Raw genomic sequence first — 576,716 nt, forward strand, 5'->3', positions numbered from 1 at the left:
CGACTGCTTGAAGCGGCCGGAAAGGGTTGGCAGGCTTTCGGGGATAGAACAACGGAATCGTGAGCACCCTTCGTAGTTCCAGCTAGACTCTCCAGCTAACTAAGCGGCGAGAGAACGCCAAAGAGGGCATTTACTTTCGAACACGAATCTCTAGGGTGTCGGAGATGTCCAAAGAGGAAATGAAAGCAGATTGCTCGTCTACAGGTCTGTTCATGAATGTACCACTATGGGAAGCTAGATTATCGGATCAGTCATTATGCGAAGTTTTCCATTGCTCGTCAAAATTGTCATTTCTAGCCTGGACAGAAAATTTACTCGTATCATCGATTCGTACCAGTTTCTTCTTTCACCTATTTCTTCTTCATCGTTACGTTAGTTTGCAACGTAATTCGTTAAGTTTTATAATAATTTTCATTATAATTATCATGAGCAGTGTCTGATTGGTAAATTGATATAATAGATAAGAGTATTTTTTTTTGCTCCTCGATTCTAAAAGGAAAATTTTTAATTTTCCAAGATTAAGGTAAAGTCAGTTTGATCTTACGTGTCCTCTGGTGGTAAACCTTCGAGCCCCACAAAGATGATAAGGCGCGTTCGATAGCTAACGTAGGTTCCTGCCTGATCACGAGGCAATAAAAATTATAGTCTCGCGAGGGATGCAAAGGAACACCCTCATCGAGTTCTTCGATTTGTGAATTATGTTCCTGGTTCCTATTTGATATCACATCCTTTCTCATCTAACCTATCATCCCTGTTTGATCTTGATACAAAATTTCGTTCATAGAAACTTCTAATGCAATTTTAATTAGGAATATCTTATTACGTTCAAACGTTCGTATCTTTTTCTTGAGATTGTAATTGCAATGGATGCGTGTGATTTATTTGACGAATAAGTTAGAACAATCAAATATATACGTGCATTCTGATGAGTATATGCACTTCGTTTGTCAGATGATTCATTCGTGGTTACGTTAGACTACGGCTACATGCATTTTCTGATGAACTATAGTTCTGACGAGTCTGTTAAGGCAATCAAATATGTAGATTGTTATAAGGACAGCTATATCATTTGCAGACAACTAATTTATCAGAACTGCGACACTAAGAAAGGGCTAATTCATGGACTCATTTATCATCCCTTCAATTTTTTCGTTTTTCCCTCTTGGAGTCTATGATAATAGAAATCAAACGTTCGAAGCTTCATGTTGTTTTTTTTATATCACTGTTTTACTTTCATTTCACTGTCATATACATTTCTTGTTGTATTATTTTACGTTTAATGCGTAAAACATGTCAGAAATCCAACGTGCTCATAATAGAAGAAACCGAGAAGAAAGACACCTCAAACGAACGATACAACGAGGAAGAAAGTGTTTAAACGTACATCGAAAGAGGAAAGAAAAATCAACGTCGAGCGGCATTAATTCAATTTCAGAATTCAATTAAGTGGTTTTCCTGTCGCATCGTGCCTGGCCATTATATTTCTTTTCCGACACGTTCCTGGCAGCTGGCGGAACGCGAGCTCGGCCCGATAAAACGCAAATGGTCTAGTCGGCCAGAACGACAGACCGCCGGGCCATTCCGCCTCTGTGAACCTACGACGACGTTCAGAAATAGATTTAAAAAATAATACTAGGAAAACGCTTGGACCATGGAGCGGATATATCGTTTGTTTTCCCAAGTGGAGTATCCAGGGTCGCTGCAGCCGACGCTTGAAGGAGATATAAAGATCCCAGGCAGCATAGAATTCGCGATTTCCTTCCGCGCAGATGGTACGAAATGATCCTTTTCACTCCGCATTATATACTGCAGCCACTTCATGCATTCCACCCTCCTGCCCCCTTGAGAAACGTGGACAGCGCATATTTCGTTGTCGAACTACGAACCACATAGATTTTCTCCACGTGCAATTTCCTAGCGCCGATTCTTCACGTTTTTCAAGTTATCGAGAGGAATCAGGCTACTGTCATAATGCATGCGTCCTTTTGACAAACTGTCCGATACAGGAGACTTTCGTTTTTTTTTTTTGCAAATCGTCGAAACAAAGACATACGTACATATATCTGTATAGATTAACAGTGTTAGATGTCAAACAAATTTTTATCGATTTTATCTTATACTTAAAAATAATTCTAATTCTAAACTGACTTTGATTCGACATAATTTGCTTCTTTGAACTCTTAGCTCTTAATTCTTCAACAATTTATTCGAAAATCTCTTACTTCTTCGTTACTGCACGTTTAAACACGTCATATATGTATGATACATATTCTTAACATGTGCGACCTTTTTACGTGGTCTCATGCATATTGATCATCACGCACGTTCTAGCTACTCGATACTTCAACGTTACCATTCCATTTTCTATATCGTCGACCGAACCAATTCTCACTCCTACGATGTTTGTTGATATTCCTTCAAACTCCAGTCCGTTGAAACAATTTTTCAGCCCGCTGAAACCTCTAGGACATAATGTTATCTTATCATTAACTCCAACTGGCTCACCGCAACATAGAACAAAAGATTAGGTTCATGATCTTATACTGTATCCTAGTCGGATCTCAATTAGAATATACGTCGATAATCTGTATCTCCTAACCAACTTAAATATAAACAGCTCATTGAAAGAATGCAGTATAACTTTCTGAGATTTGTCGTATACAAGTCAGGCCATAGCATATCCAGAGCGGACCACGACTACGGTTCTATTATGTCCTTGTTGAATCTACGATCACTTGAATCAAGGAGGATCAAGACTGGATTGCTTTCCCTTTACAAGCTTATCAATAGCGTTGTTCTCTGCTTTCGACTCCTTGAACTTATAAATTTTTATGCCCCGACCAGATCGTTCAGATTCACAAGGTACTTTCTCCTATATCGCTATGGATCCGTACTTGCGAATTCAGACCCAGTTAATCGCATATGGAATACAGCAAACTCTTAGTGCACCTGTTTTGATTCCTTCGGCATTGGCATCGATAGCTTTAGAAATTCGCTACGTAGAATCTTGTAAGGGCTGTTACATGCCGGTTGTAATAGTATATTCTCTACGAGCTCTATACAGCCTCTCTAAAGCTAGCATTGTACATTAATAGAGATTCATCCCGTTTATTCCCACATAAACAAATAAATAAGTGATCTGAACCTTGTTCATGATTATGTTTATTATTATAAATGTTCCTTGTTTATTATTATAAATGATTAAGAGGTACACGTCAGAAGATAAGTGTATCGACGAAGGATTTTGATCGAGCGTTTCAAAGTATGGAATCCATACATATTCTCAGAACACGGGTTTGCACTTTCGCTGAATTTACATTAACCTGGCTCTCATTAGAACGCTGCCTTATTTACGTGAATATTCATCAATCCGGTTGAAACATATTCCCCGGGATTGGCGCGTGTGTACTGCACGTGCACCGTATATCCGGTCGCAGTTACGTTGCTCGTTTCACGCACTAACGTCTCACAGGCAGTTCGTATGCGTACGTACAGTTGGATGTTTTCTACTTATGTCTCTCTTTGTCTACTTTTCGTTTGGCGGACGTAGAAACGCGAGCGGCCGCGTAAATAAGGACACACGAATGGCTGCGAACTCAAAAATGGAACAACAGCCACATCCGCCGGCTATTATTCGTCGCGGAGGTGAGTCCTGCGGGTTCTCTGCGCACCGTTGTAGAACCAGAATCGCCGACTCCTCTCTCTGTTTTATACCGCTTTCCATTTTCCATTCTACAACCCTCATTTCCATTTTGTTGCTGGCACAATTTAAATCTCCGCCGGCCCGATGACACTCGGGAAACGTACGTCCACTACTGTCACTATTCTTCCACTCTTCACCCTCTTCGCGCTTCCTTTCTTCTTGTTTCCTTCGCTTTTCTACCTTCAACCTCTGTTCCTCCAGTCTCGAATTTCTTCTCTGTTCTCCTTCAAGACGTTCTACTTGTCTTTTCCCGCTTCCATTCTGTTTTTCTTCCGGGTTTTAGTTTCATGTTTCTTGCGTGTTTTTTTTTTGTTTTTTCTCTTTCTCTTTTCTTTTCTTTTTTATTTACCAATCTCGCCTTATTCCACTTGCCTCGTCCATACTATTTTTCAAACTATATTCTTTGCGAACGCGGCGAGCCACGTTCTCAAAGCGGCAGTCGACGAACGTTAATGCCCGCGCCGAGGACAGAGACGTTGTAATTTAATCAAGCTGCAGTTGGCTTAATGAGAAAATGAAACACCGGTAATGGGATCGGGATTAAAATGGCCCGGATAAACCGTATCAAATCCCACGGTGTTCAGCTATCGTTCGACTAATCGTGCGTGGCTGTTAATCGAATATCATATTCCATTTTCCATTTGAGATTCAATCGGACCGATGACCCTTCGAAACATTTGTTTCCTTCGCGACTTTTCTTACAGATATTTTCTCCCTAAAATTCGTCCAAGACAAATAACGTTTTATATTTTCGTAAAATTTTTGAAATTAGCGAAACGATGATCGAATCTACGTACCTTTGGTACCCTACATACCTTTGGGTACAGGCACGGGTTAATGAGATTTATTGGTAGAGCTTAGGCAAGACGCAAGAGAGAAAGGACAGTCCTTATCGCCCGGTCGTGGGTGAAATACTTATTCGATGGAAGTATCTTATCCCGAAGGTTATCGTGGGCGACCCTGTGGGACTTAAACAAAGTTGCTCTGGTTGAGGAGTCCCCAGCAGGACTGAGGGGAAGGTCGACAGAGTACTCCTTATTGAATCATGGATCTAACGACGAGACCAGACACTAGATCCCAGAACGGATATCGGGTTACTCGTTAGTCGAGCAGCGTTCCGCCAAGATTTATACGATTAGACGGATTTCCGTAATGTAATTCAACGACGTTTTCATCTTCCAATTCGACGTATTTAAACGAACCGAGGAAGAAAAGGGAAACAAATTGATGGATAAATATTTATTAACGAAACCCTCGATTGAATCGATTGTCTTGTATTTGATGAGAATTAGGATAGCTAATACCTGATCGTACCATTTTCGATCTTCAGAAAATAACGATAGGATACTTCATGATCGATTCCAGGAGTCTACATTTCGTTCAAACAGATAACTACAGAGAACTGCTTGTACGTAGTTATTTAAATATGGTATTACGTGAAATTTTCATTGGGACTTGGTGAAATCTGCAATGTACCGGCCCCAAGAATATGTAAAATTTTTTAATCGAGTCCTGTTAATCCTTTATATAGTATTTAATATCATTATTCTCTTTGTGCTATCTCATCTATCGTCTCTTTCCGATGTAATCTTTTAAAATTAAACGAAATTAATTAATATCTTTTATTCTCTATAGTCGGTACTAAAAACCGTGTCCATAAGCTGCGTGATATTTCTCTTTGGCTGACCAGATACGGCCTTATTTCATTTAGACGATTTAGATCTACTTGTAACTCTTTACTAGTAGCGAACAGTTCGGCTGTTCAGCCGCAGCTGTTCCGTTGTGCGCAATTTTCTTTGAAAACTCGCGAAATTTACAGCGTACCAAGTCGCAAGAATGAAATTTTCCACGCGGTTCCAACTTTGAGTCCAACCCTTTGTATGGCGTTGACATTTTGCTCAGCATGCTATGCTGGCACGTCTGCCGTCTCTTTGCGATCGGATAACGTGGCGGACGCTTCGAAACGAGGACAATAAAGTCATTCTCATTTACCTCGAGTCCCAGCAACCATTTGTTCGCGCGCCACCTTCTCGCCCTCCCTATGCTGTCGAGAATACTATCGTGGAGAAACGATACAGGGGTGGAACAGCATCACAACCATTCGAATGGATGTCAGGGAGTACAACGAAGTAGGAAATAACAGAAGAGTATGAAATATAATTCTGTCTTGTAGCTTAGAACGTGAAATAAGAATATGTTAATCTCAATAGTTGGTCGAACATTGCGAACGTTTGGGGTTTGTTGAATTTTGAAGGTAGTGTGCCGACTAAGTAAAATCTAGCTATCTAGCTCGAAGAACCACCCACAGCTGGGAAATAATTAGTGGAACGATTGTTAAAGACAAAAGATAACAAGTAAACCAACAAAGACGAGATCAAACTAGAGACAGCAAGCAACTATTATTAGCTAGGACAAGCGACGACTACGAGTGTCGACTCTGTGATGAGTGACAACTAAGAGAGACAACTGGCAATTACGGATGGCGATTAACAACTAACTCGACTTATTTCTAAGCGGCAACCAATTTGTCAGTACCGGTACCGAGCATCTGGCACCATGGAAGATCCTCTGGGACATGACTTTATGATATTTTTTTTAGCAATGAAATGAACAATGACCGACCTCTAACAAGATGAATTTTTACTAAGTGCCGCATGTTAGCTGCAGACCCTGCTAAGAAAATTTGTCGAATAGCGAACTAAGAAAATAAAAAAACGAGGCCATCGAAGTTTAGTAATGTGAACGGAGAAAGAAGCGAGGAGAAAAAGCGGTAGGCGTAGAAAGAACTCGGTTATTGGTTTTGCGAAGGGAAACGCAAAGTCTGCTACGAAGGCAATCGTTGGAAAAGAAAGATGGAGCTTAATAAAAATGTAATTAACTTCATATAAGATGAAAGGTAAGGATGAAGTTGGCCAGTTGGACGAAGGGGCTTGGACTTTACCGGTACGGTACTGAACGCGCCGAGCAGGACGAAGATGGTGGAAGAAATTAAGACAGTCTCCAGCCGACGTTACTTACTGGCCTCACAGTTTCTACGGATTTCCTCTTCATTTCGTTGGGAATTATTATGTCCGTTGCACTCGCGTGATGAGCCAACTTTTTACCACGACGACATTCAGCAGGACGGTAATCAAACTTCCGTTAATGAGGAAAGTAGAATATTTAATTAATATATTTAAAATTTCTTATGCAACGAGACTCTGCGAAGAGTTTGATGACGACCAGCCACGTCTTTGACTCTCGTTCTTATCAAAACTGCAATATCTGTATCTAACTGTAGAAAATATTGCGCCGCGAATCCTCCAACGAGTAGCTCGATACTTTAAAATATCTTTCCTTGAAAATTGTCGAAAAGAATTACAACTAATCCCTATTGCTAATACTAACTGCATGCAAGATTCGAGACTTGACGAGATTATGATGGAAACTCTGGATTTTCCGTTAATTCTTATTTCCTTTCCGTTCATTTCGTTTATTTTCTGTTAATTCCGAGGATTAGGAGTTCTCCTGGCTATAAACGAAGCTAAAACGAAATACGCTACAGACGCATCTAAATAAAATATAAAGCTCGAAGGTGTCAGGAAAATCACGTCTACGTCATAAATCCGGCTTACAACTACTACTACGGTTGCTCACGATCGAAAAGACGAATCTAGTTATTTTCTTTAAGTATTATAAGTGTACGTAGAAACGTTTAAGTATAGACATATTCTGTTTGAGTCGTACGCCGATCAGATAATTACATCGAACAAGTGACGATACAATCACAGAGTAAGGCAACATTTAGCCAGGTTCCAGGCGTGTGCCCACCAATCAGCATACTCCATTAAGGTCGATCGAATATCGATTGGTAAACCTGGCTGAGCTGAACACGTGAATCTCAAGGAAGCCCGGAACCTATGCTAACTTCGACACGGTTTAGGTTAGGTCAAGTGTTGACCGGCCCGGTTGTCCTTGAGGCCCTTGCACCCGAAGGTTTGTTCGTCACGATGCTATCTGCGCCGTCTGCTACGTGACGAAGATCGAATCTCTTCAAGCTGGCAGGGAATCCAGTCGGCCAATGGTCGACGTTTGATCGACTTGTTACATCCCAAAGGGTCGAGAATCAAAGGGTCCGTTTTAGTCGTTGACATCTCTATGGTGCGGGCGTGTAGAAATTATCGACAGCCGCGTTTTCACTGTCTGTTACCTGTAATCGATAAAATCAGAACTAAGGGATGTTTGTTTTATTTAACCATTGTTCGATAGTGGAAATTAAACGAGCATTTCAGAAGTCAAAATGGATAATGATACTTTTCCCAAGCTTTATAATTTCATCACTCGAGTACACGAGTAATGCTCAATTCTCAAAAATTGAATTACGTACTTTCTTCTGTCGTGAATAAAATAATATCGATAGTGGTTGGAGAGGTTGAAAACGAAATCTTTAAAGAACTAGCTACGAGAAGTAGTAGTCAGCTGAGATACACGTGTCTGGATAGTAACGGTATTAGTCTACTTTTTGTATTGGACTTTGCTATTTGACTCGTCTGATCGGGATAGACCCTATTCTACTTGCCCGAGAGTTTGGTCTTATTCGACTAGCGGAAAGAGTTCTACTTCGTTTGTTTGACCAAGAACAATCCTATTCTACTTAGTTGATCCCACGGAGTTGATTGTATAGAACAGAATCCATCGATATCAAAGCTACCGTAGTGCAACGCTTCTAAATGCAGTCAGGTATAGTTGATAATTTCCGAGAAATATCGATTATTCTTACCGCGATCGATTGTCAGTGTTGACTCGGAACAAAGCAACGAATTGGTGATCCACGTTTGCGAAGTTGTACCAATGTCGAAGGGAAGATTTATCTTCTGTTGTTTTCCTTTGGCAAGAGTTAATGGATCCGTCGTATTGTTTATTATAAGCCAATACAGTAACAAAATGTTGGAAATTGAAAGAACTATCGTTCTCTCGGAAGATATTTGCTCGTGCGAACTATTCTACGTTAACGCAACAATTAATTTCAATTTGGTGACTTCACTGACAGTACAACGGAGGAATTCGGTTTCATCGTTGACTTATACGAAGTACGATTCCTGCTAACTGCAGTTGACAGATACGATGACAGAGATCGCCGCGAATGAACCTAATTTTCGCAGAGCCAACTTTTGCGGTTTGCTCGAATACGTTTCGCGTGCAATTTAAACTCAGGCGAGGTTGAAGTGTCGCGGATTAATCGAGATTTCGATGGTCCAAGTTTTCGAGAGGTGTGACGAGAAGAGAGAAATGGAAATGGCGCGGGAGAGAAAACTCATGACGACTCGCGCGGCACGCGCTCGGTCGTTCATTTTCACGTTGTTGTTAGTGAAGTTGCCGCGTGATTTGTTCAGCCGTCATTAATTCGACAGAGCAGTGAAGTGGCGCTTATAAGTCTCTTGCTAAAGTTGATTACTTCTGCCACAGGTCGTTGTTGTTCTCTCAATGGATTTTCAACGATCGCCATTACAATGGCCTATAATCTGCTCTTGACAGCTATTGTACCGAGAGAAGGAGGGGGAGGGAAGAGAGAGAGAGAGAGAGAGAGATAGTGAGCCCATAGAATAAAAGAATCCATGATAACGATCCGCAAGGTATTGATAAACCGTATTGATGCACATCGAGTTCATGTGATTTAGATCCGTGCTTTAAACACGAATGCACCGCAACATTCGTGTTATCCTTATCAGGATAATTTAGCAAATATTCAAGCATGTTTGAATTACCAACCCGTTACCTCGATTCTATACATCAACGTCATTATTACATCACGCGCAGCGTATATCGATGTTGGTTTTATCTTTCGATACGACTAATGGGCACATGTCCATATATATACATATACTGTATACATATACAGTAGAGGATGACGGAAATTTTAAAGGGAAATTAAAGGACGAAATTATAGTTGACAGAAACAGCGTCAGAAAAAATGTCTACTTCAGAAATGGCTAATATTCACATACACAAGTGTAAATTTCAAACTTTTGTTCGCCACTTGTCCCAATTTTTTAAGATCCTTCATCCTTCGGATCTAATTAATCACATAATTATCATGCCCCTAAATATCACTACCATTATTATATCACACGCAGTGGTATACCGGAATGGTAACTTCTACGTTTCCATATGAGCATAGAATCTTCTTGAAAATCCGATTTTCATTTAGGTACTAATTGTAGAGTTTCCAGTCTAATCGATGACACAAGCGCATGCAAACAGGTATTCTACAAGTGGACAAACCGTCGAAACATTCATTTAACACGGTAGACTCGAATCGATATCAGGAATCTATTTACATCCCCCCAGGGCCCATTACTCGTAATACTTACGTCCTCTCGAAATTGCAGACCGTTTCGAGAGCGGGCCGTATGCACACCCCCGAAAGCGGCGTGATTTCGAGTACGCGGCAACGAGCGTAACGACAATATTTTGGTACGATCCAATCTTCCGTAGTGTAGTGTTGCGATCAGGTGGATGGAAAATATCCCGTTTCTACTGAGCCAGGTGCTCTAGTTCCACTCTATATAACGTTCACATGTGCACGCGAATTTCGCCTGTCACACTTCTGCAAGTCTCTACCAGAGAAGCACTAGTGCATCTCAATCCATTGGCCTTGGAAAACCCTGATTGGAGTGCTTCGAAGTTTCCTTTCGATTCAGAATCACTTCATCGCTTAGGTTTCGTCATTCGCAGCCAGAGTGGATTAACTTCTGTTTCTATTGTATATCTTTTAGTACGTTAAATTTTTCAGTATCGATAATAATATTAATGTGCGATACAGATACACAGTGTTCGCAAACACGCTTACGTACCAATTAATTAAATCTAGCTATATTAATACATTGTTAACGTTATCCTGTGAAATCAATTTTATCTCGGTCTCTGCATATTTTTGAAAAATCAGCATTTATGAAATGAAAAACGTTAATTCTCCTCTTCCATCAGCGATGTATTAAATTCTGCATCATATTTGTAATGTAGTACTTTCATATGCTTCTCAGTATTTGACACTTTGAAAATTAAATGTATAGGACCCGGTTAAGAGAACGCTTTATGAAAACACGTGTCAATATTTTTTCTAGCCATTGTACATGTATAGAACAGAATTCGCGCAGTAATCTATTATTATACGTTCAGTCGGCTGATTTTTCAATGTGGCTATTTTAATTTAGCTGAGCAAATATCAGTCGCTGGTGCAATCGTATATCGATGCTAACCGGAGTGTCTTCGGCGTCAGAAAGTTTGAGAAACGCTGATCTGGAAAGCTAGGCTGGCTACTAACATCTGGCGCATCGGTGGTTTCCCGTTTCGCCGTGATTCCATACACTTCTTCTGTTCGAAAGTCCAGCCCCGAGTCGGCATTTGTCCGGTAAATTCCCTCAAAAAAGTTTGTCGAAGAAATATGATTCGGTTCACGTTCCACCCTTCTACCGTAGGTGGACACCACCCCTTTCTCCTGTTATTTCGTTCTTCTCTTTCTCGCAAAAATTCTTCCAGCGTCGTACGTTTCGTCGATACTTCATTACGGCCGTACCTCGGACATAATATCCGAAACGTGTTCCATCGGGAACGAAAGATGTTTCTTTTACGAACTTTCTCGTAGAAGCCGCTCCTAAGAGGTTTGCGACCCTTCGAACGCACGTGAGAAACAGAGTGTAATGCTCGATACGTAGACTTGCCCGCCGGTCAAATAAAAATATCGCGTCGACAATTTCATCGCAGATCATCGCGCGTTAAAAGTTCGTTCGAAGGATCGTTCAGTAGGTTGTAAAAGCTCAACGTTAAAAAATACCTGTCGAACTGACTAATTGCTGGATTTTTATACGAACTTTATTGTAGAGTATGGGACTGATAAGGGATTTGATATGATATGATTTATTTGGGATTTCAGGTTGAAATTCTTTTTTCTAAAATATATATATGGGTGAAATTTTATTTTGTTTATTTTTCTATGCCTTTAATTTTGAGTTCTTTGGTCAAAGTTTTATGGTTACAACAATTGCTACTTTCACTGTTACAATTTTGGCGTCTGTAATTTATACAATGCTGATTGCCACGATTAGATGATACAAATCTATTTTGTCGAAGTTACAATTCAAATATTTTTTTCCTTTTTCGACAGAAGAATATTCCGATATCTTTCTTATGCCGCCTATTTTAACACTTTGTTTGGCGTTGGAAATTTCCCCATTTACATTCTGGCTTTGTTTATTCATATTTTTAATCTGGTCCTTTGTACGATACGAAATGTTTCAGCACACCTAGCCTTTTCCAAAGTGTCCCAAGCTTACCATGCAATTGTGGCCATTAAAGCGTAACCTCATTCATATGCAAGGGCAGTGGCTACGAAAAGGTGCGAACTTTTCACCTTCTTATCAAACCTTTGCTCGCGTATAACGAATGTACACCATCCATGCCGTGTTATGGGCTTTGGGTATACACACCTAGCTGACCGTATTACGTCTCTCGAGTATGATAACGACGCCGTATTAACTGAATTAGCAGCGATATAAAGCCCACTTGCGGTTTAATCTCAACCACTTCACGGCCTGCCTAGAATATGGGGTTTGATGGTTGCACACTTAACATGGCCGGCGTACCGGCTAATTTTTCATCCGTCTACAGTGTACACCCTCGACTGACGCATCGACTGAGTTCAATATCCCATTGGATATTAAAGAATAATATACGAAGCCGTCGATTATTGGCATCCCTATCAGTTCCTGCGATGCGACGTCAATTTGCGTCGGTGACGCAAATATTAAAAAAAAATATTGTTTTTCTTCATAGACGAACAGTTTTTTCATTCTCTCTTTCTTTTCTAGTCAAATTTTGGTCAGTAAAATTTTACAGTATATTCTTCGTTACCTAGACACTGCTTGAAAATATTATAAGCATAATGTTAATTATACATGTGAATGCAGTTTGATGTAGGAACAAAGTCTCAATTTAGTAGATTGTAAGATAATAATTGACGGAAATCTTTAAGATGATAACATTTGCTCTTGCTTGTCTTATTAGAGGAACGTGAAAGAGTTTCTGTTAAATATATATGAATTTTTTTTTAACGAAACATTCATCATATTATAGAATTACCGTGGATATATCAATAATAATGTCGCGCGGTAAGTATCTAATTAAATTATAAAGAAGTTGTGCAATCATGACAAGATTTATGTATCTAGAATGATAATTTTCGTTGTGCAATAATTCAGGGTATAGATCATTTTTCATAATACCGATTCCATTATGAATTTCGATTTCGACTAGTAAAATGTATTACTACGTAATAAGTGGAATATTTTAACAGGAATCGTGCTCGCTGCGAGAATTTTTTTTTTTTTTTTTTGCCAATTCACATTACTGAATTCTATTGTTTAACTTCATCATGGTTAGAAAAAGGAATTTCAATAATTTAACGCATCCTTTATATTCTGCGAAAAATATTTAAATTACTTTGTATTACATTTTTACCTTTTACGCAGCGAGTATTATTTCACCATGTTTGGACTTTAATGGTTTAAAACAGACTATTCCATACGCATTAACATTCTCCACCGTCGTCGACAAATATCACGGGTATCTACGTCGAAAGATTCACAAAATCACTAGCGATTCCTAAATGAGGGGTGAACGAACCCCGTTGTTTCAACCGTGACAGCCACGCGTTAACGACACAATGGAATACTCGGAGGCAGCCGAGTCGAATTTCCAACGGCGTCGATGAATCGAGATGCTGCGTTCGAAAAGTAATTACTCGCGATCGTTCCTCTCCTTCCTCCTCTTTCACCCCTTCCTCCCTGTATCTCATATTGTGCGGCGGGTATTGTGTATCGCACGACCTCGATCGCGTTTCCATGAACGCGTGAGTGGTACATAACGCGTCCCATGTCGCGCTGATAAATCGGTGAAAACGATTTGATTAACTTCATGGCCATACGTCACGGCTGTCGATCGATAGGCCGCTTGGTTACGCGGTTCACACGTGTCCTTACCTGCCTTAACACGTGTGTGTACCAGCCTGAATATCATCGAAAGATTTACTGGCGGTGTGCACGCATGCATAATCGAACTTTCATGGAAACCGATCCCCGTGTCCGATATGCACGTTTCAGCTTTTACGACGTTTTCCGCCGATCACTGCTCGCCAGTTTAAAGGAAATCGCGTTTTAGCATCTTCCGGATATTCAACCTGAAATTATGGCAGCGTTTCATGCTGGTAAAAAGTCTCCAACGCGACCTTTAAGAAGAAAGAAGCTAGGGTAGATGGTTGATCGAAAGCGTTTAATGAAAGGGCGCAAACTTCTCGAAAGGAAACTTAAGTCGTTGGACCGATGATTAAAGTGGACCACGTGTTAAGCGTTTGTTAAGTGCTTGAGAGTGGTCGCGTTAATTGGCTGAATGGCACGAACAAGGGTTAGTTGGTGATTTAACTTCTGCAAATGAGATTTTATACTGGGCAACGTGTAAATGGGTGGTGGGTGAGGATTTTAGGTGGAAGTAGGTAAAGTACTTTCTACGTACGGTTCCACAACTTGCGGATCTACTAGACTATACGTAGCGTAGAGGTGGCAATAATTAGATGACATTCGTTAGCGATGTTAATATAGGAATCATGAATACAAACGTTCTACTAATGAAGGAGTATCTCTAATGACGAATTGAAATAAGACTTGGTCTCTGTTGCACAATAATGTAATAATTGATAATATTAGTCGGCTGATAAGTAACAAATTTGTAGGCTGTCACTGTAGATTATCAAACTTGCAACAATCATGTAGGAAAATAACGAAAAAGACTTTTTTATTTGATTGAACGACAAGATTTAGACACATAAGATGGCAAGCAACGAAGTTAATGCGAACGTGATTAAACGAAAAATGTTTCTGATAAAAAACGCTATTTAGTTTCTAAAAAGTAATAATCATAATTTAGCAACTGTTTCATAGCTATTCACTTCCTAATGCTACATATTATGTGTTAATTCGAATAATCAAAGCTCCATCGTATTTACACTAATATAATCCTCAAAATTGACTCGTTTATCATCCCTATTTAACTAAATACCCCTAAAATTCAATCTCCACCGCAGCATAATCCGTCGAGCCACGCATCTCTCGCTCTGGGATCAGATCAATCCCATCGCTGCCCTAAACCAGCATCATCAACGTCCTCCTTTCGGCCGAGGTTACGTTGGATAAGGGATGTGAGCACGTAAACGCGACAAAATCGCGTGCATACCGGATGTTCGACGAAGAGGGTTTAGGAGGGTCTTGTGTGTGTGAAAGGAGACGACGAAAGGGTCGTGGCAGATAGCGAGGCACAGGGTCTGCAAGCATCGACATTACGAATTCCGCGTGTTCTGCCCGTCGCCTATATTCCGGGTGCGTTCCATTTATGAATACATAACGAACTCCTGAGGAAAACTGAGTTGGACGTGGCGCGTTTCTCTGTAGCCGAGTTACACTAGCTAAGAGGACGATGGCTGGATCGTAAATAAAGGTGTTAGTAGCCGGCTGTCAACGACTTCTTCCTTCCATTTCTCTCTCTCTCTCTCTCTCTCTCTCTGTCGTCCTCGTATTCTCTATTGAAGAGAACTATAGCTTTTCTCTTTTGTAGAAACGCCGGAGCGTTGTCATTAGCGCAATTGCGAGGAAACATTTTGGTGGAAACGTTCCGTGAGGTCGAAAACGCTACTGCGCTTTTTTTTGCGACTAGCTAGTTTATCTTGAGCCATTCTGCGAGGGAAAAGAAACCTTGACGAGTATTTGTAAACGTGAAGGCGCACAGTTGTCGGAGAGGGAACAATTTCCGAGTGCGTTGCGAATTGTGCGGTAGGGCGAAGATGGAAAGTAAAAAGGGCGAGGTCAGCCTGTTGTGCGCGAATCGGTGTCACAGAGAAGGAGAATGGAGAGAAATTAAGGGGGAAGTGGTCGAAGCTAATTGGAATTCCGGGACAAAATTCTTGAATGTTATGGCCGCGTGATGGGTGTGCCTGATTGTATCTTGTCTCCGTTCAAAAGCTCCATCGAATTCCAATATTGCGTTATATATAATATGTCATATAAAATATTGTTGGAAAGAGATGACGGTTTAGGATAATTTTTGGAAGATATAGAATGGAATAATAAATATTTATTATTGATTAATAATCAATAATAAAAGTAAAAAATGATTTATGAAATAAATATTTTTTAAATAACCAACTGATGGGATCATAATCACATTGGTCAACTCTGTAAATTGAAACGTAGAAAGAAGTGACGATGCTACGGACACCATATTTGAAATTTATTTTAGAATTTCTCTTGCTACTTGTGTCATGTTATTACATTAAATCTATGGAAGTAAGTCGGTTGTTCCTTGAGAATTGAACGTTAATGAAATACTTGTGTAATGGAATTGAGAAATCTATTAAAAGAGAAGTTGATCGTTTTAGTTCTGAAGATTCGACCGAGATGATGAATTCACAAGTGGTCGATAAATATCAATATTTTACAAACGTTTCTGTAACAAAAAGTCTTTATTTGTCTTTCGAAAAAGCATTAAAAGCAGAGAACAGTTGTTGGTTCAAATAATCACTGGAAGGCTATATGTTTGAATAAGCAAAGAAAATATTTTTTCGAATAGCCAGTGGATAGGATCATAATCGACATGATGAATTCGTGCGAGAACAACGGATATCGATTTTCCACGAATACTTTGGATAATACGCTTTTCGCTATGAAAAGTCTTTATTGGCCGTTTCGCGCCTTTAAAAATAACGTCATTCGTCAATTGCGACGTTCGCTTTTTCGCCATGTAAATCGCTTTAACTATTTATCCTGCGCTTTCTGGTTATCCTCCTTCATCCACGAACAGCGACTACGTGGTACTTTTCACCGAAATGAAACATTTCACTCCGTGTAAACGTCCTCATAATCCTTTTCCACTATTTTCTCCAAATTCGTTTTGCCCACGAATCTTCTCTCGATCTCCATATTTATTCTCCTAATGCTTTAAAACATCGCAACACGTTTCATTCCATTAATACACGTTGCGTTAACGCAACATTCCATTTTGAATTATTTTTTCCTTTTTTTAATTAATTTACATTATCAAATTGCGTTCTTTGAACGGGGAAAAGAAAGCCAAGGACTTGCTTCATATTTTTTCTATCGCTGTTTGTGTTTCACGTAAACATTTTACGCTTACAATTTCATGAATATTGTTGGAGTAGACATAGAGTCGATGTAATCGCGACACCTGTTGTCATAAGCAAAACATTGTTATGTATGGTACCATAACCGCCGCTCTGAATGTTCGTCGTTACAACTCTCTTATTCCTTATTGTTATCTCGACCACCGAGTGATTCAAACGTACATTGTAAAGTTTATGAAATATGCATAAACGTATAACGATTAGAAACCATGCGAAGTGCTTGCTGCCAATTTGCAAAAGGTCTCGTAAGAATTATGTTACACATAATACTATGGTAAAATGTTTCTTTAAATCGTACAAGAACCTTTTGCCTTGATGATTTGTCAATATTTTCAATATTTTATTTGTAGCGTATCTTTATGAAGCATTTATTCCAACACAAGTAGAACTCTATTTATATAAGCACTATTCGTTTGAACGAAAATTTAATGAATACCCCATTCAATGAACACTCGTCGATTAAATCCACTTATACGAACGTGAACTGCTATATGAACAAGAAATTTTCGTATAGTAAATATAGTAGCAGGTGGAATTAGTAGGAATCTCCTATTATATGAACTATTTATCTGTAAACATGCTCGTATAAAATTTCTGTTACGAATAGAGTTCTATCGTACATTGATCATATCTTGATAAAACAATATGTAATTTTATATTTTATATATGTAATTTTATGTTTTCCAATAATTCCGCAGTGTTTCCGTACTTTGGACCTTGACAGATTAATTGTACACAGTTTCACGAATTTCATTTTTCTCTTAAAACTCTTTTCGTTAAAGTTGTAAGAAGGACAAATAAAACGGACAAAAGGGAGCTAGTAAAAATAAAAAACAGGCGCAGAGCGAAAAAAAAAAAGGAAAGTATAAAGGGAAAGAGAGGTCGAATGGCAGAGCGGAAAGTGATATAAAATATATCCGTATTTTTTCAAGGGATTCGCGGGTTCTACGGTCGGTCCAAATCCTGGATTTGGCTCTGATGAGTTTTCCCATTCCGGCTGCTTCTCCATTTTAGCTCACCCGAAAACCTACAGTTCAATCGCGACCATTGAATACCAATGTAAACGTTCCCATGGATTTTTTACTTCTTGCGTTCCGCTTCTCTGTTCGTCCTGTGTGGAAAAATTTTTACGATTCTCCGCAGCTCCTTAGCTCACGACTTCGTCGTATACCCTTTCGACCAGCTAGAAAAATTGAGATATTTGTTTCATGCATTTTCTGAGCCATAGCACGCTACGATACGCCGTAAAGGAATATCAAACGATCTCGTGTGTTAAGGAACTCGACGAATCCGTGAATCGTTGGCTTAGGGTGCCCCAATTTCAAGAAATACGGTTTGATCCATTTCACGTGTGGAATCGTGATATACAATTCGTCCTTTTGTAGATTTTTCTCTGAAACGAGGTACGTGATAGAAATGAAAAGAATTGAAAGCGAAAGTGTGAAACTCAGCTTGATCTTTTATCAAGTTGAAATGAAATTTTTGTCAAGAAGCACGAATTTTATTATAGAGTGTATTTAATAAAAGCGTGTTTAATTTTATGTTTTCTAGCTGTGTCACTCTTCTATCAAACGATATGTTCACTTCAGTAAAGTTCATTTTAGCTTATTTTACTTTATAAATAACGGTATTGAATGCTATTGGTTCCTGCTATTAACATTGAACATGTTTTATTAAATTTACATTTAATAAAACTGAATCTTTTGTTTCTTTTTTTTTTTGTTGTCCCTCTTTACTCGTGACACCACGTTTCAAAAATATAACTATTCTCACATTATCCATAGACAGAAATACGTGGCCTCAACTGATGGGAAATTTAAATCTCTCCTAAAAGAAACCTCTGGATTATCTAGAATCATCCAACGATCCAGCCTATTTAAAACATTTACATAGTTATTAATTGTTAGCGAAGATCGGTTCAGTTCCCACTACATCCAGACAGAAAACAAGCATCGGCACACGCTAAGGCTCGTTCACGAATACGTAACGAGCTCGAGATTTGGCAGGTGCCCCTATATTTGATTTGAAATCACTTTGCGCTCCTCTGACCAACATAATCCCGGCTATGTGGATCGTCGTTGCTCTATAATTCCGCTATTTCCACGGACGTTGCATCAACATACATGTATGTACATGGTCCAACCGATGGGGAACGGAGAATCGTTCTGACACACGTCGATCCTATCGATCGTAGATCACCGGCCAGTGACGTTCGTCCATATCAAGGGATTGCCAAGCGTCCATTTGCCTCCACGTTCCACGTGTTTCAGCTTTTTCTCTCGATGCGCAACGTCTCCCGATTTTCGGTCCCATCCGATGGAACGCGCGATTCCGTCATCGATCCGGTTGCTTATGCTCGCTTTACCGTGGAAATCACGTGTTCTTTGCGTGTCAAGGGATCGTCTGTAGTCTACCCGACGGAAACGTCGAACGAGTTATGTCAAATCTTGGGTATACAAAGTTCAGCAGTTACCAACGATTGACATTTATTTTTCTCGTTCTTCTGCTTTTTTTTTTATTTTTTTCTTTTTTTGCTTCCGCTTTGATTTTGTAAAATTAGTGGAATTATTCGTAAGATGAGGTTATCTTTTGGGCTAACTGAAATTCGATCTTAAACTTCGCATAGAGTAACGAGTCTTGTTGTACGGCGAGCTGAATACCATAATGGTATACGTCAGGGTTTGGAGAATTTGAATCTTATCACGCGTTTCGGCTTCTAAAAACATTATCCTACCAAGTATCGGGAAAGTTTCGTAATTAATGAAGTTCTGAGTTTATTTTCTATCGCGATACGATTTAATGACACGTAAAATATAATAAAGTTTTTATAGTAACAAATATAAAACAGGAAATTCTATGAAAAATGGAAGGAGACTAACTTGTACCACTACGATTTTCAGCATAGCGACTACCAAAGAAAATATTTCTACGGTAACCAGTCAATGAAATCATATTCGATTCACGCGGAAATCAAACTCATCAACTTTAGTACAATTAATTAATCGTTTGACTTTTTAAACATTTAACATTTCTCATATATGGATACATTTTATTTCAGTCAGCAGGATTACTTATCGTTGCTCAAGCTTACAGGGAACTTCTTGAATATCTGAATTTGTTTAATTGTTATTCGCGAATCTAATTAAAACAGACTCAGTCACCAAGTAACATTTAACTTGTCCCTCGTAATCTATCGCTCTTATTTCGCGCGGTTTACCTCACGGAGAGCTCTCCGGGCAATTAGTACGAGTACAATGATTGCAATAAATATTCAACCGTATTTTCTCCGCATTAACTCTGAAAAATAGAAGAAAAAGAGTGTATACACTTTGAGGCGTATTTGAGGCTGCATTATCGCTATTCGTGGCGATTCGTTGACGATAGATCGACTTTTCCTTGGTCTCTTACAATTTTATACGAAAATCTGTTACAAATTCGAGGATTGGCGTGTCGATGAAATGTTAATAAGGCTTCCTGTGATATTTTCATAAAAACGATCCTTCGTGGCAACGCGTCATAGTTGCGCAGCGAGACGCGCGCTTTTTGTAGTTTTGCGTTCCGTTCGCCGGCGATCGGTCATTTGTTTCGAATTGCAGAGATTTCTATTTACAGTGGCGTGATTGACTGCTGTCACCGATTGATCCACAGGAACAGGTTTCTTCTATTTTTTTCGCTCGTGTGGCGAGTTGTTCGAAAGCGAAATATTTTCAATCTACGAGGCAAAAGTCTGGCCACTTCCTTTATGTCGCTGAAACTGCGACACAAAGTTGCTATTGTTAATCCTATCTTTATAGTTCAACCTGTTAACTCGTCTATCTTTCTATCGCGAAATACCTCTTGGTATTATTGGATTGTTCGAAAAGTCTTTGTTATTCAATAGTGGTATATTATCAAAAATAATGTTTGAATAAATCCTGTTGTTGGTTGAAGACTTCGCTAGAGAGAATTAAGGAAAGATATAACAAATTCGTTAAGAAAACAAATCCTTTTTTTTCAATGAGAACTTGATATATGCAAGAATTTAAATCGCAGCTGGAATGCTCGTCTCTATTCGCCTATACGTTCTACAAAACTTATTCGAAAGATACAGACAAGAAATGAAATATTCTATAAGTCTGTGAAAACTACTTGAAGAAATTTATTACCGAGAAAGACGACAAATTTTACGAGAAAAGGTCCATGAAATTATAGATGACGAAAACTTTAATTCTGCTTAAATCTTCCTTAACTTATTACGAATTCCTCGAACAAGCTAGTATAAAACGTATACAATTAAGAATAGACAGCTTCAACGTGCAATTACGAATAATTCGTTCAAAGAGGAAAAGGGCAAGATTTTTTTAATGAACGTTCTAATGGACAAATCAATATTTTATTAGACAAATCAAAGAACAATATTCTGTTTGATTAAAAAGTTATATAATAATACACACAGTTATATAAAAATACGCGTTACAAACAAGTGGCAAACATGTTAAAAGAAATCTGTCACGAAATCCAACTAGCGTAGTTGCATTAACGTTGCGAGCGCTACAATGCAGGGTACGTACCATCCTTCAGTGTCATCGTTATCAACGAAGTTATCATCCCGTCATCATAGCGAATAATAGCTGTACTGTTACGAATCAGAGACCGCATTCTCGTATTATTGTACGCATGCACAATCGTATACCACTGTTACGAGTCTCTATCGCTAGTTTCTTACCAGTGTCTGACCAGACGTCTATCTATTCTACTGTCTCTGATTCGTCTCGCGGCGGTCGAACGGCTTTTTATGCGAGACGTGCGCAAGCGATCGCGCCGATTTAAAATTCTAATGCGGCAACTTTGTTCCCTCTTCAGGCATGGATACGCATCAGCAACCAGAAAATAGGTTAGCTTGTTCCTGGCAGGGTGTGCTCTTGTTTCCTCTTCTTATTTCATTTTCCCTTCTTTGTCCCTCGTTTTTATTCCGTTTCCTTTTCCTTTCCCCTTTTTCTCCGTTTCCTTTCCCTCGAAAATTCGACGAGCTAGAGGCCCAGAAGAGAGGCTAACTGACTTTCCCTTGAAATCGGACCCGAAGTCAAAGGGTTATGGAACGCGGCCAGGATCCAGGCTCACAGGCTCGAATGTCATGCAAACTCGATTCCACACCATCGAGATCGTTTGCACCTCACTTGCTGTTCCGGGCTTTGCCTTCGCGTTTCTTCTCGACCTTCGAGAATTCTTTTCTCGAGTGGTTACGGGATACCCGTGCCGAATTCTTCTGTGGCCAATGCCGGCTCGCGATATATTGACTTGGCAACTAAGTGATTGCGGATTTTATCATTACCACCTAATGACAACATCCGCAATCACTTAGATGCCAATCCAATAAATATGAATGTTAGAGATCGGCTGCAAATATTTCAATATAATGCGATTTAGGGAGCAGGCTTTACATTGCAGAGACGCCTGATGTTTCGAATGTTTATCTATTTTGTATTCGACTGGATAAATGGTATATCTAGATGCTAAAGATCTAAAGTTAAGATTGGTTCATCTTCTTTTGCACCTGCAAGTTCATCAACAGAGCAATTAATAGACTGAGAATGTTTATGCAAATTCGAGCTTTCATGGAAGAAACTAAAGAAATATAACCTGAATTAGCATTTGTCTCATTGTCTAAGTATTATAACGAGTATTCTACCGTGTTTGTTTGTTTCGTTTATCACATTAATTCTACCCATTGCTCTTGTCAAACATAATTCCGTCTTACAAAATTAAGTTATTCTTTCCTTCTTAAATTCCAAGCATTCTTTTATCTCTCGCTATATGTATGAAATTAGCAAGTCTCTGTTAGCTATACCCTTGCCATTCGTGCAACAAAATCATCGAACCGTGCAGTGCTCCCAGAAAATCCGAGATACAAGACAAAAGCACAAGAATACGTACATCCGAGAAATTAGCTAAAAAGCGTTCCGGGGTTCTCCCTGGATTTCAAATAATTCGTTTCCACTAACGGAGCACACAAAACCATTTTTTCCTGTTCTCTTCGTCGGAATGTTTTCAGCCACAAGCATCATCGAAGAGGGTGATTTTTCGTGGATTAAAATAGCTAGGGAAGAGAGAAAGAGAGAGAAAGAGAGTTAAGTTTCTGCGAAAATGCAAAATATCAACCGCGTACCATCGTACAAAAGGGATCCGTGCGGAATCGACGGATGGGAAAAAGATACAACGGTCCCGACGTATAACCTCCCCGCGACCCACATTTCAAATCGACTAAATAAAATAGGTCGCTCTGTATGCAACGCGACGATCCGGAAATCCTTTCTCTTTTCCGCGCTGATCCTCGCGTCGCGGCAGCCGAGCTCGAATCTACAGGCTCTCTTCCCTTCAACTTCCACGTCAATCTCTGCCTCCGTACTCTCGTATTTCCAACGAGGATTCTATGTCTCGATACGATTTCCAAGTTGCGTCGCTCACGATATTCACCCACGTGCGACTTGCTGCACCTGCCAGCGAAACTACCATTTCTTTTCTTGCTATCAACTTCGTAAAACGCATGGTAACTCGGTTAGGATAACCTGGATTCTGCTGACCTTCGAGCTCGCACGCGCCCACCATCGACATGGATGCCACGTTTCTAACGGAATACGGGAATCAAACGATATTTCGTTTGGAATTTACTTATTCACTCTTTTTTTTATTGACTCTACCGGCTGTAATGGCCTCGAACGATGTTCGTTATTTATTCGATTACTTAACACGATGGATCCCGATACACACAAGTTGGAATATTTAAGGTTCCAGTAAATCGAATTTTCCGCGAAGATTCTCTTGCAACTCATTACTACTGCTTGCTGTGAAAATTGAATTCTTCCGCGTCTCTCTAGCCACGCGTAATTTTCTTCGATTCTTGATATCCGAACAAATATGGGAAGCCCGCACAGAATTGTATACTCAAGATTCTGGATCTATAAACTTTTTAATTTACGAGTAGATTGCGGATTTTCCTGCAAATTCATGTTTTTTATGCACGTCGATTACAGAGACGGAAGTCAAACAGAAATCCATTTTACTTCTTACAAGTACTTACTACTTTTACTTAAAAATTCTAAGGAATATTCTACTGTACGTATATCATATATTTTTCTATGTTACGTGAATTCTCTGCATTTTTCCACCTTCAAATTCCACGTGGTTGCATGAAAATGCGCAGTTTATTTCCGAAAGAAATCTTGTAATCAGAAGTATTTAACGTATGGTCGCCGGTTTTTTTGAAGTAGCTATGGAAATAAGCGTAGTTTTGTACTGTGTTTCCCTTAAATCCTCAAATATTCGACGATCGATCTCTCTCGCGATTCCCGAAAACAGGTTAAGGTAGAAGAAAAATACCGAACAACATAAATTTTCAAACGTTCGAAAAATGTTTTTGATCGATTCGAGGTTGGCGAGGACGCGAAAAAAGCTGCAACGTCGTGATTTACTGACCGCCTGTCTCAACTTTATATCACCGCACGCGGAAACAGTTCGTCATCGATCTGTTTACTCGATCTGGCGTGTTCTATCGAGTTTTACCATCCCGACTAATTCTACTTGTTTCTGCTTCCTGTCTCGCCACTTAGCAACCTACATCCCTTTTCTTCATGGTTACAGTGGAAACTGTAACAACTTGGCTGATGCGAATTCTCCGTGCCAAATTACCAAGGTGAACGTCGACGTCGCAGTCTAAACGTGTTCCAGGCTGAGATGAATGAAAATTCTTTGGACGAGCTTTCAGCATGGTTTCATACCGATTACCTGCGTAGAAATTATAAAGGTTCTTTCACGCGGTGATATGTTTATCGCGATACGCGATATGATGAATATTGATTGTACATTATCACCCGTGAGATTCATTATGTACATTATCTCGAGATACAGTATGGCGATAATAATTTTTGATATTCTCGATCGGTTGGCAAATCTTTTCGTATGCATGCAATTAATGACGCACGTAGACAAATACCAGAACATTCGTACGACTATTGCTACAGCATCACTCGTTTAAATTCGTTAAAATTCTGAAGTTGAGTCTAATGTCTTTTAACAGGTGATTGCGACGTTAATTTTGAAGATTCCATTTTGAATAATGGCTTATTTCGAAGATGAAACTTTGAGGAATACGATCATATTTGTTAAAATTGCTAAACCCCTGAACTTCAGTGGAAAATTTGTAAAATAAGAATCTGTGTATAATTGTCAACGTTGCTAAGCTAATTTTTCAGTATAAAAGTGTTGCTCGAACACGTCGAATCTTTTACATTGGTATTTAAAAAGTGCAATTGGATTTTCATTTTTGACCAGTTGATTTCCGAGGTAAAAATTCCTAAGTTCAGCTCTATTTCATAAATGACCTCGATTTCTTAAATGACCTCGAAACCAACAGAATGTTGTCTTAAACCCTTTATCCTCACACGAACATCGTATTTCACTTAGAAAAAATCCCTGGCACTGTAAAAGACATGAAACTAGAAAGCAATTGAACGCCTAACTACGAACTGTATCGCCACGCGAGAGAAGCCTAAATGTTTCCAGAAGTTTATTAATAAATGACTGCTGTATCAATGTTGGCAGGAACGAAATATCGTTCAGATCGGGATTTAACCGAACGGAATTTTTATTAACTCTGTGTCGAACGTGCTCGCAGCTTCCAATAAAACGCTCATTTTCGTGTTCGATTATATACAAGGATCGAGTGGATCGCGTAGAATCGTCGAACGTCCGTGGAACGACCGACGCGAAATCAATTATCGTTGATCAGAATCGATCCACGTTGGCCATCAGGAGACTTTAATTAAATACAAGCTGCAACTCGGAACACGGAACAAAGAGAAAAAGAGGAAATAAGGAACGAAGTGTGATTCGATGTTCGTCGCCGATGTAGCCCGTCATCGGTCTGTTGAATTGCCCGTGGAACTTAGCGTTTCGAAGCTTTGCCGCTCCTGAAAAGGGTCAAAGGTTAAAGATAAAAGGGCCAAAGAGAGAGTGCATTTGTCGGCGAGGTGAATCGAAAAGGGAGAGCTGGCTCGCGAACAGGAATTTAATCAGCGGTGAAAATTACGCGTGGACGATAAAAGTTGGAGCATGCGCCGGCCTCTGCGTCTGCTTTCATCGATATTAATTTATTTTATTCCCTTTTCGCGTTACTGGAAAGAACGTCGGTTATTTTACACCGGTTCAAAACCACGTCCCTCTTTTCTATCGTGTAATATTTCAGCAATCGATACTTTGACATCGGACAAAGCGGTTAGTTCGAGGGGTAATTGGTTAGATTTAACTGATTATATTTCATTTAATTAATTTTCTAAATAATTTAATTGTCCCGTTATCGAAGGTCGAAGCGATACTTTGAACGTGACTTCGTTTATCGCAAATAGATTTTTACAGCTAACGAGATTTGGAATACAACAGAGTACTCTAATGTTCGAACGTTTTACTATCCGTATCAAATATTTTCTAGTCATAGCGGATGTTTTTACTTTCGCTCAATTGTTCCGTATTATTGTGTGTATGACGTGATTTTTATATTTGCAAAAAGAACATACTAATTTACGAAATAGGAATCCGAATAAGACATTAAATATGTAATCCAATGATAGATCAACGACAATGATGTTGATACGATTTCTATACAAATTGAAAGAGCAAGTAAAAATGACGAGGACGTGTCTTCGTACGTCGAAGCATTCAAGGACTGAGAAAAAGACTTTGATGGTTTGAAGCACAAAAAGTACGTAACTCTGGAGTTACTTATATTAAAAGGATTGGATAACTCAGCAGTTGAAAGAAAATATGGCGTTCTTAGATATCGAAGTAAATTGGGAATTTTCTTAATCTCCATTTGCATATATATGCAAATCTAATATCGGAAAAGCAATTGTTCTATTATCCGAAAATTTCGTGAATCGAATATTTTTGTCTCCCTATTAGTTCGGACACGGGAAGTTGTATTAATGCCAGGTTTCAAAGATTGCTACAGTCGGGTGCTTAAATATGGGTGACAAGTTTCTCTTTGAAGTTTTATGAATCCGTTTCTCGCTCACCTTCAGCCAATAGTAGGAAATTACGAACAAATACAGTTTGCTTCGAACCGTTTACTCGGCCAAAGAAAGATTAAAACGTATTGCGAGAGCGAGTTTATAGCCGGATACTTCTTTTTCACGGGAATTTTATATTAAACTTTTTGCATCTTCATCTTCCATCCACAGGAATAAGGACGTCTTTCTGTCCATTGTTCCCCCCAAAACAAACAACTGAATTGCAAACTTGCCCCCTTCGCGATTCAATTTCAAGCTTAGACCCTCCTTTATCTTTTTACTGTCACATCCTTCACCGATTCAACCTTTTCCGATATTTGCTTTCTTCTATACGTAATTCTCAAGTCGATGCGGCTTATACTTGGTTCGAATACGACGATGTATCGCGAGAGTCGAAGAACGGTTCGTTAAAGACACGAAAATTTGCAGAATACAGGAGAAGAACAGAATAAGTCAGATTTTCCATATTCAGATATCTCATATTATTAAAGTTATTTTTTTTTTATTTGGTTTTAAGCCTGTGAAATAAAGCTTCGTAGAAATATTGTCGAAATTACGAAGAAGGTGGAAGAACATACAGTGGTTACAAAAGGTCTTAGCAGATATCCTTGTTTCCCAATAAAGCGTTTTCTTTATTGGATGGATAATCTCAAATTTTCAATTATCAAAACGTAGATACGTGATATTAAATAATATAAAATTTAGTATACTTGGACCTACTTAATTAGTTTGAATTTGAAAATATTTTTTATCATAAAATTGATATATTGTTTCCTAAAAGTAATAACTTTGTTCTCTCTCAAAATTTCGTCGATCTATCAAAAAATTTTGTAAGCAGTATTTATCGTATAACTAAAGTCCAACACATTTGATTTGAATTGAAGTCAAAATCGTATGAAATGAAGGAATTAAATTCCGGTGTCTCGTGAAATTATGCAACACTGTGCGTCGCGAATTCAAGTGGGACAACTGTGAAACACGTGGAATCATCCTGTTCATATTTCGCTCTAATCCCGAACGAATCTCGCGACGAGCAGAGCAGTTTGTGAGACTTGGTTGCAGGAGTTACGACGCAGATGTCAATGACGACGAGGATTCCTGGCACAAGCGCGTTTCAGGTCGGCGATAACCACCCTGACAAACGTACGACGCGAACGTACGTCGCGTTACTCGCGGAACGACTTCGTCCCTTGTGCTTCGTGCACGTGAAAACGCTTCCAGCGTGTCAGACAGAAGGTTTGGAGTCGGAAAATCTTGTAGCACGGCGAAAGTTGTTGCCCGGTTGCCTGGGAGATATAGTTTCGAGTAGGAGAATTTTACACGAAACACCCTCGGGACATTTTTGTAAAAATTGTTCCAATGTTGTATAAACGCGTTCTCTCGGACTTTTCGATGTGTTTGCAACATTTTATGAAAAATATGAGCAGTAAAAGGTTTCTTTGTGTCTGCTGATTTTACTAATTACCAAGGATTGTAGAAGTGGTTGGGTTGCAGGCACGCATTTATTCTTTAAACTAAAGTATTATAATAGAAATACATATTTAACGATAGAATGGAAATAAAGCGATAATAATTTTATTTTTAAATGACTTTCATCGAACACAATTTGTGTGAATTTTACATTCTGGATCTTCTTATAATTCTTTAATGGCTCGCATGACAATATGTAAATTCAGTATTTTTTGTGTCCCTGATCATTCTGAAAGATTGCACGAGTATAACATACGTTCTTAACATATTCAGCCATATCTTTACATTGTCGCGTGTAACTTCACTTACGTTCTAGGAGTCACTGCTCACTCATTCTTAATACCTTAGCACAAATATTCCCTCGGTTCTCTGTTATTCGTCGTCCACACGAATTCTTACTCGTTACCGCAGTCTGTAATAAAGTAAATCCTCCAAGAAGCTAAACAACTACAAAAACTATGCAGCTTACCGAACACCACATTAACGAATAAAGCTGAGCGCAGTGACGTTCCAAGATGGTCGAAGGCTCTGCGAGAAACCTAGTTAATTGACCGCAATTAGCGCGCTTAAGCAAGACGTACTTTCGGCTTGCATCAGTGCTGAATCTCCCATCCGCGCGAGACTTGTCGGATGCTTGGCAAAAACACGGATCTAAACGTCAAAGGGTGTAGAGGATCGGTGGCTAGACAAAGAAACGTGCTAACACGATGGAAAGAAGGAAGATGCAACGAGGAGAGAGAAGGAAAGGTGAAATCAGAAAGCGAGATTGTCCGAGTAAAAAAGGACAGCTTCGAGAGCAAGAAGGGACGAGTGTAAGAACAGAAGAAGAGGAAGACGAAGAAGCAAAGGAAAGAGAAGAAGAAGATCGAGCAAGTGAATGTAATTGGCTTGAGCCGGCGCTATCTTGCTAGTCAAGCAGTTTCTCAGCTCGGTCGCTATCAGCGCGAATATAAATTCAGCTCCTTTTATTTTACCGCCCATCTCGTCCTTCCTCACCCCACTAGACACATTTCTACCCTTCTTCTTCTTCTCCATCCTTTTCTGTATCTCTCTCTCGTCCTTTCATCGTGCACTACTCCTGCCGCTAGGATTAACGGCGTTAATTTGTTTTAAGTACGCTCGGCGAAAGTTTCTACGTTCTGCGCTTACCTATCGATGGCCACTACTATCAGTCGATACTCCGACAATACGTGCAAACGGTGGTAGCATCAACGAAAACAGCATGGTGGCCGAGAAAGGTGCAGCGCTATTTGATTTCTCAAACGACTCGCGTTCGACTCTTACGAGAATTAGCGAGTGTTCGAGTTCTTTGCTAGCGCGTTAACGTTTCCGCTTTCGTTTTATTTGGCCACTGCCGATAGCATTTCCTCCTTAATATGTTAATCGATATGCAAATTACCCTTTGCCCACGGCCTGCCTTTTGACTGGCGTCGTCGTTCGATATCCCGGTAAACGACTGGAACTCATTGTGACCGTCGTGGGTTTTCGGTCTCTCGTTTTACCTAAATACCACCGCGGTAACATTGTACCAGCGTCGGTTCAATAATGTTCGTTTTGTGGTTACTTAACGATAAACGTACATGTTTAATTCTGCGAAATTGTCTGACTAATGTCGGCCCACTTCTACTTAATGTTTATACTACATACTCTAGTGAATTTATGTTTCAAAATAGGCTCATCGCAAGTTCTTGTTCAGCGGCGGTAAATTTCTACTGGAAATGAAAAGTATCAAGTATTCCGTACTTTCGTTAGTTAGTTCGAAATAAGCGCGTTCTTTCATTTCATTCGTTCTTTTAGATATCACGGACTTTTAATTTGCTGGAATTCGGTCGTCTAATCAGTGACGACCATTTTGTACTGAAGGAGAATACATAATACTGCAGTTAATTCTACAATATAGTGTAGTCCACTAATATGGCAAGATTCGATCAATGAAGTTCCACTTCTGCTTGAATATGGATATCATACTCGGGCGAATTATACTCCGTTTTAGACATGCTGCAAGTTTTCGAAAGATACAGTCGGTTGTTCGATAAGTGACGTTCCATTTCTCCGTTACGTCTCCATTACGATAAGTATCTGATACTTTGGTCGATTGTACTTCGATACAAATTTGCTGCAAGTTTTTGGCAGATTCGAACGTTCCGTTTCACGTAATTCCGTTGTCTGACCAGAGACGCTCCGTTTCTACTTAAGACAAATACCCGATACTCTTAACTACTCGTATCTCGAAACAGGCGTATCGTAACTTTTTTTGTCGAATACGAGACGCTATTCTCGTTATTACGAAGTTATCAACAGGCGGAAATCTCGACGAGCATCGATCTCGTTACAATTATCCACACGAACACGAGTTTAATTGGAAGTTTCTCGACCTATTTCTACGAACGTTAACTACGTTTGGTTTTTCCACGAAAAACAGAAGAAACGGACTTCTTCGCCGAAGATTATCCACTAAGCAATTACAAGGGAGCGTGTGCAATGACGTGTTGAGCCTTAACGAAGGTGACGTCAATGCGCTGTAATCGTTCACGGCAATATCTGGGAAAAGTTTTGTGCTGCGTCGGAACCACGTTCTCGTTCTCGGATCCGATAACAGTTCTATTGAAGAAGCTACGATTAATTGTGCTCTCGATTAAAGCCATTCGATATCTAGCCTATTGATAGACGTGTTTGTCGCACTTGTATAAATTTAACCTGGTTAGAAATACCGTTGTACACGAGCCCCGTCTGGCATTGTGCGGAATGAAATTACGCCGAGTCGATCTCGGGATTTCGAATGACTTCATTATATGACTTTATCGAAAGTTCTCTTCACCGTGCTGTTTAATTCTGAAAAAAGATTAAGTCTCTTACAATTAGTAAAGTATTTTGTTACAGAATATCAAAGAAAGTAAGATTTTTTAATTTCAAGTGGTCAAAAATTAATTTAACGGCAGAGTATCTACGATCTATTGTTCGAGAATTTGTTAGGTCGGAACGTCCTTTCAGTGAGCACGTTGTTTCTTTGATTAAAAACACGTGTAATTATACAAGTCGTAGACGGTCCGCAGTCGCCTCTCGCCTCTAATATTTTACTCATTTTAGTCGGAAAATCTTGCCACCGCTACCGTGTACAGCAGTAATTATTCATAGCAATTACGCTGTTTTCCGACTTGCACAAAGGCCCCCACATTTTTACAAGTGTTTCCCGCACACAACCTAGTGATACTATTCAAAATAATACGGTTATGTTTAACCTTGCACCATCGTGAAAAAAGTCCAAGGCATTTCAAATTTTACCTCTTGTTCTTCGTAAATTTCCTATTGACGATGCATCTCTAATCCAAATTCTAAAAGAAGAAAGTACATGTCGCATAATAAAACTTTAGTTTCCAAGGAGAGAATGTCCGTGTTAAATAAATCGAAATTTTATTTCTGCGAAACCTGCGTTAAAATGCGGTGAAGAAACAGATGTAAAGCGCATTCGTACAAGTAAGCAAGAAATGTCCAATTACTACAAGTCTTCAAATGTCGGATTTCAAACGCTCATACGTTTCTTCTTCTAGTTTCTACTGATGCGAGCAGTGTGCCAGTTACTCTGTCGTTTCTCCGACCTTTTCGTTACGTTCCAATGAACGTATCAGCCGATGCTAGTATCCGTCGCTTCGTAAAATTCCACGCATTTACAGTCGATCAAATTTTCACGGCAAGTCGCGCCCGAACGAACGGAATTGCGATCGAAGATCGAGGGCGTCGAAATCGCTCGTTAGCCAGGGAGAAAAGTCGTTTCGAGGGGATATCCACGTCGCTTAGTGGTGTAGCTGAGAGTGGGAGTACAAAATGGAGGTAGTTCCAGGTCCTGAAGTTTTATTCCGCTGGTCTTCGGGACGATTTAATGCCTGTAAATTTGGGGGGGAATCGTAGTTCCCGGCGATATTGGCCTTGGCGCGAAAAAGAAGCGAGAAAGAGGGACGAAATATCGAGAAAGCACGAGTAAGGGATAGACACAGGATGAAATTGTTCGATATTCGAAGAACGTCGCAGGATGGCACGCGCAACGACGATCAGGCTAGTCACGAGGAGTTGGGTTATTACTTGGACCGTGAGAAATAGACTCATGGAGAAAGTTTACCGATGCTTTTCCTCCATTTTAATTTCTGCTTAATCGTTTCATCGCGCTCTTTGCTTCGATTCGATTTAAATTCCCTTTCCACAATGGCTCGCTCGAAAGTTCCCTTCTTCGTTGTCAAGCTTTCGATTCGCTCTTCAACGACACGATTCTTTCTATCATAAAATTCCTTCTGAACCGCTGGAACTTGGAGAATCTTCGCATCCCACAAATCCGACTTCTCCGAGGATTCACCGTGAAGAACTAATCGTTCTCAATCTTTCCGACCGGCACTCCGTCTAATTAGATCGTTAATCACTTTGTCATACACTTCCGCGTGGGTCTGGTAAGATTTAACGCCACGACGACGTAATAAACGACCAATCTATCCACGTTGGGCCACACACAGGGATCGGCTGGCAGTTACATCGCACCGTGGAAGCACGAACGTGGGGCTTGGAAGCGCATAAAAACGCTCGCCGCACACAGCGTTCGGTCGTTCCGCCTTTCATGACTATCTGATGTACATTGCCAACGTGATAGATGTTTATGCCTCGTGCGACACTCCATTTGCCCTTATTTTCCGGACATACACCGAGTACCCTGCCTCCGTCAGCAATCCCCTCAGTCCGCGTTACTCCTTCTAGCGTTTATACAGCGTTGAATATTACCGTTCTTTATATTTTCAAAGGGACTCACGCCGGCGTCTCGCTGGAAAACGTAGACAGAGGAAAAACGGTTGCTCTCTCTCTCTCTCTCTCTCTCTCTCGCTCGCTCTCTTTCCTTGCGCTATATTACGCGTTTCCGTATCTATGATACACGTGTACTTATAAAAGCTGCTGTGTGCTGGCGAGTAGCCGTTCAGACTCGATTGAACGGAACAGAGACCCCTGGGGAAAGTGAGACTTCTTTCTTTGCAGTATCCGATATCGGTAACTCGACCAAGTTCCCCGGGTCCAGCTACCACGCAATTAGTTCGGTTTTTATTCATCCTTCTCTCTGCACGTTTGATAGAATTGACTTTTAATATCGCGTCTGTCAAACAGAATTAGAAAAAGATTGGTGGAATAATGAGGTTGTGAAAAGATTGGAACGCTTGCTTCTGGTATCGACGTTTTTAATGCTGTTTGACCCGATGGCGAACGTTTCACACTGATAATCGCTTTCGCCTGTTCTCAGATAGGTATTTTATTTAGGCGAGATGCTTTTGTAGATGGAAGCTTTAAGTTGTTGATATCTGCACGGTAAATGAACTTTTGTATTTCCGCTTCTATCCCGTTTAAATAAACCGCGCGATGTTCGTGTATTTATAAGAAATTTAAATGTATACCAAGATGTAGAATAGTAGTGGATATAAATGTAGAAAATATCGAAAGTTTTAGATCTAAGTATTTAAAAGCAAGTAAACTTACACGTATAATATTTAGAGATTGAAATAAATTCTTATTTAGATTTTATTTCTTCAGCTATACATATTTACAAAAGTTTTAAATTTCCATCGACGAATGTGCTTCCTATATTCTCTGCTGCAATAATTTCATAAACCTGAACAACATCGTAGTTTGAATTTATCACGAACAACGACGCGTAAGCCACATGAAATAGTTCATCTTAGCAGAATCGAAAATTCCAAATTACCTTCCCACTAAATCAATGTTCCTCATCTTCCCTCGACCGAAGTTTACGTATATTAATTACACCAATAGATATTAATTACGTTCATTGGATTAATAGACCTGTCTTTACAACATTATTATAGTTTCCACGTAATCCCTTGCACTATGTATTTTATACAGGCTTAGCCCGTCAACGAGTCGTCGATTTATTCTGACGCAAAGCGCGAAGACCCGCAAAATTGATCGTTGAACGAGGTTCGTTGTCGCTCCGCTCCGTTGCCCGTCGAGGTCGGCGACGTAACCCGGGTAATGTACTTTTCAAGCTGCTACTTCGAAAGAGCTTGCACTGTAATTTGTTTATGCGCGGCCTTTTGTCAAAGAAGCTCCACTGAGACCGCGCGCCGCTCGAAAATATCACGAAACGAGAATGAAATTACGAATCTCGTTGCGTGAATGTATGATCCTCGTGGAACAGGAAAGATAAATAAAACTATGAATAACGAGTTTTTAGTGTAGCCTGCAAAATTACATTCTTGGAAGTCAATTTCAGTAGCGCGGAATAAGATTCGGTTGCTTAAAAATGTATAACAATCTTTATGTTAATTAAAAAAAAGAATTGGATGTTTCTCTAAATGATCAAAGTCGAAGAACTGTACTGTTTCAACGAATGTAAGATATTTAAAGAAACATGTTTAGTTTTCATGTATATGGTGCTCTTCGTTATTTAAACACGATTATGTAAACACAGGTGATCATAAATATGCGCATAATTAAATTTTCAATCAATAGAATAAAATAACAAAGTAGGTTGAGTTTTTTTCAACTCAAGCCACCTTTTAAACAGAGTTTAACAGTTTAAAAAACGACGTAAAGAACTTTCAAACTCTTGTTAACTGTGTTTTAAACGTAAATGAAGCAGAAATTATTCAGCAAAAAAGGTGATTATTAAAGCAAATTCAAGAAAACATTGTTCATAAGCGTTAGAAGAATAAACCGAGAGAAAAGTAGTACAAATAAATAATAAATAGTATTTTTGCATTCGTCAAATATTATTCTTGTTCTACATACTTTACGTTAGCAATATATAATTTCGGATTCTTATCGTTCTTCGACACGCCGATTCAATTTAATTCAATCGTAGCTCCGTAAAATCGGTGAAAATCGATTTAATCCGTTCCACGAGAGTTAGTAGTACTGCTTGTTACTATTTTACTGGCTTCTCGGTGGATTTATGGCGGGACACGCGCTACACGGAACGAAATCTAAATAATATTCATTGATATTCGTTGATTTTTTATTTAGGCGAGGGACGCTCGATATCGGGCGGCGTCAGGGGCGTTTGCATTAAAACTTAACGAAAATTTCGAGGAGAACCAGTCGGTTTCCGTCTGAACGGTAGATTTATGACGCTATGCAAATTCTGGCTATAGTTTGAAGCTTAAAATTTACATACAGACGTAATTTTCAGCAGCACGTTTCGCGTTCACCGGCCGAAGATATATTATTCCTCATGTTTCGTTAAAGAGTACACCGAAATGTTTGCGAAATGTCGCCCATAAAAATCTTCGCGGTTACGAGCACGCGCATCCCGACGAAGCTGCTGCTGGAGCACCATTTTTACGAGTTTCTACAATAGTTAACGGTTTCCTACCACGTTACTCGATTAACAATCAAGCGGAGAAATACGCAGGGAAAGGATGGAAGAAGTTGTACAAAATTGAAGAATGGAAACGAAATTACGTACGTAGATCTTAACGCGTTGTTGGCCTACTATTTTATGCATAATCCAACAACTTATTTGTATGCGTGGAAACTTGAGTTTACTCGTGACCGGTCAACAATATTCGTGCATAGATACTCGAACTTACTCGTAACCAGTCGAGTGTAAAACAGTCGACTGTATTAACTATTCGCTTACTATGATTTGTTAAACATGATGTGTCGTATAACAAATGCCCTAACAAATTTCTTGGACAAATTCAGTCGCGTAAATTTCAGTGGTAACTTTGAAGGCCTTATTGTCTGACTTATAACCTAAATCTATCACTGTACAATTTTCCATGTATTTGCTCGAATGAAGCGGCTGATAGACGAAATGGCTGCGAATCGTTCTAGCACAGATGACGAAGATCGTTAAGGAATTGTGTTGAGAATTAGTAACTGAAGTTTACGTTAGGTATAAGAATATATTTTTTTTAGAAGGATTTAGCAACTCATTTATAGCCTGATGTCCACGTACTCTTTGAATTTCGCTTCGTTGCAAAATAAAAATATGTTTTACCTGCGTAACATGTAACAACACGAAGGAAAAACGAGAATCAAAGAGGTCTGACGCGTTGTCAGAATATTTTTACATTACGGCCGGCTAGTTTCTTTGTCAGGTTGGAACGAGGTAAACTTCCATAGGGAGAGTCGTCTACATAATAGGGACCGACACTGGGTCGAAGTACGTTCGATTTGGATTAACGCCAGCATCGACATTAGTCTTTGGCCTCGCGTTCGAACGAGGAATAAATTGGAAAAGAGCTTATCGCGTGATATCCCAGCGCCGTTCCGCGTCTATGTTAATCTTGGAGTTGTCCAAAATGTTATCCACGCAGCCAGGAATGCTCCAGATAGCGCGTTATCGCTCGAACTCCGCTTATTTAGAAATGTTAACTCATTTATTTAGCGATAATTTGTCTACGGTGTAATATAACCTTGTAAATGCTAAAAATGTCAGTAAAAAAATGATTGTAAAGGATAATTTTTCCACGTTAAGTTCTTAACAATTTCGCGCTGTGTCGTAATCATTTTTAACACGTGCAACACCTCACTATCTAATCAGCGGGACTACCCTCTTTCCTCTTAAATTGCCAGATAAAAATAACGATATTCGTCCGATATCAATGCCCACTCTTCAACAATTTACAGAATACGATATAAATAAAAGGCAAAAGTAACTGACTCGTTCATCAACGCCAAGCCCAAGCCACTGTACTCAGAAGTGTGAAATTTAGACAGTATATTTCTTCTATGGCGTAGAAGCAAATACAAACTCTTAAGGAGTAAAAAGGGGAGTAAAAGACTTTTTTAAAGGATACCCGCATCCCGCGAAATGTTAAAGTTGAAGGCGTGAAATTCGGTGTTAGAACTTCTCGTTAGAAATAAACATACACGTGTTCAGGCGTTTTTCGAAATTCAGCCTTTACGAAGGTGAAAACGAGATAAGTTCTCTTTCTTTTTTCTTCCAAAGGATAACCATATATTCATTGAAGTTAGAGAATTTGGAATTTGCAAGCAGGGAATCCTCTATAAAAACAAAAATGAACAAACGAACGTGTCTGAACAGTTTTTGAAATTCAACTCGTAAAGGCTGTTCAAACGGATGATAATAAACGTTGCGTTAAAAAATGCTTTTATTGCTCAAAACTGTTAACAATCTACTATTCTTTCGGCAAAGAAAACGAAGATCGCGCATATGCTGGTCGAATTATACGTGTGATGGGACACAAGCCGTAATCGCAAATGGGTTTAATGGCTTTAGCGTTTGCTTCGCATACGATCGTGGTTTGTTCGTAACAGAACAATCTGAAAACAATTTGCGAGACACATATGTATGTACATCGTCGAAAACTATTTACTACATATGAATACGGTAATAGGGCATGCGGACAAATCTCGGGGCAGCCGGTTACGAGGCGTAGCTCGTACGACTATCCACGAAGTCGATATTAATTATACCGCCACGGCCGAGCAATTTATAGGAGTTATTATTGTTTACCGCCACTTCAGACGGCCGCAGCGAGCCAGAAATTTTCCAGAAATTCCCGACGACCCGATCGATCATTATTGCACGCCGTTATTCCGTTTCATTAACAATGCTTGCACCGCCACGAAAATTATCAGCCACGCAATTTCTCTCGCCCGCCTCCCCTACGCACGACGAATTAATTGTCGAACAAAGCATGTTTAAAGTGAATTACGGTGCACGTACCGGCTGGCCAGAATTATTGACAGATATTTAAATATGTTAACGAATATACGTATAAAACGTACGTGAACTTTCGTTAGAACGTATTTTCCATAAAACCGTATTATATCAATTCGCTACTGACCTTTTGAGGAATGAAACGCAACAAATTAGTTGGCTTGTCGAGATAATTTTTGAAATTTCACATTTTATATCTTTAATTTATAGATGCGCTCGCTCGATTTTAAATTACAAATTGTAAAGTTGAAAGAATGACGTTTGATGACAAAGAATGATATTTTCCAGACTGTTTGTTTTTACGGTCACTAAAATCACTAAAGTCCATTAATGTCATCTTCTGTCAAAGTTTCTGTCAAAGAAAAATTGTATACTTAATCTTTTTAGAAGCAATTATTATATTATTATGTCTATATTTAAAATGATTATTCACGTTGTATGTTAATTTAATGTTAAACGTGTTTACAGACAAATATCTTGTCATGCATATTTGTAGATTGGTTTCAGATTTTATCAACGTAACCCTGACAATCGTATCTCGTTAGTGTACTAATGAAATTTCGAAATGTTTGTCATCAACAATGCTATAATATCTCTAATGAATTATTATCTCTATTTTGCAGAAATGCTAGTAAAATTTATTCGAATCAGATACGACATGAAAATTCACAATGGCGTACTCGGACAGCACCATAAGATCATTTAGGTATCGATTACTGGTCTATCCTATAGAGATGACCGATTTGTATATATAGGGATAATCGATTAGTCTGTTTACTGTGCGTGACCCTCGGCTGGATTATGCCTGCAATCGATTAACTGGAGAATCGATCGACCACATTCGGTTAACAGATACTGATACATCCTGCTACAATTAACCGCTTAGTGGTGTACTCAAATTACCTAATACTCTTCGACACGTTGTATTGACTTTGAACCGTGGCCAGTGCGGCGTGGCTGTAACGATCCGACTTGGAAATGTTTGTCTGTTGATCATAAATCTGTCTCTAATGGAAGGTCTTTCAACCGGGATTTCACCTATTCCCATCGTTTATCACACGCTAGTTTTAATTCTAATTTTCCTTAGTTTTTCCTCTAAGATATCAAACACCATCGTTTACGTTGGTTACAATCCACTCTGAATTTCCTATTTAAAGAATCACGGCATTAATAAGAGATTTACAAACGCGGTTGAATATTTTACTTTAACAAGTGTTGATGCGAAGAATGTTCATAGTGAAGTAGAAGAAATATGGTAGGTACTATAAATTTCAAGGTCTTAATAACAAATTTGAAAAAGGGGCTTTCGAAAATTAAACTTTACGAGGATCGATCCCTAATCCCTTCACAGTGTAACAGAGAAAAATATTGTAGTATAAATCATATCTTAAGTATCACGGTCTCAGAAGGAAATTTGAAAATAGGGTTGAAGCTTAGACCTTACCAGAGCTGATGTCTAAACACGTCATGCTGCAACAAGAGAAATAAAATACTATATCACATCTTGAAGATCGTCATACGTGACGCAATTATTGATATTTATTTCTTGGACAGATTTCTTGTACTCGATAGCACAAATGCAAGAAAGATTCGTCTTAATGATAAAAAGATAATTGTTCTTCAAATATTTCATTTCGAATTCTTCGTCGTTTGGTTATACTGTCTAGAAGGAGGAAATTTCTTTTATGTTTCTAGGAAAGGCTACTAACGATACTTTTTCTTGCGACTACTGTTAGACCAAAGAAAACAGATTGACATTTTTATCGAGACCAAAATGAAGAGTTATAAGAGCAAGCGATACAGTTCAATAAGAAAGAAACATTTCCTAAGAACGAAATCCTTACGGAATAGCGAAAATCGAGTCAAATTGATGATCATCGGATCAGAATCTCGCACAATATCTTCAAACGCTCGGTTGGACGATGAACTCATGTGCGAAACGGCGGGAAAGCTCCTTGTCGAACTCAGACACCCTCGTTTCTGATAAATCAGTGCGCCCATACAAAGGAAAAGGGGAAAGTAAGATTTCCCGTTCATCGTCTCGAGGAAGCTACAAATGGCGTGTGCAAACAGGGACAAACAAATGAAGAATCATCGGCGTGTATCGATGGTGCATCGACAGCGTCCCATTTGTCGAACAAATCTTGCTTCGAACATCTCATTCTTTAAGACTCATGGATAGCTAACGGTACTTGTGTATAGGGTGAACAAATAATGATAGTATATCGACGAAGGGACGCTTCTATGTGAAAAAGTAAAAAAGTCTTTGAAAATGTAAGAAAATTTCCGATTGAAAATTGAGTTTGAAATTTTGTCAAACACTCTTAAACTTGGGTAATTCTGGACTGAGCATAAGTGAATAATCGATAAGGCGTGTATATTCTACGTACGAAAGTAAACTGAAAATGTAGAATTGTTTCAGAATATACTAACAACATAATCGTAAGATCGGATTTCATTATAGCGCTAATGAAAAAAAATTAATGTTCGAATACTTTCGTAAGCTACTGTACGTACTGTAAACTACCAACGTAACGCCGCATGAAAAGATCTCATCTTACATTCTCAACATATTTTTTCACGCGGAAATATCCTCTTGTCGATTGCGCCGCAATTATTAAGACACCCTCGGTAGGAGGGGTGCGTGGAAGAAAACGAGGGAAAGCGGCCGCGGACAAATTCTTGGAGCGCTTACGGAGCTTGAAGTGGCACTCGGTATTCGAAAAGAGGCGGCAGAGGATCGCTGGGCCTGTTTATTCGTCCGCCGTTGCTTGAACTTTAAAGTTCGTAGGTGAGGCCGACGGTAAATCAAGCGTTTCAAACCGGCCACCTGTGGCGTCGCGACTCTGCTCTAGCCTCGTACTCGCTCCCATAGAAACCTTCGTCAGTCTGTCTCGTTCCTTTCTTTCCTTTCTGCTTTTTACCCCAAAGCGACGATCCCGATCCCTCGTTCATAAATATCAAAACATTTAGAGGAAAACATGGTAAACATGACTCTAAACCCTCTTCGTCGCTAATGAATTCCCTCAAATGGATTTTGTAAGTCTATAGAGTATTTTATTGCTTACTTATGTCTTTACCTATGTCACTCTTATAAACCCCATGATAAATAATAATTCAGCGCACAATGGATTTTCATGGGTTTATTCAGAGATGCAAATTAAAAGACACAGAAATACACAGAATCTATAGAATATACAAAAATATTTAGTTTACATTGGCTGATATTAATTATTTACTATTAATTTGTGTTCCTACTTACTTTATATCTTTCGAATGGATCTTCGAATTGCGTGTAAGAATTTTTGAATAAAATTCGCTCTTTCGAGCTGTACACTCGCTTTTGATTTTCACTGTATGTTTCTATTAATAAGAATACACGTAGCGTTCTATTAAAACAAAATCATTCAACGATCAAGCATATGACAAACAATCTCTCGAACATTGTCCAGTCGGAGCATTAATTGTAATAAGAGTAACTGAATAAAAAGTGAAATTGATCGGTTTATCTTCCCAAGACCTCACTTGTGAACGAAAGTGTACACGCGTATAGGATACGCAGTCGAAGAAAGCGAAAGGCGCATAGAAGGAACAGGTGAAAAAGCAAAAGCCAGTTACGAGGGGCGTAGACTGCCGATTCGATCGGAACACGGTGAAAGCGAGACATGGTCACGATAGCTACGAGGTTCCTCGAGCTGACGTGGTCGAAGCTACTCCTGGGAACGAGCCTGGCCGCCATTAAGGGATTCCAGTGGCGTCCGTCGGTTCAAATGACGACCTCCAGCGATCCAGAAAATAAACCTTCCGTCTCAACCTTTCCTATATATGGTCCCCCGTTGCTGGCCGAGGTTATGAACCTACACCAACTACCACTCACCTACTATCAACCAACAGGAAACCGATCGAACTCCCCTTCCTTCCATTCTTGGTCCTCGTAACGGAATCAAACCGGAGCCTTGGCTCCTCTGTCTTCTAGCATATTCTGTATATGGGTTTAGTGGCCATCAAGGAATTTTCTCTGCTTCTAAAATCGATCCTGTGACCTTACCGAACAGAATTCCAGATTATAGGGATGCAGTGTTTGCTCGTAAGGTACTTTCTCGTGGATTTGACTGTTCGATTTTAACATCGTTGGATCGTTTAGCGAGGAATGCGATATATCTGTTCTATCATTTTCTTAATTCTCTAATGTGAAATGGTTGACAGTTGTTTGATGGGTTACTTTAATGGAGAACAGGAAGGTTTTACGTTTCCTACTGTGCAAGATTTTAGAAAAGATTGCGTAACTGAGAAATTGTACTATTTTATAAGGCTTCAATTTGCTTAGTTAAAAGATATCGCGCGAATATATAGAATTTTCCAATGCAGACGCTGAATATTTTCCGGTGACTTGGATATGCTGCTTTTGACTGGTTGGATTAATTAAGAAGGTTAATCCTAGTTTATTTCTCATTTTCTGATATAGATACTAAATTTTAAACATCATTTTCAACGAATCAAAGAGTTTCAAGCTTGTCGCTCTACACTGTTTCGAATTACCTAATCAGGAAAAAATATAGCCACTGCAACCTCGAAGCAAACGATAGGTTTAATAGGGCAGAAATGAGCTCGATCGTTCGTCGAAGCGTTAAAACAATTAAAGTAATCCCGCGGAAATAATCTTCGCGACAGCAAACTGTCGAGGAGGCGAGGCTTTAAGCTTCGATGCCGACGTATCTCTTTAAGCCGAGATAAACGGGAGGAGCAGTTCAGAAAGGAAGGCTCGCTGGCTTCGCCGTTTATCATCAAGGCATAGCTATTTCGAGAACAATCCGACTCGTTTTAGTGGCTTTCAAAATCAGGACGCAACGGGAAAATGGGCCAGAAGGGGCGATTCGACGACAAGAATGAGGAGCCGGAGGAATCGGGGAAAGACAACGAGCCTGAAAGGATGGCAGCGGTATCTTATCCGTATAAACGTTAAATGATTGCCAGGGCCAACGAAAATTACGAAGAAACAAACCGGCGTGCTAATATGAAACGATAAGTCAACTTTGTCCTCTTTTCTGCTCCCCTTCATTGTTTCCTCTACAAGGGGACATCTTGAGCCTCGTGCATTCATCTTCCGGTTTCAACGGACCTCGAGGTGCTCGCAAACATTGGAAATACAAATTAATTTAGAAGCTTCGTGCTTTCAGCCTTACGTTGTTGTTTCTTTTGTTTGGTCGAACAACAGGCAACGGAAAGGAATCGGAGAAAATTAGATAACTGTGAGGAAAAAGGGAGGAAACGTTGAATACCGGAGAAGAATCGCATTTCTATCAGACATACTAAATTAACTTTCATTGTTTAACAGTTTGGAGCTTCCGCTCTCGTTTATTTTTCTATGTCGTTCTTCTTTTTTCATCTTTGTTTTTTTTTTTTTGTAAATTAATCGATATCCCTTTTGTCGACCAAAGACAACAACGTTGACATCGGGACGGTAAAGGGGTAGAATACGGCTCCGTAGATAGAGCCGTAATTAGAAGCTATTTATTGCTGGCCTTGAGGAAATTTCTTCCGTATCCCCCGCAACATCTATCTTACTTTCGTTCCTGCCCCACCTTCGGCTGCCGCCTCCCGTCTCTTCTACTCTTCTCTGGTCGACTAGCGAGCTCTCACGCGAGATTTAGCAGTATTAGCGTCGAATAGAGGACCGAGGCGTTTAAGGCAAATTGCCGAGATATCGTTAAAGGGGGCGGTTGCACGGGTTTTAAGTATATTTATTACCTCTTAGCCGCTAATTATAACACTAAAAACGGTTACGCTTATTGTTAGCAAAGAATAGAGAATCTATGACGTTCGATTGCAAATATTACAAACAGACATCACACACACTATCGTGATATATCAAAACTTTATTCTGTAATACGGATAATGCACAATGGAATGTCACATTCGAGTTCAAAGCACCCAAAGAGAAAGCGCCCAAACAACTGTCTGTCTGTCTACACGTTCCGATTCTACTTGCAACTGGCGTTTGGTAAGCCATTGTTACAAACGTCGTGTAGTTGCACGAAGTCAACGATAAATTTGGATATCGTGATCTGTGTAAGAACGAGGTTTCATCGCAGTTTCATCATCGTTCAACGTCGTTTTATCTGCGATGTTATCAAAGGTTTCGTTTTCATAATACGGCGAATTGTGCATCACGTGAAGCGCGCTTTGAATAAATTTAGATCGATATCTTACGCGACCACGCTTTGTGATCCCCTGTCTTTTTCCCTTTTCGCCAAAACCATCCCTTTTCCCATATCCATCGGAGATATTTTCCTTCTTCTTCAGCTCGCATTATCGGTATAATGAAATTCAGAAAGCTAGTGCATTTTTAGCGGGAGTGGGTAAGCGAGCTTATGTCGCGCCGAAAAGATTATGCAAAGTATTATACTGGCTGGTTGAATCTCATTAAAAAGCGGCCAGATGCGGCCGTGGAAAAGCCAGAGAAGTGTGTTTTCATTTGCCGGCGAATAGGCAGAGTCGAGTAGGTAGTTAAGGGGCGAACTTTCAAGGCGACAGCGGACACTAATATAATTGTCCCTTCGATCGCGTGATTTCGTACCGGCTAATGACGTCATTACGTCACGCTAATAGCCTTCCCGTAACAGCCTGTCGAGACTGAAGACTCGAGTTTCGCTGTCTATGGAAACTGTTTCCAGTTGCATTTCCCTTTCCGTTCTTCTACATTGTCATACAATTTATTTGGCAGATTTACTTGACACTCACAGACTTTCCATGAGTCATAACTTGGTTCGCAAGTATTAAGACATAAATGAAAATTTAATTCCTAGAAAATTTGTTAATGCCCTAATGATCTTTCAAGCGTACTTTAATTTTCATTTGTCCGGTTTGAAATATTCCAATGATCTCATAACAGGACAGTGTATCTCCGATGATTAACAATGGTAGCCAAGATGAGTATAGATATTCTCTGTCATGCATATTATAATACTTAATTAGATTCATTGGACAATTCTAATAAAATTTAGTCTTATCTGATATTTTACATCATAAGATGCGCATTAAACTGAAATAAATTTGCAATAAAATGACTAAAGTACGAAAACAGTGAAGAGTATTCAACGTGCACTAGATATCAGCAAGTGTTTCAATGCTTACAGTTAGCAATATACATACGAAGCAAGAAATTCGTAATAAACTAATTGGAATATAAAAACTGTGCGAAGTACTAGATTTATATTAAAAATTAGGTGTCGAAATATTTATAGCGAGTAGTATACGTGAACGAGAGTAACTTTCCCTTTCGTCGTGGCTATGTATAGCAAACAGGTTAGCGAAGAAAAAAGAAACGAGCGAATATCGTTCTCTTTGCAAAATTTAGCCGTCGTTTGTCAGAAATTTGCCGCGTTGTCGCGACGCGGGCACGTAGCAGGCCGTTTTCTCTCCGCGTGATGCTCTCCAGAATTTTTATTTTCAAGCCGGGGGCGCCGCTCCCGCGCGGAAACAGAGACCAAGGGAATCCTCTCGTGGAGGCAGCCCTGGCAGAAGATTTTTAATGCGTTTTCCCCGTGTTTCATGGAATTCCTAACGAACCACTCGTGTCCCTCAAAGGGTGATTACCGAGGCAACGATTACAGCGTGATTCAGCCTGGATCCGGATGCAGTTCGACGCGTTTCCAGCCGCGACACAATGGCCTGGCAGACAGAAACGTAAAAAGTATCCTCGAGGCCCGGCCACGCGTAAAATCAAGCAGACGAGGCGAAACTTGATTATAATTACGATTTTCCCCCAAGTACACTCGAGGCGCGGGAGTAACGAACTGCACCCAAGAGCCACGCCAAACATTTGCGTACCTGTATGCAGTCGCTGCATTCTCCGCATCTTTGTGCAACAGGGTTGTGTGCAACCGTTATCCAAAGAGAACTTCCGTAATACCGAGCGTTCTGCGCGCACGTACAACCCGCTTCCACGCACGTACAACACACGTTTGCACACGATCGTGAAGGGCTTTGAAGTAGTAGCCTCGTGCACACGTACGCAGCAGCTCCAAGTACACACCATCGTATAGACACGATTAGGGTATACTGACGATAACGATGCCGGCGTATCGCTTTTGAGGAGTCTTGTACTACTTCGAGGCGAAACGCTGCGGCTTAATTTTATAATTCGCTTAAAGCATAGTTCTCGCTACTTGGAGAAATTTCATTTCATTTACCCTGTTCTACTGTAGTCATGCATAATTTTCCGCCAGAGATATCGGGCTTAATCCTATCTCAACGTCTGACAAATACATCGGTTCATAAAAGTATTTGCGATATTTAGCATAGGAGATTGTTGCACGTACGTTGGTTGCGCGTGTTGCATAAAAATATCGTATTGTATAAAATATCGTAATGGAACACGATAGCCGTGATTTATTGGTAAATCTTACAACCAGTTCAAAAATTAATGTGAAATTCATTTACTGTAAAATACCGAATATCGGGCTTTATTAATATAAGGTATAATTGGCTGTTTAAATGGCCGGTCTCTGCGATATACATATGCCCGAAATAAATATCTTCCAATTTCCACTGAACAACAACTGAACATTTTCCAGATCTGTTACAAATGTTACATAATCATGATAGTCGAGCCTCGTTACAGCATTAATTAAATTTCAAGATGTTTCATATAACACGTATAACATATTCGTGAAAATCTTCTAATGTAAGCGTTCGAATACTTTCATCAGCTGCTCTATGTATGTATATCTATGTTCAACTGTCGTTCTTACGAAAATCACATACGTCGTTTCGTATACCGTGAGCATCTCGAGCTTCTATTTTCGCTTGTCGCCGCGTTATTATGCAATGACCCAGATGCTCGCTAGCGTCGCTACACGAGTACACTAATTTATATCGAGTCGCGTTTCACTCTAGATTTCCTATAATTATCCTCGGGGATTCAGACGTGGGTGATGGCGGTGAAGGGGGACGGGGGAGGGGGTAGAAACGAGAGAACCAATACGAGAGAAAGGGCAGGACAGGAACGCGTCGAGTTTGCAGCTCGAGTGAAAGGCGGCACTCGAAGCACTCGAGACGCGCGTATACATCCTCTGGATATTCTCGACGACTCGCGACCTACTCTCTTCCTGTCTCGACAAGGTAGCGACGAGGGAGACGAGACAGGGCCTGCTGAAACACAAACAGAGTACATCATTATTGTCGAACGCAGATTCACGGCCGATCGCTTGCCGAAAGCTCCCGATGCAAGCCTCGTTAAACACGACAGGAGAAAAGAGGACTTTATTGTTATCGTCTTTTCACTGTGTCTCACCTTCTTCTTACTTTCTCTCTCGCTTCTCGTTTTCATCCCTATCCTGTCCAACCCCAGTCTTAACAATCCAACCTCCTACTACTGACAACTTTCAGCCTCAAGTATCCGGATGGTACGCGGTCATTACCGGGCTAGCTTTCCTCGGCCGTAACGAGACCGTAAAAGAGTACGTGTATTCGCGTACACTCTAAGAAAATATATATATCTTTAAAGTTGGAAGGACGTTTTCCAACTATCTGCGTAAGCTCGCGTATCCCGGCTAGTTCATTCTACGGTCTGATTAAGTCTTTCGCAACTATTACGCTGCTCGTAAAAACGTCCGATTGTCTGTTGCGTTAATTAATGAGCGTTTTTGTTGAAGTTCATATATGTTTCATAGTCGTTTGTTGCTTTTGACAGGACATATCTAGCATGAGACGACAGAGGAACTGTAATTGATAAAAATTTCGTTGATTCGATTGGAACCCTCGGGTATCGTTTGTTGCTTAAATTATGTGTCGTTTGTTGATATTCGTTTTTATTCCTATTTTATTCCGTGTTTCTTGGCCATCCTTCTTTTCTTATGGAGGGTAGCTACTATCTTCCCTAGCATGAGATGACCGGGAAACTATAATTAATAAGAGATTTCGCTAGTTGAGTCAAAACTTTCGAGTATCGTTTGGTTGTCACGCTGCCCCTTGACGAGTCTTCGACGATGCTGAAAGTAGAAGTCGTCCGTACATAATCGTTGGAAACGTTACAAAGTGGTACTGAGAAAAAAGAAAGAAAGAAAAAATTACAGAATGTGATGGGAACAGAGTTATCAAGTTCGAAACTCAACGATCTCTCGTTTCATCGATGATCCCGCTATTCGTTTTCTCGCTTCGACATCGCGATCATGTTCCTCCATGTCGATAAAGAACGTAAATAGATGGCGGAACGAGGGCGGAGAAAACGGGATGAAGAGTAGGGGCGATGAAAAAGTGGAAAATGTATTCCCAGCTTTCCGCTGGTCCTTTTTCTTGGCCCGATTCCTTGTCTATTGGTTCTCTCAATTGCGGAAACTCAGTTATCTGCTCTGATTCTCCTAAATCGATCCGGGAGGAAGTCGATACTTGCGGTGACTCTTGTAACCTGCATAACGAGCCAGCGAAATAACACGACCACTCGACGAGTCGAAGTACTCGCTGGAATTTCTGCTCTGCCGTTTCTCCTCCACTGGTCGACGTTTTTATTCCCGCGCAAAAGACGGACACGAAACTTGTCTGTCACGATAATTAAATATAAACGACGAGTCTGCTGCTCCTTGTAAAACGTTGCAAAAATTTCCTTCGCGAACGTATTTCAACATTAAACGTACAACTTTTATGTACATACTGTATGTTTCTTATAAAATATTTCGAAGTTTGATTAATACTGTAATGAATAATACTTTCATGATTCTAACGAAATCTGAAACCAATCTGAAAATGTATCTGGGACCTACAGGACATTTACCGTAATAGTGTATTTAGCAAAAAGTTAGTATACAGCATGAACAGCTACCTTAAGCGTACAGCGACTGACGAAAGTATTCAAACACTTACCGTGGACAAATTTTGTGAATATTTTATTTATCTTTACCGATACAATAGTGTTAATTAAATTTTAAAACATTCGCGTGATACTTTACGTGTCTTTTCGTAGTTTCATTTCTGAGAAGTGGAATCGTCTGCGGAAGCAACGACTAAATCAAGACGAGAGAAAGAACGGAAGAAAAATTATTATCGTTCTTACTTCTCTGTAGCTGAGTCTGATACGTGTTGATTAGTTCCCTTAACTGCGAAGCCGTTTCCTTCATGGACCTTCGACTTCGCGAAGTCGATTGGAGTCGAGGGCGATCCTTGCGTTAGCTTTTACACCTGAACGGTATCCTTTAATTGAGCCAGGCCGCGTTGCTGTTAATTGAACACGCTCGAATCGTTACTTCACGCTTCTCTTAGCCGCCTCTCCTTGCCAGTTTCTACGATCGAACCTTTCGTTTTGCCCACGGAGTTCGCGACGTTTATAGAAAACACGTTGTCACAATGCCTCTTCTTCGCTATCCATAAAAAGGAGAGAGAAAGAGAGATTCGTAACATTTCTTGCGGAAAAGAGTTGTAACAGGGTTTGGGCGCGTTTAAGATTGCAATTAATGTGGATAAGTTTTCTAGAAACAGTCCTTGAAACGCGTATTCGAGGTTGTAAGGCGTAAAAACTGGTACGACGGATGTGAGTTATGTCTGACTATACGCGGTCTGCTTCTACTTACGCCTCGTTTCCCTTACGCTCTCCCGTTAAACGCTTAAATTTCTTTCCAACGATTAAATGGGATTACAGTAGAGACTACAACTTCTAAATTACACCCCTTAAGGGATTACTCTCGCCATCCAAAGGGATTGAAATTACTCAAATTTTCTTACAACAAAGTTTTCAACCCATAGACATATTATAAAGTAAATTAAATTGGATTAACGTAATTGCTGTAGTGATTCAGTGGAATCCACATTCACGCTATTCGCCCGAACGAGGCAAATTCCGAAACAAGCGTATTGGTATCCGAAAGCATCGATAGCCAAGAAAAATAAATAGCAGAGATATGTGTACGTGCCTAGAAAACTTTCGCTAGCCACGGAATTCAGGAGGCACGAGGTGCTTTATACATGTTAATTGCTTCGCCGAGTGTAAGATAATGTTATTAGCGCGTGGCCCTTTGAGCTCGAAATTCAATTATTTTATAGCGCACGCTGCGTTCACCCCGCTACCGCCACTTAAGGCGAACATATACAGGGAGACAGGACTAAGTGTGCAAGTTCTTCAGGGGAGAATCTATAATTTCTTATTAGCGTTTCGAACTTGAGACTATAACTCTGAGGCTTCGCGTAATTGCAGGGTTTGCCCGAATGTTTCCACGGGGTCTGAGACTTAATGCATCGGCGATGCGAAAGCACGAGCGTGGTTATTGCGACGTAGTCGCAGTTTTACTTCTTTTTGCCTTTGAGGAAACACGTGGCCACGCCAACAATCCAGCAACTGGAATTTCAATCGAAATTTCTATCATCTATCGCTGGCAGCGGTACACGGCTTAAATATTTAAATAACTCGCTTGCCGATTTATTACGGTCATATTGAAATTCCGATGCTCTTATTATTACGCAGTCTGGCCAACGTAATAATATTATTTAGTTAACGAGCATTACTAGAGTCAGTAGTAGTAGTAGTATAATAGTACTACCAAGTAGTAGTATTGGTAGAATATTTGTTTAAATACGAGTCCACGAAGAATATAGATATTTTTAAACTCAATCGAGGTAAGGTAAGGAAAGAGAAAGTCAACCGGTGTATAGCAATCGATCAATATGCATCGTGTCTACCTATGATATCGATTGTGGCTACTTTTGTTATATTATATTTACTTCTATATAAAATCAATCTAACGTTAACTCTGCTCAGCTTTCTGTACTAATAATTCTCAGCTTTCTATACGACTACTACACGAGTTAAACTGATCAACTTTACTTTTTAACATGGAAATATTTCTACATTCCAAATGTTCAAATACTTCTATTTTTCACTGTATATATTTTCTTCTACCATTAATTTCAATGACGTATGCTGAAACAAAATATCATACCCCAAGTTGAGATTGCAAAGCCACGATCGTCCCATCGAGCAATTAACAAATAGCAAATTAATTGACGTTTCGATATGCAAAACATAAGGTTGCTCAAGAAATTCCTTCGTCGTGTTGGCTTTGGCCATTCAATAGCTTGAATGGAAATCTAACGAGCAATACTTAGGCAACATAATCTCCGGCAAAAGTTTCATAGGATAGTGACGATTGTACGGGGGACAGGGGGATGGCTTGATACTGTAGTGGTGGACGTGGTGATTTTGTAGCAAGAGCCAACATCGTTCCGATTGTCGTTCTTGTGCTCTTTTCTGTCTAGATGGTCGTGGTTCTTCCTACGAAAACGTCTCTCTGCCTTCGAAACTCGCTTCATCCCGAGAACTTGCACAGCCTCATTCTTCCCTTGAGCCACCAGTCCGACCTTACCACCCTGTGCACCAACCAGAGCCCACCCCTAGGGCGGCGAGAACGACGGAAGTACGAAACTTTGGCTGCGACTTCGACTTCGTGAGATCGTCCGCGAATGTTGTTGGAACTTTGGGAGCATCGTCGCTCGGGCTACCGCAATCATTGTTCACCGATCCTGACCACGTTCCCGTGTATAGCAGACGACCACAAGGAGCGGCGGATTACGCGTTCATTCAAAGGATTCCAGTTGTCGCTGTTGGTTATCGGGGAATTGCGTGGCAACGACGCGCCGCCGCTTCCATCCGATGAGATTTCTGCGTTTCTTTGATGTGGTTTCCTCGGTTGTCTTCTCATAGTTCCTTAACTGTTATATTGTTATATAGTTACACATGACGCGACAACGCTGTGCCTGACGTGTGGTCTGTATTTCGGATTTCAAAGAGAAGTAACAGAGTTCCATTTACGTGGCAGTAGATAATCCCGTATTGATCAGACGCGGTTACGATCCGTTTAGTTGCTACATAAACTAACGTCAGGTATTCGTATACAGCACTTGAAATGTGTTTTGAATTTGAGAAAAAAGAGAGAACGTGTTACACGTGTACCAGTAAAAAGCTCCGTTACTCGTCAGACGTTATTTCACCGATCCCCTACGTAGTTAGTCCTTTATTCGCTATTAAAATCACAGTTCTTTATTTGCATCAGGTGTTCCGCTTTGAATTTGGTACGTGTGGCAATAGGTAATACCGTAATTGGCCAGACGTATTTACGGTCTTCCTAGTCGCTACTTAAATCAGCGTTAGAGACTCGTAGCAGGTGTTCCGTATGCATTTTGTATTTGAGGAAAAAGTAGGAAAGCTTTATAAATATGACAGTAGATAATTTCTTAGTTAATCAGACAGGAATAAAATCTTAGTTTATACTGGAATCTACGTTATTTATTTGTATGAGTCGTAAGGTATGCATACATTACGACTAATACAATTCATAATCTGAAAAATTGCAATTGGACAGTCAAGTACGATCATAATTGTTTTAAATAGTTGTTTCACATTGCTGTTCAAGTTATTCATTCAAATAGAATTCTAATTCCTGCTGTGAGTAGGATGATTCGATATTACAAGATTACTAAGGGATGAAATAATAATATTTCGACCTTTGCTGCAGGATAGTTTAAACGTTAACGCCGCTGATACGTGAATATTATTCGTAAACGATAGCGATAAAAGTGACACGTATCCTACTCTTGTTTCAAGAAAAGATCGTCTAGAAGCGTATCTTTTATAAATGAACGTTACACAGGAACTGCCAGCCCATTAATATAATGGCACCGACGTGCACGGACTTCTATAATCTTTGTCACGACGCAATTACTTCCGTGAGCATTATCTTTGTTCCACGACTTCTTTACGATCCGCTGAGCACCAGTCTCTCCACCCCTTTGTATCAGCCTCGTGAAGTTACTACGCGTATCGTGCGTCCTCTTCGGTTTTCCCCATACAAAGAACTTACAAAGCTCACCACTTCCACCAGACTTATCCACTTTGTTTTATAATTTACCTTTGTTCTATATCATCTGCTGATAATCACAGATTAGAATAGTACAGACAATAGTACAGAGAAACGGGAAACTATTTGCATTTCAGAATGGGGAAGGGAAACTGCAATTAATACAGGAATTTTTTGGTCCGATAGAAACTTTCAAGTATCATTTATTTTCTCATATTATTATTTCTTATATTCTTATATTATGTTAGCTCTCATATCGTTGATTTTTCTTGCGATTTCTACACGTTTCTCAGTTATTCTTCCCTTCTTACGTGGGATAGCTGTTACTTAACATTAAACGACAAGGGAAGTTGTATTGACCAAAAGAATTGGGTGAATTAGTAGAAGGGTTCAACTGGTTTCTGGGTTCGGTTTATAGCAGTCTACATGGGCTCTGGTTTGAGTCACGTTTATCTAATGGCAGGACACAGTCGACGAACGCGATTATGTTAAAGGAGAAACTGTGAGCCAAGGTTCTTGTGAAAGATTGATATTGTAATTGAATTGCGGGATCTGTGGCTAGACGCACACGAAGAATGTCTAGGATTTATGAGATTCCACGAGATATTCTCCGGCTATGGGGTTAGATGGGACGTTTCCTGCGAGCAGACTCGGAGAATTTCCGCAATAAAACAAGCCTGAAGCCGGTAACCGGTGTTAACGCCATTGAAAACGTAAAAGCTCTTCTAATAGATCATTTGGGGGTGGAAGGAACGTTTCGAAGGAATAATGGAACTGCTGGTAAAAGTCTTTTACGACTGTGTCCCCCTTATAGAACCTTGAATTACCATTTTAATTTCTCCGATCGTAATAACGTTATCTACCTCACGCGTTTATTTTCATTGAATGATTATCTTTCTGTTCCAGTTTGCGTCACGAGACGAGATAGAACACGAGACACGGTCCACCGAACGACCACGTGAATGAAAGTCTAGAGACGTCAGCATAAAAGCCAACCCATCGAGGCGATCGCGAAAGAACCAGCTCCACTATGTAATCATTCCTGTTCCAGATTGCGTTTCCGTCTCGTTGCATTTTCGAGTTTTCCGGTCATCGTAATTAGCGTGTCTCCGGGCTGATGTTCCAGCTGAAAAACTGGGATTAGCGGGACAAAATAGAATTGGCCAGCGAGTGTCGCGTGAATGGCAAAAGATTCTCTATGGTAATGGACTGTAGAAAGTCGACTTCGTTATTAATCATCCGGTCGAATTTAGCCGGGGTTTTCTAGGCGTCCTCACGGTGCGCGGCGTTCACCCTGCTCACGTTACAATTACTGAATCGGAACGAACCGAGGCCGTGAGCTTGAAACGCTGGCTAATGCCCGGGGCTGCGACGCAATTGACGCCAAGTGGAACCCATGTAATGTTCGTTGAAAGCTATTGATATGCCTGGCGCAACGTTTGCGACACGCAACTCCGGATTTAACTTATTCAGCCACGACAAAAGCGGGAATGTGTACGTCAATACGTTCCGAGATATTTATCAGGATAATCTTGGTCACGCGATGAGGCAAGAATTTTTGGAGAATTTTGACTATTCTGTAGGCGATAGGAATTATTTTCACGCAATAAAATTACGCGTATGCGCGGTAAAAATATTTTCTCGTTTCTGATTCCATATATTAAAAATACAGAATATGGAGGATTAAATTTTGTTAAATGTTGTTTATTAAAATATGCGCTATACGAGCAGTGGGATTCGCAGTATTCATAGCATACATTAGCCCCTAGGGTGATACAGACAAATGAATTGATTTTTCTAAAATAAACATGTCGTTGCTGAGTAATGCAATTGATGAATTCATAAAAAATAGAGTCTGGTTTTCGAGAAATACAAATATTAATTTTCATTTTAATTTATTCAAATACACGGGAAAATGTTGAGAATATACAAGAACATCTGTAGATATATAGCTTCGCGTTAATAGAAAACGTTATACAACGTAATACAAGATGATATAGTAAAAAGATTTAACATTTGAGATTGCAATCTTTCGATGCATGAAGTAGTTAGTTAGTTCATGAAATATTACTTTGCTCCTAGATATTTTATACATTTTTCCACGTTTTATCCATTTCTGCAAATTTCTCATGATGTATAGAAATTCGCAGTCCGCGTAATCAAGCTACGTTTTATGAAAATAAGAATATTTCAACGTGCCATCTTTTTTCTCGTTCGCGCTCATTACACGCAAGAATTCGAACGGAAAGCCCCGTGTCTGAGAACCTGGTTCGCAAGTTTTCACCGGCCTGTCAGTTGAACTTGCTTGATTGTACAACAACGACCGAATACAACTAGGGAAGACCGATGCAGGCGCCTGTATGTATCTAGTCGAGTAACAATTACCGATGGCACAGCTGCAGTTCCTCCACCGGCTGCACTCGCTAATTAGGATGACCGAGACATTCAACATAATATTTTTCTTCGTAAACACTCGCCGCTAATTCGCGTCACGCGTTTCATTTTCTCCGTTCGTTCTTCTAACTGCCCACGATTGTACGTGACATTTCATTGACAGTTCCTTGAACGTTCATTGACGCAACGAGAAAACACAAATTACACAGCTGAGAATAGTTATTCTAGGCAACGATATAGTGAGCTGCTAAGATAAAGCGTCAAATAGAATCACTCGTGTTTCCTGAAATACCTTAAATTATTCATTTCGGTTTTCGAAATTTATACATTTTTACTATTGACGAATTGAATCATTGTTATTCGAACATATTCTTCTCCGAAATATTGCAGTCAAGAGCTTCGATTAATCGACAACGAATTGTTTGATAAATAGGTTCCGTGAAGCCAGGATGGATCATCGAATTCCACACGGAGCGGACTACATATAGTAGGAGAATTTCAACGGCGATCGTCGCCATGTATACTAATGCACGCACGCTGCGATAATTCCCTGCGGCACGCTAGCTAATTAAGATAACTGAAGATGCTAGATCGTAGGTAGGAATAGATCTGTAATCACGATTTCCCTCGATGATATTATTCCAATCCTTGCGTTTGAATATTTGCCATTAGAAAAATGTGATTTTCAAATCTAATCTCTTATTATACGATTTATGTATTTATCTATTTATTGTATAGGCTTTTGCCTTTTTGCTTTATAGTTTCTGAAGGTCTTTCGTTTCTAAAATTCTTTCTAAGTCCTGTAAATAGGATCTTGTTCATTTTTCTCGCAAGAGATGCACATTCGATTCGATAATCGATCGGCGTGGCGGAATTTCTTCGTTCGAGTGACAAGAATTCCCTTATGGGGAGACTGGTGAATATGCAGGCACGTAGCATACGTGGTAACTATTCCTGGAACCGTGTCTCCGGCTGTCTCGTATCCCAGTCTACTGCGGCTGCTGCGTCAGATCGGAATGCGGCCACAATCGTACTGCCTTCCGGTTTATTTTCCCGTCCCTCTGAAAAGCCAGTTTCATCGATTTCTTCTCCAATTTCAATTTCTTCTATCGCGCAACTACGAATTTTCTTTCAACTATCCTGCAATTGCGCTTTATCCTCTCCTTCTTTATTTGTTCCATTTCTAATATAATAAAATAGCAGGGAAGTAAGTTCGTTACCTTTTGGTGGAATTTATGTCGCTCTACGAACATAGTTTCTTTGAAAGAGTTCCAGAACGCCGGGATTAACTTAGAATTAAATATATTTTCAAACAAGTGTAAGTCATAAAAATACAACGCGACGGAACATAACGCAAGACGGCTTAACTGTGGTTCTAGAACTACCCCTGGCACGTATCATCCTTTTTCTCTGTTTTATTAAACATTCGAAACCTCAATGCTAGCCTCTTTTGATTTATGTAAGTGCGTTTAAATACGTACGAATGTATAAAAGATGATATCACTGTAAGAACTCAAATATATTATTTAATTTCTAAGTTACAGTCTCTCCGAGGAGGGAAAGACACAGGAATACGCTGTAATCATCGCGAGCATCGCTTCTTTGTTAATCGGATAGCTGTGATTTCACCGCTTACTCTTTTTGGAAATCATCGATTCTTCGCATCAACAGAGATGACGTGATTTCTGAAATTACGTTTTCCGTTTGGGCCACTCGTGATACAAGCATTACACGAAAGGTAGCCAACGACATATTAGAATAGTCGGCGCAAGTTCGCTTTACTGTTAAAAGAAATCCTCTATTCAACTTTCTCTCAAACATATCCCAACACTTACACACTCCGTCTTTGTCTGTTTCAATATTTATTCCTCTCGTTTCAAGCAAACTACTCGGACACATTTCTCAAGATCAAGATCCTTAAAATCTTCGCGTATTTTTCTTTCCTTTCATCTTGACTCCAAACGGTCGCCTTTCAGCGCATTTCTAGCGCTGAAAAGTCGTTCTCTGGCCATGAATAAACCAGTGCTGAGGGTTCCCATTGTCACAGAGTACACGGGAAAATTTTTATTTTCGTTATTAATCGAATATCTCGTTCGACTGCTGTGATTCGACCGATCCGCGCTTCGTTTGTCCCGACTCGTAAAGTGTCAATCACTGTTCCAATGTGAACAGAATCGATCCCCACTCTCGTTCTGGCTAGTTCTGGAACCGAAACTGTTCGGCGGATTTTGCCGTCGCCGGCCAACGAGGTTTGCCGAGATCATGTAACGGAGAAATTTCGTCACGGGGAGGGGGCGGGCGGTCCAAGTGCTAGAATGTGCATTTCGTGCGGCAGCAATTCCCGCAGGCGTTACTGCACCCGCTGTACTCGCACTCCCTTGCCGCTATTGCTAATTAGAATGGCGTGAAATGGTTGACCGTGCGCCGATTCCATCCAGTAATCAGCTTCTACTCTAATAGCCACCTTTCCTTATCCCGTAGACCAATACACTTACGAAAGCCTAATATGATATTATTGGATAGAGCTATTTGTTAAATTTACGAATTTATTTTCCTTGAAATTGTTGGAACACAGTTCGCTCGTGCACTTCGCTCGAGTTACTTAAATTCAAGTCGTTTGAGTTCAAGTAACAAATCTAATGCAAAGTGGTATCTAAGAAAACGGCGCAACACTTATAACACTGTGAAAATATTAATGATGTTAAAATAAATAAAAATATTGACGATGTTAATCGTACTCACGAACGTAATAGAAATATGATGTATAGTTGTCCAATTACTGTCGCAATATTCGTAGCTCTAGACTTACTGTCCACGAAGTGTCGCTTCATGGACGCGTATTAGACGCGTTGATGATGATAGTACGCTTCCATGTAGCGGTTGTTCTAAAGTAATATGCAAGTGTCCATGAAGCAGCAGCGAACCGTTTTCGTCGCTATACGTTTTCATGACGACTAACGTTAACATTGTCAGTAGCGAAATGTACATTACTGCTATACACAAATGTAGCGACGCAGAATGAAAGCGTCTTGCTCGTCGCTTGATATTTTAATAATAAGACAAAATGTATTTTATCGTACGCTTCGTATACTGAACACTGGCGTACACATATCGTCACGTTTAATAAACTACGCTTAGGTTTCCATGAAGCGACGCTTCGTGAACGGTGGATCTAAAAAAGTCGTCTATAATCAAAAATTAACCCTACAGCTATCAGGTATCATTGATCATACCAGAAGCGAGATAACTGTAAAGCTATCAGGTGTCATCTTTCATCAGTGTCGAACGCTTTTACGTCACGCGTAATTTAACATTCTGTTTCAAAGATACTAACTAACAAATTTGTAATCCATCGTGCGCATTCTCTCTATGTCCTGATACTAATATCCAAGTGGTACTCGGTCATTACATACGGTCGTACTTGCCTATCAGAGAGATGATAGAAGCGAAGATAACGATAGTGGGATGGGGATCGTTATAGAAACAGCATCGTTCGACCGATCGCAATTTATCAGACGGTAAAATGTTACGATGCTGTCGCGTTCGTCAATCGAACAGCAACGAATGTACATATACAGGCTGAACTTTTCTAGATATCTTTTATAAATATATTATACGCGTTATACGAATCGTCAACATTTGCTTTTCTTTTTTAATAAAAAGCACGAACGTTCATTAACACTGTTACGAGTATCGTTTATCGCGATTGTAAAATTTGAAACCATTCTGGAAATATACAACTGTAAAAATTGTAAGATATTTAATACGAGTATATATTTCACGGGGATCAGAAAGATATTTAAATAGTCATTATCCATTGTATTAATAAAACCCAATATCCAGTGGAACAATATTTCATTCTTCTTATTATAGAATATAAATTCTCAACAAATATCTCGTCAATTTTATATTAACTTTCAGATTTGTTTCAAATTTGATCAGTATAATAACGATAGTCGTATCTCGTTACAGTGCTAATGAAATTTCAAAATGTTTTACGTAACACAATCTTTTCTATGGTCTTCGAATGTTCTGGCTAGGCAGTGTAGATTTCGCACGCGACAGTTACCCAAGAAAGAAATCGTCGGACTCGCTGCGTTAGAGAGTCGATCGAAATAAGGAAGAGGAAATAACGAAAGATAGAATGAATAGGTTCGCGAGAGGGCAAAAGGGAGGATGGTAGTGGGATTTGATTTCGGCAGAGGCTCGGTTCCGCCTTTAGCGTGTTGCCGCGTCAGCGTTACACCCCTACCGAGCTTCGCTCGCGATTTACTGCTAAATAATATCTAAACAGGCGCATTCACCATCCTGCGTTTTCCAACTGGCGTTGTCAGTCCCGCAACCCGCTTTCTATATACTCGATTTCCGGGACCAACCCCTCGAAATTGCACGACATTCGTCTCCAATGACTAACCGAGCTTTGTCTGCGTTTACCTGTGTTGATTAAATATTTGGCTTGATTAACAATCGCATGGGAAGCAGAGGGTACACAAGTTGGGATTGTATCATTCCGCTTTTCAGTTTCGTCGGTCGACTAGGCTGAATACAACGATCCGGAAAAGCGACCATCGATCGGATATCGTCGCGTTAATAGCTAATCGACGATCTGGTCTCGCACAATCTCGCGGATTCCACGAAATCCGAACTTCAACAAGCTGTTGTCACATCGTGGTCTAGCTGCTAATCGCGTCGATAATTAGGGTCTATATCGATCCCTGACGAAACCAGTGGTCCAAGCGAAGAATCGAGAGTAGTGACGATTAATCCTGGCTTTCTGTCGTTTCACTTTATGGCGAGTGGCATTTGAGATCGTTTGACGGCTCTGAGGTCTGTTATTGAAATTGCTGGATGCATTTGACGTTACAGATGTAACGATCAGATGTATTAAACTGTTTTAACTTGATTGTTTTAGTTTAGTAGGAGATTGCGAAATCGCAATACTTGAATCGTATAAGTAAAGTGTGACATAGATATCGTATGGAATAAAAGAAGTAAGAAGACGTAGAAAAAAAGGTTAGTGCATATAAAATGAAACTTAAATCATATATTTAATCAAATTATATTCCATATGATGTAACACACTTTCCCAACCATTCCAAATCTCGTTCCAAATGTCCATTCCAAATTTATAATTGTTACAATCAAAATAATTCATGTGTTAAAAATTTTGGTGGGTTAGAGATGTTTTTAATTTTTCTAAAATGTCAAATCCACCCTTCCAGCAACTTTTATGAAACTTTCGTCCAATTTAAATTCATGCGAAAAAATTACACGTATATTGTGATTGTGATTGTTTATGACGGATAATAATAGCTTTTTTGTTATAAATTTCTTTTTTATTAATGTGCTTGGTAGTTGAGAAAATTTAATAACTGACATTGGTTTGCCAAAACCAAAAAAATAACGTTTACATTTTTAGTATATTTTCAATATGGACAATATTCTGTTTCATACTCGTCATCCATAAACCTTTGATTGATTATTATTATCAGTCAGACGATTATAAGCTTGGTGCATCAAACTCTGTGTTTCATCATCCTTGGCAAATTGTCACTGTCAGCCATGGTTTTATAATCCATCAAATGTCAATCTTCCGATATCATATTTGCTACGTACATATACCTATGTCACGTCTTTGGGAAATATCAAATTTCTGTCATCTCTATTAAATGATCTAACGCCACAACAGGCTCTCACTATGCGCTATCATGACAATGGTCATCGGTGACTCATGTTTTCTATATTTTTTAGAATAATTAAGATAACACAAATGTCATGGATCAAATTTCCAACAATGTGAATGAGCTAAATAACGTTGTCAGTTGTATATTTCAATCTACCGCGCCTCTCAGGGAAAAATATATAAAATTCGCGCGGCAGTAAACGCGGTAAGTGTCGATTTATGTATTTTTCTCCTAGAAAAACATTTTCAAATATTTTTTCGCTGCCTTTTAACTGGAAAGCGTCACATGATTCACGCGAGTCGCATAACTGATGTTTCCCACGGCAGGCAACGTGTTCGAGAACCGTAGTTCTGAATTTACCTGACGTTAATAAAGTTACAAGATTATAATACCACGGGAAAATGATTGCGTTGTTTTGATTGTGGTATACTATAAAGGAAGAATATTACGAGACATTTGAACCATGGCGAATTGCCGCACGAGACAAACACATTTGACACGAGAAGCGAATTTGTCATCTGTGGGTGATGTTGTGATGCATCGCGGCAAAGTGGATGTTAAACGGATTGTCCGCCCTACGCCATGTCAAAGCGTTTTTCTCGAAAATTGCCGCGGAAATTTGTTCAGCTTGGCACAGCCGACGCGGCGCGTTCGCCTCGCCTCGACGACCGATAAGCGATTTTCACGCATGGAAAAGGGAACAGCCCGGGGTCAGTCCCAGCAATTCGTTTCGTTGAATGTAAATTCGCGTATTTATTGGCAACAAAAGGGGTCGCGACGGCGAAAATTATTTTATTGCACAACGACATTATTAATTCCTTCTACGGGACGAAATATATTTCTCTACCCTTTTTTTTTTTGCCCCTCTTCTTTCACGATAAAGCTTTTACGATGATTGAAGGGATTGATTGTTTTCATGGAGCAATCGAGATAATTCGAACTAAATAGGATTGATGGGAATTTTAGATAGATGAACTAATCGTGACGTAATCGTGACATCTGGATGGAAGTTGGAGGTGAAGATTATAACGGTGAACTCGTTTTATGAGAAAGCGTGTAATCTGGTGCCTTTTGGCAAGGAAAGCATCATGGGCCGTCTGGTAACGTAGAGTTTCGTCGTTAACCAGGTAATATCGTTAACCTATCAGAGAGCAGTTGTGCCTGCGTCACTATAATGCGTAACTACGATATTCCCCAATGACCCTAGCCATTTACCACCAACCCACCCTCTTACCATCACTTCGCAAACCTCTATCCTCTCGTGGGATACGAGGACAGATAATTGTGTCATCATTTCTAATGCACCGCTACTTTACAACAATGTCCAGATGGTTGTCCGTAAAAAACTCTTCTCGTTCTATTTATTTTTTTTTACTTTTCTCTCTGCTATTCACAGTTGTGTATATAGGACCAGACGAAAATTATTCTCTGTAGCCTCAGAGTGAAAGAAGATTTTGTTAAAAAATAAATTTCTATTCGGAGAATTCACGTGATGGCTCACGAAAATATTAAAAAACTTTTATGTACGCGCATATTACGTGTGTTACGTAAAATTACACTTCAAATTTGATCAAATAAGACCACGATAGTCGTGTCTCATTACAGCGCTAACGAAACTTCAAAATGTTCCGTATAATACATTCGTGAAATGTTTCCGTAAACGTTCAAGTATTTTAGTGAGCCACTGTATATTCTTTGTTTACAACAAATGTAGATAAATACTTGCGTCAGAATAAAGTTACGTTTGTGGAAGAATTCTATGAAACGTTAAAAATTTTGTTGAAATTTCCCGTTGCTCGGTACAAAGACTTTACTTACAAACAAATTTCGCGTCCGATCTAATATTGTTCTTTGATTTGTATCAAGTTGGAGAAAGCAACGGAGTTCAGCTAACAGAATGTTGACAGTGGAATATGTCAAGGGTTCGTTTGTCCATTATGGCAAATAATCCGTCCATTGCCGTTTCTCGTTTTCCCTCATCTCTCCTTTGCTCTGGTCACCGGCCATTCCGTGCAGCCTTTCTATCTTTTCTGTCTTTGACCACGGAGATACTTCAGGAAAATCATCCACTCTTTTTCAGGGTATTTCAATCTGCGCCCCGCCTTTGTCCTCGATCGACACATACGTACAGTACTTCTATTTATCGAACACACAAACACGGATACACTCGCGTGTGCGCCTGTCCAAGATGCAACTGTGTATATATCTATTCCATGTCAAATTCTACGATATTATATCTAAGATAGTGTACGACCCTTCTTTCCTGTTATGAAACAGAATTTTTCGAGCGTACGTTCGTCCGAGTTATCGACGATGTTTCAAAGGTGTGCAAGATATTGCTATAACATATAGTTTCATATCACCATAATTTCATTTCATGTGTGGTAATTTGTTGCTTAATATGTTCAGTTAATTCTATGCGAGGAAACAAATACATATGTAACATTTGTAGTATCAATTTGGACATAATCAATGTGCGTGAATTAATAATGAAGTAATAATTGCAAGCAACATTTACTACCTCGTTATGGAACTAGCGAATTATACATTTAAATTACGGATCAAAAGACGCAATAATAACATAGTTTACCATTTATTATTTAAACGCCATTGTTTCCATTCATATCAGAAATTTATAAATATGTAATGATATATATGTATACCACTCTAGAAGATCCTTCAATTCACATCGGTAATTAAACAAAGGAGTTTCAACAATCTGTTTAATATCATTTTTAAAATCTTATTATGCCAATTTGCGTTATCAGAGTTTCTCTGATATACAGAATTACAAGGAACAAAGCTTAATCTGTGGTGCGAACGTACTAATATTACTTTCTCTATTATTTTTCTAACTCGTCGTACAAGCACACGCCACGTTTCTCTCTGTAACGTATTTTACTTAAGCGGAATACGCACGATTTCACGTAAAACGCTCTTCCTTTAAATTCGCTCATGTGTTTTTATCAGGAAAGAACTGCACGGCAACGTTCGGTATACTTCTGTAAAATTTCGTCGCATTGACGTGGACGTAAGTGCACCGTAATTAGTGTTCGCTCAATTGGACTCGAAAGACACGGAGGAAGGAGACCCACGACGGGATACGTGGCCCGATAAAGAAAGAAAAACATCCGCACATCGGGCGAAACAGTCACTGGGAGATGTTGCTGGTTGAAGTAACTCTTTCGTAATTAGGATTTACTAGCATACAAGTGAGTTTAATTAAAATTTTTTCCGGTCGCCACACTTTCGCGGTCGGATATCGAATTTTCTTTTATTTTTCCTCTCTCTTTACTTGTGGGTGCCCATATTAAAGATTGTCCCTGGTAATTACATAAACGATCGCGCGACGTTTATGGCATTAAGAGATATAACTCGGACCTGTTTCGTCATTGCTCCCGGCCATTTGTAACTATTATCGCTCATTAATGCATAAATGCTGGAGCGTAGGATAATGCTCAAGGGGCCAAGCGTAATTATTCATTATCCCGCAGCAAGTATTCGATAGAACGTGATATATAGACAATTACTTTAAATTATTGCCCTCCTACGATAACGCGACCTTTGATTTCCTCTGGTAGAATAACAATTTCAATATCACGATCTCATTCCAAGTAATTTAATACTATCTAAAATGTATTCCATCCGTAAAATCACGATTCGTATCCTTTTATTGTTTCTATAGATCTTCGTGTTATAAATGTTAGGTGTATTCAAAAGATCTATCGGTTCTATTATGTGGCTGCTTATTTATTTTATTCTATTTCCATTTAATCCTACGACCATTCCGATCAATAGGTCAATTCGTCGATAGATCAGAATCGATAGAATCAGTCGAGAAATAATATTCTCGATCGATTAAAATACCTCGTACAAAGAATCATTAGATGAATGTGATATGCTTTTGTTGAATTTCTAAAATTAATGCCACTTTCTGATTAAACAATTTTTAAATTAAATGGACAACTGTTTAGGTCAAAGATGCAAGTCTTTTGAAAATAGATGAACAGTCCGCGAAATTGTATAAAAGCCAAAGTCATGATAACTATAAAAACAAGTTATTGCTTCATTTTAACATCTTTAATATTGTGAGATTATGACAAGCAATATCTTCAAAATTTTGAAGGAACAAAAAGACATATCTAGAAAATGCAAAGACAATTTTGGTGATATGGAATTTATTGACGACTTAATGAATCTTAAAACTGTACCCCTGTAAGAAGTAGTAAAAGCGAGTTATCGCGTTCCTCTCCAGCAATCTCTAAGTGGAAAGGAAATTGTAGGAGGGAAATTTAAAGTACGATAATTAGTTGGATAACGCGTTACCTGTTAATACGTGGCCGAGCACAGTGGCGCAACGATATCGAAGGATAATGTATATCTATGTATAGACACTACGAAAATCGGTAACTACTTTCGCATTATTGGAAAGTTTCGTCAGGATTGAGCCTGGCCGGTTGAATCGAGGGCAAAGTTAAGCTCGTTAAAGAATTATATAGCAACCGATCGATTGCCAAGCGAGCCCCGGTGAAATTCTCACGTGGCGAAACAGCGAACAACTCGGCTCGCTAATTATCATGCGACAACCAAGTGACCTATTTAATCCTCTTCAACTTCCATATCCTTCCGATAGCGTCTCGTCCCTCTGTTGCAAAGCTGAAAGGGCCCTCTCCTAAAGAAGAACTCGCGTTAACTCGCGCTAATCCGCTTCGATTACCGAGCAATTTACTCGCTAAATACTTCGCGTAACACCTTTGTCGCCACTCAACTTCCATCACAACTCGATACCCTTTTGTTCCCCTTAATTAATCGCCATGGACGATCATTGTTCTAGCTATAAGCGCTCGAACATACCTGTTTCGAAGTGATCAAACTTACGGCTCGTCGTCGTGATATAACGTCGAAGAATAATCGATAAACATTACGCTTCGCGTGTATAACGTTACGGAGATGCGATATCCGATACTGTGCAAAAAACTTAAGGCGCCTACGTTACTTGTCTTAGAATGGTAATCAGATACATTAGGTTGATGCATCTTAAGAGACGTTTTCTCGAATAAAATTTTAATTATCCGTATTTTCTTCGAAATATTATGTGTTCAGTATATTTTTCGTATAGTCACGGATAGTATTTCTAAATATAGCCAACTAGTATATTTTTTAAGTTTATACAAGCCAGTTTTAAAATGTCAAATGCTCCGTACGTATTTCTTATACGATTTAATTATTGAGAATTATCCAAATGTTTGAAAAAATAGCAATCTGTGGTTACCAGAACGAGAGAACACGAAGGTTCTGGGAGAAATGTCATATTTTGTTAGCTTGCAATTTAGCATGTCTAATGTAGCAAGTTTTGTTTTCATCCCCATGGAAACGATGTTTCATACGTTGTTACACACGAAGCAAAAAGAGTTCACGCTAAATATTAATTATTTTAAATTAATGGACCTTTCAGGATTATTACTCGTGTTTGAATTAAATATTTCCTAACATTTTTCTTGCCACTGATATATTTACATATATATAAAAGTATAAGGCTGTGTAAGAGACTTTACTTATCCTCATTAAGTATTCTGTATGGTGACCACGGTAGTAAGTTTCAGTCGTTGGAAATATCACGCGAAACTCGGTTGGTTCGACTCGAGTTCGCATCTTGTCGGTTGAAAAATTAAGCTAGCCTGCGTGAGTTGAAATATTTAAGTCCCGTAGCAGCGACCGCGACGGTGCAACAAAACTCGTGCATTATTGCGGTTGCACGAGCACCGACGCGTACCGGCCGGCGTCGTTCATTTTTTCATGGGCGTCGTTAAAATTGAGCGCTTCCTGCGCGGTCGATTTTTATTTCTCGCCACCGACAGCCGTCAAAAACGAAAAGAATCGTCGAGAAACGAACATTACATTATAGAGATACTAGAAGAAAGAAAAATGTAGAGTCACCGTAAAAAGTCATAATTTTGACTACTTTATATTATCTATAATCTTGTTTATCATTCTTAGTTTTTAAATTCTCATAGATTCTTCGATGCTATTTACCTACAATAATAATAATAATAATTCAATATGTACATGATTACTATACATCGGTGTCTTCTTGAAAACTTATTTATCTAATTATTTAACTAACTTAAAAATAATTTGTACAATGAAGCGCCATCGTTGTTAATCTGCACGATGATGACGTTTTCACTGTCAGATAGTCTTTGCGCAACACTATGCGACTGTGGCTTTGCTATATAGAATTTTTCGATCCAAGTGAAGGTGTGAATCGAGAATGGTTCTAGATGGTTCAAGTACGATCGTTCACTCGTCGTTCAAGTACAAGCCCGCGTCGTTGCATCCTGCTATCCGTGCAATACGGTGTTTAATATTGGGCAGTTTAAAGCCAGCTTGCGGTGGCTGGAACATTGGCACTGTCGGTCGTTCTCTTTAACGGTTATTGGCTCGCAGTAATTCTCTAATCTCTGCTGTCAGCGGCCTCTGTGTTTCCGTTTCAATATGGCCGTGCCACGGATTACGATCGCAGGTACGACGGGTGCGGTGTCGTAGGCAGCTGCCACTGGAACTTCATTACTTCGAGGCTTATCGAATCATCTTGCCGGAAAATCTGCGAGAGGGGAGAGGAATAACAGAAAGAGGGAGGGAGAGAGAGAGAGAGAGAGGATGGGTACTCTAAGAATCGACTTGCACTCACTGTGATCGCTTATACTTGTATTTGACGTTTCTGCTTCAACACAATTCGATAGATCGACTAGATTCCTTATCGTTAGTTACCATCTCGTTGTTTCTCTTTTTAACAATATTTTTTGCAGATTGATGTGGTAAAATTGACCTTGTAAATGAAAGAGGAAAGGAGCTAAGGAGAACGATCATCTTAATCGATATTGACTTCTATTACGTACACCGTGTTTCTGAATATTGCACTTAAGCCTCTTCTAAATATTCCTTAAGCTAGTCTTGAGTTGCTTCCTACGAAGGAACGAGATGTTGTGCGCGTGTAACGAGCTTCCAACGTGCACCAAGCTTTCAGCGTGCTTGAACGATTTTGGTTAATTAATCGAATATTCGAAGCAAGTCTTTCTGATGCATTAAATATCAGCTGGATATTTTCAATCATACGAAGCTTGCAATTCTTCTATTAGATTTACTGTCTAAAGTTACTAGAGGGTCGCTTCCATTGTCATAAGTATTATTTCTATCTGTATACTCTTTTTTTTCTAATGATCATTTTAAAGCCAATTTTTATTACAGTGTAAAAATCTCGTTGGATAAATACGAGAAATATAGTTTTGATATAGTTGAAAAGAAGAAGAGAACCAGTGAAATCCAAAACTGTAAAAAGTTTATAAATGGGTACTATCTGTAACAATATATATACATTTTTCTCTCGAAAGCAAATAAAGGGGGAGTCTTCAAAACATAGGATGGGTTAACATCATCTGAAATTTTGAAATTATTCTACCAGAAGACTCCAGTAATATATTTTATTCCCGTGGCTTTCATACGAATAACATATTCATTTACGAAACTACAGAACTCTTTTACTTCTGTTTGCTTTTATCCGATAAAACCATTCACAATAACGATCTTCTAATTGCTTTCAACTGCGTACATGCAAATTTTTCCGCATGATCGTATAATAAATTTCTACTGCAGCATACATGAAACTCACTGTATCTTCCACATAATCTGTTACCTGCGATACAATTTTTCGGACCACGACCTCCGCAGGGTTAAGTATCATCCGTATCGTACGTCCGTGAAAATTTTTATCAGTCTTATAAAATTCTTCTAACGTTTAATAGGACGAAGGAAATGTAATGCAGAATTTTATACCGAGGAGATACCTGTAGTAAATTCCATCGATTAAATTATCCTGTTTACAACGATCCACAGTTACAAATCCGCCCGACATCTCAGAAAAATGCAAACCCCTAAAGATAGTCCCTTGGTGCGTTTTATGCAGCATTTCGTCGAGTTACGAGCGCCACGAGGAAATTTCGATCTCTGTCTGACTCGCACGGTCTACCACTACTTGGAGCGGTAACTCACGCTAGTTTCGCCGTTGCTCGTTCAAAGTAGAACTCGACAGTATAGATCAGACAAGATTTCGATGGTTATGCTTGCATGAAAATATCCGCCGTTGAGATACACCAGAAATATCTGTTACTTATTACCGAAAGTAGATAAGAGATTGGACAAGTTGCAAGTCGTCGTAAAATTGTCTCGCATCTGATGATATGTACTTCGAACGAAATAAAAATTGGAAATATATAACACGAGGTTTGTAACGTTTATTCTACTATATGAAGCGACAACTCGTGTTAATTTCATTATCTCCACTTCGAAGTGGAACTCGATAGTAGATCGAACAAGGTTTCGATAATTATGCCCGCGTTAAAATATCTGGCTTTAAAGGAATAGAACCTAAGCAGTTTTATCTACCGTAATATTAATAAACTACGCATATTTTATATACATTCGTATGTTACGAGCATACTACACATTTTCACGTTTCTGAATTTTTCATAAATATATACAAATCCACGGTCTACTTATTATCAAACGTAGACTTAGAGATGGTATTTTATACAAATTTCGAGTCGTCCAAAATTGTTTCGTATTTAAGAATACTTGGAACGAAATAAAAATTGGAAAAAGCCAGCAATGAATTTATGGCTTACCCGCGACTGTCACGACACGATGACACGAAGCTTTTAACGCTGGCTTCGATTTCATTTATGCCCCGCCCTCGATGTATCGGAATAAGGCACGAAAGCTGCGGCGTCGTTGGGCCAGGGATATCTGTCGCATTTACGCAATGTATCAATGTGCTTTTCACGCTCGGCACGCTTCAATGGTAGCGCATATTTTCTTTACATCCTCCTACCCTCTTAGAAAGCCACTCTCATACGGAACCGGCTTGTACGTCAAAGCTCTTGTCAAATAAACGTTGCAGAAGCTGAACGACTTTAAGTTCTCGGATGGAATCGATGTCAATACCGACGGTACTCGTTCGAATCTTATTTCGCTTTTCGTAGCATTCGTTGCTTCGATAATACAACTCTCTACCGGATAATATGTGCCATACGTTTCCCCTGGGAACTGGTGATTTCATTTCATTCTTCTGACACGCCGCAAAATTGCTACTTTTCGTTAGAAATTTCCATCTCTGTCCGACTCACAAAATCTGCTAGTACTTGGGGCGGTAACTCGCTTTAGATCCGCCGTTGTTCCTCTGAAGTAGATCTCGGCATTGTAGATCAGATAAGATTCCGATGGTTATGTTCGTATGAAAATATGCGGCGTATGAAAATATACCAGAAGTATCTGTTACGGTCGACAAAAGTTGTCATCGCTCGTTGACAAAAAGCTTCATTCGTAAAACTCAACATTCATATGGTATTCCTATGATAATATCGGAGAAAGAAATCGGTTCGTGGCTCAAGCAAACACACCACACGCCCTGCAGACGAACAATCCCGTTTTTACGGTTCTACTTTCACGTACGAGCGTCAATTGCGCGTAACGTATTCTGGACACCAACCAGCCGAATCGTGAAGCGAATTCACCGAAGAGAAGGGATGTATTCATCGACGAAGATTCTGCGATCTAAGAAAAGTTGCCGCTAAAAGGATTCACACAGGTGCGCGAACAACGACGTTCCAATCAAGAAGTTACGAAAGAGAACGTCCCTTGATTACCGGGCATTCATTTTTAGCAGGCCGATGGAAGGGACAAAAAGGGAACGGAGGCTGGGCTAACCAAGCTCGTTTACGTCGCAAGCTCATCTCGGTTCCTCGACGACCGAGGATTACCCTCGACGAACGTATATACTATCGGGATCTTTGGAATTTATCATGAGACTTCTTCTCTGAACGAGGAGGACGAGGAAACACGTATCCACGGAGAGCAAGGCCGGATAGGATGCGCCTTGGCTGAGAGAGCCGAACGAATTTATCACCCGACGGGATCCCAGCAACGAGACTTTCCGTAATCCGCGTTAAAGAGAAAGGAGCTATCCTCTGGTTGCAGCTCGAAGGAGACTCAAGCTTGGCTAACCGATCGAGAAGCAACGTTGGAACAAAAGCGAAGATCGAAGACCAGTAGGAGAAAGACCTTGGTCTTCCGACGAGGACAGAGACGAGAAGCAAGTAGGAGAGAAAGAAAAAAACGGAGGATTGGTTGTAGCTGTAACACGCGTAAAGCAACGACTAAAGGATACGTCGATATTTACGAAACACGTCGCGGAGACACACAACGTGAATCAGCCAGAGTCGAAGAGATAGAGAAACTGAGAAAGAGAAAGAGCGAGGTCGGTAGGTGAGGCAGAAACTTGTGCCAGGCTCCCAGCAATTTCTACCTTCCATTCCGACGTTCAGCCGTCGCCAATTTCGTAGCAAGACATTCAAATCTCGCTCCTCGAAACGACGGGGTGCCCCTGTCCGTGTTTCACCATTTTGGTCGCATCCGAATGTATTGGAATTCACTTTGACGGGATACTGGGGGTCCGAGACAGTCTTTCGGTCTCCATGACGAAGATAGTAAGACACCCATAGAGTCCAACATTCTTGGTGCGCGACAGAGAGACACTAGAATAGACCGAGGGTTGAAGCAAAGGTACGAGAAGCGAGAGAGAAAAGCAGGATGGAATGACAGGAGGAATGGAGAAACGGAGGGAGGCGAGAGGAAGGACCGGAATAGTGGAGCACAGGCGCTTTACGATGATGGGGGTTTCGCTCGTAAAAGCCAATGTAGCGCCACCCCTTCGGCTCGCATCCGTTGCTAGCCCATGCTCCCTTCTATATCGCTTTCTCCTTCGTCGCGACAGGTTTGTCGGTGCTACTCGCACGCGATTCCACTTTGGGTACCGCGAACATCTCGAAGAACCGCTTCATTATCCGCCGCTGGTGATTCGAACTTTCAGCGACCGAGAAGAGCGAGTTATATAATGATCGAGCGATCTCTCCTCTATCTTTGCCCACCGTTTCGGTGGATCGTAGTTGTTGAACGGATTCTTCTCATCCAGGGAGGAAGTTGAAATCCCAGTTATATACAACGTGATCTTAACTTTGTGGTACAGGCAAAGTCAAAAGAGGGGAGATTCTATGACTCAAAAGAGGACGAAAATCGAAAATAGTAAAATTACGTTGAAGATCTCTTTGAGTAGGAGGAAAACTTGTTAAATAAATATATACGAATATACGTAATTTCCAGCTAAACAGCAGTAGGTAATCGACATGCGAAAATAAATCAAAACTATAGAGTAACATCTTTTCGCTTGAAATTTCTTTCTGGCATAATTGAGTTTAAAAATATATTTTTGGTACTATTATTTTTCGGCTAACTTTTAAGTAGCATATTCAAACTTGGTATTCTCTAAAACGAGGCCTTGAATGCTACAATTTTCTTCTATGTTTGTCATTTATTTTCGTACTTGGAATAATCTGCCATTTGTCCATTCTTGTTCTGTCAGAAGTTTAATCAAACACATGCATACTTGACAAGCTTACAAAATCGATTCTTTCGAAAATCAGGACTCTAACGTAATTTTCTTATTCTCGATGTACATCTTGTTTCGAATTATAGAATCTCTCTGACTCATCTGTACCACGAAATTCGAACAACGGCGTGCCATTACTTTCTCGTAGATGGTTTCAAAGTTACGAAGAAGAAGAAAAGAAAGAAGAAGAAGAAGAAGGGGTGATACGCGCGAGCGCGAAGGATTGCCTGAAACCGCAGATTCGCTTGGCGAAAAGCTATTTGTAATCTGCCGCCTTCGCCGCTTCTTATCGAACGGGAAAGGTCGTTCGGTCCGCCGGGAGCTGCGGCTGAATTCTTTTATCTTCCTTGATTTTCCGCTTGGAAATGAAGCGATTTAATAGGGTGCAATGAGACGGATGAAGCTCCCTGGCACGGCTGTAAAGGGAGCCATTCGTTTCGCGGCTTTCGATCCGCCGACCGTAACACGTAAATGAAGTTTCCACGGTTTATCAGAATTCAAGAGGAGAGGAGGGGCCCTCTGAGTTTTGCGCCAGGAGAAAAGAATCAACTGGGAGAAAAATGTGTATGGAGTAAGGGGTTGTTACATGGTATAATCAGCTAGTCTGTTCCTGATAATCGTTATCTCGACGGAAAATTAACGAAGTCTCTCCGACAACTGGGATTACTCGCGCTCCCCTTTCTCCCCCTGCGTTTGCACGGCTACCAGGAAAGCAACTAATTAAACGGTTCCAGCACTTAAAACCTAAAGTCGTGGCGTCGAAACACGAACGATGTCAAGCGGCCCCCGAGGGCCACGAATCTTCAATTAATTATAGCAGCTAGTTTCGACTTAAAACAATTAAAATCGTTAAATTATTCCGTTAAATTGCCTCGAAACATCAGCTGAGAAAAATCTCTCGTGCTTCCCGTTCTCCAAGTCCATTCATTTTCCTTTTTCTTATTGAACAGTTCTTGCTTTAATTTCGCGCCATCTATTGTATACTGTAATTCAAATCGAATATTAAATAACCGTACATTTCATTATATATATAAAATATATAATGTTCGAAAGTATAAAATCTTTTAACTTTCGACGAATCACGCTGTTTCACAGGTGTACAAATGAACAAAAAAAAGAGAGAGAAGATTGATATATTGTTCCTGATGTATTCAACTATCTCGGGTAGCAAAAATTTTTGATATAGACCTTTGTCCAGCTTTGTTGGTACGAATACCATAGCCACTGTACGAAGTATGGAACAAATGGCACCGATCTATCCGTTGAATTCAACGCGAAGTGGCAATCGCGTCGAAGTGGATGATGCGTTTTGAAAAGTTTCACGCGTTCAGAGCGGTGAACGCACGCACAATTCTCGGATCAGTGCTCTCTTCATTACACGCGATGCGCCGGCAGAGGCGAGGGGTTGCAAAGTGCTCAAACAACAATCAAGCCACGAGGGTATGGCGTTCGGTACATATTGTGGAACATCACCACTCCGGGACTCGGCCGGTACCTGTGCCTCTCCTCTTCATCCCTCTACCCTAACAGCCACCCATTTAACCCCTTTAACTCTCACCCGTGGCCAGGCTTGACACTTCGACCTGTGACCACTGTCGTTGCGTACGGGGACCGACGGTTATATTGCTATTTGTACAGTGGCAACTATCAATTTGCCGCCATCCATTACGGCGTTAGAGAGGGATTCAGCGATTTACAGGTGCCTGCTGAAACATCCACGTATGGCTCACGCGTGAACCGTTTTGGCTTGCTTGCTCCTCTTAAAGCGCGCGTCACGATCCATTCGATTTCGATGGATTGCTAGGCGCGCGAATCGTAAAATTCGATTAATGGACAATTAAGTGAGAGCTATCTGACGTTTATCTAACCCTGCTATTTCCTTTCAGTCATTTTCGATTAAATATTCTGCTGTCGCTGGAAAAATTCTTAAGTTGATAGAAAGTATAATGTGTATGGTTTCTGGGAAGGTATTCTTCAAATACGAAGCATCCTTTTTCGGTTCGATTGAAACAAAAGCGAATTAAGCAACAGGCTTAACCCTATGCTTCATTATTCATACCTATTGTATCTTTTTTTATCGTTAATGAATTCCTTTAGATTCAGGAGAAAAAACGAAATAGTAGTTATTGAAACGCGTGATCTTGCCTTTCAATTCTTTGCTACGGAATTTTACTAAATAATTACACTTTATCCTTAGTTAAAATGTTAAAATGTCCCGTTTTGCATGTTTCACTTTTCAAGATACATCGAAATATTTGACCGCGCTTTCCATCTTTTCAATTTTACAGACCGTTATGAAGTAATAATAACGAAATACTTCAGTTTTCTTTAGTTTCCAGATGATAGAACAAATTATATAAAGAGGATGGCAAACGTTTTTAAAAATTTTGCAAACGGTGAAACTATTTGAGGTTGAACGGCAAGAAAAGGCGACTCAGTTCGCAGTAAAATAAAATTTTCCACTACTTATTTACGTTATTCGACGTCATATGCCACTAGAGCAGGAGATTCCGTGTGTCAATGTATATTTTAAATCACTCTGCCATTCACTCAGCTTTCACCGCTCCATTCACTGCTATGTAGATTCTCGCCCCATATCCAGGGTCGTTCCCCTAAATAGTTAAAGAAGGGTGTGGAATATTTAAAGTGGCACTGTTTAAGAGTCCCTGGGACAAGAAGAATCTCTCTCTTTCACACAGACCCTTCCACCTGCAATACATCTTACCAGAGGCGTTCTATACAAGTCCATAAATTCAAATTCGCAATATTTCACCAGGTCGCTGACAAGCTACTAAACTTCAGCCAGAAGAAAACTTGTACGTCACGTTCCTGTGATTCTGGCCGGCTTGTTGCATCATAAATTCTATCGGTGGCCGAATAAGAAGCCCTGATATCACCTTCCGCGCCAACCTCGATATCGGAGCAGGGTTCCTTCCGGTCTCCCCACTTATTCGCTCCCAGCCATGTATCTAACGTACGTGAATGTACACTCTCGTTCATAAGTATTAGGACACGTACGAAACGGGACAATTAATCTAAAGTAATAGGGAATCTAGTCGATCAGAATTTTATGTTCGTTCAAAAGATACTCAATGACAATTTGGTATAAAAGCAGTATCGTTCAATCGATTACAATTTATCAAACGATACCGTGTCACGATGCTGTCGAGCGAACAATAACGAATGGACATACACAGGCTCACGAACATTTGTATAGGTACCTTTACCTATTATGTGCGTTATACAAAAATTTCAGTGATACTCTGATGGTATCCGGCTGTTACGATTGCACTGGTAAAATTTGAAATAAATCTGAAAATGTATTTCGTGCGAGCACATATTTCACAGAGATCGCGAAAGTAATTAAACATTTAATTACCCTTTACATTAGTAAACCTCGACGTACAATGGAATTTTGAACACGCATTGCATGTTCACGACTATTATTCATCCTGTATATTAATTTCTTACTAAATATATTTTTATAGCAAATATTTTATAGCTCCTGTATACATTTTCAGACTAATTTTACCAATATAATTCCGACAGTTATGTAGTACATGTAATATATAGATAAATTTATTCTATGGCAGGTGTTCAGATACTTCCATGGGCCACTATACAATACGCTATCTTTCTCATAATTGAAATTCATATTCCTCACTTCTGTCATCTCTGATTGCATTATCAATGAAATATCAAAATGTTTCGCACGACACATGTAACGTATACATAAAGATCTTCTAAAGTACACGTTCAAATATTTTCGTGAGCCACTGTAAACTCCTTTGTACTTATGAACGAGGATGTACGTATACGGCTACGGTATATGTACGACAGAGTGCACGTCCTCAACCATATGTACAATACGTATACATCTACATACATCGCCGTGTTACGACAATTAGGTAACGGAATGCAGATTGCGGTCCGTTGCTACCCGTAGTTACCATACGAAGGGGATGCGCCTCCGCTAGGGGGGTTAAAGGGGACCTATGGTGATGCCGTCGTGCCGGTAGCACCGTTCGACCATACCACCGCCGTGACAATCCCACGGGATGCAAACCAATTGAAACAGTCACTTCGTAAGGGGGTTCCCCGTTAAACTGGTAACACTTCGTAACGTGCACGCTATTACCCGTTTCCCACCGTATAATTTAACACCTCGCGAAGGAGGAGGCACAGGATTTCTCCGTTGGAATTTGATTTTCCTTGCTTCACCGGTACGAAAGCAAGTTGCACAGATACAGGAAAGAAAATGTGTATGTGTGTGCCTCGTTTAACTCAATGATTGAGCCGATACGACTATTTACTTCGTCTAGGAAAATATTTCGATGCTTCCGGAGAGATACTTTATATGGCGAATTCTTGCACGAGCAAGCTGGACCTTGGCGTTTTTAGTGGGTCGTATGAGTGTTTAACTACATGTGATTAAGATACGAAAAGTGAGCATAAAACTGAATTATTCGACGGTTACTGTGTTGATGATTTCTCCGACGATGGTTTTAGTAGAATGTATCATCTCTTAAGTATATGATCATGATACGAGAGATGAACACAAGACGAAACTACTCGACAAGCACAAGACTAACGTCGATGTTATCCTCGTATCCGCTACTTCATAGCTCACTCATAATACTGTCAAAATGCACGAATTTTTATTTCTCAATCGATCAATTGCTACTGGGATACAGGGATAACTCGGTTAATTCTAAAAAAAGTAGAAATTCTTCTGGCAATGAACAAAAATAAAATGAGGTAGATAAAAATAAGTGGAAAATTTTTAATTAAAAAATCACAACGAAATCACGTCATAAATCCGATTTAAATGTATTTGTAAAGCCTTAACAGTTCGATAGCCTTGCGATATTTGGTATTCAACGATGTTTTATATAAAGAGAATATTACGCGTGCGTACGTATTGGAATTTTATACTAAATATTTATCAAAGAGTATTTTTCATAGAGTTTTAGAAAATATGTTTGGAAGGTTTTCGTGGAAAAATTTGCGAAGATTGACGACGATATAAATAACGGTCCCGGAAAAGAAGGGTTTAATCCTGTTACAGGATTCTCTTTTGCCAAAGAATCGCGCGCACTGCTCACGCGTCGATGAACGAGCACAAACGCGGTGCGCTTGTGCACCTGCGTCGTTCAGGAACGGCATAAACTCCAGGAAATTGCGCCCTCGGGGCATCGTCTTCGCGAAGTCGATCAGCCTGCGGACGATTGCGTCTTCCGGATTTCCTCTGTTCGTGTAAACGTGGACAAGTTCATTTGTTAACGATAAATTCTTCGATCCTCCTATTATCAAGTTATTATTAACTCCGCCCTTATTGTCTCCGTTAATTAAATGATGGAATTCTTGTGCGTTTATCAGAAATTTAATATTAAAATATTTTGAATGCGTGTGAAAGCGCGGGTACTAAAATGTACACAAAGGCATAGAAATTATGTAAAGTGGAGCAGCCATAATAATATTTAGAGGACGAACGAAAGTTTTATTTAAAATACCTTTATTCAGAAGTATGTAGGCTCTTGCTCATTTTCAATAAAATATAATTTAGTTAGAAATTATAAATAGGAAGAGACAACGCGATTTCATTTTTTATCAGAAATACCGTGACAAGATCAAATTTATTTTGATTTGGTCAAGAAATTTTTGCTTCAAATTGTCATTATACTCGTATATTGTTAAAAATTCAAATCTAAGTGTTTTGATACTTATCGACGACCGTTATTTTAGTTATTTATGTATATAAGTTATTTTCATGAAAACGTGAATTTGCATAAATATCCATAGCATAGTGATAATTATTCAAAAAAAAAAAAAAAAAAAACGATCGACGAAGTCTCGGTTGATTCTATTTTGCCTATTCATGATGGACCTAAATATCGCGAAAAAGGATGTTCGCGCGGGAATACAAAGGTTTGAAAGTATGCGCGATCGGAAACGCGATATACGAGGCAACGGTATCGCCAGAAAAGAATCAGGTGTCGAGGGATCGAGGATTTTCGGGGAAAGCAGTTTACGTCACTCCAGTGCAGAGCCATTTCAGACTTTCACGTTGGCCGGCATCAGATAAGCCAATCGGGAAACAAACTTTTCGGCAGTATCGTAGCGGCGCGCACTTCTCCGCTTTTTCTTCCAGCCAAACCAGCCAGCTTTCGTTATATCGTCGAGAGAAATCTCAAAACGACCTCGCCGTATCTCCAGTACTCCTAATAACTTCCGGTTTCTTTAATTGAATTTGATCAAGTGCCGCTCTTCTAAAACTCACCCCTATACTACTCGTAAACCTACCATTTGTACTGATCTCTCCAGCCATTCGCCATTTTATTTAACGATATCGTGTTCTTGGAAGATATTTAACGCGTCCAAAGACGAATGTACATGTTTCAGGAAGATGATATCAAATTTTAGTAGTATATAGCGCTCATTAAAATTAGCAAGATGTTTCGAAATAATAATTTTCATCTGTTAAGTATAGCGGTAGTAAAGCAATATATCTATTCAAATACGTGTTTTTACTGTGTTTCGAATATTTTCATGAATAATAGTGAAAAATAGCTGTACTAATACAGTAATACAATATTACAATATTACAGGGATACAGTGTTTCAGTAATACAGTATTTTAGTATTATAGTCATACAGGAATATAGTATTATCTACTCAGAAATGTTATATGGTAAGAAAACAACAATTGGTCGTGCACAATTTTCCACGCGATTACATGGATAACAGTATGTTCCCTCTTGAAATGTTATTCTTCTAAATCTATAGAGTATCTGCTATTCTTCTGTCCGGATTCTCGTCAACTTCTTCTAGAATTCTTTCTCCTTCGAGCTCTTCCGAATTCTTCTAAAAATACGAACTGATTTCGATCGTGCACAATCTGAAAAATTACCTTTTAGTATTCCAGAATCTTTTAATTGTTAATACTGAAAACATTACTGGTCGGTTATTCGCGATAAAGATTCGAAAAAGCTTTTCTAGACGATAAAGTCTCGTATTCTGTTATAGGCTGACAGCTGAATACATCCTAATGTCTCTAATCGAAAACCAATGATATTTGGACTCGTGTTTATCGAGATCTTTTTACTTGTTATTTTGGCACCAACTTGCTGACGCAGCCTACATGCACAGATCTTTTTACGCAAGCATTCCAGTATATCACATATCGTAAACGCTGATAGATCGTAAACCTTGCGTTTATAGCGATTTTCATCGTTGTCCCCATCCAGTTTTCGCGATTTTTCATTCGGTAAGAAGATTCTACTCTCCTCGAAGACCCGCTCTACTTTCTTAGCCACGGAAAATTACACGGAGTTTTCCATCGTTTTCGTTCGGGACGTTTATCGAAGTCGTGGGACTAAAAGAAGTCGGAGATAAAGTCGACGATGCCTGAAGAAACTGCTATGAATACAAGCCTAAGTCAACAATTTATCACCAAGTTCGCTCTACGTTCCACTGCGAAAATACCATCGTGTCCCGCGAGAAACTATTGACCGGGATATTTGCCGCTGAAAATCGCGCGGGACGCTCCCGGAAGGATCAGCGCTTTTCAATGGTATCCGAATAAAAATTCAGCACTTTTCGTGGACGTCTCGATTCGATGGTCGCCCAAGGATGGAACGAGAGTTTTACAAACTGAAACTGCTATTTTTGGACGGTGCTTTTCGGGGACAAAAGATACTCGGTTCAGCGGCAGGATTAATGACTCGGTCGGTTCGTCACGCGTCAGGCTATCAGCTGACTAACGACGCGACACAGGAAACGTAAGAAGAGAATACATACTTACCTTTCACCTTTCGTTACCAGACTCTGACATTCTAGAATCTCTCTAAACTATGGTTCGCGTAATTTCCGATGTAGGATTACACGGTTCTAAGAATTAGTACAGAATAGAATATGAATATCGAATTTTATTTTTACACTTTTTTTTTAACAGTAGGTCGGTCGTACGATTGTGCATTTTTTATTTCGTATTTAATGTAAATCAATTTACATGCTGTTTTCATTTTTTTTTCCTTTTAATTTTTATTTCTTGCCAATAGTTGCGTATCAGACGTGCGTCTAGGGCAAGTAAAATCAAGCTCTGCTTTTGCACAGATTCCACAAGCGCGATATAAAAGAAGGTCTGTGGCGATATTCTTCAAAAATAAGGCGCGTCTGACGTTATTGAGATGCAGCGCGGAGGATAACTTTTTCCCGGAGAAAGGTGCGAGTTCACGGCGAGAATGTATAGAAAGAAGTTTCGTTCGGTTCCTTCGGGTCATATAAAACTTACCGCAACCACGCCCTTGAGTCTTTCACTTGGTTCGGATAAATATCCTTCCTGTTACCGGGGAAAATGAACTTTTGATCGCGCCGGAGTAATCACTCCGAAAGTGATCGCGTTTAAGAATGGTCTATTGTGTCGCAACAAAACCTCCTACTCCTCCTCTCCTCCTCTTTTTCCCACATAGAAACGTCAATTCGAACCAGAGATTAAATAAAGTTTCCATCATCCCTTAACTTAAACGGAACCGTGAAAAGTTCTTCTCCTGTCCCTTCGGATAGAAATTCAGAGCGTTGGTCTCCTCTGCTTGAGCCAACAAGAGGAGATGAGACGGAAGGTTACATAGGTTACTCATGGTTACGTAATCTCCGGCGTAAATCCGGACACGTTGCACTGAGCAGTAACTTCCGGTTTCGGTGGTGCCGCAGCCGCACACCAATTTGGACTCGTGCTACTGTGCATAAGTGATCCAACGATCGGATAAGTACACAAACTTGTCACTTATTGTGTAACTACGTTCTGTCAAGTAGTTTGTTACGATTTCCCCTTGCACGTCTCATCACGGTATCGTGTACTTTCTTCCTCGCTGATACGCCGGCACAAACCTCTCTCTTTTCGTTTCTCCCGCTTTCCATGTCCTCTTACCGTTTCGCTGCACTGGTGGAAGAAGACTCGTATCGTACAGTTACAAGGCTGCCCCTAAATCCTTCCGAGTGAACGGTGCCACCGTGAAGAACATACAGAAGCAACTTCTCTCCCTCACCGGTTCGTTCAACATGCTCGCTAAAGGGGGGCGAAAGCAGTATCTATCTACCTCTAGCTCGGTACCAGGCTGCCTGTGCAGCTTTCGAGATTTATTTATCGCGCGGCTCGGACCCTTGTCCCCTTCGACTATTCCTTATGGACCCCAGAAGCACTCCTTTCCACGGTTTTACCTCGGACGGTAGTTCGCCTACATAGCGGTTCAAGTGATAAACTCGCGAACCATCCCATCGAGTACCCATAATAGTTGGTACGAAAAATGAATGAATGGAGAATTCGCTGTGTTTCCTTTTTCTTTCTCTTCTTTTTTCTCTTTTTCTTTTTTTTTTTTCTCTTAAAATATTCCATTCGTAGAAAGGTTTCGAAACCTAGTGCTAAGGTTTCTGCATGACGTGTCACGATTATAAATTACAATCGACGCTTATCCAAACGTCCAGAAGGTAGAAACGAGTTTCCAGATACTTTTCCTTTACCAGTCTCCGAAGGAAAAGATCGGTGAGTACAATACGTATGAGGCCAGTATAATACATCGAATCGGGACGAAATGCCTTTTCACAAGTTCTTTTGAGCTTTCAAAGCTCGGAACAATATCTGACTTGAGATTGGGGTCGCGGGAAGTCCCTCGGGTAAGAAGTGTTATCTACGTTTCCCCAAGCCCGAAACGAGACGCCCCGTCGACCACCATTCAACCCACCTTCAACCCCTTTTGCCGACCAAGCACTTACCCCTCCATTTTAATCACTACTTCTGATAGTCTCGTCGATTGGATCAGAGACCTTCTCGCACACTTGGTGTGCCTCTTCGATTTTCAAACGCTAAGCCATTCTAGTACGATCGCTACAGCTCGACTTTTAAGATCGTTCTACCGTTTCTTTTTTATCGTTGCTTTGTTCATTAAAAACGATCTCGAGCGAGACGAATATCCGGCACTAGATGATTGTCTTACGTTTTCTCTGGGTACTGTAAAACATCAAGCGATTACAATGGCTTAAGGAAATCTGCTTGTCGTCAGAGTTAATTAAACTTCTGTACCCTGGACAATAGGTTTATTATACGTACATACAACTGTTATACTCCTCTTCGGGGAGTATTCAACGTATAACAACATTGTTACCTGCGAGTATAGCTTTCTTGGTACTCAAGACGGCGTTGTTTCATTTAAGATGGAACTTGGGACAACGATCGTGGGACGTACACTCTCTGATGAAACGTAGCAACGAAACGTATGACATTCATTAGGAAATATATAATTTAATTGAAATTATTCGCCTGTGGACCGGAGCCCATTCTGTACGTACGAAACTACTATACAGATAACAGATACATTTACTTCGCACGAAGCAATTTTAAAATCGAATGATCCACTCCATGTTACTAAAGTTGTCATTTCGTCTACTGTTTTGCAAGTGTCTACAAGTATTCGAGTATTTTCGTGAGCAACTGTATGTTTGAATATCTTCAATAACGATATAGAAAGTATTAAATTTTGTTAGATACTATAGAAAATATTGCTCTTGTTATTTTTACGTTCCAATTATACGAACAGTTCTGTTCTTCGCTACACGTTGAATCATGTATTATCTAACTTTTATCACGATCGAATAGGGATATTGGCTGAAGAAAAAAATGTCAATTATACGAATGATGTTGACACATCGAAATACATTTAGATTTTGCAACGAGGTGAGAACATCGAAGTTCGGGAGGCGCGTTCGTTTGAGAGTTTCTGAATGTTGGATATTAATAAGCAACGATAGGAAGTTCGTTGCTCCGTTTAGGGTAAACGTATCCATAGAAGCGCTTCGCAACCGAACCTGTGAAAAGACCCTAAAGACCGTACTCCCGACCCGCTATTAAACCCTCGATCGTTCAAGTGCTAATTATTCGCTTGAGTCTAATGATGCCAATTAAAATTTTCCTGCGATGCCTTCGACCGGCGGGGAATTTCGCCTTGTTAGTTTCCTTCTTTTCCTCGCCTGGAACAACACTTCACCCAGAAACAATTACTTCCTCGAATTTATCATTTTTCTTCCTTTCTTCTGAATCTGCCTTATTAATTTCAACCACCACCTTCTATTTTTTCTGGTTCCTATGAAATCTAAGTTCGCTATTTACAGTGTCATGGGTAGTAAACTAACTAAGTAATTCTATATATGTTTCTGTATTAATTAATAAAACAGCTCTTCATCTACATAGACCGTACTAATCTTACACTGAAATCTTGTCACACTTTATCTTAAATAAAAGGCGTAATTAACACATTAACTAATTTCAGTGATAATCATAATTAACATTTTATTTTGAATAGCATTGTATAGAGTATAGGGTAGAATGACTGTGGAAGATAATGAAATGGTGTTGGTTATTGTTATTGAAATTCTGTAAATGTAATATCATAGTGTGTATCTAAAGGTGCGTGAATGTACCTGCTGCCACGAATATATTATGTACAGTTTAGGGGTACGAGCAGGGCAATGGTGTCGACGTGGAGTAAAGGGTACAAGGAGGTGGAAGGGGCGGATTTGGTGATGTAGCAGCCTGAGATGTAACCGCAAGCTATGCATGGAATGTTCCTGCTCAAGTCGGTAGGTAGGGGGGTGCGAAAAGGGGTGGTTTGATCCCGGGCAGTGCCATCTTAATTAATTTCCTCTCAATCTAGATTCGCGCCGTCGAAGGATGCTCGCACGATGCGCTGTACAATCGTGCATACAATATTCTCTTGTACGGTCCTGGGCATGCATTCTAATTAGAGCTCAAGCAAATGGCGGCGTAACGGATCCACTTTCCTTCCAGTTTAAGACAGTACTCATCGATCTTGCATTATTTGTTAATAGAGAATTGTCGCAACGTCGAACGAAAATAATATAGTTTCAAGCCCTGACGCATTAAAATTACAAGGCAATAATTAGAAATTTAGAATTTATATTTTATTTACATATTAATAAATTTAGTAGAGGAATTTGTGTCATGAAGATAGTGAATTCTTGTCATAAGGATAATGCACCCTTCTCATAAGATTTTGTGTAATTTTAAATTTCATTCCTGTAACGTGTTATACTAAGGTTTATATATGAATTGTGAACCAAAAGTTTGGAATCACAATATGTTCCATAGATCCGAAGAATTTAAAAAGGGATGTCAATTTAGAATTCTGTCGTCTCAGGAAAATTCTGTAACCAAAAATGTATCGTAGTCGGAAGAAGTTCAATTCAGATTATATTAACGATAAAATCGCAAGGAAATTCAGTATAGGTATAACTATGAAAGTGATTTCAAACATTTAGCCAGTAAATTTATTTATTATAACATTTTTTATTCAAATTAAACACATTTGATTGTCTCACTCCTGTAACAATCTACATACCCACATGTATATGAGAAATGGTAATTTTAACGAATTTTCAAGGGTTCATTACTAACACATCTGTTAGCAAGATGCAAGAAAATCAAATTTAAAGACAATGATGTTCGAAAATTGAAATTACTGTTTGAATCGTGAAATGGAAGGAAGAGAACCATAGGAGGAAAAAGAAACAAGGAAGGTCCTTAATAAGAAACGTCTCTAAACGACCATCTTGTACAAATCGGATTGGGCCCGAATGGTTAGAACGGATGACTAGTCGGCCAATTGTCCCTCCGAAGTGGAAGTGCTGATATCCAGTCTTCAGTTGGGACGAGTACAGGTCAGATGGTCATCCGGAGATGTTATATTTTCCTGTAAGCCTGCCTGACCCTGACAATAAGAATTAATCGACAGCTCTTTTCTTCTATTCTCAAGGTTCATCGCCATTGTGCTTGCGAATCTAACAAATAATTTCCTCGTAACGTTTCTCCCTTGCGATCATTCCTCGAGCCGTAAAATCTTTGATCGAACGAAATCGTAATACGTAGAACCGTCGTAATTCATTGAATTCGCGATAACTTTGATCGTCACTCGACGTACATTATTTATTTCCTCTATGCGAAAATTTTACAATCTTCTACCGCTGGACTTTTATTACTTCGATAACAATTGCACCTTTCTCTCTATTTTATTTGAAAAGTGAGAGAGTGTCTTAACCACGGCAAGGGAGACGTAGCATAGTGTGAAAATTGATGTCTTTTAGTATAACGTCGTATAAAGTGTAATTCTTCGAACGAAAGAACGGACAGAGACGAATGGATGTAGGTCAGTGTCCTCGTTATTGTGACCGGTCTCGCCCCTCTATTTTTTCGATTCTCTTTTCTTGCTTTTGGCTTTTTTTAACCCCGACCCAAGTAGAACAATAACTATCACCGTCGAAAACGACAATCGTTATTTCGTTGGTTCTCGCTCCGTTTCCACTAGACAACCTTTTCCTCGTCGTCATGGTCCCATCGTTCTGCAGTTGCACCTGCTGGCATCGCGTATTAACTAACTTTGTTTAGCGGAATACAGTCGCAATACTCCGATATAACGAATATTTAGCGGTAGACGATAAAACATCGTGCCATATATTCGTGTCTATCACTTCTGACCGGAGAAAGAAGACGAAAATGTGATGAGAAAACACGAGGGGGGACGAACGTAAATGTTTTCGCAAATTAATCGCAAATACGCGGTGTTGATTATTTTTAAAGTACATTGTGTTTACTGAATACCGATTGTTTAACAAACAAATGCAGAAGCATTCAATATTATTCGGGACTTATGGAGTCCAGAAAATTATTATTTGTACCGGTTTCGGTTGTTTATATCCGACCATTGTTCGATCCGTTAATTATTCAGAATATCGTGAATTTATTATGTATACGGTACACGATATTGTTGTAACTTTATGACGGGAAAATAGGAGTAGAGAGAGTTCGCTGCTCTCATACGTTTTAGAGATAGTAAGCTATTGAGTTAACTATCCTCGCCCATGGGATCAAGCAGCGGCACGTTAGGGGAAGTTATAAGTCTTTAAACTTTAATTTTAAGTTGAACTCCCCGGCGGAAAGTTAGTTTAGTTCCAGCTTACTTATACTTTTGCGGCCGAGTTTTGAAACCTTAAGAACCTTCAAGATTTTACAATAAACTTCGAATGGTTTATACCCACAGCACTGAGAACGCAAAAGTACAGTGAAACATATGTAGCGCACTTTACGTATGCTTTTACAACGCTTACTTGTGTCGTGTTATGTTTCGTTCTGCCTTCGTTTTATCATAGCGAAGATTACGAGCCGAGTTATTCTAAATGAAAATTCTATGGTGTTCAATTAGGTAATTAATTTGGAATTATTAGGTAATTAACAAATTGATAAACGTACAGCTTCTAAAGAGTATTTAATATTTCTTCGTCAAATCGATCCTGATTAATTAAGCTAATCATTTATACAAGCTGATTATCGTGTTTATCACACCGATTGCTGGTCGGCCATTGAAACTATTATTATATTAACTTTCGACAAAATCTGCTTGTAAAATATTCGAATTCAGAGACTCGTTAATAGAGTGCGGACATTCGTACGAGCTCGTATTTCGATGGAGTAAATAAATAAATTTATGAATACGATCAAGTATTGTAAATGGCAGCTGGTATTTAAATTTATACGAATCATACATATGCGAATCATTATATAGTATTTTTGCACGAATATCCTCAATTAGTTCTATCGTTTGTCTTCTAAACGATACCATTCAATAATTCGTCGTCGATAAACTTTCGCAAAACCAACAAACAACAGTCCTGTTCGATATTTATTTCTTTTAATTTTTTTTACGACGCGTTTATAACCAAACTTTATCTCACAAATTTGATTCTTTTAACTTGTAGATTGTGCTCTTACATTTCAGCCGGGAAACTAGGAAATGATACGTGCAATTGATAGTTAATAATCTTCCATAATATTGGTTTCTTCAAATTGAGTTCTTCGAATTCAAAATTGAGTACTTCTTTCGATATAAATAATATTAGAAAAAAAGATTAGTGTAGGGTGATGTATGTGGTATCTCCGCCACTGTTACCACCCCGTGGCCGATAAGGGTGGTGGACACGGCATAGTGGGGCGCGGGGGTGACGATTCCGCTTTGGCCCGAGTCGCGGCGACGCTAGCGCCGCGCCGGAGGCTCCAGTCCGAGCCCAGCATCACTCGTGGTGGTTTCGCGCGCGCATCCCCCGCCAAGGTGCGACTACTTTTCGAGGAAAGGGAAAGAGATTCCGTCCTGGCGATTCCGCCACGCTTCCAACCCCTTTTTCACGCGACACCCCGAAACACGCCGCGAAACAATCGACCGACTGTGTCATCAAAAAGACGAGCAAAATACGAGAAGAAAAGAAAAGAAGAGGGAAAGAAATCGCAGCGCATTGTTTCCGACGTGCTATGATCACCAGACGAAAGAAGGATCCAGCGAACGTGAGTGGACACCGTGAAGCAGCACGATCGTCGAACATGTGAAGAAGATGGAAAAATCAGCGGCAAAAGGATACGAATCCTCGAGGAGGAATATAAAGTCAAAACTACGGGAGAAAATATTTGCGTTCTCGAGGGAATCAACGAAACGTGTTGAAGAAAAAACGCGAGTGATTGTTTTCGAGACTCGAATGCGGTCAATTGCCACGACTTTGTAAACACAAGTATCAACGCGGGTTTTGTTTATCCCTCGTTCATTGGTGAGTCTTCTAGCCATTCGTGTTCAGTGGCCTGGAATCGAGAAATCTCTGGAATCTTCGTGTTTATTCGCGCTCACGTTCCGTAAAGTAGCGCCTAGTAAGTGGAAACAGTCGCTGAGATACAGACAAAGAGAGCCAGAGGACAAGGGACATTGGCAAAAATCGTTCCACAGGACGCGCATCCTCGTGCGTGATTTTACTCGTCGTTTCTCCAAGTGTGTGCGCGTTTCTTATCGAACTGTTCGTCTTAATGGAAGCCAGTACGATCTTAGCCGCGTAGTTGGACGGACCGACGAATCGTTGGTCGTTGAATATTCACCGTGGACGAGGGTGGACGATCCACGAGCGGAAAGTTCTCACCTCGCATCGTCGCTTATAATCACGTTATGAATGCACGACACGCCGTTCCGGCTTCGTAGCGGCGCATCATGCTCGGCTGCTTGAATGTGCCAGTGCAAGTGCGAGATCCGTGGTATCGACCCGTCGATCGCCGATAAATAAATCGGGCCCCGTGTTTCGCGTAACGTGTTCCGCGGAAGGTGATAAAGGGGAGAAACATATAGAGGAAGGAGAGAAATTTTGCGTCAGAGTGAGAGAGCAAAAGTATCGAGGGAAGAAAAGAGGAACGAAATTAAAGTGCGCGCGGGTTGGTTACTGGGGCGCGAATGATTTGTAGGTCGGATATTTCGAAAATTGCGATCGCCAGCTGTCGGAGGAAATGTTTCACCGAATGATGGCCAGATCGGTAGATCGATCGGCAATCGAAAGTTTTCCTTCCTTGTAAGCCCCTACTACCCTGTACTTTCTTCCCTTTTGTGTCTCCACCAGTTTCTACCTTAAGCTTTCTGCGAATTGCGAGCGTAATTACAAGTGCCGCGGCTGAGAAATATTACAGGTTTCGTCTTTCCATGGAATAAGAATAACAGTGTCGCTGCAAATCCCTTCGAGGTTGCTCGATCGAATATTCTTCGCGTAATCGTATGTCGTTATTCGTTCGGTCACGCGATAGAATGGCTAGTAGCTGGTGAAGCTCGAAAAATTTATCCTGAAAGCTTGTGAAAGTGCGTGCGTATTATTATTAGAACGGTTTTCTAACAAGTGACGAACGTACATAGAGAAAGGTGTTGGAGGGCCGATCGAGGATTTCGGAGTGTGTAACCACGGAGTTTCTGTCGTTCCACGAGTTCCATTCGCAATCGTGACGCTTGATTTCGTAGCATTGTCCGGCTCCCTGCACGCGGTCCAGTGCATCAAAGGCGAGGATCGCTTTCGTGTACACGGCAACGAACCAACAAAGGAAATACGATTTATTTAGAGGTGAGCTTCCAATCACAATGCGATCGTCTTTCTCTACTTTCTTTTTTTAATCACGTACACATCGAGGGGAATTATCCTTTTTACAATTTTCATTGAAATTTGATAAAACACTATCCGATACTCTGCTAACTTTATACGCTGAATTTCGTGTCAGTATCAACGGTTAGGTTTCAGGTCACGTGAAACGAACTTCCGACATTGTCTCGTAGCTGCGCACTTCGTTTCGGTGCGTCTGTTCGCGATGCAGCAAGTTTTGTTAGTCGAATCTTCCGAGAGCAAGTGTTCTAACTAGGTTGAATTAGGGTTTAATAACTTGCGAGCTAGAGCTTGGTGGCCGGGGGAGGATTTAACTGAAAGAGTAATTAAAACGCGTCCTCGAGTTTCATCTAGATTAACGCGTAAAAATATTATAGAACGATGAGGAGTAGTTTCAGCTGAAGTAGAATATTCGAGGGTGAAATATTGTTTCGAATGTAATAGATTTCGATGATCGAGGGAAGTCGAGTGGTAGGGAGAGGAACAAACTTCTCTGAGATCTTTATTAAAATTTCAGTCGGTCTTCTTTCCCGATAAAGTTTACCGATACTCTAACTGGCATTAGGTCCTCGAAGGTTGCTTTTCACGGGACGTTATTAGTTTTCTCAGACAATGCCCCGTTAAATTTATTCCCACCACGCCGCGGGTTCGGATACTTTGATACTTTAATCATCTTTCCTCGCATGCACCATCACGATTTATAAGTTCTAATCTCCGTAAGTGAGAATGAAACGAAAAGGACATTAAACTTTGCCCTTTCGCCTCGCCAGACTTTAATCTAGGTTTAACAAAGGCAAACGATATTTAAAAGAGGATAAAAGACACGAGAATAGGATATCGTTGGGTGATATATCCCATGTTAAACAAAAGTATAGAATGAACAGGGAAAGCTGTTGGTGAAACGTTTGACAAATATTTACGAACCGTTCGCATGAGGAAATCGCGTCGACATCATCTACAAAATTTATCGAAACAGTAACTTCGTGCTTGGCCAAGAATGCAGAGAGCGTGCCACCGAGTGTCTCTGTCGTAAAATGTTTACGATATTTTACGAACGTGGACCGACGTTCGAATCGAACGACTAAACAGCAGATAATTTTGTTATCCAATCGATTCGAAAGATTTCTGTCTTGTTAAACGACAATAGGATATATGAAACTTCGTCCGAATGCAATCATAGATAATTTTAATGGGCAATTTGTCTTCTTTTTACCGCGTCGAGTAATTGCCTCGCAAGAATTTAATGGCATTTCCAGCTTACTTCTTCTATGAAATCGTAACGAATGGTCAAGAGAAAGGTTAATCCCTCGAATCGAAATCGTGGATTAATTTCTCATGAAAGAACGTTGACTTTGCAACTGGGAAATAGTCCATGCAGCGTACTTAATCCGTCCTCGTTGCTCGCTTATTATCACTGTTACGCGAAAAATTCATGGAAATAAACGCGCGTGCTCGATTAAGCGAATCCAATCAAATTCAATACCGTCCTGCGAGAAATCTGATCATTTTTTAATATCATTCCATTCGCCGCATTTCGCCCGTTCTCCAATGGCAACAGCAGCAGGCGGTGCCGCTTACACGCACTGTCAAGCGATATTTTTCGAAAACAACTGCCGCTGCTACGGTAAACAGGATTTTAGTTTCAATTTATTTAATAATCCCTTCGAAAACACAATTACTCGTTCGCGTTTCCGCTATATTTCTCGGATAATTTTCGAAACAGTCGTTCGATCACCACAGTGAAGTGGAAATAAATTTCCTAACTGATAATGAATACCGACAAATAATCCCTTTTACATGGAATTATTCTTGTTACGCGGACTATTCGAGTGGAATTCGGTACTCGTTTGAAGGAATACTCAATGCCCTATTAAAACTACTAAGCCACACGTTCCACCAGCTTTTCGTTCATTACGCGTTTATTGCTTTTCTAACGCTATACACCGTCTTATACTATTCTCACGCTACATACACTACCATCCATAAGTATTCGTATACTTCCATGTTATCGCAATTACTTGAAATAAAACTGTTTGAGCTGATTTTAACATCTAATCTTATTTAATATAATTGCTAGATATCAATGAAAAGAGTAGTTAATATTAATTGGTAGAAATAAAAAGAACAATGATTGAACAATGAATGAAAGTTGATCCTGCAATAGATATCTCAATTCATTGATTTTAAGTATCTCCAAATTACATTTATTCAGATTGAAATAAATATTTCTACAAATTTGTATAGATTTTGTAAAGTGTTAATTCATTCATTATAAATATAGAGTTAGATGCACTCATCTTAAATTAAAATTTAATACATTTGATCGCAGTAGGAAGTAAAAATTTAATAGCAGAGGGAATTTGTAAATAAGACAAATATATACATTTTTTTGATCAAATTCCACCAAGTGTCCAGATCCTTATGGACAGTTGGTGGTGTATGTATAGTCGGGAGATTTCTCAAAAAGATGGAAAAGCAAAAATGTTATCGAAATTCTGACAGTCGATGTAAAACGAAATTGCTCGCTTTTCGAAAATCGAAGCTTCGAAACGAGCAGAATTGACGCGTGTGGGTGGTTGGAGGACGGAGAATCGAGTATAATGGGTGAATCTAGCGCGAAACTCAAATGATTGATGGAAGAACGAAGGGGCGTGCAACGTGAACAGGGCGCGAGGAAACAGTTCGACGAACAAAAGGGTTGAGAGGAAGTAGTTATGCTTGTGTACCGAGCATGGTCGACACCTGGGATGCTCGAACGCAGTTAACTCGAATGCTTCTCGTAATAGCGATAGTACTGGAAGTCATCAATCGAATATTCCCGTTTAGTGACTTCTCTTGTCTTTCCTGCTGACAGGTATTTGTCATACGTTCGACTTGTCTCGAGAAATTTCTAGCTTATTCCATCGCTGTCAGCGTCGAGTTTCTTCCTCTGTATTTTTCATGAAATTCGGAATTAAAGCTGCTATTTAGTACTAATGCAACGGAAAATGTAATTAGAATCTCTAAAAGATGAATATATCTCTCTGCAAAAGCGTAATGTCAGTCTAATTTAGAAAGCTTTTACCACTTGAACTATCAAAGGAGACAAGGCTACTAATTTGTAGCTTTTCATAGGAATTTTATAGATTTGCAACAGAGTATTTTTGAGGGCTTGTGAAATGTAAATTCGTTTTGGTAAAATATGAATATGAATACAAGCTTGTTCTCATCAGTTTATACATCGCGTATTGGAGCAATTAGAGGAACATTTTCTATGTCATTTTCACTTTTATGTCAATTGCTTATGTTTCTGTTTTTTTTTCTTTTTTTTTTTTGCTTTTTCTTGATGATTTTCCTGAAGTCAATTTTTATTATACCGTCGTATGAACGAATCTATGAAGTTGTCCGTAATGGTCTTCAGCACTGTATAATATAAAAAGGAAAACAAGCTTTTATTTATATACTTCATGAATACTCAAGTAACTTAATCTTTACAAATCTCTAGAAATTTATTGTTATATTTTTTCATATATCCTGCCATTTTCATTTGTCCGATACAAGCTTCATACTTCTATTGTTCAGTGGTTCGAATGTTAATCTGAATTTACAGGTTTTATATCGCTGCCATTTGCGTGATAGAGACACGTATCACCGAGAGAATGCTGGAAAATCCAAATCATGATCGTGTTCCATAAAAGTTTGTCGCATTCTCACGAATTTATTTTTCTTCCCAATTCCCGAGAAACGTTCTTAAAAGTTTTCACTCGTGATCTTGATATATTCCCGCGTTAAATTCGAATCGTACCGCGTTTTCCGCGCGCGTCTGACTTGGCAATTATTCTATTTCGAGATCCAGTCGCGGCCGCATCAGATAAAACGTATCTTCGCTAGTGATCTAGAAACGAACCAACGATATCAACGTGGAATAATTTTCCCACGTAATAAATTCATGATATCGCGGCTATTTGTATCAATAACGATGCGTCATAATATATCACGGATCGCGATCCTCCGTTAGGACATCGCTGATAAGGCATCTTACGCTACATTCCAATAGTGTGCACCTTTACACCCAGTTTCAATTAACTTTGCATACCGATTGAATTATTGCCTATAATATCTAGAATTCGAATGTTTATGCAAATTCAAGCTTGTTCGGATATAAAATATAAAAAAATACAACCTAGAGAGAAATTTATTTTATTCTTCGTGTATTGTAACAGATGCTTTGGATATTTTGTATGTTTTGTATATTATGTGAATTTTAAACACTTTAGTATGTTAACAAATTAAAGTATATTTCTAAATTTTTGTTTTGTAATCGATATTATAAAACATGATCTATATATTGATTTATTGTCAAGTGAAGATTAACACGTTCTGGAGCTTCGTCATGAAGTATGTAACACAAAGATTCTTAACGTTTTAAGAAAATGTTGGTGCATACAATTGAAACAATGAATCATATACAGGGTGGTTGGTAACTGGTGGTGCAAGCGGAAAGAGGGTGATTCCACGCGAAAAAAGAAGTCGAAAATATAGAATAAAAAATTTTCGTTTGAGGCTTTGTTTTCGAGAAAATCGACTTTGAATTTTCGCTCGGTACGCGTGCGGTACGTTATAACGGATCTCACTGTAGATCGTTGTCTCGATGGAAAAATTAAAAAAAAAAAGAAAAAAATTAAAAAAAATGTTTATTCTATATTTTCGACTTCTTTTTTCGCGTAGAATCACCCCCTTTCCGCTTGTAGCACCAGTTACCAACCACCCTGTATATCTCTTATGTATTTCTGTAATTTAAAAAATTGTCTTGCTATAGAAAAATATAATTATATCAGCAATGGACGAAAGAATGTGGCGTTAAAAATACCAGAATATTATTTTGTTTTCTCGGAGGAAGATAAAAATATGGACAAGGTTTTTTTTATCATGAGCTTTCAGTCAACCGTGAAATATTGAAATTCTCTACATATTCCAACTCCCCTTTACACTCTGCTTAAAATAATATTACTCATTCTTTTATTAATATTAATTTGTATATATATTTTTTTTAAATATATTCAAAAACATTATATATACAATATTTATTCAATATCTTTAATTTATATTCTCCGTATTATGAATACTTTTTCATATTCATAATATCAAACATTTGTAATCATACACTGCAATACTAGTAAGTGATACGAAATTTAATGTACTTCAATTTAATTAATTGAAAGATAAATGGTGCAAATAAACACAATAGTATGCAAAAGCTTTTTCCATCTACCGTATATGATGAATTATCGATGTTGAGGTAAAAAGTACAGAATAATCGCATGAGAATACTACTAAACGATACGAAATTTATTCACACCCAATACTATGCAAATCATTTTTTCACCCACCGAATATAACAAATTCTCGTTGAAATAGAAAAGACAATCTTCCGATTCAAACGTGATTGGTATCTAACACGTGTAAAAAAGCAATGGATATCGAGGGTGCAAAAGCCATGGAATCGTCGTCGGAATATGTAATCCCGTTTCCGTTCAATATTCAAGAAGCCGGCTGCGCCACAAACGGGTCAAACTAATCACTCATGGGCTCACGCGGCCATAACGATTCTATACGTTTCAGAGCGAAGGCCGATTAGCAGATTTGTCATGCGACCAGGATATTCGGGGCCTCACGAATACCCCATTAGTGATCTCGGCCAGACAATAGCCCTTATGCAAAGACGGAGGCAGACTCTGCTAAGTGAACGCCGGCCTCTGATCAATGGGAATCCTATATTTCGCGGGGGGGAAACAGTACGTCATCCTGTGCAACTCTGTCCGTGACATCGTCCTTTTCACTGTGAAATGGATTAATGCACGACACGCGGGACTGATGTTACCGCGCTTGCAACAAGGGCCACGTTACAACGTGTACTATTAACGGAGCGGCACTAGACGCCACGAATTTATGGCTGTCTCGAAAAATGTTGTCGAGAGTCGTTGGTTAATTGTTCAAGGCTCGCGCGAGTGCACCTGGAATTATTTAAAACGGCCTGTTACACCCTGGTTAACGAGATTCAAGTGACACCGTTGTCGTTTTACCGGTTTACATTTTATTATTGCGAAACTATGAGTTTGTAAACAGTTGTAGGACGATGTTTTATGAGACTGGTTAGAAGTGTAGTATGGTTACAGTGGCTACAGAAAGTATTTATGATCGCCATTGTATTTATTATTACGCTTAAACGCTGATTAGCTAGGCCCAGTCAGTGGGTAATACTTTCATACGACTAGAAAGATTTGATACTATAAAAACGCCCTGTTACACCTTTGTTAACGAGATTCATGCGTGATGATAGCCATTGTCGTTTCAGCGGTTTGTATTTTATTATCGCGCAGCTATGAATTTGTAAACGGTCGTAGGACGATGTTTTATGAGACTGGTTAAGAGAGTGGTGTAGTTACAGTGTCTACAAAAAGTATTTACATGGCGTTATATTTATTATTGCATTTACCGTCACGAACAAAAGTATTGGCACAGCTTGGTTTGAATCATATAGCTACAAATAAATCAAATAAAGAACATGATGTATGTTCGGTTAATTTTTATATGAATAGTAGTTGTGGGATTCATATTTTTACAAGACTCTACATATTGCGTTTGAATTGTTTCCGTAACAAGGAATAATGATAAAATGTAGAGTAACGGGTATTTTTGTTGAAACAGAATATTGGCACATTTGTAATTCTGTAGTACAATATGAAGTGAAATATTTTCCATGTCGTCCTTTACTTTTTATTATTGTCTTTAAAAAGTGTCCCGAAAAAGTTATTTCTTCTGCAACATAATCCAAAGCAAACTTTAATCTTTCCTTCTGATTAATTTTACTTATTGTTGCCTTTCCCCTTGCAACTTGAGATTGGTATCATCTGGTATCTTTCAATACTTGGCTTACAGGATGAACATCTTTATTAAGGTCTTCGTTAATTGTTTGCTGAGATCTCTGAGAAAGAGGTAATGGGATCATTTGCCACAATATTAATAATATTCTTTTTCTTTTTTTGCTTGGTAAACTTCTCTGAACAATCAGATTACGAAGCATTTATTACATTATCTGTGTTAAAATCGTTTAATTACACTTTTAATGGTGAAACGACTTCTTTCCATTATATTCTCATTTACTTCTTTTACAAAATTTATTATTATTCTTTGCTATTAGTATTATTATTTACTTTGTAGATCATAATGTTTTCTTTTAGAAATACGTAACTGAATAGAAAACAAATGAATGTCATTCAAACGCATTGAGCTCGCAGGTACGAAAGAATATACCAACATTCTAAAAATTCCTAGGATAAGTTTAACCGATATTTTTGATCGATGAAAACAACTGTTATTGTACATTTCATTATTACTCGTTGTTATGTAAACAATTAAATCGCAATATGTATAAGCTTCCGAAAATATAAACCGCATAATTACTATTTATATAAAAATTAACCGAATATTGTTTTTTTGTTCGATTATATTGTTTATTTTTAGCTATATAATTAAAGCCAAACTGTGTCAATAGTTTTGCTCGTAACCGTATACATCGATTAGCTAGGTGCAATCATTCGCTAATACTTTCAAACGACTAGATAAAATTGGTACTATGAAAATAAAACGTAGAGCGTAGTAAAACGTAGTAGGTGATTGTTTAGGTTTGTTAATTCGTAAGATAACTCACAAGGGTTAGAATGTAATACGTTCATCGTGGATCCGATTTTCAAGTTTTTAAAATACAGTACCTTTCTTCATAAAACTTGATGTATCAGAAGTAACAAGGGTGAAACGTTATAGTGAAATCCAAGTCCAAGTCTGTTGATCCGATCATGATTAATGATACTTAGTGGTTAAAAGGGCGTATTTTAATATGGCATAGTTGGAAAGGGGAACAATCAATTTAATTCAAAGATATAAAACTTTCGGGTGATAAATCCATCAAGTTTCGTAAAAAAAAAGAACGCTAACGACATACATAATCTAATAACCAATATTTTAAACATCTATATTTTTCCAGAGAATTTAATTCCATTGATGTACTATCTTCGATGTCAATATTTTTCAAGAGAATTCCACAGACAAGCCCATTGAGAGTTTTCATTAATCTATATTTAATTAACGAGATAATAGATTTTAAAATTGCTTTCATATAAAATCAGAAAATCTGACTTATCGTATCTTTCTCCTGCGTCCTCGTACGTAAAATATTGTGTGTAAAATATTCTACCACAATTTCGTACCTTTGGTTATCTAAAGATTATAATCTAAAGCTATGTACTTATTTGCCATTTCATATGCACGTCGTACACAGTGAACTTTGTTTTTAGCATGCTGCGTTAATTTTTACCTCTTACGCACTTCTAGCCTCTTAGAAAGTAGTACACGTCAAAGGCTAAACCTTAAGTCACGTTTATCCCAACTTCTTACGAGAATCAGTTATATGGGCCGTAAAAAGACGAACAGCGAACAATAAAAAGGAATTCTGCTCTTCTTTTGTAATGTCTGCACGTTTTCGATGTCTTATCGTTTTATCACTGACGAAATCGTCGAAATTAGATCACGTGTCGGCACGCACATCGACTGTAGCATATTTACTAATCCGTAATATTCGGTGTTACGATGGAAAAATGCCGCTAATGGTTATCGGCTCTGATATACGGCGTAAGAGTATAATAAACCAGATATATTTGACAGGGTTACGAGCGCGCGAGGGAAGCATGGAAAATGTGTTGCATTGCGCATTTGCTACATACGCCGGCCATAGCTGCCTGTATATCGAGTAAGAAATCGCGCGACTTACGCGATATAATCCTTCGACGCGCGGCAAATATCAACTAATTTAACGAATTTCACGAACGCGGTGAACGCTGAATCCCAAAACGATGAAATTTCCGCGAGATTTTTCGTGGCACACGCTGTAAATACATCAGCAGCGGAGTGCGTGCGTGTCCAAATCCGTTCGAAATAGTAGCGGCGATAAATTGAACAGAACATTGCTGCGGTTGATAGAAAAAGGTTTAAATTATCGTTTCTGTCCGTTTTCACTCCGGGGTGAAAGCTTTCCATCAACATTTGACGGTAATTGAATGTTTTAAACGAATAATATAGTGTGGTGGAAAAAATAAAACGTAAATGTTGGCTTTTAAAAAAGAATGGGGGATGTAAAATGGTAAAAGATGTAAGTGGTTATAGTAGTCAGTTCGAACATTATTTAAATAAAACGTTTAAAAAGTGAATTTCACAGTGAACTTTTATGTAAAAAATACATAGTCACATAATTAATTGGTATGAAATTTTATCGACATTGTTTGAACATATTTTAAAAATGTTATTTTTTTTTTTTTTCGAATTATATTTCATTATTCAGATGTCAAATAATTTTTGTACGTTATACTTACTGAAACAATTTCTGAAATAAATTTTGATTTTATTATTTAAACATTGTCAACTGTGCTACAAATGAATCTTTTCTCAGTCCCCGATATCCAAGTTAAAAGTATATTATTCACAAGCAATTGAAATCAAAACGGTTGGGTGGGAAAATACCGTTACGCTGTAAAATAACTCGGTTTCATTATTTGTGATTGAAACATACTCAAAGTTCAACATTGAAAATTTAGATTAGTAGCGAAATACAAATTCCTTGTTATTTTGCTTGAAAGGGGAAATTTAAACTGTTCTATTCATAACTCAGGTATGTTCAATATTAAACAATACGAAAATTTTAAATTTCTACTACAAACTAAATTGTGTTTCTTGTTTTATCCGGTAGAGTTAACTAAGACTGAAAATTATTTGAAAATAATTCATTTGGTCTGTTAACAATATAATAAAGTACAGTTTTATCTTTTTAGACAATAGGCAATATTAGCTTGTCCGAAAAGTTTCTTTCGTTTTATAAGGAAATAATAGACGCACAATGTTTTTTTGTTTTATATTATTTTATTGAATTATGCACGAACGTAATAGTAGAAATATAACGAAATGGATCATACCTAATTCAATAAAATAATATAAAATAGAAATTGTTGTTCATCTATTATCAGCTTATGAAACGAAAGAAACTTTTTCGACAACCTAATATTATAGCTTTAAAAGCAAAAATAAATTATTCTAGCGCTTAGCATCGTTTCCCGATAAAAACTCGTTTTTTATTTTTCTTTCTTTTCCACAAACATCGTCTGGCATTTCATCTTCTCAATTATTAGAGTTGACAGAAGAATTCTACGGTTTACATTTCTTCACGCACGCTTTGAGCTTTGTTTACTAACTATATCGTCGCCCTGTGTAAGCACATAGGAGGAACGCGAAGTTTTACAAGCATAATTAACTTCGTGCGAAGCAAACGCTAGTTGCAAGTCACCGAGGAAACAAGGTTGTACCTTTAAAAATTCGTGGTCGAAAATAAACGCCGATTCACGGGGTGATCATTAATCCACGCTTTTGAGGATGCTTTTCAATTGGTCGGCATTGTTGCACGCGAGAACGTTCTAGATTCGTTACAGCTCGTATCGAACTGTAACGTGCCAATTAAACGTCCGGTTTTCTTGTCTATTACAAAATTTGAATTTCACTTGAACTCATCTTCCTGTGGTTCGCAATAAATATTCATAATATCGATTGCTCGTAAGTTACATGGGAAGTATTCATAGCAACGCGAGTAATATTGAGTTCTTTTGAATATCGATCGATGCGATGCGATGCGATGCAATGCGATGAACGAACGATATGTTACGTTGACAATTGGACTGATTAATTTCCATTAACGTTGCATTAATTCGTGTAATTTCGTCTCTGAGTGTTGGTGAATTTAAAAATTCACAGGATACACATGTTGATATAGAGACATTATATATACGGTAGACTTCATACAAATACGATGACATGATACAATGATGCAAAGTAGGATCCGTGTTGATTTTCAGCTTTTGCAACGAGGGGTCGCGTGTTTGCACGATCCCAAGCACGCACCCACGCACGCAATACGTCCGTTTGACACCAGCCCAAAGTGATTTACATTGTAGGTACAGCACGGAAATACAAGCAATGTATATAGCACGATATCGCGATAGCGATATTGTACGGTGACATCTCATAAATATGATGACGCGTTCATGAGATACAGTCAAGAATTAGTGACGATTGGCAAATAATTTAACGCTTTCAGCTCAAGTTTGTTTGCCTGATAATGTTCTTTTCGTGAGGCAAGTTTCTACTGAAGACTCGCGTCTTGCGTTTATATATCTCTTCTTTATTATCTCGGAGTGAACTTTGAATCACATTATCGTAGGAAGAATGTCGCAGTCTATCAAACTTACAGGATTTCTAGTTTGTGTCGATTGGTGCGATAGAATCGTTCGCAGTAGCAATCCTCTTATTGTTTTAACTGATTGAACCTCTCAGAAGACTTCACCTTTTCATTAGTTTCTTAATTTCACAGAATTAATATTCAGCTTTCAACAGATTCCGAGGTAAAGTGCAAAAAATAGTGGTTGTAAAAAAATCTGCATCGTTACTTCTTTGCACTTTTCGATTCATGAAATTGACCAATTTATGGAATTGGTCTTCTAAACTGACAATTTTCTACTTATAACATAAGAATGTCCCACAATAATCATACACTATAATTATAGGCATAATAAACACATAAATAAGCAATTAAACAACAGATTTTTCGAGATATTTTTCACGTGTCATCATTGAAAATTAGTCAATTGTAACCTTCAGTCACGAAACACTAAGGGGAATAACGACAAAACAGCGACATTCGATTTATAAATGATTTTATTTGGCCGAATAACCGGCCATACAAACGGAACAATAAACGAAACGCGCATTAGCAACAGGATAGACTTCACTTCCGCAAATTACCCCGCGTACCGTGCTCGTCGCAAATCCATCCCGATAATGGCGTCGATTGTTCCCATTTAAACAGCAATCTGCATTAAGTTCGTTGGAAGGGTGGGCGTTTCGATGCGCGGATTACGCTGTTTAAACCAGCGGCACCGTGAAATTACGAGGAAAAACGTTTTCAGGCTTGTCTTACGTATCGCCTGCTACCCTCGTATACGAATCGCAAACGAACAACCATAGAACCAGATACATTCAGAGGGATGGTAACATCGAGGGACGATTACCCTGAAAACGAACACGCCGAGAATCGACACCGACGTGTATTTTTCTGTCTGCCTGCGGAGAAGTTCACGGAAGCATGGTTCGGTTGCACGTGGTTTGTCGGAAACGCGCTGTAACCTGGCTCTCGAATTTCAACTCTTGATTCTTTTATTCGATTCAAGCCGGCATGCTGCAGTCTTTACCGACTCGTTTGTACGTCCTACGTAGTGTGCTCGTTTCTTTCTTTCTTCCTTGGAAAAGCGAGGGGGTGAAAGAGAGAGAGAGAGAGAGAAATAGGGGTGTCTGTTGAATAAGGGCTGAGACTTAACGTTACGTTAGTTTAGAAGCTATTGTCGGTAGGGGGTTGCACATGAGCGTAGCGGAGTCGTGACTTGTGCTCTTTCGCTACTTGAAAGCGGTAATACAAGGGGTGGTTACGGTTTCTGACTCGGCTGCGAGAGGTACGTGTATGAATATTTTACAAAAATGCACGCTTCAAAGAACCCAGTCATCCCCTATTCACGGTTGCTCGAATCTCCAGTGCCGCACGGCACATGCTACTACAACCGAGCTGTTTCCTTGTTTTAAAACAACCATTGTGTGTTCTTTTTGAGCGTTTTAGTCGTCCCTGGTCGGGTTCGATGCGTGTATCGTTCTTGCGGTTCGAACGAAGGTTACACGATGTTCCAGGAGGGTATAGATTGTTTCCTAATCTTATTTGAGAGTTTCTCGGTATGTAGAATTGTATTAGATACTCTAGCTCAAGAAAGTATTGGAGTACGTATCCCCGGATACTTTTCTGTCTACGTTGCACGTGTCACGCGAAACATTTTGAAATTACACTAGAGCGGTAATAAGACACGACTGTCATGATTATATTGGTAAAATTTGAAACCAATTTCAAAACGTATGCAAGGATTGCAAGATATTTATTGCAAACATATAATTGAGAAAAGAATAGTATGCAGCATGGATAGTTAACGTTAAGCATACAATAAATGTTAAAGATAGTCCTACTGAATATTGAAGTTTATTAATATAATAGATAATTAAGTAAATATCTGGACATTTCTATGTATACTTTCAGATCTGTTTCATATTTCACCGATATGATCAGAATACTCAAGTCTCGTAATGAAAATGTTTCATAGAACGCACGCGATATACGATAAAAGGTGTATCTGCAAGTGTTCGAACACTTTTGTAAAAACTGTGCACGTTTTCTCTCTGACAGCTAAATGTATTTTCCTATATGCGAGGACAGGATATATTATGAGGGAGAAAGTTGTAAATGAAGATCGATAAACATTACCTGGAAGACGTACAGCGGGTCCATTCTTTCGAGGGTGAGATAAAGTTTCTGGACTTTCGATGCCGGTGGAAACTTCTAAACGTATAAACCGATAACAAAGCGATTCCTAAGAGGCGTACCACGTTGTTTGCAGCAACGTACGCCTCTAACTTTCCTTTCGAAACGAACTTCCCACTGAGACGCGACTGAAATTTCTTCCCGCGACCATCGTCAGAGAGTTTCGCGATCGTTGATTACGGGATTAAACGATCCGGTCAAACTGCCGCGTCGTTTATCATGAATTCTCTTTATCTCGAGGCTGAACTCTCGAGCAAACCTTCGCTTGGTTTTCCACCCAGGTAAACGTCGTTGAACGACGTGAGATTTATTTTCACGCGCTCTGCTTCTTCGATACGTCACACGACTTAATCGTAAATTGTTCCCGCCGCAAAGTCTTTCAACGCCAGTCAGACAGGACATTTATTTCCCCAGCTTTCCCTCTCCCTTATGCGTCATGATTTATGACCGCGGATCGGTTTCATCGATTTCTTTGCTCGCGATACCGCATTAACCAACTCTTTCCATCGTTGTTTCTCCGCCTTTCCCTTTCTTGCCGATCGGATCGTGCCGTTGTAAAATGAGATTTCACGGATCTTGCAACGAACTCGCTATTCCGAGCAGCGAAACCGACCCAATCCTACGCTTCCTTGTTTGTTCCTGACATACATCCTCCTTTGTGATTGCGCGTAGCATAGAGAGGAAAGGCTAGTATACGTGACGCGACGTGCACTGCAATCTCCTGAAAAATAATTACGTTGTGTAATCTGAATTTCAGAAGCTGTTGGGTTGTTATATTATATTTATATGAAGAATACAAAATATTTATATTAAAATTCGTTTTCTTTGTGATAAAAGATAGCTGAATGTATGAGAGAAAACAGTATATAAAGTTACTTGCGAAATTGTATTTAGATTTGTAAAGCTGCAAATTTGTAACGCACCAAGGGTATCGTGTGTGCATTTTCAAATTCCAACAGTCGTATTATTTTATTCGATAACAACGTAGATTTTGTCCTGGTTCTAGTCTCAGTTGGAACAAGTATCTCGTAGTAAATCGTACAACGTGCATGGCCTGTTTGCGTTAGGTAGCTGGTCGGTCGAGTAAACTCGTCGCGAGTAAAAGTGTCCACAAGTATGCAGAGAAAATCTCGTTTCCAAGTGAGCTTTGTTTGTGTTTTAGTGTACCTTCGAGAACGTATCCACCAGTAACTTGAAAAATAAGGTATTTGCGCGTGTAACACGAGCCTCGCTGGAGAAAGAAAGAAAAGAATAAAAAAGGGAGATCAGAGAAGGAAGAGAAGAGGGTAGGAACGTAACGAGCTTCAGCACCCACCATCCAATTCGGTGGAAGTTCATTTGCAAAAATTTTATTGCCACGCGCGTGACTTCCTTTCCCCTTCCTCACATTTTGGCGTTTATTAAATCCTCTTTCTTTGTTTCTCGCGCCTTTATTCCCCCCGAACAATGGTACACACGGTCGATTCTCGAACCGCGGGAAAAATTCTGTTTCACAGCTTGGAAAGAGCTTTTTCTCGTTCGAAAATCGGTACGATCCTCTGAAAAGCTTACCTCTCAATTTCGTACAAATGACCTTTTCATGTGTCCAGGGGGATGTTTATTAGAATAAAGCAGAATTTGCAGCTCGAAAAACAGAGATATTGGAAAATACGATAAGCTAGGATTATTTAAGTTAGAAGGATATTCGAGACAAGCCGAGTAATTTGCCTTGTAATTCGTGAAATTCGGTTTGCTGACAATTCTTGAGCCAGTTACGTTTGAAAATCGACTATTTAACTCGCTATTTAATTGTATGACGAACAGTGAAATGTGCTTGATGTACCAACGATATTTAATCTTCATTGCAAAAGTCCATCAAAAGGAAGAAAGCTTATTCGATATTAATATTCTCATCGGTTATGATCATCATAATTCAACAGCGCGTAAATTTTATTAGTTTTATTGTTCCGTGCAAAGTTCTAGATTGAATTGTGAATATCAAACTAACTCGAATGAGCTTCTCGCAATCTAAATTTAATAATTCCACTCGATATAAAGTTATCCATTTCATGTAAATCCAAGTGCGCGATCAAATATCCAGCATCTCGCAAAAGAAATCTTATTTTCATAAATTTGTTTATCATAATTGGATACTATAAATAATCATGAATTCCAATATTATTTGTAATTTTCACCCTCGTATGAATTATAACTTACGAAGTTGATCAGCGCGAATATCTTCTTCGTGACTCAAACAATCTCAGCTCGCTATAGGATCAAAGGAAAGTGAAGAAACAACTTCGACCATTTGCGTTACTAAATTCAGTCGTGATCTTTATTTCTCGAATAAGAGATCGTTCGCAGCCTACGGTGTTTGGCTGCTTGTTCGACTTCTGGGGAAGGAGAAACGCAAGAAAAATACAGAAACGAGCAGCAACCATTTCTCCGCTAAATGAGATTTTGATACAGCGATCGGATCGCTGCGGCTTGGCACTGTGGTGGTTCGATAAGAGAAGTGGGATTGGTTGCGATGGTGTGAGGGTGGTAGGGGCTTGATTTATCGGAAATTAATATGCTACGCTGTCGAGGCTGGTCGAAAACACCTTGCCACGTTCGTCATTGGGATGCAACGCGGCTGGGGAAGGGAATAGCGCGGCACGAGAATTTAAAATAGATTTGCTCGTGCCAGGAGCATCCTCGTTGCTCTTTCCTTGGCTTATCGGGCCTAAGAAGCTATCTAACGAAGCATAGATCGGTTTGGCTGAAGCATATTAATGTTACTGCAGCGTCGAGCCACTTGGAGAAGAACTAACACTGGACTCGAGGGACGGAAGGACTTCTGAACAGTGGAGATAGAGTTTCGTGAGCTCTAAGAACCGTCGTGTCCCCAAACGAATTCGGGAAATGAAGCACAGCTCGCCCGAGGAGTGATCTTGACTTATGGTTTCGGACCAACCCTGCGGGGATGCTGAGTCACGACGAACATTGTCTCTCGGTTGTCTTACGATTCTGTCGCTTCCATTGTAGACATAGAATTGTCGTGGGGAATTAGGGAAATTGTTTTATAGTGTAGAATAAGATTTTTCTAACGTTAGAAGGTGTCGTGATTTAGTAACGACGAAGGTAAATATTATCGACGAGTTCTTTGAAAAAAGTGGTATAAATCTATGTAAATACATATACTTTTGCTAAATGTATTATAAGATCTTATATTGATAAAGCTTGTAAAACAAGTTCAAAATTGTACGTAAAAATAAGAAAAGCATCTAAACGATTAATAACGAGCCTAAATATTTTGTGAGACTTACTATATGCTCGAGACAACCGCTCAAACTGTATATTAAATGTATATCTGGAATAAATGTCTCGTAACTTTTGTATACATCTCGAAATTAGTTAAAAATTTCATTGTTAGTTAAAAACTCATCACGGTACCAATGAAATTACAAAACAGTTTACACGACAAACGCAAAATAATATATTCGTAGAAATTTTCTGTGGTCAGGCATATCGTCTATTTCGTAGTCGAATAGTTATGAAACATTCCTTCGTTTTGTAAATACGAAAAGAACAAGATTCCTTGAGAATCAACGACTTGAACTAGAACCTGCGATGCGATTAATCCCATCCTCCATTTTGTCCTATGAGCCCTTCACTCACATGGGATAAAGTTTAATTGAAGGATAGAAGAAGTAGCCTAATGCATATACAGTGTTCACATTTATCGTCTTGAGACTCATTCGCGGTTGCAAAGCACGCTAATGTAACGCGTGTTGCAAAGTTTTCGTATTAACATCATGTGTATGACGTTTATGGCGTCAAGTTGCAAAACATGGTTTGCACTATTAATATAAATGTTTCGCACGATGTAGAACATAGTCAAACTTTGTTCAAACGAATGAAGCATGTAACATGTATCGATTAATCGGCAATTTCATTGTTGGTTTCAGGAGTTTCATGGAATAACGACGCAACGATGATCAATATGAAGTTTTTTCGCGTGTTTTTGGCACTCCTAGGAGGCACGCACGTCCTCTGCGCACAACCATCCGCATCTCCAACTGTGAAAAGCACCGGTGAGTCTTTTCTTCGCGTTCGTACATTGATATTCGAACGACGAACGAAAAAATAATGAAAAAAGTTCGGTTTACTCCGGAGAATCTTGGGCGCGTAACTCGTCAGATACGAAATAACTCGTAAAAGCAGAATACTTGGCAATTATACCACTCGTTCGAGTTTTATTCTCAGTAGAAACGAGGTCAAACGTATCCGCTCCTCGAACGTTACAACGAAACGCCCACTTCGTGGAAGATGTTATGCCGCAGCACGAGCGAAATAATCGAAATCAAGATCATCAACTCTTTAATGAAACTTTTACCGGTGATGTCAGGGAAATATAGGTCAAAGTATAACGAAAGAGAGTGCAGAACACCGTCCAGGTACTATACAAGTTTTCCACTTGAAATGTTTCCACCAAAACCGTAGATAACATACCGACTTCCACTTCAACCCTTAACGAAATCAGTTCGCTCGAGTATTAGTTTAACCCATTGACATATTAATCTTTTCACGCTGAACGTGCCTCTGTATATATCAGAGTGGAGTGAAATGTAGGGGCAAAAACTTGTTGTACGATTTACGACATTCTTGTTTCAAGTATTAAACGAAGGTATGTATATGAAGCATATGAATGAAGGTATTTTTCAAAATACATCTTACAGTCGACTGACTAACAAATATATTGTAGTATACTTTCACTGTTATTTGTCATATTTCTTACGAAGACTGTAGGAGCTATTTCGAGAAATTCATTCGCGAAAAGAGGAAAGATTTTTCAAGAAAAGGCTCGTGGACTTATGAATTACACAGATCTAAAAATGTAACTCTAATTAAATTGTTCTTAACTTTCAGAATTTCTTCGTAATTTTCCCATCGATATACTCGCAACGTGAAACCACCATAACGTCTGAAACCAGTTTGCAGAGTGTTCATAGCAATAGCAATAGTCGAAGCATATTCGTCGACATTTGAAGTAACGAATAGAGCAACGTTATCAAACGTGTGTGTGGATTCTTTGAAGCGCGTACTTTATCGCGGTTGGTAGTGGGGACAGTCGGTGGTTTTCGCGAGAATGCTCGAAGGTTCGTATCGTTTCAACGTGGTTGGTTAGATAGCGACGAAAGCGAACGGGTACTGCCGGCATTCTATGTAATTAACGACTATCCATCCTCTCCGTAATTATGAAGCCGAGGTCGTTAATGAAATCTCTACAAGCAGTAGCTCGCGTGGAAACGAACCGGCATGCGAATGAGTCTGTCAAGAAGACTGACGACCGATGTGTACGTACATCATTGTAACGATGTAATTATACGATTCCCTTTGACATATGTCGTCCGTCGACTCCACGTGACTCGTAATCCTCAAACTGACGTCTGTCACTTTGTTAAATACATTCGGCTTTCTGCGAAACCGTTTTTCCGGTCTGATTTGCCAACCGAAGAAACGATCCCCTTTTCAACGGATGATCAAAAGCGAATAGCCTTCGCGTTGCTTTATATAAGCTCGAGTAGGTGTTTGGTTCGCCTGTGTAGCCACGTATTGGGATGATTGAGAAACCAAAATGCCAGCAGGCTTTCGTTTCTTAATAGAGAATGCCGCTCGAGTTTGAATGAACGCTTTGGAAAACTCGAACAGACCGATACGAGAGTACGGCCGATCGATAACGCCCGTTTCTTTATATCTCGACGTTTCCATTAAATATCCCATAATTGGTGCGATTTCGTGGATCGACCAGCCACGTAATCACGTTTGTTTGCGTTTCGTGGAAATTTTATTTCAACCGCCCGCGTTTCATTGCTACCGATCTCCGAATGCGATTAGCGTTTCCTGGTTATAGCCGTTTTCCATTGGACCGGAGACTGGCCATCGTAATTTAGAATAATTCTCAGTCGTGATACATGGAAATAACACGATTGAAAGTACCATTCGCGCGGCGCCACGCACGGCCGAATCATATCGCCTCGTAAAGTATCGGTAATTTATCGAGCAATATTACGTTGCAGAGTTGGAATCGTTTCGAAGCTCTTCTCGAAGCAAAATGTAGGGTGCGGGGCGGTGGAGAATGGGAAGAGAAGAAGAAAGCCTCTAGTCTCGTTCGAATGGAAAGGGGGACGCGATAAATTCGATTCCCATATTCGTCATCGCGTTTAATAGACGAAATTCCGCGGCGTGTTTCGAGTTTCCATTTCATTGAAAACCGATATCGATGCATGGTCTCGAGCCGACAGGCTTGCTCTATCCTGTATCGTGTACCAACATCGACTTTCTGTTAAGGTGCTCTTGTGTTGTCGTCTAGTTGTTCGAGTACCACTTGCGCCTTGATTACGTTCGAGCGGAAAAAGCCAATACCGCCGAGCATTCGCCGTTTTTCTCGCGGTTTCTTCGGGAAAAGGAACGAGCATTTTTTTACAGCGCAGTTGCTTTCAATATTTAATCACCAGCGTGCTTCTATCTCTTTCGAAAAAGAAAAGCGAATTCCCTCGTTGTTCGATAATCAGGAAGCGGTATTTAGTTCGATACTTTCAATTTAACGTGCACGGTGATTAATGACAGAGCCTTCTTGCGAAGAATAACTTTATGTACGCTGGGTATTATTTGTTTTTTCTTTTTTTTTTTTCATTCAGAAACTTAAGTAATCCGCTTCGCTTTTTGTAAATTTTTTTAGTTTCGTTACTTAGGTACGCGATTAACAAGTTTGGTTTTCGTAAGAAAGTGGTATAAATGATGTAATAAAGTCTGATGAATTTAGAAAAATAATATTTGCGACATCGTATTACTCTACTTTTCAATTTCCGGAGTTGATCAACTTTCAGGACGATTTATAGAGTGACTTGCATATAAGTCAAATAAATTCAGTTAGTAAGGTAATTATTTCATGAAAAGTCTCGTATCTCTTTTTTCTTTATAATATAGAGTTTTAAAACACATTTCTGATAATTGGAAGCACTGTATACACAGAACAGCTTTCAACTTCTTACTTCAAGTAATGGTAGCAAACTGAATTAAATTGAATTTGACGTAAGAACTTTATATATTCTATTTATACGCTCACTATTTCATATCATTTTTAAAAAATTACAGAAACATTTCTACACTGTCGCAAGTTCGGATACAACTATCTTTAAATCTCGTTTCTCTTTCGTTCGAGAACAAAGTCGATTCTACTATACATTCAAAATTGATCTTCCTTCTATCATAGACAAAAATAAAAGTATACGTGCTTTGCCTATTTATATATTTCTATCTGGAGTTTTTAAAAACACACAAATATTTTAATACAATTAGGCCCATAATATCGTATAAATAAATCCACGATCTTTCATTACAATCACGGAAATCGATTCCAACGCAACTCACGATCAAACTTCTGTAATAGAGAAAAACCTTGGAATAGAGACGACTCGTTCAAGCTGCGATTCCATGAAAGCGAGAACGTGGCGAACGTGACGAACACGGCTCACGAATTTCGATTTTTATCGCTCAAATGTCATGCTGTGCGACGAGTCGATCTATCAAACTCATCGGTGACAGGTTCGTCCGATATTACCATAACGCTTCTTTTCTTGGTCATTTCCATTGAATTCGTTTTCCCTTTGGTATCCTCATTCTTGGCGGAATTCGACGGGATCGCGTGTATAATGCGGTTCACGACCCCGATATCATTCGGTGCGGAGCGAACACGAATGAGAGGAGGGCTCCTTCGAGCAATCCTAGAACTCGGTAAAAACTAAGATTACTATGCAATGCAATCAGCGGCGTACCAGGGTTCTTTCAGATTAAAACACAGCTCGGGATTACAGGTCGAAACTATTGTTTTGCCAGGAGCCGTACCGAGGCAGATTGTGTGACCGCGACGCGAATATTTCAGAGCAAAAAAAGTTCGAGTAGAACACGGTGTTCTAAAGGGAGAAAGTCGAGATCGAAAGAAAATTCCACGGTCAGTTTCGCGGGTTGCGGGCACGTCGTCAACGATTCAACACGCTTGGCCGCTTATTTGCGGACGCAGTCGGCCACGTTTGAACTCTATCAGGCATTTGCATATTCGCTGGTCATTTTTACAAAAGTCACGAAACTGCGGCAGGGATCGTACTCGCGGAACGATACGCCCGTTACCACTTGTTGAAGCGACGATAATATTAGTTTTGCGGTTATTCGCGCCGGCAACTATGCTGTTGATAAAACATATTTATCTGCAGCCTGTGCCCGCGGTATGGATCCCATTGTTTTCTGTTTTCCTTTGCGTTTATTTTTCGCATTTTCGCTGAGCTTGGTGGCAGAAATTATTCGGTTTGTTGCTCGTTTTGTGAACAATTCGTAAGCGGAATGGATAACAGAAAATTTGCGAATTATTCGATTGAAATGGAACGAAATGTTTAAATTCGTCTACCTTCAAATATTCCAGCGTCAAGTTCTCAAATCTTCGAACTTTTTATATTCGCGAATTTTCAAATTTTTCAAAAATATTCGGAATTCCAGGTTTTCCAGCGTTTCAGCGTTTCAAATTCGAGACTTTCTCGCTCAGAAAATTTATCATTCCCCAATTTCCCGGTGGAAGAAGCCACTCCATCCAATTACAAGTCGCAATGTTTCGTCTAAAATAATTTCCACAGTTTCGAGATACTCGCCGCGAGTGTAATAAGTTTGAAGTGCGTTTTTTTGAAAACGGCCTCGTAACCAAAAATTGGTCGAGTTTCTGCGAAAAATGTATCATCACGGTGACGACACTTGTGCACGTGAAAATTGAAGTGTACACGAGCGGTTCAAGTTGCTAGACTACTCGTTGACTTCATCCCGTTTTCGGGCTGGACGGTGGAAACGTTGCTCTCTCGTCGAGAAACGAAGAAATTCCCTTCGAAATTACTGCCGCGTCTTCACCGCTTGGAATTTTATCACTAACTGCCGCGCACCAGGTTCGAATTAATGGTTATTTTATTCATACGAGTCGGTCTGGTTCCTTTTGTTCCGCCTGTATTTCGTAGTCCGATTGTCCGCGACAGAAATTCGTGATTAATCGCTTCGGTTCTTATCTACGCGAAGTCCGATTCAAACGATGACAGAAAAACCGCCGGTACTTTCTTCCATTCAATTTTCGCTCCGGTTTCATTCATTATCCCTCCGCGGAATGCATCGTAAATAACATTTTTCCTTTGAAAGAAGTATATTAGCACGAACTGTAAGAAACATCATTAAGAGCGCTACGTCGGATACCGGATCATTTTGAAGTTCTAACGAATGATTCGCCAAACTCTTGTCTTGTTCTTTCTTCCAGCCAGCTTTCATTTACCATGAATAAGCCGGGAAGAAAAATAGCATCGCGAGGCATATACAAAGCGTAAAAGGGAACCATTCTTTGCAGGTGCTTGATACGTCATCCATTATCAAAAATCAAGTTGCAGTCATACCTTGAAAAATATTCCATCACACCGTTTCACTAATTATCCATAGGAAATATTAATGAGAGTCGCAAATTATTTTGTACCTCGGTGAACGAATCGAAAAGAAAAATGTACAAACCTATAAAAAGGACTGTTCTCTAAATGTTACGTCGGCCGACTCTTTACGTAAACCAGGCCACGTACCGCGGGTAAGATAGCAGCCAGATGTCTTCAGATCCTTACTGCGTACCCTCAATAGTCTCAAGTACCCTACATAAATCTCAGGAATTTTCTAGTTAAGGTCCTTCAGACCGAACAAATATATTTCCACTGAATTGTTATCTAAAGTTTATTATCCACTACAGGTTGACACGGGAAAGTTGGTCTTTCTCACGTATGAGGCCTTCCACTAGTAACTTTATCTCGAGGGCGGTTAGCATCGGTCCTCACCCACCAACATAGCAAATAATCAAGTTACAACGAAGCCTATTTCCCTCACTCTCCTAGCCAAAATTGTCATCAACAAATATTATGGCCCCGTGCACTAGACACACCCATCCTTAGCTTTTCTCCTGATAGCTTCACTGATTTTCCATCTTTCAAACAGTCAACATCTTTTGACCGGGTTTCCACCCTTAGATCAGTCACTTACTTAACTTATGCATACGCAGCGGCGTAACTATCATCTTTACAAAGTTGTTGCAATAAACTGTGATTTATAACTTGTTATATCAGTGTCATATTTAATTTAACTACCTCTATTGTCCTAATCGAAATAGGGGATCGATCATTCCGTGGCGTCGATTATCTAATCGTAGCGGGAATTCACGACTCTCGTTGACGTGCTTCCTCGCGATCGCGTCTCTCCGCGAGTGATCGAAACACTAAACATGTTTGATATATACGGTCCGCTGTTAAAATCACAGTATCAAACTGAAGAATAAATTTCAGAAAGCTATTATCTTCAAAATTTAGGGCAATTTAATTCGTTTCGTGAACAGGTAGAGAGAAACGTCAATAAGGTTAGTAGATCACAGATTATTCAGTTGAAAAGAGATTTGCAAAGATATTATCTCGGGAAATATAATTTATTTGACGAATTGTTTAAGGGAAAGGTAATAAGGGTAGATCACAGATTACGTGGTATCTCGGTAACGCGTTAAACGTAGACACAATTAGCGAGGGAAGTTTGATGGGCAGCAATGTGAGAAAAGGGAGAATCTACTGAGTGGGCAGATCGAGAGATGGCCAGAGGCAGGGTGTAGGCTAATGCATAAACAATGCGCCGTTTATCCACGTTGGGGATGCAAGCTCAATGAATAATAAACTAACCTACAGACACGCGGGATAGATAGACCGGTTCTGGTACGGAGCACAGCGTCGCCCTGGTGGGAGGATTATCGACGAAAAAGTGCCTTTGCTTGTGCACACGATGACCCCAGCAGGATGTGAATATTATTGCTTTCAAGATTTCATCCCCCTATACGCGCCATTTAAGCTATACCCAGTGCCGTCGATAAATTCCACGAGACTTTGCGCGTGGAGTGCATAGAGATGCGTACAATTGTCTGCGACAATGGTTAAAATGAGAATGATATCGGATCAGGGATTTATGTTATGGATGACTTATGTATTTATTTATAGGGTACTTTAGCAAATAACGTTTATATGTGAAATCGATGTTCGGCGTTATGGATAAAGCGTGTGTACGAGAAAAAAGTATCCGAATTTAACGCGCCTTTTTCCAAATTTAATTTTCATCTCGTACGATGCCTGTAAATTAAAGTGATACTAAAGTTTGCATAGGATTATTTACTGAGAAATAAATTTCTGTGATTTTATGTTATGAAATTTTATGTATTAGGTTGTCCGAAAAGTTTCTTTCGTTTTAGAAGGAAATAAAAGACGCACAATGTTTTTTGTTTTATATTAGTTTATTGAATTATGCACTAACATAGTAATGGAAATGTAACGAAATGGGTCATACCTAATTCAATAAAATTATATAAAACGGAAATGGTTGTTCATCTATTATCACCTTATGAAACGAAAGAAACTTTTCGAACAACCTGATACACACATAAGTACATGGATAGTTTAGAGGTACGTGGACAGTTAATTTTTGACAGAATGTAATTTAGTTAGAAAGGTAGGGAATATCAGAGGGAAACCGAGTACGGGAGATTTTATTTTTTGTTGGAGCTGTCGTGGCATATTATGACACAGCGTAATTTACCTGCGAAAGTTAATACGCAATTTAAAAGTTGGCATCTGTAAGTGTGGAACGTTATGCAACATTCTTGTTATTTAGAGAATTTATTACCTTTGGCACTCGTTTTACTATCAAACTATGAATAACGTAGAGCAGATTTTTTCAAATTAATTTCAATATGTTATCGATAAGGTTGTTATTATTATTGATAGATAAATAATTTACGTTCCATATGATACACAACTTTTAGTCGTTTCGTTCATCAACCCCATGCATTGAAAATTTGTATTGTTAATAGAAACCGACTAAAATATACTTATAAGCGTTACATCAGCACCATAAGCATGATCTAAAAGTACTTGTATACAGGGTGGTTGGTAACTGGTGGTACAAACGGAAAGGGGGTGATTTTACGCGAAAAAAGAAGTCGAAAATATAGAATAAAAAATTTTTTTTAATTTTCTTTTTTTTTTTAATTTTTCCATCGAGACAGCGATCTACAGTGAGATCCGTTATAACGAGACGCGATAAAGTGCACACATACCGAACGAAAATTCAAAGTCGATTTTCTCGAAAACAAAGCCTCAAACGAAAATTTTTTATTCTATATTTTTGACTTCTTTTTTCGCGTAGAATCATCCTCTTTCCGCTTGTACCACCAATTACCAACCACGATGTATATAGAAATCTACATCGTGACTCTAAATAACAAACAATATTAAAGAGAATAATATAGCAAAATGTAACTATACGAGTTATGGAAAACAATTAGTAGAAATGCGTCTCAAAGTTACATTTAACTCTCCACGATCTTTCCGACGTATTCAACGTTTTCATTCGCGACAACGTCGTTATATGTCAAAGAATAAAGCAAGCGACGCAGAAAGACTTTATCAACATTGTGCTACGGTCATAATTACACTGATATGTGAACCTCCGTGCAAAATACCGCGTCAAATTACGTCAAACAAATAACAGTTTGGCAACAGCTGCCGAAAGAATCGCTTTATATTTCCGCTAGGTATCGGTCCTTCGCCTTGTGTTCTTCGAGAAAACGTCTTGACAATTTTCAACGTTTTAATGAAACAAACTCTCCTTCGCTTTTCTCTTATTTTTCCTTCTCGTTGCCGAAGGAACAATTTACCGACTGGAAACGAAGAAGGGGAGCGAAACTCGCGGCGGGATTACTCGGTTGACGGACCGTTTAGCCGTTTGAATTACCTCCAACAAATATTTATCAAGTTTTACAGAATTCATTATCTCGACAAGGAAGCTCGAAGCACGCAAAAGCTCGGACGGTTTAATTGTGTAAAACCGGCGAATTACGGGGAATAAGTCAGTGGCAGGAAGCGAATACGCGGATAATTAAAACGACTCGGGGTGGAGGGAAATGTGACGTAACCGGTTTTAAATTTCCGCCGATTCTAATTCCAGCCATTCATTTTTCCCTTATTAACATATTCCGTGGTTCGCCGTAACTGTTACGTGGCTGGATGAATTGTTGTTTGCGGCCGCATTTCGGAAAAATTTACCACGGTTTAACCGTCGCTTTAGCGTTCCTTCGCGTTAAGCTCGCATCCCCGCACTGTCGCAACTCCTGTAGCGTTCTGCCAGCTGCGCAAAACAATTTCAATTTGCCCGCCGCACGCGAACACACCGTGCAAAAAGCGTACACGCTTAATTTCACCGTAGTGTCACGCGCTATCTCGTTTGCCCGTTTTGTCAGCGAAAACTGCATCGCGCATCCGATGCACGTAACGCGCACTCCATCAGCGCAGTTCGTGGCTAAGTCGGTTACGCCTCCGCTGGCAAAAAGGTGTGACTTACGTGGAACAAGTGATTATCGCTTTATCGTGACCGAAACTGTCGTCAGAATGGAATTTATCAGACGAGCCGTAGATAATAAACGGCCAAGCGAAGGGAAGATTGGGATTAACGAAGAATTTATGCTATTCCGGGTTTTTAGTGGTACGTTTAACCCTTTTGTTCGAGAGACGTTAGTCGAATAGCTATGTAGGCACGTAGAAGTAGGAATAGGAGTAGGTACTGGTGGATAATAGTTAAGGTTTAAGTTTGCAGAATTGTTGAATTCATTTTAAATTAAGACGTAGCAAACATTCATTTTGAACATTCATCGTGGCCGTACGTCTCTGTAACGAATTTGTAGAAATCAACAAACAAGTGGACTAAATTACATGATTATGAAAATGCAGAGATATTTATTGTTATAGTGCTGCAACGAAATAAATTAAATAATTGCTGGATACATACGTTGGCCCGTGAAGTTAAATAATTGTTACATGCTTCGTCTTTATTAATAATTTGAACAACCGAGGATGTGTTACTTGTCCGATATATCGTAGTTGGAAAAATGAAATCAGATAATTGTTGCATATTATTTGACATTTCGTAGCTAGAAAAACGTGAAATTTCTGCGGTGGATGTGGTATCTAGAAACCAGTCTCATATGTAACAAATAAAGCCACCTTTGAGAACAACGGAGTTAAAAGACAACAAACGATAGTTCAATCGTTATAACTTTGAGAATTTCGCAGAAACATTCAGGATGCTGGGGCGCGGAATAGAGCGAGTGTGGTAGTTGGAGAAGGGTAGCACAGTCGTTAGCAAGCGCAGGTTCGAAGACCGTATTGTTCTGTAGTTCCTGGAGGATGTAGGAATTTCTCTGGGCAAAATTCTCCGAGGCAAAACATTAAATGTTACAGTATATCCCGTCGTAATTAGTATATACAATATTAATTAATCACGAAAGTAGCGTGAATCTCGCGGGAGGCGAAGATTCCGTGTTGGAATGAACGTGGTGGCGCGGCCACTGGAGATAACAGTCCAATTAAACATTAATAGAACAACATGAGCGAAATATGAGGGCTCCTTCTCGTTGTTTAATTCGATTGAAAGTTAGTAACACGCGTGTAGGATATGCGCAACTTGCTCGAAGACACAGACCTAACGCGTTTACGTCAAATTAGATAAGGCGAGAAACGTATGGATCTGCTAAGGAAGTTCGTAAATGCGACCACGAAACTAGGCTAAAACGGAGAGGCGAAGGAATAAAAATGCGTACTAGTTCGTAATGCAAGATACGAGGGTAAAAAAGGATTAGAGAGAAAAAAAGAACGGAGAACATGAACAGAGGTAAAAAAGCAAACGTAAAATAAAGGAAGCAGTAGAAACGGTGAAGACGAAGAATAAGAGTGTGTGTGAGAGAGAGAGAGAGAGAGAGAGAGTGAGAGAGGAACGAGGAGAAGGAGAGAGAGTGTCGGTGGAAAGGGTTTTCTTTAACCCGATAAAACGTGATCCTCGCTTTATCAAGTTAACGTAATCCACTTATTTTCAACCAACAACTAGGTGGGTTGTGGAGGCCGTCGGATGAAGAACGATCGTGGAATAGCGAGTGTGGGACGAGATTATGCAGGTGTAAAGCCTGCGGCAGAAAATACTGCCTTTTAAATTAATTTCAGGGAATGTTCGTCGTCGTATACAGAAGCGACGAGCTGTTTGTCCCTTCGCCGTGTAATTCCACTCCTCTATATCTCTTTCTCTCTAGCTTTATACCTTGTACGTCTCTTCGTCTCTTCCTCTCTGCCTCTCTCGTCGGTTCTCTAAATTCTGCCCCGCCACACCTCACGGGTTTGCCCAGGCCTTCGTCTATATCACATCCTGCCGGTTGGACCGGTTCCAATTGCGAATTGAACCGTTCGTAACTGTTGAACGTGAATTATGGCGTTTATTTATTCTGTCCTGTCCCTAGTGCCATTCCCCGTTGGCTATCCTGTTCGCAACCATCCATCCTACAACGCCCCCGAAATCAGTGCTTCGCGGACGATGGCACGATTGTGTAACGACGTCGATTTCCCTTGATTATAATCGAATCGGTCAATGGAGGATCGTTGTAAACGGGGCCCTGTTAGGCCACAGATTGAAAACGATAGAAATAAATAATTATTTTTAACGTTGAATCGCGTAACTTCTCGCAGTTGATCGAGAACGAGAGCCGAATGAGATCGATTCATTGCTGCGTTTTGTAGTTCGTCGTTTGCTGGAAACAAGACAAGCGAAAGAAGTGCAGCTTCGATTGGTCGTGATGGATTGGACCTATCTCGATTGGAAGTGGTCACATCTGCTATACCTTGCTTGGTTAAAATGTCCCGTCTAACATTTTCAGACTGAAAAGGACTTCACTTGAGGTTTTATCATCTTGTTTATACCAGTTTTTCCATTTTCTCTTACCTTCTACTCTATTCTTCTTCCTTCGTAACTCAATTAATTATGAAACTAAATGATTTTCAAATTCATCACTCAGACACAACTATGATTCTCGAACTTGTACATAATATCGCGTGACGTTAGAGAGTGGAATATTCCCCTTTCTCCTGTGCTTTGGAAGCTTCTTTCCATCCCTGCGTTATATTAATAGCATCGCCTGGTGAGCGATGCAAACAAAATATCCATTTTGTCTCTGTACTACTATTCTACTAATTCTCTATCCATATTTTCATAGCATTTTTCTAGCTTGCTCCCATTTCACTCCATTATCAACCGATATACGTACGTTTGTTTAGAAGCACAATTTGCCATCGACATCCTGAACTTTCGCATAGCACGCGACCGCGCTGGCACAGAGAAAATCGAACCAACAGAAGCAACAAAACGTATCATTCGCGCGGGACAGTGGGCGTCGGTGACTTATCGCCATGCGATGTATGCGTAAACATGTACAATCTTCATTACTATACCGCCACCATTATTCCGTATCAGAGCATCGCTGGTCCGCCGCGTGCAAAGTTTCAGACGTTGTCTGAGTAGTTTATGAATACCGCGACACCGGGGTGAGTGTGACCGTGGAGGATGACTGGGGTCGTCGAGATGCCAGTGAAAACGCAGGGGTGGTACCAGGAAGCGTTTATCAACCCTCTGTGCCTGACAAGCGCGCATACAGACGTGGAATATATACAAACGCGGATCTCTCGTCTGCTTTGCAGATATTTCTCTCGTTCTCTATACCGCGCAACAACGTCATCGTGAGGCGTTATAACTCAAATGCCAAGACTCCTTTGACTAGTACGTACTCGCACAGCAGATATTACTTTTATACACGTGATACCGCATCAGTTGCTCGAGACAAAGGCAAAACACATATGACGTTTCGAAACAACGAAACGTGGCAATTGTTGGACGAGTACTATGTGCGCTTCAATTTCGTCGCAATGACAGCAATTTTCGATTCCCTCCTCCTTCCCCGCTTTCCATTTCATCCCTATCTTCCATACAGACCTGCTTTTTCCTTTTTTCTTGCTTTCTCGTAATTTTTTGCTTCATTGGCCCTCGCGGATTTTCCAAACGGAAGGATTAAACGACGAACTTTCGCGAGAGAAGCAAGCTTTTTTGTGATTCTACATTTGAGCTTTGTACTTTTTAAAATCTAGAAATGTTGCCCTTGGAGGAGTTCCCGGAAACAATCCAAGCGATACGAGTAGAATCTCCGTTTTCTATTTTTCTTTTTTGTTTTTTAATGTTCAAACGATGTTTGAGAAGAAACATTAGAAAGAAAGAAATTATTACAATGCAGTACCGTGTGCCGCGGTGTATTATGAATTGCTCGACTATCAATTCATCGTGCGGTGATTTGTGATGGAAATTAATTCATGGCAAAGCGGCTAATAAAATTTCCTCAGCGAGATTTCAGGTTTTACGAGGCAGAACCGCGATGAGAGACATGACTGATCGCGGTCGCGGGTGTCATTTTATCAATGCATAGCAAGGCGAAAGGACATTGACTAATGATATTACCGTAGCAACTTATTTGTTATCGAAATTGCCTATTACTTACTCTATTGGACGATATGTCTACCGTCTCGTCGATATCGCCGCGGCCTATAGCAAGCACCAACTCGTCTTCAAGGCTTTCCATCGATTGTTGCCGACGATATTTGTCTTCGTAGAAATGATTCCACTCCTGTTGCTGAGATACTCGTACACAAAATTAACCGTGATAGGCATCCTGCGTGGAAAATTTGTCTTCCCGACCAATTTCGTCTCTGAAAATGAAAGCTCACTCTTAATTACACCGTCGGCTCGGAACGAAAAAATATCTGCCCCTTCGTCAGAGATGGAAATTTTACGAAACGCTCAGAATTTGTGGAAATGAGATAACGAAGATGTCTCGAAGTTGTTTCTTGGAATTTTACCCTCCCCCTGTTTCTATTCTATTTCATCGAAACTAAGCAGTTTTCCGGATAACGCTAGATATAGAAAAGAAAACGGAAAGGAAGGAAACATAGGCAAATAAAACACGTCTATCTCGATTTATTCGAAAGTTATTCATATTCTATCATAGATAAATTCATATTTATATTCGTCATATGTAGATAATGCAGTTGAGATATTACGGAACCAATGAAACGTAAATATAATTATCAGACCAAACATCCGAAAAGCGAGTGTATTGCATTTGCGTGGCACGGTGATAATGGTAAAATTGTAGGCGAGATCTTAGCAGTGGATAGTACGACACGGATAGTCGTCGATAATATTGGAAATTTCTTTCTTTCATTTTCATAATACTCGGCTAACGAAACAGCTTTGTGTTACGAAGAAGAAGAGATTGGGATTCGTGGCACCAGGTACGCAAGATCCGATTAATGGCAGTTCATCTCGGTGTAGGTATCGGAGATAGCAATCGCCTGGTGATTAATTTGATCGTTTGTTTCGCGTCACGTACACGCGCATGCATAAATATGCTCACGGACAAACACACAAGTTCGATTTAATTGAAAGGCGAAACGCGTGTCCCGGGCTTCGAAGATATTAATTAGCTTTCAGAGTTAATCGCGTTCTCCATGATGCCTGCCGCGGTGTTCACGGAATCTATGCGTTTTCACACGGTCCGCAGTAATATCTCTGACCGCACTCGATCAACGCAAAGAGGTCGATGACCCCGGGTAGATAAATCATCGAAATCGGCCAGAGAATTCACGAGGTTCGACCGTTCTGCTTTCCGATAATCTCTCCGTGAATCTCGGTCGAAGATAAAGGAAAGAGGGAGAGAGAGACGACGGCTATTGGTATGAAACTTGGGGTTTAAAAGATTTATCTATTGACGAGAACTGAATCGATATTAATAACTGATCCGTATCAAAGAAAGCAGAAAGTACTTTCAGTAATTATTATTACATAAGTATTGGCGGTTTGGCGAAGCGAGCGGAGAAATTGCTTTGATATTGCCGGAATTGCCGAATCATTGTGTGGCTGGCTCGTTGAACAATTCTACGAACAGCTCTCTCCCTCAGAGTAGACGTTCGCGTTTGAAATAAGTGATTTGCCATTGCGACGTACAAACGGCTGTGATTTGTACAAATCATCCTTTGAATCCAGCTCGTTACCAAGCTGCTTTGGCAAGTGTATCGCGTATCTGTACATGGAATCAATATACGTGTTTCATCCGAATAACAATCTGAGCACGCGTGTTATTTCAACGATACTGTGTATCGAATTTAATTGTCCGTTAATTTTCCAGCGACACAAATATTGAAATTATGGGAAGATAAAGGCGAGAGAGAGAGAGAGAGAGAGAGAGAGAGAGAGATAAAGCGAGAAGGAGAAAGAGCAAGTGCAGGAATAATTTTCGTGTAATAGATTGCAATTTTTGTACTCGAATCTTGTCGCCGTCGCATAATTATTATTCATATTCCATTGTTATTTTACGCCGATGTTTAATTACGCCTTTCAAATATTCCGATCGGCCGTTTTTAATATGCTCGTATCAAACATTTATTTTCACGTTGTCATGGAGGAAATAATTTTTTCGAGAATAATTTACATAGATATCGCGCTCGAATCGATTTCGCCTCCCTTTCTTTAGATTTGTATCCGGCTGAAAAATATTTGCAAACGAGATTATTAAACCTTCGCTTATGCAAATTCATTTCATCGTGTAAAAAAATGAAATCCAGATAGAGAACGTCATCCTGGAAATGTTATAACAAGTGCGTTATTTCGAATATTTTTTTTTTAATTATTATTATTCTGCGTGCATATAATACGCGCACGGATTGTGCCGCGTGTGACAAAAATATATAAAATATTCAGTTGTCAATAATTAAAACAAATATATCTAAGTTCCATTCAATATAAATTTGCTTAAAAATTTTTCACAACTAAATGAACATCAGGGGTGATCATGGCGCGTTTTGTCAAGCGTAAACCGACTAATCTTTCGTACGTATGAAACAGGAAGCTTTATCGTGTTAGACGGAAGAATTTCAGGGAAAATTGGAAACGATTTTCCTCATACCACGAAAATGTACCGCGTATTTTTTTCATCCGAGTTTCCGTTCCCGTGTTCGTCCGTAGATTTGCCCGTCAGTCCCGCGGCACCGCTCTGAAAGTGCAATTAATCCATAAAATAGGTATGCGCGGTGTGCAACGCATGTTCAACAGCAATTTCATCGTCCAGGCTTCTCTTTGTCCGCACCGAAACGGTCATACGGTATACGCGAGGAAACGTGACACGGACATTTATTCAAAACACCACGACGCGTTTCGTTTGCACGTCGCGAAAGTGCAATTCGCTCCTAAATCTTTCCCCGCTGCAGTCAAGGGAAGATTTACGTGTGTGACACAATGACTGTTTCAATGACAGCGTGAATAATACAAAGGAGAATGAAAAAAGGGACAAAGTTCATTGAGGGCTTATCTCATATGTTAAATCAGGGCAAAGTTATTGCTTTCTTCCTTTTCATTCCCTTTCTTGTTTCTTTTTTTTTCTTTCTTTCTTTTGAAACAAATAAAATATAACGATGTATGAGCAAGGTGGATACTATTCATTTATTTTATTCGTTATTTGTTTCTTTTTTTTTTTTTTTTGTCGTAGTCAAAGAGAAACAATGTCAGTGTTGATAATATACTAAGTATAAAGTGATTGATTCGTTACTTGCTACGTTGACAATTAGACAACACGAAAAACAAAAATAATCGTTTTGTCTTAGTTTTCGCTATCGATTGCACGAGTTTGAAGTATTTAACATCTAGTTTAATACCATGTTAATTATATTACACTCGACGAAACTTATGATACTGTATTGCTGAATTTGTACTATCGACTGGTGGACTAAAAAATATTTCGTAAATTGAATTACTGGTCGTTAAACCGACCAATCTTATCTTACGTTGCCTACGAAAGACGTTGAACTTTGGTTTCATGAGCCTTGTAACGATAATATTGAAATTCAACTAAATAATGACAAACGAGTACCATTGTAAGCTCGTTACAGCGTCGGAATGACTATAATTTACAACAAACCGCGATTCCACAACCAACAACGTAATACCAACCAAAAACAAATACAATATGCAGTTAGCTAACCCTTTCCTGCCCAACCTTCTGCGGTCTAGTACCGTCAAACGAAAATAACGGAGAATTTCGACAGCTAAGTTGATGCGTAATGGCAGCAACGAGAACCTGACGCAGAATAAAAATCAAGAAGGGCATGCTATATAAAAAAATTCACGTACCATATAATTAATTAGAAAATTAATGGAAATTTTTTTCAGTTTAAAGCTCGTCTCTACTTTCTCCCTTTCTTCTCTCATTGCTTCCATCAACAGCGCACAACGTATACATACGTACGTACATACGACTAATTATCAAATTTAAACAGAGATAATGCATAATTCTAATTAAAACATTCGCGAAATATGAAACTTCAATAACAAACTAAATGAGATACTTTTAATATACTCAAATACTTCTATATTAAAAAATTCCCTACGGTAAAAAACATTTGTAAAAAATATTTCACCGAAAATGGTCGTCGTAGTTGTATATAATCAAAATCCTAGTTTAGACTTTATATGTTAGTCTAATAAGCCTGCTGCTTCGAATGTCTCTAATCGTTTCAACAATATCCGTTGGAACAGCGGGTTATTGTATCCAGGATGATGATAATTGTCCATATTTTCCAGCAAGCTGTCCAGACTCTGCGCATCCTTTTTAGCAACCAAAGCGAACGGCAACGTGTTCATCGATGATATCATTCCGTATACGAGTCGTTCGCTTATGTACTTCTTTATTTCCTTTAAAGTAGGCGGTTGCGTTTTGCAACCGATTTGCTTCATGGTGGCAACCAAAGTTCGCTGATACTCTTCGACTAGAGAATCGGTACCGTTGTTGGAAATTTCCTCGTTGACGCTAGTGTTGAGGAAGTAGAGCAGGTCGATTGCCGGTGAAGTGTAGACAGGGATTTGGAAATCCACCTGCAATGTCGATCGAATTTCGATCGATGTGAGCCGGTACGAATTGAATTGGAAATGAAATCTGTGCAACGCGACGAGGAACGAAAGAAGCATGCGAGGGTTCGTGTTTAGGAAATCATCGTAGTCGAGAGTTTGTGCCCGTAGGCCCTCGTCTCCACGGGACAGGTGGGGAATGTACCTAAACGCGATCGAATGGGATTTATTGCATTATTCATAATGCAGCGTCTTCCACCAACGTGAAATCAGGATCTTTCGATTCGCTGCTTCTCGGCCTCTCGCGTTAAACTAAATGTTTAGTAATACCGTGTTGTCGAATTAATTCAACGTAGTACGTTATGCAACACGATTATTATGTAATGGAAAGTGTTAATAATAATTAGTAATCTCACTGTGTTGAATTGAATCGTCGAATTGAATAACCGAATACGTAGTGCGTAACGTGAAATGATGATAATGTGTTTAAAATATGTGTTAAAAGGTATGTGTAGTTACTTACGAAGATGTGATCGATAGGTTTGTCGTTTTTGTCGTATCGGAACATCATGTTGTTCGTCCATGCGTCACCGTGGTTAATGACGTTGAATTCATCGTCCTTGCGTTTCATTGACTCCAAGCCCTTTTCAAACATTTTCTCAGAGAAGTTTTTAACTTTCTCCGCGTACCTGGAGACATCAGGAACTTTCGACACGTCGTCATCGATTCATTTCCAATAGTATAATAATTACGTGTTTTTATTAGTTTCACCTTTTTCCATTTTGTGGCCAGCTTTCCATTGCATTTGCAAGAGAGGTGCACGAGATTTTAAAGAATTTCACTACGTCCATTGTACTTGCTTCATGAAACATTCCTCTCCAATATAAGTTTTTTTGTTTTGGTTCCTACGGAAGCACAGATTATCGAAGTATTTAGCACAGTTTCTCTTAATTGCTATTTTTTCAATATCAATATTAATTAGTATTAAGAAAAATTAATTTGCTTAACCATTTTACTGCTTAGTCAATATTGCAGCTGATAAAAAATACATTTTTAGCTTGTTGGTGTCTGGGCCTAATGGAAAGATATTTTATACAAATTTTACTATTGACTATAATGACCTGTTTGGTGTGTAATTGAAAATCAAATTATAAGAGAAGTACCTTTCACACTGTGATGTAGCCTTAAGTAGTCGTGGTTCGAAAAATTGTTTCATGTAGCAGTCAGATATGATTTAAAGATTAACATAAGAACAATAAGACAAATTGAAATATACATGAAACGTATAGATACATATATAAATAATCAAATCATGGCTTTCTAACTATGTTACTTTAGTGAGTATTGAAAAGATTAATAGTAAATATAACGATCAAATTGCAAATCTTTATGCGTCCATGGGAATAAAGATGCAAAAATGTAAAAATATAAATATTACGATACCCCTTTGTCATATTTGATAGATGATACAATTTTCTGCCAATATCATATTCTTTTAATCGTATTCACAAACAAGATACTAACATGCATAAACATTCGTAGCTAATTACGATTTAGAAATTGAAATTTATCATTCGACATAATCATTACCTTCTCGCATAAGGCGACCGATGCAGCGTGGAATCTCGCCAATCCTTGAACAGCCAGTTTACAATGATCCATATCGAGACCAAGTTGACGATTGGCCATACGAAATCCTAGTGGAGCCAGATCTTCCAGTATCAAACACATCGGTCGTTCCATTCTTATGTAATAAGCTTGCGCACTTAAACGATTGCCTAACAATTTGTTCATCTTTCGCAGTGTATTTGTCATCATGAAGATTTCAAAGTCGAAGATTTGTATGTCCATGATCTTAGAAAACGTTCAGAAATATCTGTCGTGAGATAATATAAGATCTGAAGTCGCCTATCCACATTCTTTATAAGTACAACCTTTCCACACACACTCTACCATTTTTAATAATTAAAAGATCGTAAAGATAGTTTTTTACATTAGAAAGCTTATTGTTCGGTTACTTAGGAAAGTATCTTTGAAAAATTTACATTTGTAAGTATTTACCATTTCTTTCCTTGGTCCCTCGGCTATCGGCTCGAACTTGAACAAAAGCGACTTTTTTTCTTTGACCTTAGTTTTGCCCTCATTTCGCGTGAACTCCGCCACCACTCTAACTAGATCACTAGCGTAGTTGTCACCTACGGCAGTCGCAGGTTTCGAAATTATATCGGTCACATTGATGGTACTGTCGAGCTCGGCGAATCGTAGGACCCTCTCGGCGAAATCGGCGTTCAGCCATGTCAGGGTCTCGTGGGCCATTTCTGAAATTGGAATCGGAATTGCAGAATTTCATCGGCGAATCATTGTTCTTGGTGGAGCGTCAGGAAACACGGAAACGATCCATTATAGTAACTTATTGCTCATGGCCAGATTTACGATATCGCGGTTTCCTTTCATTTTCTTTTCATCTCCCTTTCCTTTCCACTCTTTTTAACCTTCTCATCTGTTTTTCCTCTCTTTATATGCATATAAATATATACATATATATATATATATATATATATATATATATATATATGCATATATATAATAATATATAATATATGCATATATATTTACATTCGCCTCTCTTTCTTTGATTCGTACTCCCTTTCGACTCGACGATTTCCTCTTCGAGCCTCGATATTCACAGGGATCGTTTCTCGCGTTCGAGATCGCTGTTTCAATTAGAAACGTAATGGAACGAGGCGTCTCCTTTTCATCCCGCCTCCTGCTTTCCCCTTTCGGCGGTTTCAGCGCGATGCAGCACGTTTCACTGCCGAAGGTTCCATCGAACACGATCGAATCGTGGTATTTTAAGGAAATTTACGACCGGTCTCTCTGGAACGCGAACAAAAGAATGCGTTCCTTTTTTTCATTTCTTCTCTTTTTACCATTTTTTAATCTTTTTTTTTTTTTGTCTTTGGCCACGATCAACATTCGCGAAAAACGAGAAACTTTTGTACCAGCAAGTTCGCGAACGTTTCAAGAGATTTAAATCAGAAGTCGAATAGTGTACACGGAACTTTTTAATGGCCATGGATACAGAGGATTTTAACTAAGTGTATTTAACTAAAGTTTCAACGATCACGTGGAATGTGCTGGTGCGAAAGTTGAAGTGGAAGATAAGAGAGAACGTTTGGAAAAGTACATAATTCGTTGCGTATATCGATAGAATTTCGTTTTGATATCGATTAACTGAAAAGGATTGAAAATAACTGTGCCACTATTCGAGGTTATCGAACGCTTTTTAGATCACGCGAGGGCACTTAGTATGAATCGCACGGTTGATTATTCTCGCGGAGAGGAACGAAGAAATCGAGGGCAAACGATTATGACGTTCCTCTTTTAGAAATCCGGTTCTTACTTTTTTTCTAGTTCGAACATATACATACATAACGCAGAAAATGTATTTGAGTCTGTTATTATTTACAACACTGTATATAAATATATATATATATGTTGTACAAACAGTCACAGTCATATATATATATATATATATATATATATATATATATATATATATATATAACATCTCCTGATATCCTGTAGCGTACAATTTGTCCTTTACAAAATTAATTTCATTTAACATATCCAGGCGTGATCAATGATTTCTTGAAAATATTGAATTGATAAGATTGAATTAAAATGACGTAGAGAATGTATTTGAGTCTATAACTATTCTCGGCACTGTACGTATATAAATATAAAACGATGTCTTATACTAGCGATGACTCACAACCGTTCCGTAAACAGCCCACAGCATAAAATATTTTCAGAAAATAGTTTCACAATTCGACAAAATTAAGAAAGCTTGATGCTCACTTATGATCGTTAAATATATGTTAATATATGTTAATATATGTCGTCTTAATATATGTTAATAATTTATTTACTATTTGATGAAGCTGTCGACAGGCTGTGATACATAAACATTAATCACGCAATTAGAACGGAAATAAATTCTTTTCGTTTTAAAATTCCATTGAACACGTTAGAACTGTTTTTATTCCTTCCGTTTGCTCACAAATGCCATCATATTACTTTGACATTATCTGAACCTTCGGTAGTTTTGCCAAATTTTGCATTCTTCGTCGTTTAATGTCATTCGTTCATTTTCCACTATATCGTACACTGTGTATATTTTGCATGCCAGATATTCTACGCAATCGGAATAAGAAACTCGAGAGTGATGTGAATTAAACAAACTGGAAGAGCACAAGAGTCGTAAAAAAGCAAACACGATTGCTTTCGCTCGTACCTGTTTCACTAGTTTCACTCGTTTTTCGTAAATCTTTTTGTAATACCTTGCACTGATGATTCTCGCGCGTTACTTTACCAAAATACAACACGATAGAACGTAACGAAAGAAGAAACCACGAAAAATGTAGGTTATCATCGGACACTAACCTGCGAGAGATTGAAGCAAATGATTTAAGGCGCGTACACGAAACTATAATCACTTTACTTTGCCTCCGTGAAGGTCTGATACGGAGTGAGCTACGCGGAATAGACGTGTCAGGTTTTATACGGCCAATCGCACATTATTTATGCTCCAATCAGAATTTGCCCGGATCGTGAACGTCATCTATCGTGAAAACTGTCTGATAACAATTAAGCGGAGTAAGATGTGCTCGACGAATAGCATGGCCACTTCGGATTCAGTGCTGTTTGAAAAATCATTGTTTCGGATAACTTGGAGATAATCACAATTTTCTAAATATTTGAGAAGCGTATCACTTCTTCAGCTTCTAACTGGACTCTTATCTCGGATGCCTCTGACAGTTAACCTTTATGTTCTAGCGTAGGCAAGATGTATCTGGAGCAAATTATTTTGATATGAACAAGATGCAGACTTAGGCTGACGAAAGTATTCGAACACTCATAAAAACTTTCTTTCGATGCATTACATACGAAACATGTTTAACATTACTGTAACGAGGTACGATGATCAGGATTGCATTGATAAATGCACATAATGCCTATATTCATAAAAAATCGTCCAAGGAAAGTATATAAATAATTTGGTAAATTGCTATACGTTCAACATAGCTGTTCATGTTGTACACTTTTACAATAAACGTCTGATAACTTCTGTATACATTTTCAGATTGGTTTTACATTTTACTAACAAAATTATTAATATTAATCACATGTTACAATATATATATATCTTATATATTATATATTATATATATCTTATATATTATATTATATATATATATATATCTTCTATATATATATATAAGATTTCTGTGATAAATATTCGAATATTTTCGTGAATCAGCGTCGATAACTAATAACGAGCATAATGAATGGACCGCGGAAATTTATACAAATTCATATTTTTATTCGTATAATTAAAAATATAGAATCTAGGCGGAAATACTACCTGTTAGATGTCATAAATATTGATGAGCGGGTCGATCGCAGTTCGATAGACGGAGAAGGTATAAAAAATAAAGAAGATATAAAAAAAAAGACTTTTTAATATTCTATTTTAGATGTTTCGCATATCATTCTACGTTATGTGCATTTTATCTATTTTTGTATTTTCGATTGAAAAATAAGTCTGGTATCCCGCTGGGAGTAGCCACCCACATGATAATCAAACAGCCAAAAAATTCTACCAAATGTCCAAATTGGACAAATTGTGAATATAAACAACTAAATAAAAAAAAATATATAAGTCTAAACGTGGATCGGGATTTACGTGTATCAGCAGACAAGAGATTTCTTTATTTCCGTAATTTATGCTGGTATTATTATGGTTCATTACGAAAAGAGTGTTGCGAAATAACAATGGAATTCAGTGTACTGAGTTTTAATGCATCGATGGGAGGATTCACGATGGCACACGTCATGATAAGATAGTGCAGAAGTCATCCTTATAGGGATGCCTCTATCGTATTGTTTCCTCGATTTTGATGGGGGGAGTTCGATTAGAGCAAACGATAAAATGCGCGTTGTTTTCAGCGTCTGGAAACACCTCATTCGTAGTGTTCATTCAGTGCGCGATTATCCATCCACTGCGAAGAAATTAAACGGAGATTTATACAGCTCGTCACGCAGCCGCTGCACCTATGGCTATTAATTTAAACCATCACGCAGCTAATTATTCAGTCGACTTCTTACGTTGAATTTATCAAGTAGCACTTTTTATAAATTGCAAATTGCATTACCTGAGCCTTGTCGCGCAGAACGAGATTAATATTATTAATGAAATTTTATTAGTTACAGATTACAAGTTACAAATATTAAGAAGTATTCTTGTGTATAATTAACAAGTATTGTAATAAAATAAGTGAAATGTTACAAGTCAATTTTTACCTAATAAATTATAGTTTATAAACTACGTGATTATCTTCTTTGACCAAAAAATCATAAAATTGTGAAAAACTGACCTCTCATCAACAACTTGTAACTTGCCAATTTACTGATATTATTGATTAATAAATTATCGTGTAGGAAGGCTTTTGTTATATGATTAACTTGTTAGATTTTCTTAATTCCTTAATTGTAATTTCGTTGGTAAAATATGCAAATGTATACGGTATTTATAAGACATTTATTGCCAATATTATGGATGTACTAGATAAGAAAACTAGCATGAATAAAACATACAGTTCACGCGTCTTACGCATAAAATTATCAACTGATACTCTAAACGTTTATGTAAATAGTGTCATTAAACATTGTCTTATTAAATATTCAGGTTTAATAATACGATGAATAATCGACTGTTGAAATATTCTATTTTATTTTAATAATATTTTGGTAATTTCTCATGGACATTTTCATATTCGTTTCAAATTTTACTCATGCAATCACGATAATCGTAACGCTAATGAAACTGCTCGTTGCATGCTAATAAAGTTTCAAAATGTTCCTTGTAACAACGCTATACTGCAATATGTATAATCACTAAAGCTATCTACAATCCGTAACACATCCAGAAGATTATTTATCGTTAAACTGCGAATTTTTACTCCAATTTATCTCTTTAGCGTGCAAACACAAGCAAAGAAATGAATTCCAAATAAAAACTTATTTTATCTTTGGATGTTTGATATATCTTTTCATATCTTGTACCTAATTCTGTACTTAAATTTCTGTGCCATTAATAAATCTCCACAAATGCAAAAAAGTGCTCAGTATACTTGCTAAAAAAAAACGCTTAGCAAGACGGTAGCATAAATAATCATAAATCTCAAGCTTTTCAACGAACGATATTCGTAAAACGATGAATTCTTTACTGTTCTATTTTTTTGGAGTTAATCGACGTGGCTTCTGAGTGGCTTATACATAAAAGAATTTACATAACGAAGAATAAAATTCAACTGTCGGAATTGTTGATCATAGAGACGACGTTGATTAACATTGGTTGCCTGGTCTCCATTGGAGGCAGTGTCAGTGTTACCAAAGCGACACTCCCACGCGAACTTGAAGCGTTTACGTAACCGACAAACACGTTTATTGTGTTGAGGTTGAAGGAAGTCAATTGGCGCTGTTATGAAATCCCCCTCATCTGACCGTAGGGATCGCGGCGACTATACAAGTCGCTACCTCCATTATCATCGTCATGGATAGCATTGTACGGTTTCGTAATAGCGAATGACTATACGAAACTATTTAATTTTTATCGCGTGATCGGTGATTTTTTCATATGTGAAGGAAGCTTCACATATTTTCTGCAATCGCTCACAAATTCCATGTTTGGATTTCTACGTAACCTATTGTTTATTTTTTTTATCTCTGAAAGTGTAACTGACAAGAGGAACATTCGGATTGATAGAGCAATTACATAACGTTGATAATAAAAGTAATGTAAAAACAACATGTAAAATTAACCTATCGATTAATCTGTTAACCAGCACGTACGTAAACCTTAAATTCCTATGATTGGTAACAAAAGTTCTAATAGCAAAAGTAAATCAAATTTAGTCAAATCAGTCTTAACGCACGCAAACGAATATCACAGGCAAAGAAGGCTTTATAAGTAGTTCTTTTAATTCAATAAATTCCCTGGTCTCCTTGTCATGGTCTCGTTTGGAAATAGAAATGAAGCTATACGTAAAAGGATAAAAGACCTTCACGCGAAAAAATAAGTAGTCAAATGATGAATTAATTTGTCTTTCCTGGTTAACAGTTTAAAAAAGAATCTTGAAGTTGTGAGAGGTGGGACGAGACTGGTTCTGTTACAAGTGCAGCCTGTGGACACTATCAGACTCAATTTGTTAACACGTGACGACAAATCAGGGAACTACGATCATTCAATTATTATTGGTGAAACAGAGTGAAACGACGCGATAAAGGAACGTATGCAATGGAATTTTATAGCCACTTTTATGCATAATCTTGGGATAGGAAGCGATTGCATTCACGGCACATGGCTCAATACGCATCTCCGAGCGGAGTATACGATCTCGCATACTGTTCTTCATCCTTGTCCATTTTAATCGTTCTGAAGGAAACGCCGATAAGGGCAATACCAAATGTATTCGATTGGCCTGAATCGCGAAACAGGCGCGTGACCAAAATTATACAGCTGCGCGTAATTCTAGAATTCTAGCACGTACCAATCACAATCCGGCCGATTTATTTACATGAGCCGATTAAATAGAGCCGTCCACTAGTTTTCAATTACATTATTCAACGATCGCTTGCCGCGAATCGTGTCGATCCTGACGTGGTCGTCGAAAATTCCAATTACTATCGACGATAACCGACGAAATATTGGATCATATGCCACATGGAACATTGTTCTTTTGTTTCTCAATAATACAGTATATTATTCTTATTGTAGACACTTTAACACGTGCATAGTTTAAAAAATAGATCGTTACAGTTAGTTTTATCCTTCTCCTTAAACCGAGTGACAAATTTTACTTTTGCGTGACTGTGGTTTTTCATATGGGAACAGCACAATGGTTCGGATTCAAAAAAAAGTTTTTTAAATCCACGAAAAAATAATTCGGAAGCTTTCATGAAGACGATTTTCGTACATGTTTCAATAATGTACACGTATTCAGGTCTTCTGCAGAAAAGAATGTTGCGGCAGCGTTCTTCTATGGACGTTACATAATTTAACGATTTTTAAGAATTCTTTTGATTTCAATGAATTTTCAGGGTGGACTGGAACAAAAAGATTAAGAAGATTCCCAGTACTGACTGTAGTCAGTATACTGATACTTGTCGTTATTGTCTGAATTGAAATAAATGATTTATGTTGAATATTGGCAAAACGGCGAATGTTCCAATTGCAAATTTCGAGATTTCATTCTTTTTTCGGTAATTAATTCGATAAAAGAAAGTACGAGAAACTCGTCATAAAAATAAAACAAATTATTCAGTTTGATATAGACGACAACGATAAACATACTGATTAAGAATCTTCTTGACTTTGTTTCAATCTACTCGACAGCCTTGATCACCTACGTCAGCGAGATACGATTTCTAAACACGTGTTCATTGCAGGCGAGATAAAACCAAGGAACAAATAATTGAAACTGTCTTAAATTTTGCAACATTTACAGGAGAATTCCCTCTTAAATATTAGTAAAAATGAAATCATACAACCGGCGAAAGCTATAGCAATAATTAAAGTGATCAATGCATCGTTGAATGAAGACTCGTATTTAAGAAGATTATATCTATTTTCATAATTAAAAATCTAAAATTATACTACATGTTTCACTCCGCGACACATTCTAACTTATCATCAATTTTTTCCTCGATGCACATATTAATCGTGACAACTTTAACAACAGAATGTGACGACGCTTCAAAGAAAATATTGACTTTAGGCCTTATCGGGAGTTAGATTGTAGTCACATGATATGAACATCTTGAAAATTCAATATTTGCGCTTAAATGCAAATTCGTAGGAATATTCCTGGACGCGAGTATATAGTTAGGCTCTATGTTGCCTTCGGTTCATATAAAGGAATAAACATGAAACATCCTCATTATGTAATATACGTACATCGTGAGAAGGCGCTACGTTACTTGCGTCGATTCGACCTTGAGCTTGTGCCATATTGATAGACATACATCGTAATTTACATACATTGCAAGTCTCTTCTGTTTAACCTTGAGAGGGTTTACTAAAACAGGAAACTGCAATCAAATGAATATTTGCGGTGGTCATAATCGAAGTCTTTAGAGTGTTGATTACAGCTGCGTTTGACGTATGGCATTCGACTAATCCATTCATTACAGATAATGAAGAAAAAGTTGATATTATTATTACTCAAGAAAAAACTCGCATCAGCTCGTTAAACAGTTTTTTTTCTTTTTTTTATCGAAATCAAACGTTCTTTCGCAATATATTGAAATTCATAAGTGTTCGATCATTTATAACAAATTGTCATGAACATGTATGTAGCAATATAAAATATTTTGAAATTTCATTAGCATTTTACAGATTGAAATACTTTTACGAACCACTGAATAATCCCGATTCTGAAAAAAAATAATTTCAAAATTTCCTCGACATCGATACGTTTAACGTTATTAATCGACCTCAGTATCTTTAATTTCATCGATTTTGATGAATGATTCAGCGTGGCGTGCTACGTGGCGTTGGTCCAAGTTGCTATATTAACCAGGCAATGAGAAAAAACGCCTCAACATTGGTCACAGTATGATACGAACGCCGCGTTAAATTATCGGACCGTTGCGCAATGAAAAATTATATCGCTATATACGAAGTGAATTTACAACCTCTCCGTTTTATCGATATCGTCGTATGGTCGCCGAATGATGCTTTAAACCGGCGCGGAATATACGATGCGATTTCTATAACACCCTGAAGCTTTGATAAGTGGAATTTTATTCTTATAATATTGTGAAATCGAGAGATTAATGCAAACGGCTTGGTATTATTATAGAGAAAAAATAATCTTTTATGATATCTTTAACTTTAACGATATCGTTTGATATCTGATTATTCGAGATAAGTTGAGAATGCTGCTGTGAAAAAAGGGGTAGCCGACACATTTTATCTTAACATTGTCAATCTCGGAGTGTATACGTTATCAGGAACTTCTAATTGAATCAAAAGATACATACGTAAACATTTCCAACATATAGACATTTAATATTTGATTATTCAATACGACTCGAAAGTAAAAAAAAAGGAGAGTCATCGTAGCATGTAAATTTGTTAACCATGTATGTCTCTTAGCCTATATAATTATCAAGTCGGATCGAGCCATAATTTCATTGACACATTATCATCATAAAACGGACAAAATTTTAAGATTAGACGTTTGATCACTCGAGATGACTTGAAAATATTTCAATAAGCATAACGAGTCCTTATGATAATGCGGCTATTAAAATACACATTATGTAGACACTATTATCTGGATATATTATCTAGATTTTTTGCTTTTACTAGGCTTCTTTATTTTTCGCTGTAGATAGGCTTGTGAGTATGTTGTGTACTCGTCTTTTCGTACTCGTATGTTTTCTGCTTCCTTATTCATTCATTCATTTATTTATTTGTTATTTACAAGGGTAAACCCTTTGATATAACAGATTAACGTAACTCACGGAAGAATAAAAGGGCAAAAGAAAGAAGAAGATAAAGAAACGAAACAAAAAGCAAATGCATATGCGTATGATATACAAGAAGAGAGAAAAAAAACGAGGATAGACACGAATAAGAATCAACGAATTATCAAGAAGGCCCAGCAAATAACGCAGAAAAGTAGAACAAATATTAACACTATGGATAAATATTATTAATAATTATACCAATGTGTTAATATAAAAGACTCTGATTAATTACAATGACTTTTGCATATAGTGCTACGAAAGAGGCTAAATTACAAAATTACATGTGATCATGCGATATTTCAAACTATACATTATCCACACATTATTTAAAAAAATTCAACAAAAAGTGTCGTGCCACAAATATACCGGTCCCAGTTGTATAACAACTATCGCTTGTCTTTTTCCACGAAGTAACGAGGAATTCATTAGCGAGGATAAAAAGAAACCGTACCCAGAAGGATCGTTTTCCAGGAACATCGAGCTATGATATTACCAGGAACCGGTGAAAGGAGCATCAATTCTTGTTGGATGCAGGCGTAATACCGGCATGCGCCACGTTTGGAAAAGTATTTTGTAACTCTTTCTTTACCAGCACGCGCTGGATAACTGCGTAAGAATAAACGTTTACTGTTATCGCGGTCATCGAACGTGATCCTGAGACGCTGCTGGAAGGCTCGTAATCGCTCGGTATGTTCGAATATCGAGTTCGAATATCAATAAAAGCTGCCGCTAAGTCGTCGCGAAACGCGCGACGCGATTGCAAGCACTTGGCTTGAATAAAGTCGTTACATTTTCTACCACCCGAGGTCCTACGTGTTCATCCCGTTCGCACAGACATCCCTTTCGAGTCTTCTTCGTTTATTCCCTGGCCGATCCTCTGCTCCTTCGAAACCGTACTCCGTTTGCTTGCCGTTCGAGACAATTGTACGACGAGACGAGAAAGGTTACCCCCAGCCAGGCCGACTTTTACCAATTGTAGTTCGAACTTCGTAGAAAAGAGACGCTTTTATCGCTTTTATGGCTAGAGAGAGAAAGAGAGCGGATTTGCAAGAGAAACAGAGGGTCGATCGATGCTGCGAACGTGCCAGGTAGAATAGGGAAAAGGGACTTACATTCTTTTCGATGTTCTTGCTCGGTATTAAATAAAGACAAACGTGGGATAAAAGGGTAATAAGGATTTCGTTTCTCAGATATGATATCGATAGCGTTTGTATATGTACGGTATCGTTTAAAAGTTTCACTTGCTTAGTTTCAACAAGATGTACTCTAATCGAGGACTACAGGAAAAAAGACTTTATGATAGACTTTGTGACACACTTTGTGACTGAAAAGAAGTATTTTAATGTGATATAGATAAAATAGGGAAGGTTCTACTAGGTGTAGCCAAAGGTGTAATTGTTAAAACGAACAATATTTCAATATTTTCAATATTTTAATATTACAAGCAACAATATTTTTTATATTGTAGAGAGGTTGAAGAAATTGGTGTTGTGTCCAAAATCAAATAAAATTGTCGTTTCTAAATGTATACTTTGCCGATTCCATGAAAATACGGTAAATAGACAAGCACCGCTTCTAAATATTATTTCATCGTTAACTTTGCATTTCCATTTTCATTTATTCGAATTTTTACATATCCATCAAATTCAAATGCTGTTATTTCGAACTGTTCTTACGTGCCACAAAGTACATGACTTATGGCATCCTTGAATATTTTGCCCTCCTCTTTCCACAGCTCATGGCCATACAAATCAAGCTTCAAACGTTCGAAGTTTCACTTTCTCTCGCAGTATTTAGAAAGTGATAAAAGGATTTGTAATTCAAGTTATTTGACGTTAATACAATGATTGACAAGCTGATAAATATATTGACTGATAGAGAGGGATAATATTTGGTAATAACAAAACAAAATAATCAGTCGGAGTCTTTGTTACAATAAAATGTACTTGAAGAGATTGTGAATACGATTTATAGGTTTTTATTTATTAAAGTGGAAATTTTCTACATTACTATATATTCGATGAAACGCGTACAGCGATGCCTTGAAAATTTTCCAAGTGATCGCCTGCTACGATATTCGCCCCTTGTCAGGATACTTTATTCAAAGAATTCGCTTTGTGTCGTTATCGTTGCTGCGCCCTTCTTCGCGAAGTTAATCCAATCACCCCCTGCCGGGTCTGCAAAATTTCCAGTCGATGTCAGTAAAAGAACAGAAGCCCCCGGAAGAAGGGCTGGCTCGTTTTTGGAGCCACTCAATTTCACGTCGAGGCTCGCAATTTTCTTTATCTTCCCTATCGCGGTGTGTATCTTCTCTAAATAATGACAAGCCGTAACGTGTTTGTTAGGAGAGTGTTGCAAACAGACTACTCGATTAGATAACACTGCTATGACGTATCAAGACGGAAGAAAAATGACATGTATGTACAGCACGAGTGTTTGATTGTTATTAATTACCGCGATAGAGATGATTTCCCTGTTATTTCATTGATTGCCTACCAAGCTGCGTTATCGTGCCTCGCGTATTATATAACATCGCAATATAATTGAAATTTGTTTTCAACTGAATCTATTAATCAAAATGTTGATTTCCTAAGTTATTTTGTTCGATTAAATTTACACATTCCATTGACAAAATCAAAATGAAAGGATAAACGATATAAGAAAAATCTCATCCATGTACTTTAAAAAAAAATTACAAAAAATCTGCCAAAAATTATGAATTAATCATTTTCTCTTGAAAGAGTTTGCATTTCCTATTAAATATTACAACAAGTACATTGTTTTGTATATTTTATATATATCTGCATCTATATCTCCGTATCTGTTCCATCTGGAGCACACGAGGAAGTGTTTCTTAGTAAAGTTTATAGCAGAACCGTACAAAGAGCTAGTTTTCAGTCGGAACCTTAAGGAGCACGAGCAATTGCATTTAGGATTTTTAGTTTACTTCGCACTCGATAGACTGGCACGTGCTATAACCTCTGTATTTCCGAAGGGTACTTTGAAACCATATTGTGACAAGCCATATTGTGTGGTACAAGTCGTCGAACTTATCTGATCTGGCGGGGTAGCACGACCTTTCAAGAAAACCGAACACTTTACATACATTCGGGTACCTCCCGACCCTTACCAAGAGAAGTCGAAAGGAAGGGTGGTCGTAATATTCGGGACGTCGATTGGAAAACAAATTTTTGACGAAAACTAATCAGCGCGTGTCCCGAATAACCTTGAAAACTCGGACAGACACTGTAGCATTCAACCAGTATACACATTTTAACTTTCTAAGCAGAACGCAATTTCGATGAATTGAGACATACTTTAGCGTTCATTCAGTATATATCTTTTAACATCAGTCCATCAGCACAGTCGTACAAACATCGAATTACGTACATTGTACTATATTCGACTACACGTCTAGTTTTCATTAAAACACGAGTGACCTGTTACTATTATTACTATATACTGATATTCATAGTTATCGTTCGTACATAACGTTCGCGTCCAAGTCGACGAAGTACCGGAGGCAAACACGTCCGTACAGTATCTACATACAATACAATAGAGGAAGCACCGAAGGCTACGTTAGATGATTGTTTGGCCTGATTTCATACCGAAGAAATTTCTACGGGCATCGAGGTATCGAAAGCATCGAGATTCTGATCGGTAAAGTGTCGTTGGCTCGACGAGCCCTCGAGTCTGCTAAGAATTTGGTGAAATGGTGTTTGCAATGACTCCTCGACGAGTGAAGTGGCTTTAGATTGGTACAGCTGATTCGATTATTATTGGAAGGCAATATGGTAACAGTGCTCGTTCAATTATCGTCGATGAATATTGACTATAAAAGATTAGAGATCGAGATCACTAAACCTACCACTGCTGGTTAAATTGACCGTTTTCAAACTTCTACACAAATTTAACCATATTTAAACGTTATTATATCGCTTTATAATTTATAACTATTCATAAAACATGCAAACAATATATTTTTCGGTATTTACTTCTAGCTTGCTTTTTTCTGAGAAAAAATTGTATTCTGTCCTGCCTACCGCTGGTGGCCAATTTGACCAGTCGATAAAATATTTGATTTACTCTTAAAATAAATACAATCAGTACAAAGATCTAGATACGTTCGATCGACGTTCCACTTCAGGCAATTAAACAACTCATAAACTCAAAAAGTCAATTTAAAAGCGCCAATGATACAGTCAACGATAACGATAACGTATCGTCGCAGTCGAATTTAGATGTCACAGTATAAGGTTGAATTTCTGGTCGTTTCTACTTCTGTAAATTATGTTTCTAGACGATTACGAAAGTACGAAAACCGCTTCTTATCGGACAAAATCCGTGAAATACGAGCCGCGTTCCTTCGTGACATTAATTTCCTGTCGATAATGGACGGAGTTATAAAACGAACGGCCCATTATGGGATTTTCACGGTTAATTGCTCATTCATGACCCGAACGCATTTGTACAGCCGTTTTCTTTTTCCCTCTTTTCTCGCTCACTTTTAACGTATCCGTGTTACATTTACTTTTTCCGTACTACGACACTATTCGATCGCGTGGTTACGTGAGAACATCGTTTATCAACGTTGTTATATAATCGACGGCACTTATTGTCACTAATGAACCACTGTAAATTACGATAGCTAACATTGTGTACAAGTTATCGATCATAATTGCAAAACTGGATAGAAAAATTGCTGTTCGCCGAAGTGGAATATATATTAAACTGCGAATATTTATGCATTTATTGGAAATTTTAATATTCAATACTGTGCAAAATATGAATAATGTGTAAAAGTGTACAAAATAAAATACTTAGACAAATATTACTGATAAAATGTAACCTCGAATATGAAACAAAGCATTTTCTTAAATTTCAGTTTTTTCTCTGTGATAAAAATATGAATTTGCATAAAAATCCGCGGTTCGTTGATTATTCTCGAGGATTTAATTAACAAAATTTTATTTAATTCGCATCATGGATATAGAGATTTTTGAATGGTTTCCATAAGAACAAATGCAAGATGCTCGTGTTACGGATTCATGGGATCACTTTGTACATGATCAAATTTATTAGGGGAAACCAAAATAAACGGCCGATCGCTATCAAGTTGGGAAGTCGAATCACGCCCCGAACAACTCTGAAATCTCAATTTCAGATCCCGGAAATGGCTTTGTCCCTGAATGGGCTTCGATCTCGAATCAGGGACCCTTCTGCTTTGTATATCGGCCACTGTCTTCTCGGTTCTTACAACAGGTGCAGGATAATAGCGACTACTGTCTGAAGTTTCCAATCTCGAGCAAGACGTCTATTTAATTTAAAAGCCATAACAATTACAGGAAGGCAGAGTGGCATGGGTCCAATATCATTCTGATGAAAATATCTCTAAGTTCAAGGATAACATTTTTTAACTTGAAACATTATGTTTTTAATTTTATCTTCGCTTCATTCATCGTTTTATCTCCTAATTTTTTAACGTTGTTTATTTTCGAACTCAAACGAAATTCCTGTATCTCCACTTTGAACTTTCAAGAAACCAAAGTAAGCAGTACGTAGGAATAAGGTTTAATCGAACTAGTATTACATGATTTTATATACATCGATTATACTTATTAAATACCTCTACGGTACGTAGATCATTTGGTAAATAGTTGAAATTGTTATGTTTTTGCGTAAACAGTTGGTATTGAACGAAACTTCATTGATAGCTATTGCCGTTATTTGTCCTGACTGTATGGATTACCTAAATAACTAACAAATTGTTGTACGATATCGCCCAAATAATGAATATACGAATTAAGCAATTAAAATGGCATCGTATGCGTGAGTGGTAAGGAAAGTATTCAGAATGAAAGTAGAATGGAAAGGAAGATAAAATATGACGAGCGTTTTAAACGAAGACGTTGGAGAATGGATTGTGTTTCAAGCGTTCGTCTGATGGAAAAGTTGGTCGTGCGAAAAACTGACACGTTCCGCGAAGAAAAATAAATGTATTCACAATGCGTGCAGAAAAACTTAAGAGTCCTTGAGTCTTTGTTACCGGAAATGTTGGATCTATGCGAAGAAAGGTAGGTGTTCGTGTGTTACTATCGCTTACGCAATCATTCGCTGGATAATTTTCAAAATCGTAAAATTACGTAATATAATTTTAACCGATATTACGTGTTATTCGATTCTGTGTGGGAACCAATGTCATGGCTTCCATCATCGTCAGAAATGTTACATCGTATAAATTTTCGCAAGTGTTTCGTACGATTAAAACATTCCCGTTGAAATCATCGATGTTACACGGCTATTGTTACACGATATATTCTACATATTGCATATTGAACGTGATAGATAGACAATGAAATTAATGACGAACGTAATAATCGTCCGGGCGACCGTTCAATATAAAGCACATCAGGCAATTCTGTTTTATCATGACGTTCATAACTAGATCGTAATGACACTGGATGTGCTTAGTATCCTTATGTAAAGCAAACAATTATCATAGACTTTCCGTGTTTTGCGTTCCATTAGATTATCCTGCTAGTTTCAGTTTATTTAATTTGTGCGTTTGCTAAGAAATTCTTTGCTATCGAGCGTTAATAGCAGAAGGCATAATTCGAGATAAGTACCTTTGACCTTATATATACTTTTTATCAATGTGATAACACCAAAGATGTGACCTATAAGACGAGTTCATTGGAATGTCCATGAAAATCGTTTGGTGGCCATAAAAAGGCAGCATGGTTTTGCCATTGCAGGTCGAAGCCATTCAAAGGCCGCGAGAGGTTAACGAGGTCGTGTCGCTGAATGTCTAAATCATCCGTGGATCGTGGAGAATCACCAAGTTCGTGTTACTAGCAATCTAAGTCACTTGAAAATCACAAAGAGTGATCAAAGTCGTGACATTAGGTATTCCAATCAATTGGAAATTACGCACTGCATTGTCAAGGTTATATTATTGACTGTTGATGCTATTAGGAATTTACGGGAAGTCATCATGTTCTTGTCATTAATATTAATAGTCACTTGGAAATTATAGTACTTCGAATAGAGTCAAAATTACGTTTTGTTATGAAGAATCAAAATCATTTATGAATGATTGTTTCGAACTTTTCTGATAATTAATAAGATTTTGAGCTACACACCATATGCAAATTGTTGAGGTTGACTGATAGAACGAGTGGATGAATTTGCAATAGAAAAAATATATTGAAATAAGTATAGGTATAAGTATAGGTATAAGTATAGGTATAATGTATACTAATCCAGATCCTCACTCTTACAGTGTTACAATACAATAGAAAGAAGGATAGGGATCACGTTCATATATTTATAGCAAAGGACATTATCAAAAAGTTAACCTTGGTGTGTAGCTCCAGCTGGAGGCTACAAAAAACAGCAATGGAAATCTACTTATATCTCTTTTATTTCTCGACCTTGTAACACAAAACAAAATTTATATTCAAGGGCACAATAATATGGACCTCTTCTTATTTCGATTTTTTTCACTAAATTTTATTCTCTTCGTAACAGGTCACGGATATACAAAAGTAAAGATGTAGAGTTTTTCTTGAAGTAATTACTTCAACACAAGTTAACGAAATGATCTTATTCACGTTACAAACTCATCTAGGTCAAAGTTTCTCGTAATTCACCTGATTCGTGAATTTCTTCTTCTGATCGTAAGTTTTAGCTCGTACTCGGCATGTACAAGGAGGATTCTACTGAAAAACGGTACGCTAGATTTGATTTTGCCATTTGCCGGTTCGCCCTATGGGCAATGTTAGATTTGGTACACAGTTAACAGGGAATATCATAAATTCCCAGCCGCTGCATTAGTTCACGGTTCACCGGCTACGATAGGATATAATCAGGCCAAGTCGAGCTGAAGATGACGCCCAGGAATATCCTCGATTCTCCTCTTCTCCCAGGTTTCATCTCGTTTCGTGGACCCCAAACTCCGAAATTCGCGGGATTATCCACGATATCTATGATTAATACCCGGCCCGAGGGCTGGTATCCGGTTTCGTTTCGCCTTGTTATCGATTTCGTTGTCGTGGAAAACCCGGACGTCCTTGTACCAATGATCGTGGACATTAATTTGCGCCTAGCTTACGGGCATAGTTATGATTAATCCGAGCAATGAGAAACAATGCGCCGTATGACCAAGCCTCTTGCAATGTTGGCGACAAATAATGAAACGGGGACAATACAGTTTCCATTCGACCGCCACTGGATGTTATAAATATCTAACTGGCCAATATACAGATAAATACGCCACGTTCTTGCACCAAGTGTATTTAACGTTAGATTTAGAATACTAGATCTTGCAGCGAATAATTGTTTGCTACTGTCCAGTGTTTGACTATTAATGTAATGACACTATCGTTTAAAGGTGTTAGGTGATATCTTTTGTGTTTGATAAAACCTTGGTATTTAATACAGATTGTGCACGTTGTGTATTTAATTTTTTTTTCAAATTTTGAAGGCAATATAATAACTTAATCTTAAGATAATCATAATTACGTGTTTCTACGTCAACTACCGGTGTTACATTGTCATATCTCGGTCATTGACTTGAACTGTGAATCAGAATTTCCTCGTTTGAACAGTTGCTTTGGACCATTGATAGAAGTTATAAATATCTAACTGACTAACACAGGAATGAGTAGGTGACGTTCCTTGGATTTAATATCCCCTTGCTCTTCCTCGTGGAATAATTTTACGAGACTGTATCACGTTCGTTTACATTTGAAGATCAGCAAAAATACAATAAGTTTTATTGCTCCTCTTATTTCAATGTCATTTCGTAACCGAAAGAGAATATTTTAATATAAAACGGCACAACACATTGAATTTTAAATCTGCCGTCCTGTAAAAAGTGGAAAACACCACCTATCATGTTCTTCCCGTGTAGGGAAAACTTTAGATTTATTCTATTGAAATTTAAACGTTGACATTTAGATACTGAAACGTTGATTGCCATCCTACTCTCGTGCGCCAATCTTAACAGCCAATAAAATACTATCGTGTCCAAACCATTGATTGAAATTCTTCCTCAATTTTCGTCACTCAAGAAGCCATCTCATAATCCTAATTGTGAGCACAATTTGTTACGTAAGTAAACCGCAGTCAAAGTACAAGGTTAACTGAAACGGTAGTGATACTTGACGTCATACGTAATTGGAAAACTGGTTTGTTCGAAATGGTTGACCTCGGTTGAAACTAAACTTCCAAACCGACACGTGCCAGCATGATAGACGGAACTATGTAGTTTGTGTAAGCAAGAAATTCGCTCCGACGGATATTTAACGACGAAATTACACACAGTTCGTTCGATAGTTCTTTTGTGACTAGGAGAGAAGGTTGTGCATTGACGCCATTTGCATAGTTTGCCTAACCGATAGACGGTTTTGATCGTACGTTAAACCAGGCAAAGGGATAACATTAAATCGGTGTGGCCGGTGAACAGACGAGGGTAGAACGGCTCCGTGGTTGTTAAAGCAGCCAGGTTAAAATCGCTGCTGGCCGACCAACGTCATTGCACGATCGAAGGTTTATCGGAGTCTGCAGCAAAGGCTTTAATAATCATCGTTGCTCTATCGCGTTCCAGACCAAAGTTTCGCTCATCCTTCCACACTCTGCTGAAATTTTGTCACGTAATTAAGGCGCAGACTGACGCACGATGGGATTAAAGTTTCACCCCCTTCGTGCACATACATACGCCTGCCCTTTCTCCCTCTCTGTCTCTCGCTCCGTCCCTTGTTATTTCGCCGTGTGCTCTGATCTTCCGATATCCCCAGGAAGCTTAACCGACTGTAATCTGTTCGGCGCCTCGCAACTTGCCGGCTGCCGGATTTTCGCGACTCGAACGATTACAGAAGGGCGAACGCGTGTTTAGAATATTAATTGGCCCGGTTTAGAGAAATCGGGGGTACGTGGCGTGCGAAACACGAGCTGCAATCCCTTCGTAATAACCGTGTAGCGTATTCGTGCGGCAATTTAATCGTTCGCTGCGTTCTCTTCTGCTCGAACCTAACTTCTTGTCTTCGCTCCTATTATTCGTTGACGCTAAGTATCTTTACTAAGATACAGCGATTCTATCGGAACAATAGACGTTCTTATATCGAAGGTTATAATTAGACCGCGGCTGACGAAGCGTTCGCAAAAAATTCGACGACGCGCAAGTTTATAAATCGCGCAAGTTTATAAATCGCGCATTAAATGAGAAAGGTACAAGAAATATCCACTGTGAAGCATGTGTCACAATATTTACAAACAATTTTTACTAGATCAATTTTATTAACACGGACATTTCAAACACCTTTCAAAAGTAGATGATAAATCTAAGTTGTTCTGTAATTAAATGAATAATATTGGTTGACTCGTTGTGTCAGTATAGCTTCATTTACATTAGTCTATATATAACCAACCTTGTTAATATTGTCTAATTGTTCGAGAAGACGATAAAAACACGTAGATAATCCTAAATACAAAGATAATTTCGTTAATAGATAATATACTCGTTTTTAGAATTGTTCTTCTATAAAGGATAGCAAATATAACTTATCGTATTGTTGATTTGTGGTTGTCACAGATAAATGAAAAGCCTCGAAATATTATTTAAAAAAGATGATAAACTGAAATTTAAAAAGCATTAAGAAACACTCTGTGTGAGGATTCGAAGCACGGTCGCAATGATAGTTTCCGATAAAACGACCGAGGAAAGCGGACAAAGAGTTTCGCCCTTGGAACGTTCACTCGAATTGCCAGGTTTTACCAAGTATCAAGAAGCGAGGCGCGTTCGCGTGCAACCGATTACGTAAGAAATAACCGGGAATAATGGATTCGAACGAAATTGAAACGCGAGCACACTCGAACGTGAAATTGTGTCTGGTTTAATTTGCCTCGACCAGCGTAGTTGTTAACAACGTGCGCCTCGTGTTAGACGCGAGCAAATTCCCGAATATCGGAGATACAGGGAAACATCGAATTACTCGGAACAAACGGCCACCGATAGCAAATGCCGTCATGCCACGCACCTCTCTTTGTTCCTTTAAAGAAAACCAGTCACCGTTTAACCCGGTTATTGCAAGCTGTTTTCGCGACGAATTCCCCTGGCTCCGTTTAGACGAGCGAGATTGAAGGCACGTTTTCACGCACGCCAGCTTGAATATCGCCACGATCGTTTTTATGGTTTTGCTTCTAAATGCCTTTCGTTGGTTCAACGGTATCGTAATTGTAGCCTGTAAGTATCGTATTGTAAACCAGCGACGTTATTTTTAACCGATCGTATTTTAGCGATAATTTCAGAAGGAAAACGAGTATAGCGCTATTTCTTTGTCCTTTTACTAGTTTTTTATACAGTCTTGGATAAGAGTTTCAGTAAGCTACTTATCGGACGAAAATGTTTCGTTTTTATGAATGGATACGCTGAGTATTATTGTAATCCTCCGATAATTGACGAAGAAACGAGTATAGTCATATTTCATTCTATACTATTTTTAATTTATGTTTCTCACGTATTAAAACATTAAACTATCTTTCAAATGGAAATGAATAAATGTAGAAGAATGTTCGACGTTATTTTAATCTTGCCGCTATTTCGTAAGTAGTATATGATCCGAAAGTAAATGATCATTTCGAAAAATATAGGTTTTGCGCAAGCTGCTTTTGTTCTCTTCACAGGAACAGATTTTTCAAGTATATTATCAAATAGTATTTTAATAAATTTAGTTCGTACTTTCTATTATGTTCACGATATTTCAAAACCTTGTTTTACATAATTCCGCGCGTCTCCTATCGTATCCAGATCAGGGTTATATTCGCTATAATATTTTTAAAGAACCTATGAGTTTAAAGATGGATAAACGAAGATAATATTTAAAGATTCATTTCCATGCAATAGTACGTAGAAACATTTCCTAGAAATATATTCGGCTTCCATTTTAAGATACATAACGTAGATAATTAAAAGCTTTTGCACAGCTTAATTATTCTAATTTGAAGATTAAAATTACATACAATTTTTGTTGCTACTCAAACACATGCAAAAGCGTTTGCGCGGAGATTAACGACCAGTTCTTTAAATCTGAAGAGAGATCTTTCACGAAGTGACTCGCGGCCGGCATAATTAGCCTGATTAATTCAAATCCGAAGAGGAGGTAAAGAGACGTGAAAACCCTTTCAGTCAGACTGTCTCGCACCTCATAGACTGAGGTTTTATGTAAATAGACGTGTGTAAAGGGTAATGGCTCTTCCAAGTATTCCATTACGTTGTATTCGGCGGCTTGAATAAATTTAATCTCTAAACAATTACCTCCGTTAATATTCATGGCGAGTAAATAGTGTTATATCCGCGTTTATTGTCTGGCTACTGTTCGCTAATACTACTTACCGTAAGTATCTTCGCGATTCTTAGACTTTTCACAATATCGCGTCGTTTAAAATGAAGTGCGCTCTCATTTCTTAATAACGAGAAGAAAGGAAGGTTTCCAAGGCATGGCAGAACACGGAGGCGAAACATAACCGCGCGAAAGCACGCGTTTGGAAAACTTGAAACGAGTGGTCTAGTTATACGTGCGAGTATACACGCGATAATCGTACTTTGCTATAACGGACTAACTCCACGTTGGCAGCGTTGCCTTAAAAATCAACGATGGCCAGGCAAACAATCCCGCGTAATCTTAATCTTCGCGGACAAGGGAAGAAAATTGTCGTTAAGCATAGCTCGAGCACAACTCCGTGCACACAATTACACTGAAGAAACACGTGAGATCCATGAAGACACGCACACCTGCTTAAGAGAAGGTATAACCAAGTTGCAACGTTCAAGCCCATTTCCTTGATCTAATCAAACTTTCTTCCTAAGGGTGTCAGGAAAACACGTTTGACGAGCGTTATCAAAAAGAGACCATCCCTTTCTTATCCTTCTTCCTCAATCTGCCGATTGCGTGGGACAAAGATAGAGAAAGATAGAACACAGTGAACTGGTTCCCTATCGAGCATACGGAAAACCGTGCCGCCTTTTCGCAACCCCTTTTTCTCCGTGATAGAAAAAAAAAAGACACACACACACAACTGGTTAACACGAACGTTCTTTTATCTCGGCCGTTTCCTTCGAGTTGATCCACCGGCGACGAAATGCCGGCTGATTTATAGCGACCTGATTTCAGCCCCCCCCCCCCCCTCCGCTAGAGATTCACCGTTTGTCCGGTTTATTTACGGTCTGAAAAAAGCTGAAGCGTTCCGGACCTCGCTTAGATAATTCGTTATTTATCCGGATACACGAGCTACGTACTAGAGAACCACGCCGTTTTCATCCCTTTTCATCGAATTGTCGCGATTCAACGACGCGCGGCGTTTTCCGGTCTTCAAAGCAACCGGCGGCTATTTATCTCCGGGGATCGAATGACCGGGTCGCGCCGTTTCCGGTCCTCGTGCCAACGAGATTTCCACCGCCAGGAAAGCGAACCACGTTGCATCGCGACGATTCTTTTCTTTTCAATGTGGTCGCTGTATAAGAAGGTGAAGAGACGACGAAGCCAGTGAAAAGGGATTGCAGAGGAGAAGGATCGTGGTTAGAATCGTCGTCGACGTACGCTTTGGGGGTAAGGAAGTTTGAAAGAGGACAGAAAAAGAAATGGCTCGGAGGAAGGGTGACGAGTAAGGGTTGTATTTTCTAAAGACGCTTACGCTTCAGCCAGCCACGAAGTCACGGCGAGGAAACCAGGCTGCCGTCTATATTTACTCATTTTCTTTTGGGCGTTTGTCAAAGGGAGCGTCGTCTTGGTCGTCGCTCGGCGTAAAAATGCGCAGCTATTCCGTCTTGCCTAAAGGCTTAAGCTCGCATGCGGTAATCCACACACCGGTTCCAGCATCTCGTTTGGCAGCTTGGCTGGCTGATCCTCCCTCGACGCCCCCGCACACCTAGGAAATTTCGTTTAGACGCTTCGGGTTGGACGCGCGCGCAAAGGAAACGCAAGACCCGGTGTGGAATCTCGCTTACTCGAAAGGAAAGGGTCGATTTGAGGAATCCTCATGGACAATCAGCGAAATATGGATCCGCAGGAATTCTTATTCGGGATTTTTCTACTTTTGGTCATTCGATCAGTTCGCGTTATTCATTTTTCTATTATAGAAATTTATTTATTAGCTGTCAGCGTTGGTTGCATTTCCATATGTTTAAAATATCGATGAGCAGTCGAACTTAGAATATCCAAGATTTTTGACACCTATTGCAACAATAAAATTATTGCTACGTTTAACAGATAACGATTTTTGTCAATTTCTACTTCAGATGATATTATAATAAATCCATTGATCCATTCACTCGTTGATCACCAATGTAATAAGCAGGCTTTTCGTATGATTTTATGTTAATTATATACCTAAGGAAATAAAACCCACTTCGTTAAATATAACAAATACTTCATTTTATATATTACCAAAATGAGACGTAATTCGAGGAAAACGTAGTTTGTAAATTCTAAAATTTTATTAGATCGATGGTAACGTCGTGACGCAACATTCTGTAGGAATCTTAAATTGGTTTCTTCTGAAACAAAACTCTTTGTTCTTATTTTCCGTCTTATCTGAGACGTGAAAGAAGATGAGTAATAGGGAAAGCTGTTTCTTCTTTTTTGCCAGATTTTTTATGTCACTGGGATGAATGCTAAGGAAGTTTTCGAGGGGGAAGTCTTCTTTTTGAGAACGATTCGTCGTCGATGACAGGAGACTGCGTCCCGTATATTCAAGGAAATAAATGAATAGCAAGATATAAGAGGATTGATTCGGTTTCTTTCACTGTAAAAAAATGATCGTAATTTGCTTTAACGGATAGAAATATGTAACACGGTACATTTTCATACAAAGAAAGATCGATTTATATTTGCGCGATAATGAGTGAGAAGGAGAAAGGGAAAGGGATTTCGAAGAATGGGAAAAAGTATCAAGATCGTAATACGACGTATAGTATCCGAAAGAATTCGAAAAGAAAAGTAGAGACGTGTCTCGGACGATACTTGTGCAAAAATGGCCAAACTTAGAAGTTTCCTCGAGTTCTACTGCTTTCTTTGGCACATTCGACTCGTCTACGCTTTAACTATTTCCGTCTTGCTCCCGCCCATAAAAATCGCCCGTACTGATTCTCAGAAAGTCGATGAACTGATTTAAAATTTGGCACGATTTCGTGGAAACTCTTATCTTTGCCAATAATATCTATTTCTATTATGCTGCACAATAATCCTGGTTGTTTAACGCGTCCCTCGAAGATCGGACAACCTGGATTCATAAATCAGGGCCGAATTAAAAGAAATCCTAAGAAATCCTGTGTATAAATCGTGTTTTTTGCGCGAGGAGACGGCAGTTTGGAGCCAAACGGAAGAAAAAGCGGTGCGAAAACGGGCGAAACAAGGACAAGGAACTCGCAACGATCCAGGGAAAACGTCAAGGAGAGCTTTTTCTCGTGGAACGTCTGGTCCTCGCGAGCCCTTCTTAAAGTCGACGTGTTCGCTAGACATTTTTTTGACGGAAGGATACAAAGTATCGTGTGAACGAATCACTTGAAAATGCTACAGAACGATCCTGTTAACTTCGTGTGTCCCGACAAAGGACGATCGGTCTGGAATTTGGACACAGAATTTTCTTCGTTCAATTTCAAATATCAGAAACTTCCAAACTTTGATTTGCGCATCCTCGTACTTTCACTAACTAGATTCAATCTATAATCTCGTTTAAATTAATTAGGACGCTCGAATGCAAACTACTTGAAATCAAATCGTACGATTAATAAGAGCAGATGTAGAAACTAGAACGGATACTTCAGTAGCATACAGCGAAGTCGTTTGAATTCAAGCTATTTGAACCACGTTGTCAGTGCGAACTAGGTATTTTACTTAACTTGAAATATAACTTCAATTTGCTAGATAACGTAGACAATGCCATTTTCAGTTTCGTACTTGCTGATATTAGATTTTTTAATTTCGGGTTTCTACAATTGATATACACGATACATATTTGCATCAAACGTCTTGCAGCTTCTACATACATTTTCTGATTAGTTTCAAACTTTACAGTGCTAATCTGATTTCAGAATGTTCCATGTAACACAAGCGACATGTGAATAATTTAAATTCTTATAAATACGTATAATTACATTATACAACGAACGATAAATTACCATAACTGTCCGAACGCTGATTAGCGCCAATTAGCGTTTTTAGTCAATTTAACTAACACTAGCGAATTTTAAAGATATATCGCCGCTAATGTAATTTACTCAAATTCGCCGACGGTTTAGAGTTTCATTAGACAGAGATGCTGTGTCCCTCGTTCGAGAATCTTCGCGAGACTATACTGAGGCCATCCACTTTGGACGCCGTGGTAAACGTCGGTCGAATTGTATTTCGGATTCGCGGCGAAGTTACGTGGTCTGCCGACGTCGAGATCGTATTTCGATCAAGCGCTGGAGAGACGCGCGAGACGCGGTTTTATGTGCTTGCCTGGCGATAAAGAAAATATGCCGTGGCATTCCTTGCAAATATTCTCGCCAGCTATCTTCGAGATTACTACGATATAACGTCGTTGTGCGGACACACCGGCTAAAAACCGAGATACACACGCGATTCACCGATGGATTTTGTTGCTACTCGAAACTTCCTCGCGTGCATTTACGTGCCAAGAGTGGTTGCCGGATTGTAAAGTTACCGGTGAAGGGTCTGCGGTGTCGTATGTTTCGTGAAAACTTGCTGCTCCTGTTTCTCGAGATTGAAGTTAGCTTAGGAAAAGCGGCGGGGTATCCACTTGCGAGCCGTTTCGTTTACGAATCGATGTTGAAAGGATCTACTGAGGGAATGCTTAAGTCACAATTGCACTGGTTTGCAGATGTTTTAGAAATTTGGTCGATGAGATCGATCCACATATACGAAACGAATTTTTATGATCGTCATCTTACATACGTTACACTCTCCTTAGTCGAACTCAACAAACTATTCATTCTATTCTGCAATAAGATCATTCGAACCCTTAGAACACTGAATTTCTCGTACTTAAATGAATTCTATAATAGTCAGAATAGATGATAGTGCGACTATGTTACGTTTGATGAATAAACTAGAACATTCCAGTGAGATTCGTTATTCTTTGTCCGTTCTTCATCGATACATTGGGCCTATTATCTTGTCGAACAATGATTCGTAACTAATGAATTTCGCATACTGTTCGCCAATTCACTTTTAGTGCTCAACTAGAAGTAGAATTTATCGCTGGTATTCATTGAATTATATATTTTCCGCTTCCGTTAAATAAGGAACACGCATTTAACTACTAATACTCTACTACTATATAGTGCTAATTACCGCGTTAATAATAAATCATTTGTTGTATTCCTCTGCATATACAGTGATTATATCGCCCTATTACGAAACAATGACTAAATATTTTACAATTGCAAAATAGAAAAGGAAGAAATGCTAAAATATCAGTTTCTAAGGATATTTTAAAATGCTGGCAATATATTTTATCGAAATTGTTCTATCTATGGCAGCGTTGGCGAACGTAGGCTGAAATAGCAGAATCTGAAACAGTTCGTTACCCTCGGTCAAAGAATCGTTGCCCATCCTCGAAACGAAAGCGATATCCCAGCTAGGGGTTAGGAAAAAATTATGCGGCTAATCAAGAATCGCGAGTGTCGTTCTCCGGTCGATGTATCACTGAGGATCCGCCGCAAGAAATAGCCGGATCGCTCGAGTCTCGGGTCAAGAGGTGGTTTTAGAAGGCAAAGGAGGGTAGCTGGTACGTGGAGGGCAACCGCAGCCCACATCCGACTTTATGAACCGCCATCACTCATAGAATCTTCGCCGCAATCTTTCGTGAGAATCCCTTAGAGAGGCTTGCACGAGGAGAAAAATGTCCGACGGTTTGGAGAATCGATGAGTTTGCATTAAACATCTCCAACCGACCTCCGAAAGTCGGGAGAGAGGATACTCTCTCTCTCTCCAAAATGATAGCCCTGCATAGCCCTACAGTTCCTCAGGAATCACGAATCCACGCTTCCAAGAGATAGAAGGTATAAGAACAGTGGAGCGAGTTTGGAATCAGGAGAACCGAGCTACCTAAGAACCAACCTGGACTATGTAGGCCAGGCACGTGCCATTCGCATTGTTAGGAAAATGTTTCACCACTGGTGAAAGGGCTGAGAGAATAGAATCGTGCTAGAAGAGGTTCAGTTTGGAGTATAGAGAAGGAGAGTTGTAAGTGCCACGTATGGAGCGTTTTATCTGTCGATAAGGATGGCGATTCAATTAAAATTCTTTAATTTTGAAATAATTGAATCTTGAAATGTTGAAATCTTTGGAATGCCGAACTTCCTGACCTGCGAAATTTCAAATCTTTAAAATTACAAACTTTCAGATGCCTAAAATTTTTTAATTTCAAATCTCTTTTAATTTTCAAACTTTCGACATTTTTAATTTTCAAATTATTGAGATTCCGAGTGCCCCACTTCCTGAAATTTCTAATTTCCCAATACCTTCTAGACAAAATTACGAACCTTCGAATCCTTGAAATGTCGAATTTTCAAACTTTCAGAATTTTATATTTTAAAATTCTTATCTTGAAACCTTTGAAATTTTAGATCTTCAATGTCCAATTCTTTGAATTTAAAAAATTTTGATCCACGAAATTTCTTGTTCCATTGCTTCAACGTGAATAGGTTTCTGTGTATTTTAACCAAGGCTAGAACTGTGGAATATTTTTTACAAGATCGTACGATTTGTTTGGTAGAGTATACATATATGTAATAAAATGCATTAGCGGAGCTTTAGCTACAAAGCGCAAGCCATCCACGGACACAATGTTCCCAATCGATATATTTCATTAAAAACGACGGAAAAGGAAGATATTAATCAAGGAATATTTGAAGAGAGAAAATACCAGCTAGAAAAATATTTCTCGTTCCACTGCACACTAAAAACGAGCCAGTTAATAATCTTCCTTTTTTCTTTTTACAACATCCAACCGAGATACGAGATTGTTAGGTTCGCATTGCTGGAAAATTGACTTCGAAAAAAGGTCCACTATTTTCTTCTGTTAAAATGATTAAATAATGTTGTAGTAGTTCTCCTGAGTTTATGATTCTAATCACATAAACGAAATGCTTAAAGAATTTACTTTTATAACCTGGTGCTCTAATCGTAGAAAATTTAGGAAATTATTGCTTAATTTTTTAAAATATTGAAATCTCTAAGAATTATTAACTCATGTGGTACCTTAGATTGGAAAGAATCGTATGCTTATAAAACTCTAAAAAATTACTATAACTTATAATTAATATAATTTTCTGTTATTTAATGAATTGGAAAAACGTGAAAGAATTTTCAAAGAACGAACTTGTGTAGCTATTCGATGTAACTTAAAACCCTATGGAAATACATTGCCTTTGAATCTTTTTTTAATTCTACATTTTTGAATTCTTCATATAAAATTTTAATCGGTTGATTATTACCTTAGCAATTTAAAATCATTATATTATATTCTATCTCTATACGACGTGTAAAAATTTTCAAATAATATATCAACGAGTAACTTGTGTCAGATAAAAATAAATTTGGTGGAACGATTCTCCAGTGTTTGTAACGAGTTGCTATGCCAGTTGGTATCTATCATGCCAGTTGGCTCATCCCACAAACGCCTCTGTTCGCGACATTTTCTATGGGTCGTAGCTCAGTCACGTAGAAACGTAATGTGTATCGTTTACGTGTCCCACGGTATTTGTTCTTCCATTTCTCGAACCGTTCGTGCTATGTACCTTTACGCTATTATCCGTGGAACCGAATGCAAACGCGTGGACCGCGCATAGTATACGATGCCCAGGAGAATACGTTCATTTTCATCGAATGTTGGGAAAGGGGGGGGGGCGGACTTGCATTCGGTACGACGCCAGACAATACTTTTTAATCGTGCGCCTCTTTTTTCAAATTGAATATCCATTGGCGATATACTTGCCACAAATTCTACCTGGGCTATTACATAATGGGTTTGATATATGCCGATATTTATTAGCTGTTGTAGCAATACACTAGGATTCGTAGTACGATCGAAGCCCGAGACATTCTGTCTCATAAAAATTCATTCATTTACTTTTCTCAAATATGCATTTATACCGTATTTATTTGCATATACAAAAACTACAAGCTATCGCTATTTTATCGATGTAGAGGACGCGGGTCGGTTGGACTGTAAAAATATGAACCTTTATGCGAAGTTTATTTCTGCTTTCGGTGGAAAAATAATAAACATGTTTCGTATAAAACAGGAAAAGGAAGAGAGAGAGGAAATACGGAATTGAAAGAAGAAAGAGAAACAGAGAAGAAAATGATACGAAAGGAAGGAAAAAATAAATAGATGTGAAATGAAAGCAGAGAAAAGGAAAATGGGGTAGAAACGGGAGAAGGACAAAGAAGAAAGAGAAGGAAATGGATTTGGGTTAGTTTGACTTGCAATTACACAGATGAGACGCCATTGTTACTATTTCCACTTACTGTTACTTCCTATCGAGCAAGCGTATAGTTGCTCAACAAAAATCGAGCGGTCGACGACTCCATCAGCCATAAATTGTTGATTAATTCAGGAATCGTCCGGAGACTTGTTTCGAAAGTAGAATAAACCGCGGAATTTCTTGAGATCCTGGGGGCGGGACCCCGGGGGGCCGTACGTGTCCTGCGGGTCGAAAGTAAGTAAAAAGTAAAACGAGAAAGGCAGCGGGGAAGAAAAACGAGGACGCCGAAAGTACAAGGCTCGCCCAGAGCAATAATAATATCGGAAAGGTCGAGCTTATACTGCGGCGAGGTTTTCCCGATAGTTCGAACCTGGCGAACTTTCTGCCAAAGTTGCGAAGCTTTAAAGCGAAGGCTTTAACGGGGCTTCGCGCCTCGCGAAACTCTTCTTTCCTTTCCTTCTCCCGTGGAAACTCGCGTGAAAGAAGAGGAAAAAGGGCAACGAAGAAACTGAAGGAGGAAAAGAAAGGGTTGAGAATAAAAAAGAAATTGGAAGAAAGAAATGATAGGTACAAGAAGAATGCTACTGAGAGTTCTGCTTATATATATATATCGATCTTAAGACGCGCTCGAAGTTCATTTTCTGGTGCACTTGACTGTTCTACGTTCCCTTTGGAATTTTTATTATTCGCTGTATTTATCTTACCGATCGAGAGTGGCCGGATGGAATAAATTGTTTTGAAAATGAGCACCTACGAATCGGCACGTGAGAGCTATATATCCCCCACTGGCATTCGCGAACCGAGTGAACATTTAATTCGTTCTCTACGAGCACCCCTAAATAGGCTTTGTCTGTTGTGGCCAACTTCTCGAGCGTTAGCACGGGATATTCATACCCGTTTATTCGTGCCTCTGCGCGAGTCTCGCCTGGCATGGACGCATTTAATAATTCATTCGGATTAATGCGAATTGCACTTGAATACATAAAGATCTCGCCGCGTGGACGGATTCATATTTGATCGTCATTTTAATTGGGCTTGTTTTCAGTTCGCTGGAAGTATCAACGCGTGTTAATCACTGTTATGTCGTTCTGGTTCGGTGAGACGCAGCCACTAGGAACGAGTTATTCGAAAAAATCGTCAACCGTTTGTTATCTTCGAATAGTATGTTACTAGGATACTATATCGATAAATATTTAAATGTACATGTAAATGATTAGAAGCAAAATGGCGAAAATGGGCAACTAGTTTTCCAGTTGCAACTATACTAAACTTTCTGCCAATTTGTGTTGTTAATTTAACAATTTAAGAATTCATACGATAGGGTTTCATAGTAATTCTCGTTGTTTTTATCGATTTTTGAGTAGGGATGTTTTTAAGGAAACATAACATTTGACGAAATTCGAATTTGAAAGCGAAGGGGCATAATTATTAAGACAGTTAGCAATATCTGATCGTTTTTAAAATTACGATATTCTGAGGAGCGATATTTTGAACATTTCGAAAAAGCTGAAAAGATACAGATTTAGCAATTTTGCTATATTGATTGACAACGTACTGAATTTTGGAACTGCTTTTCTCTAAAAAAAAAAAAAAAAAAAAAAGAAATGTGACTTATCGTGTCTCTCCCCGGACCTCTCGAATGTTTTCTACCCTCCAACAAATAGAATGTCGATATTTGAACAATACAGTCGATATAGAGTCAGAGAGACGCCGGATACAATCTCTTCGAAAGAGCAACCGAAGATTTCGATCACGTCGAAGCGTAATGGTCAGTAAATAACAAATGACCCATGTCTGGATGGGAGGGGCAGTCATCATCCTTCATCGGAGTAATAGTCGAGGAGATGCTTTGGAACTTTTGTGAGCGGGCCAACGAAGGCGCTCGTCGTTTCCTTATTCCCATTCAAGCGGCGCGAAGGGGAAACTTTTGCCACCGATTCCGGGCCGAAGCTTCTGTTCTAATTTCCACTCGATGATAAATCGGTAATAAGTCTGTTCAACGGCTGCAACTTTTCTTCTCTCGCCTTCATCGTAGAGCGTTGCTCCGTGGCTTTCTTACTCGCCGAACAAACATACCATTGGTTCTCACCGAATTTTTCTCGCGCGTCTTCCTGGCCAAAGCAACGCACTTGTTTACCCAGTGGAATTCTCGCCGATGGCAAGTGAAAATTGCGGGATGCTTTCGTTGCAACATTCATCGATTATTCATTCAGGAATATCCGATGAAACTCCGTTTTCCGTAACACGATTAAACAAACGCTTAATTTGCATGCAACTGGAGCCGAAGTCCACTGGAATTGGAAACACAGAGAAACATATACGAAATCCTCGAACGAATCTACTTTTGTATCCTGTTGATGTATAGCGTTTTCTTCATCTTTGTGTGAGTATATTTTAACATTAGAGTAAAACCAGTCTCGGATCTATATAAGGTGATAGGTTCGAAGTGAAATAAGCAATGAAATATATATAATCGTCTTTCGATCCCCGAAGAAGCTCTAAGAAACGAGTCGTATAAGGCTGTAAAAAAAGATCTTAGAAAGTTCCAAGAGGATGCAGAAACTAGCTTTCGTCTCTAGTCGTGTTATAGAGCTTTAACAATTAACCCTAACACATGTAGCCGTAGCAAATTGTAAACGTTGATCCTCAAAATAGCCAAATGCCTCGCCACGTACAATAAACTCGCTAACGCTGGTTACGTAATGTAATGGTTTCCTGATTGGAATTTCCTCGAGTCGAACCGTGCTCGATTTTGTACCCCCCTCCCCCCTCACTCGCAATCGATTTGCGTTAACCGAACAACGTACACTGCCGGCGATGTTTCGTTACTAGCGAAAAACAAATATCAGAGATATTTTGTTGCAACGTTTCGATATCATAAAGAATTTGTTATTGTTTTTCCCAATGGCGAAACGATTTGATGAACTGTGCAAATTTTATGAGACGTGATGAATGTTCGCAAAATGTACAACACAGGCGTTATTTATTGAATACGATGTAAAGAGATTGCGTATCTATACGTATCGCGTGATGGCAAAGTGTTTACATTAGAAAATTTTATTAAAAAAATGTGTTAAGAAACGAAACAGACACCACAGATTTTTGTAATTTCATTGTGACAGCTACACAATAGAGAAAGTTCTGATCAGACTTGAGACTTTGCGTACGTTTTAATTAGTTTTTTTTTTAATTTTGCAATACAAGTGGACAGACATATTCACGTTCGAATCTTCGAGGACGTACTTACACCGCCGTTTTGGACATCCTCGCGGGATCCGGACGTCCGTGAATTTAACCGCTGACTTAGCTTGAGATACGACGTTCCCTCGATGCACGCTAATGGTCTTCGAAAAGTTTAATCTGTACTTGGGATATCGTATGCATTAGCGACGTACTTGTATTATAAACTTGGTTACTCTTACGCGGCAAGTTTGATCATCGATACAACTTGAACGTTACTGGAATATCGTTAACGACACGGTAATCGGTTCTCAGCTGTTCCTTTCAGGTGCTTGATGAAACATATGATCCTATAATACGTGGGGTGCTGAAACGATAGGAATGTCACGTCTAGAATTCGAACATGTTTCATTCACATTGAAGCAACGTTGACTTTCAGCCAAATTTTTACGCTTTAGATATAATTTGGTACGTATTATTTTAACGCGTTATCTACAATAACTCTCGAAATTTTTTAACAATTCACATCTCCCTTGTTTTCTTTCTCCAATGAGCTCTCTTTCTACGCAAGTCGAAATGTTTATCCGTCTTTTGATAAAGATAAGAACAAACAAGTGACAACTACCGTTTAAAATTACAAGAAATTGATTCATTGGACATAGGAAAAAAACGTATAAAACACTTCAGTGCTGTAATTATATCCCGACTCTCTTATTTCTCAATCATATCACCTTCATAGAAATATTACGCATACAGCACACATTTTTTCCATGCGCACGCAAAGCTCCACGTATCTCGTTTAAATTATTTTTCGCTAGCTATCAATTACTCAATGGACATTTACTCAGTTCTCTGTCATTCGTCACCTACATTAATTCACATTTCAAAAAACGTTCCGCGATTATTAAGCTTCAGATTATTCAACAGTAGAATGTTGTTTGTTGTCTCGCGAGCAAATAAAACAGAAGCATAGAGTTGACAAACGCAAATACATTTCCGTGAAAAAGTGCAGTAGCAGCTGAGTAATTAACAGAAAGTTGCAACGTAATCTCTACGGTTAAAGACAATCCCGGTGATTAATGCACCTTTCTGTCTCGTTCTGATGACCGATTTTATACCCGGCAAGGGACGTACCATTATTAAGCGAACTTTCAACCTGAACGAATCCCACGGTTCCAGCTGCTGCATTTTAATCTCCAAAGTCCGGTCGCATAAACGGCAGTCGGATATTCCAAATAGTTGCGCATATGTTTGCAGGACAGTATGCCCCGTATAGTTTCGGCGAAACTTTCTCAACGTGCAAGAGGGTACATGTTCGTTTCAAGATTTAATAACTTTTTAAACTATACGTGCTACGAATTCCCAACTGTGAACTTTAAAATCTATGAAACTACCTCTAGAGACGGAAACTGGAGAAGACCGATCCTTCAGCTCGATATTTTTATCATTGAGCATTTGGTAGTTCGATAATAGAATAATGCTTTGTATTCATTAAGAGCTTATATATTGTGCTATTCAAAAAGTCCGTAGTCCTTTCTTCGTGCGTTTATATCCGATAATATTCAGCAGAATTCATTGTATTTCAGCGCATTCACTGTATCTAGACTGCGTACTCTTGCAGCCTGCATAAAGACTTATTTCAGCCGTTAAGTGTCGTAACAAGTTTGAAAATATTTTATTACTTCGCATATTACATGCATTTTGTACGTTTCCGCATATTTCATGTTTCTCGTAAATGCATAGAAGTTCGCAATTCAGTTACAATGGATGCGTATTCTGACGAAATCTATTTGTAAGAATAGCTTTGTTACAAGTTCCGAAACGCTTATAAAATTCCTAAAATCACCATTTCTCTTCTGTGTTCTTCTTAGATTCTTTCTGATCTTTGACTTATCTAGAATTATTATTTTCTATGCTACTTAAGGAAAGTTACAAATGTCATACGAACGATATAAAAATTCGTTGTTGGCGAAAGAAAACAGGAAAGAGAAATAAATAAGAAGCTTCTGCATAGCTCGTGCCATCTTTTCCTGCCAGGATGCATCGTTGCACACTGATGAAATTGGCGAACGAAACGGTAGCAAGCTTCGATGCCCTCCCACGGTGTGTTAGTGCGCGAATCTGTTTACCGGTTCTATTTACGAGGTTGGGCAACCGTGTAAACCATCCTGCTAATAGAATATGCCCATATTCTGGCCCCGTAGGAAGCATAAGGGCTCAGACCCGTAACGAGCAAGCTCAGCACCGGCGCGTTATCGCGATTTTCCCCGGTTACATTCGGGCCGAGTTTCAACTTTACACACAACGAGCTATCCCGTGCAATCTGCCTCGTTCCTGGCCGAAACTATTGAGTTATTTAGCAGTTCCGGGACGATTATTGAAACGAACCTCGAATCGCAGCCTGATTTGTGGAATGGAATGCTTGCACTAGAGTTAACTCCACGGATTGGATAACGTCGTACCCAGTCATACTTTATGGACTAATTTAGGTTGTTTGCGAGGTTGTATGTGAACTACGATCTGCGTGGAAACCGTGCTTTGTTGGTGAATTAGTTTTTCAATATTTATTTCCTAACTCTGCCATTTCTACTTTAGTTTGTGGCTATGTATTCGGAATTATAAAGTGAATGTTATTATAGCCACAAGCCAATTATGGTCGCATAATCTACAAACTGCACATAAACGACGCTTAACTCCGTTGTTTTTAATTTTACATGTTCGCAATTATAAAATAGAACATGGTGCAAATTTGAAACAAGTCATGGGATCGAGTTAGTCAGAAACTATATTGATGAAAATATTTGATGAATTTTGTTAATTTCACTTGGAATTTTCTATTATTATACTATTTTCTCGCTAAGAAAAGAAAGAACTTACGAGCAAGTCATTTGTTTCTGGGGGCTTGAATATCAATCATATACCGGTGTAACGAAATTAAAAAATCTATGAGTGAAGCTCATCAATCTTAAATAATCGTAATAATCGTAAATAATCTTCTTGGGTTTTTTAATTTTCAAATATTTGTACGAATGGACAGAAATATTATAGACAAATTTGCGTGACTATTAACGTTACAAACTGTTTAACGCTTTATTCTTGCAGCTAATAAATCAATCATTTCTGTAATTACTAGAATCAATGTTTTGTAGACAAAGTGTTTTCTACGGAGATAAATGTTCGCATATTATTATATTTGTTTTTCATCATATCGCTTCAATCATAATTATTTATGCATGGTAAATTTAGGTTCATATTAAACGACGGTGTTACGTCACGAGGCTTACCACAGGCTGTATTTCTAACCGTCGCTCGCGGTCCTACAGTGCCGTAGACAGATCGTCTTATCTGCCCGACGGAACATATACAATGTATCGACGAGCGCATAGTTATCACCAAGCAGCGAGTTCTAGAAACGTTAATGTCGGTCCGTTACTTTTTCCACACAAGAAGGCGGCATACGTGATCATAGGCGCGAACGTGGCGTGACCCGAGCGTAGTGGGGGTCGTCTCCCAGAGAAGACAAAGAAATGATCGAAGGGCAATCAGTCCCTTCTGAAGAGTCAAACGTTATACATCGAGAGGTCTGACGATTAAAATTAAAGTCGCATAATCTAACGAATTCATTGAGAGATATCGGTAAAGTCGGGCGATTTTCTGCAACATATTTACTGTATTCATTGTTAAACAATTTGTGACGTATTCATTATATTATTTTTAAATATTGTCAAATATACTATTTTATGTTAACCTATTAATACAGTGTTAAATTCATTTGATTAGCAGAATCGTAGCGATAATTTACGCCTCTCGTTGACGCGTTTTCCTAGCGACCGCGTCTCTCCGCGAACACCGTAACAGACGGTATTTTTTTTTTTACCGTTAATTATAATTTAAGGATGAAAAAGATGAAAATGTTCTTAAGTGGAACGACGTTTTAGTACGGGAAAGATATAAATCGAAATTAAACGAAATTTCGTACAAGGAAGAAAGGAGAGCACAGGTTGCGTTAAGTAGGAACAGTTTTAATTAGAATCACATTTGATAGTGAAATATACGCAGAGCAATTGAGTTGGTCGCAACACGGCTCTGTTGAATATTTTAATTGAGTAATTAGAATCCCCTGTTTCCCCTGGCTTCGTTCTTCTTCTGTTCTCCGTACCCCAATATTCGTTTCAAAGGACGAACTGAATTTCCTGCTCCCAATGCTACGTAGGACGGCAAGTGCTGATTAGAAAAGGGGGAAACAAGCCGGTTCACCAGGACATTTATATCCAGTGACCCCTGTTGAATTACTAAAACGCGACCGATATTTAATTACCCCGACTCCATTTGCCCAAGCGTTAATTTTAATTCAATCAATTAGCGGATTACGTGGCACTAACCGTCGAATATTCCTATGAAATTAGCTTTTATTAATCCTACTAAAATAATATGAACAATATCCGAATCTATTCTATTACATGGCTATTGACGCTTTGGGTATTAACTAAATGTTCTAAACGCTAAAGAATTTATAAATTTATTCGAAACGTGTACGAAGCGTATAAATTAACGATGGATTAATAATTAAACTAAAGCAGCAGTTACTATTGGAATTATTAAAATTATACCAGTAATATGTTTTATTGTTTGTTAGATATATTAATAGATACATTTACTGTTATTATTAACATCAGAAGATCTTCTACGAGTTTAAAAGAATCTTGTCATCTTCCCTTGTAATAAAGAAATGAAGGAATTAATAGCTTTATAAGATTCGGCAATGAACTGCAATTTTATCATTTGATTTTTGACTTTTCCTGTTCTGTTATTATTCCAATGTCCAAGTGTAACTATGATTATAACAAGTAGAGAGTACTATACTATTTGTTATACTATTTGATGTCGTACGATGTCTGACAAAAGAATGCTACGAGCACTTCAAAGAACCTAAGATTATGCGAATCGATCGTTTTGTATCATCGGCGATGCTTTAAACGTGAACGAGAAGATCGAGAAATGTGAGAGATGCATCAAAATCGTCGATTGCATACACAGGCACCGAGTTTGTAAAGGAAACGGTAATACGAAAATTCTAGCCGGTAGAAGAAAAAAGAGAAGCAAAAAAGAGGACTTTTGAAGGCCTGGCAATCGTATAAATAGCCAAGGTTCAGGCGTATAGCTCCAGTGAATCGGTGGAAAATCATAGAGCGAAACGGTTGAAAGGAGATCCTTCGGCATTGCTCGAAGTGAATTCAATGCCGAAATCAACGATACGATCCTGTAGGAAAGAATCGACGTCGTAGTTCTAGAGCCAACTACCAGTTTCGAATAGAAACTATAGGTGCCGTACGGAAAACTCTGTCATGAAACAAGAAGTGGGTAACAACGGTGCATCCTTTGCAGGCATTCGATCGTGCTCGCAGGTATTTACCCTTTGAAACGATCGTTAAAGAGAAAGAGAGGAAACGCGTGGACTAAGTAAATTTGTTCGTAACTTGGAACTATTCATTTGGAAAAAGTTATAACAATGCGGAGAAAGAGAGAGAGAGAGAGAGAGAAAGTTTATATCATTAGAAAAGCAGAACTTCGCGAGGTTCTCTAGATTTCGTCGATTTTTCTTACGTCAGATTGCAGGCGAGCATTGTTCAGAGCTTCAATTACGATTTCTTATCTCTGTGTGATGCATTCCATTGAAATTACAAGGCACGAACACGGACGAAGGAACCGACGAATTTAAGGGGTCGGTTTGCGTGTCAGAGCAGAATACGTACGCTGACTGGTATTACACCATAATTTCACTGCGCTTTTTTTTCCTCTTGCTTCACCACGCGACGCGGTACGGTACGAGGCTTTCCGTTGTTCCTTTGATTACTTCAGACCACCCTCCTCCTTTCTCCCGTCCCTCTTTTTCCATTCTAGCCCGCTTCTTCCCCGTTCATTTCCGGGACGACTCTAAATTCACGGACGAGGTAAACGATAGGAGCGGGTCGAAAGGTATCGCTGGCCGTGCTTTTGGCCAACTTCGAATCTAAGGGGAAGATCAAATAACTGAACGTACGTGCTGTGACTAGAAGCCACCGAAATTTGGAGAATCACCAAACGGTCAGAGATTGCGGTGGACCCTGTGGAACACGTTTGTTTAAAACACAGTTTCCTTGTTTATCGTTTCTGTGGGCAGAGAAAAATCAAGAATAACCAGTAGAGCAAGATTGCCATATAGTATCCTTGGAAAAATTCTCCGGATTTTCCTGGCTGTATTTAAATCGACGGCATTCATACGCGTGCTACGTGGCAGATACTGCCCGCATAAATTCAAATTTGAATAAATTTGAATAAACGCACCATGGAGGAACGCGTAAAGAATATTTCTCGCGTATCGTCCCGGCTCGTTTCTTCGTTCGTTCATAACTTCCTATTTCGAGAATCAGCGATAGTTCTCCCGGATCAGACGTGTGTTTATTCGTTCACCTTGAAATTAAAAATGGCAGACCGCAATACGAACATGTTAAGGTAAAAAGGCGCTACCGTGCATAAGTTATTGGCATCGCAGATTATTAGACAAATTAATCCAACGCCTCTTTTTACATAAATTTGTCGGTTCTCATGTTAGTTCAATCTGAGATAGAAAGAGTGGAAGAGAGTGAGAGAAGGGGAGAAGACAGATAAAACTAAAATTTCTGGAATTTTTAAGATATCTCTATGTCTGGTTCGTACGTCAAGTTCTGATATATCGACGATCTTCCCAAGTATTCCCTGGCGCAGGAATCCGATCGATAGTCACTCTTTTTGGTCCATTTCCGCGTATGCGGAGCAAAATTTCTCCTCGTGGTGCTCGATAGCGCGTCCCATCGACATTCGTTTCGCCGGACGCTTACAGGTTTTCCATTTCATCGGCCTGCCACGGGACACCATTAAATCGACTGTTCCGTGATAGTAGCGAACAACCATGACCATGGCGAGGGATGGACGGTCGTGACGGTAAATTAATTTCACGACAACTCGTCGACGCTTCGTTATCGGCTGCCAATCCCTTCCGTTACTCCTTCCTTCCCCGGAACGCATATCGATATCGTCTGGGATATCGTTGAGCGATTTCCAACAATTTCGCGTCTGCCTTGTAACAATTTCAATTTCTGCCCCGACGAAATCCCATTTTACCCGTGGAACACAATGGGAAATTTTATCGAGCGCCATAGCTCTGTCTCACTCTTTCCGTTCGCGTTCAACGCACCCTCAACCCCCGTCGACCGTTTCGAGCCTCGTTCGACACAGCGCCGTTTTTCCACCGTTTCCACCCACTCTCACGGGATTATGTTAATGGCGATTCCCTCATCTCTGCGTTCGACGAAATCCTGGTTAATGGCGAATCGAGTGATTCATATAAATCAGCTACAGCGTAACCTAATTCGGCGGAAAGATAATAGTCACCATTTGTGACCCCTGAAATCGTTGGATGGTTGTTGAGCTATGAGAATGTTTTTCTTTCTTCGGTATATATCATTTGGCAAACTCCAATAATAAATCCGAGATGGAAAGGATCGGTGAAAGTGACTGTTGCGCCATTATGACACGGTAGCTATATATCATACGCGTTTATTTAATCCGACCAAGAACGAAACTTCATTCACGCCCAAATCACGTTGATCTGGTGTATAATGAAGTGGTTAGCGAGATAAACGTCATCATAATGCGAAGCATAAATTATGTTGATCGGAGATCAAGTACAACCAGTGACAAAATTCTGCATATAACCTGAGTTTTATGTAGGTTAAGTTATTTTATTTTGCCAGAGAACCGTGTACATTTTCGTGTCTGCATAAAGTGGCTTTGTATTTGCTCAGTATATTAACGTATTTCCGGGAAGAATTAAAGGAACACGAGACATTTAAGTCGCAGAATTTATGAAACGAAATTACACCAGTAATTACTCAATCTTTAATTTTATCAATGTCAAATAAATTGTAAAATTATTTTCAAAATTTAAAGTACATATCTGAGTTTAATTAATAGAATGTTTAATATTAAAGATATTGTTAAAACAACATTGACATCTTTTTCATGATATCTCAAAAAATGGTACATGTAAACTTTTATAACTGGTTGTATCTGTAGGTTGAAATAATTTATTTCTCACATGAGAGCCTTTTCACGCAATTGTACCAGTGTTATTAATAAAATTTTACAAGCCACAGGTTTCAAATTACAAATATTAATAAATACGCTTGCATAACAGTGACAAGCTTGATAATGAAATGAATCAAATTCTAAAATTAAATTTTGCAAAATATACATTATCTGACCTATTTGACAAAAAATAGCATAAAAAATTACAAACTTGTAAAAGATTAGTTGATTAGTTGACAAATTACCTACTATACAAGATCATACTGTTGTATTATTTTCACTGTTGCATTCATGATGAAATTACGATAGAGTCCGTTTTCGTGTACCTAAATCGAAGGTCAGTGAGGCTAGGGGCGAAGCAGGGATGGAAGCATGCCACAGGGAAGCCAGGCATTCTCGAAATTATTAGTTGGCAAACTATTTGCATTAACGGTGGATCAAAGAAGAAGACGATGGGCTGTCCTGGTGCAACTAACACGGTATTTCATGAACGTTAACCGTGATTGCGTACCACGGCCATACACAATACCGTGACGCATTAGTATTGCTGGAAGTTCATCCTTAATCAAGTGCTTATTAGAATTACCCGCGTGCGCGTCAGTGTGTGCATTTGTGTGTGTATACATTTCTGTTGGTAGAAAGCGAGTCGGCAACAACCAGCTCACTCAAGAGGTAGAACTTTTGATGTTGCAAAGCAGCTGCATCGTCTAACCTCGTTTGAACGTAAAGCTCGAAGAGTTTCCATATTCATCCAACTTACTTTGACTTTGCGAGAAATACTCACGCTCCTCTGTTGCCGTGACGCCTTGTTAAATAAGAATAGATTTCTCCATTATTTATACGCTTCTGCGGGAAAATTTCACCGTTTGCGTTCGTATAACTGCGAAATTTTATGCTCTCGGAATATTTATTGCGATTTCTAGGTGATGCACCTAATATAAATACGCCTCTCTTAATAAATATTAAAATACTTGCTAGTTTGATACGGAATGTAACAATCATACTATATTATCGAAATAAAAACGAACGATCAAGCAGAATTTTATATTCGTGCAAGATAGCGATCTAAGATATTGATGCAATAAATGTTGGTAAAATTATTCGTAAGGATTATAGAAAAATAATAATTCACCGTAAAAGAATAGCTTGCATATCACAGTATTATAACCGTACACTTAGATATTCGACGATTGAATCATGAGATCGATACTACGTGTAAAATAGGCTAATCAATGTTCCAGTTGAATATCGTTGTTTATTAAATAACTTGTGTGCTTTAATTACAAATTTATTTACTTACCTCTGGTAATATGTTGCACTTCACTTCGATTTTAGCTGAGCTGTGTAAATACCACGTCACCATTTTGAAAGAGTTCGATTAAAACTATAATATATGTGAATACACAAGTATTATAGGTAAGAATATACTCATACATACATACATCCTTGGATGTTTCTCGCGACACGCCATCTGGTACGCCAAGGTATAACTATCGTCATTACTAAACGTGTCTCGGCCTCGGTATGTTTACATTTAGTGCGGCTAGATTCTGTTCGCGAGAAAAAATTGTAAATATACAACGAATGTGGGTTTCACGTCGCAAATCGTCTTCAGTTGCCGGTTTCACTGTGCGGCGCAATCAACCTCTTCGGTATAAACCTCTTCGCTCGTTCGCGCGTAGTATTAGTTGTCGGTCGCGTGCAATAACGATTGCGTAGTGTAGTGCCTACTTTAATTGACGTTTCTACGGAAGAAGTTAGGGAGAATGCAGTGGAAACGATCGAAATTATGGTAAGTTTTTCGCAACAATTATCGCATCAAGATACCGCGAATGTATAGATATTCAATATACAATTGAATCAATATACAATATGGCGGAACGAATGCTCTCGAAAAAACATACTGCGTACATACACACATATTACGTACTTTGCTAACGTAGTTTGATTTTGACGCGATATGATGTATGTGTCGTTTACGATGCAAGGAACACACACTGATATATTAACAGCAAAAACTGTTACCGGAAATTGCTATGTAACATAACGATCGATAAACAGCGTTCGTTTCTGGAACAACATCCGAGTTAATCTTTCCGATACGAAGTTCGTTTGTATCTACACGTACGTATCAGTTTTTCCCAGTGAGATAATAAACCTTGAAAGTTTTAGCAATTGCCTAATAATCAATAGAATTCCCTCCGAATCTTTAGAATAAAGAAGGATAGATTCAACGAAAAGATAATTTCCTTAATGGTATTGTCCATACTCTTTGCAGGTGGATCAAGCCTGGCGAGCGTGGTCGCCGGAAGTAAACCTTTGAACAAGCCAGATTTCGACGACATCGCCCCACGAAATGTTACTGCCATCGTTGGTCAAACAGCGGAATTGAATTGCTTCGTGAAGCATCCTGGAGACAGAGTAGTAAGTGACGACTTATTTTTCTAAAGGATATTATAGCGTCCACCATTCTGGGGCTGTCTATGTAAATATTTATCTACCGATGATCGCGGATCATACAATTTTTCGATATAAATCAAGCGAATCGTTATTTTCTCGTGACACATTGATGCTGCATAAATCATCTGAGCAAATCATATAAAATAGCCAACTTAATGAATCACTTTTTCCGGGATATTCCAGTTATTCGATAATATTCGCGGAAAAACTAGTAGACAAACGTTTATCGTTTATCGTCAAAAACATTTCGAAATCGTTAGAGAAAATAAGAGAAGGGGAACATTTTCATTTATATTTCATGGTATTTCATTTATCGACTAATTCCATGAATCAATATACTCACTACGGTTGGCTGATTGTATACAGTTGTATTTTTCTTTTACGTAATCCGTACATCAGGAACGTTTACAATAATTGTATGAATACAATCGGGAATAATTTTAGGCGGGACGAGGAAGGTCCGATAGGATCGGCCAAACTTTAACGAGCCGGTACCAATAATTTTCTAACACAATACAGTTCATTAAATGCCGGAGGGAGAACTGTTAAAATCGGTAGGAACAACAGCGAACCAAAATCTTCGCATAATTATTGGTATTTATTCATTAGCATACGTACCTATAAACTGTATCAATATGCGTAATGACTAGCTTTCGCCCCGGACTCACGTCCGTGGAGATTGTGTAATATTTACTTATTGCCGCGTACACGCATATTGTTGCTACATTTTCCGGTCACCTGCTCACGGTTCATGAGATTCGCGTGAATTATTAATCATCGCAGAAATTAGGGGAAATTAAGATAATAGACACACCTCGTTTCTAATTGTGGACGCTGTAAATTAGTCTTGATTCAGCGAAATCAAGTATCGTCCGTACTGTATAATTTCATCGATAGAAAAGAAAGTTTGATAGATAAAAATCGTCATTTGTTGCCACGGCCGCTATCGCTATAAACTATAAATCCTATTGCCTTCTTTCGATGCTCGTGAACGACGTTCCGACAATAAAAATCACCTTTCTTTCGATAGCGGTCGTCGTGAATTCAATTACCTTACACTACAGGGCGAATCCATCAGCCAAAGACTATCGCGTTCCGCTTTTATACGATGTTCACTACGACCGATGTCTCTTTGACATCACGTGTTCAACTCGAGTCTACTTTAACGCGTCACTAAACGTCCATCGGGTTAGCAGCAAGAAAGACAGCCCTTAAATCTCTTCTTCTCCTCGACTTGCATTCTCGAATCTGTGCTGAATACTCGACGTCCGTGTATGCACGTAAATACATACATGCTTCCCTGTACTTGTCAATAGCGGCGTGTCTGTCTTTAGCCCGTGCTGCTCAAGCACTGTCTTTAATTGCTGGACAGGAGAGTCTCTAGTAGCGGAAGAAGCAAGTGCAGGTTAGACTAGGATTGCCAAGTGATCACAGGGTGACTGTACCTTCGCCAGCGGCAAATGAACCGATCAGGTATACTCAACCAAGTGGTTACAGAGCCAAGCCCCTTTCTCTCTATCAATACTTGGCGTACTGTATGCATACATGAGATGTAGAAGCGTGTGCGGCGAACGCAAATGTAGAGGCTACGGAGGTGAACAAAGATCAAAGAATATGTGTTAAATAGTGAATTAGGAATTTTTAGTCGGGTAGAGGATTATGTAATTTTTGGAGATTTTAAAAATGTTATAGTACGTAAATAAGGAAAGTTATATTAAATTCAACTTAATTTAGTTTTTAATTGTCATGCAAAATATAGTAGTACAAGTTTATGTTTAAATCCTCTATAGTAGAAAAAATAGAAATATTTTCAACATAATTGGTCGAATATACGAGTGAACATTTGTCTATTTATACGTCCATCGCTGTGTATTGAAGAATGAGTTAAATGATACAGCCGGTGCAAAACCGAATATTTTGGATTATACTATCGAATTTTATGCAAAAATTTATATTTTTCTGAATACAAGTAAAGGAAAAGAGCTTTATAGTTTACTTTGAATATTTAACCTTTGCACATTCTGTACATATTTGAGTATTTAAAATTCTCGTAAATTCATAAATATCCGTAATGTGAGATATAGAATGATAATACTTAGTGATCAGTTTCGAATGAAATAAAATCATTCCTTAGATGATAAGAAGGAGTACAGATGCTTTACATTTTTGCTTAAATACCTTTCACGCAGTTGAGATTTCTTTATCCTCCGGTTCTTTTTCCACGCTTACTACGCCGTTCAATTTATTGCCTCACTGCACGATCGTATACATTAATCGCATATTTTTATTAAAAACTACATAATTTCATGTTGTTTCTTCCCCATTAAGTGGTAAAACGCTTTCTGTAATTCACGAAGGGCGTTATTCTCTTTTTACTCTATTTTCACGTACACTTTTCTTCCAAGTAACCGTACTTTTATTTATTCTGCATCGTGTTTAAGGTGCATTAGTAACACCGCGAATTGTCGAGTGAAATCTATTCGGTACTTATTAGGGTTATATATTAGCCTGAATAATGCAGTAGGTTTGATACGGTGATATATGGGCTTCTTAAAATTCTCCTGGAAAACTGTTGCTTCGCGCTAGATCACTGTTCTCTCCTTCGTGAAGAAAAATAGTGGAGGGGGTTGCATCTCGTTTGCAACCGGAGGGCAGCAGCACGATTGTAACGTGCCGGCTCCACGGAAGTGATCTGTTTAATCGAGCCCTTCCCATCGCATGTACCGGCGCAAATAGTTCGAATGGCTTAGGCTTAATCGTGTACGATGTACACCAGCGTGATGCTAGTCCGCAGAAGGAATTCGTGATGCGCGTGGCAAGAGTGACCATTTAATTATTCTATCTAGTCGGTTTGCTTTTTCCCCGCTTAATCAATCGTTCGCTACGCATATTCATCGACTTGTTTTCTATTGGAAACAGTTCGATCGTTCGCAAAACATTATCTTTCCTGTCCGTCGCGTTAACGAACACAGGAACACACACGATCGATCGATGGAACGTAAACGTTTCGGCGTATTGAACGAGCTGGGAACGTTAATTCACTGTCCAAACGATATTTTCGAAGGAAAATGAAAAAATACGCGTTCTACGGAAATATTTCGAGCATTAGACGAATGCATTTGTAAATAAAAATCAGAGTAATTATAACGGTTGGAGAAAGTATTGGAATCTTTTATGAGTACATTAAGTGTGTTCTATGAAACATGTTGAAACTTCACTAGCACTGTGATGACATTCAATCGTCATAGTTATATTGGTGAACTTTAAAACAAATATGAAATTCCACTGAAATGTCCAGTTGTCATGTCTTTTTTCTACAATTTTTATATAATTACCATAAAATCATATATAGATTGCAATTTCTTTTTTTTCTATTTATTTATTATCTAATCTAAACTTAACTCAAATCCTACGTCAAACTTGAATTTAAACCTAAAAGATATAGTACATGATATAAAAGATGCTTTTATATGTATCTGCGAATCTGAAACTTATAAACGATATTACTCTGAATGTTGACCTGAATAAGAAAATCAATAAAATCGACGAAATATGTTCCTATGTAATTATCAAAATCAGTTTTGTAATAAAAAGTCAGACGGTTTATCGAGGCATCCGAGACGAAGTGTAGTCACGTGACACTCCCTGGCGCTTGTGTAACTCCGATAATTGATTTAGCGGCGGATCAGGAACGTAATACATATAACTGCTTTATACCAGGGGCAGGAGGGATCCGTTTAAACTTAGTTTAATTAAACCGTGGATTTATTGGGCGTCGCTTGATACGTACACACGAAGATACGGATGCAGTGTCTAGCGACAAGGGGTCCGCGTTCAGTGTACCCGGTTTCCGAGGGCTGGTAGGGGTAGCTACGCCGTCGAATGAAATGTTGCACGTGTTTGCAGCCGTGTGCGTGTGTAACGCAGGTATATTTGTATGCGCACACTCGCGATAAACGAGATAGTGAATCCTCCAAGTGATTCCGGCAGAGATAGGCATTGCTGATAACGTCAATTGACATAATGGCATCGATGATGTAGGATACAAATGTCAGCACGAAGAATCTATGGAACATGGCGTAACGACACGGGGTAAATCATAAGAGCGAAACGAATAATCGTGGAACGAATAGTCGTGGAACGAAATGTCGAGGAATTAGTTAGGATGGCATATTCAGTCAGGTGAATCGTAGTTTAACGAAGGACAGACAGCTCTTGCTAGCTCGTTGGAAATGGTAAATTGGCGTAGACGACAAGGACGTAGTTAATTGAGATGAAGGAGTTGCCGGGGAAATTGGGTTGAAGTACGACGACCGGTTGTTTTGTGTCAGCTGTTCAGCACGGATGCCCGTGGAGTTTCTTCTGTTTGTCATCGATCACACGCCGTGCACGACTTTAGGGTGAAATAATTGTCTTCGAATATATTTACTTGTTCCTGGCACTGTTATACATAAAGAGAGTTTGCAATGTGAATAAAAAATTCTGTTTGGTCGAGATGGATTTGTGGAGAATATTTAAAGAGACCATATGTGCATTGAAATATTTACACAGCCAGGGCAACGTTTTAGAGAGGTAAATCTAATCGACGACAACTAATTATACGAAATACCAATTACAGCGAGGCCGATCCAAGAAGTTTCAATCATCTCGGACGGGCGTAATGTACCCTGTGTTGGAGACGAACCGTTTGCAGTAGATATCTTATTAGCACTATGGTTACGTTCATTAAAGTTCAATGAACAAATTAATCGATCGCTGTCGCTCGTATAAAGCGGGTTTCGCCTCCTCTATCGAAACGCTAACTAAAGACATTAACAGGTTAATTGCTGTAGTGCGTATGTCATTGTCCAAAACTATCTTCGACCATTGTTCATTAAACACGATCTAAAAATATTTTCAAATTATCGCTCATCCTAAAGTTCATAAAAATTCTTTTCATATTACTAAAAACGGAATGTCTTTTATAACACGCTCCACGCGAAGTTTAATTAAAAGAAAGAAGTATGAATAATAAAGGAAGCAGAGGAGTGCCTTCCTCTGGGAAGAACTAGCCAGTATGAAACAATGAATATGCTTTGTTGGCCGCAATCCGGCCAGGAAAAAATTTCCAGTTTCTGCGAGCCACCTGCAACCTGTGTGCCGGACACGGTCAGTAATGAACAAAGAAAATGCAAGTCAGCATGCTGGTGGATGTAGGAGAGCAAAAGGACGAGAGGCAGCAGCTTTCGAGCAGACAGATGTTATCTTTGGACAGGCTGCTTTATCATAATCCCTCTAACCGTGGCAAAAAGGTCTCCTCGTCGTTTCTTCTTAATTACCCGTCACTCTGCTCTCGTGTCTCCTGGAATCATTAGCCGGGCTAATTAATAATCGAAGATGATCGATCGACGAGAAGGTGGTTCGGTGTGGCCACCATCCGGGGATCGTTGCGAGGTAGAGGAAGCAGGAAGTTGGCAGAAGCGGCGAGCGACTTTTAATTGCGGTGAATCCAGGAAATTGTTTTCCACGCCGGTGAAATAAGCCGGGACATCGAAGAACGCCACGATGCGGAAGGGGAAAAGAGGGGAAGGGTGGACTAAGTCCGATTTAATCTCGTAATCGACGCGTCGGCTCTCCGACTAAAGGGACAGAGAGTCGAATTGAAACAATTTCTGTTGGAAGAACCGAGAAATGCAATCGTCAGCGAGCCGACTGAGAGACACGGGATTCTTCCTTCCTAATCCCCGCCTAGGACGAGTGTTTGCGAACGAACGGCATTCTCGAGGATTTCTGGACTCTCGAGGAAAGCTCACCGGTCCCCCTAGTCTTTCTCGATTACGAGCCTCTGTCCTACGGAGTTTGCACAGCGGTCGGAGGATCCTGTCCATCTAGGAGCACCACGCGAGACACGCCCACTTGCACGCCACCGTTCATTTTCAATAGCGTATATTTGCGGATTGGAGGACGAACGAGGACCAGAAACCACGAGGAGTGTTAGTATCCTTTAATATACGAGATACATATATGTGCAGGTACAGTCATCGTTCGACGATTCTTCTAATACCATGGGCAATGAACGCGGGTGGAGATTGGAACAATAACATAGTAGACTGTGGGGAAGGGATCAGGGGATGACGAGGCGCAATCGAGAAGAAGCTTTTATCTTCTATCCGGAGAATTAAAGGAGTACCGTCCGTCTCGGTCAAACGATTGCTCTCAATTAGCTTTATCTGTATTTACGGTGGACGGAGGTGAAACGGACACGAGGACCCCGCTAGCTGTTTGATTCTTCGGGAAACTGGGATAGTGAGAATCCTCTTCGTTTGCAGTTAAAAGAATCCGAGGGTAATCGCCGAGAGGCCGTGAATTATAATTCCCAATTAAAACCGAGTAAATGCAGTTAACAATTCCTCTTCATCGACGAACAAAATCGTATTTCCAGTAGAATTGATTCCGGACAATAAAATATAGGATGCAATATGAAGTTAAAGGCACGATAGTAACAAGTAGTATACGAACATTATTATGAGATTCTCTTCAATCAGCTTTACGACGGCTTAGCGCGGATAAAAAACTAAAAGCGACCATTACGAATTCGCGAAAGCTGCTGGACAAAGTACGGCATCTAACAGAAATTACCGGGTTGACGCTTAGACTGATTGTGGGTGTGATCGACTAAATTTCGTCGATCAAAGTGGCTTTATTGCCGTTTCTATCGACTCTATGGACGAATTGAATTGACGTGGTTATTGCGGTTGCGAATCAAGGAGACACGAGCAGAACGAGCCTGTCGATGGAACTCGAAAGGACGCATGATGTTGCCTTGCTAGAGATTCGATCGGAATGATAAGCAAACCCCCTTGTTTTGTTGAAATCTGACATGTGACAAATTGCAACGGTGATAGGTACATGTACTACGTGCTAATTTTATCAAGCCTGGAAGATAAAACAAAGTAGTGAGATTAGATCTTGATGAAAAGAAATCGTCCATTCTACAGTAGGTTTCTTTGACTTTGGGCGATTTTTTTACATTTAGGAAAGTCTGGGAAGTTTCTAGATATTTAAGGAAAGTTGAAGACGCAAAAATGAATACGATGTACGTAATACGCGAAAATGTATTAAATATTGAAATTCCATTTTTTTATTATATTCATAAAAATATGAATTTGCATAAGTATCCGCAGTGTAATAATGACGCTTTGGGATCACGTATAGCAGAGTTTGCGTAATAAATTTGATAAACTGTGGAGGATTGGTTTAGGAATCCTAGTCAATTTAAATTTGAGAATTTGAGGGTTCGAAAATTGAAATATTTTGATATTGGAACATTTGAATTTGAATCTTCAGTCATTGAAGAAAACTGGTCATTGTGTGATAGGCTTCACCTGGCCTTATTATTGGCACAATTGAAGAATTCACAGAAAGTTCATTAGGGCAGATGAAAAAGAAACGTATTTTTCAGTTGTAACAAATAGCCGGAAGATTGACTTTAAATGCGAAACTTCTTTAAACACTTGGCGAACGACGGTACGCTTCGTTAACTCGAGTAATCTTGAACCGAGACTTCTCGAGTTATCAAACCATTCTGAGAGCTGTCTGTTAAAGGCGAAGGGAGTCATTTTCCGTCGCATGGACGATGAAGTCTCGACAAAATTATTTTCTTTCAGCCTTTTATTGCCCAAAGCTCGTTCAGATTCACCCGTTTCGAACCATTTCATGAGCACTGAATAGTTTCTTTCTTTCATTTCTTTCCTTTTCCTTCGTTCTATCGGTACTTATTTATTCAGCACGAAATAACATGGATAAATGATAAAGCGTAATCAAATCTTATTTCACTGGCTTTCGTGGAACTTGTGACTTAACAAAATGAAACGCTTCCAAATTCTTCCTGAAAACTGCTCTTTACACGTTCCTCCGAGACGCTACGAGTTTTTGATTTGGCCGTTAAGAATTTTAAATCTATCATAACCCACTTTCCTACTGCAAGTTGTATTCGTAATACATCACAAAGTCTCCAATTTCAAAGCTGGCTGTCGTAAACATTTATCGCCAAGAAACGAACCCATTCAACATTTCCAGTTATTTTCTCCTTCAGAATATTCTCGAAACTTTACTATTCACTCTGTTTATGAATCGGGGATATATAGAAAATTGTACGATTGATAGAAGATTAAATTTTCATTAACATTCCAATGTCATGCTACATATCATAAGCTTTGAACAAATTGAATTTTAAAAAGGCAATAAATATACAAGCTGGAACGTACGAAACGTTACAAGATGTTTTTCGGAATTTATTGCTGATATTGAGACCTCATCCTTCTTTTTCCTTTTTTTATTTAAATTGACAGGGGCCAATAAGTTAGAGCACAACGAATTTTAAAAATTTTAAATTATATAGATTCCTAAAATGGTATATAATTTTCCTGAGAGTTGACTTAAGAAACTTTTTTTTAAGAAAAATCTCATATTCGATTGTCTGAATTATTTTGTTTGTAATATAAGTTATTATTCTTTTCCCTCGAAACGTTCTCGAAACTTTGCTGCTCTCTGTCTATGAACCACAAATACACAAAAAATTCTATGATTAGCAGACAAAGAGAAAAGCGCAATTTATCAATAGGGATGGTTGACTAAGGCGATGGGATTCCGATAATTATTTTTCCTGAAAAAGAAATTATTATTATCTCGAGTAAAAAACCAAATCTGTCGTAGCGTGATCTATTAAACCAGGCAAAATGAGCTACGTCCTCGCTGGTGGATATCGAAAGAGGAGAGTTGCGACACGAGCCATAGAAAAAAAGACGCGGAAGCTCGAGTCGAGGGTGAAAGAAAAATGGAAGGGGGATGAGAACTGACGGAGAATGCTAGGCGTCGATGACGGTCGATGCTAAAAATGCCTTCCAGCTTTTATCAGCGGGTCGCAGACATAATTTAAGAGGGGGCACTATTAAAAATGTGGCCTCCGGGACTAAAAAGGAGAGAGTCTATGAGACATCGTTCGCGAACGCGGGAGGCTATTAGGAAAAATTTTTGAAGTAGGTAACTCTCCTCGTAATGAGTTCGTCACTTTGTTCACTGTCTTCTATTCGGGTAAAATGATGGGGTCTTAATGATAATCGTTTTATCAGCATCTGCTTTTTACAATATAATGGAAGCCATGTTCGTTAATGATTGATACGTTCGTTGTATTCATCTGGATAGATTTGAATTACTTGCAGAGTTGCTGAGTACAGTCAGTCACGAGAGTCTACTAACATATTACAAATTTTATAAATATTATATATCCTATATATTTTATTAAAAAAAATTACAAAACTCTATTTGGTTATAGAACTAGTTACGTTCACATATCAACGATGTACAATAATTTTGTATTTCCTCGTTAGTGTTAAAATGTTTGCAGGAGGAATGGAGAAAAAACATGAAACTCGTAAAAGATTTAGGACGAATTATTAATAATTAAAAGATAGTTAATGTTATCAATATTAAGAAGGATATTTATAGAAGTTTGTAATTAACAGATAGAACGATCAAATGTTATTTTTATAAATGTGCATCTGATTCCAACAGATAAAATATTCGATTCCAAATGTAAGGAGGTGTATGTAAACTTTTGCGCCTGACTGTAAACGTATGTACGAATATACGATACAGAAAGTGAATCGGTATACGCATTGAAAGACACGTTGGTCATTCATTAATAAAACAAAATTAACGATGTCTTGATAATGAACGTATCGCGATAATTTATGAAATATTACCTTTTCCGACGTTATAAAAGAATATTAGTGGCTCCTTCGTGCATATTTCCTCGTCCATTAAACAATTAATTAATCCACAATACAACGGAAAAGAATTTTATTTGCCAAGCGGATTAATTTGACATTGGTTCGTTTCCTCGCATATCAATTCATCAATTTCACGCGAAACGTTTGATTCAGGATTGACGTTTGAACAATTTTTACATACTCCGCGTACACGGTGCACAATAAAAGTTGAACTATATTGTTGGTGATTCGCCGATGTTCATTGCGCGCCGCTCGTAAAATATATACGAGATGCCATAGAATGCCTTGGGATACTTGAAAAATTTTCACGATAGCATGCTACGTTCTTCGCTAGAAACAAAACGAGCTCGCTCTTTTTCATTCCCCGAGTTCTTCACGATACATTTCTCCGAGAAAAATAAAATTTACGCTTGATCTCCGACTTTTCTCATTATCATTCCCGCTGTATCGTTCGTCTGCTTCGACCACGTCCTAATGCACTATGGTATAAAGAAAAGACGAGGGAGAAAGAGAAATCTTATATAACTGAAACTGGTAAACGACAAGAAGCAGAAAGGATTGTGGGTATTGTTGTCAACCGCGGCTGTGTAAAATGTTACGCGATACCGGTTGACTAGGTAAGAAAAGCCGGTATCAAGCAGCCAGGCTGGACTAATCGTATCCGCTATCCGTATCCTTTTGTTGCGGGTGCTAGTCTAATGATACGGCCATTGTGCCGGGATTCAAGCCACAGAGATACGAGAATCTTTTCTTAATGGAAACTCGATGTAAGACTGACGCCATCCAGTCGAAATCGTGACGATCGTAAGAGTTAATAGAACGTGACTTTACAGCGGAGGAAATGTTCATTTTTATGCTTAATAGCTACGTCTTCTTCATTCAGTATATTAATCGCTTGCTTTACGATTTTATCACGAACGAGCTTTAGTTGATCGCTGCTGTAACAGTGTCAGGTATAAAATATATTTGGAACGTTGTACATAATTATCTCAAGTTTTGCGAAAAACAGATTTAGCGAATGACTTGTGAAAATGTAATACTATACGCTGCATCAAATATAAGAGGATTAAAAAAGCGCATTGAAAATTTAAGTCAAAGTTAAATTTTACTACAGGCAAAGATAAATTCAAGCTACTGAGAATTTCATTTAGAAAGGTACTGTGTTAACGTAATGAATGAAAAATTTCGATTCTTTTGTTTTCTCTTAGACTTTAATGTTTTATGCAATCTGTGTTTGAAATTGAAAAAGGATTTGAAAAAACGACACAGCGAAGTATCATTCTTACGTATCTAACCCGAGATATTATAATTCCGCAGGTGTGTAGAGTATTACAGAAGGATTAGTTGCTACGGTTTATTTCGCGATACAAAGGGACAGGTATTAATTTCTTGTCTTCAGTTTGTTTTTCATACAAAATAATACTTTCTGCCTTGGTTATTTACGAGTAACACGGCACTCTACAGATTTGCCAGATTAAGGGTGGGTCCGCCAGCTATAAATTAAAACCTTAAGCTCGTCTCTGCTTCTTTCTCTTTCCTGTTGAAACTCTGTCGAGGATCCGTGTAAGTATCCGTTCCCAGCGTTTCTACCGGAACTGGTCGGGTTCAAGCGGTTTTATTCCGTTCAAGATTAATTGCGAACTGACGAATGTTTTCTCTCTAATGTAAAAAGAAAAATAAAAAAAAACGAAGAGGATTCCCTTTTGTACTCTGTAGCCTTAGAAATCTGACACTCTGACGAATCGATCCGAAAAAAATATAAAACAAAACATCAAATTGTTCGCAATTTCCGAAACGAACTTGAATCCGATCGCAAATTCAAATTTATTTCTTTAATTTCAAATTCAACTGTGATTTTATACATCAAACAATGGTGAAACGCTATTGTTACAAGTATGTGACAGCCGCTGAATTGACCGTTAAAACCAACATGTGCTGTGGCGGAAAATTAATCCACATTTGCTGGAAGAATAATATTTTATATCATATAATATATATAATATTACATTTTATATTATGTGTAAAATATTATTTCCAATATCTTTCTGTGAAGCCCTTTTACGAATTAATTTAATGATAGCGGCAATTAGATCTTTATGAAATAACCACTCATTTAACAAAATATTCGATAATGCGAATAGTGGTGCAAAAATCAGGAAACTGTTAGATAATAAAATTTTATATTAAACATTCAAAAGTGAAAGATTAAACAGAAAGTCATTTTGATTAAATAGAAAGTAGATTTGTATACTACTGCATAGTAAATAAAATATCACGTAAGAGAAGGAACACCGATATCATACGTAACAGTACAACGAAAACTACCTAAATACTTCATAGGAGCGACTGATGTTTGCAGCAGTCTGGTCCGCAACTCAAACATTCGGTTGTTGCCTCGAAATCTGGCAGCTCTTTTGCCACCTCGTAGCTCATTAGTCGTCGATAAATGAATAAGTACACCGTTGGCTCTATCGGCTCGTTTAAATTTCGGTTCGTGTTGCTATAGTTTGAGAAAAAAGGAGAAAAACAGGGAAATAAAAAAGGAGAGGGAAGAAAAAGTAACAAGGTACCAGAACTAGAACGTTAGGTAGCCGTGGCGAAGAACAAAGGCACGGAAAGAAGAACTTAGGCGCATAGAGTTAATTAACGTTCGAAAGTCACGGGTCAGCACATTCTGTTCGTTAATTGAACCGATCCAAGGGTTTGCCTTTGGTGAATAAGGTTCGGCTCTAGGGAAGGGGGCCAAAGTGCACGGGCAACACTTTTCCGCGGGTAGAGTACACCAGGCGTCGTAAGAACTCTGGAAACAATCGGAGAAGTTCAATCGCGTTAAAGCTAACTCGAAAACGGTTGCGCAGCTGCGAGCCCTTGGATAGGTTTTGTGTGGATGTTTAAGAGGCTTTGAGTAAAATAAACTTCTGATCGGGCTGCGATATTGAATTAGCTAGCGACCTGGGACTTGGTGTTTTATGACGAGTTCCACTGCATTCAGAACCCGGAGACGCTTATACCTGACAACTTTCGTAAAGTTACCAAGGTATTATTATAAAACAGGTATACGTATTCAGAAACGCAATACGCGTTGGTGAATGATCCTATTAATTTACGACAATGGAAAGCCGGTTAGAAACTTGGACACGTACAATTTTTTCAATTTCTTGTCCTACGAGTCCTTTGTCAATGTTTTGAGATCTTTCGAAGGTTGTTTTTAACACGTCTATTGCGTACAACTTTTAGCTTACATTGTAGAGTTACATACAGTCTCAGGTTATAGGTACGAATTTCCTGTGTGTATGCTTATCGATTTAACGTGGAGAACATTAACTGCAAATCAGGAAATTGGAGCAGAAATTTCGTAATAATTTGTATTGAACTCTTTCGAAGACCAGAAGAAAATATTTTTTATTCTTGATATGGAAGTAATTCAAAAATTCTTTGTCAATCAATCATAAATTGATTCAAACAATTTTTTGGATACTTTAAAAAAATATATTGTATATCGTTGGTCTTTCCTTTTATAAGACTCGACGATGACTTGTCACATAAAAAGCTTATATCTTTGAAAGAAATTGATTGTTTCTCTTTTCCAACTACGTATGTTATACTAAAATACTCTCTTTTAATTACTAAATAACATTAAAATGAAATTTCCGAAAAAATTACTTATTGGTACACGGGATCGCAGATAAATTGAACGAATGAATGAAAATCAACAGCTGACGTGTCAAATGCCGATCAGATACGACAACGATATCGTACCATAACAGTAGCTTTGGTTACTCCCTTTTATGCTGTTGATTGATGACATTAAGTAGCTTTCTTTTATTCGTCCGCAGCTACTACCCTTCCAGCAGACGGTTTTTCAATGGTGACTGATTCGCCGGTGATTAATGTCAGCCGTATCTTCCGCCGGTTTAACGATATAACGCGGCGGTGTTCATTTATTACGGCGACGCGCGTTATTTACGATCAGCGCAGTACTTAATACTATTTCCCCGGAAGTGGCTTTCCTTTCGGCGGATTCGCGGGCCCGCGTTTACCCAGCGAACCAGCGCCTCGACCTCTCGAGTGTTACGTAAGCAAGATTTATCGATTCGGCCTGTTTCTTTAACTTTTACCGTCCGCTCGTATTCCGTCCGTTGAATCCTTAATTTACTATCAATTCCGCGTTATGAATTGTACTCTGTGGCCGCGTGACGTCTTGGCTAACCGGGTTCTGTCCTGGCAGAGAGTGCAGATAAATCATGACGGCTGTATACGCAAAATCTTGCTGGTTATTATTTTTCAGTATGACTGGCGGACCTTGCCATCGAATATTCATGCGATTGCGCAAACAAAGGGGATGTAATTCTTCTTTGAAATTAAACGCCAGACAGCAGGGCGAATAAAAAGTATTTATATGAGAGAGAAGCAGGAAGTAGAAAGAAGGTTCGAATAGTTCGAGTAGGTGCAATAAATTCGTGGAAAAGCAGGAAGGCAAAAGAAGAGTTTGGGCAAAGAGGGGGAGCGTCTATTGACCCGTTTTCCAATTGTTATCGGTGTTCCGTGTAAGCTCTTCCGTCTGTTGAGAGCATTCCCGTTGCTGTACCGTCAACACTTCCGACGAATCGACGGAAACGAACAACGAGGAAAGGGGTGAACGTTCGTTTCTTCGCTGATTCCACTTAATTGGCCAGTTAGGTCGTGGGTGAAAAAATAACCTGGGGTGGAAGAACAGGAAGGGAAGATTTACGAAGTGTCCAGGGAAGCTTGGAAGAAGCAATTTCGTTGAGAGATGCCTGGACACTCGAATCCCACCCGCTTTTCTAACCCCGTTGACAGGTGGTGCAAATAGACAAGGCAAAAAGTTTGGCGTATCTTGCTTTACTAAATCACACAACTAGGAAACTGGAACATTTACCGAAACTGACCTATCAATCGAACTATCAAACATCTAGCAAACTGAAACGTCTAGGTTCACTCTAACTAAATGTTTTGTTTAGAGAATTCTTTTTGCTTATCCTTTTTATTTCTTGCAATTCGTTATACGAGATTCTTTTATCGAATCGTTCCCAGTTCGAAGATTTTCGCAGCTTCGAGCATAATACATCTGGAAATCGTAGCTTCCTTCGATTATAAACTCCCCCGGTCTCACGTCGGGTGGCTCGTTCATTGCTCCCAGGACTCATCGGGTTGTCTTTTCCAATTCTGTCCTGCGAATCATCCCCTGGCGCTCCGAAAAGGAAGAGATTATGGGGTCGCGAAGAGGGTGAAATCGAAAACAGACCAACAAAGAAAGAAAAAAGACGGCCGTGAGCGACGCAATCTCGCGCACCGTGGAAACGATACGAACGTTAGACTGTTGGAAATCTCCTTCGGGAATCCTCGCCGCGGGACACCTGCGCTCCTAGATCTTCGAAGAAAAATCCACGGGAGAAGTTCTGGATCTGTCTGTGTGGTTGGATGCGCGTGAACAGTGAAAATGGAAAAAGTAAAAGGGAGAAGCAAGGGGAGAGATATTCGAATGTTTCGACGTCGATATAGACGATAGAACTCGACGTTCAGTGACCGTCTGATCGATTTCTCGATCGTTCTCGTCGATCGTGGGTTATCCGTGACCTGATTCATGATGTGTATCCCTGAAAATGGAATGTGGACATTGTACTCGATCTTCTGGGCATTTTTGCTCGGCCACAATTCGGAACGCATTATTGAGCCGTACGTACATTTGTTACTAGGAGGGGCAAGAGGTCGACAAAATTCGATTCGCGGCTGTACGACACTTGGGAACGATATTGTTGAGAAAATCGAGACGCGAGAGGGGAGCATAGATTGAATCGTGTCTTCGCGAGTGGCTCGCTATGTCATAAATTCGTCGGAAAATTGAAAAGTTTAGTAACAATAGATATGCGTTGGAAATACATGGTATCGAATGGAAAATGATAGGTAAGCGGGAATCGAGAGGAATCGGTGCAGGATACGTCTAAATTACGATTCAACGCGAGCTCGAATATTTCAATGTGAATTCAAACTGTAATTTGGATATTTGAATTCGAACTCTTGTGCCTGATCGTGTTTGGGTTTGAACGTAAATTCGATTTTGAATATTTTAATTGAAATTTTTGTGTTTAATCGTTTGGGTTTCAATTTAGCTTTCAATTTAAATTTCAATTGAAATTGTTGAACGCGTTCCTACGGATTTTAATCGAATTCAAATGAAGCAAATAAAATATGTGACATCTTCGTTGAAACGCTACATTTGTTTCTTTCATGGATAATTCGAAAATCGGTTGATAAGTTCATTATTATGGCAAAACTGAAAAGTAGAATGAAGGCGTCGAAGAAAATTGCGTTTTACGTTCAAGATCGCCGTCGGTGCTAGTAGATTATGGTAGCTTCATTGATAGCTTCATTACGGTCTATATGATTTTAATAAAGGTGGAAGCAATTTGAAAGTTTAACAGAAGCGCAACTCCAGCTTTAGAAACTTTCGATATTTCAGGGATAACGATCTTGTTGAAACCTGGCGTGCTAGGCCAAACCCCGATTTAAAGGTTAAAGAGGCGTGAACTTACGACAATTGGATGCCACTGGCAAACATATGGCGTTATTGGAAAAAGTTTCGAATATCAGTTACCCTTTCTTACTTTACAAAAAGATACTTATTCTTTTGCACTTTCTGTTACATATAATTTCAAATATCTTCAGATCGCTATTTAAAACTGGAAATTAAAGTATGACATTTGCATTAAGGAAACGACATGAAAAAATATATAATACTGTGGGATAGTGTGACGTCAGGGAAGGACGTGGCGTGAGGGGTAATTGTTTATTAGCGTTGTCAAGATATGTTAATGTTGTCAAGGAGTGTTGTGAGCGTTACCAAGGTATGTTTAAGGGAAAAATGAGCATGGAAAATGCTGTCAGAGTTGAATTTATCGTGGTCGTGTGAAGTTCTTTGTGTTGTTGTGTCGTAGAATTATTAAGAAACGAATACGCGAAACGCGGTATTATAATCGATTTCGTGTGAGTGCAACGATATTGTATTTGTCATACTGTTTTCTATAAACTTATAACATTCCTACAATACAAAAATATTAAAGTTCGCGGAACCACACTCTTCTAAATTCGTAAATTTTTACGAAAAATTACAAATTGATCATTTAGATACGTTCATTCGCTTTTAATTATAAAGTTCTCCAATTCTGCTCGTTTTAAACCACCTACTAATTTCACAATTAATTCGAAATTAACGAATTAATTTGCTTCAAGGACGATTTCGTCTTTTAAAATTACACTGTGCCACCAAAAATGCACAGAATTGCACTGAAAGTTTCATAATTTTTTGATTTCCCCTAACTTTCCTTAGAAGGTAGGGAAATTCTAAATTCTTCTCCCTTTTTTACATTCTTAAGTGATACGAAACCTGTAAGCATTCGAAACCTTTGAACAAAGTTAAGAGTAATGGAGCAAAGCAGATTATGGAACGTAGGAGAAAATGATAAATTAAGTCTTCTCCTGCAAGAATATCGTAATACGAAATAAAAAGAATAAAATACAAAAAGTATGAAAGCTAAAGCCACTCTCTCGCGTAATGAACAGAAGAGTACAAAAGGAATGCACGATCAGGAAACTTCACTTATTCACCCTGTGAAGAGTCCAGTCCGTTCTAGTTTGGTCTGTCAGTTGCAACGTGCAGCCGCAGTGTCTGCCTCGCGTTAGTTTTCGCTGGCAAATCAGTCGCGCGTCCACGAAGATTGTTCGCGCGATTATTAACGGTGACGGGCGTCGCGGACGATAAGAGGAAAAGGGTGGAGATTGACGGGCAAATCGATCTGGCGTACATGTAAAACGGGAATTCGTCGATGCGTGTAAATGTCCAGTGCTCGAGGTAGTCAGTAGAGACAGCACAGAAGGATCGGAGGAAGAGAGGGGAAAGGAACGAGAAAGTGAGATGAAAAAAGCGTGGAGTCCATCAGGAGAGGGTCGATGGAGCGCGATCGGAAAGGCAGGCAAAAAGGTGGGGCAGTTGGAGAGCGTTGGAGGCAGCCCAACATCCAGACAACGCGAAATAACATTTTCAATATTCGCTAGGAGCTTGCGCGAACAAACTCGTCGCCGTCAACTTTTCCTCGAACGTTCGCTTGATTTTTAATTTGATACGAATCGAGTTCGATCGAAGCTGGACATCGTTGCAGTTTCACTCACCCTCTTCCCAGATTTTTTTCCCCCTCGCAACTTTAGTTTCAGAAACGAACGAGTCTACGAATGGGGAATGCGACGCGGTTGAAAATTCTTCGCAGGCCGGTCACGAACCACGAGATCGATACTAAGCCACTTTGATACCGACCACGGAAGAGGTCAAAGTTTTCCGAACGAGGACAGGGGACAAGTAGATGCAACGATACGTAGAATTCTCGATAGCCAATGGGGTGTGTATGAAAGTTTCTACGCTCGGTGAAATCCACTTTTTCCGACCCGTTTTCTATGGGAACTCGCAGGACTACGTTGCCTCGCGATAAGCAAATTTAATTTGAACCCCCATAACGATCACGTGTTCGTGATTATTAACCGCAAAAGCTGATTCAGAAAGTTCGCCAGTTGCCGAGAATTCAAAGCTGGTATCTGTTGCGAGAAGCCGGTGGTTCGCCGAATAAAGACCTTTCGTAGCAAATCTCTCGAAAGAAGTATTTCCACTGGACAAGTTCGAGCGACTGCTTATTGCTGTCTTCTGCAACTTGTCTCGAGATCATAAAACTTGACTCGGCAATGAAAACATTCAGATACTCGGTTGAATTTGTAAAACCGCTAACTGAGAAACTTGAAGACACCTCCAGAGGGACCGGAGAGAAGCTAACAGAGTTTCTACGTTCCAGAAGCAACGATCATAACTTCTGCTACGTATTACCAGTGAAATTTGTATTTCGAATTGAAAATCTGACGAATCCAAACGAACATTGAAAGACCAGGCGACGTAGTGAGAAGAATACGGAATCAGGTCCCGCGGATGAGGTAAATGGAGGGAACAGAAGAAGAAGGAGATGGAGGGTGAAAGGATGAAACAACTAAGGAGCAGAGAAAAGTCGTCGAAGGAGGATAAATTCATTGAAGTGGATAACTGCATTGTGCCAGAAACACTGCAGGAACACATCCGATTATTGGGAAGACGGGATTTCGGCATTTCTTTACCGTTTGGCCGGATTCCAGGGGATGTTGTTTCCTGTCGTCGGAGGCCGCTGGCTCGGAAGAATCGGTTCGGTTATTGAAATAATGCACTTTTATTGCTCATCGGAAGCCGATGGCGCGCAGAGCTACCTTCGATCTCTGTGACTACGCGATGTACATATTGTACATAGGCCATGACTGGTGTAGAAAAGTACGCGGGTGAATAAAGCTGCGCCTTCGGAAATACCGCGTGATGTTCCACCAAGGGGAAACCACGAGAGAGCGAATTATGCACGCTCAACTTTATTTCTTGATGCTCCGGACTCGGCTAGCATTGGCTTTGCTTTTTGTCTTCTTATCCGGCAACGAGTTCCTCCGGTTTCTTCCGAAGAATCTCGTGGCTGGAATACGGTTTCCGGCCACGGATAACCTCCCCTCGATTCCACGAGGCAGCAATATTGAGGCGAGCTAGCTGAAAGGAAGTGTACCAACCGAGATTACCGTAAAGATTCGATATAGACGACCGACTTCTGGAGACCTTCCCCTTACCGATATCGATGATTCGCGAGCGTTTCGCGGCTTCCACCAGGAATTCCATTAGTGTTTCACAACTTTGGAACGACGCTCGAGGATGAATCTCGAGATGAAGCTCGGGATTCATGCTTAACTCGGATCTATCCGACTCGCTGCATCTGCCAGCGACTTCTGTTTCACAATTTTTCTTTGAGGATTATTGAATATTTCGTTTGCGTGGCAGAAATGTAAGCTTCAGATACAATTTCGATCATTACATGCGAGTATTTCTATGAATTTCTGTATTATTTAGTTATGACAGTTGCCGCAGTTTTACGTTGTTCGTTATAAATGAATATAATCGTTATGGAATTCTCTTGTTTGTAATAATTTCTATGAAGTTTGATTCGTGTTTTTGAGGATAAAACAAGAGACGATTAAACAGTTGTTATTTCAAACGAAATAGATATAAGATAAAAGCATAGTACTGTGGAATATATCCGCGTAGAAAGGCAAACCAAGTTGCAGAAATTTTCAGAATAATTTAGTAATTGAATTTTGGATGCCCTATTATTTTGCAACAATTAATCACGTGATGTCCAGTAAACTTGTAACAGTATATCAATTTTAAACATACCGGAACAAAAATCTAAAAGTAATCAAGCGGTATTGAAATATTTCAACAGAATCTCTCGACTAGAAAAGCTTCGTTTTTCAAATTACGATCAACGGGGCGCGTAAAAGTCGAACGTGTTTCGCGTGTAGCGATATAATAGCTGGCTGTTAACGGTAACCTGTGTAACACCATAGATCGGGATGTAATTTGGCTTGGCGGAGGTGGAGATTTCACGGTGTACTGGCCAGTCCTGACGTAATATCTCGCGTCGGTAGATTATACGAACAATGTGGGGTTCACGTTTGGGAGGACGGCTGGATTAAAGAGAAATTAATGAGAAACCTGGACGCAAAAACGAGTAATAATGGGCATGTGAATTATGCTGCAGCCCAGGGAAATGAGCTCGTAATATTCCGCCTTGGCAAATATTTTAAATCGGTTTTTCTATGGATTGGAATTTCATAATGTGCTAGGCAGACACACGTACACGCGCGCACATACAAAATATTTTACATAACATCTTCTATTTATAATTTAAATCTTGTCCCGATGGACCCTTTGAACTTATTACTTCATGCAAAATTTTCTGCTCATTTTTCTTCCTCTTTTTCTATTCGTTGCTCAAACTTCGTTACGTTGCGTTAGTTTGATAAAGCGATTTGCAATTTTTCTTACAATGGCATAGTTAGTCGTTCGCTGACAAAGGAACTTAATTCACAGATTAAAATGCTCATTAACTAATTGCCAAGAGATTAACGAAAGCCTCCATATAAACGAAGCTTGTTAACCGAAGGGCATCTTCAAAGTAACAATTGCGAGTATTATTGCGGTCTAACAAGCTGTCTAAATATTTTCTGGAGTCCTGTTTCATGTGACATCTTTGATAAATTTTAAAATTTTCGTCTATGCATTCCCGTCTATATCTATAGTCATTAACGCTTACCGCAAACGAATTCATAATTAATAGAACAAAGGTCTAGCGTATAATTGGATCGAAAATGAAGGTAAAATTCACGAGAATACTTCGACTTGTTCGCAATTAACATAATGAATCGTTGCGTAAAACGAAGGTACCATTGGAACTCCCAATGTAGCAATTGTAGCACGAAATATTTCTCGTCAGGAGCGATTTCTATTCGAAACTCGAAATGTGGCCATGGGAACAAAGAGAAACAGAAACGATCCGCGGTCGCGTATGAATCTTTTTGAACAGCAGCAATTTTTCAGAGATATCGTCAGCGATCGTGTCCCTCCCCGCTCCTCTCTTGTGTGCGAATTTTTTTCTATCTCGCTTTTTTTTTTTTTTCGTTTCACGTTTCAACTCTACTACCATTTGAGCGACGCGAAACGTCACGGACGAATTCTCCGCATCCGTCGGCGCTGAATCGCCGGCTTATTCACGTTGCAACGATGAAAGAGGAAAAGTGCTTCGTACTGGCAATAAATAATAACGAGATCCACCCGGTTGATGTGCCTTGCGAACGATATTACTCCGTCTCCCCCCTCCCCCCTTTTCTTCTCACCAAGTCTGATTCCTTTCTTGTTTTCTCTGGCTCGACACAACCGCGGCCACTTGTTCGCCTCTTCTTTATCGGTTTCGTCCGGCCGAACGTGATAATGGCTGCTGAATTCCACGGTGAGAAAACTTGTACGCTTAAGAATTGGTTTTTGGGAGGATGATACGTCTCATTTGTCTTACATCTGTCCCCTTCGTAATTTATGGAGTACCGTAGAAATCTTTCCTCTAACGAGGGTTGAAAATCGGGCATAGGGATGCTGGAAGAATTATAGTTAGGCGAGTTTATTTATTCAAATTATTTTTATTTATTATTCTATTCTAGAAACGATACATCTAATTTATCTTCTGTTTCTATTTCTGAATTTATGAACTTTAGTAAAAGTCATTTCTATAAAGAGGGTTGAAAATCCGGGAATGAGAAGCATCTATTGCTGTTATACGATATTTCAATAACTTTATTTACTCTATTTATATTCTAATTTTAAGTTTAATTCTCCTCGTAACTTTCATTCATAATCTTGTATAGCGTGCAATACTGAATGCAATAAGAACATCGAAAGTATGGCGAAATATTTTCAAGTCATTTTATTTCTCTATCACAGAGATAACACGTGTACTTCATCTCACTTCATAATAAAGGGTTGGGATGCTCGAGTCATTAAAAGAGCCCTAAATTATTTTATTGCCATGTCGTAAAGATAATTCTCAGTTCATAAATCGTGCCTGTTCATTTCGCGATATAGAGCAGCAATAACTCGTACGGGCAATAAATAATCACGGATCTACCGACTGGGTTCTCGAATGACGCGCCATTTTTCCCCCAAATCGTGCTCGTTCAATGCTCGTTCCATCTCTACCTCGAAATGACTACGTACCGTCAGCGGGACGTAATAATGGGCCCGTGAACTTTACGCTGCCGTTTCTCCCAGCCTCGTTTCTCAGATCTTTCTCCTTCGTCTTACCAAAGCCACGGTCGTTCGTCTGCCTCCGTCCATCAAGCTCCATCTGTATTCTCCTCCATTCCCAACCGACAGCCAGCTCGTGTTCCGCCTGTAACGGATAACTCTTTATTACCAATGGGAATTCCAAGTTTCGTGCTGCTGCCCCCTGGAGCCAACGTCTGCCGATATTACGTATGCTAATGCCGAAACCTGGAAATCCACGCCACTTTCTCACGAATCTCTCCCTCTTTCTGTCTCTGTCTCTCCTTTCTTTCATTCTCGTCTCTTTCCCTCTTCAAATTCTCCCGTTTCTTGGTTGATTCCAACTAGCTTGTAGCCCTAGCAGGTGGAAATCCGCGCAGTTCATCATCGAGCTGCATCCTCGCTAAAAACTCTTCTTTTTTCCACTCTCTTTCTCCCTCCCTTTCTCTCTCTCTCTCTCTCTCTCTCTCTCTCGTGAAATTTCCATTTCTTCCCTGATGTATTCCTCGTTGGCGTGTCGATTCGCACCCAATATGGTCAACTCTGGATCGAAATCAGCGTGAGTGAAAAAAGCGATGGGGAAATTCGAGTCACGGATTAAATTTGCGCCGAGAGATCTAACCAGCGCGGTACGCTTCCGTGTCAACGGCACGCCGCAATCCTCTTCGGTTTCCATCGTCGAAATACGAGGCAGGTTTAAATCCGCATCGACCATGCCCTCCGTCTGCGTTCTCGCGGAACGCTCTGACAATTATGCGATGCTCCACTCAGCGAACTCTGCTACGCGATTCTCTCTGCGTTTTGAAAATATGGAATTGGGTTTATGAGCCGCTGTGTCGCGGAACCACGACTGGTAGATGCCGGGATGTGGAACGTGGAATAAATAAGTAGATATATTCGCTGTTGTATTTGTAATGTTTGGGGCTAAAATGAGCAACGACGATTCACGCTTCATGCGCGGAAATATTTCCTGACTTTTTCTCGATTATGGCGAGCTCTTAGAAACTCGACATACGCGTGAGAATGGATATTCTTATCACGAGTAACATAAGATCTTCATGTAGCGTGTTCATTTTTTATTCGCTATTAATTTGCATTCACTGGTGATTTCCATTCGCTCGATTTTCAATCTCGTATTATTCGTAACTATCGCTCTGGTCTCTTATTCTAGTCGCAAGTAATTACGATTCTGAAAAACGCAATAAGATACATTCTCCATTCTTTTCAAGAGAGCAGTTCTTAAATTCAGTACATTGTTAATTAATTTCGCCTTACCAAATTTGTTTTTCTACTTGCTTTTATATCCTCTGGATAATTTCTACGGATTTTTGTTCATCTATCAGCTACTTTCAAAAAGTAAAATCTTTGATCCTAATAGATTCTCTCCGTTTTCGTGTAAGTCACGTAAATAAGAAAATACTAGTTTTTAATCACAACGTAACGTCAGAAGTGAACAAAATCAACAAATATTAGGTTGTCCGGAAAGTGTCTTTTTTTACAGACACGTCTTTTACAACAACGCATCTTTATACAAACATGAAACCTAATCTATCGAACATTGTGATCTTTAGCTTGTTGAATGAAAAAAATGGATCATACGTAATTCGATAAAATAGTATAAAACGAAAAATGTTGTGCATTCATTATTTCCTTATAAAACGAAAGAAACTATTCGGACGGCCTAATATATACTGGTCAAATTTTTCTCTTGTGATCTTAATTTTTTTATCTAAACAAAATAATACATAATTTATGTTTTCCCGTAACTTTTATGCACAGTTTTCGATAGTTTGGCCTCGCGCGAATAAAATTTCATTATTGAAATGGGAGAGATATTGGACAGCCGGCACGATCGTTGGTAATTAAAAGAGCAAATAACGCGTGTGCTCGTTTTATGAGAGGCGTTTTGGAAAACGACAACCGTTGAATTTCGTTGAACTGATTTTCCTGGTCGCGTGTCACACGTGCGTCGACGATAAATTATAATAACTGGAGAAAATGTAATCCGCTCAACAAGTTCAAAATGTCAAACATGCTGGCAGGTAACAGTTAATAACGTTAATTCGCCAGTCGACCCCCGTAACTTCGGTGCGGCGAATGGCATTTCGCAGTGGTGATTAAGTCCGTAAGTAAAATTCGCGTATCCGCGGCTCTCACCACCGTTCAAAACTGTTTCGAGGCATTTTCTGCCAACGAACTGTAGTACGATCAGCTGTCATCCAGTTTGCCAGGAACGAGCGGAATTTCAGCCTGTTCCGTGCAATTGGCGATGGAATGGATTAAATGCATTCAATTGCACTCGGAAATCGTAATGGCTCGTTTCCATCCCCTTTTTTAGCCTCTTGCACGGTGTGTTGTGCTTGTTTCATGGTGGTCGATGAATGTCTCGCTGGCAAACTTTCACCGAACATTTCACCCGTTAATGTTTCCTCCTGTCTATCGTCCTTTTTTGCCTGTAATATGCATATAAATATTCTGTATGTGGATCATTTTAATTCAAATATAACATATAATGAACGCAAATAAATGTACATAATCATGTTTCTATAATACGTAGATAAAAGCCAACGTCAATCTTATCCAGAGCGTGTGTATATTCCTGCGAATTGTAAAAAAGCCTAAAAGATTTTAGATGCATTGAAATGATGAATTTGATAGTTGCTAAAAGATGATAGTTGATAAAAGATATCCTTAAATGAAGTAAAAGAATTACTATTTCGGTAACGATTCGTATTTTCACGACTATCGAAAATTTGTATTCCATTTCTAGAAAAAATTCTAACAATCTGACGGGCTTAATAATTCTGGTGTTATTAAAAATTAAAATTAAAATTACATTTCTGTGGAAATAACATTTCGTCGACTAGCAGAAATCTTTATTTTATTCCCGGCAAAGACTCTAGGATTGCAACAAGTTTGGTAATTGTATTAATTACTTAAAGATGTTCGTATACAGAATAAAATTTACATTTTTATTTTCCCGGCCAGCAAGAATCTTTGCTTCATTTCAAAAGAAGATTCTTGGATACATTTTGCTGAAAGTAACGTAGCTGCATTAAGAAGGGACTTTTCCATTAAACTCTTTAGCAAGCCCCGTGCGCTTCCTTAACACTATCCCGATGAAAAAGAGGGACAGATAGGGAAGAAGGAAAACGGGGGAGTGCTTCAATCGAGATTCATTTTCTGCAACAGAATCGTGTCGTTTAATTAATAGTCGATCTTGCAGTGCTTCGTATTCATTTGGTCTCTTCGGTCTCGGCCGTTTCCCTCTCTCTTTTCATTTCCCTTTGATACCGTCCACGTCTTTCCATACGCCGGTGTCTCGACATTTCTTTTTCTTCTCTTCCGTCCACTCTCGTCGAAGATACCTTTGGTCTCCGGTTTTTGTAATCGAATAATAGTTTAGCGGGCCAGCTGATTGGCGTTAATTAAATTTCATCGGATCAATTTCCATTCATTACTCGACCCACCCCCTCCTTTTCTAACCGAACGTCAAATCTTTCCTCGTGTTACTGCACTAGAGATCCGTCTAATGAAAGCTCATCTTTATTAAACGCCGTTTGAATCCCTTTTCGCCGCATGATTTTAAAATTCATTTTTATTCATATCGTAGCGCGATCCCCGATGAAATCTCATTTCGTTATCAATATTTCCAACCGGATTATTTCCATGGAACAGTGTTTTCCGTTAATAAAATACAGTTGGTAAAACTATCACGACTTGCCTGCCTGCCTCGTAAATTTCATTTGCTTCCCGTTACCGAATCAACGAATTATTTTTACATTTTTCCCCCGTTCTATGTTACTCCTGTTCCCTTACGTGAGAGGGTAATGGAGCAGAAGGCACGTTAAGCGTCGAAACGAAAAAGAAGAAAGGCTCGTTGTGCGCGAAGATACGACGTACACGTGTTTCGGGACTTATTGCAAAGCAATTTGCTCCAGCAACATGTTTTATTAACTGTTTTGTTGGTGTTCGTGAGGTGGTATCGTCCGCCTAATGGTATTTGTGTTATAAATAGAAAGAGCCCTGTGCAGGGCTGCTCAAACGAAGAATTTATACGTTACTGCTTCCTCGGCAAAGATTGCTCTCTCGAACCTTACCAAAGGTGAAACTTCACTGGATTCTTGGATTATTTAATTAAGTGCTCGGTAATGGAAAGGCAGCCGGTCGTGAAGCACAGGATATTACCATCGATGAATTCACTCCTCTCTCTCTCTCTCTCTCTCTCTGGGTTTTTCAATCCTATTTAGTAGCGAAATTTATGAAATTGACTCGATTTCGTTCTCGAACTATATTTAATTAATATTTCCTTCCAGTGAAATAACTTTCTTGTGCTCGAAAGCACTTCGAATGAATATAATTTATTTCACACCGGAGCGATAAAACGTTGATGGTCATTCTGTGCCGAAAAGTAAGACGAATAGAAACTCTCGTAAAATCTAGCCATCACAAAGGTGTTACTCCAGTCGATCGGCGTTGCCTCTTGAAATTTTTCCGCGTCCTTCGACACCCGCAAACATTTCATCGGGTCAGAAAATATTCCAGGACACGATCGTTAGATGCGTGCGTTTCGGTTGGCTGACCAACGATGACGCCTCTGTGAAAACGCTTCCCTTGCCGAGGAATTTCGTGAACGCGGTCTCTCAGAGGGTGAGAACAAGCCACGAAGAGGTGTTTCCGCGGCTGCTCGATTCGCCAGCCGGAAACCAGTAAGACAATAAACGCCGCACCGCTATCCAAAACGGCGTGGGAACAGGTTATATAAAATCTCATAAATAAAATTCTCATAATCCCCGGGACAACGGAGACTAGACTAGACTTGGAAACCGGGGTAATGCCTTATATTCTTCCTTAATTGTTTCCGGTCGTCGGTGGCGACCGTTTCGCCGACGACGAGGGTAGGGGGAGGGTTGAACGTGGTCGTTTAAAGCCACCGAGAGAAAACGTGCCATACGTTTCGGGGCGAGCTTGCAGGGACATCGACATAGATCGTGCCCAGACTACGACCATTCCTCCTACAGCGAAGGGTAAAGGGTAGGTAGAAGCTTACCACACGTGGTGCGGTGCGTAATACCGGAGGGAACACACGGTATTTCGATAACGAGCCGTGCGACGATGCACCATCACCCTTGCAACGACCGAGTCCACGTTCGTTGGATTTTTCGACCACGATTCTTGAAACACATTCTCTCGGGGCTTTGCGCGACAATCTGACACGAATTGTTTCTGATCATCCTTATTCCTCTTCAAGGATACGTTATCGTTTGAACGCGGAATTGCTGTGTATTCTTATCCTCTTTTTCTTTAGGGTCGATTCTGCCTGTGCTTTTAAAGCCTTGTCTCTTGAGAAAATTTTAAACTACAGATAGTAATTTATAAACGAGTGGTTGTGTAAATTTCCTTGGTATTTTACTTCTCATAATTTGAACAGTTTCGTGTTTCAATTAATACTTTTTAACTAATTTTAACACTAATTTTTCTTATTTTTAGTTGGTTGTTTCCTTTTCTTATAACTGCGACGTTTTTGCCAGTCTTATGATTTTTCGTGCAGTCTCATTCCCTGGTGACTGCTCCGATTTCTTTTAACGAAGCGCCATTCGTTTTCCGGCCCCATTTACCCTCCGTCTCGTCGAACAAGAAACAAAAAAAAAGAAGAAAGATGTTTGGTGGGGGAAAGGAAAGGAAAAGCTGAGAATAAGTGAGCGAGAGGAGGGGAGTGTCGCTGGCTACTCACTAAACGGCGTCTAAAGCTCTGTCCGCAAGCTAAGTAACGAGCTTTCGACCAAACTTTTTTCCCGAACGGCTGCCAAGTGGTCGAGCAGGTCCCAAGGCGGCAAAAGAGAAGGTTGGGAGCCAGAAACGGGGGAAAGTAGAAAAAAGAAAGAGGTGGAGGAGAAGAGAAAAAAGAAAAAGAAAGATTCCGCCACTCTTTCGCGAACATTCTTGCTCTCCAGCCAGCTTCTCTGCCTTCATAAGTTTTTTTATTCGTGACAAGCTCTCATTAAGCTCATTTTCCGCTTAATATTAAGTGTCCTTTCTTAAGGAAGGTCCAAGGCACGCTCGCTCTTCTTACGGAAACTCTGATTCTTCCTCCTGCTTCCTTGCAATTTGCATAATCGTAAAGTTCGTCGCTCTGGAACAATCGTATGCCTTCAAACGAACCCTTTCGCGAACAAAGCTGCTCTGAAATGCCACGTCTCGGGACAATTGAACGCGATTAATGTTAATCATTCGTCGTGTTTCCTGCAGATTTCTGCCTTACTGCCTTCGATAATGTGCCGAGCTCCTTGGGAACCATAATTTCGCCAGTGAATCGTGGTCCTTCTATCCCGAATTCTGGCTCAGCTGTTTCTACATATAGAAACCAAGCAATCACGCGAGATTCCGAACGTGCGGCTGATCAGCTGGACGCGGTACACCAGCCGCCGGCGTTCTATGCGAAATCGTTGCCAACGGCGTTTGTTTAGTAGTTCAATATTCGAAGGCCAGCCTCGAGCGGCGTGTTACACATTAGTTGCACCATATGCGTTCTATTGCTCGTTACCAAAGTATTATCCACACTTTCACCTGGCTATCGAACGCGTCCATTCTCGCCACACAATTGGAAGTACCTAAAAATCGTTCAACTATCCGATAGAAATTATTTCCGATACAGATAGATTTATGACGTGTGATTAACTTCGTAAGAATTGTCGATAGATCTGCGTGTATACTTGCGTTCATAAATATTAGGACACTTCTAGAGCCTTAAGTAAACCAGGAAACTCATTAGGTAATTATCTAAAGAATTGAAACGTTAAATTATAATCATCATGATAATAGTTTCATCAATTTGATATAGCAAGAAGAATTCTCCTTTTGTCTAAATATATTACGTCCTTTGCTTGCCATTTTGATTGATTCTGACATTCACATTGTTACTACGTTGTATTTCTTCATGATCATTATATCTGCTAAACTTTGTACCTTCTAAACGCCACCACTTGGGCGTTTAAAAAAAAGGAAACGAGAGTCGGTCTCTTTGAAAAATAGCAATTCGTGTCATAAATATTCAAACTGTGTCATAAACCGTATAGTTGGAGTCCTTCGTACATTGAACATGGGACCGATTAAATGACAGTTTAAAGAGATCGAGAATCACAGAAAACGACGTGGTGCACGTTGATTGCAAAGTAGCCAGCTTCCGACAGGATCTTGGGGAGAAAATGAGCCATAGCCTGACGATGTGCAATGGTAAAAAAAGAAACGCGTAATGCGGGATGTCTGGATGGCCGTACAAACGGCGAGAGAATTAGAGGCGACGTCGTGGACGGTGCAACGAGGTAATAGCTTGAATTTTGGTGATATTACGAAGCCAAGTTGACGACTAACGAGACACATTCATCAACCACGAAGATACAAGGAACGAGTTTCGTTTCCCTTCCCTGTCAACCTACTCCAATTCAACCCGAATAACGCATTTCATCCCCCTCTCAGAACGTGAATACAAACATACGTGTGTGTAGCCTGAGAGACTCGTCGTCGTGTCCCCGTAGTCATACAATTTAAACGATATATACAAGTGCACAGCTGCGCGGCTAGCTCGTAGGATGGCGCATAGTTTCGCAAATTGTGTCTACGTGTTCATTCTAGCCTTATTGTTGGTTGGCCCATCTTCTCGTCTGGATTTCCTGCGGTTGTTCATATATATTCTTTTATTTCTCTCTCTCTTTTTCCTATTTCGTGGGAAAATTGTGGAAATAATAAATTTCTATCGTTCGCCAGCTGCTCGTTTCTCAGTAGTCACTGATAAAATTAATTAATTCGCTGCTCGCAATATTTTTTCCCCCTTATAAGTGACCTTGTCCATAACGTATACGCTCGACGATATTCATCAAAGGTATTTAGTTGTGATTATCCACCAAACAGAAGTGTTAAATTAAAAGGGACAGAAGAGAGAAATTAACGAGTTGTATATTTAATCAGTGGAACCAATCAAAGAAGCAATTACCACGGTTAATATTTGTATCGAGGCTCGTTCTAAACTCATCAAAACCGTTATAATTAATGTCCTGATCATCGATGACGAAGCGAGGTTGACCACGCGAATCGAATTACCCGTTGCATGAATTTTTCTTGATAACGCTCGAGCAACATCCAGATCAAATCATTGTTCTTCGATGGAATTACACGCACCTCATTAAGTACGTTCACGTTTCCGCCACAGAAAATCAGGTACACGACTATGTCAGCCGGTACAATTACATTATGCAGGTCTCGTCCTTTTTCTTAGTCGTAAAGGAAAAAGAAGGGCGATAGAGGGAAGACAAAGATAAGGAGAGGAGAGATTGAACAACCACCTGCTACTGGCCTGTTCCACAACAACCGTCCGTAGTTCTTCGTAACTCGTAAATCGACAACCCTCGTACCCAACAGCCCCAGTGACATAGCATTGATTTCATACATCCTACGAATTTCCCTATTTCCAGATATTATTGCCGGTTTTTATACGCGGTCGTTTGGTAACCTCGATCCTTCATGAAACCAGCTGGAAAATCTTCTGCTTCGAGAACGATCGGTTGTTAGTTGGGAAGTTAGGCGAATAAATTCGGAAACAATTTCCATCGATGGTCCGAGATTTTAAACTTCGTTTATTTACCATCGTGCTTACGATCTCGTCGCGTTCGTCTGGTTTCACGAGTCTTACGGAAAGTTGATACGGCAGTTTCCACGTTCATTTTTCATTTATGACCGGAAAGTTTACCGGTCGGGATGAAAGTTCGCGCGACGGAATCTCAAATTACGTAACACAGTACGACAACGAAATGGTGGAATTCGAATGATTTCTGCAGCGACGACGCGGCGCAGCTCGGAAATCGATGCGGCGCGGAAGATTTACGCGGTAGTTTCAGGTAGTTTTACGCGATACGAACCGCAAAAGTTGCACGGTCGAAACCGCAAATTGGCTTCGCTGCTTAATTGTATCGACGAATTAGAAATTCCATTTAGGACCGTCGATAACGCCTGCCATTCGCTTGATTATTCAGAAAGTTCTCTCCACCGTGAACGAGGGAGAAGTATAATGGTGTATGTAGATAAGGGGTGTCGCGATCGTTACTACGCCAATTTCGCCGATAATTGCTCCCCTTCGTTTTACGTCACCGTCTCGCGCCACTGTCTTACAAATTTCACGCTTCCAATGTCTAGAGAAACACGCCCGGTTCTGCTGAGTGTCTTACTCGGCGAGCAAGTCGAGCTGCGACTTACGTCCGATGTTTCGCTTTATCTTGGCTTCCGATGAAATTGCACGGCTGGAGCGGTTCAAAAGTAATCGATGCCATTTAAGATTGTCGTCTACTTAACAGTATACTGTTCGATTGAAAAGGTTGAGTTGAGTTCAATACTATTTGCTGAACACTTAACGTATCGACATGAACACTTTAGCACAAGAACAGCATGGTATTATATATATTTCTGTGGTTTTTCATATCATCATATTTTACATGCTTTATGCCATACGAATGTTATAGAATCTTTAATATCAAATTACGTATATGAAATGAATTATTAATTGCGTTTAACTTTATGCAGCAATAAATAACAGTCATGTTGCGTCATACAATCGCCATAAAATCAATGTATAATCGTTGCTAAACATCAAAACGTTTATGTCAAAAGCTCTCCTACAGAGATCATACGTAGAGCTATCAAGTGTTGTTGCGGACAAGTGGATGTGTTTATTCGAACTTCATGTAGTAACCAGGATACGTCAATGTTGGTTTGATGCCGTTTACGCGTGCTGTTAAATACTCGAGAGCTTTTATCCGTTGCGATTTTCACGGTGAAACCAGACACGAAATTAGAACTCGTGTAGATAGAGCTGAAATTTGTTAAAACACAGCGCATGTCGTTTCGTTCCGTGTAATTCTACTCCAGACGAAATTCTTTTTTGAATCGACCAAGGAAGCTAAAGAAAGAAACCGTGTTACGAACTTGTTCAATTTTCTTGAGATAACATTGACGTTTCTCGTAGCAGAGCGCACCGAAAAAATTCTTCGAAATTAGTTACGTTCTTCGGAGCGCAATTACGGATGACGAAAACGCATTTCTTGTTCCTTCACTTTTGGCGCTAGTGTGCCCCGTGGCAGTTCACAGATGAGCACGATTTTCACAGAAAACCGTGCGTGAACCTTCTCAAGTTAAAATGCGGTTGTCGAGACGTCCAAGAAGGTCCAAGGAAATGGATATTGGTACGTGAAACGTATGTAACTTTGTGCTCAGGCCCGTCGTAAGCCCTGTATCTTGCCTGCAGTGAGTCTGGATTTAAAGTTAAATCCGCTGGGCTAATGCCTGCCAAGAGTTATACGCCATCCATTTAATAAAACCACCGAAGAATGGAGTGCGCCGCGCGCAATTTCTGTAATTGGCCGAGTTAACGTGCTGCCCGTTAATTAGCCATACGCATACCAAACTTCTTTGCGTTCGCTAATTACCAGTCCAGGCTAAATACCACGTCCTCCGGCTGATTTATATTTTTATTTTACGGACAATAAAGTTTTCTCGCGATTTTAATACATTCGCAGTGGAAGCTATTTTTCGCTGTTGATTGTAGTAATTTTTAAGAATTGGACAGATAGAGACGTCTATTGATCTCAAAGAAGGTTCTATCGCCTTATCGGTACGAAGAAAGATTTGTTCAGATTCAGGATCCAATGGAATATTTTTACGTCAATTGAATCTGTGACACGACATGAGTTAAACATTGTGTGCGCAGAAGTAAAAATCTGCCTAGCTTTACTTTAATCCCACGGCACACATAGTTGGAAGTTTAGAATGAGAGATCTCGCCTCGCATGTACCATATTTCAGCTACAAATTGCCTACCATTTCTTTCGTAATTTACAAAGTAATACGGTGAAGAAACTTGTAGTAAGCGCGCAGACATATCAAATTATCTAATTTATAATTTTACAAACAAAGCATAAAAACGCACGATCATTCCATGACGCCTAATAGATAACAGTACTGTATCAGTGCTCATAAATAATGCGTCGTTAAGGAAAAGAAGGTCATTTTGTAAGTAGCAAGTAATAGGGATACGTGTTAAGCGGAAATAGCTCCACGTGTCATCAGACACTGACCTTAGAGACGCAGTGCAAATCAGAAGCGATATGCTACGCAAGTAAAATCAACATCAACGAATATCAAGTGGAATCAACCCGTATATAGTAGTGAGACAATATTAAAGCATTATTATTTACAGACCAGTGCTCATAAAAGCATTATCAACAAAAAGACACACACTTTTCAAACAGGTACGAAGCAAGAACAATACGCGTTATGTAGGATAGCTACGCATACTGTGGACCACTACCAAAGCAGCATAAATTGAATGTCATCCGATAAGTAAAAGCGATTCACCTTTGATCGGACATTCTTAACAAAAGCTTAACAAAATTTAAATAGAAACACAAAGTCAATCGTCAAAGTTTCACAAGGCGGTGTCGCTATTCAAGCAAAAGACTATCGATTCTTGTTTTCAACAGCTGGCGACTAGTGTCGGAAACGGAAGTTGAGATGAAAATTAAATCGCGTATCCTGCGAAGGATCTGGCTGCTTCCTAGAAGCAGCGATCCATTGGATGCCAATTAGATGCAATATCGGGTCAGCAGGACAATTCTCTATCGAACTGTCGGCTCCTACGTTTTCAATAATCCGCTTAATATCGTGGATGCGCCAATGGGAAGCGCACGAACGTTAAAGCGATCAGAATCGAATTATTCGATTTCCCGGCGCTTCTACGAGTCGGGATTCAACAACGGGGATTCAGCGTTCGAACCACTTGAATGGAGCAACGCATAACGATCATCGCATGAATTGCAACATTCGGCTCGATGCCGACTCGAGCCATACTGCACCAGATTACGCTGATATTCGTGGCCATACTCTACTGTCATTACAATTTCAAAGCGGCTGAATAGCCTCGCCGATTCAACGGGGAGAGACACGGGTGCTTACTCCCCGTGCAACTTTTTCTCCTTCTTTTTTAGTTTTTTTTTTTTACATTTTTTGCATTTTTTCGTTATTCTTCCCCTGACGCGTCTCGCTTCCGGCCGCAATCAAGCGGCGACTTCAAAGCGATTTTTCGTAGCCGTCGACGGTATTCTTCCGTGAAATATCCCCGATTCGTTTCCGTGGTTCCTGTGAAAGTAACGCTGGCAGAGGGATTTCGGTGAATGCACCAACCCTCTTCTGAAAGGAACTTATTTACATAAAAGGAGGAGAGTCGAAACTATCGGAAATTTATTAGGCAGAGGATTATACATCGAAGGCAACTTTCTACTGACATAATTCGCGAGGCTCGTCTAGCGTGATTTCGTCGGGGTCAATTTCAGTTGTTTTCGAAAGACTACCTTGAAGTGACAGAAGCTCGACAGCTCGATTTTCGGAGTCATATCCCGCCTTTGATCTTAGCCCTGATGTTCCAAGACATCGCTAGGCGTTACTTTCCTTAATCGTTGCTCCGTTGGTAACGCGGATACGATGTTTCTCGTCAGCAAACTGGAACGGTGATGCGAAGCTTTCCTTTAATGTCCCCGTGTCTAAACGCTCTAAACAGTAATCGACCGTGATCCAAGCTTCGTGCTACATTTTCTACGTGTGTAAAGCATAAAGCTGTTGACGTAAGCTTACTCGTAGGATGACTACCCCATTATACGTGCAATCTGCTTAGTATCATGGTGCTCCCCGGCGCATCCTCTCTAATGGGAACTCGACTCTCCTCGAATTACGTAACTCTTCTTTGTGCAACTTTGCCCCGCTGCCTGTCGTCGATTTTATGAAAGGCGAACGCCTTCCATCCGAGACATGAGATACCGCCGACGTGTAACGCTGGCTTTCCTATATTGTACGTGCAAAATTACTAAACGAGAGCCTGAAGGAGGCGGAGAACTTTGCATATCAATCTCGCGCATATACGAAGGACTATATTAAGCGGTTAATTGGTTTGCTTAAGGTAAATTTCTGACGTTTATGCACTTGTAGAAAATTTAGAGCTGCACAGATTGGCAGAACCTACGTATTGTAATGCGAGAAACATACAGAATATTCGAAATATAGCACGCGTTCTAATAGTGAAACAAATCTCTATCTGAGTTTGATTTTGTTGAAGCAATTACTTCAAGAAAAACTCTACAACTTTTCTTTTATATATCCGTCACCTGGAGATCGCTGTTACGAAGAGAATAGAATTTGGTGAAACAAAAATTTCGAAATAAGAAAGGTCCATATTATTGTGCCCTTCAATCGAATATTTTGTTTTGAATTACAAAGTCTAGAAACAAAAGACCTATAAGTAGATTTCTATTGCTGTTTCTTGTAGCCTTCAGCTAGAGTTACAAGGTTAACTTTTTCTTTTGCTATAAATATATGAACCCTATATGATCCCTATCCTTCTTTCTATTGTATTGTAACACTGTAAGAATGAGGATCTGGATCAGCATACACTGTATGTACTTATACTTTTACTTATTACAGTATATTTTTCTATTACAAATTCATCCACTCGTTCCTCTATCAGTCAGCATCAACAGATTTTATAATTACGATGCATATAAAATGTCAAAATCAACAACAACCAACTTCTTGCCGATGAAAATCAAATCAATTTTACAAACACGTCTTAAATTTATAACCAACAAATATATCCTGGTAGTAAACTTGTACATTTTTCAACCTAAAAATCCTGTACTTTGAAACACTTATCCTTTCGTTATCTTTCAATAAATACTATTTAAATATTAAAGCTGGCTCCTTATTGCCGCAAGCCGTTCAATTACACCTCGATGAATAATTGAAGGCAGGAAAATTGCAGTGGGAAATTTCACGGAGAAGGGAGCGCGTAAACGAGCGTATAATCGGCAAGCATAGTTCCCTAGGGCGCGTTTTCAATGCCGCAGTCTCCCGTCGGAGGAAGATATCCGCATCGCACATTTCCAATAAATTCATCATCGTGCAAATGGAAGTCATCGAGCGGTGAAATCCAATATGGACTTGCGAACGGAGCCAGCTATATCAATCGAAGATACCGAAGCTATTCCGTCGTAAAGATGAAATGTTCGTGAGAAGAATGCGCGGGTGTAACAAGAAGCTGCTGATGGCTGGCGTCAGGTGAAGGGAAGAATCGCATAGGCTAAATAGAAAGAGGAAGGATCGCGGAATGAGATGTTTAAAAAGGAATAGAAACAAAGGTACAGAGGTAAAACAATGCTTCTAACTAATGCGTGCCTCGATATCGATTTGTACATGTACATATTTTAGATTTATGTCAGCAGTACATGAATGTTAGTAGCGTGTATAGATTAATATAAAAGTAATAAAAAAAAAGCAATATTTAGTATGATTCTATGGAATCAACAAATACCAAGTTATGAGGAGGATGGAAAAATGTATGTTTAGCTCTAAAATCAAATAGAAGACAATGGAAAGTGTGATCTATTCTTGTAATCTTGTTATCTATCAGCCATCTAGAAACAATTTTATCGTGAAATAATAATGAAATAATGTAGCGACCATTTATCACTATACAATTTTTTAATTAAATATATCTTGTAATAATAGTCCGAATAGTTTCAAGAAACAGTATAGGTACAGTTAGATATATGTTACGATGTTAGCTTTGCCTAAGACAACTTGACACGTTTACCTGTTTCCAAGGAGTTGTTGCCGGCGTGTTTCCAAAGCTCACGGACCTATTTCCTTGTCTTAGGCTTCTCCCTCCATTTTCTGCCTTTTTCTCAACCCTTCGACCAATGTATTCCAGGGTCGACGAGAATTCTCTCTTTTGACCTAGTAGCTTGCTTATCGCTTACATGGCTCACGACCTCGTGTACGTGTATCCTACAGATGCATTGTTGCTGCCTTATGAAGGGTCTGGGCGCATTAGTGGCGCCTGTACTCGTGTAATTGAAGTTGCATCGTCAGTAACAGCTATCGTGTTCTCTGTATACGTTTACTACCTTCCTGTTATACCTCCGTGTATTAAGAAGCTTCACCGCGATTATTATGCTGCTACTGTGGCTTTTTGGTAATGGATGTTTCTTTAAAACGTGGGAAATTTCACAGATACGAGACGTTGAAAACTTCTAAAACATAATAATCAATTTAGAAAGTATTTTTAACAATTATATTTCATTTCTATTTCGATACTTTAGTTTCGATAACTAATTCGATAGCACAAAATATGTTTAACAAGCTACACCTAAAATCTGACAGACTATAAATTTTCAAAAAATGAAGATCGGAATCAGGCTGTGAGTAATTCGTAGTTTGTGCCTTTATGTGAAATTTGACAGTGCGAAATTTGAGGACGTTATTGAACAACGATATCGAGTCACCGAGGTTGTCTGATCACACGCGTTCCTATTCTACTTGCGTGTCTTTCCTATACTATGCGTCTCACTCTTTGGAAATCTGAACATAATGCTCATATTACAGAAAAATACATAGAGTATCCGAAATAAATTGTACTATTCAGTAAATACAACAAATCTCTGTTTAGGTTTCATATTTTTAATTACAATAGGAACAATATGATCTTAATAAACATTCGTATTCTAGATGTTGTTACTCATGATTTTGGTGATTAATTCCATAGTGTTTTTCAACGAGTTCTCTGTTTGATGTTGAGATTTTCAATCATTGAGATACATAGCACAGAATAAATGGTCAGGAAACTTTGTTAATTCGATATTGTTATTCAATATGGTCCTAAAATTTTGTTGCCGGCTATTCCTTAACATGGAGAACGTTTCAACGTTGAAATGGGAACACTGTGGCGGTGAAATGAAATTCGAACACGTAAACAATTTCAGCATCTTCGACTCCCTTTCCGTGCATGCCAGCATTACAAAGCTTTCATAGACATCGTTCCGCTAATACTTCCGTAATTGGAGCTGCTTTGTGTGTATTCAGTCATGTAAATGCGCGCGTTGCCATAATCAAGTCGCATTAAATTACATCCCTCGGTAACGTGAACACAACTTGAAATTACATACTGCAACTTGGTTACGTTGCAGCTATACTGACAAGCTTTCTTCGACTCGTTTTGCCTATTAGTTCGCTCCAACTATTCGCGTTTGAAACATCGCCTGTCTTATCATCAAATTATTTATCATACTCGTTGAAAAATCGATCGGGGATAGCTATGAAAGTAGAATGGGAGACAATAAATCAAAAGTTTGGCCTGTTAGTTCACTCGATCTATTCACGTCTCGTGTCCCATCATCCAATTATTTAAGTGTCGCGCGTCTAGAGAATCGATCGAAGATAGTTATAAAAGTAGAATAGAAGACGATAAAGCAAACGTCTTACTTGTTACTAGAACTATTCGTGTCTTATTATCGAACTAGTTATCGCACGTGTGGAAAATCCATTGAGAACGGCGACGAAAACAGAATGGAAAGCACCGAGTAAAAGCCAAATCAACGAAGAGGAAATTTCGTCGGCGAAACACTTATTTACAGCGAACAAATGGGTGTAGCGTCGAAGATTGACAGGGGAAACGCGAAAAGGCGGCAAGAGGGGAGGAATCAGGAGCACTGATCGAATCTGTCAAGCAATGAAAAAATATCGGTGGCTCAGTCAAACGAAAGATGAATGCATCGGGACAATGAGTACGGCCACGTTGTTTTTCTCTCTATATCTATCTCTCTTTTCTTGCACGCTGACACCTAATTTTCCGCACTTCAACCCTAATCTGACTGATTCTCCCACTGTCCGCCTCGAATATACGGAGAGGACGCGAATCTCAGCGTTTCCTTGGGATTGTCTTGTTCGTGGTAAAGCTCCTGGAACGAAATTTGCCGAGTGTACTTCAATTTCCTGGTTCTTCCACCGTGGATTCTGCGGATTACCCGTGATATTTTAAAAGTAACGCGCGTAACCTTTTAAATTATGGCGCCATCAAATCTGAAGCTGCAGATAATAACCAACAGATAGGAGATACGAACGTGAAGTTTATTAATATTAGGACACTTATGAAAATGTATTAGGGAATTATCGAAACCTCTAAAAATGATAGTTTTGTTAGACTACGAAGGATCCATATATTCATATTATTATTCATATATATTCAATATTATTATAATAATCTCGTCAATTTGATATAACAAGATAAATTTTCTTCGTGTCTACGTATATTTGTCGCGTCTTCTAATTGTCATTCCAATTTTCAATTGGCTCCACGCATGCTACAGATAATCTGATAATACAGATTCGAACTTTAGATTTCTTCAAGTTTCCTACGTAACTCAGCTTAACTCTTTCTTATAATATTTGCACTGAAAAACTGTTGCGGCCGGTGTATAGTTGCTTCAACTTATTGTATTATATTAATGTAATTCTTTGGAACAGTTTTAACAAATGCTTGTTCGATACATACGAAGACCATGATTGGGGGAAAGGGGAAAAATCATGGCTCGATCAGGGTGGAAATCGCTGGCCGGAACACCGGCGAATTATTCGATAAACCAGTCACGAATGCGCATTTTTCTTCCAGGGCAACGACAGGGAGTAAGATCGGTGGCAGAACTCAATTCCCATGGTTCGCCGTGAGGCGAGCCCGCGAACTATCTCGAAATTTCCAAGGAGCAATTTGTTAAACTTCATGGTACTTTTCAACCCTCGCGTTTCTCTTTCTTCCCCGCTTTGTTCGTTCTTTGGATATTTTTTCTTTATTATTTACGACTGGCATAAATCGGTAGGGATTGTCGATCGGTTCGCGAAAACTTTCGCAATGTGTAGGCAACGGTCAGAGAACGTTGGTGGATCGTGCTAACGCCCACACCTCGTGGACATTGGTCTCTGGAGAGGGAAAGCTCCCGATATGAATCGCAACAGGACCTCTAATTCTCACCACAGTTTATATGTTATTGCATTTATCACGCGTACGTGCCGTGGATTCGTGCACCGGATGTGAAAGGCACGTGTACACACACACACACACACACACGGGCGAAGGAAGACCTTTAGCTGCGCGATAACATACATTACCATCGTCGTTACATGCGGTCACATGTATCGTGCTGCCGTGTAAACGAAATATTTCCAACGAGAGTTTTCTGATGGAACTCTGTGTGTTGTACGATTCGCGAAATTAATTAATCAAAGGCTACCGTGTAACGTGTTCATAATTCGCAAAATGTTCCGATATTGTGTACATATTCTTGCAGATAGTTAATTTTATTGTGCGAAATGTATAATAATACGAGCGCGTAGCAGGTGATTCCTTGTACATATAAGAATGAATTAAAAATATAGAATGAAATTTTCTAGCTTGAGATTGGCTCTTAGAATAATCGATTTTGAAAATTCATTTCGGTTGCATACGGTTATGACCATATTCTTTAACCAGAATTTTCTATGATCATAGAATTGGCAGTGAGTAAAGACGAATCAGCTTCGATTAGGTTGGTTTCAGTTCTTGTGAATATACATGTAATATGATATATTTTTAACAGGAATAAAATAACAGGTGAATAAGAAATCCCTAACAGAGAAATTAATCTGTCCAAGAAATTAACAGTTTGACGAATAAATTTGTCTTCCTTTATCAACAAATTCATTGATAACATATTACCCGTAAATTTTTTCCTTCTGCTATTTTCAATCCAGCAACTCGTAAGAGTCACATGAACACATATAAACGATATATAGTAATACTAACAAAGCATGGTATATAAAAACAACGTCCTATGTACGATACAATCTGCTATCCTCATATTCATACTTAAAAGGCAATCAATCGCTATGCAGACATATCAGTTCCCCTCCTTTCATTCGTCATTCGAAGCAGATGAAAAGTAGAGGAATAATAAGTTGGATGTTCATCAAGTTGCAGCAGGGAATCATAAATAATTTATGTTAGAGCGGGCAAGATGAATCGCGGGGACAGGTCGTGAGAAAGAGTCGGGAAAAGTTTAACGGTCTACGTAGCCACGGTATAATCATCAGAGAGCCTCGTAGTCTAAATCAAAAGCGGAAGGACGCCAGGAATTTTCGCAGAATACTTTGGCAAACTTATCTCCGTCTATGTCGCTGGCCAGCGCGCGAACCGAGCTCTAATCAATGCGTAATTACGAACCCAAGCCCGGCCAAATGAAAATTAAGATTCGAAATGAATGCAAGAAATAAATTGGGTTCCCGGGAGGTTGTCCTCGGGTTCCCCTGGCGATATTATCCCGAAACGACGGCGAAGACATTATTTCAATTATAGCATGGCGTCATGGTAGTATTCTCTCTGGCTCCGTCTCTTTCTCTCTCTCTCTCTCTTTGGATTTGTGCGGTCCAAGTAACTTCATAAAAGTTGTCCTTCCACTTTCTTATTCCCGCGCTTAACCTATCCCAAGCTACTATGAGACGTATCGTGAAAGGTGGCCATGATAGAAGACGTTATCGAATATCATAATAAATTATTGAAATCCGATCGGGAGTTTGGCAAAAGGTGGATGAAATGGAATATGAATATGTAACAGAGAAGAGTATAGCCAATTTCAAGGATTTTATGTTTGATATCAATTTGCCACGACCAATATTTTCGATGCAGACCGAGAGGTTATTTTAATCCTCGCCGAGGACAATCCCTCTTTTATCGGTCGATATAGGCTGGTCGCTTGATTATTTTCTACTGGGCAGCATATTATTTCATCCCGTTTATGCGCCTTTTTAATTACTTTGCAAATGAATGCCAATGGAAATTAGCGCGTGACCATACATCACTCCTGTGGTTCGGTACCTCGTCTTTCGATGCACGAACTTCATTTTCGTTCAGGCAAGAATTAATTAGGATTCGTGATTGCGATCCGGATGATCGTGTAATTTTATTTTACTTTTGTTCGTCGGATTTCCTTATCCGAGTGACAGAAATTTACGTAGGACAGTTGACCGCTTTAAAATATCCGGACGCTGGGGTGTTTTTAGCAGATTGTAATTTTATTGTAGTAATATGTTGTTTTACAAATTTTAGCGATTGTAACGTTTCATTAAAATTATTCATATTCTCTTGAAATGTTTCTTTCAAATAATAATTATAAACGAAGGTGAAGTAAATTTGAAGTTGAGTATACTAAAGTATTTAAATACTTATACGTGATGTTTTTCACTTGTGTGACATTCGTAGATTTTATACGAATCTTGGAAGAAGCTTTGCCATGCAGATGTCTCGAGGATCAAAGTTATGAACGTGTTAATAATTTCCGTAATTCCGGCCGCTCATGCGGCGATATAAAAAAGAGAATTTATATTCTCCAACAAGGTATATCTTTCACGTGTTATATTAAGGCGGTCTTATTCTGTCCTGGTACAGCCAGCGATTCCAATTTTGTGGCTGCTTTTGCCTAACCCCGATATTAAATTTCTCGGACGTTTCTCGTACCGTGTAAACACAGAACATTTAAAGCAAGAACTACCAGCAATTTCTCGCACAAAACTACCACCACTACTTATTTACCAAAATCACGAACTAATTCTTAATATACTGGAGGTACCTGGCTATATTATACATACATGATTATTATTAAATTGGTATACTAAATATAAATAGCAGATAATATATTACATATTATATCTGCGGATATTTATGCAAATTCATATTCTTCTAAATATAATTAAAAAGATAGAAAGGTAGAATTATACTTTGAATACTTTATATGTTTTTGCATATTACATACATCCTGTGCGTTTCCGCTTCTTTGAATTTCCCATGAAACATACGTATTTTTAATAACCATAACAATAAAAGTAAAGGATCGAAGAAAGTAAAGAATCGTGTCATCTAACGAGTTTGACAGCTGCAATATTGAACCGTTATGTTGCTCGATTCGCTTCAGGAGTATTCGTCGCAATCAACTCGGAACATCTCGATGAAGACGAAAAACGAAAAAGGTCTCATTAATTTTCGCCGGGAGTCTGGTCTATAGACCAGCCAGACGGTTCTGTAGAAGATAGCCCAGCATTTGCCAACAGAAGTGGGCCAGAAATTGAAAAATCAGACAATCTGACGGAGACAAGTTGCATCGAGGCATCGTCGACGTTATAACTCCCCATAATTATCGCCTCTTTGTATAATTGCAAACGTCTCGTTATCGCAGTAGCTGGACTGCCGAGGCGCCCAGGGGGTGATGGACTTTGAACGTGGCTGTTAAATGGAAATAATTCTCTCGAGACAGCTTTCCGTGACCCGTTTCATTCTTTCTTCGCGTTCAAACGTTTTAACTTGCCCGTACCTTTTCTTTTATATAATATCCACGCGTTTCCCGTGCTCTTTGTTCAACGTGTCTGACCGCGTTATCTCGCTTAACTTATGTTAATACAACCGCCAGAGGGTTGCAGAGGAATAAGGGGCAGGAATTTCGTGTCACACGCGGATTAGAATAGACGTACAGTATGCATGGATGCACGTGTATACGTATGCATGGCCGAACAAGTATGCATCTAGTCGGCCGCTTAACACCGTACCTCGTCTACACATCGCTCGTGCTTCAACACATCCATCCAGAGCTGCAACGTGTCCACGCGTTTCCATCTATGAATACGGTGTTTACTGACGCAATATGCCGAATCCTGTGTTTACGTCGTCGGCGTACATATCGCTGGCCGACGATAGCAATCACCGACTGTGCATCCGTATTTCCAGCCAGGACACTGTTCGCGTTTCACGCCCGCAGGAGCTACGGTAACGCGCCAGGGGTTTCGCCCCTGTAACGCGTCCTGTCATTACCTCCATTTGTTCGATACCCTTCGAACCATGTGTTTTCAATATTTACAACGGATCGCGTTGAACCGGCTGCAAGTGTTGCTTCTTTCTTCTTCGATATTTTGTAGATTGTCCCATTTTTGTTTGAGGAAGATACATGTAGAATGATAGGAACGTTTTAGGAGCATACGAGGCGGTTGATATTTAAAAACTAACAGCAATTCTTTGATCGAATGATTCAGATAGTAATTATTTCGTTTTCAATACAAATTTCTGGTATTTTTAACATTTCTAGTAAGTCTGGTATCAGGTATTTAAGAAATGCGTTCATTTAATATGTGAAACATATAGAATAGAATACTATGAAGGATCGTGAAAGAATTGCAGAGTAAGATTCCATCTGGGTAAATTTTCTTTATTTCGGAGGTCGCTAAAGTCAAACAAATGCGATAAAATGTTTTATTATTATTCGCTATTAGATGAGTGGTAGAATAGTTGTAGAAACGGTTTGCACTGGCTATAAATGAATTGGTTATAAATGTAACTGCGATAATATTGAAATAAAAAAATTCGAATGGAGCGAAAGTTCACCTGTGATAACGTTAAGATGACTTCCTTCGACGATTTCAAGGGTCAAAGTGTCTGAAGTGCAGTCGAGGAGTTCCATTGAGTACCATATTCCTTAGAAGATGTTCTAGTTCCGTTAATGCCCGGACGCCTACATCTTTCCGAACTGCTGCACTTGCATATATTCATTTTATATTCAGCCATCAGGGTAAAAGCCATCGATTCTCATCTCTTTTGCCTTGGAGAGAACTTAAAGAAACGAACACGTAACTATACCTACGTACGTGTCCAAGCAACGATCGTCGCACAACTTCGAGTCCATCGGACAAAATCACTAACATCGAACTCGAACGGACGAAAAGGAAAAGAAGAGGAAGAACGCGCTGCCTGTGTTTTCCACTCCATTTGATATTTCTTTCACCATGCGTGCACGGGCGTGCTCTTTATAGCGAGGGCAGTTGTCCGTAGTACTAGGTTCCATTTGCCGTGCTTTTCGAACGTGTAACTTCCTTTCCAACCGATGTAGTCGATCCTAGAACTATGTATCTGTCAATCGAATTCTCTCACGTATGCTGCTTTACGTGTGCATTGTTCTGTTTGCACGTGTATCTTTCAGAAACATACATTTCTTGATGTTACTTCGTTATATTGACAATGAATAGTAGGGAACTTAAGGAACAAACGATAATGGCAGTAGTAGTTATTATTATTTATCTTTTACGTATGCTTTACAAAATTTTGTACATGAAAATTCTCAATAGATTGGTAAGATCAAAAAAGCAATTTTAATTTGATTTGACATTGAACGTATTCTTAGCGTTAGACCAGCGATTAAATTTTGTATTACACATAATGATATAAAAGAAAAGATAGTAATCTTGAAGTTTCATAGGGCACAGGAGTTATGGATAACAGATAGTTCCATAAATCGATCAATTTCAGGCACAGTTTATTCATAAATAATTGACATGTAGCCACGAATAAGAAAGGTTTGTTGGAAAATACAAAGAACTTGTACAGTATGTATGAATATAATAAGATATACCTGACAATGCTACATGAAAATTACATCATAGGGATCAGACCCTTGACGCTCTTTAATTGTTATCGCAATACTTAGTGGCTACGCGGCGAAACTTGGGAAGTTACGCAACAAAGGAGCAGCAACAGGATACCTGAAATAGTTTGTAGGTAATCCGTGCTGGAATTTCATTCTGGCTGATAAGCAGAGGCGCGTGGTATTAATCATTAACGTAACAGTTTCATCAACTCAAACACCAATGAAGATGACGTTTCATAGGAAGAGGGCACTTAGTGGGATATCTTGACGTATCCCCAATTACTCAGACCTTTCTCTATGATGGTACGTTGACTGCGCGTTTCAACGATACAGCTTGAACAAATAAAGCCAAGCGAAGGATGGATTGTTCGTGGCGAGTTCTATAATTCCGGGCACGGAGGGAAGCCCACGGAAACGTTGAAAGATATACACGCTGTCGCGCGACTCACACAATTCCCCGGGCTTACAAATTTCTCGTAAAATTCTCGGAAGTATGTATTTCGCGTTGTGCAACTGCAACCGGGCGTGGAGCAACGAAGTAATCGCGAATGCGCCCCAATGCGGCGGACCGCAATCGCGTAGAAATACCATGAAAATAAGAATAATCCAGACTTCCCTTCCGTTACCCGGCTCTCGTTTTACCCTTAAGGTATTGTGGAATGCACAAAAAACCAGAGTTGGCGGGATCGTTTCGTGGTGCTCTATTAATGGAAAGGGATGCAGAGTTGAGTGGAAAAAAAATCAAAGAGTCTTGCTGAATTCTTTTTACCGAGTATTATGCTTGGACAACTGCTATTTGAAGCGGAAGGGCTTCGAGTGACGTTCAATTTTTTCCGCCCGCGTCTTCGCGTCTAGCTTTCGAGCTAGTAGTATTATATCGAGTGTAGTCAGACGAGAATATCAGTGATATAATCGTTGGAACTGTTAGCAGGCGAATCAAGTAGTATGAGTCAACGTGTGTGTATATATATATATATATATATATATATATATATATATATATATATATATATATATATAGATATCTATATATATCTCGATATATATATATATATATATATATCGAGACAAACGCCAATCTCAATTCCAGACATCTGACCATGGACGTTTGTTTCCACTGCGTGCTCTGTCGACTACGTTCGTCATATTTCATGGAAAATCATACACGTAACGTATTTCTACGTGCTGTATGACGATTACAAAGGTTGCGAAAGGAACACGAGAGACATACTTAAGTGATTAATTTTCATATTGTGTGGATTATGGCGGACGTTTCGTTATCTTCGAAAAATTATACCGACTTATCTCCCGCATGTTACCGAGTGTAGCACGTTATGGATTGTTTGCGGCTGAGAGTATCGTGCTAATGAATGCTATGGCACGCCATATCTCTTTGTCAAGAACACGCCAGAGGCTAGGGGAGCGGTTGCCGGTTGAAAGACGCGGTGGCAAATATTTTTCCCTTAAATATGCACAGGGGTTGGTGTATTTCATTGATAAGGCTGGCAGCCCCTACATACGGAACTTTTATTCCCTCGTTCTCCGTCGTTTCTAACAATGAATCCAATTTATCGACACTAAGAAATTACGGCCGGAAATTTCCCCCGTCTCTATCTTTCTTTCTTCTTCTTCTGCCCCATTTTTTCGTCCCTCGGAAGGAAACTGAAACGAAATGTTGCGGACCATTTCTAATTAAGGCAAGTTCTTCTTGTCGATGCTGCGCAAGTAGCATTAATGTTTGATGACGATTCCGTTAATTCGTATGTAATGATGGCCGATGGCATCGTACATTCAGGGCAAATCGAATATTATTTCGAATCAGCTTACATTACTGTGTAAGCATGTGTTCCATCGTATGCACCATCTAAACCCACTTTGCTTTCGATCACCCATATAAGCGATGTTGCAGTCTATTTGCTCTCCGTTTGTTTACAAACACTGTTTCACATTTACGTAACTCTCGAACACATCAATCGGAATTCCGCAATCCGTGCACCGAGCCGTACTTCAAAAACATTTATGTCGCAATAAGCAATTCGCTTTAACATCATAATAGATATTATACTTTTCTTTATTGAAAAGAGGATCCTGATCGAATTCTATGCCAAACCATATCCTATCGGATACTTACAGATAATGCGGAAGGCAATATTCCATCAAGTGAACGAAGAAAATTTGATTATTTAGCAAATTTTTCCGCGAATTTATTACGCAAACAATAGCGATTCGATGGCAGCAATATTACGTTTGAACGTATAATGAGATTTGAAAATAGTGCATAAAGCGAAATCTCGAATCTACGATACCAACCAACTTTCACAATTACTGCTTGCACGATGAAAACGTTTACATTGGATTCGTGTATTATATAATTAATTATAATTAACGAGAAATAATTGCATAGAAGAGCATTGAATTATAACAGACTGATTAACAGCGATGGGATCGTATCGAATTTATACAAGACTGGCACGCTAAAATTTATCAATTCCGGTCCTATATCTCACGTATTCTGCTTATAACGAGTAAATCGATACACATTGCGATTCTACATATGATACATTGCCATTATTGCGTTTTCATTGATATAACGTGGAAAAAAATGGAACAAAAATTTATAAACATTTATATAGGATTTTTAGCATAATAGCCGGAATAATAATAGCATTATTGCAAATAAAGTACAGAGACATTTATTTACTTATATTATATATATATTTTAAAGAATATTATTTTCAAAAAGAATCTCAACTTAAGAAATTCTATTTAAAAAATTCTACTTCCCTTAGAGAAACGTGCTGAGACTATTGATCGATATCCAAAAAGTTTGAAGTGCAAGATATTAATGTATCACCGAGGATACGAACCGTCGTATTAAATGAAATTCGCGTACGTAATCCAATCATTAAGTATAGGCATTATACGTGTCTCGAGAAAACAAATTTGTCGTCGCTGCAAACAACTACGTATTTTTTAGTATCGGTAGATTATTTTTATTGTAGTACTTATTATATAGTAGATTCATATTTGTCATGCGATCGAAACTCTACAAGAAAGTAAAACAGGAACAAAACTCGATGCTTTAACATTGCTTTTCATATTTCCTTTTTCTTTCTTTTTCTCTCACGAAGCAGCTACATGGGTGTCAAATGATCATCTCGGAAAGGATTACGCTTCCCTATCAGATATTCATGAGATTCGTGTCAGGACAGGTGCAATAAAAAGAGGCAAAAAAAATGATAACAAGATTACTGTCGACGGAACGTCATCAGATATACCATTAATCACGTTGCTTTTGCTCCATCCGAAACTAGGTGCAAGATTGGCGTGAAACGGAAAGCTTTTATCGCGGCCAGTGTCAAAAATCGCTGGCCGTTTTCGAATCAATCATTTAAATGTATTCTTGCCGGAAATCGACTCGGACACGCAACTGAATTTAGCGGCTTGTGATTCGACACGTTTTCAAGCCGGCAGTGGCTGCAAATTATTTCGCCGTTTATTCTTCCGTGAAACAGATATTCCATGTATCGTACTGATTTCGTCGATGTGTATCGGCTAACGTGTACACACGGTCGTAACAGCGTATTACATATTTTGAGCTTCGTGATTTTCGTTCCGTTGAAAAAGCAACACTACAGTGACAGACGATGATAGATCAGCTAATAATCTTTCGAATTCGTTACGAGTCTTCGAAACAAAGTTTAATATTTAAAGCGAAGATACATTGAGATGTACAGTTTCGTGAAGAAGTTTCCAATCAGATAGATATTCCACCTTACGCTGCAAAATCGAGACCTGAAAGAATTTTAATTGATATAGCGAAATTAAAAAATCAACAGAAAATTGATTTACCTCTTCCTTCCTTCCTCTTATTTATTAGACGTGGCAGAGAATTTTCTGTTTAGTATAGGAAGGTATTAAACCGAAGCTATCCAAACGCGATATAAGCTGTGTTTAGTCAATCGTTTTATAAAAGAGAGCCAGGTTTTGTATCGAAGTGAATCATCAATCAACGTGGAATTCATTTTTTTTATAAAACATTAAACGTCAAACTGACGCTGTTAAGCAGCATTAAGATTAAAAAAAGTCAACAGAACATTTCAACCAACGAAATGTTCGACAAAAATGTGAAGATCTATGATTCTAAAACATTCTATGAAAACATTCAAATATCAGGAAGAGACATTGAAATACGGAAAGTATTTAACACACGAACGAATCTATATGGAAGACGACATGGTCCACGTAAAGAAAGCAGAAAGGAAAGGCTCGTTTGAAGCAACGACGCGATTTCCCCGCTATTCACGAAAGTGTCTCAATTTCCTGACGAAGTTCCGCGGAAATCGGATCGCGTAGGTCGCCTGGTCCCGATTGTACACGTGCTTAGCACGCCAACCGACCGTTCCTCCCTAGCTCGATCTTTTTAAAACAATCACAATCTGGCACGCGATTCTTCGACCCCTGCAATCTTCCCTCGTTCCTCCCTCACGGTTCGTTCGACTTTTCGTTCCTTCGTTTCTCTGCCGGCAAGCTAAGCGAACCGCGGTGAATCGTTTCGAAATTTTCATTTAGCTTTCGCCCCGTGGCTTCGGCTACGCGGCGATGGTCTCTCGTGGTCGTTGGCCGTTATAGTAAATCGTCGTGAATTTATAGGCGCCCGGCGTTACAAGCCGCATAGACGGTCGAAGCGTACACCGACTTTTCGTTATTAGTTGTCTGGATTTGCTTCGCTAACGCGATCTGGCAGTTGGCCAATTTTTTTTACTCTTAATTTCCGCTCGAGCCACGGAATCAACCCGCCCGGATGGATTTCGCTTTGCGCCGATCCAGCGTTTTCTTCCGTTTTTTTTTTTTTTTTGCTGCACCCTGTCCCTCGAAAACACGATACGACCACGCTACCTTTTCCCATTTTTCTAGTTACCCTTTCCCATTGGAATTTAATCGAGAGATGCACGCCGATTCGCGACTCGCTAGATTCTATCCATTTTTTGTACGAGCTACTCTTAAATGGAATCGGTGAACATTGGTAGCATATATGGGGAATCATGCCGAGTAAAGATAGTTATACACCATGGGTTCGGTTTGTTTTATAGCTCTTGCGATACATACATAGAAATATTGATACGATCCTCTATAGATTTTCTTCCATAGAACTGCATAAAATCGAAGCTGTGTTTAGATCGAATACGTAAGTAATTGACAGCAAATATCACGGAAGCTGCTGTTGGCATTAGCGTTGATTTGATCAATATTGAACGAATGTTGTCGTTCATATAGACACGCGATGGTCATTCATTTCAACAATTTGTGTTAACCAGTATTATTCGGCATGAAAACAAGTTCACGTAGTGTCAAACAAGTAATTATCATTCAAAGTCGGGTGAATAGCATACCGTGAATCCGATTACGTGGAATCTGATTATGTCAGAATATATGTCTCATCATATCGCAATAGCTTCCTAAAAATTCTGGCCAGGTTTGCAAGTTTCATTCTAGATCGCCGTGTAGTTTATCATTCAAAAGATACGGGCATCGTTGAACTGATATTTATCGGAAATATTCGCAGAAAGACGAAAGTATGCGAAAAGTAGACTTCATATCAGTCGCTTTTACTCGCATACTTTCTTCGGCGGAATGCGTCGTTTCTGTAGAGCGCGGTTATGCATCAGACCTGTGGCTGTTTTTCTTCGAGAATGACTGCTGAAAAATGTGAACTTCCTCGTAGCTTCCCTCTTATTATCCCTGAAAGTAATTTCTCGTCACCGTTCAACGTTATCCTCGTTCTCAGACTAGCCCACCGAGAAAAAGAAAAAGAGACAACTTTTTACATTCTTCTCGCGATGATTTTCAACTTTCAGAGGTGCGTGCATCGCTTTAAATTTTAAGTAACGAAGGTTATCGATTGATAGGACCGACGAAAGCTTGCCAATCGTATGAATTCCAGTGGATTTCGTAATTGTTTTGAAAGAAACGAATATCAGCCCTACGCGTTGTTACCTTCATTTTTCCATTTGTATTTTATCGTTCATTATATTTGATTCACGACCGGTAATATGCACTTCACGAACGTGTGATGCCCATTAATTATGAGGATGGTAATCGATATGGTTATGCCCGCGGCTTGTATCACCCGAGAAATAAAATTACGCACATCGTACGTCGCACTGACGGACAGGTTAGTTGTACGTTAAATATACATAACGCAGCTGATACTATGATCAAATAACCCGTAATCAATGTGTCGAGTGAGGGGCGTGACACTTTATGATTATACTGCGCTCAATGAGCTAAACGTGCAACGTATGGAAAGTATTCGAACATTTTGTTAAAATATCTTCAGGATCGACGATATGTAAAGCCGTAACATATATCGGATGAGATTATAAAGCGTGATCCTCGTATTCATAGATCGGTCTGAATATCGGAAACCCCGTTATATAATACACAAAAGTGTGACTAATACTAAACATTTGTACAACGCTTGTATATCATATATATGTTGGACAAATATTTACATTATAAATTTGATATCATATTGAATTGTAGTTAGATCGAATTGTCTGTTAATATTATTAATTCGAAATTAATACCACGATAAATGTAGACATATATGATACAAATATAGTACTACGGTAGGCTTCAAGATTAAATAATATTTTCTTTACTACACAACTTTTAACATAGCAGAATTGTAAGCAAAGTTTTGCTTCGAAATTTTGAATATTAGATAGAAACTGTTAGCCAAGTAGCGCATTCCTGATATCTTTTGGAATATATTTGAAAACAATTGCATTCTTTATCTGCCACTTAAATGGAATATGTTGATTGGGTTTTTTTAACGGATGCATTATAATAATAACAATAAGAATTTTTCTTCTTGCCATAATGCCATGATAATACACTATCTTTGTGATAATCTAGATGTTGTGACATAATAATGGGTTACCGTTAATCCTTTTACAACACATTAAGGGATCATTAACAGCCCGGGTGCTGAATTTTAAACTCCATTATAGGATTTCCTACTGAACTTTACCAAATCACAAGCAACCTCGTTAACATCAAAAAGATGGAGTTGATCATTTCATTTTATTGAGATATGCGAAATTTTGTGTGCTACACTAGATTAGCCACGTAGTAGTGACACACATATATGAGTATGAGTGTGTGGAAGTACGTGCGTGCACAGCGTCTCGTAAAACAGATTAACAGACGCGTGCAAATGTGTATCGACGAAGACCTTGTAAATCACATATTAAATAAATCTGAAACTATTTTGATATCAATTCCAAGTGTAATTGAAATGTTCCTATACATTTATTTCTGCGATTAAGATCCACAATTGTCAACACATTTCTACATATATAAAAAAACAATAACATCGTTTGCAAAAATCATTCTCCATGAGCATTCTCTCTGGTGTAACCGTAGCAGAACTACCACAACGAATGCAAACTTCATCGTATTCGTTTGCTTGTAATTTTCTTTCCTTCGTGCTATTCCTTATTGCTATTCAGTTTGTCATCGAAAGGGAGAAGAGGATACGAGCAGGGAAAAAAGGACGTAACACGCGGAGAAAAGACAGTGGCAATCTCGACTCTAAGTAAGGGACAGTCGGTCGGGTACAGACAAATGGTCTCGAAGCGCGAGAACACGCAAGAACAAAAGCGTCGAAACAAGAGACAATCGGTTATGATTTGCACCCTCGCATCCAATCTCGCCATTTACCACCTATCCCTTTTTCCTCAGACTATGCGCTACTACGTTCTAGGTGACGACGTCGCCACGAAAGACAGGAACATTTCTCCATCCTTTGTCGTGGTAGCTCTGTTTGCTTTTGTTTCTGCCGTCTTATCTGCGCAGCCAGCATCGCGAAACACGCGTTGTTGGTTTTGTTAAGGTGAACGCGGCTCTGATTTACGGGGACCTGTCTCGCGAGAAATCGAGCCTCCTACCCTTCGTTGCGATCTCTCCAGAGATACGATTTCAAGTAATTGCGCTGGAAGGGTAACGAGATGCCTAGCCTCTTTTTCTTACCTTCCACTTTTCCTCGCTTCCTTTTTTTTTTTTTTTTCGAGGTATTCCGAAATCTCGGGCTTTTTTAGGTAATTCTTCGAAGTAGGCACTTTGTCACGGGGAATCTTCCTTTTCTGCATTATCTTCGGTATTCGGAGAACCTCGCTATTATAATTTTGTAAGGGGAGATGATTGTCAGAAGGATTTTTATTTGAGCATCTCCAGGGAGGTGAAAAATAGAAGGAGCGTGTGAAATAAATTTAGACACCAAGGAATATATATATATATATATATATATATATATATATATATGTATATTTAAATAATTCTGGGTATAAATACGTTTAAATAATGAAAGGTTTCATAGGGGATTGTTATAAGGATTTTTATTCGAGTATCGTGAAGAGGGAGAAAAAGCATGAGGTTGTGAAACAGAGTTTCACGTCAAGCAAAATATAATATGTAGATAGATATATCTAAATAATTCTTATATAGAAAAGTAGAATTTGAATACAATTAACTTCATGGTGCATTGTAAATCACAGTTCTCATATAACGATGCATAACAAAGTATTCAATCATCCAGTAAACGACTAAGTTTCCAACAACCACAAAATGCCTGCAGGCTAGCGAGGTTGTTTCTATTTTCCCCTCGTTGCTTTTCTCGCTTTATTTTACGTAATTTTCGCCGAGCTTTAAAGGGGCGCGCTGTTACGTAGGACAACAATTCAGATATTCAACGGCATGTTCGTCAGCAGCGCATAGCTTCAACTATACTGTGAAAGTTAAGAATACACGGTCGCGATTGTTATAAGATTTTATGGTGTGAATATTACAGGCATCCGGTAGACACAGTCAGGCCAATGTTCGTTACGAGACTGCGTTAACTTATTATAGTATGGGAAACTCCGTTAAGCCATAACATTCTCCGCATCCTACCGCCGAAACCTGTTAACTCCCAGCTGCCATAACACCGGCCGTTACAGCAACGCGCAAATACACCATTATGTTTCACAGTGTTTCGGTTATTTGAATCTTTCGTTACACTGCACCGAGTCGAATGAATGTACTACGCATCAGATTTGTGCCCGTGCATTATTTCTACCCTTAGTCGTCGCCTTATACTTTCCCCTGTAACTTGAATAAGTAATTGAATTTCCCGCGGCTCCACGTTGGATCGCCAGAAACGTTTCATTTGTTACGTTTCAACCGTCTGAAATGCCAGTTTCAAAGATTTCTGTTATACAAAATTCCTGTATTTTACGAGATTAATGTAGGTAAATGTTTAATTTAACAGACAATTGTTAAGTCGAGAAATAAGTAAACGATGGATGTGATATATATAATATTTGTATGATATTTGTATATGGATATTTATGTATATATGGAAAATTTAGAAATATACAAATGCGCATAATGCGTAGAATCGTGTAAAATATTGGAGGTAAAATACGAGGTAAAATAGAGTCCTCTCATGGACAAATACTTGTTCACAGGTAAATAGGTAATTCATGTTGGAGACAAATGTTCTTACTATCCTGTTCCTAAAAACTGAAAAAAACTCTAAGATACTGATTAATGCTTCCACTATATCATATAACTATTCGTGAGGTAAAATGTTGTAAATTTTTTCAATGTGAATGAAGATTAGAAAGATAGAAATTCGAGGTTTAAATAGTCAGCGACCTGTAAAGAACTAAAGGAATTCGAACGAACCTGTTCTACAATCTAACGATTGAATAATTTTCTCTCAAATTATCGCTCGAATAATACGAAAAATCTCAAATCGCCAAATTTCAGCATCTCTATGATCAATACCTCTACACGAGAGTCGTAGACGACGCAAATTCACCGAGTCAATAGCAATCGGTCAAGACTTTCGTTTCCACGAGGAGACCTTCATTTCCAAAAGTGGAAGAAAGACGTACTATCACTGAGAAGAAATAGAGAGACGAGAGAGAGAGAGAGAGAGAAGGGGGTAGGCGTTCATGTTCCGTCGAGGCTGGTTTATCCGTCGACGAGGAAAGGCGCCTGCCGAACCACGAGAATTTAATAGAAGGACTTTTCAGAAAAGACAATTTTCTCTCCGTATCCCGGACGATGTGCGAGCTAAGGTTCCTTGAGCAACGAGGACCATGGAATGGAGAAATGTAGTTAGACGTAGAGGATGGCCAGATATAGAAGCAGAAATGCCGTGGAATCTGTAAATTTGAAATGGTGAATGGCGGCCACGATAGAAGGCCATTAAGAGCGGAACGCGTATATATGCCATAATTCCTCCGATATGAAGCTTACGAAGGATTCTGCCGGTGGTTTATGGTGTTTCAATTACACACGCAATCATAGACCGTGTTACAGTCAGCTTTCGGGACCAGGCAACGTTCAGCTTCTACCGAAACATAAACTTTCGAACAGGTTGGTTAACAGTGTTGAAGGTGAAGCGTCGATGCGGAGGGTCGGTGAATGGTGACGTTGGCTACGAAAGGGATGGATGGACGGAAACTAAAAGGGTGGTAGAGTGGTGACGGAGGGGGCGAGCTGTCGCAAACCGCACGCCTCCGCCACTATTGGTAGCAATTCGACCGATGTTCCCCGACCGTAGTTCCGCCACTGGATTCGGCGCTATTGCCGGTGGCATTGTAATTGGCTGTCAAATGAGAGCGCGACCTCCCCTAAATCTTCCCAAGTTGCGCCACCATGGAATTAGAATGGCGCTAGTTCGTTCGGCTTGAGAAAACGAGCTGGCACCTCTTGATACGTTCTCATTTGAAACGCTCTATTTTGAAACTCAGCTCTCATATTTCGTGGAAATAATGGATAATTCGACCGGACGATTTGATTCGTTTAGATAATTCGTGACCATGTGACAATACGAAGGGATGAGAGGAAGATAAATAAGGAAGAAACAAAGCTACATTTTGTTGAAAGTGTTTTAATTAATTACAAAGGGAAAGTCTACAACTTGTAGATTGTTAATCCATCGATGTTATTAGGTGATTAAATATAATGCAAGAGAATCGTCAAATAATAAATAAGAACTGTTGTGTGTAGTATAGGGATGTTGAGTTGCAGGCAATCTATTTGTATGTTTTTTGAATTATGCTTCACTCGCTACCAATACTTTAGAAATACTTGAAGAAATTCAGAATTTTTTGCTTGGTGTCCTATTACTCGTCCTTCTTATAAATTCTCATACTCCTGCAGTAATTAAGTACGTACTTTGAAAAATTATTCTTTCTGATATGCATTCCATTGGTAGCCAACGTCGAAGAACCATCATACAATATGCATAGTTTGTACTTCATCGAGCAAGAACGTGGAAGATCTTTATTTCCCATGAGATTCGTACGTAAAACGAAAAATCCCAGCATCGTAAAATGAAGAATCTTGCTGGATTTTTTCAAAAGCACGATCACCCACGTAACAGAATATAGGCTCGATGAGATGCTGCACGTAGAATAACGAGTTTCTAGATAGTCGAGGCAAGCATCTGCCTCGCTCGAGAAACTGTAGACAAGACACGATCAAACTTTTACCTGGCTGAAAACTTCGGACTTCAATTTTATACTAAGCACCGAGTCTCTCGCTTGTGCGAAGAAGGCTTCGTTAAAGCTTCATTCCCGAGGACGATGCTTTTCGAGAATCGATCCATAGAGAGAGAGAGAGAGAGAGAGAGAGAGAGACGGAGAGGTGTTCGAAACGGAGTCGAGAAAAGATCTTCGCGCAATGACGAACGCCATGAAAACGGAAGAAAAAAAAATGGAACGAGAAGAGAGGTTTAACGAAGAGGGCTTTTGACGCCGCTCAAGCTCGCTTCGACGGTCTTCTATGAAGCGTTTTGGCCCTGCGCCCTTCCGTTTAATCTCAGACAATGGCTGGTCTGCCGAAAAAAGAGGCAACCGTGGCTTGGTTTCGAAAGGATGAACGAACCGCGACGAAAGTATACGAATTCTCGTGCCCGCCCTTCTATTCCCACGTCAGTCTACGCGGAGCAGTCACGTTGACTACCGATTGAAGGGGATTTTTCCCTTCGAGTCAGACACGCAGACACCGGACAGACCCGCGTGTATTCACAGACACAGGGGACGTTTTGTGCTCGCACTGGCACTCGTCTGGGTCTGAGCGACAGTCATTAACGGAGATGATGGTTAGGTGTGCAGTCTGCTGCTCGAAAATGATTTCCATCGGAGATACGCGGTTCGCAATAACGTTCGTGGAATATTACGGACCGGCCCTCTCTTCTCTTCTTTCATTTTTTATCCTTCTCCCTTCGGTGCATCGCGTTCAGTCTCCGCGTTGCCCACGGTGTGTTTCACTCGGAACGCGTCTGCATCCTGTGTGCACCGGCTGAAAACGAGTTTGCTAATCGATTCTGTCGCGACTCCACGCCAGACGCTCCTTCCGTCATGAGCCTGAAAGGTCTCCGTGACCAGGAGCAATGGAATATCGCGACTAATCGAAAACTACCCTCGTGTTTCAAGCTTCGCCCTCCGAAGAAATATCACGATTTACGTCGATGATGTTCCTTTGAGTGGTGATGAGGAATCATTCTCTTGGGGGCTGACTAAGTGTGCGTCGATTGAAAAAACTTTTCTTCTCGCTGCTCGCAAAGAATCTGTCGGAAAAGAGTTGAAACGTACGTTAGGTGACTCGCATCATTTGCAGCATTCGTGTCAAGACTCCCGTATCAAGGCTTTTCTGCTTCGCCGGTAGAAAATGCTAGACGGTTGATGGTAGAATCGCATAGATTTGTTGAAAATAGTAAAATAGAAAATAGATTCGATAGCTATTTTATATAAGCTTTTATTCACTTTTTAATTAAAGTGAATTTAAAGGGTGTTAAATGATAGGAATGCCTATGATAAGATATGATAGCAGAAGCATTTAGCAAAAATATTATTAACTTGGGCGCTACATCTGTTTTTGTGGAGGACATTAGGTCGTAAATGATTAATAGTTTATATATCTTCTTTTATTTCTGTAATTGTTTACCATTTGTCTATTTAGTTTGTACTAACCCCCTTTTAATGGAATTTTAGTATCTATGAACTCGTTTCTCAAATACACCAAATTACTTGGTTTTTATTCATACTTATTCCAATTATATTAACTGAATCATTAACAAGAAGAATATTATTGGACGATTGCTAAAAAATCTCATGAACTGTTAGTCAAAGTCCACTGAAAGCACAATTGTGCAAGCTGACGAATACCTTTTATACCTCGCTCTTCTCCGATCCGAGAAATATACCGATATCGAGGATTTTGTAGAATAATTTACAAGGACAATTGACTAAAGAAAAGGAAAAGAAATTATTATCAGCGTTATTAAAATACCTTCCGGTTTGGAAATATTTATCGCCTCATTATAACTCGATTTCGTCGGGATTGTGCTTGTAATTTAGGAGAGGCTATCGTTAGTCTCATTAATCTTTCATCGAAAGCTTATACTATGGTTGGAGCGCTGAATTTCCGCGTTAATTATTATTACAGTAATTAAAACGCGGCATCTAGCCGTGGAAGAAGAGCGCCGGGTCGAGGGACGAAAGTTTTGAAATCGAGAAGCGGATCCGACTCGCTCTAGCGAAGCTCAGGGCTGCCTGTAATTACGTAATAAAAGGAAGTGTTTAATAATGTATCGCCTGGGTACGCGAAGGAACGTCCGAGGAAACCGGTTGCCGGGGTCGCCGGTACCAACCTGATAAATTGAAGGTACGAATGCGCTTTAAACTTTTTAATTAAAGTGAATTTAAAAAGCGTTAAAACGTTGAATGCCAGACGGTCGAGATCTTTCATTCTTGACACCCTGTTGCCGCGTTCTGCGTTGCAACAAAAATTTCAATTTTCTCCAGTGGCCTCGTTTCGAAAACGTCGTGGGCCCGGTGCATCGAAAAAATGAATTCGCGGTCTCGTATTCTCGATCGAAGAGACAGAGGGCGGAAAGAACGAAGGTTTTCGACAAACGACAGGTTTGGATAATGAACGAAATTAAGGAACTCTTGGAAGAAACCGGTGAATGCTAGACGCGCACCCTAGTGCATCTCGACACGAGAAACCCTTGTGCGTAACAATCGTACAGAGAAGGGGTGTGTTTTGAATGGAAGCGTCGTAATTGCAGACAGACAAAAGAAGAAACCTCGACGCGAGATATAGCCTGCTATTTCTCTTGGCGGCGTCGTGGAACGTCGCTTACGGTGATGACGTCGACGTCTCGACTGGATACGAAAGGGGTTGAAAGGGTTGGAAACCATGACGCTTCTGTCTTTGGCTAGCACATAATGAGAGCCGTTCGCGTAGTAATACTTCTAGTCAATCAAAGAGACTCGTTATAATGTGGCTAGGTTGAAAAACGAGATGTCGAAGACAGCAACATTAAAGACGCGAATATATGGAACATATTCGAAGGAATAGACACGTTGTATGTAGGTTTAAAGAGATGGTAGGGGTGATGAATGTAATCGTAGAGGATCGAGTTAAATCTCGGGCGTTTTTTTGAATTTTTCATGAGAGCTCTCTTCAGGATAGCTTTCACGCGTTTACTCTCTGCTGGCTTTTCACTGACTTTTCACCGGATTTACGTACACGCGTGTAGAACTAAACTGGTTTTTTCTAGGGAAACACGAGGCTATAACTGAGGCTCATTATTTCTGTAATATGGTAGACGTCATTTTTGGCAACTAAAATTTAATTTAGGTTACCATACCTTTAGTTTTCGGCGTCCAATTATTTCAAGTATTTGCGTTGTCTCTTGAAGGTAATAGCAAGAGGGAAACGACGAGAAGGAAGGAAGGAAGGAAGTATTAAAACCTAATAATAAATTTAGATAAATGTAAGTCTTTCTATATTGCAGAGTCTTGAATTTGTAATTTATGTTTTTAAATGAGAAATTTTATTTGCTAGTTACTGTAGTGGAGATCTCGCGCAAGTAATAATTAAAGTTATTCAGTTGTTAATTAACACTCGGTTATTATAGAATATAATATGACCGAGTTTGAATGAAACGATAAAATATAGAAATAAATATTTAATATAAAGAATTGTGCATTAGCTTTCGCCTCGTTTTCAGTGTACAGTATTTACCGAAGGTAAACAGTGTATATTTCTAGTGGAATCAGAGAAACAAATAATTCTTTGTGCCGAAGAGTATTGAATTGAAGAAGCGAGCAACCATGATGTTAAATAATTACAAGTGGCCATTGCCGTAGAAATTGTATAAGAATATAACTTTGTTCGATTTGTAGCGCGAATATCGAAAGAAAGAAGAAGAAAAAGGAAACGAACCGATAGGAATAATCGACGAAGAAGTAGCTTTCTAAAAGAATTAATTGGCTCTCGACAGCGTTTGGATTGATCTGAGCTAGTAATTACAAACACCAAAGAACTTGGATAATTCTACATCGACAATGATCGAGCAAGAGTTAACAGACAGTAGATCGACCCGTTCATAATCAGACGCAGACAAAAAGATCTTTTTCTTTAGTAGACACTTGAAGCTACGATATCATTTTTAACTCGCAAAGTGTAGAATATAAATCATTAATTGTTAAAGTCGATTATCTTCTATTTCTATTCTGTTCTTATGCAAATGAAATGACGCAGATCTTAACAAAATTTTTCAACGTTCGTGCTGTTCCTTCTTCCAAAATTTCGTTCATTTTATCAATTTCTATTTTCTGCTCGACTAAAATCACATAAGGAAGCGAAATTAATGATGCAAACGTGATTCATAATATATTGAATTTCAAACTTGCTTCTTATAGAACACGAGAATCGTGAGTCGTTATGTTTTTTTCTCGTGAACTGCATGTTATTTAACAACGTTTTTTGAATACTATATTCTGACTGATTTTACACGTCTGCAAAATTGGCTATATCATATTGACGATAGTCTAATATCTCGTCGAGCTCGTCCTGCTTTCCCAATTTGTCGTTCTCTGACTTACGAAACCATATTCGTAGATTCTGAAAATCCGGAATAAATAGGATGGAGCAGAGAGAGAGAGAGAGAGAGAGAGCTTTCTGGGATTGTGGTGCTGTTCCTGAAGGCCTATTAGCGAATCCTCTGGCCGTCTGACCGGCTGAACAGGCCAAGCACACTCGACTACAAAGCTCCTCTGGCAGAGGTTGGAATAAATGCGTTGTCTCGAAACTAACTGTCCACGTAATTGCACGCGAGTCCCTTATTTATCCCGCGACTTTGCCCGTTGACTCCGGCGCTCTTTGTGCGCGGGTACGTGAAGAGAACGCATTCCCTGGAAAAACGAATCTCTGTTGGAGCGTTTAATCAAGATAAAAGGCAATACCCTTCAAGAAAAGCTGCGCTTTGCAACGCAACGTTGGATTATAAAGCGCTTATGCATTGCAGTTCCTTTAAGGAGCCCTTCCTTCCTCAAAGCAAGTCAGTAAGGACTATTATTAAAGATTCGATAAATGCTCGCTCGGTTACTCCTGCTTCTTGTTCTTAATTTCCTGATGATAAAATAGAAACTGCGACCGAGGATTTCGCGACATGATGAAGTCGTTGGTTTGATTAGTTCCTACAATGTATCGACGTAGAAGCGATCGTTACAATTTCTCTGTGGAGTTAAGAGTCGGTTTAACAAATGATCCGAGATCGCGTGGTTCACGTTGTGAACGAGGATACAGAGATGCAGCATCGTACAGTTAAATAAAATTATTCCCTCGTTCGAGTAAAAAAAAGATCAAGAAAGGAACGTTCTCTCATCGAAGCATTAGAAACAGAAATTATTTCAAGTTTACTCTGTAAAATTGTAGAGTTCTAATTACAAATTAATATATCGCTGTCTATATTACGGCTGTGTACATCAATGTCCAAAACTCAATGTAACTGCACGTACACGTGTTTTGTACGATCCTCTGTATCGATCATATGGAAGAGAGGAAGAAACGGAAATTTACAGGACGACTGGCTGTAAAAGAAGAAGTGGAAGCCGAGAACTGGTGATAATCGAAAACTCTACCGTTATATCAGTCTGTCGTGCTACTCTTCGAGTACGGAATCAGCAATCGTTCCCCACAATCCTCATTGGCGGGCATTGTGCCGGTAACATAATGGCCTTGAGTGGAAAGCTGTGGGAAAGGAAGTAATAAAAAAAAAAAAAAAAGACGTGCAGGAGAAGGGAAAAGAAAGAAATAAAGGAAGTAACCGAGCGGTGAGAAAGAAGAAAGAGGGAAAGAGAAAGGCAGAAACGAAGAGGGGAAGGACGAAGGATGAAATTCGTACACGAGAAACGAACGACGGTAATGACGAGCCGAATATAGACCCCGTAAAACCCGTAAGGCTTTCCTCATTATATTCTCCCCCAGCCGCCCTCCTACATTTCCCTTTCTCATCTTCTCTCTCTCTCTCTCTCTCTCTCTCTCTCTATCTGTCTCTCTTCTTCCCTCGTCTCAAGTTCTACCCCTCTTCTTCACCTTCTCGAGAGTAGAAACCGAGTACCGACTGTCGTCGCCCTCTCGGAATGCTCTTGGAACAGACGATTTCTTTGAATGCGGGCCAAAGATTGCCCACGGTAATAATTATTGCGGAGGCTTTCTTTTAAAAATCACCGACCTGTGAATAACAAATGAAAAAGACCAGGAGTGGGCCGGTGTCTACAAAAACGAGGTCACCGGCGAAGCTCGGCCGACCAACCGGAGAGAATGACGAAGACAGTTGACGCGATGTCTCGGTCTTGGTGAGATCGATTTGCGACCGTGGTAACGCCAAATCTCACAAAGCTTTCCTCTCTTTCTCGTTTCATCTGTTCTCGCGCCTCTCACTAGCCCTGCTCTGCCTTTGAAGTCTCGCCTGAAGTACACGCGTTTAACTCCGCGATATACGAAGCTTTCTGTGCTTTATGTTACGAATCAATTTGCAGATCCGTTGGATAGAGACAAAGAGGATTCCACCGGAATATTTCAGGAAATTATGCCTCGATGATATAGCATCAACCGATTGGTCTGAAAGAAGTTTTCAGGGTAATAGAATATCGCGAAAGGGGATAATTAGACGAAATGGTGAACCGTTTCACTGAAATGTCAATGTTTTTTGTTAGTCCACGAGGATTTACAAGGATTACTTTTATAATTTGGAAAGAGCAGTCGAAGTGGACCGTCGGACACGAGATATAACATCCGCTTTGCGTTCGAAAAGAGAGCCCAACAATATCCAGGATATTTCGTTCCGTAAAATGATACGTCGAGCTAGCCACGATTTTTCGTCTGTTCATGAGTGAAAACGTTCACTCGCGTTATTTACCATGAAAATTCGCGGTAAATATGCCGCGGTAATAACTTGCGCGAAATTACAGATGCAAAAAGAAGCTGATCTGCAAGTGCCATTCGAGCCAGAAAAATATAATCAGCGGTAAACGAGAGGTAGTCGGTCAAAAAACCGCGGTTTTCCACTGATCGATTTGATCGATAGAATAGTCCGTTTATATCATTGCGGAAAGGTGCATTTTTCTTTCCAGGCAGTTCCGTCCGAGCGAGTAGAAAAGAGAAGGAAATTCACAATTTTTCTCCTTGAGCGTATCGTCTCGCGGATAAACAGTTCTCCTTGTTTGAACTCTTTGGCTGTTAAATTAAGCGACATTGAGAATTCCTTCCATCTGAATAAAACGCTCGAATCATTATTTCTGTCTGGATTCATAACGATATTGTCTTTCGAACTACCTTCTGTCTATAGACTTTTAATTTCGTTACGATTTAACGAAGACGAATCGTTTGCTAAATTTGAATCTCGTTATGGAGGGATTTATCGGAGCCGGAAGAATTGTTTCTAACATTTAGATAGAATTATCTCACATTTTTCTGATACTCAGCAGAGTGAGGATTGTCATTCGTAAAGGAATTTCGTACAAATCGGATTATTTGTTCACGGTAATGTTTATTACATTCTTCGAAGTCAGTTTGGAGTGTTTACGTGTTCCGCAAAACCCAAAGAATTGGGAAAGATATCAATTTAAAATTCTACTATCTTAGAAAAGAGAGACGTTTGCAGAGAGATGTTATCAAAGTAATACTGAAATTAAGAACTACGAGTTAATCTGTTTGATTTTTGAGGGATTCAGTGGGCTATATGAATATATAGCACGTATCAAAAAGTGCTCCTACTTTGATCGAACTCGAATTGCTTTGCTTCGATTATTTAAAGTTGCAGTTGTCCCCTTATTGCGACGTCTCTTTCAACTATGAACTGTTTCAAAAATCAATATATGTTTCCAAATATCTTTTTACGTTTTCTTTAAAAACAATCGCTTAACACAACATTTAAAAAAAATTTATTAACACGAAACATATCCCAAATGTTGTCGCATCGTCGTAATTTCGTCTTGGCGAAAGAAGAGGACGCGAACACAAGGATTGGGAGGTTGACCGGCGCGAGGCGGTGTACACGCGCGCCGAGGGATGTTTATTTTTAGGGGATGCTAGTACGAACACCAGGCGTACTTTCCTAGGTACTCACTTGGTCGTGCAAGCCGTTTGTCGAGTATCATATCATACAACACTCGACCTCTCTAGCCTGGCTACACTAACCTATCTCGAGCTAACTCAACATCGTCGAAGCCAGGCCAGCCCCTCTGAGCTACCCCCACGGACAACGTAGATACTTTGTTTGCCTAGTGCTCGACCATTACTAACCCCGCTACACCCCAGAACCTGTGTTACCGTACAATACTGCACGGATGAGCTACAACGTTGTACCAGGCTATAACCGGCGGACAATTCGAGACATGGCGGCGTATTCACGTTGCACACCGATGAAACACACAACCCGGGGATACATGTCCGTATTTATTTATTGTATCCTGCAATACTTTTTACAGTTCCAGTTTCCCGTAATTCGAAATCAGGACGGCCGGGCTTGTTTACTGCAAATATTGGCTGCTTTCGTTTCCAGGTCGAGATACGATGCTTTTACGTAATTGATAGCGCCGTACCCCTGATGAAACATCTGTCGTGATTATTGTGTACGAACCTGTCTCTTTGTAAACGGAATACGATCCGAACGATGAGTCCTTTTTATCGTCTTTCTATTGATTGTTAAATGTGATCTTTCGTATTAGTAGATAGTTTATGTCTATATTTTATGCTTTATATAAAATATTTGGAAATTTTGTTAGTATTGTAACGAGACAGGAGTTTCGTAATTATACTGGTAAAATATGAAACCAATTTAGAAGAGTTATTTTTGAATCAGCAGAATGCTCCAGTTGAGCTAAGTAATTTGCCTAAGCTAAGCAATTAAGTTACGTAAATATTTAATCGCCAAATTCGATTATGAACAAGTCTCAAGCGAACCACACTTGTGTCCCGTTTAATTATTTTGTACGTGCAAAATCCAAGGTTGGATTTTAAGATGTTGAAGTCTTGCTATATTTTTGTGTATCTTTCGCTCTTCTTTTTTTTTTTAATCCCAGAGAATGTATCTTTTGTTTATCAATTGGGTATCTAAAAGAGATACGTATAACTATTTTCCAACTGGTTAACCTTCGCAAACATTTCAACATTCAAACCACATTATCCCTCCTTTATGAATATTTCCCCGTTTTCCAAACGCTGGCTGGACGTGCCCAGCGTTCTTATCTTGTACCATAAAAGGAACTGACTTCCCTGATAACAACTGCTTACCAGCCATCGAATGCCTCTTGTATGTATTTACGATACGCTTTTCGAAACTTTTTGTCCAATCTCGACAAACTTCCGGACTTGAATGTTTCTGAAGAAACCTGACCCACATCATCTAGGAAGCACGGAAAGAAAAAGAGAGAGAGAGAGAGAGAGAGAGAACGCGATACCCTGGTATGTAACAAGTTCCTTTTCGTTGATCTTACAAAATTGAGTTCAGTCTACTCGTTCCTCCGTTGGTACACAGAATATCACGATGGATTTTCCTCTTTCTTCCAGTCGCGCTAGGGATTAATATCTGTACACACAGTCCAGGTGAAAATCTCAAGGGTGAAAAGGAAAGGTACAAGGAGAGGAAACTTAGTGTATTTAAGGTAACATTTCCTGCTGGTGTGTTTGAGACCCTTCTATTTGCTCCTTTTCTTCCTCCATCCTTCTCTTCCCTATTACACGTACCATCGACCTAAGGCCCGAGGGCTCGACCCTCCCTCTTGACTTTACGACCTGTGCCAGATTAGGATTTATTTTAATCCTAAAGGACTGGTTTGCCTTCGTGGTTTCACCCTTCTATTCCCGTGTATACACACCGTGGCGTTCCCTCTCAGGACTCCCACGATCGAGTGTTCTTCTACACGCACGAAACGATCCTTTTCTCTTCAACAACTTCGGAACGCGATTTTCTATATCAATTTATAACGGAGCGCAACTTTCACGCCCATTTGGAACTTTCTTCGTGATAACCGAAAGGTTCGCTTGAAACTAGGACACGTATTTTTTCTTACGAAAATGAGGTCACTGTTTATTTCGAGGATCCTTTTTAAATCGAAAATGCAATCTTGTACTTGCATATAATCCATGCATAAAGCGTATGATGGTAGTATACTGTAATTCCAAGTATAAAACACGGTGTATTTTTATATTTAATAGAGAAAACTTTTTATTGAATTTTCTATCTTCATTCGCGTCTATGTTTAGACAGACTAAAGAGATTTCTAACTCTTTGCACGAACGGTATTTCAATTTGCCTATTCCCTTTGTATGCCAAAGGGTACTGTATCTTTACTGCTGATATTAATAGCTAGCTATTGTCGATATTAACCAATAAATGAATAAATACAAGGTACTTGCTTTACAATAATTAGTTGATAGAAATTTTAAAAATTTCCTAATAGTTTTACAATTACTTGCACCGTTTTTTCTTCAAATCCCTCGATTTCTGAAATGAATATTCATGTTTGCGATTAGTTGTTCTATTTTACGAGAAATAGCGTGTAGCTGAATAGCGTGTGTCGGACGAACAGAGTATCAGAGGCATTTATATCCGGTTCGTCTAATTTATGCACGCGCGCCAGGTACCACGAGTTGTGCGTTTTTCCTTTTCCCTGATTCCTTTCATCGAGGCAAATGAAACGGTCTCGCATCGGTTCCATCTATCCCCGACATTGTTCGAAATTCACCGATCACGAGACCGTGTGCCGTTGCTCCTTTGAACGTGGTGCATCTCCCCGAAGGTTTTATAGGAAATCGATATCGGGAAGCGTGGAATGTTCGTTTCAAAGGTATGATCGACGGCGGGGGAGGTACGCGTGGACAGGCTGACGAAAAACAGAGAGGTCGACAACAAACGACGACGACCGAAAACAGAAGAGGTGGGGAAGGAAAAGAGGGGGGAAAACACAAGGAAAGAGGAAAAACGGGAAAATAAACTGCCGTAAAGTCGTGCGATCAATCACGTGCCGCGCTAGACCGCGCGTAATCTTCGTTAGAATAAATAAATCCAGTCACGTAGAATACACGCGCGTTGCGCGCTGTTGTAAACGAGTCCAAAGTGAACGACGATGACTACAGAGGATCGAAAAAGAGTAGCGTGTCACGCTTATTAGAGGCAAGAGAGAACGTTCACGGCAATTCCATTTAGTCGATTCGATTTCCAGCTTGGTTACGTTCCGGTGTTCGGCGCTAAATTCACGATTAATGAAATAACCTGGGTATCTTTGAACCAGCGCTGACTGGTCGTCTGTATTCATCGGCCTCATAGTTTATTTTACACGAACTATGCGACCATTAATTACATCGAACAAACGCGTGTAAACGTCTGTCCCACTTATGCGAATAGTTTCATTTTGCGGGAGCCAGCCTGCGGTGGCTTGTTTGCCGCGTAAAATATCCGTAACGAGACTCTGATCTTCATCCGCCTCGCTAACCAACGGCCTGTAATTTATTTCGTCGACTATCGATCGTTTACTTTGATTATTGTTATAAATAAGCTGCGATTGTTCACGTATATCTATATCTTTTTTAATGAAACTAGAGAAATGCAAGCTCAGATTCGTTGTAGTGGTACTCTATTTGGATATTTTGTATATTTTGTAAAATGCTGATGTTTCTCGTATTTCTTGCTTCCTTTTTTTAAACTTTCTTTTTTGAACTTTCTTTCTCATCTTCATAGTTCGGTCACGTCTTACTGCTAAACTTCAAGTGGTAAATGTATACACGACCATAGTCTACATTTGTGTGGTTTCTCTCAAACTGTGACTTGCAAGTTCACTTTACAGACAACATTTACCCAAGATTGTGCTAATTGGTAGACGTACGGCGAGTTGATTGGACCGACACGTATTAATTGATGTATAACGATCGATACGATAAGAGCCATTTACTAATATTCGCTGTCAGTAAATAGCAGTGTGACGTGTGTAACTACGTACACGTACCGTGACAACGTTAAAGGGGGTTAACAATGTTTAGAGTAGGTTAGAAGACAGTTGTTTGGGAGAATGGGGCGGCGGCGAAATTGAATTTTCAATACGCTAAATATTCACGAACACGATGACGCATTTCCATAACCGGGGACTGTACACGCGTCGAACATAACTTTTCCATTTTCCATTTGCCCGGCCTTTCGTTCGCTTCGACACACGGATGATTGATCGATTACCGATGGAAAGCGAAAGTGATGCAACGAAAACGAAAGAAAAAGATTTGCAGAATCGATGCTGCCAGAAGACGAGTTGCATGTATGAGAAAAATGATAGCAACAGGCTCCGAGTAGTACGAATGCACACCTGACACTACGAGTATTCTTCGTAGTGCTTTATATTCAAAACAGCATCGACAAAGAAACAAAAAATTCCTATGAATCTTGAAACGAAATATTTTCTTCCTTTTCCTCTGGTATATTCATAGTCGCGATTTCCTTCTGATTCGCGCTTGTATCCAGCACACGTATGTATCTCACCATAGAGAATACGCCTTATCTATACGTATCCACTACTATAGTGACTAGATCCAGATAGATCCGCAACCTCAACATTTATGCAGCCCGCAAAGCCCGCGTCGAGTTGGCGCTTTAGCGTTGCTTAACATTAACATCAACACGAGTGCATGAAAGTGGCTGGTGTTCCCGAAGGAATCGAATAACGGAGAAGCGTGGAGGTGCAAACGCATCGCGAGATTTGTCGAACGAAAAGGAAATTTCAAAGGAGCCGTGGCTGCGTTCGAGGGCAGAACGCTCGACCAATGTCGAGTTTCTGTTCCGACCCACGCGACGACTTTATAAATTTATATTGTGAATAAATCTGAATTCGAAAGCGATAGACGTCGAAGAAGTCGTAGTAGACACTCCGTGATGATCGAGAAAAAAGGGCCGTGCTTTAAAGGCGAGGAAGAGGGAAGAGGGACACGAAGAAACGCAAGGGAGAAAGAGGAAGCGTAGGAATATCGAAAAAGTGGAAAGCAGAAAAGGGCCGTGCTCGTCAGACGACGCTACGAATGCAAATTTAACTTTTCCTTTCGCGCGAAAGAAGCTACGCCGATGAAAGTCGACGAGAGAAGGTTGGATTGCAGACGTTGCTGGATAAGGCCGTGGAAAAACGACAGCGAGGCTGAGTCGACACCACGAAGCCACCCCTTCGATCCGACAAGCGGAGCTTACGTAAGCGACAGTCGTGTGCTGTCTTTCAAATTATTTCGATGTCCTAGGGAAGACCGCGAGTTTCAGCGTGATCTTTCGCTCGGGAAAATTTACGACTACGGCGAACAGCTTTTCTTGCGACCGATCCGTGCACACGTTTCCCTTTTGAACGAATCGCTTCTATCCGTTCTTTGTCCTTCGCCAGTGTCGAGAAAACACGATGGACCGATTCAGGATGAGCGGTTGCTTCTTTTTAAGTCATGTAGGAGAATGTACTAAAATACTTTTTCGAAACCATAAGAAAAATAATTCAATTAATTTAATAGTATTCACAGTCGTTTGGAAGAGATAATCGTCTACATTGTATACACGATAATTTATTAATTAATAATGTTAGTGGCTTGAAAAGATACTGGTTGCAAATGACAAAGGAGTTTTTTTTTATAATCTTATAATATGACGAAATAAGATGATCACAGTACTTGTAATTTATAAAACTTTATTTACTTGATAGAAAATTGTTCCTATTATATAAGAGAATATATTGGCACTGGTAATTTATGATTCATTAAACTTTACATCGGTTAGTCTAATTACAAAGAAGAGATCTATATTCTCTATATTTTCGCCTCTTTTGTCGGAAACATTTGTAAAACTAGAAAACACAGACAGTGGAAGCCAATTAATTAAAAGCGAAGTACAAATGCTAATTGCCGAAGTAATGCCAGACCGACTTTATCAATAACTTTAAACAAATGATACTATTACTTTAATTAAAATCACGATACGAAACGTGATGTTTCAAAGCGAACTTTAGACTATAACCTTACACAACTCTTAATTGCAGCAGCTCATAGCTGCCTGTTATAGGACATCGATAAAACTATACTCGGCCATGAAGTTTTTAATTGTACGTATGCATATACACATACATACACATATATAGGATAAACCATAGTAGCTTGAATTATAGGATAGTGTGGAAAAACAGTATAGCGAAACAAGATTAGATTAGCGTTTCGAAAACATAAGACCCGACGAAGAAGCGAGTTGAAAGTACTAAGCGCATAGGAAAGAGCTTTAACGTTCACGCGAGAAAAATGTTCTCGAAGAAAGTAATTGCAAGAGACGCCAGTCCGCTCTCAGAAATAGGAATAAATTTCTACCGTACGCGAATACTATTTTCACACGGGGAAAACATTGGTTATACAGGGGTCTTACGCGAATTGCACTTGCTCGCCATTCCAGGCTGCGGAAGACGAAATAGGACGATTTTTCATTCAGAATGAAGAGTAACGTTCCCTTCTTGACCTCGTTGTTTCACGCTTCCCGAATATCGACATTACCCTGGCATAATCGTTGTCTGGTGAAGCTTTCTTCGAAACTTGTCCAACCTATAGATCCAACAAATCGAGAACCAGCAGTGGATAGAAGGACAAACGACAGATAAATTATTCGAAATAGCTGTTGAACGTATCTCCGATTCAGCCGCGATCTATCTGCCAGATTACAAGCAAATTACATCGAATTTGACGTCCGGATAATGCAGCAGAGATCAACGTGTCCTATCTAATTTACGTAACACCGTCCATCACGTTACTTATTAACGTTTATGCGAACACCAACCATTGAATTATCGAACAACGTTCCCTATCGTGTGGATAGTGGAATTTCGGCTATTGGACCGGAATGGGTCGAGTCCATTCGTTAGCCAGTTCTTTTATTTTTCGAAAAGCAACGAGACGTATCCAACTGCCAAAATATCGAGACGGAAGGCAACACTGGGAGGATAGTAACACGCTCTCTGTCTTTGTCTTTGTCTCTGTCTCTGTTTCTCTCGTTGGTAGCTGCACTCTACGCGTTCGCTTCGATCGCATCAGTCAATTTACGCTCAGGACTGTCGATTAAACCGAGCGCGATACTTTTAATGGCGACGGCTTGTTTCCTGTCTGGAACAACCATTAATTTTAGGCCAGCACCCAAGCGATATCGATAGCAGAACAGATGTCCGTACTGTTGATAAAAGCACGTCCATAAAAGTGAGCTTTACAGGATAATAACACGTGTACACGTGACGTATGTGTATTCTCCGGCTGACCGTGGCGCAACAAATGAGTATGAACGTTTTCCAATCAAACCGGCATCAAAACCGAACCGCGGGAGAGAAAAAGGCAGAGAGAGGGATGAAAAGAAGGGAACGATCAAAAATCCAACCTAGAGGGCCGAAAAAAAAACACAGCACAGAGACTTGGATACTTGATACCTTTCAAACGATTTCCATTCGCGAGTGAGTTTCGCCGTTTTCCGTTAACTTTTTAGAAATTTTACCGATGTTTTGTGATTGGTTAAACTTAGTTTCTATCGATCGGAAATCGAGGAAAGCCACTAGATGTAGGAAAAAGCCTCTGCGATCGAAATTAATCAAGAACAGCGCGATTTGACTCTCTGTTCACATTTATTTGTACAGAAATTATCCTTAACTTCAGAGTCGGTAGTTTGCCATGGACTTGCCACAAAATCCATTCCCTCGAATTTACTTTCAACCATCGAATTAACCGCTCGAAATCCATTAGTCGGCTAATCTCGTTTCTTGCCCGGAATGCTTCGGTCCTGTTGAATTTCCGACGTTGCATCGTCCACAGAAAGCGAATACACGATACATCGAAGTATATACACCGAGAAAGGGACAGGCAGAGAGAGAGAGAGAGAGAGAGGCATTCGTAAATCGCCATATCTACGGAATTTTGCCGAAAATACGCGACCGGTGACAGAATGAAAAGCACACGGAGGTATGCCCATTTCACCGATATATTGCTCCGTGGCGACATAGTAATAGCAAACGCCGCTGCGGAGACGGCAAAGTAAACAGGTGATCGATATTGTTTGATTTATGCGCCACGGGAGGGTGTGCGAACGTAGCGAGATCACGGAGTGTTTTCGGTGCCTGCATTTACAAGCAATGGTCGAGGTTACGCGTCCACCTAGCCACGTCTATTCACGTGCGCCAACCCCTCTGTCACCGAGCAAAATGTCTACATACACACGTCTCGCCGTACAGATACATAGACACGCATGTGAGAGACCTGCTTCGAATTTCTAATTTTCGATATTGACAAGCGGACAACGCCAGCCCTTTTCACCTCACGCTCGTCCTTTGCCGATCTACCCCTTTGGCCTGCACCCTCTTTTTCAACCGAGGCGACTGTGATTCATGCCAGCTTGCACGTACCGTTTATTGGCCACTGGCTGGTGCACGCAATAGCCGAGCAGGATTTATGAAGCGCACCTTGGTACGAGCTGCGCCATGGACCGCGCGAGGCGAATTTTAAGGGAAACGAGCCGCGAACTTTCCGCGAAAGTTGTGATAAAGAACCTGCCCTTAGTGGCGAGCTTTTCTTAGAATCTATCGGCGAACTTTGAAGATCCCTTAATGAAGACATTGTACACGATTGGCGAGACCATTAGGAATAGCAATTTGAAGGGCGAAGTAATTCACACCTTCGGTGAAAATATCGTTAAAAAACTCAGTGTAGCAGACTGACGAAATTTACGAAAATTTCGATTGAAGGAGATTCATGCTGTAAAAAAATTGTAAAAAATCGTAAAATAATTATATAACAAAATAGATAAATATATATATCTACATATATAATAAAATAGAGTAATGCGTATAAGCATTTAGATTTAAGAAGACTCGCCGCTGTATAAAATGAATTGTAAAGAAGAACAATGCAACAGAGTAGGGTTACTTAGGAAAATTTCGATTCGAAAAAATTCACCCTTTGAAGAATTATGAAGAATTATAAAGGAATTCGAAGGAAAAGGTTAAACATATCTACGAAAACGTAAATTTAAAGAGTTCCTTGAAAACAGAAAGCAAATAATAAATACAAAGTGACAAACTAGCGTTGTTTGTGTAAATTTCAATTTGTCGAGAGAACGCATTCGATTAAATTCATAGCCGTTATGCCCATTGGAAATCCCCGAATTCCGTTTCTATATCGAAAGCACGAGACGTGCGAAATGCTCCTATGTATAATTTAAAAGTTTGGGAACGGTATTATTCCGTCGCGACGATTCCGTGGCGTGGTGCAACGAACGTCGAATACAGAGGATCGCGAATATTTGGCCGACTCTCAGAATAGTTGAATGATAAAGGTGAAAATGGGAGGGATGATCGAGTGCAACGAGGGTTGTAAAGGCGCGAGAGAATGCACCGGGTTGGAGGCTAGAACGAGATCTCTCCAGGATATATGGGCACGGAGGAAAAAGACGTCGTTACCAGGAGCTCATTAACGGGGAACTATCCCCAAGACAGCACCTAGTCGTACCTTCTAGTCGAGCTACTGGTGGAAGCTTTTGGAGGGTGTAGCCCGCGCGTTAGGCTGCGAGGAAACTGCGCAGCTCCGATACTAATTAGTCCATCGGTTCGATCGTTCACTGGTAAAAGCTTCTCTCGCGTTTACCTTCTCTTGTTTTTTTTTTCGCCTGACTTCTTTTCGTTACATCCTGTTCTCATTTTTCTTCGAGCTTCTCATTGGAACTTGGTCGCCGACGAAGGTGAAGTAAAATCGTGGCACGACGAATTTACACGAGAACGAGGGCAGAAGTTTGTTCGAAAGAGCTTCCAGTCTTTCGCTTCTTTCTCATTTTATTTTTGCTTCTGTCCTTTTTGTTTCTTTCCAAGTTCTTTATTTCTGTCTCCCTTTCTAACGTTTTCGTTCAGACTTTTGCACGAGAGTAGGCGAAATTTGGACTCTTGCCATGTCTAACTACCCGCCCCCCTCCCCGGCCTTTCTCGTGAACGTTTCAGGTTGGCGTTCCTGAAGTTCGCCCAATTACCAGGCATTAGTCTCGTTTCATCTCATCGGGGGTGCGAACAGCGCAATTTCCTCGACGCTTCTGCATTCGCTATTATTTCATTAGGAACACCCGATACTTCAAGATGTGAATTACATCTGTTTTTATCGGAGGAAATTCCAGTAGCCTGATTGGATAGTCAGAAATCTGATTTACTTGATGCAGTGAGGAAATCTGTGCTTTTTAACAATTTAAAGATTCGAAGACTTTTCTTTATTTCGACGATATCGCAGTTCTATTCTTCTTGCGAAGTAATAGGTATAATTTTGTTAGGTGAAAATGAAATAGTTCATTGACAAAATCGTTTCTCACGTCACTGTTCCAGCGAGTCAACGATGTTATCATCAAAATGAAAAGATACTTTGCATACGGAAACTATTGTTTTAAATAATAATACATTTAATCACATTAACTCCAGCGGAATTATTTTGCGTATGCAATTAACGAAGATGTGTTTGAACTTTTTTGTTTATACTTGTGTCTGTCTTCATTCAGTATGGCTTGTATTTGTACTTGGTGTTTATTGACAAACAGCATACGGACATATGAGAAACGCGTTAAAAATTATAATTTCATTGTCTGAAAAGCTATCGAGAACCACTCCTTGCACAATTATGTAATAACTGGTAAATGAAAAGTATTCATCGTGAACCGAAAATATCTCATATCGTCTAAACGCGCTAGATATCCTGATACTTATGGCGGACACTGTATATACGTGGCATTATAAATGCTAAGCCTCGATTTCGCCGTTAACAGCGTAGCGAGTACGGATGGGCAGGTAATGAACGACCATGCGAGCGAGAAGATGAGCGGCACAGATACAGGACATATAATAGCCTGGATAGTGGAACAGAGAGAAGCTGCAATCGATGGGATATTCAAGTAATGACAACGATAACGACGGTGACGATAATCAACGAGCAACACCCACGTCGAACGCAGTTCGCTGCAACGACGATGACGAACGACAGCGAGGGTGGCCATTAAATTGATACCACCTGCTAATTGGTATCTCTAATTTCTATCGGGCTGTGTACCAACCAGCTTACGATAAAATGATCGGCCAGAACCCATAGGATGATTGGCGTTTCCAGCGTCGAGGAATAATTTGTTACCAACGTTTCCATCGTTTGATCTTCTCACCACTTTGTTTCACAGGATTCGCGAAGTACGATTTTCATGTCATGATCCCCGTATCACCGCGTTCGAACGGATCAAAGGTTTCATTTAATGCTGTTACAGTTTCACTTCAAAGCTTCGCTCGCAACAAACGACTTGCAACGTTCTCGCGCGACTAACACCTCAACATCGTTCCATTTCCCAGCGTCTCAGCGCTGTCGTACTTTTATCCCCGGCCGTCAGTCAATGTTTGTCGCGCATCTGCCTCGCAGAATGTACGAAATAAAATTGAGGCAAACCGATCTGCCTCCCTTAAACTGATTGACACGCTCGACTGCGCCCGTGGATCTTGCGAAAGCCTGCGAAAGAGGCGAAATAAGAAAAGCGCGAAAATAAGACGATGGCGCCTAGATAAGTACAAGTGGAAAACCCACATCGCAGGCGTTTGTAAATCGAGTTTACCAACGACGAACGGTTCCCATCATTTCCACCCCTTCCATTTCCACCGTTGCACTCTCCAACCCTCTATGTCGCAGCGTCGTCTTAAATGTACCTTGCGTGGTAGACCTTTTATCCTGAGAAATTACCTCGAATGGTTGAGAAAATCATCGTTCCACGGGGCGGATCGGAGGCTTCTCCATTTTCTTCGTCAACGGTTGGGACGCTTCGTCGCTCGCAACCCTCCGCACGGAATCGCGACACGACTTGCCTGCGTGTCGAGGCCGCAACAGTCGTTGCGTCGACGCCGTTTAGAAAATGCCTGCACGTACGTTGCGGCACCCCCGCGAGGGGTTGAGACACGCTGCGCCACGAAAGGGAGACACGAACAGGAAATATTCCCTGCCTCGAGGAAATTCTTCGTATCCCCGGGAAAATTCGTTCGACTCCCAGCTGCGCTCTACATTTCTTCTTTTTCCACGTCTTCTACCCTTACCTCCCACTATTTCGCTGTGTTAAACTGCTACGTGCCCTTTATCCGATGTTAAGGCGTTTCTGTTTTCCTTTTTTCCTATTCCTCCTCTCTTTCTTTCGAAAGCTTGTTTGATTCAAGATCACCGGAATCTCCGGAGAATCTTGAAACGAATAACGTTGCCGGATTAATAGGAGATGAAGATCGCAGTTGGAGGTGCACGTAGCGATTCAAAGGGTCGCCTTCCCAGGCCACTTTCCAGGTCGCTTTCGGGTTGGCCTAAGCAGAAAATGGCAAGTCCTTCTGACTTTGAAAGGGCAAAGCCACTGAAAGTCTTACGCTGGTTACCACCCGGCAAATTGCGCTCCGAGATGTTTTACGTAGCGAGTATCACGAGCATCTGCTCCAAACAACCACTATCGCTTCTTTATCTGCTTTCTCTTAGCCATAGATAGCGTACAAAAGGAAAGGAAACCTCGCGGGGAGCAGGTAACTCTCTTCTTGATCTTCTTTGGTAGTTCCTTCTTAAACAAGGCACGTTTATTGCCAAGCACTAACCTGCAGCTAGTATAGATGGCGCTCTTTGTTCGTCGGTAATTTCTCGTAGTCGAATCTCAGCGAAGAAACGCCGTTGTTTCAAGCTTGATCCTTCAACAGAGACTTAAATCTTTGTCGGAACAATTTTCACGAGAGTATAGAGATTTATTACAAGAGAAAAAGAAAAATTAGTTTGAACTACTTTGAATGAGATTCAAAGAACGTTAAAGGGATCGTTGATTCGTGATCAGATCCGTGCTAACCGAACTATGGCAAACTGTAATTCCAACTTGGTGAGCAAAGAAGCTTCACGTGCAGTGGAATTTGCATTACATTTCCCCATAAAACTCAAACGATATTTATGTTTACCGGGCGCGAAGATTTTTGTATTCAGTCCGCCGTCTTCCCCGCTAGAAAAATATTCCTGTAATTAAAACGCTGCCACGTAAGCGGAATGTTTGAAGCACAGCGCCGCCACCCAGAAAGCACGTTCCTTCTATTCGCAGATTTCTCGCCTCGTTGTACTTTAATAGGGATAAAATTCCGCGATAACACGTAGAGCACGTAACATCCTTGTTCTCCACCGTGTAATCTCAGCGCCGAGAGGCGAGTTCGAAACTATAAGATGTCCGTGGCTGACTTACGAAGATATTCGACCCCGTGGGGCAATGGCTGACGTAAGGGCTGGAAGATATTTAATTTTCCCCGGTGGAGCTAGTCCGCTAGATGTAAAAGGCGCGAGATGATAACTGGCCTATTCCTCTTCTCGTTCGTAGAAAAGATTACGCGACGATAAAGAATGCTCGTGCACGAAATTTATATTTAAAAGATCCTTCTTCGTCTCTGTCGTGCGTTTTCCCTTCTATATCTCTCTGCAACGTCCCTCGGTCCTCTCGTTTTCTATCTCTCCTGTGTGTTTCTCCGCCTCTTTCCATATCGCTCGTTACGGGTGCTCGAATTCGCAGAATAAATTCGCGGAACATCTCTGGCGTGAAACGCGGCCTCAATTCGTATCAAAATAACGCGAGTTCCACGGCGGAGAGGAATTTTCTGCATAGGGAAAAAAAATTTCACCCCGCAAATTCGAATCTCGCGGGAGAACGGATTATTTTCGCGGATTCGATCGGAAACGGAATTATTCCGAACGACGTGCTAACGTCGTTTAATTTCCGCACCGAATTTTAACGCGGTTGTCTAGAAAATATTCGTCGTGGTTACGGCGCGTGATAAACATCGGCGATATCAAAATACGTGATATTCCGATTAATCTCGCGAAAGTGGTCGGTACTATGTGGGGGTTGGAAGGTCGTAAAGCGAAACGAGGAATCCTTATCGAACTGTCTGATGTCGAAAACTTCTCGCGGGATCCAAACGTTTCGACGTCTTCGTTCTTGACAGAGAAGGATTGCGTTTTCAACCCCCTTCTTCTCTTCAGCTCCCGGTGTGGGACTACCCTTCCGTTCCATTCACTGTGTCTCTCTGTATGTCGCAGAAGGATGCAGTGGAGAATAATTAACGAGGGTGAGAAGATCTTCTTCCCGGTGAACATACGTTTAACGAGCCCCGTCGTTGGGGTTAGAAGTACCGGCATCCATAAGCGCGCGACGCTTTCCAAAGAGGGGTAACCCATAGAGGGGTGACTTTTGGCGCAGGAACGGCCGTCGTACGACCGTCACGTACTTGTGTAATTGTCGGACGGTCTACGGGAGACATTTAACGATCAGCCATAAATGTCGATAAGCGGATAAAGCTCGGGAAATTTCGGGTATTTTTCAACCGCGATCATACCCGGCTGAATTATCAGGACCACTTTATTAAATTTGTCGAACGTCTCTATCGATTCATTGCGGTCGTTAACGCAGCCAATTATTCGCCGATAACATGTTCAAATATGCCGCTGATAAAATCTTCAATTTCGATTACGATATAATCGCCGATGAATATTTTTGAATATTGCAAGTCATATATCAGATTACCCGTTTGATAGAGCGAGTTTGTATAATTTATCTGGTTTTATGTGCCTGAGTTACGATCAGCGTGAATATGATTTTTTAAATAATTTCGAATATATTTGAAATCTCTTATTTAAAAAAAAAACACGAGAAAGAGGAAATTCAATATTCTTTTTAATTTCGAATTTTAGATTTGTATTAAATATGTGTTATTAAATATACTTATAGTGGCTCGTCTGTGGTTTGACTTGAACTAAAGAAAAATATATGTTACACTTTAGTTGTATTATTATACTTTGCTAAAACGTCAGACACTGCTCTGTCAGATCAATAGAAATTTTATTACACAGCTGCTAATAGATTTAACAAATGTATTATATAAATCTGTTAAATGTTACGTCCACTTCATCGACATTCTTGTTATTTCGACCTACCATTGCAAAATTAGTTACCTATCGATCGATCGTCAATAATGGACAATTTTATGAGAAATTAACATTCCTTAGAACTACTTTCAATGGAACCAATCGCTAACGATAAAATTACGCAATTAGAAGAACCTCTGGATCCACTGATCTAGCTGAGGACAAATTACAGTGATTCGTGAAAACTAGGTCGATCGAATCGGATCAAGCGTGCAGCAAATCTTTTCGTGGAAACGAGAAGAAGCTTTCTCCGACCTGATGAGAGAGAATACCTTTGAAACGTCGAGACGAGAACGATGTTGGAAACGAGTAACGTCGACGGTCCTAAAACTTTTGTTGAAATTTCAATGATGCTCAACCAACGCTATTTTGTTTTCAGGTGTCTTGGATACGTAAAAGAGATTTACACATACTCACGTCGTCCATCTATGCGTACACGGGGGACGAAAGATTCTCCGTGAAGCATCCCGAAGCATCTGACGAATGGACGTTGAAGATCGATTACGTTCAGCAACGTGACGCTGGGGTTTACGAATGCCAGGTTAACACCGAGCCCAAATTGAATTTAGCCTTCGTGTTGAGAGTCGAAGGTAAAACTGCAGTTATGTTAACATTATCCTTACGATTAATCCTTTCGCGTACTTGACACGTTTCAAGAAAATTTCAGTTCGATATTCAAGTGGTTACTGAGTAGAGATGGAATATCGACTATGTAGAATTGAGAAGAATTTTGTCTAGAATTTTTACCATTAGAAATAATCTTCCTTTTTGCTTGTGTTTTCGTTCATGTCATATAAAATATTAATCTCGCAATAGATTTTCTTCCAATAGATCGGTAGAAAGTATTCGTAAAAAAGTTACGCGAAAGGATTGGTCATTCCATTGACGAAACAAAACCTCTATACCGCTGTAAATATTCGACTACTTCGTAATAGAGTCTAGATGAAACAGAGACTATTTCTTAATGTTTGCGTACGTGTCTACCACCTGGTCGATCAGGAAAGACACTTCCGGTACCTTGACTACGCACCAGCATGAGAAAAGGGACTGAAGCTTTCCGCTTGCATGCCTGTTACCGTGAAACGTTAACATTTTAAAGAGGTCGGCACCCCCCATTTCACATTTCTTTTTCTCACACGTTCGATCCAACCCCTTCGTTCGTATTTTGTATCTGACGGGATATTCTGATAAACGTGCCCTACTAGCCGTCGATTTCATCTCCCAGTACTTCTGTTGTGCAATTAATTCGCCTAATTGATGGTGCTGTCAACGTCGAGCGCAGGTTGCAACCACGCCGCTACGACAACACTTTAGATTACAAACAGCGGTTGACGTTACGGCGTCAATTAAAAGTCCTTGTGAATTATCGAGCATCGTGCTTGTTCGCGTTATTAAGTATGTTCGAGTCACCGCTATAAGATCAATGGATCAATATCAAACGATGTTAGCACGTTCGCGTAATCTATTTTTCGAGTATCTTTCCTCCTCATTTATTGCCTTCATGTTTGTCTCATAAAAGTATGCGTCAGACGCGTTTTATGGATTTTCGTATCTTTAAATTTCTCACAAATGCATAAAATTCTGTAGTTTAATTAGTGTCTGTGACCAAATAACCGTGATCGATGGAACGTTACCAAGGAATGCTGACACGTTGTTCACGTTTGCATAATTTATTTTTCGCGTATTTTTGTCCCTGTTTTCATCTGCGTGTTTGTTCCGTTTAATTATCGATTTTCGTTATCAATTAGCACTTGTATCGAAGTTCCACGTAATTACGTTACTTTATCGAGTTACAATTACTCGACTCCTTTTTATGTTCCACGGGTTATCTGTGCAGTGCACTATTACGCGTTAACGAGCATCAATTATTTAGTACTTTACACGTTTACGAAAGTTAATCATCACGCTTTATCGCAATTAATCGCGCTACTGATGATTTGTGATGAATAACAATGTACAATGTTTATACGTAAATTAAATGCAAATAATCCGATGAAAGAGCTATCCAGTTTATATGACGATAATTTAATATCGACTGACTTACTGATTACATTATTTTCATAAATATAATTGGACGATGTTTCGAAGTTTTTCGCGAACCATTGACTCTCGATCGTCAGTGTGGATCGAGAATTTCCAGGTAACAGTTTAATTAGATAGCTTCTTTGAGTATTGCCACGTAAACTGATTCACGTGATTCCGAAGAGTGTGCGTGCACGAGCAACGCTGTTCATTAATTATGTTCGTGGCTCCTGCGTGTATCTGTCTCTATCACGAGACAGCATACGTGCGTGCATAACAGTAATTGCTCGTCAGTTGGCGGGCATCGATTTTTCCAATGAAAATCGACGATGTTGCAGTTAATTTACTAGAATTACATACTCCCTGAATATTCAAAATTTTATTCATATTATTTAAACCACTAGGGACCTAGGTTGCTTTAACGCATCGTTTCATTCGCGATCGTTTTCAATCAATTTTTATTATCGAATTCTATTCTCTAATATCCTGAGTACGAATGGGAATTCCATTAAGCATTCGTTTAATATTTCTTTCGCCGTTTATTTCTTCCAGCTAGATTTTCACGATTTTATGAAATGTAAAAGAGTTGACGAACTTATAATATTATGATAAATACGTGGTAATGGGTTAAACGGCCAGAAGGAAAAATATTTAAGATTCTCTTTTAATTAGTTCAACGTCAAATTATTCACCGAGAAACAAACTTTACTCGCCGTGAAAACTAGTACAGGAAAGATAAATTCACATAGCCGGTAAAGGAGCTGCGAAGCTGTTATCACGATAGAAGAAAACGACGGGCCGTTACTGAGGACAAGAAAAGGAGCCACGAACGCCATGAATGAACAACGATGCGCTATGCATACGTACGTGTTGTATATACCTATATACATATACATATACCAGTTGAACAGCGAACGTAACCTATATCAGGATGGTTTCGGTGGCAATTCAATCCCCGGGCCACCCACGAAACGGTAGATCTCTCTCGACGAAATCGATTAACTCGATATCTTTTCTGTCCTCCCATTCCAGAAAGTGCCCCTGTCCCCGCCACCACCACACCGAACGCCATTCATCGGACGTTCAACTCAGGTTAGAGAATCACGCAAGAACAGAACTCCTTTTCCAAGCTGTTGAACTTGCTGCTATAGACGTTTTATTGCGACCAGTGTGTAGATCACCGGATGGCTGCCTCTGCATATCTATATATATATATATAAAATCCGTTCACTGTGCATGTGGCCAGCATGTCTGTATATGCCGGCTCGTGCTCTATCAGTGCATGCACGTCCACCTTCCGTTTAATGTTAATTAATTCAACCCCCTCAGTACCGGATGGTTTTGTTTTACGAGGGCTGGTCGAGCTGACATTAACTAGTAAAAGGGGATCCGTTTCACTGATCGTCACACCTGCTGACCTGGAATCCAGCCACGTATATGCGACGACACGCGTTTTCTAATTGCCTCGGAATTATGTGCCCGCGGAATAATCCAGTCTGGTGAACTTTGTAATGCAACGAGATACGTTAAAGGGATAATAATCGCACGTGCTCGACCCGCCTTGGGGTGGCTGCTTCAGGTTGCACTTCGTTATGCTTCTGCTTTGATGTTCGATAATTTGTTGCGTTTTGACTTTAATTACCGTAGATGCATACATACGGAGTGTGCCAATAGTTAGAATTTTAATAGGAAGAAGGTGATATTCTGCGAAGAATAAGTCGACTATATGAAATGATACGTTTTTCGTAGGACTATCTGTTTTCGAAAAAATTGACTTTCAATACTCGTACTATTCTATCCGATACTGTTTTTTAGCAACATTTTTGTGGCGCTATGTTTCTTTGCTTAATTTTTATAGAACTGATAGAATGATATTAGAGTAACGTAACGTTTTGGAAGACCATTCAGTTGCTATAATTGTTCTAGCTTTTCATTATTATTTCATTGTGAATGGAACTATATCAACTTATATTTTGTCAAACTTGTATTATGATTTGCATTATTATATTATTGAGTTCATTGTTAAATGAAAAATCTATTTCGAAACAACTCATGTGAAAGAAATCTCAAATTCATTTTCGTAATACAAAAGTAATTTAAAACACTGTCCATGGTGGATTTCTGAATGAAATTATTACACAGTCTCCAACTTAATTTGCATTTTTAATTCTTCAAGTGCCAGAGGAAGTCCCGGCATATAAATGCCGAACAAAGATATTAAAAATTGAATTTCCCGAAAACAAAGCTTCGTACGAAAAAATATTATTCTACATTTTCAACCTATTCTTCCACGTTGAACCACCCTTCTTCTCCCTTCTTCGATTGTATCATTATTGGAACATCCAAGGTATATATTTTTTTCTAGGGTAATTCTTTTTTATCTTTTGTACGAAGAATGTACCGTGGAGGTGAGTGATTTATTTTGACTTTATCGATCGGCCAAGGTTGTAGATTTTTTGTTTCGAGATAAACCGTGGCCCATTTCGAGGAATGCGATTGCATCGAGACAAAAAGCATATAAATGGGAAGGTTTTCTGGTGCATTTATCATGGCACGAAATGGTGTTTCGCGTGGCATTTGGCATGGTCCCGATCCTTTTGTCAAGCTACGTAGAAACCATAACTGTAGTATTAATAAATAGTAATTTCTATTTTATGAACGCTTTTACGTGCACAACACACGAGGCCTAATTAGTCTGCTCTGATTATCTCTATCTGTCTACTTCCATAGCAATTAAAATATTCACGGCAACAACGTAAGTTTCGGCTGTGGTTTTTCCTTTCTGTTTTCACCGACCTCAACTTCGAAGTTCCATTAAAACTTTCGCGAAATTCGTTTCGAATGTTAGACACGAGCACGGCTACCAACTTGGTGAACACTCGCCCGCAAGCATTTGCATACGGTATTACACACGCCGAATTTAAGTTCATTCGCCCACAATTTGCTGATACCGGATCTTATGATTCACCCCCGATTACGTACAATTTACAGAACGATTCGGGATAATCCCGTGAAATTCGAAATGCCGACTTTCCGTTTCCACAAATAGACGCACGGTTTACTCATTAACACTAGAACTATCTGGTGTATTAAACGTACCAAATATATTATGCTACAATTATACTGCAGTAGACATATCAAATATACTATAGATAATTACAATGGAAATAGCAGTAGAAAAGTAAATAGGTATACAGTGACAAACATATAAACAGATGCAAGAACTACTGACAATTTAATTGAAATTATTTTTCATTTATATATTTCGAATATATTTCTGCTTAAAATTCTTTGAACACTTATTACAGTTCCTGAATATTTCATTTCACAGAATAATGATACTATGAATAATGATATTTAGAAATGAATACTATCTATTTCATACGAGTTAGAAAAACAGAATTTCATATCCCTCATTTTATTATATCCTCGCTATCGTATAATCACGTTTTTACCTGAATAAGCGTTGATATTAATTTTGTCAAATGAAACCTTCGTAATTTCGCCTATTACAAAAATACGAAACAAAATATACAGTTGATAGTTCTGGCGTTAACGTTTCGACGTTTTATTTCTAACTCTGTTACCGTCCGACAAATATCCGCAATTATAAAAACTTCTCCACTCGACAGGCGAGAAATGAAACGCAGCGGCTGCACGTGCACCGTAAATTTTGAAATATGTAACCGCGTGTCGTGTTTTGACTTCGATGTCGCTTTGGGGGACACGCTTTAAAGGGAATCTGCAAGATTCATGAGACAGAGTAGACACCACGATGTATCCGCGAGTATCCCTGAGAAAAGAGAACGAATAAACGAAATTTAAGCGGGACCGAGGACGGAATGTTTAAGTGGCCGATTTCCGATGTGTGTTGCAGCCGCTCAGGCGAAAATCCTGGGTCCGGAAGAAGTCTACGTGAAGAAGGGTAGCACGATAAGCCTCACGTGCACCGTTAATGTGCAAAGTACACCGCCCAGCAGCGTTTCGTGGCATCACGGAGGAGCTGTGGTGGATTTCGACAGTCCCAGGTACAAGCCACGAGAATCAAGTTCTCGAGTTCTCTCCGTAATGCCTTTACTCCCCGTGCACCTCTCTCTATTTCTACCTATCTCTCTCTTTCTCTCTCTCTCTCTCTCTCTCTCTCCTCTCTATTTTGTCCCGCGACTCCCGCCAAAATGGAATATGTAGAGGAGTGGTGCGAGAATCTATTTGCTTCCGTTCGATTACCTACGTTACGATTATTACCACGCACCCTATAGCAGAGATGCATCGAAAACGTGCACCCTCCATGGCCCATATTCGACCACCATGAACATCTCTGTCGCTTTGGTGAATCGGTCGCATAACAGATTCAGCAAGAAAGCTGTACGAGACTCGATCTCACACAGAAAGAGATCTTAATTCGGGTAACTTTTGTTTTCAACGACTTTCTCGCTTCTGCAATGGTCTGGAAAATGGTCTTTTGTCTCGCGAGTCGGAACTTTTGGAAAATAGCGGAAGAGAACTGGCGAACAAGCACCGGCAAAGGGGCAAACGGTTTCTCCTTTTGGAAACACGGAGACAAAACACGATAACGTGACAACCGTCGCGTCTCGGTGCATCTCGACGCTCGCGTTATACCAAGTTGGTGTAACGCGGCCGTCACGACCCTTAGAAAATACACCAACATCCTCTAACAAACGTAAATGCGAACGTGTGCGCGGTGAATAGAAGCAAAGTATCTTTGATAATTCAGCGTTCACCGCAGGGGCGGGGTTTCCTTGGAGACCGAGAAGACGGAAAGCGGCACGACGAGCAGACTTCTGGTGACACAAGCCAGATTGACCGACAGCGGAAATTACACCTGCATTCCCAGCAACGCGAATCCAGCCAGCGTAATGGTCCACGTGCTGAATGGTAAGAGCCCTTTTTATTCCCTGAACTCTCATTCGACCCCCGCCGACCGGCCCACCAGTTCCCTTTCCCTTCGTCCCCTACTCCGTCATGGCTTAACTTAATTTCTTCGGGACTCGAGAGCGACGATCAGTCTTGCGCCTAGACGTAGCTGCGCCGTGACACACAAGTTTCTTAATATTGATCCGCACTCTTCTTGTAACGCCGCTTATCCTGGCTAAAAGAACCTCGTCACGATTCTTTTTCACCCTCACCGCCCCCCCCCCCCCGAAATATCGTTTCAACTTGTTAACGCGTCCATCCCAACGGAATTTGACCGCGTTATTCGTATCAATTTTCAGAGAGGCCAGAAATTCATCGCTTTCGATGTTCCAGCACGACACAAGAGCAATTAGCAATTTATCAGCAATTCGATTATAATAATCCATCGGCTATTACAACGTACTTTCAATTGTTTCATTTAATTATTATCAAGCGAATTACATCCAAGGGGTGATGAAACGTGATGGATGACTTAGAACATTGATTCGAAAAGGAATGGGTGTGAAAGCGTTTGGCGCGTTTCATCTAGGAAGCTTGAGCGTAGAATCGAAACCCATCCGTCTATATCTCTCCGTTTATTGATTCACGTTTTATCCGGATCCAGAGAAATTTTATCCTCGTCGATTTATTTTTATGCTATTTGCTTTGAATCTCTATAGCAGTTTCCTCAATACGCCGCGTCAATGCGCGGCCGTGTTCATTTTTAGGCGCGTGTTTCTCTTATTTTTTGCCAGTGATATACGGGCATCATTTCAAACGTTCTGTTGCGTCATGCACACGGCCTTCGATAAACGTCGCGAGCAAACGCATTTAAAAGGTGAAATCGTGCGGAAAAATCGACAAGCATCCGCTGCCAGGTTAAATCGCGAGCATTTCAACGCTCGCGCGATTTCCTTCGCTTCTTAAATCGACACGCATCGCGGAACGTCTTCTGACATCCTATCTCTGCCTTCGAGCGAGCATTAGCTCTCGTTAAAGGGAAATGAAATTTGGAAATCGTCATAGGTTTGGAAAACTGGCGCAAAATACAGTGAGAGAAATAAGAAATAAGGCTAAATTTCGGAAAGATCTGTATACTGCATAGAAAAATTGCAGGATCATTTTCCACGTCATCTGCTTTTTGTGCTTGTGTGTAGTTTTTACATTCAATCTGCAGTGTGATATGAATCGTTGTTATTAGACTGTGGCTGTTTATGCAAGTCCGGCTCTTTATAGCAACGCTTTGTTCACTAAATGTTATAACGAATAACATATTTTAAATCTACGTAAGTCGCACAGTCCAATTGTTATCATAAACCCGTAACGATCCTCTAATCGTTTCGAACATGCATTTCAACGCAATTTCCGTTTACGCAAGCTGCAAATTTTACTTTATATACAATTTACTTCGTAACTTGTTCGCCGCATTCCAATTGAAACATTTCCAAATAATACATTTGGAATTTTTAGATGGAATATTAATTCTAGATTGCTGTGTAATGCCAATAACTTTACGTAGGAATAAAATATCAAAAACTATTTTCCCTTTCTGCAAGGTTATAAAATTAATACTAGCTAATACGTGTTCGTAATTATGTCGCAAGTTTTTGATATAAAATTCCCTACATATTAATCCATCAACCTCGGAAAAATGTTAATAAAATTTCAAAATATATCGTACAACGCACATAATACACACATTCATAATAGATATTTCTAAATATCCGCGTGTATTCGCGAATTTGTCATATAATTCATATAATACAGATATTAAAGGAAATTCTTTATCAATCTAGGGTCCCCCAGTATACCATAGGAAAGCAGCTACACGCGTGTCCACAACAGAAAGCACGAACTCCCTATCAATTTTATTTCCCTAAAGTACGCGATGGAACCATCGAACTATTCGTCTGACACTTTGAGAATCATGGAACGTGGCCATGTTTGTCCACCCACCGGCGGGTTGGACGTCGAAGATGTATCGCCGTCCCTTTACGCCGCGATTGTTCGACAAATTCGCCGACAATGGCTGTCCTCCAGTATCGTGAGATGCAACTTGAATGGCTCGCGCCAAGAGGAGAGCTCCTGGAAGCGCTAGGTGGAAAAGGGACGAGACATATTCATTCATCAAGCATCGAAATCCCTCGTCATAAAGTTTGACAGGCTCGTATATTGGGGGCCGCGGCAAGTACTCGGCCCCTCCCTCACGTGTACACTTGGTTTTGATCTATTGTCAGCCGGCAACATTCGCGATAACACATGCAATATCTTGCGCGGCAACTTCACCAATCCAGTCTGTCAATCATCAGGCGCGGCTCGCGCCAACCACGCATTCGTGTAGAAAGTACCGGGATTGGAACACGTCACGCCACGCAACTTGACGACTCACTCTCCGCGCCTGTTGTACGGCTCCTAAATTGCACACCATTTTAGCGAAATTACCAGCGGCGAAGTGTGTAAGGAGCAATTAAGCAGCGTTAAAATTAGGCTGCGAATGTTTTACGGAAATTCATACTTCTATAATTATGATTGGAAGAACGAAAGATAGATAAACATGTTTTTCGTCTACCGAACATTCTAACGTGCGTCGTTTTCTATATTTTTTATATCACACGAATTCTATGAGATTTTTGCGTAAGATTTTCCATAAATTCGTAAAAAAACGAGGTCCAGTTATAGTCTGGACAGTGGGCATACCTTATTTTGCAGTCAAACGACTATTTATCAGTTTCTACTCCTCGTTTCTCTTTATTATTCTTTATTAAACCACTACTGAGTGATATAAAATTATGTATCAATAAAATTATTATATAATATACATATATATAGTATATATGGAAAAGTAGATATATCGTTACTTTCACTACTAAAGAGTAGTCCTATATTACACCGAGCCAAAAACCACATATAATTGATCGACTCGCTCACCTGACAATAAGATGCTAATCGATAATGATCCGCATTATGACGTCAAGATTAGCCATACACGATCCTATTAACGTATTTCAACTGAACATATTTTTGTAATCGACCCAGGGAGCACGAACAGAATCAATCTCCCTTTCAAATATCGTCGTAGAGACGTGGAATCCCCGTGCGGATTCGCGACCGAGTAAAACGTGAACACCTCGCGCCGGTATGCCAGATGAAAATTAATGCGGCGCAGTTCGTCTGCATAATTAATTTACAATCGTGCCGGTACGAGCGAGGGATATAGCATCGACGTTATTTCAAACGCAGCTGATTACTCGGCAAAATTGACCGCAAATTTCAATTATTTCGCGATAAACCGGCGCGCAGAGCCGCAAGGATTATCCGTAGAGGAGCGCACTATCCGCGCATTAACGCAATTACGAGGTCCAAGCCGAGAGCTGGACGACGAACGATGTCGTTTTTCGACGAAAACGCCAGCTTCGTTAGCACAGCGTGGCACAGGCGATGGTGGCCCTTCGAAATCGGCCGAATGAGATTTTCGATTCGGTCGTAAATAGCGACGATGTTAGGCCACGTTTGCTGGGAACACGAGAGGAACACGACTATTCGTAACAAGACCTGCGTGCACCGGCATCGTGCACCGGTCGTGATTATCTTTATTACCACCGGATGCTGCGTATACATCGGCAACGCTCACCCGGCCGATACACCGTTAACATTTGTCTGGATATATGAAATGTATATATGGAAATCGGGCAGCCGAACCGAGGGGATAGTTCGTGATTAACGTTGCCTCGTCGCTTCTGTTGGCCTCGTGCTTTCTGCTGCTTCCGTGGCTGGTTACATCTGGCATCATAATTATTCAATTCCATGGACGCACCTTGGCTGTTAAATAATTCGATCGCTCAGATAGGAACAGTTTTATTTGAGAAATATAGCGATTTCAATCATTTCTCTTCGAAATATTCTCCGTTAATATTTACTCGCCGCTCTGCACGTGTTTTCCACGCTTCGAAGCAGCGCTGCGGTTTGGAAAATCGAACATCGCTGCATATCAACGTGTTTCTCGCTTTTGATAAAAAATTGCAGATAAATTTTAGGTACTACCCACCAACGTGTATTTGATTTTTAGAGGAAGAGAAAATTACAAGTTGCTGATTTCGAAACGTACTAAATCGGAAATATTTGAGCTCTGGGATACGTTTATCAGTGAAAAACTCCTTAATTGAAATGGAACTGTGAGCCGTTGCACGATTCCAGCAAAGTAATTTAGTAACGTTTATTTGAAGCAGTCCGATAAGAATTCAACGACGAATCCACGGTTGCTCACGAAATTATTTGACAAATATCCGTAGAAATATCCTTTTATGAATATATCATGTGTGTTATATGAAAGATTTTGAAATTTTATTAGCATTTTAACGAATCATAATATTCTTGGAATTTCTTCCGGTAACCACGATATCAATTCACTGGGATTCAATAATGTGAATTGATTAAAGAGGAAAGAAATTACAAGCAAAACGTTGTCCCTCAATGAATTAATGAAATTATAATTTTCTTGCGGAGCACAATCATGTGAAAAACGGGGAAAATGTTTTAAAACGCGATATCGTAGATTTCTATGATTTCTGCAAGAAACTTTCGCCTGCTTTGCTATCTGTCGTGTTTGGAAAATGTTTGACAATTAGATTGTGGATGTTTATGCATTTGTGAAAAAATTGCAGGTATAAAACTACAATGCACGTATTTTTTATATACTGAGACGCAAAAATATTATGAAATAAAATACTCGTTACGATATTTAACGAGCGAAAGAAATCTTTGGTTAGCTTTCTTTCCTTTAATTATATCGACAATAATATAAATTTGCATAAACATCCGCAGTCTGTGAAACACGTGTATAGAAAGACGATTGAAGAATAACGCGAGACGTTTTTCTGTTGCAGGCGAACATCCTGCGGCGATGCAACACGGCGGAAGTTGCGGCGTTACGCCGACCATCTTATTAGCGACCTTTACCCTGGTGATATCGAATCTGCTAAGGTGAGCAGTATCGTTGTGAATCGTGCGACTTCCAAGCCACACGGTCTGATCGAGCTCGTTTCGTGTACCGAGACAAACATGTATCATCGAAACCAGGAATCGTTGAAAAGGTAAAACGTGAACGAAGAAAACCGCGTTCTCCTTTAGGAAGCATACGGAGGTCATTGTGCACGAAAGAAAGAACGCGAGATTTCGTTTTAAATAGCAACGTGACTGGCGTTGTTAACGCGTGAGATCATCGGAGATTTTCCAACGAAAAAAACAAAAGAAAGGACCTAGGCGTGGACAAAGTGCAGTGGATCTGGCCATGTGTGATAAACACAGTGACACGGAAGTGGAGCTCGACTTTGCACACGTACGTTTTTACCGTAAATTTATTCCACATAAACTATTCCTATGTCTATTTCTCTAGCAATTTTCCGTCGACGTTGACCCATTCACGCGTGGTCCACGTCGCCGCGTGATTCCTTCGCAAGTATCGTGTGTGAGAAAAGAAAAAAGAAGACAATCGTTCGCTTTGTGGTCTCTGTGAATCTGAACCGACACAACGACGGTACTCAAAGAATCTCGTGAGAATTGCGAGGCTGCAAAACCGATGCGATCGATGAACGAGTGTGTCCAGCGTACTTACTTAGCCATCTCGTTGACTCTAAACGATTGATACAGATTCGTCGTATAGACTGTTCGAACAGTCGAAAACAAGCGAAATCAATGATTTACAATTCAACGTTGGATAGTCGATTAATTACCATTAAATCGTATAGGTGGCGTGAGTCTCTCTGTATATAAAAGAAGAAGGTCGTTCAATAAATAGGATTTGTCACGACTTCGTTTGTACAGTACAACGTGATGATCGAGAATTTCGAAGAAACATCGTCGGACCTGGGCAACGTTTGTACATAAAGGAACCACATATTTCGATTTTCTCTGGAACGTTTAACGTGTATGGAACTTCTATCGTCGATCGTGGGATTAGATCGTTCAGAGTTTGCCCAGGTCTGATTCGTCCATCCAATGGACCCATCGAAATCACTGTAATTTAATCAAAACCGACGTTCGATTCTTGATCGACGAAGTGTGTTTTCCATCGACGCGTAAAACGTCATCGCTCTTTTTAGCAATGAATAAATACATTAATCACGCTCGATATGTTTCTGTTTGTTCGAGAAACTTCGGTAAACGAGGAGTAAGCGCGTCGATTCGTTGTTGCTCACGATATCTGCTCACTTTCTGTTTCTTAGGAAACGCGATTATTTCGTTGGTACCTTTTTTTTTCGAAGAAACGTTTCTTTTTCTTCATCGTTTTCACTTGCAATTCGTCGCGATCGATCGGTCGCTGATTTATCGCTTAACGTCTAATCAAAAAGAAGATGCAATCACAACTCTCTCTGAGAATTACATTGTAAGAATTACGAATTCTACGAACGTGACTTAAATATAGGACTCGTGTATAGATAGGCATACGAAGGATAACGTATGTGTACGATTTAAGAGTATCGCTAATAGATATTCGTTACGCGAAAGAGAAGCATTCTGTTAAGACTTCGAAAAGAAAAGAAGCACACGCGTGTAAAAATTTGCTATCGAGTAAGCATCGAATTCGAAGATGACACAAATACGAACTTTATCGAGACGATGGTAAGAGATAAATTTTCATTGTTTCGTAATAGTCTCGCGATTCAAGTTTTTCTACTCCTTTTTGTTCGTTCATCGTGTGACGATTCGTCAGCCTCTCTTTAGAATATTCGTGGCGAGAATAACGCGAGGTCTAAAGACACGACGATAGTAACTTTAATTAGTAGATTTACTACGGATAAAATAATGTAACGAGTAAAGGAAAAACGATATCATAAACGGCATAGCGAATTAAGATGCGACTTAACCATAGGTCTAAAATAGATTTTTTATAATGTTGTACCACGTGGACGAGAAACTGGGACGTACGGTGTAGAACAGACTGCTAGAACGCATTCACGGTGTTACGTTGCACGGATTTTACAATATGAAACAGAAGGTTCGCGATATAATATATTATTCCTTCTTGTATAGTTTATACGGTAATTTATGTCGTTGTGAGAGGACAATATTTTGCAGTTGACGCGTGAGGATAGCGTTAAAGTAAACAGTTAAATGCGGTTACTTAAAAAGAAAGATAAAAAGAAGAAAAAAGGAACAATTTAACGAGACGCGAGAAATAAAACGATCGGTCAGACGCCAGGTTTTTGAATGTTGTTCCGCGTGTGATATTATTATTCAAAGGGAAATAGTGTTATCGGGATGGACGTTAATCGATTTAAATAATGTTGGATCAGGAAAGAGAGAAGTGGAAATCGTCGTTATCGATAAAAAAAAAGTGAATTTCCTTCGATTTTTCAATACTTTGTTCCGGACCACCTTCGAGTCTCGTTCCTTTGGAATGGTGTTCGGTTATAATGATCTAGGTTCGATGTTACATAGAGATTGTCAACACTCCACGTGGCATCGATAACGGTCTCACGCGTGAGATAAAGCGAAGAAAATAAAGATGAAACGATAAGTGTAGCTCGCTCGAAGCACGCGTTAATCGCTGATAATCAAAGAAAGAAACAGAAAAATATCGAGAAGAACGTTACACGTTAATTGTGTCACTAGATAATCGATATCCGCGACTCGCATAATTACGAAATGTTGCACAATTTATAGTTAAGCCTAGATCGCATTGTACATACTAACAAGAAAAAAAAAAGAAAGAAAACAGAAAAAAAATTCATAATCGATAATGTACCATGTTATAGAGGAACGTCAGCATAAATCAAAGTGGCAGAGGTAAAGTGCGGCAAACGAGTACAGACTATTATACTGTAAAGATATTCATCGACGTGAATACTGTTTCAATAAATGTAATGATGATATAAAACAGGCTGTCACAATTCGTTCCTCCCGTATTTCAATATCAGTTTCTCAACGTTCTTCCTCCTTTCTTCATTCTTTCTGTTTCTTTTCTTGCATTTCATTTTTATCTTATCCCCGGGACTAACAATGAATTTCCATTATATTGCATATATTTTCTTTCGTTCTTTTTGTATATAGTACATTTCTTATCGACGTTATCCCGAGCCGAAGCGATACGCAAATTGCTCGAGCGTTTGCCTATCGTTCGACGCAATTTCTCGCTGCAACGATGGAAACGAGTTTGTTATTTGCACGAGTAGCACGCCGAACGGTTACCAAACAGCATCGACGATTTAAAAAAGAGCAGAAAAAAGAATAGAAGAAAAAAAGAGAGAGAGCAGGGTGAAAAAAAGAGAAAGGTGATCGATGGTACTCAACCTAAAAATTCCGACGATACCGACCGTTCGAAAATTCGATCCCGATGATTTATCATCGTCAACGGCAACGCAACCGCAAGAAGTATCACTTAATCTCGCAAATGTCAAATTCTCCTCGGAACATTTTCAGATTCAATCTCTCAAGCCTGCCTGGTTTCGTGGAAAGAACGACAGGGAAAAAAAGAAAAAATTACAGAAAAGAAGAGGACACCCGGATAATACGCTTACGACAAAGCGCCATTACGTCATATTTCCCCAGACACCGTAGTAATCAATTTCGCCCGTCGCCGAAAAACAATCGACCGAGTCCCGAAGTGTCTCTCGACATTATTCGCCGCGTGAATAACGGCGTACAGGTCTCAGGTAGCCCAGGACTCGATACAATCACTCGCCGCGATCCTGTCGAACCTACCCCTGAATCGACCAAGGGAAAAAGAAGGGATGAAATGGTGGAAACGTGTGCCATTCCGAGTTTCGTTCCCCTTACCGAAACTTACCTTTCTCCATTTTACTCTTTTTACATCCCTTGATGTTCTCGCCCTTTCCATCGACAGGAATTTTCTTTTCTACCCTTACAGTTATGTTTCTGTGAACTCTGCTTTCTCTTGTCATAGGTACAAGCATTTGAAATTGTAATTTTACCAAGGAAGAATTTATCAACGATTCGCATAAGCGTATTAAGATTTATTCGAAATTAGAAAATTACAAGTAATCTACAGTGACTGTAAAAAGCATTGGCTCATACAGCAGCGGATAAAAAAAGCTTCAAAAGTGAAAAATTTCGGAATTAACGATTCTTCCTAATATGGTGAAAGGTTACTGGTAGCCATATGCGATATTTAGCAATTTAAACTTTATTTTATTCGATATTGTACCGTTATTCATAATATAGTGAAACAGGGTCATTCGAGTTATCTGATCTCCCGTATTTCTTTCTACAATTTTTCTTTCTACTATTTTTCCTTGATTTCTTTACTGGTTTGAAATTCGTTGGAAAATATTCGGGTCGTTAATCGCAATAGCAGTTGAAAACAATCGTGTTCGCGATGGCTCGAAGCCTTGTTCCGATATTCGTTTCCCATTGGCCTGGTGTGCGTGAAAGTTACATACGAGGTGATTTCCACGCGTGAAACTCGACGTTCAGGGATTGGTAGAATTGAACGTGTACACGCACCAACTAAACAGCAAAACATACTATACAAGAGAGGAAAAAGAAGAATGGAAAAATCGAGGGGAATTGTTGAATAGGAACGAGAGGATTAATTTTACATATTCGCAAACTTTTCGGAGGTAGGGGAAATGTATTGCGAAAAATTGTACGCGACTCTTCATCTTTTAATAGTTCCATGCTCGAATGATATTTTTCAAATGGTCGTTGAACCAATCTCGTATCACATAATCTCTGTTGATTGCGTACGAATGTTCGATAGGCTATCACCGACTGGTTCCATCTAATGAAAATCGTGTTTTCTTGCTATTTAAACGAACGACGATGAATGTTTTCGAAATAGCGTCACATGTGGAATATTTCAATGTGTTGCTTTTTCCGATCAATGTTCTATTCGTCAAAGAAAATTGAGGGTATAGAATATGACAGTGAAATGAATCGTTAGATATTTTCTATAAGCCGGTGGGAAAAGTTGAGAGAAACGGCTGCAAGCTACGACTGATAAAATATCAGCCGTCCATCGAGTCCTGTTTGCCGATATTTTACGGGTTTAATTGTTTTTCGATAGTCGAGAGCAATTCCGGCTTTTCGCGTGCGATTCGGGAGACACATAAGGGGTGGCAGAGGTGCAAGCGTTTCGGATCTGGCTATTCGTTACAGTGAAACTGAATCGCAGGTTAACGGCCCAAGATGGCGTATAGCTTTTATTGGTCACGTAATTCTCGTCTCCTTCTCGTCCCTGACTGGAAAACACTGGAATCATCAACGATGTATCGATCGTTATGAACCATTAAATTTCGTTATTTTATGAAAGAAAATGTTTAATCGGAATCGAAAATTTTCAATTTTAAATTCGAGATCTTTTTTATTTTTGAAAACTTTTTACGCAATAACTGACAAATTGTTCGGTTTATGCTTGTTCCAAGACAGACCATTTTTCCGTCGATTTTTGATGGAAATATTGATATCCATAGCACGGTAGATTACTTTGGTAAATTGAATTTTTAGCGAAATCGCGTCACTTAACGAAATTCGGGACTGCACCCATGCTATGGTGGCTTTAAATCGGCCCAGTTTTTCGTAGCCATTCACTCGGATCTGTATCGAATTGGAGTGAACGCGGCCGAGAGTCGCCCGATGGAAATGGAACATTCGTTTGCCGCTGTTTATTCGTTACAGCGGAATTGAATCGCGCGTCAACAAAGCAAGATTACAAACATTTTTTATGGGAAATGCAATCCTTACGCGCTCGTTTGCTGGTTAACGAGGCAAATGACACTGAAAATTGATTGTCATTTCCTCCGATCGTGCAACGTTTCATGATTGAAACGCGAGAATTTTTCGCTCCAGCGAAAGGAATTAATTACACGCGTGATTGGTTTCTCATAATTCCCGTGTCTATTGAATAACAATCGTACCATTTTCTACTATCGTTTCCATTAATTTACGTTTAATTTCACATAGTGGAACAATGATGCTATTCAAACACGTATTATAGAAAATTTGTATGAACATATTATGTGATTTTTACAAAACATTTTGAAATTTTACTATAATCCATTATTATATAGAATTTCTAAGACATTTATCGTTAACATACACATAGTAAACAAATAGTACAACTAATTATACAAACATATTAATATTACAATACATTAATATTATACATTATAATAGTACAATAACATAATGTATGACCGTCCAAGTATTTTGGTGATCTCTGTGAACTATACCTTTTTTTTACCAATTTTTTTCCTCATTTTTACCAATATAATCTCAATGGCAATGTCTCATTATATACCCCATGTTCAAACTGTTTTATATAATAACCTAATATATTCATAAAATACTTTCGTCAACTATCGTGTTTCCTATTATCCGATTGGTTAATCAACCGATACGTTTTCCACACATATATACAGAAGCCTCGGTTGTTGTTGTTATTGCTGCATTTGCTGAATCGAGTTGATCTTTAATTTGAGCAAGGATGAAAGACGGGAATGTAGAAGATATGCGAAATTTATTGCCAGTGGACGATGCTGCTAACGAATGTGTCCCACGGGAACAGAGCGGCTGGACAATGCAGTTTTCCAATTTTCACCCTGCTACCCTCTCCGCCCTTTCGAACTGTGCGAGCTCTTCGTTCGACCTCTATGGTCTACCTACTTCTCCGCTCTCTCGCCCTTTATCATCCGCAACCCGAACAATCATAAAGCATGTTGATTCACGGCCGGTCGTAAATTTAGCGTTATTTTATCCTTATTCTACGCGTCGTTTTAAAGGGATACTTTAAACGACGATCCTGAGGTTCGCGAATTTCAATTCGCATCGCGGTTACACTCAGTGACACGATTTGTCGATTTGTCGTCTCGAAGTTTCCCCGTGTTTGGTCCGATATTTTCCATATCAGATCAATTTCCTCTGCAGAAATATATTTTTTATATTTCGTAGATAAAACGGATAATTCACAAACAAATTTTGCCTGTATCGTCAATACAGTCCGGTTTATTTACTAGAAATACTACCCTTGGTAAAAAGTTTTCGATCAAACGCAATAACACGGAACGAGTTAGAAACACAAAATTTTTTCTAATAATAAAAACCAGGATATTTCGTGTATGAGATCATTGTGCAACGAATTTTATTTGGACATTTATATCGTTATACCAGAACATGGATGAACAGTAGAGCTGAACGCACCGCTCGATCCACGAGGATTAAATCGAACCGTGACTTAAGTGATTATTATCGGCCATTATTTAACTTCCCTGGAAAGTTAAATCCGAAAGAATTCCACTTCGGCGCACTGATTAATTTAGAAGACCTACCTAGCTTCAACCGCTTTCCATCCATCCACGAACAGTGGCCCCGAAGCCTCAAGCAATTTTATGTGAGATCCGACTCGAAGTTCTCAGAATTTATAAATGAAAATTCACCGGAAGCCCGATCTGCCCTTTCCGCCTCGAAATTGGCTGATTCCTCGGGAATTTTATATTCAGGACATTACTGCGTGCTGAATTATTTTTCAAGTTCGGACAGGGTCGGTTAGTGGTTGTAGTTGAAGTTGCCACGCTGGTGGTGGTGTTGCCGGTGGTAACTGTTTCCGGTTGAGAGCCTTGTCATCCAGGTTCAACTCCAACCAGTCGGCCCCACCCCCTTACTCGCCGAATACCGTTTCACCCTTCCCTCGGTGTCACTGGCCTGTGCAAGACGACCAGCAAACTTTTTGCCAGACCTCAACAAATTTAGTCTCTAACGTTTCCCAAGCAGACTGATTTTATTGTTACATTTCATACGACTAGACTGAGATGAACTTATCTCGCGTGGTTCGTTGAAGATACGACCTGCGTTCAAGAAATTTTGGAAAAATTCTCGTCTAAAATATTCTATTCGCTGTCGAGACACGACCGCGTGTGTGTTTTTAAATTGTAATTAGAATAATCGCAAATTAACCCATAATTAGGATTCCATGCAACTCTGTATTTTTATTTTCGTGGTAATTTAGAAGCTACACGATATGAGGTGTTGTACTGCATAATTTAATAACTATCGATATGATTATGATTTATAACTTAATTACTATCAATGTAATATGTGTAACTTACAATATTACTTTCTATAAATGCTCAATCTAATCATCAGACTTGTAGCTTGATAAATTCCTTCTTTATCAGAAATCAACAGATCTCCAGTAAACTATATGCAAAATTATAAATTCTTCGAGAGTATTTTCAAAATTCTAATCCACAGAATCCGTCATGTTCTTGCCAATTATAAATTCCCTGCTAAATTTTAGTGCAACGTTTTAAAGAAGGATTTCACGTGTCACTCATGCACACTCATTCGACCAATTATTCTCTTATTACGTTCTGTCCAGGTCATTTATCCCGAGTGTTTAGCTTCTGGCACGAACGATCCATAATACCGAGGGATGTCGTCACGGTTTTATTAGTATTCGGACGTATAGTAGCGTGTCGAAGAATGCGTTGAAACGTTACAGGATATTGTTAAGTTGGCGAGGTGTCGACCGTGTAAAAAGGACGTGGTGAAGTGTAAAACCAGGCCGGCAAGAGTTACGTAACGGGTCTGACCCGCGCGTATCGGAGGGTCTGACCGGAGGTAAAAAACAGAGGGTGTAGCACATTCCCTTCCCCAAGTTACGTACTCGTAACACGACACGCAATTCACCGGGACGATCAAATATTTAATCTGTTCGTCACCCTGGCATCCGACCGCGCAAAAACCTCCGTCCCGGGTTATTTGTAATTCATAACACATCAAAGTGTTGGAGAAGGAGGAAAATCCGCGATCCGTGAAACGATTTTTCAAGCTTTGAACTGGCGTAGATTTGAACCTCGAGACATTCCCTTCGTCTTGGGTCACGGGCTTACTGATTTCCTGAATTTCGTTTCGAAGTTCCCTTCTATCTCTTTTCCTTGCCTCCCTCTGAAATTCATCTCAATCAGCCGGTGTTAAAGGTTTTAGCATGTTAAAGTGAAACGTAGTATGGTGAAATGGCTCGGAAGGTTTTATCTTAGAAACATCGTGCACAGCGTGTTTAAATATTCATCTGTTTACGAATGCGTCAGGTAATAGACATTAAAATAAAATACAGTATGGTGATGTCGTTCCGGAAATTTTAGTTTCGAAATATCTTGCAAGACACGTTTATAAATACATATATTCACGTGTTTAGAGATATGTTGAGCATTAAAATGAAATACAGTACGACGATATGGTTTGGAATGTACTTTAGTTTGGGAACATAGCACAGAGCATATTTAAATATTCTTGTGTTCAAGGATTGTGTTTGGTATATATTAAGATAAAATACAGTATAGTGATACAGGTAATGAAATACAATATGCGATTCGAGAGGTTTTATTTTAGAAATATCGTACAAAGCGTGTTTAAATATTTTAGAGGTACAGTTAAATATCTTTGTGCCGTTATAAACCTATTGTTTCTAATATACAGACAAATTCGTTTCAATAATGATCAAAAGTCTACTTAAGGTATCGTAATAATAAATACTATCTTAACCGTGGCGTTAATTGTGCGTGTTTAAGACCGTTTAAGACCGTTAAGGTACGCTCATAAATAAACCTGAAACTAGCGAGGATAACTGCGAATTGTACGTTTAACAAGCCATATCGAGACTAAATTGACCAATTTCGTAAAGAAAAACCATCGTTTTCTGAGAATTAAATTAATCATATTATATATATAACGTGGTAAAGAAAATTCGTAGAAAGATACACAGTACGAAAGCACGTCATAATTCTACGAATTGAATTATGTTTGCATTGTTCATTGATCCTCTAATTGCTTTCAGTGTAGATTTGAATTTGTAATGGAATTCAAATTCGCTTGGAAATTTAGGAAGATTCCATTTCCTAATTTAAAAATAGATGATTATTATTAATACGATAAAGGACGTCTAGCATAAAAATTACTAATTCATACTTCCAATTTTAAACATTCTTTTATCTACTTCTGTAACAATAAAACAGAGAAATGTCGGAAAGGGAAATAAAAGAAAATTGGTTTGTTTGCCACATCCGAGTGGCAAAATAATTGAAAGCCACGCGACATTCATGTGTAAAATTATCGTAAACGGTTGTTATTTTTCTCATGTTCCACGAATCGAATTACGAATGAAGAAAAAAATTTCATTAATGCTGTTCCCTGGTTACAAAGAGGCATCGGCGGAGTTAAGATACAGGATATCAAATTACTTGCACATCCTTTGACGTTACTCGGCCACTTTAATCCCATTGACTTGAAGAGGGACGCTCAAAGAAGCGTCGTGAATTGCAAGGGCGTAGTGAAAAAGACGTTCCGACACCGTTCTCAGATCGTTGCTGCGGCTCACTTACTGAATTATTTACGTAAAAAATAAATTTACCAAAGGTTCCTTCAACGACTCTCGTTTCTACCACTTTTTCCGTCGAATTGCCCCGGATTGCTCGATCTTCTTAATAATTCTTAAAGAGAATATCCACATCGTGCGGAAATTCAACATTGAAGGAGGAAGAGTAACGCGGAAAGCACTGTGAACCGACTAAACGACTCGTTATTTCCACACCGTCGTTTCGTAAATTCAAATATTTGAAATTTGCTTCCGATTAAAAAACAAGCGAACCATCACGATGCGTCGGTTTTTAAAGTAATCTCGGAGATACAGAGTGGTTCGCGAAACGCGGATGTTCTCTAGTGTTTCAATAATTGTCGATTACTGTTAAACTATCCTAATCGATTCCACTTAACTATCCACCATCACCGCTACGTATTCTATGCATCGTTTTGTTAGTTATTGCCAGACACGCAATACGATAGAAGTAACTCCATAGCCAAAAAGAACGAAGAACACATGGTAAAACTATGACAATAATCGTTGTTCTTTTATAAAGACTCAACGTTAGACTGCGAACAGAATTGACTTTGCACAGAATACGCGTACTGCGCAAAAGTGTATAAAATATTCAAAATACAGTACCAATTATAACATATAGTAGGAGAAACAAATTTCTTGCTAGCTTCCATATTTTTAATCGTATTCATAAAAATACAAATTTGCATAAATATACACAATCTATTTATCATGTTTTCCACCTGTGCTCTTCAAACTGGAATCAATTCTTTTCAATTTCAATCAAATCAATCTCGAAATGAATTTCAGAATTATTTCATGAAGCACGCCGTGTAAGCTGCGAATAATCTCTGTAAATCGAGTTGGCTGTGAAATTCAAATGGGAACACCATGGCGGTGTTTCTGTTACGTGTAATGGCTCCTCGTTACCCTCTTATCAATAATTCCTACGTATCTAACTTACGATCTATTCGCTGTTTGGTCGAATTTCTAGGTACTTTCTCTCCCGTCGACGGGAAGAACGAGAGAATAGGGACAGGACGAGAGAAACGCGCGTGAAATACTGTCGTAGTGTGCGCTATTGCAGGAAAGTTTGGCTGTTTCGTGTGAGTATTAGAAACCACGAGAACGGAAGTAGAAGCCCGGCCCAGTGCCTGACGTCACATCCGCCAGAGACGTATCCGGCGTCACGTTGCATGGCTTCCGTACGTTCTCCTGAAACAGAAATAAAACACTCCTTCTCAGTTTAAATCCGGTTTCACCATTGGATTCCTAAGATAACGCACAATCATAGATTTATGATTATAACTCGGAGATGCGACTTTTCGTGATAGAGAGGACGGGGATACGAAGGGAGGAAGGTATCGATGGCGTTAGCCAGAACGAAAGAATAATGAAACTGGCCACTCGTAAATCAATGTCTCGCGTAGACTATCGGATTATTGGTTTTTTCTACGTCACCGGCCTGCACTGGTGAGCTAACGTCTTTATTAATTACCACGCTCTTTAGCCACCAGTTGGACACTTTTTACTCTTAAGTAGGACCATAACATATAATTATTCGAACGTAACCGCGATTTTCCCAAGCAATTGTGTGTATCCAACGTCCGATTAGATGGTTACATTGCGAGCTTTTATCACGATTGCTCTTGTTCGCGATTTTCATGTATTCGTTAATTCTATGTGAAATATTTGTAGTGCATTGAAATATTATTTGAGTGGATTGTATGAATTTTGGCTCTTGAGAATTATAAGCAGAAGAGAGATAGCTAAAAGAACGATGGGAATCTTAATTTATAAAGTATCAGCGATATCTTGAAAGATGATAAATTCTAACATCAATTATTCTTAACGCGTCAACAGAAGGACTGAACATGTTTGCCAGGATGAGGTTGAATTTTGAGAAGCAGTAGGGGTTCCAGAAGCTGTAATACGTAATAAAGATATTACACGTCCCATACGTGAATGCAAAGAACATGCCACGAGCAGATGGCGTCGGGCACGTGTACGCGTACTCAGCTGTGCTTACAAGAACATCGCTTGACGTTGCCAAAATCTATTACATAAGGCGTCGAGCTCTACGTGCGTGCAAGATTCTCGTGGCTTAATGCCCTAATATTAAATTGTCGTGAAAGGATAACCGACCCTTCAAATCTCATCCCCCAACGTAAGATTTAACCAGAAAATCGAAGAAGAAACTGTCAAACTGAAAAATTAATAGATGAAGTAGAACGTTTATCAAACGAAGCTCTCACGGATAAGAAACATGTACTTGATCCCAAAATTAAATAGAGATAATTTTTTAATTGATTGACCGGCTAATAGAATTCGAAAATTTATTTTCTCTAAAAGATGGAAATGTGATTTATGCGCTTCGAGTGAAACGAAGCACAACGCTAACATTTTCGGTCAAAGGCTGTAGTTGAACGAGTCTGAAGGATGTTCGAAGTTGGGAATTTTTAAAATCGTTGAAATTTTCATGATGGAATTTAGTCGAGCTACTAGAGTTCGCTAAGGAAGTTAGTTAGGGCCATTTGTACGACGTAAAGGTTTCGATTATGGCTGTTGGCTTCTTAAGACTTGCATTGTTGGCGCACTTTCGATTTAATGGTTCTTTGCGACTACCAATATCGACCAAGATCAAGATCTTGATCTTTTTTCTTTCTTTCTTTCTTTTATGAGGAATCGCCAACAGGTATTCTGTTTAATGTTTTTTTCTACAGTTGCACAAGTCTGAATCTCCAATGATGAAAATAGATAGAAGCACTTTATGAGATAGGAATGAGCTTACATTCGACTGTGTACATTGGAAGCTAATAAATTTTCCTTTCACTTTTCCTTTTCCGAAATTGGTTTTTTGGCTTCCTACCACTGATTCGTTCGTGGCGAAAATTTATCGGTTTCTGTGGCGATTGCTCTCATATTTTCTGGCGATTAAATACTTGTAGAAACTTCTATTTTTCCACAATGTTATTTTTGGAACTTTGAAGTCAATTATTAGCTTGTAGAATTATTCAAACGGAACGTCATCGGAGGAATGTCTCGATCAATCTGTCAGGTGATTTTCAGTACTGTAATTGTTAGATTATTGGAGAGACAGCAATTCCTTCGCCAAGATCGATCGCGATTGATCGCATACTATCGGTATTAATTCCTAAAGTCGCATAACATGCCTGTATATACAACATAAGGCCATTTACTATTAGATAACCGCATGAAATTCATATCACTGATGGGATGGTTGATGGTTGATTCTGTCTACAGACGAACGCTTCTGATACCGAATAACATGATTTTAAAATATTTGACAGTCCTATCAAAATATATCGCTCTTCAGATATTATTTCACAATGGAATTTATATTCTATGATTCCACGCTAATTTCTCTATAATCTTCCTTCTTCTTTTACAATATGGCATTTATCATAAATATATATCTGATCCTAATTTCTAATTTACTAGCTGTGTGAAAACACGGCACAAGAAGACAATCGATTAAATAACTTCATAACCTTTTATAGGAAATAACGGGCTGGTCATTAAATTATGTTAATATATTGCATTTGAAAAAGCGTTTTTAATCCTCATAGGATTTCTGCCAAATAATTAATTGCATAAATAGTTAAATAATAATTAATTGTAAGCCATTCAATTCTTCTTTGAACATTTGCACATATATCGGGTTATTTACAAATAATTTATAATCATAAATTATTATTGCACATCCTGTATAGGTATCTAGTGTATTGAATTATTTAAAACTGTAATTTAAATTATTTAATTAAAACATTATAAACTTACCAATTCGAACACAGCTGATATTAAAAAAAATTAAGCTAATAATAGAAAATTTCTAATGCGATTTACTTAATTCACCGTTTTATTCGACGATCCCAGAAAGCTTTTCAATCGACGATACACGAGTACTACACCTAACGCTGTTGGAAATTACGATGACCCAGGGTCAGTAAATCGTAGACAATAGTAGTAATTGGAAATTCCTTGGCCAATGCAAATAAGAGACGGATCAGAGATAAAGAGGGAAGATATAAATCTTTGTCAACGCGATTTGGTTCACGGTCGATGGAACGTCCGGCGTACTAGAGCCTACAGCCTGCGGTTTACACAATTTCCTCGGCATTCGAGTAGTCTGTTCTACTCGGCGCCTCGTGGCCAGAAGATCACGACGGATTCCGGACATCAGCGGACGATCCGTTCTCGTCCTTTGTCGAGGATGGGTATCAAGGATAGTTAATTGGCTACCCGAATAGGGTACGGCCAATTAAGCGTTTAATTAGAGTGGCAGGCTATCGATGGATTTTCGGTTGCTTGGCATTAATCGATGATCTCTAGTCTGACAGGGCTTCGAATATTCGTCGTTGAAATTCGTGGCAGTGGGTTTATGTTTTGTTCAAATTTCAAAATACTGTTCGAAAATTACAATCAATCTCTCGGATAATCCGTTGTTGAACGAATAAGAACATTTATATCAAACACGTTGAGAGAAACATAAACTGTGAAATTGGAACACTTATAATAGAATACGTTTATGTATATATCGTATGCATTATATGAAACATTTTGAAATTTCATTGGCAGTGTAATGAGACACGACTGTCGTGATTCAATTGGAAAAATTTGCAAGCTGAAGATGAATCTAGAAGCCATAGAATATTTATTAGAAGCATATACCCATTGAATATCTAGAAGTATTAATACAATGGATGATACGTTTAAGTACTTGATTATTTAACATAATTTAGTATTTCATTGTTTGTTTAAATACTTTTATGACGTCTGTGAAACATATATTTGCATTAAATATCTGGTAGCTCCTGTGTACATTTTTAGATTTGTTTCAAGCTTTTCCATAATAGTCGAGTAGTTTATCATCTTAGTTTACTTACCTTAATATACTATGGCATAATCATGATAGGGGAGTCTCATTACAATGCTAATGAAATTTCAATATGTATCATATATATATGATAGACATAACATAAGTATTCAAATATCTTCATCATCTACTGTGTATTTCATTTGAGGCTACGAGTCCCCTTTTGATAGTAAAAGCAATATGGTCAAAATTGCGAGTGACTTATGAAATAAGACACAAAGTCACACCTATAAGTTCTAACATTATTCTCTGCCCGTAGAGATCCCGGTGCACCAATATGTCGTCTCTAGCCGAAAATTCACGAGCGCTTTCGAGATTTTTAAATATATAGATATATCTGTATATATATATGTATGTACTTGGTGCACATAGGCAACATGGCGCTAAAGTTAGTAGGAAGTTTAATACCTAACGACTCCCTGAGCTACCGTTTATACGGCTCCAAATTTCATCCCTTGCCTTTTCTTTTTCTCGTCGTCCTTCACTCGGTCCCAAGCTCGTCTTCCTGCGATATTATTAAATTTTCTGGGGGAATTGAAGCAAGAGAATCCATTCTTGTCCTTGTGTTATTGAAAAAGAGCGTACAACATGGTTGACTGCACGAAGGGCGGCTGCAAAATCGTTTCAAATTTTCGATTCGGCTGAAAGATTTTATTCGATCTATCAACATTTCTATATGTTGGAAATGTCGAAATTACCGCGAATCGAGGAAACGAATTTAATTCCCCGGTTGGGTGAAATATCTGAACGCGGCAATTAACGTGCTCGAGATTTTTTCATGACTGCCGTAAATGAAATACTATCCTTTTGTGATTCCATTCGCGATTAAAAACGGTACAGTCAAACGAAGCAAGCGCTTTTCGAACGATACGCGGCGAAAAAATATTACGCCACAACCACAGCTGGTTTCTGTATACTTCTTCGCTCATACACACCATCATGAAGATGTACGTGAATGTTCGAATATCGATCGGTTTAATGACTGCCGAAACATTTCCAAAGTACGACGAGTAGCACTCGAAGAAGGATCGACTTTTGAAACGCGTAGGATACAGGACAATTTTCAAGAGTTCCTTCAGGAAAGCTAGGCCAGTTGGAGAGGCACTTTTGCAACTTTTCGTGCTTATAGATCATTCCATGGTAGTCGTAACGTCAACTTCTCTTTTTCTCTCCCTCTCTCTCTCTCTCTCTTTTTCTGTCTCCATGACAACAGATAGACTTTCACATTAACGAATCGATTTCGTCGAGTAAAAGTTGAAGCTACAATTGGCTCTTAGAACCACTCAGACATGCAACACCGACAAACCGTGATGATTGAGAGAAAAAAGTTTCGATTTCGTCAGGAAAAAGAATATTACCGACGATTGTTGCATCCAGTGTTATTATCGTTTGAAAAAGAATGGTAATTAATATCGTTGATATACGTCGATAACGAAACGATGAAACGACACGGTTTAGCTTGGTGTACATCCGGCAAAACAATGAGTAAAATCGCGGACCAATTAACGGTGTAATGGTTGCACGATAATTCGCAACGATAAAGCTTTCCTCTCTCTCTGGGGATCGTTCGAACACCACAAATTGCCCCAGCTGGCCTTAATAATTTTCTTTAATCACTGCATTCTATATTTAATTCGTAGCGTCTGATAGATACCTCCCGGTGATCTACAGTTCTTTGGTAAGCTCAGTAGGCTAGCTTAGCGGAGCACTTATGGCTGATTTATACGAACCATTACCACTAGCAGTGACCCAATAAGGTTATCCGCCAACCTCGGTGAACCAGATCAGTGGCGCTCTTAAAGGTTGATTCACAAGACCCACCGTTAGCCTTAAACCGTCCTCGATTGTGAATCTTATTAAGGTCGATGATGATACTCTTGTACTTGGTGACTTGGAGATCAATAGCGGACTACTACAGTGTTATTATTCCTGCTATTGAATACGAATATGATTGTCTATGAATATTTTGATTGCGTTTAATAATATGGGCAGTTTTATTGTTCTATCTCTGGATAAGACGAAGAGGTTTGCTTACTACGAGACAGTTTCAGTGGCAGATAAAAATGTGACTGAGTATAGTAGGAATGATTTTGAAATATGAAGTGCAGAAAGAAGGCTACTCGACTCGAAGACGAACTGAGAAACATAACTCAACGACTATAGATACGCATCTTCCACATATTTTAACAAACGTTCTATTGTATTTTGTAACTTTTTTCACTTTAGACCGCTTGAAGCAAGGAAAGCACTTAACTCCGAGCAAATTAAACTCAAGAATAGAATTGGATAATTGTATTCAGAAATTGTATCAGTTAACTCGATAGTATTAGCATAATATTAGTAATTATGATTGTGCGCTATTGCGCTATTGTATTCTTAAACATTCGAAACTCGTTCTATGCGTCTCTTTCATATGCACTTTGGCCGCTTTAAATACTAATCTAAGAAGAAAGAAGTTTCCCATTTGCCATTACGACAGCAAGAACGGGAATTCTTAGACGACACGTCGTTAAAGCGTGGGCGTAGCTTTTAACTACAGTTTCCGTGTTATTAGCGCCGGCTAGTCGTTAGCCAAATTTTTCCTGGGCAAACTATTCAACTCGTAATCCGAACACAACAGTGCTAAAAGCTCATCGTCGTCCTTAATAGTGCGCTCTGAATACGAGCCAAATATTAAAATCTCTTCTCGCGGAAGGCAAAACTTCAAAGACGCGGCGGAGCGGTTCAGAACGAAGATTCCAGAAGATTAGCCGGGAAGAAACGCGGAAATTCGGTGGCTCCTAGACATCGAAAATCCGCTGCAAAACAAGGATAGAGGCGAGATAGTTCGAGTGAAAGGTACTGAAAAGGTGGAATAAGTCGTCGAATTGGAAGATAACGAAAGGAAGGGGGACAGGGGAAGAAACTGAGCAGAACTGAAAGTGGAAAGACGGTGAAAACTTTAGGTTGAAACGGTTAGAGTGCCCTTCGGAGCGAGACGGTATGAAGATATCGAGGATAGGGTCTCGAGACGAGTGGCAGAGTGAGAGGACTCACGGTGATGTGCAATTAGGAAAATTGAATTCCGCCGTAATTAACTTTCTTAATTAATAGAATCGCGGGATTGTATCTTTAATCTGGCCGTTGGAAGTGCTTCTGGCAGCTTCTGTCACCGAACGGGAGAGAATGTGGCTTGGCTCCGACTCGGGATGAAACCAGGAACAGATGAAGACGACTGTAAGGGACGAGGATAGAGAAAACGATAGGAAGACCGGGATGCAAGATTGACGAACGTGCAGAGAACGTGGAAGAACAGGGAGAAGAAAGGGATAAGACAGGATTGTTGCAAGACGCAGAAGCGGTGGCGACGATTGCGAGCTACTCTGGGATGGGTAGTCGCTGTAAGTTTTGATATATGCGCCAGGTTATTTACGATCGCATAAGAATTAGCCCAGACAGTAAGCCGGTCTTTCTCTAGCAAAAAGCTGACTTTGTGCCGCGGACTGGCACTGTAGTCCACCGGTTTTTGCTCGTTCGCTTTCGGAAAAGTCGTTAAATCTCGCGCCGCATTCGACGAATCAGCCAAATGACGTTTCTTGCATCCTGTGGTTGTATCGATGGAAGTTCGGACGACGATAATTTCACTCGCGTGTCTCAACTTCTTCGATACGGTGCGATGGTGTCATTCAAATCTGTAGGATATTTCGACGAAGCTAAACAATGCAACGAGTTAATTGATTCTCGAAAGTGTAGTTGTTCGTGTAGTATCATTTCGCTATATCTCTTCAGTTATACGTTGAAACAATAGCCCTGTCATGGAATTATTCAACTCATCCTCTCGTTTTTTGATATCTTCTCTGGCTGATCTTATGGTACACAATATTTTCTCATTCTTTCGTTATTATATTAACGACTAATAGTCTTTATCCGCCTCATAATATACAACAAACTTGAGTATTCTATACGAAATTGAAGTATAAATTTGAACATGCCGAAGCTCGGATGATTCAAATAACCCCATCTTCCGTAGAACAAACCGGGCAAGTGGCGATAGATTCGCGAGACCAACTGTTTGCATTGGTTCGTGGATACCATTTGAAAATTCGTCGGATCCCCGGGCGAGATTGTCACAACGAATTATGCTGGTCGCATGAAAAATTAACGGGGATCGTTTTCGACGATCGACGTACGTTAGAAAGCCAAGCGGAAAGTCATTTTTCTCTTCGTTCCTTTAACGGCCACTGGCAGATTAATTAATCACGCCGTGCCGATTTCGTTCGACCACGCGGCTCGATTAATAAAATCGAACCCCGACTCTCGTCCCTTGTTTAAGTTAACTTGCTCGCCGTGCAGTTAATTACGCCGATCGATGAGCGCCGTATATTTTTGACGTTCATGGAATACGGGGACACACCGTGTGTACTCGTAAAACTGGTTTTGACGAGCGCCTTTAATCCCGGCCAACGAATGAAAACGACTCTGAATTCACGATGAAACGCGTAAATTCGTAATCTGCAAAATGTACAACAACTCGCCGAACTTCTGATTTATGATCCTGGACAACGCTTTCACAGGATTTTCCACGTTATGCCGTGTTATCTGACACATCTAAAATATTATGAGGAAAGTTGTACACGCGTACATTGTATTTTTCGACCGATGTGCAGCAATTAAGAGAATCTCTACTGTTGTTATTCGACCGCTTACGCAGCAGTGAAACCTTGTCAGTCTGTCATCAAACTTATCGGAGTTCGAACGTGGCGCCATGAAGAATAATAAAGCGACTCATTGGTGTTCCGATTGGAATCTCACAAGGAATTGTGCTTCGTGTTGTTTCAAAGGTAAGTCAATTATGATTATATCAATGAATTGATCTTTAACGGCTATCGTGAGTGAATTTTCTGGTCATTTTGTTCGAACATTATTGTCCTGTAATAACATCACCGTGATGTTATTTACGATCGTTGCAAATAGTAACTGGCTTTCTTTTTATAATATTGAATGATCATGAAACACTTGATCAGATTTGTGTAACTTTATTGATTTTCAAACTAAAACAGGGTGCATGGGCATGAAATTTCATCCATGATAGCTAGACCGTAGATATTTATACAAATTTATATTTTTATGAACATAACTAAAAAGGTGGAATTTTCATGAGACTCTGCTTCACGCATCAAATATCATAACGAGTAGTACACTTTCGATATTTTATACGTTTCACATATATCTTCTGTACATTTTAACATCTTTCAATTTTTGATAAATGCATTAAACGATAAGCAGCTTAACGATAGGACAAACTGATTTTCTTTCATGATACCTTTCGACAGATAGATGATCTTTTAATTGGCAACGATCATTTTCTTCTCACTTTGCGTAGATTGTTTACAATTTCACTACGCTTCGATCTCGAATGGTGTTTCATCGAGATACATAATTTACGCGGCATTCATGGCGATATTTATGAGAATATTTTTGCGTCGGAGTAAGCTCGTAAAAATCATCTCCAAAGCGCAGTGACGCTAGCGTTTAATTCCAATCGGGCGGTAATTCTTTTCGAAAGCAGCTACTCGAACCCATAAACTGGTGTGAATTCGCAATTGGGAAAACCGTGCGGCGAATCACTGAAACTCTGATTTATCAACGCGATCGATATCTCTACAACATCGATTATAAAAGCACGAAACGTTGCACGGGCTGTGGTAATGAACGACGCTACTCGTTCGTTTTTCATTCAGTAGCGAAACAAGTATTTTATATGGAAACTGATCGATCAATTTGGGACTTTTTCATATTGCGTTCATACATTTTTTAACCAATCTTGCTGCATATTTCCACCATTTCCTACCTAATTGTGATTTTCTGCTATCAAGAGCTTTTTGAAGTTAGAGAAGATATAAAAGAATCATTGTTAACCTATTTACGATTAGAAGTAGATTAAAGTAAAAAATCAAAAAATTTTGTTTCTGAAGCACAATATAGATCGAAATAAAACATAATATAAAACGAGTTTCAGGAGTCTGCTTTTATACACGAACAACTCAAGAGCCAGACTAGATAACTGTACTTTTTTGCAATTATTTCATTTCCGTTCCTCAGGTGTGCGATTCATCTTCAACACTTAAAAGACAAATGATCTTCCCATAAATTTATCTTTGTAGTGAAACTCTATACATAATAAGAAATTCCAAAATAAATGTGAAAAGGATACATCTTTTTAACATTTTACCTATACTTCTCGATTTGTAGTATATATTTGTTTTTAATTCAAATGGTTTAATTCGAATTGCTGTGAGAAATTTTGCTTGCCTTCAAATTATCGATAATTGTTTCGCCCCGGTATATTTCGCACAAAAGCGTAAAACTTGTGAAGCAATTCGAGTTACGAACGAAGCACAAACAAAACCCTAACACCGAGGACACTGTCTCGCAGCTTCGTGAAACCGGTACAATCCGCGACGAGGAAGATGGAGGGGAACGTCTGCTGGAACGTTGCCTATAAACCGCGTAAATTCGCAATCTGTGAAACTACGAAACGAGTCGGCGAAGTTGTGATTTACAGCGCGTCTCGTCGCCCCGTTTACGGGACAGAAGAAAAGGAATAGTTGGTCTGCTGCTATATACGTATGTATATGTACGCGTACGACGAGGGTGAGTCGGCGGTGGGCGTCGGTTGTTCGGGAAAAATGCGACGTAGCGCGGCCCGCCGTTTTCTCGCAATAACTTCCGAAGGAAAATTCACGATAATAGAGACTACTGCCTGTGAATTCCGTATGCAAGTGTGCTTACGCCACTCCTCTGCTCTCTTCCAGCTCTCCTTTTCACCAAACCTCTCCACCTATATCCTCTCCTTCCTATCCCCTCTTCTCTTTTCCTTTTCCTCTTTCCAGTAAGATCTCGACCGCTCGTGCCACCCTTTCCTTCTCTATTTCTCACCAACGCGACGCGGGTACATGCACGTTTTACCCTGGGATTTTCCCTCTTTCTTTGCGGAGCCGAAACGACGTCCGTGGCGAACCAAGGGAGGCTGAGCTAGACAAATAGTCGCCCCGTGAAATACCGCCGCCTCCTTAAAACTTTAAAGTGTTTCGAGTAATCCTAAGGCACGACTTTAGATCATGAGGATACCTAGCCTTGTCCTTCAACCCTTTCCACCTCTTCTTTCTCACTTTCATTGATACGATTGTTCCTTGTTCTATTCCTTTTACTTTGCATGGTATACTTTCTCTATGGTCGCGCACACGTGGCGTGTACGAAGACGTTACGGCGAATCGAATACAAATAGCCGCGTCCGCTGCTCGTAACGCTCCGGCCGATGAGCTTCATGGAGGAAGGCTCTTGTTCCGCGGTTTGATCGCGGTAGAACGACAATTTAGAGTTTGCTTTTATGGCGGTAATTTGCACTGAACGTCCACCATTACGCGGAGACGTTTGTACGATACTTTGATCGTATTTTTCCGCCAGCCGCAAAGCGATACGAGTTGAGTCATTAAACTGTGTTTTAGTCGGTGTGGTATTCAAAATAAAAGATGTTAAATGATTGGTATACAGAGACGAAGGATTTCAGGGAGCAAAAGGAAAAGAGAAATACGTGGAAAAGTATCGTTCGGTGTGTAGTATAAAATTCGAGGCTTTTAAGAGGAAACTCAATGCTAACCTGGTTCGACGATCAGCATTACAGTGTCGGTTCGTCCCTCTGTTGGTCTGCACGAATATTTTCCGACGTCGTGCGGCGTGACCGCCGCCAGAGTCAATTCCGAGACTGTTCGAGCCGCGCCTCTTTCAGTCTCCACGTTTATTCCCCCTCGCGCAGCCTGCAAACACAGGAAATGCAACGTGAAATTCGGTGCACGACGCGCTAGGAAAATCGCTCGCGACGTATCTTTCTTTCCTTTCCGTTTCTCTTTTTTTATTTTATCGTGGCATTTGATGGAACAACGGTTACTTGATTACACCAATAAATTTGCGAATTACCACCTACATATTTACGATTAATAGCGATTTATCTCGAAAGCACACATTATCCCACGAACGGTGTTCACCGGTTGTTGACCGTGCGAATATTACGATCGAAATATATCGCGAGTGCGGAAAATTAAATAAATCTCCGGTCAGCCCCTCGTTCTCTCGCCCTCTCGCCCCTCTCGCCAAACGTTCACAGTTTGTAATTTCGTAATAAATCTGCCGAGATGAATTGCGCATAGCTTCCACGAATAAATTTTCAGCAGTTCGCCTATCGCGGTCTCGATCGCATTTTTCATTCCGCTATGAACCGATTTAAACGTTCGTTGTAATTACTTCGATCCGACGCGATTCCACAAACAACAAACACTCTCGAATGTCATTGTAAAAAAAACTGCGTTTCAGTTGCTGTGATTCGCTGTAAAAATTCAGTATGTTTTTCCAATCGTGTTTTTAATCTCCCTCCGATTCTTCCCGATTCAATTTCTCTGGAGAAGAAAATTCGACGCGTGTAAACAAAAATCTCGTAAGCCGGGGAAGAGCTTGAAGTTCGTAGCCGTTCAAGTCGCGTCCGCCGTCACCCAGATGATTTACGATCGTATTTCTTTCGTTCGAGACGAGAGATTCTCGTGAGAGAGGGTGTGCAAGGGGTCGATGTCGAAAGAGGATCCGGTGTAAAAAATTTCATTAGAGTCTGTCTCACGAGAAGACACGAGGCTGTATTACCTGGAATGTTAGGAGTTTGTTATCCCGGAGCCATTGCACGCCCCTGATGGGCCGCGTCTGATACGGGGACAATATGACGCATCTCAAGGTGATCGTCGACCCCGATGGCACCCTCTGCTCCCGTGGACCCATTATGGCAGCCACTGGTGCCGTGCTCTCGTAACCTGTAAACCATGTATGGACAAATATCATACGACAGGCAACATCTTCCAGTAAAAATTTAGTATGTCCTAGATACAGTTGTGTGGACTTAGAGCACACGGTATTTACACATTTCTTGTCTCGATTGCTGTAATTATATAAAATTAAATTCTCTAATATAATATAATTTTAGGCAATATATAGTTAACGAATATTGATGAAGACAATAGTTTGTATTGAAAAAATAATTCCCCATATAATTAATTCGTGTGTGTATTTAGTCACATTCTAAAAATGTATATAGATGTTATACGTCATAGATGAAGAATTACGTTTGATCTCAGTTATGAATTTATAGTAGAAGAACAAAAATATGAAAAATGTGAAGCTTTTTATCAAATTATGCCAGGCGTGCAAGTACCTACGAACGACAGTGCATTTATTTATCACGTTAACAAATTTACTTATTATAGCTATATAGCTATATATATAGCTTATTATAGCTATAATGTAGTTGTAATAGAAACTAATATGACCAACCTCGTTAAGAACGATCGTTCAATTTCTGATCGTATATTGTAGTAATAAAATTGAGGAATTGATCATCACGTTGGCATCTAAATGGCTCATTCATAAATATATACAATTTTCTAGTGAATGGAATAATTTTTCGGGTCGTTCATTCTTTTCAGGGTTTTATTACGGAGACTTGACCAGTTTCGTATATTCCGATTAATGTGCCGTGTATTTAAAAATGCCGTGCTAGGTATGCACGTTCGTTTGAATAAAGATAGCCGCGCGCCATGCGTTTAAAACAATGTTAAACAGCTTATGGGCTGGAGATCCGAGAAGAAAGTAATTACACCGAGGGAGGAACCTGCGGCAAAAAGAACGGAACGTGTTTTATGCCTTTCCGGCTGAAAAAGTAGATTCATTAAAAACCGTGCAGCACGACGAAGTCAAGATTTACGGAACGATGTCACCAAATGAAAAATAGAAAACTAAGAACTACTGCTGCTAATAATTTCTCGCTTTTATTTATCGAAGCCAGGCTCATTAGACTTTAATTAATCTTGGATTAATTGTCGCTTATCGATCTATGGGCAACATTATTTATTAACAGCATCGGATTAAATCGATTTATTTATTATTATATTAATTGGTATAATCCTACTTTAATATTTATTATCCCATCGAATGAAGCATAGTGTACATATTAAAAGATTTTCCCGTTAATGGACCGCTTTAATACGCGCCATTGAGGGTAACCGACGAGTGTTGCGCGATAATTTTACTTAATGAGAACGTTAGCTTTGCCCCTTGAGCCGTGCATACAAGACGGCGCGCAGCTTTACAAAGCATAGCGTTCCAGCGGCGAGAAAGACCGGCAGCGTAACACGGTTTTTCTTTCCTGCAGGACGTATGTACTGTCAAGTTTGTACATTTTAATTTAGAGGGTCGGCACAAGTGGTCGTTTAATATGCGTGCCACCGTGAAACAGCGTGTTCTTCTCTAGCCCGTGCGACGCCGTGTTCCATTCGCCCCAATTCCCGCATTAAATCGAATCACACCAACCTCGTGAAAAGATCGATTTGAAAACTCCGTCAACCAGCAGAAGAAAAAATCCAGTTGAATTTATAGACTGCAAAGATTTCTTGGACCCTTGAGAAAGAACACGCTCAAGGACAGTCTGAGAGGCAAAAGAATCACCACGGGGTAACCTGAAAATCCCTTTGAATGCACCAAGTCGGTGGCAAAGAGATCACAATTACAATTCGAGACTTAAGGCTCGCTATATTAAAACGCGACCTATTTCTACTCTGCCAGTGGAAAAATAAGAAGACAACGAAGAAGAAGAGCGTGGATGGATGGATAAGATGGAGAAGAGAAGGGCTCTGTTCCTCGTTCGCTTCGGGTAGCCGGATCCTCAGTCCGGAAATTGGACTTTGAAGTGCGAAGAAACAAGAGAACCGTCTCACGTAAGGGCAACGACGCGGCCTAATAATTCATTACGAGACGAAAGGGAAAAACAATGGGAGCGGTAGCGCGTGTTTCGCAAGGGATGCCTTTCCCATGGTGTATGTATGATAATGTCGGGACAAGCATACCATACATTATTCAGCGCGAAGGAGATGGCAAAGAGCCGATGACTAAGACTCGTTTAACGCCACGTTCCTATTCTCCAGTAGCCGTGCAAGCACGGTTACGGTCACGGCAGGTGACGAGGAAAAAGACTGGCGAGAACCGGAGGAGGTTTTCCACGACTACTGGGATTAAGGATAATCCTATTAGACTTGAATTAATCCTCGGGGAACTGCATTTCTCCTCGGCGAAATATTCCGTTATTACACGGCCGCGGCAGCCTGTTTTTCCATCGCCGCTCCTGCTTTCTTCAATTCTCGTTCGCTGTTAACTTCGATGATAATTGTCCTCCTATCTTGATGTTTAATTATTATTCGACGTCCTTGGTTGCCATCCTTCATGGACATAAATAGACAACTTGGCGTTCTTTAGAAAATAATCTCTCTTTGCTTTCGAGCTAACGTCTTCCGTTTTTTGAGAATTTCAGATGACGTTTATATCCGCCTCTGATTTTTACTTCGTTTTATTTCGCGAAAAAGTTCCGTAGTTTTATCGCGCAATTTTAATAAATCCTGGACATAACAGGCGTTCCATTTTGAATTCGAGGATTATTATCTTGAGTAGAATTCATAGTTTCTAGAAAATTGTCGGTCTACTTATTTCGATATAAAGTGGAGACACGATATCTTCTGAATGCATTTCTACCATTTTATTGTACTCTTTCGGAAATATTTTCAATCTTTCAACATCTGTAGCTTAATTCCATCAACGACTCGAAGAATATCGTTCGGCTAAATCAATTGCCGATTATTCCCGCAGACTTAATCAAAATATTGAAAAATTCTGGTAGCGTTATATCGCTGAAGTATATTATAAAGTAAATTTCACAATTTTCTACAAACTATAAAATTCTATTAGTTTTTAGTTCAAATACACTTCAATTACGCTTCTTCTATCTAGATACGCAGTAAGTTCTGCTATCTTTAAAAGTTTCAATTTACCAATCATCAATGTATATCCGTTGATTCGCAGTTATCTCTCTCGTCGCTGTAATACTTGGCGTGCAATCTTGTTTAAAAGCACTTTAATCGATTTTCACGGAGATATCTCACAATCAGTTGAGAAAGGGATGCTTGTTTTTCCGCTGCTCTTAAATTTTAACCATCGCATCGATTCGAAGTCGATGCGACGGGGATGAATTTCAGTCGAGAGTTGGAAGCAATAAAGAAAAAGATCGAGAAATCTCGCGTCTCGGGCATGAAATGATGGAACTTGGAAAGAATTATGAAGCGTCTAGAAAGACGCTGCAAGAAGAATCGACGACAGATCCCGGCCGTCAAAGCCAGCGAAGAAGCGCACTTATCTTTAAGTGATTGATGTCGACTGGATCTTGTTGAAGGAATAAGAAGCGTCTATCGGATGATTTTTTAACGGGCCAACAGTGTATAAAGATGGCACGACATCCCTCTTCGCATCAGTAAAATACATCAAACTCCATTAATACCGTCGCATAGTTAAGGGCAGGAAATAGACCGACGTTTGGAAAATTTATCAAACTATTACCATATAACTATACTACACAGAGATCCAATTTTTTTACAGTAAATTTTATTACATTATTTCATAGATATAGATGAGAGGAAATATAAATCGTGCGATGCTTTATTAAAAAATTATTTGGAAAGTACGAAAAAAAGTAACGAGTATCATTTTACAATTAATATAATCAATAGGTATAAATATAGATATAAATGTCCTATTTCAAAACGCTCATCATTTCGAAAATTGGCAGTAAAATGTTGAATTTATTATTCTATGAAGTTCCCTTCTTTTTTTTTTTTTTTTCGTTTCAATAAATGCATCAATTTTTCGTGTGAGTTCGACACAAATGTTTCTTCGAAGTAATCCACGTATTATTATAAAAGTCTAATAACGCGAAATTGATCAACTTGATATTATTTTCTTCGTATTTCCTACTTTTATTATAACTTTTTAATGAAGCTTCGAACTATATATAACCCAAATTTCATGTTATACTCGTGAAACATGGTGACAAAATTTACTGAAAAAATCTGTCCTATATGCATTTAACGATTACGAAAATTTAAATTTATATAGTTGAGTATTACAATTAGAAATGCGGGAATTGGATTTGGTGCGTTGTATAATATATTTCGCGAGAGCGAAATGTGCGAATTGTAGCGGCAAAGTTTCGCTCAATGTTACGAGGGCCGACTGAAATATCTACTAATTTGCTCGTTCAAAAGTTTGTAAATACGTACAAACATGCCGCGATACACCGTATTGCTTTTGAGAGTCGCGTATAATTTGCACGTGGAAAAATTCATTTTCGCGACTTGGGAATTGCGTCGGGCAAAATGCGATTTAAATGTAACGCGTGAATCAAAAGTCGAACGCGTTCCATTGAAACAAACACAACGAAGGATAATTGTACTTGTAAAGAGTTGGGAAAATCCTCTTTGGAAAGTTCTCACGGAATGAAGATCACACGAAGCGTGAATATTGTATTTTTAAATCCACTGAAAAGTGGATCGATCAGGGCGTCTTGGCGATTTAATTTACGAATTCGTATACGAAAAAATCTTTCGTCCTGGGATAGCAGTTGCAGGATAATGTTACAGTTATCGAGTTACCACAAAATGGATGCAGAATATAGAAACTCTGTGCGATACACAAATTTGGATAAAGAACGAAATAAAAGAACTAAAAAAATGTAGAGATTAATTTTGTACGAATATCTGACATGAAAAAGCTTCCAATGAAGTTTTGATTGCATCGTTGACGTTTGCATATCTGCATAGTGCCAGTGTGCAGTATGCAATAAAATGTCAGACTTGCGGACGACGATTTATCGTTGGGTTTTGATTGAAAATATTGTTTAATCTTGCCCCACGTGTATGAAAATATCGCGTTGTCATAGTTATCCAGCTTCCTGTCCGCGACGTTGTTCCGTGCAACCGATAGACTTAAATTTAGTTTGACAAACGCGTCGCTGGTGAAATTAGACGGCGGCGATCTTTAAATTTATCTCCGTGTCTATTAAAATCTCCGACACAATGGCGAGGATACTGTTGGAAACGGAACTAATGGAACTCGTTCGCGGCGGTGTACTATTGGACGGAAATAAACCTTCGTTTTCACGATGCTCACTTACTTATTCGCGTCTGCTGAGAGTGTGGCTCGTCGTAACCCTCCGGTTTGTCAGGATCTGAAAAGGAACAGTGGAAACAGTTAGTCATCGAAGTACCGTTTGTCACGCAATTTAGAAGATTTAGGATTAAGAACAACAGAGATAATTCACGATAAGACTTGAATGGCGTTGAAAATATTTAGAATCTCGTCAAATCACCTGTGCGCTGTACCACCCCATTTGAACATAAAAATTAAGAAACTTAAAAATATTTGGCAAACTTCTAGGGCTCAAAGTATACGATAGTACGAATCATAGATAAAACATCTTTCAGAAATTAATAAACGTTGCTATAAAAAAAAGGATCTTCATTCGCGTCTCTGACTATATCTTTTTTACCAGAAGATTGAAAAATATTGAAATTCGTGAGTGGTCCTGATTCAATGATCAAGTGTCACAAATAATTCTGCAAAACGATCAGATCGATCATTCCCTTTCATGGAAATATTACATTCAGATATTTCCAAGTATTACCATATAATTAAAAATCGCTGGGCGAATACTGTGAAAAATATTCAACCGGGTTAGGAGTCGGCAAACCTATTAAACGAAGACCGGCTTAAGGACAATTCAATTTAGTGGGCGGATTTAAATAAAGAGGCGAACTAGGAGAGTAACTGCAATTACCTCGCACGGACAGCTGAACAGCATACATCATTTTGGGCTCGGTGTTCACCTGGCATTCGTACTTGCCAGTGTCTGTCTTCCTGGCGTTGTCCAGCCTGAGCGTCCACGCGTCGCTACCCGGTGTATGCTGAGGCCCGAATCTCGTATCCGAGCTGAACAGAGTGTTTCCCGACGTGAGAATGTGGAGGTCCTTGCTTCTCATCCAGGACACCTGAAACAAGATCGCGCAGGACGTTGAAAATACATCGTAATGGAATTACCGTCGTGTTAAACACGAACCTGCCATCAGGCCATGCAAATGCTTCTTAAAATTACTTTTCTAGTTTAAGAAGATCAACTTTGAGTTAATTTCAGCCATTGGAAATTAACCTAAGAGTATCCACTAAAATTTACTGTCGTCAATTTTTTCCAGAATCTTGACACGCTTGGTCGATTATCGGCTTAAAATATTTCCCAGTAATTTTACGGACTGTCTTTGGATAAAGACTTGCTTGCCTTTTTCAGAAAACCTACGTTCTGATTTCTACGGTAAATTTTATGCCTTGATCGTCGATATGAGTATTTTAGTATGTTTCCGAATAATTTTATAAATTGCAATAATTTTTGGTAAGATATATGGATAAAGGTTTATTTACTTAAGATATAGATTTGCAACAATGTATTTTCTGGAGGCTTGAACGATCTTCTGTAAAGTTTGTGGATGAAGACTTGTTTGTTTCAAAAACAGCTCATTTTTATCTCTTTGATTTTCACACTTTAGTCGTCGACAGTTCCAGTGTTAAAATCGCAATTTGTCGAAACGAGAAACAAACAGATCGATCGACAAATGCAAGTATATTTATTGAAGCGAATGAATAAAAGCTCGCACAGCAAATGAAGAGTATTAATCTAGCCGACATAGATTCGTCTGATATGTACGACTACAAATGCGGTTTCCTCCCTTAAAACTGGAGCCATAGGAATGCACACTTGCGCCCCGTAAATCAGCGCTCTGTTACGACTTATTTCCTTTCCGCCTCGCTACTTTACACCCGTGTTACGAGCAACGTAATACATAACATAGTAACATGTTACGACGTCGTTACCTTATGGCCGAGATAAAGGATAGAGACTGTTAAAAAGAAAGTTCGGCCGCGAAGAGAAAAACAAGAGGAAAAGGGTGGAAGGGAGATACGTATAGGTGGAATTTAATGGAGCGACGCGTGAAAATCTCTATCGTTTGGAGAGAAAAGAACGAAGAGAAGAGAGAAGAGAACGAAAGGGAACCGAGTGGAAAGTACGTATTTCCTTCGCCTCGTGTTTCCTTGTTCTCGAGCGAAATTTTATTTATCAAGACGAAACGCCGGGTCGAGACGAGGCGTCATATTATTTATGCTGGTATAATTTTATTATCCAACGGCGTAAACCGGAGAGACTGGTTCAACTATTTTTATCGTTTGCAACAATAACGCCGAGTAATTTAAACGCCAGTCCGAGTTAATATACGGTGCAATTACTCTTTCTTGCCGTGGAAAATAAAATCGCTATTTTCTTATGTCACTGGCAAGCACCATTAATAAAACGCAGCAATGAACCGGTCCAGCAGCTCCACGTTCCATAGTTAGAGCCACCTTTGACATATCTTATTGCTTCGGGCTAAATAATTAATCCTCCCCATCCTACTTTCCCACTTTCACTCCACAGTTCTGCTTAGGGGCGAGGGGAGGGGCCGAGCAAATGGGAGTTTACTGATTACTCAGTTAAATTCACGAGTTTCTCAACTCGCGGACTATTTCTTACGAGTTTCCCCGTAACTCGGTTCATCAATTCTTATGAGTTTTCTTCCTGAACACCGGCTACGTTCACGTGAAGAATTCGATCCTTAATTCGACTTGTTCGGTCTAAAGCGGTCCAAAGGTACTTGCGCTTGGCAAATATATCTTCGTCAAGATCACCGTCCACGTTTCTTCCAATTCGACGCTTCGAACGCGATGGCGTTTTCAGCTTCATGAGAAGCTCATTGGGTAGATGTTGAATATTCGTAGTTCGCTGAAAAACGACTTAATTCGACAAATAACAACGCCTCAATGATGCACGGTGCTCGGGCTAGTTGATGTACCGAAAAGACGCGAAAATCACGATGGAAGGATGCAAAGTAGTCTCTATATAATTCCTTCTGATTATCCATTCCCTTTCGCATTTTCGTTCGTCTTGTTATGAGCAAAAGTTTCTGCGACCCTTGACGACAAGTAGCACACCTCTAGTACCGAGGATGCTTCAGAAAGCTGCGCCAGCCTTTCCTCTCGGTGCGATTAATATTTCGCGCGATTTTGACGGCACGAAGTTTAAAGGGCCAAAGGGAGAGGGTGAAATGTCAACGTTCATGGCAGCTGTCGAATACGCTGCTTACAATTAATATTTCTCACGACCTTGTAGACACGATCTTGAGCTTAAAGTCTTTGAAGATTGAATATGATCAGCGAATATTGCCTAAACACTCGATAATACTTCGTTGAATAGACTTAATATTATAATTACGACTAAGAAGTATGCTCGTTATACTTAATGTTTTTCACAATTTTCAAGCAACTGAACTTAAAAACATCGTGGTAACGATCGGGTATGATCAGAAAATGCTGAGCTTATCCGATAACTCGACGATAGTTCGTAATAACGATCAAGTACGTTCGTTACAAATAATATCTTTCACGATCTTGATGATAAAAAGGTATAAAGCTTCATAGGGCCAAGAGAAGAAGGGTGAAGCGATAACGATTCGATAACGTGGCAACGATCGAACATATTCGTTGCAATTAATATTTTTCACGATCTTGAAGACAAGTAGCCCGAGCCTTAAAGGACGAAAAGAAGAAAATGAAACGACGTCGAAGACGGAACGACAGTGGCTCGTGGTAACGACCGAGTATGGTCAGTGAACACTGCTTATCCGATCGCTCGTATTTCTCAACGTTGGACGGGGCAAACGGTGGGATATTAGATATCCGGTTATCGGGCTGCAGTCATTTCCGATCTGCATCCAGTTGCCATTTTCCCATTGGTCGTTTCGCGAGAATGTGAGAGGATAAACGATCGGTCTGAATGATTTGTTTTGGGACAAGGGAAAGAGAAGAATGTGAGAAGGGGACGAGGAGGAAAAGAACGGTCGAAATGGCATGGAAGACGAAGAATCTAAATTGCGATCGTTCTGCGCGCGGCCTGGCGATTTTTAATAATGTCGTAATATCCAGGCAACGGAATCGAACCCGGTCCGCGACGTTTCGTCGCGAGACGGTGGGACGCAATAATCCACCGATGACAAAAAGAGGTACTAGTCCCTGCCTCGGATACATTCAGCCAGCCGTAGATTTATCGCCGTTATTAAAACAACCGTGGCGATACGAGCAGCAACCATGCTCGCCGGACGAGCGTAGATATTATTCAGCGAGAAGAACAAAAGAAGCTGGGATTAATCGGTAATTAAATCGACGCTGGGAAAACCGTAACGCTTCCGATATGCTTTTTATGCACCTTCTTCCACGGTATCCTACTATGGGAATCTTTTTTCAAACAATAACGTGGTGATAAGATACAGATGCAATCTGGTGAATCGGTAACATGTATATTCATCGAAGTTTATTTCCAAGTCAGATACTACAATGTTGTTAGGAACGCTTGAAGTCTCGAGGGATGCAAAGTCCGATGGACACACGGTTTTCGACGCTGTAAGACCTGTTTTCAATGGTTCATCGCTGTGAAATCGCTGTGAAAGTAAAGCACGAATGATTATATTGGTGAAATTAAAGAACAATCTGAACGTTTCCAATTAATATCATGTAATTTCTGTATACATTTTCCAAATTGTTTTCGGTATTCATCAATACGATGATAGTCGATTAAGTAGTATTAGGTTGTCCGGAAAGTGTCTTTCTTTTACAGACACGCCTTTTACAACAACGCATCTTTATACAAACATGAAACCTAATCTGTCGAACGTTGTGATCTTTAGTTTGATGGAACAAAATGGATCATACGTAATTCGACGAAATAATATAAAACGGAAAATGTTGTGCATCCATTATTTCCTTATAAAACGAAAGAAACTTTTCGGACGACCTAATAGTAACAAAGTTAGCGTAACTTCAAAATGTTTCATGTATACTTTCGCGAGCCTGTAGTATCTTCGTGTCTGCTATTTAATTTCAATCTTCTCTCCACAACGACAAACCCAAGAAAACAACCATTTCAGAAATCCATGCTCAAAATTGTTCAGGCAGACGTCGAAGGTAAATCGATGCAGGCCGCGCAGGTCTGCTGGAAATCGGCTTTGTACATAACGAGAAGAAAATTCAGCGCCGCGTGCGGCTGATTTATACAATAATAACGTAAGCAGCACACGGCAGAGCGTAATGGTCCACGATGTGGGGTGGGAAGGCGGAATGTGAGCGGTGGGTCATAACGTTAGGGGGTGAGAAGAATGTACGGCGTGGCAGGGGCTCGGTGTATCACGGCATTTGGTCGTATGCCAGTTTACTCGAGTATACGAGTCGGATGGCACCAGAAATAGAACTGGCTTTGAGGTCGCGGCACGAAGAGAGCAAAAGATGGAAAAACCGTGGCTGGCGAAGGGGGTTGGTGTTTGCTCGCGCGGCTGGCGGGGAGACAAAAGGACGAGGCAATATACGGAGCCGGCATAACCGCTTTCATCTGCTACGTCGACACAGACCAGGGCCGGATAAAAATGCAACTCCTACCAAGCCGTTTCATCGCAACCTTACGAGCCTCTCTGCTCGTTCCTGGCGCTTCTCCTCGAGGAAAGAGCTACCTTATGGCCACCATTCAGGCAGCACCGAGCGACCCTACGTTTGGCTCGGCAGATCGACCGTGCCACCGACACGATTCCCTCTGCTCGAATGTTTCTTAAATTAGACCACGTTTCCGCGTCGCCGCGAGATCGACCTGGAAATTTTCAGCACTGCTTGCAACAATTTCAAGCGTCGCTTCAACTGTGTAACGTCCGTTCTCTTTGCGTCAAAATGAACCTTCCTCCGGGATAAGAATTCCGCCGCGGTATGATTACGAAATAGAGTTCCATTTGCTCGAAATTACGTCGGCAAAGTTTCATCGAATGAGCGATGTTTAAGTTTTTAGTGTTTTTATTTATACGTTTATATAATACGATCTTGTGCTCCGACAATTGTGTCAAAATGAGTCTTTGGGCCTGAGATCGTATCTGAAATCTTCGAATCTGAAATCTGATAAGAATCTGTTTAAATGTTCGAGATCTTGTCAAAGTTTAGTTCAATTCTGATCGGTCGATAGTGATATTCTACATATGATTACTTAGATATCCTATCGATTATATTTTTGATGGAGCGTGTCAATGAATTTAAAGAAGTGTAACTGTCGGGGTGAAACTAAGAGAGAAGAAACTGTGCATCTATGTTTTGCAACGATCAGGTTTCGATTTTCCTTCGCTTGATTAACAAACTCAGCGACCAGAGTTCGATTGAAATTTATTACTCTGTGATTTACAGCTCTCGTCACATTTTCTTTATCCGGAAGATTCAAGATTCAGAAGATTCAGAGATTAATACAAAGTTGAAGAAGCATAGTAAGATAGTTCACAGGAGCTTGAATTGATCAAGCTGCGGACTTTGAAAGTGGTTTTCGAAAATTCGTGTCCGCTGGAGATGAATGAAATCGCGGATCCGGAAAGCTCGATAGATTTTGCTTGTATGGCGTAGCCTGTATTGTAACAGGTGGTAGAAAATCCGAGGAGGTGATCGTACTGTGAATAGAATTTGTTGGAAGACTACGTTTTCAAGAAAGTTAGGTTTATAGTTAGTACAGTGTGAATGTAGTTAACCGGGTCCCTGTGACTTCAGAGATTGTTGACTCTGAAGTAATAATCTCCGGGTTTAATCTGCGTGAAGACTCGATCCCGGCAATTCTAGAACAAACGTTGTTCGTGCGCGAACTATTTCGATTTACTTTCTTCCTTTAATTTACCTCTGTGTTAAGGTTCTGTATTCGTTTACGAGGGGAGATTGAAAAAGTAACGAGGTGTCGTTAAATGCAATTCATTGGCGTTCATGCTTTCGCACGCGTCCCAACACCGGAACACCTCGATCTTCCTGTTAGAAACAGACAAGGAAGTGGCTCGATGAATAAAGTGTAACTTCCTTTCGGCTCCAATTGCCAAAGTCGAAACTGAAAGTTGAGGAAAAGAGCCGAAGTAGCAAAAACGTTCGATGAGCTTTGGCGCTTCACGATGAACCATCGAATCGTACAAACGAATCGCTGTTCTTTGGTTAAATTATTTATTCTCTTTTTGTCGGTCGTAAGAAACGATAAGAATTGCGCTCGTCGACTTCCTTTTGGACTATGCCAGCCATTATCCACACTTTTGAATCGAACCGAGTCGATTCTGCTTTGGTTTTACGCTTCGCTGAAACTTTTCGATGAATAAAAGCCAGCCAGATAATTTCGCGAAACGCGTCTTTCTTCCTATGAAAATAGTTACCAAGTGTAAGTTTTAGTTTGTTAATTGTTCTATCAAAGAATTATATATAATGGAGGAAAACATTGAGTTTGGGGAAAATTGAAATACAATTAAAAAGACATATACTGATTCGAATGAACAAAGACACATCACTGATTGATATGAAAAATTTTTATTCAGAATAATTTATATTTATCGATAGCGTTTATCTGGAAGCAACATTTATTACCAAATATCGTGATATAATTGCAAAGAAATATGTATCGATTCAGGTGGTCCTACTTGATTAAAAATTTCCATATGAAAATAATTTACGTCATAAATTTTCATTTAAAAATAATTCAACTATCGACATCGTTTATCTGGAAGCCATTCGATCACTGGACGAATAACAATTTCCAATTTTAACAAAGTGAAAGAGGCATTCTTTTTCGTGTGTGTATCGATGTGAATTCTGTTTTTAAAAATAATCTTCTATAAAATGAAATCAATAAAATTTATCATAAGTCGAATAAAATAATGCCTGCCACTGTGTTTAAACATAGTGGCAGCACAGAGAAAGAAGTGCATAATTTTTTGCGTCGACCAATACGAAAATGCTTGCCGTCCGTTTTTTAATCCGATTTCGTTTATCGAGAAAAGTCGAATATCGTCCGTGAAAAAAATTGCATCGCCGACGCGAAAAACGACATACACAGCCCGTCTATCCGTCAAAGCGGATTACGCGAACCGGCTAGCGCTGCTCGTCCGTGATTTTTTCCAGCTTTCGACAACCACGACGCTTTCGAAATCGTCGAAGGTCGAATAATTAACTCGTCGTATCGATTATAACTTGGCCGTTCACGGAGAAAAGAGAATTCGCTCTCTCAGTTTTACGTGATTTGCATAAATCAAACTCCTTCATTTATTAATTTCTCGTGAAAATTTTGTCTTTATGAATATATCGTTGCAATTTTTCACTTGGGAAATTAACGATCGATTAAAAAGGAAAAAAGGAAGATTTGATTAACGCGAATCGAGTGGTATGAGAAGTTGATTAAAACGTCGATTCGATGGAACGAAGAAGGTTGTTGTTATCTGGTTAGCTTCAATTTTTTAACGAACACATCGAAGCCATTGATGAGAAACGTGGGCGCGGCATATACCTGACTCCGACTAACCTAAACTAATCGGTGACCAACAAGGTTCCCGGGTCACTGAGCTTTTATCGATTACCTTTCTTGCGTTACACGTTGCTTTGGCCTAGACGATAATGCCGTTCGATTAACCATGCGCTTCTGATATCCTGCTCAACTCGAAATCGCTCGAGGAGATTTCAAAGATTATCAAGAAACGCTACATATTAATTTCTTTGACTGAAGCAAACCCAACTTACTTATCTAAGTTTAAAAATCCTGTAAAAATCATTCAACAACTTTCTGAGGAAATAATGATGTTTTTAGTCCTCGACAAAGATTTTTCTTCTAATTAAACAAAATCAAAACCACGTACCTATGTAGATTGAAAAATACAATAAAAATCATTCGACGAATTTCTGAGGGCCCAAAATGATTTCAACTCGTGCATGAAGATTTTCTGTCTAATTACAATAGAACAATATATTTAAGTACAATAAAACAAAATATTGTATCTACAATAGGTCTCAAAAAGGATCAAACTGACAGCTGAGTTTCGATCTTCGATAAAGATTTCTCCGTTTTCTGATCTCAAAAAGATAAGACATCGACGAGTTGCTTCGAGTTGGTCATAAAATCAAAGGTAGAAATACGAACACGCGTCCACGTGATCGAAGGTAATTAAAATACACGAGGATCATAGAACTGGCAGATCATTTGCATACACGCAACCAGCCATAACATTTAATGATAGGATTGTTCTAATCATCGAATCCAGTCATATTATTTAGCAAACGCGATTTAACATATATGATAAGCTATAAATAGTGATAAGTTCAAAATAGAAATGATGTATTGTTCCCAGTAATAGTAATGGATACGTATGGTCAGTATTTTACTAAAAGGTCTCAAAACCCAAAAATTACTAGCTTAATCGTAAAACTAAAACGTTCTTTAATCTTCAAATGTATCAGTATATAATCGATATTTTTCTACTTGAAGCATTTACAATTCCAAACCTATATATGCAGGAAAATTTACTTTTCCTAGCTACGTCAATATTCTGACAAACCGAGGATACATTCTCGCCTTTCGTTGTGTGCAATCAATTGGATTTCGCTGTGTAAGTTGCCAGTGGATTATCGTCTCGTGAAATTCACGTTTGAAATTCCAGAAAAATAAACGGGGAATTCCGTGTTTGGAAAGCTCGGAGTTATTCAGAGCGTGCGGAGAAGACGTTACGAGGAAAAAAGAAGAATTTACGATAAATTACGTTTTCATCCGAGTCACGGCTGAAGTTTGAAAGCGGCTCGAATTATCGTCATCGTCATCGCTGACATTCCGTTTCCTTCTCCAGAAAGCGCTCCATTTCGTGAGAATTATCCTAGCCGCGGAGTAACGCTCGCATCTAGGCCATGAATTTATCATCCGCGCGGCGCAATCTCGCCGCACTACTCCTCCTTAAGGCGTGTATTAATTTTTCAAGAGGCCGGCACGCTCGCGATTTCATAATTCACGAGTCTAAACAGAGGCTAATGCGTCTGCAACAAACGAGGCTACATAATTATACCAACGCAGATCTATTTCTTCGTCTTGCCGCCTTTCCTTTATTCATTTTTTCCACCTTTTGCCTCGTGGCTAGAATATAAAAGGTGTATCGTGCAGTACTTGATAAATAAAAGGGCCACGCGCTCGTCAGTGCGATTCAGTTGCGAAAGAAGAAACCTCTGTGAACGCGATGAAGAAAAGAACGCATCTTTCTCACCTTGCTCGTAAAGAGAGTGCAGATTCGGTAAACGCAACGAAAGGAAGGAAAAAGAGAAGGCAACCTAACTGTCGACGTAGTTAGAGAACTAACTTCATTAGGACATCAAAGACGCCTTGCCAACGCGTCAGAGGGATCGCGCCGATACGCGATGATAGAAGGAAAAGGGAAAGACGCTACAATGAAGAAACGAAAGGGAAGGAAATAGAAAAAAGAAGTGTCGTAACCGTAATTTGCCCGAAGCTCGGAACATGAAAGTAGCAGTAAAACGAAGTGCGTGCAGTAGAAGTGGATTGTAATTGTCAGACATATGTTTCGACGAACCATGAAGGAAAGTGTTATGCGAAATGTTCTTGGAAATGTATATTTTCTTTGTATTTGTTTTACGCAGAAGTTGAACATCACCCATTACGTTTTCTTATATTATATATGATATCTTCTATATAGTCGCTCATGAATGTATTTGATGCATGTATATGATACATACTATAGGAAATTTTTATAAACATAAAATATTTTAAAATTTCATTGATTCTCTAATGAAACACGATTGTCATGATTACGTTGGTAAAATTTAAGACCAGTTTAAAAATGTATATAAAAGTTACGAGATATTTGTTACAAACATTATATGATTATATATTTGCAAAAGGTTTCTACAGGCGCGTAAATATTTTCACGAGCTACAGTAATTTGTTATATTGGAGGAGAAAAAATAGCGTGAAAATTCAATTCTAAATGCAATTACGTATTCACCGCGCAATCAATGCATGGAAAAGGCGTGAAATGAAAGGAACCTGTGTGAGCTCGGCAGGAGAACAGGTTAGCTGTGTAGCAACCATGGTTTCCGAGGAGTTTAGGTGGTTGAACAGCGAAGTAGTATGGCTGCCTGTCGGGTAAATGGAGGGCACAAGGGGCTATGCGTGCACCCTCGCGACTCTTGCATTTTGCATACTGATGAGCCCACTTTCAAGCCACTTCGCCTCCCATTTCCTTTTTTCAACGTTTCCTTGTCACTTTTCGAGTTTCTGCTCCCTTCTGTCTTGTCAACATTACGCCACCCCTTGACAATCGCCACGAGGATAGCAAACAAAATATTCTCTCTTCTTTTTTCGTTGAAAAATCCCTGCAATTTTTATCATCGTGTTTCATTCTATTCTGTTTAACTGTTTTACAAACTATCTGTCTTTGAACAAATGAAATTGCATCAGAATGAAGGGAGGTGGAAAAATGTTTCGGATTCAATTGCATACGAGAATTTGGAATAGTCACCCTTTCGCACGGCTTTTGTAACGCATTGCTCTTTCATAACAACGATATTTTGTTGTTTGACATTGCCATGGGAACACGCGAGATTGTTATGCGGTGCATTTATGCGAATAATACGATTGTCAAAAGCCGAATCTCGCAGCTTTTACAACCGTCTCTTGCTGTTCTACGTTATTACTATTTCGTCAGTTGTATTTCGCGCGAATATGCTGACACAGTAACTATGGTCCACGATGAAACCGACGACCAGCCGCAGTAGTAGTGGAACGTCCTAGTCAGCCATCGTAGCCACTGGGTTCTCCTTCTGTTGTTTCGTGCGATATTTCCCAAAATTATCATCTCCTTGATAAGGATGTTTTAAATAACCAACGAGGACACTCTTAACTCACTTTTACGTAGTATATTGCCTACATACACTTGCGTATATTTTATATGCCTTTATAGCTTCGAGGAAGTTTAACTCGTTTAATATCTTGCTCGAAAAAATAAAGAGCTTTCATAAAGTCGAGATATTTCTAAATTAATTATCAACATTCAGGACGTTTAATTACTAAAATTAATCGCATTTTAAAATCTTCATAGTCTGCTATTCAATTATGATAGATTTAATCTGAGATTACACACAAGTGCATGTTAAGCTTTTATTCTCTTGTCACGCGAAGGTACTTGTAAGTTGAAACCAATTTCAGTAGAAACAGATGATGTTAGTCAGCTGCTACTTATTCATTTCCCCTCCTTTCTATCGAGACCGCGAAAATACCTGGAAAAAGAACCACATTTTCTTCTTGGGACTCATTATTTCGGCTAACCGATAATTTCCTCTTTTTTCTTCGCCGGATAATGACCCCTGACAAATAGGAATTCTCGCGTAACCGTCCTCGATCGATTGGAAAGCAACCAGGAAACTTATGCAGCGATTTCTACGCGTGCTTACTTTGTCGGTCATTTATAATGACGACCTACTTTGACATGTTTAGAATTGTCCCCTCACTCAATAGTTAAGATATCGGAAGATGATATTTTCTTTTTCAATGATGATCAAGTATCGAGTGAGCTCTTCGCAAATTTAATTTTAATTTTAACCACTAAATTACATATGTAATGTGACAATGTAACTTATCACGTTCTTCACATAAATTCTTCTGTTATACTGGTTCGCTTCGATCAAGTGAATAGAAGCAAAATGATCCTAGATTTATATCATTAAAAAGTTCATAGTCACAAGAAATGGTTATAACAGTTAATCTGATACAAGAAAAGCAATTCTCTAATTATCTTGAGTAATCTAATTCTCATTTTCATTTTCCACAGAAGGAATAATTTCTTTGTTTCTTCCTGTCGTGTATCAAACAGGTATCGATTATTGATTCAAAGTCATTCGAGGTAAAGAGAAATATAAAACCACGTGAACTTGGTGAAATGAAAAATAGGGAAAGAAACGATGAAAACGGTTTATACGGCAGAACGTCATTCGAGCGAGATGTAACGTGTCCGGGCTTATTTTCCCGTGTTGCAAATTGTACGATCTGGGGAAAAGAATGAAAGGTTGTCGCCTGATTGCTCCGCTGAGCAAATCCACGAATGCGTGGATGTCGAATTTCGACCAACTCTGGCCAACGGCTGGATGCAACGCAGTTGTCGTAAATTCGAAGAGTCATCTCTCTGGATTCTCTACTCTATTTTTTTTTTTTTTCATCCTGTTTTACGTAAAAATTTGGGGCAAACAGAGGATCGACGTTAAGAGCGCCAGTTATCCAGGTTTTTCGTTAACAACGAAACGAAATTCGAACCGGCAACTGGTCGATATAGTTGTGGAAGAATCTCCGTTGTCATTAATCAGCGAAACGAAGTGGTCGAACGTTGATACGAGCCAGGTTTCGCCAGTATTTTTTGAGTAATGAGGGTAATATTTACGTTCGGTTCTGCGGTGAGAGACGCTTTTCACAATGGGAACACAATCGACACGCTAGAGGATGAAAATTGCGTGTCGACCAGAGAGATGGAATATCCGCCGGTCCGCCTATGAATTTTTATTTTATACGCTTTCAACGTTTTCGCTGGAAATAGGCTACAATTTTTCTGTCCCGGCCGGTAGGTGGACATCCGGTCTATCGATGACGTTTTCCACAATACCGAAAAGCTGATGATTCCATCCTGTGACGTTGAAAGAGCCGAATATTCTAGCTTCGAAATAACAGGCATAATTTTTTCCTTTCTTTCTCTTTGCTCTATGATTCGTTATCCTTTCTTTTTCTTTCGACTCCTTTCTCTCTTTCTTTATTTCTCTCCGTTTACGTCTTCGGCCTTTTTCACGGTGCTACCTACGTCCAGCATTACATCATCCAGCAATAATATGAATAATGAATATCTTCCATTTCATAACCCACGGACATTATATTCAATCAAAAATGATCACGTAATATCGAATGTCAGTATCAATTACGATCAATCATCGGTATCCAAACAGGTGCATTAACAACGTTGTAAACAGCAGCCGCTGTTTTATCACTGGTAACTTGTTGATTACTAATTTCGATGGCTCGCTGCTGCACGTAAAATGAAATAAAACTCGGAATATTGATTCTGTCACAGGCGTATCTTTTTCATTAGGCATCCCAATTTCCCGCGTAATTGTCGCGTTTCACATAAACCAGCGGGTAGTTAATTTAGTAGTGGAACGAGCAACGAAAAATAAAATTCATCGGAGAGAAGTGATTGTAGTTTCGAAAAGGAATCATCGATAGGGTGAAAAAATCGACCAGGCAACGTACGCCCGTTTGCAAAATGTTTGTCATTTGCTATTCACTTGCATCTTCGTAGTTGAGGATCTCTTCTAAGATCCAGCATTAATTATCACTGACGAAATTCCCTCGGCTAAGTCCACTAAACCTGACTTAGGACAAACTCCGTTCCACTTTCGTTTCAAATTTAAGCAGGGCTTCGAACTCGGCTTAGTATACTATCCTATTCGGTACGTGTAATTCAGCACTTGGTGAAGCTACTTTGACGCTGAACGTGGTATCGAGTTTCATCGAAAACCGGTCGCGATCCAGAAAGATGATTACGTTGGTCTATTATTATTTGTTTCGCTTTCGAGGAGCAGTGTTGCGAACTTTTATACACGTTCAGTCATCTATCCTCCACCCATTCACCTATCCTCTGTTTCTCTGGATGCGTTCGAAAGCACAACTTTAATCTGCAACTTCTGAATTTTCAATTAAAAACTTTTTCCTCTGGCAAAAGGGTGATTGCTGAACGAAAGGGTTTAAAGTTTCCTTTCAAGGGTTAAATTAATTCAGAGAATATAATATTCTGCGAGAGAATGTTTCGCGGTTAAATCGATCTCTCGTGATTGATTTTTGTGAAAAAAATGTCAATAAAAGGAAATGATATTGTGTTTCATTATTAGGTTGTTCGAAAAGTTCGTAACTTTCTCGATAGCGGATATATTGTGCGTTACGCTTTAACAAATGTGATGATTAAGAAATGTGTCCAGTTACTTCAATCTTACAATTATTATTGCACTTCTGGTTGGTTAATACGATGGAAGTTCATAAACCAGAGAAGGATAAAGAAAACTGGTGGAAGTTATGAAATATATCTGGGTTTCATCGTTTGTACCATATTATTATGGTGAAAGAGGATTATCCAATAATTTTCCGCGGGCTGGATACCAGGATCATCTGCAAGCAGAATCCGTTGACTCAGGGTATTCGTTTCTGGCTATTCCACCTCCATTCTCAACTCCGTTTTCTGTCTCTTTAATTCCTTGCTGTCGTGATCTTATTTCGTTCGACGTTATGCACTTAACAATCACAGCTAAGAATTTCCTCAAAGTTTCTCAAGTATTACTCGATAACTGATGACACTTCAAGTTCGCATCGCAATTTAACAGGATACAAATAAACATGGAAGAGTTGTCAAGTAGCCGAAACATTTTTTAAAACAACAAATTTTCCATTATGATAAAAACAATTTGTATATGTCACAACTCAGAATAATTCAGTGTTGTGTAATATGCTGTCGATGAATTTCATAAATACTCGTCAACGCCAAATATATTGAAATCCTCAGTTCCAGCTGTCAAATAGCGTTGCAGTTGAAAAATCAACAAAAATAAATTCGTCACGTTTTTTCTGTGTAATGTTCACAGAAATAACTTTTTCAGAAAACATCCCAATAGTTGGTTGTTTCCCCTGGAAACCTAGTTTGATTTGTTGCGACTTTTGGAATACGTACGTGCGCAAATTCACATGGGAACTCGTAAAATTCCCAAACTCAGCGAGTATATGGAACAACTTCGCGGAGAGGAAACGGTTGCCTTCTATCTATCGAGGTTTTCCCCCCGGTTTTCCTCATCAAGCGCAAATCGTGAGTGAAGTTTCAATTTTGCATTCGACCCGTTCGACCTGACTTTTCCTACAGACACGTGTAGATCGGGGATAAAGTGTCGGTCGATGTACTTTCACACTGACGGGAGAGCGGGAGTTAAATTTCAAAGGAAACTCATTTGAAACTTCGATGCCGGCCAAACGGGCCTTGGAAAAACTACTTTTGTACCGAATACCCAGTCCGCATACCTGGGGCTTGGCCTCTACTCTCTGCAAGTGGTAAACTCGTCGGCACTGCTGTTGGACCGTGTATTGAAAAGAGAGATCTCGCCACTACATTGGATATTTCAAAACCAGCTGCTTCCGACACGGCCCGAAGAAAGGATCCGATGAAGAGCCAACAAAGGCAAAAGCCAGAAGCACCTCCGTGGTATGCCGTCCTGATACCAACCGCGAGAAAGATCGATGAACCACCGACTTCCTTTTCATATGGCGCAGCGACACTTGCTTCGAATTACACAACTTTTACCGTTAAATTTTTTCATCGCGTTATTGTTCGCGGCTACTCGAACGAGATGACACTTGAACAAATTCATAGTGAAATTGTGCTATTGATTTTTTGAGGCGCTAGAATACGGATTCAATTATTAACCCTTTCTGTGCGAAGAATTAACGTGTACATATCAGGTTGTCCCAAAAGTTTCTTTCGTTTCATAATGTGATAACAGATGAACAACAATTTTTGTTTTATATTATTTTATTGAATTAGGTATGATTCATTTCGTTATATTTCTATTATTATGTTCGTGCATAATTCTTTCAACTAATCTATTATTTCCTTATAAAGCGAAAGAAACTTTTCGAACAACCTAATATATTGCCAGATATGAATATTAAGGTACTTTCTGATATTTGATACGATACCAATACTTTCCATTGCTTTTATCTTTTTGTTATTTCATTAGAACTTTGTTACTTAATTTAATTACACGTACCTTATGAAATAAAATAGCGAATCAAGCAAAATTCGTTAGAAATTTTCAATAAATATATCGAGCAACTGTTCTTTTATTTATGGTCGACAGTGTGTATGTTCTCTATAACAAGGAACATTTATTATATGTGTTCTATTATAAACTATTATGGATAGTATTGAAAAAGTTCGAATGCATAGTCTTTTCCAGATAACAAAAATCTCTTCGACTTGGACTCGTAGTTATGAATATACCTTAGAGAGAATATCTAAAAATTGTTAGAGTTAATGGTGGATGAATTCATAAATATACGTCACTTGGAATGGAAGAAAATTCCATTTTCACAAATTGACACCGGAGCAGGGGAACCGCAACACCCTCAAAAGCCGCGATTCCGATGGTAAAAGCTAAACGAGAATCGATCGACGTCGATAAGCACGGCGTTTCAGTGGAAATTCACGCCGTTACCGGGAAAAAATTCCCAAATTCTCCGCCTCTAGTTCGCTAACTGCCTAGTTCGAGCAAATAGAAGAAGTGTTCGTAGCGCGATGTGGGGAGCGAAGAAATGAAAGGTCCTCAAGCAGGACTATCAAATCTCGTTTCCCTTTAACAAATTTCCTCCTTACCTATTCGTTCAGTAAGAGCATCGGTGGTGGCATCCAGTCTGTCCAAAGAAGGGAAATCCATGGAACGAAGGGAGCGGTCAAAGCACTTTGAAGCTCTGCCTTCCTGATAACCAACCACCGAGAAAGATCGATCATCATCCACGACTACGATCCGCATTGAAATTCTCATTCCCTTGGGATTTTTCCTCCTCTGCTTACCACCCCTTCCACAACGGGGTTGAATCTTCCTTCTTCTCTTTCTTATGCTTCGTTCGATCGCGTCATATAAAATTCAACCGCTAAAGCATCCTTCTTGGAAACAACGAAAACAGAGAAAGACTGCACGAACATAATGGAGAAAGGGAAAGAAAGGAAAAGAAGAAAAGAAAAAACGATGGTTTGCCGCGAGAAATTCATTTCACTTTCCGGTGGACAGTCTTCCTTTTTTTATTCACCCTTGGAAATCCAGGATCATTTGAAATCAACCCACGGTCGTGTCTAACCTTCCTCTCCCAATAGGTCCTCATCTGTTCGAAAGCTACGATATCCACGACGACGTCTGGATGTAGTATGACCGTCTAGGGGAGAAGAAATCGCGTTGCTGGACACCCTTCGTCCATCGAACGACTTTCATCCCCCTCAGCCCCTCTGTAACACTGTAACACGCCAAACCCATGGCGACGTTGATCGAGTTTTCATCCAGGGTTTCCACCACGGGGACCTCGTAACCACCTACGACCCTTGATTTTTATTCGAGCCACACCGGCTTCGTTTATAACTTCGTTTCTTCGCCGAATCGTCTACTCGATGTCCTAAGTTCACCTGCTTATTCGCGATCAACTGCTGCGAGGTGTCGAGAAGATTTTTTACTCCTACTTTTTTATGAATTAATTGGACAATTAAGAGCGAGATCGTATTTTTCGTCACTTGGCGTTTTCATGGTTAGATATGAAGCTCTTAAATGAGAAATACGATAAGTTAGATCTGCCGTGTTTTAGAGAGCAGCGATTTTCAAGTTCAGTATATCGTGACACAGCTCGCATCAAGATTGTGTACCTCTCGTTTGATTTTAGAATTAAATATGCGTTTTTGTCCAACTTCTGGATATTAATAAAAAAACATTAATAACGTTAGTTATGTAGAGTAAGATTAATGAGATTGAAACACAACAACTAGGCTAATATTATTTGTTTGTTACACAAAATTTGAGATTTATCGGCTATTTCCAGAGTCATTTTTTCAACTACCTATTTCATATTAAAATTCTTCTTTTCGAATTTAAACAATTTGTCAAGAGTAGTTATAGAGAAAAGAAACACGATTGGCTAGAAAATGATGTGAAAACGTAATAGAGTTCGTAAAATGATCTCGTAGAAAACAAATACCGAAATTATAACCTTTTTCGTTTATCTCAATAAATATTACAAGCGAATCGCATTTTCAAGCCACATGACGATTTTTATTATTATTATCCGAAAATATCCCAGTATACTATCATTTTCTATTCTTATAAAAACCATTGCCGATGATAAAATCTGCGAAGAGGTGAGGACCTTCGCATTGTGCTATGTCTCCCTGAAAATTCGACTCGCACTTGGACACCATGGAAGATCAGAATTACCATAACGACATGCATGTATGTAGGAGAATCGTCGGAATCAGGGCGAGATCCTTTTGTTGGCCGGAATTGCGAATTTTCGTTGACCTTGGCTACGGGGTAGCTTACCCGTTTTCAACGTTGCAGACTCACGGGGGATGCTGGCAGTTTATAAATCATGCAAATCGTCTTCCTTTGCACGGCGAAAGAAGACAGTTCTCTGGGTAAACTACCTGGTAATTCTCGTTATCCTAGAGCGGCTTTAAACCAGCGAAAATTCGTTCTCTCCCCTGTTGTAACGCGATTTTTAATTTACATATTGCTCGTAGCGAGGAATTAATACGCGACGTTAAAAAGAGCATGGTTTTTCCATGATACTCGCCGTTGTGCTGGGCTGTAAAAATACGCACCGCAGGGTCAAATTTCTTCCTCTCAGATACGTATTTTTGTAGAATGTTTTACCACGTTGTTGAGAAAGGGTTTACTATTTGTTGACGTTGAAAATTCCGCATCTTAATAGTACTTGGCCCCCCGGGAACTTGCACTTCTTCTCACCGCGTATATTTCCAAACTTTTTAGAACATGCATTATCCGAAGGGTATATGAAGAGAGAAATGCACTGCAAACTCGTGCGTATATTACTACACACGAGTGTTGGATAAAATGTGACATAAAATTTAGAACAGAGATCGAATATTTACGTTATAGTATCAATAACTAATAAGAAGAAATTCGTAGATGCATGATATCACGAGTTGAAATTGATTGGACGTGCGTTGTGTGTACGAAGTACTTTATTATACAGAAAATTAACATATATACATAAGGATTCTTTACAACCTAAAGTATAAGATCAGATAATAATTCTTAAAGACTTTGCTCAATAACTTTTCAGGTTTATCTCATACTCCATAAATATCCTAATATCATAAAGTGGGTATCATAAGGACATTCCCTATACCATAAAATCATTCTTATCTTCATCCACATTTGTTACGCTATAATTATTGCATGTATTTTTATCATATAAAAGAAAGTTGTTTAAATCCAAAAATATCTGTAAAGCTACCGTAGATAAAAAGAATTAGTATGTTCTGTTAATTCTAATCCATGTGTTACGACCGTTCGCGGAGAGACGCTGTCGCGAGGAAAACGCGTCAACGAATTAATCGTTCTCCTATTTCAATTAAGATAACAGAGGTGGTTCAAATGAGTTGAACAGGGTTTATATAAAACTTGTATATTTAACAATATTTCAAATTATAATGAACACGTCACAAATTATTTAATGATAAATACAATTAGTTTGTTAGTAATTCGACCTGACTTTATGATATTTCTTGATATATTCGTTAGACTAAGCGACCTGGATTTTATTCGTCTAAACCTCTCGATGCATTCCGTTTGAATCCCCAAATGACACTGATTACCCTTCGATTTTTTCTTTGTCTTCTCTGGGAGACGACCCCTACTACACTCGGGTCACACCACCGTTCTGCCTATGATCTGCCACCTTCTTTGTGTAGATGAAATAACGGACCGCAGGCGAATCGACGTTTCTAGAACTCGCTGCTTGATGGCAACTACGCGCTTGTCGCTATATTGTATATATTTCGCCGGTCCTATAAGACGATCCATCTGCGACACTGTAGTATCACGAGCGACGGTTAGGGGCACGGCCTATGGTAAGCCTCGTGGCGTAACACCATGAATCTTATAGAAACACCGTATTATCCGCGTGCTGTAATACCATGTGTCGTTCAGTATTCTTGATGTTGAAGGATGTCACCCCAAGGAACAAATTAATTCGTGGAAGGTTCTCCAGTCGAACAACCGAATGGCCAGTTTCTGGAACGGGCGAGAAAGCTCGAAGGGTGGAATTACCAACGTGCATACATATATGGAACAGCAGCGGTTGGAATCCCGCTGTGTCCCTTTGGACGATTCTGATCGGGAATTTCTTGCGACCTTCAGAGGGCCAGGGGATAGTACGCGTCGGGATTACATCAGTATGGATTGCGCGTAATACCCTGTAAACCGAGTGAAGCTTTCTTTTGTTTTTGCGTCGGCTTTCATCTCTCTGGAAAAGCGAGAACGATCTCCGATAGGGAAGCATCAAAGCGTTCCGTTTTATCCGGTACACGTGATCAGGAAACAGTTTCGTTCGTCATTTCAGTCAGATTCCATCACATCCAGATGTTATCAAACAGATATCATTCGTACAAAAATACAGGGTCCGTCCAAATAACATAAAAACGGAAATGGTGTGATTCCTCGTGCAAGAGTAAGACAAAGATATGGAATCAAAATTCTTCATTTTCGACTTAGTATTCCAGAAAATCGAATTTGAAAATTGATCACATATACGTGAACATGGCTAATTCACGTACTAGGTGTGAAAATAAGTCGACGATGCAGAATAAAATTTTTCACAGAATGCATTGTTTCTGAGAAAACAGTACTAAGCCGAGTCCTAAGTAAACGTGTTCACATTCTATTCTTTCCTTTAAATGAAGCTTTAAAACTTTTATTAATCCGAGAATAAAATTTGGATTTCATTCTACATTTTCAACTTATTTTCACACTTAGAATTATGTCGATTATTTAGTCCTGTTCAGTGTGGAATTAAACATGTTCGAGTATACTTGATAAATTTCCAAGTTCGATTTTCTCAGCAATTGAGCCGAGGATGCAAACATTCTATTTTTATGTTTTTTTTATCTTTTCACAAGGACGAATTTTTTGACATTAATACAATCGACGATGTTTAAATAATAAATATATGTAGCGATATACGTAGTAAATATTAAGATATATTATTGTTATATGGTACAATAGATAGTTTAGCACTGTAGTCTTTATGACTATAAATCAGAAGTAAATTGTCTGGATATCTACGAAGGATAGTGCACTTGGTGCATGCGTGTACATCGATCGAATAAATTAGCTCGTCGGTAGAGTATGAAATTTCCCGTGGAATTTTTTAATAACACGTATGGAACGATAGAAGAACGGAGACTCGACTTTATTATGTTTCGCGGGTTTCGCGAGCAAGCTTAATTACGCGAATGATAGGCACGCAACAAAAAGTCCGGCGAGGAATTCTTTGCAACCGCAAACAATTCTCCGGCTAATTAGCCTGAATCTGGGCGTAAATTGCCGATGAAATGGCTGTTAAAATCCATCGTTGAGCCGAAACGCAGAAGGGAGAGCAGAGAGTAAGCTAAAAGGAGATGGAGATGAAACGAAAGGAAAAAGAGGAAAAACAGAAAGATAGCACAAAAGGTACCGCCCTTGAGGTCATTACTGTACCGTGGTTTGGATCGTGGCAGCCTAGAAAGTTTCTTGGTCGCTTGCCAGACACTCACGCGAGCGACCACCTTCAAAAAATACCCGTGAAAGAACCGAGAATACCGATCGTCGCGCGACGAATGAAAGGGGACACGGAGAGCTTGCGAAGAGGGAGCGAAATTTCACGGGCCACTTAGAAACGATACTCGTGACGATTCTTTTCACCAACGTCGTCCTTCTCGTGAGTTATGAAATATAGCTGCCCGATCGGGCGTAGCTTTCATATTTCCTTGGAACCAGGCAACGTGCGAGCGCTTCGCCTCTCGTTGTTTTCGCCGTGGAAACGTCCACGGTGATGTACTTTCCGTCGGAAATACGAGTCCAATCGTTCATAAAGCTCCTGGGGTATTGCTTGTATGGCGCTCGACGATAGGTGAATCTACGCCCATACAGCGACTTCTCCTTTTTCACTGTGTTCCTCCGCGATTCCCTTCGCTGCTCTATTGTCTCCTCCCAGAGGCCGGATGCATGACGTGATCCTCCGTCATACAGAACAGCGTCTGATGAAAATGGTATTTGGAAATCTGATAAAGCGAACTACCATCGTAAATCGACCATTTCGACAACCGTTCTCTTTATCTCATGCTGCAAGAATCATGGTAGTCTGGCATTAACCTCGATGCAATTAAGCGAAGAATCTGAGATTAAGCGTTCTGGGACATTTTCTATGCGTCTCGTGTTCGCATGTGTGTATTCTTTTGGACATCTTGCGGGTTTCTACGTACTTTATACACGGTAAGCCGAATTTTTGTGGAAGGTACGATAGTGGCTGATTCAGCATTCTAAAATAAGGAGTTCGTATAAACATACGTCGATATGACCTTGTTTTGGAGTTACAGCTTGTTTTACGATGCCAGACATTACTTAGATCTACGATTTCCTGGCAAATGGACAGGTCGCGTTGGCCTTATTTCCTGGCCGGCTCCCTCCCTGGATGGACCTGAATCCATGCGATTATTTGTTATGGGGACGTTTAAAATCTCTCGTTTCTACTACTTCAGTTGCCTGTGTTAATACTCCTCGACATCGTGACGATCAAAGTTACCGATAAATTCGTACAAATTCGACGATCCAATGCGATGCATTTACGCTTTTGTTGAAGCTGGACCTGCTCACTTCGAGGAATTTTTCCCAAGGTAGGTAAACAACTATTACGACACGAAACAAACTATTTGTCGAAAAAATGTCATATCAAGAACGTCGTATGTGAACATTTCTTCCTACTTTAGTGTGTTGAATCGATTCCTGTCGTATTTTCCGCGCGTTGTGACTCACCCTGTATGTCGATTGATCGACACGTGAAACCGATACAAAGTATCGTGCAGATTCGTTCGAATATCTCCGAACGATTTGAAATTCAAGAGTCGGAATAAATTCCCCGAACCTCGGTCGTCCTTTTGTCAGTTTTATTAGGTTCTCGAAGATACCACAGGGCTTAAGTATAATTCTAGAGCACAATAACGTCTGGTAAAGTGCCATTCCAGACTACCACCACTGCAGATTATGGACATTCCACGTGAACACTAAACATTGTCACTCATCCTACTCAATCTTCGATACTTCGACGTAAAAGCACTAGAGCAACCAAACAGTATAAATCTTGGTTGCAAGGCAACCCGTTGTCGTAAAAGGTCTCATCGAATATTTCCATAAATCAATCTATTTTGGGTGATAAAAATTTGTATCCTTCGACTATGAGAAGACTCGTCAGGAATAAAAAACTATTTCTTCGACGAATACAATAGAAGAAAAAATACATATATAAACGTTATGTAAAACATCTTGAGATGTTATTAGTATTGTGACAAGACACAATTGTTGTTTCTATAAGTTTTTAGATACTTTTACGAGTCAAACCATATATTTTTCATAGTCTTACTCGTATAGTTCTTTTTTATAGCTGCCTTCTTCAAAATGCTTCTCAGTTGTATATTTATCGTTATCGTTATCAAACGAGCTTGATGCTTTTGAACCTCGCTTTCTTTTCTAAAAATCTTATTGTTTATTATAGAACAATTTTCCTAATCTTCCTCGTTAATTCTACATCTACGATCGAAGCAACTAAATCATAAACACAACAGAGAGACAAGATCTTGTAACTTCCACTCTTTTGAACTTGTTTCGTAACTTGTTCGTAAAAAATTTCTACAAGCGTTCGCACATTTTCGTGAGCTAGCGACTATCGTAGACTCGCGGATAACAAGAAAACGAACAATTCGAGAACAGGAGGCTGCGAACGTCGTATTTAGGTTGGGATCGACTGCTCGTTCAAATAATCTCTCGGAGGCACGTCAACGGGAACGGTGTCATCAATTTGACCCTGTTTTCTCTTCAGTTCGATATTGCGATCCGCGACCTCGCGGCGTCGAGTATTCGCTGATCGTGGTATCTGACAGTAGCAATAACGGAACACAGTCGATTAGACTCCCTTACACTCGATTTTATCTTATATTCCTCCTTCTTTTCCTTCTGCTCTCCTCGTATTTTCTGACAACTGTCTCAGACCGGCAAACTACGGTTTTACTTCGCATTCGCATGTGAATATCGATAACCAGTCGACAAGTTGGCGTTACGTTCTTTCCACATATATAACATTAATCGCGTGGTAGGAAATGCAAACAAGCTGCATAGACTGGTAGCGACAAACAAGGTGAAAAATGTTACGGGCAGGAAATAGTCAGAGAGACAAAGCGTTTTTGAGCGATTAAATTACGGTCACGAAAGCAGCAGCCATCTTGCATAATAATTTACCAAGCAATGTTATTAGTAAATTGACAAGTGAAAAAGTTACTTAAATATCAGTGATGTGATATTTTATAACGTTACAGATTCACTGACTCGTAAATTGTAAAATTTGCTGAAAGAGCTTCGTTTACTTTATTACCAAACTTAGTACTGCCACGCAAGAGGATTTATTAGTATTATAACTTGTAAAATTTCACTGATAATATTAGTTCAATTGTGCAAGAGGGCTGCTTACAGTTGCACGTTTTCCGAACCAGAGCTTTCGATCTCTTGGCGAAATCCTCGTGGGAAACGTTGCAGCCAGTTCGATTTTTTCATGCCGTAGAAATTCGCAAAGAACAGGGTCGTCCTTCGATATCTCCTTGCTACCTCCATGCACCTTGTCATTTGCAACAGAGATACCAGTTCACGAGTTAGATATATCCGGATTTTAGAATATTCTATATCATAGAAAATATTCTGTATGATTTCCATAGAAATTTCCAATAAACTTCGATTGTCGATAATTTAGAGAATTTAATGTCAAGAACGCGGATGGAAAGTGGATTAAGAGCACTGTGATTCGTAATATAGAGAACTTCCAGATATCCCGGAAGTTCGAGGTAGTTTCTAGGTTACGATTCTCCGGGAACGACGATCGACAGAGTTTCCACGGTGTTTATTAACCGCGAGACAAGGCGAATCGTAGACTCGAATGCGACGCCTGGGGCGTTCGACGAATACTCAACTGTCCAGAATTATATCCACGAAGATTAGAAGCGAACCTTACCCGCATAGACGCCTGAAATTCGTGGATCGAGAATCGCTAGATCCGAGTGTTCAATATCATAACGCCTAACGTCGAGTCGCTCTGTAACTCTACCAGCTAAATTCCAGTCGTATTGTCATGGTGATCGCAGTGATAATGGATGGCGGATTTGCAGGAATATCGATGGATTGGTCGATGGATTTCTTGGAAACATTGGAATACCAAGCCTAGATGATGGAAAACGAGCATTTGCCATTACTGAGCAGCGTTAGTTAAATGAAGGTGGAATGGTGAGTATTCTCTTCTCGATTATTTACTGAGGGTTGCAAGTATTATTATAGTCGCGGCTACTATTAAATCACTATTTTACGTGTTGGTTGTTCTTAATTATGTATATTAGCCATTACATTTATCGGAAAACTTAATTTAACGTATTTGAACAAATTGTATTTTATTCGGTATTTTCCTGATATTTTTAGGCGAAATGCATTTTTAACGTCGCACACAATATGTTGTCATATATCAAAGGAGAAAGGCTTTCTCTTGTACAATTAAATTAATTACTGTTAGTTACAAACCATACATTATCAGTATTTTACGTTCATAATACCTAGAAATCTGAGTAACGCAGCGTGCGAGACTTTGCAAAGATTTTGCAAGTAAATTTTATTAATTGTATAAATTATTTGATTATTCTATATGATGTTGAATTTTATGCAGGAATTTGCACCTGTAGAATGATAAAATTGAAGTTTATGATGTATAACTCGTGTCTTGTCAGTTTATTAATGTTCTGTTTTATTAATGTTTATCAATTGATGAATTATCGTGCAAGCCGGCCTTTGTTAAAAATGATATTCAACTTTACATTTATCATCCGATATCTCATATTTAACAGTTTATGACGGCCATAACTTTTGTTACGTAATGAAATAACTTTCATCATTTTTTCATAATTTCATGACCCTGCATCTTTTATTAATTATTCTCCACATATTCTCTATAATTTTATATCTTCCGCGTACATTTAGAATAAAAATGCACGATAAAAACAAAGTAGAATTTTGTTTTATTTAACATGGAAATTACGTGAAAAAAAATAAAGCTATACATGTATCCAATAAAATAATTACGCAGCCGTAGTTCAAAAGATAAAAAATAACCCACTCCTCGTTCACAGACCACCGTTCGATAGTTTTAACATAGAAATCTCACGCACTTTGTCACTTATTTCTGATAACAATAACATAATATTTTCGTCATTATTTTACGCGTAACCGGATATCGTCAATTATATATACTGCACGAATGATAGCTAGCGTATAATAACGTACAAAAGTACGTATATCAAACAAAAAAAAAAAGAGGAAACTCCGACGAGTTAAAAAATAGCCCGGCGGATGAACATCATCACAGTGGCCCGATTTCACGAGCATTGTTATGGTGATAGAGTTCGAGAATCAAAAAAAAAAAAAAAAAAAAAAGTAGGAGTGGAAGGGAAGAAGGAAAAGGGGCGAAAAAGAGTGGGATGAAACACGAGCGAATAGCAATACGCCTGCACGAGCGAATTTGTTACCAGGCGAGTTTTGATACCATTTAATTCGTTGTTTCGACTGTGACGAATTCATCATGAACGGAGGGAGGCGGGAAAACCTTCGATTTCCATTTAACCCATTCAATCTCGTTTTCACGTGTTTCTTTAACGATCGAAATAGGAAACGCCCCCGCCGGATTGTTCAATATTTAACTGCAAGTTTTTGTAGAGTTTCGTTTTTATCCAGGCCAGCCAAATGCTGGAAATGCCGATTGGAGATAACAATCGATGAAAAGCACGCGCGATTTTCTACGTCGCATTGCGAACATAATAAATCTTAAATTCCTTAGCTATTCGAAATGTTTGCATTCGCGCGACATAGTCGAGGGGTCACGGGGTGGGGATCCAAGCAGGCACGCGATAGATTTGTAATCAAAAACATTCGTCTTTAGTCCTTCGACGAGTGAATGGCAACACAACGTCGCTGTCAATCTGGCCGTATTATTTTTGTAAGCGCGTGTGTAGAATATTGCGCGTAGTGATGCATTGTAAAGCCTAATCTCAATCTCTTATCTCCGGTAATGTGTATGGAAGAATAATTCTTAAACTCTGTAAGAAAATTCTGTTCTAAAAATTTCTCTGTGTTCCTGTGAGCTTACTCGAAAGAGGAAACTTATGGAGTGGGGATAGAAGCTCGCAAGCCTTCATCGACGTTATATGTCTTTGATCCTTCGACAGGTGAATGTCAACACAACATCAAGTGCATTTTACGAACTATACTGTGGATGAATAACATCGCGAGTTTGGAATTTAACATCGTGAGACAATAAAGTAAAAAGATACTAAATTATGAATTATGTAAAAAGATTTCTGTGCTCGTGTGACTAACTTTGTCCATAGGAGAAATTTCTGGAACGAATAAAGCAGAAGCAGGTAAGCGTTCATCGGCATCAGATGCCTTTTAATTCTTCAACGAGTCGAATTTAAACACGGAAACATTTTCATTGTTCGTCGAGTAAATTTCGCTTAATATAATTGTCTATATAATATCGCAAGTAATCCTGAAATATATTTTCTATCTCGGGAATCTACGGTGAAGGTACAGAATCTTAAATTCCGTAGAAAAATTTCGTGCTAGAAATTTCTGTATTCGTACGACTTTGTCCATAGGAGAAACTTATGGAGTGGGGTTAAGAGATACAGCGTTCGTCGACGCCATGTGTCTTTGACTCTTTGACGAGTCAATGTCAACACGACGACGAGTGGACTTCTCGTGCTATGCTTCGGCGTGGAATCTCGTGTAGAGTGTAGAGGCACATGACGACAACTTTTGATGGAATTCGTGAACTGGATACGAAGCGGACTGCTTCAAAGAACCTGAATCGGGTAAGTACTACTCTCTCATTTACATTCTTGCGTTTTACCCGAGTGCAAATTTACAAGTTGGATGTTTTCGTGGTTATTCCATGGCGTTAGTTGTTGCAAGGCAATTCGTGATCCGAACCTAACCTTTCCAAAAACGAACTTATTGAAGATAACAATAATTATTTCTTAGTTCTGTTTGTAAATATATTAAAGCAAAGACGAAAAATATACAATGCTAACTGTAAGTATTAGTTAGGACACCTACCGTGTGCGAACAAAATGTTTGCATGATATTTGGAATAATTTAAACTCGTAATTTCTTGTTATTTTATTATAAATCTCTTCTTTCATTCACATCCTATCAAATGTCTATTAATATAAAATACTACACAAAGTATAATTTGCCAGAGTATTTCAATAAATGTAAAAATCATACAGGAACAACATGATAGATTATGGTTATATTACGTTACGTTAACTGTACACTGAATCGCATCAATCTTATAACATTTCGGTTCGAATATCGCATTATCATCATCAACAAAGCTGGAAGGAACAAAAAGAGAAAACAGAAATGCATGAAAATCTTGCAGCAACGTCGATCAGATTACGCTCTCGACCAACATCTCGAAGTTTGTGTTGTTCACAAACACACTCTCTATTTGCTCTTCTCTCGTTCGCTTTAATCCGAAAGTCAAGTAGTGTTTTCATCGATTAAACTTCGTTTTCCAAAAAACTACAACGTAATGGAAACCGAACGGGGGGAGGTGGGAGGGGAGGCAAGAGAAAAGAGAGAAAGATGATTACGAGGAACGGAATGAAAAATATTAAAAGTACTTTACGTAGGTACTTGAAAATAAAAATCGTTGTAATGTTCGTCCCGTTTGAAACAGTATCTGCGCGTATTTTTTACGCGATGCGTGCGTACATAGGGGAAAAGGGACAGGGACAGGAGAAAAAAGAACGAAGGATAAAAATACAGCAAATAGAATTATATCTGGAATAGCGGGCGTTACGCGCGTCGGATTTCGCGCTGTAAATGCCATCGTATAAAAGTGAGACGAATAATGAAAATGGTTTTGCACGGCATGCCGCGTGTTCGGTGTTTCGAATTTGCCACCGGCCGTGCATCGGGATTATGAAAAATCCGTGCTCGACGTTAGAGAAATTTAATGAAAATTTTTTATCCACCTATTTTTTCAAACTTCTTTCTCCCGCTTTCCTTTTTCCTTTTTCCTTTTTTTTTTTCTTGTTTTCTTTTAATCATCTGCCTGATCAAGAATGGCGCGTTCAAACAACGGCGGGCCAAACTGTTCGAAATTAAATTGATCGAAACGATGCTTGTCTAGTAGTTAAATTACATTCTGGCCATTCAACTTTCGAGTTATCCTAGGAATCGGAGTACGTTTACGGAAAACGTATTGTTAAGCACAATGAATAAAAAAATTAATTAGACGAGGCAGCGTAGTACGTTCGAATAGCAAATATATTACTAAAAGAGGAAATTGGGATGTTATTTCGTGGATGAAACGAGAGCACGACCGATGTAGATTACGTTTTGCTCCATAAATACCGGAAGTATGGAAAGTGTAACGAGATAACTGTCGGTATACTTGATTTGTGGCTAGATGGAATATGTGGGATTTGATGTTATTGCCAGTGTTTGCGCGAAAGGGTCTCGCGAATATCCGCGGAACCACTTTGGCCAATGATGTGAAACAGTGATGGTGCGACTCTGAAAAACTGGATCAATTTCCTTCTATTGCACGATATTAATCGACTAACTAAGAGGGAAAGTGGTAAGAGTGACAACATTTTTGATCGCAAAAGTTATAAATAAAATGAAATTTTAGTCTGTGTTTTCAAACATTAGAAGATATCTACTGTAGACACTCATAGAGACTTGTAAATTCATAAAACAAAATTGTCTAGAGAAATAAAATTATATCCTAAATAGGATTCTAGGAAATTATGTATCCTTTTCTCAACTTGTCTCTTGGAGGGTGAGAGATGCACTTCTATCTCTTTTCTCGTTATTTTATAGCGTATTTTAATTTTCATTTTTATTGCGTTATTAACATATTAACGGCCACTGTGGAGTTTTTTTCGTGACCAAAGAATAACTACGTAAACGTAAAGAATAATTCTAAAGGAAAGAAACTCCAAGTATTTATTTCAATTAATCTTTAAATACTATATCTACGCGATATACTGCACGCTCTAATTACGAAAACAATTATAACTAGAGTACGTTTAAATAGTTGGCAGAATATAATTTTATTAACCGACGTCTGTTTCAAATAAATTGAAACAAAAATGAGAATATCCAGTGAATATCGAACCATAGTATTTCGCTATACACGGCACGAACACGTGATATATGAAAACAAATTTTTCAAACCCCTGTCTTTAAAAATTATAGAAGCTTTCAATTTTCACTATAAAAATCTCCATAAAATTGTATTAAAATCTCCTCTCTTTTAATCAGGTAGCTGTCATGGTGAACGTGTGGAAACGGCTGTTAGTTATGTCTATTAAATTGAAACAAGACGTCAGAATGTGAACAAGAGGACGAGATGTAATTTCAAGAACTCGTAATACGGGAGCCGAAGCAGCGGGGAATTCGATAACCATCGAGCACGGAAGTTAATTAAGACGATCATGCAATAAACATATCGAGCGTATCGTGAATAACCAGGCTTCTATGCAGTCGATCGAACTCGACCGCCGATCGGAGAAGCTTTACAATTAGCGGCTACATCGATTTCGTGTGTTTCGCCCCGAAGCGAATGCTTCAAGTTAGAGCATCGGCTTCCCAGGCATATTCTCTTTACGCGTGAAGTTGGGAGCGTCGTTGCTCGTCCATATTATGGCTAGTTGCCATTACGAAGCCACCGTAACACCGTCTCGATGAAATAGCTCTACTGTAACCCCTTTCCTCTTGCCCGTTTTGGCGTCATGAATATTCCACTCATATCGGGGAAACAATTCGTACTTTCCTTGGTAGTTGGAAAATTTAAAATTAAAATTATATCGTTGATATAACCAGGTATGCTTGTAACCGTATAATATTCATAGACTGGCAACCAAGTATTTCGGAAAATAACGGCACAACTATTTGAATTCATCGTATACGATAATTTCGCAACAATGGTGTGCGTAATGATGTGCCATTATTTATTTCATCGTCTCGTTATCTCAGTTATTTCGTTCACGTCAGGAAACAATAACGAAGTTCTCTTCGGCCCGTTATTGCGCCAATCGAGTTTCGAACTGCTTCGCAGACCGTGTTGTATCGCCGGTACGTACAAAGCAGCGTAATTACCGGTTTGATAACGGTATTACGGGTCGAGACGAAGGAAAAATTCCAAGCTTTTGCCGGCGATGGGAAACACGCACGAGAGAGATGGAAGGGTATAGTATACTGGATGCTTTAAATCCTCGACGAACGGAGCTCGTTCTCAACGCATCATTTTCAATTTCCAGGGTTATTCAGCGCGATGAATCAACGCTCATCGATCGTTGCTAGCCGCGAAGCAATCAGTTTTTGCATCGTTCTCCGGTAAGGAATGGCGTTCATGACGTTCAAAAGATTTCTCTCTCTCTCTCTCTCTCTCTCTCTCGCTCTCGCTCTCGCTCTCGCTCTCGCTGTAGCGAGGGAAGAGAAGAGGGATGATATCGATAGGAAACGGTATCTGAGGAAAACGTCTTCGCGTGAGGGCGACCTCCGAAAGTATCGTTTTTGCGACGACACCCAGCCATGGCTTATCATCGAGAGGATAAACGAACGTCATACAGTCGGATCATCCGGATTTGGATGGTTCGCGAATCGATCCTTCAATCGAACCCATGCCACCCTTCCTCTCCTTACACTTTGATACATTTCTTTCTCTCTCCGTTTCTTCTTTTCTCTCTCTCTCTCTTATTTCTTTTCCTTTTTTAAATAAATGGCAAGATTTTTCGAATCGTGGATATTTATTCCTCTCGACGATATACAGAATCTCTGCAATCGCGATAGCATCGGATAAGGCATAATTTTTCGTGAAAAAATAAATCGAAAATACACAAATGTACGAATGCATAAATTTTGCTTTAGAGAAATCCGATTTTGGAAGCCTAGTCGTGTTTGCATTTATGGACATATGTAGTTCTTGTCTTTATTACTATCACATTTTCTTTCTATCTGTTGTTCGCCTCCTTTGGTGCTTTTTATTCAAATGACTTCACAAATAAGGATAGGACTTTTTAAAATTAACATTCTCAATGCTGAAACTGTTCAATCTGTTGGACGTATGATATTGCATACGATTGTACCGTTCAAATGAAATTTTTATAAAGTCCTCGGGTATTACTTACATTTCCTAATTCTTTAAAAACAGTAATTGTTTCCTATTTTTCAATGGCGCCTGTTATTTTTTAAATACACTTGATTTAACAAAACCCCATAGAGAGAAGCCCATGAAGCCGAAACTTACACTCAGATGCGTGCCGATTTTCAAGATAGTTTTTCTTCTTAAAACCAAAGTCTCGCATTTAAAAACTTTATTGCACGCTTTCGACTGACTTTTTACGAAGGATCGTTCCTTAGGCGTTCTACCGCGATTGCAGTCACACCATATATATTCGAAACATTTACGACCGTAGGATCAATCTGATCTTCTCGCGGAAGTGGCGATTGTTTCCTGAAATCCAAGGATGTAATTGGTTCTTAAGGGGTTGTAAAACCGTTGACAGGGCTGTAAAACGTTTTCATGGTGTGAGACACATAAAACCCAGAGAAATCCGTGCGATCGTGGAATTATTAGCTTGGTGGATATTTCGTCGAATAGCTTTTTCAAGCCAAAAGAATCCGTTATAAAATTACCGACAGAAGGCGTGTTCTTTCATTCTTTTCCCGTCTATTCTCGTCCATTGAAGCTCCACTTGACTCTATATCGATTGTCATTTCACCGGTAGTACGACGTCGATCAAACGTTCTATAACCCATTACCGTTCAAGTTGTCCCATCCAAAAACAAAATAGACGATCGAGGAGATTCGAAACTTTGCGTCATCGAGATTCCCCGAGACGATTGAAAATCGAGAGAATACACGGAGGTTCCTTTTAACAGAAAACTCTCTGTCTCTCTTTTCCTTTCTCTCTGTTTCCCTCTGTAGTTCCTTTTTAAAGCTCCGGTTGATAGCGTATAGATGGTAATAACGCGAAGTTAAAGATTTTCGAACCGGTCATACTGTCGATACGGTCGCCACGGTTCGTCAATTACCGAAAGTTGAGAGTATCGTCGGACCTTAGGGAGGCGGAAATACGATATAACTTTATCCCTGGTGCTTTCGACAATCTCGCCGGAAATAGCGTAGTCGAAGGTCGTGGGGACGATTTCGAGAGAGAATCGAGACTCTGATCGCAGAATGCACCTTCTGAACATATATTCCGATCGAACAATACGATACTAAAGGACTTGGAGGGGTTGAAGCAGGTTGGAGTTGAAGCATCGACCAGTTTTCTCTGTTCTATAAACCGGGGCCTCTGTTTGCCATTCGGTTCGTGTACCCGCAATCCCATGCGTGCTGCTCCAGCCAGAAAGAACAGACATGTTCAATACCTTGTGGCTTCCAGCTCACTATGCGGTTTTAATTTAATTACACGTGGCTGTGACGATGCAACAGGAATGCCGATGCTCGAAAGGAATGCACCGAAACAAAGAAAATTCGAGTCCTTTTTTGATTGATTTCTGGAATTTGATTGTTCGCTTTTTTAAAACAAAGGAAATTCTATGGAGCATATCCTGAACGTATTCCACGAGAGTAATACAGCGGCTTGCTGACGCGAATAAATGCTACAACGTACTGGTTTTATCAATAAAACGATGGCGATTCATTCCTTTCATGGGTGCCACATGATCTACGCTTTTTTGTAACACTGAAAATACCAGACTAGTGAAAAGGGTCGGAGCTTTTTTTTTACAGAAACTTTATGGAGTTACAGGCGATATTGCTGTGGGGTTTTGAATGTTTTTTTTTTTATTTATAAAATGTATGGATAGAAGATATATCTTTTCATATATCTTTCATTTTAATTCTTTTGATACAAGTTTTATACTTTACTGGTTGGTATTCTAATATTCTAGTGATTCTAATATTAAGAAAAATTTGTTTATGGCTTAATCTATACGGAATTCGTTATTGTTAATTAAATTAACTCAATGTTATCTTTGTTACTTCTTGTATCATTCTTATTGGGTGGTGAGTTTATTTTAGACTTGTTGCGTAGAATCAGACAATTTTCATATTACGTTTTACCTTTTTGGAGAGCCGGATAATTCCTTCTGGGTAGATTTTTCGTAGAATTGCAAATTTAATTTTGCACAGCGGCGTTAAAATAATGAAAAAAGAACAATGAATGGAATTCGTAATTATTTTTAATGTACACGATACAGTACGACGATTGGAAATATACATCAAATATATCGGTAATATTAACAATGCTATTCAAATTTGTTAACGCTAAACAACTTTATTTGAATTATGTAAATAAATTCGGAATATAAATTCGAAACCGTGACGAGAACACGTCCCATTGATCGAACTCAGACGTTTGCATGTTGAAAAATCGTAGCCACAATCAAAATTCTATGTTTTATCGTGGCAGTATGCGGAATAAACGAAGCTTGTTTATCCGTGACCCACTTTCGATTCGATTTGTACTCCGGAACCAAACGAGAAGATCAGGACAGAGAAAAAGAAGATATCGACGGGACCGTCTATCGATATCATCGCAATGTACTCCCTTTTGCTGGATTTCCACGGAGCACAGAGCATCGTATCAAAACTAAATTTCGTCAAATCTCGTCATTCTCGATTGCACAGTCTATCCGTCTAGGGAAAACGATAGTTGATCGAGGCTAGAAAAATTGTTTGGCAGAAAATGTACATAAAATGGACTAGCTAAAAGAAATCACGTGACGTTAAAGGAATCGATTAGTGTTCTCTCGCATAATTAAAATTTATATTATAAGTAAAATTTGCAAGTTACAGGTTATTAATATCCAAATTATAAATATTAATAAATGTAATAAGTCCTATGATAGTACTTCCATAATAGCAATTATTAAACCAGAGATTTCATATAATATTAAATGTTTCACGCGAAACGTACGGATCCAATGTTTAACTGAAATAAAGTATACGATAACAGACTTCTTCTTAGTTTGACACAGTGGCAATCTGACATCATTTCATGAAGTGATGTAATAAAGAAAATAAACGAAATGCATTCGCACTCATCTTCCTTGGCGGATGACGTGAAAATGTGAATTAAGACGAATCGCTCGAGTGTCGTGGTAAGCGTAACGAAACGCTAGAGAAATATACCAACTGCATTTGCCCAACTGGAACATATTTTTATCTCTTACAAAGATGGTAGAATACTTTTCCACCTTTTTATCCTACGTCTCTAAACAACAGAAAGATCCAACATGTAACTCTATCGAAGAAAGCAGATATTCATTGGTCTAGAAAAAAAATGTAATAAAATCTTTAAGTCGATTCAACTTATCCTTCCAGTAATTTACTCAATCTTTCTCCTTGGGAAATAGCTGAAACCGATCCTGGCTTTCGAAATCTCCAATATGCAGCTCGATGCGTAAACGACAGAGACTATACAGAACGACACGTAGAAAGCTTACCGTGTCTCGAGAATTTTAATCCGTTGGCGAGAATATTCAAGCTGGTCCAAGCCGTTTATTGTAACTAGGATCAGCCTCGTTTCCAATATAATTACATTCGATTGGGAGAGCCGAGATGGCGAGCGGTCCCGAAACACTTTGGATATCGCGGCAACTTCCAGTCGGGGAAGTTTCACGTCGTTCCGTCCTCGATTCCCTCGTTAAGCTTTCAGTCTAATGTCGAAATCTCGCTGGCCGCGGCTGCGCTCGCTTGTAGACATGGCTGCAGATGTTGGAAAACTCGAAACGTTCGCGCGGCTGCCGACTGACGGTCGGATAGATCCTCATCGAAGTTCTTCGATCATCGTAATTACAGTCCACCTAACCGAATCGTTGCCGCTATATCAACGCCACGAATTGCCATGTTAAAGTTCGTGGTCCGTTCTCGCCAACTTTCTCTCGTGACAACGATAACGAGTTCATTTTGAGATTGGCCAGCACGAATTTCGCGTTTTCGGGAATTTCAGGCTCGTTGATTGTGTGAATTATATTTTTCATGTGATGCATGTGATATGTTTAGGAACAAAAGTAGGCAATTTCCGGCTTTTTAAGTTTCAGAATTTTTAAACTTCGGGAGATAGTAGATTGCGGCTTTTTATGCGGTACATATTTTTCAAGTAAATTATATTTTTATCTGATATATTTGGATATTTTTAGAAGGGAAAATGATTAATTTCAAGTTTTTTATGCTCATAAATTTCAAAGCGTGGAGAGATAATTAGTAGATCGCGGATTTTTATGCAGTATAATTTTTCGAATATAAGCGAAGGGATAAAGGCTGTGCAGAGATTTCTTTGGCCTGTATATCATATTTCGAATATTTTACATATTAACGTTTTAAGTTCTCTAAAAACAAATCATTTACTTTCACAAATTTAGATGAGTGACAGCGAATTTCATTGCAAACTTTCAAAATATTCTTTACGATACCACTCCATTTATATAGTTAATCAAGATGATGATTTTGAGGCAAATTTGAACAATTGAAGCAAGAAGTTTCGGGTTGACCTTTTTCATTTTATTCAGCTTGGAGGATATGGATTTGAAGCATGTGCATAATACTCGAAAGCGTGAAATTAAATTGCAACTAAAGTAACGTACATTCAACATACATACTTCCGACAGCAGTATATTATTTTCACGCGGCTGCCGCATCCAAAATTCCATCCTGGAGGTGAAACAATTTTTGGCTGAGATTTAATATGCTGTTCCCCGTGAGAGTTGTATATCTTTTCTGGAACGATGCTAGGACCAAGGCAGAGAAACAGTAAAACAAAGAAGTCTTGCTAAGGAAAAAAGAAGTTTATGAGGAACTGGCTTGGTGATTCGTCATGCAGTCGTGATATTGAATACGCACCACGTACACGTGACGTCTAATATCGCAAAATTGCAAGTAAATCATCACGTAAAAGTTTCTTATTGCCAATGCTAAAATAATCTCTTGCACAATGATAACAAGTTACATAATAAAATAACTAAAATCCTGCCACTAAATTTTATTAATTACAAAGGAGCTGATTATTTTATTCATTATATTATTTGTAAATTGTAAAATGTAAAATTGCTGTAAAATGTATGTGTAAAATCTATTTATCAGTGTAATTCTATAATTTACATTTAATGATTTTTATCTATTCGTTAATATTATATTACATTATTCTTACAGATTGTATTGTTATTACAGTTGAGAAATTCTTGTTTAAACATCTCTAGAAAATAAATATCAAGTGCGTACAAAAATTTGATTGACATTCGTGAAGATTTCAATCGTATCCCGGACATAAAATGGTAAAGATCGTTCTCAAGTAGAACGAGATCGATGCTTAAAATTCTGCCCGATCGTTTCACCGCGTAATTGCAGTCGTTAAGCCGGAATTTATGCCGCGACGGTGTCACAGCGTCGACCGGACATAATTCCGCGTCTCAGCGGGCGAAACTGCCTGCTTTATGGCTGTGTATACTCGACTGATTCGACCATTATTTTTACAATACTTTTCCACCCAATTCCTCGCCGTGACTTCCATTCGCGCGAAATTACTCAGAACAAAGTGGCTGAAGGGAAAAATCGTCGGCGGGCGTGCTGAAAGGCGTATTAATTCGAGATAAGTGACGCGGGATGAGTAAAGTAATTCTTGAAGGTAAAAAGTACTCGTGCATGCATCAGAGACGCCGAACAGAAGAGAAAAAGGGAGTTGAAAATAAAGATCGTGTAGCGATGTTGAATTCCAGACAGATTTTTGTTCATTACTTGCAAAATGATGTAGTAGAAGCTATACTTAATAATCAAATAAGGACAATAATTTCTAAATCAAGTAAAATAATCTTCTTATAGATTCGCATAAAAATTCTGGTATCTTTTATCATAATTCGGAAGAAATTTCTTTTGTTAATCATTAACGATTGGAACATATTCTTGCTGAGCTCATAAAGAACGTATGATGCATTAAAGTTAAAAATCAGTTCTACCAAAGGTAAGTACGTTTATCGTTTAATTAGTTAATAAAATTCTGAAGTACAATCTTGCTTATCGAATTTGAAAGAGCACAACAAATATTTTTGTTACGTGCAAACTCCAATATAAATCAGTGCTCGCTCTCTTTCGATACTCTACCATAAATGTTTACTTGATTCTCAGACACTCGTCATCCAACAATTTTCGCAAATCTGTATTCGCTATAATAAAGATAGCACGTAAAGTTTCTTTATCAGTCCAAATAAAGCGTTCTCTTTATCACTCGACTAATGAAAATATCTGTTACGATCTTGTTCAGTATCGGTGATCCTGAACCAAATAACGATCTGCATTCATTTAAAGTCAGAGATTTACCTGAGAAAATGATCGATTGCGTTTTCTCTTACGTCTAGATTAGGGGCTGAAATCTCTCACAGAGTGGAAGAAGGGTGCCATTTAACTTGTTAAAACTCCGTTCCGTGGTGGAACGGAGTTTTACTGTGCCTCGCGTGGGAATTTTCACCGGACGAGAAGAAGGCAAAGAGAGTTTTGAAGAAAACAGGCGAGAGAGAAAGAGAGAGGGAACTGTCTCCGTTGAACTTACGAGAATAACGACGTTCGTTGCACAGAGAAATTTTACTTCCACCAGGAGTAAAATCGAGATGACGGGCCCTTATGCGCGACAACGACAAGCGAACCTGACATGGGTACAAGGTACAAGCAAGACGCGACACACGACAGAGGAAATACGGCGAGAAGTCGATGGGTGGTGGGAAAATTGCAGAGAGAAAACACCGGAACAGAGAATGTAAAAAACTAAGTAGGAAGAAAAGTAGGAATTACCAGGTCAGCTGGTAAATTGTCTCAGAGATAAGATTGAAGAAAACGTATAGAAAGAGAGAGAAAAGGAAAGAGAAATATTTATGTGGTATGGTATGACATCAGGGAAGGACGTGGCGTGAGGGGTGATTATTTATAAACGTTGTCAAGATATGTTAATGTCGTCAAGGAGTGTTGTGAGCGTTACCAAGGTTTGTTAAGGGAAAAATGAGTGTGAAAAGTGCTGTCAGAGTTCAATTTATCGTGGTCGAGAGAAGTTCGTCGTGTTGTTGTGACGTAGAATTAGAGAGAAACGAATACGCGAAACGCGATATTATATTCGATTTTGTGAGAGTGCAACGTTATTGTGTTTATCATACTGTTTTTTCTATTAATTAATAATATAACATTCCTGCATTTATACGAATATGAACGGGATGATTAAATTTGACGAAACACAACCTGGCTAATGATAGAACTAATGTACGAGATGCTAAAAATCCGATGAGAGTCATTTTAAGAAATTTAATTTAATTTAATATCAATGAGGATAAGGTAAAAATAATTGAAATAATTGTACACATTTGAACACGAGAGATAATCGAATTTAATAAAGCGAAAGTTAAATAGAGTATTAAACTAATATACGGATCACGAGCTATACGATGAAAGACATTTTAGAATCACTAAATTAACGCGTTAAATTTAATAAATTTAACCAGTCTACTATGATATCTATTAATATATTATTTTCGAATATGAAATATAAATGATTTAATGAGTCTACTATGATCTCTATTAATACATTATTTTCGAATATGAAATATAAATGAAACATGTGCAAAATATATATGAAACACGTGTAAAGTGGGCACTAAAATTTATAAGCGCTGTGTGACACCTGTGTGGGCACCGTTTAATAACATCAATGTCTTCCCAATACGCACGCAATGCATTGTCGAACGTATTGTATGTATAATCGATGGGGAAAGCGTAGAAAAAGAAGGATGGCAAGCGAAAAGAAAGAAGAGAGAGAAAATTTAAGGAGAAGAAAGACGTGAGATTTATTTCGTGACGGTTCTAGTTTGATAAAAAGACGGTAAAACACGATTGGATTAGAGTTAGTCGCAATTGGTCCTTTGAATCCCCTGTAAGAGAGACTTGATGAAATACAATATGAAGTCCCTAATCAGAAACTGCTGTAAGAAAGGGAGATTTTAAAGAGGGATGATGAACCAAAGAAAAAGAAGAAAAGGTAAGCGAGAGAAAAATGGATATGGATGAAACGAAGATTCTAAGAAGATATAGTATGAAATATACTAAATAGCTTAGCAAATGAGGAACCCTTGTTTCGAAACATTTAGACGTTACTACGAACATTATTAAAGACGAAGAGGAAGAAATATTGTATGTTGGAACGTTTATTTCAATGCACCGGCGAAATTTATAGAAATCGCTTGAACGGGAGCATGGTACGATGCCCCAGGGAATTTCCATAAAATTTGTATGCTAGAACGTTCGACATTTACCCGAGGAATCTCTCTTCAAACTAATAAATATTCCCTTACGGACAGTTTTAAAGTCGATCGAACACGGGAGGCGACGCCGATATCCGAACCGAAAAATTCTTCCGCGAGAAATTATTTTTCCTTCGGTGGAAACGCTTTCTCGCCTCTTCCCGCAGATAATTAGATTTATTAAGTCAGCCTTGTTTACACGTCGTTGGAGCACGTGATTTATCGAGGAGAGCGCTTCGCCAGAGAGACCGATGGTAAAAGGGGAACGAAGAGGACGCTTGGCTACGAAGATTATGAGGTGAATTCTGTCCAACCTTTTTCGTCCTCTCCTTTTTCCATCGCCGCTCTCGTCTTCTGTGTTCTATTCGAGCACTCTTTTAATCAACCTCGATAAAGCTGATTCCTTTAAACGAACTAATTAGCCCGGAGAATAGTCGAGGTCGAGGCTGTTGTAAAATATTCTCGGCTTTTGGAGAGTTCGACAGAGTACTGAAAACCTCACTTCCGCAAACGAAAGAGCGCTATCCAATGAGAATACCGCGGGAACCAGAAACTTTCTACACAATGATTAATCTTCAAAGCAGTTTTTCGATCGATAACGATATTCCATGGGTAAAAAGAGTGGAGAAAGACCGTACAGTTGGATCAATTATAAAACATGGAAAAGAAGCTAATCCAAACCGTCGATCGCAGAGATTCGTACATGTCTAAAAAACATAGGAACGACTCCCTCTGCTTTCCGCGACCAGGAAACGCCAGGCAAAAAAAAAAAAAAAACAAACGTCCACGCGGTTCAATTTCAAATATCAATTACCGAAATATTCGGAAACGTAGAGCCGCGGGAGTGGCTCGATTTGAACGCAGTTCATTTTCGTTCCTCTGATACTTTCGTCGGGTCGACGAGTGGCGAAAGAAAAAAGATAAAAAAAGAAACAAAAACAGAAATATAGAGGGGAGAAAGGATAGAAGCTGAGTGGATCGTTATTTTTCGCGGCACGTGTAGCGCTTTCATTACGTACACGTTAGTCCTGAAGCGGTAACCGATGCCGTTCGATGAAATTTTTATACATTCGCCGCCGGTGCGGCGTTAAAGTTAATCGGGGATGAGAACTGCTCGATAGCGGCAGTCGCGTATAGGCGTTTTTAGCCCGGACAGGAACGCCGGACCTGGCCCACATTCGGCCGTTGATACGCTTAGATAAAACTAGCTCCCAACCTCTCTGGCCATCCCCTAAAACCAGCCTCTCCTAAAAAAAACGAGCCTCGTTTCGCCACACTACCGCTATTCGATTCGATATATACGAAAAAACCGATATTGTATCATCGTCTAAAATCGTATCGGCGTGCAGATGAATATATACTATTAACGTGCTAATTGTAGATATACTTTTTTTCTTTTTTATCATCGCTACAATCAATATGTGTCTACTTTCTCTGACGCATTTTCTTTCGTTCGTTTTATTATGTCCAATGATTTTTCTTGTTTTCGTGCCTTTCTCTTCTCTCAAGCTGATTCATTCGAACTGATGTTAAGTATTTATTGGAATCGAGTTGTCGAAGAGTATTCATTACGATATAGTTTACAAACGAAATGATTCGGTGTTCGGAGAAATTACAAAACTGCATAGAAAGCGTGTGTCACGATTGATATAGAATTGAAAGTTGTAAAAGGTAGAATATTTAGAGTAGAAGGGAAGGACAATTTTTTACGATCATTTATTGAACTATGAATATTTAATAAACACATACGACAGCGAAGTCACGTCCCTTCGCGAAGTCATAAAAATATAAAAGTGCAAAAGTACGTGTATTGCGATCGATACAGAGTTGAAAGTTACAATGACCAGTGTAGATAATTCCAAGTAGCAAGAACTATCTTCCTTAACTTCCTACGATCGTTCTCTCGCTCGATTCGGCTGGGATATCAGTCAAACAGAAAAAGATACAACCGTTCTAATAGATAGAGACCATTGTGACAGTTTCATTGAAAAATATCCGGCTTAATAGGCGCTATATATTCGACGTTATCACTGACACGGGTCACATAAAGCAACGCAGGGTGGTGGCTACGATTAAAGAGCGGCATTATAGGACGAGTTATGACGCTCGTCAGGTTTAGAAATTCGCGTCAGCAGATTCTGCCCGGTCGAAAATTACCGGCTGTCTGGCGAGTAGAAAGGGATGCACGATTTTCCATGGAATTTCCATATCCTCGTTTTGAGCAGGGTAAAAATAGAGAAGAAATCATGGCTCGTAAACAGTCCAAGTTGAAACCCGAAATGGGTCGTTATAGTTGATCCCGAAATCACTTGATTCCGAAAGAGGGGAAGAGTACTGGGTCGGCCACGAACGAATAGGGGTTGAAACTGTGTGGCGAAAAAGGGTTAGAGGCGGCCGATTAAGCGACGAGCGTAGCAAAGTTATCTACCCGGCCAAGCTCGAAATCTCTCTCATAAAAGTGGTAACAACCCCTGTTTGGGAAACAATGGTGGCGCTACCAGACTCTCGAGGGTTCGTAAAAGTTTCGGACGCTTTTGTGGAAAGGGTGAAAGGTGCAGGCGTAACGAGGGAAAGGGAGGCACTGACGAGGTTTAGAATCGGATAGAGAAGAACGCTGGAAGGTAGAACAGCGCACGGATTTCGACTTTAACTCTGCTAAAGCTGTCCAATAAATATCGGACGTTGGTTATTAGCGTTTTAATTCGACCAGCCCAAAGTAATTTAATCTCTGCTGCTTGCAGTGGGAAAGATGACCGTGGTAAAGATATCTACCTTCCTAAATAACAGAATAATACTAGTTTCTCGTGTACTGGCAAATGTAAAGGAAATGGATTGATGAATTATTGACTGATTGAGAATTGCGTTGTTGCAATGTTTGTAACCTTTTTAAAATACCAGCCTTTCAGAAGTAAAATTCATCAACTCGACTTTTCGAAATTTCTCAATTTCACTGTCTAAGTATTAATTAATATTGAACTTCTCTAAGAATTTTTTAACTTATGAAGTTAATCAATGTAGTTTCTGAGTAACTCATATATAGTGCCCGATAACGAAAATTTGAATAGGTAATGGATATGAAACAACACCGTAATTTTACGAAGCAAGATTGCATTTGACATGATCAGGTAGAAATTCGTTTATATGAAATCCATTTATTTCATCCAAATGTCCGATTCAACGAATCTGCGTTGATTGAATCCAATTATTTGAACGTGTATTATTATATGAATGAAAAATCATAGGTAGTGGGCAGAATCAATGGATTTCAATTATATCAATCTGTAGTTCTCTGCTGTGATATAATACACTGTACTATATTGTACAATAATATAGTTGAGAATATAATCGTTAACTATATAATCGAAGAATTTCTAACATTCACGTAGGCAAGAACTAGTTTTAAACTCCCTGTTATTCGTCACATAATGCCTTTTAGTCTAAAAATCTAATATAACATGATTATAATTGTACCGTTTTCACTAAAATTACGATGAAAATTTTTCCGTTGATCAAACCAAGAAGTTGATGAAATAAGAGGAAAAGAGGATATTTCTCTTACATTTCTGTTCTTTCGTTTTTGTTTTTGAAACTCGAATTCTCGCAGCTGAAAGTTTGAAATTTTTAATTCTAATTCTCCTGTCTTAATTGTTCTGTCTCCGTTCCATTCTGTTTTCAAAAACTTTCTAATTGCGAGCTCTTCTCTTGAAACTACGTTTCCCTCAGCAGCCATTGAAAATAAAGAATGCTCTCACTTCGAATTTTACGATGCTGCCCAACTGTCTGAAAATAAAAAGTTTCTTCTATGAAACAAAAAAAGAAAAGTGGAGAAGAACGAAACAAAGGTTACTTTTCTCTGCTCACGATCAACGTTGTTTTTTGCCGTAGAAATATCCGACTGGATGATAGAGAGGAACGTCGTTTGTCACGACAAAATACCCTTTCTGGAAGTTGCCGAGGAAAACAATTAGATGACCTATCGCATGATTCTATCGACATCCTTCAAGCAGCAACCTGCCAGATGGAAGTAAAGTATGAAGCCAGATGGCGTCGACGTTTTGCCAGACACACATCGCGTTCCAGAATTTAATTGGTAAGTTCACAATTTTCCTCCATTTCGGTAATTTCTCTCTCTCGAAGTCACGTCTTTCCGTTTTCGTCGATCAAACTTTGATCAATTCTTATTTGATCGTCAACCGAGTGAAACGATGGAGCCAGATTCTGCTCGAATTTTCGAACGTTGAAAATTGACCACGTAAGCTTCAGGAAAATCTATTGCGTACCTGATCGGATATTTTACGGGGCTACTACTTTTTTAACGTCGAAATCAAAATTTCAAAAAATCAGATGATTGTTCACGGGGTGAAATAAGCAACGTGAATTTTAAATCGGGTCTAAATGAAGGAAAATTAGGAAATGCCGTGAACATGACCAAAAAGGGTCATTTCGTCAGTGGGAAAATTTCGGTCCGCTAATAAACGCAAACCAAATAACTGAGCTGCATCTCTGAAAATCGAAAGGTTAACTTGCTTTGCATATTTACACTACGGTGTAATTTGGAATTTCGTGAAATTTCGTCGACAAGTTATCGACAACTTTTTAACATAATACACCCATATTTATTCAATTCTGGCACATAAAGCCAAGGGAAATTATTAAATACGTTTGATTAATTCCCCGGTTATGACGAAAAACCATCTTCCTTTAAAGGATAATTTGATAAATCGATGTCCAACCAGAACGTCACTCGTTTTGCGAAAGAGACCTCAGCAAAGAGGAACGCCGACCGCTTAATTAAACCGAGAAAATGTTGTCTCTCATACGGATCGACTTATGGACGGTGGTTGTAATTAAAATGGTATCCACCTCGAAAATGTACGACTAGCTCAGCTTCCACTAATACTACTTCTCTCGTTCCTCCAATTCGTTTCATTTCACCGCACTGCTGCTACAGCTATTCCGCCATTCTACTAATATTCTATCAGCATAGCTTTTCCGCTGGTTCCATCGGATCTCGTTATTCTTTATTTTTCTTTTTTCTTTCCTTTACGCGTATCCCTTTAAGAGACATTAATATCAGTCGCCTTTCTATTTTGAACGTTCGAAGGGTAGCCATGCAACATCCTGTGTATTCGTCCACGATTTTTCGATGAAAAAAAATCGGCTGTCAAGGGAAAAAGGTAACCAAAGAATTTATCTGACCGGGCAAGTAAAATGGGTCTCGCTCGAAACATATTCGATTTGATATTTTTGTTATCTGTTCTCCTTCCTTTTTTTTTCTTTTTTATTCGTCCGCTCTATTTTTGCTCGATTCCTTCCAGTTCAGGATATAACCATCGGTCCTGACAATTGACTAAGGCTTTGTTTTATAGCTTGCTCATCGATGCCCGTTCGCCTGGACGCGTTTATCTTTCATTCGTTTTTCGATTGTCGAATGGAATTTTATGGTCACTTCGACGTACACATTGCAATAATTCCGTGTATTGTTTCTGTATCACAATTTTGCTTAGCCTTCGCAATATTCAATTAATTTAAGATATTCTTAATTCATAGTTTTAATTATAACGTATAATGTATGAGAAGTATTTAACAGAATTAAATATGAAGAGAATAATATATTCATCGTATTTTCTCTTTTTTTTAATTAATCGAAGATCGTTAGTGCGCTGGTGATTTGACATTAAATCCTTTTCATAAACGTTAATTATTGTGAAAAAGCACACTGTTTTGCTCTGGATTGTTATAGCTTGTGCGTATTTTGCATCTTTAATGCTACTTGATTATTAAAAAGACTGTTATCAAGAGGTTAAAAAGCTTTGAAATACTCCAACGCTTAAAGAGGTAGCAAACAAAAGCAGCATGGAACGCTTCTTCGTTTCAACCATTGTTCACGTTATTTTCAGTAACTACAGCTTCCTAACAAGTTTTCCCTTCTGCGTCTCGACTAAATAGCAAGAAGACGGTATTTTAAAATGATAAGTTAAAAGTTCAAATTCAAATTTTCGAAATAAAATTAACATCTGCAGATTCAGATTCAAATTTCCAAAATAAAATTAACATTTACATATTTCAACTGAAATTTCTTCAACTTCAAGCTCAAGCTCAAGTTGAAATTTCCTAGTTTACATTTAATTTCAAATCTTCCAATATAAATTCAAACCTTCAAGTCTCACTTCCTACCTTTAAATTCAACTTTTCATATTCAAGTCGAAGATCAAATTTTTAGGTTGAAATTCAAATTCAAAATGTGAAGATACTCTTATCTGATCTAATTCTTATATTCAAAGCACGTCAATATTTCATTTCTTCAGGTCTAGTCTGATGAGTAAGCGACTCGATCTACTGTTTCGACTTTCGTCCAGTAACTTCATCGCAAAAGTTCTCTTCTTCTCTTATATCTTTCTTACTATATAGACTGTGAAACAATCGTTCGAATTCTAATGATTCGACGCAATGATTTTACGCAAGAAGTACACCAGTCTCGAGTGATGACCGTGTGTCTCTTCGTCAAAAAAAGAACGTCAAATTTCATCGACTAGTGTAGGAAAAGCACTCGAAAGGAAAGAAAGTCGAAATCTTAGTTTCAAAGCCTGAAATCTCATCTTCCAACAGTTGCGAGCAGCGTGAAACAGTCTCTCTAGTGCTTTTCAGCTTTTCCAACCAGTCGAGTTTATCTCTTCCCACTGTGACACGTCGGAGAAAAGAGCTCGTAGGACTAACTTGTTCCTTGAACGTCGCGCCCCTCACAGAAATGGCATGTGTCGTGAAGACCATCCATACGGAGTTCTTTTCGAAATACACTTCCTACGACAATAATAATTTGTCTTCGACCATTGCTCTAAAATCGAATAGCTTTTTCCCTCGCCAATTTTGTCCTTATTTTTATATCAAATTTTAAGTTTGAAAATTAATTTCGTCTCAGCGAGTTCGAAGTCTCGAAAGTATTCAAGTTTTATAATAGACGAGTTTCTTAGAAGTCAATCTAATTTCGAAAATTTCGCAATTTTATTACCTGAGTACGAGATTAATGGACTTCAAATTCTTAGGAGTATAATTTGAAAACTGAAACTTAGGTAGGGAATTATTTTACCTACTGAATATGTTATGTACGCTCTATGAATATTTCCCATTCAATTCAACTTTTCAAAGCAATAATTCACCAAATAAATTTATTATACCATATAAAATCAACAATTATGAATACAGAAATAAACTGTAAAAAATATATCATCAATTTATAGAGTTCATTCATCAATATGGCTTCTGAGCAATACATATTTCCTGAGAGCAATCCATCGTCGGCGACATAGTCAATTACTCCGATCCGGTCGATATAGATCGACCATAAACTGTCCGATACGAACGGTCCTTTAAACAATTTTAACTTACAGCCACGTTCTATTTTTCCAGTGGTTCGCCAGCTCGCGAGCTATCGCCGACCCATTTTGGAATGTTAATTATCGAATTATATGAGGCGGCTCTAATTTAATTACGCAATTTCGCGGTCAAACGGCCCACACGAGCGCCACGCTGTCCCCATAAATCCAATAGGCGGGTAAAGTGTTGAATCGTCGCTTTCGGCTTTCGGTCAGTAGAGAACCATTTTTGTCGTATTTCCTCGCCTTTTCTATTCCAAACCATTCTTCCTTATTTTTCCTCATTCATTCGGCTCTTCTATTTTCCCTCCTCCTTGCCCCGGAAGCCTGTTCTTCCTTTGAGCACACCTTCGCGCATTTACTAAGCTGTGAAAGTAAAGCAGTTCCTTCTAAGCGCAAAGTGGTCTCTCATCTTTGAAATGCCAAGCTACTTTCCCTCTGTTTTTTTACGCGTACATTCTCCGCCACCTTTCTTCACTCGAGGCTGCTGTGCCTCCCTTTCTCTTCCTTTCCTCTTCGTTCACCTCCTGCTTCGTTCACTCTCTCACTCTTTGTATAATATTTCGTCTCGCTCTCTTTCTCTCTCGTGTTAAGAACATAACAGGAAAACGAACATTTTGTTTAGGGAGCACGAGTACCTGGTCGAGTGTAATCTTAATGAAAAAAGGCTTTTTACTTGGCAACTTTTTTCGTACATAATTAAAATTCCGTAGCTCTCTATCTTCCCCTCCCCCCCTCTCTCTCTCTCTCTCTTGTTCTCTCGTCCGTTTTCTCTGATCCGTGCCAAATGCATTATCATGTTACGGGTTTCTTCTCACCGGTAAACACACGACGAATATTTTTCTGGAAAAGTAAACATTACGATAATACTTGATGAACCTCCGAGGGTTTTTCTTGTTCCTCTTCGTCTAATGCGAATTATTTTGACCATAATAAAGGAGAAAGATTGACAAATGCATAGTATATCTAGTGGATTAAGTAAGCAACGTGATTAGAAAATAATTAGAAAAACGAGCAATTTATGTGCGTTTGGTAAAAATCGCATGGAAGCAGGCAGTTGTGAAGACACATATCGTCTCAATCAGTTGACGCATAGAATGCAGGTTTTATAATATGCTTGTGTATTTTTCTGGGCTTCAGTGTTTCTATGTACAATAATTTACTAACTAGTAATATTAGTAAATTGGTAAGTTATAAGTTACAAGTTAGTATAGATTTTTCTTCTTGAAATATCCCTCTGATAGAATAATCAGTTAATTGACAATTTGTGAAATTTACTTGCAAAATTTCACGTTTGATTATCGAACTTGTTATCGGAAAGTATGCAAAGTTACTCGCTAATAATAACTTGTAATTTGTAACGTGTGAAATTTCACTAATAAACTGAGGCCCTGTTATAATTGCAATTCTTCGAGGTCGCGTGAAATAACTCTCGGAAATTTCAACAAAAACTTGAAGATCGCAAAGAAAAGGATTTCATGCATATTTGTGACATTTCGTATTCCGTGAAGATAAGCTTGCGAATTTCCGCTAAGCAGGAATTATTCGGAAATTCGAAGATCCGAAAATTCTCAAGCCAGGAAACACCGGATTCCACGGGATCGCGTTACGAACACGTTCGACTACGTGTTCCTCAGGAAAGCTACTCACAGGCTCCAACAGCTTTTCGCGTAATTTTCGAGTTTGAAACGTGACAAATGATTCACTGCCTTCGTACAGCTGCGAAGATTCCCAGCTTTGATGCTATGCTACCTTTAAACGCAGTACAGAGAAACCGTGTGAATCCTGATTTCATGTATATAACTTCTTTCCAAAATCTTTTCCTATTCCTTTTATTCGCTGCCAAGTAGTTTTCGCTGGTACATCGTGTACAATTGAACGGTTCGAAACCTTTTCGATACAGGCTGGGAAAAATTTGAAAATTGCACTCGATTCGTCGCTTCAAAGCCATTTAAGCCAGCGTGACGTCAGGCTGCGGCCGTATTACCTCGCCTCGAAACGAAATTGCGGAAATAACGCACGGGAAACGCTCGAAACCTCCAAATATCTTGCTAACCAATCGCGTGGCTATGCTTCTGTTATCACTCTAACATAAAATGAAACTGTGTCGATCGAGGTTCTGACATTCACCGTCGTTCAATCTTTTATATCCTAAGATTGCAACATATTTTTATAGTATATATATATATATATATTTATATGATATTTGAAATTGAATCGAATATTCTATGCTTTTACAAAAGAGAAATTAAATGAAAATGAAATTATATCTGAAAAAAGATTACTAACGAACTATATTTCATAATGTGTGATTTATTGATATTGATTGATATAATAATAATCTCTACTATGTATCGGATACATAGCAAATTCCTTTTGAACAATTTCTGTCGAAGTTATTATAATTTTTTATCACGCTATATGAAATAATATTCGCATATTTTCGTGGTCCGCCGATCAGCAAACCATCCGATTTAAATGCCATTGGAATTATTTGAGGTCTAGTCGATTATCCTGTGTATTCATCCCCGATCATTAAATTGCTGAATTGAAGAACGAAATCCAGAATATTTAGCATAATAACGAAGGCATAAAGTTTATATATAATACGGTAATGCGTATGGTACATATTGGAAAAAATGTAAAATATAATGAATGCAAAAGAGGGAAATTAAATTTGTCAACGCGTATATGTAACAACGCGTACCAACTCATAAATATTGTTATTAATAATTCACTCACACTTCTCAATTTTAGTACTAATGGAGTGTAGTAGTTTGATGTTAATGGAATAAAAGTGTTTTCACTGGAATTAAGATAGATTAAAGCGACTATGGTTTTGACAGTTTAATATTTTGTGAAAGAAAAAGAATTGATACTATGTTTTGTCACATGTCACATAAATTTCTCTTTCTAGCATTCTTTTCTTTTTTAATTAAATTTGCAAATGGTTAATGGACAATTTACTGTCCATGGACAGTTAAACGTAATAAATACGAGTTTATGTAAAAATTGTGTAGACGACAAGTCGGAACAAGATTATTGTTGAAAATTTGTTTAAATATATTCCGCAGTGTTTATCGTTTATTTACTGTCGCCGACACGAATTAATGTTCACTCGTGAAAAATTCAAAGGTATTCGGTTTTCGAGGGCCTGGCATTTTATTCCGCTCGTGTAACAATATATATGGATCCGTTTGGAGGAAAAATAGAGCGCCGAGAACGTCAAAAATATAGGCAATTTTCAAGTTTTCAATTCCCCGCCCCGACCAGTTTCGACACGAGACTTTACCGTGTCCAATTTCATTTGGAAAACTGGAAATTCGACCGGACAATAGCCTCCTTTCTCCGTTGTCGGGCGCTCTAACGAAAACGTGCTTTTATCAAAAACTAGTTAATTTGAGGAAATAACACCTAAAACAAAAAGGAGGAAAAAGATAAAATAATTCTGCAAACGATATCATAAATTTCTCCAAAAAATACCCTGTCCAAAAAAATATCTCCCATGTCCAACATCCACTTCCAAAACATTCAATTTTCTCACCTCAAATTATCCCTGGGGCAAAATAAAAAATATACAACGCGATTACACAAGGTAGCGTGTTGAGTTCGTCGAAAAACACAGGAAGGGAAGGAAAATTCGTGAAATCTGCTGTGGTGGAATGGCGACGTCGATAACGGCCGTTCGTGACGAGCATTCGATTGCTCCAAACATATTTCGAGCGAGGAAAAATAGGCAGGAACGCGGTGTATATTCGCTTGCTGATTATCTCCCATGGTGCAGCTGGTTTTTCGGACGAGAAACGAAAATTAATCATATTTATGGCCAGCTCTCTCCCGTTCTCTTCCTCTCTTTCCATAAATAATGCGCGCCTGGAATTCGCGTGGATCAATTTATGCGGCAGCAGCTAACAGCCACGGAGAGAGAAAGAGAGAGAGAGAGAGAGAGACAGAAACAGGGAGAGAGAGAAGGATCGATTTCGAGTTCTTGTAGTACGCGCAATCGATCTGACCCGACCGATAAGACTCTCTTTTTCACAACGATCCATCATGAGACCGTTGTTTGGCCTGTCTACCAGGTCAACAAATCACGAGTCACTTTCGGATCAGGGTAGGCGCGTGTTCAACCGTGTCCGATTCGTTTCTCTCCCTTTCGTCTTCTTCTTGTCCTCGTTTCGAGTACATTAGCGTGACGAAGGGGTGAAATTCCAGTGCAGTGGAGGGGATGAAGACAGTGACAGATCAGGAATGAGAAGCGATATACTGGTCTGTTGTTGGAAACGTATTGATTGGACCGCGTTAATCCCTCGCTCGATGGAACGATGAGCGCCAGCCAGGGAATTTATGATCGATCGATCGTAAGGTGACAAAAATGATTCATCGATCGCCAGTCAAGTTTACGAGCTTTGTCCTACCGTCATCCATTGTTCCATCAGCCTGTGAAACCGTTTGAATTTCCGCGTAGAATGGATTTTTAAAATTGCCAGAGTATCCAAAGTTTGCTAGATAGATTCGTGTCTGGCTATTGACGGGTTCATTCTACTGCCATCAATCTAACCGCTCTTTCTTCGATTGTTGACTGATATTCGCGTTTCGTAGCGTGGCCGATGTAGTCGTGAAATCAAAAACACGCGGTCGTGGAATGAATTACATGGGAAATATCGAACTACATTACTGTAATTTCCAATGCTCGTTGTTTGCCTCGCTGTTTGCCTCGCTGTTTGCTCGTTATTTGCCCGATATTTGCCCGATATTTCAATATGGGACAATCGAAATTGCAAGTTACGTCTGTGAAACCGGGACTCTGCTCTTAAATTCCTGGCGAATATGCGCCATCGGAAATGATAGGCGGCGCACGACACCGACTCCTCGAGTTTTGCATAAACAGCGAAACAGGCTGCTTCCGGTCATCCATCAAAACCGCGAGTAGACACAGGCAAAGTCAACAAATCACGGACCACTTTGCGCTATTTACATCCAACATTTCGTGTCAAATAAAGTATTGGTAAATATTGATCGAAAATAATCTGCGTTGGAATAAAATAAATACGGCTACTTTACCAACCACGAGCACTAGTCGTGGTTAATATGAATTTTCCCAGAATACTGTAGGATGAGATAGAGTTACTTGATTCAAAATGATTAATTTGCCTTACAATTAGACTGTGAAGAATTTTTAAGTCTCGATATTTTCGTTTACCACCGTAACAACTTTAAATCGTCATTCAATTAAAAATAAATCAATTGGAAAGAAAATGAATGAAGACGAATTCAATGAAGGAAGAAAACAGAGTAAGATTCAAATAGGGAAAATTGAATCGAAAGCATGTCGCGAAAACGGTTTCAATCTACACGGAAACGAGCTAAAAAGGACGTAGCCACGATATTCGAATCGGTGAAATATTCATGGACGGACGCAGGTGCAGTACAATAGCGTTAACGAAAAAATTGTTTGAAATGCATGTACAATGACGACTTTATTTCGACATTAATATAATACCGTCAAATCTATGGGAGATCAAACACCAGTGTTTTGTAACCTAAGATAAATGTGTTTTGTCCGTGTGATTGATATTTTGTTAACAAAAATTGCAAGCTTTTATTAATCCCCCTAGCGGCAGATTAAATACTGTTAACTGAACTGTGGAAGTTTATGTACAAACGTACTTTTATACACACAAATAAATGTCAAATATAAATAGAGATCTGTTTCACTTTTTAAAAACTACAGCCGCTCTTTTTTCTCAAAAAAATCTTTCACCTCAACGTGTTATATTATTCTACATATTTTTGCATATTATATGCGTATTATCACGTGGAACTTTTTCACAAATGCATAAAATTTGCAATAAGACCGCGAGCTTTTACCGAACGAGGTAAAAATTAGTCAAAATCAGAGTGCAGCGTTTGATCGATAAAACTCCTCGATTAAATTTCATTTAGCTTTCATATTAATCGGTCGAGAATCGAATATGACTTGTCCATTATGCCATGTTACGGCCGATCTTTGATCAAACAACCGATCGTTCGGTTAAAAATAAACGAAAAAAAGAACCGAAGGAATATATATTGGAAAAAATCGGACAGGGCCCGATCGATTGGAAAATATTGGTGGGAAAGTTGATAGCCGGAAAGTGGCTTTTTCACTTTGACGCCGGCACCGAGAATCGGATTCAGAAATAATACAACGTCGACGTCCGACGAGCGGTAAAACGAAATGATATCCAGCGAACACGGCGTCAAGCGACCCTTAACCTAACGATTGTCTATGAGCAAAACGAATCAACCAGACAAGGTTATTGCTGGCGTGCGACGATCCGTGATTCCCCGTGAAATGATTATGATCATCGATTAGCATAAATTCCTCGCTTTTCTTTCATACTTTGCTTCCGCCCTTTACCATCCAATCCCTAGAAAGGTTATGTCTTCTCTCTAATAGTTGGCGATCGATTTTCAAAACTTTTATAACCATCGCCTGGTCCGCGTTTGCTTCCGGGACACAGAGAAAGATTTTAGCAAGAAGATTTTATCGCTGGTGGAAATGCTGACTATAGGGAATCGTTGATTACCGCTTTCAGCAACATTTCGCGATTTCCCGCACCGTAATCGACCGATGAAATAGAAAAATGCGCAAGATCCGCGGAAACGAGAATTAAATAGCCAGAGTGTTCACTGGGAAAAAAGGTGGAAAAACTTTGGAGACTCGCTAGGAATTCTTTGTCCGTGGCAACAGGAATTGTTCGTTGTAATTAATCGTGGTTGTTTGGAAGGCAAAATGGAAAATTAAGATAATAGTTGGCTTTCTCGCCTGATAGAGAAAATTCACAGGCATTTACAAATCTATGTCGATCCTACAATTAATACATAATGAAATTCGAATGTTTGTAGTAGTTATTATAAAGTACAAAATATTTGTATTTTCAATTGTGAAAGTTAATTTATGTCTCCGATTTGTATAGTAATCCATCCTCTGTAATGTATATACTGTTACATAATCTAGATCTTATAATTTTATGACAATTGAAATTCAAGTGTTTATAGCATCATAATACGAACTATTTTTATTTTAAATTACAGAAGTTATTTTGCGCCTTTGATTTTTATAAAATGTTTGATTTTGTATTTCCGTAAAACACCTGTTCTTAAAGCCATACAATTTTATAACATATGAAGAGGAATTCAATATTTATAGCAGCATAAAGAAATTATGAAAATTATCCTGTGTCCCTGAGTTATATAGCGAACTACTATAAAGCTTGATTCTCGGTGGGCTAAATATCTCTGCCAGTCTCTTCTCTCGTGTGGTCTCTATTCGTGCTTCTTAGGAACATTATCTAAGACCAATAAATTCCGCCTATCTCTCCGAAACTAGAGGTATCTGAAAACGACCCAAGATCATAATTACCCCTTAAAGATTTCTCCAAAACGTAGCAAATGGCCGCACACGATCGAATCGTTTCACTTGTAAGTTCGCTTAAATTATGAAATACACTAGAGGGACTAGTAAGTCAACGAGGCCGGAGAATTTCGATTAGAGACAGCCCCGTATTCCGGCAGTGTGCGTACTTTGCAACAGCCCTGTAACAATTAATTTTCGGAAGTTGCGCTCGAGTCCCCGATTCCCATTTCGTAGGCCAATTTCTATTCAAACAGGTTGTCTCGCGTCTCTGACGACAACGGCGACGTCGTAGCCCTTTGCCTCCGTTATCTCTGCACCCCGCTTGGTGTAATTAATACCAGCCCATGACAAATCGCCGTTTCCGTAATAACGGCCGACCAATAAATACAGCGGTCACGATTAGAAACCAGCCAGCACGAAAACCGTAGACACTGACTGCTTCTAAAAGCCTGCACGGCTGGCGTGTTCGTGACAATCGATCAAAACGAGGCACATAGAGGAAGGAACACAGAGACATCAACGTGTTTCCTTTGAGGTTAATATCTACGCTATCGCTTATCGGTGATACGTTACGAGGCACACTGTTGTACACCTAAACATTTGGGCAAATATATAAAACATACTTCTCAAATGAAATTCTTTAAGTTGATTTTTTCGATCACTTCTAGATTAAAGGATTGCGACGGTCGTAATTTTTACGAATACTTGCATCGTTCTTTTAAATGATTGTGAAATTTCAATTATTATATGCATTAAGATATGTATAATTTTGTGTGCTAGACTAGATTAGCCACGTAGTAGTGACACACGTATGTGAATATGAGTGTGTGGAAGTATGTGTGTGCGCGGCGTCTCGAAAAACAGATGAATGTAACTGTTCCGTTGGCAGTTTGATATAGAAGATGGTGAGACAAAGGAAGTACTGAGACACGTGCAAATGTATATCGAGGAAGATCCTGGAAATCGTTTATTAAATAAATCTAAAACTATTTTAGTATGAATTCTAAGTGTAACCTTAATGTTCCTTTACTGTTATTTCGCCAATTAAGATCCACAATTCTCAACAATATATTACACGGAAAGCATAGAATGATAATTCACGTTTCTTGTTTTTCAATATTTTTTAATTCAATACCATGTCAACTGATCGTATATTCGCAAAATTATCTTTCTATTAAATGTAGTGGAAGATGTTTATATCAGAAATATTGATTTCGACATTCTTGAAAAATTATTTTTTCATTATTTTCAAAGGAAAAATTATTTTCAAAGGATAACTTGAAATAAAAATAGTTCGTGTCATACTGCTATGGATACTTCGATTTCGTTCAACTGTATAAAACTGTAGAATCCAAGTGGAGGAGGAAACAGCGAAGAAGAAATTATGAATTAATTCTTTGAAAGTAGCGTAAGTGCAATATCGAAAAACGACGTTCAGTAACGTAAATTCGTTGGAAGAAATTGCCACATTGATCCTTAATTGGTCTGAATATTCCAAATAAAATACGATATAACAATAATCTCTGATATCCTCTGCAAAGACAATTAACCAGCAGGTTATTCTAAAGTTACAGGTCGCTATATTCACGAACAAAAACTTCTCTCCTGGTAGTACGGAACAAGATAAGAAGGCCTGTAGTCTAGGATTTTGAAAAGTGGCAGGAACCTTTACTGCCTCTGGTTAACGAAACGCTAGCCGGGGGGACAGTTTCAGCCTTGGTATTTTTACGTGGCACCTTTACGGTGCAACTTTTCATATCGGTTATAAAACTCACGCTGCTTTTATAAAATACGATCTACGAGGCTAAACATTTTTTTCTTCCTCTCAGTTCTGTTTAGTAAAATAAAAAGAGAAAATATAGAACACTCATAATTTCTCGTCGTTTCTTCGTGCTGTCTTCGGAAATAACAAGGTTCGATGGGTAACTAGCGTTCCATTTGGCAAGAAAATTACTGCGGCTTACCACTTTATCTCCCAAATTTCGCACGCGGCATGGCAGGTACACGGTCTGTCCGACGAATGCGCTGACGTTCGCCGCTGTCGGTTCAAAAACGGGCAAATCCCCTTCGGCTGAGTCATTATTGGCATCGTTTGGACGCCGCTGCGAGCCCTCCTTCGATATTTCACGAAGTTGCACAGGCGCTACAAGCAAAACAATTGGGTTTGTGAAATTATATTTCGTGAAAGGTATATTGTTGTTGTAATAGTCTGAAGTAGAAACTTCGCTAGTGGGTGTGTTAGTCATGGTTTGTTTCTATTGATCTCTATAACAAAAAATACAGCAAGAACCTCGCGAAAACGATCCGACAAGTCCATTTTTATTGATTTCCTCACTTTTGTGTTACTTGGTTAAAAAAAAAAGTAGATATTTTAACGTGGAATAGTTGAAGAGAGGAATATAACTCGATAAATTCCAAGGCTTTTAAAAATAGATGATAAATGTACAATGTTTTTTTTAGAAACAAATAATAGCAGTTTACTTGTAATGTTAATCTAACATAATTAATATGAATCTTCATAATTAATGTTACTGATATTTTCAAATATCCAGGAGGGCGACAAAACGCATATTTAGGCGTTTTATTAATACGTTCTACAATTCATTTTCATTGTATCAGATTTTTGTAGCCGTATAAAAGAAATACAAAATGATATGAAATTTAATATGCTTGGACCCCGTTGATTAATACGCAAACGCTGTAATAAATACGATAATATGGCAATATTTTTTGCAGCCACTGTAAGCAGCATTTTTAATGGAATCCATTAGTCTCGTAACTCTTACACGGTAGCTCATACATTTTTCCGCCAACGAAGGAATTACCCCAAAAGAAACTTAACTTCTTTGAAATATTTTCTTTCTTCTTAAAAAGAAAAGAAGGCTCGAGAAATTCCAACAGACTCGTAAAATTCTCCTCGATATTCCAGCGGAAGATAAAAGAAAAATCACATGGATCTTGTTTGCTCATTAAACGCCTCGCTTTCCCTGGATTAATCCGCGTTAATCTCGAGGAACGAGATCGGGATATCCGTTTTCTTTCATCTCATGTGAGTCTCTTTCTCGTTTTTCGACTTCTTCCCTTCTGCGTGTACGACTGGACACGTGTTACCCGTAATCTGTTGGAGTTTCCCCGAATGAACTCGTCCGTCGGAATGGTCGCGAGCTCTATTCGAACGGTTGCCTCGTTAGTATACCTAGGAACAGTCTCTCCATCATCATCCATCATCATCAGAACGACATGGAACGATACCTATTCGCGATTGACAGGGATTGATCCGAAAGGAAAGTTGGGAATAAAAGCATGGTTCATCACGACCTTACTAACACAACGTGGCGAGCCACAGAAAAGGAGCAGTTTCCCTTCATCTCCAAATCTTTCGAAATACGAAAGAAACCCATAAAAGACCCATTTTCTTCGAATTCTTGATCATACGTTCGTACCTATAAATCTTCAAAAATTTCAAGATACGTACGAAAGTGATTCGTAAATGATTCGCAAAAGACTCGACTTTCCTGGAATATTCAACTCTCCTTGATAATCCTTGATGAGTACATCTGTCCTTATTTATTATTTTTGGATGGATGAGAAGACTGCGGAGGGGAAAACGCGGTAGCTTTTATCATTTGCGCGAAATGAAACGGGGAATTTTAGCTGCTTTTCGTTGTAGACTCGTAATAATGACTCATGTTCGAGATGAACGAATCACAGTAGCTTTCGAAATTCATAAAAAAGAAAAAGAAAATAATGAGAAAGGGAAAAGGATGTAACAGCTGTATTCTCTTGTCCTCGTCTCTTCTACGCTTTCTACTACCCTTTTACAGTCACTGGATCGCGGACACGCTTTTTTCTCGAGGTCGAAAACACAGTCGGATAAATTTAATTGGACCGTAACCGAGCGCGTGTAGCTTGAAACGCGGAAAGAAAAAAGAAGAGAGACGAGAATCGCTATGCTCGAGGTGCAAAAGTGCTATCGAATTATCAAACGAAGCCAACCAGAACGAGCCGCTGACATCGTAACTCGCTGTGCTGACTGTTTCGCATAAACAACGTTCTACCCAAACATAGAGGCTGGGTATCCTCTTTCCATCGTGTGCAACCAACAACTTTCCCCTTCGTCCCTCTCTCGTTTCGTGGTCTCACGTTAACGTGTCACAGGCCGTTCTTCCCCAGAGGGGCGAAGCTCGGTATACAGATAACGCCCGTATATACAGCAGCACGCTGGCGTCATACAAATGACCAACTTCCCCTCGGCTGGTTTCCCAACGTCGCACGAATTCATCCTATCCCGACCTACTGATAACTGCAGATTAATTGACAAAAAGCAGAGCTCGCGAATACGGATGATGTACACGGGTTGAAAATCGTCGTGCAGCGGAGGGATTTAGTTACACGTCGACCTTTACCTCTTTATTTAGCGTTGCCCCGGGAAATGGGGTTGGGATATCGAGCCGCGTGACGAATTTATAGGCAACCGAGGGGGCTCACTGTTGACAGAGTAGAGTCAAAGGGGAGGATAGAAAAAGCTTAACACTTTCGCGCTGCTAGACGGGAATTTATGTTTTTGCCTAGTAAATGAACGCTGCACTATGAATTAAAAAGGAAATGTTTCCTTTTTATATTTTTGCATAATTTACCACTATGCTTTGAATGTAAGAAAAGAACGCTTTTTTTATATTTTTGCATAATTGGATACTGCACTATGAATTTAAATAAAATGCTTTTTATGTTTCTGTATAATTGAACACTGCAGCAAGAGTTAAAAGTAATGTTTTCTACGTTAGAATTTATAATATATATATCTATATATATATATGTATATATGGTAGTTTTTAATAGTAGATACATTGGTAAAAATGATGGTTTTGGGCAATTACTTTTATCACTCTAGTTATAATCTGTCTGTTATAACATATTTTCAGGTACACATTAAACGTTAATAATTCTAGTGTTAACTACTTGTACACATTTTTGTTTTGTGAGCAAGTTTCACGACGAATATATCAGAACTTTTTGCACTATAATTTTTCCTCCGAGAATATAAAGTTGTTTATGCACTCCATCGCCTTTATTGTTGCACTTTATATCCTTGCATTGCATATCTGAACTTTTATGTGCACGTGCATATACGTTTCATATTTCTAGCATAATTTCAAGATATTATTTTATTTCGGCCCTTTATTCCTCTTCTCGTTTGCATACGTACCCATTTATATTAGACCGTATGTTAAATAAATATGAGTGTTTTGAACATTCCCCTACAAAACTGGAAGTATTTAAATAGCTGAAGTTAACGTATAATTTATCTGTCTACCAAACCAACGTATCTAACAAACGTCTTTAAAATATGCATATTTAATCTTACGTTATTATGGTAAAAAATTACCACAATTATAAAGAACAGACATTATCTCTCAGAAATGTCAGAAACAAAAATAACTGCTGAATATTCCCGGTGTCCCACTATAGCATCGCAAAGTTAAGAAAACCATCGAAATGAAGAATAAAGAAATCCGCTACTTCAGATTTTATTCTTCGCTTTAAGAAAACAGCAAAATCTCTCCAATGGTAGAAACTATAATCGAAATGAGATTAAATATCCGAACACGTGCCTGTAATCCTAATCAATACCCTTAAGAGAATCAGTAGAACGTGCTCGAACGTGTCAGCCGCCTTATCTCAGCCACACCGTCGCGTTACTTCGTCTGACCAAGCACCGTCTGTTTCTATTTTTTCGCCGCTATGGGCACGCTCAGAGGAAACTACCCGTAGATGATTCATTCCTTCGCCACTTTCTTTACCCCTTAAGCTATTCCCCTTCCATCGACGTAGCTTTATAATATTATAAACCGTATACAGGGTCCCGTAAACCGAAAGTGTTTTCTTTCTGTCTCTAGCTGAGCCGCGGGGTATTTTCCTTTGGCCGATCATCGAGACATTTCATTTTTTTCTGCTTTTTTTCTTTTACCTTCCCCCTTGGGTTGTCCCTTTTTAAAGAATTATGCCTCAAGCGCAACGCCACCAACTCTCTCCAACGCACGCCAGTTTCATTTCCATTGGCGCTGAAGATTGACTAGAATAATTGTACAGCGACGCCTCAGGCTCTCTTAGTCGGTAATTAAAGAAAAACAATAGCTATGTTTGGGATGTGACAGACACGTTTCAAAAGATAGGGATAAAATTTCGAAAGATTCGTTAACGAAATTAAAAGTTCGTAGATTAAAACGTCGTGACGAAATTTGAAAATATTTGCCGAAATTTTGGAATTTCGTTGATCAAAATATCGTGATAAAATTGTGCAACACTTATCGAAATGTCAAAGCCCCGTAGATCGAACGATCATCATAAAATATTGAAACATGTCTGTATTATAATTCTCTACTGGAGTTCTCTAGTTGGCTTAGCAATTGCACATTTCATTCTGCACCCATTAAAGCAAAACTAAAGTGGATTTATCCGAGTCTATTACATAGTAAAGTTACTGTGAAACGCCACAGTGGATTAATTGGTTTATCGATCAATTAAGTATTAAGAACGCGATAGGTAGATGGTGCTTAAACGACAAGCTACTTTACTCACTAACTTTTTCATGGAAATTTTAACTTTCGATCCCCTATCGCTAGCCTTATAAAATGACACGAAAGTATATCTAACTCAAACTTAAAGCTTATTTCAAACATTCATTATAGAAAATTCAGCAAGGTATATAGGTTCTAAATAGATTCTTCAAACGTCAAAAACTTTTTACTCCAGCCACATAGTATTACTTCTATTTCTTTTTCTATGTCGTCCTTTTCCTTCTTACGATATTTTATTTATATTAAATACATAAAATTACATAAAAATAAGCGTAGCGTTAAAAATGTAACTATATATCGTTTACAAAAAAAAAAAAAAAATATGCAACGAATAATTAAGCTCAATTCGTATAGTCTACAACGTGTTGATATCGACGTTGTACCCGATAAAAGTAACCGCGGCAAAAAGTAGTCATTCGTTCTGTTTGCAGTGTAAGGCGACGCGATAAAAGAGAAACGCGCTCTGGTGAATCTCCTTGGGTGTGTTCACGATAAGGAGGCAGAGGCGGCACGTCCCACGAAATACAAATATCGCTTTCGAATGGAGCACCGACGAGGACGCGTATGTACGTCGGCATTAAGGCGAATTACTACGTGCTAAATCTCACGGCGTTACGCTATCTTTCGTAGGCACTCGACTCACCTCCTCGAAATCTCTCTCGCCCTGCTATTACGACCGAAGCTTTTTTCACCGGCAAACGACACTTTTATTTCCCGAAAGTATTATCCCGATTTTTGCCCCTTTTTGCACCCGTCTACGTAACGCGCGATTCCTCTTAGGGAGGAGGAGGACGCGTGTCGTTTGCGTAAAACGATGACGAACGATGTTTAAATCCGCATTCGAAGGAAACGAAGGGGGGATTATGGGAACCATTACGTACGAAAGTAAAGAACGTCTTATCGTAGACGCAATAAAGATTGGAAGTTTTTGAAGAGCCTCTTTCGTTACAAATAATAGCTGAAATGCCATATATTTAATACGATTTTTCTGAGAATCTGCTACTTCTACGTAATGCTTGCAGGTTTTACAATATAAGAGAGAAATCGAAAATTTGATTGCAATGCGACAAACTGTCGTGAATTTCAAAGAAAAGCTTCAAGTGGCAGTATCTTTAATTTAAAAAAATTGTGGCTGAAGTTAAACTCTCCTATTAAATTCCAGCTATTAAATCTAAATGGAAATATCAGATCGTCTTATAAAGCTATAAGTAATACGATTTTCCTGTAAGTTGAGTTCGGAACGATGAAATACTTCCACGATTTTAAAACAAAATTCCCGGCGTAAACTCTGTACTTAATTTCTTTTTCGAGAAGGATGTGCTTGTCCCACTTTTTTACTGAGGTTTTTAATTTTAGAAATGAGAGAAGCTCTCCAGTTCATTTGATATATTCATATTCTTAATTCTGTGATATATTATGTACCGAAAGTAAACCGTGAATGTTTATACAATATTTATAATATCAAAAATATGAAAATATCCAGACAATATAGAATTAAATATTTCAAAGAAAATATTCTCTTCCTCTCTCTGTCTTTCCCTTAGCGCAAAATTTACTAAGAGAAACACGTCTATATTTAGGTTCCATTTCTCCAATTGTACAAATAAATGTATACATTCACACAGTTAGCCTATACTTTCTAAGGACATTTTTACATCTTCATCACTGCAATACCGACACTTTCGCTATTTGCAAGCAGAGAATCCAGTGATGCGATTATTTAAATTCTTCTCGTTTCGTTTAACTCCACCTACGACCATCCACTTTGCTGGACGGCATTGGGTACACGGTTTCTCGCATCATAAATCTCCATTTAGAAGAAATAGTCATCGAGAAGGTAGGATATCGGATAGGCGAAACGTCGAAGCCACGAAGAAAGAGTGGGATGGGAATAACAGTTGGTGACTATAAAACTACAAAGCAAACCAGCCGTTAATCTTACGTCTGTCTCGAATCCTGCGGCGGTCTACCGCTCTTAAACCAGACCAAACCCCATCCCCTCCCCTCAACCGTCTCAACCCCAAACCCTTAGCGTTCCGTCGCTCGAAACAATGAGGACGAAAGTTTACGGTCGCGCTAGGCCACCGAGAGAATCATATATTTTCGCCGCAATGCTCGTAAAGTGCGGTCGCTCTTGCCAGTCGGCACATCGCTGTGCGAGACCAACCCCCCGGTTACGTAGCCGTTGTACATGCGAGTACATCGCCGTGTCAGCGTGTCACTGGCCACTGCCTCCACGTAATTTCCGCGAAAGTGGACATTTCCTTGTCGACCGTATACTTTTTCCACTTTTCTGCGTGCCTTCGTGGAACGCTTTGCCACGACGAGCGGACAGAATCAATGGGTTTACCCGTTTCTGACTTTTGCTTTATTGCTCTTTGCTGGGTCGGCCGCTGAAACGTGCTGGAACGCTCGAATGGGACTACGGGTCTGTCTGTTACGCTCGCAGCTAGTGATGAGATGAAGCAGATTGCAAGTTAGTTCGAGTCCGAGCGTAAGACTTGAGACGGAAACAAAGTATGCGTTTAAATATTTGTTATGGCATTTCCATAGTAATTAAACGATATAGTTAGACCATTGATATATTAAATCTCGTATGATTTAGTAAAGTTTTTATATCGCTGCAAAAATTGAACATTATGAAAATCGAGTGTAAACTCTGATAAAAAGATCCGATAAAAGATAAGAAGAATTTCGTTGGAAGATAAGGATACGTGTCAATACTTGTTGTAGCCACTATACATCAAGCAAATTGCAAGTTGAGTGTGAGGTTTGAAACAGAAACAAACTATGCTTTTAAGTTGATTGGAACTTAGGTAAGAAAAGTTCAGTTTCTTTATAAGCAGTTGAACGAATGTATAGATGGTAATTTCTTAAGTATATATAACTGATTCTTAATTAAATAGATTGCAGTCGTTTTAACCAGAACATTAGACTGTGCTACCTTTGTTTTGCTATTTATAACGGTAACAATAACTCTCATTCAACGTGACACAATTCGCCGAAATTCCGTCTCTCTAAATTCTGACTCTCGTTCTCATAGTCGCCGTAACTCTTCCATAATCCTCACAATTCTTTCCCTAAGTTCTCACTCGCACATTCTTTATGAAGAAATATGTAGCATGCGATGCTCTGCTTCACTTGTTCAAAAAGTCTCTAGCAGCGAATGTTAATTTTCTACCTAGAAGTTTTTCTTCTCGAGACGAGAATCTATCTTTCCATACAATGATGAGATCGCTATATTAACACTTGGTTTTAAGTGACTTTGATTGCTTAAATGCTTTTGAGATTTGGAACAATAGGTGTGAAGAGAATTGCTCTTTATTAGAGGATAAATGAAATCAGCGAAATAAAACGGAAATGGTTTTGAAAATAAAATCCACTCCGCGTAGAGAGGCTTTATCTACGAATATAGCAGAGATTCGAATCTTCTCTCTAATGAGAAAAGAGGTTCGTTCTTGATTTCATTGGCAAAGAGTTGCTCGAGCGAGGCTTGAATCGTTATAGAGTTGCTCCTGAACGAAATTTACTTTGCCGATGCTTCAAGAAATGGAACTTACACTTTCATTCCCAGCTGGGAACGTTACACAGAATGAGTTTCCCAAATGGTCGAGTATAAGTCCAAAGTAATTCCAGAGCATTGTATGTTATAAGCATTGTATATCATTCCAGACTTAATATCCAGTTTCCAATGTTGCGATCGTCCATCCACTCTAAATTCATCCATCTTCTAATTACATTCATATCAATTATTAATTACATCTATAAACACTGTTGCGCTATAATTTCACGTGTCGTATAACGAACTCGTTCGATCCATCTTTTCGCAACATAAATTATGCTGCGTTGCAATTCTAATTGTCGCTGCGAGTGAAAGCTTACAACGGTAGTTGTTCCATTGTTTAACAAACTGGGCCACCGCCATCGACGTAGCAATGGAAACCTGAATATCCTATTACAATGTCAAGTAATTCCAAGACAGGACATGTGTCCTATAGTATAATAATAGTTTCTGGTGACAATGGCTACATCTCGATTGTTAAAACATTCACGATTTCGAATAGCAAGACGCAGGTCGAGGGTCGACTGGCTCTAAGTTATCGTAAAGCACGAACAATCCTAGCAATTTGAGAACATTTATGGCGAGCGACGTAATACGACTGGGTGCAATCGTCTTCATCTTCGAAATTTCTATCGTGTTCTCGCATAAACTTGCCGGTCCACGACCTCGCCCCCTTGCTTTATTTGCATATGATGCATTCACACGGCCGTGTCACATGCGTACACGACACTTCCGTGTGTTCATGTGACATGCATACCTGCAGTTAGACAGTTGAAACGACGCACAGGGGTAATGGATGTACTTTGCGATGTAGTTCGCTGTCAGCTACTATTTCGCCGTAATTGTAATATAATAAATGTAACGGCGCTCGAACCAAATTTCGCATAGAGCTTCGAACGAAATTAGAAATCGACATCTGGTTGTTTGGAATTCGCAAAAAGTCATGCAAACGTTTCTTCACGTTGTACATTTAGTGGTAAATATATGGATAGAGGAAGTTCTTGTAATAAGTTTAACATAGTTTAAATCGTAATTATTACGCGAAATAAGAATTGGAAAGTTAATTTTATATTTATAATGGTCCTGAGTATACGAAACGTCGAAAAATAATTTCTTAGTCAAGTACTTGGCCTCGCTATCAAATTACATGTGATAATTCCTTAGTAAACAGAAACTTGGTATACTAATTATCAGTATTGTATGCAATTTGACATTTCAAAAGTTAGCTTATCAATATAACATCAAAACAACCACATGTTCTATTGCAAAGCCCTATGGAAAACCTATTGAAATTTCTCAAACTTTACATCGCAATAGCTCTGAATATAATAAGGCGTCATCAACGGCACGAAGCACGTTAAAAGCGGCAATTCGTCTCCTTTAAAATGCTTTTTACATCGTCCCGATACGACGCCCTGTTCCCGAGATATCGTCGTGTAAAGAGGAAGGGAATTTTTAATAATTTACTCGCTCTATCCTTGTCGCACACTCGGACCTCTCTCTTCCTCTTTCTCTAGCACGCGCTCACTGACCTACCCCGCACTAGCGATACGTGCGCTGGTCAGTGACAGACGCTGAGTCAGCGTTTTTTTTACCATTGCTATTGCGGCGTACGCATTTCCAAGAAAAAATGTAGGTCACGCTGCATTCAGGAATTCGGTATTCCCTGTAACTTAATGAGCAACTTAGAACAGCCATATCTCCGAAACCAGCTGAGATATCGAGATGAAACAAAAAACATAATAATGAGCATACTCTCCCCTATCGATGGACATGAATTTTAGTGCACATTTGAACGAGTATTTTAACTCGAAGTGAACATTATATTAACATCGTTCCATTGATTTCGATTAATTATCTCCAAAGGCAGTTGAGATATCGGGATGAAAGAAAAAACATAGTAATGAGCATGCTCTCCCCTATCCATGGACGTGAACATTTCAACGAATGCTTTAACTCGAAGTGAACATTATATTAACATCGTTCCATTGATTTAATTAATTACATTACGAAACTAGTATAATTATACATTCATATGGTATAGTATTATCCCATTGTACAGTAAATTAATTCGCCAACGTTATAACCGGGCATCATTGCGACTACACTGTACGATGAATTACTTAATTGGGAAAAAACTCAATTGTTTATAATTCATTCCGTAATAACACGCCAAGCATATTGAATTAAATACCGCCAGGCTGGAGTACGATTGAAAAATTCAAATTAACGAGAAACCAGTTTATTAAGCCGGACTCATTTGCTTCAACGTAATTACATCGCAACACGGGTTTTTTCACCGTTTCTCGCGATTATTCCAACTTGTAGTTTGGTTGCGAATTGTCGGTCTCGGATTAATCGACCGCGTGCACCTGCGATAATTACAGCTGTGCCTAATTTACGCTCGATCAACGGGCTCGTTCTCAACGGCGTGCTGCACGCCACGCCGTATATTACGTCCATAGTTCGCGGAGGAAATATAGAGACCGTGAGCAACTTCGACGAGGAATTACTAATCGTGGAACAACTCGGCTACGGTTAAAGGGAAAGTGAAATTTCCCGAGACAAGGGGATGGAACACGGTGTAAACAGCGTAGAGCTCTCGTCATGGTTAGGCTGAAGAACTACCACGTGCTCGACACGTGTGTTTGCGCGCGTGCTTGTCGTGCACGCATCGCGGGGTACATCCCATTGCATCGGCTCGGGTTACGGATTATAAACGTCGCGTAATTCGCGCAGAAACAGCGAGCTGAAGTGAAATTTGCCAGTCACGCCACATCATGCCGCGTAAATACGACTCTGCCGTGGGAGTACAGGGGAGAACGTTGGTCTTTTTCACTTGCCAGTGGCAATTCGTACAGTTCCATGCACATTTTTCTCTCGTCCTTTCTGCGTCTGTTCGTGTTACTATTTTCAAGCGAACTACTAGATTCGAAAAAACGAACGGTTTTGTTAAACGTGCGCGGCATATTAACTCCAAATAATGTAAAGTCTCGCGTTCTTTCTCTTTAAACATTTATCGTTTCATTAACGTCGGGGACCGTTTTATTTTGTCACGTGGGCTACTGTTCATATTGTTTCAATTAATTAACTGTTGGTAAGATTAAAGAAGGATCGAGAGAAAAGGGGGTTTGCAAAGGCAAAAAGAGATTAAATTGATGTAGCGTCCGGGAAATGTACGGGAAATGAAGACGTATTAGAAAGACGGAGAGCAGCGGGACAAAGAAAAGGCAGCGTGCCGCTAATAAAACTAGACTAAACGGACTTCTTCAACTTTACAGGGGAGACAAAAGGCTAAAAGGGGGCGAGGAGGAAGAGAGACGATGAAAGACGAAGAGAAAGGACAAAAATGTTAGAACTCCCTTACTGGTGACTGGAACAAATACTTTCGTCTGTTTTATTTCTTTGCTGTTCGAGGAACTGTGTCATGCGTCGTCAATGTTTCAGGCAAGTACCTTTAGAATTTCTTCCTCCTCGGAGAACAGTTCGTCTTTTTTCCTCATTTTATCAGTAAGCTAATAAACCTTTAAATGAACTGAATCTACAAAAGGTTGAGAGAACAGATAATCACAATTAATTTTTATTTTCCTCCGTTCGTTTTCTCATTATGGTAAAAACTCTGTCACGCGAAGATACTTGTAGAGAAAAGATTCAAAGGTTCTGTTTGTTATTCGCTTTGCGGACGAAAAAAGAGAGAAAGAGGAGAAGGACTTCTTTCCGTACTCGAAACAACCGCTGTGTTTCAAGTAATAAAATTAAACGACTCGACCTCGGTATAAATATGTGTGTAACTCGAGACACGAGAATGGTTAGCTAGGAATTATGATAACGTTTGTCTTGACGTTGAAAAAAAAGCAAAGGGTGAAAGAATGGTAAGGGTACGAAAATTACGAAGGGGAATAAAAGCGTAAAAGACAGAGGGATGCAGATAAAGGGAGAGGAGGGTTGGAGGCGGACCAAGGGCTAGAAAGGGGCGAAAAAGGTATGGAACAAGGGTGGCGAGAAACTTGAAAAATGCGAGGAGAGGCGAGAAAGCTTTCTGGGTTTCATGGGTGGAAAATAGGTGGCAGGTAGCCGCACTTCTAAAGAGAAGAAATCACTCGACCGGATCCGGTCGTCTATTTTTTGCTTTTCTTTCCCTTCCTTTTTTTTCTATTTACCTAACGATCCGTTGAACGGGCCGTTTCTGTCCGTCAGAATGACGGAACACGATATCTCAACGTCGAAACGGAAGCTGTCCGCTCGCTCGCCGCTGAATTTTCTCGCGCGACGAAATTAATGCACGGCGATCAATCCACCCTGTTGATGCGCACTTCGCGAAACGCTTATCGCGTAACGACTGCTCAAATTAAAACTTAGAGACGCAAGAACCGAGCACAGAGGGAAAAGGTTCTATTGGCGTACGGATAAAACTTCATCGACTTGCAGTTAGGAATGAAATAATATTAAACGTGTAATTAAACAATGTATGTTGCGTGTACGATTGCAAAGAATTGCTGTAATTTCGCTTAAAGAGAATTCTTTCAATTTGAAACTGGAAATGTTAACTCTCCTAGCTAGGAAAAGCTAACTAGGTTTGTTACTTTAGAAGATTCCAATTTTGTAATTCTTAAATTTCAATTTAAGGACCGGAGAATTCGAATTCTTGATATAATAACTCAGCAATGGTCCGTCAATCTGGCCATAAAAAATGACCCACTTTCTACTGGCGGGGTATTAACTCCTCGAAGCGACGTCTACCTCTTTTGAGTACGAATCGCTTTTAAAATCGCCAGCAAGCCGAACCTGTTGGCGAACTTTCGTAATTGGCCGAACTACTTTGGACAACTTAATTTTTCGCTCGGGTCAGGTTGATTCAGCCACTAAAACGCAAATAAAACCACGGATAGCTCGGTCGGTGAAATTCAACTTGCTACGCTTCGACTATATGAAACAGGCAGCGTTTTACATATCCGGGATCATAACTGACAACTTAACTGGCTTCAGAAAATTACGTTGAAACGATTCGAGCCACGATACAGTCACGTCATAAAGATCGAATAATGCCTGAAGAAACTATCGTGAATTACCTCCCCCTCTCTCTTTCTCTCTCGATTTTCTCTTCCTCTTGCCCGCGGACAGGGGGCAATTTTCTCTCCTCTCGCGTTTCCACGGTTTATTGAAAAAGCTGAACAGAAGAGGAGAGCATGAAAGTTCGCAATTTGCACCAAGTGCGAGGCTGTCTCGTTGAAGCGGCGCGGAGATCGGGTCGAAAGTTCAATCTCGTCTCCGCTCGCATTTCGACCGATATTTTGTTCCGCGAAGCGCTTCCTCTCTATCCCTTTCTCGCTTTCACAGTGTCTCTCTAATTCTCTTCTCCCTTTGCGCCTCGCCGCTCGCGGATTGATTTTTACGATCCAACTTTTATATTGCCCGCGGCCGCAGCGAGGCTTCGCTCGATTTCAATAAAATTAATTACAAACTACCGACTGAGACGTCCAGATCGTCGGACGGGCGCCGCTTTTAATTAGTGTTCCGGAGAAATCGAATAAATGACTAGCTGGACTCCTCGGCTTTCGTCATCGATTCTGGTAATTTCGATAATGAAACGTCTCTCGTCGGGAAGGATATTTTCTCCCATCTGGCGTCTCGTGATAATTGCAGCGCCTTTCGAACATGATTACTCGGCTCTGCTGGGAGTCACGGAATGCACGATAAATTTAATCAGAGCGCAATTGTCTGTTACGTGTACGAAATGATTTCGCATCGACTTTCTTCGTGGACGAAGACTTTAAGAAAATAGGACCGAGACGATTATCGGTTTCGTTTAAAGCTAGATTAAGATGGATGCACGTAATAGGGAGTAAATTGAGGATAAATTACAGACGGGGGTACGAAGGAGCACTCTTGTTTCTCTTTCGTTCGGAGGATTACTTGCTCGCAATACAGCCAGACATTAACGACAATTGTCCCCTCCGTGTTTAATGTAGATTTCAAGGCCGTAGAACGCGATCGACAAGTGACACTGTAGACGCTGTTGCACAGGAATCAAACGAAGAACGTGGTGTAGAATTACGTTTTATCGAACTAAGACTCTGTATGCGTACCGTATATAGTATGTTCTACTATTTTCCCAAGCAAACTTTGTCTGGCTATGTTAGGATATAACATAAATTTGTCGTGTTTTTATATTCATTATGCGCCATTTATTATACAGTTTAGAGTAGAGAAAAAGTCAAAAAACTTCTGTACTTTTTGACATATTAAAGTTTCGTTTTTACAGCCCAGTAAAATTTCATAAAAAACGTTAGAACTCACGGATCGCAATAAATTTCGAGTGAACTGACGGCTCAAATATAACTTTTAACTTTTATAAGAAAAGAATAGACTCGCAGACAATGTAGTTAAAAAGAAACTGGCATAAAAATATAGGATAGTAAAAAATTAGATTTATTATACTATTCTGTTCATTTTGGTTTTATTTCGTCTCAATCAATCAATCAACACCGATACCAATGTTTGCTTGATACCTCTAGCTTTAATTAAAGTTATTCGCACAAAAAATTCTATTGCTGTAAAATAGAAAAGATATACGTATATTCGTTTTTGTTATAACAAAGCTTCGAACATTGTTTCGCATATTTATATGTACGAAATAATCTGATAAAACGTTTGCTATGTGAAATGTTAGGAAAAAGTTTGTATACCAGATGCAAACAGATACGCGAAAAACAAAATCACTTCTGAAAATTTCATATCAATTCTGCCATATAATTTTACTTCTAGTCAAATATCAAGTTTGTTTGTCGCAAAAATTGCTGCACAAACAGGAAGAATAAAATAGTTTTTCGAAAAGTTCCGTGTACTCTATTCTACTATTTAACACTAGTCAAACATCGCGTTTATTTTTCGTGAGCGACGAAGGATTAGCCAAACAGACACAGTGCGATATGTAAAATTAATCACCGTGAACACACAGAGAGAGATAGAGAGTGCCCAAAGGAAAAAGAGCAAACGTCGAGTTGGTCGTTTATTTGTAAACCTTTGTGAGATTAGTTTCTGAAGCCCAGAAAGCGGAAGTGGCAAAACGAAGAAGAGAATAAAAAAAAAAGCTACACGGAGAATGAAAGAGAAGGATGCATGCACGGCGCCAAGTGCAAGTTGCTCGTGAAAGCCATATGACGTAGGCGCATACCAAATAATTTATTTCTGGCTGTGTGGATGTGCACGTGGATGTATGAAACGTACGAGGGAATGTTCTAAAAGGAAACGGTTCGTGCAAGGATAATACCGTCCTGGCCAAAGTGCGAAGCTCGTCCCTCCAATTAGTTGCACAATGCAATTACCGTGGGTATTATTCCATTACGATGCCTGTTGTTCGAGTAATTTAATCATTGCGCGGCTCCTTATCTAATGTATTATTCTGAAAACCCGGAGAGGCAGAGGAAAGAAAACCGGCGCGGATGAGTTTTCGTTATCTTCTACCATTCGACGCGAGGAAATATGTAAAATAAATAAATATGAAAGATACTTGGTTAAGAGAAAATTATATTGCGGTTACTTCTATTTGTCGACGAAATTCAGAAATTAAAGTGTAGTGAGTAAAATGAAAATACTTTCAGGAGCACTATATTTTATTATTCAACTGCAGGAAATATGATAAATATTCGTGGAAGATGTTTGATTCTGAGATATTTTCTGAAGAGATTAATAAATTACGATGCAACGAATACATTATAGATGTGCATATAAATTATTATCTTTACGAATATAATTCTATCTAATTAGAGATTTATTTCGCTTGGTAGAGATTATAGCGTGTACTATAATTTAGATATTTTGTGTGCTTTTGTATATTATACGCATTCGGAGCATATTGTAATATCTTTAAATTTCCATAAATGTATAAACATCCGCCGTCTGAACATGAATTTACTCGTTGTTTAAACAAAGCAGGTAAATTCGCTTATTATCTACGTATTTCTTAAATTATGTAATTTTCTTTATTCATCGAAAAATAAACCTAAATCCATAAAAGAAGAAAAAAATGTCTACTTACAACGGATAAATATTTACTTAATATTAATTTATCGACGAACCCATAATCCTGATTATAAATGCAAATCCTCTTAAAAGATAGTCAGGATGAAAACAGCGGAGAAGCAGCTGTAATCGAAAGGTGCACCAGTTAACAGGTTGATAAAGCGGCCGAACAACTTTACCCTACCTCAGCGAAACTTTTAAATGAACAAATTCACGGCACGCTCGCAAGGCGTATGTTTTATCGCGAGCCGATGAAACTCTTTAAGCTGCATCGACGAAGATCGAACTAACTGCTGGCTCTTTGAGCACCGGCTTTAAACGAGCGAGAAAATGGATCCGGGGCAGCAACGTGGAGGCAGGAAGAAGCTGTCCCGATCGAACGGGCATTAGAAGCGGGATCGTTTGAGCGTATAAATATCGGTGAGCAGCGGGCCACGGATATTCCACGGGTCCGTGAATGTGACACGAAGGCGGCGACACGGGCAAAACAGCACGGCGGGGAACCGAGAAACCGAAAATGCTGTCTGTCGCCCGGTCATTTTTCACTTTTATACTGGTTGCCAGGATAGCCCGGGTGCGGCGAATGCATAAAAGTAGAACAAAAAGGCTGGAAGTGGAATGGGAGGGAGAGGTTAACGTGCACGCTCGACTCACCGTATCCTGTACCAGTCGTAAGATGGAAGAAGAAACCGTAGCAAATGCTTTCCGGAAACCCATTGGACCGTCAGCACGAGCGTATCGAGGCGAAATTGCGAAAGAACGAAAATAAAGATGGGTCGCAGGGATAGAAGGAGAAAGGACAGGGAAAGGAGGAAGGACAGGAAAAGGACACTGGTGGATACGTGGAAAGTGGTTCGTAGTAAGGAGGTTCATGGACGATAAGAAAGCCAAGGATTCTGTGTACTAGTCTAACGGAAGGAAGAAACGAGGGGAGGAAGAAAGGCGAAAGGAAATGCAATAAGAACGGGTCACCGAAGGGAGTGAGAGAAGAACGACAGATCGCGGGGGAAAAAAGATGGAAGAATGGAGATAAATAAGAAAGCTGGGAGGGAAAAAAAAAATTGCGTGGCCGGAATCACGCCCTCGTTCTCGCCAGATGCAATTCTCTAAGAACGTATCGGCGACTAATTTTAGATAATGGCAGTTCGTACATTCTTCTCGGCTCCAACGATTCAGAGGAACGTTGAAAATAGGTAACAGCCGTGCACTTGCACGCGCCATTGCGTTAATCTTTGCATTTCGGAAACTGCAATGAATCAGATTCCACGAGGTAAATCGACCTAAGGGGAATGAAGAAGAAGCAATCGACCGTTTCATCTTGGAATGAGACGATGGTATTTGTATGCTGGAATCGTCGTTAATTCGCTCGTCGTCAGCGAAGTAAAATGTGTGTAAAAAGTGTCAGTGGTAGTCGATGACGGCAATGGTTCATCGGGCCAATCTGACTGCCAGCAGCATAAACAGGAAAACATTCGTTTGTTCGCGGCATCCCAGAATACATAAGGCGCAGCCACGCATGTCTACTATACGTTGGAACATCCACCCACGCGCACACACAACACACACATTGTGTGTACACGCGGGACGACTCTAAATCACGGCGTCAGAGTCGAATTAACAGTCCACAGCCTCTGGTACAGCTCGTGACGTTTGCAAACCCCCAGCCCTTTCGTTACACGCCGGACACCTCCCCCTACGAGCTGTTGGTTCGTCTAATCGATTTAACATTTTTGCTCCATTCTTGTTCACGAGTGTTTGAAAACTTTCCAATTGCTTTCTAAAATATGTGACATTCCAAAGAGATCAATCCGTGAGAAAATATATTTGGATTTTCGTATTGAAATTAGTCAGTAAGAAATAATAGTAATACACGTAGTTCAATTTTTCGGAAATTTAATATTTTATTAATGTAATTCTAAACAATAACGACCTATTAATGTCACGAAAATTCTACACGTGAGTTAACAAAACTCTTATCTACAGAATTTCGAAGTACGTTTTTACGTATCAAAATCAATTTATCAAAAATCGTGATAGAATAATTCCAATATCATATCGAGATTAATGCAAAACTCTGTACAAATGAATAGGGCATGTCGCTTGTTTTATGAAAAATTGGTTTATTAATGCAATACTAAATTGGTGTGTTTTATCCCAGTACTTATTGAAGAGATATTAAAGTTATCGAACCTGCGCATCGTCGCACTTTCGAAAATAATAACGGATAAAGCAGTCGGAAAAATAAATAATTGAGATTCCAAAGAAAATCAATTCGTCGAAAATCACGAATGAAATATCTCCAATTTCATATTGAAATTAATTGGATTCTTCTGCAGATTAATTCGTTAACGATGATAACGAGAATACCTGGCTACAGGTGTAGCTGTGACGTAATGGTGAATGTGATTTTCATGGTAAAATCGGCACATTTATAGACGGATCATCAACGACATTAGATCGACACCAACGCGCCTGACGTACCTGACCCGAATTCGATTTGCTCGGATGTTGTGCAATGCGGCTGGATTACCGGATGTGTCGAATATCGTACCATAATTTCGTCGCTCCTGTTTGTCGGATGATTCTATGGCGCTAGCACGGCGCCTGTTTGAAGGGCGGAACAAACGGCTGAAGGGGGATGTTATGAGGGATTAACCGGTCAGCCCGTGAAATGTGTCTTGGCCATTGATATTAATCCAAACGAAATTAAATCAACGGAATTAAATAAAAAGAGACGAGATATTTGATATTTATTTTATTTTGTTCGGTAACATTTACCCGCGACTTTACGCAGGATTGAATATCCCATTGAATCGTCAAAATAATCACGTTCCATATTTCAATAGAGGAGTATTTTATTGGACGTATATGCGTTACCTGTTTGTATTCAGAATTATTTATAATAGATGGAGAAAAATTCATTACGCACATCACGCAAACATACTAGAAGATAAACAATATTTTTAAATACTTTATAAATATATAATATCAATGTTTCGTACCGTTATGAAAATTCTGAAGCAGGAAATCACAAATTTTTATAACGTAAATATCGACAAGGATTTAAAGAAATTTATTTCAACGACGTATCATGTTTGCGTCACTTCCTATCGCTAATTGAAATAGACAAAAGGAATCCTCGTTTTCCTAGAATCATTAATAATAATTGATCTAAGTCACCATATTGTATTAATACAAAAGTGCGATATTACGAAACCAACCGTATCAATAATTAATAATTGCAATTATTCCGTCATTACTCCATCGAATCTATAATTTTCTAACTATTTTTAACAAATGAATAAATATTACATTTCAATTGTCAACTTGTTCCCATAAGCATCATATGGCTTGATCCTCTTCAGTAACATTTTGAGAGATATGATATGCACGTTTGTATACGTGTTCTGAATAATTTTTCTTCATAGTATAAAATTCTTCCAGGTACAGAATGATCAAAATCTCCAAAAAATAAATATCTTTTTCTGAACTCAGTAAATTTATCCTTAGAAAAATAAACGTTGCGAGATTTCACGAGGATGTGGACGAATTTTCTATATAATCCCACAATACGGTTGGTCCAACCTATCGCGATGCAATTTTCCCAGGCACTTTGCGTGGAGGACATGGTGGAATTCCGCGTATCGGTGGAACGCCACGGATCGTTATTACGGCCGCGAGAATTCGTTTTAATTGCGCGAACGATCGTGAAAGTCGATAACGCGGCAGATAGGCATACGTGTTCCGCTTTACTCGCGTAATCCGTGGCCGGGACACGTGTAGAAAGAATTGATCGAACTCGAAAATGAAGGCGAACCGTGGCTATGCTTCATCTGCCGGATAGAATATTTCCTGGCTAAGCTAAAAATATTTTTTTCCCGCGATAACGAAAATTATATCATTCTATGATTCGTATTTATCAGGCACAACACGACTGTTCATAAATGCCGTAAGTATCTTTGGTACTTGAATTTGAAAAAAGTGTACAATTTAATGATAAATTAATTAGAAGTAGCAGTAAAGAGCTGGTGAAATGAAATATTTCTACAATATTTTTATAAGCTTTCACGATTAAGAATACCAGTTGTATTATTACGTGTTGGGTCACAAAGATCAATTTAATCTTTCATAATCTTTTGAAAATATTCTGGCATGTTATGATAATTATAAACATAATAATCATTATAGTTGGATTTTTCCATAATTTTGTAATTAAAATATATCATATTAGAAGCAAGTATTTGGATAATAATGAATAATAACATAAATCACACGTTGCTATACACGTTGTATACATATTTTTATCTGTCGCGAATAAATAAATTAAGTATGCAAATGAAAGCGCGACGACGAAATCCCGACTAAATAATACTTTGTCATCGCGACTTGCAGCGTGTTTACAATTTCTCCGGTGGAAATGCGATCTAAAATATTACATATTATCGATCGAGCCACTGAACAAACAACCGTGTTAAAACCAAGTTATTATACAGCGGTATAAAATCACTGGATGAAGGGGTAGTTTTTCTCTGCACGTACCCTTATAATATTTCTTCTAGTGGCACATTAATATTACACCGTAGCCACGGTATTGTAACTTCATTTCTCAGCGGACGCGTATTCGTTGTAAATAATGTCATTTATTGAGTTTTTAAACGCCCCGTCTTTACAGAATTATTAATTACCAAGCATCGTTATGGGGATTTCTCGGCTATTTTAATTATCCTGCCATTAAGAACGATCGTTAAGTGAAATTTTCCGTGCAATATTAATCATAAGTCCCGACGGCTTTACTCTACTCTCTGGTCAACCTGCCACTTTTTTTCTCGCCCTTTTAATTTCGAGAAACTGTAGCTGCGGCAAGCAACACTCTCGTGTCGTGTGTTTTTATCGTCCCTTGTTAAAAGGCTGATAATCTATATAATGAATCGATTTTAACGAATGTATACCGTTGTACTGCTCATTTTTTTTTTTTTTCACGTTTTCCTTCTTTTCCTTCCTCCCTCTCTTACACGACTGTGGAAAAAGAGCCATTTATCTTGAGGGTCGTTAACGTGAGAAAAATTTGGTGAGTTGGGCGGCAAGAAGGCGTGTCTTGCTTAGAACGGTTGTAAAAAAATCAACGGATCGTTGTGGATCTTTCGGTTTGGAAAGCTCGACCGAAATTGGCTGGGAATCGACGTTTAGGGGTTGTGTAAATCCGCGAAACCATAACGGGCCGGAAAACGGGAACTCCGCTCAAGTTTCGTTGGCACTTGAAACTCTGTCGAACGGTTTCTAACTACCTGAACGAGAAATCCTGGTTGTACATTCGCCTCGAAGGAGGAAACTGAGAGCAGAAACGCTTCTCTGAAATTACTTCGCCGAAAATTTCAATCCTTTAAATCGTCTTAAACAACAGGCTTCGACTGTCAGTTTCAGCAAGTCTTGTAATAATCATTAGAAAGTAGGAGGGTAAATGTTTACAAATAGAATATAAATGAATTTTCCATGAAAAATCACAATTTTTCACAGGTATAAATTTCCTATTTAACGAAAGCAAAAAAACGTAGATTCAAAGATTACATTGATAAAATTGTGAAAAGGAATAGACACGATCAAGAGCTTAACGACCAAAATAATTACTTTAAAAAGAAATAAGTAAATATTTGCAAACATTACAAATGAAGTTTCCACGAAAAGTCACGGCTTAGATGCGAGTTTTCTGTTATGTGACGATATCTAGTAATTAAAAGGAGAGGATCGTGAATATCGATTCAAAGATTTCACTGATGAAATTGTGAAGGGAGATGAACACGAAACTCAAAGCGGAACGACCAAACAAACCACGAAGACGGATTGCGGTACAAGAATTTAATACGAATACGTCACGGCCAGGTGATTTTAATATCGCGCGTGTGGTGGATAGGATAGTTTCACGTTTGCAGTTACACGTGTACCGATGCGAACGCATCGCGGCTACATGACTTCGTTAATGAAACTCTGTTAGAGAAATTCGTGGTCGTGTCTGGTTCCCTTTTGCTGGATTGAATCAATCCGCTGACAGATTGCATCGAGATAAAATAACAATGGAACGGATGAAGTTTCGTTTGCAACGGCTTAATTCCACGTGTAAATCTCAGACACGCGAGAAATATTAACTCTATTTCCTTCCTCTGTTTTCTTTGAATTCTCGCTGTTGCAGAATTTTCCTTATCCAAATTATTCGTATTTTTTCGAATCTTTGAACTTAAGAGATTACAATATCATATTTCTTCGTAGAAATAAATTTCATAAATTGTAAGCATATTTTCAGTTCGTTCATTGGAAGAATTTAATGGCGAATTACAGAGATTATCTTATCCATCGAATATACCGTAGATTTTAGTTTAGAAGAAAATCTATTTTAGAAGAAAGAAGTTTATACATTTTGTAACAAGTAATCCAATTAAAAGTTGAAGTTGTCGTGTCAATTGTCCATTTATCGTGATGTTGTTGCGGCATTGCCGTACCTTTTAATGACCAGAGGATCCCATTTCCACAACTGGAGACGAGCAAACTATTAAAAGTTTGGCTTGAAATCACCGAATTTATAACTTTGCAACGACATTTTTAAAAGGAATTTTAAAATCTCATCATTATACATTTCAAGATAGTTTCAAATTAAAGCGAAGTTTTCAAAATTACAAATATTTAAAATCACATATTTCGAGATAATTTGCAGCCAAAACCAAAGTGAATTTTTAGTAAAAAAAAAAAAAAGTTACAAGTCTTTGATTTCGCGTGAAAGTAAAAGGAAATTTTTAATAAATCCAAACTCTGAGAAACGAAGTCTTTAACGAAATTGTTAGCAAAATCTCATCATTTCGAGGTGATTCCAAGCGAAAATCAAAATGGCTTTCTCCTTCGATGCGTTAGTTTCATTCCATAATAGTAGATTCCAATAGAATAGTAGATTCCAATAAACCATGCCGATTGTCTTCAATTTCACAAGAGGAACTCGGCGTCTAGATGATTGGATACCGCGCGAAAACGCGGCGGAAATTAACACGCATCGAAACGAGCAACAAGTAAACTCTCCCCTTTCCGTAACGACCATTCTTACCCTCCTCCTATCTCACTCTCTCTTTCTTTCTCTTCCACCTTCCTCCTCTTTCCCCGATGTATTTTATACCGAGACAATCGAGCCGAGTCGTTTAAACACTCGCGCCGCGGAGAAGATTGCGAAATGGGGCGCGGCCGGTCACCCGGATTCTCCAGTGCAATCCGAAACGTTCCGGACGACTTCTAATTAGAGCGGCTCGCCTATCTGTCTCCGGAGATCTTGCGCACCGAAAATTTCGTTTCTCTCCGTTTCGTGAAACGCGGACCGTAAGAGAAGCGAAAGAAAAGGAAAAGCATACATAAGAGATAGAAGCCATAAGGAAAGAGACGAGAAAGAGCAGTGAATCATTCTATGAGCATAAATTAGCGAGCCGTCGCAACGCCGGTTAATTAATTAAGGTAAATTGTCCTAAGCGTAAGTAACTGGCTGGCGCCTGGGTCACTCCTCTCAGGCTCGGTTCTCTCTTCTCTTCCTGGATAACCAGGACTTTCTTCGAGCTGTCTGGCTGGCTAGATGAGTTTCCGGAAGACCTGTCCTTCTCTGCGGTTTCTTCTCACCGTTTGACACCACCCTTTTTGGGTCATTGTCTTTTCTCTCTTCCCTCGGGGATCGAGGGTGAAAATGTATCTTTTGGGGAAAGAGCTCTATCCTTGAGATTTATCGGCTGGAGTATCTCGTTGTCCCAAAGAAGAGGTTTATTCGCCGCGTTTATTTCACCACGACGTGATCGAACAAGCGACGGATCTCCTTTTTTGTTTGCCTCAGAGCACATGTAGTAAAGCCGGCACTTAAGTTTGAATCTAGAATGTTACATTTCGTATACAAGCGTCAGATTCGCTTTGGGATGCCTGAGAGTTTGAAATATAAGGACTCCAACTGTTGCGTGGGAGATGGAATCAATTTTAGGTTTCTGAATGTTTCATCTGCTTCTCTACGGCCCTTGTTAGCTTTGTTTTTATGATACCTGCGTGGAAAGTTAGATATTTCTGTGTTATTCTTATAATGTAGGTTACATTTAGGGGTTCAGAGGAAAAGTGATCAAATTTTTTATTCGAAGAAACTATGGACGATATTAAACACCAACACAGTTACATTTGTAGATACATTTTATGAATACATTATATTATACGAAACATTTTGAAATTTCATTAGCAATATAATGAGAAATGACTATTATGATTATATTAGTAAAATTTGAAACCAATTCGAAAATTGTGCATCGAAACTACAATTATCCATTATATTAATAAGCTTCGATATCCAGTGGGACCATCTTTAATCTTATTACATATTTAAATGGCTATTAATGCTGTATACTAATATTTTACTAAATGTAATTTCTATATGCACTTTCAGATTGGTTTCACGAACGTAATTATAACAATCGTGTTTCATTAGAATGCTAATGGCATTTAAAATGTTTCATATAACACGCATAATATAAACATTAAAAGTTTTCTATGGTAGTAGTTCAAAAACTTTCATGAGCCATTCTGTATGCTTAAACGTCAAAATATATTATTCTGTGCACTCGTACAGATTTGCAAATTCGTTATAAAATCCTCTTCAGCGAAATAAATTCGCTTGAAACTCACTATATACATCGATGCATTTGATACCAGTTCCTCCTCAAACAACACATTGCAGCATTGATTTTTCAACGGTTACCTCGTTACGTCTAATTACCTAAACTGTGTAAGTCCAAAACGTATGCAGAATGCGACATACAACGGATAAACATAGAAATAATTATTGTTGCGAACGTTTGAACGTTGCGTGCGAACGTGCCCTGTGAACGTGTAAACGTGGCCCGCGAAACTACGGACGTAGCGAACATGCGAACGTGCGAATCTGATCTGTGAATCTGATCTGTGAACGTTGCATTGCAAACCAACGAACGTGATGAGCGAATTTTGATTTTTGCCCCGAATCCTCGTTCAAATGCCGCGCTGTGCGACCATACTAAGGTTCAGCTCAAACCAAGCGTGGCTTTCGCAGCTTTTGCACTCTGTAGCTTGCGATTGGTAGTTTCTCTAAAGACGATTCTGGAAGAACACGCTGATCGAGCGTATCTCGATCCCGCGCCCATGAGAGCCGTGTCTGTAAGAGCCTCATAATGGCTGCAGACACGCAAATGAACATATGACGAAAAATGAAAAAATGTACGACGATTCGAAATTATCCTTCAAATGTTCATTCGGCGAACGAACACCCGTGTCGCGACAAGGGGTAAACACAATAATTAAGCAACGTCGAATTATTTGTTTGTCAGATTAATTTGCACTACGATCACGAGCTTGACATTCTGCACGTCAAGAAAGAAAGAAGAAAAGACAAAAAATGGAAAATAAAAAGAAAGAAGAGAGAAAAGTGAGAAAGCGTTTTGCGAATGCAAACAACGCAAAGTATGCGTGAGTACGATTAAGAGCGGACAGGTTCGAGGGTTGGAGACCTCGAGGTCAGACCAGTCAGCAACGTTAATTGCTTTCCTACTCGCAGTAACATGATATTACTGACATTCTGCGAAACGTTTATGTACACAAGCAAATAAAAATTTCCTTCTTGGCTCTTCGTATAATATTGAAACGAAATAAGAAATTTAGCTGGAAGGAAGAGTGGCAAAGCTAAAGGGATATTACTAAAACATAGGATAGTCGATGAAACTCGGTTGTTAAAATTCTCGTATGCGGTTTGGTACTCCGGGGGTTATGTATTAAATTTATTACTACGGCGAAGTTTTCGCAAACAACCACGAAAAAATTAAATATGTAACGGCCAAGGAACTTTTCACCGAACTAATTTCCCTAAACTGACACGGATAAGAGCTGGCTAACGTTTTCGACGCGCGCTGTTACATTATTTACGTATAAATAGTTGTGTCGCTGTTAGGGGAGACAACTCGGTTTTTCTGAATTTCAAGCAACCCCCACGGGGTGTCCTGTTCCTCCGCCGAGCAGCGCCGAACCTGCCGCAGGAATTATTTAACTTTTAAATTTATTAATTTACATTTTTTCCCATCGCTTATGTCCGCGATTCTAAGTGAAACCGTGTTTTTAAACGGAACTGTTATTTCAAGGCAAATTAAAATAACCTTCCTCCTTTTTCACCTCTTTGTCCCCGCCGCTCTTTGTCGAAATCGATGCGAATTTTTAAACTAGAAACCGTATTCAGAACAAACTAGGTCTTTGCAGAAACGTGTTGATTTGATAATTAAAGAAATCTCGCCTCAAAAGACCCACAATCGTATGATTATTTACGCAACCATTCCGGAGCGCTGCTTTAGCTCAGTGTTCTCGCTTGAAAACGACGAAACCAGGCTCAGACGCAACTGTTTATGCTACTGAAGCCAGATGTTTGGTTCGCAGATCGGCTCGAATGTGTTACTTCATTCGAAAAAGCAACTAATATCTCATGCTGTGTCCGTTTCGTGCGGGTAAATACTACTTACTATCCGCTAGAACCGTCAACTAACGCAAAATATTTTGTAAAACTACGTCTTTCTTAATCGCTTCACTTATAACATCGAGTCACACTCGTGACACAAACTGTAATCCTTATTCACTAATGCTAGCTTGTATTCTTGTGACGAAGTTCGCTTTAAACTCCAACTTTGGTTCGCAGATTAAGGATTATTAAATACAAATTATATAGAACTATTGAGATATGTATAATTTTGTGTGCTAGATTAGATTAGCCGCGTAGTAGTGACACACGTATGTGAATATGATTGTATGGAAGTATGTGTGTGCACAGCGTCTCGAAAAACAGATGAATGCAACAGTTCCATTGGAGGTGTGATATGGAAGATGGCGAGACAAAGAGAGTGCTGAGACGCGTGCAAATGTATATCGACGAAGATCCTGCAAATCGTATATTAAATAAATCTAAAACTATTTTGATAAGAATTCCAAGTGTAATCTTAGTGTTCCTTTACTTTTATTTCGGCAATTAAGATCCACAATCCTCAACAAGAACAGCTGGACATTGCGTCACTTGTAGACTGTAAAGGTTTCTTCATTCCTGGCAAGTTTATGCAAAAGTGAACGTAATGCACGTATAATAATTTATATATATAATAAAGTAAGATATTTAAGATAAGATAACATATAAAATATTTAAGATTAGATACTTGTAGCACTCATGGATGAAATTCCATTTCATTATACAAACTCATAAGTATATGAAAAATTATACAGCCGAAGCTATAAAATCATAAAGCAATACATATTAGTTTCTACTTTAGATACCTAAGTTTCTCAATAAACCTCTCGGAATCATCGAATTACACCAGACTTTAATTTAAGAAAGAAACTCTTACTTTCGCCAAAATAGAAATGTTATCTTTTTCTCAAAGTCTTATCTGTTTCTAGTTCAACTGGATCGAACGACCGAGGATTAAAGAGAAAAAGAAGGAGAAAGCAAAAGACAGTTTTCGGTCAGCCAAAGTTCTGGTTTAATTAAAACCTACTGGTACGATTGCTGGTCTCATTCTGCGAACGATTTCATTCGATTTTATCTTTTAATTATGCTCGACGATACAAAGCACCGTTCTAGTTGGATCGCTCGAACGTGTAGAACGCGAGAAACGAACGAAAGGAAGGGGGATAAGAAGAAATCGTCGGGCGTGTTTTCTCTGACACAGATTTAACGGAAGTACTTATGCAGCCCGGCACATTTGGAATTGGCTACGCTGCGGTCGCGAGCCTGGGCGGACGTTTATGGCAACACGTGCGTGTCATAAAGAGGGTGTTTCCTCGAAAAAAACATGGAAACGTAGACGGACACGCAGGCGATTCTATTTCGAAAATATATTTATCCACGATACACGTCACTCATATTCCTTAAACATTTTTCCAACGAAGGGACAAAAATTTCACTCGAGGTGAAATAAAAATCATTGGGAATGATCAAACTTTTGAGCATTAAGGCGATCTTTTATTATTCTTCAAAATTAAATTAAATTGAATTGAATTCGTTCCTGATTCTTTCTCAAGTTTTCTTATCCAACAAGAAAAACGATTTATTTTGGAGAAATCAAAGTCTTTAATAAAACATCAATTTAATTCCACTCTGAAGTCGTTAAATAATTTCACAAACTACGATTTCACTGTACATTGTTCGCCAAAATCAATTCTCAGTGTTTAATTTGCTATCTATAAGAAGATTTATTATATATCGAAAAATTTAAGAAACAGGAAAAATATACTAGTTTTCTTATCAGAGTTACCAGGGCCAAGAAAAATATTTCTCATTGATAATAATTTGTTGCAGAAAGAATAATAGCAGGCGAAAGAATTCCGTGCAAGCGAAGGCGAGACAGTTCGAGACAATGGAGTTTTTAAGCAAACATTCAATTTCACAGTCGACCGCATGACGAAATTATCAAAATTGTAACAATGCAGCGGGAGAGGCACAATGACGAAGAATCACGCGACAGTCAAAGGTGGGGTAACAGAATGACGTCCACGTAATAGAATATAGCAGCAGAAATTTAATTTTGCCTTACAAATCCTCGGTCCGCGGTTTGTGTAGACAATTACGAGGTAATTGTTAATACGACTTGCCATTTGCGCCAGGGGCAACGCGTTTAAATTCTCGCATTCGTTTCATTCGTTTTCCCTTTGCTTGGCAAAACGTTGGGTCTCAATAATCGCGGTCGATTTAAACACCTCGACAAAATTTATTGAGCATACAGATACATTCAAGGCTAAAGCTATTTTTAAAGAAACCATCCATCGTATTGTTTTACAGTTTGGTAATGGTTCAATTTAAATTCCCAAACTTTGGAATTTTCGTGTGAATTTATAAATGTATATTTTTTCATTTTCAAGTGGAAAACTAAAATCAGTCGTTCTACAGTCTGGAAATAGAGCAATTTGAATTTCCAGACTTAATTTTCAAACGTGAAACTACAATTCATCATATTGTTTTTCCATTTAAAAAAAATAGTCGAGTGAAAACTGTCAAATTCTGCTAGTATGTTCATCTCTAAAATAAACTTTTTCAATTATCAAACTGAACTCTTCTAAACGTGAGCTATCAAACATTTCGCTATTGAAATTTAATTCCAATTAATTTCAGTATCGCGCGTGGAATAATTCTGGTAACTGGATTGGTATCTATTTTTAGAAGAAAGGCCTGCTGCATTGTTCTACAGTTAGAAAACGGATCAGCGGAGCAAGGAGAAAATTTTCGATTGATCGGCAAACGGTTCCCATTGGTCGAAGGGGCGACCAGTTTTCGGACGGTCGTGTGTAGAGCTCGTTAACGCGTTCGCGTTCAATCGAATTGAACGGATCGGGCACAACGTCGATTAAAATTCTCTACATTAATTATCGGGCGTTAGATTGGAACGTGAAACGTAGTTAATTGACGGAGAATGAAATTTCGATGATTGCGACGCGGATTGCCGTCGCCTGGTGACAAAATCGATCCCGACAGAAAAATATGGAAACGACGTTCCACCTGTCATTTGAATATCGTCGATCTAAATTTACGGAGCATGAGGTCACTTGCAATTTGGTGACTATCTTCTTCGCTTAACAGCCTTGCAATTTCATCACAGAAGAAAAACAAGATAACGTGATTTACGTCGATCTTCTGACTTTAATGTTACTCCACGATTAAACAGGAGGATTTTAATGTGACACCACATTTCAGGATAAAAATAGTCTCTTAAGTTAAAAAATATCAGTCTTTTAAAAATATTTGGTAAGTTGATAAATTCTTATAGATGCCATGGTATAATTATTAAAACAAGAAATATTTTAATATCTTGCATATTTTACTATTATTACGAACAATATTTTTCAAGTTTTGAAGCGTATAGAAATACACGTTAGCTCCAAAATTAAATGAAAAAATAATTTTGATACTAAAAGATTTGACCTATCATCTTCTTCACTCTTATTCTTTAATTGGCACGATTAATAAATAATAGTATGTTTAGAAACTGTTAGAGAGCTCGTGCATTCGCTTGGAAATAAGTTCAATTCGTTTAAGCTCTAGTAACTCGACTAATCTGAAGATTTCAGAATTAATAGACGTTCGTCCGTGATTTAAATTCGTATCGTAGAAATATTTTCATACGTGAAAGATATATTTAACACGAGAATAGCTCGATTATTCTCAAAACACAATTATTGGCCGAATATTTTCTTCCCTTTGTTATTGTTACGTAAACAGATACTGTCATCGCGATGGTAAAAAAGAAAAAAAAACATTTTTGTCGTTCTAAAATTGACTCGTCACTGAAAAGATGCTCAGACTTAAAAGAATTCTTAAAAAGATGGAGATGGCGACGCCTAGACGGCGCAGAGGAGATTTGCGGGGAAAGTTTGGCAAAATTGAGACGACGCGAACGCTTGATAAACGTATCGTGATTTATGCGGTTCATTTCTCAGGTGGGATTGTCAGAGTTCATATCGTGGAACGAACGCTGGGAACTTTCCACTATTTCCGTGTCGACAATTCGCATCTCGCCGCTCCATTCTTCTTTTCGTTTTTCTTCCTTCTCTTCGAGCAGAAAACGCGACGTTGCTACCATTCTTCGAATACATTCCTCTTTCTGTTACATTACTATTAATTTATACGTCCATTTGAAAAAAAAGGTGAATATGAAAGAAAAAAGGATAGACAGAGTTCAATGGAGTAAAATAGTGGAGTGAAATGGAAAGATATCAAATAATATTCATTTTAAACTTCAATGACATAGAGGTATGAAAACGTTGATACTAATAAAACCAATGAGGCTGATAAAAACGTGTATCAAATTTCGTATAACATAATAATTCACTCAGAGAAATATCAAAAATCATGAAGCTGAAACGCGTATGATTCAGAATCGGGATCACGATCACGTTAGCCGGCCAATTATTTCAAACGATTTTAAGAGGTTTTTTTTATCAAATACGAAGCTCTCTTTAGCTCGTAACTGTCGGAGTAGCGAGTGAAATTTCAACCAGCCACCAATGTATCGACAAGATATCGACCGCGAACGCGAATTCCGAAACGGTGTACAGTTTCTCTCTCTCTCTCTCTCTCTCTCTCTCTCTCTCGCTCTCTCTCGCTGCTGCCTTCTTTTTATTTTTTTAATTTTCTTTTTTGTCTTTCATTGAAAAGAAACAGCTTCTCGATGAGAATATGATAAAGAGAAAGATAGGAAAAGGGTCGGGTAACGAAGCGAAAAAGAGAGTAAGGTGACGATCGAATACCAACCGGAGAGAATCGTGACAGGCAGCAAGGCGCAGATGCCCAAATACACCAGCAACACTGTCCAAGTGTGACGCGGCTCCTGGCAGAAGTCCAGCTTTTTCCCGCTCGGTAGGCCACCGATTCTTGGCCCCTTCATCGTGCCTCGTGCCGCATAGTTTTCGCCTCGGCCACGTAAACGCGAGCAACACGACCGGATTACGGGCCGGCCGATTTAATAATGCCTCCTCCACCAGCGTCGACTTCCTTCCTTCCTTTCTTCCTTCTCGTCTTCCTTCCCTGTTGTCGCGTGACGAGGGATTTCGCAACCAACTGAAAACGGACCAACTTTCCGCCACTAACATTCCACCGTGTACTGCCTCGAACACACGTACACGCGCGAAGTGACTCGTTTTCTTGGTGCACCCTCACATCGTGGACACTTGATGCTCGAACGAACACTTTGCACGAACACTATATGTAGTACACTATATATAGATTGTACACGGCCGAGCTTTGTCGCACGAAGAGACGCTATTTACCTTTTTCTTTATTTATGAAAGCCAAAAAAAAGTTTGTTCGCTTGTCGTTGTGAAGAAGATGAACGAGAATAACAGATAAAATCTCGAAGCAGATCCGATGGATTTGTGTATCTGCATGTGCGAGAGAGTATGAGAAAGTATGAGTGTACGCTTGGCACGTGACGTTTTTGCGATGGCTCCGTGCAAAACTCGAGATAAGAGCTCATTTACCTAAGGATGTGCTCCGAGACTAAAAGTTCCTGAATATAGCTTGCCCGAGAATCCAGAAGCTTCCTTCGAGACTCCTTTACAAGAACGACGCGTGGCTTCTACCAAAGTGATAGTTTTTAACTGCATTTTTATCTCTTAATAACGTGTCTGGCGTAGTGCTGCCTGTTACCACGGTATCTCGACGAGATAGAGGCTCGGTACGAGACTTTCGATTAGATTGCAGCTTCTGGAAAATGAAAATCATCGGCGAAATTAATGGGACACCACGTTTTTCGTTGAAATACTGGGCGAGAGAATTTTTTATTCTTAGATTCTTGGTGGTTGTAAAAACGACACACAGCAGCAGGATGTTTGAATATAAAATACGAGCTGTTTGAGTTTAATACGCGGCGAATAGCGTAAGGTTAATTGAATCTAAACGTCTGTAGCGAAAATTGAATGATAATACCGCAAGAATAATCCGGGGACAGAGTTTGATGTAATAGTGCCACGGAGATTTGCTGACACGAATCATTCATATTAATTTTCTAAGTATAGAAAAATTGAAACACTTCGTCCTTATTGTATCGAATAAAAATATACGACTATAAAATAGTCCTCAAATAAAAGATAAAATAATTCGGTCTAAAATTTTACTCACTGCTATCGAACGATATAACGAGTACAATTTTACGTCCCCAACTTGTCACAAACAAAAGTAACTGTTACACGCACATTCTGAATGTAAAAGAGCTAAAACACTTTGTCTGTATCTTCAGTTTCCAATAAAAGCACTTAACTGTGAAGCAACTTCAAACGATAGGAAAATTCAAGAATCCAATAAATCTCTTTCTCTCAACAACTCAACAAACTAACGACTAGATTTCTATCTCTGATTTATCAGAAACGCAAATGACTACTTTCCACGTGCGACCATTACTCACCCCCCTAAAACATAATCCACCAATGAAAAACCAATATTCTAAACATATGTAGAAATCGTTCCGTGTTCTCTCTTCTTCGACAAAAACATTCGATTATAATGTAAATTTTCTCAAAAAAAAAAAAACAAATAGAAGAATCTAATCTTGAGACTCTCGCCTACAATTCAACGAGCCAACGATACAAAGTTTCATCCCCAATTTGTTATGGATAAACCTACGTGTATGTGTGAACTTACAACCCCTTTAAAAGTGATCAGGCAACGAGAATAACCGAAGGAGAGTTTCGTCTCGTCAACAGAGCGGAACCAAGTCGACCTGGCCTTTGAGACATCAAGATAAACCTGCTTGGAGTACCATTATCGCCTTGGGAAACGGCGTAACCCATTTCCTCGATATCCATAAATTAATCCGATCGTCGGGATCCTTATGCATTTATTGCCGTCACGTTAAGTGGCAGGGTACGCCGTGAAAACACAGTTTACCGGCGGATCAACTCGTCCGGATTCGAGCTAAAGCGAATCCAAGTAGGTAATTACATCGTCTTAATTAATTCTTCAGACTGTCGGCGGACGGCAGTCGGTCCTTTCCCCCTCGTGTTGGTGGCACGAACACGGTCATGGGGCGACGACGACTTGTCACGTCGTGAGGACGAGGTAGAGTTATTCGCCGGAGAATAGAACGTTTCTTCGGGGCGAGGAACATTAAATTGCACGTGCAGCACGATTGCACGAGGGTACGGCAAGACACGCTACGATTTTGTGCGTGACTACTAGGGGATGAAAGCAGAAAAAGAGAGACCGTGTGATAAATCTTAATGATCGAACGTTTTCCTTTGCTTTTTTGGTTCTGTTATCCGTTTGATGTGATTTCTTTTTCCTTCTTTCGACAGAAAATCATTCATTTATTAAGGAATGGATTATAACTTCTTCTGTTTCTAATTTTTGTTCGGTTTGCAGTATTGAAACTGATTTTTCTTTTTTTACCTTCGAGATTACGGGGATACATTGCCATTATTTCTTCATCTTTCTATAATTGTACGAAGTTTAATGAAATTTAAGTGCTTCAGGTAGGAGAGATATATTATTTTCTTTTTTAATCGTGAATTTCTCCTTGAGTCTCTGATTTATATAAAATACTTTTTTTCAGTACATTTTTTTAATTTAATCAAAATAATAAGTTTATTTACATTTTTCAGCAATGATACGTTTACTGAATATTTACGTATACTGGTTGTTTCATTATATTTACTCGGTTTTTAATGGATGAAAAAGACAATGAAAATTATTTTTTTGATCATTGATCCGTTTATGGAAGGGAGAGTGGAACGAAAAGGGCACTTTAATCGTTACTGGTAAATATAATTTATCGCGTTGTTTATTACGCGAACGTTCAGTCGTAAAAAGAATTAAACGACGTTTCACGAGGCGGAAACTCGTGATTTTAAGTAGAACACGTCGAATAGTAAAAATTGCCCTGAAAATTGGGTGGGAAGTGGAAAGCTCTGTAACACGCCACGATGGCGCAATTTTTCCATCAAGTTGCTATAAATACAGTCATTTGTCGTTCATCAAGTACATGTAGCCATGCTCTGGTATCCGATAAATCATCATTGATTTAAAATGTTCCGGCGAAAAAGTACGATGTACTCTGCGATAAAATTTGATTTACTGCATCAAAGAATGTGATGCCTCCCTGTGGCTTATCGTGTGTCTTATATTTATTTTAGAACGTCGTCAGGAAAATTACTTATAGCTAGTTGGATCTCGACACCGTCTGGGGACATCGGTGGATCAATTTTTGAAGCGCGCCATGAAACCGACGGGGAGGGTCGCTACTAAGAACAATGACGATGCTGATGCGAGACATTCAGTCGTAAATTATCCCTGCAAGGTATTATTAATTAATAGCCTTGTTAAGTCGCGTCGCGCCGTGCCAAGAGGTGCCACAAATTGGACACCCCAATAAGGGACTGTATCTACTGACATTTTCTGTATTATTTAATTCCTTTAAAAAATTATAAGAAGACACAGTAAAATAAGACCTTGGACGTAGAACTTCAGCAACCCTTCGCTCTCCAGTATTTGTTTTCTGAGAATAGAAATATAGTTGGATATGTACAGTGGCTACAAAATATGTTTGCACATACGTTATATTACAAATGTATATTATATCACAAATGTTTGCAGATATTTTTCAATGAAGTATCTTTTTATCAGTTTCTGCATTTTATTTTCATAGTGTGAAATTTTTGTATTTGCAAATTAATTAACGCTGAGTGAAATTGGTATGTAAATGCTGTAATAAACGTACTTTATTGTTGTGGAAATACTCTTTGTTGCCGCTGTACATCGAACTGTGTTTTCCAACAATGACGTCTTATTGTACATCACTGTACAATTTTTTATAAACCTAATACAGCACCAACTATGTTAGAACGAAACTTTTAAGAGATAGCAGGCGAATTTCTCGGCATGGTTAATGCAATTCAGGAAGAAAAATTCGCATAGATCTACGTCTCTGGAAGATCGCGTTTAAAACCGACGAACCGGTAGTTGAAGATATCCGAAGACAAAAAGGAGGATGGAAATTACGCGTCGCACAGGTGTGCACTGTGGAACATAAAGCTCGGAAACACGTAAATCGCGCGGTAGTGTGCGGAACTTGCATCCTGGATGTCGTCTGCGCGTATTCTCGCGTAGACGTATGAACGCGCGAACTACGACCACGCTGGGAGTAACGAAATTTTCAAGAATGACCAAATTAAAATGCAAAGGCTTGTACGCTGCGCTGGCTAGTTTCTTACCCCTGGGATAGAGAGAAAAAATTCGAATTGGAAACTAATGTCTTGGCATAAATTCGGCAAAAATTGACAAAAGTTAAGGAACACGATAGTCAACTTGCAGAGTGTCTGTTGAGTTTTTTTTGAATTAATCAATTCGTATACATTCAACTCGAAACCATTTTATCAATGTGAACTTGTTATTTCGTCTGATTTAATATATTCCATTGAATTTTCTGCGATGTTATTCCTCAACTTGACAAACGAAATAAATAATAGAATGAAAAGTGAAAGAAACAACGATCTGCTCATCTTAAAAATCAAAAGAATTTTAAAAATCTGTTCGCCAGATAATTTAAATTCAAATAATTTCCAACCAACTAAACTTATATGAAACTTTATCAGCTAAAACAACTTCACTAACAAACTAAACAAGACTTTAAAAACTGGTACCATTAAAAAAAAAAAAAACGAAACGATTCAAATTTCAGCGTGCAGATATACGATCGACTGGCAAACAGACACCAAGCAAGGGCCCTTCTGAAATCAGAATAAACGTGGTTCAACGGAAAAAAAAGCGTCGAGGGTCGAGTGAACCGTCGTTTTCGCGGAACGGCATATCCATTCGAACGACTGTTCGTCAGGAGCTGTCAAATCTCACGAAATCTCCTTTCGGTCGCTATTTATAGTGAGTTCTGGTTGACGGTAGGAGCTCCGTTCCACTGGCGGTTCGCGCGTGCATCGTTTTGCATTAGCCCTCTCGCTTCTTCCAAAGCCTCCTCTTTACTCCTTCCGTGTGTCGCGTCTTTCGAGTAACGGAGCGAGTGCAAAACCCTTCTTTCTGTCCGGGCGTACACATAATTACCAAAGTTAATTAGGGCTTTGGAGATGAAAGAGAGTGAGAACGAAGAGCTTGGATGGTGACGCGACCAGGATGTATTAGCGAGCGGAAAGAAGGCAAGGGTAGCATCAAAACGTTGTGAAACGAGCGAAACCGAGCGAGCAAGAATGAAAAAGAGTTTCCCTCGATTTGTGGTTCGTATAATTTATACGGGAGGGAAACTGTGCTTCCTGGAATCAGAGAACCCTTAAGAGAACACGAAAAAATACAGAATAATCCTTCAAGTCTGCTCATCCAATCGTTCTCCTGAGATGACCCGAGATGAATGGTATGTTCTAATAAATGTTATTGAAACATAGTTTTTAACTGTTTAGTTTTGGTATTCGATATAATTTTACCACCTGCCGTGTATTCTACGAGATATCTGAGGAAATACAGACTCGAAGAAGAAGCGAAAAAAGACAGTAGGTCGCAAATTCGAATAAAAATGTTCCACAATTTGATTGTCATTTAAGAAAGAGCTTAGGAAAAAAGATGTACGCTCGCTATCAAGACACGATCAAGTTAGAATCTGGAGAAAACACGCTAAAACGTGTACGGTACTGAGGAATCTGTATATTGTGAAGAAAAAAAGAACATTATCCTACACTGCAGGAAATGTATATTACAAAGAAAAGTTCAATGTAAGTACAATTTAATGGTCAATGAATCAATAATAAATAAAAAATAATAAGATTATAACAAAGTGTGATTTCTGCCTCTTATGTTGCACACTTTTAATAAAATTCAAACGAGCGGTTGGCGCGACGTCAAATGATAAAAATAAAAGAATAGTTCAATTTATTTTCCTCTTTCTTTTATTTTCCTTTTCTATAGAATGCCGGTCGGTCGAAGCACATGGAAAGCGCGGTAAAATTGTGCGAACGGAAACGAAATACCATTGAAAGTTGCTGCACTTGGCGTCATTCTATTTCCCAGACGGAAAAATGGAAGGGGCGCGCAAGGGGTGGCCTCGCTGTCCGTCCAACCGTGTAAATTTCACTTTTATTCGCGAATGGCAATTTTTTATTTCGACCTGACTGTTTTTCCAGCGAATGCATTTCGACGCCGGCGTGTTTGCACAAAGAACCACCGTTGCACCGCGTTGCTTCAGCTACACCTATCCATACCGCCAATTTTCCCCCTAACTCACATCCCCTATCTCGCCCGTCAGCACACCGGGTCGTCACCCCTCTGTACCGTGTCCCCGGTCAGCACTTGAGTACTCGTGCAATTGGTTTTTCGTGTTCGAGCCACTCTCGGTGTCCTCGGAATCCTAATTTCGCGTTTTTCATTCGCCCTCCCGTGCCTCGTCCATCGTCCCATGGAAAGCAGTCTCGTCATCCGACAGAAACGAAACCACCGGCCTCTCTTCCCGCGATATCTGACGGCTACCGCGATTCTTTCTTTCTTTCTTTCTTTTTTCTTTTTTTTCTTTTGCGGTCAAAGTGAACAGAGAAATGAAATAAAAACGTCCTGCCGCTGGCATCGTAATCGGTGAATCGACGATATCGTTCTATCGCGTATTGTTTCCGCGAACGGGAAAAAGGAAAACCGATAAAGCTTCCACGTGACTTTACCTCGGCGTCTGTTTATGCTCGTAAATTCCAGGAGAATTTTCGACATTACGAGGAAACTTTTCTGTCGCTGTATAGCATTCCTCGAATCACTCGCACCGTTGTCTATTATAAAAGGAACACAGAAACACTGGTAACGAAAATTCTTCGCGTTCTTCAATCAGCGTACCGAACGATCACCGCCGTGGAACGAATTGTAAATCGAAAAATCACGTTGTACATCCGAGAAGGTACGCTAGTTCTTCAGGTGAAACGTTGGATTTCGTGATGGTATCGATTGAAGAACAATCGAAGGGAGCGTGTATGAGGCGCGTGGTACCGGCATGGGCGTGTAAGAAGCACTAAATTCTGATGCCCCGCGTTCGTAGCTAGCCGGCCCCTCTAACAATAAACTTAGGTGAGAGACGAGAGACGAGCACGAGCACACGCAGACAGAGCGGAGAAACCGCACGCGTGACAAAGCGGCGCTCGTACGCGCGGTGTGCGTGCGTCAGCCACACTAGCTGGATCGTGGATCAACCACTCGAGACCCCGAGATCTATGGTGTGGGAGTGTCTCTGTGGGTACTACGGTGTGGAGGAAGCCGTATGCTGATCATCTGGACTCGTTTATTGGGCATTAAGCGTGTCGGTGTCGTTCGTGAAAGCAATCCGCTCCTTTCGACGCGGTTTTTTGCTCGCTCTTTTAGTGCTGCCCCAGGGAAACGATCTCTTCAATGGAGGAAGTTGACGAAACCTTTCGACTTTGAATACAGGAGATTAACCCATAAAAAGTATCATTGAGTTATAGATAATTATAATAATTTATGTTGAATTATTGAAATTTAGAGTATAATTTCAATTTGTATTTTATATTCTCCGTGTGAGAGATTGGCAATGAAATTATGTTAAATGAAAGATTCAAAAATTAAGTGATCTAACCCTAAATTGTTATAGTTCGCAATGGACCCAGTGATACCAATTAAGAGTTGAATTGGAAAGAAAAAATTGTATGGAAATACTGACAGGGAAACTGAATAGATTAAAAGTATGGAAATGTTGGTGTTCATGGTGCAAACATTAAATTAAGCTCCGGATTGACATAGAACCCATTTATAGAACGCCCACGCAGCTGCCAGTCGCGCGCGGACTGCACAAAACCTCCCGAAATACAGTCGTGAGCCGGAGCAATGTTTGTTCCTCCGGTACGACATAAAACAAGCCGCGTGCTTTCAATTTGGGATTCCTAACGAATTACCTGTCTCTTGTGCACGAGTACGGAAGAAGATGTTAGCGAGAATACTCTTAGGAAGTTGAAAGTGGTCCAGAAAGTGTTTTACAAGTAGGTGACATCGAACCTCGACTTTAAACATCTTACTTTGAGTGAAAACCTAAATGCAACCTATTACAATATTTATGGATTTCTATTAAAACACCAGAATCAACCACACGACGTCGAAATAAAGATAGATGGTCAGGAATTTATTTTGGGACTCGTCAGCTTAGTTTATAGATCAACGGAATGAAACCTAATTCAGGGAAGATACATAAATTTTATCGGTTTCATTTTAATGTATATTCTATACAGTTATTTATGGCAGCTACTAATTACAGACTAATGCGAATTTGAGGTTTCTTTTATCTAAAAAATGATTTTTTATGAACTTGGTCAATTATGTAAAGTGATTCATATACTTTGCATGTTATACATGTTCTACAAAGTTCTATATTTAAATTCCCCATAAATACCCCAAAATGAATTATTAAACACATTCTAACAATTAGTTTCTAAGAAGAATCAAGCACAATTAACCACAATACCCTGTATATATTCCCACATTCTTTAGAAAGAAAAGCAAACGAATCCCATCGGACAACAGAATTCGAACCCCGTGCGAAAATCAGGAACGCGTGGCAGAAAGCGCGATCGATTTCGCGGTGATCGGAACGTCATCTTCCATTCTTTTCTACGTTCTTTCCAAGCGTTGTTCGCTTGAAAATTACACGCGACGAGATCCTCTGCCCTGTTCTGAGCGAGAGCTTTGCTCGCTGGCGTGTACACCACCTTGAATCCCTGTGTTCTATTCACATTTCACATCCGTTTGCATTCCACACGTACGATCAGAACCGCAGACAGACTGATCCACGTTGGGCACCACGGTCCGGACACGATACCAGGCAAGTTCCACGTTGCCTGGATGCCTGGATGGTCGAAGAAAGAACGTGCAGGCGGAGGACGAAGACGGGACACGTGTGCCGGCATACGTGTGAACGTGCGGGGTGGAGCGTGGCGAGATATTATGCAGATAAAATATTCATGGTTATCGGGGCTCGCGATCGGGCACGCCTTTATTTTTCGAGATGAATAGAAATGGTGCCATCCCTCCACGACCCGTGGGACACAAATTCTTTGCCCACCGATGACAATGAGGGTGAGAAAGGAGGTAGAAGAGAGAAATAGGAGAGTGAGATCGATGGACGGTATCGTAGAGACAGTGCGATTGCAAAATAATATCGATAACGTGTATTTATCGCTTTGGATCGTCGAAGAAAGATAACAGCGATAGAAACGATTCAACACTCTGCTTTTTTCACGATTTCTTGGTTTTAACCCAGCTGTCTGGTACTGGGTGATATAATGATAATACAGAAAATAATTCAAAGTTTGTGTCAGACACGTGATAAAAACGTATATGCAGAATACGGCCGAGTAACATGTACAAGCATGAGGTGATTCGTTATGAAGAAATAGGATTGTAATTCATGAAGTTATATAAGGACAAGGTTTTATCTTAATGCAGTCCCTTTAGAAAAACTTTAAATTATACGCGCTTTATAGTATAAATTTGAATACTCTTACACGTTAAGTGCCTTCTATATAAAGTATTAAGTTAAACGATATTTCTTCGTATCTCTTAAGAATTACTTAACTTTTTTCAGTTTTACAGCAGATATAATAACTAGACTGTAGATGTTTATACGTTCATGAGAAATTTAAGTATACTCTACTTAAATGTCATTTATTTCATTGTGTTCATAAAAGTATCGATTTGCATAGACATTCGCAATTTCATAACAACTGCCCTGAGACTTCTTTGGCTAGAAGACCGAAAACTACCTTTGTATAAAAACACACTGACTTCAAACGTTTCTTTAATTTCGTTTCGAATTGCCTGAACAACCTAATAAAAATAGATCAACGAAGGTGATAGATACGTTATCGAAAATCGTTACCATCGTTTCTAAAACCGTGAACCGCGTTACTCTCTATTATACGGAGCAACATCGTTTTCTAATATCCGATTGTTGTACGTACAGCATCGACGAAGGCAATTTAATCTTGAAAAGGAAACAACCTTTACCCGTACTCGTTCGAATATTTTCCTGAACGATCCGGAAACGGACTTCGCAGAACGTAACGAGCAAGCTTGCCAGGAATTCGAGTCTGAAAGTGGCATCGTTAAATCGTAACCAGCGCATTCACCGCGCAATTTTCATTCGTTCGATTCTTTTGCGTGACACCATTAACCGACACGCGTTTCCCAAGCGAATTCGTACCTCAGTGCCTGCCCATCCATCTGTCCATTCAGTACGATTTCGATGTCGGATTATTTTCCAATGATGAGAGTCAGTTGATGAATATTTCATCATTGGTGAAATCACGCGTTTATTAAGTAAAACATACGGAAAATAAGGTAAGCTGTATCTTTATAATATATGTGTTATGCATAGTTTTTATCGTTCATTATACTGTACATTATACGGTTACAATATAATTATTATGGCATTTACAATAATGCAATTATTACAACTAAATGGATTTTTTTATCTCGTATCTTCTGCGTACGTGGCGTGAACATTAGCGTGACAAAACTGCGGAACAACACACGATTAATTATTCATTGCATGGCAATATAGGATCATGCTGGATATAAACGACGTAGAAGTTATACAGCAATGACGCTGTGTGATTCGACAACTTTATATTTCCAATAGCGAAATTGCACTCTTATGTCCATTGGGTCAACAGAAATAGAGAGCTACGAAACATAGAGCTGCGCGCAACGATATAGAGCTTCAATGATACAGTAATGTTCCATTGATTCGTCTACATCGACCCTTATGTATTTTAATATTATATACTCTTAATGCATTAAGAATATAATTTTACCAAATGATTTTCCGCCAGCCAAATGAAACCAACGACTAATACCGAGTATTGAAATTCTCATAAGAAAGGAGTTTTCCTCTGTCTTTCTCCAACTATAGAATAATACCGGAAACGACGGTTGGCCAGATCTGGTCGACGAGTTAAGCGCAAGTTTCAGCGCGGAAAAACAACGATTGATTTCAGTAGACTACCCTAACAGGAAGTTTCGTTGGTTACGACAACATTAACGAGCGACAAAGATTGCCGGTGGCACCGTTTGGTACGCAGCATCGAAGGAGGAAACTTTTCCTTTCTTAGATCATATCGAATGCTTGGCCAGTTCATCAGAAAATCCGGCGAACTATCGACGCTTGCAATGAAAAAAATAAGCTTTTGCAATCGACCTCGTATTCTAAACTTCAAACGTTTAAGAATCGAGAAAAGATACTGTATAGATAACCAAAATAGTGAAATATAAAATTGAAGATATTGAAATGGAAGAACGTAGAAACGTGTAATCGAAGTTTATAATCGGAGTCGGGAAGTTGAAATTGTAAAATTCGTAGGATGAAGTAGCGTAATTGGCGAAGCAAATGAGCGGTCGTAAAAGAATGTTTGAAACTGTGGGCTCCGGCGGGAGATGATTAGCTGGATTTAACGATATTCCGTTGAATTTAATTGGCATTTTTGTACGTTAGACCGGCTCCCATCGAAACGATCCCCCAAGATTTGATTAAAGTCCTAATTTGCGTGGCCGGATATTAACTCGGCCGTGAAATATAAGTTTGCCGGATTAATTATCAACGGCTCGGAACTCATTATGGAACTATTGAAATTTTCATCAGAGTACAACTTCTATATTTTCCCGGGCGCAATAATCCTTCGCACTCGAAATTGAATTAAATGCACTTTTCACCGGGCAGCCGATGGATTACGGTTGCAAACGAACACGGACGACACCGAATCGACGCCGCACACATAAAATGTACAGTGACCGGCGGGAACACAGGCTCGTGTCGATCTGAAATTTATCTCGTTGCAGAAGTAATCCATGGATATTGGCGGAAGCCGGTACACGACGCGTTTTGAATTCTCCTATTTTTTTTCTTTTTTTTTTTTTGTCTTTTTTTATTTCCAAACCCGGAAAAAATTGTGTTCTTGTCAAAGTTACGAACGGGGGTAGCTACGAAAGACAGAGAAACCAGATAAGAATTCAATCAGCTTCGATGTTGTCCGCGTGTTCGACGTCCGTCAAATTAAATTCAATTAATTCCGTCCAAGTTAGTTACGCAGCCAACCTAAAAATTGCAGCCGCCACGGACCCTGTAATTAAGTCTGCTGTCTGGAAATAATTGGCTGTATAATTAGGTGACCGACAGACAGGGTGTGTAAATAATTAGGTACCTCACAGAATTTGGTAGAGGAGAAAGTAAATAATTCTCACCGCCGCCGTTGTCTGGACGAGCACAAAGAACCATCTGAGCAATTAAAACGCAACGTACGATCAAGTTGCCGCGTTAATAGCTCCGTTTATAATTTAATAAATGCTCACAGGCTATTTTGTGGTGTAAATTGTTCTCTGTCGCTGTCTCTGTATGTCTGTCTCTCTTAATTTCTCTCTCGATTAAATTGAATCACAATTAACTGAACTAAATCAGGGTAATAAAATCCTCGACGATGTCGGGAAAATTTCACGAACATAGAAAATAGCCGGTAGTAAACAGAGAGGGTTGAACCCGCAGGTCGATCCATGTCCCGATAAGACGAAAATGAAAGACGAAACACGGAACAGAGGGACTATTATGTCTGCCATGTGGAACACTCGTCTTGACGAATTCTATTCGCGAGCCTTCACGCAGATAATATCACGTATGCCAGTCCGTGCGTTAATCACGTAATGGTGGGAGACACTTGAAAGCTTCTACAATTTGCAGGTCGTCGGTATAATAATGGAGAAGAGATGTAGAACGCGAGGAGAACTTCAACTGCTCTCCCTGCGGTTCCTAGTTTATCTCTCTTTCTCTCTGTCTCTTTCCTCTCGGCGTCTCCTCTGCTTCTATTTATAATCCTATTCTCTTTATAAGCGCACAAGTGCGAAACGGTCTCGCGTGGCTCCAAATTAGACTCGTTATCACGATATAATTAGTACGGGTGCACGGTACCGGCACGAAATTTGGCGAATCTCGATACAACAATATTCCACCGACCATGTAGCCATATATATTTTTCGTCCATCGTTATAGAAACTGCAATTTGTCACAATTTCCGGTATCCAAAAAATTGTACGAGCTGATAATCTTTCGACGAACGGGATTATCTCTGCGGATAGATGATTCATCTTCATGACAGTTCTTTCGCTTCGATAGACTCTCGACGAAGATGTTCTCCAAGGTGACAAGATACAAATGTAGCTGTTTTAAGAAATTCGTAATTTCTATGGAATACGTAGTGACTCCAGTGTTTCAAAGATAACAGGATACAAATATGACTTTCTTTTAAAATTCATGGCTTTCCAAAGAAATTCCAATCCTAAGACGACGGTTTCTTTCAAAATCGCGCATTCCATACGACACATAGTGATTCCAAACTTTTCTTCAGTGGCGTATAGCGTCGATCTTCTCGCCTATTCCTCCCTTCAACGTCTATGAAGTCGTCTACAAAGCTTCCCACGACCCCGGTCATCGGCGACTGGTAGCGTGGCAATGACAGCGTACGCGACACGGTTGAAATTCGACATTTCCTCAGGAAATCCAGGAACAACTGGACCGAAAATCGCTGGGTTAAAGGGTTAATGGGCTTAACCGGAGGACCCAGTGGTCCTAGGTGTGAGCCCACGAGAAATGCGCGATGCTGATTACAACGTCCAGGGTGGTCGTGTTAAACAGAGGCTGACTTAGAGACACAACGACGCCGGTGCCCGCCGGTGTAATCCTTTGATTACAGCGTGTTTCGAGAGTCGGCTGAATCACGAGGAAGCGCGTAAGGTGATATTCCTGAATGGCACGGCCGGAAGCCGAAACCGGGCCGCATAAAGGAGGATATACAACGGGGGCGAGTCGCTGGTGGTTCACAAGCGTGCGGGCTCGCGCGCCCGCACGCACATACACATAGCCGCCTGACGAACTGATGCAGGATACACGGGAACGAACCAGCATAGCGCATCCGGTGTACTCTGGTAATGAAATACAGTAACATTATATCCGCGATATTCATCCGCGACGTGGTGTGCGGTTTGTCATTACATAGACGAACGTGTGTGTTTGACACACCACTGTCGACGGAGGAATACGTGTTCAAGGGTATCGCGTGGCATCTGGATTAATCAGAAGAAGCCTTGGAGCGATGATCGTTAAAAGGAGAACTCACAGCCAGGAAATTTTGAAAGCTGTGTGCATTTCGCGAGTACATCCGGGACCACCCACGGGCTAGCCATTTTATAGCGGTATCGTTGATCGAGTGAAACATATGGTGGAAATCGTTGATTTGGTGAATCATGGTACGGTAGTGCTTGACTTACTGTCATGGTCATGGATTATAATCTTATGTGGACTGTTGTAGAGAAAGGTACAATGGCTCGCGAGAGTATTTAGAGTTTTACTTATCGTAGAAATCTTTTGTATATACATCTGGATGTGGAATATTTTGGAACTTCATTACGTAGATTTGAAGATATGACAGGTGATCAATTCGCGATGTTTTGTAAGGAACTGGTAATATTACTTTAGTTATGTAGATTTAACACAAATATGTAAGTTATAAATCGTCTGATTATTTGGTTGTTATCTACAATTCTCGAATTTGTATGTTTCAATCTTACTGTTGTTTCATCAAGCAAAGAGACATTTAACGTTTCAGAGGTAACTTTTCTTCGAACGTAAATAATTGCTCAATGATAAAAAAGCATAATTGGTTCGATAATGATCCAAAGAATGCTGGAGAATTAACATAAAATTGTAAAATCTATATTGTCTGTATAATCATACTGTCTGTGCAATCTATAATTTGTAATTTGTCAATTCCAGTAAATTATGGTATTGTGTTATACAAGAGGGAGCGGAGATTCATTTCACGAAAGTAATTCCAAGAACCGATGGTCAACATGTCACTATTGTAATTGATGTTTCACGTTTAAGTCGAATATATGAGTTTCCTCTAGGGACTCGAAAGGTAGATCGTATTTTGAAATTTCGTGATAGGTGGTCCGGACGTAACTAGGATTACAGGTAGTAGTCGTTAGAATTTCTTCGTGAAATCTCCGTTTCGTAATTGCGTAGCAGCGCTATATTGAAGGAACTTTTATGACGTCCATTACATTTTCCTTCCTTTTCTTTATTCGATAGATACAAGAGAAAAAGAATGAATAGGTTTAGCCGAATGCATCGTGGTACAACTTTCGAACAATATCCACTTGCACGCAAGCGGCGGGCCATACGGAAGCGCCATAAAGCTAATGATCCCTAAGTGATCCGTACCACGACGACATGATGATTGTTGTGTTAGGGAGGATGGGATTACAACCGAATAGAATGGAACGAGATGGAACATCCCATCATTATCCAATGATCTACGTCTCTTTAGTGACATGCATGCCACACCTCTTTGCATGTATCTGTCAGAAACTATACGATTTCTCCTCGATCGACCGACTACGATGAAACGAATCCAAGTTTGCTAATCTTGTTTCGAAATATATTTTTCCACAGCAAAATTCCCGATGAGCTCATCGATTTTTCCAATGTGCAATGTGTACAACATAGACAATATTGCGTATGGTATATTTTTTCTCTCGCCATAAGAAAACTGTTTGAGAATGCAGTTATAATTTACCTGTAATATCCAATATCCACCTTTCGCATTTCATCACACAGTTTTACGTTATCGTCCGCCATTTGTCTCAGAGGAATTTCATGTTTCTTGAATATAACGATCCAAAGACGAATGCAAGCTGGAAGCTCGCTTTCCCAAGCGGTTCCAATGCCGTATCAGTATGTTTGCCGTCTAAGCCACTGTACACCGCAAGATTGTGCTTGGCTATTCATCAGGCTCTATATCCGGTGTATAGGATAGCCACCTGTATCTCACTAAACGGGATTTACACCGTTATAGATCATCAAGTGCGTGATCGAATGACCCTTACACGCCTGCATTCTACGAAAGAAACAATTAGCATCGGCACGATGATTGGACGGTTTAGGTATGTAGTTAGGGAGAGATAAATCATGTGGAAATTGTTTGGAATAAATTAGAAATTATATTTTGGGCTTCGCAGTTAGTATGGCTAGTGTTCGTCGAGATTGTAGACGTTAACGGTGGAATCATCGATTTATCTTATTCGACAAAAAAATGTTGGAACTATGAAATCGACGTGTGTTACCTGTAATTCATAACTTGTTGCTTTATTAACATTATTAGTAGATAAATTATTTAATAAAAAAGATCGGTTTGTAAAAGTTGCTTAATATAAATTCACCCTAACTAATAAAGAGGAAATGAGAAATTAAACAGCCGTATTTACGAAATATGGAAATTTTTAGAACGGAAGTAAAGTTTCCGCATTGTTATTTATCCGCGTTTCCGCCGGAAACGAAATATTATCAATACGTACGAAACATAATAAATTATTACGCCGTATTTCGTTGCCTCGTTGGACATCCATACAAATTTCGACGCCGCAATCGCAGATGCTCTTTGTCGCGCGAATCGGCAAATTACATAGATTGGATTGTTATCGAGCATCGACAAACTTCATCACGATGATCGTTGCGTCGTTTTAAGCGTAATACCGCATTTACGGCCGGCGTTAATCTCGCGAGGATCGTTCGATTGGAAAAAGCCGCCTCCCAATCGCTATTATTCCCTTCTCTCCCCTCTCTTGTTCATCGAATCACCGGATAAGAACATAACGATCCTCCCACTCGGAGGTTACATTCAAACACGGGATCCTCTCGACGTATACGTCCGGAAGGGAGAAAGAAACTATAAGAGAAGAAGGAAAGATGAGATCTCGAGAGAAAAGGATCGAACGTTGAAACTCTCCCTTTCTCTTGTCTCCTTAACAATGAAACACCGTTTTCAATTGCGTCGTCGAGGACGAACAAAGAATTGCTCATTACGTAACGAGGTATCGATCCGTTTAACGATCACCCTCCTCTGTTAGGATGTTCAGTTTGAAATCTCGGCTCGTGGTTATATATCTCTACCGCGATGTCAGAAATATAAATGTCAAGGAAACGCCGCGAGATAGAAGGCCGGTCGGCTTAAAAGCGATGTGACAAAGCGAACGCCGATCAACAACGTGTTGCAGAGTCACTGTACAGCCATAACTCATGATCCCAGGCGACTTTGGTTGCCCGGAGTCATCGTCCTCGCGAGAAGAATCGCTCGACCCCCTGCGGATAATTTATGGGGTGCAACCCTGCTTCGATAGCTGGCTTGTTCAATTTTTAAACGACCGCCAACCTGACATTATATACGGTTTCAGCGAGCACCAATCGGCCTAGATTTTTCAGCTGACGCGAAACATCGCGAATAGAGGATTCGTTGGAGGGCGAAAGAGATAAGAGATCTGTCTTACGGCCATGAATTGTGGACATCATTTTTTTACGATCGTTTCACTTAGACAGGGGCAAGATATATGAGCGGGGACAGAATTTCGTAATTAGATCTATTATGGAAGTTATAGCGATAGTTTATTCGAGATTGTAAAAAGAGCACGATGTTAAATTCTGGAAAAAGGCAATAACCGTAAAATAGTATAAAACACTCTTTTTTCTTTTTATCTGAAAAATAATATTGCATTTGAATTTCACACAGTATTCTCTGTAACACCTATTCTGCACGATTTTATTTCCAACCGATTGGAAATTGATTTTAATAGAGATTATATCTTGAATTTACCTTAAAATCTATTGTATTTATGCTTATCTTCTTGCGCTGAATGAACTCATGGAAGCAATTGTATACCTATGCAATGAAATTAAGAAATATACAAAAAGTGGAGTAGATCGGGCCGAATTATATGACGCGTGCAATATATTACCAGTTGTAACAATTTCTCATTCTAATTCAACAGAGATATATATATCTGCCGAAAAAAGTGAATAACATTTTCCTGTCTTTAAATAAAACATAGAGAACATAGTGAGCAATAAAAGCAATTTTCTACAAATTGATTGCCACAAATTGATTGCTCAACAACCATCTCCACTTACTATCTTTCACCAGAGTAATATCCCGGTCCATTTGAAAAGTGTTCGAAAATTGACAGGCTAATTGACAGACGACTGTCGTAAAAATTCTAAAGAAAGGAAGGAGAATCGATAGATGCATTAATAACGAAAGACAGCCAATTGAATTATTATACCAGGCGACAAATGTACAACAGGGAGTTCAGAGGGATCTCTTTAAGAGGGTTTCAGTCTGAAATATATCGCGCCGAGTCTTGGGCGGGAAATTTAGAAGGGAGCAGTTTAATATACTGTGTCGTCTGCGTGCTCAAAATGGAAATTTATTCTCATTCTAACGATGCCGCGTAGCAGGAAATATTGTTCATCGTTTCGAAGCATTATGTACCGTTAAAGGTGAACGTCTATTTTTCATACCAGCGGCTAGAATCTACGTTCAGCGTGACAGGGACAAAGCAAGATGGATGAAAATGAAGTTCTCCTACTGAATTTACATCTTCCATGGATAACGATATACATACGTTACGTGGTCATCGCGTGTCCTTCTTTCCCATAACGAAGATACGATCGCGTTTAGCATACCTTTTTCATAAACCTTCGTTACGAGTCTCTCTACCATGATTGTCTTCGATGTGTATAGTCTCCTCTATGAATCTCTCCTGTTAATAGCTCATCAAAATTTGATTGCGAGAAGCATGGTTCTTCGCTGGAAGAAAAACCAAATAAGGATGCCCCCGCGTATAAATATTTCATCGACTCGTATTAAGTCGCTTTGACCGCGAACATACGAAGGTTAGTGGCTTGTTTGAACCACGCATAAATCAACCTCTCCTCTCCTGGGTGAATGTTGCGCTAACAACGGTTTGCTCTCGTAAATTGAGAAATGGTTAAGAGGGAAAAAAAACGAGCATTCCTCGCGTGGAGCAAAATCAACCGGGATAATGTCATTGTTACGAAATCAAATAATGATTTATGAACCGTCCCGGGTATCTTTCTTCGAAAACACCAGCCTATGGTTTCTGGGGAGTTGTCCTAAATTCTAAACGGAAGTCGAGCGTAGAAAACAACTTGTAGAACTTTCTATCATGAGGAATTTTCTATCGTACGCTTAATGATTTCGATATTCGATATTAGATGTTATTAGGAGAAAAGAGGCTGAAAATAAATAATTCAAAATTAGGATTTATTCGAGAAAATGAGAGAAACAATGTATTGGATATGATGTTGTATTTGTTCAAGCATTATTCGTAACTATCGCTAATGGCATCTGCCAAGCGCTTTCGAACCCAACTACGATGTCAGCCTATAAAACGCTGTCTTATATCTTTATTACCCCGTCTAAAGAACCCCTGCTATGCTGTGGCTCACGTTCGACAGCTCGTGTAGATATTTCGGCAATTTATGTAGAAACTGGGGAGGTCTGGAAGAAGGGAAGTCTACACGATCGAGTAGTTCGTTCATGGCCATACTTAATGCCTTTATTTATAGCCATTATGATAAACTAGAACGACTCATGTAACTTACCACCCTCTTTGTGAACGGTTCATTATGTCAGACGTAAAAGAATTAGGTAATGATACTTGAATGCTACAAAAAATGACATAATTTTTCGCAAACGCTATACATCGTCGATAATAAATGAATAGACACTAGAGTTACGAAGATTCTTTGCTTTTTCAATTATTAAAAACATGCATAAACTTTGGCAAAATTATTATTGACATTCATTCAGATAGAAACATGATTAAGCATCGTATAATCTCGATTGTCATAATATCAATTAACGAAACGATCTATTTTTGGAAAATCAATTAATGAACAACTCGACGATGAGAAAACTGGTAAAAACAAGGATAGAAACTTTCTTATTTAAAATTAACACTAGTAATGAATTAGTCAGGCAATTAAACAACAACAGAATTTTAAAAATTATTTGTACCCTTGCAACTTCAGTTTGTTTGCTCATACTCTTAGTTTCTTTAGTTTCATTTCCATGTATCTACAGTACAATAGTATAAAAGTTAAATGCTCATGGAGGACTAGATTCCTGAGTAGCTACATAAAACTAAAAAAAGCAACATGAAATGACGCGATGACCCTCTCCAGTGTATGTACTATAACAAACGACTCGGTCGAGCCGGTAAAAAGATCTCGTTAAAAGGATTGTAACGAGAGTTCCGGAACGGTGGTGAACACCTTGTACATGGAAGTCCATTACAGCCTGGAAACCACCCCTCCGCAATTGCTAGTTCGCCAGTTCGGCCAGTCGGTGCCGATAAAAAGCGCGCCTCCGCTCCGGAAGGAAGATCGCCCGTGAACGCTTTCATTGGACGAAATCGTGGTCATTGTCGTGGACATTAACCCGATTTCGTTGGCCGTCACTCGGCTAGACAAGGGTTGTTCGAAAGAGAAAGAAAGAGGAACCAGAAGGAACGACCAGGACCGTCAATACGATCTCTGACTAATAAAAGAAAAAAGGAAGAGAGAACGATCTTTCCACCGAGTGACTTCGACGATCCAACTAGCTAGATCAACGCTATCGATACGATGCATGAAGCTCGTGTATTACCTAGGGCAAAAGGCGTTAATAGTGAAAAACGAACGAAGGCGGAGAGAGAGAAGGAAGAAGAGGATAAAAAAGAGGTTGAAAAGTCAAAAGTGGTGTGGGAGGGCCTTTATACCAATGTGAAGGAATCCTGCGAATTGGGGCTATTGAGTACGGTGGCATTGGACGAACGTAATGCACAGCCAACTAGTATATGCCTTTCACGAGCGGTCACACCAAAAGACTCGTTCAGGACTACCCAACCCTTTATCGTTATTGCACGTCCACCAGCAAGGGGTGATTATAGCAGAGCGCTGAAGGGGCTGGCTGGTGAGTTAGCCGCGTGTTTCCTGGCCGTTCGTCATTTTTAGTGGTCGGCACTCGTTCGCTCAGGTATTAAATTATATTTCACGAGGGTGATTAACGGTCCTGGGATGTATTATTAAACCGTAGGACCTTATACGACGTGGAATTCTTGCTGGACAAGATGGCACCAACCCCTCTCAGCTTCTCTTCGACGTTCTCTTTTTCTCGGATGTTGTCTCTTAGACGATCCCCTTTCTTGCCTCCTCTTACGCTCTTCTCAGAAAATACCTTTTACCCTCCGATAGTGTGCTCACGAAATTACTAAAAAAAGCTAGATGAACCAGCGGATTAGAGAATCAAGAAAAAATTGCGATTAAACGTATATGATGTTTATAATTGGAATATTTGATTTGTCCTTTCCTCGCTAGAGAAATATAATTATATTGCACTCGGACATTAGCCGTTGTTGTTCAAACACCTTTGAAAATGATTCTTCATCTACGTTATACGTCCTTTGCCGATTTAACGGAAGGCCTGTCGCGAATGAAACGGTGACTCTTGAATAAATTAAATGAAATTTTACTGATTAAAGATCAGGCTCGACGAGGAACGTGCTTCCTCTTTAAATCATTCCCCGCGACGCAAAACGTGCTGTACCGTTTATTTCTGAAGTTATGCACACAATTATGAATTCACATGTCCCGGCTGGTTCGAATTTCAGAGGTTTTTGAATAATTAGCAGCTCATTCGGCGTACGTTCATTGCGTTTAAATAGTAAAACGTACTTGTTAAAGGGGCGACAGAAATTTCATAAAGCGCACGATGCTCGTAGCTTCACTCTAACTACTGCATCCTGTAAAATCATAAACATTGCGTGTCAATGTATAAAACTGTTCTCCACTTTACTCGTTGAAACGTATTTCTTTTGTTTAAGTACCTCGATCGTAATTCGCATTTTATCACGATATACGTGTCCCATTCACAAGTATTAAGACACTTGCTGGATATGAAATAAACCTGAAAAATTATTAAAAAACTATTAAAAATCTTTAGAAGTTATTATCTCGTTCGAAACTTTAAAGAAACTCATATAGATTCAATGTAATACCTAATAAAAGCGTTATCAATTATGTATAATAAAATATAATGCCTCTATTTAATATATGCAACATTTTGATCAGTTTTATCATTCGCATTATTAAAATTTTAATTTAATCAAAATTAATTTAATTTAATATAATATAATTTAATGCTTATATCCGAGGCTTTTATTTTGCATGAATACAAAACTCTGAACGACTAATCATTTTAATGGTAGTTTCCATTAATTCATTTTATAGACCAGTAAATATCTTAACATTTATAAGTCGGAGTGTACGTGCATATCGTGATTGTTACTTATGGAAAAATTAAAGTACACCGATATGACGAATTTCAGTAGCATGTTCCTGTCGCCACTACCAAACACACAACTTGCAGTAATTTCACCTGGAAACCTTCCACGGTTGCCTGCCGGTGACAACTTACATAGAATCGCACCCGCAGGAAATGCGGTGTACACACACGATCCTGTCGTCCACAATTTACACTTGTCCGAAATATTGACAAGGGAAATTTTACGTTTCGCAATATTTTCACCGGAAAAATTCGCAAGTATAACTAAACCGTACGCATCTAGGAAGAAATATTAATTCTAGTTTACTAAGAAACATGTGAAAAATGGAATTTGGTGACATAGTTTATAGCGAAGAATTGAGTTTCGAATTTTAGAAATTAGAATGTGCGAAAGAGAAGTGCATGGCCAATCTAGGTCTTTGATGCTGGGATATATTGCGTAGATCGCAACTCAATCAATTTTTCATGCAAACCAAAAACCAAATCCCGTTTGATCAAAATTCAAACAGTGCAAGACCGCTACTTGAGAATAATCCTCAACGTTCCCAAAGGATATCCTATCTTGAAACTCCGCCTAGAACTTGACACCTCTGACATCCACATATACATAAGAAAACTGACACGCAACACGTTCAAACGGAATGACAGCCCTTTAATCAAATGACATTAGGAATTACAATCTGCGCGAAATCCTTCAAAAGACGAACATAGCGTATCTCGTTTCCTTAAAACAACTACTAGATTCAAATTATTTTCAACGCATCTTATTTATTTTAATTTTGATGTCGAAATATTTTTGTAACCCCATCTCTTCTATCTTCAAAACGCGGTATAATAAAAATTCCGAGATATATTTTTTAAATAGTACCAATAGTACCAACAAACGGTAAGTTTGAAACGTGTGAGTACAGGCGAATATTCAACTATAGCAAGGGATAATTCGAAGATTCGCGGAGAGTTATTCTATTTCTAGACGAGGCAAATTTTGATCGTGCACTGGTTAATTATACGCAGGAACGTGTACAGACGTATATTTGTTACGCATACAGCTACTCTAATTGCATCGATTACTATCCTCGGCGACTGAATTCAACGAGTAATTTATAACTTAGAAAGAGGTCGTAAAGAGAGTAGTAACTAATGATATCGATATCAGACGTTATGTGCTCTACTATTTGAAATATGGACGAACGACCTCCGTTTCAGATAAAACAGCTCGTGTTTAGAGGACGGAACTTCCATGATTAAAGTTACTCACAATTCTCTTCAAAGTTAAATAAAATCTCTAGAAAATATAATTCGTACATTTCAACAAGGAATAAAGAACGGTTCAAAGTTGTTTTAAAAAGGAAATGAAAATTGTGTACGTTCCTTCTCGATACGATAAAAAAGAAAGGACACTTTTTACTTCCATAGGAACGTATTTTATTTACAAGATTATACCTCTGTTTTAAACGCGCGATTAATGGAACGTCGAGGGTTTCCCGATGAAAGGTAGACACCGAAAAGGTTTTCACTGTTGCGGGACAAGTTTTACCGCAGGGTTCCGCGCGAAACCACAGGAACAGAATTACGAGATGGGTAGGAAGACGCGAAAATCGATTAATGGTTGAACTGCCATTGCGGTTTTACGACAAGAAATCGATATGGCTCCTTTATTAAATTGGCGCAAAGGATGAAGGAATTCAATGAACATAAAATTTTAGACGCTAGAATCACGGTTTTCGTAATTTTCAAAACAATTCAAGCTTCGTATACTGTATCTCACAGAACAGGATGGATATCGTTCTTATTTAATCTCCATCAAAAATATAAATTATTGTTAATACTATTTTACACTTAAATGATCAGAAAAAATATGGCACAAGGGACAAAATCTTTAATTTGAGGAAATTTTGGATAAAGTTAAACTCTAATAGAAAATTCTATACACTTCTAAACGTTAAATTTCTTATACTATATTAGAAAAAATATAATCTACGAAAGTGCTACGAATGACAAAACCTTTGATTTAAAGGAATTGTAGATAAAATTGAAGTTTAATAAAGAATTTTGTTTGCTTTGAAACATTAAGACATATTCCTATACTTGTTAGGAATTGAAAATTCATAACAAAATCTTGTATTTGTAAAGGGTGGTTGGTCGTGTGGTAATTTAATGACGAGATTACTCGATATTGAAACCGTCAAATATATTTTAAAATAATTATAAATACAGAGACGACCGTAGATTGCTCGATACTGGTCGTTAAAAAAATGTTCGCTAAGACGCTTGGTACTAACTGTGTTGTATGTGTTGATCGCTAATAAAATCGCTCGAGACTGAGATTGAAAAAACTGGTCACTTTACGATCGTGTTCCTTTATTTGTCTGGTCGCGGGGGTACCGGTAAATTTCCATTCGTCTTTGTTAGACGATTACACGTAGCGGCGACATTGTTTTGCCTGGAGTTGGTTTATTATTACATTATGTATATTCTAACGATATTGGTACTCCGAGGCAAAATAACAGCGTGGCTCGAATAGTCCTCTAGCTCATGTGTCGCTACATATTTAAAAAGGAATATACTTGTAACACCTTTTCACTGAAGGTTCTACTTTATTTAATTAAATGGATAGTATTATTAAGAGAAACACTAACTGATTATATTAGCATTTATTATGCTATAATAGTATGGAGACAATATACATTAAAAACAGAATGAAAGCACGTGTTGAGTGAAGAACACGTGACTAACAGTTTCGGCGGGAAGTCAGCAGCGCAGTAATAGCACGTGTGTAGCGTGAATATAACATGATGTTTCTAACCTCAATTTCTATATTCCACAAATAAAAGTTTAAAATGTTAGAAGAGTATTTATTAAAACATCACCTAGTGGAACTCGAAGAGATTTTAGATAACGCAGATCCTAGTTGCTACTACTCTATCTATATAAAGTGGGTATTTTACAATTGCATTTACTCTTCGTATGATACGAAGGATACTTTCCTTACAGCTTCGTATCGCTATTCGAGGATAATGCGGATGTAGCACAGAAAATTTTACGATATCCTAGATATTACTTACCATTCTGTGACGAATCGGTAGTGACAGTACAAGAAGAAATAGCAAAACCAGAACAAATTATTAAAAAAAGGGTAATAATGACCACTATATTAGTTTTATTAAAATTTTTGTATTTTTAAACTATTATTTTAAGAATATATTTGGAAATAGGTTCGTATTAGAGTCACTGCTGTGCCAGTCACACTGGACCAAGGACAAATTGGCCAATTAGTTTCAACAAGTGGCATCATTGTTAGGATCTCCCAACCAACAATATTAAAAACTGTTCAACGAATGAATTGCAAAAAATGTAAACATGTTACTTTTATTAAAGTAAGTGTACTAGTAAATGTACTATATACATTTTGTAACATTTGATAGCTGATAACATAAATGCTATTTACTTCTAGTATGAGTGGGAAAGACAGGCTTTTGAAGATATTACAGACTGTGAAGCATGTCATGCACCAAAGCTCACAGCTCTGCCGGGTTTTGAGCTAGACGATTCCTCAGATTACCAGGAAATAGGAGTCCAAGTATATTATCACTTTAATTTTATAGTTATCTCTTGTCACGTTAATATCATTAACTTTCAATTCTCTTGATTAGGAAAAGGGTAAAATAGACTCAAATAAATCGTTGACAGAGGAACTGAGAATTATCTTGCTGGATGATTTAGTTGATAGATGTAGGCCAGGAGATCATGTTGAGATTAGGTGAATAACTTGGTTACCATTTATATATGTTACAAATAAAAACTACTCCTTTTAATTATAATATGTCCTACACTTCTTCCCTAGTGGTGTTGTGATAAGAATATGGGGTCCCTTAGAGGTCGGTGAACGTTTAGAAGCAACAACTATGATGCTAGCGAATAGCATTGTAGTACGACGCAAGATATCCGAGACCTCTTCTTCGCAAGAGATGAGAGATGTTTTTAAGCGTTATTGGGAAAAGTATAGCGATAATCCTTTGCTTGGTAGAGACAATATTATCACATCTATTTGTCCACAGGTATCGATTTATTTACAATGTAAATGAACAAAAAAAAGAATAATAGAATAGAAAATAGATATATATGGCACCATTTATACAAAAATTATTTCAAGCTCTATGGCATGTATACTGCAAAATTGGCGTTAGCTGTAGTTTTAGCTGGTGGCGTGCCAAAGTGTAACGAAAGCGGTAATTATGCATCACTTTTGTTTTTATTATCTTCTTAACATAAAATACAATCACATTAAACGAAACAAGGAACACGTGTACGAGGAGAACCTCATCTTCTTTTGGTCGGTGACCCTGGAACTGGCAAATCCCAGTTGCTTCGTGCAGCATCTCGTTTAGCTATAAGATCGGTTCTTACGACCGGTGTTGGATCGACTGCAGCTGGTCTCACAGCAGCTGCTGTCAGAGTTAGTTAATATACACTATATCTTCTATTTTTAACAATTAATATCCATATCATTTTCTTCGTACACGCGTATATGTTACAGGATTCAGAGGGCTGGCATCTAGAAGCTGGAGCCCTAGTATTAGCCGATGGAGGAGTCTGCTGCGTAGATGAGTTCACAACCATGAGTTCAGAAGATAGGACATCCGTTCACGAGGCTATGGAACAGCAAACGATATCAATCGCCAAAGCTGGGTTAGTTAGCACGTTAAACTCAAGATGTTCAGTGATCGCAGCCATTAATCCAGTTGGAGGTCAGTTTACCGATGATGAAGAATGGGAAACGAATTTAGGTGATCCTCTTTTATCTCGTTTCGATTTAATCTTGCTTTTGAAAGACAATAGAAATGCAGGATGGGACCGGTTGACGTCCGACCATATTCTGAAGGCTGCTTACGAAAAGAAAGAGAACACTATTCAAACGTAATAAAAATTTATGCAGTCGATTCTTTTGTTATATACTAAATCATTAATTCGAGTGAATGTTTCACAGAGACTCGAAAAATCACATAGAACTTTTAAATACCGAAGACTTATGGAAAGAGGATACATTGCGAGAATACTTGGCCTACGTGCATTCTTTACAACCGAAACTAACAAAAGAAGCGGAAATGGTACTTCGAGCGACTTATCTTTATCACAGATCTCATCCAGATAGGAGGGAAGAAAGAACAACAGTTCGACTTTTGGACAGTCTTATTAGGTAACAAGAGACAAGACATTTAAAGCATTTTTTGTTTTAAACATTCGGCGTAACAATTTTCTTCAGACTAGCCGAAGGACACGCTAGATTAATGTACAGATCGGATATAGAAATTATGGATGCTATATTCGTAGCGAAATTAATCGGAACGGGATCTACGGACGAGATCAATCTTAGTTATTCATTTCCAATAGATCCAATTGCAACGTATCGATCTAAAGGTGCGTTTGTATTTTTATAATGTATACTTTGTTTGTCGAATTGAAAGATAAGCTTATCTAATCATGGATCAAAATTGATGATTTATAATTCCGGAATTTTAGGCAAAATATTGTTGAAGACTATTGGTTTACAGAATCTGGAAAATTTATTATAAATATTTATTATGTTAAATGGAAAAATTTTTGTGCTAATCATTGGTGTGAAAGAGATCTCCTTTTTTATGAGCAAACTAAATTTTTATTTATCGCTTTTCTTTTCTTTGCTTCTTACATAAGTAAATGTACCAGTGCGTATTTATAAAATTTAAATAACATTTCTTTCTTACTTTTCTTTTTTTATACAAAACGAAGTCATTTATTGTTCATTGCTATACAATGAAGGTATGTAATAATTATTGCAATCAATTTAAACAGTATTATATATGTAAAAATATATTTAAAGAGCACAATATCTTTGTTTGATTAGTCTCAGTACATAACAAAGATCCTTCAACCACTCTTTTCCTATATTTCTGAACATTTTTTACTTGACATAAACTTTCCAGTTCATTGAGACATTTAGATTACACCCAATTAGGTAACAGCAACGATATAAACCAATTTTCATACTCTACAAATAATTTATCGATAATTAATAAATAATTAAACAATATGTAAAAGTAATATTCGGTTTCTTTTCAAAATATCCATTATCTATATATATTTATATATATAATATTTATATGTATATATAGTTTAAACTTTACAAAGTTATAGAATATTTTAAGGATCTAAGTAACAAGTACTTAATTTAAAGAAAGGCCATATAATGTATATTACACGATTTAAGGAATGTGTAGGACGTTATTAAAGGTAGACAAAAGGATGGATGCCTTATATTCCCCTACCATCGGTAGTTAAATTAACGTTCCGTAAAACAAAAAATTGAAATCTATACTCGTGGATACAACATATTTTCATGTTAAATTAAATTATTTTGATTTTCAACACAATCGAACGCTTTCCATTTATATAAAGCCGCACATGATTACAACGTCATGATTAAAGTGCCACTAAAATACAAAAGCTAGTAAATATGTTCATGTATATAGAAGCAATAATATAAGAATTAGTGATATGATTATTATTAGCTCGTTTCTTTACTAGATGATAAATTATTTTATGACTCATTTTCAATCAATACAAACAAAAAGGATATACACATCATATATGTTTTAAATAATACACATACATACCCACATAATAATTGTGTTAATCCAATTTAAAATACTGTTATGGGGAATAAAGAAATACATAAATCGTTAAACACTTGCCAAGAGTAAATTTGTGATTATTCATTTGAGATCTTTCGATAAACTATACGAATCAATCATTTTTCGGAGAAAACGTGCATGAATAAAACTTCGAACGTACCAAGAAAAAAAGAAAAATGATTTTATGAATGAGTAGTATAATTTTCTCGTTTTCACTGTAAGAATAGAATCTTCTATGGAACATTATAATTTTGAGTCCCGAGTAATGCACATTATTAAGATGATCTACACATACGATTTTACTGAGTAGTAAAACGTCAGAGAGTACCTGAAGAATAAATCCTGGAGTGTTGTGAAATCACTTTAATAGCGTGGTTGATTAGCAGCATTAGCCATTTGGGCGCGCACAGCAGTGGCAGCGACGTTACTTGCCGCATTTTGCACATGTTCATTGCGCAAGAAAGTTGTGGCGAATTCTTGTTGTGCCTTCGAAACGCTCGCATCCGACGAGCGATATATGCGATGAATCTATAGATCATATTTTTTTGATATTTTACTATTTAAAGATCGTAAGTTAAAAACATGATAAAGACAAAAGACGATTTTCTTTTTTGATATGTTATCAATTCGATATCAAAAATGGCTTTGCGTCTGATTTTGTACTCTCTTGAATATTTAAAAAACATTTATAACATCAGTTATGTAAATCAATATTAGTGAAATTAAACTAGCATAACAACTAAATTAATATTATTTGTAGATTTATCATAACATCGTAGATTTATTCCTTTCCTAACTATTATGTTTTGAAATGCTGTTTAATCACTATATTAAATAAATATTAAGAAATCAACAAAACTGGACTTATATTTTTCTTCTATGTTCTCCATTTGCAAAAATTATTTTTCAAAGCTGAGGAAATTTGACACTATACCTTAGTTAATAATAGCAGATCTCCGCATGCAGCAAGTACGAAACAAAGAGCAATAAGGAGCAGTAGAAAGCCAAGGAATATTCCTTTAGCTGTGTTGTCGAACATCGTGATAGCAAGTATAATACCGCTGTGATAATAAAATAATTGAAACATTAACATATTATCTCTAGAATAAATCTGTATCTTTGGGAATTAAAATATTACCAAGTTCCTGAGCCAGGAATGCCTATGGCCTGAATCCCTGTGACGATTAATTGAAAGAAGAAGACGAAGAAAAATACCATGAAGTTAAAAGAGCTATCGTTTCTAAAAGAGGAAAAATATATTGAATAATAACACTAATACTGAGACACTGATGTATGATCGATTACATACTTGAAAGCCTTGTATGCTGGTCTGAACCAGCATAAAAACGAGAATGGAGTAAAAAGTATTAAATACAATATCCCAAGACCAAATGTTGAAAATGCTCCGGTACATAACAGTAGAATAAATCCACCAATAACGTTTAGAATTAAAATACAGCCGTGAACTGTAATTTAAAATTATTTGTTATTTACTATACTATTTTATTCATTAAAATTAGATGCAATACATTAAACTTACACATCCATAAACGGTATAGTTGTCTGACTACCTTCTGAAAATCTGTATGAATTTCCACATCGATATCTTGGTGGAAGCAAGGTTGGCAGCAGCATTTGTCAGGTAGAGGTGGCCAATTGTTCCTTTTTGCTTTGAAAACCAAGTATTTTCAATTGTTAAACAATAATAAAGGAAATATATTAAACATTGACTTGTTATATTTTGGACTCACGATAGTATGGTGTATTCCTTATGTCTTCTTCTGTTCCTGCTTTCCATCCTGGCTCTGATCTTTGCTAAAATTTCATAATTTTTCAAGACAAACTTAACACGATATTAAAATTCACTATAAAATATTATAAAACAAAACTTCATGTACATTTACATCTGAAGTAGGGGATAATGTGCTTCCAAGTGATGTATTCACTGTTTGCTGTGGAGTACGGGCATAATTAGTTGCAGGAGGTTCCTGATTTGAAGGCTGAAGTGTAGCTGGTTGCTGTGTAGCTCCAATACCTCCATAGATGGGAGGATTTGATGCACCTCTGACTTGTGCAGTTCCTTGTGAACCTTGTTCCGCGAAAGGATTGTAATCTTCTAAACCCCTATTAGCTGGAGTAGAAGATACAGCCCTTCTTATCGCAGGATCCTATTTAAAAAAGTAATTGATTGTTAACTGCTTCTTTTATATCGCAGTCAACCTTCACAAAGAAAGTTAAATATACTAACACTTAAAGAATGTGTATTTATAGAGGATGTCTATATATAGAGTCAACAGCAATTCAAAGACTTCCTTTATGGCATACATGTCTCTTTCACAATAAATTTGAAGCAGTAATTTTTTATTTACAAAACAATAAAAAATAATAATAATAGTATATATATGATAATCTTAGTATCATACTTAACATACATAATAAAGCACGACTAAAAAATAAGGCATACAAATATCAAATAATTAAGATACTAATATCAAGACATAATAAAAGTCTTCGCCTACAGTCTTGGCAAAAAATAATAATAATTCGATAAAACACGTTTATTTCGATTTGACAGTTTTACAGGCAATATTGAACAAGATAGTACGTGCCTCGGGTCTAGCCGCTAATGAAATACTCACTGAAAATGGATCATTGATATTCGGTTCCCCAAAAGGATTTTCGTCAAAGCCGGACATCTTAGCCACTGCTCACTGAAGTGTTCTTCAATGCACCGTCAAAAATTAATAAGACTTTACTACACTCAAAATATTCTTATCTAAACTTGTCTATACTTGATGAAACATTGCGTTGCGGTTACCTATGGTATCGTCGGTACTTTAGCCATGTAGCATACTACAGATAAAGCAACTCCTGCCACGTCTATCGCACACATGTTATGAACGATTCACACGCCATTTCGAAACATTATATCTAGTTTCCAAGACGTTAGTAACATAATTATTTAACACCAATAACAATCACAGAATTAGAATAATTTCTTCAGTGTAATACATATGCATCTTGTCTTTGAATTTGCATAACATTTCTAGTTATTTATTTTAATCCTTTAAAACAAAAAATTAACATAACAGAATGAGTAGTTCTGTGCTATATGAGGAACTTAGGCATTGGAGAAGACAACCGTGTTAGCAGTATATATTGTAATTCATAACGAAATCTAAATACATATATACATATATATTAATTAATGTAAATTTAATTTAATTTGAATAACATCAAATTACTTAAGAAAAATGAACTAAAAAATGTTTTAACTAGGTATTATATTCATGCAAACGTACAATGATCTATATATATATGATGATCTATATTATTATTCAAGCAACTATATATAAAACCTATATAATATCAACCATATAACAGCAACAATATAATAACAACTATACCAAACAACTATATAAGCCGATTATTTCAGTACATTTTTTCAATTTATATTCTCAAAACCAATAGATTTCGAAAAATTTCTTGAACTTATTAATTGTACAACATGTACTGTACAACATGGCTTGTACAAAGCCAACAGGTAAGTATATAAAAAGTAACTATCTACATAAACACAAAAATTTAAAAAAACTTTTACAAAACATTCACCTGTTTACAACGTGGTGATACAAAAAAAGTAAGATGTGCTTATGTATATAAAGTAAGTATACAAGGTAAGTCGATAAGCTAAGTATATAATCTAAGTATATAAACGAAGCATATAAGATAAATGTACAAGGTAAGCATATAGGGTAAGCATAAACGGAAAGTACATATAGAATAAAATTATCAAAAAGCGAATAAAAATATGACTTGTAAGGAGATGGAACGCCAAAACTCTACATCAAACGGGTCGCCGAATACGGCATTTTTATCATATATCAAATCACATATATATATATATCACATATCAAATTATTTCATCTTACGGAGCTGGATACATTGTAAAACATTAAAATGAAGATTTACAGAAGATTTACACATTACAAGATCTACAGAAATTACATACGTACATGAAATATAAAATGGACACTATATTTTTTTTATCTTCTTCAAATTCGTTAATATCTTTCCCCACACCTGCACATAGAAGAAATGCAATGAAAACTATAGGAGACCGGAGTGGGAAATTATACAATCCCATTATAGCGAACTTGAAATGTTATAAAATACGCGGATCTACAGACATAAATAGGGTGAAGTGAAACAAAGGCAGTTTCATAGGTAATAGGACTGACGCAGGCGCAATCTGTATGATAGAACGATAGATAAAGTAGCGTTATAGTAGCGGAACTACCAGTCGCTATGCGCTTACCCCTGTACGTGAAGTGCTTTTTTGCATTGATTGTTACCCTGTGTCGTGCATTTTTGCGTAGAGAAAACCGTTGGAAAAATATTCTACTTGAATTGTCAAACGTATCTGATAGGGACAGTGGACAAGAAATTTAAGAAAAAATCCAATTTCTCTACGGCAATGAGATGGACGGAAGGGGCGTGATTATTTTTAAACATGTACGCCTATCTTCAATTCATTTAAATAAGAAGAAAGAAAACCGAATTTAGGAAAGAAATATTCGAATAAATTGTTTAATTACTAACTTAATATTTCCCTGTTTTAATCGCTTTTAAAATAAATAAAATTTATAATTAGTATAGGGAGGATAATTTAAAGTTTGAAATTTATTTTGAATTATAAATGTGTCCAAGAGAATTATAGCATATTATAAGTTGTAAATGAGTAATCAAACATTGTTTGCAGAATGGATGTAAGTTCACTGGTACCAGCAGGTTTTCAAGCGGGCCAAGTGGATCTGTGCGAGGTCCAGGCTGGTTACAATAAATTCTCCGAAAATTTGCGAAAATTCACGCCGCAGGCTATACAGTGCGCGATCTTTTGCGGTGGCTCTAGATGCAAATATGAAAACTCGAAAGCGTGGCCGCCAGTGCACATGGCGATACAGAACATATTTTCGCATTGGTAAGGTCACGATAAAAATTTATGGAAACCTATTCAAATTTTATTTTTCATATTCGCGGACTCGCGTATAATAAAACACCTGTTTTGTATCCGTATGTCGAACTACAATTTTGCAAATCTGTTCGTTTTTATCTTTATTCCGAAGAGAAATTGAATCGATTAATATCACGACGCGATAGAGTACCGTGAACAGACGGAATTAATCTCATCATGGAATCTAATATGTTACTCGTAAATTAACTTCCTTAAATTTTAATTACAGTAAAATCTTGATTACCAGAATACTGGACCGATTAATGGAAAATTTGGGGATGTTTATTTGAAAAAAACGTTGGAAAACAAATGTAAAAATTAAAAGAAATTGTTTTTCATTCATATGGTTTTATTCTTGTTTGATATTAGTATTTCTAAAACGCTTTGAAACGAATAATTTTTTTTATACGAAGATATTTTAACAAAGTTATTACATGAACAGCGTGTCATAATAATTATTTTGAAATTAATTAATTTAAAATTAATTTCGAGTACTCGAGCTTCTACTGTACTTGTGAACAATATTTTTTGTTTGATTAAATAAAATAATTAGGGACAGTTTGTTCATTGAAATCTTATAATATTGATAATGATAATTCGATTGTCTCCTAAATTGATTTTAAAAAAAATGGTAATTATTCCAAAGCAGAAACATCTGTTTGTTTGAATGAAATGATCAGCAGCATTTATTGAAATTCTCTAGTAACGATGGATCTGATTTTCTTCTACAATGATTTTTCCTTTTTTCTTATCTGTAATGACTTCAAAATGGTAATAACGCCAAATTCTATTTGATCAAATAAAGTGACTAGTGTCATGAATTTGGAGGTTTAGCAAGGAATGTAAGGGTCGATAATTCTTCAGGGTGACAGACGACGTACTCGCGATGGCACGACCGAACACCGCACAGATAATAAAAAAGGACATAATCGCACAGTTTCAAGGGTGGAGTATAAAAACCATAGTAAACCTACAAACGCCTGGCGAGCATGCAAGCTGCGGTGGTCCTCTCGAAGAAAGTGGCTTTACTTATGACCCGAATGTCTTCATGAAACATAGCAGTAGGTATTAGAACGTTAAAACAATTGTTTCAACCAGAAACACAAAAATAGAAAAGAAACAATAAAAAATCAATTACGAAGTTTCCATAAATTGGAAAGTGGAAAAAGAGATGACATTGAAGGAGCGGACATTAACCACTTACACATTTCATAAAAATGTATGAAACTTGATTAATTCGAAAGGTTCATATTTTATTTGAATAAATATCGTACATGATCGATCATAAGTTACATAGTGTTGAAAAGTACCTCAAAATAAAATTAATATTTAATATTAACTCCTTTATGATCCAGGTTTTGTACATACAATATTATGTTTTTGTGAAGTGAATTAAATTAATATTAATTCAATTAACTATAAATATATTTGTCTTCGGTAAAATGGTTCCAATTGTACTGCATTATAAATTCTTCTTTATAAAAACGTCAGAGAAAAACTTTTCCCACAACCCAAGGAATATTCAATTCAGAAAGGGTTAATAGCATGATAAATAGAATGGACAATAAGGGTAATAAAAGCATTAAAATACAGGAATTACATGAATAATAATTACAAATTTAACCGCGCGACGAAATTGAGTTATACGTAAATGAAGACTAAACTTGTAAAACAGTTTCATAGGAATCAGTGTCGGTTCTGGTGAGGTAGATCGAAGAAGTTTAGCTGTAACATGCAATGCAGCAGAATCGTGTAACCATGCAGACGAAACAAAACTCAATTTCGTCCACGGTCATATAAATATTATTTCTCGAATCACATTTCCCTCCCCTTAAATACCAAAAGATGACAATTCCGTAATTACGACTTGGCGATTTGTTGCAGTTTACTATTACAATTTCGCGTTGAAGGACTACGGGGATGCGACCATGAGCAAACTTCTGGATATGGTCAAGGTCGTGGCCTTCGCTGTGCAAGAGGGAAGAGTGGCAATTCATTGTCATGCCGGTAAATCGATTCTTTTCGATAGGCGCACCGACCCAATTTTTATTTTCACACAGTCCCCTTTCGCCAATAAATAGTCTTCGATTGTTCAATTTCTTAATTTAAATTGCAATCGTTATCTTTTTAAATTGATAGGATTGGCGTGGAAGAGTTTATAGGAAGATGTTATCGCGAACAGAAACGTGCAGTTCCTTCTATCATCATCGTTTAAATAAGCCTTTTAATTCAAGACAATGAAGTCATCGACGTTTTAAACGTTCCCCTTTTACTTTCACACGCCCACCCTTTATCAACCGACGATTTCTAACCTTTGAATGTATCGATTTAAGCCACGTGTGAGACGCGTTCATCCAGAACGAGACCTGTTTTGGTGCATTGCGTGCTACAACATGCGGTGTTAACCCGGTGCATCTGAATTTTCGCATTCATTACGATCTTTCTTAAACCTTTAGCCGAGGACCGCAAAAATTATACGTTGTATGGGCTACGCGGAGAAAATAGGTAGTGTAGGAGCGGTCTGTTATTATTCCCAGTTCATATCGAGAAGCTCCATTCAATTTATAAAACAAGAGAAAAAATTCGTATTATTCTTTAATACTAGAAATATTAGATTCGACGAAATGTTTATGTATTTGCTAAAAACACGCAATTGCTTTTAGCGAAATTGATATTCACTTTTACAGGAATGAAACTTTCATTATATATTTATTTATTTTCATGCAGATCTATATTTATATGTACACAGCTAAATAAGTGGAATCTTTTACAACGAATATTTTATTTCAGATATTTTATATACCTTTGTATATTATTTTTCATAAATACACAGATATCCGCAGCTAAATTATGATCATCTATAACGGTGAGCATATAAATAGGAATATGTATTTTGTTTCCACACTCGTGTAATATAAACATATCGAAATATACACATACCGTATTTATTTGTATTTATTAATTGATATTAATACGTGAAATGCGTATTAAAAGAGCGTTTTGGAAAAAAATATATCTGAACTATATCGATAAAACATAATTTCAATTAAATGGTCAGAAGTACTTATACCTATTTATATAAATGTAGCTTCAACCCTACTGTGGTACTTTATATTGCAACTAAATGAATTTCTATTTGTAGAATTTTCATGTCTCAAACTTGAACTTGTTTTAACAAAGAAAAAGAAAAAAAGAACTTGTAACGTTTCCAAAATAGTATTGTCATAAAATTGAAATAGGAGATAGTTTTCTGAAATTTAGGAAATCTGCTAACGATTGAAAAACGCTATTGCATCGAAAGTAATCTAACGAACACAGCGTACATTACAGGCAGGAGATTCTAGTATTGACACATAAAACAATATCGTGATCCAATGTTAGATAAAACTGTAAAAGTCCTAGCACCCTTTCTTACATGACTAATTCACTAATTAGATAGAAGCGTGTTCTTCAACCATAAACGTTCGTTAGCTTCAGTTCTTTAACCAAATTTATGGGCACGAATAATAGATAAGTAATGATAAGAAATTGGGGCGTAACATCGAATGCAAATTCCACATGCAAATATTCAACCCTGCAATTTTCTCATAAAAATATCTCACATGTATGAGGCTACAGCGATAGACAAAAATATTCGTACGGTAAGAATGTACAAAATAAGAATAATAACATTTTCTATATTATTAGATATACTCAAATATCACTATGTATTATACACAGACACTTACAGTAAAACAGATGTACACAATTTAATTTTAATTTACTTTAGTTACATTTGTTACTCAGTACTCTGCGTATAATATACTTATAATATACAATTGCACGTATTTAAATATGTTTGATATAATATATTGAATATATTTAATAAAATTAATAACATACGAAATATTACTTTTCATTTCTACATACGAATACTTTTGTCTTTCATTATAATATATGACAGTCATATAATTGAATAACTGTTCTGTTTCCATCAAGAGGTTCGGCAACCTCGATGCAACTTGAGCTCGATCGTATCGATCGATTGCTTCCTCGATAACAAGGTCCTGCAGGCCATGCATGTTTAACGATCATAAAAATTACATTTTCTTCATATTCTCCATATTCTTCGCATATGACAAATCGACGCAAGGATAGCTCCTTGTAAAACTACAGACCTGATCATTACGTACACGAAGGTATCCCAGTTCCCATATAACACGATATGCTGTAATTATACGAGAACGTTTTTGTCAGTGAAATAATTTATTTTCCACGGTTCGTTCCATGCACGAAAACGGTTTATCGCCAGGAATATATCGAATTCTTTGATCAACGAATTGCCTGGTTGCGTTGTCAAGCGACGATTTAATTGAATAGTCGAAATTCCACGCGTACCTTGTATGCACGCTCTGCAACTTAATTATGAATCATGGATACGTGTTACGATATCCACGGACATCCACAGACGAAACACAGTTTATGGTTATTATCAAGTGGTTACACGTCGGGCACGTCATAACTCTTGTTAACCCCGGAAACAAGACCGAGTACGATTACGAGTTCCGCTTCCGATTCATGGCTCGAGCACGAGCACGAGCACGAGCACGTAATTTATTTCCCGAATTAGGCACGATCGATAAGCAGTCCCGACCTATCCTTTAAGGATAAATATTTCATTTGTCCAGGATGATAGCAAAACTCGTGACATTATTAAAACGTAAACGCTCGAATCAATTGATTTTACAAGCTTATTAATTTCTAAACTGATCCTGTGAAAACTAGAAAGTTAGCTTATCACTTGGCAATAATTCGTAATAAATGTTATAAAATTCTTTTTCCTTATAATTGGAATATCATTTTACCGCGCGTTTGTAACTCGGTGATATTACTGAAAAGTAAATGTAGACTTTAGAATTTTTTAAATTTCTAAAGTAACCACCACACTGCGTTTATATTTATTTCTTATATTTGTTATGTATTTATAATTCTTATACTAATCGTAATTATATTTTTATTAGTTTATCGTTATATTTTATTTCTGTTTCTATTGGAACAGATTCAAGGCTTTAATTAACATGGATTTGGGCTAGCACAGGTTCTAAAAATAAAATATGGAAATTTCTGAATCTCCACCAAGCGATTAATCATACATAGTTTAGACAAGTTTAAAGGACATGTACCTTTTTCAGGGCTGGGCAGAACTGGGGTTCTGATCGCGTGCTACCTTATTTACAGTCTTCGTGTGCGGGCCAACGATGCCATACGATTTGTTCGTATGAAGCGGCCGTGCGCGATACAGACGCGGGGACAAATTCTCTGCATCCAAGAATTCGAGCACTTTGTGCTTCCACAGATGATAGTTTTCCCTTTGAATAGCGCAATAGGCGATCGTAAGCCTTGCAGCCTGCAATCGCATCTGAAGAAGCAACACAACGTACTACATGGATACGAGCAACGTACATTCAAATACGTACCAAAGGTTCTTTTATGCATTGCAAGAATCACAGACGTCTTATGTCAATATCAGAAATATGCGAATTCATAGATTATACAAATTTACATGTGAATATCGTACGACCGGACTATTTACTAGTAACATTTTGTATTAATGTTTTATCCTATTTTTGTTATAGCATGTTCATCGTCTTAATTTGTATAAATAAATTAATACATGAGTCACACTGAGGATCGCTGTATTGTTCTTAGTTACTCATTTACAAACACACTAGGCATAAATAAAATATGTAATGTTTATGATCAATACAGAGGCAGTCTAACTTTATCGTTCTAAGATATTAAGTGAAAATATTACTTCTCTCGATTAACATCGCCTTATAATAAAATAATATTATATCTATGAACTTGATATTTAACAAATAGATATCAAAAAACAATCGAGAACATCGATGGATTTGGCATAAGACGACATATCGAACGAACAATCAAATGATTCTAATTAATCCTATTAAATTTCTCCAATAAATTATTTTTTAGATCGTATTCACGATTTGTGAACGAATCCTTCAATTGTGCGATTGTCAAGAGGACAATTCTCCGTGTGAAATCACGTACACTATTTCCAGTACATGTTTCACGAGAAAATTTATATCTCACGTTTTGGAAAAGTTTAGAGATAACAAGGGAAATATTAAACACTCTTACTCGTGGGCTGACTCACTCGCCGATTCTTACGAATGCTCCAGTAAGAAGTTAAAGGAAAACTGAGTTTCAAATGGTCTAATAAATTAAAAATCTTTAATAATTTACACGAATTTTCTAATTGTCCACTATCCAGGTACGACGAAAGCGTGTGCAAGTGGTAGCCAAGCATCTTCAAGGGGAACATCCGATGATATTGGGAGATTGAGCGACGTATTTTGTACATCTCCGGACAGTCCATCCTACGATTCAGCTTTTCCAGGTGCCTCAACCTAAAATAAAATCATTAAATTAGTATAAAATTTAATTTAGATAAAAAAGAACGCTACCTTTTTATAGTGTTGGATGACAACTACGTGGACGACGTGCTCGGTGATGGAATTCACGGTCAGGATCTCGCAGATAACGACTGTTACAAAGAAATTCAATCTCACATGAACTTAAAAGCTGCTGCTCAAAATACAGCTCTGGAAACCGTGAACACCGACGAAGCAATCAGAGCTTTGATCAAAGACACCGCCAGTTTATCTGACAAGACGAAGAAACGTCTTCAGGATTATCAGGTTGAAGGATCGTTTTTATTTCGAATTAAGATATTCAGTGTCGAGGAAGTGAATTGTCTTGTGATAATTTTCAGATGGATCTAAATCATAGATCTACGGCGTGGCAGAGGCTTCAGATGGAAACTGACTTGTATATTCTGTCAGGATTATTATTTGAATGGCTAGAGACATTGAAACATCCTTTGCTAGACGTCGATAGTTTGAGTTATATCGTCGTCTGGAATTCGAAACCTCAAAGATGCCTGGAAAAATTGCATAACCCTAATCGATATTTGTTGGAATATCTTCTACGATTTATTAGTCGTTTGAGACCGATGACACCTGAGAGCCAAAGCTTGATAACGAAGAGGTTCATGGCTGCGCTCACACAACAGAGTATATGGATCAAGAACTCGTTTTATCCATCCAGTAAATATTAAAAAAAAAGATTCCTATATTTTAATTTTTTTATATCGACTCCTCTAGGTTTTTCGTAGATTGCGAGTGTTTATGCAAATTAGGTATATTCTTATGAAACGGTAAAAAAGAAAATGGTAATTCAGCAAGGAATTTCATTTATTAAATTTTAAAACGAATACTCCACTTGGCGTATCGTAAATATATTTGAATACGAGCATCTTGTGCATTTTTGCATTTCGAAATTTCCCATAAGAGTGTAAGAATCTGCAGTCTGATCATTAGGAAAGAACAATTGTGTGTAACGCAATATGTATATGGTGGAATTCTTTTACAGTCTGTAAAAAAAATTCATTTTTTAAATGATTTTTATTATCACATAGAAGTAACAAGTTCGCTGTATCCATATGAAATAAAACAATCGTTGTTTCCGATAATAACAACCTTCGTGGGTTAAATGATCTTATGAAATAAGAGTAGTATTCTTTGGACTAATATTGTGCTATCGTGTTTCTGAATCGATTTTTCTGCATTGAACCGGCAATTACAATAAGGAAGATCTTATTTAGAAATGCCGTTCGTATGTAATTTTATACCACTTGGATGTTAAACGCGACATTATTGTTCTTTCTAGAAAGGAGACCTTCTATGCACCATGAATGATATCTAAAAATATATTCTCAACTATCGGCTCGGTAAACGAAAGAGAGGATATTGCATTTCTCTTGTATGCTTGCCACTTTAATCCTATGTTATTTGCAAACAATGTAGGTGCTTGACAAAGGAGGAACTACTTATAAACTCGACTGCCAACATAAAATGAATAAGTATCCTTCGTTGGTGATTGTTTCATATTTCATGAAGGCATGACCATTTCCCGTGAACCAGTTGGCATAAGTATTCATTGTTGTCCAGCGTGCGCATCACACAACTGATCGCCAGAAATATTGATTCGTCGAACATGTCACATTGTTCTATTTATATTATCAATAATCGCGATTTATGTGCGGTGGGACTCGTATCACGAGAGACCTAGATGTCACGATTCTATCTAATCTTCTACTTTAGTTCCGGTCTCTGAATCGAATAAATAAATTATTTTATCATCGTGTAATTTATATTAATATCGTTGTATTGTAGATAGAAATTTTCCGAAGCTACGACGAGGCACGGCAGCGAAATTGAACGAATTTTTCATTAGAATGATGATCTTGATAGAGGAAGTAAACACGCAAGAGATGGAGAAACCATCGTGGACTTCGAAATTGGATTTGGCGTCTAGTCAATTGGAAGAAATGGGGACACAAGCAGCGAATGAAAAATTTAGTTAGAGCAAGAATAAATGAACGAAGAGTGTCGAGGATCTTGTTTAAGATGATCGTAGAATAGCGTCTATAGCAGTCGATTTATAATATTTATTTTTACAATGTTCCATGATTAATCGTACAAACTACTCGAATAAAGGAAAATATTTTAGTAGTAACAAGTATTTTGTCTCTTATTTATAATCTAAGTGGCAAGATATCGGAAGTTGTAAATCATTCTATATTCAATAATGTTTTCCTCATCGAGAGAGAGGTCTTTGCACTTTCAATTTGCATGAATAAAAATTTTTATATATTTTATAGCAACAATATTCTTTTAATTTAATATACAAGTTAGTTTTGTAACGAGTAAATAAAAACCAGATTTGTATATAGCCCTTTACCCTTTAATTAAGTACCTGTCAACATTTTACTTGTTTAATGTTCTATAATTTTACACAAATAAATCTTTAATAGTTTTTTGCATATTTTACTTTACTTTATGCTATGTTGGTATGTTATACATTATCTCATATGATATGATATTGACCAAAGTTAAAAAAGACTTCTCTTTGCCAGTACCGACGAGAATGAAGTGGATCGATGTTACCAGCAGAGAGCAACATAAATCAACAGATGGTAACGAATTTACCGAGAAATAAAAAAGAAAAATATTTTTATTGTAATGAAATATGATAATATTATGATGATATTAACAAGTGATTTGAATTTCATAATCATAAATTAACATACAGTAATAAATAACGTCAGCTCGTTTAAAGAAACTTATGCGAAGAAACTGACTGAAAGGAGATTACAATATTTGACGAAAGAATTTATCGGATTACTAATTGTTTGCAATTCTTTTATTTAAATATGACAAACAAGGAATTCGGAAACAAACAGTTTAGACAGCTTTGGATCCTCATGTTCACGAATTGCTGTTTTATTAAGTATGTATATTCTTTTCAAGACGATTCTATTAGATAAAGACTTAATTCTAAAGCTTAATTCGAGCTAGAAAATGCGATTTCTTAAGTGTTCTATTTACAGTATGATATAAGTCCTTCTGTGATCTAAACACATATAATCGTAGACACATTAATTTACGTGTATAAATCTTGACGTACCTAACAAGATCATATCTTTCTTTTTCCCTTTGTAAGCATATACAAACGATGTCAGTCTTATACAAAGAAAGTACAGTGAAAATGATAACTCTCGTTACTTACAATTACAACTACTTATAAATCGATAAATTGCTATCTCGCTACCTTTTTTTATTGAAAAAAAAGGTCGATGAAACAGTTCAGAGATTGGTTTTCTTTTAGTAACACATTTAATTTCTCGGTAAAATCGGTACATTTTTACAAGGCAACTTATTATACAATACTTAATAAAATAAATCCAGACAGATAGGGTTTCCTAGAAATTTTCAAATGAGCTAAAGAGCACGGATCTTTGCAAATTTCTTTTTTTTTTTTATAAAGAACTTCCTCGTTTTTCATACGGCACAGGATAATACTGAACAATTCGAAAAATCGTTCGAGGAACAAGAAAGTTCTAAACTCGAACGCGTTTCCTGTATACGTCGTTTTTTCATACTTTTTCCACTTTTTCTTCTTCTATTAAAAAATAGATTTTTCTTCGCATGTCCCAATGATCCAAGTAATTTCCATTCGGCCATGTGTTTTTCGCGGAAATTTTAAGTGAACACACGCAATGGGGAACACTTTATAAAACAATGATTTCAATTCGCGAATTGATTTTTTGTAGAAAATAGCGATACCGTATTCTTTTTTTTCTTTATATAACTACTATATAAAGCGCTCGAATCTATACGAAAGAAACATTCAGCGAACGAAAATATCGATTCAGCACTGTTCACTCGATACCTTTAATTTGATATGATCGCGCTGGTTCGTCATTACTTCGTAACACAACGAACGCGACGTAAGATTCATCTTTTTCATTCATCGACGTAATAAAAAAACAAAGAAATATAAATCGCTAGGCGAAGTATTATCTGGCCGATAAAATGTGAAGATTTCGATGAACCAGTGAATATAGTAACGCTAAATCCCGTCTTTCCTACGCCCGTACAAAAAAATTCGAACATTCGTTAATTCATTTTACTTTACAGACCTATTCGAAATATACAACAAACATAACAGGGAACGTTTAAACATGTACAATATAGAATTATTCGCAAGGTAACAGCGGCTACTATACATAAAAAAAGAAACATTCGTGAAATGAAATAATCACGATCTTCGTGCTACGTGAATCGACTTTAAATAACTTCGTATCTATACGAAATCGATCGATCAAACGTCCTCCATCTTTTCATAAATTTTCTTTGTTCTTTTCTTTTTTTTTTCTCTCTCTCCTTTTATTTCGCTTGCCCATTCATCTTTTATTCGCGACACGACCAATCGTGATACGATAAAACGAGAAAGTGTCTTCTGTTCGAGCTGCCAGCCCGTGAGAATCAACGGTCGTCGTTTTTTCTTTGTTTTTCACTTTTCTTTCTTTTCTTCGGAAATTCGTGACTTTAAAAATAAAAATTAAATGCAGCCGGGAGATACGCGCAACGCATTGTACGTGTGTATAGTGTGTCGTGTTCCTTCGTGTGTGTATTTATAATTATATTTATATTTATATATATAGACTTTTATATAGCACACTATCGATAAACTCATTCATTCGCAGAGTGACGCAATATTCGCAAATCCCTAATGCCTCGACAAAGTTCCATTTTTCTTCCAACTATTTACAGGAGAGTCTTTCTATGTTATATCGTGTCCTTAAATCCATTATACACAATACATGTAGTCTTAGATTAGTAATAGTAGCATTACGTGAAAGCGAGCCCAAAACGGCACCGGTCATACGCGATACATTTCACTTTCTCCATGAACACTTTTCTCTTATAAACGTCTTTTCTTTTTCACTGTTTCCCTATTACATTTTCTCTTATTTTTCACTAACGTCTTCGTTTTCTTTGGCATCCAATGTTCGATGACGCACGCGACAACTACACACACTCGCATACACGCTCGTTCCACGCTTGATCCCTTTCTCTCTCTAATCAGAATGTCTGATCACTCGCGAACGAGAGTTACGGATGTCGAAAGATGATGGATCCGGATTAGAATAGAAAATCGAAGGATGTCTCGTACAGGGGAATTATTATGAAATAATACGCGTGGGCGAAACTTAACTTTGTCCTAAAAGCTAACTATGTTACACGAGGAATGGACAGAGTATCTAACACGCAGGAATGAACGAATCAACAAATTGCAAAGAAAAAGAAAAAAAAAAAAAAGGAAAAGAAGAAAAAAGAAACTATAATCGCGACTACTGTGTCTCGTTTAATTTCCAGATAATCGAGCGACACGATCGATGAGTTTGAAATAAATTGAACGAATTTTATTCCGAGCTAATAAAAAATTCACACGATGCTTCTCGCCGTGCTAATATTACTAATTAGAGTCGATTTAATATGGACGTCTCGAGATTAATATCTTTCTAACGGAAATAAAACGGTAAAGATATCAGAAAGACAATATCGATCGATGGGATTCTTACGATTACTGTCGCTCGATAAATGCTGACAACGATCGAACCCCCCCCCCCCCCCTCCCATCCCTATTTTTTTCTCGCGATTCTTCGTCACTGACACGCTAAACACAAATCGCCACAGCGACTCAGGAAGAGTCTCTTACGTCGAGCAATTAATACCCTGACAATGTAACGGATCCCCGATTCTTCTAAACCTATCTACACGTTCCCGGGAACGAATTAATTTACAAAAATATTACAAACAAACGTATAGACCATCTGTGTATATATGGCTACAGGTCGAACGGAATAATATCACACACACGATCGTCTCCCGGTCGCTGCAGCGCGATTAAAAACGGCACGCACGATTTTTACATACATTTAGTGGCGTCAACGACCATTGAAATAATAAATTAGATTCGATAGCAGGCGACTCGCAAACGAGTTGCCTTCGGCAAAAATTTCTTTTCGTACCGACCTGAGCACGCTTTCGTTTAAACTTCCGTGTTTATGTATATGTATATGCGCGTGTGTGTTTGTGAGTGTGAACGTGTATGTATCCAGGGGCTCGAAGATCGACGAGTAACGGCCCCCCAAACATTTATTTTCCTCGTTATTTCGATTTTTGGACGCGACAGTTACCGTCCAGGAAAATTGGACGCAGTCCCATTTCCTAAAAATTCGGAACCGAGCATGATTACGCGGGTTTAAGGAAAGGTTAAGGTTCAATGAGGGTTTGTCTCAAGGATCTGTTGGATAGAAAACGGAGAACAGGGCCATCGACATCTAATTTCCTTATAATTTCCGAGATACGTATACGTATTAATATATGTATATGTATATGCATACATGGTAATTTAATTTATTTATAAGTGCGTCCACACACGGCATCCGCTTTCTTCATTTTTTTTGCTTTTTTTTTATTATTATTATCCCATCATTTTTCGTTTGCCCCCTCGATCGTCCTCGATCTCGTTTACTAAACTTTCTTCATCGCTCGATCGATTTTTTTATTTAATTTATTTTATTTTCAGTCACTCGTTATTTATCCCTTGAAAGGTCCGAACGATGAAATATCTAATGGGTAAAATGATGAAAATCGTTAGCACGAGCGTGTACGTTCTATCTCGACGTCTATGATCGTCGATTGTTTACGACACTACTTACATTTAATTTCCCCTAAACTATACAGTGATTAGCAACAGAGCAGCGAACGAGTACGCCGGGATCGCGGCCGTGTTTCATACTCGGCACACATTTTTCTTAAGCTTAGGTTGTCTGATATAAGGGAAAGTACCTTTTCCTTTAGAATCACGTCGGAGGACTTTTGATACTCGCGAAATTCCTAATTTACCACGAACGATATATTTAAGACTAAAGTGTCAGTCACTCCCGCGCGTACCCAGAACACTGCTATCACCACAGCTTCGTTATTTATTCCTTAAACTTAATTCCAGCCTTCTCTATCTGTTCGCCATTCTTATTATTATCTTTGAGACGTTCTGCGTGTTCCATTCAACGCGTCTTTTTTTCTTCTTTTTTCTTCTTTTTTTTTTTTCTAACAGTTCGTGTAAGAAATTTCGACTAAGTCAAACGTGATTTCTCCCATAAAGAGTAGATCTTTACGTGATCTGTCTTTTTAATTTTAAAATTAATTTTTATTCGATCAGGATGGATCTACTATATCTTCGAATTGGTCCAAAAAATAGATAGACGCGATTAGTACACGCAGAAACGCAGTCGTACACGTAGGCACCGGCGCGATAACGAAAGTAGGAAACGGGCGAGGACTACTCGGGGACTATAGATAGCACTGTCTTCCCTCTTTTCTTTTTCTCGTGTGTTCGTTACAGAATTATCGATTAACATTATCCGCCGAGACGCTACGAGCGAGATCGCGGATGCAATTCGTTTCTTTTCGCCCTTATTCGGTTTACAGGCTAATGCAATGTACACGAAGGAGAAAGAGAGAGAGAGAAAGAGAGAGAGAGAGAGAGAGAGAGAGAAAGAGAGAGAGAGAGTGTTATATGTATATGTATATATATTTTATATATATATATATATATGTATATAGAGATATATACGCGGTTCCGAAATGAAACGGAATTGAAGAACAGAAAATACAATCGTTGTTCGCAATTGCTTGAGTAAGGATATGGATCGAATGATCGCGCCGCCTATATCACGATATTCGCCGATTCTCGTTTCGACGTTTCGTCGCGATCGATCACGCACACAGTAGTAGTACGTTTCATATTTTTTAATTTTTTTATTCTTTCTTCCTCTTTTGCCTTTACCTTTAAAGGGCCGCTCGATAAAACGTATCACGGCCTTGGATATGATAAATGGGGATTCTCTTACGAAGGAGGAGTGGAGGGCTGGGTGGTCCTAGGGGCCTTCATCGTCTTCTTCGAAGTCTTTCTCTTCTTCTTCTTCTTCATCTTCGTCAATTTTTTCTTCTTCTTCACTTCTTCGTACACCTTCCTTTTTCCCTCTTCGTTCATCTTACATATTATTATTATTATTATTAATATTATTATTATTATTCGCGCCTCTGGCTTCCCTGGTCTTGGCCATCGATCGACGAGGAACAGAAGCTACTTCTTCTCGTTCTTCCATCACGATCGTACTTCGACGCGACAGCTCGAACCTATTCGTTCCTCGAGGAACGATACTACGCCTCGATCTGATCTTCCGGGGTCATTATGTCGGGCGCCATCGACAGGTCCTCGGCCATGTCTTCGTCCTGTCCTGAATCGTGCCCGTGACTCTCGGGATACTCCCTCTCGTCCACCTGATCCTCTTCACCCTCTTGCTCCGTCGGCGCGTCAACCAGCTCTCGTTTTATTAATCTCGTGAGCTTGCCCCCCTCCGGGCTCTGGCCCTCCTGCTTTATGTGCACGGCTGGTTCATCCAACGGTGACCTGTCGATTTTGCGGAGAAACTGCTCGGTTACGTGTGCCGACACCATCTTCTTCGGGACGCTATCTTTTTTGGATGTTGTCTTTTTGGTTAGCAGGATCAGGTTTGGGTTTTTTTTCATCTTCGGCTTTTTTCGTTAACGCGATTGGATGAGATGTTTTTCGGCTGTTTGGTATTACGAGGGTTCGAGTAACGCGTTAGAAAGGAGATTTAGAAGATAGTTAGTAGGGAAATAATTGGTTAAAATGGAATTACGTTGATTACGTGTCTTATGAGACTTAGATGCTTTTACGAGCCAGTGCGATATTACCAATATGATGAAGAATGTCAAGTACAGAAGTTACTAATACTCATACGTCTCTTTTTAATTGATACGTTCTATCTACCAAATCGAAGAAAATCAATTCTTGAACCACCTTTGGTTTTCCTTATTCGATTAAAAATCTTTAGGGACAATTTCGTAACCGTGATAATGTGCAGTACTGTATGTGGTACACGTAAGGACGTATAGAACAAGTGAAACAGTGTATTTAAGCAGAGCTGTATATATGTGCAAATCAATTTTGAATTTTCTTTTCTCCACTGTGGTATGTGTTGAGCGAGAAGTTACAAAATTCCACGAGTACGAGTATTGCAATTGCAAAATGAAATTTATCTAACAAGATTCGATATCGCGTATATTAACGCATCGTTGACTTACTAAACCATAAATAATTGATTTTCAGCGAAATTGGTATCTATTTTCCATTATTAATAATCGAGAAGAAACCTTTTATTTCTTTTACCCAAGAAAGACATTAGTAGCTACTGATATCGTAAGACAAAATTATCCTGTGTTCTTAAGACTTTGTCATGGATATCTTGTCCAAAAATTCGCAAATATTCAGTCATTTATGAACGATAATTTAGAAGGATCGGAGTAGAAATAGTGATTCGGCATGTTGGAAAGAGGAACATAAACTTTGCACGTTAAAGACTCACTCACATTAGATCGTTATGGGCTAACACGTGCTCCTTATCGGGACTCGTTGTCGTCGACGTGCACATCGAGTTGTTTAGAAATCCCATATTAGAGTCCCCGAGTGCCGCCTGGAAATACTCAAATTGCATTAGATGGTTAGTCACGAATATTCCGTTCCTTTACCTAATCGTTGAAACTACGAAAGATACGTTATGTCATGTATTGAATTCAATTAATCCACGTCAATTTAACGAAAAAAGGAATTGCTAGTATTTTTTAGACAGTTACCTGGAGATTGGCATTTAATGCGTCACCGTACATTGTCGGGCTGTGCGTCAGGGTTGGACTTTTTGACGGGACACCCCTACATATCGAGAGAGAAAATTTCTATTAGTAATCGTCGAGATTCGCCTATCGATAGTTTCCTGAAATAGAAACGCGTGTATATAGGCACGTTTTTCTTAAATATATATATATATTTTTTTATTAAAGTTTGTGTCGATGTATACGGGTGGAATAAATTTCTTTTCTCGAGAATTTAAAGGTTTCAGGTCAAGGGGTAAGGGTACGGGGATACGGGGCGGGTAAAGATAGAGCTTGTGTGTACAATGTGTGCACGTGTGATCGAGTTTCAATATGTAAAGGTATAATAGAAAGAGAAAGAGAAATAGAGAAAATGGAAAGTGAGAAAGAGAGAAGTATAATATGAAAAAATGTACACACGTATATATAATATATAGTAAAAATGTAATAAAAAAAGAATGGAAAAGAGAGTTCGAAAACCCTTACCTATTTACCGGTTACGTTCCTCACTCGTCCAACGATCAGCTCGGTTGAGATTGAGCGAGGTTAAGATAAAAAATATAGAGGAAAATTGTGAAAAATAGCGCTCCCGTTTCGTTATATCATATATAACCTTTCCTCTAATTAGAAATAAATTATACATCGACTTTTTTATCGTACGAAACGACGTCGTTTGCTTGTAAACGGCTCTCAGGCTTACCTGTGCTTACCCTTTCATAGTTTCCACCGAAATCCTTTGTGAAAGTTCAGGCATCGAGTGCCGACCGAGAAACATGATACCTTTTCCAAACGACGAATGTCGAATGAAAAAAGTAGGCTTTCTCTTGCAAACGATAAAGCGATAAAAAAATATATTCCAAGTGGATTCGACAGATATCACGTTTATTCGAAGTTGAAGCACGATGTGACGATTGCAAGAGAGATTGGTTGCATGCGAAGAAAAATATAGAAAGAATCAAAAGAATGCCTAGAGCCGTTTATCAAGTGACCAAGAGCGCAGTAAGTAAAGAGAAGAAAGTTGTAGTAGTAGAGTAGAGTGAAAGAGAAGAAAGAAGTAATATAGTAGTATTAGAGAGGAAAAGTTGGAAGTGTGTAAGAGAGTATATAAAAAGAGAGAAATAGAAAATACGTTAAAAAATGTTTAAAAAGATGATGATTAAAATAGTAGAGAAAAATTACCGGAAGTTGCAAAGTTAGTACGTTAACGGTGAGGTACCTTGAGTTAGAAGAGAGTGGTCGTAGCGATGAATGGAGAATTCCGTATCATCCGAGATATCTCTTTTTTTTTGCAGTTTGTGACGCTTAATTTACACAATTTACACATGCGCGAGTAGCCCTGACACACATTATCAGTCACACCGAACACCATTCTCACGTTGAAAAAGCGTTCTAAAGGCGGAACAGAAATAGAGAAAACGGTGAACGCCGTAACAGAGATAGAGAGACAGAGGCATTAAAAAATAAACTAAACACATACTTCAACAACGCCTCCTCTCATTAAACGCTAATTAAAAAAGAAAATGACGCAAAAGCGCTTCACCTTCCCTTTACGAACTCTATCGCCAACTTATTTGCGCTATCTATTACTACGCTACAGCCTGTTTCTTTGAAAATAGCGAAACACGAAAAGAAAAAAGAACAGAAAAAAAAGGAAGAAGTAGAAGAAAAAACCCAAAACGATACAACAAACGCTTCGTTCACGCACGGTCGTTGCGAACGAACGAAACAAAAAAAGGAAAAAAAATGAAAGGAAATTAATGGCGATGCCGTATCGTAAACCAGCTTGTACAGCGAAACAGAGGGAGAAAAATCTGAAAATGAAGGGTAACGAAACGTTTATCCACGCAAACACTTTCACATTCTCCCAAGACACTGCAAACGCCACTACGTAAGCACCATACAATTATAAGCACAGTGTTTTTTTTTATCAGTGGTAAGGATAGTCTTACGGGGGATTCTTTTTCTTTTTTCTGTATTTTATCTTATACTTTTTTTTTTTTTTTTTTGTTTTAATTCTTATGGGAACGAATATTAGGATCCTTGATTATCCATGCGAGCAACCACTAAACACATCAGAGATCCTGCAGCACGGACCAATCGTCCTGTGGCTGGGCTCCTGCAGGATCGTCCAGGATTTAAGCTCTCTCGGGTGTGCTAGAGCCTCGGGCTACGGTACTAGTGAGACGTATACGGGGATGTACTATATGAGGGCTGTTTTGGACGTCACAAGCAGAGGTGCGCAGATTTAAACGTTAACAAGCACCAGCTGTAAATTTTAATTGGACGAAAGCTTGCCTGCCCCCTTGCGTTTACATTGGACGCAACCGACATTCCTTCCTCTTTTTCATTCGTTCCAAATTACCCAAGAAGGTTACATTACGCGTTAATAAAACATTCTTGTTCCAGTCTATGGCACATTGCGCACCTCTGATGAAGATCAAGGAAGGTTTGAACGGGTACTACTTATCCTTAGGTTTCTGAGGAGACGGATTTCTAAGGGCGTTCGAGGCAGGCATGATGCGGAATTCGTTTCCTAGGGATTGGATAAACTGCTTACAGCCACTCCCTGCTGCCTTGGAAGTCATTTTCCAACGAGTTATATTCGAGATTCCAATGTAGAGGATTGCACGAAGAGCGCGGTAACTGCTAAGTAAGTAGAATGAGCCGCTTTGCGTCAGACACGACGTATAATTTATTCACGAACGATATACTTTCCTATAATTCTAGTTTCACGCGAATAACTTCCAACGTTATTAAAGTAGAAATGAATCTTTTGTTTCTTATTTTTTTTTTATTGTGTAACAGATAATAGAAGATAACGTGAATGGTCGTTTGATTGGCGATTGAACGACAAAGGCAGCAGGTTCGAGAGGGCGTTTAGTGGTTCGTTCATGTAGGCAACGACCAAGCGAAAACGTCCCGGTCGCCGCGTTACAAGAGAATACCGCGGTAAGGTCAGAACGTCGCGCCAGCCAGCCAGCAGAATTCTAAAAAGTGGTAGTGCTTACTGTGCGGAGAGGTGGGGTGGAGTGGGTGATGGGGTTGGGTCATATTTCCTGGGGCGGCCGCGGGACAGATGCCGCCGCTTTACGAACTCGGCGTCGTCCACCATCCAGAATGACCCGAAGTCGTCCTCATAGCGCACAAAACACTTGTGCAATGATAGATTGGTGCGGATCGCGTTCTGTATACACAGACAAGACCACCAAGAAATAGAGAAAAAGAGAGTAAAAAAGATAAAGGTTGTTTCTGCTTGTTGCTGTTGAAACTTATTTCGTTTGGTTTTTGGTTACGTTTCCTTCCCTTTCTAGCTTCTACTTTTTTTTTCGTTTCGATTTTCCTTTTGTCTTTCGTTTTTCCTTTTTTTTTTTTTTTTGGTAATTATTCTGCTGAGCTCTACGCTCTTCTCCTTTCTGCGTACGTTCTTAAAGCGTCTAACGAAAAACGTTGCCCTCGAGTGGCACGACCGTTTCTCGAACGTAAAACGATCGCGACTCTCGATCTCATGCACGTGTCGTATTATCTCGTAAAAACGTGAGACGAGATCACGAGCCGTTAACAGCTCGTAATTAGCCTCGTCGTCCTCTCCTACCCAGTAGGGATTCGATGATCGAGCAAGGCCCCCGACTCGATCGAATCCCGGCGTCCCAGAGAATAACAAAGACAGCACAGACTCGCAAAGAAGGGGGTAGAGAATAAAAAAACAAACGTAAAGTAATATATGTAGTAAGACGATTTTCCTCTCACTACCTGACCAAGTGCAATTCAGCGGTTCTCACTCTGCACTGGCATATCCCGCATCCGGCTTCCGGGTATTCGAGACTAGACTCGGGCCAGAGAGACTTTGGCCCTGCCAATTCTCGGTCGGTTAGTCGCTGCAAAGCCCACATGCTTGTTAAAAAGCACACACCACGGTTTTCTACGGTACTCTTTCACACAAGAGCAAAATGAAGTCGGCCACATTCGCACAATCACTCGCGTCTGCTCCTTTCCTCCTCCTTCTCCTCCACCTCATCGTCGAATTTCACGATCTTCGAACACACATCCTTTCAACACGTTCTCACACTTCATACTGACGGCTACCATCGCACACGAGAGACGGGCAAGTAAAAAAATCACACGCACGAGGGACCAAACACAATACAAAGCTAATTTCCCGAGTACAATTCGTGAAAAAGAATTCTATCTTTCTATTTTTCCTATTCGTGGATGAGGGTTTTGTTGAGAAACTGAGTTTGAAATTGTATAAGAGGAAAAAAAAACATTCGTCTTTTTTAATCATTCAATTTTAAAAGATCAAAGTTTCCATGAAATACACGAAATTTGGTATGTGCGTTGGTTTTTTAGAAGAATGAAATTTGAACGATTGTATCTCGGGAAGCACGATGTTAGCAGAGACAGACGTACGGACAAACGACGCAAGCGAATTACAGATAATACAGATTATCATGGCGTACACAGGTGTATGAGAAAAAAGAAATGGTTTATATATACACACACGCACACAAATCTATACGTATGAGAAATGCGCACGCATGAGGTACACAAAAGGTCTGGAAACATACCTACAGATATACTAGGTATATACGTATTTAAAAAAGTGAGGATAGGGCACGATATGTAGGTAATCAAGAAATATATATATCGTACACAGATAAACAAATGCACAGAAGAGCGTGCGTGTATGTGCGTATACATACATATGAGGCTTGCGCACGCACGCGTTATGCGAGCGTACACAGATTAAAAAAACCTTATTAATATGTATATATATATAAATAGCTATGAAAAATACGTGAATATATATGTAAAAGAAGCTATATATATAAATATGTATACATATAAAAAATAGAATATTAAACACTATTAAATATTTATAAATGTATATATAGAAATATCGATATATATATAATGTATATATATAAAAATGTATAAAAAGACGTATATTAATATATATATAAAAGTTAAAAAGATAGTAAAAAACTTGACAAGTATAAACATGAATGGGCGTGGGAAAATGGGGTTAGCGGTACGAGTATGTAATTAGAGAGTAAAAGCGAATAAGTGAGAGAGTATTGTATAAATATATCTATATAAATATCTATATAAATATGTAAAAAGACAGAAGACAGAAGAATATTTAGAAATATAAAAATATATATATTATTATATTAAAAAACAAAGAGGGGGGAACACAAGGGATGTAAGGAGAAGAAGATATAAAGAGACAGGATGCGACCGAGGCCGATTATTTCGGATTGTGGTCTGAAACCGGTTTTTGTTGTTGGTAGAACCATTTTGAGAGGGGGTACCAAGGGGGAAGATTATTATAATGAATATATCGATAGAAAAAGATAGAAAAAGATAAATAAGATATATATATAATATATGTCGTAAATATATATATAGAGGTAAATAGATCTATAGAGACGTAGTAAAGAGTATAAAAAACGCGGCAGTAGAATTTTTTTTTGTCGGTGGGACGGGGGCAACGTACCCGGTCGTGCTGCAAGCGCGTTGAGGACGTCTCTTGTAAAACTCCACTTCGTCCACCGTCCATACGGCGCCTTTCACGTTTTCGACTCGCATGAAACATTTGTGGAGAGACAGGTTGTGTCGCACTGCGTTCTATACAAAATAATACACAGACTAAATAAGCAACGCAAAAAACGAACGAAGCCAACTCAATCGCGAGGCCGGCTGTCGATCGGGGAACACGATTCGATGGCGTGTAATTTTTCTGTATCTTTTTTGGCTTTTCTTTTCTTTTTTTTTTTTAATACAGGCGGCATTCCGTCATCCCCGGCGTCGGATGACGACGACGACGACGACGACGACGACGACGACGACGACGACGACGAAGACAACGATGGCGACGATGACGACGATGATGATGGTGATACAACCGATACACGCTGAGATGAGACGAGGATGGATGAGATTTTCTTGTCTGTCTCGGAGAAGGTAAAGGATTACGAGACTCTTTCTCTATTATCTCTGTTGGCTCTGATTTAGACAAGCTGTATCGTGTCTTTTTGTGAAGGAACATGTCTATATCTTGCAGGCTATCACTTTAATACACTCCGACTGTAATAATTGGCAGGAATAATAATACGCGCTAATAGAAAATAAAATTGTGGGAAATTTAAAGTGGCAGCCTGTCTTTAACTTGAAGTTCAAGAAACGGCTCAAACGAACCGCTCGAACAGAACAGGAAAGCACCGGGAAAAACCGAGAAACTGATTGATGAGTGAATTAGTAAGTAACGTCGTGTGTGAGTAGCAAAGGATACCCGGCGATGGTCGCGCAATGACAAGGCCGTAAGAGGACATAACGAACCAAAACGATTAATCGAAAGATACACGGTATAATGTGGCATTCCTTTATCGTTAATGCACAGCTAGTCATCTAAGTCTAGGGGCAACGACAACAATCATACATGCCGCAGGGCCGTACAAAATTCCAAAAGAAGTAAAAAAAAAAAAAAAAAATAAAAAGAAAAGGAAAATCAGAAAAAAATGAAAAAAGTATATAGGTGTAAGAAATTTAGGAAGAACTGTACGAGAAGATCGCGTCGAAGGTTACGACCTCCGCTGACGTGGAAAACGTGGATCCTTTGACGTTGAATCTGGCTGCCTCCTCTCTGTCTGATAGCCGTTGTTAAACCTGTGGTTGCTTTGAAAATTTTCAGATACACATAACCATGCGAGGCGAAGCTTCATGGCAAACGTCGATTACTTCCACGCTCACTCGCACACACGCAAAAAACACACGCGCGCGCGCACTCTTGCCAACAAGCGTATCATATGTTATCATATTACGATTTAATTGTGATTTATCGCCGTATGATTTCAGTCAGAAATTACATTATTGCAATATCGTGTCAGATCATTGTTAAATCCCAATTAGAGTAACAGTCTCCCAAGAAGATTTTAATTACGGGCTGCAAGACTACTGGCTAAGAAAAGATACGATGGAAAAACAGAAATCATTCTGATAAATGACAAACGAATCGCAATACGACATAATATTTCACATGTTACCGAGTCTCCCCCTTAAATCGGGAAAGCAACACAATTATCGTTACCAGCTCGTCTGCTTGGCACATCACTTAGCCTGTTAATTCAAATTAATACGTAAGATTATCTGAGATTCTTGAAAGCTCATCCTTTCTAGTTAAAACGCATTCAGCTTAATCTGCTCGTAAATGCAAATTGCACGACCAGTCATTTCGTCTTTGTGACTTGCAATCAAACGTTGCATAACTCGTGCCACGCTGAGTTCATCCATTTAGAGGAGAAAATTATTTTAGACTTCCTAAATGCATGGCAGCGCGGCGGATTTTTGCATCCGAATCGTTCGAGGACATTTTGACAAAATTTTCCCGATATTTTCACGCTTCCGATCAATTATTTACGCCGAAGATTTTTATAATTCAACGTGATCACTTCTATAATAAAATAACATCCTCGAATCGTTCTTCCGAAACGAGATTGAATGTTCGATATTCGAATATTCGAATGAACTGAAACACTCGTTTCGAGAAAGAATCGAACTTTAAATTCGATGACCGTCGTACCTTCATTTTTCTTTGATCTTTTACATTTCTCTGCATCCTGCTTAACGCTTGTTATATTTTTCCTTTATTATAGTCAAAAGATATACCTTCCACGTTGCTGCGTTGCGCCGGAAGTAGCAGAATGTGTTTTGAAACCAGTTGTAGATCTCGTTCAGCGTCAATTGTTTCTCCGGCGACTCGATGATCGACTGTGAAAAAAAGAAAACAGAAGAATTCCCAAAATTCAATTTATCATTTTACAAAGATGGGAGGTGTAGTAAGTAATCCTCACCGGTTTCTTTGAGTGTTCCTTTGAAAATTAAATCTAAAAAGGGGTGCTCTTAGGGGACAATTCATTCGATATCTGAATTAATCAGAACGCTAAAGGAATATGTCTAATGCGTATCGAATGGTTCTCACTCACCTGTCTGATTAATGATGCATACGTGAACGGCGGTCTGACATCGGCGTTCTTGTAAAATTCCCTATTTCGTTGAATTTCTGAAATATACCAAGAAGCTTCGCTTGTTTCATTTTCCAAAACGTAATGAGTATGAAAACGGCAAGAGTTACGCGGAACCCTTACGCGGCCGAAGGGTAAAAGTTCATCGACACCATCTCTTTTCGCGTGTCTCAGACGATTACTTAAATTTACAACTAACAAGCAGTACGCTAATGTTTCAAGCACCGTTTAAAGAGATGGTTGTCAGAAACATTCTTAGAAAAGCCATTATTTGAAAACGTTATGTGTTCATATTTTTGATTTTTGTTGCAAAATTAATTCGCGGTACTTAGTTCTTTTCTATTCTTTTTTCCAAACAAAACAATAAATAAACAATTCGTGACGTTTGTGTGAAACGAAAGGGGATCAGCTTGTATTCGATCGCATGCTCAGAAAACAAATATCGAATCAAAACTATGTACGACATTCTTAAAACTAGATCAAAGATTAAGCAAGAAGCGATTGGATATGATTTAGGGTAGATAGAAACGGATACTTCTTGTCAGGCCTCGTTCATCCCTCTTTGCAGAAAATCGGGGATGACGATTGAAGTATCTGAATCTCTATTCTACAGGGCAGAAGAGGAGTAAGGGGATTGAAAGAGGTGAAAGTTTTCTTCCTGCATGCAAAGGGTGCACCCTTTAAGAAAATCCTTAAAGCCACCAAAGGAGCGTGGAAAGAAGGTTGACAGTACCTTGTTGGACGTCAAGGCCAGCACGCTCCAGCATGTAGGGCAGCCCTACACGGTGGGGAGGGCGGGCAGCACAAGAAATAAGGAAACAACAGAAGCATCGGTAAGAAAGAAGTTCGAACTGGCGTACGTTTAGAAATTCATTAATTTTTGTTCATTTTCTTTTTTTTTTTTTGTTTCTTGTTTTATGCTCGTTTATGTCTTTTATTCTTTTCTTTCTTTTTGGTTTATTCTGACTTTTATTCTTGGTTTGATTGTTTTACACCTTTCGCACTCTATGTACCTATTAGATTCGTCGCCAACAAGGTTTCGAACACTGTAGCTCACGTGACATTGTTGCTACCGTGAATAAATCTGTGCGTGTGATAGAGTTTACGATAGGAAAAAAGGCACGAGATCAAGAGAGGACCGTAAAGAGCATTTGCTACAGGATTTTCTTTTCGTCGGGGCATAGTTGACAAGGACGAGCCGGGAAATGCTTTTTAAAATATTGTTTCTCAATTCGGGGCATAAATTCACTATCATATTCAGTGAAATTATGTTAACTCAAGCGTATACGGCTTTATTCGTATCTTTTTAGATTAAGATTAAGAAATAAATTGGCGAGCGAGACAAAAATAGCATTTCGCGGGTCGCACGTTTCCCCGACTGAATTTTGGTTAAGTCGTTACCTTCGTTAATATCTATTCCAGATCTATCGACGGCTACTCTGCGCCTTACAGTGCCCTCGTCATACAGTCCTACGAATAGTATTCAATTTCTGAATTTACATATCTTTCGTTTCACCTTTCTCAAGACGATATTTTAATCCTTTCTTTCCTTATACATATATCTCTTAAACTTACATATTTGAAAAATGGTTCTTTCAATAAACCGTTAATGAATCTCATCGACAATTATCCATATTACTTTTAAATTGATTGCCGGTATCTTTTGTATGCTAACCACTTTCTTTATCGCAGGTAAAACGGAAGAACGCACAACTTCAACAATGTCAAATACGATTTTTCGATACTCCTGACCGGTCCATGACAAGAAACTTACTAATCAGAAATACGTGAAAGATAGAATATAATCGTGAAAGTAAAAGATGACAGAAAATACGAGATGACCTTACCTCCTGCCAAGGAAAGAGCGGATTTATCACTGATACGTCGTCTGATGGGCCCTGCCATGCTCGGCATCGTTGGCATCGTAGGCATGCTACCTGGCATGTTCGGCAAAGGTGGCATCCCAGACATATTTGACATGTTGGGAATAGGTGGCATAGGCGCACCACCTGCTGAAGGTGGCAGCTGTCCACCTGCTGGCGACCTGACCGCCGACACCAATGCGGACATCGAGACTGGAGACACTTGAGAGACGCCGAAGTTTGGCGGTGGTTGGCTCATTAGGGCGGTTGAGAGATTTAACTTTGGTATACTCGAACCCGTCTGAAAAAAGAATGAGACGATGTATACTTGGAGAAAGTATTTAGAGCCATTGCTTGGAGGATTTCGATGACTCTATCGACGTTTTTTAATTCTTTAATAAACCTTAAATGAACGATAATTTTGTAGAATTCATCAAGCTTGTTGGTTACTCTTGCACACATGTGTATCTTGTCACAAACCTATAGGTTTAGTTTCTTACAGATTATTGACACATGCGTTTATGCTTAATTTTTCTTTGAATTTCTCTGAAACATCTGATATCTAGAAATGCGACGAATTTCCGAGTGTATGAAATCCTTTGACGAGTAATCCATAAACTCGGAAGCCATAAACTGAAAAATATAATAATGTATTATATTTTACACAATACTACAATAATGTATTAGGCTTTCAAGTCAGCCTTGAATTTGAAATCAGATAATAAAGCTGAGAAATTACTGTACACATACGCTGCTGATTAATTCGACTTTTTAGGAATTACGAGAAAAAAAAAAGAGAGAATAAAATAACGTTATCTTTTTCTGTAGCCTTGATAAATCCTATTAAAAAAGTTAAAATACGCTTTTTTATGCAATTAAAGGTATCTGCTTAATGTAAAAGAGGAAAAAGAAGAACGTGTAGAGCTATCCCCGGTAATATAATTCGTTACAGCATATCCATTGTTTTATGCCGATTTATAAAAAGTTATAATAAGGTTGGAAGTTTCTTTTTTATTAATGAACAAGTCACATTCGAATATGTTGATACGAAATATATTCCAGCAGTACGGTCTCGATATCAGAGATGATCCGAGCAGAGTGCGGGGGAAGGGGGCGGCTCCTCCCTTTCGCGTTAAAATAATTAAGTCGGCCAGAGAGGACGAGCCACGCAGCCGCACGGAGAGAGGGCTAATGCGATATTGGTATTCTCCGACTGTCGGACTTGTTAGAGGTTTTAATTAAGGCGATATAAAATCAACGAGGACCCGATGAATTATTAATGCAAACTTTATGTATAAATTAGCGAGTCTACTCGGCGGCGCGTTAAAACTGAAACTGGCGTTGTTGTTAGCCGCGGCGAGAGCTCGTAAAATTCTCCGAGCGCCGTGAAAATCTGGCTTTACGACTACCGAACGGTGCTGCCAGAAGAGTTTACCATCCCGACACGATCGTTAGGAAACGTTTTTCCGGATTCTGGCCCCATACAGCGTTCGTTCCACGTACCGAACCGCATAACCTACCACCTTACGATTATTGCTATCCATATCGCTCGTATATGACTTGTACCATCCCTATAATTTACGCTGACATATTGTTTTTCTCCTGGTAACTTTCGATCGAACAGTTTCTAATGGCTACTTTACGAGAGTCCTTATTGCATCGAGCACAGCTTGGACAGCGCTATACAGAAACTGCTTCAATATGCAAAATTTGGAATTTTATTATTTAATGTATTCTATAACGATCATGTTTGGTAATGCAAAGACTCACCGATGACTCGGAGGACTTTGGTGGTTCGGGGGAAGCCATTTGTTTCGCCACGTGCAGATGATGCATCATGGCGGTTAGCCGGTCCCGTTCCTTCTGCAACTGAATTTCTAGCTGCGAGACAACTTGCATCTGAACCCTGGCCTGCGCCGTCGATCTGTCGTCCAGCGTGTGCTCCGTGTTCAAGTGCCTGCAGTATCGTTCAAAAAGTTACTTTCAGTTCATTCTCTTTTAATTAGCACAATCATGATTGATATGTAAATGGTAAAGAATTTAATCTCGATATATTTCGTTTACTTTCTTCATTACGTAATTCCATATAATTCGACTTTAAGATGTGAAATTTCCAGTCAAACGTGATTTTTTTTTTTTTTTTTTCTTAAGGATTCGTGCTATCTTTATTGTTATTACTAGAAATCGCTTAATAGGTAAATGGTAAATTTCCGCGTCAACTCTGAAGAATTACTATTTACACCGGAGAATTATTCGAGAACCCCTCCCTTCACCGCGAATCCTCCAGCGAAGACTAATGAAATTATGTCGCGAACAATGTCGGGTCGTTTACGGGGAAATCAAAGCTTCGCCGCGTTACAAAGAAACGTTTGTCTCTGGCCGTGGTGAATCTTATCCCACGGGACACCGAAAGAATCGAGTTCCACGATGGTCTGAGGGCTGGCAACGAGATTCCGTATTTAAGAATTTCCGTAATCCTTCTTCGTCGCCGGCCGGTGTATCGCGAAGAGTAAAAGAGGGTGAAGAAAGGAAAAAGAGGGAGAGAGGTTGGTTAAGACCAAGAATACGGGAAGGTCCAACGGGAAGAGGCGCAGGGGACAGGAGGAAGGGGATTAGACCGAGAGGCATAACGATGCGGTCGAATGTCGTGAATATTAATGAGACAAAGGTAATTAGCGTTTTCCTTTTTTTCTCGTCCTTTTTTAAGTAACGGCTTGTTTGAGGGAGTTTGCGGCGACGAGCCTCGTGATTACTAAGGGATTCCCGTCGACCGAGGGAGGCAAATGCTGTCTCTGCTTTGAGACCGATGAAGAAGGTGCCGGATGTCAATGAGATACGCTGACTCGAGCGATTTTTCTACACTTCCTCGAGCCAACCCCTCGCGAGTAGCGCCTTCTCTTAACTCATTCCACTGGGCGAAATTGCCGACTTTATTCTTCGTCGGTTCTCCTCTTTCTCTGCCAGCCCAAGAATCACTGTCTATCCCTACTGCGCTGGGATTTACCTACTTTCCGGTTATACATCGCGGGTTTCAAATAGCCAAATCGGTTGTTAACGTCGGTGGATTAAAAATGCTCGAAGCTTATGTTGTCAATATGCTTGCCCGTTTCGAAGAAATAGAATTAAGCCTTTGGCAACGTGGTAAGACAAATATAGTATTAATAAATTCCTCCTTAAACGACCGATTAAAAATTATAGTATCGTAAGTTAAGATTTTAAATGTTTCAATGTTTAAAAGGTTCTCCGATTTAGTATCATAATTAATGAGATTTCATTACTAAATAATTTTATTTTTTGTCGCGATACGTTTTCATGTCTTTCCAGAAGTTATTTTCTAATTATCGATTAGATAATCGGTCAGAGGATTGACAAGAGCGATCGACTTCAAATCCCACGATTACTATGATAGCGATAAAACGGTGGAAATTTGAGAAATTTGAGGACTCACTTAAGGAATGCTTGATAGTCTTCACAAATAACTTCACAGCCTGGCCACTTGCAGACCCCATGGCCGTACAGGGGATGAACCTTGTCGTTGGAGGAAACATCCAGCGGTTTCTCGTCCAGAGGAGTGGTTCCGTTCATCTCCGACCGCCGACTCGACACTGTCGAATTGAGAAGTCCTGCGATAGTCCGGAAACGAACGTCGCATTTTCCAAGTACAAGCAAAAGAAAGAACAAAAAGTATGTGGAAAGGTGGTAAGAGGAAGGTGACGAAAGGGAACGATATCGAGAATACGAAGGGAAATTCGACTCTCGATCGTTGATGGATCGTGGAGAATTTCTGTTTACCATTGAGTCCAGCCACGGATTTTGGAACGTTCGAGTTCTGGTGGGTTTCCGGACCATCCGATGTGTCCGATTTCCACATTGGTAGACCTTCGCCAGGTTGAAGACCTGTCAAAAATTTCGCACATATTTTATTAATAATCCTTTGAATACTTAAAATTACAAGAATTCTAACAATCTAATACTTAGCGAAGAATATAGAAAAAATTGAAGTGTTTTGATATATTTACCCCGTATATTGTAATGTGTTATTTTGTCTGGACTTCTAATAAAGTGTTTATTTATTTGTTTAATCGTTTATTTAACGATCAGCTTATAGGAGCACAATTATACGTGTAGGTAAAATGCGTAATCATTCTACACGAACAAAAGCATTTCGTCAAAGGAAACAAAGATTGAAAATTAAATTACGTATAAATGTCGAAAAGATCGAAATAGATCGATTAAGTGCAATTAGCTCACGCTGATCCACGAGCTCCAGCCTTGAAAACAGAAAGAGCCATTTCTAATCTTGTTCGTACGACATATGCATCAAATATTTAAAACTATGATAAAAAAAAAGTACAAAATAGTACAGAAAAATAGAGAATTAAGGAAATGGCATAAATAACACGTACAACGTGGAAAGAACATCACTTCCCATCTTTCGTTTGCAATTTTTCCTCAAATACTACAAATTTATTTCAAAGCGTGAATTTTCAAATCGAAAGCACGAAGAGCATACGTGAACGAGGTTCTGTCGCTTTCCTGGCCCTATTATTCCACCCTTCCTCCTCGGTTCCTGTACGCGCGTCAGAAAGAAAAACATGGTCGGAACGAGATCCGACGCAACCGAAACACTTCTGCGCGGAAAGTTTTGCCCAGGGTAAAGTAGAAAATGAGAAAGTGCAGAGGGAGGGAGATTACCTGACGGGATGGTCTTGGGGTTGACCCGATGGATTGTTGTTTAAACGAAGCTTCGACATTAGCTTACTTCGGAAATTACGCGTTTTACGTATGTACCTAATAAAATTTACTGTAGCTTTGCTTACTCTTAATGATAGTCTCTAAATGTTCAAAGTATAAATTGCTTTTAGGAAGAATAACACAGAAGTTTCTAAACTCGCTTTAGTTTTCGAATTGCATTCTAGTTTCAACAAAGAAGAAGATTTCTAATATTTTAAGTAAATCTCTAACATAAAGTTTCGAATGAAGAACGATCCTTTCATATTTTCCACTTATTGGGAGAATTTTTTAAATACAATAATAAAACTGTGCCATTGCATCGAAAACGATTGGAAACATGCAACAGCATTAAGAAATTCTGTTCTATCAATTCTAAGTTTATCGATGAGTTCACTGGCAGACTGTGGAAATAATTTTCTCTCATTTTTGCTATTCTTCTTTTCTTTCTAATATTGTAACTCTCTAAAATTTCTACCATAATTAATAATAATATTTCTACCTGAAGAAGGATTGTGACCCTGAAGACCCAGACCCTGTTGAAGAAGGTATTGGCTCTGCGTAATCTGTAATTGCTGTATGAGGCGTTGCTGTTGAAGCGCCAGTTGTTGAAGCGGCGCAGACGCCTTCTTTTTGTCAGCCGTTTGTAGCAAATGCGTCTGTTGAATGACATTAAGCTGCAATTGTTCCTGCAGTTGCTGTATCGCCTGCTCCAACTTCTTCCTACCTAGCTCCGCAAACTGGTGTTGATGCTGTAAGCATTTCGACAAACAGCCGTAAATTTGCTCGTTAAAATTCTCCGCGATTTACACACCTTATAACAACACTGGAAAACGAGGAACTTGTTGGGGAAAAAAATTTCACGTTGGAGGAAAAAGAAAAAAATTGAAGGGTGGAAAAGTTGCATCTTGACGCTGCTGAATAAATCTCAGACGCGGATAATTCGCAGGGGGAGGCAAGAGAAAGACAGGGGGCAGTTGATGAGTAGCCAGAAGACAAACAACGAGACACAACGGCTGATGGCGATGCTTAATTGCTTACCTCGTCCCCTCTGCGTTCATTCTCCGTCTTTTCTAAGCCTGGAGGATATTTTAAAACAAACTCACCGAAGTAGGCACGCCTTATAGTATCATAGTACAAACGAAAATTGCGCCATTAACGAGACACGACAAGGTTTTATTAAAGAAGTTTTATTTTTTCTCTCTATATATAGAAATAGTAGATGTCACCTCATGATGACAATGATCAAAGAGCGCTAAATTCTCGGTAATTGAGATCGTCTTTCGCGCGAGCTCTCGCAATAATCTGTTCGAGTGGACTGTCTAAATTTGTAGAGTAAAGCATACCGGTCAGGCCAGGCCGCTAAATAAATATTTGATGCCTCTATCGAAGCTATCGAGCCTGTGTGCGAACCTCGTATGACGATATGTATTTGCGTTAAAACGTTCTTTGTGCTGTTTATGGGTAACGTGCAAGAACGGTTCCACGTAGATATTCGAAAATTATCGATATTAAAAAAATTCAAGGAGTAAACACTGGTTATAGAAAGTGTTTCTATCCTTATTTTCTAGTAGAAGGTCCTTTCATTGATTCTACATTTCATTTTATTACATTTTTGCGGTCGTATGGAACTACTAAATGATACGAAAATTGATACATTTAAATTAAGTAGCTGTAAGAAAGTGCTATGATAAAGACGATGGAAGTGCAAATAATTTTTGTAATCACTGTACCAAAAGCATAATTACGTGGAAATTCTTTTTTCCACGCAAACGTTGATTGGAAGATAGAGACACTGTTTGCTGAGCATCGAAATTCCCAGGTTCGCTGGACGCGAACGCACAAATTTCCAAATACCTTTATAATTAACATTACGATAAAATTCCTCGATGGGAAAGTTCGAGAGCAAAAAAATATTGATAATTCAGGAACGCGATGAAAATTATAAAATGTTTGGAAGTTTCGAATAGTTTGAAGAGACACGTTTATTTGAAAATGTCGGTATGAATAGCTCGAGACATTCTTTCGGAGGCTGTTATCCTCTGAAAGGTTGTCCGAATGTTTGTGTAAGTGCGGTAAAGGACGAGAAAGAAGAACGTAGTCCATCAAACGGACGCTTTTTATAATTAAAATTATCAATGGCCGTTGGAGGGTGATAAAAGGCGGTCTGTTTACCCGGCGGAGTATCTGGAAGATGTTTAACTATGCCAAGATGCAATGCTTGCTCGGTAAAAAGGACAAACTTCGCTAATGTACTTTGAAGAAGCGACACAATAAACTTGGAAGGATCGACCTATGAAACTTGAGATTCCTTCGCTGCAACAATGGAGGTCCGAAGAATGGAATACTTACGTCCTTTAGAGACGAAAAGTAGCCGAATCGTTCCTGATTGGACGCATGCTCCGACGAAGAGTCCTAGAAGAATAGAATCAATCTGATGTCAGTCGATAGTTGATTGACGTAACCCATAAAATATATTACTTCTAATAAGATTTAACAACACATCCTTATAGAAGCTCAAATGCGAAATTAAATACAAGTATTATTAAATATTCGATATCCTTGGTCTACACGATTCATGTACTATCTTGCTGTACTTAATCCTTCTGATCTTCCAATGATTGATTAAAGGAGAAATTTAATCTTCTAAATATAAAAACTTTTACGTAACAAGCAAAAATTAAGTAAAAGTGAGTAATAACCAAAGCACGTGCAGAGTATTCTTAAATATATCCGAAGAAAACCACAATATTTAGCCAGTCAAACAAATCTCTATTTAACTTTCATTTCTTTAGGTGTGTCCGTAAGATTTGAAATCTGCGTAAACATTCACAGTCTAGCCATAACAACGTCAATCCAATTTACAGGAACTTAATTCTAGAAACTTCACATTTTCCAATAACTTAAAAAGGTTCCGTTATCATGGCGGACAAAAATATTCCAAAATCTGATTACCTGATGATGTTGCTGTTGTTGTTGCTGCAAATAGAGTGAGTGTTGCTGCATGAATGATTGCAGTTGAGTAGGGCTGAGTATGTGTTGTTGGAGCAGCTGTTGCATCTGATGGATGCCGCTAGCCGGGCTGAGCATCATTTGCGGGGGGTTTTGCGAGGGTGGTGCCCCTGGCGGTCCTCCTGGTGGAGGACCTTGCGAAGGATTCGGCGGCGAACCCCTCTGAGGGGCCTGTGGACTTTGATGAGGACTCGGTTGGGGACCAGGCGCCCCCGAACTCGGCTGTTGCGATTGCTGCGTAATGATAGGTTGCTTTTGCTGGGTCATGGGTGCTGCTGTCACTGTGTGTCCAGCGGGACTGAGCTTTCCATTGCTCTGATACTCGATCGTGAGTTCCTGTTGCTGCTGCTGTTGCTGTGGCTGTTGTGGTTGCTGTGATTGTTCGGTCACGCCGCCACCTATCTCGTTCCGGTTGTTCTCGCGGCTACGTACCGACAGCCGATCTCGTTCTCGGTTCTCGCGTTCCCTCGACGAGGGAATACTGTCGCGTGGTTGCTGTTGCTGCTGCTTCAGGGCTGCAAACAGCGAAGTAGCCTGCAATACGAAAATGGAGATCGAGAGCTCGATCAAAGTCGGTTGCGAGCTGTCTCTGATTTTGTTTTCTTTTCTTTTTTTTACTTTTTTTTCAATAAAAAGATTGATTGTTTCATAAAAGTTAATTCTTTCTATCGAATTTTCCAGAGGATTTTTACAATATAGAAATTACATTAAAGTTACTTTGTGATACAACAACGATACAAACGATAAGTTTTTGGATTAATTTAAATTCGGTGTTCGTTTAATAAGAGATAAAGGAGTTTCTGTTTTGGCGACACCGTTAGTTGTACGAAGTCAAACGCGAGATAACAAGAAAGGGTTGCTAGAGATGGTTGTTGCAAGGGACGAAGAAACCGGGCGAGAACGAAAAGAGGGAAGAAGAAGCCCCGGGGCGGAATATTCATGATATAAATGCCGTGTAATGTGCGCGCGTTAAACTTCCACCGTGTTTTGAGCAATATTGATCTTATCTAATGGTATTCGAGACGTCTTGGTATCCTTCGTCATGATTGGTTGGCTTCGAGAACACCGAGATGGAAACTCGGTGTTGTCTGAATCGCGTCGACTCCAATCTTCTTACTTTGTTGTTTACGCAGCGAGATTTGTTTTATTAAGTTCTATCATCAAGTAGATTGCAGAGTGTAAAGGCGGAACATTGTGCTACTGGTTTCGTCTTCCGCTCTTTGTTAGTTTCTCTTCGAAATGGCGTGGAAGGAACCAGTTAATTCAACGACAGAAATTCTTGAAAAATTTATCATACCTAAGTTTATCATACAACCCAAAAATTGTATCATACGTTGCCACGTAGCGTTCTTTCTTTCCTTTCGCTTTCTTCCCTTCCTCCCTTATCTCCTTTTTTTATTTATATCCTTCTTTCTCTACTTCCTCCCCTACCTTTTAATTCTCTTTTATTTCTTTCCGTCTTTTCTTCGCCTTCTTATCTTCTCCTTCCTTTATCTCTTATCCCCCATTCTTTTCCATCCCTTCTTGCCTTTCAACTTTACATTCCCTTTTCCAATTTCCCTCCTTGCTCTTCCATTCCTCCTTTAAGCGGACCGACGCAAAAGGAGAAAAATTTTGTCACATTTACGGAAATGTAAAACAAACGTATCGTAATGTAACAGAAACTCTTCGTCGATAAACCTCTGCAATATACTTATTTAAAAAAAGTCTACGAAATGATCTCGCGAGTAAATGTAACCGCGCCACATTCAATTTATCGTTCGATTAGGATTAATCGTTTGGATGAATACCAGCCAACAATGGCTCGGCTTCTTTTTCCTTTCCTACTTCATCGTGTTTGTAGAAATGTCCTCGACTTGTTTGTAAGTTGCATCGGAACTTGTTTTCGATTCCTCGAAACAAGCAAACACGCCTCTGTCGTGCAGAGGCTGTTTAGAATGCCTGTTTCGAAACCGCATCTCCGCGTGGCCTGGAGACGATTCCTGACGAGCAGAACAACTGAGAACGCATAGTGAATCCCGAAAACTAGCGTCGCGATCGAAGGTCGTTCTTTGGTGGACCACAGGCGCGCGCGCGCACTTTTCGTAGAATGGCAAATGCGAGCGAGAAAGTCAGAGAGAAAGAAACAGAGAGACACAGTTCCGTCAGAGATAAATTTAAAACGAATTCCTTTCTGCTCTGCTCTACCGTTTTTCTCGTTCCCAGTATGGAAAGTCAGCCTCGCGATTGTTTCTTCGAGCGTGAAAAGCGAGTGTGTCTCTTGGTTGATCCGCGAGTCCTATGCTAATCTTATTTGTGTACGATTACGTATGTTTATAACATGCAAAGAAAGTCCCGACGTGGAGGCGCAGGGCGTTATCAGTGTTTAGTCAGGAGTGGTTGCGTTTCGTCTCCGAAGTTCGAAGCGGACCGACGCGAAAGGAAAAAACGCGTCGTGGAAAAACAGAGGAGGAGTCGCCGTTGGAAAATCCACGCTGATTCTCCTCAGGAAAGCTCGTCCTGTGTTCCCGTCCGGTTCGTCGATTTACGCACGACGTTTCTCCGTTCGACGGAGACGAAATTCCACGGGAAAAGAATTTTTCGAAACGAGGTCCCCGAGGAGTCGGCTCAGTCGCCTTGGAAAAAACAATAAAAAATGATTCGAGAGACGAGGAGCATGAGCGACAGGGCCGTTTACTTAACGAAATTAATGAAAAGCAACGATCGGCAGGAGGTTTTAATCCACTTTAGCCAGAGACGCACCGCCCCGCCTAGATCGCGATCCTTTAATTCGCTAATTAATACCGAGCTCGTTTCTCCTTCTCTTATTCATCTCTCTTCGCTCTGTCTCGCTTCGATTGCTTCTGTTTTAACGAAGAAACGAAGAATCTTGAACGTCCAACGTCGCCGTGTCACCATAGGGTGAAAGGGGTGGAAAAATCGCAGGCGAAACGAAGTAGAGGGTGGGTTCAGCCCACGAAAAAAATGGGGGCCAAGGGGGTGCGGAGTGGGGTGTAGAGGGGTAACGACGAGCAAGCTCGACGTGTGTACACGAACGGGGCCAAAGGAAAAAAATATAAGGGTACAGAAAGAATGAAAGTATAAGAGCCGACTTTGAAGGGCCATCGACTACAGATAAGAGGGACTCCTAAGACTCTTTTAAGAAAAGGTTAAATAAAGGTCGGGGAGCCGCGCTTGTTGTTGGCTGTTCAGATTCCTTCGACCCCTTTCCTTCCCTCCCTGGCCACCGTAACGCCACTTATTTGAATCCCGAAGGCTCCTTCGACTTCAGTCCCGGCGCTGCTCCACTGCTACATGGCCGTCTCGTCGTCGTCACCAGACCTTCATATCTTTTATATATTAGGATTTTCACCAACCATCCACCCCCGCGATCCTTATATATATATATATATATCCGTATATATAGATATATATTTCTTGCTCTTTTTTTTCTCTCTGTTTACTGTTTGGATTTATTCCAGCTCCCCTGACCTCTCCCTACGCCCCGAGAGAACCGCACCAAACTACTGTACGCCCCCGCCTAGCCTGTGTATATGAGTTCTCCGGAGACCTCGGTTTCCGTCTTTATACTTTCGATTTCCCCCCTTTGGTTGAAATCTCTTCGATTCTCCCGCTTCGTCTTCCGCTTCATCTGTCTTTGAAAAGCGTTGAAACTATCCGTGGCTGCGCACAGTGCCGCTCCCATGGCACTCGTCGTGAGTCACCCAACATTTCGTGAAATATACGACAGCCTGACGCGAGCTTCGTTTCGATGGCGAGAAGTAACATTCGAGGTTGCGGCGATTGCTTGTTTATTTGAATCGAGACGAGAGTGTCGCGAGGAGAATACCATTCGGAGATTTGTACTCGGAATCGAAAGATAATTTCCTCGCGAATTGATATGTCTGTGGCTATGGTTACGGCGGATACGTGTTTGAAGGAACTGCGAAATAAAGTATCTGAAAAAAGATGTAGCTAAGATGTAGCTTGTGGTTACAACGGAGGCCTGAACGAGACATTTGAAGATGGAAATGAATATACTCACAAGAATATTCGTTCCTTAGTTTCATTACATGGTTACAGTTTGAGTACATGGTTAATGTTCAATTCTCGATAAACAAATTACTTATTTCCATAAGTTCGTTGATTACAAGAAGATGACAAAACTCGTACCAAATTCCAAGATAAATTTAAAAAATAGCGTCTTAATCACTTTCGCTGCTTTTTAATTTATCTAGTTGATTAATGTTCAGACAAATTTGACAGAACATTGTAATCATGGGGTCTTCGAATCTATATACTGATTGTTCTGGCGTTATCAGAAGACTAATTTTATCAGAAAGCAGACCCGCTACGATCATAGCCTAAAAGAGAAGAAGTTTGAGGAGAAAGGATAGTTTCGCGTTTGGGACAGTGGAATTCGATCAATTTGAATTCAGTTCGACGGAAATCGATAGGGTATCGTGAATGTTCGACTCGTTACGTTGCCACGGTATCTGGAATGTTTATTTAGCGTCGTTTTATACGCGCCAATTAAACTGCACGCACAGAGAGTTGCCGTGAACGTCATCGGAACACTTGTTACAGGAAAGAAATAAAAAAACGAGGAGAGAGGGAAAAAAAAGAAAGAGCGTTGTCCAGGGGAAAAAATTCGGCGATTTGCACTGTCGATCCGTTTATTCCACAAATCCGAATCGGATTTACTTTCTAGTTTTCCCTCACGTTCTATATTGAACATCCCTTTTGGATCTGTTAACCGTGATATTTTCATAGCCGCGATACGCCATAGCAAGAATGTTCTATTATGTATGTATTGATTAAAATTCCCGCTCGGATCTCTGTCCATGGACCGAGAGCGTACTCGCTGTTTGATTGATTTTTAACATCGTAATACCGAACGCACCCGGAATTTCTTCATATCGCAACGTTTTTAATCGGTCGCCTAAATTGTAACCGATGAAAAAGGAGATCTACCTGTCTCGCGTGTATGTTTTTCCTTTTCCACTTTGCATCTATTAAAACCAAAATTATTCGGCGATTCATTACAATAATATATCATATATATCACATGTCTTGGATCAATTATCAGAAAAAATGAGAGAAACGAAAGGAACTTTTATGTAACAACGTTCAAAATTTCATTTTCGATTATAACAGAAGCGAGACTTTCATTAGAAACACGACCTTCGTCTATGTTTGTCTTTTTATAGGAAAATTAAGACATGAATCATTTTTTATAACATCGATTCCACACCATGCTATCATCTGGCTACTAAAATCAGAAAATCCGAAAACTTTGTTAAAATTTGACACGTTTGATCTAAGATATTACAATTTCGATGAATCGCTGAATAACTTTCGTTTGACCTTGTGAAACTAATCCAGAAGTAAATGATGTTTATATAATATACATAACACGGAAAAAGATACAGTATATCCAAAGGTAAGTATTATAAAAGAATCACTATACATTCGAGTTTCCATTCCTCTAATCGTGTTCAAAAAATATAAATTTGCATAAACGTCTGCAGTCTGGCGATTAAAATTCGAGCAATTTATCGAAACGCACAAAGTCATTTGCCCGAACAGCGTCGAAAATGGAGCAGCGCCTGGGGTACAAAACAAGGGTTGCGCGGAGATGTCCCCGTCTCTCGTTTCGTATTCACGTCGACGGCCAATCAGAGACGCGTCTCTTTACACCCGCCTCCTGTTGACGTTTGTCATAATATTTTAATATTAAATCGCGTTACGACCAGCCATGCGTTCGCATAATCAGACGTTACTCCCTGGCCGCCGTTTATATACGTGCGACTGTAAGTCTCTCTCCGGGTGAGAGCAGACCGCAGTGTGAACACACCGAACAGGGTGAACGAGAGCAGGGAAGTAAGAGAGACGAAGGACGCGACACGGAGAAGGAGTACTCGTCACCCCTCGTGCAGTTCCACGTGAAATGTGGAATACAAATTACTCCGAAAAGTCCCTATTCCCGGTCCCGTTTTCCGTCATTCGTCGCGGCACGCAGTCCCTATGAATTCGTCGAATAATTCAGAATTAGAGAAACTATGCGTGTCTCTTTGGACACTGACGAGTCTTTCGAAAGACACGTCTGCCTCTTCTTCCACTATCGCCGATTACTTCCTTACCCTTATTCTATACCAAGTTACTAATTTCTGTGCCGCTTCTAGCTATTCAAAAGTTCAGACACGTCTGAAAATTCTAACCAATCCTAGCCATATAGTAAGAGGTAAGGACATTCGAGCCATCTGAGCTTCAACATCTTAAAACTCGATCTTGAACTTTGCACAAATTGGTCAAATTGTGTATTACGAAACACCATTAGTTATTCATACGATAATGAAAGAATATGGTATATTTGAAATTCAATAAAAAGAAAAAGAATATATCTATGGTACGGTTATTTGAGTCAGTGAGGAAGTACTATATACGTAAGAATTACTAAAACATTTCACAATTTTACTATTTATTCCGCTACTAATATAGATAGCTTAAAAATTGTCTTTGAAAACCGAATTTAGCAAATTACTTAGCTTGACACAAATAATCCTACCTTAGCCTATAACGATTTTCAGATCGATAAGAAACACGAGCAAAGATTAAAGAAGTTCAACGACTTGGACTAGAAAAATAACTCGATCGATCAACAAATTGATTAACCGATTAATACGAAAATTTCCCAGAAACCCGATGGGTCGTAGCTATTCGATAGAAACGAGGACATCTAAATGATCCAATGACTTTGTTCGAAAAGGATTCTGCAATATTGAGAGGAATTAACGATTCTGGGAACGTCTGCGTTGGATGGACGGGCCGGTCCAGCGACTAGGAAGAGATCCATAGAAAAGAGAAAAGGGTGAGTAAGCCTGGTAGGGGTAGTAGGTTTCCTGGGACGACTCACTAGCCAGCTGGATATTTGGAAAATGGCTAGAACCAAGCGGACGGAATGTCTCTGGGCTCCATCGTTAACGGCCTGTGTACATTATAGATGGTCCCGTGATTGGTTCGTCAGCCTCTCAAAAACTCCAGCTCCCGTCGTCGTAGTCGTTCCTCCTCTTCTCGTTCCGTGTTGTTACCTAGCTTCGATTCCCGTTCTATCGTTTCGTAGGTTCATTTCAGCTGGCCCCAACCAACCCACCTCGACTGCCTTTCACCCCCTAGACTTTGTCTTTTTCCAATCGTCAATTGACAATGTACAGAGGCGGCCTTTCACGGGTATCAATTAGTAGGATTCGCTCGACGCTGATGTCCGTACGATCTCAGCTTTCGATCTCGCTTTCAATCCCCTTTTACCTTGTGTCAATTCGACTGCTCTATCTAATAAAGAGATCGACACTATCGGTGAATTTTTTATCGCGCAATTGTGAGCCTTTCGTTCATGAACTGAGATATTCTCTTTGGTAAATTTTAGTTTTGGTCCGAAATGTTCTTTTCCAGAGGAGAACTGCAGCAATGTTCGAATTTTTTAATAGAATTATCTTAAATTTTATCAATATCGAATACTATGAAAGTCGCACGAATATTCGTTATATTATTCATCGTATTAATTATTCGTTGTTTCAAACTTTGAATATACGTGATTTATATCAAATTTCTTTTACTTTGATATGCTTCATTATAATTATAATCGATAGAAATTATTAGCGATTCTGGGATTCGTGCTTTAAATCGATGATACAGTAAAATTTAGTCCTATCGTCTCGTCAAATTTTCAAACTTTTCAAATATACCGATCTAATACGATAAAAATTCTTTCAGTAAATTATACGCATCCTTGTAACCACAAAAATAAAGTCAGCAACGCAGAAACCATAATCGTACGAGCGAAAGAATGATCACGGTAAAACGGAACCGGATAGAAGGAAACAAAGATTGGGGCGGCATTATGCAAGGTAAACGTTGCCAGAAGTATACCCTTTCCCGTAGGTATCCGCTGTCTGTATGTACAAGAATTAACGCATAGAGGTTGGGAGTGTCGCAGCTGGGTAGGCGAGATACAGAAGGTCGGGGGTGTCCAGAGGCAGAGAGCGCGTGGCGAAAGAGCACGAGAAAGGGGCGAAGGGGGTTGGAAAATTGGGGAGAGATCGGCGGAGGGTGAGAACGAGAACGGATAACAGAGGAAGCTGGGACAGAGGGTGCATCGAAGAGAGTAATTTCGGCATTCTGCGGGTTTGCTTACATCCACCGGTTCAGCGATTTTCGTTATGCGTGCACCGGTGAACATGCACCGTTGTTTCTCCACGGTACACAGTTAGCCTTCGAGAATTTTTCCTTCTTTCTTCACTCTCCGATACGAACGAACGAAATGTGACTTGTGAAAGTATTTGAACGTCTACACACTCGATGATAACATAGAAATCCTTCATGCGTGTCTTATATAAAATATTTTGAAATTCCATTAACACTAGAATGAAATGAAGGCTGCGACTATTATATGAGTAAAATTTGAAACCAATTTAAAAATGTATATAGAAGTTACAAGGCATTTACTCTAAAGATATGTTTAATGGAAGATTAGCGCATGACATGTGTAATTTAAACATATAGCAGGTGTTAAAGATGGTCCCACAGAATATTGAAGCTTCTTAATACGATGACAATGGACTGTTTAGATACTTTTATGATTATGACGTTTCGTATAACACAGATAATATATTCGAACATTTTTGCAAATTGGGTTGTCTCTCAGGAAGTTCAAATAAATAAAGTCGTATTGTATTTACCTGTATTCAATAGTGTAAATATTTGCGCAAGTTAAATAAAAATCCAAATTCTTCTGAAATCCGATAGTCACGATTTATCGAATAACAATACGAAATAGTATGTTTTTCGTGATTACTCAATTTCATGCTCGATGGACGCAAACTTTATTCCATTATCCTTTCTCTGGCCTCGTTTACCGATAGATTCTCTCTACCCTTCATCCCCTCGATGACAAGCAGCGATAAAACGCGAAATATTTTGTTTCTTCCCCCGTACGCTGCTAACTTTCGCCATTAGCCACTCCCGCCCCTTGATCCCCCCCTCTGGTTTTCTCTCGGGGGCGAAATTTCCGACTTGGCCCGTCGAAGAAAATGAAATAAAGGATGTATCTGTTTGGCGTAGCCCATAATTTCCCTGTTTCTTGACCCCATCTTCTCTTCCATCGTCGGAGGCCACAAGCACACCGTTGCAAGCCTGTGGGCTACCAGTCGTTAATGAAAATCAAACAACGGAAAAATTACATCCACTTGGTGGTAACCGTGCGTCCTACTCTTTTCCACCCTTGAGACTTTACAGGAGAAAAGAGTGGATAGGGCGCGCAGGGTGTTAGAGGGGTTTGGAGAACGGTTTTGCCTTAGTCAGCTTTCCCATTTCTCCACTGCATCAGCGGCCCAGCCAAGGTTTGTACTCGGGTAATCGTGCAATTCTTTCCTGGTGCCTTTCGCTTCTTCTCTTCGTCTTCCCGCTATTAATCATCTCGCGCGTCTCACGCGGGAAGGAAAAAAATTACGAGAGCTGCTGTTTTTAGGACAAAGGATCTCGACTTTAAATCGAACTTTACCATCATGGGACACGCAGCTCGTAAGATTCTATTTTTCTTTATCCTTTTTTTCTATTTTTTTTTTTTCTTCATATAATAGTAGACGCATAGTAGACGCAGTGCAGGTTTCTTCTTCTTGGTGTGTAAACTCTTAGTTCCTAGATAGGAGTTGAAGAGCGTAAACGTCTCAGAAGAATCGTGCCAAGAGAGAACGATGGGAAATTAATATCGACACGGTTTATACAAACAGAAGACACGTCTGGATAAACGACGGTTGTTTTCTTAGAACAATGTTCGAGGCCCCTTTGTGCCGGAAACTGGTGTCTACGCGCATCCTTAGGCAATCGCCGTATAACCTGCGCACCGTGTTTTACTTTCGTTCCGGTTAATAATTCAGTATCAATTAGTGGCCGGTTGAATTATAAAAGAACCTTTCATCGTTCCTCGACGTTCTGCACTGTGGATTTCGTTGCTTCTTTGCCAGACAGCGAAAAACAGGGGGTAGCAACTCCAAGTCTCGCCACGTCTCAAAACTTCTTATACTCACAACTGTATTAATCGCAACAGCAATCCATCGACAAGAAAATCTGATAAAACTGAAATATACTTCAAGAAATAATAGCCCATAGTACGCGGTAGAGTTTTGATTATCCGATCTCGTTGTAACTGATCTGCGTTTTAATTGACTATACTTCTGTTTGGACGAGAACGATTGACCAAAAAAAAAAGATCATTGACACATTCCATAATCATTCTTCTTCGTCCAATTGGACATTTTATCATACATACATATATATAAACCTACATACAATATGCTTTCATACGTATATAAATAAGAAACCTCTTATTCTTTCATTGATAATCGACAAATTAATGATAATTGATAAATGCATAATATTCGGATTCAGCGATCAGAAGTTCAGGTCCGTAGGGGCCGGGAAGCTGTACAGATAGAAACGCACGAACAATACGTGGTACGATTTAGAGGCCATCGATGCCTTTTTAGCAATTCAGAGTTCAGAGTTTGCCGTTTCGAAAGAGAGAGGAAAAGAGAGAAGAAGGAGAACCAGTCGGAGAAGAGACAGAAAGGAAGGCGGTGAATAATGGAAAGTAGCGAATTCCTTTTCTGCTAGTCGCGGCCAGACGAGCTCCATTAAAGTCCCTAAATCCCCGACGTACTCCGCCCCCCTCGCGTTGCGCGACTCTCCCTCTTCTCACCCTCTTGGTGTCCCTCTTCGTACATGGACGGATCATGACCAAGCATACGGGCGTTCGCTTTTGCTCGTAGACGCATATTTATTCGCAGTCCATTTTGGTTTGTTTGCACAAACGGGAGAGAGTCCGTCAGGCCGACGTCGGACCTCTGTTCTCCGCTTGTGCCATACGGTCGCCGTGTCTGTCTCGCTGCTTTTTTTCCACCGCCTCTCGTCGCTTTCGCATTCCTACGCTTCTCTGCTCACTTCCGGTGCTCCACGAGTAGATATCGCAAGGGTGATCGTCACCCTCGTCCTAGGAATATCTTGTTTCTTTTCGAATCCCGGCACCCGTCGCCTCTTCCAACGAGGACTTTGTTCCTGTATTTGTACGTCCAGACATTAAGTTTCGTGTCTAAAATATTTTGTCTCTTGACATTTGACAAAAGTATGTCCAATCACTTTGTGAAGAATCGTGATATTTTGAGGATTCTTGATGTGACAGAGTATCTGTCAAATTTGTCGCGACAAGAATTCACAATCTTTCTGGTGTCTCCTTTAGATAGAAACATGAAGTTTCTTGCTTCGAACTTGTACTTTACATCTTTTGATACTTAACGAAAGTATCTCTCATAATTTAATACAGAATTGTGGTAATTTCCAGCGTTCTTCAAATTCTTTACACGACAGAAGACCAAATTTGCCGCGATGAAAATTAAGAGTCTTTCCGAAAGCTTCTTCGCGACGAAACATGAAGTTTCCTACACTTTCGTACTTTGTATCCTTTGATACCTCACAAAATGATTTCCATTCATTTCTCAAAGACTCCTATAGTCATTTGTGCTATTCTTGGAATTCTTAACGCGATAGAATATCAAATTTGTCGTGGCAAGAATTAAGAGTTTCTCCAAAGCGAGCTGGAGGCTAAGGCATCGGATGAAATCGCGGTTAAAAATTGTACGCTATTATTCAAGTCCCAGAAACGAAGCAGTTCCTCTGATGATACAATTAAGTCCGGCAACAGCAGATTTTCCGACTTGGAAAATTATCCGATATTTTTCACGCGGCGGGACGCGAGGGTACGCCGCTGGATAGGGGACGGTCGGAAAGGGGTGAGAAAAATGCCAGGTTGTTCGGAGCTCAGGAATTAGGAGGACGACCGGGGAAATGTCGAGAAAAGTATAAGGCGACTTTTAAACACCACGAAAGGGTGGTCGCTTGTTTTACTAATGAAAGTTCACGACGTGAACTGATGGATCAGGCCAGCTTGATTTATCGCGAAAATAAAGCTCGCCGATTAAAGCAGAGATTTCTGCAGCAATGAAAAGAATTCCGCGTGGTTTTCTGACTAGAAACGATCTGTTGTACATCCACAAAGAGACCAAGCTCGATTTCTTCAAGCAGAGTAGAGGTTTCGCTAGTTTACATTCATTTATCCTGTCACCCCTTCTCGTACTCTTACGGCGCCTTAACGCCCGATTCTTCTTCCCTCTCTTTAATATCGACATTAATATTCAAGACGGCGAACGAAATGAATATTAAACACAGTAATCGTTTTAACTCTAGTCCGGTGATAATGTTCGGACCTCCGAAGATACCCGCATGCTCTCACCTCCGGCGGTTAATTTATTCCTCCAATTTCTTTACGATCGCGCACGATTATTAAATTACCAATGAATCCGACGAATCTCTAGAAAACAATTCACACGGCCAACAAATTTTACATCGTTCCACCTAACCTCAAAGACACGTAGCATCTAGCCAATGAAATACGAATTCCTTAGGTTGAAAGAATTTCCATCGACGATGTTTCTAAGTAAATCACGTCTCAGCCGGGAAGTCGAGGAGAAAGGAAGCAGCAGAGGGGATGGTTCCCCTGTTTTTCCTCGCTAATTCGCCGGGAATTGCGCGAGAAAGGAGGAAGCGTGGTCGCGAGAGGAAGGCTTGCTCGTCTCGGTACACGAAAGTCACATTTGTATTCCGTCAGCGAAGCCAGCGGAATCCGGGGTGCGCTCTAAGATCGCGCCGGATGAGGTGCTTTAAAAAGAGAAAAGGAGTAAACGCGAATAGCAGGGCTCGAGGGTGAAAAACCGGGAGAAAAGGTGCCGCTGCTATCGTTGTCGTTGGTCCGTGTCTCGTTTGGAACAACGGAGATGTTGGAACGGGCGACTACGAGAAGGGGGTGGCTGAACAGGGGTCGGAGTTGCAGGCGCGATCTCGCATATTTCATATGCAAGGCGCCTGTTTTGCTTGGCCCCGGCAATATTATTACCATATTTTTCACATAATGCGTCCGCGTGTATGTCTCTTATTTCACGCGGCAACCAACCACCGCGAAAAGGATCGTCGCGGAGTCAAACGAAAGATCGAACCTGGCCCCGCGACCGGGCGTCTTAACGTCTTATCATTCATTGCTCGCGCTGCTGCTTTTTATGGGGGCTACAAGCGTCGCGGACACCCACGATGAAAAGTTTATACGCCGTGGTTCTGACTTGGAAAGAGGCGGCTTCTTGGACTCTGGCGAGGGTGTGAGAAGTCTTTAGGAGCGAGCACGCGAGATATATGAAAGCTGAGATTCTTTGGAAGAATTTGAAGCGCGGTTTTGGTGACATAAAGAGACGCGCGAGTAACATCATAGCATTGAAGGGGACAAAATATGGAAATCGATTAGTTTCAATTTTTATTTGCTTGGAACGGGGGTGAGGGACGTTTGGAAGACTTAAATATAGAAAGGTACAGCGACTCATGAAATTATTTGTACGATTACCGTAGAAAATTTTTATAAATTTGTCATGCGTGTTATATGAAATTGTGATGAGATACTACTATCGTGATTATATCGATAAAATTTAAGACCAATCATCTGAAAATGCGCATAAGAGTTACGGATTATTCATTACGAACATATGAATAGTAGTCTGAAACATGGAATTGGTATTAATGATTGTTCCAATAAATATTTTGACCTATTGATGTAAGGAATAATTGATTGTTAAAATACCTTGGTTATCTCTCCGAAGTGTATCCTTACGATAAATATATCATAAATTGTATATACATTTCCAGATTCTTTTCCACATGTTTCCAATAAAACTATAATAATCGTGCTTCATTACAGTACTATGTAATAGCTAACAGAGGCACGAGTAATATCATAGAATCGATTAGTTTCAATTTTTATTCCTATCGAGGCTCGTTCAAGCGCGATAAGTCACAGTCGTCCAGTGAAATTCCCCGTCGCGTGTAAACACACCTCAATTAAAGAACATGCACCGTGAGCTATGTATGTACTCTGGCTGAACAAATTATCACGAACACACCCCTGCGCACAATGCTAGATATATTCGAGCGCTATTTCGTTTTATGCCGTTCAAAGCTTCCCTGCCGCACCCTGTAAACACGGTTAAACTTTGTTTCATAAGAGTCACTCGAACGTTACGCCCGGGAGAATAAAAAGCTTCAATTTTTTTCCTCTATCTGACCGGGACATGTGTTTGGTCGCGTTTCACGTTGTTAATATCAAACATCGGTCAACAAAGTGTCCATGTTTCATGAAACATTTTGTGTCGATAGAACGAGAATCAAAATTTGTCCTGTTCCATCGGCCATGATATTTCATTGTGAAATTTTTAAACTACAACATTCTATTTCTCCGTTAATAAGATTTACCAATGATATTCCAAAAATGATTCCCCGAGATATTTATTTAATATTATCGACGTAAAAATCTGGCAGTCTACGAGTTATAAGAAAGGGGTGTTACTATGCCGTTCTACAAGGAGAAGGCTCGCACCTCGAGAAGCATTTTTCCCCGCGAAAGAGGGCCAAATAAAATTTTAGAGTCGCCGAGAACTGTCGATACGATCGGGGGAAACGCTTCGCTTTTCAATACAACGGCCTGTGTATCCGAAACTACCGGCTCACCCCCTTGTTCTTACGTGTACAACGCGCGGGACCTATTCGTGTGTAGATTCCAGAAAATTATGGCCGATAAAGAAACAAATTCCGAATTCCACTGAACCGGGGCGTTATAAACATTATTCCGCTTGTAGCAACCCCTTTTTCCAACCCGAACGAATCGTCCGATTCCTTCCCCCGAATACGATTTTCGAGTATTCCAAGGCGAGTAATAAACAACGCGAGATCCCACGTATATATTTCCAAGCGATTAGAGACGCTTCGCGCAGATCCATTCTCACAGCGCTTTTGTTTTGCACGAAAAATTCAATTTACAGGACTATCTATTCTGATGAATTACTGGCTTTCCATAGGGCACTGATAATTAATTTATATGGCGACACGAAAAAGGAAGTGTAAAATTAGTGGTTGAGTACATGGATATTAATAATTTTTATGCTAGAAATTATTTCCTATATTGATGACAGTCACCTATTATTTTGTGTGATACATTATACTTAGACTACGGATTTTTATATAACGTTTCAACGATCTCTACTTCTTTAATTCCATTCAAACAGAAATTTATAGAGTCGTATAAAATCTAAATAGGGATTCCAGCTAATAAATATTAAAATAGACTACGATGAACTCTATCTTGGATGCTTTAATATCATACTATATGGATTCAGTATCTTTTTACACTTTGAAATGCCGTATAAATATTTAAACGTCCATAGTGTAGTTATACCAGATGTAACTCTGTTTCCTAAAAGTATAATGTTTCTTCCTACCGCTTCTAAACACTTTTCACCCACACTTTTAAAATTTTTTAAATGTTACATTAACTGAAGAAATATAATTTATGCAACCGAATCCCAGGAATTTCTTAAAAGAACCTTTCCCTATTTAACAAAAATATTTAGATTGGATGAATATACCAATCTTTACTTATATCTTACACACCAATTGGTCAGATAAAATTAAACCTTGGTAAATCGTGATCTAAGAGAGCAGCAACGTGATATCGAAGAGGCAGGTAGAGCTGTACGTATTCGAAATAGATATCGGGAACAATGGTACGGAGGAGCAAGAGGGCAGCGAGCAAACAAGCAAGAAACTGTTAATACGGAGAATCGAGCGAAAATTCCGCGTTGCGTACAAGTTCGGCAATGTGGGTCGAATTGTTTGTACAAATCGGCCGCGTTTCTCCACGTTTGTACACACTTATGTACACCGTCGCGTCGATCTGCGTGCTCTCGCGAAGCACAACCGAGCCGAGCTTCGAGATACGTGGGCGTTGAAGACTCGCATATGGCCATCCCCTTCTTTCTTTCTCGTTCGTTCAACGACGTTGCCATCCTTCCAAGACCAAGCCACTCTATGTAAATAGTTGTGTAACGCGGTATAAGAGGCATTAAATAAATAATAGTCGTACGCGGTCCATGAAGTTGAAAGGAGAGCGCCGCCCGTCGAGAACAGATGTGTCAACATTCGTCCTGACCGTCGCTTCTTCCTTCTTTTTCCTCTTCTTCTCAGTGTCCTGCTATCTTCTACTTCATTACGGTTCGAGTCGCTTCTTCTTGCGATTTTTGATCGCCTTAAGAGATGTTACAAAGTACAACAAATTATTTCTGGATCGAGAATGGAGGCTAAGGACATCGAAGATAGCAAAGATAGCAAAGATATCAAAGAGTTATTTAAGAAATTGGTACAGTGCACGGTTGATGTTGATAGTAAAGATACTAACGATAATTTGTTGTAATCAGAGAGTGTTTTGAGGAGGATGCGAAAGTAAGAAATATTTCGAAGTGCGAAGTATCGATTTCAAAGCCTGCTCTTCTATAAACATGCGTAACATATACATGAAACTTCCAATATTTTTTCCTATTACTATTGTGTCCTGTCGCGTTATATTTCGGACCAAAAGTACACGATATTTTGCACAAACTTTAGAACATTTTCTTCTAGATCACAAAATTTCTCTTCGTTTAATACTTCAATATTTTCATATCATAATTCGCATGAAAGCTATCTACAGTTTTGCGAATTTCGAACTTGAAAATATCTTGCCAAATTTCAACTCCTATTCGCGCAACTCCTACCCACTGTTCTACTCGTTCTAATTTTTTAATATTTCGATATTCGATTACCTTCTAAATCACATATCAATAACGACAGCGTTGTGAATTCAAAAAAGCAAATGTCCAAAGTGAAAATGTCGAACTGTTAGGGAAAGTCTACGATCTACGGAATGACCGTGACAGAGTGGCGCGACCATTTCGAGCGTTCTAATACCTCGTAGACGCTTGCTCGCAGATTCCGTAAGGGGGTAGTTTATATGCAGGCTACGGATGGGTCAGCATAGGGGAGATATATATTTTTCAATATAACTCGCGCGGCCCGGTAAGGGTCGCGAGAATCGTCCAAGAGAGTAGAAGTCGACGTTATTTTTTATCTTTATTAGATTGCCGGGCACCCGTTAGTTGAGGTTCGACGTGCTACGGACGAACGTGCATGAATATCAAGTGCCCGGTAACACGTGGCGCATTTTATCGTCTTTTCACTCCGCCTGGCTGTGTCCTTTGGCCGAGTTGCCACTATCCTTCGTCAACCTCCTCACCGTGTGGCTGAGAAATTCTACAAAGTAACTTTCTTTCGTAATCTACGCTTCCTAACCCATTGTTTTCCTAACCCATCAGGTGATCGATACTTTATTAATTCCACAGTTTGCCTTTTAAACCTGGAATTGTATAAGTAATGGGGCACTGCATCGGAGTTTACCGCACTCTTATTTATATTTCCCCTTTACATAATAATTTATTAAGTAAATTGACAAATTACACGATGTAGACATCTTCTTCATGATTTCATAATTCTTTCCTAAAGAAAATGATCAAATAACTTGTAGTTTGTGGAAGTTCTTTTATTCCCAACCATGTCACTGTTATGTAGGGATATTTATCAATATTGATAACTTGCACAGATTACAACCTGTGCAATATTACTAATAATATTACTTCTATTGTATCATATAAGACGATCCCAGTAATTTTTTGATACGGTAGACTAAGGTTATTCAGTGGCAGATTTGAAGTTGTTTAAACTATTCTTTGATACGCGAATAAAATTATGATTGGAGTATGTTATAGTCGTCCAGTATGTTAACAAAAATATGTATAGTATACGTAGTATCTCAATGTAAGAATATGTCTTATTACAAAGTTTCTTTTTACATTGAATCATTCGTATTCCAACTATCATGCGCGTTAATATTCAACCATCTTCTCTCATATCTATTTTCCACGATTTAAACGGAATTATCAAAGATAAAAATCTCCCTCGGGTCGATGTTTTTCCTACGATTTTTCCTATCGCAAGCCAGTGCACGTGAAGATCACCACGGTTCGACGAAAAGGTTTGTCTGCTGGCGAAAGAGCTCAAACAAGAAGAACGCAAAGCAGGATGTTTGTTTGAAGGTCCGTTAATGTCGTCGTGTGTATTGTTTACCGTATAACCGCTGGTTTCCCCTCCGAGTTATTCGAAGTTTGTCGATATTGAAAGAACTCGAAGCGCGCGGCGGTATCGTTCTTTGAAAAATACTCAAGGTAAACTCGCGTGTTGATTGTATGTTCAGCCCGTGAGAGTGCTCGTATGTGTAAAGAGAGGCCGCGGCCTCGCTGGAATTTCCAGGATGCTACATCGACTCCATCGCAGCCACTTTCGTACTGTGGGAATCATAATCCCGGCTAAAAGATGTTTCCACCAGCTGTGTAATGCACGACCGAACCCCTCCCACTCTTTCTTTAAAACAAACCCTCTCGATAAAAACGACGTGTATCGGTTCCCTTATCCTACCGCGTCGCGATCGACTACAAATATTTTATTTTATGGAAACAATCCCTCCATATACACCGTAATCCTTTCATATCGACATGTTTGAACAAACTAATCTCAAATACAACGGTGCTGCGCTTTGACTATCAAAAATTAATGATTACAATATTTTTTTAAATAAATAAACGGTCCACTATGTGTCTGTTATCGAGAGAGGTACCAATTCTAGGAATTAAAAATGCTGCTGTAACAAAAAAAAAACAGCACTATTTTCCAATAATACGAGTAAACGAACGAAAACAAGCTGAAAATCGATTAAAATCGATTAATATTTTCAAATATGTTACAAATTTATAGTCGATTAATATAATAGCGATAAACTTCTGCAGTGTTATATATGAAATATATACTTCCCTTATTCTCCCAATAAAAACGATTCAAATAAATATACAAGCTCGTACGAAGCAATAACTAAATGTTATAAATTGAATCTAGAAAACCAGATGGTTCAAAGAAAATCATAGAAGTTTAATATTCTTTAGATCCTAAATGAATGATAGAAGGTTTTAAGAAAGGAGAGCAGCGTAGACGCACCTAAAGCGGTGTAAGGACGCGGTTCACGTCCGGTAATTAATGGAGACGTAACGAGTGGGCGTAGCCATGGACTAATATGCGAAATAAATCTGCGGTAATAGTAAGTAATTTGGCCAATAAGTCGATAACAAATTGGGTTTGCCAGCGGCAGTGCGCGGGACCCGTAATGGCAGGCAAGTGACCGGATCCACCCCCGTTAACACCCCCTGTTCACGGCCGTCCGGTAACCCTCCGACGCCCACTCACCCTTTTCCGCCACCCGTCTAGATTTCCCTTTTGCCAGCGTATTCATATTTCACGGACTTGTAATATAGGAAAGTTTTGTTTAAGCCATAAAGCCAGGTAGCGACGTGGCGGAGTAGAATCGGTTTACGGGGCTGGTCACCCTTCAACGGACGCGATAGAGAAATGGAGAACACACAGGACAAGAGGATGGGGATGGAAGTGAACGAAACGAGACATAATTCACGCTGATGTAGCGAACGCGTGGCCATTTTCACGCGTGTCTCTGCGTAGAGGTGAAAGTTGGCGGTCAGTGGAAGAAATTGCGAGATAAAGAGCAAGAAGGGCGAGTGGAAAGCGAAGGGGCGTGATGTATATCGGTCTTTTACGAAAGGAAAGTCTCGCAGAAGACTGGGATACAGGGATCAGATCGTTCTCTTTCAAGACACTACTTTTTTCTAGAGAAATTAACTTCCAGAATGGGGTGGCGATAATCTTTCTTTTTACTGCAAGTATCTAAATCTACCGTGAACTTGAGAATATCGAATACTACAATTTGTTGAAATTACTGTACAATAGTTAGAAAGTATCATAAGTCACGTATTGGAAAAATGCTATCTTTTCGGGAATAATTAACTTCCATTAAGGGAGGAGTAGCGTCAAGTCTTGTTTTTTTATCTAAATTCACCATGAATTTGATCGTTTACAATGAAAATATCGAATACTGCGATTGCTGAAATTACTATGCGATGGATAGAACGCATCCGGATTCAATTTCACGTATTTCAAGAAAGCGTGCGAGAAAAATGGGATGAAAAACACGCAAAAGAATATATCGAGTCTTCGGAGAAAGTCAGTGGCGGGGATCAAGGAAAGAAGTGGACGTCTTCTTTCGCTCAAAGACGATAGTATTCAGAAAGTCTGCTGGTCAGTTGTAATGAATAATGTCCACATCTGTTCGGGACGTCCCATCAGTAACTGCTACCCTCTCGGCCCCGCGACATCCTTTTGCTTCACCTTGCTCCACACCCTAAAAACCATTTCCACCCCATCGCTGCTTTCTCGCTCGATTTCGCTGCATATCAAATTATGGAGTCCTGAATGGCCGATCGTCGCCTGCTGCTGCTGCTGCTGTGTGTGCTGTGATATATTTGGATATATTAAATTTTTTTCCCGCTCGAACATCTAGTCGGGACCAAGCGCGTTTATGTCCAAGCGGAATCGATATACGATCTGTCCACCACAGGAGAATTCGATTCTTCTAACATGCTAGGCAATTCTTCCGAATCTTACTCATCCAACATCATCTTGAAACAATCTCTCGTATTCTTGAATCTTTTGGAATCGCCGCTCTTTCGCCTCGCCACTTTCAACTCAAGTAACTCGAACAATTCTGCCTTGAAAATTCCCCGTTCTTTTTTTCTATTAATTTACCCCATCTTTTAATGGAAGCTCTCCTCGATTATAAAAGAAAAAGCGGGACAGAGTAAATAACTCGAATTTTAAAGGGTTATCGGCTTGTATAAAAATCGACAAACAAGCATGGCTACCCTTCGGTCCACCTATTCGCAATTCTCCAGAAAGGTCGAGCGGCTTCGTTTGCATACTCGCCGACACCTTGCGTGTCCATTACGCGGGGGTGGCAACGACCGAATGCCGGGGTGACGAGCAAGTGGACCAAGGGGTGGGGGATCGGGTAAGAGGTGTGAACCGTAAACGCGCCACGTGCGGCAAATGGAAATGGACCAAATATCGCTGCAAACACTCGACCGTGCGAGTATCGATATACGACGCACCCTCCTCCATCTCTCCCGGTCTCCTGATCCCCCTTTTGCTACGAGCAAAGGCACACACGCGCGCACACAAAGGACCACGATTCCACGGTCCGTTTGTCGTTTATACTGGCGCACCAGCCCCGCGCCCACGCCTCACACCTTCCTTTTCAGCCTGTGCACACGGCCGAACGTCGACTGGACGTTCTCGCCCTGTGAAAATTCACCGGTCACTCGAATCCATCAGGTATCCACAAAATATCGCAAGGCACTTCTCCCACCCTTTCTCTTTCCTCCGGCTGTTCGTTTCTCCGCGCTCAGTCGCGTGCACGTGCGTAAAATCACGCGAACGTAGGCTTTTACCGTCACCGGGGTTGATTCAGATTCCACCCTTGAGATTTGACTGAACTGGAGGCTACTAAAGTGGGTTTCTTTCATTCACCCCTTGCCCTACGATATTTCTAGTAACTTACTAATCCAGTTAGTTGTTCGTTGTACACCATATTGATATGCTACGCGTCATTTGTATCTAATTTCTTGATACTAGGCTTCGTATCTCGTATGTATTATTTATGTGGAGTAATATGAATCACTTATCTAAATCGTTTTTTGATTGATCAATTTAAAATTGATTCAGAGTCTGGTTTCAGAGACATTTCAGATATCATTTCGATTATTGGCAGTAAGAGACGAAGAATTGATTGTTCCCTTATTAATCATGGAAATGACTACCCTGCAGTCTGGCTACGTGTAGAGCTCTTATCTGACAATGATCAATAACGAGGTGTTAACGTTCCTCTACGACGAATTGCGTCCAATAATAAGGCCGAAACTGATCTTTGTAACAAATACATCGTGTCTTTATAAAATCAGAGCCATAAACCGATATTGTAACAAGATATACAAGACAGCGATATAAATACGGCTATAAATTTTCGATATCATCAGATAAAGAGTTAAATTCCAAGAAACCACGTTCGAGGCTCAATCACTCGGAAGACAGAAGGTCGTAAAATTTTCTCATTTTATACTTTCCATTAATTTCCCTGGCTTCCCACCAACGAATCGCGTCATTTTATTTCGCCTGCAGAGTTAGTGGGTCAACCGTCCACCACATTTTCAAGGCCCAATCAATCAGGTCGACGATACAAGCGAACGTAGTTACGCCGTTACGAGTTGGCCGCATTCAACGCATTAGTGTGGAGAATTAACTGGATTCTGGTTGTCGCCGCGGCCAAAAAGAAGCCCTTATCTACCTCGAGGGTGTAGGAAGATCACGAGGGAAGCAGTTTTGCCTTGGTACGATTCGTCCGTCCGGTTTATCCATTCATTGGATTCGCGAACTGGCACGGAAAACGGACCGCGTGTCCAGAAAACAGACGAAATCAAAGAGAAACGTGCAGGCAGAGGACCGTGGCAAGATAGAAGAAGGACAGGATGAAACAGAGGGCGTGGAGGAGGGATGAAGATAAAACGAGCGAGTGCTTCTAGCTAAACAAATATGTACTCACGTACTCATTCACCTATCTCTCAGTCAGTTCTACCTACGCTGCTACAGCCCTTTTAAAGACTTTTCCCGCTGTCCGGGACTCTAACCTCCAGCCGTCATCCCTACCAAGTCCCAGAGAACAGTTGGCCGTGCGTACCACGGGGAGTTTACAAGTTCGAGGAAGGGAGAAAATAAGAAGTGGGAGAGACCGTTTCTCTGGCTCTTTTCGCGCGTTCGAAACCTTTCTAACCGCTCTAGACGTTCCGGGCAGACGTCGGTCCACGTCGAGTGTCTACCGCGATTGTGATGGCCGGCTGCAACGTCATTCACCAAGACTTTCCAAGGAAATCCGCGTGGCTGTACCGCGAAGAGTCATTCTTCCACAGGATAGATCCTTCTCTTGTGAGAAATTTATTTTTATCGAATTAGATGTAATCGGGAGCTGAGCTTTCATGTAAAAAATTACGAATATTATGTGATTGATTAAATAAAACAATATATGGCAGTATGTGAGTCGATTCACTTTTATATCGACCAAACCAATATTACTTTGCTACCAAGCTAATATTTTAATGATCGTTCGGATACAATAATGAAATAATAAATGCGAAGCTTAGAACAGAAGTAGCGAGGATAACATTTTGTACCTTCCACGAAAGCTGGGAAATTTAAATACAATATTTTGGATCAATGCAGATTGCGTATATTGTTTCCTCGTTTATGGAAAAAATATATCCGATCTATTTTTCTATTGAGTCTTTGAAATAAACCTATATAAATATTCACACTCAAAAATCATCAGTAGATTTCCTTATATCGTGATCCGCTAGTCAGACAAGCCTATTCTACTGTACAATTATTTCGCTGTCGTATCGAGAAGGGAGGTTCTTTATTAAGAAAGGGAACTCACATAGTCCGTGCTGTAAATCCTGAAATCGACTAAGCAAAAACGTTTCGAACGACTACGTACAGGGGCCGAATTTTTTTTCACGCACTCGGATGCATCGATCCTTCTCCAAGAGCCACCTATATATCCTTCCGGATCTAAATCCACGAAGGATTTTGTCTGACGCGGCTGGTGCTCTCGTGATTCCCCAGGAATCCTACGAAAGAGAGAGAAAACCAGGTCCGCCTATTTGTTTCGTCGCATCGTGTATTGACACTGCGCGACGGTAGGCGTCGCGGCGATAATATATCGACGACCGGGTGATATATGCCTCGCAGGAGTGAGTGGCTGTGCAGAAGAAAGACTTGTCTCATAAAGTATAGGGCGATTTGTCACGGCAGTTTGTGATGCGACTGGGAGAGAATAATCCTCTGGATATCATCTAGCACAACTTGCTCCCCTTCTGTGTTCTTTCTCTTTCTCTCGCGTCCTCTACGAACTTTTCACCCCCTCCGTCCTGAGAGCGGATTATTCCTGACCCGCTGCTATCACCCAACCCCCAATCGTTCCTCCCACGTGTTCTTCGTTAGTCTCGTTTCGACGATCCTACGAATTACTCGCCGTTTTACCACCTCTCCTTTTCGTCTTCGAAATTTACTCGAGATATAGGAATCCTCTGAGCCGAGTATTTTCTTCTGACTATCAAAAACATCGTCTCGATGGGGCAGCGCATTTGATACATAAATGTTATCGAAAGAGGAGATATTTAGTGTTATCGTTGGTTCGTTACCGATCGATAGTTTAATTAACAAGTTTCCTATTCTATGTTTCAACGCGACGTTAGACTACCAGCTAATTTTCCACGTTCGCCGAGTGTCTCTATCGTACAGCGTTTTACTATTCGGCCGTTTCTTCGGCCCCCCTAGCCATCCCTAGCAACCCTTCCCATAAATTCGCCGTTTCCAACTGGCCGATTTATAATTACCGCTTTCATATAGGCGAAGTGTAATTTGCTTGTGTAAATTCTACACGCCTCTCGTTCCCAAGTTAGCCGCGATATTTCGCCAGCGAGTACACCCGGTCGTTCTTCAGAGCCTGGCTTACCGATGATAACACTTTTGCCTGGAATTTATCTTATAGTTCGGTCGGATTCTTCGGATGGTAATTAATCGACTTTGCTGGATCAAAGAGTGGCTTTTTCCTTGGCGATATCCCGCAGCTACGTTGAAACTCGATCGTGATTCGATGTTCGTTGCAACATAAACGTCCTACACGGAATTACAATTTCATGAGGTTCATAATAGAGACAGCCTTCGTACGATGTAACGAACGTTTTAATTCTCATTGCACGGCTACTATTCCCGTGTACGGTGGCGTTATATTTGATCGCTGGATCGAACTCATTTCACACATGTGTACGACGTCTAATTGCAAAATACGGAGGTGTGACGTGCAGGATCGCGATGCATCTCGAACCCAGCGATGATATATATACCACGAGGCGAAACGGTGTTCGCAATAGCAGCCGCGGACCGATTACATTTTAATGGGCCGATACATTATTCAAAAACCGCGGTTTCCTTATCGATCAAACCACCACAGCGGGGGTAATAATATGCATTGTCAGAACGAATTAAAAAATCAATCCCAACACCATCATCCCATCTGCATTTAGCGTACAAGTCGTTGGTCGGCCGGTGAATTTTACATTAACTACACCTATTAGCGTTCGATGTAATCTGTCGCCTGTGTGTGTACGAGTATTTTTATATATCTATCAAATATAGATCGTGTCAAATTACATTTTTCTCGAGATCATTGGGATTCGTAAATGCTGAATTCTTTCCCTGTCGATTAACTCCGTCTCCTTCTAGCTCGAAGTACGATTATAAACTTGTCTAAAAATATCATGTATCAAAGTTTTTCATTTCAACGTGTTCGTTGTCACGGTGCAGCAGTTAATGACGTAAATTAAAACTAAGGTACTAAGAGACGTCGTTATAAATAAAATTCAACTACTGTCAATCTTTCAAAATATTCTACAGGAGATGTAGGATGACTATAATAGGATGAATTCGAGATAGAACTGTTTTCGGGTGAATATTTATTTCTGACATTAGTAGTCGTATTTCTCTAATTCTAATGTTAGTAGAATATGTATTAAAAATTGGAAGCGTATTCATATCTCTTTGTAGTAGATTTTACGATATGAAAAGAAAATTTTGCGTAACAATACCAAATAAGGAATTCCAGTAATAAAAGGAGCAACACTAGGAAAGGAATTTCAGCAATAAAAAGAACTGTACAAGGGATACCACGCAAATAAAATTGTTGACGATAAACGAAGTAATGCAGAAACATCGTAGAAGGAATTCCAGCGATAAAAAGAAAGAAGCAGCAAGAAAACGTCACATAGGAATTCCAGCACTAAAAGAGAGCAACGCAGGGACATTAAAGAAAGGATTTTAGCGGCAGAAGAAATTTTCTGGAACACCTAATAAAGAAATTCTAGCAACAAAATGAATAGCATAAATACACGAAAAGAAAGAAATTCTAGTCATAAAGTCGTGCAAAGACATTAATAGCAAGATTCCAGCAGTAAAAGAAGTAACGCAGAAATTCTAAAGATGGAATTCCAGGTAAAATAAGCAATCCAACGTTAAGGAAAGAATTCCAACAATAAAAATGCAGTTCCAGTTATAAAGAAAGCGACATGAGGAAGAATTTTAACGGTATAAACCATAGCTATGCTACGCGCATCCTATCAGATTCTGAAGCTATCAGATCTTCATCTCCTCGTCATTGTCATACGCCTCAAATAGGTTTTTCATTCATGATCAATTATAGGACCTCGATATACTATAAAAGCTACATGATTGAAAAGTATGTAACGAAGGAATTCCATAGAAACTGAAATTATTGGATTCTAAGGGTTAATCATCGCTCGCGAAACCAACTTCTAAGTTTGATCGACTCCCCTCTAGAGTTATAGGACATTGTATCGATATCGTAAAACGATGGGCAATATTTCGCAGCGGTTTCGTGCGAACGGTGGCGCAGTAGCCACGCGACTGTCGAGCAGGTAGGAGCTTTCAGCTTTTCGAGCATGGAGCTTCGAGGTTTCGCGGTTTCGGCGGGGATAGGACGAGGCCGGTAGAGGAAAGGGCGACCTGAAGGGAAGGGGACAAGCGTCGGCGCCCGACGATACACTACACACCCGACACAACGATGAGTTCACCGATCTCAGTGCGTGCCACGCGTCCGACATGACAGCACGCACCATTCTCACTCCGCATCCAACAACCTCATGCAATTTCCTAACTCCACCGTTATGAAACATAGCAAAGTTTCTAGACAAAATCTTCTTAAATTTCTTAGTCGATAAATCTGATATAATATGATATTGATAAATCTATTAACAGCAACGTTAAGTTTTAAAAGTAACGAAGGAAATGTTAAAAGGATGTAATACACTCTATTCTATTGAACAGCGATTTCAGTTTCAAATTTAATCGTAGATTGAATTAAATATAACAGCGATCAAGTTTAAGGATAAATAAGTAAATAGTCCATTTTTAGACTACTCTACTTCAAGCTACTTTTTCGTTCAGGTGACTAATTTAGTCGCTCGGGTTAAAGTACGAGGAAAAAGAGAAACGGCGAGTTACGAAAATCGTTTTGCGCATGATGAACTAGCGACAAGAGGGAAGGTAGAATTCCTCGCGATGCACGATATGAAAATTGATGCCGCGTGGAGGAACATAGCTGGCGCACGGGGCGTCAAAAGAACATCGAGTTCTCAACCATGTCGTTCCCATTCTATATTCATAACCCCGCCATTATCGAAGTCGGTAAATTTGCAAGAAGTTACATGAAAACATGCCGCGTGTACACCGCCACCCGTGTATCGTTTCTCTGATCCCGTGAATTATGCAATCAGCGAGAAAAAGTGGCAATTATACGTAATACGAGTACGACACGCGTTTCATTAACGTTTTATCGTCAACTTCCAGTGATTCACAATACGTTGGCAATTGTATCGCGCGAATAAAAAGAAGTAGGTAATGCGTAATGTACGACAATTTTCCTATTGCAATGGAACGTTATTATCTCGTGGAGGAAAAAAAGAAATTAATTTCCTTTAAGTGCGATCGTTTCATCGACAAAGTATTGCCAGTATTATCTCGTTTTATAGCAGGCAGACCGTACGATGCTGTCAAGGGAACGCAGTGTTTACGCTTTATCGTCCGGCAAGCTGTTTTCCTTATCGATCGCGATTGTTATCAGGTCATCTTGCAGGCCATTGCTTGCAAATGCATCTAGCCAGGCTGCGACTTTGTGTCACCGTAAAACTTGCTATCGAGGCGAAAGACGACGGACTCGAAGCTTATGAAATCGTTTCCCGACGTCCACTTTTTATATCCCTCCTTACATTTGACCAGTAGAGTTCAGTAAGTTTCTAGCAGCATAAACGTTTACGTCGCAAAGAATCACCGAGTAGACTCGCGAGTTTTGAATAAACCAAAATAGAAGATTTTAATCCCTCTCTTGAACTTGTCTCTACTTCAAAGATGCAAAAATGTCTCTTTATGCAGTGGAGACATCGAATAAAATTTATATGTTCGAACGCAGATAAAATTCGATATCTAAACGGAAGTAGATACGGTCGATCAATGATCGGACGTCACGTACGCTAGACGTGCTCGTTAATTCGACGAATATAACGAAACAAGTAGGAATCCAACCAAACGTCAACATCTGTCGTGTTACATGCTATTTACACGATAAACGTTTACGATACACTGGCGTAAGACGTCACGAAAAGTAAGCGCGATTAATAAATGTTACGTCTCAAGTCACGTTGCGTTGTTCAAAGGTTGACCGCAAACATTACGCAATTCGGCTGACATTTTGCTCAAAGTTCGATTAAAAAGCAGACACTGTGTATTTCAATTGATCACAAACACGTCTATTTTTGAATCGAATCATAAACGTTTCATTTACTTACACGATTTCTTGCATCGTCGATCAATTCTACGCACTGGACACGAGACTCTGACTCACTTCTGTCACGATCGGTTTGCGCCGCGTGTAATTGTGTTCCATTACTCGTATACCACTATATTCGTCTCCTCATATCGTCACTGTTACGTCCACTGTCACGTTCACGAGCGTTCGTGGAAACCTTTCATCGAGTCGCCACCGCGGGCGTGCACATCACTGCCGGGACACAAAAGCCACGCGGAACCTTCGATCCATCGTGTCATTCACTTCAAGTCACTGTCTTCTTGCTGCTCGAGGCACGTGGTAAGATCATGGACGCTTATTCACGCACTGCCTACACTGATCGAAGGAAAAAGATTTCGAAAATCGATTCAAACAGGGAGAGAAAGAAAAAAGCAAACAATTCCAAAGGGACGATCGACAAGCTTCAAAACGAGCGAGATTTCAAAGAGGAAGAGAGAGGTCAGTGAACGTTGGTATGAGTCTATCAGTTGAAGAGAGATGAAAGGTGAGTGTATGAGTAAAGGAGAGAGAGGCTATAAGAGAAGGAGTGGGTTCGTACATATGTAGGTTCCTATATACGTAGCTATGTACTATGTACGTAGATTCTGAGGAGAGCGAACGAGAATGAAACAGAGAGTGAATGACTGGATGTGAAGAGACAGGTTGGGTAGGGAGAACGAAACGTACCCGAAGTGTTGGATGGCCGCGCCGGAGAGATGTTTGGATCGCGTGGTCTCGACCGGTTGTCTCGAGATATGCACGGTTAGTAGGCGATATCGTGTTTGGCTCGGTGCGCGAGCCAGGCCTCCTAGGGAGGCCACGTTACAGCAACAGAGGACCGGGAGAAAGACAAAGAGAATTGTCGAGGGTGCGAGAGAGAAAGGGGGAGAAAGTGGTGGCGGGAGTGGTAGTAGGGCGACTTGCTGTGTTGTGTCGGATGCTACCCGGTAGCGAGTACTTGTTGTTGAGATGCCGAGTGTACGTGGGGGTGGGCGAGGGTGGGTGGTGACGACGCCGGAGAACAGTCGTAGGCGGTGTAAGCGAGGGAGGAAAGCGGCGTGGAGCGGGGGGTGGCCAAGCCGAATGGCCTTGCGCGCAGTAGCAGCTACAGCGGCGTTGCTGGCGGTTGCTCGGTAGAGACGAAAGCGCGGGATAAGGCGGTGGTTACCGATGGAATAAAGGAGATGGAGGAGTTACCGGGATCAGCGTATATCGCGGAAGCTGCGCTGGAAGGGGTGGAACCCTGGCAAGATGTTGTACGAATTGCCGCGAAAGCCGCACCGAAGGGCTGTCTCGTTAAACAGCGCACGCAAAACACAACTGGGTCGCAGTTTCGTTTGTTGGCTAGCGGAATTGCAAGTGGGAAGGGAAAGAAAGGGGGAAAAGATGCGTGAACGGAGGGGATGGCGCGTGTTGCGCCGAGGGTTAAAGACGGGTGGAAGAATTTTCTTTCGGACGACGATATGCAATAGGGTGTTACAGGAGGATACGATACCTTGACGGCGTATCGATGCTAGGCTCGAGAAACGTGATGACGATCGATGACGATAGAGATAGTAGATATAGCGAGGTCGCGTCGAGATACGAACGCGATCAGACGATATACGATACGAGACACGATAGTAGCTCGGGCAATATACGAGCGCGGAGGACGCGGCGCGAGTGTACACGCGGCGCGGATGCGCGCAACTCTGCGGGCGGGCACGCTCGGCTACGCTGTTTTCCTCCCTGCCGTTAAAACAATAATGCAATATTTAACCATACACACGAAGAGAAAGAGAGGGAGAGGGAGAGAGAGAGAGAGAGAAATCGAGAGACAGAGAGGGGAGAGCTGTGGCACGATGGCAGTGGCGGTATCGGGGCGAGAAGGCATCGGCGGTAGGGAGATAAGGAAGGTAGGGGTGAACGTAGGGAGAGCGGATGTGGGCTTTCATTTCCCCTCTCCCCTGCAAAATGCCGACCTCCGCGAGCATGTCTCACTCTCTTTCTCTGTCATGTTCTCTGTTGCACACGTTCTCTGCTGCTTCTCGCGCCCCGTTAGTTGCCTTGCTTCTGCCTCGCGCTTTTCTCTCCTCCGCCCTTCTCCGAATCCATCCCTCTCGATTTTTTTCTCCCCCGATCCATCCGCCTGTCTCGCTCGTTTGCCTTTTTTCCTCTTCCCACGGGTTGCTTTTTCCCCCGCGAGCGTCTCTTTCTTCGGCGTGCTGCAAGCTTTTAGGGGGAATCCTCGCCCTGCACCCGCGCCGCTGCTTTTATGTGACGCCGCCGGTAACACAGAGAGTGCGTGCATCGAACGGACAGAGAAAGGACGTCGGGATCGGCACGAATAGAAGAGCAAGATCGAGAGGGATATGTGATGTGTATACATGTGTATACGACAGTATGTACGCGTATACGTGTGTATATATATCCGTGTGGAGGATACAGGGGCGGGTGCGAGGTGGTGGGAGAGCCGGAGGCGGCGCACGCCTCTTTTCAAGCGAATACGTGGGGCAGCAGAGGCTGGGGTAGCACCAGCTCTAGACGCATTCTCCGAACGATGCAGGTGGGCGAGCGGGCTTCGGAAAGGAGAGGAACAAACCAACGTGCACGCGCTGCACTCTGTCGTCTGACTGCCTACCGACCGCATCTCCTGTATCTTGCCGGACCGTTCCACGCAGCCATTCAAGGAAACGATGTTGGTTCCGGTTCCTCCGACTCTATCTCAAATTACTTTTTCTCTTATTGCATGTATAAATAATAATCAATCGTCACTACGTAAATAATACTATCAGATATTATTCAATGGACTTTCCTTATTATATTTTCCAGACGTTTTTATACTTTAAATGAAATGTTAGAATAGGTATTCGTACTTTGATGTTCAAATTTGTCAAGGTTTTCTTCTAAGGAAAATACGTATTCCGATTATGGAGTGGCACGGGTCAGAAGTTCAAGAGGTGAACATTCGTTTAAATAAATAATCGAATGATATCGACATATACGTTGATCGTAGACTGATCCCCCGATTCGTCGAGTCGAAGGGACGGATATCCCGTGTCTTGACAGTTGCCTTAATTAATAGCGGCGCGGAGGTTCCGTCGAAGGCCATACGTTAAGCAGGCAAGGGAGATCGAAGTTTTTGACACGAAAATGTCTCGTAAAATCGTGCTCGAACTCGTGTCATAAATTTCCAGTGTAATTCCAAGAATAATCGTCAAGAGCAGATGCTGCTAACAATAAACCAGCTACGGTGGATATCATCGAACAGTCTACTTGAACATTCTAGAGCCGATCCATTGATATACGCGGTGGCTACCGTAAGTATGAACATAAAACTATGTCGAACATCGGTGGCAAGGGAAGTAGCGACCGTGTGCATAGTTAGAAACCGGCCGCAAATATTTCCGTAACACCATGCACTTGGCAACGTTCACTTGCCAAAATTTTCTACGTTGAAATTCTTCGCTTAGAATAATTCAGAACTAGGAAGTATATTTCGCGAAATCTCGACTTAATATAGCTACATCTATTTACCAATATAATCACGAATATATAAACTGTCAATAATTCTCCAGATCAACCGAAATACATCTGCAACGTTAGAAATAGTTTCTAACCCGACCACGTTCTATACCTCGAAGAAAACCATTCCAAACGATGTAAACCCATAACTATATCTTCTAGCTTCAACCTTGAAGATTTCCAATTATCTTCGAGTACCCCAAAGTCACATTTGCATTCATCCAAGATAGATCATGACCATCCATCACGTTCTTGATCCACGCACACACGAAGAACAAGTGAATTTACATTCGGCTGCTAGCTAGAACTTTGGATGCAACATCCGCAGCCCTAATTCGAGGTGCAAGAGCTGTCGCATCAGTGTCGGTTGTCGCGACGGCCGCGCCGTTTCTTTCCCCTGGAATGAAATAAGAGCCACGAGCTGCATCTCTTCTTCGCCGAGGCATTACTTTTTCCAGCGTCGCCCGACGTAGGGGGGTGGCAGTGGTGGTGGCTGATAGCGGCCACGCCGATACGCCAGGCGAAAAGGGTCATCCCGGGGAGGTAGCAGCCTCCAGCGAACGGTGATGCAGCAGCAGCAGCAGCGGCGGCGGCGGCGGTGGCGGCGGTGGCGGCGGAGGCGGTGGTGTGGCGATGAAGGGGTGGGTGCAGAGTGTCGGAGGTAGCTTCGAAGTCCAGAGTCCAGATAGCGGTACACTTAGCCGCGTGTATAGCCGTTCTCTCCGGAGGATAGAAAACGCTCGGCTGCAGGGAAAGACGAAGGGAAATAAAGAGAGAGGGAGAGAGAGAGATGAGAGAAGCAACGAGGTGAGGGATGTGGAGGGGTATAGAGAAGAAGGGGCGTGGGGGTGGTGGCCACCCCTTGCAACCCCCCACCAGCGCAGGAGTCGCGTCGCCTCGGCTCGGCCAATAAGGAGGCCCGCCGACACAGAGACAATTCAAATGCTGCGCCAATAACAAACGTCTTTTGTTGTTATACGGCAAACTTTCTTTTCGCCTGGTCCTCTGTTTGTGCCGTCCCCGGAATGCCCAACCCCGTGGATTCCCGTACCCACCGTACCCGTAGTTTCCTCTCCCTCTGGTAACCCCCCTTTTGCTCTCATCGTCGTCGTCGTCGTCGTCGTCGTCGGCGGCGGCGGCGGCGTCTAGCCTCTTTCTCTCTTTTTCCCTTTCGTTCTTGCCTGCCGGTAGTGCGCGTCTCCACCACCCTTTCCGACGACTTTGTTCGGGGCATATTTTCTTTTTTTTCTTCTCTCCTTTTTCTCTCCGCTTCGCTCCTCTCTTCCTTTTCTTTCTTCTCTCCTTTCCCTGGAGCGTCAACATATTAAAACGGGGGAGGGTCGGGTGGCTGAGATCGGGTGCGCAATGCTGACTCTGCCTTTCCCCGCTCTATGTGTTTCTTCCTTTTTCTCCTATTTCACGTTGTCTACTTCTTACTCTTATTCTTCTCCCGTCTCCTTGTTGTTTCTTTACATTCTTCTCCAGCGGCTTTAGCCTCGCGCGCCTCTTTGAAACTTCCGCCACTCCGTGGTCTTCTTCAGCAAGCGTTTTCCCTGTTTGCGCCGCCCAGTCGGTTAATTCCGATACAAACTGCGCCTCTCGAGGCGTGTCTTCCGTCTCGCACCATTTGACTTCTCTGGACGCCGATTATCTTCTGTGATACGTCCATAGGAAAATTCCTCCGACTAACGACAAGTCGATAAGAATGACGTAAACACTCTTACAGATACACATGCACGCACACACACAGCGATAAATCGGAATATGACTTTTACTGGACGATAGGAAAGATGCGTTAACAGGTTCTTTGGTCCCGCGCTCCGAGCTTTTCCATTATGTTCGAACGTCCAATTAAACCTTAATAAAAACTCGTCGATCGACTATGGATAATAGAGACGCATTTGAATGTAAGTTCCAGCAAGCTTTCCAATTAAGAGCCTCCTTCTCGCGCACGATTCGCCTCTGTCCTGCACCAATTCGAAAATCATAACTTTCGATGGAACAATAAGTCCGTCTCATTGAGCCCTGTTCTGTCATGATGCCCTGATCGAGCTCGGTCGATCTACTCGGTTTAACTTTCCCGGTCGAAAGAAAGGAGCATCGCCCTTCGTCGTCCGACAATTTCGGCAAGGATGGAGCGGCGAAAGGATAAATATTCATTGACGTCTTCATCAAGACTTTTATGACTCGACGAGAAGGCGGTGACACCGAGGGCCTATGCCACCCTTCGCCAGCTGTTTCAATTTCGTCCCACGAAACACAGACCTAAATACTTTTCCACTCAAATGATAAAACTGTCATCTTTTTTCCAAAAAATATCACGGTGCACAGTTCCCTGAAGAATAAGCGTAATGATATATGGTGAAAGAATTGTTCAAATCTTCCGAATTCTGAGATTACCTCCGACACGCACGTATCCGTTTATAATATTAACATAGCTTATACTTTGGAGTTCCTACGATTTATAAAATATTGAATTTTGCAATTTTTTTTTTCTTCGATTTACAACGAAAGAAAGCAACGAATCGATAACGTGACGGGACGATGAAGAAAACGCTATGCGGGCAGAAAAAGAAAAGAAAGGAGAAATCGGAGGATATAGTCGAAACGCGAGGAAGCTGCGCCGCGAACTCGGTGGCAGGGCGGAAGGCAAAAGGGGCGGCAAAATTGAAATTTCTTCGCTCGAGCGACGACGCAGCAACTCATAAAAAGTTTAAACGTTTCATTCTAGTCGGCGGGCCTTGCCGCGCGAGCCTTGCCTTTTTCCCAATATAAACTCTCTTTTCTCGCTCTCGCCCTGTCGATTGACTACCGGAGCCTTTCCACTCGCCCTGATACGACTCGGTTATACCTATAACCCTCTTCTACCTCTCCGGCTGGTTTTGCTTCGCGGAGATGCTTACGGCTGGCAACTTTCATCCCCCCTAGAGAAATTAGGAGCTTACTTTGCTCCTTTCCACCGTTGTGGCGTAGTACAGCACGCCCGCACGCACCACTTCTGCTTCTCGACCCTCCCCCCTCCGGTATCGTAAAACCCCAGTTTATCCGTGTGTCGTCTCTCCGCACGCGCGACAATGACTTTCTTCGTGTCTACGATTGGATTACGCGATTCGCTCGATTAAATATTTTTCGAACGAATTAGGGTGACGCGCTGTCCTTGGAATATGATTTAGATCCCAGAGGAATGATCGTAAGATCCTATGAAAATTTCACATTCATTCTGGCTAATGTGGTTTTAAAATGACGATCACTTTTTTTCCTTTCTTAAATCAGTTAAGAATAATACAGAGATTTAATTAATTACCCAATATGTTTAAAAAATATTATAAAAAGAACAGGAGTATATTTGGACTAACAGATTATCCGTGAAACTCGAGGGAAGTTTGTTGAATGTTATTATACATAATGTAACTATTAACGTTTACCTTTTGTAATAAGAAAATTGAAAATATGTATCCTTTGTATCTGATGCTAGAAATGTAAAAAAACGACAACGAAGCAAATAAGTCGTTCATCTTGAATTTTTGATTCTTCTGTTACATTGTCAAAGAATTGAATGTCCTTGTAGATTTGCGTTGAATTTTGACATGATTTCAAATCTTCTGTTAACAAGGCAATTAAGGAAAAGTTTATGTTAACAGGATGTTTTAATTCACAATATTTTTAGCTGGAGGAAATCCGGCGGTTTTGTAAAAATATCTGAACGTCAGTGGAGGACGATCAGCCGGTAACGTTTCTCATCGGGCGGTCACTTGTGTTATCGTTTTTTCCGTTAACGAGATGCCCGTCATTTCTGAACTTGCTCCGACAGTGTACCCGCGTAACGAACTCGCGCGCGAACCATTCGCTACAAAACGGAGATGCCGACCGACAGCCGATGGCTGCTTTAAAAAAAACCCGCGTGTCCGAACAAATACTCGCGAATAGGCGGTACAATGGTAGCCGTCAGGGAACACAATACAGGAAGCTTTTTACCCAGGACCAATACGGAGGTTGCCGCTGACACGAAACGAAATTTAATTCCCTGTCGAAAATTCGCGCGGGTTCAGCATTATAGATCCTTCCGGCCTTATCCGGATCTCTGTTCCATTCGAATCAACCCAGCTAAACGATGAATGTGCTACAGATAGTTACAAGCTTTCCACGATTCTTGCTAATTAAAATTTCTGGGCGCAACTTTTTCACGATTGCACAAAATAAATTTCTAACCAAACTCTCCGAGGAATCAAATCCCGCAAGACTTTCTCCGATGGATTTAAATCCCTCCTCTACTTTTTTCTTCGTGCAACGATACATTTTCTTCTCGATTATAAAAAATAAATTTTCAATTAATTCCACGTTTCGAACGAAGAAAATAAATTATGAAAAACTGGATCGTCAAAAGTCGACTCTAATAAATTTGGATTTTTGTTTCTCTTTTTTTTTTTTCATGCAACAATTCGCTCCAAGTGTACCGTTACTTTGGTTTAATACAAAATCACGGAGGGTATACGCTAAACACGGTTGGATCGCGGGATACTATGTAGACTGTTTGTAGATTGCTATGTATTCAATCACGAGCGGGACCGAGGGCAGCCGAGCAGGGTTGCTGATTCTTGTTTGCCGATATGCTGATGTAATTATTATATTGGCTCCATCGTAGGCGCAGCTTCTTATTATTTGCCGTATTAATGCTGGCGTCGTTCATTAGCTGGAAACCCTGTCTACATTGGGTCACACGCATGCTTGCGTGCGTGTGTATAGGTGCTCTCTATTCCACGGTGTATTCACTGCAGACACAGGACACAGTTTCTCGTCGATGAATCCGTGAAACCATAGGAGAACAAGAGAGAAAAGGAGGATCACGCCGAAAGAGGATGAATCGAATTGAGAGAGCGTTTCGCGGCTCAGATTGTTTCGTCGACGGCATTCTATTATGAGAGCAGGGGAGGATGGGCGTCACGAATAAAAGAAAAAATAAAAATGGAATATACGCGGAAAAAATGGATGTTGCCTGGCTAGGCAAATATCGTTGCCACCGAACCAGCGGCTGGAGACACACGACCGATGCACGTGGAAATTATTAAGCGGCCCGCCGCCACCGCCAACGTGCCCGCTGCTCTTCGACTATCGATAAATATTGACGCTGCCCGTTACGGCAGGTATTACGGCCGCGTGCTGCCGGGATTTCGGCCGGCGTTTACGAAGATATTCTCTGAATTTTCTCGATGAAGCTTGCTCACCAAGCGAAATACCGAATCGCCTATGGAAACCGATCCGCACTTAATCGATCCCCGATTATCGTTAAATAACAATAATTTCAAACGTATACTGTGGTTATAGGAGATCTAACGTCCTGGTGACGCCGTGGATAATTTCGTTAAATAGAATCACGGGCATATATGAATTTATTATTCAAAATTTGGGTAGTATGTCGGTCATGTCATAGAGGGGTAGTAAAATCAGTCAGGAGTTAAAGCAAACACGATTTGTCAGGACACGCGAATCGTTCGGAATATGAGCAGATAATAACCTGAATTACGAAGAATCTTATAATACAAAGACGATCTATTCGATATAGTACATGTAAATGACAATTTATATTTATGTCATACCTTTTCTTTTCACCCTCCAATTTGTTAAAATTGTAATTAACATTTGTAATTTTTTACCCGTGAATAAAACAACGTTGTTACAAATCGTCATTGCGTTTGATTACACAGAGTCGTAAAATATAATGCAGTATACCATCCTAAACTATCGGTCGACGCTCCTTCACGATTTAATTTACCACCTCATTATATGTATACGTCATGCATAGTACGCACCTACCCTCGTCGTAGTACACGGTGTATTCTTTTCCTCTCAATCCTCGAAACTCAAAATTACGTTACTATCACATCATTCTCTAATTTCTCAACATTAATTCCTCGCCATTCGTGGCGCCAACGTATAAATCAACTAAATTAAACTAGTCACCCTATACCTACGAATTCCTAGACATTGGCGATCGAATCGCAGCACGAGATCCTTTCGGTTGCTTATAGGTCGCGAGGGTGTCAGAGTCGATATCTTGCCGGCTCTGTGTCACAGCAGGGACGCCGGTTTCCCGAGGTGGTGTGGAAGGGTGAGAGAGGGGTAAGAGAGAGAATCGACGACGGGTAGGGTGGATAACGTCGGGGGTAGGTGCGGCTGCGGGTGTTAGGGGATGGGTACGAGCGAAGGGGGCATGATTAGCATTACACTCTGAGCCTCGATGATCAATAGTGGAAACGTCTCTCCCTTCATTCTCATTCTCTCGCTGTGTTAGCCTTATCTCCCTACCTCCTCTCGCTTACTGTCTTTCTCTCTTTCTCTCACCATAGAGCCTGCTGCCTCCTCTCGCCATCGGATATGCGCGAATCTCCCACCCCCACGGAACCGTTTTCTACCACCCCCTGGTCTGTTCTACCTCCGACTTTTTCTCCGTCTCCTCCGCCCGGCTGGACGAGCTTCAGCTCCGGTGAATCGGTGAAAACTATGCACGGGTTATGACAACGAGCCATGTACGGTGTTGCGGTTGACGAGTCCCTAGGTTACATTCCTGCAAATCGTTTCATCCTTCATTTCCTATATGTCCTCCTCTGCTGCCCCTCGTCGAGGTTTCGTGCAGATTATCGATGATACTCGATTTTCCCGCGATTTTAGATACACCAGGGCTGGTTGGAAATCTTAACAGATCTATATTTTTCTATAATATTTGCTTACGCGTTCTTTTTCCATTTCCACGTGTGCGCATCTTCTGTATTTTTGTATTTGTATTAAACGTGATAATATTTCTATGTCTATACAGTATATTAATTGCATTATTCACATACGTTCGACACGACATGAAAGAAAAATAACCTGTTATTGAGATTATTTACACGAAAGAAAAATAATCCCCCAAATACTAAAATTAATATTTCAATCTTCGAGTGTCACAATCACACACGATAGAACAAAACATAACATCTAACTTTCAAACAGAATTCTATTACTCGACAAGATTTGATCGCGATATAAGATGGTGCTTATATTCCCGTTGCTTTCTTATACTTTCCGAGAAAACTGCAGCATCAGCCGAACCATGCGTGCGTATCTTCACCCCCCGGTATACGTATGTACGTGCTATCGTATCAGCTACATAAAAGACCGAGATTCACCCCGAGCGCGGCATCTCGAATCTATAGAGAAGTTACACCTTCGTCGGCCGGCGGCGTCCCCTCAGAACCCCCTGTCAGGGGAACCAGGGGAATGTTTTATTTGACGGTGTCAGCAACCGGGAGATATTAACCGAACAGCTCTCGCCTGCTGGAATTATGTGGGCGGTCGTGGGTGGCGCGAGATTCGACTTCCATGGAATTTCCGGAGAACGCGCCACTGTGGTGAAAGAGCAGGATGAAAAGAGACGTAGCGACGAGGAAGACGAACGTAGACGAACAGCGACAGGTCGCAATCGGGAATTTACACGAAAGCAACCTCGCTGTTCTATCGTGCTACCTCAGAAACCAGTTCTTCAGCGTCTAACTACGAATCTTCTTTTGTTCCTTACTTCGTTTGGCTACCTGGCTTCGTATTGAAAGTATTTCGCCTATAACTCGCGTCTCCGTCGCGTTTTACAGTGGAGGGTCGCCGTAAAGTTCGACAGTGTGGGCCATGATCCGTGCAAGCATCAGGGGAAGCAGAAGAGTGGTCATTTTTGGAATTGCTTTTGGGATCGTAATTCCTCTTGCAAAGGAGATAAGAAAGCTTGGTCCCTTCTGGGCCAGAGGCGTCAAGCATCAAACAAGAAGTCTCAAAATCTTCAAGGTGCACGCGAAGAGTGGCGTTTGGAAGAGTACGCACGAAAAAGTTTCACGATGGCAATATCGAGTACCAAGATAAGGGAAGGGTTATCGAACAGGATCGACGAATGAAGATCCTTTCATCTTAGTAACAGTTTGTTCAAGATACTACTTGAACGAGCGTGCAGAAAACGTACTCTGTCATATATTTATTATTCTATTAGCGATCCAACGTGCCGGTTTGGCTGGACAAAAGAAAACGTTTGGAAAAGAAGAAGTAGAGAACGAAGATGAAGAAAAAGAGAGAACAGAGAGCGGAGCTAGTCCGCGGCCGAGAAAGGTTCGCCCGAGTATCTCAGCAAGCGAAGAAAAGGATCCGCTCAGACCGATACCGAGTCAAGCAGTCAAGCTTGTTGACTTTGGCTAAATATTGGATGGCAACTGCAAATATTCGCCTCTGAACTATGCTCGTACCCCGTACAGTGCACCTTCTACGCGAGTTCAGATCACTGTGCTCGACAAGAATCGGTGAAGCTGACCAATGTTAGAACTCGACCAGAGGAAAAGCACTTTGCATTCTAAATCGAGCCACTCGAAACACTTTTCGCGTACGTAAGTGTACACACATCGTAAACTTGAGAATCGAGCTACGTACGAGAACGAGATGGATTTCGATTTTCTACCTTCGAATATACCATCTTTTTGTCCGATGAGTTGTCGAATGACAGCCAATAATTGTGCCAGATAATTACTGCGGCAAAAGATCGAATCCCTTCCGATCATTCTCCTTTTCTATTTCTGTCGTTTTCTTTCTCTACCCTCCCAGCCGCTCGTTTCTTCTCCCGCTTTGACAATTTCTTTCATCGAATCTCTTTTCGGTTCATTTGACGGGGTGACCTTTTTTCGCGCCTGCCGCACAAAGTGTCGATCCATCGTTGTCCTAATGGCTGGCAGGCCACTCGTCCTTATTGCAGACTTAATTACTGGCTGAATCCAGAAAGTTATAATGGCCAACAAGGAGTACCTCGAGGACCCCGGCCCCTTTCAACTCGGCCGCACAAATCACCGTCGAAATAAAATTTTCTTAGTCGAACGATATTTCAAGTGACGCCGTTCCGTTGCTCTACGATTTAATCTGCGAAATCTAGTTTCGATTCTCGTTGCCTTAACTACAGCTGAGAGCAACAGTACTCGTTTCTATGTTTGTTGTATCAATAATTTTCCATTTTCCAATTGAAATATCGTAATACCTTTATGGATCTTTATATTTTGCATATTTTTACGTCGAAATTTATACAAAGAAGACAATTAGCGAAACAAATTCTATCGCAAAACTTCCTTTACATCGATAGACATCTGCATAAATTAAAATTCTAGTAAAAAAAAAAAAAAAAAAAAAAATAGCAAGGGGAGAAAAAAGCCGATAATTCAAAGAATTCGATTCAATGCAAGAAGCCTTTACCCTGCAGCAGCTTATCGTGCGTGTGATGTACTTTCAGAAAGATACGTTTACGAGCGACAACGTAACGTGAAACGACAGAATTCGAAAGGCGCGTTTTACCCCAGCAGAGGATACCGTTCGAATCGAAAATCGGTCCACGAGGGGTAAAGGAGTCGGTGAACGATAGAGGAAGAACAGGGGCCAGAAACGGCGAGCCTAAACAATATCTTGCGGCAATGTAAGGAGCGTCTATTGGGCCATTACCGACGGTGGCTGACCATTTTGGCCATTTGGCTTGGACAGTGCTACGTCAGCGCTCCCGATTCTCTCTCTTGTTCTCCGCCTATTTCCCCTTTCCTCCCTCGTAGATTTCGACTCTTACCCCACCATTTTCGTAGTGTCCCTTTCATGCACCCTGCATTGTTAGCAAGGAATAATTCTTTTACAGGTCAACCTGGAAAATTCGCGAATTCGAAATTCCAAAGTAACCGAGAAAGAAACAGAATAGAGGAATTACTCCTAGGCAATTTTATCTTTCTTTCTTCGTTTTTTGCTTTTTTTTCTATCGGAGATACAATGCCATGTTTCAGGTTTTTGATTCGATGACGTTTTAATAAGAACGAATGGGAAATGGATACGGAAATTGCGTTCCATACCCCGGCGAAGTTTCGATGATCGCGCTACTCGATCTCTCCATAAAGATCGCACGCATGCGTATCTATATTTTCCACGAAGGAAAGAAACAGCCAAGTTCGAAGATCCTGAAACGGCGATAGAGCCACGATGATATACGACCGGCGATAAAACGGAGACATTGAAAGGCCACGATCGATCTCGTTTCGTTTCTTGGTCCACCATTCTTCCAGTGTTCTCCCTTTCCTGCGACCCACCTTCCACAATGAATCGCGCGATTCATCGATCCACCAACTGAACTTGATCGAGATTTTACAGGGCTTTCTCCCGTTGCGAATCTCTCTTACAAGCTACTCTTCGATACAGTTTGAATCGAAAATCCGTCAAAATTTCCTGTTACCTTTTCTACATCGATCGCAGAAGAGAGAAGAATAGAAAAAAGAAAGAGAGAAAATTGTGAAAGTTGAACATTGCATTAACAATCGTCTGGTAGATCGATTTCCTTCTCTAGCGACCATAGAGGAAAATTTCTCGAAATTCGTTACACTGCCAGCGACGTTTAGCTCCCCTCCCCAAGTACAAACCAAGAATCATCCAGCGATCTTCAGTCAGAAAGACATATTCCAAGTTTCTCGAATAACATTCAAAGCGTAAGACAAAATGCTCGCGGGAGGAAGTCGTTTTCCTTCCCCCGTTGCTGGTTTCACCACCTCGCTATTGCTCTCTGTTTCTTTCCGCTCAAGGTAACGAAGCTCCTTTCTCCTCCTCTCTTATTCCAGATCCAATTCTCAGCTGTTACCTCTCTCTTCTCCCGGTTTCATCGTGCTTTCAACCCCCGAGTAAGCCGCACTCTTCGGCAAGCGAAACATTGCGCGAAATAACGTTAAATATTTACTTTCGAGACGATTGTTCCCGTCGGTACGACGATAAACATCATTATGTAATGTATATAAAGCGACGAACGCGGGCCAAGACGTCGACAGAGATATGCTCGTACACCAACGCCATCGCTGACGTTGAAACTTTTCCATGCGTTTTTGAAGGATTGACCTTGCGTTTCACACGGAGACGATACCAGGATCCATCCATCTGGACTGTCCGACCGAGGATCGAGTCGCATCGCTCATCCATATGTGGGTTTTCCTTCGATTCGATCGATCTTTGCGACGAGATGTTTCTGTTCTTCAGAAGTAGCAGTTTAAACGTGTCTTCGACAGCAGCGTTTATATGAATGAATTATAGAATTGAGAATAATTGATATGGAAATAAAGAAGAATTTGGAATTACCGAGGTGTCTGTACGATACTCAGGTTATACTTAGAGTATAAGTGAGATATCTTCATCTAATACTATACAATTAGCTTGCGGATTTTTACGCGTTTATGGAGAATTCAAATTTCAAGAAATATTAATGCGAAATGCATAGAATGCATTATCTAAAAATGTATCTAAAGTGTTTAAGTATACGTGTACGTATAAGTGTATAAGTGTAAGTATATCTAAAAGTGTTTAAAATATCCAAAGTAGAACGCTACACTTGTTACAACGATGTGGGCGAAAGAAATTTCTGTCTAGGTTTTCGTGTTCATAAAAATATGAATTTGCACAAATATCCACCGGTCTATCTGCGATTATTACCTTCCCTCGATAAGCATAAAATAAATATTGCATTTCATAAAACAAATATCGCACAAATGGTGAACGTTTCTAACTCGTTATGTTGCAACGATGTTAAACGCGTTTTATGAGTATGTACATATTTTTACAACAATTTTATCACGCCATACAAATATGCATTCTAAGATTTTGATACAAAAATAACGATTAGAAGTAAATTTGAAATTATACGATCTTAAGAACAAATGAATGAAAGATATTTAACGAAAAAAGGAAGGCAGAAGTTCGTTGACCGAGTGGGAAATCACAAAATTTCTACTGCCGTTGAGACTATTCGAGATTTGCTTGTTAGCGAGTCGAAGAAGATATCCATCATTAATTGGATAACAGTTAGCGGTACTCGTGACGAAGCTATGTCGCGAAACGCAAACTGAATGGTCCGCGGACAATTTATCAAAGAAGGGCTGATATTACTTCGTAAAATCCCCGGGGGTTGGCAGAGGGTCGTCGTACAGTCCTTGATGGCGACGCAATCGCCACTATCCTTTCGAGATCGTCGTTAATTATTTCTCACTTTTCGTCTAGCATCGTACTCGAGGAAAAGAAGGGCCCATACACCACTTGTCGTTCATTGTGTACAGAGTATACGCGACGATTATTTCTCATGTATTGTTAGTCTCGGTGTGTACGGAGACTCTCGAGTCAATTTCGAACTTAATATTATTAATTAGACATTTGAATCATTGCAAAACTGTACTCACAACCATCCATGTCGATAATTGAAGAAGAAACGGAGAACGTTCTTTGTTGGTCTCTTACCTGGAACAAAAGGGAAATAAAATATGAATTAGTTCAAGCGTACATTTTTATTTGTTTAAGTGTCTGTTTAAACGAATGTCGCTGTTCGTAAATGTGATAACACTTTTTGTTCTCGTATAAAACGCGATAATTGACACGAATTACTAAATTGCAAATATACTGTAAAAATTTGTAAATTAATCCCTTCAGCTAAATTCCATTGAGAAAAGATTGAAACGAACTAGGAAACTTCGAAAAATTTGTAATCGAAATTTAACTTCTGCGTAGTCATTTACAGTATGCATGTAACTAGATAAGTAGAAATAAATGTGATTAAATATTTAATAATACAAATATCAAAATTGCTCAGGGCAATGATCGACCGCGACGAATATACATATATCTATAAGAGACCAAATTTTATTTTATTATACATAATTGATACAGTATTTAATTCAATATTTGACATACGAATTCATCGCAGTACAATATTGAAACGACAATAGTAATTTTTAACGATTTTAAGAATCTGTTGAACATTTTTAAATATAGCTCATTTTTCTGTAAATGCCTTTAGACTTATGAACAAGAGTGTACTCGAAGAAAAATCGAAATTCGTTCTTAATTAACGAGACTCTCTAGATTGGTTCTAAGGTTAACGAGGCTTATACAAGCGGCATGATAAACAGTATCAAAGGGAGGAACTTTCTAGGAGTATATATTGGACGATATCGTGCGTGACAGGTACTTTTGTGTCGCACTGGCCAAGAGTACAAGCGGCCGGACCCGATAAGTGGCTCTATCAATCCATTCGGTCAGATAAGAATTTCACCATTGATCGCCGTTTCCCCGTATCTCCCTCTCGGTCGTGGACGTTCGTTCCGCTGCGATTAATGGACACCCATCAGCGCCTCGGACGGCCATCAATCACGATTCCCGAAACACTCGGACTCGCTAATCGGCGATTTTGTATTTTCACAGTGTCGAATTGTTTCCATCGTTAACGTCGACACGCTTTGTTCGCTGTTGTCGTCGTAAAAATACGTCGAAGGAATAATTAGCGCACAGTACGAATAAATCGTACCAAGCACCAGCTGATAACTAATTTTTCCAAGATTTAAATATCGATTATTATATATAGAGAAATGAATTCGATGGCATTAAAAACCTTTTACAACTTTATTAATTTAAAATTCTATCGATGCTAATTTTGCTTTCATTTCGATAAACAAAGAGACTTTTAACGCGTTAAGAAACTCTTTAGCAGGAGCTAATTTAGGATTGAAACGAAAAGTCATGCATATAAATAATAGGTTTCATATTTTTCTCAAACTTACAAAATTTTATAGAATTCTATTAATCAGCTGTGGACTTCGTATCGTTATTGTTGCAAATTAGCAGATAATACTTCGTATGGCTTTAATTGTTATACATATTTCACAAACTTTACACCGTACGTCTGACTCGTTCGGCGTTCAAGACGATAAGAAGGTATAACAGAGTTGTAACGACGACCCCTGGCACGCCGCGGCCGTTACGACACAATACATAACAACGTTTCGCTTATGGCAACCCAACAGGTGTCGCGATGATATCAATTTAGCGTTTACTCTAACCAATGTAATTCATAAAAATTCCTAACGCTATCTGAAAATCTAAGGCATTAAATCCCAACACTCTTATTACCAATTATAGTTTTTTCAAACTTGAGGTTAAAAGAAGCTCGGTTAAAACGAATTTCAAAACCAACGATATCGTTCCTTCTCTCAAATAAATAATACCGTTCTTGTTTTATTTGACTATGATCGACGAAGAGGAAAAAGATATCACAGTACTTTCCGAGGGGGTTGAAATGCCGAACGTCACGGCAGTGCAGTATGTTACTAAATGATCCAACCCGCAGCCATAATCCACCCCCGACGACTCCTCTAAGCGTCTCGGCCACGTAGCTACACCTCGATCCCCGAATTTCCCATGCTCCATCGGTGGGAATACGCAATTTAATACCCAACCAATTACATATACGAAATCTTGTTAGCCTCGGTTATACGGCCGGGGATACCGGTTCGTGGATTCGAGGGGGAGGGGGGTTGGTTGCAAGGGAGCTGCCGAGAAGCCTGACACCCGAGGCATTCTTCCGAGGATACCTAGAACGCGAAGACGAAGGTAGAACGAGGAAGAGAGAAGGGATTGAACGACTCAAGAGGAAGAGGAAGAAGCTTCAAAAGGGTGGGGCGGTCGTAGAAACAGGCAGGCATACAAACTTGTTCAATTATGATCCTCGATTACAACTATAAAATGCGATATTGTTCTAACCGCCACACCCTAACGCTTTTCATTCGCCTTGCCGTCACACTGCTACCCTTATGTACCTTCGCCTGGCGTATACTCCATCTCTCTCTCCCCCCTCCCCTACATGCTGGTTCCCTCGTTTCGGCTTCTTCAGACCCGAATATTCCTATTCTGAAATATACGCCTTCGCCGTATTAAACGGCGAGCTTGATTGGCGCGTCACCGTTGCTCACGTATCGATTTATCGGAGAGGGAGAGGAATTTATATCCTTTCCCGTTGCCTCAGGCGGATGTAATGGACGGTGGAAATTCTCTGCAGGTGGATTTAATTTAATACAGAACCGGTCGTCGTCGGTTGTTTTATTCCTACTCGCGCTTCTCTTTCTCTCCCTTCAGGGATCGTTCGCCTTTTTACAACGGCTTACAGATTTCGAGTCCTTCATATTGAAAATGAGGAAAGAAAGCGGAAGGAACAATGAAACCTACGGACCTGTGGTTTCAAGTATCCGTAGTCCGGAAAATATTATCACCACTTGGTGGGCTAAGATCACTCGGAGCGAGTAGTTGATCCCTTTGAAAACACGTTGCAATTGTTGGGGAAATTAATGGTGAAATTTAGGAAAGATTTGTGGAAGTTGCCTTCTTATAGGGTTAGCGCACCATTAATAACCTGCGTATGCATCGTTTCTTATTGGGTAACTTGATGATCATTTTTCTGGAAAATTTATCTGTTACCAGCGTGTCAGAAAACTATCCAAATCTTATCGAATATATAGTATACAAAATATAACAGAAGAAATTTGTCAAATATACTACACCACTATTGCATTTCATCCCTCTCATATCATGGACATTATTACACTATTATATTTTTATTGAATTGTTTTATTATTCGTTATCTACGATGAAACTTGAAACCTATCACCACGGATTCGGAAGCTTCGTTGTATATTCTTTTCGTACGAATTCAATAATGCATAACACGATTAACAAGACGCTGGTCAAACAAAGATCAGCAGGACAAATTCGAAGATTGTAAGAAGCAACCCGATGGGAATAATCGACGTCAAGTCGGCCACCTAAACGAAATTATAGTCGTTCCATGCGAGGGACGAAAGTGGCACAGAAGGTGTACCCCGGAACGAGTTTCAACGGCGAGGATTACGAAACACCTTGAAACAGTTCCCAAGGGTTTCCCAGGCGAACGGGACCAATCTTGTACGGACGTCACGGCTGGCCAATAAACGCGAAAATCACTAAGCTAACTACTTTGGGCCAGCGAGGCTTGTCCTGTTCTCCCTTCAAACTCTCTCCCGCCAACCCTTTCGGCTTGATGTTCCTTACACGAGATTTCCTGCTCGTCGCAACTCCATAGAATCGTTCCGCATGTACGGGATACATCCTCCAGCCGGATTTCGTGCGCATTTAATTAAGCTGAGAGCGTCGCTACGATCGCAATGACCTTACGATTCTCGAGGCGAATTCGCTCCCAGAATGCCTCCGATTGGATTGTGTCTGGTTATTTCGTAATTCTCCAAAAGACGCCCTTACAATCTCGTCGTTTCTTCTTTCTTTGCCTTCATCGACCAACGATACCAATAGATATCATAGAGACGAGAGAATTTCTTATTACAGTTTGTTCGGTTTCATCTTAATATTCGATGCTAAACCGAAGATAAAAAAGAAACACGTTATCTTGAAGAATCGTGGTGAAAGGATTCGTCGAGGAATCGTGACGTAAAAAAATATTGCAGCCAGATGGCCAGTAAAAGTTTGAAGCAGCGGAGCCATGGTTCTTGCCTGGCTGCGAAAGTAGATCGGCAAACAAAGTTATTTATTAGCGTAATACCTCGCGAAACTTTCTTCGGGGCTCGCTTTGTGTATTTTCGATTCTTTGGCTAGACTGTTTCTTTTCCTGACATTCACAATACAACACTCGCGTTACATCATAACCAAAAAAGAAAAAGTAAAGCGAAAAAAATGCAGACTAAAAGATAAGCATATTTCTCGCTGAACTGAGTCCAGAAACGATTTTCCGTCAGCGCCGGTTCCTCGCGGCCATTCTTCCTCCAAGCTAAAACCAGGCAGGAAACGATTCTCCCTATCCCATCGTTTCGTCGTGGCTTCCTGCCGCGCAACGCTTACGAGCGTTTAATGCATCTGGTGTATAAGTGGCCCCTATAACAAGGATCAACAAGCGTGCCGGAGAAATCCGCGCCTTACGGAATACATCAGCCGCCGTATTTACATTCGCGTTCACGCTGTAATAGCGGGCGCGATGATGCCTCTTCCCTTTACCTCTTGGCCCACCTCTATTCGTTCGCCTTTCGCGAATGTACACTCGTAATTCCATGATGTTTGTTTCCACCGTTGGCTTTCAGTGCAACCCTCTCCTCGGTAGGGGGTAGCTCGGTCCACCTTCAACTCGCTTCCTGTTTCTCCCTCCGTCCCCTTACTTCTGCTTCCTCTGTTCGCTCAATGCCTCCTCGCGTTTCTCTTATATTCGCTACATTTCCACCCTGCCTCCTCCCCTCATCCTTCTCTTATACACGTTTTCCTGTTTCCACTGACTCGCGTCCCTGTTTCCTGAACGATACCCCGTAAGCTCCAAGTAAACTCTCTCCCAGCGGCGGCGAGAGAGAACAGCCCCGCGGGCAATCGCGTGGCCTGTTTAACTAGCCTTTTAATTAGAAACGCTTAAAAATTCACCGGTGCCACGAAATACATCCGGTCGCCTCAAAATTGTGCGTAGCTGCAACCCTGTCGAGAACCCAGGGCGGCCACGGCTTTCCTTTTGTTGCGTTGTGCTCCCATTGTACGGACAGGTCCGCCTAATATTTACCGCCTAGGCACTGGGGGGTGCGCCACCCCAGCGGCACCCTCGCCGGCGCTGGCTCCGGGCACTCGCAACGAAGATACCGCTGGTGTTTCGCGATAAACGATCGAAATCCAATTCCTACGCGTGTCTGTCATATTCGAAGCGTTACAGTCGGAAATGAAGTATTTTCGTTAGTCGTTGACGAACAGTTTGCGATTTGTTTGACAGTTGCTTGCCTCTCGTTCGCGAACAAGTTCGTGAAATATAATTTTCTAAGGCGTTTACATGGAAACTCGGAAATATATCGCGAGATTGTAATAAAATAGTTTCACGAATTAGAAAATTATCCTTTTATTAAAATTATTATTAAAATTATTATAAATTATTATGAGTTTATTACAAGCATTATATTTATAGAATTTTCTCTAATGAGTAGCATGCACCAATTTATCAATACCTTATATGCAAATTAGAACATACAAAGAGAAGAATATACAAATTATAGGACTAACGAAAGGATCATGGATCAACTCGATAGAAATACACTCTCCTTTTAATCATCCACGTTCCATAACAAATTTCACAAATTAACTTGTAGTATACGTAAAATGGACAAGGGTGAAGCAATTTGAATTCTCATATTATTTGAGCGACGACGCGTACGTAAATAAATTTTATTTTAATTGCAGGACGTAACTGATGGCCATTTTTGTTGTATCAAAGAGTGGCGTATGAAATTAGGAAAACTGTGAATGATCGAGATCGAAGAGAAAAAGGTTGCTGAGGGGTATTACGATACACGAAGAGAACAATAGCGCTTGGCAAATTAATAATTAGGTTCATTACGAAAGAATTCAACTTTGTGACGTTGTAGGTGATATTATGTACGTGGTCTGTGTATCCTGGTCGAAAGTACGTGAAAAATTCTATCTCATTTGATACCCTCCGCCGTTGCATTAACAAACGTATAATAATGCACCGACCGCGGTGTTCTACCGTGCATTTGCACGACCGTTTGCACCGACTTCCGCTCGGCCCTTCCCGTGTGCCTCTCTTCCTCTTTTCCAAGTTTGGATGGACCACGCTCGTTTCTCGTTTGGCGAAAGAGAAAATATTGAATACAATATGGGCCGCGGCGCGGTATTATTTACACACGCAGGCTTGGATTTTTTCCAAAAAAAACTCGCACAAAGAGTCGGATTTAATTCGTTTTCGGCGGAGAATATTCATTCGCCGCGAACGGAGCGTATGCGCGGCAGGTAAAGTGAGGTATAGGGAGAAAAAAAAAAAATAAAAGGAATGCACATGCATACACGTATGGAGAAACAAAAAGAAAGCTGCATCTGTTCGGGTCGTGTATTATACGCGCGCCTGCTAGGCAGCCAATAGAATACGATAACAACGTGCTCCCCGTAAGGAGCCTACGCGAATTTTCGCTCTGGATTTCGCGATACTCTGACCCTTGAATCCTCTTTGCCCGAGGAATTAACGCGAAGCGGGCGCGCGCGCAGTTTGCGCGAATTTACAGACTATTTAAACGGATTTACCTTTTATTTCGTGATTTATCCAAGGAAATTCACGGTGAAACAGTGGGACGAGAGTACATACACTGTCGTGCGTAAGTATCCGGAGATTTTGGTCCGTTTCCACGAACGGTATTTGAATTTGACCAAAGTGGACAAATTAATGAAAAATTAGTAATTACGCGCTACGTTTACTATCATCTTTTCTGCGAAATCAGCAGATTATACATTGAAATCAGCTATTAAACGATGTGGCGATAATATATTATTTATTGTTTCTTAGTAATCGCAAGAAAAAGGAAACCAAAACCTTTTCACGTATCTCCGACCGTTGCTTGGATTGATAATTGAGAAACGTGAAAGATCTAAAGGCAAAGAAAACAACCTGCCAAGTAACATTCTATAAAATAGTTTTATAGTTTTGACGATTATGCACGCCAGTCTTATTATCGCGTACTGTCTTCTAAAAATGAATTTAACCATGTCTTAGTATACTACATATTCCGATTACATAACATACTATCAGATGATTGCAAGGAATAAAATCATTACAATTGAATTTCATGACTTTGTAATTAAAAATACACCTCACCTAAAATAAGCAAATGTCCGGTTTTACTTTTGAACGGGGTAAATGCATACGAGCAACCGACACCCCATTCGTGGCACCGAAAGATAACCATCGATCCACTCAACCGAGTGTTTCCTCGGCGTCCACGAAAATCTTCTCGGGCGGAAAACTGCAACGGAGAATGAAAGTCGCTAGAACGAAATTCTTCCGGCTCCGTGAGCCTGTCCCGCGAGAGGATTCCCGTGCAATATTGGATTTATTCAAGCCTACGGGCGAAGTTGCGCCCTAAATAAAAAGGGTTGTCGGCCGTAGGCCTGGTGGAAAGCTTCCTTATATCCCGCGCGGTGAAACTTTTCTCGCCGGAACATCGCGACGTCGCCGGGGCAAAAATACCCAGAGACATTATTAAATACGATTATCCCCCTCTTTTGAGCGAAGGAGGGAAAAATAGGGGTGACGGAACGAGGAAGTCGCGTTCGAGGAATAAGACGGTGCGCAACAGTGACAGAGGAGAAAAGAAAGGAAAGAAGAAAAAAAAGGCCGGAAAAGGGGTAAGTGAAAAAGTGGGCGTGGTGGACGAGTCAGGCGAGTAAAAGTAAAAAGTTAGGGTGATGGTATGCGACTTCTGGAGGCAACGAGGGGTGGGATGCAGTTCGAAAGGGTAGCAAAAGAGGCGGAGAGGGCGGGGGTTGGGGTGGCGAAAGAGGAGGACGTTAGGTTGAGCCGGGCTCAGCCGGTCGAGCCTGACTCGGCTCTCAAACTTTGATACGATTAAGACGGAACGAATTAATCTTCATCCCCGCGAACGCCGTCTGCTAGCAGCCACAGGGATAGAGAGAGGTGGCGAAGAAATTTTTTAAAAAAAAAGGGGTGAGCGATCGTAGAAGTAAGAGAGAGAGAGAGAGAGAGAGAGAGATAAGTAGAGAGAAGTCCGTTGGACGGAGCAACCGGGTGTCGAGGACCGAGGGGTCGTCTTTGCCGGAACCCTCTTCACTTTCTGGCGAGAAGGTGACGTTAATTAGAAAAGCGCGACGAGATTTCTGACTTCCGAGCCGGACCACGATCGGTTCCCGCCTCCTTGTCTCTTGGCTTCACTCCGAGGGTTGACCCTTCGGGATTTCGAACGAGAAAGATGGATATTCGAAGCATATTTCACCCTTCGATTGTAAACTGATCTGCCATGTATCTGGTCCTATGTGAATTTAAAATAATAAGTCACCCTCTGTCAATTTCCTATTTGATATACTCTAATGTTTCAGGGATCTTGCCTTTTAGTTTCCTTTTTTAATTAATTGATCGTAATTCTATAGGAATAACAATGGTAAAATTGTTGGAACTCTGAGAGAATTTCGAGAACACGATGTACGCCAATGCACTGCGAAGATTAAACAAACGCTTGTCGCTGCCGCACGAAGGGATAGTTCGAACTACGAAAGGCATGGTCAGCAGCGGTCTACCGGTCGTTTTTAATCCCATTGTGAACATGGCTTAATCGAGAAACCATTACCCTGGTTTGCTGCGCGAGCTAGACTGTCTGGAAGGGTAGGGCCCTCTTATAGTGGAAAGGGTGGGTATGTGTTTCCGTGTGGATCAAGCCTCGAACCTATAGAGAGAATGAATTGCTGCTCTTTGTCCTTTCTTCCTCTTGTTTCTCCATTCGTCAAAGAAAATCGGTATGGAAAAATTGTCCATCGAAAAACATTATTCCCTACTCGATCCTACATCGCTCCTACTATAATTTTTCCATAAAGCTACTTGCATTTCGTAACAGTACGCGTTAGATATATCAGAATCTCCGACAGGAATACAAAAATATTAACGTTCCAAGAAGATATAGAATATAAAAGATATACGTGTATTTACTGTAATTACGTTTTATACCACGCCAATTCTGTACTAATTGTGCGAATTGTTTTATTAAAATATACAAACACAGAGATATTTAGAAATCGAAGCAGCGTTACTTACAATGCGTAATTCACTAAAATAATACAAAGTAACAGTATCCTCTGAATAATATAAAAGAATATTTTCAAATGATATCTTCTTTCTAGGAAAATTCGTGCAAATGGAATCGATCGTTGATTTTCAGAAAGAAAGTAATATAAAAATCCAGACGAAATCGCGATCAAACACCTCGCCAATTTTATTTTACGTTGCCTACGAATTAAGCAATCACTGCTAATCTCGCACTCTCCAATTCCCTGAGCACAACCAAAGACGAGGGCATAGAAATTTTCCCTCGACAGACAGGAAAAGACCTTCAACCCGCAAGTAGCCTCTAACTAAGCGCCAGTGCACCCTGTCGCGTTTTCCCTCAGCATTTGCCACTGGTCAGGAATTCGCCCGTGGTCGCTCACGGCGAAAAGTCAGACAGAAACGTTGTCCAGGGTGGGAGTGGTTTTGCTGATCGGATGGTATTTAGCAATAAAGTTCGATTCCCCAGGTTCGGCCCGGAGAAAGAAGCAGTCCCTGATTTCGTCGGGGTTGCGAAAATTACAGCTCCCGGAGCGGTCGATCCGCCCGCACGTCCACTGACGTGCAAGTGGCCGTGTTTAAGCTCACCACCGTGTATCGGTAGAGGTGTGAGGCTTGTTCCACGACTGCAAGGGTCGCTTGGAAAAAGGGGATGGTCGGAGGAGAGAGACTGGAGCGGTCACCGAGGTGATCCAGCTGCGGGAGCGGAGATCTACGAGGTGGAATGACAAAAAGACCACGGTTCGCGGGATTGTCGGCCATTCTATGGTACACGGTGCAGAACTGAAATCGTCTCGAATGGCTCGAGAAGGATAGCTTCAACTGATCGACTGCGATACTTTTTCGTGGTCCTTTGAATTTCTTTTCTTTCGAGATGAGACACTTAGTACAGGTGCAATTAATTGTTATATATAAAGTGTTGAAAAGAAAATTACAATTATTATGTTCGAACGGAAGAGGAAATGTTTGAGTCCTTGATATTTCCTCTTCAAGATTTATTTTTGAACCTTACGGAATAATAAATGTTTTGTTATAACTGTTTCGTATCGTCAATTACAGCGTAAGTAATTTATTTCAAGAAAAATAAAATTCTTCTAAATTCTTATTATGGAAATTTCGAGTGCGAAAGGCATGAGATCGTATTATTGGCTTTTAGATAAATAATTTTGTCACAAGGGACTAGCGACGTCAGAATCGTCTGACAATGAAAGCTTTGGATTCTGTCTTGAAACGAAGTCACTCTGGAACGAAGCTCGCGTCTCTATTTACACAATCGGTTCCCCGGTGATCGAACGACGGGTCCGTCGAGCAGAAGGAAAAGTATGGAATATTTAGCGTTCAGTGAGCTATAAAAGCAATTATATGGGAGCCATTGTTTGTCGGGAGTGCGCCTCCGCGATACGGGGGTGAACAGAGTCGAGATGACGGTAGAGGTTCGAGAGGGTGAGGTCCGACCAGAGGTAGGAAGCATCAGACCAATGAAAATCAGAAGTACGGAGCAATAAATACGACCGAGTCAATTCACCCCCCTCCTCCCTTTCTCCATTTAGTCCTACAGATCGACCCTGAAAACCCAGCGCGAATCTCCATTCAGTTCGAACGCAACCTTCTTCTTTCCCTTCGTCAACCGTCCGGTTCGCTTCATTCTTGCCACCGTATTTCCCACTATCTTCCTTTGACTCGTCACTTTGTCGGAAATTGTCGTTCTCGAAATAAATCGATCCAAACGAACTCGAAGTTGGGCACCAAGTTTTCGAAGAAATCACATTCTTTTATTGTTCCAGTCTTTTAGAAAATTTGAACGAATTCTGACATACTTATTCGAATCTTCGCTACATTATACTACCAATTTTTAATTTTTAAGTTAAACGTTTAAAAGATATTTCTGGAAGAGAAAGAGTTCGCTTTAAAGAAATTTACGAGTGAAACGTTGCTCCAGGTGTTTTAATTACAAACGCATCGAAATATTGTAAATCAAATTTCCAAGCAAGAAAAATACCAGATGAAAATGATGGCGGAGAAAGATGAAGAGAGAAATCAGTCTGAAAAGTACGGAGTGCAACCAGCTGTTAGAGAAGAAGAACAAGACTTGGTAGAAGAAAAGAGAAGAGAAGGACGTGAAAACAGGGTGTCGGAGGACCATTCTAATATAAATGTCCCCGGCCGAAAACCGGAGCGGAGACATTCGCTAATTAAAAAACTTGAAAAATTAATACACATTTCTCTCGGTGCTCGGGGGGTTGTGTTACTCCTCGTTTAATCCTTGGTATCTGATCGGCCATCTGTTTCCAGCCATCTCGAACCTGGCACCGCTGCCAGCTTTCATCCTCTCGTTCCACCAGCTTTCAAATTACTTCTTGTACACGCCAAGGGTTTCTTCGATGCTGCTTCTAATCACTGGCCGTTTACGATAAACTTTCTAATTAACACGAACTAAGACAAGAAAGAACTTTCGTTGTTCTATTAAATCAAGGATTACGAACGAAACGTCCTGTGTTTCAGAAACACGTATCCTGGCGAAAACGATGCACCGTATAGGAGGGTTCGCGTAAACGAGGATCGTGATTTTCAAGCTATCACATCGGCACAAAAGCGGAACAAAGACCGGAAAAGCAGAGGCAGCGAAGATATCCCTCGATAAACGGGCCAAGGAGGGCTGCAACGAGAAAGGGTTGACGCGACTCTCGATGCTGGCAAGGGAGAGACAACCATGAAGAGACCGATCTGTCTCGTAAAGGGGTGAAAGGAGTCAGTCGAACTCCTGCTGGGAGCCTATCGTTATCAACAATTCAATAGTGTTTAACTTATTTATGTGCCGTTAAATGCCGAGACTAATTAGATGGCGGCATAAAGATCCGAGGTAGTACCCTCGGCGGGCCCTCTTCTCCAAGTGGTTCGGCGCAGCGCCTCGTGGGGTGTAACGTGCAGCAGCAGCAGCAGCAGCCGCAAAGAGGGCAGAGAGGGTTGGAACGAAGGTTACGGAGGTTAGAGGAGGCTTCCATAACCATCCGGAGACAGACAATAGCAAAGAATGAGCCAGAGTCTCTCTTGAATAGGCCTCAAGACACTGAACGCTATAATGCGAAAGACTCCATTGTGACGCGGGCAGTTAAGTGCTCCTGTCTGGTCTCCGAAACGAAGTGGGCTACGTTCTCTGTCTCGTTTCACCGCCTTGCCTCTTAACCGGTGTTCCTTTTACTCGTCGCATCGTCACCTCCTGCTCGATTTCAGTAACTCGATGATTCGAGCCCGGGATATGAAGGAGAACTGCAGGTGTTCGATCAGAATCAATCCACCAAGAATTCTCTTCTGATCGTGTCACTCTTATTTTCCTGAGATAATTCTATCGTAGAGAAGTTCGAGCTCTCGCTTTCTTCCTTGAATTTCTAGCGAATCATCCGGGAAATCTTAATAGACGACGGAGTCCCACGCGGATCGGTAAGCGTGAATCCCGTGCAACGGATCTGGGTAAAGAATGAAATGAAATGTTGGATATTTAAGGCCGGAAGAGGGGGGGGGGGTTGGACGATGGCAGGGAAGGAACGAGACAAGATGAGCCGTGGCTGCGAAAGTTTCGCTCCGGTCTGCGGAAGAAGCGTCTGACCGCGGCACGATTCACGGATGATAAATCGTTTAAACCTTTTCACCGGGACCGTTCGGCCGGAAGTAAAAGGAATTTAAGATCCAATTGCAGCCAGAGATACGGCTGTGTAGTTAAACAGAGCAGGATAACGGGGTTTCATCGGTGGAAAACAAAAATCTTTCCCCTCGTCGAATTCGTTGAACTTTCGATACGTTTCGACCGATATCGGTAAAAATATTCGAAATATAATAAATGCTGTTATAAAAGATTGCGGCAGCGTTTTACGAGCCGAACGACAAATCACGATCAGACGGTGATGTAACGGCAGTTCTCGTCGTTCGGTCGACTGGCAAAAATAATTCGAACTGTACACCGAGCAACGTTGCAGATTTACGACGTGTCGCCACGTCGTGGACGGCTAGCACACAAGCAAAGTGACTCGACAACGCATTACGAGATTCAGCGATACAAGCCACTATATACACTGTACACACATACGCGACAAGGTAACACCTTTCCCCACTGTGCTAGCGATTCGCCATCGAGCGACGTTTTGCTTTATGTATACTGGCCTCGGCGATACGTGATGTATGATAAACAACACGTGTTAACATGTAACGAGAAGAAAGAGTGTCGATGCACACGTTCTGCTCTCCTGCTTCGATGCCACGATGATTTATCTTTTCGTAGAAAAAATATTTTTCTAGTAACTCGTTAAAGGAAAACAGAATACATTTATCGACTTTTTGCTCGTATTTTTTGTTCTCGTATTTTAATTTAATTACTACGTGTATATTATAGAAACTTGCATCGGAGATAAGATTACTATTCATTGAAACATAAATATGGTTTTATTTTATTGCCATGTGAATTTAACATAAGGCGCTAGGTTTCTAGGAAGGAACTAGAAGAAGACGAACAATGTGTAGGTGTGCCACGATCTTAAGCGTGAAAACAATTCCGAGAAATAGCTTCTGCATTCAGAGTTCTCAGATATCGGACGTGCTGTTCTTTGATACATTCGGAAGGTGTGATATCTGGTTGCTTAACCGGCTACGCGATGCACGCAAACACGCCTGTCTTCGAGAATTTGCGTTTTATCAAGTCGATGCGACCGAAAATTAACTCAGTCCGCCTCGGTAATTGTTTGTAGTAATGAGAAAAGCGAAGGAAAACGCTAAAGGATTTGGCGCGAACACTATCTTCGTTTGCGATAAGTGCAAATTATTAGCCACTTTATCGTAGCTACTTTATTGTCGTAGATAAGCCCGTCGTTTACCCGATTGTGTTTCGCGAAACCTGCAACCACGACCATGACTACGTCGCAGTCCTAAAACCAACTGGCTTTATCGTAATTTATGAAATCAGTCTACCGTAGAAGGAAAGCCAGAATCAAAGCTATTAAACCATTTGCAAACACATCGTTTTCTAAAGACCTAATACGTTCCTGTTGAACACCTGTTTCTCATATCTCCATTAAAAAAAAAAGTAAGGAGGAAAAAAAAGAGACTTAAGAACCGAAAGAATTAAGTATAATTAGTCCCAACGGCAAATAGCAAAATTACTATCTTGTATGATGGTGATTACATTTTTTACCGAACGTAATAAGCATAGCACGTAGAAAGGAAGGAATTCTGAAAACAGGTGAGTAAAAAAGTGTCGGCCGATTCTTCATACTGTATAAAAAAGCGAGTCGCGTGCGAAAGATAGAGGTCGGTGTCGCCTCCGAAATGGCGCGGCTCCGCGGTCGTTCGTTTCTCTTATATCCTTGATAGTCGCTCGTAAACCGAATTAACAGTACGGCCACCACGTGACCGTAGTTAGCGTGCGCCTAGCGTGCACTCACACGATTAAAATGTAAACTCACGTGGGAGAGAGAGGCTACCTCGCGGACATATTCGACTTGCACACGACCGCGCGGAGGAACCTGTGAATTCGCCGACACGACGTGTACACACATCCATCCATCCACTCACACACACGTAAGTATATACGTACGTCCTGATAGATACGTCGAGGAAACACATATACATACGTACACATAGAGAATTTCGTGTGGACGAGCGTGAGCAATAAGAGGAACCGACAGAGGATATCATAGAAGCGGGGTAGCAGCTCGTGAGGAATGGTAGGGGGCAGAAAATGCATATCCAGGGTATGAAGAGGCGGCCTCTCAGAGCTTGGCATGGTACAGTGGCTACCCAGCCACCCCTTCTCTCTTCCTCGACCACCGCCACCCCCATGCGAAAGCCGTACCTCTCGCGAAACGTACATCTACTTCCTCCTGCCTCCGGCTCGCACAGCCACCCCCTCCCTCTCTTTCTCCTATTTCAGCCGTAGTGCAGTAGTCGCTTACAGCGCTTCCAAATTCACGTAATAAAGCTAGCAAGAGAGAGAAAGAGAAAGAGAGGGAAAGAGAGAGAGAGAGAGAAATGGTGGCGGTAGGATGGAGGGTGGAAACCAGGCGCCCACGCTAAGTACATTTACACGGATAGATGAAAATATCAGGAACGAAGGAACGGCAAAGGTTGGTCGGAAGTTGCGAAGGCGGTAAGGGAAGGGGTAGCTACTTAACATTCTTTGCCCTGGGTCCGACCAGGCGGCAAGAGGGATCGTGTTACCCTGAAAACCGACTGCACAGGTACTGTTCGTTTGTTTATAGATATAGGGTACATTTTTGTCGACACAGAGAAGAAGGGATCCGTAGGCACCTTGGGGGAGGAGGGTTGGATAAAAAACCGAGGAAGAAAGGGCGAGACACTCGCTATAATTTCGAGCGTAACCCGTTTGCACGGGTCTATATTTGCACTCGGATAGACAAACCTACGAAGGGCCACTTGTCCTTTCTTTTTGCCCCTGCCCCGATCTTCGCTTCTTGCACCCTTTTTGTCCAACTTCAAGAGGGAATCGCTATTTTTGAGGAACATGCACGAATACGAGTCGCCAGGATTTATTTTGCACGTTTCACGACTCGAAGTGTTCTCGAGGAACGAAAGTTCGTTAGATCCGGAGATAGAAGATCGTTTCGTTGTTCTGTTATATCCTGATTCGACGATCACCACGACATTGTCGATTTTCTTTTTCAAGCAGCTTTTCTATACTACTACACTCCCTACAAATATATATATATATATATATATATATATATATATATATATTTGTACTCGTTTCTCTCGAGATTTACCCTTGCTTTCTCTGTGAAACAGACGAAGCTTTTAGAATACACGACTATCTTTCCTACGAGTTTTTACATGTTCCTTTTGAAACCTCGTCTATTTATCGCGAAACAAACGATACGTCATCCAATTAAATAATCTCGGAGAAAGAGTCGGCCACTGCCAGCGGACCTGTTATTAGCGACGGTTGAAAGCCGTGCGATTAAAAAGCTCCGACCTTCTAGGGAGGCCATATATCCGTAAGAAAAATACCTGTTCACTTTTCACTGTCTCCTGTGCACCGATACACGCGCGCGCGCTCGACTAACGCAAACTAAGTTATAATTTACAACAGCACCTACGCACTCTCACTGCTAGGCAGAAAGAGAGAAGTGTATCAAGGGCTACTTGTCGTTCTTTTTCGACTCTTCCCTCCCTTCTTCTATAGCAGAGCCCGTCACAACCGTTCCATTCGAAACGTCCGACATGCATGTATATATGTATGTATCTCCCTTTTTCGGCTGTGCATCGTGGAACGAACGTGAACCATGTGGGGGGGTGTTCGCGAGTATATATATTTATTTATTCGTTTTTCGCGAAAGAACAAGGGGGTCTGTCGGCGCCACCACCCCCGAAACGTGCACCACCCCTCGCCCTTCTGAAACCGGTGAAGTGTGTGTACCAGAGGCAAGCGTAGGAAACCGGTGCTTTCGTCGACGTGCAGAGCTTGATAGAAGAGCGTGCACACGTTTCTGTTCATCGGATACCGACTCCCGCTGCAGGCTACATTGGAGCAGATTAACCGGAAGGGATTATTACAAGGGAGGATGGAGGGATGTACGCATTTATTCCGGCCAAGGGATGAGAAGGACCTGCATGTTACTCTGCAACCCAGCATCGCAACCGGAGAGAGAAAGATTCTTTTTAATTCTACTTCCCTTTTTTCTCCTCGACTTGTTCAGTCCCACCCTCTCGCCGCGTCTCCGTTACTCTATCCGTTCCTTCCACCTGTCCTTCAAAACCGATCTTCCTTCGATTTCAAGCGTTTACACGACAGAAATCCCGTGGCGCGTAATACGATGCAGCCCTTCAACGAATCCCTATTCTGTTGATCGGCTGAAACCTCCATCCTGCTGGTACCTCCGAATCGTTAATAACGAGATCGATCGAATTATCGGGGCTACCTTTCAAATTTACCGATTCTACAGTGTGTTCGCCAATAAAGGTTGTTTCGTGTAGGACGCGATAGAAAGAGGTGAAATGAAGACAATGACGAATGAATGCGATTCGTACGAGTAGGTAAAAGTGCAAATAGCGAATTGGGTGTACACATGATGAAAATAGTGGCGCGGGACAGAACATGGGACATACACGGAGAATCGGGGCTCGTTCGACAAACAAACGATGGGGTTTCATTCCAACGATCGAATGCTTCTTTGGTCGGTACACAAGGGGGGGAAATGCGCCGCTATTTTTCAAAAAAACTCGCCGTTTTAACGTCCAGTTCACGGTTAACGTTGCCAATCGTACATTCGCAACTGATCGTTGTGCGCTCCTCAACAGATACGCGTACACGTGAGAAATACATACGTACGTGACGAATACATGGATAGGGAGTGCAGAGAGGACGTACCAAGGGTGGAGAAACTTGACGAAACATCCGCGCAGATTCCACGTGCACGCGCGAAAATACGCGATCGGTATTCTCCGACGAGAAGCTGGGATTACCGTGTGCACGTGCGAACTCCTCTCCGCGGTATTAAACGATTCGACGAGTTTTATTTATTCAGGAAATGAAAATCCTAATAGACTTTCGCTTCGTTGTTATATTTTCTTGCCCGGCTCAGAGCCCAGGCGTGCCCGGTATTTACGTACGTACCTTTTGCGCGTGCACGACCGCGTCCATCGCAGCCTCTCTTCCTATACACATCGAATACGTGATATCGCAACCCAGTCTTCTATAACGCGTTGTTAAATAACAGCATGAGCAGCCTTCTGGGAGTTTCGGAAGGAGCTTGTTTGAAGAGCGAGGGAACAGTTACCCACTGCGCTGTTGTTGGGATTATCGGACGAACCACCTCTGAATGGAATCGGTTCACATATGTGTTTGGTAAATGATTGTTCTTGTTATCGAACGGGGAATTCTAATTGTTAAAAATGAATCGAAAAATTCCATCACTCTTTAAATAGATACACGCTTAGATTTTAATAAATCAGGAGTTTGCCTCGTAATTCGTTGATCATGGAACAGGTAGTAATTTTATTTCAGGAACACTACCGAACCTTTTCACAGAGAAAGAAGATAGACATCGTGAGATTTGGGTTACTTGAATTGTAAGCTAGAGACGTTCTGTAGAGGAGAGTGATGGATTTATTTTAAATTTAAGCCTTCAGTTTAAATATTAAATATCAAGAAGAATTTCTTTTTCGATGATAGTAACATCAAATGGAAATTTGATCAAACTAAGTTGTAGATTGTAATTTGAAGATTTAAATTCAGACGAAACAGCTCTACTGGTATTTAAGCTAGCACTAAACCATTCCCTGTTAACCGTACGCGCCCGGTAATCCAAAGAATTTGGTCGATGTAAATGTAGGCAAAAAAAAAAAAAAAAAGGGGGTGGCATGTAAATCGTTAAAGAGACTCGATTAATTAACACCCACTTTTCTTCACCGTCATTTGCAAGAAAAATAGCCTGCGTTCGCAGTGAAGCACACGCGTCGGTTCGATAGAAGCTTACTTAGGTATTAAACGGTGGCCGTGTATTGTTTAAAGGTTCGCGTGTGTGGGATCGGTCACTCTGTATAAGAGAACCGTGGTAAATATTAGGTACTATCCTGGCGGCGTTAAGTGTACAATGGTGAAAGGCAACCAGGGGGTGTAACGCAGTGGGGTGCGTGTAGTGTGTCCGCGCGAGAAAGACAGAGCGGATGAAAGAGGGGGGGTGGAAGGATACCTTTCGTCCGTAGAACAGCCGAAGGTAGAGATGGAGGCGGCGACCAAATTGAATTTGGGTTCTGGCCTCTGTTTAGATTCCTCGTTGGTTGTTTAGTTTAGAGGAACAAAGAAAACATCTATGTGTTTATTCTAGCCAACGTTTCACCCCCGTCTCTACTACTCTTGCCGCGACGTGCCTCTCTCTCTCTCTCTCTCTCTCTCTTTCCCTTCTCCTCTTTCACATTATTTCTGTCCCTCGCGCGAAACCACTCTTTCTTCTTCATCCCTCTTCCCTCATTTCCCTCCAACCGGATTCCTCGACAATCCACAAACTCTTTCCACCATATGCACATTTTTTTATGTGAGCTTCCAACCCCTGCAAAACGCTGTGTCCTCTAATTCGTTAAATACACCCCTTGCGTTGCATCCCCCTTATTTTGCCACGAATTTCTCTCGTTCAACGTTTTCGATATACGTGTGTCTTCTTTGGCGTTATGGATATCGACGTTATGGATATTTTTGTTCGGGCAAAAGTGTTGCTTCTCTTAAACCTCCACCCCACTCTCGCAGAGGATCCGAGAATTCGCGAGAAGACACCGTGGGAGACGCAATTTCCAAAATAAACGCCGTCTCCGCAAATAATCATCGCGCGTGCTTTTAATTAAATTTCACCGTCTGGCGCCAGAGTATCCGCGGTAGAATGCCGAGTTCGGTGCTATCTTCTTCCAATTCGCAAGTACTTCGCTTCGAGCTCAAAGTATCGATCCGAGATAGATGAAATATATTTCCCGACGTACGTACGTAGTAGAAAATGGTACGTCGCGAAAAGAATTGACGCTGAGAAAGGCGTGACGAAATCCCTATTGCCACGCCACTGTTGTCGGTGATAAAAGCCGATAAGGAAAACGAGACTGGCGCGTGTGCTCGTCAAGATAAAACCAAACAGATGTGAAAATATTCAACCGTTTTATATACGACGCACGCTTTAGACTCGACTACGTTTCGAGAAAAGATCCGTTTAAATATACCGTCCTATTAAGAGCCTAGCCGTATCTATCGGCGAACTTCTTTTAAATTCACCGTCGTCGATCCGTTGCAAATAATTACGAATATGAAAGACAAAGAGATTACTCGGCATAGACACGGGGCCGATGTTTAAAGATCGCGCGACGTGGGAACACAGTTGTTTCAGGTGTACTACGCGTAGAATCCCCTCGGTGTTTGAGATTTCCGAGGCGAAAGAGACGCGGCAAAGATTTAGCGGTATCCGATGGTGTTTACACGAAGCGACACGAAATGTTTGGCCGCGATTCTCTTGCCAGTTATTTCAGGTGGCCAACCGAGCCTCGTAGTTTTGTCAACCGACGCGAAGCTGATCATAAAAACTCCGGGAATCGCATCGACGCCATTCTATCGACGTGACCACTCCATTACCTAACCGTTTCTCGTGAACTGTTTCGTTGATTCATAAAAGAGCGCAAAGAAACATACAGCGATGAACAAAAGTATTGATGCGGATCTGCGTCTCTCGTAAAATTCTGCGATTCTCTTTTTACACAAGTTTGACCTTAAAAATATCATGAACAAGTGTCGCGAGAATTTCTATTTCCATATTCCAATTATTTTGTTGCCGCCGTATCGATCTCGCGACAACTGAATCCTTACGTTGATTGTACGAAATACGACAATCGATCATGTACCTTTCTTCGATTATATATTTTATCGATTTTTTATTGTTTAATAATGTAACAAATTACGGCATATTTAAATTACTCATTGGATAGTGATATTTTACAAATAAAAATGAGATAAAGACTGTCGCGTTTTATAGGTTTGCACAGAACTCTACGAGAAATCCGCTGTCTAATAAATCTTTCGTCTGCCACGGTAAACTACGAAAAAAGGTACATGAAGGAGCTTGACAAACGAATGGTCCTGGACCGTCAATTATTCGTTTTGCACATATACTTATATATGTAATTTGAATTTCACACATCCTTTAACTACCTTATTCTATCAATGTTCAACAACATTTCTACCGTTTCTACTGACAATTCCATCAAACTTAATTGCGCGCGCCAAGAATACAGGAAAAAGAGGTGTCCGAGGAAAAAAGCCAAGAGAGAGGCATCGTCGTAAGATATCGTTGAAATTTGGGAGGATGTTCTACTAGATTTTCTCAGGTATCACTCAGCGGCAGGAATCGAGCGTGTGAATAATAGAGGGTAATCGCCCTTGCCAGTCTCTGTCGACCTTCGCCCCTCGGGGGTAGCAAGGTGGGAGAGTAGAAGGGTGGGATTTCTAGATTGGATTTAAGTACACAGCCGTGAGGTTTCAACCGGTTAATAATGTAGATAAAACCGAGACTTCCAGGACTACGCGAGACGTCGCGATGTTGTGGCGAACTTGAATTCTCTCAGCTTCTATCACGGCGATCTGTTCTTACCCGACTGTTCCTTAGCTGATTGAATATTCCAGAAATTGACAGGCATCGCCGAAACACTTGGCACGAATCCAAAATAAATACCTCGGTCTTGTTTCTTCGCAATCGTCAGCAATTTACGATGCTAACGGATCGAATTAGTCTGCTTATCGAGTTTTCTCCGAGATTAATCATTAATAACAATTTGTTTACGGAAACTGATTAGCAATCTAGTTAAAATAAACGACTTTCACTGTAATACATGATTTCTGAAACTGAAATGTGGATAAATGTTAGTTGTTGTTACGTGATTTATAGAAGAAACGGAAGAAAAGATTTATTCGTTTCAAACAAAGTGGAAGGCAAGCGAATCAATGGTAAGGCTCAGCGAAATAACGCGATACGAGGTCAAGGATCGTTCATCTGTCGGAAAATTGCACGTTTCCCTAACTGAGAAACTAAGCGAGGAATGAAATAAGAGTATCTCATTCGCGTAACGAGCGGCTCGCGGAAGTTGAACCAGTCACCAGTCAGTGAACGGTTTCAGTAATTTATTAAAATCCTCGTCGCCGTCGTCATCTGACGTTGGTGCTCACGCGACCAGGAAAAAGCCTTTGCTTCCGACTTAAAAAAGAAAAAGAAAGAAGGAAAAAGGAAAAAAACAGAACGAAGAATGAAGAAGATCGCCGAGAGACACAGCGAGCGCGAAAACGAAGGAAACCTTTTATGCGCAGGCCAGCTGGCTCAGCACGACAAAAATTCTTTCAATTACAGAAAAGCGAGTTCTCCTTAATTCCCCGGGCATCGATATTCATAGCGAAGCGTGTTACGTAAAAGTTACGACGGGATTCGGCTCTCGAGCCGCAGAGAAAGAGAACGAGGAGAGCGTGGATGCGGATCAGGCTGCAGCCTGGTTATAGGCACTCGAATACCGGGGGTGGTAGCGCAAAGAGGGTAGAAAAGTATAACGGAACCAAAGGATGGGGGAGAAGAATTGGGCAGCAAAAAGAGATGGGGGAGAAAACGGGTGTGGGATGCCGAGCAGAAGCTTGATTGGAAAGGACAGCCTATCCGCAATTTGCGATCCGAGAGAGGGGAGTCGAAGGTGAGAATTCCGCTTGTCTCTCATCGAGACTTTCTTTCTCCCCTTTCTTCGCCTCTTCTTTCGTCCACCAACGTCATCACAACCATCACCTCCTCTTCCATCCCAAGCTTTTTCTATTTTTCAGCCAACGTTTCTTCCCGCTAAGCACCCCTTCGCCATTGCCTCTACGCAACCCCTTTTTGCATTTCAAGGAAGGAGCGAACGACCTCGTCAATACCCGTGCTGTGGCTCTTATCCGGCCAGATCCTCTGGATTCTTGTTCATCCTCGCGCGGACCCGTTTGGATATTAATCGTCGGGATAAACGACCCCCGTGATTCTAATGAAATATCGACACACCGGCGAAAGTTTGTTTAATCAGTGAATACCGACGTCGTGATCACGAATTCCGAGTTGATCGAGGGACCAAGAAGAAGGGTCTTGTCACGTTTGAATTCGATCTTTCGCTTTCGCTTTCCGTCTTTGAAACTGGTTCAGCTTGATGTACACGATATACGTTGTAATATATTAGGACGAAAGCTGGACGAAATATGAAGCGGAGGTTGCACGAAACGGTTTATCGAATTCTATTTTCTGTCCCCTCTCGTCTAACGATCGCAGAATGTTCGCGGTATCGACTATCGAGCTAATATTAACGCGCAATCGCCGTATTCGCCTGCACCGAGTTTAGCCACGGCGTTCCATCAAAACGGATACAGGTCGAGGTACTTTATTTTCCACGGGTCAGACGAAAACGCGCTGTCCCAACCACCAAATTCACGGCTGTATTATTCACGAATATCTTATTTTGTTAATCCGTTGATAGAGTCCGTACAGTTCGATACTACTCCGTCAGTACGAACGTTTGCGATTTCATAGGGACACGTCTATTACGATTTCGTTTAGGATAATCGCCATTATCGATCTGTGTATACACTTCTCTGCGCTAGTTTCGAGAAATGCCAATTTGGAAAAGAAACTTCCGTGTCTTCGAGGACCCATAGGTCTCCAGTGACGTGGCTCGAAGCCTTGCGAGCAACCCTCCGCTCAGAGAACCTGTTAAATTATAAACAACGTCAGCCAACACCGCGGGATTTCCATCGACTCTGAAACCACAGAAACTTAAGGTGGTTGGTCTCGCGACAACCAACATCTCAGTTTCGGAGCTGAAACTCACGTGGCCAGCGTCTCTTGTAGCCAAGTTTCGCGTCAACCTTCGTGCGAACACTAGCTCATTAATTTCGAAGAAAGGATAATGGAGCACGACGCGTCTTCCCTTGAGGTGATCTACAGTGATTATGGAAAATATTTGCAACCTTATTTTAAATTCTTATTCTCCTTATTCTCCGACGGAGCGTTTTATTCATCAGAATCCAGATTTCATTTTTATAATATCAATTATTGTAACCAACACAAAAGTAGCACTAAATGACACGAAATTTGATGCAGTTGGACTTAATTAATTAGTAGATGCAAAATAATAAATACAATGGTGTGCAGATACTTTTTATAGCCACTGTATATCATGTACTCTACTTCGCAATAAATTTTCCTGTCCCACCCTTCTTTCGAAATATGACTGTGATTCGATATCGAGATAAAGCACGACAAAAAGGGTGCAAGAAATTATAAAACGAAAGCGTAGCGCGACAACCATCCGACTCTTCGTGTATTTCTTTTAATGATCCTTTTATTTTCTAGCGAAGATATCACAAAGCCACTCTGCATCCCCATTCTCTCATACGTCTACTTCGAAATACATGCAAAACTTTGAAAGACCAATGTTTCAATTGTATTTGCCTACTCGTTGGACAACTATGCTATTTCGGTCGTGCACATAAAAATGAAGATCGACGATAAAACAAGTTTCAAAGACGAAATGAATATAAACAGACAAATTGATAATAATAATCTAATAAATACAATGGCAACTTGTAATTGGAAATAATTGACCGACGAAAACAATTGAAGGTATTAAGAGAGCCGACAAGTTGGAACATCAGCACTGGCGCTAAAGTTACGGTGGCCAGCAGGACTGGTCCCAGTCTATGGGACAATGGAGGAGGGCAGGAAGTCGCGGTCGAGCTGGCGAGTGGTCAGCAGAACTTGATAGTTTCTCAAAACTCGATCTTCGAATCGTCTCGAATCTCACGCCGTCGAAAAGACCTTTACGATCTATACAACACGAGTGTCGTGTGGAGTCTAACATTTTCGTTTACCATCGAACACAACAATACGCTTGTTTGACATTTAAATATGTTATAAGTAACCGAAAATTAATCGTTCGATTTATCGATTGACGTGTAAACCAGATGATGGTTCTATTTATGCGGTTTTCGTAGCTCGTTTTAATCACAAATCAACGAATGCATTTAAACGAAAAACGCGTCGAGAAAGTAGACCAGTGTGTCGTTAAAATAATACCAAAAATATCTTTTTCTCTCTCTCCCTCTCTTCTCCACGGTATACTTATGTATACGTGTCAGACTGACGATAAGCGAATCTCTGTTTACACGTAACCAACAGGCGAGCAGATGTACGTGTCGCACGTGTAATTCATAGGCCCGTAGTGGTACACACGTATTTACCTGGTGCGTCACGTGAACTTGATATTCACCGTTACTATCTACGCATACGAGCGCGTAAACGCGGTGTACGAATGAAAATACCCTGGATAATGTTGCCTGTGCGATTATTAAAATAATTTATTTCCCGCCGGTGACCGTTATCGATGAAAGGAGACTTATCGACCGATTCAACGCACGAATAGGTTGAAGCGTAGTTAGGAATATTGACTCCTCGTGAAAAAATGAATGTGGAAAAATATGGAGTAAAAAAAAAAAAAAAATGAATGGCGATTGACAAAGAGAAAAGAATTACTATTCCGTAGTTTTGATCAATTTTTCTAAAAACAAACCGTCCCTTTGTTTCTCGCTGTATATGTGTTGTATTTTAACCACATGCTGCATATGCTTGTGACATACGAGCGTAAATTGTTTGTAGTTTAATCGGTTTGAATTCTATCCAATGATCTGTGTGCATTAAGAAGCTATGATAACCTATAAAAAAATCTTATATATACATTTACATTGTAGGTCGTATCGTGTTATAAAAAATGTAAGCACTTGTTGAAACATATTGCATAATATTATGACATTATTAAACTGTTATTATATCTTCGTCGCGTTGTCGACGTTTTTATGCATTTTATATTATATGTTCTCGGTTGTCTAGAATAAGATATCGAAGACCAGAAGATAACGGAGAAGCGTAACGAATAATTAGCAAGTAAAGTACTATTTATATATGGAGACGTACAATATGTCTAAAAAGACATTCAGAAGCTGGGTGCCCCATATGTCACGCATATATGCATTCCAAAGGTGACTGTATACCTGCTGCTCTGGTGGTATCGTGCGACCATATTCGTCCCCCTTTCGAAAAGGAAACCGTCGAAAAGGCCGCTTTAAGGGCCATAAAACATTTGTTTCCCTCGACGGTGCTCGCGCTACTATCCGAAACGCTATATTGCGTACAGCCGCGAACGCGGGATTTCGAATTGAATTTGAAATCAGGGGGCTCGATTTTATGGTGGCTGGGTGTCAAACGCGTCGCAAGTATCGCATTCGAAGCGGTTATTCCACGTGAGAGAAGGGGAAAGTTTCGCTTGAACCCGAAACCCTCCATAGGCATGGATCGTTATCGGTTTACTGGTTTCCTGGCAAGTGTATCGACGCGAGATGCGGCTGTTCAAACGGTTCAATTCCGTTTTCCATTCCCTATGAGACTCATAGGACAAAAATACGGCTGGGATAGATCGCAGTCGCGAGTCTCTTATCGCTCCAAGATTCCTCTATTCCGAGAAATCAATGAGTCTAGCCGGACGTCTTAGTAAGCGCTTTATCGCTCGTAAGCAGATGTTTGCCTCTAAAATTAGTGCTATTTATGGAGTGATGTCGTCGGTTATTAATAACACTATTCCCGCGTTACACATAAATTCCAGGAAAGAAAAAAAAAATACGATCAAAGATAAATATCGTCCGACAAAGAGATCCGAGAGTTTCGTAATATCGTGCCGTATTCGGTGAGAATGAAATTTCTTGGAACCATTGTACAAAAGTGAGCTTTCACAGAAGATAGTGGGAGGGGTAGAAGAGAAGAATCGTAGAGAAGAAAAGAAAACGTCGCGGTTATCTTATCGAAAGCAAATTTCCAGAGATTAATTCCTTACCTGGTCGTTGTCTTGTTGATCTTGCCCGTATGAGGGGGTGTCACCGTTAGGGGTGGTGGCGGCGGAGGGTCGCTGTGACGTTGACAAGTTGATCGCGCCGTCTCCGTCTGTGTCATGATCCATTATGCCATCGTCCTGAAATCACGATCATCGTTACGTCAATCGGACTGCTGGCTTCTTTGGTGCACTGAACTTCATCGTTGAACTCGCCGCTTTCGCGTATATACTGGCATCTTATATTACGTCATACCGCGAAATTTCTCGATCGGTCAACAACGTTTCGCTGCTATCGTTCGAGAGATGTTTCTTACTCGCGAAGCACGAAAGTTTGGGTTTCCGGTAACCACGGACCACGGTAAAAGAAGAAAGAAAAGGATAGCCGGCTCTACGAAGGTTTTGAAATATGCTTTAGTTATACGATATTGCCCTCGACGTAGGAACAATTTTAGATCACGTCTGACGCATGTGATTCCATACACTCGAGGCAAAGGCAACAATGTTTAGCTCGCGGAACACACGTACACATATACAAACGAATCGCTAATAATATATTCTATCGTTTGCATTCTCACGCGAGGAATTAACCTATACGATAATGTAACACTCCTACTTTTTCCTGTACCTTGACAAACAATATTATTCGACTCGCAAAAGTTCGCTTACTTTAAGAAAAGTTCGTAGTTCCTAATTTCAGTCATCCAATAGCCAGTTTAGAATTCATGGAAGCGTAATACATTTGAAGCGTCTCACAGCGAGAGAAGGACGTGTTTCTTCGAATGGTTTCGCAACGAATAACACTTTCCGCGACACGAAGAAAAAAAAAAAAATAAAAACAACGGCGTAGAAAAGCGAACGTAAATACCGGATCACACAAAAACACCACTCGCGAGGAGAAATAAGTTACACAGCGTCTTCAACGGCGAAGAATCACCATACCGGAAGTACGCTGATCCTCCAGCTGGCGCACAACTATCACGCGAATCGTCGATCGCGTTCTTTCACCAAACGAATATACGCACCACTAATTTACGATCCGAGAATTCCTCGTTCGTTCGTTTAACCTAAAAACGAAACGACAGCATCATCTACGAGGCTCGCGCACACATGGGGTGAAAACGCACTTGGAAAATGTCGTTGGCAACACGCACGTGGACACGAAGGAGCCGTCAAAACTCGTGTGCGCGGGCTATGGAAAAAAGAAAGAGAGGAGACGAATGGAACGAGGATGACGAAGAAGAAACGGTTGGGACGAGCGCGTGTAAAAGGAGACGAAAACTATATAGAGGAGGAATGGAGAGGAGAGAGGACGAAACGGACGACGACGCCGTAAAGAAGACGAAAAGCAACGTTCACGCGGCGACCGAGTAGCGAGGACTAAACACTAAAAGCGGCACAGGCATACCAAGCAGCCCAACCAGCGAGGCTGTTGCTTATTGTGTAAATATAAACAAATATAGTTGAAACCAACCAACAGGCCTGCTTTCAGCTCTCCCTTCTCTCCCCGCCCTGCTCCGCCGTCTTCTACTCTTGTGTGCCCTACCTTCTCTGTCGGCATCTCCCCTTCCCCACTTATCGCGGGCTCTCTGTCCTCCTCCCCTACCCCAGAGTCGTGTCTGAAGACTTTGCCCCTCTCGCTCCACCGTAACACCCACCCTTCGTCACGTCCCTGACCCCACCGCCGCCAGGCAAACCAGTACATCATATACGAGGCACGTTGTATACCGTGGCTCTGTGTGGCTGACTGGCTGCCTCGGCTTAGCTTGGCCTGTGCCTCTGCCCTCTCACTCTCTCCTTCTCTCTCTTTGCCTTCTGTTCTTCTCGTCCCATATGCTCGTCTCTGCTCGAACATTACACATCGTCGCACGGTTGTTTGGCAAGCGGCTGTTCGCGACGCCTAACTTCGTGACAACCGGGGGACTAGCCGACTCTTCGCTCCGACAAACGGACAACTATAGGCCTTCTGGATTTTTCTACTGGAGGGTGTTTTGAAGATTCACAGAGTTTTCTTGCACGTCTGATCGAATAATTGTACTGTACCAATGAAAATCGGAAACATACCGCTCTTCGAAGCTAGTCTTGTAAACTAATTTTTAGGGTTGCAGTTGATGTAAAAATATCGGAGAATTAATAACTGAAATCGATGAATAACGAAATTTGGAGCAAGAACCGATGTTCTTGGATTCGCAAGATATCGAAGATATCCAACTTCCTGTATATATAGAGAATTATGTAAGAGGAAGTTAAATACACGTTAGAAAATGAATCGTTAGCACCCTGGATCTAACGAGTTGGTATTTCTCGAGATAACCGGAGATAAGTCGGCTGCGACTGTCAGGCACACTCAAACGGTTCGATACACCGACTTACTAATAAATTATGAATATTTCGTTCTTTAGTTGACTGGCCGTGGATATACATGGAGGCGAGGAGGTGATTGCACACACTGTTGCTTCGTAAATATGTGTGTACACGTGTTGTCTGACGCAACCTGAACCACCGGCTCAAGTTTGTATAGGCGAACCGGAAATGGGGGACGAAATATTCCTCGAAATGGCATGTCCTTAAATATTCCTTTCACTCGTATTTCCAGTACTACAATTGGTACCGCGTACAGCAATGCTTTGAAAATTTTCTGCTGATACGTGGAGAATTATTCCGTTCTTGTCACACCTTCTTGTCGTTACAATGTAACGAAGAAAAATAAAGAAAAGATAAATGGCCAAAGTATTTTAAATTTGTACGACTACCCTTTCCTAACCTCGTTCCTTGTATCATACACGGGGCAAGAAGAAGTGACGAAGAGAAATTGCTCCAGCGGATTTATATTATTCAATGTAGGAACTGTAGTCCTATCGAAGTTATACGAGGCAAATCCTTGGGTTTAGCTGTTCCCATTGTCGAACAGCTAGGTGTATTCCGTAACCCAATGATGGTTCGGCGAGGGGTACCGCGACCCATCGCCTGGTCCTATGATAACAAAACTTAGGGCAAAAATAGGCGCAGCCGGCCTTGTGAGGCTTGTGTACGTGGCATATACTAAATATGTATTTATTAAGTAAACAACCGTTGCGCTGGGGTTCTAAGGTACATACGTCTCGTTTCCTATTTCATTGTGAGTAATGCGTTCTCGTGGACCCAATGGTTTTTAGTTACGTCACGTTGTTCCAGCATGGCTATGATGATATTATATGCGACGTGAAACGCTTCTATAATTTTTAAATTCTCGTTTATTTTTTATCATTCTGCGTAGAAAGATCAAAAAGTCACACGTCGAGGGTATATAATTCGTCAACGATAAGGGAGACGAACCTTTGAACAATTAACCAGACAAAGGGTGTGTAATCTAACCCAAACGACGAAGGGGTTAAAAATCGAAGGCAATGTCCCAGACGGTAACACGGGTTTAAGAATGGATCCCGACACACCGTTCACGAGAACGCGTACGAGTATCCAAAAGAGGGGTGCACGAGGGTGTACGATCCAGCAAACCGACCGTAAAGAAGGATAATCGTCGAGAGTCGAAGTAAGAAGAGATAACGAGATCGTATATCCCCATCAAAAAGGAGAGAAGGACAAGGTAAACGCCTTCGTCTGTGTGCGCACAGGTCCTGACCACCCTTCCTACACGTATATATACACCGTTCAGTGTTCATACTACCCTTCTAAATAATAAACGAGAGGATTTACCCCCGTCAGGTTCGCACGACGGTACATAAAAATACTCGAATCTGAGAAATTAGCGGGAGAGGACTAACGGGACATCGTTCGTCGCAGGAGTTCGAGGTGCAAGAAGGAGGTGGAGCGAGGACAGGATGTGGAAAAAGAGAGGAGCTTGATAGGAGGGAACGTAAGGGGTAGGGGCTTGGTTGGAGACGAGGCGGAGGCGGTTCGGTCTCGGGTGCGGAGTGGCCGCCAGGAAAAAAGGGTACCTAAAAGGGTTGAATTAATGTCGCGATAAATATATGATTTAAGGTGGAAACGTTTGCAACTCCGGCTAATTTTTTATCTGAGACCGCGACGCGCTCCTCGTCGAGAGGGTTTTTACCCTAGGAAAGAGAGACCGACGATCTCTCGAGCGAGCTACACTTGGACCGGCCAAAAGGGGGGATTTGGGAACTCCGCAAGGGGAGAAGGAAACGAGGCCTTTAGAAAAGGAGGAGGAGCTGACTGGGAGGGGGTTAAAAACCGAGCGGCATGGTGACAGAGGCGGAGAGTGGTCGAATTCAACGGTTATTTCTTTTTTCGGGTAATTTACTACCGGCGAGAATTTGAGCGGACGCGCGCTTTTTAATAGTTCGCGCCACTCCAAGGACTCTTTCGTCCTTTTTCTCGTCCCTCAACCTCTCCGACCCCCGGGGTTGCGCCAGGCCATCCTGGCAGGCATCTCTTTCTCCGTCTGTCGTCCAGGAGGATCGGTCAGAGGGACAACGCGGCGGCATCGTTCCGTCGCGGTTACGATGAGAATTACGAGACTATAAAGCGGCCATCTACGACGCAGTTTATGTCACTCGAGTCCGTGGACTGATTTTACTACAGATTACTCATCGCTTTTTTTCTAATGTCGAAACCATCGCGGTGATTCGCGAAACCTTTCGCCATGCAGGACTAAATCCTTGTCTCATAACGTTGTGTCACATAATTCTAACTTTAACTTCAATATTTTATATCGGTAATCTCTAAATGTTTCAATATTTAACACGTTCGCTACATATGTGTAATTCTTTCAGATTAATTCAGATTTTGTTTTAAAGCAGAATTCGATAATTTAAATTGATTAAAGAAATTGCGAACGAAACGTTGCCGCTTATTGATAAACGAATATATAATTGACATTAATAACAATGTATAATTAATATACTTGGCTAAGAAGAAAAAACGTGATCGATGCTTCATTCTAATCTACTATAGTGTCAAACGCAAGCATCAAGTAGACGAAATGTAAGGCGAAAGATTAAAGAGGAAAAATATACTTATAAAAGGCATTTCTTAATAATTAATTTATCCCCTATAAGCAAATAATTCACTATCACCCTACCAGCATCCGCAGATCAGTGCAGTGGATCGAAATACTCTTTATATAACCAACCAGCAGCAAACAACCCCTAAAATATAGAATTTCCTCCTCTGACCGATCTCTTTATGTTTCGTCGCGCAATTTCGCGACGACTTCCCGAAATCCTTCGCAGATACTACGTCATTGGGTAATCGGGGGTGAGAGCATCCCCGCGGGACCGCAAACAGCCGCTCCCTCAATTATGTGCGACATGAGCGAGCGAACGAGCGAGCGATGGCGAGGCTGGCGCGTATCAGCATACGTGACGACGAGGCTGCAAACGAAAATCGTACAACTATTCCCAGCCACCCTTTGCTTCTTCGAAAACGCGTAGGATGGAAAAGGAAGGAGAACGAAGGATGGTCCACCCTCTGTAGGAAGCGTGAGCAAGCCACGACCGCTTAGGTTTCCGCAGCGTCGACGCTTTTTGAATTAACCGGCTGGACATTAGAATACGAAATTGATATATTATGGGCGTAGGAGCAAGGCCGGTTTCTGCCCTTCCTCGACCCTTCCGATGAAAGGCCGCGAAACCGCGGGGGTTAGACGTAACGGTAAAAGAAGGAGGGCGGATGGTCCGGTTACACACACTCTTTAGGCATGACTGGCCGCAGTTCGCATCTTTCATCGTATTATCTGCCCTCGTAAAACACGCCTTTATAGGTTCCCGAAACGCTCCACCCCACCCGTTGTGTCCGGCGTGTGTCTCCTTTCGTCGTTTCTCTTCGCGACGATCGCATCGAGAACTATGGATATTAGTTTTTCATGGACGTATTTGTTAAAGAAATCTTTTGGTTTACAACCAAGGCCAGGCGACACTGTGTGATCCCGCCAAGGGAATGGAAATAATACTTCCTGAAATAGCTTCGGCGATTCTTGAAATATCTGTTTGTTCCACCATCATCGGAGGATATTACTTTCTTCCTCGATTTCTTCGATTTTATTGAATCCAAAGATAAGAATCAACCGGAAAAGGAGAACCGGCCACCCTATTCTGTACCTATTTAAGTACTCGCTGATGTAAACTCGCCCGCTATCGACATCTGAGCTCCGCCTCGAAAAAATCACCCCTAAGGAGGCTACTCGAGACGTATCAGGTAGCAAAGCTTCGAGCAACGACCAGCGTCGCTTTTTCCTCCTGCTGATTTATCGCGGTGGCGATTAAGGATACGAAGAAGATTCGAAGAGAGAAGCGTTCGACCTTAGCCAACGTCGATCCGTGCTTTCGACGCGGTTCGATCGGCTAATGGCCTCCGGTAGACGTTAACATTGACGAAGAAGTCTACGGCGTTTATGTGTGCGTGGCGTTAATTTGGCTTTAAGCTACCAGTCGACCGTACCACCCCCTCCTGTATCCGTGCCGGTGGTTCTCTTGTTAGCATACTTATCATCCGGCCGTGGAATTAAGAACGAGCGAGGTGTCTAGGGGTGTGAAAGCAGCGAGAAGAGGCGCGAGGGCAGAAGAAGACGTTAGGGGATGACTGTCGTGCGGAACAGGGCGGAGGGGGATGGTAAGCGGGCTGTTGATAATATCAGCCTCCAGCAAAGTAGAACGGGTATTGGCTGGCGGACTATTGTCGGAATAATGTTGATTGGATTCAAGACCGAAGGCATTAATCTGCCTTCTTTTATTATGGACCGAAAGGGACGATCTTAACCTTCCATTCTCTCGGCCTGGCCTTCCTTCGATGATACTTGCACGAAATAGGAAGGTCGCGAACCATCCCCTCGCTACTTCCATCAGCGCCAACGGGGAGTCAGTCTAACCTTGTTAAAAATTAAATCAACGAAGTCCAACGGTACAGTTTGTCACTTAGGGAAAGGTATTTGAGTGGAACGCGAGCTCGATTGGTTATTTTCAATAAACCCGCGTATTAATTGAAAGTTAGACATCTACGAATAAAATTACATAACATCGTGTGATTGTGTGCATTGCTCTTATCCTTTAAGCAACGAATAGTAAAAACTTGTGCGTAGAATTTGGAAAAATTCCAAGTTCTACGTTCACTCGATCGAAACCCTGAAACGCAACGAAGAATAGTAGTAGCGAACTCAATCGAATCAACTTCATCCGTCACTTTCTGCGTAACACCATAGGGGTGACGATTCGATTTTTCGCTGCAGCAAACAGACTGGCTGTATCGCGGAAAAATCCTGTGGAACAATGGCATGGGTGGTACTATCACGTTCGTCGGAGCTTTCAGCTTTCGGAAAAGAAGCGATCCAGATGGATGGTCGTAAGTGGTGGACAGAGGCCGATAAGGGTAGTGGGCAGGTCGGTCGGGTCTCCCGGACGGCACTGTAACCAGAGGGGGTTGCTGCTCCTGAAGAATGGACCTCTTTGTTTAGCCGTTTATGGTGGAAGAGATTTAGCCGGATTGCCGTCAGCCGATAGCCACCAAGGGTGTCGACCAGTCCAACATCTAGAGGGGCGCGGGGTGCTGGCCAGTGGAATCCGTGAAAACTTCTCACTAATACGAGCTAGCTCCTGACTTCGTTCGTCGTTTCCACCTCCCTTTCTTTCCTTTCCACCCTCTTCTTCCGCGCCACGTTCCGTGGCAACACCTTCCTAGAGGCGAAGAATCGCTACGCTTACGAGCGACCCCTTACAATGGCCGGACATTAGCTGACAACAGAGGTGTGGACATCGGGTAGTAGCCCTAACACCCTTCAGGCTCATCCCTCCGTTTGATTGGCCGACCAACCGCTCGAAACGTTTCGCATTTATAGCCTGGGATCTAAATAAAATCTCTGTCTGTTCGGATAAGCCTTCGTGGAGAGACCAGTAGCAAATTCCTCGACTGGTAAGAGTGTTAGAGGGTTCCTTTCAAAGAGACGTACTCGTATTTCTATTTCCTCGAAGATTTTCGCAGACTGGAAGCTACATTGGTGAAATTGTAACAGTGAGCAGGTGATTCGATTTGGATGACTATCGGTATCGTTTCTCGAGCAACGACCAGGAAAACTACTGGTACGAAGTGGACGATAACAGGGTGTGAGAGGGTGCTTTGAAATAGACATTCGTAGAAATCCTACAAGAGGAGATCTAAGCGGACAGTACCCTGAGATACAGTTATGCAATAATGAGCTAATGTAGTTAATAGGATTATGCCGGAATCTCTTGTAATTGGCCGCTGAAAAGGTCAGCTCGGTTTTGCTAATCACCCGTTAAAAGGTAACTTTGGACGCTTTGCAGTTAAGCTTAAAAGGTTTACTAGGCTTTACACGCATATATGTGGATATTTTACGATTGTTTCCTTTTTACCGGGCCACGACGCCAACGCTAAAGCTCTGTCATTATCATTTTAACGCAGCAGGATTAATTATACATTCGTTAAACGTGTCATTCGCAAAGGAACCACGGGCCTCGATTCACTCGGTCAAAGCGAAATTTTCGATTGGATAAGTGGTAAATTTCCATGAAAGAAGAGTACTAAGAATGCTGCCACGTGATCTATTGAAAATAGCGAGCATGATGAATGTACTTGAGTCGACTAGCGATCGCTTCATCATCTACGATATTCGTTCTTGGTATCTAGATCATCGTACTGATATTCACGTGATATTTTCATCTTACGTTTCACGTGCAACTTCATTCAAAAATAAGAAAAGACGAATATATTTTCAATAGATAGCGAACAGCTGTCACTTTTCAATGATTGCTACTTCAGAGATGACAGAGAAGATGTAAATCTTAGAAGTAGAAGCAAACGGACGGAACCTTATAAATTTTGAGTGAATTTAGTGTGGCGCCATGGATCAAGCCCCGAGCAACCGGGTTTTCGGCTTGGATTAGGGACGAAGTTGCAATTCACTTCGATATATTTACTGTGAGAACGGTCAGGCTTCGTGAGTGGCCATCGAGCTATGGATGGACGGGCCGCCGCGCTGCTCGGTTTTTCCCTTTTACCTTTTAGAGTAAATAAGACCTTGGCCCGTGAGTATCTCCCTTCGGAAGCAGAGGCGCGTTCGCACATTTGCGATCCATGCGTGGCCACTTTCACCTTCTGTACGTCCCCATGGTGATTTATGAAGTTTCAGAGTTTCCTTCTTACTTGCAACTTTCATCCCTTGCCCTCAATTTTCGGCTATTCAACCAAACATCAATATATACACACACACACACACACAACTCTATATTCACAACTCTTCTTGCCTCCTTTATGCAAAAATTAGACGAATAACCATGCCCGATATTTAGATGATAAAAACAATAAGTATCCATTACCCGCGTATCCACTTAACGTCAGCGAAATAAGAGCAGTATATAATGCGAATAATACTACCATAAGGAGGAGAATCTCGAGGGAACCCCAATATCGCGCAACGAGACCGAAGAAAAACCGAAGCACTCGAGCCGCCTCCGTCTTTTAGTCTTCGTGGTTGGAGGGTGCTCAGCCGTGTAGTGTCAATGAATAAAAATTTGCGGCCGAGGGTGGCCTCGCGTTTGACGCCGATTTTAAAGCTTACCCTCGAACCTCAAGGCCCAGCTCGCCTCGCTTCCGTCACCCACCCTCCGGTGCACCCTTCTCTCTACCTCTTCTTACCAAGACATTACTTTATACTGCGCTCGAGCATCGCGAAGAAGAGTCACGGTTCGCAATCAGCGGTGGCTGAAACTCGCACTTATTTTCGCCCGAGTGCCCACAGCCCTCACGAAAGCCACCCCCTCCCGCCCCCGTCCACCACTCGCTGTACGAGCTATCGAGCCCAGAATAAGACGGTTTCGCCTCGAGATCATTATACCGCGCCTTAAGTCGAGCTAATATGTTCTTCTCTTGGCAGTCAACCACCGCCGTTTGGGAACCACCGTGGCCCATACATTTACTAAAGATTCGTATATAGGTATATAACCCTCGTCGAGTAGAGCAGCGAAGCGTCGCGAGCTAGAAACCGAGCCGCGACATTTAGACAATTTAATGCCGTTTTATAAATTATACATCGGCCGCGAGGTCGCGAGACGAGCCGATTACCGGGGCGGATCGTTCGTTCTCCGTTTAATCCGGCGTTCCAGGGCGCGTGCACAACGCGCTGGAAAAGCTTGGGTGTTGTAAAGGCTGGGACAGCGAGCGGCGAACGTTAAGGGTGCAATGTCAGGGAAGAGTCCGTGGGAAAAGCCACCCCAGACGAGTTTCGTTGATACGAATTTCTGATTTGTAGGTTCCTAGACGACGTACCGCGCGAGGATCTTCGTTCATAATGTATCGGGCGGTTGGAAGTGAATCGGTGTGAAGCGATCGAGCAAATGTATGCGTCCGTGGCGCTATGAGAAGTTTTCCATCGAGACGTCAACGATAGCTATAACTTTAAATTTTTTATTTACTGTTTAATATCGAACTTTTTGCTCTATGCAGGTGGAAAGTGGCTTTGGAAAAGATAGGAAAATATTCCAACGCTTACTTGAGAATAAATGCGGTTTCATATTTTTAATTTTTATTTTAGTTTCGTTATTTCTTTGCCTGAAAGGATTTTATTCCACGTAACAGGAAATATTTTTGAAGGAAGTGGAAAAATATCTTTAGGCTGACGGTGTTCTAGGAGAGAAATCTCTCAGTAGCCGGCTTGCAGAGAAGCTTCTCCATCTTTCGTTATACCCGCAATGCCTCATCCAAAAAATGGCGCTTTACCGTCCCAAAGATATAACCCAGACACCTCGTAAAGCCCCATACGTTGTATGAATAATAGTCGACGTGAACGCAAGACGCTGGCGTCGTTCTGTGGTTCATCCTAGCTGAAGGGGTGAGTTTAGGGGTTGCGGATGAATATATCAGCGTCGATGTATCCAATCATTCCCTTATTACGATATCGATACATTATTTTCATGATACGACGACAGTGTCGCGAGGGGCGGTCTTCGCGAGGAAAAAGAGGCTAACCCCCATGCAGACTTTCACCCCCTTTTTTCCAACGGCTAGAGGAAAAAAAAACTGATACGTACGAGAGGGTAGGGAAGGGTGGAGAGGGTTCCTTACACTCGCGCGTTCTCTGGCAGGACTATCGATTTCGGGATTAGGTGGCAATTTTTCAAGCCTATGGCGAATAATTACCGAATCCTTCCCCCCATCGAGTGGTTTGCACCATAAACGACCTTCGCCCTCCGCTCGTGCCATCAAAAGACCACCGACACATGGATTCCGTTCTACAAGACGTCACCTTGGGAAAATGAGTTAAGAAATATTCAGATTGATGGTTAAAGATTCTTTCCACGCTCTTGTCTCTCAGAGAATTGAGAATTTAGAAGTTAAACACATTTTACGGAGTAGAATAGAAAATTTCAAAGTTGAACAGATTTTGTTTGCCTAGGTAGGAATAATAAGTATGTACCGTGACTTCCTTTCGGTATTTAATAAAACTTGGTACTGATGATGTTTCGTCATGTATATCATCGGTCGCGAATATTATACAACACCTACGCGTTATAATTTATCAATGAACAATATCGGGATAAGAAATGAAAAAATTATCTAGTTGAAAAAGATGAATTTCTTTAGAATTTTTTTTCAAATAAGGTAATCGGGTAATTGGTAGTTGGTAAAAAAAATTCATTCATTTCATTCTGAAACCTGTCGTTATTACGTAACGATATATATTATTATCGGCAATTTGTAGCTTGTAAAATTTCGTTGATAATATTAGTTCACTTGTGCAAATAGAAGTCCGTATACATTTATTTCGTTGCTTTTATTTCCTAGTTAATTTATCACCGATTATTTCAATCGTTTCATACGCGCTTCACAATATAAAATACCTGTCGAGTAAGATAAAATTTGACGAGTAGGTATTCTAATACTTATTATCGACGATGTGTGCCATAATTTGTTATCTACCATTGTTATCTCCTATTTTTACATAATAAATAGCCCACTTCTAAGAGGAATATTCGCACGAACCAGTCACAGATAATCCACGGTTGATTTTTAAAGATCCACCGGGCCGATATACGTCGACGCAGTAGCTCTCCTAGGAGGAAACTCGAGCAAGAGGGAGGGGGGCGACGGAATAGGGGTTGGGATACCTTCATCTGCGGATTACTTATGCACGAGCAGCCGCGACTCATTTCATTGCAACGGAGCCAAGACTTGGGAAGCAAGCCGAGTCAAGCCGACGGAAAAATGTTTCTATTTAGCTCGCTTAAGCTCTTTATTAAAGGTTCGCTTCTTCCGCAACCGAGACTTGGCTGGCTTTTAGAATCTGCGCTAAAATCCGACCGGAGGCTCACGCCACGCTGAAACTCGAGAAAAAGAGATTGTGGTCTTGTCTATCCTTTTCTCACGAGCACATTCTTTTTCCGCCCCCCAATGTTCCCCATTTCCGTCGTCTTTTCTTCGTTCGTCTCTTTCTCTCGAGCTCGCACTAAGAGAAATCCTTCGGGTGGGTGTCGGGGGAGGGAGAAGAAATTGCGTCAATTACCCGCTGATTTCGGCATCTGATCCACGGATTACGTCCCGCCGCGAATGCTGATCCCTCTTTCGTTTATTGAGCGACGTTTTCGAAATGACACGTCCCGATTCGAGGATTCCGCGATTCCCCGTCACCGGAGGACGCACCCTTCGCCCGTTCACTCAGATAAGAGTAACGAATGCGTAATATACGAAATTGAATGTTTTAATAAACCGAGCTGGCTGCGTCGTCTGCTCGGAAACTCGCAAGATGAAGGAACCCTTGAGTGGATGAATTAGAAAAAGGAGGAAACGGCACAGGTCGAGGTACATTCTCAAGGTTCTATCGCGTCATACACGTTCGATAGCTTCATAGCTAAAATGTGAAACATCTTCGCATTCGCGTATCGTAAATTCTTTGGTGAAAATGAAAGAAGAAGACCTTGACGAACTGTGGACCCTCCTTCGTGCCCGATTGTCTCTTCATCAGCGTCAGGAAGACGCGGCGCGGAGAGGCTACAAATAATTCCGGGGCGTTATTCGATGGCATATTTTCGATTATCGACCAACGAAGCGTAATCTCGCCGTAAATGGAGGATTGTCTCTGTATAGCGGAAGATGAGGTGCTGCGGGTTCGGGTACTGCGAGAGATCGACGATTCTCCGTCGCTCGACGATGAAAGAACGAAGGAAAAAGAGAAACCATGCGGAAAGAGGTTAGTGGAAAGGAGATGGAAATAAAATTCCGAGGGGCTGAGGAGCTAGAACTTGAGGGGGTTCACGGCGGGTTCAGAAGGTTGGGGTATAGCCACCAGCGGCTCTTTAAAAGAAAGCGGGATAAACAGACAGTTCCAGCAAGGAGGGAGGAAATGTAAATTTCCAGCGAACTGGAAGGAAGAGAAAAGAATAAGGGCTCGAACACCGGAGCGTGGGTATATTGAGTGAGCGACCGGCCCTTCCACCCGCGCCGCCTCGTCCTTGCTTCTTTAAATTTCATGTGCCAATTGTGCGCGATTGTCTTTACTTTGCCTCCTCTTCAGTGGCAGTCGGTTTATACCTAACTCCCGAGGCCTATAGCTTCTCCACTCAACTTTCAAGAACGTATACATCGCACACCGATGGTCTGCGTGACCATGATCGTTTTCTGCCATCGAATCGTCGATTTAGCTGACCCTTTCCTACTCTATCGCTTTAATAGTAATACAGAGAAGTGTATGTATATCGCGCGGGTGAAACGTTAAATACACAAGACACGCGAAAACAACGAGTCAGCTGCTTGTGATGCAATTCGTGCAGGTGCAACCTAACACCGAGTTTATCGCGTTACCGTTCGCTTCTGATTTCTTCAGCCACTATCGAATCAGACAAGTTTTCTGGTATGATATATATATATATATATATACATATATAGAACTGCGACGGGTAAACTCATTCGAAACTCCACAAACATTCCACTATTATTTCTACGATTAAATTTGTCCGTCGATAATGTACGCGGTGGCTGGAAATAATGAAAAACTTCCATCGAATACGGTTTCAACGACGATCAGCTGGCGGCGATAGCGAGACGTATACGCAAAGAAGTCAACGTCCCTCGGGCGGACTCTCTCGATCGAGATAAATCAAAGAACCGCGGCCTGACGAGGCGAGAGATAGACGTGGCAAACATTCGAAACGTCTCGTCAGGCGGACACGTCGTTTCTCCTGACGAGACTGAAAAGGGATGCAAGTCGACGTTCGCGGAATGATATTCAGAGGGATGAAGGGGACGGACAGAGGAAGAGAAGCAGGAATATCAGTGGTGGTGGTGGTGGTGGTGGTGGTGGTGGTGGTGGTGGCAGAGTTTGCCGGATCGGTGTCCACCAGTGGATAAAGTGAAAGATTCTCTCGACGCGAGGGGGCAGAGAAGAGAGTCGTGTGACAGGGGTTGAAGAAGAAGCACGCCATCCGGATGGTCACCCTACGTGCCAAGAATTTCTCGCGGCGGAAGCCATGGACCTTCTCATTCCCAGTCGTGTTGTAGTATACCAACTGTCTGTCTTTGGATGTTGTGAGTCTCTTCCAACGGACAGAAGGAGAAGAAACGGCTGTAAGTGAGAGCAACAGTCGCTGAATAAACACAAAGTCCAGTTAAAGTCGTAATAAATGTCTCCTCCTTTCCGATGGGCTCTTCCGTCTCCGTCGTTTTCGTTCCGCCTTCACCCCCTTTTTCCAGGATCGCCTCTTCTTGCCCTCGTAGCTCGTGTCTCTCTTTCGCTCTTTTCACGGCCGCCGTGCTTGCTTTCCTTTCTTTCGCGGAGACAAACGGTATTGAGGGTGAAAATTGACGGCTTTATCGTGCCGCTTCCGCGAGAACTTTCCGAGGATTTGCCTTTTCCTTCTTGACGGTTTCGTATTTTCCGCTAGACATTTTCCTTGCCAACTTTTCCACCACCACCGTAGCCCGTTTCTCGGACGATTGTCTCGGGGAAAGTCTTTAAGAAAGACTGATTGGACGCAATCATTTGCTCTGTTCGTTTTAATCGCGTCACCCCATCCAACTAATCCCTCGCCCTTCGTCGCGTTCCCGCGAATAGAAATATTATTTCTATTTGCAATAAAAATGAAATTGTTTCTTGACGATGTCTGGCAGATATCGCGGCGTAGGCGGAAAAAGTAAGTTCGACCAACCAGCAGGGGCATTTCCCCGTTTCCATTATAAAACGGTCGTACCTGGCCGAGTGTTTCAACGACAACGATAAAGTTGCTATGTATACAGCGATATCCGACAACACCGAATAAACACATGGCCGATAGATATTTATTTTTCTGCCTCGTGGTCGGCTTAAACCCGGACGAGATACGCGAATAAACAATCCGGACATATGTTTCTCTTCCACTTGTCGTGCACCTTTACATGCAATCGTTCGGTTCAATTATATAACCGATCATTTTATATTTCTATCTCCATCTTCCTCGCAACCGGATATCGTTCTGTACGTAACGCGACTTTGTACAAGATCCGAAGAATATCGCGATAAAACCCATTAATCCTTATGGTTCTCGGGGAAAAGACAGGCAGATACGCCACATCTACCGTCTGTCCCTAACCTTTGCACGATCGGAATAATTTAAGTCGAAGGTTACGGACCTTTGGGGAACGCGATCGATGATAGTTGGAGAGCCTCGAGGCGACGCGGCCACTCGCGGCGGAAATAGCAACGATGACGTACGTTTTTTTCTGCGTGAACAACGCATCGGTCGCTGTCGGGATCAACATTCCGCTCGAACGCTTGTATATGACGCTCTCGATGACGCCAACACTCCCACGCGATTTTCCAGGCATCCTCGAATGGTATTCGGATCGCGAAACAAACATCCTGCGCTTCACGAGTACAGAGAGGACGAATGAGAGAAAGAGAGAGAGAGAGAGAGAGAGAGAGAGAGAAACAGAGATAGAATACGTCCTTTCGAGCTCTGTTGTTTCGACTCGCCACAAATATTTACCAAATATCGATCCCCCTCCTACCATGTAACCCCTTCCTGTCCCCTTTTTCCGCTATCTCCGTCGCACAGAGAAGGGAGGAGGATACGCAAATTGCATTTGCGTTGACCGCCGCTACAGTCCCGACATCGTCGATATTTGTACTAGGTTGTGTATCGAGGCGGAGATTGGCGGATCGCCAATTAAAATCTGCGTACTCGTCCCCTGTTCGCAAGGCAAGAACGCTCTAGCCGAGTTGTTATAATCGTGGATTCGCTTACAAATTTATGAGTCATTTTTTTTCCTGTCTTCTCCTTACACGTGGTGAAAAGTTAAGTGAATCTTAAGTACGGCCAAATCGATTCTTTGCGATTCTGGGACGTTTATTCTGTCTATCGTTTCATTTATCTCATTTTAGTAAATGAACCTATTTTTATTAGAATTTGAAATCGCGCAGTTCTTTACGTGCGAAAACTACGCAAACTTTATATGGTTTCGTTAACTTCGTATGCTCTCTGTATATAATCGATCGAGTATCAGCAGTCACAATCACACGATTCTGGTTGTTGCATATATAATCTTTTCGCAATACAACACAAGACTTAGACTTCGTATTATGCCATCATACGTAATACCTATTAACACATAAACACGTTATCTCTTAATAAATAGTTAAACGATAAACTATTGGCAGTACGTATTCTTTATATATGACACCAGATATGTAAGACGTGTTAATGATAAAGAAGTATTTATTCTCTATATTCCTCATTCTGAATTCCTCGTCATTCTATTACACTGTCAAAGAAGTAAATGTATTGAGGTGACAAACTTCATTCGCATCGTTGACGAATCTTTCTTTATTAAATTAGATAATAGAAATATCACTATATATACCATAATCATCTATTATAAGAATGTGAAAATATATCCAAATTACGAACAGTTTTGGCAATAGCTGAACGAGTTTTAAACGAAGGAATGAACAGAGCTTCAGAGGATTATTTCTGAATAATTTCCGAAGTTTGTGTTCTTCGATAAAGTCGTTAATGCACGAGATAGATGACATCAGGTTTGATTCATAGCTTTCAAAGCATCAAAAATGCAAGCGTTTATCGTGCGACGAACGTCCCCCCGCTTTGCTACCACTTTCTGGTGGACACATGTATTATGCAGATCGCTCGAATAACGGTACAGCAGTCGTATGTTGACTTCCACGGCTAGTAATAGATAGCGACGCGTTATTTTTAACGAAATTGCGAGCTGCCTTGGGATAATGTTAGCTTCCGTCTTTATACGCGAGGTCTATATAACGTTTTATTGATCCGTCAGCGTTACAAACACGTTCCGGATATTTACTGTCCGCAATTTCTTTCTCTTCGAAGGAGTTGGTCTATACACGAGCGTACGAGGCAAATGCTGATTTACCTGACCATCGTTTCTTTAATGAATATTGACTTTAAAAATATTCCAGCACGTTTATACCAGACAGAAGACCGACCGAGCTAAGCAATCTAAAAATTTGATCCAACAGTCGTAAGCACAGTTGCATTCGGGGGATGGAAGGGGAAAATAATTGGACAAAAGGGTTGGCTAATTATCATAGAACCGAGGATTCTTTTTGTCGGATCGAAGGCAAACGTACGATACGGAGGCAAAGGTGACGACGAGCAACGGCGTAGATCGTTAAAATAATAAAGGTTGTTATTGAACCGGCGGCCATTCAGCGCAAAAATTTGAATTCCTCCCGGTCTGCATCTGTCGCTGCTCGGTTTGTGTGCCTTGCCTCCCTCGCTTTCCTTTTCGCCCGTTTCCTCGACGAACGTTCCGAGAACGAACCGTGCGTTCCCTTCAGCGCAATATCCGAGAGAACGGCTCGACATTATGCGAGCTATCGATACTGTACGCGGTTGCGGCTACGCTACGTCGTATTATTAAAGACGCTCCGCGAACAGGAAGGGGCCAAGCGAAAAGAGAAGAGAACAAAAAAAAAAAGAAAGAGGAAGAGAGATCAAGAACGATTCGAGAAGGCGAGAAGCAGAGTGGGAAGATGACGAGGGGATGGTATCGTGAGGTGGAAAACGGTGATTTCGACGATGCTGTTTTTTCTGTTTCCGTCGCGGCATGAATATTCCAGCACGCGCATCTGCATAGGTTCTCGTTCGAGGAAAAGGAGAACGGGGTGAAAGAATCAACCGGGTGGTGTGGGTTAAAATGGAAGAAGAGACAGAGGATAAAAAGGAAAAATGGAGAAGAGAAATATACGAGGAGAGAGCGAAGCTTTGAGGAGGTGGGTGGCGGGGGGGGGGGGGGGGGGTCTCAACGAAAAGTAAAACCGAAGGCTTGCCTTTCCACCGGTGACGTATTATGCGAGAATCGTGGGGTAGGGGGTTGGAGACGCGGGGTTGCGAAGGAGGTGGCAGAATGTGGGCGGCTGGAAAGGTGGATGGCGGAAGATGGAAGGCGAAGAGTGGCGGGGGAGGACGTCGTTTGGCAATCTTAGGGGGATTCCGTGGATACAATGGGATCTCAATACATCACCTCGCCTAACCCAACGCCCACCCCCGACCCCCACCAACCGCCCTGTACCCCTTGGTGTTCCTCCTCTCGTGCCACTTCCTCGAACCCCCGCGTTCGTCCCGTTTGCACCAGCACCAACGAGCTTCCCAGATGCCGTAATAGCTTAGGAGCCGGCGTAATAGCTGCCACTGCCTTCCTAGAGAGAGTTATAGTTCAACAACGCAGAAATGGAATCGCGAGAGGAAGCAGCAGCAGCGATAGCAAAGTGTGCGCAGAGAGAGAGAGAGAGAGAGAGAGAGAGAGAGAAATGGAGGATTGGAGAGACGAACTGCCAGGTGGAAGTGGTGTAAGTAGAACTATAGAGGAAAAGAGAAGAGGAGAGTTGCATGGAGACGGTGATGGAGCACACGAGAATTGTTATACAAAAGGACGAAGAGGGGACGAGCGAAGATATCGAGCCAAACGACAGAAGGATGCAATAACCACGACGAAGGACTAACGATTACGGAGACGCGGAATGTCGCGTACGGAACGATGCATCGCTTATTGTAATATTTTCGAAACGAGAAGAGCTTTCAGAGGAAGGAAAGGAACCAAATTTCACGATGAAATTGGGTCGTAGGACCTTGACTCAGCTTTTAATTCAATCGTGCAAAATTAAATGGAACGGTTAATCTAATAGTCTATTCTGTTAGCGTCAGTTCCTTTCTATGACTTCTCGTTCAATTATTGTAAATAGAATGAATTGTAACTTCTTCGAATAAAATTCTTAATTTTCTTCCAATATATGGAAACGATAGCTTGCATTCAACATTCGGAAGAGGTATATTATACGTTCCCCAAAAAAATTGGCTACAATGACGATACAAAGAGAACGACAAGGAACGAGGATTAACGACAGTGCCGATGTAAAAAATAAATTCAAACGGTATTTATCTTTTATAAATTTTTTACCAGTTCGCTAGAATACGCAGAGTGCTATATTAAATCAATTGTCATACGGAAGAACGTGCACTTCACTGTCGGAGAGGAAACCGTAATCGAAGCGTTTCGAGAGCTAGCCACAGCAGCGAGCGAGATGGAGAATAATTAATAGCAGGGACACCGTGTGTAACGAGATATAAGTATTATTCGGAGCGAATCGCGCGGATCTCCGGCTGGTTCCGTGTTTGGAAACCTCCGGGTACTTCAAATACGTTTATCGAGCTTCAATTCCACCTTTCTATCTCCTAATACGGATGGATCGTAACGCGATATTCGTTCCCCTGAAACGATTTATTTTATACCCTGGTCCAGACGTCCGCGTTACATCGTCCTATACTTTATGTCCGTTCCAATGATCCGTAATATATAAATCTAATTGACGTACATACACAGTACCGGTTTTTGCATTCAAATTCCTTACGATCCTTAGGATTTTCTATTCCGAAGAAATTGTGAAAGCCGTAGAAAAGAATAAACGAAAGAAGAAATCAGCATTCCTCGCGAAGTAAAATTACGCGCGTCGAACATCCCCCCTGCGAAAATTTGTTCGAAGACAAGGTCTATAGATGGTGGAGACGAACGAATGGAGAATATGGCAAAATCGTTGGAGTTCGATATCGTGCGATCACGTCCGCGTGCTCGCGCCATTTCTGTTTACCGTGCACCTAGCACGGATGCATTACGTGATGCTGAATACCGTAATCCTGCATTCCAGTCGCGAGCATCCTGCAAGGCAGAAAGAATCCCGTTTTGCGCCCCAGTCTGTCCTGTTCAGCCCCCCCCCCCCCTCCCCAGTTTCCTCCCCACATGCCATCGCTACCTTGCCAGCTCGTGCCACCCTTCTCCGTCTCACAGCGTCGTCGTGTCTTCTCCCTCCAACCTCGTCCGCCCCCTGTACACCGAAAACGTAGAAGGTGCATATTCAGGAGAGTAGCTCGTGGAAACTTCGGGACGTTGACACCAGAAGCTGGATTCTGGATGGTTGGGTTGGACACAACCCGTCCGTTAACATAGTACCCCCTATGCGAAATTGGTAGGGGGTAGGTGGTACAGCCTGTAAGAGCAAGGCGAAGGGAGCGAGAGAGAAAGAGAGAGAGAGAGAGAGAGAGAGAGAGAGAGAGAGGAGAAAGGTAGAAAAGCAAGGCAAGGGGATGTGTCCCAGCTAGACGTTCCACGGGTGGAAGGCAGAAAATTCTTGGTCGACCGTCGTTAGACGAAGAGAGCCGTTATTACGTCGACCTCGTCGTCCTCCTCGTCGTTGTCGTCGTCGTCGTCGTCGTCGTGGCTGTCGACGTCGACGTCGTGCAGTTGTAGGCCACGTCGCCCCGTGGAAAAGGCGTGGCAACGTCGCGTTCGCGCACCTTTGCACCTGGTGCGCCGGGGAAGACACGCCTCCGTGGAATTCCTCTCTCTGGTCCGCCTACACGCCCGTTCCTCTCGTTCTCCATCTCTGTCACTCTGTTCGCATCCCTCTGCCTCTCTCGCTTCAACTCGTCCTGGCTCACTCGTCCATCCGTTCTCCACTCCTCCGTTCGTCTCGCTCGTCGAGGCTAAGAGAGGAGATCTCGCCGATCTCTATTCTCTTCTCTACCTCCCCCTCTACTCGCGCCAACGTCACCGCTACTGCCATCCTCTCTTTCCTCTATCCACTACTTCTGGAGCTCCACCACCAGTTCTATCTTCCGTAGCAGGGAGAACCAAGCTCCTCCACCACCACCGCCACCCACTACTACCATCGTATCAACTCCACCGCCACCACCGTCGTCTCCTCCTGGACTACTCCGCCGCCACTATCCTGCTTTAAAATCGTTTCGGCTAAATGCATGTGTGTTTCGTACGTATGTACGTACGTAGACGAAAATCCGCCGGTGGCTGAGACGCATGCTCGTACAGAGTAGCGTAAAGGATACAACACGAGGCAACCGGAGTATGCGTTCTATTCACACACACGTTCAAATGCGCGCGCAATACTCGCCTCCGCTCTGCCAGCTAGCAGTGCCATCCGCCCACTCGGTATTCACGCCGTTCCACGTGACCCCCCTTAAACCGTGCTTGTGCCCCTTCTACCAGCCAAGCTTTCGGGGGAAGGAAAGGAAAAAAGAAATAGGAAAAAAAAATAGGGGGCGAAGCGGAGAGTTCGAGTAGAGGAGAGATGCTCGCGAGCGGGCGCGATTACCGCAGACTCGCGGAATCCCTTTCCGCTCCCCCTCCCTCAACCCCTCTCGTGGAACTTCCTTTTTTTCACCTCTCTCTCCTTGAGATGCGAACTACCGTCGGGACGTTACCGCGTACGCGTCTACCTAGCGGGAGAGCGTCAGGGGAAGGACGTACGTATTGATCAGGGCCAAGTAATGTCTGGAGATGCAGTCGGAATTACTTTGGGTCATTTGATTTCTATGCCCTGTCACGACGAGTCGATGGAAACCGAATTCATCCCCTTCAGCCTGTTCAGATTAAGTGCACGATTAAATGCACGTGTTTCGAGTTTCTCCATGGAGGGATATTCGCGAGACGCTCGATCGTCCTTGTAGTTAGATTCAAAGGGAAAACTTTTCGAAAAATGAGGAGTCACTCGTTTGGGTAAATGATCAGTCTGATACTGATTAGCCGCATTTCCTTTGTTCGTCGATTCCAACTTTTGTTATATATTGTCCGATGTAGCGAAGAAAAGAAGTCTACCCTGCGGACCAGGGGGGAGGAGTAACGAGCACAGGCGAAGGAAATCGAAACTCTGCGGGAACGTTAAAGAAGTCATGTATGTACACGAACGAATGGGGAAGAGGCGAAGATAAAAGGGGATTTTCTCCCTTGGTACGTCTCAGTGGAGGAAGGAGAAATCACGTTTGCGGGCTACGCGACTCGGACATCCCTTATCCCGAAGTCTGACATTCGTAACGAGCGGTCGGTAGGACAAAAATTACCGGCAGAACGTAAAATCAAAAACTATGTTTCTTTTACAACCCTGCGGAATAATGCATGTCGTAAAGCGGTTTCCTACGACCGAATCGAACCGCTATGCTTCCGCCAGCGACGGAGTTCAACGTGAAGGGACGCGCGATGCAGATTTAATTAAAACTCGTAGACCGGACATAGAATGAAAAAAATAGAGCAAGTTCGTCGTCTTCTCGTGTATCGATCCTAGAAATTTAACGCGGACCTAAATTCCAACTAGCCCGGAAAGAATCGACAAAAGCTCTTCTCTATTCCAGTTAATTATCGCGCTGCGCGATCGAAAAGCGAAGTTCCGTCCTTGGAGAAACTAAAAGTCCAAGGACGAAAATTCAAACAACGCGGCGGTTATTAAATTAAAGATAACGCGATACCGGCACACGCGAGCGTGCTTAAAAACTTGGTGCCCTTTTCGCGCTCTTCGAGATCGAAATCGCAAGCTGCGAATACTCGAGCGTGAGATCACGCCTGTTGGTAATTATTTACCGAGTCTCGAGCCTCTCCTTCATTAAGACACTAATTACCGACGTGCATACGCGTGCATGTAAGAAGTTGGAGCATATATAGAGAGAATCAGTTACTGTTCTGCTAGCTCGTACCTACGAACTTCCGACGTTGTAGCCCTTTCTTGCCGAGTACAGCGATATGGTGGAAACGTTCGCACGATCCAGACATCTATTTACAAGGTTGCACGTCTCGGTTACGTTGGCATACCTAATTCGACTTGACTCGCTTCCTTGGATTTCGTCGCTCGTTAATATCCGATCGAGGGAGAGATCAACCCTTATTATCAACGTTTGCAGCATTTTACAGCATATGCCATCACTTTCTACGTAAATAGAAAAATAAATCGGAATCACAAGATACGATTTTCCTATGCGACGGAATTCTGTCCTCCTTAGTTTGTATTATATTCGTTTGTAAAGTTTATAGCGTTTCTGAGAATTAATGTAATCTTCTTCTACTATGTATTCAACGGAATCGAGAAAGAATGAAAAGATTTTCGAAGAATATTTATTCAATAAAATTTTGATCCTATGGAAATGGATTTCCTTTTATTTCATTTAAATTTTCCAAACACATACTAGATTGACCTGTTTGAAAAGACACGATGAAAGATTCTTTGAAGTTTGAAGAAAAAAATCAACCAATTTCCACGTGATATATCGCGAAGGGTCAAGCAATAAAACAGGTTGAAAAGAGGTGTGTCGAGCAACAGCACGTGGTGTTTCGCGGCAGAGGCTGCGTTTCCCACGCGTGGGGGATGACAGGGGTGTACACGGTCGGCCGATCAGTGGGTAGAGGGGTTGTTTAGAGTGAGCGAAAGAGAGGAAGACAGACGGTAAAAGGGAGGAGGAGAGAGGCGTTGAGGAGGGGTTGAAAGCACGTGGTGCTGGCGACGCGCGCCTCTCCAGCTACGGCTGGCTGTATATCTATCGAGCTTTCCACCCCCAGCATCCCCCCCACTTGTTGTGCTTTACCGTGTTGTGTTGCTATGTTGCCTTGTGTATCGAGAAAGTTCAACGCCGGCTAGACGATGTTTCCCATCCAACACCGGCCGTCAGAATCAACAGGCTTCTCTCCTCTCCGAAAGTCGCTCGCCTCTCCTTCCCCTTTTCTCTCTCCTCGAAAGGAAGGATCGAAGAACGAAACTTTTTCAACAAGATTAAAATTTCATGATACGTACAACGTGCAAGTCAGGGGAATAGAATTTTGATCGGGACGAGAAAAAACTGGCCACGACAAATCTCATTTCGAGATTTACCAACGTGGCCAACTTTCTTTTGATTACGTCGGGGACGTTGCTTCGGGAGATCCAATATTTCTTTTTTTCTCCATATTACCCCTTCTTTTTTCGAGAAACTATCGTATTATCGGTAAGTAATTTTGGAAATTTCCTCCGAGGTAGAAGAATTAGATGAGACGTCTATTTTATGAAAACTAGTTGGCTTTTAGAGAGAATCGAGAGAGAAGAGAATTAGAAACGAAACTTTTCGTTTGCTAAATTCGCGAGACTCCAACGGTACCCAGTTTCCTCGACGACGTCTGCCGATCTTCGACCAGCAACTTCGTTGATTATCGAAAGGGTAACGTACAGCGATGCCGAGTTCTTCAAGGGGATGTATGATTATTGAACGCCCGTTCTCGGTCGAATTTTAAGGGCGGCAACCCTAAAGGGAATATTCCCGCCCTTCATTTCCTACCGTTTGTTCCAAACTTTTAATTTCGACATCAATCCCAAAAGCTTATATTGCAATAACTTTCAATTTACATTTCAGAATCAATCGCTTAGGCCACGTGTGTTTTCTGAAATAACAATCATTGTGTATATTCATACGTAACAATGGAAGATAGAATGTTTAATGTATTCGAGATGTGTTCAGATGTCGACGAAGCAATTTTCGAAACATTCGAAAATGTAGTCCACCATCTCGCGGTAAATGGCAGATTCGGGGATACGAGTGACTACCCCGAAGGAAACATCCCCCGAGATCTTTAACTCCGTAGTCCTTCAGGAGCTGGCGGGTTACTTGGTATGCAAGAAGTATAGCCATTCATCTCCCGATCTCTGGCAAAGGCCCGACCTCCGGATATAAATTAGCTTTTGTTTAGCATTCAATGCAAGCCGCCTTTTCCACTGGCCATGCCCTTGCTTTTGGCTGATCCACGGTTAGACAGCCACCTGCTCGAACCACCCTTGGCAATACGATGCAATTAATGTAGCCACTGGCTGCCTCTAGGTCGAGCCAATTAAACATTTGCGACTGCTATGAAAAGGAATCGCCCCCGACGTTAAAAGGGAATTAAATTCCCGAAGGTATCGGGATCGGAATTCGACGTAAAAATTTCCGTTTGCTACATCGTCGAGTACGTAAAAACGAAGGAAATGGAAAAAGAATTTAGTTATCGATATGTTGAACAACTTTCTACTTCCGACAGAATCGCTTCGTTGGAGGATTTTGAAATTTATTTAAATCCACACACTTTTCACGGCAATCTGTATTTCCGTGGCAAAGTCAGGAAACTCTAGAGTGGCGAATAATGAAACGTGCGAGCCGAACGGCTGAAAAATCCTGCGAGATAAGCGAGGAGACCGTAGAAACGTCGAGTACGTGAGGTACATTGTCCGTCGCCGAATCTAGGAGGTTTAATCTATCATTACGCGGCGGAGAAGGAACAACCGTCGGGGGCGAAAAGCCGCGGTAACTAGCAGGGAATAATTAATAAATGCGAGGATGCATTAGTATGCGTGGTGTAGGATGAGTTCGTGCGGGCCGTGAAGTCGAATGAACGCGGACGCGAAACTGTGTTTGAGGAAGGAGCGGAGAGTCGCAGGAATTATAAAATAATAAAGAGAAAATTACGTAATGTGAGGATCAGATGAGAATTAGAGGACAATGAAGACGGGGTAAACCAGCGCCGTCTAACGGGCTAGACCACCTAAAGGGGTGGGGAGGGGGTAAAAAATAGGGAAGGGGAGAGGCGAGCAAAGGGATGGGAAACGGAGGTCGAGGACCAGACGTCTTAATGTCTGCATCGTCGAGAACGCGTCCCTTGCGCATGACTATCTCTCCGTGAGCTTACATCTTTCCGATAAGAAGCTCCGCTTCTACGAATAAACTCGACCATTTCTAAATTCTTGTACTGCCACGGACTCTAAATTAATAACGTTACGCAAACATATACGTAATGGAAGCAATCTACGAGGACAGGATTTTTCCATTTGAAAGATCAATGGAATCTTTGAGATTTCATTAAAGAAGCGGTAGCTGGAGGGAATCGCACGAAATTTATCGGACACGTAGGAGGCGTGATCTCGTTCGCCTCGCCGCTAATCGGGCTTCCTAATTAGTAGTCAGGCGACGTATACCCGGCTGCGACTTTGTAAATGGTAACAATGTTATGTAATTAGGTAAAAAGTTCTGTAATCAAGAAGTAGATCTTCTCAGGCAAGACTCTCTCTCTCTCTCTCTCTTTCTCTCTTTTCGCCTCGAACCAGCCCGCCCCTCTCATTCGTATTAAAATAGTCCCGCTAGGAAAGCGTGCGTTGTGCCCTGCATATCTTAAAACCCAGGGGTTGCGAGGGAAGAGACAGGAGCTAAGATCCGCCACCCCCATCCGGTTCTGATTTTTCTCGCGATTCATATTGCCCACGGACGAAAGAGCGCTGCGGATTACGTTTCGAAGGAGATCGTAGCGTTTCAACCCCCTTTTAAATTTCATCGATATTTCCACGCGCCGAAAAAAAGGAAAAAAAAAGAAACATTTCCCATCTACCCCTTGGTTGGTGAGTGTACGTGGCGAGCGGTTTATAATACCGTCGCGAAATTCACCGAGTTCTAATCGCGTCTGCCGATCGGTCGCGATAAATTCAACCGCCTTTAATTATTTCGCAAGGCGCAGAGAACCAGCGCGGCCAGTTTATTCGAGCGGTTACGATGTTTAATGAAACAGGATCGAACGAGCCGGCCAGGTATAACGTTTGCACGTGCACGATCGACATTAGTCTTCCTGATATCATCGTATCGGGCGAGAATCATTCGCGAAGTCAACGAAACCAGCCGAAACTGTTGACGTCAGTCTTTCCAACGACAACGTACGTTTGTATAGAGTCACCGATGATCTCATTGTCCCGTACTCACATACGTAAGCGAACTAGCCTGCGAACGTTTTTCGCGCGTGTATCGTGGAATCGGGCTGTGTTCCTGGCAACCTATGCGCGTTTGTTGGCTTCTTAGAAAGCGACGAATACGTGTTCCAAGTCGCATGCATAATATCTCTTCTACGGGCATCCTCTTCCCGCGCCTAGGCGAATCATCGCTCGTCCTTGTGGAAAACGTTGTTTAACTTTTCCTTTATCGAACACGGAAACATTGTAACGTTACGTTAGAACAGCAAACGTGGTAAAAGAAGTAGAAGAATGGCAGAGATTTAGAACGAGTAATGCGGAATGTATTGAAACGATAGTCTTTTTGTACGCGTGCCAATACACGGTGGAATTTAGGTTCCTCCATCTATATTAGTAGTTCTACCCATATTTCGAATTACCTACAATTATTTAAATTAGAATCATTTTTCACTTAACTGAGAATCATTCGAATTCTCAAAATTGCACTGTCGCAAATCTATAAAGTTTCTATAGAAAAACGTGAATTAGTCGTTTCGATTATCCTGGTAATTCTGGTGTAAAATATATGGAACGAGGCAACATCGATTTCCAAAATGTAGAACAATCAAAATCATCCTACCTACTTTCGATGTAATTTTAAATCATCGAAACTTGCGATTAGGATTATTATTCTTTTATACGTCTCGCTATAGTATCTTCGTTTCGACGCATTTTAAACGAAAGGTAAACACGATACCTACGATTTTTTCGAAGTTCGCATGAAAAGTTCTCGATGAAATTGGTACGTTCGAACGTAGAAATAGAAGACAAATTGTAAGTCTGATCGCGATGCAAAAGCGATCTTAAGCGTCTTACATGATTGCGTGCAGCAAGGATACGTACGATATTCGTGGCAGTGTATCGGCACACTGACACGCCGAAACGAAACGATTTCAATAAACATGCTTGACGCACACGTACGTGCAAAGTGGCACGAATGGTTTTTTCCTAGAGCCAGCTACGTGCGTGGGCGGCATCGACTTTGCTTCCCTATCGCACGTAAAAGCCAAGATAAACGTTATTTATTTTTTTTTCTCTTAACTGTGTGTATACCAACTGTAAACTCGTGTGGGTGTGATTCGCACGTTGTGTCGTGCGCATAAGCATCGGTGAATGAAGACGTTGTATCGCAATAAGACGATACGGTTACTATTCGATAAAATTAAATCCAACGATACTTGAACGCGGATATTGGCGCCCGGATCGTCGATGTAAATCGCTGGTAAAATACGACGAAGCTGGTTACATTAACCACGTTGGCAATTGCGTGTTACGTTCGTTCCTCGTTGCTTCGTATCGCGTACGATTTAGATTGCACGTCACTCTCCGTTTATTTAACTTTACCAGCACGCGCATTATTTGCGTTACAATACAACGTTTACGTCACGGCCCCCCTCCCGCCCCTCCGCCCTGGCATTTCGTGAAAATGTGCATTCTTTTAAATAACGATATATCAAGTTGCCGTTTGGCTCGAGTACATGGGTAAATAAACCGTCTAAACGATCCAATCGCGTCGTAATGCAAGTTTCACGCGCATCGTAGCGATTACGTACGCAATTCTATTCTTTCCTTCGTGCAAGACAAACGATTCATTGTTCCTTTGTAAGAGGCGATTACGTGAAATATAAAATCGAAAGTACTGACGCTGCCAACTCTCGATTTGACTAAATCATTCAATTGTATATCCCCAATTGGCGACGATTGGTACGAGGGATCAAGATCGAGAGGCAAATCGGCGAAGAAAGGAAAAAAAGGAGAAATTACTTCGGGCGCGTAAAGTTTTCCCTAAATCGTAGGACACGTTTCGCTCGTTAAGGGTCGTCGACGGATAAGTAACGACGGCGCCGGGCGTCGGCGGAGTGGTCGGTCGAGAGAGTAACAGCAGGAATGGATGGGACGGGAGTTAGATGGTAGAGGACGCGGTAGCAGGCTGGAATTAAATAAAAATAAAACGCGAGATAATAACGTTAGCGAAGGAACCGAGAGCCCAAGACAAATAGCCGAGGGAAAACAAAGCGTATTATAAATACCGGGTGACAGGACGAGTTGGTGCGGCAGAGCGAGTAGCGCGAGCGAGTAAGAGGGTGGTTTTCAACAGGACCGAGGCGGCCAGAAGAAGGAAAAATGGGAGGGGGGGGGGTTGGTTGGTGGTTGGCAACGACGACGACGACGACGACGACGACGACGACGACGACGACGATGATGACGACGACTACGAGAGGACGGTAGTGACCGTGTCGTGTCCTGCGAAAAAGGGAGAAGAAAACGCTCGGAGAAAAGCAGCGAACGATGCCCCTCTAGCATTTTTGCTACCTGCGGACACAATGAGTGGCCGGATTTCTTTTTCCGTGGTCGTTACTCACCCTCCCACCGAGGGATAGTATTCTTATCCAAGCCGGAATTACAAATTTCAGACACCGAGCCCTTGTGTCGGACAGGATTCTGACTGCGCGTTATATTCTCCTCCAAAGTGGCTTTGCTTCGCGCGCTCTTCTTTTACAATTACCCTATCTACCCTCTCTACCCTTTTCCTATTTTATTCACTCTCTTTCCCCTCTTTTCTTCCTCTCCTTTCTCCGCGTTCCTCCCTTTTCGTTCTTCATTTATTTTTTGGCGTTCGGACAGAAAACGGACGAAATACGTATGTATTGTGGATTACTCACACTGGGACGAGCGTGGCCGCGCGGATTCAGCTGCCAAGGAACCGTCGATGGTTGGAACTGTTCCTTTCCCCACGAACCGTTATCGAACGGATTCTCACCGATGTGTCCCTGCAAGAGAAACGTACGATTAGCATCAGCATTGTTTTAGATCCTCCAGAAACCTGTTCTTTCAAACTTCCAATCAGTCACTCCTTGATTCTCACCGAAGAAAATCAGAAAAAATTAGAAGAAGTTACATGGATCGAAGAGAAACTCGGTGGAATAAAATCACGCGACTCGACTTCTTTTTTTTTGGTAGAACGAGTCTCATTAACACGAAGAAGCAACTTCGCTCTCCGACAATTTCGCGGGAAAATATTTATTCCTCTCGCGGTATTTTCCTCTGGAGAGGCAAGCGAGCGAAGCCCTCTCGCGAAGAAAAGAGACATCGATCTCCGGGAGTTCGCAGTTTCAAAAGTTTTTTTCCTCGATGCTCCTCCACGCAGCGCCGAGCTTATTTTTGTAATATATTCCGCGCCCTCCGCCGCCCTTTCTCGACTTTGCACCCCGTAAGCCTTATTTTTCTTTTAACTTTATTTCTAACCTAGAATCCCGCGACTGCGAGAGGTGGCACGCGCATAAATCAGCCGGTATAATGAGAACACTTCGTCTTCGGCCGGCTCGCCCTCTCGCTCGCAGACGCATCCCTTACGGGCCGCCTATTATATCATTCTTTACTTCGCCTGTGGATTTCTGCCTGCCGCGATTATATTAATATTCGTTCGCACGACTCGGGACTTTGCCCTCGATCTCGTCTGCCATCCACGCGATTTCGATGCGTCCATCACCAAGGGTGGTTTTCCTACCCCTCTCAAAAAATTTCTGTTCATTCGATTGCTCGATTCCTATGAAATTTTTGGCCTTGTTTTGTAAGATTGATATTTCGCGCATACGCACAGAAAGCAGTCGAACATTTGTACGCGTTATACGAAAGATATTGAAATTCCATTAGCGCTGTTATGAGTCTCGACTACCATGCTTATATTTGGCGCGTAAAATTTAAGTAAAACCGGAGTCACCCACCGGTGGGCCACATCTTCTTTTTACCATCAGGTGGCGTGTGTTTCACGCTATATACGTTTCTAATTTTAATTTATAAAAATGCAATTTAACGAAAACTGGAATAAAAGTCAAATATTATTGAAGAAGGTACGAACGAAAAATCGCGCCAGCGTGTTAAATGATTCTTACTTGACGCATTTTAGCGTTGGCATTATTTTCTTTTCTCAAGAATGAAAAATAGATCGATGGGTATCCATTTCCATAGCACAGTGTCGATAAAAATTAAAGTAATTTCAGAAGGTACTAAGTTGAATTGTCATTTCCGTTCAACGAATAAACAAACTTTCGTTACAACGGTGCGACTGTTTTAATAGTCAGAGCCTATTTTAATGATTCGTTAGCATGGAAGAACGAATGAAGACCGAGTATCGCAATTAGCTGTATTGAATCAGAGGAATTCCAGCATAATCAAAGATCCGTGGAATTAATCGTCGTTCCTATTACGTCCGATCGAAGAGGCTACAAATCAACGACTTGGCACGATTATTTTCTCACGAACTGTTAGGACGAATCGTCTAACAATCGGCGAGAGCTAGTCGTTCTGCCGTTTTATTCGACCGTGCAAAGAACTTGTTCCATAAGCGGCAAGGTACAAGGTAGAAATAAACAGTGGCGGTGGAAAATAATGAACCGGATAGCATATATAAATACCCCAGCGGCTATTGAAGTACATTGTGCGCTTCATTTGCATGAGGCAGCCGCGTTCTCGACGCGCAGCTGGACATACACGCGACAAAAGAAACGCGCAAACAAAACACGCAACGCGGCCACATCGTCGTGTGCCACGCAGTGGCCTAACGTTCCGCGTTCCACCTTCTCGACCGACGGTGCGTCCGATGCCATCCGGTATCAAAGCGAAACAATGTGTCCCTACACTCCCTTGGCTTGTAACTTATGCACACTTTCAGTCGTCGTGTTCGTTGTTCGTTCGTCTTCGTCGTTCCTGTCTGTCCCACATACCTTGTTTTCGATACAAAGTATGCTGGATGCAATTAGCTTGAACGCGATTCACGACGAGAATTTGTTGCCACGTGGACAGATGGATGGATTAACGAGCGACGAGCGTGAGAGAAGCGCATAAGTTGCCCGATTTCGACGATGCGTTGATAGCGTGCACGTTGGCGGAGCGTGATGTACGATAAGCGAGCAGCATCGAGCGATCGACTTTTACGTTTGTCAGATTTGACGGATCTCCCATTGGGAGTAGAAACATTTATCCCACAAATAAATATGCAGAATACGAGATAAGAATACCGGATGATGATATTAAGAAAAAATTGTACGCATATTCGGAACAAGAAAAATTATGCAGATGTACTGTGGAGTAGAATCGAGTGGCAAGAGGAATCTTCATGGGCGGTGAAAACGTAAAAAGGATATAAAATTAGTATACAAGGCGGCAATAAAAACGATGATCGACGAAGATTACTCGGGGAGTTCTTCGTAGGACACTCTCTGACGAAATGAAACGTTTTATCGGTCGGCCGTGTCTACAAAGGGAGTGTGGGGGAGTCGAGGGGGTTGCGGAGGAGCACGACGGGGGCGCGAGAGCCAGTGATTGTAATCATATTTTCAGAGGGACGGATTTATGCAACGCACCGCGCCGTCTCTGTACATAAAACGCATTTAAAATTCTCCAGGCAGCCAGGAAAGGTGGCTCCTGTCCCTGTCGATAGAACAGGCAGCTGGGAGAAGGGAGGGGGGTCGTGGAGCGCCGCGGGGGTTGTAATTGGCAATATCTATCGAATTTTACAATAAATCTCACCGAGCCCCGAAGGAGAGCCCACGGGGGTGGGACGTAGCAATAAAACACCGGGTAGTATCGCGAGGGGCTGCCACACCATGCACTTAACGACTTATCTTATCTTGGAATTAGGTCGCGGTTAGAACTCCTTTAATCCGGGACCAGCACGAATGCCAACGATGTATTCGTTGCTAATTATAACCCGCAAATTCATGACGGTGAATGATTAATAGACTTTTGCGTTTGTTTCTTACGCAGGAAGAAACGGAGGAAGCTTCGTATTAATAGAAAGATGGCCTGTTCCAACGTCTTTCTGTCTTTTGTCAAGAAAATTAGAAATATGCAAATTCGTTGTGATTCGAAGATAAAATGGTACGAAAGAATCGAAGTGTTTGCAGCAATGTGGAGACCAATGTTCGAATTGTGTTTGTATCGAAAGCGTAATAAAGGTACAGGTTCCGTACTGAAAAGTGCAAAGTTCATTATTACGGATATTAGTTCGCTATATGAATTTATAGAACGTTCGAAAAAGTAACTCGATTTTATTTCTTTTTTTTATTTGACTTCGTATCGATGTACGTTGGTTTACTCAAATTTCTGGAAAATAGGGCTACATATCTCTATTGCAATAGCTGCTACAAATGGTAAAAAAATTCGAGATAGTTCGGCTGAGATATCTTTTGAAAACACGCTTTCATTGGATAAATGGCTGAAACGACTAGACCTTGGAAAAACAGGCGTTAATATTTACTCTGATTCGTGGCCTTAAACGATCCACCGGAGTGATGCAGTCACAGTCGTAATTAATGTTGACTTCACAGTTTAGAAAGTGTCCTTCCCCGCGCAAAGATAATACAATCTTTTCCATGAAGCGTGACGAATATGTATAATGTAGGAAACGCAGGAAGAATTGTATTCTAGAAAATACTAAAAATCTTTCTTTTACAAAACTCGCAATAGCCTTCGTCCAATGTTACCTATGAAGCGTGCGTGAAATTGTACGAACGACAAAATTCACGGGGCAAGCAAATGGGTAGAGGAGGAGTTAAGAAATTTCCAAACACACGAACGGTATTTGTGGCCCCGTCGATTTTTATCCTCGGCCGTTAAGTCTTGTAATGCCAGCAAATAGACGCGAGGCTCGAGCAAGCGGTCGAGCAAACGAGTTACAGCCGTGGGGCCTCTAAAAATAAATATGTTGTTTATTCACAAGTAAACCGGATGCCGTTGTTTGCTTTGGAGCAAATTGTTTTGTTAAGTTTTGCCGTCCGAGAGAGCGTGGCCTCGTGTGTGTGTGGGTGCCGTGTCCTCGCAGATGAGGAGCGAGCGTGTGCGCGAGAGAAACGGTTTACCAGGAGGCGGGAGAACAAGAAAGAGTAAAAAGGAAGAAAGAAAATACACGTGAAGTCAACCATCCTCTCCTCTGTCCGCGCTTTTTCCGGTACGTTTTGCTTCTACTGTTGCTAGATGCCTCCAGCTGTACGCAGATTCCCAATACGAATAACCGTTTGACGCAGCGTGAACAATTCCATGATCGATGAGCCACGAAATCGTGAATACAATTAAAATTATCCGACGGTGAAAAATTCGAGCGAATAACTCGATTGAACGAACAGAAAAGAGACAGCGAGATAGAAAAGAAGATAAAAGAGAGTGAAACGAAGGTAAAAGTGTTTACCAAGTAAAATCAAGGAAACAATTTTTGCATGAACGCTACTTTACACCTTTCCACTCTGACAGGACGAAACTTCGGGCGAGCATTTTACCGACATAAAGCGGTAAAATCCTACAAAGGCCATCACACAGAGGCCGAGTTACACGAAACCGTTCTCAAGACCAGAAAAACATGAACACGAGAGAGGGCCGCGAGAAAGTATGGGGAAGGGGCAGGTCGGGGAAAAAGGAAGAGAGAGTCAAAGAGGGTGACGGTGAAGAGGAGGAACAAGAGGTTGGAGAACGCCGGAGGAAGAGTCGAGAACAACGGTTGGGCTCGTCTACGGGTCGGGCTAATTACAAAACACAATTAAAATGGTATCACGAAAACGCGCTAAGTAATATCGTTTCAACGGTGAGTCGAGTTTAACCGGACACCCGGTACAGATTCGTAGATTAATGCTCTTTAATAAACAGACCCTACAACACCAGTTGTACACCGGTGTTTCTCTCGTCCACTCGCCTTTATCTGTTCGTTTTGCTCCGTTTTCCACGTCCACCGCGCGAAAACACGAACAAGAAGAGGAAAGAACGCTTCACCTTCGCTTTTACCTACGCGTGTAAATGCATTTTCGTCGCCTTCTCTCGTGTCACTGCGAGCCAAGTATCGTGATTTAAGCAACGTACATAGCCGCGAGCATATCTAAGTTTCCTCGCCACTTTGTACACAGTGACGTAGCCAAATTTGACGCCAACAGACCATCGTCTCGAGATTCTTCTTCAAGAGGGAGAAAAAGTTTGATTGGAATATGAATTAACGCGTTGTCCCGACTATGTTGCGTGCAGGCGAACGCCGTGCCTTCAGGCGAGTTTCTGGACATTGTACTTTCACTTTTATAACGAGTTCATTATGTGTGATTATTTATGGTAAACGAGCGTGATCGGCTGACACGCGTTTTCACAAGCGGATTTGCATTCGCGTATTGGGATCGGAGATGATCGTTGGAGACGTTAATTTTCTGATATAAATGATGGGATTAGAGAATTTTGAAATTGATCATAAATTTGAGAATTCTTATTATACCTCACGAAGAGACGTGGTTGGAAACAAGGTTGATGCTAATTTCGTCGAACTTTCGACGATGGAAACGAACGATGTTCTTCGATACCATTAGTCAAGCTAAAATTATTTGTGGTCGTTGACGCGTTCATTTGCTGACAAATACTTTTTCCCCAATTCCGAGTCGAGCGTTGTCGTCACGGCGAGACACTTGATTAAATAATTTGGCAAATGTAAATAACATAACGCGTAAATAAAATTAACATGTGTGTTCTAATACGAATATCGAATTTCTGAAGCATGATCGATACGCCAATGAGAATTAAAACAGTATGTCTTCGAAAATAATAATTTGCACGAAAAAAGAAAACAGCAGATAAAATATGAGTAGATGAAGAAGTCTAGGCATCTAATATATTAAAGTTTCTGCGAATTCCGAGTAATCCTCGGTGTGAAAGTAAAACGTATGGCACGAGGCAAAACTCGGTTCCTTTATGGAAAAACAGTGAACGAATGGGCCAGTCACATCTGTCAGCTGATTCTAAGAAACTGTGAACCTGACCAGTTCTCGAGAGGGCAACAGCTTCTCCCAAGGCCACGCGCTATGAACACTACCGACTGACTGTTGGTGTCGTAACCGGGGTTCCGATGACGAAAACTGATCCCTAATGGAGCCTCGAGGGAAGCTCTGTTTCTTCTGTTCGAATATTTAACAGACGTCGCTGAACGCGAGACCACACGTATTACCATTATTATATGTACTTCACCGAGAATGAAAAAGAGAAAAGAGGAAGGAGAATTACGAGGTAATTACCGGGCGACTTTTTCCACCGGTTCGTACCGGTATGCAAATTTGTATAATTCGCCGTACGATGATACGTTATTTAGGCTGACCTAAATGCTGAATCGCAAAAGGGGTAGACGACAGAGTAGAGTTTAGTGAATAACCCCTTCTACAGTAGGTAGTCCGGTAATCTCGCAGCTAATCTTGATTTAATCCTTGACACAAGCGCTTAAACGTTTCACGACTAGAATTAAATAGCACTATTTAACACGGTGCCTGGGCGGATTTACGCGGCTGCACTGTTAGATCTACCTTTGCAACGGGACGTCACGAAAAATATTGAAATTAGAGAAAAACGGGAACATTGTTCCGATAATAATCCACGCAGGGCAAAGTCGAATTGCCAAAAGTTATCAAGTTTTCCATACAAGTTTTATTAGAAGTTTTTAAAATTTACGTTGTCCGTTTCGTTCGGTACGCGGGTCCTACGTATCGTATTTAATAATAATTTTTATTACGTTCGGCGTACGCATTCGACCTGTGTCTTTTGGCTATGTAGCGGAAAAAAATGGCAAACCATCGTAGATATATAACCGGGGACTGTAAACGCGGGCTATATGTAAATATAGCATGATACATTGGATACTCGCTTATAAACACCCCATTTTTATTCGGGTAACGTTTCGCCACCCCGCGACCGGCCTCTCCCGAGCTCGTTCACCCCCATGGTCCTTAGATAGCACCTCTTCTCTTCGAGAATAACGAATCCGCAACCTATTATTTTTGAGTTTTTCCACGGCGTCACGCGTGAGAACACATTTACGAAAATTCCTTCGAAAATTGTTCGCATATTTGCAACAAGATGTCGGTGAAATTTTAAAATTTCTTTAGGAGAGATCGCCAGGATATGACTATCGTTCAACGACGAGTTTATAGTTCAACGAGTCGGTTCGTTTAAGGGAATCTCTGTTTGATCGAGCGTCCCTTCGATGAAAAGGGTCTCCGTGATTTGCCTGATTTTTTCGCACGACCGCTTCTCAATCTCGCGCTAAACCCCACGAGGACCGCGTTGTATACTTACGAACAGATATTTCATTTGGAAAATCGGACCATCGTCGCGCAAATAAATTCCTTGAAAAGAGGAAAGGAGAAGAAGTCACGAAATAACTGTGTGGTAATGGTTGCAAGGTCGTCACAGAAAATTCTGTTCGCCTGGTGTTACCTTCATCCTGCGTAAGCGGAAGTTGACACCCTTGGACTTGATATTCAAGAAGAATTCGATGGTGTCCAATTGAATTTTTAGCCTGGTTTACAGGCTGGGCGACGAGGCGCGCTGTGATTGGCGTTGATTCGACCGCGACCTTTTCTCGCACGAATAATATTCACACGGGTCATCAGGCCTCTTCAAACATGGCAAGAATTTCCCTCCTCTGCATGAAAATCTCGGAAGTTTCCATCGAAGCAATGTAGGATGCGATAACGAAGTTAATTTCGTGGAATTAAAATACTTACGATGTTAATTACTTTTAAGTTCAGCAGATATGATCGTTAGCGGCTATGCGTTATGCTGTCTGTTTACTATTTGTGATTCTGCATCGTTCTCAGGATTCCATGGGAATAGCCGAGGATCCGGAGAATCCGACGCTATAAAATTCGCATAATTCTTGCCGCGCCCTATCATTCGTAATTCGAAAAATTCGTAATGCAGTTACACACGAGGATTTTATGTTCTCGTCGGAAATTACGGAACGTGAAAGAATCCTGTGATTCGTTCCGTGAAACTAAATATAATTGAGGTACTTCGTAGCTGATGATACGATCAATTCGGTAAATCGTGTCCATAATTTTAGTTCTTGTCTCATAGTGTTAGCTACGTTTAAATCGATAATTACAACGACTCCTAAAGAACCTTCTTCTTTTTATATTTACAACACTTTATATTTTACAACTAAAGGTAACGATTGTTACTTCTTTTTAATTGTGTTATCTTAAAGTACATCTTTTCGACTTTCTACATAACAGAAAAATCGGAAAATCAACGAGATTTTGTGGATCAACGAGAAGAGTACATATTGATTAAACTCAGAATACAAGGAGAAAAAGATAACTGGAAGAATTTAGGTAAGGTAACGAGAGGCAGAGACGTTTCGACCGGCGATAAGATGAATCGTGATCGTTGCGCAAATCATAATGATCTATCCGATGGCAAAATTCCTGCGACACAGCGTGGCCGAGGTCACGTAGCCAACGTATATAACGAAACGGGGCGACGCAGAGAGTATAACCCGGGGAAACTGTGTATCTCCTTAGCAAAGTCGACGTAAAAATAATGGCGACGGGGCTTACGCGATTATTTATTATTTCATATACAGGACCGAGTCGATAACGGGCACGACGTTGCATTAGCATTTTTTTGTTGTTTAAAAATGAAATATATGACCTGTTGTCGGCGAGAGACTGGCTCGGCCTAAAGTCGTCTCGCTCGAGGGGCTCCTGATCTCCAAATAAGTGGCTATACGCGTTCCGGAATACTAAGTCATGCACGGAAAAACTCTCGCGAATGCGAGCACGCCGCTAGACCTGCAAAGTATCGCGATGCCTGCGAAACTTTCGTTGGAAAATTGTAGGTTTGATAGAAAAATACGCGCGAGGGTGGAACCAAAATTTTTGTAGCCAATGGTGAAATTGCTGGCGAATTTCAACTTGAACGCTGGAATTGTATTATTGGAACATGAACTGTGGAAATCGAAATATTTGAAATCCAGCCTTTTGAAAATTTGAAAGTTCGAATTTCATCGTTGCTTGTGGATTCGACCCATAAAGTTGGAAAATTTTAACGAATGAAAAAATTGAAATTTTCGTTTCGGTTCAAGGCCTATCAAGCTGATTCGAACTTTTTCTAATCTATTAGCTCTGAATCGATGAATCACGCAAAACTTGGCGCAATAATTAAACGCCATTTGATTACGCGTCTCACGGAAGCAAGTAACGGCTAGGCGATTCACTCAGGACCTCTCAAGCAGGGCGTTCGTCGGTGCACAGAACGGTGTTATTATTTGGAGATCAGACCGAGGCGAATATCTAATTGTAGTAACGACCACGATACGTAGCCGCGCCATCTGGCATGCTGTTTTCTCGCGCCGATTTGAAACTGTCTCTGACTAGAACAGCGTGGTATCGTTACGTGGCAGACAAAAGCTCTGCGACTGTGCATTCGTGGGCCAGGGTAAAATCTGTGAGGTACACAATCGCTTTCGTCGCTCCTAAACTGTACCAATTACAAACACTGGCGGCTTCTCCATCCCCGATGTTAACTAAACACTAAATACTAACGACACACATCTACACCGTCGCCGCCAAAAGGGGCGCGGTGGCTACCTATAGGATGTTCTATCGTCTATCCGTAACCTCCATTCCACTCTTTCTCTTCCTCCTCTGTTTCTCTGTCTCTCATCTTCGCACACCGGGCAACATTTAACGGAACGAATGTGTGCTCTGGCTTGCATCGCGAGCTGTTGATTATTCGTTACTGCACTTAGCTGCGCCGCGACCGGCTACGATTTACCGAAGATATACTCGTATGTGCCGCTACGGAATTCATTAACCCCTTCGGCGCTACAAACGGATCCGGTACGCTCGTTACTCCGTACGTGAGAGGCCCGTAGACACAGCCAATGTGTTTTCCATTTTCTTGCAGGGCAACTTGCTTACTACCGAGTACCGTCGTTGTTGTAATTGGATACAATGGTCATTGAATCACGGTTTGATCAATGACGGTATTGTGATACTTTCCTCGAGTGTGGCATTTTTTGTAAATCAAGAACCCATTGCTCGTAGGAAAGGAACCGGCAAGTGGAGAACATTTTCGAAAATTAGAAATCTCCTTTTCGTATAAATACCTGCTATAGTCTTGCTTTTGAAACAACATCAATGAAAGTATTTTGGTGTTTTCGTTGGTATTTCTTTTCCACACGAGGATTTATAGTTATATTTACTCGTAGAAGGAAAATTAGGAATTGAGAATTTCCTTTGGAAGCTACGAACTTTCTTGAAATATAAAATACTTGGAGTCTCGTTTTTGAAATAATATCGATAGAAGTATTTTGTTATTTTTGCAATATATAGTATTTTTCTAAGTTCTCTTCGAGTATATGTAATCCAAAATGAATATTACATATATTTATATTTATTTAAAATATATATATTTTAAACACTTAGTTTTATTATTCAATATATCTTACTACTTTTTGTATATTTCAGAATTTTCATCAGTGAAACATTCTAAAATTTAAAAAAAGCTATCTAAATGTACACAAAACGTAACGCAGAAGCGAGAGGAATAGCAGAATCAAAGGAGAACTTATCACTCGTAGAAAAGGAATCAGGAAGGATTCTTTAATTCTTTTCAAAGTTACGAACCTCCTGAAAAAGTAAATACTCGAAATACTCGATTTTTAAACCGCCTGTACGAATAGGTAACAAAAATCGGGATACATGGAATTAATTGTCCCGTTAAACCCTGGTTCCCCGAAAAGTTTGCCCAAATGGTGATCGCACTCGAACGAATCCTTGTCGGAGTATTTACATTCGACGGACTTCTCGGCTGGTTCCATCGGATTTCAGAATGGACTCGCGGCAGCCGTCCGAATCCTCTAATTAAATCGACGAGGCAACGAACCGTTCCCGACCGGTCAGTCTATTTCCAAAGGCGCGTTAATTAATCTTCAGGCTGGTGTTTACCCGCGACCATGCAAGAAACGGTTTGTTGCCGCGAAGTTCGCGGAGGAATAGGCGAAACACGTTAGCGGCGAGCAGTGAATTGCAAGATTCCGTGTTTATTGCATTTAACGGATGGCATTGGCCGTCCGCATGCAACTGAGGTATACTAAGCGGTTACGTATATACTGATAGGCCGTATAGCGGTATACGTAAGTACGTACACTTGCTTCCAAAAATACGCTCGACGACCGCCGCACGCTGCAAGAAACGTCACGCGATTGAAATCGCCGGGGTTGCGAAGAGAAAAGTCCGATGAAGCATGGATAACGATAGCTTGAAATAAATTTGATATTTTTACGAGTGTTTCTTTTCTTAGCGAAAGATCCCCTGATTCGCTGATATATTTTTCATGCAAGCTATCGATAATAGCTTGATGTATTTAAAGGTACGTAGTTTCTAGAAGTCGACGAGATCCATTTTATTAAAGAAGTATGAAGAACCTTAACTCGACGCCGTTAAAAGAACCAATGCGTATCGAGCAAAGTTTAATACGCAGATAGATAGGCTTTTGCGAAAGAGTGTACAAGTTGAAATAACTATGCACACGATACGCTTGAACCATGGTTGTGGCCCTCGAGCTCGTCCGCCACACCCTCCCATTTCTAGTATTAAATCTGACCCGATGCAACCCCCACGTTATGCTTTATAGTCTATGCCATACACTCCCGGTGCACCCTGTACGTGCACGTGTAGATACCTGCTAGAAGATGGAACGCGGCCATTCGATATCGTGCAAAATTTACCGTGTAATTCGCCTAAACGCTACGGACACCGGCCACACGGACATACGTATCGTACACCGTGCGCCTTCATTTGCATACTCTGTGTACGTCGCGTCGTGTCGATAACTTAAGAGCAAAACGCCACTACCAAGAAGCTGATCCTTCTTTCCACTCTCTGATATATCACATTGCCAAGTGAATGGAACTTCTATTGCATCCTCTCGATAGACACGTGCGTTTAACCGGAGAACCCAGTTGAAACTAATGTAACGAGGCATAGCACAAAAGGAAGAAGAGCAGGACTCGATGATGGTCGAGAAAAATCCCAAGCATTCCTATCGTCAAATTTACGAGCTGACGACCACAACCACTTCCCCTATGCACGGTGCAACTTCGCCCCTCAGTTCGACTCCTCCTACGCGTCTCGGTTTACTGTTTTACTTATTCGCCAGCAGCAACTGGACAGCGAAGATACTTTGTATATAAATTTTGGTTACCGGCTCGGCCACTGCCTCCCAGCCGTTTCTCAGCCTCTGGTAGTTTAGTTGCGTTGCGGTTTCGACGTTCCGGCAGATTCCTACTTCAGAGAATAGTAGTCAACTGCTGGCGCAATAGTCTCGTGCCACGTTCCGTGACTCGCGACCGGCTAAGACGTGGAATGAGTTATCGAAGACGCGTATCTAACTCGAGAAAACCAGTCCGACAACAGAACAAGGTATAATGTTCTTCGTTTGCTGTTTTAATCAATTTAGTTGGGGTATATTAAAAAATAATTTCCTATTTCTGTAATAATTGTCTCTTACGACGGTCAGACACACTGAATAAGTTTCGATAGCAAAAGGAAAGGAGGAATCGTTTTGAAGCAGGCGGCTGCCTGCAAACTAACACCGTGAAAAGAAAGGTATTAGGATCAGACGAGGTATTTTCTCTTCAACCCCATCCCAAGGGTCGTCGTCCATGCTAATCGAACTCTTCCTCAAAATAATGGCGCCTCCCCCCTCTCCATCGAGCAACGAAAGCATATAACGTGAATCTCACGAGTAGAAGACCCCAGTCCTGACTGCCTCATTACCCGCTTTTAATGAAACTCTTTTCTCGAGGCAGGCCTCGGCTAAGCGTCGTTGCCAAACCTCGTTTAGGCGATAGGGATCAGCACGCGGCCAAGCAAGCAACCAAAAGCAACCGAGAAACCTAACGGACGAGCTTGGTAGCAGGCGGTCGAGCCAACCAACGCTTAGAAGCTAGAGAGAGGGCTCCTCTTGACGCTTCTCTTCTATGGACAAGTTCCGGCGTCGAAGTTCTCGGCAAGTTTGCCGTGGCGAGGCGAAACGTCTCTCTTTTCGCGTAACCTGAACAACAGCCACGAAATCGACGTGCAACGACGAAGGGAGATAGCACGAGCACACCGGAGTAAAAGGGTAAGTTTCGTTACGAGAGGAGAACCCTTAAGCTAGAAAATGTTCTTGAGACTCGGACGTGTCTGACACGACGTGCACACCATCTCCTCTTCTTTTCTTTTAATTTCTTACAGTTTCCCTCTCACTCCTTCTGCGAGCAGTCGACTGCTATATAACGCAGTTCTTGTCGAACCGCTACAATGAAGCTTTGCGTCAGTCCCTGCCGCTAACCGAAACTATAACCCTTCGCAAATAAGGGGAATGCCTGCCGCTTTGAAGCAAGTTTCGGCAATTATTATGATCCGTGCTATAACCATGGGCTACCGCAAGCCGACGCCACGACCCACCGTGATGCTTTGCACTTGCGTGCAGCTTGCGAGACGCAAGCGTGTTCCGCTGGCCGACTATTGGGCCACGTTCATCGTGGTCACGAATCGATGATTAGGAGTTGAGATATTTTCAAAGGAAATTCTTCGTGAATTATGTTCGGCGAGTAAAGGTCTGGTTGGGAATGTGGCTTTGGAAGAATGACTGTGAAACGGAGCTCATTTGAGTTTGCATTTAGATCCTCTATATTTAGTTTCTCCGGTGTAACGTGAGCGATGCCGTGTCAAGTGGAATCGATTATTGAAATGACAAATAACGGGAATTATCGTCGGTGACTTAAGGTGAAATATTGGGAGACACGGGCAAGATTGGGTTACTTTCGACAAGCTAATAAATTCTTGTATTTGAATCTGATCGTTCAAATTTAAAGATCTGCATTATGGCGATTGCAATTGAAAGCATTTGAACTATTGATCATGACGATTCAAATTCAATGAATTTGAATTACGTTGCCTGGAATCTACAAAATTTTAATTATGTCGTTTGGATACTCGAAAACATTATATTATAAATTACTCGGATTAAAGAGTTAATATTTCAACGTTAAATTTGACAAATTTTAATTTGTCCGATAGAATTTCAAAGTTTACTTTCATTCTATAGTACTTTAAAGGTGAGTACTACGCGTAAGAATTATTTCGAATTCACAGAAATACCACTATATCGTTCTATCAATTTGAAATTTCGAATTGTGCAAGGAGTCGAGGACGATAGGTAATCAGCGGAGCATACAAGGGATTTGTGGTAACCCAATAGCTTAGGGTAAGGTAATCGTGACTCTCCATCGAGAAAGCGTCGAGATACGGGGGATTACTTGCTTACGCGTATTAAGTCTTCAACGAGGTGTACACCGATGCTATGCGAGTCACCTAAGTAACATTAACCTAAGTAACACGCGTGTCTCGATATCATAGCCGGGCAGCTTCTCAAGATGCCACTGCCAAATCGAAATGCTACATTATGGTTTTTGCTGGCCCGTCCTCGTTGTTGTCATAGGAGAACGATAAGCGCGACAAATCAAGAATTTGCATTCCGACACCTACGTGCACGTTTTGCTGGCTTATTTACATTTTAAGACACGTTGCCGCGCTCGGAATATTAATTTCGCTCAGGCATATAATACACGCTGCACCATACGAAGATGGCATGCTTGATGAAGCGCGTGCATTAATCACTCGGATGTTCTATTTCACGTGTTATCGTGAAAATTATGCCCGAGCCTTTTGCGACTTGGCTTTATGCGGTTAATGCAATTTCAAGCTGCCCTTTGGGAACTGTTTCCAACGTCATGCTGGTAGCAATAGGCCCGAAAGTTATTACAGTACCTTCTTAACACTATTTTGATCCTTGGCTGGATTACCAGCAACGAGGGAAAGGCAAACAAAATGTACCATCAATTTTTGATGCATATTTTTAGAAGGATTGAAAAATAAATTATACAGTTGAATTATTATATAAGAAAATTTCGACTTGTTTTATAGATATAAACAGAACAGTTCTGTAAGAGCCATTATAATTATTAATACAAATGTAACAAGTATGAAGAATTTGAACTCTTTTTCCAGGAAGCTTTTCAATTGATGACATCTTCCACTTTAGATGCAACAGTTTGGTAATAAATAGATAAATAAACGATCATTGTGAAATTAATTTTATAGAGTTATATAAAGGGAAATAGTATGGTACTGTCTTTATGATATTTAAATAAGAAAAATGCGGAAAGCATAATTACAAGCTGATTTCACCTGCCAGATCAATGATGTGGTCGAGTCGCAAAGGCGGTGTACCGTAATGCATTAGCTGCATTAGAAATGCAATAAACGGCAAGGCAACGATACGGCACGTTAGAGAATACAACAAAAACATACACAGCGAAGGCGTACAGACGTGGGTGCGGCGTTTGCCCGATGATTCACGTGGCTTGCACCGTTATTACACATGCTCTTTGCACGAGCCGCGACTCTATTCTCTTTCAAGATCCGTAGAACCTCAAGAAACGTCCCCCAAGATCGATCGGGAGTATTCAAACTTAACAACACTTTCGAAATCGTTCGCGAGTCATCCGAACCGATAGAACACGGCGATAATTGCACGCTTGTAACTAGAACTATTTGAATATCATCGCGCCGTTTTATGTTCTATTCTTCTTTCGAATGTTCGCGAGCAGAAAAATAATTCGCTGCCATAAATCTCCGAAGAGCATGACGCGTGCAACAACATAATGTTCATAAATAATTCATAACGCAACATTCACGCGCAGCATTGTTCGCTATCTTTGATTGCATTCCCGCGTTGAACCACGACCTTAAATCATTGAATGAATCCACTATGCTATATTATTCTTCTAATCACTGAAACATTCCTTTAAACGAATTACAAGAATTTACATGTCCACTTCTTTGTCCTTCACTGTAGTAGCAACCTAAAAATATTTCTTTCGGAAATTAAGAGAAATTTCACGAATTTCCTTTCAGTCTACAAATCCAACGATTTCTTCGGATTCTGATATATCATCGTATAGAATGATCGTACGCCGGAGGCACACGATAGCAAGACGAGGAATATCAGAAATCTCGATTCGATTGCGCGAGCATATATCCCAGTACACGCGCCTGTATACATTTGCCTGGCTGGAGTTATACCGGAAGCAAGATGCACCCTGACTGCGGCAAAGCCTTCGAATTAGTTCCTCCTTCTCGAGTGGGCTGCCCGGACGGGGGTGAGTTAGGGTAAGTATAAGTGCAGAACCAGCCCCACGGACGGTCTACATCGCGGAAGGAGGCCTACCGTTGATGACAAAATAGCGTGATTACGGGCCATCAAATAAACACTAGACTTACCGTTATTCTGCGCCACTAGCTCCTTCGGGCTCCCCTCGATGCCCCCGTTCGACCACGATGCCAACAACCCCACTACCACACTCGGCTTACCACACCACTGAACAAATACTGACCTCCTCCGCCACCTTCTCCTACTCGCCAGTCCCTTTGGACTCAAGCTTAAAAGTATTGCCACGTTCGATTGGCAGATCTTGTCGGAACGAGAAGGTAGAAATTAGCCTGCTGATCGAGCCAGAACTCGATCGGGAATACGAATCGTTGTCAATAAAAGGTGCGGTAATCTGAGTCGGTCTACGATCTTCCGAAGAAAATTTCTTTGAATTTTCACCGACCCATAGTGGATGGTATGGGAATGACTGCTACGTATCTTTTTTATGAAGAAAGAAAGCAATACGACAGAGTTTAACCTTTTACACTTTATCGCGGTTTTATCCTATAAAACATATTCCTTGTCCGTACACTTGCGGATATCTGTGCAAATTCATAGTTTTGCGAATACAATAAAAAATCTGGAATCCAGCTAGAAAATTCTTTTAACTAATTAATGTTATAAAGAATGTTATATTTTTTACACTTTATACGTCCTTCCATGTTATCTGCATTCTGTGCATATTTACGCTTTCAAATTTCGCATAGCCGCATAGAAATGCTGCGTACTTGTCAGTTACAAGCATTATGAACGTGTTTGGAAAGCGACTTGTCGGATACGTATCGGTCGGAACGAATGCTGTTCGAACGAGGTTAAGAAAGGGAAAAATTAAAGATAACGTCAAGAGCGAAGGCTCATCTGACGATCGACCGAGACTGGAGAAACGCGCGATTTAATTTTTTTCTCTCCTTTAATTGGCTAATCACGAAATTATCAGCCCCATAAAGCTCGGAGAGGCGCCAACCCTTTGCAACCCTCCGCGGAGGCCCCCGGACGGCATTCAACTGCCGCGGTGCTTGGCGTTCTTAATTGCAAATTGGTGAAATAATTGAAACAACTGTCGTAAAAATAGTTGAAAAGTCGTAATTCGGTCGTAAAGGCTGAAAACCGCAACGCGCTACCATTACCCCCCTTTTACGCGACGGTTACTTGGAGAAAAGGGGTTGCTAGTGGCTTCGAGGGCGCCGGAAGAGTTTTGTCGGATTTTCAAGGGGTCTGTGGCCTGGTCGATCTTCCCGTTGGATAAGCCTTATGATTCCAGCGTGATGAAATTGCACAGCCGATGTCTAATTGCGAACGAAATAACCCCCATTCAACGATGCCAGAAATCGATGTTTATATTTAATAGAATTTTCCTAAACGAAGGCAACAGGCGAGAAACATGACGAGTCACATTTTCTGTTCTTTATATTACAAGAGCAAGTTTGAAATTCAATGTGTTAACCAAATCCATGTTGCAGCTATCTTTTCATTTGATTTCGTGATTAAATGTTTGCATATATTTTTATTATTCTTTTAAGCGCTCAATGAATATTAGTAACATTAGTTATACAGCTTAACGTTAATTAATTTAAATCAACTTATTATAATAACTAAATTGATATTATTCCTTTTTTTAAAAAGACATCATTTGTGTCAGATTATAATTTATTAGATTCTCTCCTGCATTTACTTTATATTAAAAAAAAATTTTTTTTAATCATCAAGCGCTATGAAAAATATAAAAAATAAGAAAAATGACCTTATCATATTCTCCTGCCATGTGGCCTTCGAATAATCGATAAAGAGAAACGTATTTTCAACGATACAGAGTATAGATTTCAGGTTTTGGACGAGTCGATTATGTTTCTCGACACGATTAAATCGTCAAGCGAGTAGAAAGAAGCAACAAAACTGTGCCAAATTGAGGTTACAGGGAGGCTCGCGGGCTGTCCATGCAAAATTTATCGCTTCATTTACATGTTACCGGCTGGCTCGTGCCTTCTACTAATACCTTTCGCGATCGATGAATTATTCATAAAATGCTACCTCTTCTTCGCCGGTGTTTTGACTTATTGTTAGCTTTTTCGGTATGTTGCAAACGATCCTGGATGCCCGCATAAAATAGCCTGGCTTTTCTCTTCTGTCAATAAAACGAGCATGAATATAGGGCTACAGAAATGTAGCTACTCCGTTACCCATCCCCTGGCGCCTCTCCAGAAATCGCTCGAGTTGCTACGAAAAACCATTTCGAATATAAAATTTCGATTTTTAACGACCTTCTCTACATACAATCTTACGAACGAACGCATCAAGAGGCCCATACATCACACGCTGTCCGCTTCTCCTATCGTCCAAGCATCGAATGTATCAATCTTCCCACTGTTTTGCATCCCACCCTGCAAAACAGCCCGCCATTATAGTCGACTATATTACGCACAAAATTCTCATCTAATGATGCATTCAAACGGGCAGCAACACAGAGAGGAACGAGAGCAAGAGCACTCGTTCGGGCTAGTTGCGAGCAAACGGTCATCCGTTCGTAAACACATTTACATTAAAAGACGCATAATACAGTGACGCATAATAATTGTGAATAATGTACTTAAAATCTGTATTTTCTGGACTCAATAAACTCCTTTGTAAAAACATTTACATTAAAATAGTTTCATCATGAAGATGGCGAGCGAACGTTCGCAAAGATTAGATGGAGCATCTAGAACGCTTATTGGGAATAATTATTCCCAATTCAATCTTCGTTCAGATTCATGACAACAATGTGTGATGAAGAAATTATAATTGCAAATGCATTTTCACAGAGCACTCGGATGTTCAATTTCCGATTCGGCGAGCCATCGTCAAACAGCGATAGATTGCTCGTTTACGCTTCAACTTTATTAAAACCGTTGGAAGGACCACGCATTTGCTCGTTCCGTCTAAACGCATAGGAAACACACGTTCGATCGACCATCTCGAACCCTATCAATTACAACATTCGACGATGTTCGACTAACACCCCAGTCGCACGAACCATCATCAAGGAATGTCTCTCTGGAGCGCGAATATCAACCGGCGCTATCTCTAATACTCTCATACCCACGCTTTTCCTTCAATCTCCAACTTCTATCCTTCCATCCCTTGCCTTTTACCAGAGCAGAATCGGCCCTCCCCTCTCCTCAGCCAACCTCTCGGCTCTCCACCTTCTTCGCCCCGCAAGGCAGAAAATCTGAGAGCGAGATAATTACGGTTGGAAGCGCGGATATTATTTAACCAACATTTCGCTGCACAGACCGAGGGAGTGGATGAGCAGAAGAGGGCCAAGAGGCAGTCGTGGAGGAGGGGAGGAGAAGAAGGAGAAAGAGGAGGAGTGGTGGCTGGAAGGGTAGCTGCGGAGGAGCTTGAGGGTGTTCTTACACGAACAGCCCAATCAAATATAACGGGGCGCCGGTGTAACGCCGGCTAATATCGCCCAGTGGAGAAACTTCTCCTTCCATGTTTTCGAATCTTTCGTCGTTTTTTGGCGATAGAAAAACACTCGACCGCGCGTATTTCTTGCGGCCACCGGCCCACCCAGGCCAGATATAATATTTTACTTTCCGCGGTAGACACACGGTTGAGAGAGTTAATCCAGCTGGATGGTAGGTCGGTTGGTTATTTCAGCGGGTTTCTTGGGAGAAAGACGCCTCGCGGAATTATCGTGCATACTGTATGCTGGCGAACGTTGCCCGAAGTGGGAAGAGTCTCGTAGATCGAGACATGAATTTTCTTGTCGCTCGTTAATTCGCGCTACTTCGGCTTTAACCTACGTGTCTCGCCGGAGGTTGAACAAAATCGGCCGGCTATCGGGCAAATATAATTTTCTAGCACGGCGAGGAAGCTGTAGGACTATTAGTCGAACGATTTCATCGTCGTGATACAGACTATAACGTGTCTAACACACGAGAAATTGTACGTAGTTGTTAATCTGTTTTGTTCTTCGAGAGAAGCTTGAGAAACTCGGAATGAAAGCAATTCACTGGTGAAATTGCCGGATACCCAAGCTGATGTCAGACGATCGAAGAGAACGAGAGTTCTCGAACTGCCTCGAACTCAATGACTCATAAATTTCTGGCGAAAAATTCTCGACTTCCTAAATACCCCGGCGTTATGAAAGAACACCAGCTGACAGACGTGTCTCGACGGCGTTTCGACGTTTTGCAATCCCCGGTCCAATTACAAGGCTCCCCGGATTTCGGAAGGCTCCACGATTCATCCTCTCCCCTCTACTCGTTCCTTCGCTCAGCTCGTTCCTTCCTTTCAACTCTTACGCAGCCACCCTTTCTCCATTAATGAACCAGCAGAGGGAGGGATAGAGAGAAAGAGTCTAAACTTCGCCCGCGCCAGGCTACCTTTTTTCCTCCCTTACTCGCGTTTTTTTTTCTCCCCAGCGGAGAGCCGCTTTCTCGCCACAATCGGAGAAGTGGCCCGAAACTTTCGATTCTCGAAATCAATGGCATTATTATTATTACCAGTTTACTCTTTTTCTTGTCCGGGACAATGAGGAATAGAGACAGAGAGGGTCGGACATTTATTATATTCGGAAAAATTAATAATTGGTCTCGCGAGTCCGACGGAGCGAAACGGCAAAGAAAAAAACCTACGAGAAAGGAGAAGAAAGGAGGGGTTGACTAAACGAGAACGTCGTTAGCCAGCCAACGATTGAATCGCAATAAAATAAATAGCCCGGCAAAAGGGTGAACAGGCGTGTGAACGCGCGTACACACTAAAAAAAGAAAAAAAAAGCAAGTCCCCCAAAACAGGAGAGAGGAAAAACCCCAAAAAGAAACATCACGTTCCGAAGCGGTTTAACGAAACGGAAAGAATCGAATGAAATCTCGCGATATTACGCGTCCACGAAAACCCATCGAAACATATATATATCGAGCCCGTTCCATCCTGCACCTTCGTACAATCGATTTTAGTTAATTGCAAAGCGTCGGTATGCGGCCACGAAAGAGGGAAGAAGAGAGAAAGATAAAGAGAGAGAAAGACGGAAAGGTGCTGCTAGCCAGCTAGGGGGGCTCGCCAATGGTACGGGAAATATGCAAAGTGTTTACGATCGCGCAACATGCTGCCAGTTCGGTCCACCTTTTTCCCTCTTTTCCACCCCTCGAGATGCGGGGTGCGGCGAAGCTTGCAAGGAAGTACGGCTGGGTCGCCACTCGTGATATTAATGTACAAAAGCTCGAATCCCAATTCACGCCCCACACGCTCACGGAATTTTCGAGCAGCTCTCTTTCCCTCTCTGTTTCTCCCGACGGTACTCGACAGCGGAGAAAGCTTCTCCGGGGATACTGAGAGCTTTTCGGATTAATAAAGCCAGCGTGGTTCGTACGCCGAAGGCGTTGAAACGTGAAAAAGCTCGTTTCGTGGAATGTTTCGATTTTTCCCGCGAAAAAGCGCCGCTATCGTCTGTGTTTCCAACAAGATGTTACGCGGTTTGTAGTAGATTCGTAAGCTTAACGTTAACAACGTTAATACACTGTAGTGGCGTTTGTGGGAAACTGTAGAGAATTTTGAAGCAAGATCGCGTGGAAATGCGAGAGAATTCGCAAGAACGATGTGCGTTGAAAAACAGGAGGCAAAAATTGAGATAAAAAGCGAGTCTTTGTGGCTCGCTCCTCGAGCTGAGTCCGCTTATAAAAACGCAATTTCCTTGTAACAATATAGCATAATAAATGACGGGGGTTGCCTTCTCGGGGGTTAAAGAGGCCACTTTTACTCGGCGCGGACCAAGCAGCAACCTCCGATTCGCCATTACACTTTGTAATGTACTTACGTAACTTGTGTTTATACACCAACTTTTCCCTTCCCACGTCGCGTTCAACCCCTCTCTCGCTTCCTACGGGCCATTTCAACCCTTGTCCCGCGGCGTTTTGCCCCGATATCATTTTTAATGTCTGAAAATTATCCCCGTCTCTTGACTCGGTTCTCCCCCCCCCCCCCCCCCCCACCCCTCTGCCGACACCCTCGCCGTTTCGAGAAAAACATCTTCGCGACATAGTGTCGAGAAACTTTGGATCCCTTTCGCGAAACTACTCTTATTAAACATCGTTTTCAAGGCAAACGCTTAACAGGCAGCCTGAGAAGTGTCAGATAAAACAACACCGATAAAAATTGGGTGGCGCAGCTTCTTGCGAATTTGGTAATAAAACTAAAGGGGAAACTTTAGGACTTGGAGGGCGCGGATTATATAGAACATCTGTTCCGCGAGACGATCGAAAAGTCAAAGGAGCAAACGCGTAAGTGTCACGTGTCGAGTTAAATCGACGATCGGTGACAAAGGATTCGCCCATGCTAAACCCCAAGAATCTTGGTTAAACGTATTTGAAAAACAAGGACGACGATAACGACATACGCAACGACGATACTCGGAACAAGAGAAATAACGCGAAGGGGTGGATGGGAGATATGGTTTGCGATAAAAAATCCCTTGTCCGGTTGGATATAATATAAAATCTGCGAGCGAGAGAAAGATAGAGAAAGAGCTCGTTTCGTGTCACGGGAAATTAATTTTTTAAATAATTTCTGACAAGCTCATAACAATGCGTAGGTCTCTCTCGGCTTTCGAGACCTCCGCAGCCCCGACGGGGGTGAAAAGAGCTCAAAGCACACTCCGGGCGATGCAATTACGATACCTCGACGAACTTCATCAAGTCGACTGTTGCATTTTTCGTTTTTTAGGTCAATACGACATTTTACAAAGGGCGCAGTTACCCCGGGTTCGGACGGTAACGATGGGGATGAGGAGGCCGCCCAGAACGCGGAGGCAAGGTTCAATGCAACTGCATTGAAAACAAGCCAGCAGCGCGCAGCACGGCGCATCGAAGCCCCTGGGCGCTTATAATCGTTATGTTTAGTCGCCTTGCGTTTCTGCATTTTCCGCAGTATTTACACTTCGCTGAAATCTCGTGAAAAAATGATAGAATAAACAGCGGACACGATCATCCCGCGGAAATAGGATATCTCGATATTTATTCTGTGCTTTGTGTCGTGGTCCCTATTTATAATGAACGCCGTTTACCAATACAATGGTATTGGGAACCGATCCCTCCCCCCTTGCCCAGGCCATCCTTTGTCGAAAAGCTAATCGGCCGTTTTCCAACGATTCGTCGTCCCACCCTCCCGTCCTCCCCACGAGAACAACCATCCGGTCTCTTCGTTTTAATCCCGATCGAACACGCGTGATCCGTAAAAATCTCTAAATAGAAGGTAGCAAGCCGAACCAGCGAATTAATTGGTGACCATGCCTCCTGACACTTTATCGTAAAACGATTTTATTTCCCACAGCGCGATTCAACAAAAGACGATATAACCGAAGATGTCTGTTTCTATCTTTTTGAATATATACTACTGTTCGATAGTGTCTGCAAACTCGCTTATCTTTGATAGGACGTAATTGAATCACAAAATTACTGATAGAAAAATCTGCGATGATTTTATCCTTTATGATCATTCCAGACTTTTACAAGCTAACGCGCAGATTATCGTTCAAATATCTTGTTATACGAAAGACTTGTTTTCCTGGGATTGTTTCATTTTCAAATTATAAATCAGATAATGCAAAGAGACAAGTACTAACATTATTCTAAGTAGTCATATGTAAATATGTCGATATTAGCGTTGCTAAGTTTTTTCGCCTCATTAAATTTAAATTTACAGTCTGCTAGCTGTATAAAGAAGATAGCGTGTAAATACCGTTACCAGCAAACTTCCAGTTAACTTACTGGTACCTTGTTTGTATTAGTTATTTGTATTTTGATAAAATTAGTATTCATTTACGTATCCGGATACTTATGATCGGTAGTCTGCGATATAGATAAATGGCTTGTAATTCAACTGTCCTATCATTTTCAGTATATTTTAAACGAAACGATCAGAAATCGTAAAGGAACTGGTGACGCATCCAGCGTTTTTTCCACGTCGATTCCGTCTTTCTGCTTAAGCGGATACTTGGACGATGTTTATTCCGTGCAGACCCATTGAACAGCGCAAACGATATTTGCTAGGAATCGAACGGCAAACTAAACAGAATACGAGGTGGCCATGTCCTGTACCGAGTAAAGTGACAACCTTCGCCTCTTTCCAGGAAGCATAAGCTATCTCGATGGCCTGTCGCTTTTGCCTGCAAATGTATTTTCATTGTCGTTTTATCCCCCTTTTCGATCGGTGTCGCAACAAGAGCGAAAGAGACCTCGTCCACCCGTACGATTTCACTGCGTTTGATTGTTTTTCGAATGAATGAGACGAAATTATAAATAGACGCCCAGGAGCCCGGGTATTCCATTACCTTTTCAACGTTCCTCATAGATAGAAATTACACGCGAAAGTTCAGTCATGTCGCTCGATTCCAGGTAAATTGATACAGACGCGCGTATTGTCGGCTCTAACAACCGTCGAGTAATTTATTGTTAGCGAACGTCCACAGTGACATTGCCTTTCAACAAAACACGTACATCTACGCCAGCTGTATCGTTGCTTCGTGCAACAGGGCCTGGGAGAAACAAGTAAGAAATTCGAGACACGACGATAAACATTTTATACGAATTCATTGAAGCCGGAATCCAAATCTCTCTCTTTCTCTTCCTCTGCCTTTCTCCTCGAATGATATTATTACATCCGGATAAATGAATCGATTCGTAGAACGAAGATTCTACCGTGGTCTACCCTTCGAAAAATTCCAAGCGACCTCTCTGTGTGTTTGGTAAAATTCAAGTTTCTCGAGCGTGACGTCTTTCGACGCGACGAACCACGAAATTACCGACGTTTCTAACGATGCAGAACGACGCAACGTCGGAAACGGCCTGTTGCAGGGGGTTGCAACGGGCGGAAGAGTCGCGAGTGAACTGACTGAACTCTGGTAAACAATCCAACGGGGCGTCCAGTCGGTCCATCTCTGATTGCTAATGAATCCTAATGCTATTATGCATACAACAACTGGGAAAAAAAAACCTTAGGTCCGAGCACGCGAGGGCAGGAGTCGTCGGTTCGTTCGTCCGTGTCGCGTCGTCTCTTCGACGCTGACGTGCACGTACGCCTTTGTAACCGCGTGTGTGTACTTCTGGGACAAAGAGTTGTGCAAACACGAGTTTACCAACCGGGGGGAACATTATTGCCCCGGACGCAGGGCTTGGGCAAGTTACCCGTCAGGCACTTCGTTAGCGCAATCCTTTTTGCTCGTTACCTTGCAGGTTACTTCGACCTCGATGCGTTACGATCGTTACGATACCTGTTTGTACGTACGGACCGACTCTCACTGGGCACGCAACGACGTCGTGCAAATTGTCCTAGAGATTTCGGTACGGTTCACCTGACAGAATCCGACGAAAGGGAAATTTTTGATCGTCCTCACCGATGAAAATTTTACGCGTATATTTTAAATCTCTAAATCGTAATGCGCTCAGTGAAAAATCTTTTGCTCGATTTGAAAAAAAATGTTCCAAGCAAACGATCGATAGGAACGAACAGCAACGAGTCATTTTCATTCCCCTAATTTCTTGGAATATTCCGGTTTCACAATGTAGCGCGGAAAATCACAGTGTAGAGGTTTTCTCAATCAGCATGCACCGTGATTCGTCGTGTATTGTCGCGTAAAAAAGGCCACGCTCGAGACTGTTCTGTATCACATGGACGAGGGCAGTCGTGCACCAGGAGGAAAAAAAGAGTTGCCCGGGCTGGTGGTTCGTGTGTAACTCCTAATTTTAGAATACCACAACGGCATTTTCGAGGCGTCGGTTGTAACCGTTCCATGAAATTAGTTTCGCAGGAACTCTATTTCGTTTCCATCGTATCACTCCGTGCCGAACATTCCGGATTTTCGCGCGATCATAAACTCATGCATACGATGCATACCCAAATTGCCTGTGTGGTTCGATGCACATGGTACAGGGCAGTGCGAGCGACTGCATATTATTCGTTTAATAATCGATAGAATCACGTCATCGCGTGCTCACCTCACGATATAAACTCCCACCCCTTTTCGCCAGTCTTACTTCTCGGCAGCTCGTTCGTATTAATGCACGTTACGTGCTGCTCCTGTTTGCCGGCGTTCGCCCAGCGTGTTGTTGTTGTTGAGAAACACACAACCCCGTCGAGGCAATAAAACCGATAGGCGCACACGTATTTACAAAATTGCGATCTCCTCGCGAAATCGACTTTCCGCGCTCTGTAATTAACGCCAACCCCCGTTAAGCGTCTGTTAGACGCAAAAATACCTTCGAACGGTGGACTTGGTCTCGATTTTCTACCTATAGACTTATAGAACGATTCATAGTCTGCTAAAACTTGAAATTAAAAAAAAGGGGGGGGGAAGAACGTACAGATAACCTGGATAATAATAATTTTGAGATTACTTGCGTAGGAATTTCTTCAAATTACAACTCCACGCAACGGTAGCTGTTACCAGGTTTGAATAAACTTGGACTCGATTTTCTACACATAGATTTACACGATAATACATAT

At 40.1% G+C, this 576,716-nt stretch overlaps 7 protein-coding genes and 1 long non-coding RNA gene across 41 annotated transcripts in view; 3 read left to right on the forward strand and 5 right to left on the reverse strand.

Annotated features, from left to right (window-relative positions):
• The first annotated feature begins 87,630 nt into the window (after window positions 1-87,630).
• On the forward strand, window positions 87,631-378,694 carry LOC126872395 (basement membrane-specific heparan sulfate proteoglycan core protein-like). 11 transcript variants are annotated; one of them, XR_007691965.1, is made up of 14 exons: window positions 87,631-89,502; window positions 106,957-107,082; window positions 170,560-170,705; window positions 251,330-251,540; window positions 254,005-254,064; window positions 256,850-257,000; window positions 257,708-257,868; window positions 262,770-263,221; window positions 317,999-320,188; window positions 320,258-320,290; window positions 320,528-320,743; window positions 337,119-337,323; window positions 361,427-361,596; window positions 378,527-378,694. XR_007691965.1 is itself a non-coding variant. In XM_050632304.1 (8 exons), the coding sequence occupies exons 2-8, from the start codon at window positions 106,983-106,985 to the stop codon at window positions 262,868-262,870; spliced, it is 930 nt and encodes a 309-aa protein (XP_050488261.1). In that variant the 5' UTR covers window positions 87,631-89,502; window positions 106,957-106,982; the 3' UTR covers window positions 262,871-264,242. The 11 variants fall into 11 exon arrangements, 4 of the variants coding, with proteins under 4 accessions (XP_050488261.1, XP_050488263.1, XP_050488264.1 ...); XR_007691964.1 differs by having other exon boundaries at window positions 317,999-320,290; XR_007691966.1 differs by having other exon boundaries at window positions 317,999-318,113; window positions 320,012-320,743.
• LOC126872392 (uncharacterized) lies at window positions 123,474-129,502 on the reverse strand. Of its 3 annotated transcripts, none has more exons than XM_050632293.1 (6): window positions 129,344-129,502; window positions 126,959-127,215; window positions 126,488-126,751; window positions 125,669-125,802; window positions 125,421-125,586; window positions 123,474-124,924 (listed from the first exon to the last, which is right to left on the reverse strand). In XM_050632293.1, the coding sequence occupies exons 2-6, from the start codon at window positions 127,211-127,213 to the stop codon at window positions 124,526-124,528; spliced, it is 1,218 nt and encodes a 405-aa protein (XP_050488250.1). In that variant the 5' UTR covers window positions 127,214-127,215; window positions 129,344-129,502; the 3' UTR covers window positions 123,474-124,525. The 3 variants fall into 3 exon arrangements, with proteins under 3 accessions (XP_050488250.1, XP_050488251.1, XP_050488252.1); XM_050632294.1 differs by lacking the exon at window positions 129,344-129,502 and adding an exon at window positions 129,195-129,338; XM_050632295.1 differs by lacking the exon at window positions 129,344-129,502 and adding an exon at window positions 127,514-127,755.
• LOC126872397 (uncharacterized) lies at window positions 136,447-169,703 on the reverse strand. Of its 2 annotated transcripts, none has more exons than XR_007691971.1 (3): window positions 169,582-169,703; window positions 169,066-169,213; window positions 136,447-138,675 (listed from the first exon to the last, which is right to left on the reverse strand). It is a non-coding gene; the product is annotated as an uncharacterized LOC126872397 (long non-coding RNA). The 2 variants fall into 2 exon arrangements; XR_007691970.1 differs by lacking the exon at window positions 136,447-138,675 and adding an exon at window positions 159,860-160,542.
• On the reverse strand, window positions 272,208-388,856 carry LOC126872393 (uncharacterized). Of its 2 annotated transcripts, XM_050632297.1 has the most exons (9): window positions 388,356-388,856; window positions 381,469-382,419; window positions 349,970-350,148; window positions 317,311-317,454; window positions 292,843-293,053; window positions 292,180-292,233; window positions 286,782-286,945; window positions 285,751-285,907; window positions 272,208-274,429 (listed from the first exon to the last, which is right to left on the reverse strand). In XM_050632297.1, the coding sequence occupies exons 2-9, from the start codon at window positions 381,599-381,601 to the stop codon at window positions 274,293-274,295; spliced, it is 1,179 nt and encodes a 392-aa protein (XP_050488254.1). In that variant the 5' UTR covers window positions 381,602-382,419; window positions 388,356-388,856; the 3' UTR covers window positions 272,208-274,292. The 2 variants fall into 2 exon arrangements, with proteins under 2 accessions (XP_050488254.1, XP_050488255.1); XM_050632298.1 differs by lacking the exon at window positions 317,311-317,454 and having other exon boundaries at window positions 388,356-388,854.
• A 17,742-nt stretch (window positions 388,857-406,598) lies between these two features.
• On the forward strand, window positions 406,599-409,777 carry LOC126872388 (DNA helicase MCM9-like). 3 transcript variants are annotated; one of them, XM_050632284.1, is made up of 13 exons: window positions 406,599-406,845; window positions 406,905-407,046; window positions 407,126-407,287; window positions 407,365-407,490; window positions 407,564-407,670; window positions 407,755-407,968; window positions 408,064-408,139; window positions 408,209-408,366; window positions 408,448-408,658; window positions 408,743-408,827; window positions 408,898-409,107; window positions 409,174-409,328; window positions 409,431-409,777. In XM_050632284.1, the coding sequence occupies exons 1-13, from the start codon at window positions 406,751-406,753 to the stop codon at window positions 409,481-409,483; spliced, it is 1,794 nt and encodes a 597-aa protein (XP_050488241.1). In that variant the 5' UTR covers window positions 406,599-406,750; the 3' UTR covers window positions 409,484-409,777. The 3 variants fall into 3 exon arrangements, with proteins under 3 accessions (XP_050488241.1, XP_050488240.1, XP_050488242.1); XM_050632283.1 differs by having other exon boundaries at window positions 408,448-408,827; XM_050632285.1 differs by lacking the exons at window positions 408,064-408,139; window positions 408,209-408,366 and having other exon boundaries at window positions 408,448-408,827.
• On the reverse strand, window positions 408,430-413,471 carry LOC126872394 (secretory carrier-associated membrane protein 5A). 6 transcript variants are annotated; one of them, XR_007691962.1, is made up of 10 exons: window positions 413,221-413,470; window positions 412,480-412,749; window positions 412,333-412,396; window positions 412,122-412,250; window positions 411,891-412,047; window positions 411,720-411,821; window positions 411,516-411,642; window positions 410,910-411,109; window positions 410,564-410,597; window positions 408,685-408,793 (listed from the first exon to the last, which is right to left on the reverse strand). XR_007691962.1 is itself a non-coding variant. In XM_050632302.1 (9 exons), the coding sequence occupies exons 1-8, from the start codon at window positions 413,275-413,277 to the stop codon at window positions 410,945-410,947; spliced, it is 1,071 nt and encodes a 356-aa protein (XP_050488259.1). In that variant the 5' UTR covers window positions 413,278-413,470; the 3' UTR covers window positions 408,430-408,562; window positions 410,910-410,944. The 6 variants fall into 6 exon arrangements, 5 of the variants coding, with proteins under 5 accessions (XP_050488259.1, XP_050488258.1, XP_050488257.1 ...); XM_050632302.1 differs by lacking the exons at window positions 408,685-408,793; window positions 410,564-410,597 and adding an exon at window positions 408,430-408,562; XM_050632301.1 differs by lacking the exon at window positions 410,564-410,597 and having other exon boundaries at window positions 408,647-408,793.
• A 1,421-nt stretch (window positions 413,472-414,892) lies between these two features.
• Window positions 414,893-425,481, forward strand: LOC126872387 (protein tyrosine phosphatase domain-containing protein 1-like). The gene is made up of 10 exons (XM_050632281.1): window positions 414,893-415,096; window positions 415,344-415,562; window positions 416,460-416,656; window positions 417,480-417,602; window positions 420,767-421,056; window positions 421,572-421,779; window positions 421,873-421,998; window positions 422,076-422,299; window positions 422,374-422,707; window positions 423,836-425,481. The coding sequence occupies exons 2-10, from the start codon at window positions 415,345-415,347 to the stop codon at window positions 424,024-424,026; spliced, it is 1,911 nt and encodes a 636-aa protein (XP_050488238.1). The 5' UTR covers window positions 414,893-415,096; window position 415,344; the 3' UTR covers window positions 424,027-425,481.
• A 636-nt stretch (window positions 425,482-426,117) lies between these two features.
• Window positions 426,118-576,716, reverse strand: part of LOC126872385 (forkhead box protein P1-like) — a 215,616-nt gene continuing 65,017 nt past the window's right edge. For 2 of the 13 annotated variants that reach the window (XM_050632267.1, XM_050632279.1), the window contains exons 2-17: window positions 549,842-549,949; window positions 520,163-520,297; window positions 449,322-449,912; window positions 448,719-448,781; window positions 446,869-447,118; window positions 445,428-445,532; window positions 445,084-445,258; window positions 443,406-443,592; window positions 441,621-441,936; window positions 441,175-441,243; window positions 439,735-439,811; window positions 439,418-439,519; window positions 434,761-434,936; window positions 431,738-431,813; window positions 431,474-431,586; window positions 426,118-430,490 (exon numbers count right to left, since the gene is read on the reverse strand). In XM_050632267.1, the coding sequence (XP_050488224.1) occupies window positions 430,241-430,490; window positions 431,474-431,586; window positions 431,738-431,813; window positions 434,761-434,936; window positions 439,418-439,519; window positions 439,735-439,811; window positions 441,175-441,243; window positions 441,621-441,936; window positions 443,406-443,592; window positions 445,084-445,258; window positions 445,428-445,532; window positions 446,869-447,118; window positions 448,719-448,781; window positions 449,322-449,912; window positions 520,163-520,297; window positions 549,842-549,949 (2,793 nt within the window). In that variant the 3' untranslated portion in view covers window positions 426,118-430,240. Of the gene's footprint in view, window positions 430,491-431,473; window positions 431,587-431,737; window positions 431,814-434,760; window positions 434,937-437,249; window positions 437,381-439,417; window positions 439,520-439,734; window positions 439,812-440,506; window positions 440,552-441,174; window positions 441,244-441,620; window positions 441,937-443,405; window positions 443,593-445,083; window positions 445,259-445,427; window positions 445,533-446,868; window positions 447,119-448,718; window positions 448,782-449,321; window positions 449,913-477,795; window positions 477,823-520,162; window positions 520,298-549,841; window positions 549,950-576,716 lie in introns of those variants that run through there. The other 11 variants (XM_050632271.1, XM_050632270.1, XM_050632269.1 and 8 more) reach the window with 11 other exon arrangements.

Source organism: Bombus huntii, chromosome 13, assembly GCF_024542735.1.
Source record: "Bombus huntii isolate Logan2020A chromosome 13, iyBomHunt1.1, whole genome shotgun sequence".
NCBI classification, from domain to species: domain Eukaryota; kingdom Metazoa; phylum Arthropoda; class Insecta; order Hymenoptera; family Apidae; genus Bombus; species Bombus huntii.

What these genes read in the sequence shown, in the direction of transcription:
- LOC126872392 (XM_050632293.1), bottom strand. Translation starts at nt 127,213, where the DNA reads ATGGCCCACGAGACCCTGACATGGCTGAACGCCGATTTCGCCGAGAGG. An exon ending in AGGGACCAAGGAAAGAAATG is followed by an intron (nt 126,752 to 126,958) that starts GTAAATACTTAC and finishes ACGTTTTCTAAG; the next exon opens with ATCATGGACATACAAATCTT. An exon ending in TGGCCACAAAATGGAAAAAG is followed by an intron (nt 125,587 to 125,668) that starts GTGAAACTAATA and finishes TGATGTCTCCAG; the next exon opens with GTACGCGGAGAAAGTTAAAA.
- LOC126872394 (XM_050632302.1), bottom strand. Translation starts at nt 413,277, where the DNA reads ATGTCCGGCTTTGACGAAAATCCTTTTGGGGAACCGAATATCAATGAT. An exon ending in ATATCAATGATCCATTTTCA is followed by an intron (nt 412,750 to 413,220) that starts GTGAGTATTTCA and finishes TTTTTTAAATAG; the next exon opens with GATCCTGCGATAAGAAGGGC. An exon ending in ATCTGCTATTATTAACTAAG is followed by an intron (nt 411,110 to 411,515) that starts GTATAGTGTCAA and finishes TATGATCTATAG; the next exon opens with ATTCATCGCATATATCGCTC.
- LOC126872387 (XM_050632281.1), top strand. Translation starts at nt 415,345, where the DNA reads ATGGATGTAAGTTCACTGGTACCAGCAGGTTTTCAAGCGGGCCAAGTG. An exon ending in CAGAACATATTTTCGCATTG is followed by an intron (nt 415,563 to 416,459) that starts GTAAGGTCACGA and finishes ATAATTCTTCAG; the next exon opens with GGTGACAGACGACGTACTCG. An exon ending in GAACTCGTTTTATCCATCCA is followed by an intron (nt 422,708 to 423,835) that starts GTAAATATTAAA and finishes GTTGTATTGTAG; the next exon opens with ATAGAAATTTTCCGAAGCTA.
- LOC126872388 (XM_050632283.1), top strand. Translation starts at nt 406,751, where the DNA reads ATGTTAGAAGAGTATTTATTAAAACATCACCTAGTGGAACTCGAAGAG. An exon ending in TCACAGCAGCTGCTGTCAGA is followed by an intron (nt 408,367 to 408,447) that starts GTTAGTTAATAT and finishes TATATGTTACAG; the next exon opens with GATTCAGAGGGCTGGCATCT. An exon ending in CTTTTGGACAGTCTTATTAG is followed by an intron (nt 409,108 to 409,173) that starts GTAACAAGAGAC and finishes AATTTTCTTCAG; the next exon opens with ACTAGCCGAAGGACACGCTA.
- LOC126872393 (XM_050632297.1), bottom strand. Translation starts at nt 381,601, where the DNA reads ATGAAGGGGCCAAGAATCGGTGGCCTACCGAGCGGGAAAAAGCTGGAC. An exon ending in GGTTCGGAAAACGTGCAACT is followed by an intron (nt 293,054 to 317,310) that starts GTAAGCAGCCCT and finishes ATCTTGTTTCAG; the next exon opens with GTGTCCTGGATGAGAAGCAA. An exon ending in ACAAACTCCTAACATTCCAG is followed by an intron (nt 285,908 to 286,781) that starts GTAATACAGCCT and finishes CTGTGTTTGCAG; the next exon opens with GCTGCGCGAGGGGGAATAAA.
- LOC126872395 (XM_050632304.1), top strand. Translation starts at nt 106,983, where the DNA reads ATGATCAATATGAAGTTTTTTCGCGTGTTTTTGGCACTCCTAGGAGGC. An exon ending in CTTCGTGTTGAGAGTCGAAG is followed by an intron (nt 251,541 to 254,004) that starts GTAAAACTGCAG and finishes CTCCCATTCCAG; the next exon opens with AAAGTGCCCCTGTCCCCGCC. An exon ending in AATGGTCCACGTGCTGAATG is followed by an intron (nt 257,869 to 262,769) that starts GTAAGAGCCCTT and finishes TTTCTGTTGCAG; the next exon opens with GCGAACATCCTGCGGCGATG.